General features: G+C 36.6%; 7 protein-coding genes across 24 annotated transcripts; 4 read left to right on the top strand and 3 right to left on the bottom strand.

Annotated features, from left to right (window-relative positions):
• Positions 1-17,006: 17,006 nt before the first annotated feature.
• Positions 17,007-296,604, bottom strand: ANK2 (ankyrin 2). 7 transcript variants are annotated; one of them, XM_087962978.1, is made up of 51 exons: positions 261,925-262,031; positions 246,373-246,434; positions 134,695-134,796; positions 126,050-126,148; positions 125,067-125,165; positions 115,926-116,024; positions 113,547-113,732; positions 112,851-112,874; positions 111,754-111,852; positions 107,764-107,862; positions 103,978-104,076; positions 103,200-103,397; positions 98,524-98,622; positions 98,269-98,367; positions 97,212-97,310; positions 96,803-97,000; positions 96,461-96,559; positions 94,408-94,506; positions 93,453-93,650; positions 92,593-92,691; positions 92,400-92,498; positions 88,998-89,096; positions 87,360-87,458; positions 85,882-85,954; positions 79,668-79,812; positions 73,290-73,392; positions 72,726-72,829; positions 70,196-70,237; positions 64,756-64,980; positions 63,024-63,122; positions 61,445-61,599; positions 60,206-60,417; positions 56,130-56,334; positions 54,052-54,148; positions 52,990-53,218; positions 51,749-51,874; positions 48,242-48,364; positions 47,248-47,280; positions 45,511-45,532; positions 36,963-42,869; positions 35,543-35,617; positions 33,876-34,007; positions 32,234-32,374; positions 29,661-29,934; positions 28,072-28,363; positions 25,600-25,692; positions 25,018-25,101; positions 24,102-24,266; positions 23,537-23,719; positions 21,757-21,848; positions 17,007-18,477 (listed from the first exon to the last, which is right to left on the bottom strand). In XM_087962978.1, the coding sequence occupies exons 2-51, from the start codon at positions 246,391-246,393 to the stop codon at positions 18,294-18,296; spliced, it is 12,027 nt and encodes a 4,008-aa protein (XP_087819104.1). In that variant the 5' UTR covers positions 246,394-246,434; positions 261,925-262,031; the 3' UTR covers positions 17,007-18,293. The 7 variants fall into 7 exon arrangements, with proteins under 7 accessions (XP_087819104.1, XP_087819099.1, XP_087819103.1 ...); XM_087962973.1 differs by lacking the exons at positions 246,373-246,434; positions 261,925-262,031 and adding exons at positions 68,561-68,596; positions 143,908-144,233 and having other exon boundaries at positions 29,655-29,934; XM_087962977.1 differs by lacking the exons at positions 246,373-246,434; positions 261,925-262,031 and adding an exon at positions 295,923-296,604.
• A 12,034-nt stretch (positions 296,605-308,638) lies between these two features.
• LARP7 (La ribonucleoprotein 7, transcriptional regulator) lies at positions 308,639-327,910 on the bottom strand. 5 transcript variants are annotated; one of them, XM_087962980.1, is made up of 13 exons: positions 327,597-327,910; positions 325,672-325,881; positions 324,771-324,871; positions 324,600-324,683; positions 323,065-323,229; positions 321,789-321,897; positions 320,929-321,285; positions 319,921-320,059; positions 318,120-318,277; positions 316,155-316,276; positions 314,399-314,558; positions 312,729-312,820; positions 308,639-308,980 (listed from the first exon to the last, which is right to left on the bottom strand). In XM_087962980.1, the coding sequence occupies exons 1-13, from the start codon at positions 327,628-327,630 to the stop codon at positions 308,900-308,902; spliced, it is 1,812 nt and encodes a 603-aa protein (XP_087819106.1). In that variant the 5' UTR covers positions 327,631-327,910; the 3' UTR covers positions 308,639-308,899. The 5 variants fall into 5 exon arrangements, with proteins under 5 accessions (XP_087819106.1, XP_087819107.1, XP_087819108.1 ...); XM_087962981.1 differs by having other exon boundaries at positions 320,929-321,282; positions 327,597-327,907; XM_087962982.1 differs by having other exon boundaries at positions 327,601-327,744.
• A 2,798-nt stretch (positions 327,911-330,708) lies between these two features.
• ZGRF1 (zinc finger GRF-type containing 1) lies at positions 330,709-360,169 on the top strand. Its single transcript, XM_087962972.1, has 25 exons — positions 330,709-330,785; positions 330,904-330,984; positions 331,109-331,165; positions 332,399-332,569; positions 335,359-336,742; positions 339,199-339,275; positions 340,144-340,329; positions 340,706-340,799; positions 340,883-340,977; positions 343,736-343,868; positions 344,913-345,088; positions 345,908-346,095; positions 346,505-346,644; positions 348,492-348,638; positions 349,436-349,550; positions 349,688-349,938; positions 350,850-351,009; positions 351,875-351,952; positions 353,379-353,526; positions 354,841-354,968; positions 356,517-356,640; positions 357,780-357,956; positions 358,334-358,468; positions 358,868-359,129; positions 359,664-360,169. The coding sequence occupies exons 1-25, from the start codon at positions 330,765-330,767 to the stop codon at positions 359,813-359,815; spliced, it is 4,680 nt and encodes a 1,559-aa protein (XP_087819098.1). The 5' UTR covers positions 330,709-330,764; the 3' UTR covers positions 359,816-360,169.
• Positions 342,503-343,271, top strand: LOC148130679 (5'-3' DNA helicase ZGRF1-like). The gene has a single exon (XM_087962971.1). The coding sequence runs from the start codon at positions 342,503-342,505 to the stop codon at positions 343,223-343,225; it is 723 nt and encodes a 240-aa protein (XP_087819097.1). The 3' UTR covers positions 343,226-343,271.
• An 11,505-nt stretch (positions 360,170-371,674) lies between the features above and the next one.
• NEUROG2 (neurogenin 2) lies at positions 371,675-374,055 on the top strand. Its single transcript, XM_087965861.1, has one exon. It carries the CDS (start codon positions 372,269-372,271, stop codon positions 373,079-373,081), a length of 813 nt encoding a protein of 270 aa, XP_087821987.1. The 5' UTR covers positions 371,675-372,268; the 3' UTR covers positions 373,082-374,055.
• Positions 374,056-399,224: 25,169 nt separating this feature from the next.
• On the bottom strand, positions 399,225-467,459 carry ALPK1 (alpha kinase 1). 4 transcript variants are annotated; one of them, XM_087962966.1, is made up of 14 exons: positions 467,315-467,459; positions 431,635-431,815; positions 426,586-426,740; positions 418,440-418,638; positions 417,005-417,064; positions 416,365-416,451; positions 415,573-415,649; positions 414,461-414,556; positions 412,602-412,706; positions 409,728-411,687; positions 404,510-404,663; positions 403,169-403,331; positions 402,856-403,042; positions 399,225-401,658 (listed from the first exon to the last, which is right to left on the bottom strand). In XM_087962966.1, exons 2-14 carry the CDS (start codon positions 431,747-431,749, stop codon positions 401,459-401,461), a joined length of 3,558 nt encoding a protein of 1,185 aa, XP_087819092.1. In that variant the 5' UTR covers positions 431,750-431,815; positions 467,315-467,459; the 3' UTR covers positions 399,225-401,458. The 4 variants fall into 4 exon arrangements, with proteins under 4 accessions (XP_087819092.1, XP_087819093.1, XP_026524483.2 ...); XM_087962967.1 differs by having other exon boundaries at positions 431,635-431,828; positions 467,315-467,454; XM_026668698.2 differs by having other exon boundaries at positions 431,635-431,765; positions 467,315-467,445.
• On the top strand, positions 466,692-468,764 carry TIFA (TRAF interacting protein with forkhead associated domain). 5 transcript variants are annotated; one of them, XM_026668704.2, is made up of 2 exons: positions 466,692-466,960; positions 468,194-468,764. In XM_026668704.2, exon 2 carries the CDS (start codon positions 468,205-468,207, stop codon positions 468,739-468,741), a length of 537 nt encoding a protein of 178 aa, XP_026524489.1. In that variant the 5' UTR covers positions 466,692-466,960; positions 468,194-468,204; the 3' UTR covers positions 468,742-468,764. The 5 variants fall into 5 exon arrangements, with proteins under 5 accessions (XP_026524489.1, XP_087819096.1, XP_087819095.1 ...); XM_087962970.1 differs by lacking the exon at positions 466,692-466,960 and adding an exon at positions 466,991-467,015; XM_087962969.1 differs by lacking the exon at positions 466,692-466,960 and adding an exon at positions 467,491-467,584.
• Positions 468,765-471,714: the final 2,950 nt, after the last annotated feature.

Below are 471,714 nucleotides of genomic sequence, written 5' to 3'. Positions count from 1 at the left end.
TTTACAGGTCTGCCAAGATCAATTGCATCCCCTGTTTTATTTTCTAGTTTATTATGAAAAGCCACAGTTCTTTCTTAGAAAAGGAAGAACTGGGCCCTATGTAAATAATATTGCAAAGGCTCTGCAAGTCCTAGTACTGAAAAGTCAAAGGCCATGGTAAAAAAAAACTCTAAAAGGAAAAACAATCAGTACAACTACTGTTAGGAGCGACAATAAAGATATTGAAATGATGCGTAATTTCTTCCATTTAAAATCAACTACCAATAGTAAAAGAACAAGTGGCCAAGAAATATGCCACAGACTAGGACTCAGTAGAGCAGCCATGATTGAAAAATATATTCAAATGCCCTGATGTGTCTGTACCTACAGAGATCAGAATCACGCAAGCCATGGTATTCCTGTGACACACTATGAAAATGAATGTTGGACTTTAAAGTAGCAGGATAGAAAGCATGTTAATACTTTTGGAAACAAACCAATGGATCATTGAACAAATCAAGCCAGAGTTCTTGCTTGACTTGCAAATGAACAATAACAGAATTGGAAGGGACCTTGGAGGTCTTCTAATCCAACCCCCTGCCAGGCCAGAAACTCTGGTGTTGACTGGTGGGCATGACCAGGGTTGGGGCGGCAGGGGCTGATCCCTCGCCATCTTTGGGCTGGCCCGTGGGCCAACTTCATGGCCTATCGCGGGCTGGATTCACCCCCACAGGGCTATACCAACTCTATACCAGGTTCAAATTGTCCTCCTTCAGACAAATTATGCAAGACCCAGCTCTTTGGAAAAGGCTCCAATGCTGGGAAAAGTAGAATGAAACAGGAGAGGATGACCAAAAGCAAGGTGGATAGAGTCACTTGTGATGAAGGTATTTTTGGGAGACATGAAAGAACAGGTGAGGGACAGATTGTTTCGGAGAAAAAATCTGTGGTTGCTAGGAGTCAAAAAGCCTGGCACATAATTGGAAATACCAATGACATACGTTTAAAGTACGTATTGGCAATTTCCCTGTTACTTTTCTTCTTCCCAAACTAAAAGAATCAGAGAAGTCACTGAACAATGCAAAAATACCAGTCTCTTCTTTCTTGCCGACAGATTTTAAAGTTCAGATGTACCTGAGACAGATGAATTATTTCACATTCTGTGTCAAATTGTTTGGGACTGTCTAACTGTGCTGATATAAAGAAGAAAATTTAATATGTGAACCAGCTCTTATTGCACAGAAGAAAAGAGGTTCTCCAGAGAGAGCAGTCTAAATATGATCATTCCTACTGGCACAAAAAGCTGTTAATGGGAATGATGAGTTTGATTTCTAAAACCTGCCAGGTATGCTGCCAAATGACTGTTATTTCGAGTGAACTGATTTATTTGGGGTTGATGGCTTTCACAAGACAAATGTGTTGCTGTTAACGTTGTTTTAGCACATAAATGCCATTTATAATTGGAGCAGTCAATCCTCTTATTTCCAAAAAAATGGCTTTAAGTTTCACTCAGTGATCTCATTTAATGATACGGATGAAGTTGCAAATAAAAGGCTCATATGAATTATATGTTCTTATAGGAACTAAACAGCCGTCTCCAGAGCAAAATTAGAAACTCCATTTCTAATTAAATCATGAGGTCTAATGCTTAGTTTTTATGACTACACTACTATAATGCCTGAGATCAAAATTTCATATTCAGGTTTCTATGACCACAAAAATGAAATAATATATTAGGAGCCGAGCGATTGAGTTTCTAAACTGGCTTTAAAACCCATTTGTATGTATGTATATATTTATTTCAATTTATTGTATATATTTTCTCATTGTACATTTGTGCTATATAAATACAGATATTTCTCCTGCATTCAATCTCTTGCGTAATATGCTGCTGCTTTTTTATTCTGATCAGCAATCCCATCAGAAAAATTTCCTTCAGTAGCCAAGGTCTTTTAAAGCCAATAGTTAAAGTGATGCCAAAAAAGAAAAATATAATACTATAACACATGGATGTAAACGTAGCATGCCCAAATGCCATTGTACAACGTTGTGAAACATAACTAAATTACTATTTGTCTTAAGGTTTTGCTTCTAATAAAAGAGAGAAAGAGAAAAAAGAATAGAAGGAAACAAGAAAAAGATTTTATTGATTAACTTTTTATGCTTCCCATAACCTCTATAAGGTGATTCTGGGCAGTTTACAGATTATAAAAAGATAAATAAAAAAGCAATTAAAATAATAAAAGCTTTGAACAAAAAACCCTGCAGGACTGATAGACGGCATAGGAATAAGGTGGGATTCAAAAAAATTTATTACCAGTTCTGTGGGCGTGGCTTGGTGGGCATGGCAGGGAAAGGATACTGTAATATTTCCATTCCCTCCCCACCCCACTAACCTGCTTTCCAGCTCCGTTCTCCTGTGCAGGGCAACAAAAGAAGACCCAGCTGATCAGTTGTGACTCAGGAGGCAGAGAATAGATGGGGTCGGGGCCAGTCAGAGATGGTATTTGCTGGTTCTCTGAACTACTCAACATTTCCACTTCTGGTTCTCTAGAACTGGTCAGAACTTGCTGAATACCACCTGTGGATAAGTTGGCCTTATATTGACAAAGTGAGTGCCCACCTTAGAATGACAAGCCAGCCAGCAAAACCAAACTTTAATGCCAACTTTTAATAAGGCCAAAAGAGTAGGAGCAGTCCTCACCTCCAAAGGTAGACTGTTCCACAGGGATGGGGCCACAACAGAAAAGTTCCTGACCGTTGGAATTCTTTAGCAGACAGGGTCCATAGAAAGACTCTCCCACTTGCATAAATAAGGTCATCCTTATTCTAATGCCATTGGATAAGATAGCTCCTTAGATACCCTTTTTAAAAAGCCGTACACCAGCAATACACCAATGCATGTTTCACAAAGAGTTTCAATAAGGATGACCTTATTTCATTACAATTGTTCATACGTAATCTATCTCTGTAACTGTAAATTCATAAGTCACGAGTAACTTTAAGTCTTCAATCCTATGAATAACAGGGGCCATAAATTGAAGGACTAGTCTCTTGGCAATAAAAAGATCATGGAGAATTCATTTGCATTGGCCTGCCATCAGTTTCCAGCAACAAGTATGTTACTTGGAGCAATAAGGACATGTGAAACTATAAGCTTGTCTTGGAGTCAAATTAATGAATGTAATTACTTCTTTCCAGAATATAACAGTATGTTTCAAAGTAAAAGACAAAGGAAGCCCTGCCGATTTTACTCTGCTAGTTGTTGCTGACTCTTGGGGCAGTGCTCCCCTCTGTTTCAAGACCTTTGAGCCAAAGCTGTGTGGTGGTCATGTGGCCAGCATGATATCATGGAGCTGGGGAGAGGACGGGAGTTCACCCCATCATGGGTTTCAAACCTGGGCTACCAGCTTTCCAGTTGAAAATCTCAGCATCTTAACTGCTGAGCCACCGCACTGCACCAGTATGTTTCAATTGAACATTGATTGAGCATTATTCTCACTAACTCTCAACAACAATTTAATAATTCCTTTTCGGTACATATGCAGTAGGGTCCAATTAGTCTAGAACCTTTTTTGTTAGACAAGACATTACTGCTGCCATGGGGAGGGGGTTGTTATGGGTTTTTATGATGTGGATCTTTAAATGTTGGAAGTAATTTGAAATAACGTGTGTGTGAGTTGAGCAGTCATATAAATTTGTTTAATAAATAAGTTGAAGACATAAACTAACATTTATTGGAATGTTTAATATTGACAGTTTTCTATTGTTTAACCAGGTGGGAGATCTCCAATTTCATATTCCAATCAGCTTTAAATTTTGCGTATTTATTTATAACAAGTATTTATAAAGACCTATTGTGGAGTCATTGTCTCAGGAGTTAGTGATCATTTCAGGAGTGGGATTCTATCGGTTCTATCCAGTTCTACAGAACCCCTTGTTAACTTTCTAAGTAGTTTGGAGAACCAGTAGTTAGAAGAAATCTTTTGTTTTTTTTCCACCCTTATTACATTCTTGGCAGACAACCAAGACTTCCTGTCTCCGGAGCTTCTGAGGCTTTCTTAAAGGGGAAGGGTTGTTTTAAGATTTTTACACTGCTGTTGGGAGGAAATGTTTCCCTGAACAATCAGCACTTTGAAGAAATAATTGAATAATGAAGCAAAGCTTTTAGTGACAGAGAACCAAGATGAGTGACATTCAGCAAGGCTTCTAGGCTAGCTAGAAGGATTGATATTCAAATGTGAGTTTACATACTCTTTCTGAGTTTTGGTTTAAAACTGGTTTTCGGTGAAGGTTAATTCTGTGCTTGGTGAAGTTTAATCCTGTGTTAATTGATGGGATAATTTTCCCTATTCAGCTTCAACAAGCAACAGCTACTGTTGTGATTTAATTATTTGTATTGTGTTTGAATTTTTTCCTGCCTCATGGTTTCTTTTTCTATCTAGGGAGGGAGGTCTTCCTTCACTGCTTTCTGGAACTGTACTATCTGGCACTGTTCTTTTGGGGTATACTTCCAAGAGGCAGGATGCAAGCTTGGCACTGATTTTTTTTACTGCCTTTTGGGGGGCAGGTGACCTTTCCTTAAATCTGGGTGATTTCCTTAGGATATCTTGTGAGGTGAGTGAGAACAGCTGGCATTTTTAAGTGTTCAAATGGATCTAAGGATTGCTTTTCCTGGGTCTGCTTTTTCTGGAGAGCTTAAATGACCTCTCTGCTAAAGGGTTTCACTTCATGAGCAAGAGTTGGCTGCTTGATAGTTATCACTGCATTTTAACTATTTTCATTCCTCGAGGTGCTCTGGCACCCTGCCTGATTTGTAACTCTGGCTTGCAGGTATTTTTAATTCAATGATTGGTATTTAGGGCAACTGCAAGCAAAGAAGCTTTTTGTATTTTTTGTACAGGTAATCCTTGAGTTACAACAGTTCATTTAGTGACCATTCAAAGTTACAATGGCACTGAAAAAAGTGACTTATGACCATTTTTCACACTTATGACCATTGCAGCATCCCCACTGTCATGAGAGGCCAGGTGAGGAGAAGTGCCCCTTGACATGAGTGATGTCGAGTTAGCCATGCCCACCCAGTCACATGACCACCAAGTCACACCCACCAACTAAGCCATGCCCACAAAACCGATTGTTAAAATAAACTGAATCCCACCCCTGGATCATATGCAATAGTAACTCTGAAGCTGAAAATTCTGCTAGTCCAGATCAAGATTTAACTAAAGGTTTTAGCCGTAAATACTGCAAGTGGTTATTAGGGATAATACCTAACATTGTAAACCACCACAAGTCTGTTCATGTTTCCTTGATTACAAGAAAATCATTTCTTGATTCTTTGCTTTTTGTCTAGGGGCCATGAGTTTACTTGCATAAAAAAAGCTTCACCTAAACTTATAAATAATAAATGAAAATTAAGAAGTGGGAAACTCATCTTTTAATAACCAAGAAAGCTTCTTGTCCTGGCAATCCATCTTATGTAGGTGTACAAGACAAATTGTGTTCTAAGCTCCCATTATCTGTATACCTCTGGACCAGTTTTTGTTGTATTTTTTTAAATACAATTTTCAAAATTTACAAGATTTAAAAACAACAGAAACACAAATAATTAGAAAAAAGAAAAGATATTAAGTGATAAAATATAAGTAAAAAAGCAGTAAAGGTCAAGACAAGAGGAGGAAAAAGAAAAATATCTAAGAAGTTATTTTCAATTATCTTGTTAGAAACTATTATTTCAGCCCTCCAAATAATATACCATAGTTATCTTCTTCCCATAAACAACCGCTTTTAATTTAAATCCCCAAATAATCAGTTCATTTTTGTTTGTTTTCAGGAAAAATTCCAGAAAGGCTTTCCATTCTTTCTAAAAAAAAAAAGTTGTTCTTTTCCTAATCTTTAACTTTATTGATTTATTGATTTCCTTTCCTAATTAAAAAAAAAATCAACTTGGCCATTTGAGCAAGTTCTGCTATGGTAACCATCCATTCCTCTACTGTAAGTATTTTTATATTTTTCTATCTTTGTGCATATAGTATCTTTGCTGCAGTTACGATATCTAAAACCCATTTTCCACAAAATGAATCAAGATTCATTATGAATCATGGTCTAAGTTCTAGTAAAAATAGTCCTGGTTTCAAGTGAAAGTTTTCAATTTTTTCTGCATCATCTTATACACACCTGTGTCCAATATTTTTCATTTATTTTTTTTTGCAACTCCACCATGCTTGCTTTTTACATGTCAATATGCACATTGTGCCAACCTTATAAGGTAGACCAGACAGGATGAATTAATTCTGCTTTATTGTAAAGGTACACAGAATCTTGCCTGTTTGAAAATACAGTTCTTCCCTCAACCTCTCCACCCCTCAGGAAAAAAGGTGTGTTTCCCACATACCATTACACACTGGTGTAAGCAATTTTTTAAAATTTTTGTTTACATGAGGAAAATGTTACGGATGGAGAGAGAAAATATTGTTTTTGCTTTTCTAACAAAATGGGAACATGGTTTGCAATTTGAATCATACTGCATGCATTTTGTCAGTGAAACTGTGGAATGAGATTGTGACTGGTTTTAAGAAAAATAGTTCTAGAATGGTTGAAACAGAGATGATGGAAGAATGAGAGATAGAATCATACTGAATGAATTAAATTTTCCATTCAAAAATTATTGGGGATATGTTACTATTGATTGATAAAGTTCTTATAAGCCTACAATTAAGAAGGTGGGGGGGGAAAGACCAGAGGTTATAAAAGATTATTTATCCAACAGAATATTGCTTATCTAATGATACCTATTATAACCTAAAATCTGCCTGCATATATTTGTACTTGAATATAAATAATTCTAAAGAAATATGTAACTTTTTCATTTCCTGTTATGTATACTCAAGTCGCTTGGTCAAAGGAGAAAAATCTAACATTTACAGTTGGGCATAAATAAATAATTAGGAGGAAAAACAAAGAAGAAAAATTCTAAAATTAGTATGATATTAAAGGCATGCTGAACAAAATCAGTTTCAAAATGGAGACACCAATATTGATGCAATAGAGAGGTAATGTAAAGTAGAAGATTAAATTTTTGTGCTTGGACAAATACTAATTGATTTTCATTTTATTCATCTAATGTTCTGATAAAAACAGGGCAATTTGAATGTGTTGTTTAAAATGGTAAATCTTAAAATCCTATGGTATCTCTGGACAACTGAATAACTGGATAGAAGCATTCCTGTCAAACAGACAACAAATGGTCAAAATCGGGAGCAAATCCAGTACCTGTCAATAGTGGTGTCCCCAAGGCAGTGTTCTAGGACCAACTCTCTTCATACTCTACATAAACAACCTCTGTGATCATATTAAGAGCAATTGCGTTCTCTTCGCTGATGATGTAAAGCTGTTATCAATACCACAGACAATACTGCTACCCTACAAAAAGATCTTGACTATGTATCTGAATGGTCAAACAAATGGCAACTTCAAATCTCAACAAATAAATGCTCTGTCTTACATATTGGCAAAAAAATCAGAAAATAAAATACAAGCTGAATAGTCAAGAACTTGTTGATGACCCAAGCTCTGTAAAGGACCTTGGAATACTCACCTCTAATGATCTAAGTGCTAGAGCCCACTGCAACTACATAGCCAAAAAGGCATTAAGAGTTGTTAACCTAATCCTACGTAGCTTTTTCTCTGGTAATATCACACTACTAACCAGAGCATACAAAACATTTGCTAGACCAATACTCGAATACAGTTCATCAGTCTGGAACCCACATTACGTATCTGATATTAGCACAATTGAGAAAGTCCAGAAATATTTCACAAGAAGAGTTCTCCACTCCTCTACTCGTTGTAGAATACCTTATGCCACCAGACTTGAAATTCTAGAACTAGAAAACCTTGAATTACGCCGTCTTCGGTCTGACTTAAACATGGTATATAAAATCATACATTGCAATGTCCTACCTGTCAATGAATACTTCAGCTTCAACCATAACAACACAAGAGCACACAATAGATACAAACTCAAAGTTAACCGCACCAAACTTGATTGCAGGAAATACGACTTCAGCAATAGAGTGGTCAATGTCTGGAATACTCTACCCGACTCTGTAGTTTCTTCCCCAAACCCCAAAAACTTTAACCTTAGACTGTCTACTATTGACCTCACCCCTTTCCTAAGAGGTCTGTAGGGGCGTGCATAAGCGCACCAACGTGCCTACCGTCCCTGTCCTATTGTTTCTCTTATTCTTTTATTTTTCTTATATGTACCCTTTTCATGTATTCACAACTATGTATACACTTATACTTATTATCTTGTAAACAATTGGCAAATCAAATAAATAAAATAAATAAATAAAATAAATATTGGAATAGGTCTCTGAGAGTTAGCTAGCATGCCCAGAATTCAGCCAATCCTTTCACAAAAGCCTGTCCCAAAAGATTACATATTGGCAATTGCTAGAAAATTACTATCTACTGCCCTCTTGTGGCACTACAGTATTTTCATTTGCACAGAATACATTTGACTATAAGGAGTACATTTTAACTGTAAACTGCAGAACAGTTTTCCTCAGAAAGAAAGAGAAGAAATGAACAGAAGAAATAATACAGCTTTTAACAGCTTTCATCCACAAAAAAAGTTGAATTTATCATTAGTGTGGAATACCCTAATGTAGAAATGCATGGATTGCTGAAAATCTTTGATGCAACTCCCAGAAATCTCTATTTTTTAATGTTTCATGTGATAAAAGGAAAGATTATTAATTATATAGTTGAAGAATAATCCTATCAATTACATATTAAAAATTAACCAAAAACCAACATGAAACACATTCTTTTTTTTTTTTTAGAAGTGAAAATATTTGGATTGCAGGCTTCAGTTTTTCTAGTCCATCTCTAACAAGAATGAGCAAAAACTTAATTTAAAGGCAGTCTAATTGAATCATCCCTAGACTTTTCAGATAATTGCTAATCTGTTCCCACAATGTACAACTCATTCAGCCACCAACTTAGTAAAATCTGTCAGTTGTTCTCTTGCCATAAATAGGTAAAATTTGGGAAACAGAGTCCCCACCAATTTTACCAAAAGGGATGTCCTATGAGCTCTTGTCTCAGAAATGTTAGGTGCAAAGCCTAATTGTCCCCTCAAATTAATTAGTATAGTTCAAGTTATATGAGTTTGAGGAGTGATGTGATATGGACTGGGCACTGGATATATAATGGAATAATGAGGCTGTGAGGAAAAACCAGGTGTCTAGCTTTTCCTGCAATATTGGTGGCAAAGGGTGCAAGGATTCACAGAGGCTTCTTTGGTGTCCATCAACCTAGACTCGATAGGGGGACATTTGTAGGCAAAGCAAAACTTATTGCCAGCCTGCAACCATTTATTTAGTTTCTATTATTCCCCCTGGCCCTAAATGGCCTTCATGAGCTTCTTAAAGAATTAAAATATTGACTGCTTACCTCAGTGTTTTGGGGGTCCACCTGCTCAAAAAGGACAAAGTAATGAGATGTTTCTGCTGGACTGTTGAAACGTGAGAGAAGCAGCATTTGGCAAACAGCTGCTGCACAGCTACCTAAGTGCTGCATGGCAACAATTCGTGAATGGACAAGTCCCACCAACAGTCTTTGGGGAAAATACAACATCTTCCAAATTTCCCAATGTGCCCACCCCCATTAAGTTGGAGATCCTTTTGATAGTTGGCATGGTATGTAATCTACTGTACATCTTAAACACTGTTTTAATAATTTAATTTACACCACTATTTCTGCATATAAAACAACAGGATTAAAGCTTCGCCTCATATTTAATATCCTTCCACTTTTTTCATGTTTCTCTGTGGACCATAGTTTTTGTTCTGTGTGCATTCCATCAGGGCACATTGGAGAATTTCTGGAATTCTTCTATGATTTCTCTCTTGTGCCTAAGAACAAAATGGGATAACTCGCCATGGCTAACTCGCTGACAACTTGCTGCAGCAACTTGCCGGAGTGTGGGATAACTCGTCAAGGGGATATTTAATGTTTCATTGTAATTATTTTAATTTTTGTCATTCACATTTCATTTTGTTCCTACTTTTTCATCCTTTCATTAATGATTCTATTCCACCATTTCTTCAATATTGGTGTAACTCTTGTCCCATGGAGAATTGGCAAGTTGGCGATGGTGAGTTGGCCATGGTGAATCGTCATAGACCCGCTTCAGAAGGCTGCATCAGGACAATTTTTTCTTGTGTTGCCTTTCATCTTTGTTATCAATGGTGTCAGATTGTAATAATCTATGTGATCTGTTTATATATGTATTTGGTGGCTTAGTCCTCTAGCTAACATTGCCTAACAACTTAATGTACAATATCCAAGCTGCAGTGTTCAAATGTTTTTCTCAGCTCAATCCATGCAATAAAACCCATAGAAATTTATTCTTCAATTGCTCATTCTCCAACCTTATACATCTTGACTATAGCACCCAAAATTCTGAAGTTCTACTTCCAGCTTGGATGGTGTGATTGAGCCAAGAAAATATGTAGCTAGAATGGAGCAAAGTTTGGTAGTACTGTTTGGTAATATTGTTTTATTTCTATGTTTTTATTGTTGTAAGCTGGCCAGAGATGTTGTTTATATCATGGGTAGCCTTATGACACAAATAATAAAATAAATATAAAATATAAAATAATAAAAGGCAGAAAACCAGTTTGGTCTAGTATTAAGGGCATCAGGCTAAAGACTGAATTCTAGTGCCACCTGAAAGCTGGCTGGGTGACTTTGGGCCAGACTCTCTCAATCCATGATGTCCAGCTTGGCCAACAAGCCAAGGAACCAATTCCTGTTGCAACCAATGGATCAATACTCACTCCCTTGATCTGAAAAAAAGCAAGTCTTGCACTTGTGAGTAAATACTAGGAAGAAAGAAGAATGGAAAGGATGTGAATTCTACATGTTAGTGTATTTTACCTGTCCAGACGAAGCTAGCACCTGCTATCAAGTTGTATACCTTTAGAACTGACAAGCAGTTGCCTTTAATGTATCTGCTAGTATGTAAGACATTCAGCACAAATACAGAGTTCTGCTGGAAAAGACAAAATTATGGGTGCCATTGTAGAGGTATACCTTGCTTAACAACTGCTTTGTTTAGTGAGCAAAATTGCAACAATGCTGAAAAAGTAATTTTACAGCTAATCTTTGCATTTACGACCATTGCAGTATTCTCATAATGACATAATAGGCATTAAGGCAGCTAAACAGAAATACAAACAAAAAGGTAGAGAAGCATCTGGCGGATAATAACTCAAGACAGGTGTGGCAGGGGCTACAACATCTAACCAACTATAAGGGCAATACAATGAAAATAGCCAATGCTAATGCCCTGCTGGTGGAGTAGCTGAATAGGAGATTAAAAGATCTGTCTCTGTGGCTCTAGCTCAAAGGCCCTCTAACCTCCAGCCACTCACCCTGCATGAACATCAAATGAGAGCTGTGCTGAAGGTCGTAAATCCCAACAAAGCTGCAGGTCCAGATGGGGTACTGGCAGATGGGGTGGGATTCAAATTTTTTAACAACCAGTTCTGTGGACGTGGCTAGGTGGGTATGGCTTGGTGGGTGAGGCTAGGTGGGCATGGCCATGTGACTGGGTGGGTGTGGCTTTTTTTTGCAGTACCCTCCCCCTGTTGTTGTTTTTTGCCTCCTGGGCCTCAGGGAAGCCTCCAGGGGGGCGTTTTTGCTCCCAGAAGTCTTCCCTGGGGCCCATGAAAGCAAAAAATGGAGCCTGGGGGGGCACATCACCCCCACCCCACCCTGCATTCTTTTTTGCCTCCTGGGCCTCAGGGAAGCCTTCTGGGGGGCGTTTTTGCTCCCAGAAGGCTTCCCTGGGGCCCAGGAAGGCAAAATATGGAGCCGGCGGGGCACAGCAGCCCCCCCCACCCCCCACTCCTTTTTGCCTCCTGGGCCTCAGGGAAGCCTCCTGGGTGAAGCAGTAAGACAGCAAGAAGGATCTTGGCACAGCTGATCATCAGAAGGGGAAAAAAAGAAATACCTTGAGGAGTGACTGGGTGGGGGAGAACACAGTCAGTGATGCCAGGCATGCATGCAATGTCACATATGTGGGATAAGGACTGACTGGGCAGGGAGAGGAGGGGTGGGCGGAGAGGGGCAGGGCCAGCCAGGGGCACAATTTGCCAGTTCTCTGAACTGTGCAGAATCATAACAACCGGTTCTATAGAACTGGTCCGAACTGGTAGAATCGCACTCCTGGGTCCTGAGGAAAATGGTAAAAACCTGCACTGACCATTTAACAGGGATCCTGGCAAGGATTTTTAACATCTCTCTGCAACTGTCTAGAATCCCATTGTGCTTGAAAGCAGCCACAATTACCCCAGTTCCGAAGAAAGCAGTCATAAACAGCCTGAATGACTATAGACCCATTACATTGACATCTATAGTGATGAAGTGCTTTGAGAGACTGGTCCTGCAATACCTCAAGCCCTGTCTTGAACCAAATTTCACCAGTTTGCTTATAGAAGTAGCAGGCTGAACACCAGTTTGCTTATAGAAGTAACAGGTTGACAGGGGACGCCATCACCACTGCTCTACATATTGCACTGAGACACCTGGAGAAATCTGGGAATTATGTCAGAATGCTTTTTATAAACTATAGCTCGGCCTTTAATACCATCTTACCAGGCATCCTCACTGAAAAGCTGACTGATCTAAATTTCCGTCCCCTCATTTATGATTGGGTTAAAGACTTCCTGACAGACCGTCTACAAATAGTAAGGGTTGGGTCCTTTACAACTTCCACCCCGAAGCTGATCACAGGCTCCCCTCAGGGCTGTGTGCTCAGCCCCTACCTGTACTCTCTGTATATATGACTGCGTATCCTCTGATCTATCCAACATCATAATAAAGTTTGCAGATGATACAACGGTGCTGGATCTTATAATTGATCAGCATACAGGGAAGAAGTCCAGAAGCTATCCACATGGTGTTTAAAAAAAGCAACTTACATTTTAAACTCTAGCAAGACAAAGGAGATTGTGCTGCATTCCCAGAAGCACAGAGAGGAATTTGCCCCACTGTATATCAAGGGGGGCTATGTGGAGAGGGTTTCCTCTTTTAAATTCTTGGGAGTGCTTATTAGTCAAGACCTTACCATGTCCCTGCTGGTTGGGAAGGCTCAAAAGAGGCTTCATTTCCTTAGAGTCCTGCGGAAAAATCAGGTGGAACAACGGCTGATGACTTCTTCCTATCAGTCCATGATATAAAGTGTCCTCCAGAGGTGGTATTCAGCAGGTTTTGACCAGTTCTGGAGAACCGGTAGTGGAAATTTTGAGTAGTTCGGAGAACCGGCAAATGCCATCTCTGACTGGAGATTTTACAGTATCCTTCCCTGCCACGCCCACCAAGCCAGGCCCACAGAACAGATAGTAAAAAAATTTGAATCCCACCATTGGTATCCTCATATACTGTATAACAGTATGGTGCCCTGGTTCAACAGCTGCGGACATTAAGGCACTACAGAGAATGATACATTCGACATTGGTTGCCCCCTAACACCACTGGCCGACATCGCCAGGTCTCATTGTTTCAGCAGAGTAAGGAAGATACTGAGGGACGATTCACATCCTGGTCAGTGTCTTTTCTCACTTTTACCATCGGGCAGAAGACACAGAAGAATAGCCAGCCAGACAAACAGGTTTAAGAACATCTTCTACCCCTGGGCTATCAGACTCCTAAACACAATATAGCACAGGGGTGGGCAAACTTTTTGGCTCGGGGGCCGCATTGACTTTTAAAATTTGACAGACGGGCCAGGTCAGCACAAGATTTTTTGGGAATCGCCCCCCCACCTTTCCCCCCCCTCTTCTCCTCCTTCCCCTCCCCTCGGAGGCCCCGAGTCAGGAGTTGCTACCGGCGCGGCTCTGCGCGGCTCCAGTCCCGCGTTGCCTCGGGAAGGGAAAGGCAAAAAGGAAGAGCCGCGGCGGTGCTTTGCAACGGCAGCAGCGGCACCGGAGGCTCAGGCTCAGCGGCTCCTGGTTTTGCTTTTTCCTTCCCAAAGCAACGCGGGACTGGAGCCGCGCGGAGCTGCGCCGGCGGTAGCAACTCCTGACAGCCCCAGCTGGACACCTGAGCGGAGCCCGGGTGGAACTGCCTGTTGCTGCTGCCGGAGCACCGCCGGGTCGCCTCCTCCAAGCAACCCGCCCACCCGCCGGGCTTCCCCTCCGCTGTGCGGCTCGGGGCCAGGCGCGAGCGCCCGTGAGTTAAAAGGAAGCCGAAAGTTGCTGGGAAGTTGCTCAGGTTTCCGGAGCTTCCAGGCTTAAACTTTGCACAGGCAAAGTTTGCAGGCGGGAGCGTCTTCCCGCCGAGGAGCGGGAAGGGTTCTGCCCGGCGGGCGGGCTGCTTGGAGGAGGCGACCCGGCGGTGCTCCGGGTTTCCCCTCCGCCGCACGGCTTGGGGCCAGGCGCGAGCACCCGCGAGTTAAAAGGAAGCCGAAAGTTGCTGGGAAGTTGCTCGGGTGCTGGGAGCAGGCTTTTAAAGTGCCGCCCGAGCAAAGTTTAAGCAGCCCGCCTGCCCGCCGGGCGGAACCCTTCCCGCTCCTCGGCGGGAAGACGCTCCAGCCTGCAAACTTTGCCTTTGCAAAGTTTAAGCCTGGAAGCCCCGGAAAAAAAAGGGGGATCGGCGGGGACTCACCTTCGGAGAAGTCGCACTCGAAGGTGATTTCGAACTCCCAGCCGAGGCCTTCCTACCCCGAGAGCGCTCTGCACTGTTTTGCAGCTTTGGGGGCCACGCGGCACAGGGCAATATGCCACACCCAGCGATTTTTTTTCAGGGGTGGGGCGGGCCGGATTGGACAGACCAACGGGCCGGATGTGGTCCGCGGGCCGTAGTTTGCCCACCCCTGATATAGCACCACAAACAGGTTAATATGATGAATTTCACTGGTGCCAGTGTAGTGTGTAATATGTATATACCATGATATATGATCATACACCAGAGTAACATACATGTTGCACAGAATATGACGTACATATGGAAACATATGACTAGTTTTTTTCCCTACTTGTATAAGGATTATCCTTTATATTATTCATGTCTTGTATTCTTGTATGGACTGCACTAGTAGAGGCTAAACCAATTTTGTTGTATACGTGATGTACAGTGACAATAAAGATATTGAACATAATAGAAATGCAACTGGTACAGGCACTTACGAACATCATCACACTGCCTGCAGTCAGTATGTGATCACCATCTGTGCACTTCACAACCAGATTCCAACAAGCAAAGTCAATGGAAAAGCCAGCAGTAAAATTTCAAGTCACAGCCATATGTCTCACTTAGCGACCATGTCACTTGGCAATGAAGCTGCTGATCCCAGCTGTGGTCTCTAAGCAAAGTTTACCTGTATGTCATTACATGTATGTGTTTATATATATATAACCTCTATCAGATTGTCCAACCATACAAAATAAATTATTAGTTTTACTCTTGATTTTTATTCTATAAGTTATTTTAAAGGAACAACAAAACAAACTGAAACCAATAATGAAAAATCCCCTAATAGCAACAACAGGCAGAGATAGCAAGCAACATATTTCTCTTGCCTTTAGAATGAAAGTCTTTCTTAAAAAAGGAGGAATTGAGAAGTTGCCTTCTTTTGGAAGTTCTACACTGAGGTGGACTTTTTCTTTGTTCCCATCAAATGAGCCTTTGCCATTGTTGGGACGTAGAGAAAATTGACTTCTCAGATTTGAAAGATTAAGATGGACAGAATGGAATAAAATGACCCTACGTCCTTTAAGCCCTTTGGGACTTTGACGGTCAAACATTAACAGTGTAAAATTAATCATAACAAAATAGGCCGCCTGCTTTATAATTTTGCAATTTCCAAATAATTTCCCAATTGCAAAAAAGAGAGGATACTATCATTGCTACATTTAACACTTTTACATGTTTATTTAATTAAATCAGCCATTGTACACATTGCAGCTATGTATTGTTAGTGCTGTTTGTTTGTTTCTTTTACATCTTTAATACATGCCCTCATAGATATATTCAGTTAAGTGTTATCACCATGGGAACAAGATGCCGATTTATCAACTTAAAATCACCTTCTCACAGTATTCAAGTTCTCTGATAACACAGCAAAAATTCAAAACTGAAAAAAGGAGAATAGCCATTATGCTGTTACACAGAACATCATCTGCACCGCAAATAACACAACAGAAATGCATTTCTTGTAGAGTCCCAGTCTTGAAGGTTAAACAGTGATGTTCTTGACAATGAGAAATGAGCTATTGTGTGTCCTGCAATTAGGTCTCCTTTCATTTTGGCAGTCATTAAGTGCTTGTGTCCTGCTTTGCCAACAAAATACATTTGCATGGCACTGAGTAGGTTTTTTTTTTTAAAGCAGGAAACCAAAACCTCCTCAAATGTTTCTTTTCCCTTGGCATTGTTGCTTAATGAGGAGGTGCCACTTGTAACATTTATTTTCAGCATCCTGAGCACTGAGTGAGTCGGGTTGTTTTGTTTAAAGTAACAAAGGCTAGCAGGGTTTTGAAAAATATTCAGCCCTAGAGGACCTGACTCATCATTGCTGAATATGCTTTGTGTTTATCAAATAACTGACTCAAAATGTATATCATTTCATATAATATATATGTATATAATTATATATATATATAATTATATATATATATATATATATATATATATATATATATATATATATATATATATATATAAATTTTCTTAAGTTTTCGCAGGTACTTACATGTATAGCATTCAGCTTTGTTCGGGTATTTTCCCACGTCATTATAGTTGTGCTTTTAAAGTTGTAGCAACGTTTCGGCAGAATCTCATCTGCCATCATCAGGCTTCTGTATTGTGTTCGTCTCAGACGAACGCACAACTATAACGACGTAAAAGCACAACTATAATGACGTGGGAAAATACCCGAACAAAGCCTAATACCATATATATATATATATATAATTACATATATATGTTAAAATGCTACAGAGCTTCAGACCACTATTAGAATTAGGTACAGACCACAAAATAATTCCAGGGTCATTTATGCCTTCTTGGAAAATCAAAGTGCAGACATTTACATGAATAATGCTTGAAAGGTGGTTAAGGACTATAAATAAAATATCAAGGGAAAAAAAACCAAACAAAGGCGTGGTGGATTCCTGTCTCCTTATAAATAAAACTCCAGAGAAAACCTCAAACACAATGGTAATATCTGCTCGCTCAGTGCTAGGAAAGATGAGAAGCAATTGGCATGATTATAGAAAGGTCATGTTTTAGCCACATGCATGTGCCAGTTTAAAGAGATAATCTTGACAGAATGTGAGAAATCTCTTTTTTCCCCCTAAAAGGTAACAGTTTATTTTCCTCCTTCAAAATGTGTATAGTGCAGTGGCCAGCAGAAACAACCCCTTCTAAGACAGCGTGGTTTGTTAAAGGAGTGATCAAAACAGTATAGAGATCAGAACTATTGAATGCACCCATTTCATGTCCCTGATCTAAAAGATTTAAATACAGTATGCAAAAGTGCCACAGATATAGCTGCTAGCACGTTATATCTAACTGGGTATATTTTTCTTCAGGAAATCTTGAGGTGGCTTTCCCAGGAAGCAAAGAAGCAGTAATGGCTGCAATCAACTGTCTTGTAAGGGAAACAGCTGAAATTTGAGGTTTTGTTCTGACTCTTTTTAGTCAAGTAATTTATTACACTGGAAGTCCTATGAACACAGGAGGATTGATCTGCTTCGTTCTTGATAGATCCATCTCCTAAGTTGTAATGGATTGTGTTAGCAATATTACATGAATTATTCTTCAACGAACCTTATAGTCCTGATGCTAAAAGTAGTCACACTAGGCAGTGCTTCTTTCTTTCCCGTCTTGTGAATCCACATATTTTCTCTATTTACAGTTTAAAGTTAATAATATCCTTTTAAAAAAAAACACATGTACACTGTCATTTTAAGAGGCCTGTGGAAGAAATTTATGTGTTTATGGATCTGGTGCAAAAATAAAGAATAAAAACGCCAAAGGTGACAAGATAGTCAAGAGAGCGCATAAAGTCTATGACTTGGTAGGTAAAACCATCCAGAATGAAGGATGTGATCTTTGGTCACAAATTAGCTTAACAGATATTTAGAAACAAAGAAAATGAAAACCTGCTCTATATGCTCAAAGTAGAAACAGCTGTGTTCCCTGATGATTAGGTTAAATAATAACACCTATGATAAAAGAAAGCTGGACAGTTAATGGATATGTGTGGTGGTCTAAGGGTGAGATTTAGCAGCATCTCATTTGGCCTCTTTCTTCTGCTCATCTTTGCAGAAATGCCTTAATAATTGTTGAAGGTCATGCTGAAGATCATCTTGGGGTAGGGCTTCTGGTGTGTCCTCCAGCAGCTCCACATGAATCCGGTTTCCATACTGGTCCTTAACCACAGTCCTCTTCTGTGTACTAGCTTTACTCATTGTTGTCCTACAAGAAGTCAAAGAGGGCAATGAGTGAATTTGTAGGATTTTTTAAAAAGGAAATTGCATTCTATTTTTCATTTCAAAATTCTAGCATGAGTTTTGAGTTCCTGTATGTAGGTGAAAAGACAGTGACTGATTTTACTTTAAAGAGCTAAGAAAAGTGCTAAATATTTATATATAAAATATCAATAACGTTAGTTTTTTAAATTTCCTTTCTTATGCTACATTTACATAATGCAAGCCTAAATTTACAATCAGATTTAAATTGGTAGATTTGTTAAAATGTCAGCAGAAATTTGAGAAATTTCTTGTGTATGACATAAACTTGCACAGGCGGAGACAAATGATTGCCTAAAGGGACTGTGGGTGTAGGCTGTAGCCAGGGGTGGGATTCAAATTTCTTAACAACCGGTTCTGTGGGTGTGGCCTAATTTGTGGGTCTGACTTGGTGATCATGTGACTGACTGGGCAAGGCTTGCTGACTGGGCATGGCTTGGTAGTCATGTGACTGGCTGAGCATGGCTTGTATGTGAATATTATTAATATTTATGTAAATATTGAATTTTTTTAATAAAAAAGAGCAACTTTAACCCAAAATCAGGCAAAGCAGGCAGGCAGATTGAATTGTTCACAGAATCACAGATTCATTCACAGATGTATCTTTCTGCAATCAGCTACCTGAGTCTGCCACATAAAATTTGTTTGCTAGCAAACTCATCAAATTTGCTAGCAAGCAAACTCACAAAACTAACTCACATCACACTATGTATGTACATATTAAATTTTTTATTTAAAAAAGAGCAAGTTTTACCCAAAATCAGGCAGAGCAAGCAGGCAGATTGAGTTGCTCACGGAATCACAGATTCACTTAGAGATCTGTGTTTCTGCCATCTGCTACCTGAGTCTGCACTGAATTATTATTCAGGTTCAGCATCAGGCTCAGCTCTGCTTTTAAATTAGCTAGAAAGCAAGAAATTTGATGATTTCCTGCTTTCTAGCTAAGCTAAATCTCCCGGCACAGCAGAACAGCTGACGTTCAGGAAAAAAAAAAAAGGAAAAATAGCAACTTAGCCAGCAAGTTTGATGGCATGCATGCCAGGTAAGGAGTCAGTGGGCGGGAAGGGGCCAGCCCATTGATTTGACGGTTCTCCGGCAGATAGAATCCCACCCCTGGTAAGAGTGCATTTTGCGCATGTCTGTAGACCATTTCCTAAAAACCTCAGATGTGCCTCCCGGACAGCTGACACGCGCTGCACATGGGTGCGCAGCATTTGAAAATCCTCTTCTTTCTTCCTTTTTCAACCTCAGCTGTGCCACGCAAAGCAGCTGAGGTTGAAAAAGCAGGAAATAAAGGACAGCCAAGAGCCCAGGCAGGTGGCTGTACCAAACAGAGCAGCAAACACCAAACTGGTTCCATGTCTGCTGCTCTTCAGAGCTACTGGTTCTATAGAACTGGGCCGAACTGATAGCATCCCACCCCTGGCTGTAGCCTGCTTCTGACTAAGGCAAAAGTTGAGTTGTTGCAGAGTTCACATTGCTATGTAGAATGGGATAGTTTAAACTAGGGGTGTCAAACTCAAGGCCCATGGCCAGATCCAGCTTTGAGGTACTTAGATCTGGCCCTTGGAAACAGTGAAGGACCAGCCCGTGGTGCCTCTGCCAGTGAAACAGAGCTCAGTAGGTCTGCACACAGCCCTCCCAAGGTCCGTTTTTGGCTGCTCCATTTTCAGCCTCCTGCAATCCTCTGCCAGCAAAAATGGAGCTCAAGAGGACCACGTACAACCCTCTCAAGCACCATTTTCACTGGCAGAGTGCTCGGGTCTCCACAGGCACCCCTAACACAAGTGATGTCAAGCTGGCCACGCCCACTCTGGCCACGCTCACCCATCCCATGAGGTCAAACACAACCCTGATGCGGTCCTCAATGAAATCAAGGTTGACACCCCTCGTTTAAACTTTTGTACGGTTCAAACTTTTTATGTAAACATTGTATCAATCAGAAACTTTCAGTTATAAACGTATCTTAAGATCTTTTCCTTCCTGATACTGGGAAAATTATTCTGAGAGACATTATTACTTTGTAACATCAGTGCCTACATTCATATGTTCTAATCCAACAACAACAACCTTTGTATGAAAATCCTGCAACAGGGTTAACAAGATAAATGATAGGAGAACCTTTCATATCCCTCACTACAAACCTGCTAGTTTTTGTCATTCCTGCCCATACTTACAATATTTAACTTCAACGGATCTCATTGATAGGAAGATGGAATACAGGTCAATAAATAAATAAATTTGTCATTCAGTATTATACATTGAGACAAGTGAAGGGAAATAAGCTCTATTGTATTCATATTTTTTCTACTACTTCTCTTCATATAAGAGGTTTCTGCAGTTATGGGAATACACAGAATTACATCACAGAAATAATTTATTCAGTGGAAAAGACAGCTTATTTCTTTGGATTATATTCCTTGAGAATCAGAGCCCACCTATTGAAGTAGGCTCTACTGACTTTTTAGTTCTTGGAGAGGAATATCAAGTTCATACTAAGCCTCAAGAAACAAATGAACTAGGTTGTTTAACCATTTGATAACCAAAAAAATCTCATACTATTGTTATTTATACATTGTTAAGACCTTTTCATTGTTCCTTCTATTTCTGATATTCAACCCATGAATGCTAGTTATATTGCAAAATGGTGTCATTCACACACATGATGGAACGTCCATGCCTTAGGCAATGTGTGTGCTATTATATGCACAGACACTCACACCTGTGACAGGTTATCAAACTTTGTAGAAAGAGGAAATTAGAAGCAATACACTAGATGACTAATCAGCAGCATTCCTCACTGCAGCAAAAAACAAAATAAAACATATCTTGTTGCCCTCTTCTTCCTAAGTTAGTTAAAAAAAAAGAACAATAAATACTCTATTGTTCCCTAGAAATTTGGGCTATATTCCCAACACATCTGCTTGGTACAAAATATGGTGAATATATGATCTGATTATCTATTTGGAGAGAATAAACATGTTCTAACTTCAAAGGTGGAAATGCAGCATCAGACTTTAGAACTTAGAATTAGAATTATAATTCCACTGTTTCCCAAACAACTGTTTGTTCCACCAATTGATTCTCCCTTCTTCCACCAAGTGTGTTAGTTTCCAAATAAAGCTTAAGACACTGAGACTGTAAGTTGACATTTATTCAAGTACCATTACAGTTAGTCTGTTAAATCTTTGGTCACTGCACAGGCTAGTGTCATGCCAACTCAAACCTTTTAATAAGCGACCCATCCTCTTTCATGACCTCTTTCTCTACTAATGGGGGGACTTCAATTTTCACTTTGTTACCAATGTAATTCAGGGCCTAAAGTAAAACAGGAAGCATAACTGTAGCATAGAAGACCCAAATACAACTTAATTATATTAACTTGCTAAAATATCAGAACACCCAATGAGACAAATTAAACAAATTAAGGGGAAAAAAAGTATTAATTGCATAATTTGCAAATTCTGTACTTACTAAGAATTTGGAAATGTGTCACAAAACAATAGAACCTACTTTGACTGAGAATTCTCATGCTGATCTCCTCGTGGAGACAAATGATCTCTTATGAAAAAAGAGGTCTTTTCTCCTTGAAGGAACTCAGGGAGAATAGAAAGAGCTCCAGTCTTACTAACAGATGGGATTTGGTTCATTAGGAAGGCGGCTCTTAAACAATAAAAGTGATTTGATCCAGGATTATCCTTGGAATCACATATACATTTCAAATAGGATCATAGTTCTTATACATTGAGTAGCTTACTCTTTGGATTTATAAATAACCCCACTTGCAAACTGAATTATATTGTTAAGAGTACATTTATACTGGAGATTTCTTTCCTAAAGTCCTCAACTATGTGCGTTCCACTGTGTTCTTGCATATTATGTTTAAATGTATTCAATCTAAGAATGGAACTTCTTGTTCAAGCTGAAAATATGGTAAAAAGATGTGCTGACATCACTCCCATCTGATCAGAAATTATCTATATTCTATTTATTCAACCAACACTGAGTCATATTTTCTTTCAAATAGGATATTGTGAGTTTACAATCCTGCTCCAAATGCATCTGGATTAAAGTTCATATTTACTAATTGATGATAAGCTTCTGCTGTACAATTAGTTCCAAACTGAGGGAACTTCTTATGTCTGGAAAAATATGGCAGTTGTGAAAGGTTCCAACTAAATTCATTGTATAGTAATGGATTTCTCTACACAAATTGGCTCCAGTTGGCTTTGCCAAGAATGGGGTGACATGAACTGTCTTTCTGAAGCACTTTCGTCACTTGTTTCCAATTGCTTCTTCTAGCAGATTCAGTAGGGGAAAAGGTCTTGTTAATGTGCTCTTCCTGTATCACTTCCTTTTAATGAGATACTGGAAGGGAACTAGTGAACTAACAGGAAACAGCAAAAAGGCTCCTGTGCATGCATAAGTATGTGCAACCTCAATATAGAAGTTCTTCCAAGGTGCTGCATATCTTGGAGGAGACCATTAGAGTGACAGTGTGGGTGAAGGATATGATAGTTTCGCTTTGTTGTCTAGAAGTGGGATGGCAGCTCTCCTTTTCAAAGCAGCTTCAAATGAATGCTTTGTTTAAAGCAGGGGTGTCCAACCCTGGCAACTTTAAGACTTGTGGACTTCAACTCCCAGAGTTCCTCAGCCAGCAAAGCCGGCTGAGGAACTCTGGGAGTTGAAGTCCACAAGTCTTAAAGTTGCCAGGGTTGGACACCCCTGGTTTAAAGCATTATCAAAGCACAGCAAAGCACCCTTTTACAGCTTGGGACCTAAAATTAAGATTCAGAGCAATCTCTCCCTGGGTTCCATTAGATGATATTCTAAGATCTTTTTCAGAAGGAAAAATCATTCTAAACATACTGGGGAAAAAAACAAGAATACATTTCTATAATGATACTTCATTTATGGTTAGCTATTTCTAATTTTTCTACATGTGTTTCTGCCCTTAGTACTATTGCAGTTCTAACAGTGTTGCCAAAACCATATAATTATCTCACCTCTTCGAAGTCATCTTTGGCTGATGGAAGATTCACTGCTAAACTAGGATCTCCATGATGTTTTTCCATTCTCTCCCCATGCACTAAGGTAGTTTTTATAACTTTACTGACTTTGCGGCCTTCTACTGGTTCAGTCTGGAATTCTGAGGCACTTGGTAATAAGCTTGGCTCAGAAAAGGTCACCTGTGAAACAGATTTCATGAATAATTGCTTATGTCAATAATTGCTGACTCCAGAACCATGGCTATTGGCTAATTAGATAATGCCCCAAACATTATTTTCCTACGTTCCTGTGAAAAGTTTGCGTTAACGTTACCGATTCATTCATTTCTTGGAAAATGATATAGTTGAGTGCTAGACTTATTAAAGAATTGCTCTACAATTCTTCATTGAATAAGCCATCTTCCAAGGGGGTTTAAACAAGACATGTGAAGTGAACCTTATGAAACCAAGTTTATATTAAATGTAATGAACATAATAATTTACAGTATAATGGGTAATTCTAGTGCCCATTTCAAAAATTCGTTTCAAATAAATAAACCATGGCAGGAAAAAAAAATCTAACCTCTGATTGTTCACTTTCACTTTTCAACATCACCCGCTTTATGACTTTGGAGTAACTGTCTCCCTCTTCCACTGTAACAGGATCTTGGGGTTCTCCCTGCATCACAACTTCTTCTTTTTCTGTTCCATCTGGTAAAACGAATTGCCTGATGATTTTTCTAGTGACCTAGCAGGATGGCATGTTCATCATGTTAGCATGTCGTTGAATTTTAAATCATGGCAATCATATTTGTCCTTTAAAATACCTAGCATTGTCTCTCTCATGTGCACATGAGAGAGACAATCAAAATGAACAAATTTTGCAAAATATAATTTCAACTATTCTGTTCTCTCCTAAAATGAATAAAGATGTTCTATTTTTGTGCAACAGTTGCATGGGATAAAATGTTTTCCTTTATCTCATGTGGTATGAAATGCATAGCGCCTAAATCCTCACTTTCCATAAAAGATTCCCTTGTTACATATACAGGTAGTGTTCAACACACAACGACAACTGAGCCCAAAATTCCTGTTGCTAAGTGAGACATTTGTTAAGTGAGTTTTGCCCCATTTTATGACCTTTCTTGCCCTAGATGTTAAGTGAATCACTACAATTGTTAAGCTAGTCACACAGTTGTTAAGTGAACCTGACTTCCCTATTGATTTTGCTTGTTAGGTCGCAAAAGCTAATCATAAGTACATGCCAGTTGCCAAGCTTTTGAATTTTGATCGTGTGACCAATTGTCATAAATTACTTTTTTAAGTTATGTAATTTCAAAAGGTCACCAAATGAACTGTTGTAAGTTGAGGACAACCTGTAGTAAAATATCCTAAAGCCCCTCTATTTAACTCTGGAAACCTTGAAATGGCTCAAGATATAATTAATGTACTAAAATGCTCTTTCTTTGTATTCTCCTAATAAACCATCAGCTGAATACCTTCTTCACCACAATATGGCCATGTTCATCCACATACTGTTCCTCCGTTACAGCTTCCGGGGGTATTTCAGGCACATCATCAGCCTATTGAACAAAGAACAGAGTTCAGAAACAAAATAACTGGCTATTTTAAGTAAACTGCATAGCAGAAGTTAGTTGGCTCAAACAACAACATAAGTTAGGCAAGAAGCACTGAAGCAAATTGCTCCAATGCTATTAAACATTTTGCAAATAAATCCTTTTTAAAAAGCATGCAAACTTGGAACAAGAAAGAATTTGGCTCGTAGGTGGTGCTGAAGCAGCAAGTCAAACTGTCCTCTCAGAGAGTTAAGTCTCTTTCAAAATGCAAATTAAACACCTGCCATTTTGATTTACATTCCTTGAGTTTCCAAATGAAATTGCGGGAAAAATATTTATGTGAATCAACTGACATGCATTACCCAGGAACATGCCAAATTCATCAGTGCATTGCCAGCCAAGGGGGTGTTTCAGGAACAGGATTTTGGGGAAAAGGGTGGGTTTAAGAGGTATAACCAGGGCATAGTTGCCACTGGTACGTGCAATAGTTCAACACTCCTGTACCTGAATAATTACCCGGCGGCGAACGACCCTGGTAGTTACCATCTCTTCCTCATCTGAGCTGACCTCCAGCTCACCTAATTCCTCTGCTAGCTCCTAGTGGAAGCATGGAAGCATTGCTCTCATCATACGGGTACTGTACATATGAATGAATAATTGGGCCTCTTTCTAATAACACAATGAACACCATACAAACGCTTGCTGGAATGAGATACACTGCAAAGTATGCTATATTACTTTTCTTTCTATTTTGGGGCTGAATGTTTGAAATCTTCTTTGAACATTTGATGTTGCAAAACTGAGGAAACTTGCCTTCAACTTTCTTTCAATACCATGTACTACAAGAAGCGCACCAGTGGAATAATGCAAATATAGTTACAACTTCATCTTCCATAAACCCAATTAGACTAAACAGATAAGAATTTCCAACAAATTGATAATTATGAACTAGATCAGTGTTTCTCAACCTTTTCTTCACCACGGAACCCATTTAAATATCTTTTGTGGCCATGAAACATGGCCATGGACCACCACGACTTAACTCATGATTTAAATCGTAATATTTCTTCAAGCCTTCGTGGACCCCCTGTGACACCATCACAGCCTCCCAGGGTTCTGCGGACCACTGGTTGAGAACCACTGGACTAGATTATATTGCAAGTTTGAGTTAACTAATAATTACTATAATTGCTTCTGTGTTTTAGCCAGTAAAATATATGTATAATTCCTTTACACTTAGAAAACACAGTTAATTTTGTTTTAAATAGTTCTAGGATAGTTTTGAAATCCTTTTCACTTTTGCAACGGCAATGTCTTCAGCTAAAGATCCTGGAAATAGAATTTTCCCACTACATATTTACTGTTGTGATTCTTCTGCAATGGGAGTTGGGACACGTTTCTTAAAGGCTCATAATGATGATTGAGTTGCCATGGTAGCAACTTTCGAAGTGCCAGGGAGCTGTGAAGAACTATAGGTGGGATGCATTTAGGTTACTGCTCTATTGGTCAGGCCAAACATCATAACTTGTGAGTTTTAAAGGGAAAAAAATAAATTATTTTCTATGGTTGAACAAAGCCCTTGAAAGAAGCGGTTTGCTGAAAGACTTCTTTTTATACTAAACTAGCCATTCTTTTTTTCTGGAGAACCGGTAGCGGAAATTTTGAGTAGTTCAGAGAACCAGCAAATACCACCTCTGACTGGAGATTTTACAATATCCTTCCCCTGCCACGCCCACCAAGCCACGCCCACAGAACCGGTAGTAAATATTTTTGAATCCCACCACTGATCCAAAGGTGTTCCTGGATGTACCCATGTACAGGTAGCCCTCAACTTACCCCCACAATTGAGCCCAAATTTTCTGTTGCTAAAGGAGACATTTGTTAAGTGAGTTTTGTCCCCATTTTATGACCTTACTTTCCACAACGGTTAAATGAAATCACTGCAGTTGTAACACAGTTGTTAAGTGAATCTTGCTTCTCCACTGACTTTGCTTGTCAGAAGGTTGCAAAAGGTGATCACATGGCTCTGGAATACTGCAACCGCCATAAATATGAGACAGTTGCCAAGCAGCTGAAATTGATCACATGACCATGGGAATGCTGCAACAGTCGTAAGCGTGAAAAACAGTGATAAGTTACTTTTTTCAGTGCCATTGTAACTTCAAATGGTCACTAAACAAATTGTGATAAGTCAAGAACTACCTCTATTTTTGCCTGTTTGTTTCATTGTTTTCCAGTGAGTGAAATTGTTGTGCATGGTCAAGGATAGCTTGGGAAGCATCCATACAACCCAGCTTTTCCATTTAAAGACAGATGTTCCATGCATGCTCTTAAATATTCCCAAACAGCTCTTTGGAAAAATGTGTAGGTGTATTATTTTCTGATTTAACTGATTTTTGTAATGAAATTTTTTTACAAGTCTCAATTGCCATGGGACAAAAGTACATTTTCATTCACAATCTAATTACTAATACATTCTTTGAAGGAACTGAAGTGTGAAAAGTGTGTAATTTTAATGAATTCTTAATTTTCTGCAAATATATGTTTGGAAAAGCTTATTAATTATTTCTTGCCTTTTTTTCTTTCCAGACAGAAATCAAACAGTAAAAAAATATTGTATTTTAATCTTGCTAATTTTTTTTCTTTCAAAGAATTTATTTATTTTATTTTATTTATTTATTTATTTCTTCTTACATCCATTTCATATTTTTCAGTTCAGGCTTATTCTGTTCTTATTCAGATGATAGCATCTTTTTAGTTATATTTCTCTTTATTCGCTTCTACATTTTTCAGTGCATTGTCTTTCAATTGTATTTTTGCTAGAACTGTATTTTAATCTACAGTTCGAACTTCTCTTATTTCTTATTATCTGGGTGTACTGTTCCAAGTATTAAATACAATTACATTAAAGACTTTCTTCTTCATTAATTCTTCAAAGGGCACTACTTCATGAATCATGTTAGTGTTACAACTTACTTTTTCTAACAATTCTTCTTCATGTCTTTCTAATACTTCAGGCTGTTCATCAGTGGATTCAACAATCACCAGACTGGTTTTCCTTGGATGCGTATCTTCTTGCTGAAAGTAATGGTCTTCAGGTTCTTCCACAATGGGAGAATCAGTTCGGTCACTAGATGTTGGAGTATGCAATGGTGGCTTTTCAAGATCTTCACATCCTGCGGTGGAATCCTCAGGCTTGTCACTGGCAATGCTGGCTGTTTTCACACTTTGGGGCACTTGTGTCAAATCTGCTCCAGAAGTTGCGATACTGTTAATAAAGATTGGAGGAAACAAATGATTAATTCTTCTAGTCTGTCTCTGAGGAATAAGATTTATTCTAAAGCCACTTGGCTCTGTTTTGAAAAGTGGCACGTAATGTTTTGAAACGAATAACCCAGGGTAAAATTGAGTGAGAATACAAGTGAAAATTCAATACCGAGTGTCATGACTACAGATCTAATATTATTCAAGTTATCATATTCCTTTCGAAAAGATTAGAACTGCAAGTAAACTGTTTCATCAGACAAAAACAAGCATCTAGCAATATTTTGTATAGACATTTCTGTTAAACCAAAACAGTCTAGCTTTCCAGTACTCCATTATGATATATTTTGATTTTGAGTAGTGGAACTTTCCTCCCCCTTTAAAAAAATATTTGGCTTTCCTGAATTCTTGTAAGCAATTTCACTGCTCCCATTCATTCCATTTGTTCCATTGCCAGCACAGGGTAGAATTAATGGTTTTCTTTCCAGTCTGTCATGTGTGTCATAACAATTGTCTCTTTGTGACTATTTAATTGAGACTAGTATTACATAAGTGCCCTTATTCTAAGTAAGTGGTTCACAACCTGTAGTCCACGGAACCCTGAGGGACCTCAATGTCCTCACAGGGGGTCCATGAAGGCACGAAGAAATCTTATGATTTAAATCTTGAGTTAAGTTTTGGAGGTCTATGGCCATGGCCTGTGGCCACAAAAGGTATTTAAAGGGGGTCTGTGTAAAGAAAAGGTTGAGAACCTATTTATTTCCAGGAATAGGAATAGGCAAGCTCAAGGATTACCCACTTCGGGAATCTTTGGCCTCTTACTGATTGACACTCCTCTCATGGAAGCAATGTCTGCTCCTCAATGAAAATTTCACCCAGTAATTCAGTATCCAGAGAACCTTGGCTGATCTCACCATGAATTGAGCTTCATTCAAAATAAAAAGAAAAAAGAAAAGAACCATTATCTAACCCAGTCAAAATTTTGCCATACTAAAAACACACTCAGAAATATGACAAATATTTAGAAACAATAATAAAATTGTATTGTAACTAATTCGATGACTATTTTTATTTAAGTTAAGAAGTCCAAGAATATTTTAAAATGGTATATCAGTCATATATTTGCTTTATTCTAAAGTTTTAGAAATTATTTAGCTCATTGATTTTTTTCTTGGCAAAATTGAAGGATTCCTAATCTTGCAAAATTTGCATTTGTTCCTTGCTTGTGAAACATGATCTCTATGCGATAAATATTTCCTGTTGTTATATATGACGCCCTACTGTAGAATTCTTACACATACTCCTGTGAAGTAGGTGAATCTTCTGTCAGCTCATGAGGCTTCCCTGAGAATTCAGCTTTCACATGATCTTTCTGTATTTGGTGTAGTAGTTCTACCACAGATACTTCTGCCTCAGCTTTTGATGTGCCTTCATGCAAGGGTGAGCAACTGAGAGAAAGGTCTTCTTCTGAAACAAGGGGGGGATGATCTGATTGCTCACTGTCTTTAGAAAATGAATATTCTTCCTCTTTTTTATCTTTTGTGCTGCATAGATCTTCATGAAGTGCAGAGAAACCTGAAGGCAAAATAAAACAACAATCCTTTAATCTGTATAAATGAAGTAATTGCTATCTAGATGCAGATTTGTAATAATGTGATGTGGAGCAAATATTTCGTGCTAAAAGACTATATAACCAGCAACTCCACAGCTTCAAAACATAAATTAAAAGTTTGTTATATTTAACCATAGATAAATAACCATGCCATGCATTCAAAAGTAAGAACTTACTAGTGATTTCAAGGAATCCTATCTATAAAACTCCATATTTGTAGCTCAGGGTTGAAATGAGGGGTCCTCAGTGCTCACTAAGCTCGATTGTTTTCTTGCAGACATTTCATTACCCAAACTACTGTAGGTAACATCATCAGTGCTAGTAAAGAGTGGGGTTTGCTCTCAATTTATATTGTAACAGCTTGCCCTATCAGTGTTGGTGGGAGTGGTCTTGGAGTTCTTTGGTTGGGTTGTTTACTGTTAGCTTGTTTGATAGTTGCTTGATTGGGGTATTGGTAACTTCTTTATAATGCCTTGGTAAGGCCACACTTGGAATATTGCATCCAATTTTGGTCACCACGATGTAAAAAAGATGGTGAGACTCTTGAAAGAATGCAGAGAGGAGCAACAATGATGATTAGGGGACTCAAGGATAAAACATATAAAGAATGGTTTTTGGAACTCGATATGTCTAGTCTTATGAAAAGAAGGACTAGGGGTGACATGATAGCAGTGTTCCAATATCTCAGGGGCTGCCACAAAGAATAGGCAGTCAAACTATTCTCCAAAGTACCTGAAGGCAGGAGAAGACGCAATGGGTGGAAACTAATCAAGGAGAGAAGCAACTTAGAACTAAGGAGAAATTTCCTGACATTTAAAACAATTAATAAGTGGAACAACTTGCTTCCAGAAGTTGTAAATGCTCCAACACTGGAAGATTTTCAGAAGAGATTAGATTTCCTGCCTAAGCAAGGGGTTGGACTAGAAGACCTCCAAAATCCTTTCCAACTTTGTTATTCTAAATTCTGGTTTGATGTTAATCTTGGAGGTAAATTGTGCTCATCTGGGTCTTAATTGCTGGTATTGGGGGATGTTTTGGTCTTTTTGTTCCCTTTTTGACTTTTTTATTGTCTCTTTTACAAAGTATGTAGACATTGTTTATAACTATATGTCTATTAATGGCTAATTTATCAGAATACCAGGCTTCTAGAAAGGGTTTTTGGACTTGGGTTTGTTCTAGGACAGAGGTGTCAAACTCGCATCATCATGGTGGCATCATGTGATGTATAGAACTTTCTCCCCTTTGCTAAACCGAGTGGGGGCAGGGCCAGAATGTGATGCATCTGGCCCGCGACCCGTGAGTTTGACACCCCTGGTCTAGGATGATCAGAGTTTTCCAACTGAAGCTATAATTAGCTTTGTCCATATGTTGTGAAAGTAAGAGTTTTCATCATGTCTTCTGACTGCTATTTTGTGTCCATGGATGCATTCTGGCAGTCTTCTTCCTGTTTGTGCTACGTAGTGGCTGTTGCAGTCATAACACCATATATTGTAGATGATTCCTGTTTTCTTTTTTTTGCCCTGGGGATACTGAGTTTTTGGTTTACTTAGTTTTGGAAGACTTTAGTTGGCTTGTGCGCTACACTGATTTCATATGGTTGTAGTAGTCAGTGGTTTCTGAGATATTCTTGATGTATGACAGTGTTATGCTTTTTACGGCTTGTGTTATTTGTGCTATATTGGTTTGAGTGGTCAGGCACTTTTTGATAAAGTTGCATGGATTCTCGTTTTATTAGAAGATGTTGTACAGCTGCTTTTATCTCCTTTTTCTGCTGTTCAGGTTGCTGCAATGAATTTGTCCTTGTCTAAATAAAGTTCCTATGCAGCTTCTCTTGTGGGAGGTTGGACTATTGCTTTGGTAGTGGAACACTTATTAGTGGTACGGGCGGTTTTTCTAGTCTGTGTTTCTCGTTTCCCATTGTGGTTTCTGCTGATCAGGATGTCCAGGAAGGGTAGTGACTTGTTGTTGTCTTCTTCTCTGGTAATCTGGATTTCTTTGAAGATATTGATGGTTTTATGGGTGGTATGGTGAAGTGTCATCTAGAGAATTTCAATATGCACATCTACTATTGACCTCTCAATATTTGGTGATGATTCTCTTCTAATCATTACTATTACAATGTTGAAAAGCACTATATTTATTTATATATGAACTGATGGGAATGCTCTCTTTAGTATAGAATCACTGGTAGTTATCTCAGTGATAGCTGATGGGTATTATTTGATAACAATCAGTTACTGAATAGTAATCATGCATTCTCACCTTCACTATGATCCAGTACTATTGTCTGTTCAATTTCTGCATAGGTGCGACCATGATCTCTGGACTTTTCCATACTACTTTCCATTAGGTGAACAATATCCATTCGATTTATTTTTTTAAGACACTCTGTAAGACCTGAATCTGTATTATGGAAGAGACAGCATTTATTTTTAACAATTTGTATGCATGAAGAATGCCATCTACTCAGTTTTTGGATAACTGCTGTGAAGTCAGCCAATAGGAAGGGATAGTGTAAACCGGTGTCTCTAATCACTTGAAAAGCAGTGGTTATTTATTTTTCTTTCTTTTTGATCCTTCTAGTTGTCCTGATAATCACAGTTATATATGATTGATTGTATTCTTGGGGAGGGATATGAATTGCCTCCTGAAATAGCTTGAAAGACAATCTTCCAAGTAACAATTACCCACTAAATACTGTATATTCAGATATATGAAAAGGGTGACCATGTGATAGCTTTGTACAAGTTATCCATACTTCTGAAGCAAGCAGCCCCAAATGTTGCACTATTAATGGAATGTCTCTTCATTCCAATAGGAAGTACTTAACTAGGAGATTCTAACAATATAGGTAGCCCTTGATTAGTGACTGCCTCGTTTAGCGACTATTTGCAGTTATGGTGGTGATAAAAAAAGTTTACTTTATGCCCAGTCTTCACATTTACAATCTTTACAGGCCTGTAAAAGAAAACTGAAATGACATAATAAGTGTAGTCACAATTTCACTTAGCAACCTTTCCAGTTAATAATATGATAGAATTTCCAGCCCCAATTGTGGTAACTAAATAAAGATTACTTGTACATAATATGGTACTAAAAAGATACTAATTATCTTGGTTGCTTAAATGAAATTATTTCTTGGGGATGAAGTAGCTAATAAGAGTAGGGTTACTGTTTATATTTTATTTATAAGCTGCCCCACATCACGGATGTGAGATTGGCAACTATAGTATATAAATTAGTTAAATACACTATAAATAAAAAATAAAAAAGATGATTTTATGCAAGAGTTCTTATATATTACGTACCTCTCAGAAAAAAAAATGGAGGAGTACTACTAATGTTTGGCAATCATATTAGGAAGGAAAGACATGTCTATTCACAGAGCTGTCTTATTCTTTTAAGTATATACAAATACAGGATATCATGGAGAATACACAGAATTTACCTGGAAATTATGCAGGTACAGTTGCTCTGAAAATGACAATTGCATCGGAAAGTAAAGTTATCCTACTCTACTTGAATCATTTTATAGTTTAAAACCATACTACCTTCAAGTTATTATTTGTCTTTCAAGAAAAGCATATAAACAGAATATGGGCATGTTAATTTATACCATTGGGATATGAACAATTCTATATCATTGAGAACATAGAAAAAAGAAATATTAGAAGTCATTTTCATCAGTGTTGTAATCTCAGTAGACAGTGTAGCTACATTTAGAGGCAGATTAGATCATAGATAATTATCATCTATAGCAGTCCATACTTAGTATGAGTGTCCTTGTGTATATGTAGGAGCTTTATATTGGTTTACTTTTGCATGACACTTGCATTCTCTTAGGTACACTTGGCTGTCAGAATAGAAGAGGAGTGAAGGATGGTAACTGCTAAAATAAATATACCAGTAGCATGCTTTCCATCTCTTTCCAGCCAATATTTCAGTAATGCATGACTCTGATCCTGAAGGGAATTAGGATTCTCAATCCGAATTTGATGAATTTGTTCTTCAGTGAAATCCAATTCTCTTGCTAGCTCTGTAAGCACAAAGTATTCAGATAATTTTGACCAGTTGCAATTCTTTATAAATATCACTTATTGCTACGATTAGATTACAATTCTATACTCACCTCAGAATAAACCCAGTAAACACATAGACACACACACATCTATATATCGATTTCTCTCTCTCCCTCCCTTCCTCCCTCCCTCCCTCTGTCCAGATACATACATAGGTAGTTCTGATAATACTTAACAGCATTGCCAAAATTATAGATAATGTTTTTCTTTACTATATATATGGAACATTTTTAAGGTTATACTTGAACTATGACTTATACAGTTGCAAGCCAGTTATAATTACTATACTGCATTTGCTCACTATTACCATAATGTTTATTTAATTGAACAATTCTCTGTAGCTTCAGATCAGGAGTGGCACTCTGTCTACCCCTTTTTCATTCTTCTGGGCTCCCATTCTACAACCATCAAATTTTGAGGGAAAATTGCTAGATTATATGAGTATGCAATTCAAATAGGTGCATTAAGACTCCAATAAGTTTAATGCATCTACCTTTAATGTACTTTTAAAATGTACCTTATGAGACTAACGTTCTACTGTTTTTATGGAAAACTTACACATGGGTTCAAACTATATTTAAGTATTTTTTAGAAATACAGCCCAGTTTCTATTAACCTTAATTCAAAACAACAATAATACATCTGCATTACTCCTTAAGTACATAGATCAGCTGGTCTTCTACTATGTGCAAAACAGATCATTCATATTTAGTGCATCTCAAGAAGAACTGAAGGATTTATAATTAGAATTGTTATTTTCTTTGTCCGCCTTTCCTTTTTATTCTAACAATAAAACATAATTATATTTATGCTGCATTTTGGTGGCCCAATTTTGCACTGCATTACAATAGCCCAATTTTGTGAAGTGGCATTTTTGTGAGAGAACAGAAAATGCTGTTTTCCCCTCATATTTGTTTCTCAATTTTTTAAAACTATCCACATTCCTCAGAGAGGGACTATGGGGAACATGTTAGCTTGATCTCCTTGGCAATGGCTTTTTGGAAATTACTAAACACTGAACTTTTCCAAAACGTTTTTAGGAAATGATAAATTTTGCTGTTTAGATTTCCATTTGTTTATTTAAAAAAAAACTATCTGATGTTCTCAGGTGGTTTTAAATGGACATGGTGCTTTTTCTTTACTGTGGGCATTTTATAGTATTTTGGTATTTTGTGAACCACAGTGAGTCAGCAAAGATTGTTAGTAATAATAATAGTGTATATTTATTTTAGGACATATTTATTTTAGAACCCAGTGTTATAACTTCATGTGTTCATATTTATATAGCAAGGAAGTATACATAGATATACCAATTAAATTTACACCATGCTAATAGTACTAAAACTTCATCACATTTTACTGAATAGTGATTCAGAGAAGAGTTAAAATCAAGGGAGAGATTGGATTGCTATTAGCATTTTTGAATTACAACTGTTCAGTAGTGTTGTTTCTGACAATTAACAACTGTGATCTCTCCAAGATTATACTTTACCTGTCCAGCTGAATCCAAGATGATCAGCAATATGTGCTAATCTTTCTTCTAGTCTTTCCTGATCATCTTGTTGTTCTAAAATAAGATTAATAGGACAGTTATTTATTTGTATAAAAATAATTTTTTAAAAATGAAAGGAGTCTTCATAAAATAGGCCAGTGTTTTTAGAACAGTAGCTGCTTTTAAGTGAATTAAAGGCCTTGATAAATGACTAAATTTAAAATACTCTACTCTTCAGCAATCATTAAGAATTTCTTTCAAAAATATGCATCAATATGTTATTGGAAACACTGTCCTAAATTTTATGTAAGTTCCCATCTATTTTAAATAAAATAAAACAAAGGGAAACTAAATATTTTGCTGGGACAGAGATGTTATTTTTCCATGCTACTTCGGTTAACAAATTAAATGCATATTTGTGGCCTCTAGAATCACTCTGTGTCTTCTTCTCAAACACTGAACTACATTTTAAGCCACACAACTTCTAACAGTTACAGCAAATTATGAATTATTATGTCAGGATGATATATTAAATCATATATTTAACCCAACATTTCATGTTTTCCCCCCTCAATTTTTTCCTTCTTCACAAAAGTAGGCATGGAAAAGCAAGTACAAACTTGTTCGGAGAAAATATGCATAAAAGCAGCAGGAAAAATAGATATATCCAAAAGCCAAGGCAATATCAGCAAAGTTTGAGTTTTTGTTTTCCCATAGACATATTTTAGATCTTCAAAAAGTCTATTAGGAAATATATTCATAATTCCACTATCATTTTTCCTTAGTACTCTATAGTACTACTGTAGGAGTGGATTCTTAAGGGGGGAAAAGTACATGAACATTCCTCTCTAAATTTTATAGGACTGAATCAGTACATTCAGTATTTGAAAACAGCCTTCAATTAATTATGGAAGCAAAGTTCAGTATGTTTCTAGATTCTGATAACTTTGACACATATAAATGGATCTACATATCCAGAAATAGTAATCTTACCTGTCTTTTTCTGTGTCAAAAATATTTCATTAAAAAGATTCAAGCAGAGTGATGAAAACTCAAAAACTAAAACTTGCATTGGTCAGTTGTACTACAAATGAAATAATGTTATAAGTTTATTAGTGTTACTACAACATTAAGGAAGTGTGTGTTTTTCACGTGAGAAAGCTTATTTTGTTATATTTATGCTTTCCGTGAACATTTGCATTGTGCAATCTTGAGATTGTTTCAGAGACAGTAAAATACATAAAAAACACAAAAACAAACGGAGCTCACACAAAGCACATTAATAAACATAGGAAGCTTTTTAAACAACACACGAACCACGCACCAAGAGCAGAGCAAGGAATAAAATAGAAGAAACAGGCAAAACCTTGCGATTTATGACATGCGTACTAGCAAAGGGAACCCAGTGGCTGGCAAATACCTTCAACATGGTCAGGGACATTTTCATCAGGAATACGTTCAATCAGAGTCTCAATGGACTCATCCCAAATGGGCCTGGTGTCAAAGATGTCCTCGGCAAGTGACTGCTGAGTCTCAATGGATGGCACATTTTCAATAACCGAAACTTCTAGGGCACTACTACTTTCATCATCTGAAACTAACTCTTGTTCTCTCTCTGACTGTGTAAGTCTATCCACTAACTTGGAAGCTTCATCGCTAATCTCCTCAAAGAATTCTATGGAATTTTTGTAAAGCTCAAAAAAATGTTCCTTACTTTCTTTTGAGGGACTAACAGCATTTCGGGAAGCTGAGGCACTTCTGCTCTTAACAGGTAATCGTGAAGAAAATATCTTTGGTCGGGCAGTCATCAACTCATCTGATTCTAGTTCAAGCTTCATCTCACCCACCCTCTCTCTGGTCTCTGCTTCTGCCTCAGTGTAACTTCTAGCTTTGACTGAATGCTTAGCGTTTGAGTCCATGGAGGCACTGGCATCAGATTCAGATTTGCTCCTAACGTCTTGTTTCATAGGTAGCTTGCCGGTTACATCAGGGACTTTAGCTGATTCTGACTGCCAGGCAGGTGTTTCTGTTTCTAAATTAGATTCTTGCTCACCTCTTTGAAAAATTGCCTTAACTGGAATTTTAGTTTTTGGTTTGGAAGCATCATGCTGTGGTTCTTCCAGGTTGTCTAGGAAGCCAATTGAAGAAAGGCTCTCAGCTTCTGACTTATCTGATGATGGGAATGTAGCTGGAGTAGCCCTAATGGGGATTTTGGATTTGCTTTCACTAGAAGGCACACTCTCCATGACAGCTGTGGGGATTTCAATCACAGATTTCTGTTCCTCTGGGGAGGAATCTGGGGAATCATCTTCTTTGTCAGCACAAACAGACCTAGTGACTGTGGAAAAATTTAAGTGTACATCAATCACTGTCTGCTCAGGAGAGATAGGACAAGGCATCTGGGAGCTATCAAATGTCTCACTAGAGGGAAGGTCATGATCAGAAGCTGTTCTTTCTTTCTTTGGTGATTTTGAAGAGGCTGAAATACCCATTTTAATAGGAATTCGAGATTTAACATCTTCTTTTGTGCTACATAAAGCAGCAGTCTCATCCTCTGATACAAATATAAGGGGACTTTTCACAGCTGTTTCTGCTTTATTAAATTCAGAAGGTGCAACTGAAATAGAAGTTTGTTCCTCAGAGGGACATTCTAGGCTTTCGGCTTCTCTCATTTCTTCAGATAATGATACTTCTTCCTGAGATGGCTCTCCCATCTGGAAAAAGTCTAAGCTTTCATCAGAATAATTCCTTTTAGTCATATCAATGGCACCACTCCTTGTCATTTCAAACAATTTTCCTTCCTGGAAAAGAAAGGGATTTGGTTCACTGGAAGGAGTCCCGTCTTCTGTAGGTGTTCTGGCTGGTGTTGTATCAGGTGTGGTGCCTTGTGATCTCCTGTCTACCATTAAGCCAAATATTTTTTGTTCTTCCTCCTTCACTCTAGCCTCAAAAGCATCATCATCTTCACGAATTTGACTCCACTTGTCAGAATCCACATCTGTCCTAGTGATAATTACTTGGCTAATTATTTCTTCAGCTTCATACCTGATATCTTGTAGAGCAGCTTCATCAAGTGATGTAGAGACTGATGCCGAAGATGCTGAAGCTGGTCTTTTATGAAAAGTGTCCACTTGCTTGGATTCTATCTCCATACAAATACCTTCTGGGACCTGAACTTCAGAACCTTCTGACAGTGTTCTATAAAGAGAATTCATGCTTCTACCTTCAGTCATTTTAGTGCTTTCTTTATCACAATAATATTCATCAAATGACTGGTCTATTCTTGCTTTTAAATTAATTTCTGTACTAATTTCATCATTAGTAAAAAAATGTTGTGAAGGGACATTTTCATAAGGGCTTGTTATAGGCAAACCACTACTTTTGCCAAATTCTTCTATATCACTTTCATATTTACTTTTTGGGGTTGTTGGAGATGAAAATTCCGTGGTGTTCTCTATGCTAGGAAAAGCCCTGTCTGTGATCTCTAACCTATGATCTGTTCCAGCCATATCACTTCCCAAAGGGGAGTGGTCAGGTGAAACATTAGTAGCCAATACATTATTTTGTGAAACACAGCAATGAGAAGTCCCAGATGTACAGGAGCCCTCTGAAGTTCCTTCCATGCTAACTAAGTCATTTGGTATTACCCCTTCAGAAGCTACACTATCTTTTAAAGAATCATCCTGCTGGTATGATGCCACTGAAGTTTCATATAATTCAGTAATTTTTTGAGCATCATCATCAGCAGAATGGTAGAAAGATTCCTCAGGTGGCATCATAGGGCCATTAGGACTAACTGTGTCACTCTCATCTGTACTATAGCACTTTGATTCACTAGCCTGTGCTATGATACTGGCATCAGAAGCAAGTGAAGTATCACACGACATTTTGGTTTCCTCCGTTGGTTTATCAGATTCTGTGTTATCCTCCTCAGTACTGAATGCTTGCTGCTTAGACTCTATAGGCTGAAATCCTGTCTCTTCAGGACTGGAACTAGAATCCATATTGGAAAGATGAGGTGAAGAAGGTTGCAATCTCATTGTAGGTTCCATTAACAGCCCAGAATCAGCTTCTCTTTTCAGCTTTGTTAATTCTGGCTCACTTTCTGAGGATGAAGAGCTCTTTCTAGATACAACTCCAGAAGACATTATTGTAGATAATAAAGCATTATCTTCTAGAGTTGTTGAAGGCAGCCTTTCAGTTTCAGAAGCACCTTCTAAATCAGAAGCTGAAATATCATCTTGTTTGAAATCCTTTCTATAGTCCCTCTTTTGTTTTGCTTCCTGTTCCAGCTCATCAAACATCTTAATTTTGGCCGCCATTTTAAACATCTCCTCTTCTGGAGTGACTCTTTTCTTTGGTTCATCTTCTGAATCGTCTTCATTAACCTCAGGAATTACTGCGGACTTGGGTATATTTGCAAGAATCTGTGATTCAGTTATTTTTGGTGTGATTTCATAGCTAATTTCTTCAGAGCTAGGAGTCTCAGGTGAAAGAGGACTTTTTCCTGAGCTCTCCAAAAGAGATGTTTGTTCTAAACTGTCATCTTCGGCGCTTCCATCAGGATCACGTAAGAGTCTAGATCGTACAGCTGCTAGTTCTGGGAAGTTTTCAGCTTTAGCAGGGGCAGCCTGAATTGGACCAGGACCTGGAAGGAAGCCAGCCTTTGATTTCTGTTCTATAGGGCTACTTTCCAGAGAATCACGACAGGGGGATTCTTTGGTTGGACTAGGCTCAAGGGAATCGGGTGTTTTACGTGAAGAATTATCTTCCAACACTGGGCTTGCTTCCAATGAATCTTTATGACTTATAGCTATGGATTCATCTGCAGCTGGGCTAAGACCTTCTCCCTCATGGCTAGGAAATGAAAGCTCTAGTCCTCTGCTAATGGTATATGGCTCAAAGGATGTATCCTCATCTTTTTCAATAAAAGAATCAGTTGGTTCAGCTAATTTAGTTAAATGTCTTTGATCTGCCAGCACTGATGATTTATCATGGAGAGCATCTTTATCAATCAGAGTTGAGCTAGAATCTAGGCCTTTGGAGTGTTCTTCTGACATATGATGGGAATGGGATTCTGTGGTTTCTGTCATATCTTTTAGGTCTTTGTCACAAATAGTAATTTGCTTTTCTGTTGGAGAAAGCCCCCTTGGTGAATGCGTTTCTGAAGTCCTCTGCACTGCACTGGCTAATATAGTTTCTTCCATCTGGTCAGCAGTCTCTGTTTTCTTAGATGAAAATGGAAGGCTCTCGGGGCTTGTTTCTGGAGTTTCTGCCAAGCCCTCATGCTTATAACTTTCCTCAGAGCTGTTCTGGGGAGTTCCATCAAGCAAGCTACCAATTGGAGAGTCTGCTACGCCTTCATGTTTAAGACTTTCTGAGCTGCCATCCAAAGCACCACTTTGCAAGGAGAGTGTGGGCAAAAACCCATCTTTCACATGTTCTGATGGAAATGTAACATTGAATGGACTGGTCAGAACTTGATCTAAGTGAAGCTCACCTTCCTCTGTAATTGAAATATGCCGCAACTGTTGGTATTTATCATTATCTTCCAGCTCTTCTTTTATGACATCGGAAAAATCAGTTGATGTCTTTCTAGCTGGACTAATCTGAAGCTCAGTATCTCCTTGGTCATCAAATGTCAGGGCTACATCTTTGGATTTTTCTTCAACAATGACAGGAGGTTCTTTTTTTCTGTCACTCTGTGGTTTTGTCATTAAATCTTTCTTCAAGATTATATGAGGTATACTCTGCGTGATTTTTTTAGATTGCAAACCTACCTCTGCCTGAGGTTCCTGGTTCTTTTTGCTTTTAGGACTGTCTTTTTTATGTGTGTCTCTAGAGGTTAATGCTAGCTTCTCTTCACTTTCTGCCTGAGTAGCTCCTTTTTTAGTTGTCCCTTTGTCAGAATCCTGTTGTTTCTGCTTTACAGACTTATGCTCAAAAAGTCCAGCTTTATGCTTTGATGGGTCTTGACCTGACTGGAAAGCTTTCATTAGTTCACGAACAGACATAGTTTCCTCAATTCTTTCTGTTTTAGAAGATGGTGACACAGAAGGCTTCTTGGATGTAGGAGAAACAGGAGGTTTTTTAGCTGTGGGAGAAACCGATGGCTTTTTAACTGTGGGAGAAACTGGTGACTTCCTTGATGTGGGAGAAAGAGTTGGCTTTTTTGTGGTAGGAGAAACAGCTGGCTTCTTAGTAGAAGGAGATGACAGTTTAGAAGGAGAGGAAGAAGCAGCAGAAGTCTTTGGAGAAGGTGGAATCTTTGTGGCTGATGGAGAAGCTGAAGTCTTTGTGGAAGAGGGAGAACCTGGAGGTTTTGTTTTACAAATAATCTTTTTAGTCTGTGATGGCTTTGTAACAGGCTTCTCAGATGCCTCTTTTCCTTGAAGTCGAACTGGCAACTTTGAACGGCCTTTCTGTTCATCTTCTACTCGCTTCTGAAGAGCTTTCACTTTATCTTTAATTGACCCAATAGGGGTTTCTTCTATAACTGGAGACACAGCAGTATCTTTCACAGGCTCTGCAGTAGATAATAGTTGTTCTTCATCTAAAGATTCCTCTGAACTGAATTTGTTTAGCCCCGAAGGCTTATCCTTTCCTTGGGTTTCTTCAACCTTTAGATTTAATTTATCTTTTAATTTCTTTCTAACAGGTTTTTTAATTTCCAGGGTAGGTTTGCATTGATCTTGCTTCTTTTTGTCTTTTTTACCTGCTTCAGAACCTCTGCTTACAACAACAGCTTCAAATCTTTCTTCTACTATATCTTCTTGAAATGGCTGCGGTTGCATTTCATTCAAAGACACATAAACTTTTAGATCCTCGCTGAGATAATCAATCATTCCTGTCATGTCTTTTGTTTCTTTCTTTGATTTTCCTTTGCCTATTCTATTTTCTACACAAATAGGCTCACAAACTTCCAAAGGAGCATTTTGCTTGGCCTCTTCAATTTCTTCATCACTTAAAAGAACCCAATCTTCTTCCACCAACTTTTCCTCAGAAGCAGATCTCTGCAAAGCTGGCTTTTCTTTGGGGCAGCTCCCACTTCTTAGAATTTCATTCACTTTTTCCAAGTCTTCTTTAACTCTTTCCACAATTTCAAACGGTTCTCCAGGCTCTTCATCTGCAGCTTTTGTAAGATCTTTCACCTTAATAGAATCTGTTTTTTCAGAAGAATCTGTTGTCAAAATTGCAGTCATTTTTATCAAATCTTGTTTCATCTCAGAGACTTCAGACAGCAAATCTGGACTTGCTAGAACAGGAACATCATTGACAAGATGGCTTTTCAGGACAGATGTTTCTGTAGATTCTGTTTCGTCATCATCTTTGATGGAAATAGGGGAAAACATTGGAAATAAATGGAAATCAAAAATAGAGATTGTCAAATGTAATCAGGATTGAAATGACTGTTTTTGATTGCAGCAGTAGGAGGATCAACAAAATGGTCTGGGAATGGTGGGTCCACAAATCTGATGGTGGAAAAAAAAAGCAAAGCAAAGCTAATAGGGAAAACTGAAAAGGAAAGTAAGCAGGAAATAACTTGCTTAGTTTTGCAGTCCAACACATCCATACACACAAACACCAAAGCTTTTATAAACCAAGACACCATAAAAACAAATTCAGGAAAGGAAAAGAAAGTGTGGAATTTACACAAAAATAGATATCTCAAGATTGTTCAGATGTTACAGATCAATGCTAAAATAAAAACAGAACAAAAAAAGGATTGTAATTGGTTGAAAACTGATATCCTCAAAGAGAAAGCCAGTGGTAGCAAACTTCAGAACCATAAGTAGTTATTATATAAACATGATTCAATAATCAAAGTAAAAATATCTATGTTTACATTTAATTCTACAATACTTTACAATAAATGAAATACATTGATATCTGAGGTAGCTGCAAACCGGCATTTCATCTAAGGGGAATCTTACATCCAAATAATGACACAGATACAAGACTTATTTCAAGAGGCATGGTCCTATTTTGGAACATCCTCATATTGAAATAAATAAGTAAATAAGATGGGAAAGTAAGGGGAGGGGGGTTAATTAAAACACCACCACTATAGAACAGAGAATTCAAATGTTCAGGGAGAAAATGTAATGAATGGCAACCAGAAACATTCATACAGAGATATACAGACACAAACATACACACGATATATACATACACATATATATATATATATGTAAGCCAAGTTATTTCCATGCAAAGCAAAGCTGTTGCATACATTGCAGGGTAACTATTCTTACATTAAAAGAAGCCCAATAAAAATTAAAGGTTAAAAATTAAAATGGAATTAAACCATGAGGAAAATACTGTGGTGAAGTTTGACTTTCTATATCCAGTATACTTCATATCTGATTTGGAAAAAAAAACCCATTGGATATGACAAGAATAAAGATTAAAAGTTTTGCAGTAAGGCTCCCTTTAGAGAAATCAAGGGCTATATAGCTATTTGGAATTTAGTTTGTCAGTCTGTCTTTTTTCATGATCAGCCAGCTGTGGCTGTGGGCTGTGGATATTAGAGATATGCCCAATGCTATTTGTATATATTCAACTTGTTTTTCTTTCTCTTTTCTTTTTTGTGATATTGAAGAGTTCATTCTAATTGCTGTTGATGAAAGCTTACTAGTAGTCTTCTAGTAGAACAGGTCATGGTATATATAAATAAAGTACTATATCTACTTCTTGAATAAAGTAGATTTATTCGCCAAATAACAAGGTGTGATTTAGCTGCTGCAATTGTCAAATAAGATTTGACTGAGTTAGCAGCTGATTGACAACCTTATAAAGTAAACCAGATAGCAAATACAACCAGCTGGGCTAATTGTGTTTTACTGTAAAGTTATCTTAACAAATCTTTTATGTAGATTTATCTCCTTTACAGGCCAAGAAACTAGGGAGGGACTCTTTTGAGCCTCTTACCCTGCTGAAGGCTCTTCCTGCCGAAGGCTCAGCTCCTTTTTATCAAATTGTTCCCTACATTGCTCTCTTTGCTTTGCCTCCCAAGGTCACTCCCACATACTATTATATTGATTTAGATAGGTTTGTTGGATGACTAGTCTCAACTACCTGTTTCTGTAATGTGACTTAATTCTCTGTATACTTTTCAGCAGCTATCACAAGATACACAACATATATCTGGCACTCTAGCACATGAATGCCTGTTTCAAATAGCCATTTGTAGCATGATGTAGAGAGTCAGTTTGGTGTAGAGATCAAAGGCACCAGACTAGAAACCAGGAGCCTGTGAGTTCTAGTCCTGACTTAAACATAAAACCAGTTGGGTGACTTTAGGCTTGTCATTCTCTCTCAGCCCTAGAAAGAAGGCAATGGCAAACCACGTCCAAACATGTTTTCAAGAAAATGGCATAGATTTGTACAGGAAGTTGCCAGGATCACCTAACTTTATCCTCATTTGTGGCAAAAATAATTCATTTCCAGCAAACAAAATTCTAAGAGATGATTTTTTCCCCAGAGAAATACTTCACCAGAGTATTAAGACACAGATAGATGGTTTAAAGATCTTTGTTACTGTTAACAGTATCACTTTTATACTAGCACCTAGGGATTTTCATGTGAATAATTTTATGATGAGTTTTGACAGTGTGAATATTTTAATTTTTAAAAGTGATACTGTAATTAGTTTATGAAATGAAATGAATTCAGGTCACATACTTAAAATAAGAGGGGGAAGGTGTTACAGTATATAGAGGGCTAACAGCAATAGCAGGGTTACCAGGTAATTTAAAAAAAAAAGAGAATGCTTAGATGAACTAAATATTTTAATTTTAAATTATTAATAACAAAATAACAGGTTTCATCTACAGACTATAGTTAGAGTATTATAATCTTATATTCATAAAGTTAATATGATCACCAGTGGCAATTAAAATTTACAATCCTTTTCATGCTTTATTAGATAATACATGCAGACCATAATAGTTTTATTAAAATCTTACGTTTTTCTGATGTCATGTCAGTCTGAAAGAAAACAAAGAATTAATGGGTTATAGAAATATAATGTTACAATAACCAATGGAAACTATTATCCTGAACTATACTTTAGGCTACTATCTTTCATTTTACAAATGCACATGAAATTAACAGCTCAATTCTAAATATTCTCATACAAAGAAGAACCAAACTGAATTTTTCTTGATAAATGTTCTTAGGTTTGCAGTTAAGTTAGTTACTTAAGAGTGGTAGAATTAGCCATGCTTTTAAGTCATTAGTGATCATGAATTCAATTTACACACACAATGCTAATGGTTAATTGTCTGTATTTATACTAGATGTTAAAAAGTGAGGGCAGAAGCCATTGAATTGGTCAGGGTGAGATGGTAAATAATACAGAAATGGAAAGTAGGTTATTTTTAACTTGCATTTAGGAAAGTATTTTGAGAAGTTAATAGCAAAAATGGGAATATACGATACAGCTAAAAATAGTCTAAAGTCTTCTTTAAAGATTCAAAGCATTTATATTTATATTTTTGCCATGTTTTGCCAGAGAATAATCTATTTTATTAAAGTATTTTTAAGTGTAGGATACTATATTTTACATGGTATTTATTCTTCTATATTTTTATTATTTGTATTTTCTTCTAAATAATTACGTTTGAAAGTTCTATTTTTATTCATATACCTATTTATTTATGTTCTTTATCGGTCAGCAACTGAAGATGTTAAGTGTTAATTAACTCATGATTTTATATTTACAGAGAATCATTTCCCACTAGAATTTTAAAACTTTTCTTCTACAATTTTTTTACTTTTTTACTTTTTTTACTTTTAATAATTATCCATTGTCTGCATGTTTCTAGAAAAGCCTTATGAGAAAAACTATTTCATCAAAATAACTCAACAGGGAACAGTTTTTGCTTACTGCAATTCAGATCATTTTGCACTGTTGCGAAGGTAATTATAATGGAGACAAATTACAACAGAACAACTCCAATTAACTGAAAAAACTCTACAATTGCAGTTATTTTTAGATATTATAAAAGATTCTAAGAACTTAAGAAAAGACATCCTTTCTTTCTAATTACTGTTTTGCTTGACATTTATTCCTGGATAAAATTGCTAAAAGAACAAACTTACCTCAACTACAAGGATGTAAATATAAAAAGTTAAATCAGCAGTAGCTTGAACTTTCATTATCCTTTGAGGATATCATTAATAAATATGTAAGCTTTCACATCAGAAGTAGTGGAGTGGAGCTGTTATATAAGCTATGTTATTAAAGTAGTTTAGCTAATTTACAGATATACATTTTATATATTTAGATAATTTACTATTGTATATGTGTCTTGTTCATTGGTAATATATATTGGTTCAAATTAGCAATTAACACACACACATATATATATGTTTACATATACATATATGAGATATATATATATCTCATAAATATGTATATTTCTTTTTCTCTTTCAGTTAATCTCTTCTCTCTTTCCAAACATAAAATGTAACAGAATAAATATGGATTATAGAGAGTTTATAACTGCATTGATTGCAAAGGGCTTTTGAAACTTGGGCCAATATCTACATGAAATAATTAATTTGAGATGGGGCCACTTCTGGTCAATAGGCAATAAGTTGTTTATACTTGACATAAAGTCTTTTGGCATTCAACTGACTGCTCTTTCCCAATTTAGATCCGTATCCTAGCAATTTTACAGCATAATTAGCAAAGTTACCTCTTCTTCCTGTTCTTGATCTGATTCTGATTCCTTTAATCCAATATGCCATGCAAGAAAAGAAAAACAGAGCAAGGAAAGATAGGGTGCAATTAAAGGAAAAGTATGATTTCTGGACACATTTAATTGGTAAGAATACATAATGAATACAATTTTTGCACTGTCTCCTAAGAAGGAAAGAAAAGAGAACAGGAAAGTTGGTTCAAGTTAAGAAAAGTGGGGATTTAAGTAAGTTCAAAGAAGAAAAGCTATTTCAGGTTGGGATTTTTGTTTGATTATTATGTATTAAACTTACAACACTGTTTCTCTAATATGCCAAAATTCAATCTGTGTAGAAAAGTTTCTTAAAGATATCTTCTTAAAAATAACAACAAGAAAATGTAAGCATTAGGATAGATTTATATTTATGTCACTAGTTAAGTTTCAAATTTAATGTTGCTATGTTTGAATTGCATTGAAAGTTAGAATATTTGTGGTATTCCTGTTCATTTAACTAACTATATGAGTCATCTGTAAATGACACAATGCTGGAAAATAAGACTGTTTGGGGCTGAGCAAGAAAGCTATAAATAAAAAAATGCCAGATACCGAATCTACTTTAAAGTTGTCCAGCATTGCTCTGCTAATCAAGTGCATTATGTATGTAAATGCACACAAAAATGTCTTCATTGTCATATGAGTGAGTGATAACAATGTTGGTTGTTATGAATTATTGACAAACATTAACTCACCCTAATGAGACATTGCTTCCATATAGTGTTGAAAGTAATCCATATATATGACCCTCAACACTCAGGGAAGCTAGAGATCCTCTGACAGGAAAGAATGTTACATAATTTATGCATCCCAAATATGCGATATTAAATCATGGATATTTACATAATGCTATTGTGAATTTGTGAAAAATACAAAACCATAGAACAAGTTTAGTACATCTTAAATTACAGTGTACTAGTGTAATATATGAGCAGGTTATATTTTAACTGAGGAGTACCTTTGTGTACACTGGTAATGTGATATTCAGATTGCAGATAGCTTGATGTACCAGACCTCTTGAAGATTTAGGCTCTTTCATAAATGATAGACGTCCACAAGATTCTTGTGTTGTATCCCGAACCTAGTGCAGAAAAATAGCAGGAGTCAACACTCTGAACATGTCAGTACTGCATGTATCTCTTTGTTGGCGGGATATGGGCAATAGTGTATTGGCTTCCAAAGTAATATCTTAAGGAGAAATCCTAACTTGCAAGGAATACAGCTGGGTTTTAATTGTGATATGCTGACAAAAAATGTGCCAGAAATAATCAGTACTTTCCTTACTCTCAGCAAGTATTACTGCATGTCACAGATAGAATTAAAGGTAAAATCTTCAGTTGACCAAAGCATGATGAGTGGTGGAGGGCCCATCTGATGAAAACTGTTACTGCGTTGTCATTTAGTGTGTCACTTACTGTGACTTAGAATGAAAAGGGTAAAAAGCATGCCTATGAACCAGGCAGAATTAAATACTATAGATCTGAAGGAAAATAGTCTAATCTTATTAAGCAGAGTTGCTTTCCAAATTCTCATGCGCTGAAGACTGCAGGTCACAGCCCTCATATTATTGTATACAGATATCCCTGCAGTTATTTCTTGTAAACTATTATACTTGACCATGTAGTGAGAACATTTGTACATCACTGTATCAAAATCAGTTTAGACATAGATTACCAGAGATCTACATTCATGTATTTTGTCAAAACCCTAACACAACAAACTTGTATAATTTACCAGAATAGGACTGAACAGATATACTGCTTTAAATATTTAGTAGTAGTTTTTCATGACAACAGACCATGGAAAGTCTATCATGAATATATTCAGCAAATGAAGTCATGATCTGAAGAGACTACATAAAGTTTACTTTACTCCAAATAATATGAACTGATACTTCTCATAATAAAGCTTTTTAAAGCTAAAATGCTAGTCTAAATATTTTATGCAGCTCAAGTTTACCAACATATGAAAGAAAAATGCCCCCCCAAAATGCAAACCAAGTTTTAAGGTAATTATTTGCCATACTGTAGGATACTCCAACATTGTACTCAGGCTTGAGTTGGAGATACCCAAAATTGGATAAACAATGGGAGATGAAGGGTAGCATGTTGGAAATACTTGGACTTAGAGTTGCTATTGCTAGTTTTAGCTGCTGCTTATGGACAAAGGCAACAGAACAGGAATTAAGAATATCTGCAGGTCTGTAGATTCCTTATTAACTTTGACTATGCTCCAATCAAAAAGCTAGTGTTAAAAATATTGAGCTATATCAAATTATGCCCAAAGTCAGTTAACTCTGTCAGACTTAGGATATTGCTGGAGATAGGCTTCTGAGAACCATAAAGTATTTGCATACCCTAACTTCCTTTAGTCTAAGGAAAGTATTTTTCAGGGCCAGGCAAATCCTCCCATCCACATTATCACATGACAGATATACCAACATTCTTCAATCACAAGGAATTTGATCAGTATGTCCTTTTTTTCTACTAAATTTTATAGGGATCTTCAAAAGGACCATCTCTTATGAACTGTACCTGGGAAAATGTCTGGTTTTTAATGTCCACCTTTTTTTTTTCCAAACTCATATCAGGAAACTACCTACATGGTAGCCAAATGTAATATTGTAGCTGTTAAAAAGAGGCAACAGTTAACTTCCAACCCAACCTGACAACACTTTTTTTTTCTGATTTAATTTGGTCATCCATATAGCTGATCTTTGGAAATAAAATTATGCAACATTTGAAATTTAGTTAATGAATATTTACAACAAGGGGGAGGTGCAGGTTTAATTATGAATCAAACTGGAGTTATCCAGCTTGCTATGAGTAGGTTTGAAAATACAAATACATGGGTTGACAAATAGAGGCATGTCCAAAGAATGGTGATAATGAAAGAACTAGGGATGAAATCTGGAAAAAAATTATGCAATACTAGGAATCAATGTAATTCAGAGGAATATGTTGGGAACTCTGCTAGGTTCCATTATTGGCTGAACAGAAACAAGTCAAGAGACTCCAAAAAGTGATTGTGCCATTCATATATCCAAGAACAAAAGAGTATTATATCTGTTCAGTGGATATCTGCTTAAAAAAAGTTCTTAATAAAGGATACAAGAGTAAAAAAAATGTATATATGGGACAGAAATGTCAAGATTGGATCTTGTAGAAAAATGGATATGCTAGAAAAGGAAAGAAACATGCGTAAACATAAAAAAGATTACAGGAAGATATAATCTATGTTCTATATGAAACAATGTTAAAAGACAGATTAATTTCCCAACAGAATAAATAGAAAGTGGATATATGGGATTCAAAATAATCATATTACAAAGTGCCAAAATGTGTGTGGAATATTTTATAGGTTAGAGTGGGAGTAATATATTAAACAGTGGAAATTAATCAAATGTTGACTAAGAACCTTAGTGATTATATGATTCTGTACAGAGCAATATAGATCTGAGTATAGTAAAGTATAGTATCAAAGACTAAGGCAGTGAAATTTGATGGGAAAATGGAATAATTGCAAGTTATTTTACCAATAAATGGCAAAAAACTAAAACAAGTAAGTGGATTTGTATATGTTGATGGAATGCTACCGGGACAGAAAATTATAAACTCTACAAATGCTGATAATAACTAATATATGGCAACAGATGAATGAATATTTATTAAAAGAAGCAAAGAGTATAAGGAGTGTTTCATGCTACTTTGTGATATGAAAGTGAGCCACAAAAGTGAGGTTTTGTGCCACAAAAACCACAATACGCTGAACATACTGGAAATAAGATTCTTAAGAAGTCTGTGGGATAAAAATATGATATACAGAATGTATGGATGTTGATTGAATATGGACGGAATATAATAATGAATGACCAATAGAAAAAAATAAACTAAATTGGTCATAAAGGGACAATGACTGTAGATCAAACTGCAAAGCAATAGATGAAAGAAAAGTTAATTATTCAAGAGGAACAGGGTATCATTCTGAGACTGATGAAGAGAATCTGGCAGATAGATAGCTTGAAATGGGGAACACATGCCCATTTCAGAGGTAGCCTACAGATTGCCAATTCAGAAAACAAGTTTCTAAAGGGGACAACAAATGTATAATAATATAAACTGGGCTGAAATGTCCACAATATTCCTAAATTAAACCATACTATCCTTTTCAGTCAGAGCTTGCGTAAATAATAACACTATATTATTATTTCTTCTAGAAAGTACTGAAGCTTTTGCAGACCCCTAAAAAAATTAAAACACAGAACAGGTAATTAATATTATATACAGGACATTATTTGTTAGCATCTAAATGGAATATATGGACAATCCACCTTTAAAAATTTAATTATCATGGTATTGCAGTTTTTTGTCACTTACCTCTCCCTTCTCCTGAGGGTAAATAACATAGACCAACACACTATAACTTTATTATTGGTATTAAAATGAAATATTTATATCAAAATTACCTTGACAAATAATGGAAGTCTATTTTCTTTGAAAGCATAAAAACTGAATATGTGATGTTGGCCACTCTTTGTTAATGGTATTAAATTCCCAAAGCAGTCCACAAATATAGGTTTTCCTTCTAATACCTACATATAATTAATAAGAAAATAAAATGTTCATTAATTTTGTTCTTATTTTTATTTTGGTTAAGTTAGAATATATTGATATTATACACCTGTTTTCTAAAATATGTCTCTTGGTAGATAAGGTCCTGCCACATCCCTATACTACTGTTTTAAGAGCAGATCAGTCTAATTAAAGCCCAAAGTTAATAGAAATTTTTTGCAAGAAATTGACATAAAGCAGATTATGTTGGAATGGTTTTATGACATCTTATGACAAAATAGTCACCTATGTCAATAGTGTATTTAAAAAGTAATATACACCCTTAACCATAAAACAAAGATTCTTAATAATAATCTAGGCTCTATTGTAGCAATATTACACTCTCAGATTCTTCATATTATTACTATATAGTTAATAATTTTCTCCTTTCATCTTATAGGAAAAGTTGGTAGGATTTTTAGAAAGATTTTTGGGTTTTGTAAGTTTGGTTCCTATATTTGATCATGCTTTTAATGGAGACATCTGTTTGTTTGTATTATTAGCATTAGCTACCAAGATTGCTGTTAAAAAATAGCCAGTAGTTCCCATTTCCTCTTTGGGTACTCTTATTTTGAAAGAACAAAAACAATATTTTAATCTATTTAATTGAAATTCTTATCACTTTTAATATCTCAAGTAGTCTAAATTCTGGTATTTTTGAACTAACCAAAATCATAATACCAATACAATTCCAACTCAATCTGAATAAAAATATGAACTGTAGGAAAGAGAGGTGATTATATAGTTATGTGTAAGAATATTTAATATGAAAATGCTGTTATGCAATAAAGATCCATCGTTTGGTTTAATTACACTTTTCCCATTTAACATTTATTGTTCTATTTATGTTTACAGCATATTTCATCTCAGAGCAAATTAAGCTACCGGATAGTAACTGTTTTTGTAAAGAAAACAGCATAAATGAAAAGTTTAATCCCTTCCACCATGCTGTGATTTTGAATTAATGAATTAAATATTCACATGTCACCTAGGTTCTGTAAAATAATAAGGTATTTTCCCTATTCTCTATTTTTTAACTCATAAGAAAATGGAAACAATTGTTTTAAACTAACATGTCCAAAAATAAAAATAATACCTCTACATCCCTGCTTCGAGCAACTTCAGCGAAGTTTTCTTGCTGTTCTAGTGTTTTATCCACTTTATCATCAGTCATGCAGAAACATCTTAGTCGGGCTTCTATGGGATCATGAGATTTGGCAAACACTACAAATTTGGCCATGTAAGGTACACATATAATTTCTCTATAGACTTGGGAAGCAAATGCTACAGATTCTTGTATCTGTCGACAATCTATCAACCAAAATCTGAAAATAAACAAACATATTAAATTATTGCCAAAAAAATCTAACAAGTGGGTGAAGGCAATGATAAATGTGATGAAACTTCTAAAACACTAGGAACTAGGACTGATTTCAGACAAATCCAAATATTTACTTAATAATTCAGATTTGACAGAAGTTGAACTGCCCCCTGGGTTTTAATGTGAGGATTGAAATGGATCTGAATGTATTGCTAGTTTACTCGGGATTATAGAATGTCTTCAATGACACTTGTACCTTAATTTAAACCAAAGTATGAACAATCTTTGCCCCAATACATTATACCTTGTTTTTCCCATTCTATCTCTTGCAATTGTTTATTTTTTATTTATTAAATTGATATGCCACTCATCTTGCTACTCAAACCACTGTACTTTGTTCCCCTCTTTCTGAATTCTTCATTACTATTCTAAGCAACAGACTTTAAAAGAAAGTCAAGAAGAAAATCCTTATTAGAGTGCTCAATTTTTTAAATCAGGGCCACATTCTAATGCCTCAGAACAAGAAGTTTCTTACACCTTAAGTCTATGAAATCCCAAGGAAACAATTGTTTAGAACTCTGACATAGGAGCAGATACCAGAGAACAGTAAGTTTACTTGCACTGCTGGCATTAGATGTATTTATTTAGTGTAGCATTTAGAGTTAATTATAACTTAGTTTATCTCAGGATTAGGTCAAAATTAAGGAAGGATCCTTCTTAATTTAGTACGTGATTTATGGACAAGATTCATATGCATAATTTACTGCCAGACTAAGTTTAAGATTTTGAAATGCTTTTTACAATTTTATTATTGGGTACTGCTCTGTATGGTGGTACCTGGCAGATACGTTTGTGGTGAAGGAAACACATTCATTTACATATGTTAATGGTGTTGTTCCTGTTATGTCTTCCCACTGAGCAGGTGTTGTTCCACCTGAAACAAATAGGGATAAACAGTAATCATTCCTGCAAAATTGTAGAATTGAATGTATAAAATTACTTTTAATTAAATTCCCAATCATGCAAAGTCTGACGTAAGAGTATTCCCAAGGTTTCAATGACAAATATAAAACAGCATCCTTTTGGGCCTGGGGACCGGTTCCATGGAAAACAATTTTTTAACAGACCAGAGGTGTGGTTTCACACTCTACCTAGATTCCGCACATGTGCAGATGAAGCTTCACTCGCTTGCAAGGCCCAGTTCCTAACAGGCCATGGCCTGATATTGGTATGAGGGTTGGGGGTTAGGAGTCCTGGTATAGAAGACTAATATATATATTATTCAAGTCATAGGAGCAATTTGTATCTCCATTAATATACAATTATAAAGTCTGTGATCTTCGGAATCCAGAACTTATTTTAGGGTACAAAATGAAAAAAATAGTACATTCTTTACATTAATACTGTGCCAAAATCTGCACTGCAAACTCAATTTCTCTTGCTTGGCAAAGTAGCTTCGGTTTTGTTTAGGATACTTTAGAGTTTGTGTTGTTTTATTTTGGTAGTAGTTTTGGGATTATTTTTTGAATTACGGGTTGTAGAGACTGCGTTGTTGTTTTCTATTACTTATTATTTGTATTGTTTCAAAACTAATTTTCTCACCCACACTACCTAATCGGAAAACTGCTGATGACAGAATTTCCACATTATTATTTCTTTGACATTTAATTCAGCCATGAGAAGCTAAGGAGACTGTAGCTTCTGGCTAGATGATTGAAGAACAAATCGTAAAACAGATTGTAGAACAGGAAATATTTATCTCCTCTCTGTTACATTATTTTTCCAGTATTTTCTTCTCCTTTGAAAGACAAAAACTTTCTTTTTTGTTTAAATGAATTAGAATTTATAAGAAAAAACAGGTTTTTGTATATTTTAAATGTCTTTATTCAAAGCTTTAACAGACAAGAACAGTAATGATGATATTTTAGAATAATTTTCACAATGAGATGATGCAGATATAACACTGACTTATTAAAATTGTCATTGAGAAATCTCAGAACAACAGAAATTTACACATAAGCATCACTACCAAAAACCTGTTGAGGGGAATTACAGTAAGAGAATATACAGTGTGTCACCACCTTTACTCCTTGTGAATTCCTCAGAAAAACCTGTGGGGTTGGAAACAATGCTGGACAAAGATGCCTCTCGACCTGATCCAACAGGGATATTCTTCTAACAGAACAGAATAAGAGTTGGAAGGTACTTGGGAAGTCTTCTAGACCAGGGGTCTCCAACCTTGGCAACTTTAAGCCTGGTGGACTTCAACTCGCATAATTCCCAGCCAGCACAGCTGGGAGTTGAAGTCCGCCAGGCTTAAAGTTGCCAAGGTTGGAGACCCCTGGTCTAGACCAACCCCTGCTCAAGCAGGAGACACGGCCTATACCATTTCAGACAAATGGTTGTCCAATCTCTTCTTAAATCTTACAATTCATCAATGTACTTATATTTTGACAATTTAAAACTCTGGAAAGATAGGTCTGCCCTTTGTTTTACAAGGCAAAGAAATTATAAAACAAAACCAATTAAGCATATTAATGTTATAAATAAATAATGGCTGGTGTCCATAATGTTTAAAAGCAACTTTTCCCCACAACTCTATTTCACAATAATATTATCAATGATTCTTTCCATAGGACAGCTCCTATTCTTAAACTACCTATTCTAGTTCCTGAGCATATTTTTAGAATATACTGTAGTTAAAATGACAATTAATTGGTTATTTTAATGACAGTATTCATTGTTTGGTTAGACAATGTACATTTTCGCTGTAAACCAATGCTCTTAACTATGATCTAGGGAGGTCAGTTTACATAATTTTGTAACAAAGCTTCAATGAAAATTTTAATGACTTAAACCACCAATATTTTATTTCAGCATCATGTATGAAATTGCAGAGACATATGAGAGCTTACCTGTTATGCTGCATAGTAGTCTTAGAGTAGGAGTTTCACCTCCATAACCATTTATCATCATATCACTGGAAGCTTTGGGAACAGGAATGGTCATAGTTATTGGCTTATGGAATTTTCTTCGCCTAGGTTCCAGTGTGACAATAGGGCTGAATGTGGCTTTGTTGCCTAAAATTTTCTTTATAAGTTCACTGTGCATAGGTTGGGCCTATTCAAAGATATGGAGAAAATAAAATTTATCTTAATTAAAATTACTTGAATTGTGATTAACTACAATAATACACTTTGTCCTATGTGGTGATGATTTCTCTTGCTTTGCTGCTAACTGATATCTTCTGTCGATACCTCCTCCCTTACTTGTTGGCCATGAGGTCACTGCTAGGAACTATCATTTACCAAAACTCTGAGTTATTATGGTTTCACAGAATTCTCAAGAAAAGAGAACTGTGACAATAGTCTGAAAAATCTTTCAATCCATTTGAATTATGATGGGATAAATTCACTTATCTCTAGCCATTAGATAAGTACAAACTGAATATCTTCATATTCTTACATTATTTGCTGAAAATGATAAAATTATAACAAAGTCCTATTATATTTTGTATACAGAATTCTTCTAGTGAAAAGTTTAATTCTTTTGGATTATTTGTGAATTAAATTAGACTTCTGGCATACTGATCATAAATTTGGTAACAGACAAAACTGGGAGAAATGAACCCAAGTTATTGCTCACAATTCAATTCTACATTTAGGAATCTTAGTAAGTTTAATAAGACTCAACTCATGAAAAGTGGGCCAGTCAGTAGCCTAAATGTTTTAAAAAGGAGACACATAGTTTTTATACAATATGCATGCACAGATACATATATTACATATATGGCCATTAGTTTTAAACATCTGTTATAAACTCAAAATAACTTTCCCTGAAACAGGTTTTTTTCTTATACAACAATGAATACATTACTGTTTGTTGTATATCTTGGCTATAAAATCGAGATGATTGTTACCAGTCCTTCTCATTAGATTTTCTCACTAAATTTTGGATAAATTTTTGGATAAACCAAAAGTTAATGACATACTGAAGTTGAACCTATACTTTAGTGTTCTCTGTTTTGTTTTTCTTCTAAATTCAGTATAACACTAAAACTCAGAACATATTACAAAAATGGGCAATAGCAAAAGATGACTAAAAAAATCCAGAGAGTTACTAGATGGCAGTAAATAATTTTTTGGGTTATTAATCTAGATTTTTGCCACCATTAGCTGGTAGCCATTGAAAGAATTAGTAGGTAATTAATTGCACAATAAGTTTTTACAAAAAGCACTACATAAAAGTTTAATGTTTGTGTGCTATGGGATGAAAGGAACTTTCAAAAGCAACACTCTTTTGCAAGGCCCTGAAGACTTGGTTTTGCCAACAGACCTCGGGAACCCAGAGTGGGATGGAGTCCAAGAAGCAGCTTATATGATTCCTTGTCACTGTGAGGTGGGCAGTTATTGCTTTAACTCTTTTTATATTGGGGTTGTTGTTTTTTTTGTAAGCCACCTAGAGTCACTGAAACTTGAGTGGGTGGCCATATAAATTCAAGAAACAAACAAACAAACAAATCTGACAAGAACCATTTTAATTTGCCTCTTAAAAAGGACTCTTTATTTAAATAAATGTTTTGAATGCATTATCAGTTTTAAATATAATTATGGAGAAATTTTGTTCAAACTTTTGCTACAAATTTTGGATATACTTAGCTAACATTTTACAAATTATAATGGGGCCAGTTTACTCCAGTGGAACTGGAATTCAGGAGACTTAAAATGCTGGGGAAAAAGAAAAAAAAATACCATAGAGGAATTATAATGAAATAGAATTACAGGAAACCACTCTTATCCTCAACAGAAATATTGGCTTCAAGGATTACAATGTTTTTGGACTTCCAGTTTGAGCTTCTTCGGCGACAGACCGAAACCTCATTTCTGCGAGGCTTCGATCTGTGCTCGCTGCTGGAGCACCCCGAGCCGGCTGGTTTCGGGGCTAAGCCACCCCATAGAGGTGGTGAGAGGGGGGAGACTGCCTGCAGGGTTGAGGAGAGCCGCATCTCTCCTTTCCAGCTGGCCCTTTCCCGAAGGCGGTTGTAACGGTGGTCAGAAATGGCCACCACAAAGAAGAACTTGACCGGAAAAGAATGTGCAGGAGGAAGATAAGAGAAAGTTTTGGTTGACCGGGTCAAACAGCAAAAGCAACAAATAAGGTACCCTGGAATTGAAACTGTTAAAAAAAAAACCAGTAACATTGTTCCCTAAGAAGATTTTTAAGCTGCGAAGGAGAGAGAAAAGGGAAAAGATTTGTTTTTTTTTTCTCCTTTTCCTATACTGACAGCTAAGAGACTTAAGCAAGAAATTTAAAAAAAATCCACTTTGACATTAATAGGCATTTAATGCTGAAAATAAAAAGTCAAAGGGATAATAAAGATTTCTGGATAATCAAAAGCTTTTGAAAACAGGAAAGGAGAGAAAAAGAATAAAAGGGCAGGATCTGGAAGGGAGGAGACTGCCTGGAATTAAAAAGAACTTACAGAAAAATCTCAACAAGACTTCCAAAAGATACATTTTAACTGAAATATCACAACAAAAACCCCAGGAAGAGAAATAATTTGGGACTATTTGGATTACTTGATGATTTCTGGATTTTTGGTTATTGTATTTGAATGACTAAAATCAATCGGGTGGTTGTTTAAAACTGTTTAAAATGGCTCCAATTTTAGAAGAACTGAAAATGGAACTTAAAAAGTACAAAGAAGATGCACAAGAAGGGAGAGGTTCTTTTGGCTTCATATTTCAGTTTTTAGAAATGGAGATTTGGAATTATGAGAAACAACAAGAAATGCCTGCAGAACAAGAAGATTGCGACAAAGAAGAAGCCATCTTTAATGAACAAGTAATCTTAGGTGGGGGGAAGAAAAGGGGGAAAGAGAATGGAAAATTTAAGATTGGGAAAAAACAACTCCAAAAAAAAAAAATAGAGTGAAAAATAAGTATAAAATCAGAAAGCAACAGAAGAGGGAAATGCAGAAGAGAGAATTAGAAGTAGAGAGACAAGAGGGTAAAAAGGGGAGGGAGAAGATGAGAGGGAAGAAATAAAGGAAAAGAAATTATAAAGGACAGAAACAAAATATAGAGAAACAGGGCCTATTTAGAGATAATGGATGAAAATTTAATGGAAAAAGGGATTCTGCAAAGGTACATAAGATAGTATTGTTATATTAGAAACAGAAATAATTTTAGAAAATATGAAACAATGTATGATTAAAATGTTTGATAAAATTGCTATCGTAATTCAATGGAATGCTTGTCAATAAATAAATGTAACAAAATGAATATTTAATGATTTACAAAAACATATGTGAAGAGCAATAAGGGAAAAATTAATTATGGAGATTATATGTGTCTTTAAGGAAGTATGATATTTAATTGAAATGAAGTGTTAAAGTTGTTAAGATTTTAATGATTATTAATGATAGAACTGAATTGGAATGGAATGAGGGTTTATAATTACATATATTTATAATCTTTTTTTTAAGAATATAGGGTGTATTATAAGAATGTACCAGAAGAATTCGATTGGAAGTTATGTATTATGTATTATATTGAAGGTCATAACCTTAAGGTATATATTGAAGTTTAAATAAGAGTTGAATGGATGTAATTAAAAGATATAAAGGTGTCATTCTCCAATTAGTAACTACAGGAGAAAATTTGTTATGAGAAAAGATAATATGAAATTGAAACAGAACAGACAAAAGTATAAATATAATGATTTGAATTGAGATGCAATAATCAAAATAAAATTGAGAAAATTAAAAGAGGGGAAAAAGTATATAGAAAATGTAGAATAGTATAAGATATGGAATAGAATACAAAAAGGAGCATGAAATTGAGTTTTGTGTCTGTATAAAGAAGTTCAACCCGGGACCATGCTATTTTCAAAAAAGATGTTTTACTTGTATTTTGTATGTGTGAAAACCCAAATAAAACTTTATTTAAAAAAAAAAAGGTTTACAATGTTTTGATTTGTTTTCTCATACCTGAAGACCAACACGAATTCTCTTAGTTAATGCTCCCTCTGGAAAGACTGCTTGCACTTGTGGTACTACAGTACTGCTTAGTACACCACCCTCAGGTCCAATGAGATTACTGTCTTGTTTAATCCGAGAAACCACTGCAAAGTACTGTGGGAAGTCTCGGGTGATAATACGGCAAATACGCTTCTTTTCCAGCTCTTCCGGGGTGTCAAGCACTGGGTGAAAAGAGCAAGCATTATTTCAAATAGTATACACTGGAATTGTTAAAAGAAAGTCTTTATATTAATACTCTTAATGCAGGGGGTGGGGAACAATGGTGCTTTTATGACTTTTGAACTTCAATTCCCAGAATTCCTGAGCCAGCCAAGCTCAGGAATTCTGGGCGTTGAAGTCCACAGGTCATAAAGGGGTCATCATTCCCCACCCCTGTTTTAATGTATGGACCTCTTAATGCTTCAAAAAATACTTTAAAATGAATAAAAACTCCTTTAGGTAACAATTTCAGTTCAAGCTTCTATGATACCCTAGAAAAGTTATAGTTGCTTGAAAGTACCTCATTAACAGTAACACCATCTTAGAATGGCCATTTTTTTTCTTTTCAGGATCACACAGAAGCTGGACAAATATGTTCATTATAATGAACATCAGAGATATGCTGTATTCTTATGAGATCAAACTGCCTTTTCAAGATAATTGTCAAAGCTTGCATAATCCTAATATATATTTACACACCTTTTTTTTTTTTGCTAATTTTGCTTCTAATCCTAAGAGGTGAAGCCAGAATAACTTTCTTAAAGTTTGCTCTGAATAGATTTAGGTTTTGAATTTCACATTAATAGAACAATTCATTAATTTGTAACACATAGTTACAACAGTTCCATTTAAAAGCTGATAATGGATGACCTCATCCATATATTCAAGATCATATTGAGTATTATTGGGTCTATACTGACCAGCAAAACGTCTCATACTTACCACAAAAATTACTCAAATTGCAATGACACAACCTTCAAACACCGGAAACACTGAACTTCAAACACTGGAATTTATTTTATATTGCATTTTGCTCTCTTTCCGAAAATCTGTTAACTTTCTACTATATAATTATTTTCATTATTTTGAGTGTATAAGTAATTTAAAGTAACTATAAGGCAAATTAGAATTGCTATACCTTCCAGCTAGGATTGCTACTTTGATTTCTTTTTATTGTAGCTTTAAGATCTTGTTTATAAAAACATGTACCTTCATCCATTCCATTTAGTATTTCATTCAACTCATCTTCTGTAAATTCACAGAAATGTTCTTTCCAGTTGTCCCCATTCTCACTGCGCAAAATCACCAGCTCTCTTTCTTTACCACGTAATGCCGCAAAGTGAGGGATTTCAACAATCACAGGCCTATTACAGCAATACATCACGTTAAAAGATTGTGACAATAGAGAAACAAACAGATAGTTTTGTTTAAAGCCTGTAACAAAAAGACCTGGAACTCTGCCTTGTTATTCCTTGCTATGATTGTGAAAAAGAATACTACAGTAATAGTATTGTCATACTGTAACTAAGGATTATGATCAGTGAGTGTCTAGTTTTATTCTATATAAATAGAACCTTGCAAAAAGAAACAGATATGAATATATATCTTTTGTTTTTAAACACTGATAAAATCCATAAAATTGAAAGTTATTTTGAAGTATGGAATTGTAGGCAGGAATCCTTATAAAGAATGCACTGCGTGTATAAATGTTAAAGAAAAATTATGTTTTATAATACAGGTAGTCCTCAACTTATGACCAAAATTGAGCCCAAAATTTCTGTTGCTAAAACGAGATGTTGTTAAGTGAATTTTGCTCCATTTTGCAACTTTTCTTGTCACAGTTGTCAAATTAGTAACATGGTTATTTTAATACAATCTGGCTTCCCCATTGACTTTGCTTGTCAGAAGGTCGCAAATGGGGATCACATGACCCCGGGACCCTGCAACCATCATAAATATGAACCAATTGCCAAGCATCTGAATTAGGATCACTTGGGGATGCTGCAACTGTCATAAGTGTGACAAAAAAAAATTCAGTGCTGTTGTAACTTCCAATGGTTATAAGACGAGGACTACCTGTAGAGGATAAAAGAAACCACTTTAAGTAACAGGATATTTTTGTGCTTTATTTGCATTGGTTTTAATTGGCTCTCTATTTTAACTAACATTTTTGAAACTTTTTTTAATATGGTGAATATATTGAAATAATTCATTTCAGATTATTTTATAAATGCAAAGATTTAAAAATGTTTATTATGCATATCTCTAATTCACTGCCTTAAAACATACGTTCTACTTTTGTAAACTCTGTACGTACATTGTTATATTAATAATTTCACAAGAAGAATTGAATTATGTACAGCTGTATTTATTGATCATGCTAAATGTTATGTTATATTCAATATATAAGATATGTATCATACTGGGAACTATGGTAGCAAAATAATGATAGTAATAATCCAACAGATTCCTTTGCTTTCAGTCCAGGTTGCTTTGCTACAGACATCAAGCACATAACAGCAGAAGTGACTGGTACATTCTATAACTAATATTTTCTCATGCTAAATCAAAGGTGAGGTCAAGGAACTTTAAGAAAAAGTAGAAATATATCACCAAAACAACAACCACATATCACAAGCGCTAGAAATGGTCCACTAAAGGTTAGGAATACATACTATAAAATCATAGAAAGGACAATGTCATGGGCACAATGACATAAAAAATAATATTGCAGAAGGAGAAGAATGGGAAGGCCGGCATCCATCAATTTGTTTTAAGTCTCTCCTACCCAAGAAATTTGGTCCCTGGAGGCCCCAGCTGTAGGATTCGGCTGACCAAACTTTCTCCCTCATTAAGTGGGGGAGGAGCCGTAGGCAGGTGAAGTTTACTGAGTACATCCAAAGCAGCAGTGAAAGAAAGAAATAAAAAAAAATACCTTTATGTACTATTTTTTTTAACTGAACCCCAGTGCCACTGTCTGCTCAGAGTGGAATTAGGCTTACACTGAACAGGTTTCTGCCTTTTTTGTTTGTTTGTTTGCTTGTTTGAAAATGACCCTCTTACCACAGCAATTTACAGAATAACTCTCCCATAACAGAGAACCTTATAGTTTATTAATAGGTCCAATGATACATTAGCATCACTTCTTGAAATTAATGGGAGCCACTAAGAACTGATGAAAAACTGCATGACAATATGGTAACAAGATTTGGTTTGGCTAGAAGTGTTCAGTGTCTCTGATTTCACTGCCAGGACACCACCCAGGAAAATGCCATGGTATAAGATGCAGCCTTTAGGAAATTGTATGACAACTTTTCAACCTGTGCCAGTTTTCATAGGCAATCCTCACAAGGCCGAGAAAATAAAATAATCTTGGTCATTTTTATACTGGAATTAAGATAAGAACTTAAAATACATGATGTGCATAGGCACTTGATTTGGATCTGGTGCATTTTTAATGTAAACCTGTATGTAGTTTTGAATGGTGCTTCATTGAAATTCTAGCAGCAATCCTTCACTACAAATTTGCCCTTATTTATTAAATGTAGGGATATTCTCATTTCCTTGCTAAATTACAGCAATAACAAAATAATAAGATGGTAGGAGATTAATGCTTTGCCTAGCTATAATGCATACCAAATTTCTTCTAAAAACCCCAACCTTTAAAACAAGATATAATTAGAAAACAACTCAGACTTAAAACTTGGTTAAGGGCCTTAGGTATGTCTAATTTGCTTCGTAACAGATTTAAGCTTTCCTTTCATGCCTTCATCCTTTGGTTTCCAGCAGAAGCCGTTCATTCATTCTAAGCAATAGAAGGGTTTTCCTTTGATCATCCACTTTTGGATGCCACCACTGATAAGGGAAAATGTCAGTAAAAATAAAAGTATTGAAAATGATAGTTTCAGCACAAAAAAGAACAACAGAAGGAAAACAAAAACAAAAATTGCTGAAACATTTGCAGCAAGTTTGATCTTTCTGGGAGGCCTTGCAATAAAAGGCTAAATTACAGTCAGATAAGTGGTTCTATTGCTTGGCCCCAGAAAAATCACCGGTTTCTGCTTCCCGGGAGGTCTCAATTACTGACAAAATACCTAGTGAGAGAACACAAGTTCCTTGTAAAGGGAGCATTAGCTTGTGTTGCATTTTTCAACAGGTATTACATCTGTATCGACAACATTTCTGCTGCTATTTTTATTTAACCTTAAAAGAGGTTAGGTAATTAACCTAATTAATTAACCTTAAAAGAGAATAGGTAATTAATTGATGGTATTATAACAAAACGGGTTTTCTTTTACAGCTCAGCATGGCTTACACCAGTTGATTTCAGGAAGCGCAGCAAACCTGACTTGCTTTAAATTAAAAGGTACACAAGCTTATTTAATTATCAGTTCCTTTCTTTGCACTGCAAATCTTTTCACTTCTACTGTTAAAATGCCAAGCCATCCCAACACTGACACAAGTGAAATTATTATTTTCTTGTTAATTAGTATTTGGGATTATTAAAAGAAAATCCTTACCCAAGAAATTGAGCGCCAGAAGGCCCAACCTCAATAAGGCGACTAGCAAGACCATCTCCTTCCACCATTGGAGGCATTGTGGCGAGTCTATGGCGTTTGACCAACCGGCAAGTAACTCGAGTTGGAGCAGTGCATTTCCGAGGTGGAATAATGATTCGAAGCCCATTGTGTCTGCAACCCCGCATAGCACCACCTCGAGCATCAACCATAAAACTGACCAGAAAACTGAAAATTGGGAAGAAAAATTAGGCATGAAAATGAGTTATAATGCATGTTACAAGAATATTTCAGAAGCAACAAATTTTAAATATCTGTACTAACCATTCTTAATGATCAAAATTAATATGTATATTATGTACTTATGGTTAAGCTGTATTTGGAGCTTTTAATTAATAGCATAGATAAAAAGATCAGAAATATTTTTATTACTTTTAGGGAGTCAGACCAATTAGCATGATAGTAACAAGAACTCAGTTGATTAATTTGTACAAGTTGTCCTGGATACTACACAGAGTGCTGCAGTAACATCCAGTTCTACAACATATGCTAATAATGTTTATTAGAAAATTGTGGATAATATAAGAATACAACAAAATTATCAACAAAAAAGAAAATATGGAAAATGGGAAGAAGTTTTCTCAGTGTCAACTTTTCTAAATGTTGTATCCTAGCAAGGACAAAAATCTCTAGGATATTATTGGAATTCCTACTCACATAAGGCACCTGATGCACAATACCTATTTTTGTCATTTGAAGTTTAAATGTAATAACTAATGAATTTGATAACTAACAAAATATAATGTAAAATGTAAGGAAATGTGGGCATGTGTGGCTTACACATTTTTCATTGGGATCTTCTTGAAATTCTGTCTCTTAAAACTAATAGGTAATATAAATATTTTGTATAAAAAATAAATACTGAATTTATTTCTTTTAAAGCATCTATTACATTTTGATTTTTTCCAAGTCAATAAATATCACATGCAAAATATAAATAAGCAAATCAATGTGGATGAAGATGAAGATGAAGAACCATGGTCTGCCCTCTTGAAACATGCCATGCATCCTAAAGTCTTTCCTATCCCTCCTCTGTACCTTTATCCCAAAGTGCTGTTGGGGTAAAGTGTTCCTCACTAACAGTAAAAAAAAACATTAGCAGTTACAATGCTCCATGTTTACAGCTGCAATGCCAATCACACTTTCTAATTCATGGTTATCAAATATACAAGAGTTAGCCTGCCCAAAGGAAAGGGGGGACTTGCCAATTCTAGATCTTACCAAATGCAATCAGGGAGCCAGGAAGGACATTTTATTTCAATGTTTAAAGAGAAATGGATTGTAGACAAACAACTGGTAGTTTTGTAGTATAAAATTGCACAGAGAACAAGCAACACAAAGTTATGGAAGAGTGCATGCATTGGTGGTTTCAACAAGGAAGTAATATGTTAGCTAAAGTTTAATTTTCATTTTTTTTTATTATTTAAGGGTTTTGAATTGAGTTTGGACTTTGGGGGACTGGGAACTAAGGCCCATTTTGATTAATGAAACTTAATTCCTAATAAATTTGCCTGGGATTTCCATGTTTACTTTTAAATGTGTATCTCTTATCTTTTCTTAAAAATCAAAGTTATATTAGTTATAGACCTGTATCAAAATTGTGTATAGTCAAATCTTTGATTTAGTAATTCTTAAATTTTTCTGAATAATCCTAACAAATATTATTTGACAATTACAGGATGAAAATAAATGATGCACTTGTCCCAAATATTTACCCATCTTTTATACTCCACTGACCCCCCAGTAAAGAAAATAATGTTAAAAGAGTTCAAAAGTTTGTTAAATCTCAAAATCTCCCAAGATTCTGCTTGAAAACACCAAATCTTATACAAATCCACAAAAATCTGACATTTTACTGCATCTCATATTTCAGATTATTTATGTCATTGCAGAGTATTTTATAATATCCAAAGTCTGGAAAAGACTAATCATAAATAGATCAATTCAATAGCTATTGGAAGAAGACTCTGTATCTGTCCCTGTGTTTTGTTTTTTAGCAGAATGGTTTCTTGCCAGGGGACAAAAAGGCTTTTTTCATGCTATACAAATATATTATTAAAATCCTAAAACAATAAATCAGCAGAGTGCTTCAGAATATTTAATAATCATATCATTTCTCCCCATTTTTGTAGCAAGTATTCAAACACCCTTAAAAACTATACTCTTAGATCAAGAGAAATGCTTACATTTCATATTTCTGGCTCATAGTCTAGATATAAGAGCCAATTTCTTTGGATGTATATCTTTTCATTTGTCTTAATTCATTTAAGTTGCTCATATTAAAGGAAGAAATGATAACACTATTCTCGACAGAATAATTCTGATAAAACCACACATTTTACATAAATGGCACACTTTTGATAAAGATATTTTTTTAAAAAAACTCTACCAATGATTTGAGATTGTTCCAGGAAATTTAAATTTAAAACTTGCAAAACATGGTCTTTTTTAAAAAAATGTATCTCATTATATACCCCAAAGCGCCTATACAATTAAATATTTAAATTAAATTACTACATTTTTCTAACAAATAACTTTCTGGGAGGACCATCAAAAGAAAGAACAAAACTCTGCACAGTTGAGCTTAGAAAAGATATTTGAGAAGGATGGGACATATGGAAAAATATAAAAAAGATTTATATTAATTTATATTAAACTAGATGTTTTAGATGTCTAAATATGATTTTCATGTGAAGGTAACCATAGCCAATTAACTGTGGATCTGTATTTTTACTGGGGGAGATGGGAATAAAACACTATATGCATAATGAGCTCAGGTACAATAGTTAGTCAGACAAGTAAACATGCTCATTGCCATAAAGATGGAAAGGACAATCCTTTTGGGGGTATTTCCAAAATACCCCTGTACCAGAATTGTATTGTATTGACCATGTCAGGCAGGGAAAAAAGGAAGGAGCAGCAACCAGTTAGTCAAGAGTGTGAAATAACTACAGTTTGAGTAATGGCTTCAGCTAATAATAATAATAATAATAATAATAATAATAATAATAATAATAATAATAATAATAATAATAATAATAATAATAATAATAATAATAAGAATAAGAATAATAATAATAGCAGCCGTCAAACAGGATATTCTGCATTTAAAGACACATCAAAATGAAAAGACCACTAAAGTGCCCAATTAAAACCTAATGAGAGCAGTTTAAAAAACTGAATATAATTCAAGTTGTTTAAGCTGGATTTCCAGTTTATAAATATGCACTCTGTGTATACTCACATTTATTTTTACATACATCAGATTTTTAAAGTTTTTACTAAACTTATTAGATACAGGCATATGCATGTTAGAGCTTTTGGAAAAGCTTAAGTGTGTAATTCACACACTTCAAAATCACTTCTTTTAATTGACTGAATGATCTAATTTTGTTCCTTCAGAAATGTTTCAAAACAAATATATATATTTTAAAAAATCAATTACTTTAAATCGCCAAATTCCAGTAGCCACAATTTTTTGTGCAGTAGAGACATAAAAACTAAAAAGAGCGCTTTTTGGTCCTTTGGAAGGCTTCCTACAGGAATATTAGTCGATAAATTGCATTGCTATTCTATGAAACAAAACCTTAGATCAAATAGTAAATATAAGAGGATGAATCTCCTACACTAAATAATGAATGGGATCAAGGAAGTAGTAGAGCATCTTAAAGTGAGTAAATTAAACAGATGGTAGAAGAAAGAAGGGAAAAGGAAGTTAGCATTAACATGAAATTATATAGAAGTTCACCTGCTGTTTTCATGGTCAAAATATGGAGAGGAGTGGCTGCAACAGAAGAGATAATTTAGCAAAAAACAAAAAAGAATGAATGAACAAATGAAATAAAATCAGAAAAGATATCTATCTACAAATGGAAAAGATGAAAACGTTAAACATACAGTATGAAGAGTATACGCGGTAGCTAAGATGGAAGATATATTCCTTTGTAACCTCTTTTAAATGGTAGTCTTGCCCTAAAATCATCTAAAAGGACTTTCATATGTGGAACATTCCCTATTAATGTTCTAGGAAGTCAACAGATGTCAAGAATATGCTGGCTAGCCATACAGGTAGTCCTTGACTTACAACAGTTCATTTAGTGACTGTTCAGTTATAATAGCCCTGAAAAAAGTGACGTGACCATTTTTCACACAACCATTGCAGTATCTCCGTGGTAATGTGATCAAAATTCAGATACTTGTCAATTGACTCATACTTATGACAGTTGCAGTGTTCTGGGGTGATTCATATGAACTCCATTTGCAACCTTTTGACAAGCAAAGTCAATGAGGAAGCCAGATTCATTTAATAACCGTGTTACTAATTTAACATCTGCAGTGATTCACTTAACAACTGTGGCAAGCAAAGGTGTAAAATGGGACAAAACTCACTTAAGAAATGTCTCACTTAGCAACAGAAATTTTGGGCTCAAATGTGGTCATAAATCCAGGACTACCTGTATTTATTGTGGACATGTTTCAGTCCACTTTGCTGGCATGCATGCATGCATGTATTTATGTATGTATGTATATAGTTATACAGCTTTTATGATATCACCATTATACAGCTGAACAATAATCATTTGCATCCATATGATAAGCCAACAATGTTTTAATTAAGCATGATGTGTTTTACTAAATTGTTCTGCATTTAAAAAAAAAACAAATTATAAAAAAGAACAAAACATAATATTGCAGCAGCAAATTACAAAGACCTTAACACTGACTACACAGATAACTTATAACACAATTCTATCTGTATCTGCTAAAAATTCAAAGTTTAATTAAGTTCAATTAATTAATTAATCAATTAAGTTTAATTAAAGCTACCTCTAGGTAACTATATATGCTTGCAACTTCTCAACTTATGGATATTAGTGAAAGTGGATTTAAAAAAAATACCTTCACTTTTACATCCCTTTTTAATTCCCCCCCACACCAAAATCTACTCACTAATATTATTTAATTACTCATATCAGTTCCTTTTCCGGTTATGATAATCTGAAAATATTTTGCATTTAGTTTCCAAGTGTTTTTTTCCATAAATGTTTAGCTCAAATGCTGTCACTATTTCCTGGACCATTTTCAATCTAGATTTATTGCAACACATGTTTTTCTTGTTTGTAGAAAAGTGCAGCAAATTTTCATTTCTTTCTTCCATGGTACTGATCTAAAATTAACAAATATGTCATGTATACTTTGTTCACTTATCTGACAAGACTAACTTTTAAAAAACGTTTCAGAAACTTTATAAATATATTACCACTTTGTAAATTTGTTTGATTTAATTTTTTTTTATAAAGCCTGGTTTCTAGCTGCTAGGTCCTGTTTCTTATCAATCTTTGTGAAGATACTATATTAGCTGAAAGCAAGAAATAGCATTTACCTTGTTAGCAATGATCCAATATCCTTTTTGGAAGACAGGCAGCTAAGAATAACAACTCTAATTATTTGTCAATTTTAAGTACTGGTCCCTCCATATATCTCCCACCCAAAAAAAAGGAGAAGAAGGAAAAAAAAGTAAGACAAAAAAACCTAATTAAAATCAGAAAATTCTCTAATAAAAAAATTTGTGGGCTAATTTTTCTACAACTAAATATATTCAAAAAAGTATACACTATTTGAAATTTACTATTATAATAACCGCTATAGATCCGTATATATATGTTATCTATGTTGAATTAGGACCTCTCAGCTCAGAATCCTCTTGCAAGAAAGAACTGACCAGGAATATCTGTGTAATAGAGACTGTGCATATTTTTCCATGTATATGGACAGATTGCATGGACAAAGCCCAGGCTTAAACAGTTTGTTATAAACTATAGACTACCATTCCAAAAAGTGGAAGACAATACTGTAGAAGCAATCCCAGTCTATCTATAATATACTAATTGCCTACATTTTAATGATGAATTTTAATATACGTGAATATAAGATTTCTTTGATTCAGTATTTTTTCTAAATATAAAATATACTATGTGAATGCTGCTTAAATACTTAGAAAATGTTCTTCTCCCACAGAAGTAACTAAAGACAGCATTGAATTTTTAATTGAATAAATAAATCAGTTCAATACATTGAATTTGTATTCATATTTCCTATTTCATATCCTTCAAAATATTCTCCATATATCTTTTCCAGTATGTTAACACTAAATATGCATAGAAAATACTGGCTAGTCGAAAAGCTGGCTACTGTCATGCTGCCCTGAGAGAAAACCAAGAAACCATTCACATTCAGCATAAGTCAGTAGTGCTTTTGCCCCTAAGTTTTGCTGTCAGTCATTTCAAAGCAGGCATTTGTCTAAATTGATTATAAGGGTGCACCTGTTAACAAAATGTGCAAGACATCAACCTGGAATTGGTAATATAAACAATGTAAATGATTTTTTTCTCCAAATAGTTGCAATCTGAAGATTTCTTACAAGTTTGTTTAAAAGGCCATGAGGATATTTGCTTCTCACAATCTCTCACCTCCAATATATGGTGAAAACTTATCATTAAATTTGATGTTTTATCACACACTATTCATAAAAATGTTTTTTATTTTTATTTTAAAAAACTTTAGCTTAAAATATATCTTTTAACTTTTTTTGTTTAAATACTCATTCTAAAAGTTAGCATTGTGATACTTATACTAAAACCCAGTAAGAACGGGTTTCATTTTCACTTCATTAGAGAGAATTTCACCTCCACACGGATATAAGTTATAAAGTTATTTTATCAGCTGAAGTGAAAAAAGTTGGTTTGGTTTCAAGAACTTTTAATAGCTGCTGAATTAGAACCATACATTTTAACCTTATCCTTTTTTGTTTCTATTCATCTTGCTTCATTGATCCTTCACCTTATCATGAGACCTGTCTACATCTACGCAATGCCACCATGCACAATATGGGTCCTACAGATGAAGCTAATTGGTATAACTTTCCTGTCAAATTAAAGCTTATATCTGAAATGTTTATCACAGGTAGGGTGCTTCTAGATATTCAGAGGATGGAACCTGTGTCATACAAGTCCACTGAGTTTAGTTTATTGTTTTTTTGCATGAAGATGTCTTAAAGGAGGGATCTCTAATCTTTCTGGCTTTGTGGATTGGCGAGTTGCAGAGAGGGAATGGTTCAGCGGAAGCAGCAGGCATGCAAGCTCATGCACGCAGCTCCATTTGAGCAAGAGGTGGGTGGGTGTGCCCTCTGCTCACACAAATGAAGCTTTGCGTGTGACCATGAATACCTGCCGCTTGCGCAAATGGAGCTATCCATGCAACTGCAAATGCCCACCACTTGCACAAATGGAGCTGCACAGGCTTGCACACCGCTTGCACAGTTCCAAACGAGCTGAGGGCCACTACCAGACCATAGCCCGGGGGTTGAGAACTCCTATCTTAAAGAATTGTTTCATGGTACTTTCTGTGTTGAAATTTAAATTTAAAAATTATTCTGGCAGAATAATTAATACAACATCCACAAGTATTACAACAAAAGAGCCAGAAAACTGGATACCATTTATAAGCTAGCATAAAACTGTACCATTCCTATTGACAATTTAACTCCAAATGTTTTCATTATCTAATATTCTATAGGTTGTGAAACATAAATTGCCACAATAACAATACCACATGATTTCAGAAATTAATAAAAATATTTAGAAGTTTGATGTCTGCTAATGTATGTTCAAATTAAAATTTTAAATCCATTTCAAATAGATTTAAATGGGACGATAATAAGAAATAATGTTTTGTAACCATAAAGCCATTACAATAATCAAGAACGGCTTTTCAACATTTTTAACGAAGATGTCATGACAAACATGGCTGAAATTCAAAATATGGTTGAAAATTAAGACTATTATTATTTTTCATTAATGAAATAAATTAATTTAAAAATACGTCTGAATAAAAAATTTGAACAGATTACTTACCCAGAATGAATAGGGCTAGCAGAAAGAGTTATGTTGTCTAAATTATCAGGACTCCAACTTAAACGATATGAATTTCTTTCACCTTCTTTAGTTAATGCAGCTATCTGGAAGAGCAGAGAAATATGTTTTTTCCTTCTTTGCATTGTCTCTAATCAACCCATTAAAATGTTTCTACATTTGAATAATATATATATTATTTTAAATTATTAAAAACTCATGAGATAGAGTAGTAGGAAAAACATAAATTGTACTGAGTGATTACAATAACCTTAGGGTTGCAATGCAATACCCTTCATGTCTATTTAGAAGGAACCAAATGCAATTTACTCCTAAATAAATGTATATAAGACTGAAGCCTTCAGAAAAGTCCTCTTTTAGACTCTCTTGATAAAATATTTTTAAAAGTATCAATTTTAATGTAAATTTGTTTTTAATATTCTAGTATTCTATTATTTCCTATCTAATCTTATTCTAATACTCCTTTTCAAATCCCTTTCTGCAGAACAAGGATTACTATAAAACTATATATTGATTAAATCTGCAAAATAATATGAGACATCTTACCTGGTGACTTGGGATAATGACGGTGTCATCAATCATAGTGCTGTCCCTCAAGTACGAGGTATGGCTCAGTGTACGGGACCTGTCTGAACTGAAGGATCGCAGGCTGGTAGATTGGTATTTGGGCAACATTTTCAGCAGTTGTGATGCAGTAGTGCAGGTAGGATTATGAGCAAAAGCACAGGGGTGAAAAAAGCATGCTGTTAGCAAATAGTGTAACTTCCAGGGGAAATTATTTTAATATACCTCCATTATTCCTTGGAGTTTGTTATGCTTCTGGATTTTCCGTTCCAATGCACATGAACAGAATTACAACATGTTCAATTTTCTGCTTACGAATACATCGTGCATGCTGTGTGACTAATCAGTCCTACATGTTCTTTTTTTTCTGACAGAAAAATCCATTATTTGTCTTTCAAACATGAGGTAATTTTTCTAGAAGAAAAACAGACAGAATCCCCTGGAAGGTACATAGAAAATGGCCAGCCAACTGCTGTTACTACAGTGCAAGATTCTTCTTTTATATGCCAACAGCATTTAAAAGTTTGCAATCACAATCATTACTTATCTCTCACACACAAACAAAACTATAGAAACCATTTGCTGAAGCAATGAGAGATGCAAAGCAAAAAAAAAAGTGACTTACACACAACTAAAGTCTGAGACTAATTTCCCTAAGTTTTGTCAAAACCAAGCTACAAATATATTAAGGCCTCTATGATTTCCACATAATTATAAAATATATATTTCAGATATTCATTTTGACATTTTTGAACAGGAGTAATTGCCAGATGATGATTTTCATTTTTCTAATTCCCTGGAATCATTAAAAACTTAGGGTTACAAATACTGATAAGCATTAAAATATTACCTAAGCAATACAATTTACTACTTCATCATGCTGAACTATACAGGTTATTCAGGACTAATAAAATATCGCATAAATTGCAGAAAATACGTATAATGCTTCTATTTTAATATTTCTTATACTGCATCAGTTGGCCAACTCTGCAGCCAGTAATATGTATGATCATCCTTCTCATTTTGATTGAATGAAACTAGTCAGAACTATATTTTAAGAAGTGGATTGATTTCAGAGACAACAGAACACAATTCATGTTCATGGAACCAAGTTTTCTTTTTTCTTTTCTCATCTCTCACTCCAGCATATTGGATAGCATATGGGAAATGGCTGCTAACATGAACCAAATTTTTCCTTATGTAATAAAGCCAGCTAAATAAGTTTAGAATGGCAAGTTACATAACAATCTGACTAGAGCCAATGCAAAGGGTAACTATTCTCTTGTCTTCATCATTTTTTCTCTGAAATATTATTTTGTAACAAAAGGAGATTAAACAGGAGTAATAGTGTGGCTTATTACATTACTGTGGCTAATTCCAGTCAGAAATCATAGGGAGAAAGGATTGTTTTTTTCTGTCCCATGCTATGATCCTAATACAGTTAAAGAGTCCCCATGACTTTCTGCTGTTCTTTAAAATAAAAGATATGAACCATATCTGATTATTGTTCCTAAATGTATAAAACTTGGGTAGTTAAATTGCCTGTAATAATATTTACCCTTTAAATAAGCAAATTCTGGTCCATTTTTATACTTTTATACTTCTCTAAATACCAGAAGCAGTGACATAAACAATTGGCAAAAGATTTAATAGCCCAAATCCATTACTTCTCATTTAATGATGTATAAGTAACAAGCATTCACACATAAGGACTTTATAAAACTAAAATTATGAGTTTTTGGGCACAGCATTTGACTAATTCTAGTAGTAGTAAAACAAAGCCCACATTATCTGTTCAATACATATTATAATATGGGAAATGTAATTAAATACAGGATTCTTAGTATAAAATAGGGATTTTGCCACTACAAAAATAGTAGAAATTTGTGATGAATTTGTAGAAAAAATGAAAGTGCCTTCTTCTTTAGATACAAAATCAAGAATGTACTATTGTCATATTAAGATAAATTTAATCTTCATTCTATTATTTTATCTGCTTCAAAACCCACTATTACTTTATCAATATTTTTCAAAGCTGGATTTTTCAGCTTTGAAGCAGCACAAAAAAAAGAACATAATTTACTCCTGCTCTGATGCAAGGACTTTTTTTTCTGCAGTCATCAATGTTTTCCCAAAGAATTCATTCCTATTACATCGTACACAGAGCAATTTATTCTATTATTTTCTGATACACTTCATTTAATTAAGAAAAATAAAAATAACTACCGTATTTGCCGGCGTATAAGACGACTTTTTGCCCTGAAAAACATGCCTCCAAGTGGGGGGCGTCTTATACGCCGGGAGGACTCCGACTCCCACTTCGAGCTTGAGTTGCAGCCGGGAGGAGGCTGGGGGGGTGGTGTGTGTGTGTGTGTGTGTGTGTGTGTGTGTGTGTGGCGGGTGTCACTCGCCACGCGCTGCACAACCTTTCCCCCTCTTCCTTCCTTAGCGGTGTGGGAGGAGAGGATTCAAGATCCTCACGTGCGGCGTACTTTTCTTTTCTTTTTTTTCTTTTTGCACGCAGGTTTTGCATGCGGGCGGCTGTAGGTTAAGGATGGGGGCCCCGGGTGGATTATCAGGTTTTACGGTGCTTCCAACATGTGCGAACGGTGGGAGAGCGGAGAAGAGAGCGAGCGGCGCCCGCTGTGTGAAATCCAGCCGTCAAAGCAACACTGGGGAGGCAGGGTATAAATTTACCAGGTTAATGTAGCAATGGTGATTAATGCCCAGAACATTGTTTGCGGGTATTGGGGTGTGTGTGTGTGTGTGTGGTGGTGAGGAGAGGTTGTCCTTTGAATGCGGAAAAGTAGGTGTGACCTTGTGTAGGAAAATAAAGAGATCCTTTTTAGCGTGTTTGGCTTCTTTGCCTCCCTCGTTCGTTTTGACGTGGAGATAATGGCCTTCGGGCGGGAGGGGAAGAAAACGGTAGCTGGATCATTTCAAATTTCACTTACTCTCCTGCCTCACTTCAATATGTCTGAGCGACTCCAGATACTGGAAGACTTTTTGAATGAAAGTGTTACCTCCATTTTTTTTTTAAAGAGGGCCACTTGGGGAAAAAAAAGATTCTAAGGAATTCCTTGTTTCTTGATTAAAGAGAAGGCATTGAATATACTGTTCCTTGGCAGCCTTTTCAGTGTCCGGGTTTTGGTGTGTGTGTGTGTGTGTGTGTGTGTGTGTGTGTGTGAGAGAGAGAGAGAGAGAGAGAGAGAGAGAGAGAGAGAGAGAGAGAGAGAGAGAGAGAGATCAGCTGTATTGAGAAGAGAACGTTTCCTGTGTTCTCATTTTATTTACAACATATTTTACGCTTAATGGTAAGCAATGAAAAATATTTTTAAAACTCATTTCTAAACTCCATAGCTATTTGCATATTCTTGGTTCAAAATTGGATTAGCTCATTTCAAAATTGTCCAAAGCAGAAAAGTGCGTCAAAAAAAAAAAAGTGCAAAAGTGGAAGGTGTGTGGAAGAGGGGGTAGTCTTATACGGCGAGTATATAACAAACTCTATATTTTGAGTGGAAATGTTGGGGGGTCGTCTTATACGCCCAGTCGTCTTATACGCCGGCAAATACGGTATATCAGAACAGAAAATGGCCAGAAAGAGCAGTATCGTAGTATAGTACCCATCACTTCCCGCTGTAAGAAGAAATTTAGCTAGTAGTAATAAGCATTCACATTGTGGCATTTTCTAAAGCTGATTTTTAATTAGCACTTTTCTAGATGTCATTACGGAGTGTGATAAAACTTTGGTTGAGCTAATTCCTAACTGTAGTCAGAACAGATTTTAGTTGTCCTGTAAACTTTACAAACTCTAAAAAGCTTTTCCTTGGCAAGCTTGCAAAATGGATTTGGGGGGAAAAGATGGATGCCTTAAAGAAGAACAGAAAGCATTGCTTCTAGGCCTCATAATACCTACCTGGGCATAGTACTATTGAAAGCATAAAAAGGAAGGAAAATAGAAATAAAAAAAACATGGAACACTTTTAAAGGTCCTCTGAGATTCTAATGAATAAAACAAAACAGTTCTTGAAATGTGGTTGTATAGATGAGGGGTGTCAAACTCAAGGCTTGGGAGACAGATCCAGCCCACCAGTCCACCCTCAAAACAGTAAAGGACTGGCTTGTGGTGCTTCTGCCAGCAAAAACGGAGGTCAGGAGGATTGCATGCAGCCCTCCCAAGCTCCGTTTTCACTGGCAGAGGATTGCAGGAGGCCGTCATAGCCAAAAATGGAACTTGGGAGCCCATGTTTGTTGGCATGGTAACTGGGCCTACAGGCACCCCCAACACAATAGTGAGCTGGCCACATGGACTCCCATCCCTGTCCCCCAAGGTCAAACACAGCCCTGATATGACCCTCAATGAAATCGAGTTTGACAACCCTGGTGTAGATGGATGGTAAGTTTGAAATATCCCACAGCAGAAATCAAGTGGCATTGAGAACAAGCTTTGTTTTCTGTAGTGATGATCCATTTTGAAAGCAAGGTCATTTGTCATGTATAGGCTACATATCCATATCTATTAAAAAAATTTGGTCTGTAACCTTCAATAGCATGAAACAATGCATTATAGGGAAACAATTTTTAAACCTCAAATGTGCAACTTAAAGAGTGCATCTAAAATCTGGGGGCCATTACAGTTGTAGGATTGATATTTGAGGAGGTCTTGAGGCTTTCTAAGCTTGGTTGTTCTCTTGCAGGTGCTTCATTACCAAACTAGGTAACATCATCAATGTTAGTAGAGAGTGCAGTTTGCCCTCATTTTACATTCTAGTGGCTCGAGTCATTAGAATATAAAATAAGAGCAAACCTTTGTATTAGCATTTATAATGTAGTTTGGTAATGAATTGTCTGCAAAAAACAACAACAATCAAGCTCAGAGTATCAAGGACCCCTTATTTCAATCCTGAGCTACAATTATCCTCTATTGGATTGAAATTTGGAAAACGATTATCATAGCCACATAATCATCATTTTCCATAGTCCCTGGCAACATCCCACAAGAAAAGTCAATGGGGAAGCTGACAGGAAATCAGAAGTCACCCCAGCTTCCACTGGGTTATTTTTTAACCTACCTGTTCTCACTTAGGTAAGTTTAGGTAAGGAAGTATTTCTGATACAATGATACAATGGGTCATAGATTGTCTAGGACTAATATAAAATTGTGGGAAGCCAATCTTGGCTGGAAATTAAAGGATTGTATATTGTATTGTATATACAAGCCTGTGAAAGTGCTTAGATAAATATATTTGGGCTGTACAAAACATTTGAACGAGATCCTTCACAATATGCAGTAGCATAAACAATTTCAGAATGGTTAAACTAGCTGCATCTTTTGCGAAACTCACAAGGCTCTTTTGTATATTGTCTGTCTCCACACAATCACTGTGTTTCACTGGAAAGCTAATTTTAACTACCGTAATAACTGCCTAAAAAGTATTTAAAATAGTTGTCCTAAGTAGTTATTTTTTTTCTAGTCTTCTCCAACCTGGAGCATCATTTAAATACCTACAAACATGATTTGTTTTGATGTAATTTTGTTCCTTGATGTGAAGGAAGGCTGACAAGATGAATGTTTATTATTCATGTTATTCTCATCTTTTTTTATACAATAGTAGGTAGATGTTATACATTTACTCCAACAGAACTTATTAGAACTTATTAAACATGTATGTAATTATTATAAATGTTTTTCTGGTTGCACAACTGCATCTTCATTTATGAGTCTGTTTTTATTTATACAACAAAGTCAATGTTGTACTTTCATTTTTAATAATAAAGGATGGAATTTTATTTTAAAGTCCTCTGTTCTGAATATTTTTGATAATTGCATTGTCTAAATTCTTAAATTAAAGAATCTACTGACACATAAAGAAGAAACTAGCCTGTTTTTATACTGTGTCATTACAGAGTTCTGAAATTAAAATCCCTATACCACTTTGTTTTAAGAGATCTGTATTTAACCATATGTTACTAATGCAAAAGACAAATACATTTTCTAAATTTACAATGCAAGAACTGCATTACACATTGTACTCCTTAGATGTTTCTTTTGTTCTATGGTGCAAAATGCTCTTTTATAACTGAATACCTAAAAAGCAGAGCTCTCAGAAACTTATAAAAGAACAAATAGACTTTTACAATTGTTACTGCTAACATCTTTTCCGGCAGAGTTTATTTTTCTTCTTAATGAAGCATATTTCGTTTAAGTATCTCCTGAATATTTTTTTCCTCACGCCTTTTAAGAAATAAAACAGATCTATTTCCTCCCTAATAATCATCTGCGTTTTGAGTGGCTGCTCAGAAAAAAATAATACAGATAATTGCAGTAGGAAAATTCCTGTATTGTTCATAAAGTGGTACCTGTCAGAGTGGCCTCCTTCCAGGCTGTATCTCAGATAGTTCATGCCATCTAAGAACTGGCTACTAGGTAAGGAATCATCACCTAGTTCCTTCAAATCTTCAGGTCTCAGATATTCTCCCCCATCTCCTGTCATTGTGTCATCACCTTCATTCAATACACAAATTCCCAAAACCAGTCATCAATAGAATTCTTTTAGAATTTGAATGAGACACATAAAACAGACATGGTTACTGTCACTCTTAAAGCACAGCAAGCACAAAGAGTTAATATATCTTAAGGAAACTCTAGTCAGTTTCATAGGATTAAATTAATATAAGATCTCTACAAATCACATATAATCATTCGTCTTGTGCCAGAGTGAATAGTATTAGTAGGACTAATTCCCTGAGTTTTACTTCTGGGATTCTGGAAAAATCTCTGAATATTTTCAATATAAGAAAAGGGAATGTTGTGTCTCTATAAATCTATAAATCAAAAATGATATGACAATAATGACTGAAATATGGCATATAACGTTATAATACTGTAACTCAATCATTATTGCCATATCATTCTTTTGTCTTCCTGGTAGAACTCTCTGCCTTGACTCATTCTCTGAAAATCTGTTTTTTTTTTTTTTTAGGAAGATATTTGTTGTGTAGGAAATGTAAATCTTAACCATTGCTTTATTAGTTACAAAAATTATCTGAATGAACTATTTAAATCAATGTTTGTTTTATATTATGTATAAGAATTTCAAGACTAATGTAGGAATGCAGAATGGACAGATATGAACATTCTAGGCAAATAAAATTTATATCAGAAATGTAGACTGATTTGAAGAAAAACTAATTCAGGCTATAGACGAATCCCTATATGTTTGTTTATTTATTGATAGGTTGATTTCATCTATCCATCTCATTTTGAGAACTCTGAGCAGCTAACAGTTAAAAACACCGTAATAAATGCCACAATAATAAACACACAATTGGCTTTGTATTATCTGTTTTAATAGTGGTTATCCAAGATCACAGGCAGTAGTCTTTCCCATGACTTGCTATCTGATTATTTGAATTCAAATGTCACTGACACTGATCCTGGAATTATGAAGAGCACCATGTGTATAACTGCACTGTGGCCTGTCCCAGAGAGAAAGCTTGGGTTCTGTGAAATATTTTCACATTTCCTAGCAGTGTAACCCAACTGTTAGGTGACTTACATTCCTAACATATATATTACATGCATTTTTGGGGAAATTAAAATAGTCTCACTGTCAACTCATCAACATCCCTGGATTGATGTGATAATCATATTATCTTCTTGCCCATCAAGTAACTGATATTAATTAACAGCTAAGTAGGGCATTACCTTAAAGACAGTGAAGAGATTTCTTTATTGGAAACATTACAGAAAGCCGTAGCTCTGGATTTGGGTATCTACTTTCAGTCTTTTTATAGTGTTGTTCTTCATTTTGTAACCATGGTTACTACTCAGGTCAAAGTTTTGAAAATATTACCCCGCTGCTTTAAAGAGTCATGTTGTCTGGTTAAAGACTCAAAGAATTAGGAGTTAAGTAATTGCAGATGAACATCATATCTTGTTAGTCAAGTATAACTCTGAAAGCACATCAGGAAGCTAGGAAAATAAAAACACCAACATCTGCTTTTACTTCATGATGAGAAGTGGGGCTGTCAAATGCCACAGCTACAAATGTCCATGTGAATCTTTTGAAAAGTAATAAATTTAGGAACTGTCTATATTAAATAAATGCATTGCATATTCTAATACTTTACATGTGATAACTCTAGAATTTTAAAACTATTTTTCTGAAAATCTCAATAGTGTGAATAGTTTACCTGCTTTAATGCCAAATCTATCAAATTAAGTCTTCAATAGTGGTGAATATATGTAGATTAGATTTAGGAGGAGGGTGAAGGTTTGTTCTCCAAGCTTGTGGGTTGTTTGTGAACATTTCATTCAGGGGTGGGATTCACATTTTTTAACAACCAGTTCTGTGGGCGTGGCTTAGTTGGTGGGCATGGCTTGGTGGTCATGTGACTGGCTGGGCATGGCCAACTCAATATCACTCACATTGAGGCACGCATCTCCTCACCTGGCCTCTCATGACTGTGGGGATGCTGCAACAGTCGTAAGTGTGAAAAATGCTTAGAATGTTAACAACCAGTTCTACTGAATAGGTGCAAAACTGAACAAGGAGAGATTTAACCTGGAAATAAGGAAAAACTTTCTGACAGTGAGAACAATCAACCAATGAACAGCTTGTCCTCGGAAGTTGTGGGAGCGCCATCCCTTGAGACTTTCAAGAAGAGATTGGACTGCCATTTGTCAGAAATGGTATAGGGTCTCCCGCTTGGATGACCTACAAGGTCCCTTCCAACTCTGATTATCTATTATCTGTTATCTGAACCTGTAGAATCCCGCCCCTGATTTCATTACCAGGCTAAGTAACATCTTCAGCGGAGTTTAAGGGATGTCAGTGTCAATGTTCTTCTGTTTATAAGAGCTTCAGGTGTGGATGGGTCAAGTGAGGGTCTTGTGATGGGTCAGTTGGGAGTCATCAGTGAGAGACTTGTGATGGGGAGTTACATCAGGTCAGGGTCACTGGGAGGTGAACTGTTGGTGAGAGGTTGCATGGGTTGGTTGAGAGTTGGTGCTTTCTCTGGTTAGCTGTGTGATTGATTTGGATTCTGAGTGGTCCATAGGATGGTTGTAGGTCAATGTGTCTGTTGACGGAATTGCTTGTGGAGTGCCGGGCTTTGATGAACTCACAAACATGGCAGGTGGTAGCATGGCCGATGATTTTTGTTGCTCCAATCAAACTGGTGGTGTTTGGTATCAGTGTGAGTAGAGATTGAGGACTTGGGATCATGGCATTTGACTGCCAGCTGGTGTTCATGGGTCCTGGTTTTTAACTGGTGTGAAGTTTGTCCCATGCAAACTTGGTTGCAATGGTTACAGTTGATTTTGTAGATTACATTGTTTCTTTCATCCTTCTCTCTCTTGTGTTTGGTTCTGGATAATGCCTGCTGAAGTGTGGCTGTGGGTTTGTGGGCTATTCCTATTATTAGGTGTTGGAGAATTCTGGCTGTCATTTCCAACACCCCTTTTGTGCATGGTACAGTTAGTTTTTGCATGGCGGTTGGTTGTGTTGTGTGTAATGATTTGGGCATTACCTGCCCATCATAAGACCCTCACTTGACACACCCACACCTGAAGCCCTTATAAACAGAAGAACACTGACACTGACATCCACTACACTCTTACGTTACCTAGCCTGGTAATGAAACATTTGGAAACCAACCCTGGAGAACGAACATTCACCCTCAAATTAAGAGTCTCCAGGAGCTACACACTCCTAATACTACATTAAATTCTTCCATTTTTCTGTCTTTTCAACTTTCTAACACAGAGATGGACATTTTTTTTAGCAGAAGCCTCAGCATCCTTGATTTAAAAAAGGTGAATTGGATCATAGGATCAAAACCTTTTTTTATGTGCGTAAGTACATGCTGTGCATCAAAAGATGGTGACTGCTGGTGGATATTTCTCTCTTCGTTCCTTACTTTTAGCATCATTCTGGATTCATAATGACAGCTTATGGGGTTTAAGATGTAAAACATGTTTACAATAAATAAAAAAAATAAATGTTTTGGCCATGTACAAACATACATTCAATCATAAAATCCACCAAGTTACTGAAATAAGTTGATGCAAATTATATATATAAAGCTGTGTTTTGCATATTATACAGTAGCATATGTGCTATGGATTGCAGAATTGTGTAAAGCATAGCAACTATGATGGGCGATTTCCTACTTCAAATGTGACAATATTTATTAAGTCAACTTTCTTCTTAATGACAGGCTTGTCTCATAACTTCATTCTTCTATATTAATCAAATAATACTGAACTGCTTACAAAATGCTGATGTATAAGAAATGTTACGGTGTCTCATTTTATTTTAAATTAATAACATTTGAAATTATAGGATTATTAAACTTTTAATTAACATTGTAAGACATTCCCAAAATGATAACTCAAATTCATATTAGTAATAGTTTAAGCTCTTTTTCTCCATTTGGAGAACATGCACAGATGCACAATCAAATTTAATGTCTAAGTGTTAGGTGCTCAAATCTATTTTTAAACAAGGAAATCATTTAAGCTAGATTAAAAATATTTTTTTTATTCTCCAACAGTTGTTTCCACGGTACCTGCATCACTAAAGGCTTCCTCATCAGTGGAATGGTCATAATCAGAATGTTTTAAAGCTGCATAATACATACATTAATTTTAGGGGAAATTGTTTACAAAGGAATGTATAAGGAACAAAGTTACATTATAGGTAATCCTCATTTAGTGACCACAATTGCTTCCAGTGACTCTGTCATTAAGCAAAGCAATTGTTAAATGAAATTATTTCTCCATGCTATACTTATGATTTTATTTCAGCAATCAAAAGCCTTCAGTGTGAAATTGTCAGATCTTGTCAGTTTTAGGCAGCAGCTGCAAGCAGAAATTTCTAGCCAACCAATTAAGGTCACTGAAGTGACTTTGTTACTTGCAATTAGCACACTGAGGGATGTGCCACACTGCTGACAAAAGCAGCTCAGGAACAGGACAAGCAACACATCAGAGACAGGACAACACTGTGATATAATACTGACTCTAACAGTGAACACATGACTGAAAAACAGACACCCTGAAGGGCTTAAATACAGGCAATGTCCACAAAGTTACATTACCGTTAGCTTCATAATTTCAAAAAGTCATGTTTGAGACAGTTGCTAAATGAGGATGACCCAGGGGTGGGATTCAAAATTTTTAACAACCGGTTCTATGGGCGTGGCTTAGGTGGTGGGCGTGGCTTGGTGGTCATGTGACTGGGTGGACATGGCTTGGTGGTCATGTTATTGGCTGGGTGTGGCCAACTCAATATCACTCACATCGAGGCACGCACTCTTCGCCTGGCTCGCATGACTGAGGGGATGCTACAACAGTCGTAAGTGTGAAAAATGGTTATAAGTCACTTTTTTCAGTGCCATTGTAACCTTGAATGGTCACTCCACACAAGCCAAGTACCAGCAAAGGAGGGGAAAAAAACTCCAGAGAAGTTCCTGAGACAGGAAGTCTAGTCCTGCCAAGAATGTAATAAGGGTTAACGGAGAGGCAGTTTCTGTAAGCAACACCAGAATGTTTCCTTCCTGCCTTCCTTACAGGATTAGGCCAGTAATTTCTTCTAACAACCGGTTCTCCGAACTGCTTAGAATGTTAACAACCGGTTCTAGCAAATAGGTGCGAACCTGTAGAATCCCACCCCTGGGATGACCTGTAATATGCTTCATTTGAAAATCATGACGTACATAAGCTATACGATCCATTTTGAGAACACATTAAGGTTGGGGGGGGGGGGGGTTATGTTTTAGGGGGGGGGGGGGGGGGGGGGGGGGGGGGGGGGGGGGGGGGGTGTGTTTTTGTTGGGTTTGTTGTTAAAATCAATAAAACTTTTATAAAAAAAAAAACAATAATGTGTGTATGCTTGCAGGCAGTTTACACTAAGGAAAATGGCATTGGGATAATTGATTTTCCTATAATTGATAATTGTTAGTACCTCTGAATCAGTATTGTCTTTTTTTCCAATTTTGCATGCCATAGCCCAGGGACATCTGAAACAATAGTAACTGGCTTCCAAATGGCAACAAAACATTTTGTAAACACAGAAATGTGGAGGAGTTTTGTTTGCCTATTTGTGCCGGCCACTTTAAAGCCAATTATTGTCATTATGGGTGCTACTACTATGGCCCAGACTATTCAAAATGTCACAGATATTTTACTTAATAAAAAACATGTCTACAGCTGAATATATATATAAAAATATTATCATCAGGCTTCTGTATTGTGTTCGTCTGTGAGATGGCAGATGAGATTCTTCCGAAACCTTGCTACAACTTTAAAAGCACAACTATAATGATGTGGGAAAATACCCGAAGAAAGCTGAATACCATACATGTAAGTACCTGCGAAAACTTAAGAAGACATATATTATATATATATTAGTAAGTTTGGTACATATTTCAATTTATATTTCTATTTTCAGTAAGATTTAAGTACTTTTAACTTTTCTACAACTTTAACAACTACCCATGATGAAAGCAATAAATACATTTTATAAATACATACATAAAGAAACCAAGTGGTTCATAATGAACTCACCTTCCTCATCAGAAACATCCAAAATTTCAGTCATAGTCTCAGGTACATTGAGCTTGTGCTTTTCGGTGACAGTCTGTAAAAAAGAGAGGTCATTTGTTTCTCTCTATCTTTGTCTAGATGATTACAAAAAAGAAGATTGTGTTTAAATTCAATTCTTTTTTTAACAAAAGTATTAATTGGTGAGATGCCTGATTTTCAGATACTCAGCTGCCTATGCATAAAGCCACACTAAAGAGATATTTAAGTTAGCAGTAAACTTGTTCAAATATGACATTTTCATGTCACAGTAAATTCTTTTCCTAAACAGCAACTCTTTGGACTTCATCTTAAGAACTGAAATTTCTTTTTTTAAAGAATTAATTTAATTGTTTGAATGTTTTTTAAAAAAGTTACACAGCAAGATATTTTTATAAAAATATATAAATATAAATATTATAAACATATTTATAAAAAATGTCCCTCCATTTGAATACCTATTCCCTAAGATACAGTAAGTTTAAACACAATGTTAAAGATATTTGTGAACCTTAAAAGTCTGTTCTACTTAAAACTGTTCCTCCTTTATATTTTTCTGCTTCTCTACAAATATCAAGAGTCTTGTCACTGCCAAGCACATGGATCATGTTTGCATCTACTATTAAAAGGATTAGGTTAGTTTTGGTAAATTATTTGTAAATAGCAGGCTTCAGTGTGCTCCATTGTATAAGCTTGATGGGTAGAGAACCAAATAATTTCAATATTTTAAAATACTAACAAGTATAAGATGAGGAACATTTCTGTTTTTAACCCATCCACTTCTGCCTCAAATCCCTTGTTCGTACCAAGTGACTATCGTTTTTAAGCTGGATATCTAATAAATCCAAGCTCACTTTCATATTTGATGTAAATATGAAAATATGAAATTTAGTTAGTCATTAACTAAATAAATGAATATAATGTGGAAGATGGAGTCAAAGCTTTAAGAGTGATATAAAATTGCCTTTTCTTAATTAATAAATAAAATATTCAAAGTAAACAATGAATGAAGCATCTAGTAAATACATCTAAAGTATGATTTAACTGCACCTCCATTACCTTCCTAGTTACAAAATTTTTGTTCACTTCTTCGTTGCAATATGAAAACCTTTCTATAATCAGGGATACAGAAAGTTCCTATATTGGCTGCCCACAGGAACCCTTCCCCAATATCATAATGATAATGAAATATGACCCAAATAACTAAATATTAAAGGCAATGCACAATTGACATGAAATTTAACTGGAAATGTTTATAGATTTGTAGAAAAGGCATAAAATTCAAATATCACTGTGAGCTATGTTTTATTACATTTATGTATATGCTTAACACTTCTCCCATATGGATATACCGATAAGTATTGAATTACACTGGACGTAATTAATTTACTCCTTTTAAAAGATACCTGAAATAAACAAAACCAGAATAAAATAATGGGGAAAAAAAAGTCTGCTGTACTCACAGTTGTAGTGGTGATTACTTCCTCTGTTACAACCTTTAATGTATCTACGACTGAGATGTATCCCAGACGCTTAGCAATCGCTAATGCAGTGTTGCCGTTCTGAAGGAGGAGAGAAGGGAAAGGAATACTGTGACATGAACCAATGAGATCACACCCAGAACTAAATGAACCAACATTTCCATCCAAAAGAAGTCATTCACTATGAAAAAAAACCTTTGCAACTTTGCTCAGACTATAGCAGCAATTGCCATGGAAACATAAACTCAGAACATCTGTCTGTTATGCTGTATTTTTTTAAAGTGCACACTTTTTAATAATTTAACCCACAGCTTTCTGCATCTCATTAGATTTTTTTTATTTGCTACGTGTGTTCTTGAATAATTTTGACAAAAAGCTTTTAATTGGCAGTGATTTTGATGGTAGTGTTAATAGAACCCAGATACAGCAGAAATGTAAGAGGTTCCAACTCAGAAATATTAGACCAAATATGGACATGGTACAGCTGATGCATACCCAGAAAACAAAAACAAAAAAAAAGATTCAGTATATTTTAAATGTGTTTATATACATTCTTTCATTTACAAAAAAACCCTCAAATATACAATATTCAGACTCTAAAGTGTATTTTTTTTTACTTTAGGAAAAAAAGAACTAACTTTGTTTTAATTGCCAATATAGTAATGTAATAAGTTAATACAGAAGTGATAACTATTGTTCTGTATCTGTATTATTGTTTCAGCATCATGCCGTTTCCTCGTTGTTAATTTAAAAAAAAAGAATAGTAAACATACTAGTATCACAATATTATCTAACCCAGGGTGTCAAACTCGTATGGCCACGTCTTTGTCACATGATGTATCGCAACTTTTCCCCCCTTCACTAAACCAGCATGTGATGCATCCGGCCTGTGGCCCACGAGTTTAACCCCCCCTGATCTAACCAATCTGAATTCCTTTAACTAATTCTCTATGAATTAAAAAAATGATACATTGTATTGAATCAATGTTTATAGAAGGATCAGGTAAAGGAAACCAATCAGATCTGCCTCTGCTACAGTAGAATGAGTGTCAAAAATAGGTCTGTAGCAATAGCAATAGCACTTAGACTTATATACTGCTCCATAGAGCTTTACAGCACTGTCTGAGCAGTTTACAAAGTCAGCATATTTCCAACAATTTGAGTCCTCATTTTACCAACTTCGGGAAGGATGGAAGTCTGAATCAACCTTGAGCCGGTCAGGATCGAACTCCTGGCTGTGGGCAGAGTCAGCCTGCAGTGCTGTATTGCAACCACTGCGCCACCATGACTCATGTGATAAAGTTCGTGTTTCACTATTACCATTGCATCATATTGTTTTTCAGCAGCTGCATGTTTAATCATAAACTATGACGACATGCATATATTGTATGTGCAATGATATCATTCTATAGTTTAAAGACTTCATGTATACAATACATACCATTTTTTTCTTATTAATTGTAATTTCTTTTTAGCTGACATACTACAAGTTCTCCAAGTAGTCACATCCCTCCATCTGATCCCAGCTGACTAATCTAATTTACCTTTTAAGACATTTTGGAGTTCAAAACTTAAAAACAAATCATTGCAAGTATATAAGTAAGTATTCCACAATCTTACCGCAGTGATTGCATTTGGTTTGGCCCCATGTTGAAGAAGAACATTGATGATGTGAGTGTGACCTTGCTGGGCAGCTTGGTGCAGAGGAGTGTATCCATTCTGAAATTAGTGGTAGTTAGCATGTTTAAGAATATAAAGGGGACAAAAATCCTAAAATGCAGTTATTTTAATATTCTCCTGATTTCACAGAAGCATTAACCACAGTGATGCCAGCTGTTTTCATCAGGCAGCGAACACCAATGACCAATTTTTTCATATATTATTAATGATAGAAGGTAGGCTAACATTGATCAAATCCCTATTAATTTTTAGAAATTAAGATTTTAAAAAAGCAATCAATGGGTCAACGAAAACAAGACTTTAGGTTACCATGAAATTTGATTGTGTTGATGTTCTGTAAAATTATAAACTATATCTCTTATTTTGGCATATGTAACTGTCTTTCAAGTTGCTGATGTTTTATTTGGAGCGGGGGAAGAGAGATAGGAAAACTAAAGTAAGCATTTATATGTTTTGCTCCGTGTTACACATATTCTGCTTACCTACAACCTGCAATTTTCACAGCTTTTTTGTCTTAAGCCTGCCAACAATATTCCTGTTAAATTCTCACTATTGTAACACCATTGAATTTATTCTAAATAATATTGAAAAAGATTCAAATGAGCAAATGGGGAAGTGAGCAATGATAGTTTGGTGGTCCCACATGCTCTGGAGCAAATTTAACTTTAAAAACCCAGAATTTTTAATTCTAGTTTTCCTATGCAAATAGCCAAGTATTCCCTCCTGGACTGCTTCTCAACTCAGGAAGCAACCAGGTTTACATAATACAGAGGTAGAATAATATTAACTATATATAACAAGAAAGTGAAATTTTATGATTCTTGTACATTTAAAATTTAAATTACTTTAAATTATATCTACTTATATTTATTTACAGTACATTTTTTACAGTCATACAGTTGTTTTCCTAATTTTTTTCTTGTAAATCTTTTCAACCAGGCTTATCTTTTAAGGGTTCCCGCACATAACACTGGTATGGAAAATTCAGAAATAAACATATATTTCCATAGAAGTACTCTACCAATGCCATCATTTTATTTATAAATGTAGTCCAGCATTTTATTTCTCACAGCCCTGAGGTACTTACAAACACCTTTCCTACTGCTATTCTTCTACAGCTGATATTTGAAAGCATGCTATTCCCAACCCAGAAGTAACCCTCGGTTAAGCATGATTAAGGTTAAGATACTTTTCAAATTGTATCCTCCATGATTTTATACTATCTCCTTTCAAGCCATCCAGGTTAATGGCCATTACTAAACTTTATAGTATAGTATAAATTACTTATGCAATATGTTAGTGGTCCCCAACTCCTAGTTTTTGGACTGGTACTGGTCCGCGGCCCATAGGGAACCGGGCCGTAGAAGTAATGAGAAAGCACATGAAGCTCCATTTGTGTATATAGTAGGCCTATGTGTGAAACCAACCCCTTCTTCCTGCCACCACCGCTGCTGATGTGCTAAGCTATAAAGATTGGGGATTGCTGTACTGTGTGGAAAGGTCGTTTTTGTCCATTTCAAATCTCCTTCAAATCAGCTTTTTTGATGGTTCCTGGTCCTGATTTTTAGAGAAGGAAAAAATATTTTCTGTGGAGACTTTCTCTATACATTCAGAATTTTATACACCTCAGTCACATCTCTCCACTTTTTTTTTCCAAACTCAAACTTTCTAAAACCCTTTCTCATGCAGATGATGTTCAAGGGCTCTGATCATTTGGGCTGGTCTTTTTGGCACTTTCCCCAGGTATGTTATAGTCTTTATCAAGTGTAGCAGCCAGATTTTACAGCCAGACATACTCAGTGGTGGATTCTACCAGTTCACACCTATTCGCTAGAACCGGTTGTTAACATTCTAAGCAATTCAGAGAACCGGTTGTGAGAAGAAATTATTGACCTAATCCTGTAAGGAAGGCAGGAAGGAAACATTCTGGTGTTGCTTACAGAAACTGCCTCTCCGTTAACCCTTATTACATTCTTGGCAGGACTAGACTTCCTGTCTCGGGAACTTCTCTGGAGTTTTTTTTCCTTCTTTTGCTGGTACTTTGTTTGTGTGGAGTGACCATTCAAAGTTACAATGGCACTGAAAAAAGTGACTTATGACCATTTTTCACACTTACGACTGTTGCAGCATCCCCAGTCATGAGAGGCCAGACGAAGAGATGCATGCCTCGATGTGAGTGATATTGAGTTGGCCACGACCAGCCAATAACATGACCACCAAGCCACATCAACCCAGTCACATGACCACCAAGCCACGCCCACTAACTAAGCCATGTCCACAGAACTGGTTGTTAAAAAATTTGAATCCCACCCCTGGACATACTGTAGATTTGTATAATGGCATTATGTTTGAATTTTCATTATTAGTTCCTTTCCTAGGGATCCCTACATAAAATATGCCTTTTTCACAGTGCTGTTTACTTTGTATGTACTATGATGCCCAGATCTTTTTCTGTCATTAATATGTATTATCTGAGGAACTATCACACCCGTGTTGCCCCACCCACACTGACATGCTGTCAAGGAATTTCAGTCAAGGAATTTCAACTGGCAGGGTGCAGGAGAAGAGCCTTTTCTGCCATGGCTCCTGCCCTCCTGGCGCATTATGTCCCTAAGGTATGATCTGCACCTATCCTTCTGGTCTTCTGAAAGAGCTTGAAGACCTGGCTTGGACAATTGGCATGGGGGTGGGTCATACGTGAGCAGGGGTTATACTTGAAGTGGTTAATGGACTGAGATAAGACCTCAGCTGCTCCTGTATGCACCTTGCTCTCTCTTCCTTGCCATCTTTTTGTTTTAATTTTTTTAATCAATTTGAGCATTAGTATTTATTATTTTAATGTTTTCTCTTGTTGTTTGTATGGGTTGTAAGCTATCTAGATTCACCTCGAGGTGAGATGGGTAGCATATAAGCTTAATAAATTAATATGAAAATACAGTATTTACAGTATTTACAGGATGCACTACCATTTTACACTTATGATTTTAAAATAAGTATAACACTGTACCATTTGGTGTATCATTCATATTTTTTAATTTTAACTGAACATTTTTAGACTAGTTTTTGTCATATCGATGCCAATGAAATGCATTAGCATTGTCATTTAGACGTCCAAAATTTCAGAATTCCATGGCCACAATGATAATGATTAACTGTGCATTATTTTCTGTACTTAGTCAAGTACATTATTAATGTTGCATTATTCACAAACTACTTCACTGAGAAATCGACTCTTCTTCTTTCAAATTTCTTACAAATATAATGTTGTAAATCTGTTAAATATAAATTAATATCGATGTGCTTGTTTGTAAATGAGAATGGAAGGAAACTATTAACATTTACCTTTGTCTTAGCATTGACATTAGCTCCTTGCTTCAGAAGGAAGTTCACCATCTTGATGTTTCCATAGTGACAAGCCACAATTAGTGGAGTGTAACCCAGCTAAATGAAAAGGACCCCCGAAAAGCGTAAGTAGAGAATGTGATAAGGCATTGGAAAGTTATTTTATTGTCTTGGAAGTTATTGTTTGTTATACCTTAGTCTGAGCATCTTTGTTTGCTCCATGCTTTATCAGCATATCAGCTACATTTACTTTATCTTCTTGAGCTGCTAAATGTAAAGATGTCAGTCCACTCTGAAAATTAAAATTAATAAATATCACAAGCTGAGACCACATTGGCTCATGGAACTCAAACCTAGCAAAGGCTGTAATGTAGTGTTATATTCCTAAATATGTCATCTCAGAAGTAAGCATAATGAAATTCAGTTGGCTTTATATTCAAACAACTTCTTTCTAACAATTATCATGAACTCTTCAGACTGTCAGTTCATTCACAGTATCTTTCCAATTCCTGTTACATATTGGAGAACACAAAGGTTATAGGTAGGAACAAGACAAGAGAGGGAGGGAAGAAATAAAACTTGGTATTATAAAAGAATTGAACACCATGGATAGTGACCTCATACACATGCTGGAGAAGAAAGGCAGAAAAAAAATGAAATACTCTGCAAGCAAATAAAATTGGGGTGAAATTTTGCGCTCTCTATTTCAGCAGGGAAACCTCAAATAATCTAACATATTTAACTGCAAATTAAGTGTTAATTTCCAATTAACATTTAAGCAGAGATCAGACTCACACAAACCTCTATGAATATATTATCTACTATTGATATTATCTACTATTATCTACTATTTTAATAGTAGATTTAAAAAAAGCAAATCCCACCAATGTGGCAATTTGTTTGTTTTAGATAAGGTATTAGCCTTATTTTTACACATTTTCCTGCTTTTAATTCTCAAATATAAATTAATATTTTGTATTGATTCGTTGAACACTTACATCTTTTTCTAAATCACAGTTTAAAAATTAATTCTTAATAGAAGGAGGGCGTTACCTTTGTGGCCACATGAATATTGGCTCCCTTCTCCAGAAGTAAGTTCACCATGTCAGCATGACCTTCTTGAGAGGCCAAGTGAAGTGGAGTCACTCCTTGTTTGGTCAAAATATTGGTCTCTGCTCCATAATTCAGCAGGGTTGTGGCTATCTGCATCTGATTCTTCTTAGCAGCAATGTGTAGAGGAGTGTACCCATTCTAAAACCAGTTGCCTTGTATTAATATAGCTTTTAATTTTTCCTTTCTTTCATAATAAAATATCAATAAATTGTCTCTTCAGAGAATAGCCATTATTTTCTGTAGCTTTCACCTAAATAATAATATTAGCCGTAGATTTTTTGCATAAAATCACAGATGCAATCCAGGTAAGGCGTATGTTGGCACTGATATTTCAAATGTCCAATCTTAATTATAGAATCCATAACCTTTATTGAGAATAGTTAATAGTTCTTGGCTGGAATTCATATAACTTGTATAGAAGTAAAGGTGAAAATAAAGTCTTCTTTAAGAATAATTTGACATGTTGGATACATCCATACACCTTCTAGTACTAATAAAGAGGTGTTTTGCTACTGTTTTTTTTCCACAAAGCTTTTTTACTTCTCTAGTTAGCCTACTGTCCTAGTATTTCTTCGTATTCTTCTGTGCTTGTATTAACCAAGCCTTCCATGATCAGACAAGGTCAGCATAGTGGAAACAATACTCCAAATGACACCTCTAATACCATCCATAGTTGCCTTCCTTAAATGGATTCCTTCCAGACATATTGGATATGTGGCAGCTAAGATGAAAGATACTTAGGATCCTACTTGTCTGGAAGGTTCTAGTTTGTTTATTTTAGAAGTTTTCCCCAACATACAAACTTCCGCAGATCATACGTCTTAAAGTTGCCAAGTTTGAAAAACACTGTTTTAGAACAACCACAACAAATTTAGAGTAGAATGGTAAATCTCACCTTGGCAGTAGCATGAGGGGAAGACCCTTTCTCCAGTAATAGTAGTGCCACTTTCTGATTGTCATAGTGAGCAGCAACATGAAGGGGAGTGAGACCATTCTGGAAAGGGTGGTTTATGTTAAAGCATTAAGTAATGGTTAGCTTTGTTTAAAGTAACATTAATTACAAAACAACAGTATAGATTAAATAAGCAAGAAAAAAGCAGGGAAAAAAACCCACAGCATGTTTAATTCAAAGTGAATTATTCCACATTAGACATGTTATTCAAATCAATAACAATATTAAAAATAGTATTAAATCAATATTAGATAAAAGAATATTGCTTTTTAAAAAAAAGAACAAGCCATTTCAAATTCAATAAATTTTCTGAATTGATATATTATGTAGCAGAGCACAAAATAGTTTGGATTTAAAATGTTTCAAGCTTGAAATACCCTATTTTGACTCATACCAGGTGTTTTGTTCTTATTGAAAGCTTTCTGACACTCTTCCAATGATCACAAAAGTATCCTCTGCTTAAATCAGACCTATTTTGAGCTCAGAGCATTTGGAGTGAGGACAGTTAGCAAAAAAGACTTTTTCAGAGTGGTCAGACTATTATCAGAAGATGTCCTTCACTATGATTAGGGCAGCAGTTTCCAACTCAAAATATTTTATAAAGCCCTAATATATTGCAATTCTTATCATATACTTTTACTAAGAAATTGCAATCTTCAAGTACTTCCTAGCAAAAAGTAAAATAAAACACTTTCATTATCTACGGGATTTCTGGCAATCCTGGAAAATAGCCATTGAAATATTTTTTTCTTCTTCTTCTTCTTCTTCTTCTTCTTCTTCTTCTTCTTCTTCTTCTTCTTCTTCTTCTTCTTCTTCTTCTTCTTCTTCTTCTTCTTCTTCTTCTTCTTCTTCTTCTTCTTCTTCTTCTTCTTCTTCTTCTTATTCTTATTATTATTATTATTATTATCATCATCATCATCAAATATACTCATGGTAGAATTACATCCAAGTGTATTGATAGAAATAAAGAATTGTGGAATCCCTTAATCCCACTCACTGTATAATAACTGCAAAAGTTAATCATTTGTCAGGAAAATGCCTCATTTCCAAGCAGTTGCATTGCTGCTGAAAGAATTACCAAAAACTTGCAGGTTAGGTCAAACTGGGAAGCAGAAGGAATGTGAGGGAGGAAATTGCTGCAAGGTTATTTAAATCTCTGCCAAATAAATCCCCAAAGTGTTTATACAGAAGAAGGAAGCCAAACTGGGAATCTCGAAATGCTATATTGATTGGGCAGGAAAGCAAGCTCATGTCAAAGCATCAAGTTGATCAAGGTTGAATTTGTAAGGAATGATGCGCAACCAAGTGCCTCTCCTAGCCTATCTGAACAAAATATCCAACATGTAATTATCGTTTATTCCATGTTAGCTTAAAGAAAATACATTTTCCTCCCTTTCAACCCTGAGTTAGAAAATTAAATATGTATTATCTAATGAGGTAACAGAATATTGACATTGAGATTGGCACTGAGTGACACATTGCAAAGAACAGTCTATCGCCAAATGTATCAATTTTGTCATCTTCCCTTTATAATACCTGTTTTTATTCCACCTTTTCTTGTCTGACTGCAAGTCATTAACTATAATTGGCAGGTACATGTAAGACTAAATCATACTAGATCTAGAAGATCTTATGAAGTATGTGTAGAAACATTGATATGTGCTAACTATAATGTTTTCCCCCTTTTATGACATGGAAACAACCATATAAAAAGGAAGCCTTAATGTGATAAACCTATAAAAATCAGTCAATGAAATCCATTGAAATTTGCCTTTTACAATAGAATATAAGCAGTATCTGTAACAAATAATAGTGGGAAAGCTTCTGTAAAAATAGAATACGCATAGTATTTGTGTAGTATTATGAATGATATTTTTATTTCAATATCAACTACTTGCTATATAATATTGAATGCAACATCAAAATTAGGATACTTAACGCTTAAAACAAAAATGCCTTGGTTATTTGTAATTCAAACTGGAATGCTAATTCTTACCTTCCCAGCGGAATCAGCAGGTGCACGACGCTGCAAGAGGAGCTTTGCCACATCAAGGCTTCCATACTTTGCTGCCACATGTAGTGGCGTGAATCCCTTCTGCAAAATATAGAAATATATGATATATGAATACACACATACATACACATACACACAGAGGCCACTTTCTTCTGGCCATTCATAACAGGACCCCCATGCATTGTTACTACAATGGACCAATATAATTTCAAGATCATTGCTTCTAGTTACACAAGCTAGTCACAACAATCTATTGATAAAATTATAATGTTGGTGCTACTTGGCTAATATTGGAACATTAGCAACCAAAACTTGAGAATTTACCTTGGTAGCCAAAGAATGTGCTGCACCTGCCTCCAGTAGAACTGATGCTACATCAACTTGGCCTTCTCGGGCAGAGATGTGTAGTGGTGTATACCCATTGGTTGTTGCAGCATCTGGGTGTGCCATGTGTTGCAGAAGTAGCTGCACAATTTCTGTTTTACCCAAGCGAGAAGCTATATGCAGTGGTGTCTGTTCCTCCTACAACTCAAAACAGGAAAGGGGTTATCTGTCTGTCTGTCTACTCTATCTTATCTACTCTATCTTATCCATCCATCTATCCATCCATGTATCTTTGTGTTCTTCTCACTATAGAAGATTGCTAGAAAAAAAATGAAACCTGTTCATCATAGTATACCTAGAGTTCTTCTAGCTTTTAAAAAAATATTGTATGACATACGTGAATACATACCCTGGCTCGTGCATCAACCAAAGCACCATTCCTCAGGAGACAGCGCACCACTTCCACTTGTCCTGCACGAGCCGCCATATGTAAAGCAGTCTCCCCACGCTGAAGAAGAATGAATGGGTCAAATTTGCTAGCCACCTGAATTAAATCTTCAAACTCACTTCCTGTGAGTTACTCTTGTATATCACAAGTACCTACTTTCCACATAGTGTGAGTTAAAGTTATTATTCTAATGACAATATATAAAATCCAAGAGAGAAATTTAATGTCAATTTTCCTCTGATAGAACTTTTTCCTACATGCTGCAAGACCTAATTTGGAATGAAAATGTGAGGAACCACAGCAACAATTATCCTCTGTGTTTCTGCTGTTCCTAGATAGCAGAAAATTGCTAGAAAATTAACAATTTTCTAAACAGAAAACAAGTAGTTAGACTCAATCCTTGGGTTATAATATCAAACATAAACCTTATCGTCACCTGCCACTTATGACACTTATTTGTCAATCTGACAAATATATTCAACAGTGAAAAAAAACAGTAAATACTATAGATATAATTATTTATGCTTGAACATAATGGCTGGGGAAAAAATATTTATATTTATTTACCGAACATAAATCTAGTTTGTAACAATTGTGCAAGTTTTAGGTTTTAGTCTAAAGTCTATACTTGGAATACTTGTTTATCATTGGAAATTTACTAGCACAAACTTCTGAGCATGCTCTACCATATATGGGCACCACTGGCATAACTCTGCTATTATAGTAGTCAAAATTGAAGACATAGGAAGGTTGAGGAGTAGATAACAAAAGATCCTGAAATTATTTATTTAGAAAATTGCTTAGACATTAGTTTGAGATTTCAGAAATAAAAGTGTTTTAAAAGTATTTACAAGACAAGCAGACAACCAAAAAAGGGACCATATTCCATCTTGAATGTATCCCAGAAAGAAGGCTAGATAGAAAAAAGTTTACAAAATACTAATATCTAGTGTAGTTTCTGGTTAAGAAACATCACATTCAGCTATCCTAAGATTATTCAAATCCAAGCCATACTCACAATGTTAGTGACATCTGGAGAAGCCCCATTTTGCAGTAGTAGAAGAACTATGTTCAAATGCCCCATAAATGCAGCTACATGAATTGGTGTCAGGCCCGACTGTGAAATAAAGCAATAGCAATTTTACTCCTCTGCAAAATGCCTTTAAATTCTTCCGGATTTATATACGTATATATAGATATATGTATAAAAAGGAGGGTGTGAAGAGAAAGAAGAGATGGCCATAAGAGATGGCTCTTTGTGAAATTTCTCTACCTCTGTTATAGCTTGGATTGAAGCCCCATATTTCACCAGCAGTTCCATTACTTTAATGCGATTTTTCTTGCAAGCAATGTGCAGTGGAGTAAAACCATTCTGTGCAAAAAACAGTCATGTTAGTTAAAGCATGCACCTTCCATTGTCAAATAGATAGGTTATCCTCTTTTTTTAGAAAAAAAAGTCAGATTCTGACATACTGAGAAAATAGGAATACCAGGGTCACTGCAGCAGCTGGAGTAATTACTCCAAAAGAGAATTTGTGAATGGACATTTTAAGCAGACAAAATGTCTGATTGGCAGTTTAATGTGTGTGATATTCTTCATTCTTTTTGCTATAATACTAGCTACAAAGACCACATTAGTGTAGCATTACCATGTATAAATAAAACAAACTCATAATCACCAACATCAATTATAGCAGTGCACTGCACTGAAGGAGCTTCCAGGCCACTTAGAGTATGGAGGAAGGACATTATAGAGTAAGAACGTTCTGTTTATATTGCCACCATTTTCTATGGCTCAACATAAAATGGCTTCCAATTAATATTAGACTATGTTAACTATAACGGAATGATTACTTCAGTAGTTAATTTGACCTTATCTTGTATAAAAGTCTACTTGTAAATCCATGAATTTTGAACAATTGTATGACAATGCTGAAATGTTACCTTTTTTTTTGCAAAGAAACAGGACAAGAGATCCCTGATTAATTATTGAAAAACCCTATGAGACTTGAATAATGGCATTTATGACAACCATAAGAAGTATCAGTCAATTTGTAATTTATTGGTTTTAACAAGAAACCCAAATAAGTATGATCCTACTCTCACTCTTACAGTCTCTCTGTTCCCAAGAAACTTTCTAAAGGTTCAGAATTGAACGTTCTGGGTGGGATAAGAGGAAGCTCCACTGAGGGACAGTATTTGTTCCAAACTGGACAGAACACCCTTTTCTGTAGAAAGCCACGGCTGACCATATGACATTATTCCAGAAAAATTGTGTGCCACAGAAAAGCCCTTTGGATTCCCAAAAGGATAAGACAAGTAGGAAACTCAACATCCATGAATTTCCCTGTCTGCATAATTTTTTAAAAACAGATCACTTTAATCATCATGATAAACAGAAAATACAAATTTTGTAATGGGGTTTGAATTATTATTGACACAACATACTTTATGGCACTTTAGCAGTACTTTTGCAGAGTGATATGCTGGGATAGAGAATCATGTGAAATTAAATTAATCCCTATGATATTTATAGTTCTCATTATCCAGTGGAAAATCCCAGATTATCTCCTAACTTGGAGGATGCACATTACAGTGAAAGCTATAAATTCCCTTTCTTCAAATTTTAAAAATGCTATTTGTTTTAGTTTTGCCAATTACTTATTACCTGAATTTTTAATAATTTTTAATGATGCAAGTATTTCTAATTTTAATTAGAACAAAGCACCAACGGCCATCTTTCCCACTCCCAAGATGCTCCTGAAATGAAGTTATTTACAATGATACTATTGACCATTTAGAGACATTTGGGAGTAAGAAAAAATAGACACAGATTGATTTTTTTCAGCTCAAAAACTTGGCATATGTGTTGGCACAAATAAAACCTTAATCTTTTTTTAAGTTGTTGGAATGCTTAGCAATCTCTAAACTATAAGAATAAATGGAAAAGAAAGGAAATGTTCACTTTCTTGTCTCACTTCTAATACAGTCCATCCTCTTTTGGCTCATCCTATTCTTGGCCCCAAATTTATTTATTTATTTGCAATCTGCAAATAAAGGGAATAAACTGAGGATACTATTTCAGGTCATTCCTAAATTGTATCCATGATACCCAAAAACACATTCTATAGAACACAATCACAATAGATTGTATTCCAGAACTGCATTAACTAAGCTAAAAAACAGTGTGATTTGTGTGCTACAAAACTGCACTATTTCTACAACACAGGCAAGTCATAAGAAAACAAATACACGGTAACTGAATTCATGGGGAGATCTATACAATGTCTAAAATAGAAACATATAAAGTATAGGCATTCATAGGAAAGGATGGGTGTGTTTTGCCATTACAACACAAACTCCATTCCTTGTACACTTGTGTGGTATACTGTACTGATAATATGGAAGGGGAAAACATATGTCATGTGCATGTTATATTGCACATTTCATTATTAGGTCATTATCATGATTAAGTAAGGGCACTTATACATAGAAGGCATGTACTCAGGAATAAATTGTTTCTTTTATCAAGAACAAAAAAAGGACTTGGGCATCTTAAATGTTAACAAATTTACTATGCTACTTGCTTTCATGGACTGTAGTCCATTTCAGCTATTGATGCTCTTATTCTCAGAGAAAATATTTATATTATATTATATTATATATTATATTATATTATATTATATTATATTATTATATTATATTTATATTATATTATATTATATTATATTATATTATATTATATTATATTATATTATATTATATTATATTATATTATATTATATTTATTATATTATATTATATTTATTATATTATATTATATTTATTATATTATTATATTATATTATTATTATATTATATTATACATATATTGTATTATATCATATCATATCATATCATATCATAGCTTTAAATCAGTAACAAAATCTTGTTTTCTCAAGTTTCAATTTTCTTTTTGGTTCAGTGGCTGAAAGGCAATCTCACCCTTTACCTCTGTCCACTGACACTAAGCCACTTATGTTTGACATTAAGCTCTGGTGTATTGTCTGGTATCTTGTTTAATCCCTGATCATTTGAAATGTTAATTCTGCCTAAAAATGTTTCACAGTATCTTTCCAGGCAAAATCAAATCAAGAATCATGTTTAAGGTTAAAACATGAATCATACAATGTGTATGAGTGAATCCATATGTCATAAAAAGTAAGTTTCCTTTAGATGGAGCTTGATTTTTGGTAATTTGGTTATTACATGGACACATCCATTTGTTTTTCTTAGCAACAGTTTGGGTATTTCCTTGCCTTCCTATCCGATCTATAGTTTTCCACCAAAGTTTAAGCTTCCTTAGTAATTTTGAGCATCTAAAGATTCATGGAAGATTTTATACATTATACATTTAACCATGCTGTGAAATCAATAGACATGTACAACCAACTATATGAAGGTATATTCGATAAGAAGGTCATGTTTCTCAGCTATATCAACATAAGCTACTTATACTTCATAAGTGGTGGATGTAGGCAAAATTACACTGACTTGCAAGGCAATCTCTAGAAGAGAATTTTAGCATCTATAGTACTGCATGAATATCTTTGGAGTAAAACTTGCTTTGGTTATCTTATGGCATATTGGCCAACATTTGCCTAACCAGGAATATACTTATCATTAGCTAGGAATGATGCAGGTGGCGCTGATATAACAAAGTAGTGATCTAGTCAATATCTCCTTTCTTTTGCTAAAAAAAAACCTTGATTGATCAAACTTGTGAGGGGTAGAAAAAAATGAGTATCTGTGGATCCATTTGATGATAATCATGGCAAGGTATAGAAGACTATAACATGTAAAGTGAATGGTAAATGGTAAAGAACAGAAATTACTGAATAAACTGAATAAAATACATACACTGGGTATCTGTGAAATTAAAAAAAGGGGGAACGTGTGGCACCCATCCTCTGGAATATTATTCCCCCTGAGATTACACTTGCCTGAACCCTACTTGGGACTGCCATCTAGGCTGTGACCATAACAGTATGGTTCATGGCTGATTTAAATATTGGATATTATTGATGTTCTCTGTGCAGCTATTTTTATACCACTGATTCATTTTTAAATTTTGTCTCTTTTTAATTTGTTTTAATTGTTAGCCATATATATGAAATGGGTGGCCACGTAAGATGATAGATATGAATGAATGAATGAATGAATGAATGAATGAATGAGGTCCGATTTTGTGAAAGAAAAGGAAAGGAACTTGAAATGGAATGGGTTCAAGTTGAGCAGTTGGAAGAAGAACTTCTCCTGTTCTGAAACAGATAAGATGAGTAAACTCTAGTATTCATACTCTGAATAGAAAAAAGCTATGAAAATGCTAGCACGGGTAATCAAATATATCTAACAAATCAGAATTATTAAGCAAATAAATATTGCTGACCATCTACCAAACATATATTAGCTCAAACTTCCCCAAGTGATGGAAAAGATGTTGGGACTACAACACTCAGGTTTTGCAAGCAGCATAAATATAGTGGCTAGAAACTACCATGAAGGACTTCTACACCAACACAACTTCATAGCACCCATGAAGAAGGCTGCATTATTCATTATAACATACTGCTTATGGCGAAGAATATAATCTTAATGTAGACTGTGATGAGGAAACCCTTAATGTTTTAAAAAGTCTATGGCTGTAATTCTGTGCAGAAGCTCCCCTTTCTCATGTACGCTGACCATTCTGTTTGCCTCACATACTTATCACATGCCACTGTATCCATTAGATATCTTTTAATGTTCAATTGACTAATTAACTACATGGATTTATGGCAGAGTTATAGAGTATCCTACTGAAAAGGCCAGCAATTCTCCCCTGTGTCTTTATATAGTCACTGAACTGAATATGTGGAATCAGTATCTCAGTTCCCTTTATGCTCCACCAGAAATCCATGAAAAGTTTACCAAAGCACGGGCATTTGGATTTGCTCTCTTATCCAGCAGAAGCTTGGTGACACGATAGTGACCACAGTGTGCAGCAACATGGAGGGCAGTCAGGTAATCCAATGTAACATCATCAACAGGAGCTTTGTGCTGCAGTAGGTGTTTGACACACTCCACATGGTCACCCTGGGCAGCCATATGAAGTGGAGACAGTCCATTCTGAAACAAACAATGCAAAACATTATGCAGTGACAATCTGTAAATGCACGTACATACAACAAAACTAAATTTAAATCTTGAAAAGCAGCCTATAAAATTTACAGATTCATCCATCAAGTTACAATAATGCATTGTCTAGTTATATTTCAAAGTTGGTTTTCAAGATATACAAACTTCCAATTTTGCTTATTCACTTGGGAAACCTCACTCTGTTTTAGAAACTAAATGGGTATTCATGCATTTGTGCTTTGGGTCCAATCCATTGTCTATTGTAGTATATTAATACTGCTTTGCCTAAATATACATCTAGTTTGTTGATATCTTTATTTTGTCTGCATATACTCTGCTTGTATAAGTTTATGAATGCATTTTTACATAAAAGCAATGGAAACAGTACAGAAACAAAAATGAATGAGAAAATAAATAACCACATGACACATATGAGAGCAAAGATGAATGTATTTTAAAATATTTGATTATACTTTTATCAATTGCTCTACTAGTTATTATTTATTTTACTGCTATTGGTTTCAATAGCAAACAAGTTCCCTTAAAGTACTTGACTGAACTATAAACACACCTTGGTCCTGGCAAGCAGTGGGGCACCTCGTTCCAGGAGAAGCTCTACAACTTGGTCATGTCCACTTCGTGCAGCACAATGCAGTGGTGTCAGCCCATCCTTTGAAAACAGCAAAAACAGAAACCATGTTCTTTTACCTTGGAGTCAAACAATCATTTGACTGTACTGCTAATAAAATCTTGCAGCAAAATTAGATCTTTAGTGGCAATGATGAAGTATTTGCTTTAGATTTTCTCCAATAGAGAACCCTCAGTAATGATCCATCATTAGTCAGATAGCACTGGCATTAATAAGTTTATGCAGCTCAGAAAACTGGCATTAAATTACAAGTATTTTTGTATATTACATCTAGATAATCTCACTAATGCACAGAATTACTGCTAGGAGAGATAGTTATACGTATTTCTATGTGCCAACTGTAATTTATTAGCAATGAAAAGAATAATAAGAACCATTAAGAATAAGTCTCTTTCAGAAATATCCAGTCTGACTGTATAATAGAAAATTATAAAAAATCTTTTCATGTAATTATTTCTGAAGTGTGGGTGGATCAGTTCGGGGCATATGCATTCCAAATTAGGATGCTGAGGGCCTGCCTTCCATGCAAGCTAGGAAAAGAGGGTCAGAAGACAAAGAGCTTCTGTCTGTGTTCCATTCCTGTGGAATAGCTAGTACTTTTGGGCAGTTTTCGGCAAGAAAAAAACAGAACTGATTTTCAGAAATGTAAATTTATAATTTAAATTAAACTGGACTTTCTGGTTTTTCTTTGAAGACGTTTTGCTTCTCATCCAAAAAGGTTCTTTAACTGAAGCGTCCTGGATGAGAAGCAAATTGTCTTCAAGAAAAACAAGGAAATTCAGTTGCCTCTTGAAAAAGCACCTTTGGGACAACCATGATCTGGATGACTGAGAATGTCCCTAGAGTCTAGGGCCTAGACAATTTAAAGTTTATGTGGCTGGATTCTGTTCACCTGAGGTAGTTGTTTATTGTTATTTTATTATGCATGGTATAGAGTACAAGCAGTCCTTGATTAACAACCATGCATTTGGCAAATGTTCAAAGTTACCGTGGCACCGAAAAAGGGTAACTTGCAACCAACACTTATGATCATCAAGCATCCCCATGTTCACGTGATCAAAATTAGGGACTTGTCAATTATCGTGTATTTATAACAGTTGCAGCAGCCTGAAGTCATGTGATTGCCTTTTGAGAGCTTCCCATTTGGCTTGCGATGAGCAAAGAAAATGGGGGAAGCCAGATTTGCTTAATGACTGCATGATTCACTTAACAACTATGGTAAAAAGGGCATAACATTGGATGAGCCTCATTTAACAACTACCTTGCTTAGCAATGGAAATTCTGGTCCCAATAGTGGTTGCAACCCAAAGACTATCTGTAACTAATTCTCAGTTTCTGGTAAAATTGCAAATTGCTTGAAATAATTTCTCTCTAGTATATCTTAAACTCAAAAATATCAAAGGTTATTTTTGATTTGCTCACCCTTTCCTTTTTCCTGACTGAATATTCTTTTCTTTAATTATTCATGTTCCTTTCTTCCTTCTGAGCCAAATCCCTATTTATTCACAATTTCTTAGGTTTTACCTTAATGATAGAATATTGGTACTTTTCTTGTTTTTATGGTTTGTTTTAGCAACCTTATATCTTCCTGTCACAGAATAAAATATTTTCTTGTTTTCTAAGTTTAGGCTGTTGGGATGAGGGAGGTTGCATAGTGACATGGCACAATTGATTGTGCCTCACACATACTTTTTGGGCACTGCTGACTTGATTGAGTTACACTGGATTTCAGGGGCTCCTAACAATAATGATAAAACAAATATGATTTCTTGTTTTTCCTGTAGATACTAATACAATCCATTTTGACAATACATATTCTATTTTTCTACTCAACAGTCATATCTTTAGCTGTAAGGCTTTTATATTATAAATTATGCAAATATTATTCACTTACATATGACTATGACAAAATAGACAAAGCAAGGAACAAAAATGATGCAAGCTGAATCAAAGTTGGACACAAAGATATTGCACAGTCACATGACGCCAACAAATGAAACCAAAAGTCTGGAATCTCCCACACTGAAAAATGTCTTGAAAAATAGGAATTTATATGCAAATTGGATTGCCAGTCCTTTCAGATGTCAATGTCTCTATGCTGGCAGTTCAGAGCAATACTCCCATCTGATGTGGGTGATAAATTAAACAATAAAGTCATTTAAAATCTTTTTCAGAAGAGTAATCTTACGGAAATAATAGAATCTGTGATTATATTTTCATCAAGTATTGTTCCCTGTTTGGAAGAAAGAATAAAATAGACTATGGAATGTTAGATCTGTTAGAATACTTCTATCCGTAATCATATCCCAGAATCTTGAATTAGAAAGGCCATTGATAGCTACTATATCAGCTGCCTAAATAAATCTTTTGTCTTCATTATAGATGTAGAGGTTCCCTTGGTTTTCTTTTCCATTCTCTTTCATCAGCTGTTTAGCTGGGTAGCACAAGTTAACCAGAGTTTTCTGTAGAAAGGTCTTCTTGAGCTTACTGTCCGCACAACTTCATGAAGGTACCTTCACTATCAGCTTTTAGGAAAACTTTAAAGACCTTATCATTTCCTCAATGGGTTCTATTAACCTGTTCTATAATTTAAACATAATTGAGTTTAAAGTAAACCCACATTTTAGCAGAATTGTATTATTAAAGCAAAACACGTGCATAGGCACCCATCTTAAAACAATTCTGGCCAGCTTGCAATCAATAAAATCATGTAAAGCCAACAATAACAAACTAAAAACAAACAGGAAAAAAAATCAGATCTTGTCATCAAGCCACACCTCCCTGGTACATCCATATTCTAATCCTACCCAGACTTCACTCTATCACAAAGCTTGGGGAAAGAGCCAAATTTTAAGTACTCTAGGCAAAGACAGAAGAGTGAGGTCCGTTGAATGTTAGCAGGGAGAATGATCCATAAAGCAGGGGCTGAAATGGAAAAGGCATACTGCCAAGGTCTCACAAGCTGGCAATGTTTAAGGGAAAAGTGTTCCTATCTTGTACAGAAAGATAGCCTCAGAGAGAGATAGTCCCTCAGATTACTTGGTCCCACACAATGTGGGACTTTAAAAATAGCATCTAGCACTTTGAAGTGCACCCAGAAGAAAACAGGGATCTGGTGCAGCTTTTGATAGGGGTACAATAAATCACTACATGCACCATTGCATTCTGGACCAGTTGTAACTTCTTTTAGGGGAGTCTCACGTAGAGCACTTTCCAGTAATCCAAATGGATTGAAGTTTCACCCAAAGTTTATAAACTGAAAGAAAGGTTCTGTGCACTTTGAAAATTAAAGCTTTTTTTTAAAAAAAAAAACAGTAACAGGGTAGCTTTAAAAAAAAAGATCAGGCCATTTTAATGAATAACAGAGAACTGGAACTTTTGCACAAGCACTTTTTCAGAATGGTTTTCTGATAAGAACAAATGCTACATTTGATCTTAATCAAAAGGCCCAAATTCATTTTCAAAGTACATGCAACCAAAACAGAAAGAGTATCTATTCAAAAAAAGAGTTTTCACTAATGGAAGGATATATATTCTCGTAGAAGGATTTCTTCCATGAATAAATAGCACTGTGTGAATTTCCTTCTGCTCACAAAGACAAAATGATCTTCTAAAAGAATGTATTTTGATGATTAGAGTTCTAGCCCCTTCCAAGAAATTTTTTTTTTAAATGCACGAGAACATATATTCAGGGAATAAAACACTCACCCTGGTTTTGGCATCGATCTGCCCTCCACGATCCAACAAGAGCTTCACCATGTTAGTGTTCCCTCTTTTGGAAGCCACATGCAGTGGGGTGATTCCATTCTACACCATGAAAAGAACAAACGAAAGCATGATGGGGTTGGAGACATTCAATGGGAATGGTTTTGCATTTTGACACAAAACAGTACAGAATATAAACACAGATGTATCACAGAGTACATTAAACATTTAAAAACAATTATATCTGATTCATAAAGACTACCAATCAAAACCTGACTACCAGGTATATAGTATGACTATCTAAACATGACACAACATAAATGTTTCTGATAGAGATGTGCATTAGAAACATAACATTTATGATGTGTGACGTTTAGCATTTCATTAGAATGAACAGATGATTAATAAAGGTAAAAAGACTCTCAAGTTGTTTGTATCATCGCTCAGATCATGGCAATGATATGAACAGATCTGGATAGTTTTCTAAGCAATGTAGCAGAAGTGATTGCCACTGCATGCTTGGTTAGAAAAAAATGTTGGATCCAAGCATTCTGAATGAAGGTTTATAAAACATTGTGTTTTAATGATCAGAGTTCTAATCCCTAGCCCTGGGATTTCCTCATATCTTCCCATCAAGTCCAACCAGGCCCAACCCTTTTTAACTTTTTGCAAGATCGATTGAGGTCATTCAACATCCTCCTCCTTTATTACAGTGTACGACAAGAACAAGATCCTCTACTTCTTTCTGGATAAGCCATGGGTTATGAATAAGGCACACAACTTAACAATTAAGAAGGTATACAGTTTCCTGCTAGAGCAGGCAGCTGGACTAGTAGACCTCCACGGTCCCTTCCAATTCTGTTATTCTGTTATTATTTAAAATAAATAAAAAATGATCAGGGTAGCCGGACAACCTTTTCCATTAGGAAACAAGTTCCATTAACTTCAGTAAATAATGTGCAGGTTATCAATGATGCCACCTGCTAGTATTTCACCTATTTCCAAGTCCTTTGAGAGACATCTCTATCCGGTTACTTGCCCATCCCCTCAGAACCAGCAGGAGGGTAGATCCTATCCCTAATGATATGACCTAGAAGGAAAGCATTTTCTCCTGTGGTAGCTGAAGCCCAAACCCTATTGTCTATTTGAAAGCCCTTAAAATATTATTTTTTCATCAAGGCTGAGATTCCAAGAACTATGGAGTCCACTGAATGATATTGTTTGTAAGTTTGGAATGCTTTCTCCTATGGTTTTTATTTTAGGATAGTTTTAGCTGTTTTAATTGTGTTTTAATTGTTGTTTTTAATTGTTTTGATTTTGTTGTTGTTATTTTAATGGTGTGTACCTCCCAGAGCCACAAGCATTGGAAAGGGAGCTACATAAACTTAACAATAAAATAATAATTCCTGAGAACTAGAAAAGGATGATAATTGTGTCATTTAAGTGTGTAAAATTAATTAGATGTGTAAAGAAATAATAGCATTTAGCATTAAGGCTTAGAGTAACCTAGATTAAATGTAATAAAAGCAATGATATATGTCCAAATTTTTTTGATTCATGCAAGTAAACCCATAATTATCACGTGTGCTTTTTTAAAATATTATTTTAAATATATTCTTTTACACATTCTTTTAAATATAAATTTGGGTGTTGCAGTGCACTCCTATTTAAAATTTTAAAAGATCAAAACGTCAAAAGTTTTACTGCAGACATACATAAACAAACAATATGAAAGACAAAATGACCTTCACAGCTATATTTATATTCTATTAAATATCTAAGTAGAAGAAGCCAATTATCATAACAAATTATTCACATTAAATGTCTTAAAGATGTCTGAAGATTTTGTTTCATTTCCTATTCATGAATAGTAAATAAGGATTTGGTATGATGGTAGGAAATAGAAGGAAAAAACATTAAAAACCACTTTAAATATATGAAGAAAACCAATCCTAATAAGATGTAGAAATTAAGCAGGGGAAAACATTTGAGCTATCAGACAGTTAATAATAGCTACTCTGTGAGAGAGATATAAGTAGTGTCTAAATATGACAAATAAATAAAATAGTTAGATGGTGAGTTATAAGATGTTCAAAATTAACAGCACAATCCTGTGTATACTATATTTGCTCCAAAATTAATCCTACTGAATCAAATAAAACTTCTGTGCAAGAATATGTAGGATGCAAGTGACTTACAGCTGAAAAGCTGTACTGTTTTTTTTTAAAGTAAGGTTTTATTTGTACAATTTCAAGAATTAGACAAAGTAACTTTATATAAATACTTATATAGCTTGTTCAAAATATTTCTAAATTTATTTGAGAGGCCAATATCTATTTTTTTTTTTAAATAAATGCAAACCAGTTTATCAAGAATAGTTAAAACATAAACACCTTGCTCATCACAGGAATATAATTCAATAATTTCTAAGAGCTGCTGCAATATGCAAATGTTTGTCCTTGCTGAAATATGAGTTCGTTTGATGCCCTAATGAGGTAAATTTGATCATCATGAAATGATTCATAGAGATAAATGAAGGATTCAATTGTTTCCCTCACAACAAAGGATAAAGATAAACTTTAGTGTATCTTGTGCTGATGTAAAACAAACCAATCACTGTATAGTTTAGAGTGAGAACAAAGCAAATTATGAAGTGACAGTACCATGACTCTAGAGAAGTAACATGATCCATATGAAGATCTATGTGGGGAAAATGAATTAATAAAGCAAAATTTCCCAATGTACTAACTTGAGACAATTGTTGTAGCCATGATGATATGTGGAAAAGATCTTGGGAGACTGGGAAACTGCTAGATTCTATCAATGTAGAATAAGGTAGAATGAATTTGTCTGTTTGTGATTCAATGGTAATTTCTCAACTCTGAAAGTGCAATCCTTCCATCTCTGCTTGCTTTAGAGGCAAAGACACTGTGGAAGGTTCCTTCTAAACCTCCTGCATCACTCATTATCCAGGTGTGGGCAATATTGATTCTTATCTGACCATTCCCTTGGCATGATGCCTTGATCAAGTCCTCCCAAGGTCTTTCTCACATATTGTCCTACATGTGCTTCAACGTCTATATAAAAATTTAAAGGAAACTTTCATAATGGAAAATCTGCTTCCATCTTAATCTGTCAGAGGTGTGGGTGGAACAAGCAATACCTCGATGATTGAGAGAAAGCAGCTGGTGCCTCAAAACCTGTCAAGGTAAGCATGCTAAAGAATAATAAAGCTTTTGGTTTTTCTACCATACATTTTTTTCTTGAATGCCCAATTCATAGCAATTCTTAATTTAAATAGAGATTAGTTAAAAATGAAGCAATACACACATTATATTAATACAGGTAATCCTCGATTTACAACAATTTGTTTAGTGACTGTTCAAGGTTACAATGGCACTGAAAAGAGTGAGTTATGATCGTTTTTCACACAACCGTTGCAGAATCCCCGTAGTCATGTGATCAAAATTTGGACACTTGGCAACTGATTCATATTTATGATGATTGTAGTGTCCTGGGGGGAGGTCATTTAATGACCTTTGTGACCTTTTGACAAGCATAGTCAATGGGGAAGTCAGATTCACTTAACAACTTTGTTACTAACTTAACAACTGCAGTGATTCACTTAACAACTGTGATAAGGTTGTAAAATGAGGCAAAACCTGTCTAACAATTGTCTCAGCAACATAAATTTTTGGCTCAATTGTGATCATAAATTGAGAATTACCTGTATTAAATATATTTTTTGCTCATTTACAGTGGTACCCTGTAAAAATATAATGAATGCATTATAGTCAACTATTTTCTAACTATGAAACATGATATTATTTCTAAGGGAAAGGGGGATGGAGAATCATTGCCTTTAAATAATCTGTGAATAGATTTCCTTTCCTTCCTTATTTCCTTTCCTTCCTTATTTCTTTCCGTGTTTTCTTCTTTCCCTTTCAGTATATTTCCTTGAAAATTCTATGTGCCGAAATTGAGAAAGCATACCCTTGCTGTGAAGTCTACAACAGCTCCTCGGTTGAGTAGAAGTGTCGCTACATTAACATTTCCATAATGTGCTGCTATGTGCAAAGGTGTGAAGCCACTCTGCAAAAATAAAACAGTCCTAATTAGAAAATCCAGTTCTTTCTTTCCCCCACAAGACAATAGTTAACTAAACTGACCACTATTGAGCACTATAAGCCAGAATTGCTTTCCAACTTCTGGACTACTCTAATTGTACAAGAATTAAATGTTATGGCTTCTTATTTGTTCATTCCATTATTTATTCATTTTTCTTAGTTCAGATGCAAAACTCATTTTCTTTGTTTTTTGAGAAAATATTTTTTTAATACTTATCAGGTACTGTATCAAATTCTGCCATGCTACTTATTGACTCTCCATATAATTTAGAAAGTGAGGGATGTTGCGAACAAAATATGGATCTGATAAAACTATAGATGTCCATGCTTAACTATCCATCTTCTATGGCAAATTTCCATAGTTGTCTACAGAAAGCAATTCTGTGAAATTAAGGGGTAGCTTCTGTAAAGTGCTTTTAACATCCAATTGTGGACATTTTTATCATTCTTCCTTCAATAAAATAGAATCTGTGCTCCGCTGAGCTGGGAATTCTTTAAATTGGAACAGAGTTCCACTGATTTCAGTATATTAAATTGCCCAGCACTTGAAAACATAATAAATTATGAAGAGGGAAAGAATCTCAGAAATTTAAAAATGCCATTTGTAAGTAACAAACAATCCAAACCAATTGTCCAGATGAATATTTTCGAATGGATTTATACTGCTACAGAAATAAATTCATGTTATAGGCAATTGTTCTGTACTTAATAATTCCTCTGCAGGCCCATTATTTTAGTTCCCTACTCTACTATGAAAAACAAATACAAAAATCTTGAGTATCTCAAAGCCAAAAAACAAAATAAAAAAGATGAGACAGTATATATTTCTGCCAAGACTACATAAAAATGAAATGTGACACATTCTGAACTGAATGGAATGGCGGCCGTGACGGCGGGGGGATGAAATGATTTTCAGTAAAGGGCTGGCAAGAATAGGTTAACAAAACTGTTGGGTTTTGGTACCTCAGTTGTTCTATTCACCATCATCTGTTGAAGCGTGTTTTGGAAAAAAGAGGAAAGATATTACAGATTGGTAGAATGAAAGAAAGCTCACTTGTTCTCTAACATAAATTACAATCTTGTTACTAGGAAAAAAAAATCCTGATATGCATAAGTAATTTCTAATGCCAGTGTATGGAATCTCACATTTCCATGGATTACACAACCCAAAACTATTTAACTACAAAACTTTTTAACAGTTGTTTCCCCCCAGTAAATAGTCAAAAGTCTAAATTTTATATTTCAGAATCTAAAGCACAGTATTAATTGGATTGTATTTTCAAAGATAGAGAGAATTGAAGAATCACAGGAATTCAACCCAAGAAAAAGGAATCTGAAGAATGAATTATGCCTTTAAGTCCAAATCTTCTTGCAACTGTAAGAAAAAGGGGAGGGTTTGCTGCATATATATGATTCAGCAGCTATGTTAGTAGCTTTTATAGTGCTGAATGCTTATTATCCACATTAAGATATTTTATAAATATGATATAAACCATAAATTAATAAATATATGAATAATATGTGGCAAATGGTTACACTTCCAATTTCACTTAAAAAAAAACACCATTTTTTTTTTATCCTGCTCATTGGGGGAAAATACAGTAATCCTTGGAAATATATTTTTGATACCATCCTGGAAAAAGAGGTAATTTTTTTTACCTTAGACTGAACATCTGCATTATGATCATTCTGGAGAAGAAGCGCTGCTGATTTGGTGTCATCTTTTCTGGCAGCAATATGCAGTGCCGGCAGTCGCACTTTCCCCTTAGTGTCATTCTCCAAAAGAATAGCCACTGCCTGATTGTGTCCTTGCTGCAATGCAACTGCTAGTGGAGTGAACCCATCCTGTTAGAATGGGGGAAAAAGAGATGATACATTAAAGTTTGGTGCTATCTAGACATGACTTTGGAAGAAAAGTCTCAAGTTCCATTCAGTGGAATAGGCTTGCTTTTGGCTACCACACATCAATGTTGGCTTATCACTGAGGTAATATTACCATTTTAAACACAGTATTCCTTATAAGACTATTCAATCTAAGTTTAGAAAAAAGTTTTCTAAAAGTAAATGAAAGACAAAATCCACATGGCCCTTTTTGGTATAAAGAGCCCTCACACAAATCATATCATTTATCAATAGACAATATTTTTATTATATTCAGGGTGAATATTCACTTGTAGAATCCCACATCAAAGCACATTGTTGATTGCATTGTATCCTTGATTCTCCAGATAGCAAACCTAATTTGAAAATAAAGTATAAGGCATAGCTACATTTCTTGTGGTAGTACATCAGGTATTGAAAATGTATAGCCACCCTATCTATTTATCATTTAGATGGAACAAATATATTAGATCATTGTAATTAAGAATATCATTTTAAATATACAGAATGTAGTTTTGTCATAATTCTTAACTTTAAAATACTGAAATTTCAGGAATGTTTCCTAGAAGGACATTTGATAGAAAATAAGCAGAGCATATAAGAAAACATGAATATGTTGAATTAGGCAATATAGTATTGACTATGGTTGGAATTCATGTGACACATAAAAGGAGACAGTAAGAAAAGATTGAAGCCAAATTGATAAAGAGTGCAGATTGTCTCTCATCATCAGATGTGTTTCTTTCTTCTGGAAACTGGGAACAGAATATTAAAAGGACTGGAGACCTAGGAATCATGTGCAAACACTGGGACCCACAAGGTGGGATCAGAAATAGAAACATGACAGAAGCATCATCATGATGCAATCCCCAGCCCTTTTTAATGTGTATTGATGCAATTACAAAAACAATAGGGATTGAATTGCAATGCTGCTTTGACTACCTGTAACTTGTCTTTTTTGATATATACAAACATCCCAGCAAGTATCACTATGTGCAAAGCTTTCTACACACATTTAAAACAAATTGCAATCTAGCAAAAAAGAAGTGTTAGGACAACCACAAGCTAATAATGGATTCCTGGTTTAGGCCACAATTTTGGTTGGTTGGTATGGCCCAGCAAATACCAATATGTGTAAATCTTTCCTTATACTGCCATTCAAAACAAGCTGCAATATAGTGAAAGAAGTTTTAGGACAACAGAAGCTAATAATGAATTGTTGGTTTGGGGTTATATACTTTCTTCTGTTTAAAGAAGACAGGAAGTGAAATTGTTTCATTCCAAATCTAGAAACACTCAGTAATGCCTGCTAATATAGTAGGTGGTTTTAGAACTAACAGAGAAAAAAGTGTTATTCATCTCATCCTGTTACATTCATTCACTTAAAATAGAATAACACAACTGCTACTCATTCCTATCATAATATGAGTGCGCTATCAATTCAAATCCTCGCAAGAAATGAATTAATGTATGTGGGGAAATAACCATGCAATATGTTATCATCATCACCATCATCAAATAGCGAAATGTAGGCACCAAGCTCATCTAAGTGATTCATTCATTTGCACTGTTGTTTCTGTCCAGTTGCTTAGTAACCACATGATGTTTCATATCCAGCAAAATTACAATGGGAACATTATGGCTTCTGTCCATCCCAGCAACAAAAAGCTGCAAGGTAACATGACCTCAATCCATTCCAGCAGCAGAAAAGATTATTTTAAAAGCCACTGTCAAATGGAACAGTATCCATCCAATGAAAGGATAGCAAAACAGCTGTTGATACAGACAAGCTTGGCTCCTCTATTAAATACCGTACTATCTTGGATACCCTGCAGTGGGATTACTGTATACCAAGAAGGGTGACAAATTAAGAAATTGATAAGGGATTGCTTCACATTACACAAATGCTAAAGATTGTTTTGTAGATAAATTTATTCATGAATGAGCACTTCTGCAATGTTAAATGTTATCACTGCACTGCAGTATCAAAACAGTAGGGAAATATTTAACCTAGAAATATGGAAGACATAATGAAAACAAAATAGTTTGCAAAGACAAAAAATATATTGTGTTTTCAGAATACCAGGATAAAGTAGGAACCATGATTTTAAAGAAAAGGACAAGCAGAGGAGGAAGAGGAAGATCTGAATACTGTACCTCAGTAGCAGTGCTCTGATTGGCTCCATTTTCCAAAAGATATTTTACTACATCGATATGGTTCTCCTGCGCTGCCATGTAGAGAGGTGTGAAGCCATTCTAAGGGAAAATAAAGTAATATGCAAACCATAAAATTACACACAAAATAACACACAAAATAAAGTGATTCATGAAGCAAGCTCAAGTAGAATCCAAAGGAAAAACAAACAAAACATTCCACTGAACAACTCAATTCTAAGAAATATCAGGTACTTACAAAATCTTCTTTTGGCAAAACGAATTTAAAGCTTGTACCTTTTTAAACATTTGATTTATTAAAGTAAATATCTTGTGAGCCCTATTAAATATGTATTAAGTATGAAACATGAGATTGTAGTGATTTAGCAACTTTATGTGGTTCGGTAAAGCTTAATATACCCTTCAGATTCTTTATGCAGCACTTGTTAATTTAGCATATGCTGCAAGAAATAGGATTTTCAAATAAATAATGTAAAAGTTACAATATTTATGAAGTAAAGAAGAAATCCATTATTTATTGCTTGTATTTAATTAAAAGTAACTCACTGTCCAACATAGAACAGTGACCCTAATCATGGCAGATTTATGGGCTGGAACAATATATATTCCATGGCACTGTAATATAAGGAAAAACTGTTTTGATTATAACAGGACTGCAAAAGAACTTTTACACTTGATATCCTAACCAGGAGACAAAAAATGTAAACTCAGGACTTAAGGCAAGTGCAAGATTCATATTTTCAAGGAATGCCTTGAAGAATAATACAATTCATTCTAAGTATCAGATTTAATTCTTATAATGCCACAGATTACAAAATACAGTTGTGAGCAGGCTATTAACAGAGTCAAATAAAACATTTGTTGCTTGCATTTTATGTATATCTTTGAAAATGACACTGAAGCATCTCATTAATTAAAAATAGAAACAAAGTAACTTTCATTCTTCTTGTTTAATTCATCCAAGATTAAAACCCAAAGTAATATGTGCAATACACCTTTTATTAATATAGTTTTAAATTATTCACTGTATACAGAGCATATAACATAAGAATTCAGAACAGCTTGATGAATTTTTTGTTATGGTTTTTTAACATCAAGTCTTGCTATTTTTATTTCAGGATTATTACATAGTTCTTCACTTCTGTTTTGAGGTCAGCATGCATTTTCTGGAAATGTATAACATTATGGTAATAAAAGTTCATCATTAAACAAATTTTGTTTGTCATGCCATTTCATTTTTAGCTACTATATGAGCTCAATTTTAAAAAATCCTCAACCAGTCATTGCATGTGTGATATGAAGTGCAACTTTAATGCAATATGAAAAGACACAGATTTACACAGACATTCATTTTAGCATAGAAAATATCAATTAAAAACATGCATGCAAAGAAAATGTACTTGCCAACCAAACTGGAGTTCAAACTGTTTCAAATACTCACCTCTAATGATCTAAGTGCTAGAGCCCACTGCAACTACATAGCCAAAAAGGCATTAAGAGTTGTTAACCTAATCCTACGTAGCTTTTTCTCTGGTAATATCACACTACTAACCAGAGCATACAAAACATTTGCTAGACCAATACTTTATTATCTTGTAAACAATTGGCAAATCAAATAAATAAAAAAAATAAAAAAAATATGAGAATGCATCAAGTCCAAGATCTATTCAAAATAACTACCAAATGCTGAGTAGACATGGTATATCTCAACCATTAAGTTCGAAGAGTATATGACACTGAAATGTTGACCCATATATCTTCCACAGGAATTCAGCGTGGTTTTGATTACTGCAATCTATATCCCACCTGATGCCAATACTACCATAGCTTTGGGATTCTTGTATAACATTGTTAGTAATCAGCAGAATAAGTATCCTGATGCTGTGCATATCATAGCGGGGGACTTTAATCAAGCTGATTTAAAAGAAGTGCTCCCTAAATTTTATCAGCATATTAAGTGTGCTACTAGAGGAGCAAACATATCGGGCAAAGTATATACCAACATCAAACATGGCTATAAGGTTATACAATTACCACATTTGGGACAATCAGACCATATGTCACTGCTTTTAGCACCAGCTTACATCACTCTTAGGAGACGGGCTCTGCCTATAATTAAGACAGTGAAATATTGGCCAGAAGATGCTTCCTAACAACTTCAGGATTGTTTTGAGAACACAAATTGGGACATCTTTTACCACCCTGACCTAGAGGTGCACACTGCAACTGTTCTGTGCTATATCAAACACTGCACAGATACTATCACTGTGGATAAACGTATTAGGATCTATCCCAATCAGAAACCCTGAATGACCAAGGAAGTCCAGCACCTCTTGCATGACAGGACCAAGGCCTTTAGGTGCGGTGATGGGGCAAGATACAGTGTTGCCAGAGCTAATCTGAAGAAAGGTATTCGGAAGGCCAAGACTGATTATAAGAGGAAGATTGAGGATAATTCTTATAGCAATAACATGAGGCAGGTGTGGCAAGGGATTCAACAAATTACAAACCATCAACCGACCAATGTCATCCCTGCTGAGGGGGATGCTTCATTGGCAGAGGAACTGAATCATTTCTTTGCTCGCTTTGAAATGGAGACATCAGAGACAGATAAAACACAACTACCAGCCAATTGTAGCCCCCACCTCATTGTGGAGAAACAGGAGGTGAGGAGCATTCTGAGGGCTGCGGACCCTAAAAAGGCTGCCGGTCCTGACGGTATCTCTGGCCGAGTGCTTAAAGACTGTGCTGATCAGTTGGCTGGAGTCTTTACCAGGATCTTCAATCGGTCTTTATCCCAGTCCACTATTCCATCTTGTTTGAAGTCTTCCACCATTGTTCCGCTGCCAAAGAAGTTCCCTATCAATAACCTCAACGATTACAGACCAGTGGCACTCACTCTTATCATCATGAAGTGCTTTGAGAATTGGTCTGCCGGCACATCGTTTCTGGTCTTCCACATACATTTGATAAACACCAGTTTGCATACAGAAAAAATAGATCTACAGAGAACGCTATAGTCATCACCCTTCACACTGCTCTGACTCATCTAGAACAGCGGGAGGGCTATGTGAGGATGCTTTTTGTGGATTTTAGTTCTGCAATTCTTCCACAATTCTTCCACATAGACTAGTGTCTAAACTTCTGGACCTTGGGCTTTCTAATTCAATCTGCCTTTGATTATGGATTTCCTGTCTGGCCGCTCACAGAGGATCAGATTAGGTAATCATACCTCTTCAGCCCTTATTCTTAACACTGGTACACCACAGGGTTGCGTGTTGAGTCCCTTACTCTATACTGTTTATGTGCATGACTGCATTCCCAGTCACGTTCATAATACAATTGCTAAATTTGAAGATGATACAACAGTGGTGGGACTTATCTCTGGGGGGGATGAGTCTGCCTACCGAGATGAGGTGGACCGGTTGCTTCTGTGGTGTGGAAACAACAACTTGGTCCTCAACCACCAATAAGACCAAGGAGTTTATAGTGGATTATAGAAGGAACAGGTCAGACATCCAGCCCTTGCTTATCAATGGTGACCGAGTAGAGCAAGTGGCCAGTTTTAAGTTTCTGGGTGTTACCCTAAAAGAGGACCTGACCTGGGGTGCCCACATTGTAGCCCTGGTCAAAAGGGCCCAGCAGAGATTATACTATCTGAGGCTTCTCAGAAAACAACAACTGAATGAGAAACTTCTGGTGATCTTCTACCGCTGCACCATGTTTTAGAGAGTATTTTTTATACATTTATTATTACTGCATTTCCTTGTATACAAGATAATAAGTATTGCCAATTGCACATGAGCAGATAAAGAATAAGGAAAGGGGGGGGGGGGGGGGGGGGGGGGGGGGGGGGGGGGGGGGGCCCGGGGGGGGCGGGGGGGGGGGGGGGGGCACTCCAGAGGGTTAATGTCATTGCCCAGAAGATCATTGGTTGCCCTCTTCCCTCTCTGGAAGAGCTTTATAGCTCCCGCTGCCTTAAGAAAGTTCAAAACATTCTCAAAGATCTATCTCATCCTGGGAACCCTTTTTTTGAACTATTACCATCTGGCAGACGGTACAGAATAATAAAAAAACAAGGAGAAATAGGCTGAAAAACAGCTTCTATCCAGTGCAGTAGCTCTTTTGAATTCTGCCATATAGTGCAGTGTTGGTGTGGTGTTGGGGGTTTCCAGTTCAATGTGTGAAGAGTGAAGGATGTGTGTTTGTGTTTATTTTCATGGTCATGGTCATGATGTGCACTGAAGATGGTGTTTGATTTCGTTTAGATGGACGAGGTGCAATGATAATAAAGTAAACTAAACATAGAATCAAACCAACCACATTATTTCCATAAATAAAATGTCTTCCATTCCCTGGAGAACTTTTTTTAAATTCAAAAGCTAATCTTTATTTTAAAACATAACGAATTCTGCATAATCGTACATATAATATCTAACAACAAATTCTAATTTTGCATCAGGAGACCATTTTAATGAAATTTAGTTATATGCAGAAAACAGAGATACATCCTAAGTAATCACCACATTTGAATAAGGCCATGGCTCTAAGGCTACCTGGTCGCTTGGCCCTGTATGAATTCTCTCTTAAAAGGACTGTGAAAACTGATAATATCCCCACATCTAAGTACTAAAAACCCAAAACATTCTCAGCATAAAATATGAAAGAATTTAATTCACGTATAACTACTGTTATCTCTGAATTCTCAAATTATTGATTTCCAAAATAATATATACATTTTTGGAAAGCTTAATTGTTACCAAAAATAATCAAAAGAAATTTTAATGATTTACTATTAAATCAGGAGGCAGTAAATTCCAAAACCAAGCTACATTTACCTGTTGATTTCTTTCTAACATAAATCTGCATTAAATTTCAGTTGCAAAGGTGTAATAATGTTCTACAATGTCTGCCATTTAATGTCTGAGCCAGACTATCATTATTTTCTGGATCAACTGTATCTGGATCAAAATTCAAAAACTGAACATCTGTTATAATGACTACAGGCAGTGCCTAGATAGAATATTAAATGCTACCAATAACTGAGCTGAAAAAAAAATGGAATAATCATTTCATCTGGGGAAGATTTGTTTTGCTTTTTTATGGAATTACAATTCCATTTTTCTGTAAAATGCATTTTAAAGTTAATTGACTATTTTATATTTCTCTCTATATATCTGTATCTATATCTTGAATATATATTCAAGTTCAATGTATTTTTGGCATACAGTAAGCAAAGATTAGTAATGAAAGTTTATTTAATTAGAAAAAGAAATGCAAATTTCTTGAGCTTCAGTAAATTTATAATAACTTTCCCCAATGAAAGAAAGAAGAACAGAAGGATAAAATTGGTCCACATTTACTTCCAAAATCTAAAACGAAAACAAAATAAATTAACCACTTTGATGGACATCCTATGTTATCATTTTTTAAATGGTTGTCAATTTGCTTCTGAGTGCCATTGAAGGTGCTGGCTACCACATATACAGTGCATGGAGCCTGTATTACTGTCTTCCATAGTTTTTCTCCCCAGGTAATTTATTTTGGCAGGATTGGTGTGTTCAGGATCCACTGATTAAACAATGCTATCTTTTGTGACCCCAGAAGCAGCCCTTCTCTGTAGCAACACTTATCCTCTGGAATGAAGTCTCCATTCAAGATTCAAATCCTCACACACACACACCCTTTATTTCAAAGGGCCGAAATGTGGAGTACTTGGTGCTTTCTGAGCTTGGCTGTTTCTCTGCAGACATTTTGTAAACCAAACTAGGCAACATTATCACTGGTAATGATCATGTTCTTCATGCAGGCCTTTGGTAAATATGATGAATGTCCCTTTTCTTCCTTTTTCGTCCTTATCCAGGTTTGTTTTCTCTGCCATCTCCTTTTATTGTGTGCTGTTTTTGTGGGACGGATTTGTTTGCATTGTTAATTAAATGTTTTTTTAACTATTTGTAAACCAATCACTGGGAGTCAAGTGGCATGCAAATTTAAAAAACTATTATTGATGTACATTTGTGTTAACATTAATGTAGGACCACAGGTATGGTGTAGTGATCCAGCAAAGAACATACACATACATACATACATACATACATACATACATACATACATACATAAAAATTAGGATCTGGAATAAAAGTAGACACATTTACTAATATTAGTAGATGTGTCTACCCCATCTAATAATCCATTTTCTACTTTTTCATTTCTCCATGATACTATACCATGGAATTTATTCATAATATTTACATATACTAATGTGCAGGCATGCAATATGTTGCCATTAATATACTGTTGCAGAAAACAAGTAAAATTGTGTATCTGTAAGATGCTATTCTGTTCTTTCATTCTTTTCTCTTTGTTATTCAATTCCTTTGTATAATATGAATCTTCAGTGAGCCTTTCTATTATGCAACACTGCTGCCTGTGATGCAGCAAAAAATATGTAGGATCCAAATCTACGCAACATGGATTTAATACATACACTCATACTTATTTGCAAAGTCAAAGTCAGCTACAGATGATGTTTAGGGTAGTCCAGTCGACCACAAGCATATTAATAACATATCATTAAGGTGTATATTTGTATACTTTATAATATACTTCATTTATAGATATATTTATTTGTACATAGTATACATTACATACTAAATATACTATGTCAGTTTAAGCTCAAAAATAAATAACTCATTAAAAATTATTTTTTAAATCTCACTGTTATCTGAAAGTTGTCTAGACAATTTTAAAGAACCTGTTCATAAAAATCAAGAAACAATGTAAAACGATAGAACATTAATTTTGTCCACATTAAAATGGGACAAAATATAACACAGCCTTAAAAACCTAATTTACAACACAGTAACAAAGTTCCTAAGATGAGAGATCTCAGTCTTGAATACCTACTAAGCTAGTTTCCATTAATGGTAGAACATCACTAACAATAAATTAGACAGCACTTCACAAATATGGAAGATGCAATTCTAGTATTCCAGCAACAAATGATTTAGGGATTTAGTAACTAAATAGCAGTTTGAAAACCATCCAAACTGGGAATTGCTTATTATAATGCCTGACCAAAATCTAGCTATCAGATTTTATGTAAGTATATCTTACAATTGTTTAACTATTCAAAGATAGATTCCAGCTGGATAATGTGGGGTTTTGTTCATTTGTATTTGAGCCATCAAGTCAGTGTTTACTCCTGGTGACTGCCTGAAGAATCCCTGAATTTTTGTTGGGAAGCTTTGTTTGGAGATGCTTAGCTACCGCTTCCTTCCTAGGGATGAGGGTCACCCATCTGGTGTGGCCCAAGGCATGACTAGAAGTCATGGTCTCTGCTTTCTTTTATAATGCTTTAACCACTATGCCAAACTGGTACCATGGCCAACATTTTTAGGGCCAAGAGCTGCCCTTAATGTTGTATGAAGCATGCCAGTTATAATTACTGGCACAATGTTCGGCAAAGTTATAGTCCCCAAGCTACTTAATTTTAATTTAATTTTAGAGGCATCCCAGATAATTTTTGGCAAATTACACTGGTGGGTTTGGATAGAATTCCAAGGATAATACAAAAGAGGCCACCTATAAACCTTGGCTGTAACTTCTCCATCTCCAAGTAGGCTAACCAGAATCTAGTCAAAATAATGTATGCAGTTTTTTGTTGAAAGAACTCTGATTCAGCTTTTAAAAATTAACATTCCTTAACTTCCCAGCTATTCCAACATTTTGAAACAGCTTATCAACTATAAGAGGGGAGGCCTCAGCTCTTAGAGTTTAATGCTTTTTAGACCAGCAGTTCTCAACCTTTCTGGCTTGGTGGATCAACGGAGGAGTGGGGGAGGGGATGGTTCCATTGAGCGGTGGAATTTTGGAGTTTCACGTGTCAGTGCCTGCCACTGCACAAATGGAGCTTCATGTGAGTGTCCACTACTCATGTAAGTGGAGCTGCACTCATGCTCGCCTGCCACTTATGTGGCCCAGTTCCAAAGAGGCTGTGGCCCGATAGTGGGTCATGACCCAGGAGTTGGGGGACACCTTCTTTAGACTATCCATACTAATATTATGCAGGCATGAAATTGGGTGTATGTATGTTTGTTTCTAAATGTATTGTATTCAAATGAGTTTGCTAAATTTCCCAAATAAATGCCAACCATGTGGGATTATTTGAGATTGTTTTGACATGCGATCATGATCATTAGACATTAAAATATTGTAAAAATATTGATGCATATAGAAATGCCTTCATATACTTCAATAGAAATACATATTTTATACCTTTTATACCTTGAGGGCCTTTTGTGTGATGAACCTCGATAGCATCATGCACAGATTAAGAATTTTTATCTGTTAATAGATGCCCCTTTATTTAAAAATTTGTCAGTTCCTTTCTGTTCTTTCTCTCCCTCCAGAACAGGAGGCCTCTTCTGTTTTGCTGGTGTGAGTCAGCAATTACAAAAATAGATCAAAGAATACTGTCTCAGATACCAAGGCATTTCCTGAATATAAGGGGGTGGGTGAGTAGGAAAGAATTATTCCAGATGCTACCTTGTAGTTATGGCTTGCGAATAATCATTGCTCATTATTATGGTAAAAACTTCAGACTTTTAGAGAAAATAAAAACATAATAACGCTGTATTTTAACTCTGTATTTTACATTTGCAAAGATATAGTGATTAAGCAAAATTGGTCACTTCTATTGGTAGTTCCTTGTTTATTAGACATACAGCTGTATATGAACCAATTTGTAATATTTTTAGGAATGTTTAAAAATGTTATTGTGTCACTAGGGTATTTTTAAGCTGCAATACATCTAAAATTTAGGGGGGGAAATCTATCCTATGTTTGGTGACTGCTTTTGCAAAAGGATATGTGAATACCAGATTATAAAGGATGGCTTAAATAATCCAGAAATGATTATTTGATATTATTGACGATAATATGCATCATTTATAAAACAGTTTCTTTAGCTGCATCTGCTGGAAATTGTTAATATCTATATGGATATTGAATAAACTGTGTACTTCACTATATATGTCATCAATTAACCTTGAGACAATTTTTATTTAGATTAAAGTGCATATATATATATATGCAGAAAGTTGCACATATATGTCAACTTACCTGAGACTGTGCATTAATATTAGCTCCTTCCTTAACTAGAACTTTGACCACTTCAGCCTGTCCCGCCAAGGAAGCAATATGTAGTGCAGTATTTCCCTTCTGCTTTGCACAAAATAAAAATGCACACTTTAATTTAAATTTTACCTAGAATTCAGAGCAATATACTGTACAATCTCTGTAACATTAATAAAAATATGAATTAAATGTTGATTTTTTTCCATTACAAAATGTTCAATATCTTCCATTTCCTTTATAACTGGATTTAAATTAAGATTATCCAAACACATTTCTAGGAAAGCAATTATATTTATTCTTTTAAAAATAAAATAAAATCAATACTGTTGGTAGGCATTTTCATTAGGAAGCACCACAATTTGGGAATAATTTACTTAAATAGTTGTTTCCAATTATGAAATTCTGTCAGCAACATGAACATTGAAATATAGTTATGCATATCCATTCCTAATAAATCAGCTCAATTCTTTCGGCAGCTGAAAGAAAACAAAGGTTCTAATCCATAATGAAAGAAATTATGAAATTAATTCAAAATTTACTGTTGGCTTATTTAGCAATTAACCAATTCTTGGTTTCTTTAAAAAATAATAGAAATTAAAAATTCTACAAGCTGCACATAAGAAGGAGCAGGTAATGGGAAAACAAATGAGTTTATACTTGTTTCAGACTTGCCCTGCCTGTCTTAGTTAAATATTAAGTCCTGATTTTAGTATAATAAATCCAAAACAATCATTACTTGCAATAATTCTTGCAAAGTTTCACAGAATTAAAATTGTGATTCATGTGCAGATGAAATTTCATTCAGGATTAGGAAGAGAAAGCAACATTATTTGGGAAATTATATGGAATATACGAAGGCCATAATTTAGAAATAAACTTTAAATCATTAAAACATTTACTAATAGATTTTACCATTCACTCCTTTGGGTTAATGATATTTTTCTAAGCACCTGGACAATAAATAGTACCTTTGTTGCAGAATCAACTGCAGATCCTCTTTCCAGCAATTCCTGAACCAAACCTACATGGCCTTCTTTGGCAGCCAGGTGTAAGGCATTAAGTCCATTCTGTAAACAAATAAATTATATTGCTAATTTGGAGGTTACAGTGACATGTCAGAATGTCATATTATGCACATCGTTTCTCAACTTCAGTGTAAATTATAGACCTAACAAGACTGGAGCAATAATTCCCAGGGTGGAAAAATGATTAAATCAGCATAGAGCAGGTACTGTCCAAAACTATAAACAGTCAAATAATAATTTATAATTTAGGTGTGTGTATTTAATTTATCATTTTTCTACCTTTTCCAATCTTACAAGAATCTAAAGAATTCAACCAAGAAAAACAATATAAATATAGATAACATCTATGTAACACATAGAAATCAACTCATTAGTTGCCTACCATCCTTCCAAGGGCCAAAGTCCTTTGGAAATAAAATTGTCTTCAGAGTTTTTCAGAACCAGAAGAGAGTTGGGCCCAGATGCACCTCCAGACAAAACACCCTCATCAGTAATGCCTTACATATACACCCACAACTTGTACCTTATAGATGTTAAAACAGGATTGGCAGAATTATATTTGAAAAGGCATTCCTAAATGTATTGCAAGGAAAAGTAAATGCAAATATATTGAAAGAGATGGATGAACTTAATTACAACAGCAATGGGTACACCATTAGAAGATTTAAAGGACCAGATCAGTTACAGCATAGCTGGGATAACTTATTTATATGGTCATTAAGAACTGACACTGATTTGATTTGAATTGATTCAATCCATCAAGTCTTCAGGTATATAGTGCTGTGCCATATAGGCTTTTCTAGATAATGACTTCCAAAGCATCCTTAATGCAACATTTGAGTGACATCAGAATACTGATGACATTTCATTCAAATTTGTGGGTGTGATTTCCCAATAGTTTGCATATATATCTTAAATTTTAGAGAACTTAGGTAGTTGGTATAAGGTACCATGAGAAGCTTCGAAGTTAAACAATTGGTTCCAAAAACTGTGTGTTCCCAAATCACTTGCCCAGCTCATGGATAAACACCAGACCCTTTGCTTAGTAATTTAAATAGTATGGCATGCACTGACTGGAATTTTAGGGCTATCAGAGAATACTTGAAAACTAACTTATTCTTCATCAGTTGCAGACATGCAAGTCCATGAAAAGATATAAATGTAAGTGTTCAGTTTGCATGCTTTAAATCACATCTTCTCCTTTGATTATAGAACTCTGCATAGATTTGCTACAGTATACAGATCACAAGCTTGCTAATACATTTATTAGTATTTAATATGACACAAGGCACCATGCAACAAATATATTGAAAAGATACAATAGTTCATTCTGTTGAGACAGTTATGTGGAAGTTATACATATAGGCAAAGGTACTGAGCATTAAATAAACTAACACAACACTACACATAAGATTTAGTTGTAATTGTCAGTGGAATCTGCAAAAGGTCAGTTGAGCACAATCAAATCTATTTAGAAGAGAGACTGGCTAGAAACCAAATACTGCTTAACTGATTAAATGGATCAAAGCAGGAAAAAAAGACACTGATGAAAAAAACTCATGTTGATTTTTCATTATCCAGAGGTTTTTCTAGGGATCAGAAAACAGAAGATCAGTGGTTTTTTTTAGCTTTACACTAAAGTGTCCTATTTTATTTTAAGAAAATACTGCTGTGAACCTACAGGAAAGTGATATTTATGAAAGGAAAATAGAAAAGCAGGCCCTAGTTGAATGATAGTTGTGTCTAGCATTAAGACTGTCTTTTTAAAACTTCAGTATTGCATTTCTTTATACAACCAAGAAACAGATTCACAATTAAAAGAGGTCACATAGAAAAGTGTGACAGGCATTAAAGTATAACACAACTAAATAGTGTTTATTTTAACATGTCCCATTACTATCTATCATGTGTAAATAAATATCGTATGTGTAAATGAAATTGTTTATTCTTTCTTTATCATTTATGGCAGCTAGCGACAATCTCTAAATTCAGAAAATTGTAAACTTCTTTGTTTACAAAATTATCAGAGCATCTGCTTTTATTGTGATTTTAAGGGTTATATAATATTACTAACATTCTTTATCTTTTAATTAATGTTATGACAGACAGGGACATGGAGAGGAGGGAGAGAGAGAGAAATAACTGAGTTTAAGCAGATAATTTTTCCCTCAGTTCTTAAAATGTAGTTTTTATGACAAACATTTGCCATATACAGGTAAAACTCGAAAAATTAGAATATCGTGCAAAAGTTCATTTATTTCAGTAATGCAACTTAAAAGGTGAACCTAATAAATGAGATGGACTCATTACATGCAAAGCAAGATAGTTCAAGCTGTGATGTGTCATAATTGAGATGATTATGGCTTACAGCTCATGAAAACCCTAAATCCACAATCTCAGAAAATTAGAATATTGTGAAAAGGGTCAATATTCTAGGCTCTAGAGTGTCCCACTCTAATCAGCTAATTAAGCCATAACACCTGCAAAGGGTTCCTGAGCCTTTAAATGGTCTCTCAGTCTGGTTCAGTAGGAAGCACAATCATGGAAAAGACTGCTGACCTGACAGTTGTGCAGAAAACCATCATTGACACCCTCCATAAGGAGGGAAAGCCTCAAAGGGTAATTGCAAAAGAAGTTGGATGTTCCCAAAGTGCTGTATCAAAGCACATTAATAGAAAGTTATGTGGAAAAGAAAATTGTGGAAGAAAAAGGTGCACAAGCAGCAGGGATGACCGCAGCCTGGAGAGGATTGTCAGGAAAAGCCCATTCAAAAGTGTTGGGGACTTTCACAAGGAGTGGACTGAGGCTGGAGTCAGTGCATCAAAAGACACAGACGGATCCTGGACATGGGGTCCTCTTGTCAAGCCGCTCCTGAACAACAATGTCAGAAGCGTCTTACCTGGGCTAAAGAAAACAGAACTGGTCTGTTGCTCAGTGGTCCAAAGTCCTCTTTTCTGATGAGAGCAACTTTTGCATCTCATTTGGAAACCAAGGACCCAGAGTCTGGAGGAAGAATGGAGAGGCACACACTGCAAGATGCTTGAAGTCCAGTGTGAAGTTTCCACAGTCTGTGTTGATTTGGGGAGCCATGTCATCTGCTGGTGTTGGTCCACTGTGCTTCATTAAGTCCAGGGTCAATGCAGCCGTCTACCAGGAGATTTTGGAGCACTTCATGCTTCCTTCCGCAGATGAGCTTTATGGGGATGCTGACTTCATTTTCCAGCAGGACTTGGCACCTGCCCACACTGCCAAAAGCACCAAAACCTGGTTCAATGACTGTGGGATTACTGTTCTTGATTGGCCAGCAAACTCGCCTGACCTGAACCCCATAGAGAATCTATGGGGCATTGCCAAGAGAAAGATGAGAGACATGAGACCAAACAATGCAGAAGAGCTGAAGGCCGCTATTGAAGCATCCTGGTTTCCATAACATCTCAGCAGTGCCACAGGCTGATAGCTTCCATGCCACACCACATTGGGCCAGTAATTGCTGCAAAATGGGCCCAAACCAAGTATTTTATTTATTTATTTATTTGATTTGCCAATTGTTTACAAGATAATAAGTATAAGTGTATACATAGTTGTGAATACATGAAATGGGTACATATAAGAAAAATAAAAGAATAAGAGAAACAATAGGACAGGGACGGTAGGCACGATGGTGCGCTTATGCACGACCCCTACAGACCTCTTAGGAAAGGGGTGAGGTCAATAGTAGACAGTCTAAGGTTAAAGTTTTTGGGGTTTGGGAAGAGACTACAGAGTCGGGTAGAGTATTCCAGACATTGACCACTCTATTGCTGAAGTCGTATTTCCTGCAATCAAGTTTGGTGCGGTTTACTTTGAGTTTGTATCTATTGTGTGCTCTTGTGTTGTTATGGTTGAAGCTTAAGTATTCATTGACAGGTAGGACATTGCAATGTATGATTTTATATACCATGCTTAAGTCAGACCGAAGACGGCGTAATTCAAGGTTTTCTAGTTTTAGAATTTCAAGTCTGGTGGAATAAGGTATTCTACAACGAGTAGAAGAGTGGAGAACTCTTCTTGTGAAATATTTCTGGACTTTCTCAATTGTGCTAATATCAGATACGTAATGAGGGTTCCAGACTGATGAACTGTATTCAGTATTGGTCTAGCAAATGTTTTGTATGCTCTGGTTAGTAGTGTGATATTACCAGAGAAAAAACTACGTAGGATTAGGTTAACAACTCTTAATGCCTTTTTGGCTATGTAGTTGCAGTGGGCTCTAGCACTTAGATCATTAGAGGTGAGTATTCCAAGGTCCTTTACAGAGCTTGGGTCATCAACAAGATCTTGACTATTCAGCTTGTATTTTATTTTCTGATTTTTTTGCCAATATGTAAAACAGAGCATTTATTTGTTGAGATTTGAAGTTGCCATTTGTTTGACCATTCAGATACATAGTCAAGATCTTTTTGTAGGGTAGCAGTATTGTCTGTGGTATTGAACAGCTTTACATCATCAGCGAAGAGAATGCAATTGCTCTTAATATGATCACAGAGGTCGTTTATGTAGAGTATGAAGAGAGTTGGTCCTAGAACACTGCCCTGGGGACACCACTATTGACAGGTACTGGATTTGATAGGACGCTCCCGATTTTGACCATTTGTTGTCTGTTTGACAGGAATGCTTCTATCCAGTTATTCAGTTGTCCAGAGATACCATAGGATTTTATTTTTAGGAGTAGTTTGTCGTGTACCACTGAATCAAAGGCTTTACAGAAGTCTATGTAGATTGCGTCTATTGCTTTGCCCTGGTCGAGTTGTGTCGTCCATATGTTTTTGCAGTGTAAGAGTTGCAGATTACAGGATAGTTTTTTTCTGAAACCAAATTGTTTATTGGAGAGTAGGTTGTTTGTCTCTAAGTGGAGGATGATGGATTGGTTAATAATTGAAGTACTGAGTACATATGCATGCTTATGCTTTTCAGAGGTCCGATATTGTTCTATGCACAATCCTTGTTTTATTGATTGCATGTAATATTCTAATTTTCTGAAAATTAGGATTTAGGGTTTTCATGAGCTGTAAGCCATAATCATCACAATTATGACAAATCACGGCTTGAACTATCTTGCTTTGCATGTAATGAGTCTATCTCATATATTAGTTTCACCTTTTAAGTTGCATTACTGAAATAAATGAACTTTTGCACGCTATTCTAATTTTTCCAGTTTCACCTGCATATCCAAAAGGAAGGAGATTATGTAATTTAGGACAATCATGTCAAAAACAACATGCCTATTTCCATTAATGTGCTCTCAATAAATCTCAAAGTGCCCTTCCAAATGTAGTATGTATCTTTTGGCTTTAGATACTTTTTCGAATGGAAGAACACATTCAGTAGATGTTTTCTGAGCCAGTAGAGATATTTAACAGGTCAAGATATTCTCCTATAAGGTTATTCCATTAGCAACAATGGGGTCAGAACTAGAAGGTCAGCAAAAGGAGAAAAAGATCCTTCCATTGAAGACATAATCTGAGCAGAATTCTACTGATTCTATTGATGGGACCAAATTTTGATTTTAACCTACTGAGTTAGCAATAAGAATTAGCAATAAACTAGCACCCTTAGAGCTATAATCGCTTCATATATAGTGAATATCTGTACAAAAGACCTTAGCAAAAGCATTTAGGTAAAGGCCTAAGAGTCTACAATGTTTAATATAGATTGTGTTAATCTTTCTTATATCTTTGGAACATAATCTCAAAAGTAAATGGATGGACAAGGAAAACATAAGTTTGGTGTCCACCTTCAAGAAGAATCAGACTGTACACAAGTCAGAACTTTCTTAGGAGTATGATTCACAGTTAAGGTTGTTATTGTCCACTGAAAAACTGAGGCTTTGCTTCCACACATACCTATAAATAAATGAACCTGCCCCTTATTTGCATGAGTCGAAATCCTGTTTAGGTGGATTCCTCCACATCCTGAAGAAGAGTACGAAAGTTTAAAATAATCTACTTAATCATTTTGTTTATGTCCTCCTCTTTAAAAAATATTTCATAGCATGTATATAAAATTTATAAGAATATACACATACTCGGGGTTATAGTAGAACATGCTTCTAAAATGCTGGTGTTTTATTAATGTTACATACACTATGCTTTATAATGAAGAACTTGTGTCACTATTCTGATTGCCACAGAGGAACATCAGCTCCTCAAATTTATTCTATCTATCAAACTTCAGGCCTTTCTAATAGAAAATTTACTACCTGATGTTGCATTAAATTGGAAAGAATTTCAAACTTCCACATGTGAGATCACTAAACACTAGGTCCAGTGGTGGGATTCAAATATTTTTACTAATGGTTCTGTGAGCGTGGCTTGGTGGGCATGGCAGGGAAAGGATACTGTAAAATATCCAGTCAGAGGTGGTATTTGCTGGTTCTCCAAAGTACTCAAAATTTCCACTATTGGTTCTCCAGAACTGGTCAGAACCTGCTGAATACCATCTCTAACCAGGTCCATTGTGGAGGAACATCTGGGAGATGATATATTTGAGGAGTAGAAAGCCAAAGATTACACATTATGCTACCTCACTTAACTACTCTGACCTAATTAATAAAATATTACTGCCTCTAAAATATTTCTATGCTGACTTCATGTTACTGTTTTATAGACTATATGCCCATTTGTGCTTTGTTTTTTTCTTTACATATTTATATTTATATATAGCCATAAGATGCAGAGAATCTGTTTTACTTTCATAACAGTAAATAATTTACTACATAAATAAGTTGTATTTAAATGTCTTTATCATATATGCTTACAACTGGCTGGTTTATATCTTAGAGTTGAAGCATGAGTTACATTTCTTTTAATGTCATAAACATTTTCGTTACAATTGCTGAGTATCTCCATTTTGAGGTAAAATATTCTTTAAAAAACAGGATATCAAGCTGGCACAGGAAAGAAATAAAGATGGAGTCTATTCATTTCTTTGTGCCAGCACATAATTAGAGTAGCACAAGTATATACCAAGATGTCATTTGATCACTGGTAGCCTCACAGTTGGTCCACTTGTCAAGATGTTGTTCCAACTGCATCAATCAGCAATTGTATATCAATTAATGTGAGACTACTTTATTGAAACAAATAGGGAGTCCATTAAATTATGATGGGTATGACCTACTATGAAGGTTGGAGTTTGTTTTTTATTTATTATTATGTGGTCCTCCGGCTGTCCCCTCTCTTTGAAATAATGTCATAATTTTCCATTTAAAAAAATATAATTCTGGTCTATAACTATTAGATACATGCATGGAGCTAGATTGACAGATGATAGAAATAGATAGATAGATAGATAGATAGATAGATAGATAGATAGATAGATAGATAGATAGATAGATAGATAGATAGATAGATAGATGACAGATACTTTCTCATTTTAAAAATATATTCTGATTTTACACATATATTAAATATAGATTCTAATATACATAGTAAAGCTGTCTCACTTGATAGGAGTTTATTAGCTTACAGAAAAGTTTCAGCTGAAGAAGTTCAATATTACTTCTTCAGTGAAATTATAATAAAAATGATTTGGGACTGCATTTTTTGCAGCAACTGCCTATAGGAATGAAGATTTATTTATAATTGTTTTGAAGATCTGCATGGGCATTTGAAATAGAATCCAATCAAAGAACACTTTACAGTTAAGATCTACATTAAAAATATTACTTTTCCCAATGACACATATTTCACAATATTATTTTCACTGTTCCTTAAATCGTTCTATGAATCCTAACTTGTGCAATTTCTAATAGTTTTTCAAGCAACATCCTCTTTGTCACACTATATATAAACTTCTGACATTGATCTGTAATTGCTATGGTAGCTAAATTTATATGCATTATAATTTGCAAATTTTTCCAAAATTCTATCAAAATATTCAACAACAAAATAATATTTAAGGATTTAGCATTTGGTCCTAGATTTTGCAGAGAATTTGGAAAAGAGCTAATGCCAACTCTGCCATTTTGTATTTAAAACAAAATAGATATAAAAGTTATTTAGAGCACTGTGGTAAAAGGGAATATGTAATAATTATAGGAATTGTAACTTTTGGCGGTATCATAACCTCCAAAAAAGATTTGAAGGAATTGCTTAAGTCCATACATATGACAACATTTTAAAAATTTTTATTTGAAATATAATAAAGAACATTCACTGCATATCAGTAACTTATTGCATATTAAATATTATTAAATCACTCCTGATATTCTATCTCTATGATGCTGTGTACAGTAGATGGAAATACGGTATACAGACTGATCGTCTGAACTGGCATTAATCAACAAGCATAATCAATAAGAAAAACATTTGTAGATTTGTTCCAAAAAATTGACAATCTGGCTGTAACAATATCCTATCTTCAATCTCTACATATAATGAACAATTCAGAAGACCATCATTTCAGGTTCATGTATTTTTATCTGTGATCGCCTTCTTTGGCAACTAGAAAACACTGGAAAACACTGGAAAAGTTTCCATTTATCTTTCAATATTACATTACAATCTGGAGCTGGCACAACATGAGCCCACATATGACTTCTTACTTACCTGATTGCATGTATTGATATCTATTCCTCCTTTTAGATATTCTACTACTTTGTCCAGATTGCCAGCTCTGGCAGCTCGAAGGAAGCTTGCATTGCTATCCGACTGTGAAAAGCAAAACAGAATAATATTACTGAATGTTCTGAACATAAGGAACAGAAACAAAAGGAAAGTTTTTTGTTATGTTACTGATGTTTTCCCCAATTCTTATTGATTCAGTTACCCCTCTGGAAAAATTACAACATGAACTTTTTTAAAAAAAATCATAATACTTCCAAATGGCTTCTTTAAAATATGCAGCATCACTATGTTCCTAAAGGAGCATCAATAAACTCCCAAATCTAATCATTCTTGTCCCATTCAGCAGCCTGATTATGCGAGGGGCATGGATCCAATGCACAAGTTAGGACTATAAAGGACCCTATTGACTTCCTCGGGTTTCATAAGTAGAAAGTAATGCCAGATCACATCACAAATGATTTTAGTTGCAAAGCAACCAACTTGTTATGTTGCGTGCCTGGAACTGTTTCATCCTACCTTTCCCTAGCAGTTGCTGTAAGTACAGAGAAGAACGGCTATTTCACCAGTTTTATCACCACTGTGTAGGTTTGAACATAAACTCACATTAGTATTCAATCACATTTGTGATAATTTTTTTACCACAATTACAATAGGCATCTTTTTGAAATCCTTGGGGTTGAAGATTGTGCAGAGGTCTAGCAGAAGCAGTCTTATCTGGCACTCTGGCCAACACATTCTGCAGATCAGCGGCATTAGGGAATTGCTTGTCAACCTTAATTATGAATTGTTTAATTCTTGCTTCACATTTCTTATACCACAACTAGACTCAAAATCATGCCACAAAATGCATAATATATATGTAGCCACATGAGAAGACTACCATTAAATCTATTGCCGGTAAATAAAGAGAAGACTTGATAAATAAGAAATTACTTTATTTAATTATACGAAAGCAACCAAAATTTGAGGAATATTCTATTCTACAGACTTGTAAATGTATTAGCTATTTGGAATGCCTTCAAAAGATACTTAAATAGTTGTATAATTACTTTATGGGGAAATATGAAAAATTAAAGAAGAAAAATTAGGATAAAAAAACTTAAAGATCTCTTGAGCAGGTATATAAGACCAACACTATTATTATTTATTTCTAAAGTAAAATATAAACTAATTATTTCATAAATATCTAGCAAACAGAGTTGGAATATTTATACTAATAATGAATTCATAATGGTTTAAAAGATTATTAGCTATGTGCATTAAAATACAGGGAAGATTAATTCAACAAAAATATTGTTTGTTATGCTTTCTGGACATTCCGGATGTGTTTTTTTGAAACTGACCTTAAATTTAAGATTAGCTAGATGTATGAAAATTCAGATTATAACACAAAAAATTATGACAGAAGAAATGAAAATGTTAAAAATGTACAACAAAATACTTTTTAGGATGATGAATGTAATAAAAGTAGATATTTATATATTGTTATTCCTTAGTACAGCTAGTATTTTTTAATACAGTAACTTGAAATTGAATCATTTTTATTTCTGGCACATGAGCACTGAAGTTCTTGAACCTAGAAAACTAACTTGTTCAGTTAGTTTCAACTGGAGCAAATTTTCATTTTTCAGAATCTGAAGATTATCAAGTGAATACAGCTGAAGCATCAGAAGAAACAGAAAAACAGCCAATCATAAAAAAAAGGCTTGGAAAACAAAACTAAATAACTGTTTCTCGACCTTGTGCACTTTAAAATGGACGGACTTCAAATCCCAGAATTCCCTAGCCAGTTATAACAGAGCTGCTCCCTTGGAAAGCCAAACTATTACCCTGCATTATCATTATGGTCTCCTGGTTACTGTAACAACACTATACTAATAATATTCTTCTTACTGATCACTCTATTCACTCCACATTCACCGAGCACCTATGCATTCTTAGTCCCTCTTTTTTTAGAAGTTTTATCAGACACACCCAATTATTGTTTCCATATGATTATCTGATTATCTGCCATCAAATCATTTTCAGCTCTTAGCAACCACATAGATCAGGGGTGTCAAACTCACGCCATCATAGTGTCATCACGTGTAGTAACATGACTTTTTCCCCTCCGCTAAACTAGGCGTGGGCGTGGCCAGCACATGATGCATCTGGCCCGTGGGCCATGAGTTTGACACCTCTGACATAGATTATACCTGCATATAAAAAAACAGAGAAAGCATGTTCTTATACTATTTTTTTATATTTATAGGCATTTATACTTTGTAAAAGAAAGTATTACCCACTACCTTTATTTGCACATTTTATTTTTACATTATTAGAAGTCTACCAACATACACAAATCATCTACTTCCTTATTTCTTTTTTAAAATTTCTATTAACAATCATTTCCTTTATTTTTTTTTAATCAAATGTAAACTCCTTGGTCTTTAGTATTGTAATTTTCAGATTCATACTTTTTGATGACTCACAAAATCTGACATTAGCTATGAATCAATTGAGTTCTTGGCCAACACACAGTATAATCATCATATGTACATGTAATTTGAATATCAGCAAAGGCATTAAACAAGAAGAATCACACGACCCAGTTTTATTCCTGATCATCGTTGAACCATTCACTTAGCATTTCAATTATTTTCATACATGTTTACTACTCTTATTACATTCAGCAGCACATTCATGCTTCCCAAACTTTACACTTTGTTATCTTTCCTACACTTTGAATCAGAATTCTGCTAAACACTTTTCCAGGTACATTTTACTTCCTAGGTCTTGTTTTATTGAGATTTTCTAAGAGATGCCAGAACACACATATAAAATGCTATTGGAGGAAGGCTCAAAGTGAGTCTGACAGAACACCAGTATTAGAGATTAGCTCATGATGATTAAAGTAAAAAATGTGAATATTTCTCCACCCTTATAGCTGTTTAGTGGCCAGTAGAGGCCACAGGATCTTCTGCAGGACTATTAAAAGGATTATTCTGGCTAAATAGTGGATAAAGTCATTCAATCCCATGCCAGGTTAGATTCTGATTGGCATGTCTGGCTAAACTGACTAGGCTTCACTCTTGGGCTGTGATCTCAAATAGGATCTAGTTCTTGAGGAAACAGACAGAATATTCTGCACTGTTTACCACCACCACCCCACCCTCTTGTTTGTTTGACTCAGGTTCCTTTAAAGTGGCCAGAGACATGGCTTGTAGTTGGAACCATGTTATGGTTAAGGCCTCTTAAAAAGGGAAGGTTATTGAAAAGATAGTTGGATATGAGCCACAATGGCGCAGTGATTAGAATGCAGTACTGCAGATTACTTCTGCTGACTGCTTGCAATTTGACAGTTTGAATCTCACCAGCTCAAGCTTGACTCAGTCTTCCATCCTTCCAAGATTGGTAAAATGAGAACCCACATTGTTGGGGGCAGTATGCTGACTCTGTAAACCGGTTAGAGCGAGGTGTAAAGCACTGTGAAGTAGTATATAAGTCTAAGTTTGCTATTGCTGTTGTAAAAGAAAGCAAATTGTCTAAACACATTTTAGTTGGATTTCAGGCCAGAATATAATACAGAGACAGCCTTGGTCACATGAAGGATATGGATATGGCAGAGCCAAGAAACATATCCTTCTGCTGCTTGATCTCTCATAAGCTTTTTACAATATTGTTGTGATTTAGCTCTGAGGATATTGGGATTTGGTTGCACCAATTTATAGTAATTTGTTTCCTTCCTTACATTGCAGTAAGTTTTGGCACCTCCTTTATGAGGTGCTATAGATTCACACTTTTCCCTCTTGTTCAACATATAGATAAAAAGTAAAGTAAAATTCATTTCTGGATTGGGAGGCTCTTCAGACACTCACTCATGCCCTAGTCATCTTATAGCTTGACTTTGCATTGCATTCTAAATGGAGACTTTGAAACCATTTGAAAACTTCACCTGGTCCAGAATGCAGTGGCATGGACAGTGATAGGCATACTTCAGTATATCCATGTGACAGCCCTGTTTCTTGAGCTGCATTGATTACCAGTATGCTTCTAGGTGCAGTTCAAGATGCTGGTTATTACCTATACATTTCTTTATTATGTAAGTCCTGATTATTTGACAGAATACTTATTTGCCATGGTGTCTGCTCAGTATGAGCTGACAGGATTGGCATGCTCCAGGTCCCTTTGATTAAGCAGTATCATCTATGAGGACAGAAAGCATACTTTTCCCTTATAGCACCTGCTGAGATTCATGTGGCTCCCCACCTTGAAGGCATTCCATAAAGACTCATGTGTTCTTCTAAGTCTCAGATTAGAGTGGGCCCTGTTAGATATAGTTGCAGGTGTGTGTATTGTTGGCCAAACTTGCCATCTTTATTCTTTTTTTAATCATTCTATTTACATTGTTCAGTTTTATTTTAAGCTGCCCAGTTTCAACTTAAAGTTGGTCATTGTCTAAATTGAATAAATTAAACTTTCAACATTTTAATAAAATTAATGGTTTTGTTTCATCTTTATTTTCTTGGACACTAATATTTGTATCCTTTTTTTAAAATTCCGTTCTTTGACAAAATAGTACGTTCTCCATACAAAACTCATACATTATCACTAGCTATTTTCATCCAATTTTTCCCATATTATTTCAACATGTTTGTATTTCATTCTATTCACTTCTTGTTTAACACATGTCCCCTACTTATGGAACAAATTGTTAACTTACATAAAAAAAAAACCTAACACAATAATACTGAAAGAGTGTCAAAAAATTGAGTGCTAATAATAGTTTATTGCCTCCATTCTAGGTATATATTACAGCCAATAATAACATGTCTCTGTCTCTTAGTAGCAACATCTAAAACTGAAAAAGTAGGACAAATACGCATAGCAAGAAAGGCCACCGCTCTTTGCCCTTCCTTCCTATTTTCTGAGTTCTCATTGGGTCTATAGAAGGCAGGATTAATTTGAACAAACCAGTAAAGAATCGATATATACACATGTACTTTAACCCTTTCAAAAAAAATTGTTAAATGACACAGAAGACAAAGGAGGCAAAGGAGGAGACAGAGGGACAAAGAAAGACACACAGAGAGAGAGAGACAGAGAGACAGAGAGACAGAGAGAGAGAGAGTTGACTTTAAGTTAACTAACAGCCAAAACAAGCTGTTATTTATTCCTTTTGGTAATGGCTATTGATATTTTCATTTTTATACTTCCTTTTTGATATATTTCTAATACATTAAATATTTCCAATGTTCTATATATTTCTAATATTGATAAAGAATCAAAAAAATGTATTTTTGTGCCTCGTTCAATTTGAACAGCTTATGTTAGCTTCCTTCCTTGTAGCATTCATTCTCCAACGAGGTCTGTAGTTGAACATGAAAATTGTCCTTAATCCACCTTAACATGTTTATCTCTTGGTGTGTGCCTGGCATTGAGGTCAGGCAGCCCTGAAGGATCTTTGGAATGTCTTAGGGTGTCCTTTGGATTTGGCAGTGGACATGAAGCCTTGCATCTAACTCAAATTAGTTTTCAGTCTGTATGTTCAGGATGCATATTATATTACCAAATAGTCAGTTCACTTGTAGCCAGAATGCATAACATGATGATAAAAAAAATACTTAGCCAATAATCAAGATTATGAATTGCTTTCAGTCAAAGGATACCTTGAAGTTATTAAGGTGTCACTTTGAAAACAAACTGCAAATGCTAATTAGCTTTGATTTTTTTAAAATGATGCTCATTTTATTATCTACAAAATCACATTATTTAAAATCACCAAGAAAAGAAAAGAAAAATTAATATGATTTTAAAAATTGTTGTTCAAATTATATTAATTTTCAAGCCAGAAGGTATATTTTTTTCTTGGTAAAAAGTACAATAATGTACTTTTGAACCAGACATTAACTTCCTTTCACTAGACTTTTAAAATATAGTAATTTTATGTCTCAATCAATGCTGTCAAATCCCATTAACCTGCGTGAGATTTTTTACATCTAATAAATAGTATCAGACTGAAGATACTAAAATTGCAGTGTTAAAAAGAAGAGAAAGGCTTACTTTAGGGTACTTGTGGCTACCATGAAATGTTTGTGCTACAAAAGGCAACAAACAAACAAAGATATGGCATCCACTGAAATTTTGCTTTCCGGTTGACTTGTGTTGAAAGACCAAACCTGCAGGGACCATGGCTGTGAAGCCAAGTTGACTGGGCAGCTTTCAGCTGTCAGCTGAGTAGCTGTTCAGAATTCAAAAAATGCGGTGGGGATTGCATTTGGCAGGAAACTGGAGGAAGGAATAGAAATAAACATGAAGTGATCAGGAAAGCATGAAACTACTTTTTAATTATTAGGAATTCTCTGCAGCATTGGAAAAATGAAAGACATATTTCAGTAGGAGAAGATCAAGATTTTAATCAAAGTGGATATAGATGTGCCCAATTATTGCTACAGTTTGACATTCACTGTGAAAATATGTGACTAAGTTAAAGAACTATGTTCATATATCATAGCAACTGCAAGGATATATTATAAAGAACGTGACCATAACTTTAGCAATTTATAATGAAGTTTAAAAAAAAAAAAAGATAAGGCAATTGGGGAGGAGGGGGGGTTAAGCAGAAATTTTTCACTGTTTACTTTATTCATCATATTTTTCTGCTAAATTTCAGGGACAATTGTGGTTTCAAGATCTTTTTCCAGGAAAACTACAATCAATGCTATTTTTTATTTTAAAAAATCATAGTGATTGAAAAAACAAGCACTGATCTTCCTAATAGCTAAGGTTTTAGCAAAACTTTAAGATTTCATATGTTTTCAATGTGAAACTGCAGAATTATGTGTTTCTTCATAGGGTGGCAATACATCCACCAATGGGTAGAAGTGGTAAAGCAGCAGGATTTAGGCAAATATTAAAAGAAATCTCCTAAGAAGTCAATTGGTGCTATTCTACATCAGAATTAAAGGTATTATACCCAAACTAATTATGTCATTTGGATACTTTCTTGACAAGAAGTGCTTTATATAAATCAGACATAAATAAGCTATTCGAGTTAACTGAATTTGCATTGTCTCATGTCAAATTTACAAAGGATGTTCTTGAAAACAGAAATATATCATGTATTAGGAATGGCTATTCCATGTGTTTGTAAAGTAGAAAGTGACTGTCAATAATGAAGCTTTATGTTTTTAAATATAGGCGGAAGTTCCTGTGGAATTTGTCCAAAGATTCTTTGATTTTTATTCATTTTAAATCAACTATTTCCATCTGCGTTAAACTAAAGGATTAGAATAATCCTATGATTTCATAATTTGATTCTAAGCAATAAACTGACCTGTAATGGAACAAGGATCAATCCATTCAAGGAAAATTGTTTTTGCTAATGTTCTTTCTCATACATAAGACATTTGAGATATTGAAGAATCTTCTGCATTTAAATACTATATGCACTTCCTATGCACCGAATGTAAACAGTCCAACCATTTATATATGCAATTGCATAGGCAACATCTTCAATTCATCTTCATATATTTTGCTACTAATGACTTCATCAATTACGTCTTTGTTTCTGAATCACAGTAGCCTACTGTATATAAAAAGGCAGTAAATCCCACTCCCACTACTGAAGGTGTTACTGAGTTGCTAACTAAATGTCTAAAAACAACCAAGTTCAGAGAGCACCAAGGACTCTGCAGTAGCATATTCTTGACATGCCAAATATGGGTTGGAACTTCAACGGCAAACAGATAATAGTGATGCTGACCAAATGCACAAAAGCACTTGAGGAGTAATAATATACCACATGGCAGGTTGAGACATCTATATACTATGTAGTTCTTGGCTCCCAAAAGACATTGTATTAGCTTATGTTAATTACATGTCTTCTTAGTATAACATGGATTAATCCCTGAATTGCACCAGACACTATGAGAAACTAATTTTGTAAGGTTGAGTATAGTATAGATATTCCAGATGTAATGCTACTATTCTACTTATCAAAACAATAATACTAAAATAACAATATAACCTGCTTTATTTAAAATAAAAGAATGTCTAATCTTCAGGACTGCATATCTATAAATTAGTAATTACAGTATACATTCATTTGTTGTTCACTCTTGTGAAATTACTAGGAATTATGAAATCATGTAATACTAATTGTTTTTTTAAAAAAATATTGATACTTTTAGAATTCATAAGAAATCTTTGATTCAGTGAACCATGTTTCATGTTAACCTTTGGATTAAAGAAAGCTCAAAGCTCATCTGTTACAGATGGTGTTTGGATTTTTTAAACTAATCTGTAAAAATCATGTGTTTTGTTTTCTCTGTCTTCATATGTCTACAAAAAATTCTCCAGATAAATAGTTGAGCTATTTTTATTATGGTAAAAATGGAATATTAAAATCTCCTAGGAAATTAACATTTACTAATTGAGATAAATTATACTTGAGAACAAGTGTCTGCAAAGAAACAAGCAGGAGAGAAGCAATAGTAATATCTCAACAATGAAGATACAAACAAACCATGTGAAAATTTAAGGCAAAGTTTCTAACTGCAGATAAAAACATTTCAATTAAATTCTACCTCAGTTTTAAAAGAACAAGAATAAAGATGATTATTATAACATACTGCAAAGCTATTCACTCTCAGAATAGATTCATATTCGTGTTTATCCCTGCTAGAGGTACAAAGATTATAGCCTCAAGCAGAATGTTGCTTTAAATTAAATCTAACTTAATTTACTGAGACCTAATTCCAAGCAAAATCTATAACATTATCTGTTAACTGTACAGAACAAAGTCATCAGTCTGTCTTGTTCCTAGTAACTATAAACACTGGTAATGTTGACTTATAAAAGCAAAGTTTGCTTTAATCTTCTAAAACAAGAAAATATATTTATCAAAAATATATGTATTCTATCAAAAGCAATTTTTAAGGTTCCCAATTGTGCTAATCTCTCTCTTTTTGTTTAAGTGTAAAATGCCATCTTACATTTCAACCATACTTTTTACACATAGATTTTACATACACACCAAAATGTTCTATGAGCTATTTTACTCAATCCCAGATACCAACAGCATCTTAAAATACAACCAACCTATATTTCAGCAGCTATTAACTGATTCCAAATGGCAACACTAACTCAGTATTTCCACATTACCTTTTTATAACAAGTTCCTTGTTCTCTTAACTGTGTTTTCTTTAGACTTACCAACCCCTCAAGATCTTTATTCACTCCATTATTGCATCCATAATAGTCTGGAATTTTATCAGCATCTTGCACATTCCCTTGCGCTCTTACACCCTTGTCTGTGCCGCAAGCTTGGCATATGGGTGCATTGCCCATATCCTTCTGTTAACTCCTGTAGTGGGTTTGACCTCGCAGAGTACAGAATATTCCAAAAGGGCAGATAAGTTTTGAAAATCGAGAATGATATTTGTAGCTTCTATTTATTTGCTCTCCTGAGTTTTCTTTGGCACAGGTTTCTCTCTACTGGCCTAGGTTAAAAAGAAACTTTAACAACTATAGCCAGCATTCAGTGATAATTTCCAATTCAGGCTCTGCCTGTCTATTTTTACACCTACTGGCCCAGCTATGCATGTAAATTGAATGGGAGGGAGGCAGCCTGACTAGCTCTGAGTTAAGGCCCTACTGTGTGAAATGCCTTCACATGCGGAGGTTATTGAATTACTCAGCTGCATGCCTTTGAATGTTTTGATTTTTTTCTCTCCCTACTACATTATACATCAATGCTTGCTTACAGCATTACATTAATACTTCTCGTTTCTAAGAGGAGGGGCCGAAAACCTTTTACTGTAAAATGATAACTATTAGGAATTTATCATTCCAACAATACTAAACTACTGTATATGGAGACCCTTTTAAAAAGTGACATTTCATGCAATTATAACATATTCCTTCATGCTGTGGTTCCCCCCCCCCTCATAGCATTTATGAGTCATACTGTCCAGAATTCTTTTTCACAATTTGGAAGACTATGACATTTGAGTAGTTTCTAAAAATTAAACTACACAATAACTCAAATCTGATTAATGTAATATAAACGTGTTTTGGGAACAGCCCTAAACATAACTACTATATAAAAGTAAGGGATGCTGAAATTTTTATTTAGTCAACTACTTTCTTCCATCTCCCCGATGGACCTTTAAAGAAAACTCCAGTTAATCTAGTGAATAAAACCAATAAGAAGTCTATCTTCACCCAAATTTGAAACATCTCTAGAATACCATGAAGGAAGTCATCAAGATCTGCTGAAAGTTTAGACTTAGAATAACTTTATTGTCACTTTGAATGTACATGAATCGGCATACATTAAAATGAAATTTTGTTGCATACAGCTGTCAAAGAGGCACCACCTCCAATATACCCTATATAAACATGACTAAATAAATAAACAAACAAAATTATGCATATAGCCACATACCAGGGGTGGGATGCAAATATTTTTACTACCGGTTCTGTGGGCGCGGCTATGTGGGCATGGCTGTGACTTGGGTGGGTATGGCTTTGTTTTTGTTTTTTTAAGCATCTCCCACGCTCCGTTTTTTTGCCTACTGGGCCTCGGGGGCTGCCCTGAGGCCCAGGAAGCAAAAAATGGAGCATGGGGGAAGCACGCAGCACCCCCTCTGTGTTCCCCTTTTTGCCTCCTGAGCCTCAGGGAAGCCTCTTAGGCGAAGCAGTAAGACAGCGAGGGGGATCCCAGCACAGCTGATTGTCGGAACAGCTGGTCGTTGGGAAGAAAAAGAAAAGAAATATTGGTTCGGCTGAACCAGTAGCTGATTTTTTACTACTGGTTCAGCCGAACTGGGCCCAACAGGTAGAATACCACCACTGCCACATGCCCACATATATTATATGACACAGAGAAACAACACAGTCTAGTTCAGATGTATACATGTACATGGTGAGAAAAATAAATTAATTTTGCAAATTTACCAGACAGATGGCATAGGGAACAAAGCTGATACAGAATCTGGTAATCCTGCTAGAAATACTTTGAAACCTCCTCACAGAGGGGAGCACCAGAAACAGACTGTAAAATGGGTGTGTGGGGTCTCTAACAATGCTTTGAGACCTAAATCACATAGTGCTTATAAGCAGTACCCTAAATCAGTGGTCCCCAACCTTTTTTGTACCAGGGACCAGTTTCAAGCACAAACACTTTTTCAAGGACCGGGGGTGGGGGGTGGGGGGGGAGAATCCGAGTTTGGTGGTTTGCTTGCAGACATTTCATTACCTGACTAGGTAACATCTGATGTTGTTACCTAGTCGGGTAATAAAACGTCTGCCAGCAAACCACCAAGTTCAGGGAGCGCCTCGGCCCTGCCTCCCTCAGCCCCATCCCTCAGGTGTCTCCCTCCCTCCCTCAGGTGTCTGCCTCGTTCCTCTCTCAGTCGCTCTCTCGCTGCTCCACCAGCCCAGGAAGAAACTGCTTCAAAGAAGCCAGGGGGGGTGGCTTTTCCTGTCGCCGCAGCACCTCCGAAGCGCCCGTTTACCCCCACCCTGCCCGCCCGTGCGCAGTTCAATCCACAGTGCTCCGTTCTGCCTGGCTGCCTGCCTTCTTCATTTCAGAGCAGCTTCGGCTGATAAAAAGAGGCGAATAGTTATTATTCTCACCAGAAACGAAGAAGGCAGGCAGGCAGGCAGAACGGAGCACTGTGGATTGAAGCGCGGGCGGGCGGGCGGGGTGGGGGTAAACGGGCGCTTCGGATGAGCTGCGGTGACAGGAAAAGCCACCACCCCCCCGGCTTCTTTGAAGCAGTTTCTTCCTGGGCTGGTGGAGCAGCGAGAGAGCGACTGAGAGAGGAACGAGGCGGGAGGAAACTGAAGCCGCTGAGCCGGAGAGCAGGACAGGCTTCGGTTGCTTCCTCCCTCCCCTTCTTTCATTTGTGTCCTTGATCCCCGATCCCAGCAGCATTCACCGAAGGCGAAGAAAGCCGCCATTTTTATTTTATTTTATTTTCTTTGCGGCCCGGTACAGAGTGCTCCACGTACCGGTCCGCGGCCCAGTGGTTGAGGACCCCTGCCCTAAATGACGGGAAGCCAGCTTCCTATAATCCACTCGGTGGTCCTTACCACTCTCTGTATGGACTTTGTATCTGAGGCACTGCTACCACCAAACCAAACAGTGGTGCGGTTTGTTAAAACTCTCTCAATTGTGCCTTTGGAGAGATCAATTCAGACTGTTAGTTATCTGCACCCCCAGAAAAGTCTGCAGGGTTGTGATATCCCCATCCCATGCAACCTTGCCCTGATAAGGAATCCTATAGATCGACAAGGCAGTTTAAATACTTTGATTAGGCTTAAGGAGTCAGTAAACCATTTTTTGACAAATACCATACACTTGAATGTTTGTCTAGAATATCAAGCAAAGGGATATATACTAAGACCATCAATGTGTAATTGTTGTTTCTACTAATGTAGGGAAGTACAGTATTTGGGCCTGAGAAAACATTTTCTTGCCTTAAATTGGGGAGGTGTAATTGATGATGTGAGGACTTTCCTGGAGCAGGCTGAGTCTATACCATCTGTAAGAGTTTCAAGGTATCATTTCCCCGCATCTCCTCAAACACATAAAAAATAAAGATCTCTTAGCTTCTTGCTTTTTGACCTTTCAGCTAAGATCAAGTGGACGGAGGGAAAGAGAGGGGGGAGAGGGAGGGAGAGAGGAAGAGAGATGCCTTCTTTGGCCAGTTAACTCAAAGCAGAGCTATGGAACACTCACACCGGGGTGTTGCATTTTCTCAATCAATCCATCAAGACTTCTCAGAAAGAGCAGTGCTGTCTTATAATTTTATTGCATGCATTAAAAGTAAGCAACTGAAATCTTGTTTGATGTGTAATTATTGATTTAGAAATATGTACTTAATATCCAAAGAGCCAGTTAGACTCAAATGCAACTAGAGCAATATAAATCTCATAAACAAATAATAGCATATTTAGGAACTATCCAGCATATAATCTCAGCATAATGAATACAATTGGAATATGACTTTAGTTTTAAGTTTGAAAGCATTTTTAGAAGCATGCGGATTTTATACAAAATAATTCCCATTCTATGATCTATACCACTCTAGATACTTACAATAACGACTGCATCATTTTTAATGAGACAAACAAAATGAAAAGGAAACTAAATGTACTTTTTATAAAATGTATTAAAAAGGCGGAGACAATTAGCAACTGAAGTTGTTGAGGCAAAAATCTTTTGAAAGGCTACTGAACCAGAGTCCACAAACTGCAAGGAGTAATCAAATCCACCTCCAGACTGTCATCAGCTTTATTTCACATAGCGCAGTAACACTCAGTATCCCTTTTTGGAAAGAATGTATAAAATAAGCAGAATCTTATAGAGATGGACTGGTAGGTGCAACAATGGAGAGCTAAGATCAGCACTCTGATTTGCACCCATTAACTAATTCAATGACCAAAGCTAACTAACATTGTTTATTGAATGAAGGCCAATATACATGTCCCAGGATAATGTTGCAGGATTCAATGTGGGTCGGTCACCCAGACCAGAGGTTAAGTCTTCTGAGCTTTTGGACTCAGGCTGGAGCTGGGCTCTGATTCTGAACCTTTGATTCCAATGACTGACCCACATTGGATCCTGCAAAATTATTTATGCTCGTTCATACTTGTGATAGCTGGCTCCTATACCCAAGGCATGGAGGCTGAAACCCCTTCATCACTTCCATTTCTTTCTCCATGTTTATTACATCCAGTGTACCTCTCAGTGTTTCCTACTAAAAAAACCAAAACAAAACAAAAACGTTTGCCATAAGTGTTTGAAGTGGGAAGAAATGCCTGAACAGAAAGAAAAAAGAAAATAAAGAATTATTTTCAGGAATTAAAAGTTCTACTCATTCTTTAAAACCTCTGAAATATCAGCAGGTATATATGCAACTTCTAAACATAGATGAAACTGCCTCACAATAACCTCTTGCAACCTATTTTTAAACTTACTCCTCAAAATGCAACTCCAGTTATTTAGCAGAGTTGTAATCCTTGTATAGATTATTTTTTACCTATATTTTATGTATCTCTGGATATAGTATTTGGCATTTGGCAATCTCAAAGTCTTGCAGAATGTATTTTATAAATATAGCAGGTTAATTTTCTGTTTATGCAATTCTGATATATCAAATCCAATTTATGGCAACTAGTAATATTATGACAATTTAGAATATCATATTAATCTCAATATTTTTGCTACAGTTCCATTTATCTGTATTTAAAACATTAATAAGGAGATATTCAGACACTTTTGGTTATATAATTGAAGTATTTAGCAAACTCCAACCATTCTCATTATTATATAATCTTAAATTTAAAGAGAAACATGTTTTACACAGGCAATTGCCTAAGCAATTTATGGTATTAGAAGTTTTTTGGTATTGCTGGTTTTTTTAAAAATTTGCAATATATAAATATATAGATGTAAATAAATATCCTTATAGACCACGGAAAGATAGAAAGATAGGATACTTAGTAGTATCTGTAATACAGATTATTTGCACTCCTATAGATTTCCAAAACAAAGGGATACATATTTTTCCAAGTTTCAAAGTTATCAAAGACAATACTTCATACAGCAAACAATTCCATTTGTTGGCCTGATTAAAGGAGTAAACAGCATTCCAGCCCTGAAGTTCTAATTAAGGACTTCAAGTTTGAAAGTCTTTATATGAGGGTGGACATTTCCCAGGATTGTGTTATTAATACAGCTTTGTGGATCTGGTATATCATATCCAATATCCAATGGCAGCTAAGGAACAAGAAAAGGCCAATTGTTCTAGTAATCTACGTTGTATATCAATCCATTATACAATGAAAGCACAAACAATGCAAAAAAAGTCTTTCACTGTCAAAGTTTCTTGAATTTTTTTTCAAAATACCCTAAGGGGCATTAATGAAAAAGTGCAGGATATCTTTGACCTAATTGGTTTGGTTGTGCCATGAATGATTTGGTCCTAGGATTTGTAAACACTGTACCTTTGGGGAACTAATCTATTCTTCGTTCCAGTTCTACATTAGGTTTTAAAAACTAACATTCATTAGGAATTCTAAAAACATCATTAGAAGATGCTTTATGCTTTACCATTGCTTTATTTCCATTTGAAACTTTACTGAATTTGTACTACTATTTTCACAAATAGTTGTAGTCAGGATGGCTAACACAAAGTTTGAAGCTAATTCCATATGTTGTCTCAATTATACATAACTGTATCTGCTCAAAGTCTACTGAAAAATATTCTACAGTTAGTCCTTGACTTATGACTAGTCACTTGGTAACTTTTCAAAGCTGTGACAGGCACAAAAAAAAGATACATATGACCCAGATTTGAAGTTCTGATAACTGCCCCCCTCCATGGTCATGTGTTTGCATTTTGGACTTTTGGCAACCAGCCTGTATTTATAACTGTTTGCAGTCAGATGACAATTTACGTCATTTTTGCTAGAAATGTGATGACCCACTTAATGACTGGCATGATTTATGATTGAATTTTCAGGCTTAATTATGGTCCTAACTCGAACACTATCTGTATACATTTCTGTTTCGTTACATGTCCCCTGAATCCTTTTCTATTGAAAGAAGGCTCATTAGATGTCTAATGCATGAACTTCTGGCATTGAATATGAACTGGCCAGTCAGCCAGGTTTTGGGACTAGAAGAAATGGCCTATTCTTGTCCAAAAATAAATATATATACTATAAAGGAACAGGCTGAAGGGATTCATTCATAGGCTGAAATATTCTTTACTGGAATGGTCTTCTCTCTAGCAAACTTTGAGGTACCTGCACAATATTTTTATTTATTTATTTATTTATTTGATTTGCCAATTGTTTACAAGATAATAAGTATAAGTGTATACATAGTTGTGAATACATGAAATGGGTACATATAAGAAAAATAAAAGAAGAATAAGAGAAACAATAGGACAGGGACGGTAGGCACGTTGGTGCGCTTATGCACGCCCCCTACAGACCTCTTAGGAAAGGGGTGAGGTCAATAGTAGACAGTCTAAGGTTAAAGTTTTTGGGGTTTGGGGAAGAAACTACAGAGTCGGGTAGAGTATTCCAGACATTGACCACTCTATTGCTGAAGTCGTATTTCCTGCAATCAAGTTTGGTGCGGTTAACTTTGAGTTTGTATCTATTGTGTGCTCTTGTGTTGTTATGGTTGAAGCTGAAGTATTCATTGACAGGTAGGACATTGCAATGTATGATTTTATATACCATGCTTAAATCAGACCGAAGACGGCGTAATTCAAGGTTTTCTAGTTCTAGAATTTCAAGTCTGGTGGCATAAGGTATTCTACAACGAGTAGAGGAGTGCAGAACTCTTCTTGTGAAATATTTCTGGACTTTCTCAATTGTGCTAATATCAGATACGTAATGTGGGTTCCAGACTGATGAACTGTATTCGAGTACTGGTCTAGCAAATGTTTTGTATGCTCTGGTTAGTAGTGTGATATTACCAGAGAAAAAGCTACGTAGGATTAGGTTAACAACTCTTAATGCCTTTTTGGCTATGTAGTTGCAGTGGGCTCTAGCACTTAGATCATTAGAGGTGAGTATTCCAAGGTCCTTTACAGAGCTTGGGTCATCAACAAGATCTTGACTATTCAGCTTGTATTTTATTTTCTGATTTTTTTTGCCAATATGTAAGACAGAGCATTTATTTGTTGAGATTTGAAGTTGCCATTTGTTTGACCATTCTGATACATAGTCAAGATCTTGTTGAAAGCTGACATTTATTTCCCTTCTATTTTTTCTAAACTGGAAATCTATTTATACTGATCTCACACAACACGAAGTAAAGACAAAAAAATGTAAAAACAAATCCTCAAAGAGCACTTTATTAACAGTAAATGCATTACATCACTTGAGACCCTGATGGATCAGATAGCTATATACCAATTAAAGCACAATTTTATAACAGAGTCATGGAATCATTTGAATGAGCTAAAAGTATTTATTTTTTTCTTAAAATACAATTTTTGTCTATTTGTGGCATTTGGTCAATTGTTTACATCAATGTATCATTTAAAACAATAGAGATGTCTTTGCTACCAGAGAACTATTAATTATTGTTAACAGAAGTGACCAAACGTATTAGCATTTTACTAATATTGCTAAATATATCCAAGAGATTCTATATAAAGCAGTGCTGCTACCAAGGATGTAGCAGCACTATTTCTGCATTTATAGAATGACAAATATTCAAAGTGCTTTGCCTACATGATATAGCAATTCTAACTCTGTAAGATAGCAATGCTAACCTTTTAAAAGACAATGATATTAATGGAAACACAAAAGAAATGTAAAAAATATTTGGCTTTTCATGTACAAGGAAAAGCAATGAGAAAAGTATTCCCTAAGCTGAAAACCTTTCGAGCCTGAAAACTTTTCTATTGTTGATTTTTAAGTACATGCCAAATACGCAGGTTTATAATCATGGATTGCATTCAGCCTGCCAAAAGTACCCCTTCCTGCAAGCATTTGCCCAGATTTTGTTACCAAATTTCAGCGGCACTGAAAGCTTCTATTTTTTTCTATCAAATACAACCAGTACCAACAAGCACCATTTCTGCTTTCCTCAATCCTTTTTCACTTTATAGAACAAGATATATAGTATAGGTATATCTATGAGCCAGTTTGGTAGTGATTAGGGCAGGGTGGGCAAACTTTTTTTTTTTTTTAATTTTTTTATTTGTTGGGGGTAATTTTAATTTTAATTTTTTTTTTTTGGGGGGTGGTTGTTTTTTTTTTTGGGTTTTTGGTTTTTAGGAGGGGGGGGGGGGGGTGGGTGTTTTTTTGGTTTTTTTTTTTTTTTTTTTTTTTTTTGTTTTTTTGTTTTGGGGGGGGGTGGGGAAAGGATTTATTTTTTTTTTTTTTTTGGGGGGGGGGTGGTTTTTAATATTTTTGTTTTTTTTTTTTTTTTGGGGTGTTAGTGGGGGGCTGGGGGGGGGTTTTGGTCGGGGGGGGGTTTTTTTTTTTTTTAACATTATAAAAAAGACTGCAAGTTCCAGTCTCTAAAGAGTCTAGACCCAAAGCCAGCTGGGTAACCACAGGCCGGTCACTCTCTTGCAGTCTTAGGAAGTAGATAATGAAAAATCTCCCCAAATTAACTCTAGGGACTTGCCCAGGCAGTCTCTAGGAATCAAGACTGATTTGAAGGAACAAAAAAAAGCAAAAGGAGGTGAGAGATATCTATCCTACTCCCTCCCTCTCTATCTGCATTATGGATTTGCTGTTATTTTTTTTAAAAAAAAAAATATCAGAAGCAATCTAACGATATTTAAGAATAAGCTCAGATTGTTTACATTAAAATGTATGAAACTGTTAATCTTCTCTAAAACCAACCATTTACTTAGCAATGGCAGGCAATCCAACAGTATATTCCATTGATCCATGTGTGCAAAATCCCACTGATCTCATCTCTTCTACAAATCCTCTCACAGCAAAATTATTTCTTACAGAAAAAAGGTTGGAGCTCTTATTCTACTGATGAGTTTTTCCATATAGATAAAGTAAAATGCAACAGCAGTATTTCCCATTAGCTTTGGTATACTTGACATACATTTAGTGAAAACTGATCCATTTCATTTTTCGATAATATCCATAAATCTAGTGGATGATTTGACAATAAAGATGAAATAACTATCTTGTGGACGATGATCTGAGCCAAACTATCCATTAATGTTTAATAATTAAATACTCAACCAATAAAAACTGCTTATTTTTAGTCATCTTTTAAAAATAATCCCCAGAAGGCTGTTCTTATATGTGAATTCATCAGTGCATTAATCACAGTAATCCCTTCCTGCTAGTAGCAGAGACAGAGCAAGCTTTTATCTGACATAAACATATGTCTCTATATTCAGCACTCAAACATAAAAACACTCCATCCTAATATTTATTTGTACTATTATTTATACAGTATTTATGTCACATAGAATGACTCATAATCATGTCACACCAGTACAATGTTATCACGAGAATAAACACATTATTAACTAACCCAGCCAAATACATTAATATGACTAAGGAAATATGATAATTAAGAATTTACACAGTTTTATCACAACATGATACTGCATGTGTACCTCACTTTTTCATGGGTGAAACAAACTATTTGTGAATACAGCTGTTTTCACATACTGCTCTAAACCACTAGACTAACTTGGAATACAACATAAAGTTACACAATATTTTAGCTCAATTTGTGAAAACTTTTTAGTTCCATATAGGCACAATTTAATATGTGTTAACTTAAAACACCCTTTTATTGTTGATCCGTTTTAAACAAAGAAAACAAAGGGGAATAGTAGTTTCCATTGGAGTAGATATTTGTCACTGTTTCAATCACATTTCAACAGGAATTAAGCCAGGGTTCAATTTTCATAATTCTCCAGTTTCTAGCAAAATTTCATTTATCATTTCATTCAATCATTTAAAAGACTTATATGGTCAGGAATTCTATGTATTAAAATGCAGACTTTAATTTAAAGTCAGATTAATTTAAGTCTTTAACTGTATTTAGTGATATATTGGAGCATGTTATTTGAGGTAGGCCACTTCAACTAAAGTTCTCCAGTACATCACCAAATATAATTCTCAGGCTCCTATCCGACTGTTCCCAATACTTGGGAATGTCAGCACCAGGCGGTATACCACATTATAAAATTAACTCCACAAGAAGGCTAAAACTGCTTTTATTGAGATTGGCTATAATAACATAATCCTGATTGTGCTGTCCATCTTCTGCCATAGAAAAAAATACTTCCTGGGCCCAACTAGATGGCAATATTTGTGGGAAGATACCTATACAGAGGCATTAAAAATAATACCACTGATTTATTTGTGTTTTCTTATATTTCATAAAATAATCATATCAGGCCTATGAAAGTCCAGAAGATCACTAAATAACAACAAAACAGAAAAAAAAACAGACTAGATACGGTAGCTGCAAAATTAAGGCCAATATTAATGTGCAATTTTTTGTTTGATTTGGGCCTTTAATATATGTAGTACTTTTTGATAATTGTTAGTATGACCATATGGCTTAGACTAGATTTGGTTTAATTTTCATTTTGTAAGTTTCTATTTGGTATCTGTTTTAATGCCTTTCCCAAAGGTTAATATCTGTGAGCTTTGTTTTTAAAACAAAGTTAAGAGTTAATTTCCCACAGCGTATTTAAAATTGGGATAAGTGCTTTAAATATACCTTAAAACATAGAATGTTTGGAATAAATCTATATTAAAAGATTTATTGTGGATCCAAAGAACTCTTTCTGTAATAACCTTTTTACCAGAAACTTAAATAATCCAACTTTACTATCATTAAATATTGGTCTGAAAATAAACTTTATAGGAAACCTAGGCTTACTTGATGATTTTCATTACATGGTAATCCAACTGTCTGCTTCAAAGTTCATAAATGTCAAGCAGCGTAAAATTGTTATACAACATAAGAAAAAGATTAAATAATTAAGCAGTATGTGCATTATTAAACATGAAACATCTTAAGATGTTCATGACTGGAAACATAATGGGAACTACATGAAATAGCAAAATTCTCAAGTGCTTAAAAACAATAATTCCAGCTGTTCTGGCCAGATTGTGAAGAGACCATGTCACATCCTCTTTGAATTCAAAGAATTCAAATTCAATTTAGAGATTTGGAATTCATGTATAAATATTATGAAAGGGTCCTACAAAAATGCCTCTGTTTGGCAAACAGTCTATTGTGGCCCCTGGGTTGTCTGTCAGCCCTCAGATGGAGAGTCAACAGCCCCCAGGTCTGAAAGTGGCTAATGAGGAAAAGGCAAAACATCTGGTTCTAGTGCCTGATGTGCGGATGCGCAGAAGGCAGAGGATAGAGAGCAATGGAAATCCATGGGCTGATCCTTGGGAAGGAAGAGCTACCGTTACTAACGAAGCCCCATCTTAGCTCTGGGGATAAAAGGCAGGGGAATAGATGTGACAAACCACTATACATCTCCCAGCCGGCTGGACCTGTGAGAAAAACTTTTTGCTGGGGTTGCTGGAGCTCCTAATAAAGGAATCTTTGAGTTAACTTCAGAGGGTTTGTCGTGTTTGGGAAGCTGGGTCAGAACACTGTCCATGTGTGGCTGCGTTTAGATACCGGTAGATCTGGAAATGATTTTTAAAAGGTGTTGGAGTGAAGCAAAGAAAAAAGAAAAAGCCTTGAGCCATGGACTATTTAATCATAATCAGATCACAAAAAGGGGGAACTATTCTAATGCTCTACACTCACCAATCTTTTGTGATGTTTTTAATACAAAATTATGAGCAGATACAAAAAAACTGTAGCAAAACTTTTTGTTATGTCAAATCAACATATTTTCCTTACTCCTGAACCTCCTGCTACCTATAATTCTCGTTCCTATCTATTCTGTCTTCTTATTTTCCTTGTCTATTCTAGCATTGTCACTAAAGCAGAGTAAAATTAACTAGGCAGAATAAAAGGAATGGCTTTAGAGGTAGTGCTAAAAAAATTAAATAGCTATTCCAACTATGCTATACCCTTGGGAGTTTTCTCTGTTTTATACTTCTCAAACCATCATATTGAACACAATGGGTTATCCATATCCTAAGGTTGAAATGGGGAATGATGATATTTTGCTCTTCGTGTTTAGAAATTGTGTTGTGTTGAATTTCTTCAAAAGTCACTGAAGTGAGACTGTCATATCTGGGTTATTCCATTTTAGAATGCATACAGAAAATTACCCTATTAGAGAAAGATATGGGCTTCTATATAATTTCTAATGGAAAGGTAATGTAGCATGTTGAAAACATTCGAATGTACTGTATTTTTCTTGTTTTTCACAGGATTCCATGTTCCAATTCATTTTTTTAGCTTTTTCTTCTTTTCTTGGCTTACAATTTTTAAGGCTTCTTATTCAGCTGCTCTTCTAAGACTTGATTAACTCAGCAATAGCCTTCACTAGCTGAGGTAATTGTTTGTCGTATGATTTTTCTTGGTTATCGTTCTCAGAAATCTATTGATAAATCTATTTGTTTATTTTACGACTTTGGTTTGATTCATAAAGAATTAATAAATTAAATGAATAAATAAGTATCTTCCATTATGTCAGCAGTAGGAATCGTGCAGCCTTCTAATGTTTTCAGAACCACATTTCTACAAATTTGCATATTTATAACTATTGATCCTGCTGACCAAAGCTCAACTAGAGAGCCAGAACCTTCTCCTCTCTATCTTAGTTTATAAATAGGTTCCAAACTGAAACATTGAAATTTATCCATCTCCTAACATTGTGAATATTATTTCAGTAATCATATATAATTTAACATTCTTACTGAACTTCTCTGTTTATACATTTAATAAGAAATAAAAATTTCTTATAATTTTTGTTCTAAGCCATGATTTGTTTGGTTTGCTATTGTATAAAGAGATAAATCATAGTTTGCAAATATAATGATCAGGATCAGACATGTAGTGGGAACATAAAGGATTCAATACCCGTGTCAGTCTAACCACATATTTCTACACATGCTCATTTGCTCCATAAATTTTAAGATTTGAGATCTCTTCCTCTCCTATGTCCCTCCCTCAATATTCATTTCCTGCATCCTCCTTTCTCCAATATGAATTTTTTTGGAAGAGTTACAACCCCAGTATTTATATGAACCACTCAGAGAAAACATGTGACTTCACTCTTTGGTGGCCAGAACAAAATGATACACCAAACTTTTTTCTGTGCATGATAATATCTCTCATCCAGTTTATCAGACTTAAACTCACATTTATGTGTATAAATATCTATATAGAAAACTTGTATCTTTTTCCAAAGTTAAAAAAGAAGCCATCAAACAATGACCATCTCATTCCAATTTTTGAAGACACTTCCTGTTTTTCACAGTGTTTACAACTTTTAACTACATATACAGCATATGTACTATTATGGCAATTATCATGCATGTGCTTTCATTAATATATACCTCTGCAAGGAAAAAAAAACCAATAAATTTAAACCAAATTCACCTTATTACAAAGCAAGTGTATTGTACAGCTAAGGTACCTATTTATGTAATACTGTATTGCTGTAGTAAAAGACAGGCGTAGGGAAGCTGATGGCAGAATATGAAATGGAACAAAACAAACGTAACTATAATATTTTCCTTGAATATTCTGAGCAACACTGGCCTATTCTGATACCAGAACATCCTGATCTTTCCATCTTCTGTGGCCACTATATTAGTAACTTCTGGCCAATTCTATGTGTCTCTAGTTCTAATCGAGGCTATAGAGCAGTATATAAAAAGGAAATGTCAGAAGATACTGATTTAATTATATCCAATTTAATTAAAAGCCTAGCATCACATTTAAAACTAATTTTAAAAACCAGAGATCTGCAATATCTTATCACCACAAACTATGCAATCCTTGAACATGACCTACATGCATTTTTGAGCTTTATTCATGTGTTATATGTTTTAGTATATCTGCCGATTGAAACAAAATCACAACCAAGGGATTATTATTTCTGTAGCATTCTGTCTGAAGAATTAGGATACTGAACACAATCTGTCTGGGAGTATCAAGCTGTGGCTATATTTAAAATGATACTCATATTATGCTATAGAAAATTCTATTGCAACTCAATTAATACAGTAAACAAAGCTTTTAAAGAGTTGGATATATCACTTCAAGTACCACAAAGGTATTTAGCAACATAATAAATTGGCAGTTTAAGAAAAAAGTATTAACATTAATTCATTAATTCATTTCACAATGCCAGTATAAGAAAATGATAAACAGACTAGGCATGTATTAAACAAGAACAGCAGGAAGAGTAATTCTAGTAATTTGTGAAAAGATCTCTAAATTAAAATGAAGCATGACTGGACATATTTATTTAACCTTAAGCATAGTATAGATGATGGAATGTGTGTGCAGTTTGCTATGAAGTGTTATAGAATACGAGCAACTTGTACAAAAGATAAGGTATTAATAAAGAAGAATTAAAATAGGCAGGAATTTCTTATATATTAATGTTGTTTCACATATAAAAGTTTGCTTTTTCCATATGAAATTATACTATTTGTGCAAAATAAATCGAATGTGATGGAATAAACGCTCATATCTATTTCAACGCCTATGGAGAAATTCAGTTTGCATTACTTAACTAGTGAAATACAGAAATAAAAACACTTGTGTGATTGATACCTGTGACTGTACATTTTTAAAATCTCTAGGCTCGTTAACATATTCTCTACATGAAATGTCTCTAAGCAATATAATTTCAGAAGTACTTCCTGCATACACTCATAATTATTATTTTCTCATTCAATATGTGAAATAGTTAAACAGCTAACTGTTGTTAACCAGCAAAACGAACCATTTGTTAGTATTTGGCTGATATTTGTGACTGTGTTTACTTTAAAAAAAAACAAAAACAAATCAACTGTCAATTGTTTCCCTGTTTGAATCACAATTCAAAATCAATTGAATTACAATGCTCCAGAAAGAAATAATCCAAGAATGGTTAACCTGTAAGTGACAATAAGGCCAAATTTTATTTTCAACTGAATTTAGTTTAAACAAAAATACTCTATACATCATTTTTCTATGCCTGGCTTAAGAAATGTAGGAATATACAAAGAGTAGATATTACCAGAATATCAAAATCTAATAGCACATTTATGTCATCACTGCAAGCAGAAGAACTTAAGTTTGTTTAGAGGGTTTGATGTGAAACTGCATGCCATTTGAAGCAAAGAATAAGAAAGAGGAGAAACAGTGCCACAAACCTCAAAACCTAACCTAATTAAATGGAGCGCAAAGTCCCTTTTTGCCTGCCAGTAAACAATTTTAGATCAGGCCTAAAAAATATCTGCCATAAAAGTGATCAAACCAGACTTGGTTGGTTTGAAGATAGAGAAAAAACAATATATTAGTGTCACTAGCTTTATTTACACTGCTGCTTTCAGTGCAGCAAGACTACTGAAAGCATAGAATAATTTTTGAAAAGCAAAGGCATGCAGACGTTCTGGAATGAAATAACAAAAATGCTGTTATTATCTTGCTGAAGGTATCCTGTACTATGCAGTACAATAAAGGGAAATGATGGGGAAATGGTTTTTGCTCATACCTTGCGCTTCCGATTTTCTCTAGATATTCTCCTTTGCCTTTTCCTCTCCTTTTCTTTCTCCTTCTCCCTTTCATCAATTTCTGCCTCCCGAACTTTTTTTATAGAAGCAGCGGCATGAGCCATTTTGGAAAAGGGATATCAGCTTGGAGGTCTCCGTTCCTGTACCCAGGAATCCAAGGTTTGTTTATCTTACAAGGACACTGCCGAGGTAATGCTGGAAGCCAGATATTCACTGGGCAACCCTCTCCTTTCCTCCTCCTCCTCAAGCTGTCTGTGATAGGTCACAGCTGTGCTCTAGTCTCTGCAGCATCCATAATTCAGTATGATACCCTGAATTAAGAGTCTCTTGTGATCTCCTTGTATGAACACAGAATACGCACACAGTGGCACAGGAAGAATTCCCTGCAGCAAGCATGAAGCATCTGGAAATTTCTCTGACAGGTAAAAACAAAAATCCATCCAATATAAGAGAGTTTCCTCACATTGAAAAGATCTATTGGGATTCCTCCAGATGGACTATGCCTCTCAGAGGAAAGCCAAGATAAACCCACCTCTGTACATCCGCTGGAAGTGGGTGGGTCCGTGGGTAGACGGGGGTGGACAGCTCCCTGCCTCTGCTGCCACCATCACCCTCTTACAGGGTGAGAAGAAAATGGTGCAGTCTGACTTAATTACTCGCTGCTACTGCTGCAAATATCTCTGCTGAAGCAGATGACAAGCTACACAAGCCACCACTCCGGTTTTCCCCCCTTTCCACATTTCTACCAGAGCTATTCCCCCCCACCCTAAAGCAAAGTAGTTATAAAAAGAGGCCAGTACTGCTACATTCGGAGCAGACCAGCTGCAGTCTGTTCTGTCTGCAAAAAGCAGCTTTCTGTCTAAATCTGTGCTGGAGCTAAGGAGGGGAGGGGGGAGGTCTGGGAACAGTCGGAACCTTATTGTGTCATTTTCAACTCCACAAGAGGCTGCACTGAGGGGAACTGCGTTAAACAGTCAGCCTGCTTCTGGTTGGAGAAGGGACTTAAGGAGGAAAAAAACCAGAGCATAATCCGGGCTTCTATTATGCTACTCAGCTGGACTCTTAGGAGGGAAGGAGAATAAAGCATAGAGTATCTTTGGCTGCATTATATTATACATAGCTGAAGAGTGTCATCATCTGTTGTGGAATCATGATTTGTATCATTATTCCAAACAAAATTGTGAAATGCTTATGTTAGGAATAAAAAAACAGGATGACAGTAAAAGGAATTAAAAAATAAAATAAAAAGGTGCCTTAAACTATAATTAAACTGTAATTGCCTCTCTTCCTCAGTGTTTTCATGATACAGTCACTTGTTTTTATTTTAGATAGGTGGAATCTCTCTTCAATGGCAAAATCTATAGCTGAAAAGTGGCCTAGCAAAATATAAAGATGACATTCCAAAATAGAATTTGCTACTTTGAAATTGCAGAGCTGTTGCTTTCTAGGTTTACCTAAACAGGTTGATGTGAAATTGATCAGACAGCTGCTGATAATAACTGATTAAACCTATCCAAAATGTACACTTAAAAATGAAATTATTTTACAGTATATATTAAAACTATGCAATGTCAGTGTTCGAAGGCAGAAATTAGGGATCTTAAAATAATGTTCAAAGTACTAAAAGCTGTTTTCCATTTTAAAATAGAACTGAACTTATATCATCACTAGGATGTAAAGCAATATGATTTAATTTATGTGGAAGATATTTTTCTGTGTCATTACTTTCTAATTATTAGGGTGGCAAACCATTTGCAAAGGAGATTAGATAGCCTTTAGATTAGTATTTCTTAACCTCAGCAACTTTAAAGTGAGTGGATTTCAACCAGAATTCCTTAGCAAGCCCAGGGAATTCTGGGAGTTGAAATCCATACTTCTTTAAAGTTGCTGAAATCGAAAATACTGCTTTAGAAAGCAAAACACAGATATGGGAAGTGAATGGAAATTCCACTAAGACAAGGATTATGTTCTCCAGGGTGCCAGTGGTGAGTGCATCTGTTCACCAGAAGTGCAGTTTATCAGCCCAAAATTCTCTATCCCTTATCACTCAGGGTAAGTAGATAGTTTCTCTCTCAAATCACCAGAACAGTGAGGCCTTTTACACATTCTGCACAATACTAGTGAAGCCTTAAGCCTTTCTTTCCTTTTCCTACTCTGATTTAGATTTAAAAATAAAAGAGTATTCCCACAATTAATCACGTGGGGTTTGGACACACTATTTATGGCACCTCCTTTCTAAGTTAAAAGACCCATGGGGATTTTATGTAAGAAGAAGTAGTTATTTACAGTTTAATTTAGATAAGTGTTAGTGAATCACTAATATAGAATATCTCCCCAAAAAGCATTGAGTCATATATTAATGAAATTCTTTGGATTCCTGAAAGAAGCTTCAAGCTAATTTGACAGAAAGTATCCTATATTCTTACCCTAACTCTGATTCTGGTACCTTGATGATATCATAACAATGGAAATCAAGATATTTATCTAATAATAAATGATGGTTTAATTTTAAAAAGGCAGAGATCAGCGACAGAAAATATTTTTTAAAATGTATTATGCAAACATTTGAGGAATATTTCAAGTATATAAATTTATCACAGGAAATAAAAAATATTGCCATATTGACAGACAGATGTTTGATACAAGATTACAATCTGGATGAGATGATGATGGTGATGGTCTATTACTATGATGCCTATAGCACATAGCACTTAGAGTTATATCTACTTTATAATGCTTTACAGCTGTCTCTAAGCGTTTTACAGAGTCAGCATATTGTCCCCAACAATCTGGGTCCTCATTTTACCCACCTCGGAAGGATAGAAGGCTGAGTCAACCTTGAGCCTGGTGGGATTTGAACTACCAGATTGTAGGCAGCTGGCTTCAGCAGAAGTAGATTATTATGCCTTTTATGAAAAATTATTGCCCATTTATTACATATGAACAGTTAAGCAAATATTAAAACAGGGAAAGCAAAGTTATGTTGAAGGTATTTTCTCTATCCAGCTCCCTTGCAAACTTATACCTTTTTTAATTTGTTTATGTTTCAAGGAGATCTATTATGTTAATACTCTACATTCATAGCCAGTGTTGGCAATTTGTATGAATGCTGTCAAATGCTAAATAAACTTTCTAAACTTTGCTAAATTAATATTGGAATCTTTTAATCTTTTTTTGCTAATTTAATCTGTTACAAAATTTTAGAAAACAGAAACACAAAATTTGGGGACTTTGTTTTTTCTTTTTTCTTGGGAGGTTTTCATCTGTATGTTTATGGTTGTTCTTCTGCATGTTTATGACCATAAGACACATGTGTTAATAATAAATTAACAGTCAACTTTAAAAAGAAACCTAAAAGTGTCTGGCAAACTGACTTAACTAACTGATTTAACTAAAACAGAGCCACAAAGTTGGATGTTTTAATAAAGGGCAATTGCTTGCAAGTTCATAGGTACTGTGGTGTTTGGAAAAGACTGAGCTGAAGTCTTCACTCCGGTCCGTGTTTCCAGCGGGAACACGGACCGTTCCTATTGGCTGATGCCGTTTGACAGCCGGCTATAAAAGGGAGCTGTCAAACAGCATCAGCTGTTGTCTGACGGCTGGCTACCTTGTTAGCGTGGCAGCCGCGGCAACCCTTTATTGCTACAATAAAGTAAAAGCTGAAATTCACTCCGTGTTTGCCTCAGGTTATTCCGCTGCTCCACAACAGGTACAGTGGGATACCAACACTAGAATTATCAATGCAAATACATTTCGTTGCCCGAATAAGAGAAAAAGTTAGAAATTCTATCAGAGAAGGATGAATAGCTAGTGAAGGACACTAGTAATCTGATAAGAGCAGCAGTGGCACAGTGGTTAGAATGCAGTACTACTTCTGCTGACTGCTATTGCAATTTGGCAATTCGAATCTCACCAGGTTCAAGTTCCATCCCTCCACGGTCGGTAAAATGAGGACTCAGATTGCTGGGGGCAATATGCTGATTCTGTAAACCGCTTAGAGAGGGCTATGAAGTAGTTTATGTCTAAGTGATATTGTTATTGCTATTGCTATTGCTATTCTTCTGGGTTCCATAGTTAGAAAAAATGTTACATATTCATGAAAGGCAGACTGTATTAATCTAAGCAGGTAATATATTCATATCTACCTTTCAAAGTGTTTCTTTTCATTTCTCACCAATTCAGCTGGAGTTGTGTCATCACTAGGATGTTTAATTGTCATTACTAATTGCATATACCCAGTCATTTGTTCTTTATGTTTTCATTACTACTTATTTTTTCCCCTTCAGTTCCTAAATCATATCATAGTGTCATAACTCATGATCTTCTACTTGCATCAGCTAAGTCCCTCCAGTTTTTCCACCATGCACTGTGGTATGCAAAACCAAACAACATACAATATATGCCATGGCAGCGTGAAAATTAATGGCTCTTAGCTCTGCCTTCCATAAAGTGCTTTTTCATAAGCGTGTGTGTGTGTGTGTGTGTGTGTACATTGTGTGTGTGTGTGTTTGTGTGTGTGCATATATCATATTGCAGCATGAGAGCTCAGAAAATCATTACATCCCACATGAAATAAGAAGATGGTTTTTAAGAAGACTATGTGCCGTGTCACTTCACACTTTATAACAATGTCCTAATGGGCTTTTGAGGCTCTGAGCTAATTTTTATAAGAGTGTAGGTTCTTCCTTCTTCTTTCCTTCTTCTAGATCTAGATTCCAGGAGTGTTAAAGTATTAAAAGTACTAAAGTATTAAAAAACATGAATTTGCTGTTTTACTGTGGTGGTATTAGTCACAGGCTTTTAATAATTAGTTTTATGAGTGGGTATGTTTATTTTTATGCTGATTTTGATGTGTATAGCTGTGCACTGAACATTCTCTGGAAGGAGAAGGCCCTAAACTATTGTTCAGCAAATATACATTATTTTCATGCAGAAGATCACCTGAGATTCCACAATAGGACCGGAAAATTTTCCACTTCAGCTCTTGGGCAGCAACACTCGGAAAATATAGTGATATAGGAAATATGGAAAATATATTGCCAAGAAAGACTTAACAGAATAGAAAACCCCATTTCAGTTTCCCTTATTGCTTGATTGGAATTTTGTGTCACTGAACTTAAGCGAAGCTTAGTTCTCAGATTCATTAGGAATTGAGTTGATAATCATTGTGTGTAACCATTCTGGTGATTTGTCTACAGTTCATGTAATATTAATTTGTTCTGGGAGATTATGCTGGATTAGCACTTTAGCAGTTTTTGCTTTCTTGGTAGTATTCAAGTACTAAAGTACTATATGGGCACACATAAATGCTTTTAAAATCAAGCCATTGTGCAGGTAAGAACATCTACCTTCCATCATTTTAAGGAGTACTTCAAGAGACACATTTATAGTATCCAGACTGTTTTGGAAAGGGAATTAATGGGTTTATATGGTTAAAATAGGTATTTTGAGCAACTATAAGGTTCAAAATACTCATTTTGACACCTTAACCATTCTAAAGGTTTCTTTGTTTGTTAAGAAAACAAAAGTTGAGCTCCATTCTACAGTAGGAGACCATTGAAACAATATTATGAGTCCAAATATGGGACTTAAGCTACATTTTATGCATCACTGAACTACTCACAATGCATATTGAAAGCTATGCAAACTAGAAATAAATTCAACTTTTCTAGTAACAACTGCTGCAGAGTTGTGGCTGTAGTTTTATTTGAAAAAAAAAAACACCTAAATAGCCCATCACAAGCAAGCGAACATAATTGAAAAGAAGATGGTAGGCTTTGGTTAATATTGGCTTTAAGATGTTCTACATTATGTTGGTAAAAAAAACAGGCCTTGTTTTATCAAAGTACATCAAGAAGTGGACAGTTATTGAGTGCTTCCTCACAGGATTTAAGGAAATAAGTAGTAACAATCAGAAGACCAGATATTCAACATCCTGTTTGGGAAAAAATATAATTTTGTACATCATTTTTCTCCTTTCTAACTATTTCTCTCTGGTTTCAGTGCACTCTGGAGCTGAAATTCTTGTACAAATGGCATGTAGGAGGTGAGTGGGAGAGGAAGCAGATGCACAGTGAGCTCAAAAGAACAGAAGAAAATATGCCTCTTCTGACATTGGCTTATTGCAACTAATTGTGGAAAGAAAAGATGAAATGCAACATAATTCCTTCAAGGATACTCTGGTTTGAGGTTCATCATTCCAGAAAATTAGGTATATTCAAATAGTCTTCAATTAACAACCATAATTGGGACTGGCAACTTCATGGCCAAGCAGCGCAGTTGTAAAATGAAAAAAATCATGTACCATGCTGACTTACATCAGCAGTTTCAGTTGTTAAGCGAATCACATATTGCTATTAAGTTCATTGTCACAGGACCGCAACTTGCTTTCTTTCCCAATGACTTTATTTCAGAGGTGGTATTCAGCAGGTTCTGACCAGTTTTGGAGAACCGGTAGCGGAAATGTTGAGTAGTTTGGAGAACCGGCAAATACCACCTCTGACTGGAGATTTTACAGTATCCTTCCCCTACGACGCCCACCAAGCCACGCCCACAGAACTGTTGGTAAAAAAAAAAAAATGAATCCCACCACTGCTTTACTTCGCAGTGAAAGTTGCAAATGGCAACCATGTGACTAAGGGACACTGAACTGTTTTAACTGCACCCCGCTTGTCAAGCATTCTAATTGTTTTGATATGATTGCAGGCTGTGATGGCCACAATTTCAAGAACCAATCAAAAGTCTCCTCATTCAGCGCTGATGGTTGCTGAACAAATGACCAATAAGCAAAGTCTACCTGTATCCTATAGATGAGTTTCTTCTGCCCTTATAAAATATATATTTGCTATATTCTAGATACTTTAAGTAGGTCAATTACATGAGAACTGTGTTCCGGATCTGTAGAACTCATGCTAAACATCACATTTATTGTAAATAAATGATTACTGAGAAAAGAAACAATTAAGAACAAAAAAAATCACAGCTGAATGAAGTTAAGTCACCTAGTCTAGCATTCTGTGTCACATATGGTCAACAGATGCTTTCACAAAGATCAAAACTTTGAACATGGCAGATGGGGGGAGGGGTTTGGTTATATTTTTATCCCATCTTTTTTTCCCACGTACAACTTAAAGTGGCAATACTCCTTCCATTCTATTTACCCCAAAATGCAACCTTGTTAGGTAAGAGAAAGAGACTGGCCTAAGGGTCAACCAGCTGTTTTTCATGACTAATGAGGAACTAGAGCTTACATTATCCTATTTCTAGGTTAGTACCATAACTGCTACACCAAACTGTCTCTTCTAATGGCACTTTCCAGATATTTAACATATGCTGTATTTAATTCAGATATACACATCCATCCAGACTAATAGCCATTGAAAGCACATCCTCTGTGGATTTGTCCAGTCACTTTAAAAACCATCTAAAGTAGTGTCCATTGGCCATCACATCTAATAGCAGCAAAGTCTATATATAAAGTTTGTACTTTGAAAAAAAAAAGATTGATTTTTATCAATCTTAAAAGAAATACTTCTTTTTGTTGGTCCAATACATATTCTATTGAAAAGCATTGTAATTCTAATTTCTTGGGGCATGCTGTGAAGTGACATCATCTGTTTTGCTTTTGGTTTTCACAATGTTAATTTCTAGACTATTCCACAATGACAGGCTCTTCAGATTCTCTAAAAGTAGGAAGAATAATTGTTATATCCTAGATCATAAGTAAAACCTTTTTCCCACCCTTTTTGCCTTCTGGAAGGGCATTAAAACATGGCTCTTCAAGTTGGCCTTGGACTCTGACAGAGGTCCTCTATGCTGGAGATGGCTGGTGGACTAACAGAAATGATGCGACCACTGTACTGATCTTGCTTTTTGCTACTTGTCCCCATTTAATATTTTTACTTTAAATGTAACCTCCTCAGAATTGCTTTGCAGAATTAGATGGGGGGTTGGGGGAGGGAGGGAGGGAGGGAGGGAGGGAGGGAGGAAGGAAGGAAGGAAGGAAGGAAGGAAGGAAGGAAGGAAGGAAGGAAGGAAGGAAGGAAAGATAGATTTCAGCCAAACACACTGTAATACAAGTGGTTCTTTTATTTCCTAATCTTAAACAAGAAGCTAAAGAGAAGAAAGCAATTTGGGAGAATCATTCTCAAATCCATTATTATGTGTCTTTTTTCCTAAAAATTATTTAACTAAATTGGTGGCCTCCAGGCAGAGAAGATTTGACATTGCTGATGGTTTCCTTCAACATTTAGAGAAGAATAAAGACAATGTGCTAATATACATGACCTCTTTTAACATGTATGGCTTACTGTTTTATGCTGCCAATTATACGTACAACCAAATTTTGCTACAAACTCAAGATGTTTATTATAGATTTAAATCTCTGGTTCATATAGTATAAAGCACATTTCAGACATAACTTTTCTTGCACAGAAAACAAAGCTACAAGAGATTACTTTTCCAAAATGGGCTGAATAAACAAATGATAGAGTTTAGGATCCAATAGTCAATATTTACAATTCATAAGTCAGATAAAAACTTCAGCGCAGCTATGGAACTTTGGGAAGTGGACGATAGAATTTTGTTTGCCACAACAAATATTTATACCTTTATAGATTTAACTTTACCAATTTAACTAATTTGCTTCTTCCTTTTTAGTAGAAATCATGGTTTTCTTTGCCCTGACAGGTTGTTCAGTTTGGGACCTTAATTTGTGCTCAAGGTCAACTGATCCAGCCTACAGCTTCCACCAGTGTATTCTCTTCAGTTAATTCTTCAGCATCTAAATATGAAAACTCAAAATGATCCTTAATACTTTCATGATATTAAATGCATAGAAAGAAAACCTATATTTGCTGAGTTGAAGCAGAGCCACAAATCTGATTCCTTCACCCAAATCAGTGACAAAGCTCACAGTATTTTATTCCCATGCAGTAGAAAATGATATTTAAGAGTTCACTATATCTGAAACTTATTTCAGACCAGTTTTAATGGTTCTGTCTCAAATCCCATTTCTTAAGTGGTAACAATTTTAAGGTTTTTATTGGCTTCCTTCTGAGCCTCCAAATACATTCCTAACATCTTCAGTAATAAGTAAATCATTTTATTTGTCTTCTAAAAACAGATCACACTGTAAATCAATTCTATAAATTGAAACAGATACTATTAAACTCTTCTGCCTGCAAGACTCTGAGCCTAAATCAATTTGTTTCAATTTTAACGTAATTATTGTATTTCCATCCAATTATTATTATCACACTAAAGTTGAATAAAAACACTGGAGTAAATTAACTATGTAGTAATTATGTGCCCCATTCTACCTACCCTATTTTTTTTATACACCAGCAACTGAATATAAGATATTAAGGGATATATTTAGCCTATTAATTTTGAAGAACAGCCATGAATAAGAAGAATAGAACTATTATTAATTTTTCAGCAACCTCACTTCTTGAAAAAAAAGCTTCCTGGAAAATTGTATAGATTTATTAAATACTGTAAGCAGCACATTTTACTGAGTTTATCACCTTATGATTTTTATTTTGTTTCACATAGATTCCCATATGTAACACACATACAAATATGCACACACACAATATGTTATGCTTTACTGTAAATGTAATGAACTGTAAATGTAATGAACACTGATTTCTTTTCAAATGACTTGAAAAAACTAGCACCATGGACAGCACTTACTTAAAAACTCAAGGTCTGGATTTATTTTTAATTTAATGCAGCAACAGAATATATTAATATTGATGGAAAAACAGATGTTGTTAATTTCTGCAAAAAGAAATAAAACTTATCAATATTGTCCTACTTCAGTTTACTGCTCAAAAATAATGGTCCAAAAAGATTGACTACCAATTTTAATAAACGTATATTTATTCATATATTCACTAAGCATTTCAAATCCAGGGGCCATTATTAAATCCTTTCACTTCATTTCTGATTGCAGGATGGCTTCAAATAAAGAAAAAATGTATTCTTATGCCCAAGAAAATTAATAGCAATTTGTAGCCCCCTGCTGGAGAAGCCATATGTAGCAAGTACTATGGGCAAACATAATAAAGGCCCAATATTTTAGGTTTAAAAGAGGATTGCTATTGGGAGATGTTGAAGTAATAAACATTAATTAATAACTGTAATAAGTCAGAAAATATGTTGTTCTTTTTCTTTAAAGATTAAGAAAACCACCCTTCTGGAAAAGTAACATCTTAGGCAGTTTTCAAAGCAGAACCAAATGGATGCAAACCATCTTATGTTAACAGATACTGCCTTTGTTAGGAAAGCACAGTGGGATGCTTTAAGAAGAGAAGAAGAAATTGAGGACTCTTTTCTTTTTGTACCAGACTGAATTAAAATGGTAAAAACACTCAGAGATCTTTTTCAGCACAAATTTAGTAATCTGGCACCTGAAATTCTTGTCAACAATACGAGCAACAGCAATTGTAGGCACTGTTGCTATGCACACTTCACTGTTTTCCACACAGTCTTTCCTTTCTGCCACTTAGCATTCCATTATAAAATCTGGCATTATTTTTTCTGACCAATGATTACTTGGGTTAATGGGTGAGAAATGATTAATCCTTATTTATTTGGTCTGCAGGGATTCCAAATGCAGACACAATTGTTTTATCTTCATGTCAATAAAGCAGAACAGTACTCTATTTAATTGGAGACATCTTCCCTCTCCATCAAAAATCTATAGACTTACTGGTATATATAAGTAGAGCAAAACTTTATTATGGCACAAACATTTATAGACTGTCATTGCAGAAATCTATCTGCTGTACATTGGAAGACAGTCATTTAAAAAAAAAATCTTCCCTAAGCAGATTTTTAAGAGAGCCACATTCCAAATCTCCATCGTATCTTGAAGTTTTAAATAGAACTGCTGACCAACAATTACAAAGCAAATGCATTCTAAAAGATACTGATGTCATGGGATTATTTTGCTCAATGTACAGTTTAAAAATGACGTGCTAGAAAACAGCATCCAAATAGGCAGGACTTTACAATCTTTTGAAGCACAGATAAGATAGCAAATAAAAAGAGAGTTCCATGTTTATTATTTTGAATGCATTTAAATTTCGCACTTTCTTGTGGATAGGAAAAGAATTCCAAGAAAGCAGAAACACCTGATTTAAGTTGCAGCTAAAAAACCGAGCTACAGGTCAGATTTAAAACTGTGCTTTCCCATTATCGCGCTAAATTTCCTTTACAGATTACCTGCTGACATATCCAGTTTTGCTCTGTCCTCACTAGAAATAATATATAGGAATTGTTGAATGCTTATGGAGAAAGAAATCTGTTGTTACATCAGTTTTGACTGGTGCCTTTCCTGAATGCTACTGAACAACGGGAAGCCATTTTTATCCATTCAGAGGCCAACACATTCAATGGGACTCATTGACCTACTTGCACTCAAGGTATTGGAATACCAATTCATCTTTAAAAATGAAAAGGGTATATAGGAGGAAAACATTTCTAAAATGGAACAAGAGAAATATTTTAAAAAATTGAAGCTGGGAAGAGAGGGAGGGAAGAGAAAGAAGTCATCCAATTTATAATGGAGTTGAAGAAGTATTTTCTTCCACTGCTGAATTCAATACTTATAGCAACTCCTGTTGAAAGATACGTTTTCATAAAACGGAGAAAATAAAATTACAATTACCACAAGGTGGAGGGATAAAGAACACATGCATCTTCTTAGAGTCTCCTGTTGTTCATGACCTATGAAATATAATGAGAGAATAGGGAAATGTCTACACTATTCAACCTCAAAACATAAGCTAGGACTGACACCTGAAAATAATAGAAGGAACTTCAAATCTTTATGGCAGAAAGTAACCAATTCCTATCAAAAATTCACCCAACTGGTGCAAATGTTTTAAAGCCAATACAGTTAGAAACTCATTGAGCTAATAATGCACGGGCCAGAGGTGTCACATGCTGGCCACACCCACACCTGGTTTAGCGACAGGGAAAAAAAGTCCCAATACATCATATGATGCTGCCGTGATGCCATGAGTTTGACACCCTTAATGCAACCTAAAAAAATATTGAACCAAATGATAAGTCTTCCTAATGAGATCCAAGATGATAGAAGCAGCAATAGAGATGGCAAGAAGGTAGAAAAATTCAGCTCTCCAGCTTACTTGGACAGGTACCAATGTGATGTAGAGATTCTTAAATTGTCATAATTAGGATTAATCCGGGTACTGTATCATAAATTATGCATTACTCAACCCACCAATAGGAGGTAGTGATTTTGGAACACTGGTTGCTAAATGTTTAAATGAAGAGAAACGGGACACAACTAAAACCATAGTTCTAAAGGGATGGTTCAAGTAAACCAGGTTGAGTCTAAATATTCACAGGTCAGAGAAACTTTTCTCTAATTTGAGTAAGGATAATTTTTTGCTCCTGAAGTGAAAGAATAATATCCTGGGTAGAGTGATAATGAGATTGTAGTCCATTTGTTTTCACAGTGAAGAGAGGACAAAGGCAGTGGTTAAGGAAGGTGAACAAGTACCTGTTTTTTTTAACTAGAACTACACAGCTCTTTTTCAGTTTCTCTAAAATTCCACTACAAGGATAAGTTGTTATTTTAAGTATTTGTATTACTTTTTGGATAAATTATTTAACTTCATATTTCTGTTTTCAGTTATTTCAATTATTCTACCAATTTTCTGATAGTAAATATTTAATCCATTATTAGAAACTGTTATGATTCCTTAAGTCTAATTACCGTACAATAAAGTTATTCCTTAAACCAGGGGTGTCCAACCTTGGCAACTTTAAGACTTGTGGACTTCAACTCCCAGAATTCCTGCCTTAAACCATATTCTGTAAACACAGACAATAGATCTCTTTGTCTCTCTCATGATTTAAAGTAAAAGCTATTCACCCCAGCTGCCACAAGAGGTCATGCTTACTGTTTGAAATAACACTTGATTTATAAACCAAAAAAGTTTTTTGTCCAGATTAAAGATATTTTGAAATGTCTTTTGTTTTTTCAAACACACAAGGTTTCTAATATAGAAACCATCATTTTCATATAGGCAGTCTCTAGAAGCTCCAGAATCTTGTTGGACTTTGACTTTGCTTCCCTCTACGGTGGCTAATAAATGTGATGTGGGTTGGAACTTCTGGATGTTCATAAAATCACATATTTCCTAAATTTGCTCTGGATTTAAATAGCTTAAATCTAATTAATTTAATTATGTGCATGAAGAGATGCTAGAGATAAGATGGAGTAATTAATTAACCAACTCATTAAGAAAATGCAGGTGGACTTCCTAAATTAATAAGTATTCTCCAAATCATATATTTTCCAATTTTTTTTCAGTGTAGTTTTGATAGATAGATAGACAGATAGATAGACAGACACACACACACACACATACACACACAGATGATAGATAGATAGATATGTGCCATATTCAGTAAACCTAGTATATAAATGTCAGGTTAAAAAAAAATCTTATTACAATCAGTTGTTAAATTATAACTCACAAAATGATATTCAATTTAACAGATTAGATACAACAAATAATCCATGTCCAAAAGATACAAGTGTAAAAGTGTTTCAGGCAGCAAAACCTTAAAAAGGTACTACCATTCTTTAACCTATCCAGTCACAGCAGACTGCAAATGTACAGAAGAACTGAGATGAAACCTGAAAACACTGCTAATTCAAAATTTATACAGGCAGTCTTTCCTTTTTTACCACAAAATGGATTCCTAATCTATGAGCTCAAAACTGCTGATACAATTTGCCAAGAGTTTTATATTCTTGCTGTTTCATTCTTATTATCTTAGGTGAATATGTCCTATACTTACTTAGATATGTCATTGAATATGTCATATCCAATGACAATAACTAAATAAAAGTTAAGCATGCAATAGTATGACAGTTAACATCATTTTTTTCATTATTTATTTTTCATGCTAATAAAATCAAACTTTTGCAGAAGATGGGTGATTAAAAAATAAGAAATATCAATAAAATAATTAAATTAAAATAAAATAATTCCTGGCATGTAGTAGGAGGCCTGAAACATCTCCCGTCTAAAGGAAAGCTGATATATCAATACAGAAGCACTATTTCTGCACTCAAGCTTATAGTAAAAAGTCCTATGAACAATAAAGGAAAACCACATGCTATGGCCATATTATAATTACATGTTCTAGTAACAACTCTAAATTTAAGAATAATGAAAGTGAGAGTAGATCATTTCTAAAGTTTTTTTTATGTTATAAAAACACCTCTTTTTACCACCACTAGATGTCGCTCAGTCCATAGCAATGGTATCAAACTACCACACCTACTGTAAATTTAAACATCCATGTGTGACCAAAATAAATATTTTAAAAATTGCGTATCTGGCAAAAAAAAAAAAAATCACAAAATTTTCTGCACTTATGGACATTGCTATATCAGTGAATAGGACTTGTTTCAAAGGAAAGGTAGTAGCTCATTTTTATCATTTCTCAGAAGAAAAACAGCATCATGTGAGCTCTGCCAGTCAAACTTTTAAAATGCAGGTAGTGCCATGGTAACTTTGAATGAACTAGTGCCATGGTAACTAAATGAACTGTTATGGTGCAATGTGTAAGCATAACATGCAAATATTTATTCAACTGTTTGACATATGTGCGAATTTATATAAATTTGAGATGAAATTTCTTTCAACTCAGAAAAGCTTCTGAATGAATCTCACAGAATTGGAATATAGAAGTTCATATTTGTAGTCTTTAGTTAATGACAGTAATAGGTATTAAGGTATTAAGATTTAGAAACTGACCAGCAATGAATAGCTGCCAGATGTAGGCTAATGTAACAAGAGTGATTCAGCATAATATGGGTCTTTCCCTTTAAGACTGGAGAACAGAGAGACCTTAAGAGGTGTGTATATAAAAGGTAGTCATTAGCGGGCATGTTTCTCTTTCTTTGTGACCAGTATTCATTCTCCATGTGTTAAGAAGAAAAAAAGCTTGCTTGTAAAGATATTTTCCCACCACGTGTATAATGTCTGTATATCCCTGTTGTATATTAAACCACTGTTAATATTTAAGTCTCTGTGTGCTGTGTGTTGTTCCTGGGTTATCTCATAAAAGTAGTCACACTGCCAAACACTCTGGCAATAGGGACTGGCAACTTCATCAATAAACAACAGGCTCATAAAGGAGAAAACAAATGCACCAATTTATGATGGCAGTTTATGGAACTTACATGATCATTAAGCAAGGATGTCATGTGGCTGTGACTTCTTGCCAGATTCTCTATTGACTGTGCTTGTGTGAAGCTAGCAGGGAATGTTGCAAATGACAATCACGTGACTGCGGGCTGCTGCAATGGTCTGTAATGCAGGCCAGTTACTAAGTGACCCAATAACAATCATGTAATTATAAGGGTAATACAATGGTTACAACTTTTAGGACCAGTTGTAAAACCCACTCTTTTAGCACCACTATAACTTTGAACAGCCACTAAACAAGTGATTGTTAAGAGAGGATTATCTGTACTATAGTCTTATAAGTCAAGCTTTCTACACTATCAGCTGCTATCCTGGTTTAAACCTTTCTGTAGACCTGCATTTGTGTATCAGAAATTCTGACATCATTTCTATGATGGGTATATTTTATAACACTGAGAAATAAAAAACTTGTATGTATGTATATGTGTATGTGTATATGTGTGTGTGTGTATGTATGTATGTATATATGTATGGTATTCAGCTTTGTTCAGGTATTTTCCCACGTCATTGTAGTTATGCTTTTAAAGTTGTAGCAACGTTTCGGCAGAATCTCAGACGAACACAATACAGAAGCCTGATGATGGCAGATGAGATTCTGCCGAAACGTTGCTACAACTTTAAAAGCACAACTACAATGACGTGGGAAAATACCCGAACAAAGCTGAATACCATACATGTAAGTACCTGTGAAAACTTAAGATATATATATATATATATATATCATATATTATATATATATCCATTTGTTTTCATAGCAGTTGAAGCGAGGCTAAAGTTATATATATATATATATATATATATATATATCATCAGGCTTCTTAAGCCAGAAGCCTGAATGGCATACATGATACATACATAATACATACTACATACATGTGTGTGTGTGTGTGTGTGTGTGTACAATGACGGGAAAATACCCAACCAAGCCGACACCATACATGTAAGTCTTCTGTGCTTCAGAGTGAACTTAAGAAAACACACACAAGACACACACACACACACACACACACACACACACACACGGGAACAATATATATATATATATATATATAATATATATATATATATATATATATATATATATATATATATATATAGTTTATTTATTTATCATCTACACACCATATCCAACTATTTAATTTAAACATTTGAAACTCCAGCAAAATGATATAAACATGATCCGTCCACAATAGGAGCAGAAGACCACTAGGGGGCATAATAAATATTGTGTGGTTTTGCACTGAGATACTTGCTGGATCATTTGCTTCAAATGAATTCCACCATTCCAACTCACAAGTGCTGGGAAAGTTCTTATTGGACCCTCATTCTGCAAGGTTGGGGATGAGACTCACAGGAACTTTCTGCTGGTGCATCTGCGTTACAGAATAGCCTCCTTCAGGAAATCACACTTCTTAGTGGGATTTAAAAAAGAATCATTTGGGGGGATTTATGGAATTGATATCTGTCAAGTACCAGAGAAATCAAGAAATCCCAATAGTCCTAATCTGCATAAAGATTTATTGTAAGCTTAAGCTCTCTACAAGAATCTGAACTACTAACAGGCAAGGGAAATTAGCGGGAGTTAAGAATGGAAGGAATTCAAGGCGGGCGGGAAGGGACTCGTGACAGATAACATGTTTGACCTATCCTTTGGGCTCACTTTCATCATCTCTTACAATACCATCAGTGGTGGTGGTATTCTACCGGTTTGGCCCGGTTCTGCATAGCTGGTAGCAGCGGTGAGCACGGAGACCAAACCGGTTCTCTCTGCAGCTCTGCTGTTGGGCCTACCCACCCGCCCGGGTTCCCATAGTCACCGTTATCCTCTGAATTTGAAGCACGGCTGCTTTGCGTAGCACAGAATAGCGCTGCAAGTCAGCTGCTGAAGCAACCGGGATCGTGCAGACTTGCAGGAGGTGATTTAGAACGCCTCTGCATCTGCGCAAAGTGCATGTTTGGTATGCGCACGCAAACAAAGTGTGTGCACACACGCAAAGCACGTACACCAAGCCACGCCCACCGAACCGGTGGTAAAAATATTTGAATCCCACCACTGAATACCATCTATTTTAGAGTTCCTGTTATTCTGGTATATCATGTAGTGGTATGAAGAGAAGAGTTCCTACTGTTAAATGCTTTTATTTAACTTGAATGTATTTACTATATGATAGGATAGAATAACAGAGTTGGAAGGGACCTTGGAGGTTTTCTAGTCCAACCTACTACTTAGGCTGGAAACCCTATTTCAGACAAATGGTTATCCAATGTCTTTTTAAAAACTTCCAATGTTGGAGCATCTACAATTTCTGGAGGTGAGTTGTTCCACTGATTAACAATGTTCTAACTGTCAGGAAATTTCTTTTTAGTTCTACGTTGCTTCTCTCCTTTATTAGTTTCCACCCGTTGCTTCTTGTCCTGCCCTCAGGTGCTTTGGAGAATAGCTTGGTTCCCTCTTCTTTGTGGCAGCCCCTGAGATATTGGAACCCTACTACCATTTCTCCCCTAGTCCTTTTCATTAAATTAGGCATACCCAATTCCAAGACTATGGATAATTTAATTGTTTATTATTGTTATTATTATGAACCACTGAAAATCTCAGGTAGAAAACATAAATCTAATAAATACATAAACCAATCAAAGAATTATGAAAAAAAATATTCCCCAGTTGGTAAAAATCCCCAGCAGAAAATGAAAGTAAAATTTAAAAATACCAGAATGCAACACATTATTTGTATGTAAACCAGTAGCCAAAGGAATCTCCGTGACAAGGAGTTACCTGCTTCTCCTGCTTATCTTTACTTAAAATCACTGTGTGCAGTAAAAGCCAAAAATTAAATGAATATAAGAAAGATAACCAACTGGAATCCCTAATACATATGGAAACATCACACTGAACAGCTTTGGAATGTTTGCCTTCAAAAAAAGGATTGATCTATCATTCTCTTTCTGAATTGATCTATCTCTCTCTTTCTCTTAGGCCCAGTACTCTTCAATATCTTCATTAACGACTTAGATGAGGGAATAGAAGGGAAATTGCCAAATTTGCAGATGATACTAAGCTGGCAAGAAGATAGGCTCAAGATCCAGATGGATCTTGACAGACTAGAACACTGGGCCATATCTAATAAAATGAAATTCAATATAGAGAAAAGTAAAGTCCTACACTTAGGCAAGAAAAACCAAAAGTACACATATAGACTGGGTGAAACCAGGCTCAATAGCAGTAACTGTGAGAGGGATCTTGGAGTCTTAGTGGACAACCAGCTAAATATGAGCCAGCAGTGTGCAGCAGCAGCCAAAAATGCTAAAGCAATCCTAAATTGCATTAACAGAGGGATACAATCAATTTGATGCTACTACCACTCTGTAAAGCCTTAGTAAGACCACACCTAGAGTAGTGCGTCCAGTTTTGGTCACCACATTATAAAAAAGATATTGAGACTCTAGAAAAAGTACAGAGAAGAGCAACCAGGATGATTAGGGGATTGGAGACCAAAACATATGAAGAACGGTTAGAGGAACTGGGCTTGGCTAATCTAGTAAAGAGAAGGACCAGGGGAGACATGATAGCTGTCTTCCAATATTTGAGGGGCTGCCACAGAGAGGAAGGGGTCAAGCTGTTTTCTAAAGCACCCGAAGGCCAGACGAGGAATAATGGACGGAAACTGAACAAGGAGAGATTCAACCTGGAAATAAGGAGAAACTTTCTGACAGAGAGAACAATCAACCAATGGAACAGCTTGCCCTCGGAAGTTGTGGGAGTGCCATTACTTGAGACTTTCAAGAAGAGATTGGGCTGCCATCTGTCAGAAATGGTGTAGGGTCTCCTGCTTGGGCAGGGGGTAGGACGAGGTGCCCTACAAGATCCCTTCCAACTCTGATTATCTGAAAAGCGTAGCTGTGTTTGTGCACTTGGCTTTGATTTAGATCTCTCCTTATGAAACAATCCCATCCCATCCTCCTGATAACTGTGTTGCAGGTCAAATGCTTGGAATTCTGTGGCTCTGCTTTACATTGTGTTGCTATTTCTAGCTCTGTGCCAATCAGTGTAGCTTGGTGTCCCAGATTTCCTTTTAATTCAGGGTTGTCAGTTCTTGTTCTCTGTCTTTTGCCTTCCCATTAAACATTGAGGGCCTTTTCTAATGTCCATTTTATCTGTTCTTCTTGATTTTGATTTTATGGATATATAAACACAAGTAGTCCTCGGATTACAACAGTTCATTTGTGACCATTCAAAGTTACAACCACACTGAAAAAAGTGACTTATGACCGTTTTTCACAGTTGCAACCTTTGTAGTACCCCCCATGATCGTGTGATCAAAATTAAAATGCTTGTAAACTGGTTCATACTTATGACCCTTGCTGTGTCCCGGAGTCATGTAATCACCTTTTGCAACCTTCTGATAAGCAAAGCCAATTGGAAAGCCAGATTCACTTAACAACCGGATTACTAACTTATCAACTGCAGCAATTCACTTAACAACTGTGGCAAGAAAGGTTGTACAATGGGGCAAAACTCAGTTAACAAATGTCCCACTTAACAACAGAAATTTGGAGCTCAATTGTGATCATAAGTCAAGGACTATTTCTTTTGCCTACAAACTTGACACTAAAGCTGCACAGGCCTTGTGATCAATGTTCATATGTTTTTCTTCTGAAAGCTCAAATCCCAAACATATCCTGCTTATGTTTCAATTCCATTTTTGCCTTTCATTCTCATTCCAGTTGTCTGTTAAGCCTGAGCTTTGAACTCCACTTGCAGATAGCAAATAGGCATATCAAGCTATTATTTTATCTAGCTGCTTTAATTCTATCTTGATTCAATATCTTATTCCTATTTAATCCTTTCTGTTGACTTACATCTGTTGAATATATTTGGACTTCTCCATTTCCTTTTTTTGTTGTAAAAAGTTACCTTACCTGTAAATTGATTCTACAATAGCACAGAACCTATTTTCAGTCGTTATGCCTTACAGTTGACACTGCTCTACTACTTTAAAACGCTTTTGCCTGCTAATCACTTATCAGCAGAGTTCCTAATGGGTTGCAAGATAGATCACCAATATTCTGGAGATATGCAAGCTTTCCTCCTCCTGTTCTTGCAGAAATAGAGAGGCAACAATCTGAGACAACAATCTATCGGGTTCTAGACAAGCTTGAATTTAGCTGAAGTTTCCCAAGAAACTGTTGGAAGTCAATACTTATTGAAATACCAGTCTGGACACTATTTCCAGCAGCTGTTGTTTCTGATAATTAAAGCTATGGACTCATTGTATAACTTTGGATTAATTTTAGTGGATTTCTTCCCACGATCATACCTCACCATACTTACAAGCCTAAGCCACTTAGACAAGCGCACAAGTCCAGGAACTTCTGATAACTAATAGAAAAAAGTTAGGAAGCCATAACCCTAACAATTTCAACAACTGTTAATTTTTCAAGAAAAAAACTGTCTATAAAACAATATTTAATATCTCTCTCTCTCATCTTATCCAAGAAACAAACCATTTGCCTCCTTTTTATTTTGGCTGGTTTGCTTCTATCTGTCCTGTATTTTTGCAACCATCAAATTTGTCATCATGTTGTTCTTTACTATGTGAGGACTAATTCTAATACCCATATTTTCAATAGCTCAGTGGAATAACTGTGTTCTGCTTCCCACTTGTAAGTGGCAGTTGGTTGTCAACATTTCCACATTCCAATCTGAAATTGAGGGGGTGAAGGTGGAGCACAGAGAGAATGATGTGTGGAAGAAACTCTGTCTCCAACATATCTCGTGTGTCTTGCTAAATATATCCATACTCAGCAAACGTATTACATGCATATCTATTTCCTAAACAGGCATTTCTGCCAAAATTACAGATGATGGGCAAAAAATGTGCTGAAAATGATTTACCTGGACTGTTAAAATATGTTTTGTTGTTAAGCTACAATACCATAGTAGATCATTTGGGAGGGAAGGATGGGTCTTGATTATGAATTGTGAATTAAATCAGATAACAGATAACAGATGCAGATAATCAGAGTTGGAAGGGATCTTGTAGGTCATCTAGTCCAAGCCAGAAACCCTACACCATTTCTGACAAATGGCAGTCCAATCTCTTCTTAAAAGTCTCAAGTGATGGCGCTCTCACAGCTTCCAAGGACAAGCGGCTCCATTGGTTGATTGTTCTCACTGTCAGAAAGTTTCTCCTTATTTCCAGGTTGAATCTCTCCTTGTTCAGTTTCCATCCATTATTCCTTGTCTGGCCTACAGGTGTTTTAGAAAATAGCTTGACCCTTTCCTCCCTGTGGTAGCCTCTCAAATATTGGGACTCAATAAATTGTGTTTTATTTTTCTTCATTAAACTATGTTTCTTTGATAATAAATTGTACAACTGTTTCAGCTCCCCTTCCCTACTATTAGCTCTCGCTATAAAGAGTTATTGGTAGCATTTGAAGCTTAATATTTTCACTGACATCATTTTTAAGCTTCAAATGCTACCAATAACTCATTTTTAAGTAGGCATCTCCAATCTTGGCAACTGTAAGACTTGTGGACTTCAACTGCCAGAATTCCCTAGCCAGCATGGTTGGCTGAGATTTTGGGAGTTGAAATCCACAAGTCTTAAAATTGCCAAGTTTGAAGACCCCAGTATTAAAGCATTGTTATTTTCCAAATGATCAATATGAGGATGTCCAGATATACAGTATACAACCAAGCATAATTTATGCTTCAGTATAATAACAAATGGTCATGATATGCTACCTATGTAGCTTCATCTTCTATGAATTAAACTGCCAGATCCTCTTATTATATCATCAGAGGCAATTCACAAGAGTGTTCTGCTTCAAAACATGCAAGGTTTCCAGTCATAGCCTCAAGGGAAAGACAGAAAGGACAACACAAGTGTTAGATCACACAAAGAAATATATTGGCAAACCCCAGGAACAAAGAATTTCCCTATCATATGTCTACATTGATTGAACCAGATGGAACTGATTCAGATCAGTAACTACATTAGGATTTTTGGGCAGTTTGGTATCCCTTCTGACACTATTACTTCTTGCTATTAATTATTCTTGCAGTGGGTCACAGTTACCATAGTAACTAGGTGTTTGATCTTCTAATCAGTGTTCAGCTCTCCACTATTATATTACTTTACAGATACAAGGAAAGAAACGTTACCTCTCTGTAAACGCTCTTGCCTTGTTTTTCCTCCTTTCTTTACTTCTACAACATAACGCTGCATTTAAAAGAGTGCCTTCTACACAGATTTCACTTCCAGTATAATAATATGGACTTCCTCTATGAAGTCCATTTTTAAAAACATTTCTCTTTCAAGCATGTCTGGAAGACATAATATACTAACTCTCCAGAGGGAACTGGCCTTGAAAGAGACAGGAAAACCAGTTCCATAGAAGTAAAAGAAAAAAAAACTGCAAGAAGGCAATAAATAAACTGAAAGATTAGTATCAGATCTCACTCACCCCCAACCAGACGCTCCCACTCACCCTGCTCATCCTATTCATTCCCTTCCCATCTTTTAGCTATTGTATTTTATACTTATGTAGTATTTTATTTATATAGCTTTGTTTTTTAATATTGTAAGCCACCCAGAGGTACTTTATGGTAAGATGGGTGGCCAATAAATCAGATAGTAGACAGACAGACAGACAGACAGACAGAGCAAGCAAGCAAGCTGAATGGAAATAATAGGAATGCTTTGGCTGTTATTTTAGTACGACTGTGCTGGGATAAATAGAAACCAAAACAACTTAGAGCCTGTTAGTGAATTTCAAACTACAAATTTAATTTTAAGAGAAATTGATTTACAGTAAAGAAACACTCTTTCCAATTAATAAGCAGGGCTTTGTTCAAAGTAAAACCCACATTTCAGGAATGATGAAACCACACCAAGCCTTCCTTCCCATTAAAAGATTAATTCTGACCACCATCTACACATTATTGTTTGCAAGAATCATTCAATTGTTAATAAGCTATATAGGTTTTGCATGGCCTCATTTTAACCATTTGATTGCAGCACCAAATACATTTACTAGAGTGTATAAGTCCCTTTGCCTTTACTTATCAATAAACCAGCTTAAAACTCTGTTACAAAAGTTTCTTTATGAGAAGTTGAATCATCTCCAATAAATAGTCTAAATAAGCATGAGCTGAAATGGTTTGGAGTCCTGGCTTAGATTTTCCACAGCACTTACATAAAGATAATCTATTATGAAACTACAATGAAGTGTTGAAACAAAGAGCATGAACTACAAAATGGATACATACAATGTTTTTAATTTCAGTTTAGCATGATCATGTAGAAACTGCTGCCCATTTTTAAAAACTCTGGATATGTAACTCAACTGGAAATGCCTGTTTGTATTATCTCGTTCCCACAATTTCAACAGTATGTTAGTAAAGTGCACAATATTTATTGTCCTGCCCAATTAAATTCTATCTACACCTCTATTTCTATCAAACAGTCTTTATATATAAAAAGCTATATATAATTTGTGATAATAAGGCTGATTTGCAGAAACTACAGAAATAAGAAACAAGCTTTAAAAGATGAAGAAAAAGGAGTATTAGAATTGTGGGATTCAATAGACGACTTAATAAACAAGTCTTGTACTTCTGATCTACAGATGCTATTTTGTTTACAATACAAAATATAATCAATTTTCTTATAGAAGACATGTATCAGTCATTAATAGGTAACTGCAAAACATCTGTGTTTTGAAACTGAAATATGGCTGCAAAACCAATTGAGATACCTTAAGAAAAATGTGCAAATGATTCTACATTATTTATAGAGGACTACATTAAGTAATGGACACAGACTAGGAAAAAAATCCATTTAGGAAATTTATAGGTTTGTATAAAACATGCTGCATAAATAATCCTCAAATGAAACAGAAGAAAACAACTGTGATGAATATGTTAGATATATATTTTATTGTGATTTAGTTATGCCATTTGAAGCTAGTAGGCTTTCAAAAAGCCATTAAAAAGGCAATTTTATTCTGCATGAGATGAATTGCAGTTAAATTGATTAAAGTATCCCCATGCAAGTATCTGTACTCAATTAAGCCTAATTACCTAATCAGGAGTAGCTGGACTTCAGTCCAACAACCATTTGTTTGTTATTTGGCTATCCTACTGTATATGAAGAACTATAAGTTCCTGGTTTCTGATTCATGGATCTCTTGCAGTCCTGTCAGTAAATGAATTAAACTACAATGATTTGTGAATAGGTTGTGCTGAATATAATGTTTTTGATTTTAAAAAATCAGTTAGACCTGATTATAAGCTTGCAAATGTTTCCGTCAGTGGTCAGTCCATGAAGATGAAGCATGGAGACTTTCACAACGTATTTTCCCAGCATTATTTTCATCTAAATTTCTCCTGCCTAGCTAGTATCCTCTAGAAGTGTTGAAATTAAGACCCTTGTAATTCCTACCCTGCAGGCACTGGTTAAAATTATGAGAGCTGTGGCTCAACAGATCTGGAAGGCACTAAGCTGAGGAAGCCATAACTAATAAAGAATGACAAGGCATGACAGTTTGGAGGCACACTAAAATATCCATGGAAGGAATCCGGCAACAAAAATGAAGTCAAAAGATGTGGTCTTTGTTCCAGGTCTCTTGTGTGATACTACAAGTAATAATAACTTTATCCAAGTTCTCAGTAACAAAAAGCAAAGTGCTGCTATGAAGAAATCAGCTTGTGGGGAAGTAGGTAGAGGAAACACAGAGGAACTCTTTAATGTGTCTGTTGTTTCCCCTTAAAGGAGAGAGTTACAGCTATATTTATATGTGAATATATATGGTAACATATATCCAGTGCAATGCTTAAAACCACCCAGTGTGCCTGGGAATGAGGCACCATATAAATTTAATAATTTATGAATATATAATCATTATCCTAAATGAGGGAGCAGTCTATAAGGAACTAGTAGAACCAATTAGCTTTGATTCATAAAGGAATTTTAAACACTCTTATGCAGGGGTGGGATTCAAATTTTTTAACAACTGGTTCTGTGGGCGTGGCTTGCTGGTCATGTTATTGGCTGGGTGTGGCCAACTTAATATCACTCACATCGAGGCATGGATCACCTCGCCTGGCTTCTCATGACTGTGGGGATGCTGTAACAGTCGTAAGTGTGAAAAATGGTCATAAGTCACTTTTTTCAGTGCCATTGTAACTTTGAATGGTCACTCCACACAAGCAAAGTACCAGCAAAGGAGGGGGGAAAAACTCCAGGGATGTTCCTGAGACAGGAAGTCTAGTCCTGCCAAGAATGTAATAAGGCTTAACGGAGAGGCAGTTTCTGTAAGCAACACCAGAATGTTTCCTTCTTGCCTTCCTTACAGGATTAGGCCAGTAATTTCTTCTAACAACCAGTTCTCTGAACTGCTTAGAATGTTAACAACCGGTTCTAGCAAATAGGTGCGAACTGGTAGAATCCCACCCTTGCTCTTATGTATTTTGCAGCCAAATGAGATGAAACATTTCCAGCAGCAAGAGACATTGAGTCCTACTGACTGGGTTGTCCCCAGGGCAGATACTTGCTAAGGAGCTCTCTGCATCAGTCCTTTATTTATAGATTGAGAGGTGCTAAGCAATAGGGGATTCCTGGGCTATTACGCCTTTCAGGAACAGTCCTTGGTATAAGCAGTAGCATTACTTAATTCCAGCTTCATGCAGAAGCAAGCACCACAACAGATGCAGTAATAACACAGAGGACAAGGCTTATTATTGCTAATGCAATTCCACTTGTTGTAAAAAAAAACAAGACGTTAAAAGTATAAAGGCTAACAAAAATTTTCCACCAAGTGCACTGTGTACATAATATATAATTCCACAATTAAATATGTTTGGTCAAAATGAGTGCAGCTGAATATGCAGGAAACAATACACCTCTATAGTTGGAGAAATCTTGCAGCCTATGAGGCCTGGGTTACAATGGAGGAAGGGACTCTCTGTCACAGACGGAAGAAAAGGTAAATGCAGTGCCATTGTCAGTTAAGATACTGCTCATTAATTCAGAGAGGGTGGACTGTCAGAATCCAGGCTTCCAGTTCCCACTGTTCTTTGTGTGCACAGGAAGCACAACTCTTGCATTAGGGATACTTGATTGATAACAGTTTTGGAAAGCTTAATGAAAAGTTAACAAAAATGTTCCAAGAGTCCTTGCCAATCAAGGGCATATGTGAAAGTCTCGTGTAAATTATATTAAGAAGGCCACTGTATTAGCCTCTTGTGACAAAGACCTGTTGTAGCATCATGAAGATTAGACCTGACCTGCCGTTACACAAAATGATATAGTTTCCTTGGGTAACTGACTTGGGTTTCCAGAAAAGATAGTTAATATTAGTCCTTTGTAGAAATTTCCTAGTTTGTAGACCAAAATAACATGATAAATCAAAACAAGGGTGCTATCCTGAGGAGAGTTGAACACATGATACACCACTTGTGATAAGCAACAAAACTTTATGGCATAAGCTTTTGTAGACAAAGAGTCCTCTTTTTTTCAGCTGGCAAAGGTGTGAGTTTGCATGTTTGCAAGAGATGAGCCTAAAAAGTCACTTCAGTTCCTGGATCAGTATCTGGAGTCAAGAAAAAACTTATCTCCTGCCCCATCCTTCATCCAAGCAGAAATAGTGGGGGGGGAGGGGAGAATGAGAATGAATGCCACATTCCCAGAGCCATTCTGGTATATTGATGGTTTCCCATTGTAAGAAACCATTGATTTTCTACAGAATCACTGGCAAAGAAGACAAATTCTCTTCTTCACAGTCACTCTTTTCAAAAGCAATGGTTTCCTGTTTCTAACAGCAGAAAACTAATGATCTTTCCTACCAGCCAACTGGCTCAGTTTGTTTTCCATGGCCAAGTCAGATCTGAATGCTGTTCGAGGAATATATCTGACAGAAAATTGGACTGTAGAGGTCGCAGAGGTGAGAAAATACTCTTGGGCCACCCTAAAAACATAGTTTTCAAAAGCTAAAACTTTTTATCTTCAATGTTGATTTTGACAGGGTTTAAAAGGCATGTTGATGAGATTCCATTTCAGAAATTTGTGATCCATGCTACATAATAAGTAAAGGCATTGTGAGGTTCCATTATAAATAAGTTGGATCCAAATCATTTTCATTTCTGGCACACAAACCACACTATCATTTTAAATAACTGTTCAATAAAATTTAGGTGTCTTATGCAATATCACTGGTGATGATAAACTGGATGTTTCTTTTAATAGTGATTCAGCACTCAGAAAAGTTCTTTGTCTGATCTATAAGAGAGAGCCTCTTATGATAAATGACCATGTTTTGGAAGCTTGAGCCAGTTAATGCATTGCCTAATGTCATAGATTCTCCAGGTCTGAATTTCACAGCACAATCAAAATATGTGGAGATTTATAAATCTTTGCCTACTAAAGATTTAAAACCAACTGCAATTTTATTAGGATTTAAATTTCAACATTTTTAATGTTCTTTTCTAATGTTTGAGGGACATTTAATTGTTGATTTTTTAGTATTAAGGGGCTGAAACATATCATGTGATATAAATAGCACAAAATTTTAATTCAGTTTTAAATATTTAAATAACTCTGCATGAGTAAATCCACAATGGGAACCTTTACAACAATTTAATTACTAAGTTAATAGAGCTATCTGCAGAGAGGCTAGTACAGGACGAAAGGATAGAGATATGGACATTAAATAAGTCTTGTGTACTTTTGTATCTCTCCCTTTGCTCATCCTCATATCCAGGAAGGAAATCTGGAGGGCCACTATGTACACACTTCCTTGAACATGGCTACAAACAACCATAACATCTGATAATCACAAAATCTATGACTCTATGAGACTCAACACATCTCCTTCCTGGCTTACATCAATTGTGAGAAAAATTGATTATGCCAGCAGATATGGCCCCAACCTTCTACTCACATATTCAGTAGAACCTATGAAAAGTATTACTGATTCTTAATAAGTCTTGATACATATTTATCTAAATTAAATAGTACTGTAAATTAAATGAATTATATTTTACAACATTTATGGAAAAAGAAAAACGGAAAACTACTGCGTAGCTCCTCTTGAGAAGAAGAACAATGGGAACAAGGGGGGCAGTAACAAAACATGCATCACAACTTTACCTCCATACTGTAACACAAATATAAAAAAGTGGAGCTTTCCTCATTACATCATGATACATTTTTCAAAATGTTGGCATCACTGTGATTATCAAAAGATACCTATGCCTAATTATAACTCTTTTTCTCTATGTGCAGCTGATGAAATAAATTTGCATAAATTAAGTGTTTCTGAGGTTGGAATGGAATGAGGCATTAAAATGTTTTAGTAACTTTTTAATCCACCCAACAACTTGTATTATTGGGCATTTCATATGTAAAACAAACAGTTAAATAAGTACCTTTTGTAGTTTAAATCTTTCTTTTTCTTTTCTTCTTTCTTTCTTTCTTTCTTTCTTTCTTTCTTTCTTTCTTACTTACTTACTTACTTATTTACTTACACAAACAAAACATTTCAAGAACTCAGAAATAATTTTAAAAATTGCAAATAATGGCATCAAAAAAACTTCACACAATTGCTATAGTTGCTAAAAAAAAGAAGTAACCTATTCTTCTTAAGAAATCAATGAGAAGAATCAAGCCTTCCCAGAAGAACATGATTTAATGGTATTCTCAATAAATAATTCATTGCTTTCACCTTCAGAACATATGCAAGACAAGAATTCTTCCCTTAAAATTCTGATATTTAATGGTGCCACAAAATGTATTTAGAAGAACATTTAAATGAGGCAGTTAACCTTTCATTACTTTATTGAAACTGGGTAATTTTCTCGTTGTTCTCCTGATGGGCTCAGGAGTTCTCAGAAGAAATGCTTGCTTTTGATTAAGCTTAACAAAATCAAATCAGATTCACCTTCATATACCTAGTTTGGCACAATAATTAACCTACAATAACATGAATGTAGAAAATAGAAGCAGATAAAAATGCATTTTAATAACCTTCCATTTTATTTGCTGCACTCATATCCCGTGACATTGCAAAACACTCCAGCATCAGATTTGCTTGGGTTCTTTTGACACAACCCAAAAGCAAAATGCAGAAAAGTCCCTGAATTCTACTTCTATAAAACCAAGCAGGCTTTTTAATAGTTACTATTTAGCTAAAGAACTAGGCTAAATAAAAACTCTGTCTAGATTTCTAAAATGCAAAACAGTAATTGTAGAAAAACCAGTCAGATATATTTATAAAGTGCTAATTGATTTGGGCTTTGGAAAACATTTTATTCTATTTTTCTAATTAATAATTAATAACAACACATCTCATGCTAGTATTGTTTTCTGCCAGCTCAAGAATGGGTAGAGTACTTCGATTCAGCCATGGGAAAAGACTTAGGACGGCCATTGCAAATGACCCCAAATATCTTTGTTTTTGGAGAAGAAACCTGTCCAACTTATGTATCCAAAAAGTAGACAATAGTATTATCTATTGACCTTTTCTGCATGGGAAACTTTCCTTTTAAAAACCATTGGGTTTTCAAATTTCCTACAGCTGTTCCAAGTGCAACCAATCCCTGTACTGAAGAAATGGACATTATATTTCCCATAAAATATCCTGATGGTTTTCTATTCATGATGCTGAATAGAAGATCTGTGTTCTCTAACTGAAGTATTATGCCTCTGATGAAGCAGTGACATTTGGAGTAGGAACAGAATGTGTTTCTAATCTTTGCTTGCATTCTCACTCGCTGGCAGTCACCACAGTCTTATCAACTGGAGTAAACTATTTAAAACTTAATGGAATTGCCAATTCATCAGTCATCTTTCTTCATTGTTTTAAAGTCAATTAGTTTGAATCAGGGCTATGCTAAAGACTGTTGAATTTCCAATAAGTGTATTTATAAGGTTTCCCAAATATTACATTCATATTTTACTGTACCTTAAGTTCTTATAGGTTGCTATAGTCACATAAACACAGCTACTGAAATAGCATGAATAGCAAATGTGTCTTACAGCACATTTGAAGATATAATGAAGATATAATGAAGATTTAATATTCAAATGTAAAAACAAAATGATCACATGTAGCTATGTATTATGGACAAAACTGTCCAAGCAACCATTCCTAGCTAAATCTATTTCACAGAACAACAAACAGATTTTTAAAAACTGGTGTTACACAACCCCATCTAGTAAATCTTACAAATATTACACTATGCATTAGGACACTTGGATGGGTTTGAGGTTACCTCTTATAAATTGCTTCTTACATCCAAACCCAAATGACTTATTCTTTAACCCTAAATTATGAATTTAGACAAGAATTTTCTAAATGGACTTCTTCAAAAATTATGGAACAGTCAATTTAAAATCAGATTTGGAGGTAGTGTTCCATGGTAGATATTACCATAACTTGGTTATGTGATGTGCAAAATGACAAGTATATGTACAGTAGTTATCATTATTAACAGGACTGCAAATGGCACTAGATCTGGAGCAAAGACAGGGGTATTGCCTACCCCCAAAACTCTCTTAGTCAGCTTCTCAGTGGACTGTCTGAAAGGCAACAGGAAAGAAGAGTTAAAAATAATTATTGCCTAGAACTTAATGGTGGCTGACTGGAGGAAGGCATCTGACAATGGTGGTGGCAATAGTAAGCATTATTATAAGTTACACAGCAGGGAGGATGAAAAGAGGCTGTGTGGGTGCCGCCTGAAATCAAGTTAAAAACTGCTTTTTCCAGCTTGAAACATTCCATTCAGTACATTCATCCCACAAGAAACTCTTGGTGCTTCCACACCTTCACATGTAGAATGAAGACAAAGCCAGGAAGTATTATTGTTTGTATGAACATAACCATAATATACCACAGTCTCTGTCTGGAAATCAAACATACCTTTTATGAACACTCTTGAAAACAAACAGGGAGCTCCAATGAGCGCTGCAGAGATGTTCTGCACAACATTTCAAGAAATGAAATTGCCAATGTCCAAACCAACTTTTCCATTAGAAACAATTGCAGCAAACTCTGGTTTTGTGCTCTCATGTTCCTGAATCCTGTTTGCTTCTTGTTTGTTTAAACAAACCCCAGTTTGTTTACCCCAAACCTGCCTAAACTCTGTGATGCCTGTACTCCTGCAGCATATGGAATTGTACACTTTCAAATTGTGGATTGTCTGTCATACAAGACCTTACTCACTTTTTAAACATTGTGTGAGTGTGTGAATAGGTACACTTGCTAGCTTACTGACTATAACCATTTGCCAGGACATTCTTGCAAAACAGTTCAGGATGTGCGGCCACAGTTAAACAGAGCTGAAAGCGATAATAGTTAACACTATTGTTACCCTGAAATCACAAATTCTGCCTTTTGAAATGTCAGCTTGGTTAGAGAGGGCACAAAGCAGGAGAAGGTCACAACAACTCTATGAGGTCAGTTGGGCTGAGAGAGAGAGAGTGACTGGCCTATATTTCTTTCTCCTTTCTTGGAATGACACTGGAGTTTCTTCAAGGCAGTCAAAAAAGTCAAGATAGCATCCATAGTTGTATGACTGAAACCCCACCCTTTTCATGTGTGTTGTATACACAACTGGAACAACCTTTACAATAATTACAATAACAATGTGGAGTCCAATGCAGTTGAGTGGCCAATAAATTTAAATAATAATAATCTGAAGGATGGTGAAGAAGATGCACTGAGCTAGTTACACCATGAAGGCTTACTGAATACTCAAGAGATGAAGCTGGCCTACAAAAAAGACCAAAGGAAAAATAGAAAAAGACATGACAAGGCAAAGTATTGCATGGCCAGTACAAACAAAAAAGCAGGCAAAGCAGATAACAATGACTGGCAATAAATAAGAACAGGAAAATTGAAAAAACAGAGTCAGTTCTGGCTGCACAAGACCAAGCCTTAAGAACAAATGAATACAAAGCAAAAATTGAGAATATATAGCAAATAATGCCTCTGTAAAGGAACTGAAGAAACAGTGAACCCTCTAGTCAGCTTCTTAAAATCACACAGATTGACTACAAACAACAACATGGCATAAGTTTCTGAAGCACTGAAGTCTCTGCTAGAAATGCCACTTACCTGTAAGCAAGAACTGATGGGACTACAAAATACACAAAGCAATAGAAAATGAAAAAGCTTAAAGCAATCTGGAATTTTAAAATGCAAACAGACAATTATTAATAAAAGAAGACAAAATAGTCTGGATAGTGGACACTGTAATACTTGGAGGCAACAGAAACCAAAAGAAAATTGGAGACAATTACAAAATACCAGGACTTGTAAGTAGAAGGATTGTGGAAAAGAAAGCAAAGATAGTGCCAATAGTCATAGACATCTTGGGTAGAATCCCAAAACATCTGGAGCACTTTAACACCATCATGATTGACAAAATCATCACAAATCAATTGCAAAAGGCACCTTTACCTGAAACAGCTTATATCCCGTGACAATAACTTTAACATCATCAAACAACATCTGCTTATCCCAGGTGCCTTGTGAATAAAAATGCCAAGTCTAATCTAAACATCTGGTTGAGTATCTGACCAATCGTGATATATAAATAATATAGTGTGTATCTTTTGAAATATAGCCAGACATTTACATATACAGCTAAGGAATACACTTTGTTAGCACCTTTGAACTTACTGATATTAAAACATCAAGGGCAACATTGTATGCCTAAAATTATCAGGAATTATAATGGCAAAAAATACCCTTATTTAATATAGTAAATCCCACTTGGATCATTAAAAGATATTTTCATTGATGTTGGGATTACTAATGTACTTTAAAATAAATTGGATCCTAGTTTTTGTAAAGGGGTAAACCTATAATTTGTAATAATGTGGGATAAATACATTTTGCTTAGATATAAATCAGTAATTCTATGGTATACTACAATAATCTTCACTATACAGCAGGGTGGGACTACCATATCTTTCGCTACTTTTGTTTTCTTTAGTTGGACTAATAGGTATTCTTTCTATAATATACATTTAAATGTCTATTTAAATTTAGAAAGTTGATACATAAGCATGGAAAAAATTATCTTCTCATTTTCAAGGGTTTTGACATGTTTGTTTTTTCTTATATCCTGATGTACTGAGTTCCTCTCAAGTTCCTATTTAATACAGAGGTTTATATTTTGGAAATCTATGTTATTGCATTATATAAATTATACACAAACATGAAACAAATGACTGTAAGATGTATCAGTGGTTATTTGCTGCATTTCCCCTCTGTGGATTATATAGTCTCTACCAAAACCAAGCATCTTCATCAAGATATAACTAGGGAGTTTCATTATAGCTACTCTTGTAGGAAGATATGTGGTGATAGGCAGCATGCAACCTGATATTTATTCTGAAGTTAATTTTCATTTTTGCAATCTATATTTACACACCAATAAATGTAATCATGTAGATGAAACAGGTTTAAAAATAACTCAATGTAAGGACAGATGAAGCTGTGTAAATATTAATTTAATAATACCGGGCATACAGTCATACTCAGAAATATTTAGAAGTCAGTCTCACCAAATATAATACAATTGCTTCTAAGTAAAAATGCATCTCTACTTATAGTCTGAAAATGGTTTAATAAATGTATTCTTTCCCAGAGATACTGGCTGGGTGTGGCCATGTATTGTAGTAGCCTACTATCACCAGCATATAGTAACATGCATTTTTTTTTAAAAGGGGGGGAATAATTATTTAGCTTTCTGTAGTTTTTTACCTGTCTGATTAAATATATTTGAGATAAATCTCAAAAGATCAGAAAATACCTGCTGTCAAATTCAGAAAAAGCAAGGTGCCATGCCCAACCATTCATTCACAGTATTCTCCATCACAACGGTATTATTATCTTCTTAAAAACACAGAGCATGATACCACAAAACTGAGATTGCAAGGCATAACAATAGTAATTAAAGAAATGGGCACCAATGTGTTTTTAAAAGCCCTTTTGTTCACTGCAAATTGGGATTAATGTTTGTATTGTTTAACGTTTAACAACACTCAAAATCTGTGTTCTTTATCAGCAAATTAGCTATTTATCAGCAATGACAACAAACCACTACTACAGCCTTTACACACCAGAGACTTCTACCCGCCATAATGCCTTTAATGATTACACTGCTGTTACTGCTTTCTTTTTGCGGAAATATCACACAGGACCATCCACCAAAAACATAATCATGTTTTACACAACATGAAAATCACTAATGGTATGAAAATACAAAGGTTGAAGGGCTGCTAGACCTTACACCTTCATTTTTAAGACTTCAGACCACTCCTACTGCCTGACTCTTCTATCACACATCTTGCTTTTCCCATCTACATTACCTTCTTGGGTCTTTTCTTCCTCTGATTACTTCCATTATACTTCTCCCCACCATCACTCTTCTGAGCTGCATCTTCATTCATCATTTTGAATCCTTCTTCAGAGCAAAGAGCTGTGCCATTAAACCCTTGCAAACATACAGACTATCAGCAAATATGTCACTTACTGGATAGGGGGAGGGGTAGAGGGGAGGGAGGGAGGAGGGAGGGAGGGAGGGAGGGAAGAAGACATGAACATGATGACGTTGCTATGGTAGCAGCTACCACAACTGTTTATCTGACTGCATTGTTAAATCTGATTTATCCAATTAGCATAAGATCTTGGTTCTCTTACTGTGAATTGAATGCACAGAATCCAGAATGGAACTGAGAAATAAGTATTTTGACAATAGAGGGAAAGAGAGATAGAGAAATATATAGAGAAATATGATAAAAACCTTCATACAAATCTATCACACTACTGAGGGCACTATAGCAACTTCTTTCATTTTTATAAAACAAATTACATGTTTGCTATATTTTACCTTATTATACCTGTTAAAAATAAATTTCCTACAGTATTATTTCTTTTTGACTGAAATAACTTTTAGTACATTAAATTTGTATTGAATTAGTAGAACTGGTGTAGTGTAATGGTTTTATGTTATTAGTATATGACTGAAGTAATTATTTTATTTTGGTTTTTAAGTCCTCTACATCCCACATTGAGCAATTATATCTGTGCTTCCTCCAAGATTAAAATAATACTTACTTCTAGGTACTTTTTTCATTTTATTTTAGCAAAGGAATAATAACTAGAAAAGCTGCCTATGATCCAATTTGTTGTACTAGAATTGTAGTTTCTATGACCTTCCAGAAAGCTGGTTAGAAATTCTGAAAGATGATGCCAAAATAAAAGTGGAAGCTGGTTTTGAAGACAGCTTCGCTAGTAACTTCTGCTGTTCCACTCAATAGCTGGTCTCTTCTTAAACTTGGTAATATTTCTCCAGATCTTGGTTACTTCAAGAAAAAAAAGATAAGTATTCAGAGAAGCAAATACACTGACCCAGTTCTGAATCAGTACAATCTGTCCCAACGTGTCAGTCCTTCAAATTAGATCAGATTGGAAAACCAAAAGTATGAATTCTAATACATTTATTATACTGTTATAGGAACACAATCTTGCAAGTACATTTTCCCCATTCTTCCCTTTATCTGGATTGGACTGTACAGGCTCTATTATTATTATTATTATTATTATTATTATTATTATTATTATTATTATTATTATTATTATTATTATTATTGCTGTTGTTAATCACACAGTCAGCTAGATTTTCAGATTGGGTTTGGCATTTTTGTCTACCTATCGAGTCCTTACCAAGGACCTGAGATAGGTAAATCTGGATGTTTGATGGTGCTATAGATATCACCGCAGGATAGAAGCTGTTCCAAGTAAAGAAACCTTCTGCAATTGACTGATGGCAAATTTGTCAATGCCGATGGTATTCAAGTGGTGCTCCAGTTGTTTTGGGACTACACCCAAGGCGCCTATTACTATTGGTACTATCCTTGCTTGCCTTTGCCATAGTCATTCTATTTCTATTTGTAGGTCTTTGTATATTATTGTTATTGTTGTTGTTGTTGTTGTTGTTGTTGTTGTTGTTGTTGTTATTATTATTATTATTATTATTATTATTAAAATATGAAACTCAGTCAACTGAACATTTAAAAATGTATCACAAATACCAGTGACTGGTGCTAATGGTTGATACGGGCTGCTGCCAGTGTCCAAGTATCTTCTTAAAATATATGATGTTCCGAGTTGCTCAGTTCTGCTGGTGTTTTTGCAAGAAGCTGCAATTTCTTTATGTGTTTTGTAAAATTCTTGGACACAGTACCAAGTGCCCCAATGACAATGGGTATCACTGTTACAAGTTTCATCCATAACCATGTAGTTTCGATGGCCAGGTTGTGATATTTTGTGATTTTTTTTCCAGTTCTTTTTCTTCAACTTTGGCATCTCCTGGTACAGTGATATCAATAAATTGTACGCTTTGGCCCTCGACAACTGTAATATCTGGTGTGTTGTGTTCCAAATGGCAATCAGTCCGTATTTGAAAGTCCCACAGGATTGTCATTGTCTCATTTTCAACAACTTTTTCCACTTTATGTTCCCATGACTTTTCAGATACAGGTAGGGCATATTTTTTACATAATGACAAGTGGATTATTTATTATTTATTTTATTTGGTTTGTCAATTGCTTACAAGATAATAGGTATAAGTAAAAACATAGTTATGAATACATGGATACATATAAGAAAAATAAAAGAAACAATAGGACAGGGACAGTAGGCACGGTGGTGCGCTTATGCACACCCCCTACAGACTTCTTAGGAAAGGGGTGAGGTCAATAGTAGAAAGTCTAAGGTTAAATTTAATTTAAGTAAATTTAAATAAATTTAAGTTAATTTAGCAACTCGATCATGTCTAACTTTGTAGTCAGTTTGCGTGATTTTGTTGCACTCACATATTAAGTGTGAAACAGTTTCGACTTTATCGTCGCAAAGTTGGCAATTTGGATTGTCAGTGGATTTTTGTATCTTCGCTTTCATGGCCTTAGATTGTAGTGCTTGTTCTTGAGCAGCAAGTATTAAACCTTCCGTTTCTTTCTTGATGGTTCCTCTCTTAAGCCATGTCCATTTTTCCTTATATTCTCCCTTTGTTTCTGTTGTTTTTATATGTTCTCCATTTTCACAGCCTGCAGCAATTTTTCTGTACTTTGGTTTACATAATCATTCAAGCTTCATTTTTCTTCTACAGCTTGATGGATTTGCAATAGCCCTCTGCCCCCTATTCTTCTTGGCAGGCATAACCTGTCAATGTCACTTTGTGGATGTAAAGCGTGGTACGTATTCAAACGTTTATGCATTTTCCAGTCCAGGTTGTTGTTGTTGTTGTTATTATAGTAATATCCTACGGGGCATGGTGGCACAGAGGGCTAATGACGCTGGAATTGCAAGATAGAATATTGGTTCTGTAAAAAGGAGTGAGCTCCTGTTGCTTGATTCCTAGCCCCTGTCCACCCAGCAATTGGAAAGCATGCAATGTTGTGAGTAGATAAATGGGTATCACTTCAGTAGGAAAAATCAAGCTGCATTTGTGTGCACAGATAGCAGAAACTGGCATTGAATCTGGCTAGATGAAAGGCGTTGTGGATGAGGTGAGGTGAGACTCGCAACCTAAGCACCACTAGATAGCTAGTGTAAAGCTAATGCACCCCCATGGTACAGCAAAGATAGGCACATAAGTACTGAACAGAATGAAGCAGCACTCTGGGCTATCATTATTGTGTGTCTAGCATGTGTAGATTTCCATGACATTGTATGTCATACACTAAATTATAAATAATAAGTATTATTATTTATAATATATCCTGCTATTTCATATAATCGCCAATGCAGGCAACAGTTTACCTAGAAAATATTAAGGTATATCAGGAAAACTAGACTGCAATCCTTGAACCCTACAAGCCCCAAAATGTACATTTGAATATGAAACATATTGGAATCTGCATTTGCAGGAGGGGCAGGGGAAGTAATGAAGACACCCCTTCTCATTTGCAAGAAAACTGTTGGTGGCCCACAGTCATGGCAAGATAAACTGAAAAGGCAACTTAAGTTTTCTCTACTGATCGGAAGGAAAAATCAACTGAATCTTTTATTCTTTCTTCCACTTTGCCTGAAAGAGAAGATTTTTTAACTAAGGCAAGCTAGCCTTTAATGAAATAAAATACTTTGCAGAATTTATCTCTCATTCTGTAGAAGTAAGTAGTCCCATAAGACTTTTCAATATTGACTATTGAAAACAAAGATGGCTTAATGGAAAATAGCAAATACAGAAGGGAGACCATTTTATCTATATGTCAGCAGCAGAAGAGATAGTGTTCCTATAGTGTTCGATAATAGCACCACTGTCCTTGTACTAGACTGGAAAACATTTCTGAACATTTTCCAGCTTTTTTTTTTATCAGTATTATATAAAATTCATCATTACATCATGTTTTGTTCCATAACACTTAGTGAAATCGGTAATAAAAAAAGACCAGGAAATGCTACACAATCTTTCATTATCATGAAGTATAAAGTTTAAAATGGTAAAACACAAATTAGATTTCTTTCTACAAATATGGGCATACATACACACACACACACACACAATCTCTGTATGTGTGTGTATAATTTCATTAGATACTTTACATAAATACAAGATACAATTAGTCCTTGAGTTACAACCACAATGGAGCCTGCCCATCATGATCATAACTTATGAAGGTCATAAAGCAAGTCAGTCACATAACAAGCCCAATTTTAAAAACTTTTTGGTGGCAGTTGTTAAGCAAGTCCACAGTTGTTAAACGAACTAATGGTTTTCTATGGATAGGGGTTTACCAGAAGTAAATGTAAAGCTGTCACAAAAAAGGGTCATGTGAGATGCTGCTAACAGCTGAAAATCTGGCTTAGTTGCCAAGCGCCCATAGTGCAATCATGTGACCAGGGGCGGGCAGTGACCTTCAGAACTTTAAATCCAGATCATAAGTATTTCCAGTAGATCTATTGGACCTTCAAACAGTTGCTAAGTGACTGATCATAAATAAAGGAACTCCTATACGTATATTTTAAAAAATGAAATATCAAAGAACTGTGCCTCTGCCAGCCAAAATGGGCTGGCAGGGGGGCTCATGCAGCACTCCAACAGCACTCTGCCAGCCAAAAACAGGCTACGCGGAGGCCCCGTGACCCCCCTTTGTCACCTGTTTTCGATCTCCCTGGCCTCCAGCAGAGTGCTGGCCAAAAACGGCAGATATCCTCAGTATCAATTCTAAAGGAGTCATATGTCATGCCAAGTACAGAATTGTCTGCTAAAGTTCCACCTTTAAGAAATATAGATAGATAAGAGCAGAAGATATCATTTTTTTATTCATATCAGCACAAGGGACTACAAACCCAAGTCAGGTTTTTAAAGTCCACCCTTCGACCAAATCTCACTAAGGTTTATTGGAACAATTTCCAAAATTAGGACAAAACACTAAATTATACTGCTCACATTTACATTTTATTCTTTTCTTAAAAGCACCTTAAAAGTCTCTCCTGAACTCTTGGGAATTACAAAGATCTCCAGCTCTAATAACTGTCCATCATTCCGTGTGAGACCCCTAACCTTGGGCCTCTCTCTCCATCATCAGAAGCTGCCTTTGAAAACACACCTAATTGGTACAACAAGAGGAGAGAATAACATGTAGGGGACAGCAAAAACCAATAAGTACACAGAGGGCATTGGAAGTAATTAGTTATAGCTGAAAATGGCATTAGTGGGTGTTTGACTCTAAAACAACTGATCCATATCAAGAGTTAATGGTGGGGTAACGTTTTCATCCACATGTCCAAAAAATCCCTAGAACAATCCCAGACAACATGACCTACAAGCATTCTAATTTTACCCCTATTTGATTTCCATCACAAATACATGAAACAATAAGAGGCAAATGATTCTGATTGGGGCATAGCAAATATTTGAATGTTGGAGATGAATCTCTGGGAAAAAGAAAAAGTAACAGCCATGTGTGGTTAGGAGGCTTTCAAAGATGCCACTTCATATTTGAACATCTATATTGTGTGCTGCCTGTCAGCCTCAAGATATCTTCTACATTTTATATCTTCTGCATCCTATCTACTGCATCTTCTCTGCTGCTATGCTATGCTATTTCTTTCGGCTGTCATTAGCAACGGGGGGGAGGGGGAACTTGGAGGGGAAGAGAGCTGGAGGTGTTTTGCATTCCTTTGCTGTTGGTAGAAAGGGGAGGGGGTATATGAATTCTTGTCTTTAACTTTCCATTTCTTGGCTAGTTTCTATCCCCTTTGCGCAGCTGCGAAGTTTTATCAAAATATGTGAAGGTCAACGGACAGAGGCCTCATACCACCTGAAGATGCCCACATGATCATATTCAGAACTTTTAATTGGAAGAGTCATTTGGACTTTGGGGGGTGGAAACAATTCCATTCTTTTGTATATGTGATCTGCACGCCAATTCCTCAGATTCGGAATTCAATCTGTAGCTTCCACTTTGATTTCCAGTAAAAGGATAACTTTGCTCTAATCCATGGAATCTGAGTATTTCTTTCTTAGATCTTGAAGGGAGCACACACTGACACTGCCATTACATGATCATAAATATGTTCTCCAAGGGAATAGCTGGCTTAGTGAACTGTGTTATGTGAATACAACCAATATCTATTCCAATGACCTGAAGTGAAGAAAGAGATGAAAGGACAGCCTTGTAGAAATAACTGTTTTCCCTGAAAAAGTATTACTTGGAAGCAACTATTGTACCAAGGAGAAACGGGAAGCAGAGGCATTCTAACATCTGAAAAACTATTTGTTTTCACACTTGCTGACCTTTCTGTTTGCTTCTTTTCTAAAATTTATACCCTGCCAAATTTCTATGATTTTGGGCGGCTAACATAAAATATCAACATAAATGGCAAAACATGATTAAAATATATGTAAGGGTCAAAAATAACTACGGCATAAGATCTTTAGCTCTAAATGTCTGTTAAAAGGTCAGGTCTTCATTTCCTTATGAAAAGTGGAAATGTGTGGGAACCTATGGATTCCAGAATGCAGTAAGATCCATAAAAATAGGACTTCCAATGAAAAGACTTGTTATTTCCATCTTTTATCTCCCAAGGGGTCACTTCTAAGCAGGGGTGCAATTCCCCTGGTGTAACAACCAGTTCGCTAATTGCCTGCACCGCTATCGCAATTACTTACCTTCAATGTTACTTCAGGGAAGTAACATAGCTAAAGCGTGGCAATCCGCTCTGCTACGCAAATCAGCTAAGCAGATATAGGTGAGTACAGCACAGGGGCGGGGGGGGGGGGATGGACCCACATGATCGTTGGATCGAACCAGAGCCAGCTGATCACTGCAACTAGGGGTTCGCCCGAACTGGTCCGAACCGGGAGAATCCCACCCCTGCTTCTAAGCATCTCTTCCTGAGCCGATTAATGTTCATATTACAAATCTAGCGATAACAAGTTGTAAATAATGTTTACTTAGGAGTGTCTTAGAAACATTGAGTCAGTTTTCAAGTAAGATGAGAAAACTTCATCCTTAAACCATTAGGAAAGAAAAGCTTGGCACAATGGTTCAATTCTGTCCTACTTCAAAAAGAAGCCCAGGATCCACTTTTCTGCAAGGCTTACACAAAGTTCTTTCAGTGAACCTTCCTAAAATATGAAGATTCTGTCATCAGCTACTGCCAGGGTAAATAAAGAATAACAACACGTACATGATTCTTCTTTCCGGATCCATCAAGAAATATCACCTTACTCTAGAACAGCTTAACATTATTGGCTAGACAAGGGCCTCTTCTTTTCTTAGCAATATATTTAAAAATTTAAAAAGTGTTTTTAAAATCTGGGAAGATCTCAAGCTTCAACAGTGAGTAAAAAATAAAATTCAACACTGGTTTAGAAAAGACAATAATGGGATTGGAAAGAATGGCATGTTCTCAGACACTGTTAGAACATTCTGAATGCTCTCTTCACCAACAAAAGCCTCTTTTGTGGGGAAGTGGGGAAAAAAGCCTTTTATTCTTTTGACTTTGATGGAATCACAGCAGGGCAAGGGCACTGAGAAAACAAGCATTTGCTACACTGGTCAAATGGCTGTGAACTTAAGAGTTCCTTGAAGTGCTTTATCTGCATTCATCCATGATTACATGGTGTTATGGAGACTTCTAATAAAGGTTCATTTGAGATGAAGAAAAGCAAAGGTCTTTCTGTTAAAAGTTATTTAGGATTCTGATCACATGGGTTGCTAGCTGCTCCTACCCTAACGGGCAGGATATCTGGCACCAAGGTATATAAGGGGAAAATGCTATGAGGAGCAGAGTAAAATGCACATTTTATTTGTGCACACACATGCATGTAACATTCACAAATGTATCTTCACTAGGCATGTGGTGGCTATTAAGTCAAGGGTTGTGCCACCTATAGGGCCCTTTTGTTGAACTCAGTTTCACTCCTTGATCTCATTCCAAAATGCCCACATGCATACTGTGGCTCTCATAGACTGGGGAAAACAATGCCTTTACCAGTCAACAATGGGTAACCCCAGGAACAGATGTCTTCCTCTTTCACTATATTCCAGCCTCTCTCGTGTAGAAATTTCTGAAGACAATACTAGAGACATCTAACTTGACAAGTTCCATCCTCATCAGTTTAGATTCGGACACAAAAACAAATTGAGATGGCATAGCATAGTCATTCACTTCAATGCTTTGAGATACTCAATGGTAAGACCCAAATCCAGCATTTCCAAATACTTTTTAAATACAACACTAAGGTGCATGGTATTTGTTGCAGAAAAAAGACAATCACACAGAAAGCAACTCTAATGAAAAAAGGGGCAGGGAGGAGGAGAATTTCAGGGATCACACTTTCTTTCATCAGATGTGCAACTCTAAATATGTAGATGTAAAGTTACAGTTCTCGACTTACCACCATTCACTTAACAATGAGTCAAACAATGGCCTTGGAAAAAGTGACTTAGGATCTGGCTTGCCCTTACGATCACTGCACCACCTCCTACAGTCACATGATCACAATTCATGTGCTTGGCAACTGGCTTGCATTTACGACTGGTTGCAGTGTCCTGAAGTCATGTGATCACACAAAGAATGCCCATTAGGGAAGCTGGATTTGTTTAACAACCTTGTGATTTGTTTAAAGATAAAAATTGTGATAAAATCAAATTCATCTTCACTTGATTTATGACTACAAGGATTTACGATGGACATTTCAACTCCAATTGAAATTTGTAAGTTGAGGACTACAGAGAGATAAGCTGATGATGATAAACAATGGAATATTTACAAAGTTTGCCTTCAAAACATTAAGATACATGTCATGGTATTCTGTGGAAGCATGATTAGCATCAAACATAAAATCCAATATTCATGGCTATGACTCATCCTAGGCCCCATGGATGATGAGCAGGCATAGCTAGATCAATAGTGCAAGTAAATACCTGGTCATTTTCTAATATAAATTATACCATCAACTGTGAAATATATTCTTCTGTTATTTACATAGGCAGATCAATATATTTACAAGCATATTAGTCGAGAACAATCAGACACTAAAATGATATTATTCAAAAATCAGTGAAGGTGGTAGGAGTGGTGGTCAGAAATGGCCGCCTCAAAGAAGCACTCAACTGGAAAAGAAAGTGCAGGAGGAAGATAAGAAGTGAAAGTTTTGGCTGACCGGGATAAAAAGCAACAACTAAGGTACCCTGGAATTTAAATTTTATAAAAGATAACATCGCTCCCAAAGAAGAGTCGGAAGCAGCGAAAGAAAGTGAAAAGGGAAAGTTTTTTTTTTCTTCACTCTCCTTCCTCACATTGACAACGAAGAGAGCTGAATAAGAAATTGGAAAAATCCGCTTTGGCACCAATAGATAATTAAGCTGAAAATATAATTAAATGCCAAAGGGACAATAAAGATTTCTGGACATTAAAAATCCTTTTTTTTTTTGCTATAAGTGGGAAGGGAGAGGAAAAGAATAAGGGCAGGATTTGGAGGAGACTGCCTGGAATTCAAAAGAATCTAAAGTTAAATCTTAATAAGACTTCTAAAAGATACATTTTAACTGGAACTTTGTAACTTAATAGTAACCCCAGGAAGAGAAAGTGAAAAAAGAAGAAAGTATAAAAAGAAACAGCTTGTGTGTATTTGGATTGCTTGGTGACTTTGGGATTTCTGGAAATTATATTTGAATGACTAAAAACAATTGGGTGGTTGTTTAAAAAATTCTACAATGGCATCACTTCTGGATGAACTGAAAATGGAATTTAAAAAATATAAAGAAGAGACACAAGAAGGGAAGGGCTCCTTTGGCTCCATTTTTCAATTCTTAGAAATGGTGATCAGCGTCTACAAGAAACAACAAGAAAAGACTGCACAACAAGAAGATTGGGACAAAGAAGAAGCCATCTTTAATGAACAAGTAACTCTATCTGGGGAAGAAAAGGGAAAGCGGGGAAAGAGAATGGAGAAGTTAAGACTTAAAAAAACAGCCAAAAAAGGGAAAAATAATGTGAAAAGTGGATATAATGTTGGAAAGCAACAGAAAAGGGGAATACAGAATAGGGAAATGGAGGTGGAGAGACAGGGGATAAAAAGGGGAGAGAGAAGAAGAAAGGGAAGAAGGAAGGGAAGAGAAGCTATAAAGGTTTGGAACAAGATGTAAAGAAACAGGACTTATTCAGAGATAATGGGTGAAAATTTAACTGAAAAAGGGATTCTGTAAAGGTACATAAGATTTTATTGTTATATTGGTAATAGAAATAATGTTAGAAAATTGGAAACAACATTAAAAAAGTGGGATAAAATAGTCAGTGTAATTTAGTGAAACTTTTGTGAACAAAATAAATGAAATAAAATAAATGAGAGAATTGAATTAGGAAGGAATGGGAACTTTTTAATTACTCAGTGTTTTATAAAATATAAGTGAAGTGGGGGGAATTAACTATGGAAAGTTTATAAGTGTTCCCATAGAAGTATGATACTATTTGAAAAGTAATGTGTAAAATGTTAAGATTTAAATGAATATTAATATTAATGATAGAATTGAATTGGTATGGATTGTTGTTTTAACTATATTATATATTTATAATTTTTTCTCTTTTCAAAATACAGTGTGTAGTTTTAGAATGTACCAAGCAGAATCCGAACGGAAGTTATGTATTATATTAAGTGTTATAATTTTAGGGCAAAGATATAAAGGCGTCATACTCCAATCAGTGATTACAGGAGAAATTTTGTTTAATGAGAAAAGATAGTAGACAGTTGAAACAGCACAGACAAAGACTATAAGTACGATTATTTGAATTGAGATGAAATAAATGAAATAAAATTAAGAAAGTTAAAAGAGGGGAGAAGCTATATAGAAAATATAGAATAGTAATAAGATATGGAATGGAATATAAAAATGAGCATGAACTTGAATTTGTGTTTGTACGAAGAGATGTAACCCGGGATTACGCTGCTTTCAAAAAAGATGTTTTATGTTTCTATGTTTCTATGTTTTGTTTGTTTATGTTAGTTTTTAAAAATCAATAAAATTTTCAAAAAAAAATCAGTGAAGGATGTTTTCAAGCTCCTAGACATTCTATAACAGACCAAAGACACTTACAAAGGAGCTTAAAAAGAGTTCTCCAAAGCACATTCACTAAACTGGAATCCATTGGCAAATATGACAAGAAAACCTGGGAAAGAAGACATTTTACGTAGAAGCATGTTATCTAGAAGAGATTCAGTATCTGGTATCAGGCTTTTGCTATTCAAATCAACCCATGTCCCATCCTTTCAGTTAAAAAATATGGTGTAAAAAGTGATCGTGGAAATTAACAACTGACTATGTAGTTGGTACCACCTTGGGTTCCTTCCTCATAGACTGTGCTGCCTATACATAGTTTATGGGGAAGGCTGCATGTCTTTTATTATTACATTGCTTTATTTAAAAAAATTCTAGGAAAGTTGCCAACTTTGAGAATGCTGGTGGAATATGCTGAGTCTGAGATTTTTCTAAGACTAAAAATACCAGCTAATTATATACTTTTTCCCTAAAAGGCTTTAGTATGTTTTTCTTTCTATTAAACTTTTGGGCTTATATATACAGTAGTCCTTACTAACTCACATTCGAAGTAATGCACCTATTCTGCATTTGCATTCTCAATGCATTTGGAATATTGAGAGGAGATGTTAAAATGGCCCTTTGGTCCCATCAATGATTATAGAATATGTATTATGGTTGGCTGCTCAGTCAGTCAGATGTTTAGACTGGTTCTGGCATTTTTATCCACCCATCAAGTCTTTCCCAAGAACCTGGAATAGGCAGATGTTAGTGGTATTAATAATAGCAGTATTGTGTTGTTTGTGGTCTGGCTCTTTCTACTATTCTTTTTAGATAGATTAACTTGTCCACTGCCTTAAATTGTTCAGATTAGATCAATTATACATATGGAAAAGAAATAAATAAAACAGATTTGTAAGGCAACATAATAGAACATTATCTGATGCAATACAAAGTATCTCTGTTATTTGCTTTTGCAGAGTCACTTGTTCTTTTCTTCTCATAATTATTGTAAACTCTTTGCCATTTGGATCATATTTTTCAGTCAAGAGTTTTAGCATTTATTGCCTACCCATAAAATCTCCCTCATAAATAGGTGATGAAAAATTAGTTTTGCTAGGAGGAAGTGTGAATAGGACTGTGATTACTCTGAGTAGAGTTATACTGTCTTTTCCTTTTTATCAGTTAACAAACATAGTACCCTTTTCTTCAAGAAGAATGCACTCTTCATAGACAAATGCAAAAATAAATGTTACTAGCTGTGAATTTTTCAAGCATGACAAAAATTAACCAATTAGCACATCAAAATTATGTGAGCAAGACCGATGTAAGGCTTTTCTATTCTATGTGACCCAACAATTATTTTCGCCTGAATAGTTTGTCTTGCTACTTATGACAAGCCACAAAGCTTCTCCAATTTAAAATATGCACAGTAGCCTCCCTAGAGAGTCCATTAGGGCACAGAGATCTACCTTCAAATGTTACTGGAAGGTTATTAAGACTGACGGATACTGTAGATGCAGTACAACAAAGAAGCAATCAGCAGAGATTCAACGTCTTATAAGACAGGGGAATCCACATAGCGTGTGATTTCAGCAGAAAATGCATAAGCTTCAATAACAAAAATTACTGCAAAACCTTAAAAATAATGAATGGGTTTCTGTTTAAAAATTTTTAAGACTTTCTGTTGTTTCTTACTACAAGTAGGAAATATATTTAGCTCATTGGGAGGCTAGCTAGTTTGCAAATAAATGTTCTTGTGATAAAAATTTTACTTTCAAAGAACCAAAATAAATATCTTGACCTAAGATTGAAGCTATAAATACCATGCGTTGTAGTCAAATACATTTTTCAATTATGGCATTGCATCATTTCAAAATTTCTCATCTATTTTCTCATTTTTAACTGTTGTGGCAGTACAGGGTTTGGTCATGATTTAGATACAGTTGGTAAGATTCCCAGGAACTTTCATCATATGTATACTACAGCTAGCATATATAACTATAGTTTTAAGACATTCATTTAGTGAATCAATTGTTTCCTTTTATCAATAGATCTGTATTCAACAGTCTCTGAATATCTCTACAGTAAAAAAAAAAAAAAAAGAACAATATTTGAATGCTTACTTTCATTCCAGTTAAGTATTCTTGATCCTTCATTGACTAATTATTGATCAATAATATAACATTTCATCTTCTATGTAACATCCTTTATAACAATGTAGAAAAATGTCTCACTATAAGACTGATTTGGGGGAGTGCAATGGCTCACATTGTAAGGACTGACAATCTGCAAGCCCACATTTGAGTCCCTGCTGTGTGGTGGGGTGAGCTCCCATCATTTGGTCCAGCTCCTGCCGATCTACCAGTTTGAAGGCATGCAAACAAGAGTAGATAAAAAGGTATCACTTCAGTGGGCTCATTAAATGGGGCATGAAGGGAGCCCCCACCTGGGCATTTCCCAGGTGACAGTGATTCACCACGTAATCCTTTCAAATCAGAAGCACTTTGGTGCTTCCAGCACAAAAACAACCACAACATACTGATTCTTATGTTATCAAATTTAAAGTCTCATTTTTTTTAAAAAAATTATAATATATACCAATACATATTATTATAACTAGTACTCTAGAAAAGAATATACTAAAATGCAGGACTCCACACAAATGGATAAGATATTCTGTTATGCTACAGCAACATATTTTGTTTAGTTTTCATATCTAACAAGTATTTTTTTTAAAAAAAAAAACCAACAATCTCATTTCTTGCCAGTTAGTTTTGTGGATGCATTTTGTTCCCTTATTAACAGATTTTATCAAAAACTGATAGTGCAAATATTATTTTCCTTATATTATTTATTTACTTTTTTTTCTAATGGTGATTATTCAGTATTGATTTTTTTCATCCAATTCCATCCAATTACTTAAAAGTATTTGTTTTTTTATATTTAAGATACGTAGAATTATTATTGATACTATTAGTATTAATGAGTTAAAATACTATTAGTATCAATTAGTTAAAATCAATCAACTACTAGTTAAAATACTTAGTGTTGTCTTTGTTTCTTCTAGCATTTCTTGTCATGTATTATTTCTTTAAACTGTATTGTTAACTCTTAGATTTGATCTACAGTGGTTGAACTATCTGAAACTTAAGCCAAAGAGGGGGGAAAGTGAGTTTTTAGTTGTTTCTTTTATTTCTCTTGGGACAATACTAAGTACGCAATGGAAATAGCTCCTGGTAACTAGAATACTAAAGACTTCAAACAAAAGTGAATGGAAGGTAATTTACTGTTAAGAACTGCACTTTCTCAATGAAAATGAAGCAAAATCTTTGAGAATAAAAGGCTGCAATAGGTGACTTGTTTAGTTGAGAGGATCTGAAGTGCACCCTCTACCATCTCTTCAGTGGTGGGATTCAAAAAATTTTTACTACTGATTCTGTGGGCGTGGCTTGGTGGCTGTGGCAGGGTAAGGATACTGTAAAATCTCCAGTCAGAGGTGGTATTTGCCAGTTCTCCGAACTACTCAAAATTTCCGCTACTGGTTCTCCAGAACTGGTCAGAACCTGCTGAATACCACCTCTGCATCTCTTACTGGTGAAGCAAACACTAACAGAGATAAGTGGTTCCTTAAATCAACAGGCCCCATGGGTTAATCATTTTAAAAATAAAAGTTCAGATTCAAATAATGTATTGGTAAATATATGGATAGGATAGTCTTATTCAAAACAAAGAATGCAACAAATTAATAGATTTTAATTTACTTGTGATATTATTCAAGGTAATATTATTGTAAGCCCTATTTCAGAAATCCGGAAACTCAGTCAACAAACACATTTACTCACAGGTTTGGGGAAAAGTAGTTTATTGTAGATTGTTTTCTTCCAGTGGGCAAACAACGGCAATCCTGAGCAAAGCCAGCGCTGAGAGTGAACACTTCTCAGCGCCTTTTATGCCCCATCCCCTTCCCATTCCCAAACTAGCATCCGCCTAACTAATTAACCCCATGCGCCGCCGCCCTGCAATCCTAATCGCAACTATATCCGATGCCCAGAACACACCTAACCCTGAAGTGCTGACTCATAAGCCAAAGAAAAGGAAACCACAATAAGATGAGTTCCCCCTCTCATTGCTGGAATGCAATTCAATCCTTACGCCCTGCAATTAAAGATAGTTTGGCAGGAACTTGCAATGGATCCACATTGTTACGCGCTGTAACTGGAACAGCCAACAGTCCCGTGTTGTTTCAGCGAGGGGAACAGCTAGTCGGGTAGGAGGCACAGATTTGGAGACTCATCTCCCACTCCCTATTAGGTGGCTGGCAATGCGTCGGGCACGATCAGTGAAGCCCGACAATTATAACTGATACATTAAGAAATAAAACTACACCCGTATCATACTTCTTTCATTATTATAAATATAAATGCCATTTAAAATATTAAAATGCTTAAAAATACTGCATATGAAACTACAAATATATGTTGTAAAATTAAGACATAAGAGAAATATGTACTTCATTTGTTGGATCCAAATTTTCTACCTTGGTTAAAGGTAAAGGTTTCCCCTTTCCAGTTGTGTCCAACTGTCATGCCCCCACTGAAGCCTGAATATGCAGAGGAAGACAAGCCGGAACTGGAGCCAATATAGATTGAGGGGGCAGCTTTGTTGGCTTTGGAGGAATGTGGGAAGGAACAGGTTTTATTTATTTATTTATTTATTTGATTTGCCAATTGTTTACAAGATAATAAGTATAAGTGTATACATAGTTGTGAATACATGAAATGGGTACATATAAGAAAAATAAAAGAATAAGAGAAACAATAGGACAGGGATGGTAGGCATGTTGGTGTGCTTATGCACGCCCCACAGACCTCTTAGGAAAGAGATGAGGTCAATAGTAGACAGTCTAAGGTTAAAGTTTTTGGGGTTTGGGGAAGAAACTACAGAGTCGGGTAGAGTATTCCAGACATTGACCACTCTATTGCTGAAGTCGTATTTCCTGCAATCAAGTTTGGTGTGGTTTACTTTGAGTTTGTATCTATTGTGTGCTCTTGTGTTGTTATGGTTGAAGCTGAAGTATTCATTGACAGGTAGGACATTGCAATGTATGATTTTATATACCATGCTTAAGTCAGACCGAAGACGGTGTAATTCAAGGTTTTCTAGTTTTAGAATTTCAAGTCTGGTGGCATAAGGTATTCTACAACGAGTAGAAGAGTGGAGAACTCTTCTTGTGAAATATTTCTGGACTTTCTCAATTGTGCTAATATCAGATACGTAATGAGGGTTCCAGACTGATGAACTGTATTCGAGTATTGGTCTAGCAAATGTTTTGTATGCTCTGGTTAGTAGTGTGATATTACCAGAGAAAAACTACGTAGGATTAGGTTAACAACTCTTAATGCCTTTTGGCTATGTAGTTGCAGTGGGCTCTAGCATTTAGATCATTAGAGGTGAGTATTCCAAGGTCCTTTACAGAGCTTGGGTCATCAACAAGATCTTGACTATTCAGCTTGTATTTTATTTTCTGATTTTTTTTGCCAATATGTAAGACAGAGCATTTATTTGTTGAGATTTGAAGTTGCCATTTGTTTGACCATTCAGATACATAGTCAAGATCTTTTGTAAGGTAGCAGTATTGTCTGTGGTATTGAACAGCTTTACATCATCAGCGAAGAGAACGCAATTGCTCTTAATATGATCACAGAGGTCGCTTTATGTAGAGTATGAAGAGAGTTGGTCCTAGAACACTGCCCTGGGGGACACCACTATTGACAGGTACTGGATTTGATAGAACGCTCCGATTTTGACCATTTGTTGTCTGTTTGACAGGAATGCTTCTATCCAGTTATTCAGTTGTCCAGAGATACCATAGGATTTTATTTTTAGGAGTAGTTTTTTTTTTAAACAAGTTTTATTAATTTTCAAAACACACAAGTCATCATTTTCCATTACATGTTTAAACCTTTTTCCATTATAAATTTAACAAGTCAGGTAAACTATAATTCTATTTTAAACCATTTCCATATAAACATACAAAAACCTCTTATCCAATTTCCTTTATTTCTCTTCACTCTTATTCAATTTTATTATTATTATTTCATCTACTTCTTTCTGACTTAGTTACCATTATTCTCATTCTATATTTCTACAAGGTTTTATTAATTTTCCCCCAAAAAAACAACATAATCACACAACACACAAAACATATAAAAGATCTTTTGGAAAGTAACTTGGACCCAGGTATCTCTCTTTTCATGGACTTCAATTATATTCAGGCTCATCTTACATATCATTACTTATTTTATTTACCATTCTAAGTCTTCTATATTAACTTCTCCACATATTTCACTCTTCTTGATTCTATCTTAATTAATCATCTTAATTTGAGTCATTATATTTATATCTTTTGTCCATTCTCTATTATACCTTTGTCTCATTCCTTTTAAAAAAAGAAATTTCTCCTGAAATCACTAATCAGAGTATGATGCCTTTCTATCTCCCCACTAAATTAATCAAATTAATCTTTAAAATACCCAATCCGATTTTGCTTGGTACATTCTAACTGAATAATACATCTAAAACAATTAAATACATAGTTAAGCAATAGATTTAAATATTAAAACAAAATACTATAATGAAAGTTTTATAATAACATCAATACCATAATCTTAATAAACTCTTTAATTAAAGTTTAATATTCTAAATCTCCCCTCATATTATATTTTCAAACCAATCATTATTAACATTCCAACATTTTAATCTCTTATCAACTCTCAAGCCATTTAAATTTTCTATTTCTGATACAATACTACAATATCATCTTATGTACCTTGCAAAATCTCTTTGAAGAAATTATACTTATCCTTTATCCCTAAAAAAATTTCTTTTTCTCATTTAATTTCAAAACTTTGTAACTTTTCTCCACCTTTTCCTTTCTTTCTTCCCCCAACAAACCTTTCTAGCCCCCTTCTAGCCCCCTTCTTCTAGCCTCTGCCTTACTGGCTTCCCTTCTCTGTCGCATTCCTCTTCCCTTTTGTTTACCATCCTTATATTGATTTTGCACCTTGTTTTTCCCTTTCTTAAATGTTTTTTAAATCTTAAGTCCTTTATTTCTCTTCTTTTTCCTCTTCCTTCCCTCTTGGTCGAGTTCTGAGATTTATTAAAGATGGCTTCCTTTCTTTGTTCTTCTTCTGCTGTCTTCATCTGTTGCAATGTTTGTTGATAATTAATAAGCGCCATTTCTAAAAAAAAAGGAAGGCTTCTTTCAAACCAGCTTTACCATTTTGTTTTGCTTGCTCATAGTCTTTTCTCAGTTCCTCGATAGAAGAAGCCATTATAAATCTTTTCTTTTCTTTTCTCTTACAACAGCCAGAATATTCCAAAGGAAAAATAAGACAATCCCAAAGTTCTCAGACAGTCCAAACCAAGACAGAGTTCCCACTCTCTCCTCCTGGGGTAGTATCAATTAAAGAAAAGGAAAGTCCAAATCTGTTTCTTAAAGTCTTATTACAATATATTTTAGTCTTTCAATCCTTAAGGCATCTCCTCCAACAAGGTCTTAGCATACAAATATTTTTTTAAGTCCTCTCTTTTCACACTCACCGCTTAGAGCCAGTTTTCACCTAAAAAAATAGGTTTCTTAATGTTCACTTTTTATTCCGTAAAAAGAGGGTAAGCTATCCTTTCAGCACCATTAAACTGCCGCTTTTTCCTCTTCTCTGAAGGTATCATTCAGAAAGTCATACTTTTCAGGAATTTTGTTAAATATGTCTTAGAGTCCTAGGAACCAAGAAAGACTTTCTCCTCCCAAGCACTTTCTCCACTTCCTCCTCGCATTCTTACCCGGCTGCCAGCTTTTTGTGGCGGCCATCACGGACCGCCGCTGCACCGTCCTGGGAAAAGGGGTTCTGCTGGCCGGGAGGGGGTCTGAACATCCCCAAACCCTTCTCTGATCCCCTACCTTCAGCTGCCCCTGCAGGTCAGCCTAGCTCCATACCCGTCCTGGGTCGGAGCCCCAGGAGTAGTTTGTCGTGTACCACTGAATCAAAGGCTTTACAGAAGTCTATGTAGATTGCGTCAATTGCTTTGCCCTGGTCGAGTTGTGTCGTCCATATGTTTTTGCAGTGTAAGAGTTGCAGATTACAGGATAGTTTTTTTCTGAAACCAAATTGTTTATTGGAGAGTAGGTTGTTTGACTCTAAGTGGAGGATGATGGATTGGTTAATAATTGATTCCATGACTTTACAGGTGACGCAGCATAAGGAGATTGGCCTGTAATTTTCAACTAGGCTTGGGTCTCCTTTTTGAAGATGGGGATGACTGTGGCTTGTGACCATAGGTTAGGCAAGGAGCTGGTCCTGAAAGATTTTTCAAAGATTATGCTTAGAGGTTTGGCTATGGCAGTGGATAGCTTTCTTAAGAAGTAGGCACATATTCCATCCGGTCCAATAGATAGAGATGGTTTTAGATTGCGTAGTGATTTTTCGACATTGTCTTCTGTGAAATCGATATGTATTAGATCATTGTTGTTATCTGTGGTACGGCTAGGAAATACTGGGCATGATCCATTGCTGTTTACAAATACTGAGCCGAAGAATGTGTTAAAGATGTTGGCTTTAATGGTGTCGTCGTTGCAGTCTCTTTACCATCAGGTCCTATCAAGGGAGGGATGGACCTGAGTCTTTAGTTTGTTGTTTACAAAATTGTAAAAAGCTCGGGTGGAATTGGTGCTTAGAAGGTTTTCCTCTTGTTTAATGTGATAATTGGTGCATTCAGTCTTTATCTGGTGGCATAAATTTTTGTATCGGTTTTTGAAATTGGCAACGTGACCAGATTTGTTTTTCCGCCAGAGTGATCTCTTTGGATTGAAGTTTCCTTATTGATATGGGTAATCTGCTTTTTGTTTTGTTTTGGGAGTTGTTGTTGGAACATATAGTTTGATGACTCTTTTGACTTCAAGTAAAAATATGTTATAATGGTCTTCAACGGTATTGCATCCAGTGAATAGAGATTGCCAATCAAGGGATGAGAGATCGTTGTCTATAAGATCATAGTTGCCTTTTTGAAGTTGCAATAGGGGATTACATCATTGTGGTGATTTTTGTGTGGATGTATGTTGAGACAAAGTCGATCATATTGTGGTCACTACTGGAAAAGGGTTCTTTAGTTTGTATTCTGTAAATTAGGTTCAAACTGTTGCAGAAGATGAGATCGAGGCAGTTGTTTAGTCTAGTGTTGTTGATTACTAGTTGTTCCAGTCCCAGATTTGTAATAGCATTGTAGAAGGTTGTGTGTATGATTTCAGTTGTACAATCATTTAGGGTCCAGTTAATATGAGGTAGATTGAAATCACCAAGAAGGATAAAAGGGTATGGGCAGGATGCAGCCCATGTTAGTAATGTATTTAGCTTGTTTACATGTTCGATGTCATAATCAGGTGCTCTGTAACATAGTAAGAATCGAATTGTGATATTTGAGGATAGTTCACAGATGATTGTAGGCAGGGAGGAAGTGGGGGCAGGATGACCAAGATAGACTAAGCAGTGAACATGAGAGACAGAGCTCAGGCAATGAGCAAGGACCACCCCCTCCTGATCTTCTAGCACGGAGAGTGGAAAGAAAGCGAGAACAGTGCAGACTGACCCAACGACTCAGGAGGAGAGCATCCCACCCTCTTCACAAGGTACATCTGGGGACTGAGACTTAAGGAGATGCTGTGGGCAGGGGCATTTGTCGTGAACAAATGCTGAATTCTTGGAGTTTGAATGCTGTTGCTGACAGATGAAGTTTTCTGGGTTTCCTGCTTTCTTCATGGCTTCCTGGATTAATTGCCTTGCTCTTTTGCTTTCTGGACTCATTGACTTGCCCTGCTGGATTTCTTGCTTTGTAGCCGTTGTGCTCACAGTGTTGAGCTAGACTACTTGCAGTCAGAGGCTGCTGGCTCTGTGTGTGTGTGTGTGTGTGTGTGTGTGTGTGTGTGTGTGTATGTGTGTGTGTGTGTGTGTTATCACTTTGCTCTGGGATTTGCCAGAAACCTGGGAGCATTTGGGGAAATTTGGAACAATAAAGGGGTGGTTTGAACTGCTAGCTCCAAAGATATGTTCTGTGGTCGTGTGGCCAGCATGATTATAGGCCATACTTTTGAAATTAATCAGAAATGTGTTTTAATAATTCTCTCTTCCCCACCCAAAGTATTTTATGGAACAAAATGTAGGATTCTGAGTCTGATTGGTACTTTCATGATATCAGATGAAAGGAGCAATATGACTCACATTAAAAAATGAGTTTGATAAAATGGTGGCAGGAGTTTTAATTCTAGAAAAGAAGTCAAGATCCACTGTTTTAAAATGAAAAGAATGCCCAAGACAGTCGCATCTGTCTTTACTACTGAAGTTGTAGCACTGTATGTAAGCCTGTATTTATTTACTTAGGACAGGAAGATAACTATTCTAGGACATCTTGAAGGACTACACGATAAGAAAGTACTAGGTCCCAGTGGCATTCAACCAAGAACACTTAAAAGGACTCAAATGTAACAATATCAACTGCCTAACCCCCCTCCCCCCCCCAAAAAAAAGTAATTTAGCTCTCAAATACCAAAGGACTAGAAGATTAGCAATGCAACATCAATTTTCAAAAAGGGGCCCAGAAATTACAGGACAGTCAGTTTAACAGGGTTTCTGCTAGAGCAGGAGGTTTGACTAGAAGACCTCCAAGGTCCCTTCCAACTCTGTTATTCTATTCTATTTCATTCCATTTTATCTACATCTGTTAGTAGAAACAATACTAAAGAAAAAACTATGAACATTGGGGAAAAGGCTTCACTAGCTTTGATTAGAGAAAAGACATTAATTAATTTTAATGCTGACTGGAAACCCCACTGGACTTTCTGCATGGAACAAGAAAAAATGAAATTATGTATTGCCTTGATTATTAGAAAAAATAATAAAATATATAATAAAAACAATTAAAATTATATTGTAACCTAAGAGGCAAATTTAAATTCATACTTTTAACAGTTGTAAAAGAAAACTGGAAGTCGTTTCTTTGCATTTCTTTTTCTTTTCTTTTCTTTCCTTTCTGTGTTTTGGACTTTATTCACTTTATTCATTTTTTTTTCTCATTCCTATTTTAATTATTAGTTTCTGTTAGTTTGTATCTTTCTAGTAATCTAATAAAACTATTATAAAAGAGAAAACGCCTTCAAGGGAAGAAAGTCAGTATGAATTCTGCAAATGTATGTCCTGGTTTCACCAGCCTTTTATCTGAGTTTATGAACAGAAATATGATTGGAGGTGACCAAGCACTGTAAATTTTTATTTTAAAAAAAGCCATTGGCATAATTCCCGATCCCAGACTTATGAGTAAATTAAATAGTACAGGATAAAAAGCTAAAATCTTTTTTTGGATTATTAACTGGTTTATGGCAGTTCTCTCAAGAAGCAGAGTCCATAAAGAATCTGTGTTGAGACCAATGCTTTTTAATTTGTTCATAAATGATCTTAACCTGGGGTAAATCATAAGGTAGATGTAATTAATTCTTCATGCTGAAGAAAAGAGCTTCTGGGATCTTTTCAAACTGGACGAATTTTCAAATGACAAATTCAACTCAATTTAAAACAAAAACAAAATCCAAAATTCAGATATGTACAATTGAGCTATCTACCACTAATCTCAGGTTAAAGCAATGCCCACTCAATGTGTGGCAGTTGTGAAAAAGATGAAACCCATTTTAGGGACAATTAAGGAAAGATCTGAAAATAAAATTTGACACTGTATTGAATTCAGAATTAGTTAACAGTCAAAAGTGGTATTCAACAAGTTCTGACAGGTTCTGACCGGTATGGAAATTTTGAGTAATTTGGAGAACCGGTAAATATCACCTTTGGTTGGCTCCACCCCCATCTATATGCTGCCTCCCAAGTCGCAGCTGATTGGAGTCGCAGCTGATTGGAGTCACAGCTGATTGGCTGGGTGTTATTTTGTTGTGCTGCACAGGAGAACGGAGCTGGAAAGCAGGTTAGTGGGGTGGGGAGGGAATGGGATTTTGCAGTATCCTTCCCCCAGGAGTGGAGAGGGAATGGGAATTTTACAGTATCCTTCTCCTGCCACACTCACCAAGCCATGCCATGCCCACCAAGCCAGACCATGCCCACCAAGTCACACCCACAGAACTGGTAGTAAAAAAAATTTAATCCCACCACTGAATCACATGTGTACATAATTCTAAGATTTGTTTGAATAGTCTGTGTTATGAACAATGACCTAAACTGATATATATTCTACTACAAATATTTACTATTTTAAAAAACATAAATGTAATTATTTTAACCACAGCCACTAATAACATCAAAGAAAGTGGTAAAAATAGAAATGTGCAACTAATTGGCAACTAATCTATGCTTATTTTTTAAATGGGAATACCTCAGTTTATCAAAATATACTGTAATATAATCTTAGTAAGCATAATCTTTTGAATATCAAAAATGGTTTGCTTATCTCACAACCATCTTACGACAGCTCATTATTAATTTATATAATTTTTACTATTTATATCATGAAACATAAGAAATATCCGGCTATTATTCAGCTGATATCACCTAAACTCACCAACATTTTGCAAGCAATAACAGTTAAGATAACAATAGATTCTATTCTGTCCAATGTGTCACTAACATATTTCTTATACTGCATCTACCTAAGTAATCTAGTTAGTTAGTGGCAAATAAATGAAACCGTGCAGATGTACTATGTTCGAAATAACCTTTTGGAAGGAGCTAAGCATAGGAATTGTCAAGATTATCCCTGCTGAGACAGAAATAGGCTATCTGTCCATATGATCTAAGAACTGGGTCCATTAACAAAAGAAGATTGCCAACTGCTCTACTACAGCTGTGTCTGCTTTTTAAAAAAGAACAAAACAATTTGGTCTGGCCAGCATGAAGCACAAAGAAAAAGAGTTGATTATACATAGCTTTGTAGACTTCCTTCAAGCTTTCATTCCAGTAAATAAGGCTATTTTACTGTAACCCATTTACAATTTGCCAGCATGCAGCACCTCTGAACTATATTCTAAACCTTTTTGGGAGGGTGGCGGGGGGGTGGGGAAACCCTATCTGTGCAAAATAAATAAATTATAACCTTTGTGCAAAGTGCTAGGGAATGAGAGTCCTCCTATTTCTTTAGTGTAATATTTATGAGAATTGGGAATTGGGGAGGTAGCACTTATTTGAAATGCCAGGATGAGGGAGGAATAAAGCCGATGGCATTTCTCCCTTTATTCTACTAAAATAATAAACCAGATTTTTGATTATTTTACACCCATCCACACACACACACATGTACATACACAAACCTAACATATAAAACATATTTTTGTTAAAAATTCTTACAAGATTTTTAAAAAATCATTTTTATCAGTAAAAATTCTGCCTACTGAAGGGAAAATGTATTAAATTAAGTGAAAATATAATATAGAAATTCTATTCAGCAGCACATTAAAGGAAATATGCAAATTATGCAATGAAATAAATTATTAAGCTAAATGGTAAAGTTCTATTGTTACCATATTTCACATAGTCGTACATAAGCTAAACAATACACTTTAAAAATAAGTTTATTAACTAATTAATTATAATCTAATCAATTAAATAAATTTATCAAGTGATTTCTTACAATGAAAACATACTAAAAAGAGAAAGAAAGGAAAAGAAATATTAATAAATCTATTTATAAAAGCTAAGAATCAGACTTCTACATTAAAGTATCACACTCTTTATTTCTGGGTAATATGATAATATAATAGTCTTTGGGCAAAAATATTTTACAAAAGCCACTCTTTCCTCTTAAAAAAATAATTAGAATAGTTTTAAGATAACACTGAATGTCATGAACAGCACTTATTATTTCCTATCAACTACAGCTAAGCACCTTTGAGGTTAAATATTACGGTAGTATTAGTATTCCTTTGCCTAGACTAGCAGAGTAAAATCCACAGGGATTCCTTTACCTTTATTTTATTTTACGTATTTTTCTTGGTTTTATACTTATGTTTTTGGTTTTATAACAGTGATGTTATATCGTGAAACTATTATATTTTAAACAGTTGTGTGGGATTTGTTTTAGATTTTGAAATACACATGAAAATACATATATATAGTGAATAAATAAATAAAAAAACTAGAGGTGTCTCCTGAGGTTTTTTCAAGAGACATGAAAATATCTGAGAGGGAACGTATGTTGTTATTCCCCAGGTCTGTTCAGTAGACTGTAATTATAAAACTGGTCCTCTTTTCACAGATGGGGCTTTTGGATTCTTTCCAGTCCATAGATTTTATATTTTACCAAAACAATTTTGATCATTTATTTGAAAAACACTGGATTTTTTTCCAATTAAAAATATTTATTTAAAAAAAATTCTTTTGCTATTTGTTGCAGTAGCACTACTTACTACACATAAGTATTTGATTAAAGGTATGTAGTTTTAAGTACCCATTTCTTATTATCACTCCAAAAAATCTGCAATTTTGATTTTACTAAAAGGAAAATGTCCATGGGATCAGAAGTTAACTATTTATAGTAATTTTTATGGACCTTGTATAAAGAGGGAGGGAGAAGGGGAGAGAGGGGGGAGGCAAATTGCAATGCTGTTATTTAAACAACTTCCCTGTTATAAAGATAATTCTAAAACCACATTTAAGAGAAAAAGATTTTAAAAAGAATGCACTTATATTAATAATTCATAACTTGTAAATCAATATGTTAATTTGGTACAGTTTTTCCAATTTCACCAAATCATATTCCTTCATAATCCACAAGAAAATATTAGACGTTTAATAGATTCTAATGGTTTATCTCCACTGGCCAGACAACTGCTTTTGGAAGGCAGAAACAGATGTTACTCTATTCTAATTCCTCACATACCATCAAGGCAATGTCAGGCCATGTTCCTCTGTTCCATTTTCAAACAACAGATGTTCATGTCACCATTTTAAGCACTCTTGTCCATTAACCATGAAACAAAATAACTGTTATGAACACCGCAAGGCTTTTTTTTATATATATGATCCAATGTGAGTTCAATCAAGAACCACCTTCTTAGCTTTTCAGATATTCTCCCCTCTGCAGATATCTCAATTGTCCATAACACAATTTTAGAGCTAGAGTTATTATGAGAGCTGCAATTTGATGGAATGTGCACCTGGAGAAACAGGAGAAGAGTTTTGGGAGCAAAGAGCTTTCCCAGGGAGCAGGCAGTATATTCCAGAGAAAAGCCTAAGCTGGATGGGAAGGGGAGAACAGGTTTGGACCCTAGAATCTCTAAGAATATACGGTATCTATTAAGATAGAGAATTTTTACTTTAAGTTTAGCAAAACTGTGTCCGTTAGGTGTAAATAAATAAAGGACTAGATTCAATTGGATTTCATCTTTGGGCTTATGCCTGACATATAAAAGCATTATAGCTCTAATTTTTGACTAGCAAATAGAAAGTTTCTGATTCAAAACCAATTATTCCTACAATCCACCTTTCCCCCACCCTTAGCTTCCTCGTTTTCTTCTCTTTTTTCCCTTTACAGTCCAATAATTTCACTATTTGTCCAACAAGCTAAAATAAGAGGGTTTCACCCTAAATTATTTACTGTAAGTAGGTTATATGAGAGTTGGTGTAAAATCCTTTTACCTCAGATGACTGGAAAAACATGAAACAGTGCACCATTGAATTTAAAAACAAAAACCATGAGAAAAATATAAGGAGCTCAGAGAAATGGGGAAAAAATATTAGAAAATTCTATTGCATTTCTACTTAAAAGGCAAGACTTACAGCCATTCTTAAAGCATTCATAGTAAAAATAGCTCTAAAAGATATTAGAAAAGCAGGAAGTAAAAATTCATGCTGCTGATGCTTCAATTATGTATATACCCATTTAATATTATGTATCTGCATGCATTTGTTTTTACAACACATATAACAGGTGAAACTCAAAAAATTAGAATATCATGCAAAAGTTCATTTATTTCAGTAATGCAACTTAAAAGGTGAACCTAATATATGAGATAGACTCATTACATGCAAAGCAAGATAGTTCAAGCCGTGATCTGTCATAATTGAGATGATTATGGCTTACAGCTCATGAAAACCCCAAATCCACAATCTCAGAAAATTAGAATATTGTGAAAAGGTTCAATATTCTAGGCTCAAAGTGTTCCACTCTAAACAGCTAATTAAGCCATAACACCTGCAAAGGGTTCCTGAGCCTTTAAATGGTCTCTCAGTCTGGTTCAGTAGGAATCACAATCATGGGAAAGACTGCTGACCTGACAGTTGTGCAGAAAACCATCATTGACACCCTCCATAAGCAGGGAAATCCTCAAAAGGTAATTGCAAAAGAAGTTGGATGTTCCCAAAGTTCTGTATCAAAGCACATTAATAGAAAGTTATGTGGAAGGGAAAATTGTGGAAGAAAAAGGTGCACAAGCAGCAGGGATGACCGCAACCAGGAGAGGATTGTCAGGAAAAGGCCATTCAAAAGTGTTGGGGACTTTCACAAGGAGTGGACTGAGAGTCAGTGCATCAAGAGCCACCACACACAGACAGATCCTGGACATGGGCTTTAAATGTCATATTCCTCTTGTCAAGCCACTCCTGAACAATGTCAGAAGCGTCTTACCTGGGCTAAAGAAAAACAGAACTGGTCTGTTGCTCAGTGGTCTAAAGTCCTCTTTTCTGATGAGGGCAACTTTTGCATCTCATTTGGAAACCAAGGACCCAGAATCTGGAGGAAGAATGGAGAGATACACACTGCAAGATGCTTGAAGTCCAGTGTGAAGTTTCCACAGTCTGTGTTGATTTGGGGAGCCATGTCATCTGCTGGTGTTGGTCCACTGTGCTTCATTAAGTCCAGGGTCAATGCAGCCATCTACCAGGAGATTTTGGAGCACTTCATGCTTCCTTCCGCAGACGAGCTTTATGGGGATGCTGACTTCATTTTCCAGCAGGACTTGGCACCTGCCCACACTGCCAAAAGCACCAAAGCCTGGTTCAATGACTGTGGGATTACTGTGCTTGATCGGAAAGCAAACTCGCCTGACCTGAACCCCATAGAGAATCTATGGGGCATTGCCAAGAGAAAGATGAGAGACTTGAGACTGAACAATGCAGAAGAGCTGAAGGCCACTATTGAAGCATCTTGGTTTCCATAACACCTCAGCAGTGCCATAGGCTGATAGCTTCCATGCCACGCTGCATTGAGGTAGTAATTGCTGCAAAAGGGGCCCAAACCAAGTACTGAGTACATATGCATGCTTATGCTTTTCAGAGGTCAGATATTGTTCTATGTACAATCCTTGTTTTATGGATTGCATGTAATATTCTAATTTTCTGAGATTGCAGATTTGGGGTTTTCATGAGCTGTAAGCCATAAGCATCACAATTATGACAGATCACAGCTTGAACTATCTTGCTTTGGATGTAATGAGTCTATCTCATATATTAGTTTCACCTTTTAAGTTGCATTACTGAAATAAATGAACTTTTGCACCATATTCTAATTTTTCGAGTTCCACCTGTATATCCAGAGTTGAAGTATTAAAAGTATATGAAATGCTTTCAGTATATTAAGAAACAGGTATGTTCTGCTTTATATTCTGTTATGAATGAAAATTTCTATTTCTTTAAGGTATTTAATCTCTAGGCTTGCAAAGCCATATATCAAATGTGCTGCATCATCCTTAATAATTTGCCCAACTCCTATTTTTGCTAGCGTTTCTGGTCACTGCTTTCACTGATCTTTTTTCAGAATATAAGGCAATGAATATATTTCATTGCTGCTGCTATTGTACCTTCTCTCCATCACCAATCTGGCCAATCTGCAGGTCAGAACAAAAGAACTGGAGAGCAACTAAATGACAAACAGTAGCAGATGGGAAGAAACTATTAGGACGAAGGCAGTGACAAATCAGTAACTATATAAAGCTTCATTCTACCTGTAATAGAAAATGTCCTACTTAAGGAGCATTAAAGTCACAGGAACTATCGATCAATACACAAGTAGGCCTCATTTAGCAATTACCTTGTACATTGACCATACAGTTATGGCTGTGATGAAAATGTAACTTTGCAACCAATCCTCACATTTACAAGCTTCACAAATCTGTAAAGCAAAGAGAAGCTGATGTAAGATTGTAAGCACAGCTGTGGTTTCACTTAGTGGTTGCTTTGTTTAATGCCTGGCTTGTCGCTCCCAAGGTCACTAAAGGAGGATTACCTTTATTATTGCTACAGAGTGAGAATATAATTATCTATTGGGCAAAAGTCTTGACACTGGTAATCCAGGAAGCAGCATTAGGAATTAATGTATGCTGTTGTATTTTATATAAATTTCCTAATAATTCCTCTGTAGTTGCATCCAACTTTAACACTTGAAACACAATGCATGAAATAATTCACTCCTACTATTACTTCTAAAATATATTCATAAGAATGGAATGACCTTTCATGTTATTTCTGAAGGGTTGTTTTTTTACTGAAAGAACAGTTGCTGTGGATTTTCTGAGACAGCCTGACTTTTAGCAGCAATCAAGGGCTAACATTAAAATAAGAAGTCAATACCCTTCCTAAAAAGAATGTCCTTGGCTTATGGAAAAGTATATATTCTTACAGAAAGAACAATTGAAGGCTTGTTTAAAAAAATAAAGCCATGAGAATAATGAATTAAACAGTCCCAGTTTCATATTTGAATAAACAAGGACACTACTTAGTTTGGAAGGAAGGAGAATAAATGAACCGCAGGGGACTTTTGTCTGAAATGTATTGAAAGAAAGAATTTGTGTCACTCTTATCTAACAATTGTTTTTACTGGGTATTTGCAGAAATGAAAAATAAAATCAAGTTTGAAAATTATGATATAATATTTTAAAATATTTAAATATTATCATGGAAAGTCTACCTCAATCTGTAATTGATATAATATATAATTGATTAAGACTCTTGTATGGAAAATATCAATCCAGTGCAATGTAGCCTTAGTCAAGTCTTTGAATTTACCCGTTGTGGTATATTAAATAATTTTTTTCACTAAATATGGCCCAAATTAGAAAGGTTTTATGAAGCCACAGAATCTTCTTCTTATTTTGAATGCAAATGGGCAAAACATCCTAGTAGATGCTTAACATTTAAAATCTACAGAATATATTTTATTGGGATTCCAATTCCAAAACTAGAAAAGTAAATATGCCAGAAGTTTTGAAATCAGCAAGATAAAATATCATATTACAGGTAGTCATCACTTAATGACAGTATTTGGGACTAGAATTCCCATAACTAAAGATTAATTGTAAAGTCCATTATCTTGTAACTGCATAACTTAGCAACAGCAAGGCAGTTTCAGTTGTTGGAAAGCAGGTGGAAGGTTAAGCAAGGAGTGTCAGTGGGGAAGACAGTAGAAAATTGCAAGTCACATGCAAGTGGCAAGGACACTAGCAGGCAAGTAAATAACTGCCACTGGGTGGAGGATGTGTAGGTGGCTGTATCAGCAGGCGAAAGCAGTTTTGGGCCCGGAGGTGGCTGCTGCCAGGAATAATGTGGGGGCAGCTACAGGAACAAAGTCAAGTTTTCCATAACTTTATCAAGGCTTAACACAATGCTAAGAAATGAGAAGACTGAAGTTTTCATAAATACAATTTATACCTATATACAGCTCTAAATCATACCATCAGCTAAAAAGGACTGTGCAGTGGAGATCAGAACATCCACATGACAGAAGCATGAAATAATCTAGGAAAACAAAATCAGAAATTCTAAAACCTGCTCCCGTCCTCCTTTCTTTGTTTGAAACTCTTCTGCTTTCTTATCAGTGTTCCTGTGACATTATAATTTGCTTTGTGAATACAACTTTGTTTTTACTGTGAATTGGCTTTTGGCAATTTCTCTGTTTTTGACTGATGGCCTGTGCTTAAATGACCCAGCTTTCTGGCCTCCAATTACTTTGAGCAAACAGCCTTACCCAGCTGATATAATTTACACAAGAACTCTTGACTTTTATATTTTCATGTCTGTTGTGGTCTGTCTAAAACCTGCCTTTATATCTATCTGGCTTGACTCTTTCGAAAGATTTATGACAACCAGTTGAACAATCACAAACATATATCTGCCTTCCTTTCTATTTACATCATATCTCCTATATGATAGCTAGTGAGTGTTTCCCAATATAAGCTTTCCCCAAACTAGCACTTAGAATTCTAACCCATTTAGCCATAATGCTTCACACATGGAAATATTTATTGCATCTTATAGCAGTAGATTTTGTAATTTCATTATAAACTGTATGTCAGAATACTCCCTTTTATCCGTCTTGAATAGATTATCAGACCTATTTTATTGAGATGTAATATAATGAGGAAACAATTATTGGAATTCTTCCCCCATTATTGCTTATTTGGAAAAAAAGAGTCTGCTATTCTTACTTTTCCATTTTTTAACTTTTCAGATTAAAAAGCCCCAAAGAGATTGTTCATTCCCAATAATAAATATTCCGTGTCTTTAAATATCTTGATTAAGATTTATAGATTTTTGCAAGTTCAAAATTCTTTGAAATGGCCACAAATGAATCACACAAAATGAACTATGTACAAGAAAATGTTAATTTCCTATATAAATGCAAACAGATCTTAATATGTGATTTGCAACATAAGGGTTCAATTTCTGGCACTATGCAAAGGACTTGTGTTAATGAAAAATATAAATTCGTAATAGGTAAAGGCTGAGCAGTAGCCAACATTCAGAGAAAAATTGAAATGAAGACAGTAAAAAATATTGTGAGTCACCAAAAACATCTGGGCTTCTTGTGAACATTTAAATCAAGAAACAACCCTTGCTACACATATGCAGATCTCCAGAAAAAAATGCTGCATCTAGACACAATGTCTCCACCTTTCTGAATTTGGTTCCTTTAATTGGCTGTCATCCAGCCTATTACCAATTTAGTTGAATTGCTGCATTAAGACATAACCCCATTGAGCTAATTCACTCTTGATGTATCAGAGTATCACTTGCACATCCTGCATGGCAGAATTCAGTTTGGTTCGTTGGTTTATCCTATTTGTATACTTCATCATCAATCAATAAAGGCTTACATAAATCCAATAAAAAGATGCAACCAATTAAAGTGCCATGGTAAACACAGTAATCAAACCATAAGAAACAATAAACAAGATCACAATGCAAGACAAAATGAACATCAATCAGTTTTTATTACGGTCACAGACCATATACAGCACTACAAATAAAAGCATTAAAAATGACAGTAATAATAATAAATAAAAATAAAAGATAAATAACATGAAATAGAAGAGAAATATTTTTTATTTTTTTAAAAAAGAGTGACAATGAATTAGCTACCAAACACCGTATAAAAGAATTATCTCTTAAGCAGCTTGTGAAATATTACTGATACAAATTTTAATACAGGTAGTCCTTAACTTATGTCCATTAGTTTAATGATGATTTGGAGTTACAAAATGCTGCAAAACGTGACTTATGACATGCCTTGAAGTTACAACTTTGCTCCACCTTCATGGTCACATGATTGCAATTTAGGCACTTGGCAACGGATTCACATTTACAATGGTTGCAGCATTCTGTGAACGTATGGTTGTGATTTGTGACCTTCTCTGCCAACTTCCAACAAAGGCAATGGAGAAATAAGATTTGCTTAATTACTGTGGTAAAAATGAACATAAAATCAGATCCAATCATGTAATGGTTTGCTTAAGGACCACATGACTTAATGACTGAAATTCCTGTCTCAATCAAGGTCTTACGTGGAGGACTATCTTAGTAAAAAGAGATTATTCTCCTTCCAAAATAACCCCAGAAAGTGACTAATATGTTTAAAAGTGTGAAATACATATTTATGAGCAGACAAAAGGTTCACATATCAATGCTAAATTATAATCTGTTTTGTTTGCTTTTGGCCCAGCATATTTTGTGAATTCAGCCATTGTTTATAAACAGTAACTTATAACATAAATTACATATGAACTTAAGTCAGTTCTAGTTAATTCAACAAATCATAATCAATACAAACTTGTATTAGTGGGATTGTTAGACTGTTTTATTATGACTGGGAAAATCCAAGTCAGACTCTGATTCAGACATCAATCAATCAATAAATACAAAATTATGCACATAGTCACATATATTACATGATACAGAGAAACAACACAGTCTAGTTCAGATATATGTATATACATGGCGAGAAAAACAAATCTTGCGAGTTTACCAGACGGATGGCATAGGGAGCAAAGCTGTTACAGTATCTGGTAGTCCTGCTAGAAATACTTCGAAACCTCCTCACAGAGGGGAGCAACAGAAACAGACCATAAAGTGGGTGTGCTCAAATGCTTTGAGCTCTAAGGACATAGTGCTTATAAGCAGTATCCTGAGTAATGGGAAGCGATCTTCCTATAATCTTCTCAGCTGTCTTTACCACTCTCTGTATGGACTTTCTATTTGAGGCACTGCTACCACCAAACCAAACTATAACTATAACAATAACTATTATTGTTCTTAGTCCTCTTTTGTACCCCACACTGTAACTGTATAAGTGTAATTGATCGTTCCTATTTTTTATTTGTTTTCCTTTTTTCCTAATGATCGTTGGTTTTGTGTCTTCAAATTAGTGTTGACTCCTGATGACTGCCTAAAGAAAGTCCTGCAATTTTCTTGGCAAGATTTCAGAAGTGGTTGGCACTGTCTGCTTCTTAAGACTAGAAGAGGGACTGCCCCATGTTCACCCATTTGACTTTGTACCCAAAGATGGGATTAGAGTTTACAATTTCCCAGATTCTAGACCTTGAACTATGCCGACTAAGATTAGACTTAAGCATAGTACATAAAATCATGTTACAACATCTTACCAATTAATGAATATTTCAGCGTTAACAGCAACAATACTAGAGCGCATAACAGATATAAACTAAATGTAAACCACTCCAAACTCGATTGCAGGAAGTATGATTTCAGCAACAGAGTGGTCAATGTCTGGAACTCCCTACCTGATTCTGTTGTCACCTGCTCAAACCCCCACTCCTTTACCCTCAGACTAACCTCTATTGACCTCACCCCATTCCTAAGAGGCCTGTAAGGGGCATGCATAAGCACACAATCGTGCCTGCCATCCCTGTCCTATTGTCCCCAATTATTAGTTTCTATTTCTTGTATTTAAACTTATGTTTATTCTTGTTTCTGTTATATTGTAAGCTTTTGACAAATAAAATAAATAAATAAAATATGTGGGGGGGATTCAGTGGAGAAAGCAGTTGTGTTTGGAAGAGTTAGGCATAAAAGAAAACCAGGTCAGCTGGAGAAATCTGGCCTGTGGAATCGCCAAGAATCAACTGAACAGATATCATCATCATCATGGTTAATCAGAACTATCTGTTCTCTTTTATAACAATAACAGCTTTCATGGACAAAAGCAATAAAATAAACACTGGATACAATTGCTAGGGTTCATTATTTGTTTCTAGTAGTACAGATTTTTAAAATGGAATTTGCCATTAAAAATTGCCATTAAAAATAATGTCATCGTTAGAATTTGCAGGGGATTTTAAATATAATATTTAAATATATTTACCAAGAAATCTATATATATAAAAGCTAGCTATATAAAAGAGAAGAGTATCAGTATAAAATTGGTAATAGAATTTGACCTACCAACATGGCTAAACATGACTAAACATCCTAAACAACATGGCTAGAACCTTCTCACCAAGGGAAGAAAACAGTATCATGCTTCTAGTAAGGATGAAGGCAAACTACTGGAATGTGCTAGCGTGAAAGTCCTGATATTTTGTAATATCAAGTTTATACATATATTTAGCCTGGCAAAGACTTACATAGGTTCCCTTCTAAAAGCAAAAAGGGGTCCTAGCATTGTCTTTCCATAAATCAATACTCATTATCTGTGGCCATGCAGCTTCTTTAGCTGTGAGGAAATTACAACTACGAAATCTAGGAATTACAAGGCTAGTGTGATGAGACCACAATTGTATTGCTGCATCTCAAGTTTCCAACTTGAGTGAAACTTACCCAGTAGAATCGAGGAGAAAAGCTCTTACTTCAACCATATCTGTGGTTCTATTAAAATAGCTCCTGCCTCCACATTGAAGGGTAATGCTGAAAACACAATGAGGTGTTCACAATATAGGGCAGATGCATTTTTGTTTATTTAAAAAAAGGCAACTTATTTTTTTAAAATGGGTTTTTATTAAACTTCTCAAAAAACAAACTGGCAAAGATAAGAAACACTAAATTACCAACCCAAAAACAAAGGATTTACAAATATCACAGAGATTGTAATTTTCCAGTGCAGCCGGGTCTCCCTATTCATGGCTTTTGTATTTCACAGAATGTTGTTTTTGTAGTGGCAATCCCAAAGTTTGTTGTATAACAATGTGGGTGCTGCTTGCGGGATGATGGGACACATGCACCTTCAGTTTTGTGATGACCAAAATCTGAGTAGATGAGGTGTGATTTTATGTTGAGCTAGTTGTACTTAAAATTGTAAATTTTAATTGGTAAGGGTTTTTTTGTGCAGGGGCCAGAGACTGTGATGCCACTAATATTTTCTCCCCCTTCTCCACCTCTTAATTGGCCCTTGCTCTTGTCAGTTCTGAGCAAAGTCATTTGTTCCAATTAACCTTACAGCCATGTGCCATTATAGTTTAAAGGAAGCATAATTTGCATTATTTCTAATATTCATAAACCTGCTTTTCATGTAGACTACATAAGCTGCTATAATGAACGTATAAATTCATGCTTCCTACCAGTCATGGGATTCAAAATGTTTTACCACCGGTTCTGTGGGTATGACTTGGTAGGCGTGGTGTGGCTTGGTGGGCATGGCAGGGGAAGGTTACTCCCTCCTCTGTCCACTAACCTGCTTTCCAGCTCCGTTCTCCTGTGCAGGACAACAAAAGAAGACCCAGCCAATCAGCTGGGACTTGGGAGGCATAGAATAGATGGGGGCAGGGCCAGTCAGAGGTGGTATTTACTGGTTCTCTGAACTACTCAAAATTTCCGCTACCGGTTCTCCAGAACTGGTCAGAACCTGCTGAATACCAGCTCTGCTTCCTACTTAAGTTTTTTACTCTGAACCTGTCTCCACTGTGTGTTAAATATCCTAAAGCTTTATTGAAAAGAATTTGTCTGATTAGACTTTCAATTTCATATGGTGTTTCAATTTTTTAAAAATTAATTCCTTACTTGATTCCCAGAAACTATAATATTGGTTCCAATATATAAATATATATATAATATTAAAACACCTATGGATAAATAGCTATATGCTGAGAATGAGTCTTTAGACTGTTGAATTTTGTATGAAAAATAATGTAAGTTATTTATTCTCCATAAGAGGGCACTATTGCTTTGCCTTTTAATTTATAGTACTTTAAAAAATATCCTCATTCTATCTATTTGAAAACTGCTACATCTTTTGAAAGATCAATTTTTAAGATAGAAATATATAATTTATTAAGGCTAATTATTGACTCTCTTATTCATGGTTGGCCAAAAATACAATTTCGTTTTATGAAGGTTGGAAAAGTATTCATACTTTAGGGACTGAAGTACAACATGATAAATATTAAATTAACATTAAATGCATCATCACACAGAAGATGCAGTACTATGCTGTCAGTCCTATAAGGTAGATCAGACCAATAAACCAATGATACCTATGTCTAAAACTAGTTTTATAGGAACAGCAATAGTGACAAAATCTTGCAAGGCTGAATCTGTAGACACTCCTTTGCTTTCTCTACACGTAAGGTGCTAGTTTGAGACATTTATAATGGTTTCTTGGAATGGGCTCAAGACTCATTTCTCTGTTTGTTGCCTTGGTAGTGGCTCTTCCTCTTGTCCTTCATGGCCATTAAGTATGACCTCTGCACTAACTGTATAAGATTGATTTTGGTGTATATATCTTCCAATTTCAAAAGCTTTTACATTGCTTTAAGCCTCTGGGAACTTGTATGGAACAGCAAAAAGGCTGACTATTATGCATGCCCTGACACTCTATTTGTAAGATTCAAAATTATTTTCTGAACTTAGAATTCTGAAGTTAAAAAAAATAGTGTTGTCATTTTACAAATACAAAAAGAATTTTGGGCATTCTATAGCTATGCGTCTCCATACGTGTTCCAATAATTATTTAATGAAGAAAATGAAAATAGGGGGTAATTAATCTCATTATTGCATTTTGTATTAGATGGTCAAAGTACAAAATTTAAAACTCTATTTGCAACAGTTCTTTGCTTCATATTTTCTTTTATTAAGAATACATCTTTATATCAGAAGAAACTAGAATCTATGCGAAGAGCTTGCTATGTTTAACGTTCATCCTGTAGGCAGAAAAGAACTTTGTTTTCATTTGATTAATATATTAATAAGGTATCAGCCTGGGGTGGGATATTACTGGTTCGGCCCGGTTCTATAGAACCTGTAGCTGTGAATAGCAGCTGACACCAAACCAGTTTGGTGTTTGGCCCACCCGCCTTCCTGGGCTCTAGGCTGTCCTTTATTCCTGCTTTTCCTTCCTCAGCTGCTTTGCGCAGCACAGCTGAGGTTGAAAAGCAGGAAACAAGAGGATTTTCAAATGCTGCGCATGGAGTGCAGTGCTTGTCAGCTGTCCAGGCAGCACAGCTGATGATTTCTTGCAAGCACTGCACACACGATTGTCCCCAGTTAAGAGAACCGGCAAATTGCTCCACTGGCTGGCCCCGCCTCTCCCCGCCCACTCACTCCTTACCTGGCATGCGAGTCATCCAACTTGCCTGGTTTGTAAGTTGCTATTTTTTTTCTTCTCCAACCATTAGCTGTTCTGCTCTGCCAGGAGATTTAGATCCTTGGATTTCTTGCTTTCTAGCTAAACTAAAAGCAGAGCCAAACCTTCCTTAGGACTGAAGCTTTTCAGTGCAGACTCAGTTAGCCAATTGCAGATAGAGAGATCTCTAAGTTAATCTGTGATTCTGTGAGCAACTCAATCTGCCTGGCTGCCTGCTTTTGGGTAAAAGTTGCTTTTTTATATTAAAAAATCAATATTTACATACATGGTGTGTTATGAGTTAATTTTGTGAGTTTGCTTGCTAGCAAATTTTATGTGACAGACTCAGATAGCTGATTGCAGATAGATAGATCTCTAAGTTAATCTGTGATTCTGTGAGCAATTCAATCTGCCTGCCTGTTTTGCCTGCTTTTGGGTAAAAGTTGCTCTTTTTTATTAAAAAAATATATCAATATTTACACAAATATTCATAATATTTACATACAAGCCATGCCTACCCAGTCACATGACCACCAAGCCATGCCCAGTCATCAAACCATGCCCATCCAGTCACATGACCACCAAACCATGCCCACAAATTAGGCCACACCCACAGAACCGGTTGTTAAGAAATTTGAATCCCACCCCTGTATCAGCCCCTTCGAGTTAGGCAAATTTAGGAAATAGATGCAATAAGAAATACTAGAACTCTACTGATATAACAATATCAGAATCTTGAAAGTCTGATAGTATTTCTCATTCCTTTACTCTATTTTTTTTGAGCCCCAAAAATGGCTAGCGTCTTTTCGGGGTGACTAATTCCCCCTTGCATCTTCGGCGGCAGGCGGCGAGCTTGGATGTTGACCTCAGCGTTGGTGGGGCACTTCGATCGGTCAATGCAGGCACCATATCGGTGACAAAAGTACTTCCTACGGCAAGCCCCCCCCATTCCCCCATTTGCATGTTTTAATATAGGCCTTAATTTGGGGGGGGCTTAATTTCTTCATGCCTATAAAACATGCTGGGACTTCCTGGGGAGGCCGTTTGAGAAACAGGGTAGTATTTCATTCCTTCCTTATACCAATGAGAATTCAGTTGGGGCAATCTTTTTCTTACACTGTTCTGTTTTTCTGAACTAAGCCCATGTTTTCTTAACTGTTGCCATATATTTTCTTCAGGGCAACCTCCACAGTCATCCGCATAAGGTTAGCATTTCATAATGAAGCCAAACATATAATGGCTAATAGATCCTTGAATCTGTCAGAAAACTGGTTGATTGTGTGTATCGAGTTGGTAGCAACCACACAGATGGATCTTCTCTAAAATTATCTGTTCCCAACCTGGTCCCCCAAGTCTTCCAAGGGTGCAGTCATTGCTGCTAAATTAAATACATCCACCTTATTGCTGGTTATCCTTTACTTGGATTTCCTTCCACTCTTACTAGCCTTATGGACTTCTCAAAGGACCTACATTTTCATGTAATGTGAACAAATATAATTTGAGTCTCATCATATGATCCTCAAGTCAGAACTCTGTATTGATTAGTTCTATTATTCATTTTTAGCAGATCATTTTATGTAAAGCATATTCTAATTTATATCATTTGTATCATTGCATATGATTTGTCAAAAAGGCAATAGTAAAGACATAATAAGGTGAAGGTAACAGTTGGAATCACTCAATTATTGCAATCTTGGCACTCTCAATTGCACTCTTGTCCATTTAATGACCACGAGATCACTTAACAACTACAACTGGGGCTGTCAAGATTGCTGTTGTTGAGCAAAGCAGCCATATGATGTTTCGCCTACTGCTTTGTTGGACAACAGAGATTTCAGTCTCAATTGTGATAAATCAAGGTTTACCTGTAAATAAATCCCAAGTAGGATTTTCAGCCATTTAGTGGAAGAACATTGGCGTGCACCTGCGCCGGGCTGCCCTGGGCCTTACCTACGCTCTGCAGCATCCTCTGCTTTTTATCTGACAACACTCCCTCTCCAGTCAAGGGCTGAAAATCTTGCTTGGCTTTTGGCTGCTTTTCAACTCTGGGGACTGGCTGAAAAAACTCTCCGCTGAAGGATCAGATCTGTGCCTGCTTGCATGAAGTTGAAATCCTTTTGCAGGGAGCTCTTTCAATCAGCTCCCAGAGACAAGAGGAAGGACTCCTGACAGGCAGAAGCAGCCTGCAACTTTCCCCACTAGCTTCTAGGGATGTAGCAGAGAAGATTGCAAACAGCAATCAAATGATCACGGGGCGCTTGGCAACTGGTCATGAGTACCAATAGGTTGCTAAGCACCCAAATGACTATCATGTGATATGGGGGGGTATGACATTTTCTGATGGTCAGAATTGCTTTTCAGGATATAGCATCTTCTCCAAGTCATTATTAATTCAAACCATTGTTGAGTGAACAATTGTAAGCCATATACCTCTACTGACATTATTAGAATTCTGTTAATCTTGTAGTGAACCTTGTCTGCTAATATTAGGGGGAAAGTATATAAAGTATACATATTTAAGTGTGTATACACTTAAATATTTATATTTGTTTAGACATCATCAAAGCTAACACCAGCCAGAGCACAGAACAACTCAACGAAGCAGTACAACATTGAAAGACATGGAGAAATCTGGCCCATAGAATTGCCAAGAGTCGGATATAACTGAATGGATAACATCATCATCACATATATATGACATTTTCTTTTTCATAGTAAAGATACTCATAGATGATTTCACAGATCTTTTTTTAATTCCAAATAGAAAAATTTGGTGTTACCATTTACACCATTTATGTAAGCATGCTCTCAAGCCTATGTGGAATGAATTCATATAATCATGCATGGAAATATTTCTTGCACATACATGTGAAAGGCCAAGGATTCCGTCTACAGGTAGTAATATCCTTTGCTAGGCAGTTTAGAAACTTACAAATGAAGGCGAATATATGTGTCCCAAGATAATGTTGCAGGATCCAACTGGGTCAGTCACCGGGACCATAAGTTTTGTCTTCCGAGCTTTCGTACTCATACTGCAGCCCATCTTCAGGAAACTTCTTTCTAGCATAGTGTGTGCTTTGGGCTGTTCTCTGTGTGGTATTTATATGATGTATGTGGCTTTTTAGATGTTGACTGGGGTATTGATACCTAGCTCTTAAGTCATTGGCTGTTGTTTGCTTCTGAAAAGTACTCGTCTCCTGAGTACTAGATAAGCTGCTGATAAATCAGCACTCCTAAAGAGTACAGTACAAAACCATTTTTTTTTTCTTCAATGCAGCAGTTGTGAGGAACATGTTCTCTTTCTTGAAGAGCTTTTTCAAGTCAGTTGATGTACCTGAGGCTGACTCAGTTTCCTCGCCATTAACTCTGACGTAATGGCTATTTCTCCCTAAACAAATGGATATTTTGTCTTCGCAATAGCTAGTGAGTTAATGTCAGGCAGAAGTGGCACAGCCTAAAGGTGGGAGGAAAAAGGAATCCACCCATTTGAAATATTTCATTGTTTTTCACAAATTTAACTGGGTCAAGGAAACCTCAAACAAAGACAAATTCATCAGTTCTCTGATCTTGTTCCCTGAAAACAAATGCTTTTAATGCTTAATGTTCATTTTAATTATAAGGATGTTATTAATTCTCAGGATCCTAGACAAAAATGCATGACATTGTGGGTGGATGAGTGGGTAGAGGGAGAATGAATAAAAAGAGTCTGTTTATTTTATTAAGATTCAAATTTTCCTATCAGTTGTGGATTTTGTTTTCTTTTTAATATTTCGTAGCTGAATGTGGTAATAGACAAATAAGAGCAATATTTTAAGATTATGAAAACAGCAGATCCTTGACTTACAACAGTTCACTTAGTGACTGTTCAAAGTTACAACAGCACTGAAAAATGGCTTATGACCATCTTTCACACTTAAGACCATTGCAGCATCTCTATAGTCATGTGATCAAAATTTAGATACTTGGTAACTGACTCATATTTATGATGGTTCATGTGATCATCTTTTGAAATCTTCTGACAAGCAAAATCAATGAAGAAGACAGATTCAGTTAACAACTATGTCACTAACTTAACAACTGCAGTGATTCACTTAACAACTTTGGCAAAAAAAAGGTGATAAAATGATGCAAAATTCACTTAACAGCTGTCTAACTTAGCAAAAGTAATTTTGGGGTCATAAGTTGAGGACTACCTGTATAAACATACCTTGTGTGTGATAAACTTTATGTTTTAATGATTCCTGATTGCATAATCTCAAATAACTGTAATAGAACAATTCTGAAAAGGAAATGCCAACTTACAATTATTTGTTTTGGAGTAGTTAATTTGGTTAGTAATCCTAACACAATATAGCAATAGCTTAGAGTTATACAATACCATTTCACAGTGCTTTACAGCTTTACTCTCTAAGTGCTTTTCAGCATATTGCCCCCAACTATCTGGATCCTCATTTTACCGATGTTGGAAGGATAAAAAGCTGAATCAATCTTGAGCCAATCAGAATCGAACTTCTGAACTGCTAGCAGCCAGCAGTCAGCAGAAGTAGCCTGCAGTACTGCATTCAATACCATCATTCCAGACACTCTTCTAAGTAGATTAAACCCTGAACACACTTGTAAGTGAATCATAAGCTTCCTAACAGACAGGAAGCAGCAGGTGAAGCTAGGCAGAATCACATCCAATACCTGTACAATAAGCACAGCCCCCACCCCCCAAGGCTGTGTGCTTTCTCCACTTCTCTTCTCCCTATATACCAATGACTGCATCTCAAACGATCCATCTGTTAAAATACTGAAGTTTGCTGATGACACAACAGTGATTGGTCTCATTCGAGACAACGGTGAATCTGCATACAGACAGGAGATTATACAACTTGCCTCGTGGTGTAACCAGAACAATCTGGAACTGAACACACTCAAAACCGTAGAAATGGTGGTAGACTTTAGAAGAAACCCTCCCATAATACCACCTCTTACAATACTAGACAACACTGTATCAACAGTAGAGACCTTCAAATTTCTAGGTTCTACTATATTATATGACTTAAAATGGATACCTAACATCAAAAATGTCATCAAAAAAGCACAACAAAGAATGTTCTTTCTGTTCTTTCAGAAAGCTCAAACTGCCCAAGGAGCTGCTGATCCAGTTCTACAGAGGAATCGTTGAGTCTGTCATCTGCAGCTCTATAACTGTCTGGTTTAGTTCTGCAACCCAACAGGACAGACACAGACTTCAAAGAGTAATTAAGACTGCAGAAAAAACAATTACAACCAACCTGCCTTCAATTGAGAACCTGTATACTGCATGAATCAAAAAGAGGGCTGTGAAAATATTTACAGACCCCTCACATCCCGGACATAAACTGTTTCAACTCCTTCCCTCAAAATGACGCTACAGAGCACTGCACACCAGAACAAATAGACACAAGAACAGTTTTTTCCTGAAAGCCATCACTCTGCTAAACAAATAATTCCCTCGACCCTGTTCAACTATTACAAAGTCTGCACTACTATTACTGTTAAATCCTGTCATCACTCCTTATCACCCATTCCCTCCTCCACTTGTGACTGTATGACTGTAACTTTGCCGCTTGTCTACTTACAATTTATATTGATTGTTTCCTAGTATGATTGATTGCTTATTGTACCCTATGATGATCATTAAGTGTTGTACCTTATGATTCTCAACTTCTGATGAATGTATCTTTTCTTTTATGTATACTGAGAGTATTTACACCAAGACAAATTCCTTGTGTGTCCAATCACACTTGGCCAATAAAGGTATTCTATTCTATTCTATTCTATTCTATTCTATTCTATTCTATTCTATTCTATTCTATTCTATTCTATTCTAACCACTGAACCATCATTGTCAAATCTTTCTTTCTTGTTGTATGTAACCACTGAACCATCATTGCTCAAATCTTTCTTTGTTGTTGTATGTATTGTGAAATCATGTATTCTTTCTTCAGTATTGCTTTTAAATGGAATCAAACATGTTTCAACCGTCTGTCCCCACATACATATAGTTCTACGTTGCTGAAAAAGTCAATCAAACCTTCTCAGTAAGTAATATTTAGGGTATGCAAAAACAATTATGATAATTAGAACAAGCATGATATTCCCCTCTGGAAAAAAAATCGGGCCGGCCAAAGAGACCCCCACCACGCGCAAGAAATCGCTGCCCAGCTCCCTTTTCCTGCCGCTCAGCGGCCTCCGCTCGCACCACCCGCAGCTCGCACCGCCCGCCCGCCCGGGCTCCGCTCGCACCGCCCGCCGCTCGCACCGCCCGCCCGCCCGGGCTCCGCTTGCACCGCCCGCCGCTCGCACCACCCGCCCGCCCGCCCGGGCTCCGCTCGTGGCGATTCCCAAAAAAACAGAATTCGATTTTAATCGGAAGAATATCATGTCTGTTAGAATCATCTTGGAGTTTTTCCAGACAGATTGCTCATATTGCTATGTAAATGATCATGACAAACAAATATTCAAAATAGTTTCTCATTACATGTACCTTCTAGCATTCATATTCTATGTATCACCCACTTCTGTGGGGGCAGAAAATGTTAGGATGTTTACTGTTTATGACAGTGTTTCCCACTCTTGGCAATTCTCAAAATCTGTAGGCTTCAACTCTCAGAATTCTCAGCAATGATTTTGGGTGATGAAGGAATTCTTACAAGTTGACTGTTACAAACCTGGGGGAGCCCATGTTGAAGGAGGTTGGATTATACCAACTAATAAGTTATTTTCCTGCAGACCTGGCAATTATAACAATTATTGCTTTTGTCATTTGTCTACAGTCTCTCCCATAATTTAGTCCAGTTTACTTGTGCCTATGTTTTGGCACTATAAAAAAACTTCGCCTTGTTATATAAAAGAAACTAACCTAGCAGTTTGCTTTTCATTCTACCTATTTTCCATCCCTATTTGTTTGGTATAAACAGGATTGAAGGGTAATCTGGGAAATAACAAAAAACAAAATCACAGAAGCAGGCAATAGTAAATCACTTGCATAGTTGTTGCCAAAATGACCACACAGTCATATTCATGTCAAAGTCTTTACCGTCAGCAATCTGCTAATTGATTAGACTGGAAGTGCAAATGGATGAATGACTGTGCAGGCTTTGGAACTCAGCTGTATGTTTCATAACTATCTCAAAATGAGGTGGAAAACAGCATACTTCACTAAAGTACAGAAATAAAGAGGTGAGGGAAAGTGGGAGATGCGAGAAAAATACATTACATCCTTTGAAATCTGAAGGATAAAATATTTGGTCTTGGTGCTTTTAAACACCATTCTTTACACGGTCAAGGGTAAAATGTGTTGACTGATTAATGATGCCACCAATAGGTAATTTTCTGAAGAAAATCCAGACACTTTGTTGCATGAAGATAAATTGATGACTAGTGTGCTAGACATGGAAAGGTTAATAAATTTTGTTTAATTGGCATTCTGGATAAATGTTTGTAGGCAGTTTGTTGAGTTACACCATTTTCTTCCAAAACAAAGCCAGTGAGATCATTCTAATCTTGTAGTATCCTCTATAGTTTACAAGTAATGGACTGAACGTTATGCTGTTGAAATAATGGAAACTCAGCTAATGATCTGCATTAGTAATATATTCAGACTGACGTAAAATATAGATATAGATGACTTTTGAAGGATATAGCTCTGCTTAAAAATCAGAGTTTATAAATGAAATGCTTATAAATCAGAATCAGTCCTTAAGAAATAGCTCTTTTTATAAAGAGAGAAAGAGAAAATACTGCTACTAAGCATCAGATTTGAATAAGAACTATTATTTCTTCAGTAAAGCAAAATCACTATCTTCATGTCCAAATATAATTCTGTTCTGTATTATTATTGATAACTTATTATCAATAATAAATGATGTTTACCAGTATGGCAATAAATTTTGCCTTTCAGTGGCTTTTAAATTTCCCACAATACAGCTTACATGTTAAATTACCTGTGCTTAATCTAAACTAAAATTGTTGATCTTAACTACTAAAAATAAATAAATATTTATAATTCTTAGATAGGTTTGCTTCAACAGTCATAGCAAAGATAATCATGCTGTAGGGCCCTTGTTGGCTAAATTAAAAACAGCAGTGAAATGAAAGTATTCCTTCTTTGTCCCAATTATTACTGGCCTTGCAGAAAATAAGATCCAGTGGGAAAACCATGCGTGTTCATTCAGCATTCCGTGCAACTTGTATCTTATAAATCATATGACCATGAGTTTCTGTGCAAGAGTATTCTGGACAAAGCTGGTACTGGAAACTCCTTTGGAATAGCTATTGAATCTGGATTATGAAAAACCTTTCTATAATACATTTTTCTCCTTCCCTTTCATTTATGTCCCCAGCTGCTGACTGCAATTTGGACATCAATACTTTTCACTGAAGTATTAATTAACTTAAAGATTCTTGGCAGTTTCTGTTCGTAAGACTTGGAAATCTTATTCCAAGAAACCATATTTCTGTTTAAGTCCTAGAAACCATATTCTAATTATATAAACATGTCTTGCTGTGAGATATGTTGTATATAAAGGACCCATTCTGGCTTGAATTTGGTTAAACCTCTATTATACAATTTTGCCATAGCAGCATATTCCATTTTAGTTTAAGCTAAATATCATCAACAAGGTTTCTCTTTTCCAGTGTTGTGCCAAGTTTATATTGCAGCTGTCAACATCTACAGTATCTTAGTAAATTTGTTATATCTTTCATTGATGCTTTTGGAATTATACCAAATAAATATATATATTGTTTCAATTCAAATTTTCTCTTTAGCATTTTATAAATATTTTGATATATTTCTTTCCTGTACTTTTGTGGTTTTTACATAACCACCACATGTGAGAAAATGTTCCTTTTGATTATTGTGGCATTTTCTACAATTGTTCTATGTTTTGTTTTGTTTTTGGCAATCGTTTGTTTATAGCATTGTAGAAATGCCACATCCTCCTTCAAATTGTAGCTTGGAGTAAATTTTATTGATTTTTGTCCTATAAGCCTTTCATTGATCCACTGTAATTGCTTCTTTGAAGTTTTGCATCCATTTTTATCATGCACCTTTGTGCTTCCTGTGCATTGTTTTCAGTACCAATTTGTAAATAATCCTAATAAGTGATTTGGGCTATAATCTTCAGAGACTCCAGGGCAAGGCTGTCAAACTAAATTTCATTGAGGCCGCATCGAGGTTGTATTTGACCTCAGGGAGTCAGGGTAGGCATGGTGAGGATGGGCGTGACCAGCTCAATGTCATTTGGGTCAGGAATGCCTGTGGTGTTCTGCCATCGAAAACGGGTTCCCGAATTCCGTTTTCAGCTGCGACGGCACCCTGCAACCCTCTACCAGCAAAAACAGGTTCCCAAGCTCCGTTTTCAGCTGCAATGGCCTTCTGCAACTCTCTGCCAGTAAAAAGGAGCAGCCCTCCCAAGGTCTATTTTTGCTGGCAGAGCAATAGAGGCTGATCCTTTGCTATTTCCAGGGCTGTCCTGTGGGCCGGATCTAAGTACCCCATAGGCTGGATCCAGCCATCGGGCCTTGAGTTTGACATGCCTGCTCTAGGACATGGGTGTCAAACACAATTGCATCACGTGACGTATCGTGACTTATCATGATTTTTTTGCCTTTGCAGAGCCAGGGTGGGCATGGCCTGCATGTGATGCATCCAGTCCACAAGCTGCCAGTTTGACAAGCCTGATCTAGTTTAGGGTATGACTATCCTGAACTCTTGCTCCTCCTTTCATCCAGCTTGGGACTATGCAAACTCTTAAAAACCATTTCATTGTTTCCTGGGAAACCAGGTTGCTCATGCTCCTCCATTCTCCAAGTGAACATTCCAACATGTGCTTTTTTACCATGGAAGCCCCTTAGTTCTTGTGAAATCCTAGGGTTGTTTGTGACACAGATTCAAAACTCTTATTTAAATAACACAAAGTGTTTTCTGACTCAGGAATTCTTTTTGCTAATCAAATCTAGTAAATCTAGTAAATCTAGTAACCCTAATTATAAAATTGTTTGATTTGGACAACATTGGGAAGGTCATCTAGATTAAATGAACTGTTCTAGACATGAATATCTTTGTTCGGTGAAAAGTGGAAACAAACCTGATCTTCTTGACTCGTTACATTATGCAGAACAGTAATAACTCTCTGAAAGCTCTAAATTTGCCAAAAGCAGCCAAATTGCAATCTGCCTGAGAACTCAGAAGCTATACGCAAGGTAATTTATCAACCTGCAGCCAGGTGAATAAAGTAGCTGTTGACATAATAGCATAAAACTTCTGAATAATTCATGTCAACAAGGAGCAATCATCATGCATCATCTACCACAAACTAATATTCACGGGAGCCTCTCCCATAGGTTGTCATCATCACCTTACAGTTTTGAAAACTAAATCATCTAAACAAAATAACATGTAATATATATTGTAATTCGTTTTAACATGATAATTTGCTTTTGTTGACATGTAACAAGTCCTCAAGACCCATTTGTGACCTGTCCTTGCAGCCAGGCCTGAAATCTAATGAGTCAGGACTTCATTAAAAATAGCTACCCCTAGGGCAGTTCTATTTTTAGCTGATGACAATAACAATTTCTGGCGTAAGATATTGATAGGTATGAATGCTACAAGATATATCCAAAGTTATCTTGTTGTCATCATTTATATATAGAAATTTTTTTTTGCTAATCACATATTGTAAAATGGGAAGTAGAAACATTTTTTCGGATTAATCTATTTCATAACAGACAAACTGCAGGGAAATGGAGCAATGTCTAAATATCAAATCTGACTAAATGCAGAATAATGATGAGGCAGAAAACTAAAGTATCAGAAGTATTTATTGCTGTAAGTAAAGGCTACACTGAACACTCAATGGATTTTAGCAGTGTTGATGGTCCTCTGTTGTTATGTATAGATTTATAGAATTTAAGTCTTTTGTGATCCATTTCACAATTGAATCAAAATTCTTGTAGTCATGTAATAATACGAAGAGAGACACTGGAGAAGTATCAGTAACTTGGTTGGAGTCTAGTGTTTATGTGTTTCTTTTCATTTGATCTAAGCCATCTCTCCCCAATGTGGTTTTGTATTTTTATATATTATAAAAATCTTGCTTTATTTATAGGAGGAATATTATAATTCTACTTGTGCACAGATTACTGACTCCCATGGTACCAAAGTTATCCATGAATATATCTTCCCGTTTTGTTCCTGTTTGATTCCTCAAGGACGGATTTATATCTAACATAACACAAATTTTACACAAAGTGTAATAAAGACATAATGATAAATATAGATTAGGTGAAACCTAATTTATATTCACCATTATATTCATGTCTGTTTTTTTAGAAATATTCAAAATTGGCTTTCTCTATGGAATTAATTGTCCATTCCGGTACTATAATTTCATACAAAATCTGAAGTGGTTCACTCTCAATTCTTCATTTAGAAATTTACTCTAATCCCAGATGCTTGACCATAATCTGTCTATCTTGTTTCAACAATATTGAATAACATCCATTTCTGCAATAGCATCCTGTGAGCAGGCTTTTAAATCTAATAATCTCAACTGAAGCACGGCGATGAAAATGAGAAACTAATTACCATTGCAAAATGGTGAGATACGATACTTCAGAATGATGCGTTTCAAAAAGAAGGCTTTTTAGATTCCATAGAGTTAGCAGTATGTCAGAGCATTAGATAAAATTGTTTGAAACAAATAAATATAATTTCATTTTTAATCATTTAAGCTATCCCTTGTTCAATTCCCAAGTCATGAATTCTATTTTTACATAAATTCCATATATAAGATCCTAAAATATATTGCATATAAAAACTAAAAAAATCTTTAAAATCTTTAAAGATTTTAAGACATAAGTTAGAATATCTTTAAAATATCTTAGTAATGTCACATTATCATTTTTAGATATTTTAACTCAACTAATGTTCTATGTACATCAAGATTTCTAAGAACTTAAAGAAATCTTTATCAAAGAAGAATAGCAGTTGTTATGTAATAAGCTTTGAGATCATAGGAAATGCGATGGCCACTTTGAATAGGAGGCAGGCTATCAAGATTATTAGTGGGCAGCTTAATTCTAGCTGCCCCAGATGGCTATGCAAAGTTGTGCAGCAACCAATCTTAATCAAAATTCTGATGATTGGGATTAGAAGAAAAACATTGATTGGATTCAATGTGCTAGAAATTAGATAGCCCTGCCCACAACCTGCCTGGGCACTGTGGATATACTCTGGTCTGTTAGTTACTTTACCAAAAGAAAACAGTTTAGAAGCACAGAACAAGTTGGATGGCCAAATAAAGTTCATTCTTAGTACAGTATTATTAACAGCAATAGCAACAGCACTTTTATATATCGCTTTACAGTGCTTTACAGCCCTCTAAGCAGTTTACAGAGTCATCATATAGCCCCCAACAATTTGGGTTCTCATTTTACCCACCTTGGAAGGATGGAAGGCTTGAGCCTGGTGAGAGTTGAACTGCCAAATTGCAGACAGCTGGCAGTCAGCAGAAATAGCCTGCAGTACTGCACTCTAACCACTGTGCCACCGAGGCTCATTAATAATCTGGGTTAGATTATACTTTTGTACAGGTGTAGCCTACAGGTTACATCCTAAATCTTCTTTGTTTCCTGGCTTACAGTAGCAGAAGAGGAAGAAACCATTTTTTTGTATCTTTATGCCTCCTAGGTAGACGCCTGTGTCATTACAGTTGCTCACAATGTCCCTTAAATTGCTTTTCCTTCTTTCCTTAAAAGCATCCTGTGACTGAAATTTAATATATCAGAACTGACAATCTAATCTAGTTCTTTTTTAATGCATCTTAAAATGCAATATTCTATTGGAGTGTCAACCAGGATGCCAGTTTTCATATATAGTTTGCAAAGTACTTGTTTTATTATCTTATCAGAATAAGAAAATAAAAAGTGCTGAATAAATGTTTCTTCTATATATACTGTATTTTTAATTGTTAGAATGAGAAATTCTGAAAACAAAATTTAGTCAAGATTTTTTAAAGTTGCAAATCATGTTATATTACATCAAGCACTTACATTCTGAAGCCATTTTCTGGCTGACACAGATTTATCAATCTGGAAAACAGCCAATAAACCTTTTGGTTCTTCCAAGGTTATAGCGATGCAATATATTGAAGGAATCATGCATGATGGTAAATCTGCTAATTTTATAAAACACTCTGAAGTATTGGTTTACATGCATAATAAAGAAATTATATTATAACTTTCTCCTATTGGACATTCTTGAAAAATATTGAGACTCCCAGACATTTCCAGATTGAAGAAAGCTGCTATAAGCCATTGAAACACAATGAAAATAATAAAAGACACTATTACAACTAAATGAATCCAATCTCTATTTCATTATAACTATATCCTTGTAAACCATACATTATTTCTGGAGTCTGAGCAACAATTTTTCTATGGTTCTCATTTATGCTTTCAACTTTCTATCAATACCATCCCCTTTTATTTGGAAATGTATGATGCCAAGAATGTATTTTTCTTTCATAAACAGGACTTTTCATAAGCTTCAAAATTTCTATAATGATTGAAGAATGCAATTAAATTTAGTCCATTAAGGAAATTAATACAAGAACTACTTCAGGAAACTGCAACAATTATGATTGCTTAAATATGGTATTCAAATTAGAAAATTGCATTTATTTATCCAGAATGTAAAATAATATTAGCAGTTATCTGCAGCAATTTCAACCATGCTTGCTGAAGTTTCCTTCATGAAACTTGGTGGCTGTTGAAATAAAATACCAGGGTACCTTTTGCAACATGGTGGTCATTGGAAATATGCCAATTCTTCATATCTCCATTCAGTACTTACCTAGAACAGAAAAGACACATATTAGACCTTTAGAACTTTGTTAGAATATGCTTCAATCTCAATGAATATATATTACAAACCTTGAAGAAATGTTTTACAGGTAGTTCTTGACTTAGGACCATAATTGAGCTGAAAATTTCAGTCGCTATGTCAACTTGTGAAGCTTCCCTGACCTGCTTCTGAGTTGCCATAGGCAGTGGGATGGGAAATTGCGCCTTGTAGCTACACCAAGTAATTACTCTTCAGTCATAACATGACGCAGTATGGACAAGCAAGTCAAGGCCATCTCCAACGGATTCCAGCAATGCCTGGAGGGAGTAACTTCCACAACCCACGAAATTACCTTATTGGGGAATGTGATGGGTGACATACTTTGTGGGGAGGGGGAAACAGGGTCAGAGGCAAGGCGCAAAGGGGGTGAAGTCAGAGTTGGCTTCACATAGGTAATGCTAACATGGTGCTCCTTATAAAAGACTGGATTTTTATTGCCAAATAGCTTGAGACTCTTAATTGTGTTAGGGCACTGGTCACAATTCTGACATCAAGCCAATTTTCCCAAAACTACTTTTGAGATTCCTGAGCTAAGTGAGAGTTGTCAAGTGAATTATGCCTCATTTTATGACCTTTCTTGCCACAGTTGTAAGTGAATCACTGTAGTTGCTAAGTTAGTAACATGGCTGGTGAGTGAATCTGGCTTCCCCATTGACTTTGCTTGTCAGAAGTTGACAAGTAGGGTTTATTCAAAAAGAAAATAAAAGAGACCGAAAAAAAGGAAAACAAATCCCTACAAAAGGCTGCAAGAGGGGCGGTGAGGGAGAAGACATCCAGGCAAGCTGTGACATAGGGGAGGGAAAGAACGAGAGATGAATGAAGCTGAGATGGGAACTTCTTGCAGCCTTGGATGGGGCCCTCCCTCCCTCTCTCCCTTCCTTCCCCTAACAAGCGCCTGAGACCATGTGCTCCTGGCATTAGGCTGCTGCACCTTCCCCATGGCCCCACAGTCCCTGTGATCTCTCATGCTGCTAGGCAGAAACAGCGTGCTTTCTGTCTGCTACCCGATTAACTGTGTTGCCATCAGTAAAATGTGACCTAGGAGCATCATCTACCCTTGAGCACTCACTGATGATAACATACCCCAAATCATCAGGATGGTCTCTCGCAGTGGCCTTATATGAAGCCACTGGGAGATACAGAGCAGGGGAGAAAAAGGACCTGAACCTTGTGACACTCCACACATTGGAGACCATCATGCCTGCAATGTTCCCATACAATTGAGCAAAGTGTTTGAATAAAGTGATTCACAGCATGCCAAGACACCAACGAAGTATCTTCCTAAGAGGTCTGTAGGGGGCGTGCATAAGCGCACCAACGTGCCTACCATCCCTGTCCTATTGTTTCTTTTATTTTTTTATTTTTCTTATATGTATCCATGTATTCATAACTATGTTTTTACTTATACCTAGTATCTTGTAAGCAATTGACAAACATAAATAAATAAAAATAAAATAAAATAAATAAATATCTTTCTTCAAAAAAGTTTAAAGCAGCTCTGCCTGAAAGCTATTCTTGACTGCTTGTGCCTGTGTGTACAGCCACTTCAAATCGAGGCATGACGTCAAATGCATGTATCATCAATGGCAGTAGTTACATAGTTGAGATTTCAATAGCTAGGACTACGTTCATATATACTTTCCTGTCATCCCCAGAGCCAGTCCAGTGTAGTAGTTAACGCAGCAACCTAGAAACCAGATGACAGTGAGTTGTGGTCCTGTCTTAGGCACAAAGGCAGCTGGGTGACTTTGAGGCAGTTATTCCCTCTCAGTCCTAAGAAGATGACAATAGCAAACTACTTCCGAAAATGTAGCCAAGAAACTTCATGGATTTGTCCAGTCAGTTGCCAGGAGTCAAAACTGTCTCGAAAACACAAACATACACCTCCCCAGAAAATGTTTATCCCTGCGACAGCTCTGGGGATGACAAGATATATCTTGCATTCAGATATCTTGACCAGAATGGAAGGAAGAAGGAAAGAGTCTATAATTGCCCCCCAAAGCAATACAGGAGAACAAATACAGGCAAAATAAAAGAACATAAAAAGTGTTCTCAGTGTGACTGGCATAGTTCCTAAATTGAAAGAACTCTTATGCAAATAACCAAAATTTCACACCTACTGCACAAAAGCAGTATTGCCTGTAAGACTTTCTTATTCAGGCTTTGAATGACCCCATTATTCCTTTTGGGGAAAAAATTGTATTTGGTCAAGCCTTTAAAAATAGCTATTGCTGCCAAGTAAAGCTCTTATGGTTTTAAAATGCCCTATATCTTAAAAAATGTGTTTGATTCAATGCTTGTTTTATGCTTTCCTATTTGGGATCAGTAACACTTCAGAGTCTGGGTATGGCCAACCCAAGATCTTGGTCTCAGCCTGAGATCTCATGTAAAAATACTGAAATATGAAAAAAAATTAAGCAATCATACCAGATTCCTAAACTCTCATAGATGGTCAAAGGTTTCTGACATTTAACATGTTTTAGGCAAGCAGAACCATGGTTTCCAGACAAGGACTAACTCTGTATTTATATACAGTAATCCATTATGAAAAGCTGCAAAGATGGAATGTGGATAGCACTTATTTTAAAACAAGTCTTTTTTTTCCCCCTTCAGCAGATGGACACTAGCAGATACCTATTTTTTTTAATCTATCAATACCATTTTGAATATCCAATACGAAGACAAAAGGTGTAATGCTCCTGTCAGAATCTGATTCTGAGGGGGAGGCTGAGCAGCTGACAGGGAGTGGGAGTGTGGCTCCGTTGGCTGTGGGAGAAACTGCGGAAGGGCAAAGGCTGGCTGGGCAGAGCAAAAGGATAGAGCAAAGCAGAGGGAATTCAGAGGAAGACTCAGGACCACCCCCTCTTCATCCTAGGGCATGCAGGGAGGAACAGAGAAGGGAGCAATGTGAGTTGCGTGGCTTACGGGGAAGGAAAGGGCCCAGATTCCCTTCATTAGCTGCAGCTGGGAACACAGTGTTTAAAAAGGAAAGATACGCACAGCAAAGTTGTTGGAAGCAAATCGTGAATTATCTGTTATTGTCAAGGCTTATCTGGGTTCCTGGCATCTTCCCAACTGTGTGTGTTTTGTTGGCCTTTCAAGCCTAGAATTCCTTATCCTGCCCTGTCAAGTTAATTGCTGCAGCATGGTTTATGTGGATTTTTGTTTACAGTTTGTATGTACTTTGTTTTCAGACTGAATTTCCTCCACTTAAAGACTGTTCTTGGGAGAGTTTTTTTCTCCAGCCGCAGGTAACCTGGACATTGGGGGCAAAGTTGGAGGTATTAAAGGGGCTCTTCTTGCTTATTTGACTGTGTTTCCTTTGTGCCATGCCCTGGGTCATCATAAAAGGTATGTCATAATTTGACACAAAACAAGTGAATGATATTTCACTGGAATGTCTTCTAACACTAATTCTAAAGTATTAATTCAAAACTCATAAGATATTGGAAGATAAAATCTGGGGAACCCAGAACCATCAAATGATCTGCTGTCATCAGGGCAGGGGGTGGGAGTTGGGGGTGATTTTTTATTTTTATTTTCTTTTTTTCCAGATTTTGTTCTATTATACTTTATTAATTTATTTGATTCTCTTTGTTAGTTTTTATTGTTTTTTATTCTTATTTTTTGTTTTAAATATGGTTTTACATTGTGTAAGCCGCCTCGAGTCGCCATGGGCAAATAGGCAGCAATATTAAATAAATAAATAAACAAACAAACAAACAAATAATAAATAAATGTCTCGTGGCTGATGGAATTACCTACCTCATATTTAAATACTGTGGGTTTTTGGAGATACCCATGCTTTACCATTGAGGACTATTTATATATTTGTCATGAAAGTTGAAAACACTCAAATGGAAACAACAACAACAAAATCTTTTCAGCTCTAATTTCAGAAAAGTTCAAAAGTAAAAGCTATTCAATGAAACTCACCCTACAACTAATTGTTGTGTCTTCAGCATTTTCTGTTTATCAAGATATAAAAAAATTGTATGACTCAGTTGCTGCTAAGAAATGTATTTTCATAGGAGAATTTTAAAGGAATAGTTAACTTTATGAAAGGTTTTTTGTAATGATTTTTGAACTTTTTAGAGAAGAATAAACTACCTCATCTTAGAGCTGGTGTTGCTGACAGAGGCATTCATCCACAGGGAAGATAAAAGGAAAAGAAGCCAATGACAAAAGTAGCACTGCAACATTGCAATGCAAGTTTTGACTTGTTTGTACATGCATATTTACATTGAATGTACATACAAAAGGGGAATATCAGTTCCCCTTTTGTATAATATTGATAAAAGCAGCATTGCACCATTGCAATACAACCTATCAGGGTTGTATTGCAATGGTGCAATGCTGCTTTTATCAATATTATTTCTGGATCCTGCAGAGCCCTCTGAATTGTCATTTCATTCAGTCCCATTCAGGAGTCCTTGTGGATATTTGGTTTCTGCTCGTAAGGTTTTGGTTTTGGTTTACTTTTGCTATCTCTATCTTTTTTTTTATTTTTAGAATTTTCTTTAGCTTTAACATGTGATCTGTTCTCAAGGAATTGTGTAGGTATAAGTTGTCCTAAAGTGGTTCCATTACAGAATTAAACTGTTTATTACTGCATCTTCTTTTTAACATACATTTTGAAATAAGATGTCCACAATGTTCATAGATTTTACCCACGGATACGAAGCAGGCCAATTCAGTCTGATTAAACATATTATAAGCCATTACAGGCCTTGCCCATCAAATAGAATTTCCTTGTTTCAAATCTCTGCTGTCTTCTTTAATTATCATGATGCAAAGCAGGATTTCTGTAAATACTCAGCTCTCTACAACCTCAAACAAACGTGCATGCAAAAATGTGCAACCCTAACATTAATAGCCAGAAATTTCTACTATAGACAGCTGAAATTATTTCTAGCACATAGTTAGGTTTAATTGAAATCAGCCTGGTTTGATGAAAGATGTATATGGTATGTAATAAGTTGAGAATGAGAATTAATTGTTAAGAATCAGTGGTGAAATAATTGTGGAGAGTTAAATGTTCTAAATATGAAAATCCTTCTGAATGTAAAAATACCTCAATAGGAATTCACTAAAGGAATAGCAGTTATATGGTTCTTTTCTATTAGTATAATATTTAAACACAAGAAGTTCTCTGTCATCTGAGACCAATGACAGTGTATTCCAGAGGTCCAACCAAGTTTATTTAGAAAGCTCACACAGACCAGAAACCAATCATCTTCCTCCACAGTTTCACTCAAACAGTAGGCAAAATATCCTACCTAGCATCCCAGATGCAACAAACAGCCCTGAAAACCATTAGTTACTCATAGCTACCTAAACTGGTAGTCATGTTTAGTGACAACTCCATACATCAATTATAGAAGCATCTATAAGATGTTCCATAGCCTACCTCTCGATCCCAGGGAATATTGACATTTCCAGTATTTCATATTATCTCTCTTCATTCAGTTAGTTCTGTTTCCCTTTAGCTGTATTTAATCAGGTCATGGATTGAGGAGCCTAATTCTACTCTTCCCTGATCATCATTTAATCTCCAACCTTTCTTGGAATATCATGGGCAGGAAAATGAAGAACATGGATTCTTTCTTTTTGAAGTATCACTAAAATGAAGAATAACAATATGTCATAAAATATTTCAAATCATTTTAAAACTATTAAGATGGTTGAAAAATATAATATTTAATCTCCTGATGCAAGTACAAAAACTGTATGTACTAGTACTTGTAAAGCACTATAAAGCAGTTTACAAGTCTAAGTGCTAAGTGCTACCTATAAGTTGGATCTACAATGTGCTGTAGTGTAGCCTTTAAAATATATAAATAATTTAATATACATTTAAATTTATTTATATATCACTAATTCATAATTGCAGCTCTGTGTAACTAATACCAGAATTTAACTTCATCAATAGTACATTTTAAACTAAAGTGGTATTTTAAAATGCTGCCTGTGTCAGGATTCTGGTTACCCCAATTAAATCATGAGTCTCGAGCCAAACTTCCAAAACTAAACAGGATTTATTGGAAGTTAATATGTCAGCACTACATGGGTGTAGCTGACTCTGAGATACATAATTCACTGTCACCCTTGATCTGGTTTCCCCCCAGTCCTCTGGATGTATCATAATTCATATTCTCCAATGAGACACATCCATAGCCAAAAGTCTTCAATCATGTTCTCCAGTTAGATTTTTGTGCGGCAGAAACTTGTCACCTAGTTACAATCTCTGAAAAGCTATGTATGGAATGCACTTTCGATTTCCAAGCTACTGCACTGTTCTTTCAAACCCCTTTCCCCCCTCCCTTTCTGTTGATAACTATAAAATGGCCATAGAAATGTTTTATGAGATGACAGCCTAATCCAATGCATGATGATTAATGTGCGAACATCATATTTCAGGAAAGTGTGCATAGGACTACTGCGTTACATATAATGTATTTATGTGCTGTATTTCAAATGTATTTCAATTACAATTGAGAGTTTAGGTTTGCACTGTCATGGTTTACAAAATTAAAGTATTCAGATAAATAAAATAGCCAAAAAATATAATAGCTATATTATTAATAAATAATATAGCAGCTAGTTAACAGGAATCAACTAGCTGCTTGGATAGATATCTCTCTCTCCCTCTCCCTCTCCCGTCTGTTTTTGAAAACAGATTTGGTAAGTATAGCAGGTCAATTTTTAAAGACAAAAAGCAACATGAAACAATAAATTTTTAAAAAATCCAGGCTTGCTTAGAAAACAAACTGCTGAAAAGAAGATGGATTTGCCCAGTGACTTTCCAACCCTCCCACTTGCAACTAGAATCTTCAAGACTCCCCTTCCCAAGTGGGCCCAATCTTGTCATACCTAAATTCTCCCATTCAAATCCACAGAGCAGCACTGCCATAGAACCAGTTTTGGCAGCAACAACAGCAGATCATTGGCAAGAGAATAAAGTTTCTTACTGTACGGCAACCATCTTGGGGAGGAATCATAAATTTTGTTCTTTGGAAGATGTTTGTTTTTTTATGTGACTTCTCTAGTTGCTCTTTTGTTATTATAGTGAAGATGTTGCTATACACAATATTCCTACTTCTCGTTGCATGCATTGGAGTGGATAGTTACTAGACACTATGTTACAGTCTCTGCTATGAATGCTGAAAGTGATGATCCTATGGGTGTTACTCTGATTTATTGATATATTTGTCAATCGAACAAATTTAAGTAGAGAGGCAGAAGCTGATGAAATCCATGATTTTGGATATTTCAATCTTCATATATTTCAGTAGATCAGGTGTGTTGTGTAGTACTGCTGACATGGATTCATTCAGTAGTTCTAGGTCTGTGGATGTAAACAATGTTGTGACATCAAACAAAACTACAATTTCATTTTCTATTTTTTAGGTCATTGATTTTCTGAAAACACTGTAGTGGGGAGTTGGTATAAAGTTTAGTTTTGGTTTTGGTTTTAGTTATGAGAACCTTGTTTTTCCTTTCAGCTATTAGCTTGACTTTAGTAATAACTATCGTCACTTTTCCTGACTCCTCCCTCCCAATTTTTTGTTTTATATTTTTATTTGTTTAGTATTTTATTCAATGGAAAATTCCTAAAAGTCTCAAGTTACATTAAAAATTTTCATTGCTATTTATTTTTCTTTATGGTTACTTTTCTTTTTTTAAAGTTATTGCTATAGCACTGTACCAAGATGAATGTTCAGCATCTGTTTAACTTTTGCATAAAATATATATTTTATAACTGGAACCAGAAGCTGTATAAAGCACTAGATAAGCTTTAACTTGTGGAATACCCTGCAAATGAAAACTAGCAATCATATTATTTTTGTAGATGGAATGCAAGTGACTGGTTTTCTTCTTTCACATTTGTCATATAGAGGCCTTCATTTCAAAAGTGATATATTTAATAAATCAATAAAATATTTTATTTTTGAAACACAGACTCTATATGGAATAATGATTAGTAGATTTTATAATTATAGCAGGAAACATATTTATTTACAGGAAATGCACGAGAGGGATAGACAAATGTATTTAGTGAATCCTTCTATCTACAGTATATTTAACTGTATTTCTATCTACAATATATCTAACTGCCACCTTGTAGTCTGTAGGCCATAAGGTAGTATTGGCTCAGTGCCATTGGTTTTGGATCTGCAACAAATCAAATATTCTGTATATAATTTACTCCATCATAACTGATTTCACTGTGGCTAAATCCTTGGAAAACGTTTAATTATGTAATTTACTCCATCATAACTGATTTCACTGTGGCTAAATCCTTGGAAAAAGTTTAATTATGTAATTGTTAAGAGTTGACAGTGACTTAATGGCATATTGTTACATATCACTTGTCCTATCTATTTTAATGAGTAACCTGCATTTCATTTATTTCATAAACAAGCAAATATATCCTAGACCTAGAATCTAGATCAGGGGTGTCAAATTCGTGGCATCATGTGATGTATAGGGACTTTTTCCCCCTTCGCTAAACCGGGCAGGGGCGGGGCCAGCACATGACACATCCACTCATGGGACGCGAGTTTGACACTCCTGATCTAGATAAACAAATGAAATACTGCTGTAACATCTATTTTCAAAGAAAACAGTAATTATATTTTCTAGAACAGCCAGCTTCTACATTTTACTTGCCCCTAATAATATCAAGATTACCAAGTTTAATTTTTAGCTGAAAAGAAAATACAGAAGAAAGCATAGAAAAAAATCATTATTTTCTCAATTAATATTTAAATAAAAGTGGAACTAGAAGAAAATAAATATCCTCATTATTTAGACCTAAGTTATCCAAAAGTATATACTGTATGCATGAGGCAGTTCTCAATAAATCTATATAATAAGCTAGACTTCTCCTTACTATTTAATCAAACTATCCAATCTTTCCCAAAGTCCAAATGCCAAATACAATGGCTAGTCTTTCTCCAACCCAGTAGATCCTCCATTTGTTATTATCTAGCCGGTGGCTGAATGTTCTGGGAATTGTAGTTCTTTATAGCTGCAGGGCACTCTTGTGATGTTAGTGAAAGCATTTGCATTAGGTCCCCTTCTGTGGATAACTACAAAAGGGCAATCCATAACTTAAATGTGATTGAGACATTTAAATGGACAGGCAGCCTGCCCAGAAGCTATAATAATCCTGAAAAGGTTTTGGCTCAACGATGGATACATTAGCATGAATTTAAAACTGTGTATGTGAGGTAACTGCTTGTGCTTTCTGTTCCTTCAATATCACCCCACCCCTCGTACATAACATTTTCAAAATGAGATTCAATTTTGGCCATACAGTTTCAAATTCAATGTCAAACAATACGCTGTCACTTATTTCTTTCTCCTAATTCATAAAGGTCATTAAATTACTAAACAATCCCCTTCCTTACATTTCCAACAGGTTCGAGTGATTCAGACTATTATATATTTCTCGGAAGACTACTGTTTGAAATTTCATATTTGAAATCAAAATTGCATGTGCACTAGAGATGTTCCTTGTGTTTGCAAAGTAAACATGAGAAATTGTTTTTATTCAAAAAGTAAATGAAATTTTTATTTTTGTTACTGATGTAAAAGAACAGAACTGGGAAAATATTAAACATTTCAAGTTTAACACAGCTGTACAGCTTGAGAAACCTCTGTGTCTACTGTTCTTTCACATATAATCAAAGCAAATAACATTTGTAATACCCAAAGGTGCTTTTTCAAGAGGCAACTGGACTTTCTGGTTTTTCTTTGAAGACGTTTTACTTCGCATCCAAGAAGCTTCTTGGGACTACCTCAGAGGTGGTATTTAGCAGGTTCTGACCAGTTCTGGAGAACCGGTAGCGGAAATTTTGAGTAGTTCAGAGACCCGGCAAATACCACCTCTGACTGGAGATTTTACAGTATCCTTACCCTGCCCTGCCCAGCAAGTCATGCCCACAGAACTGGTAGTAAAAAAAAAATGAATCCCACCACTATGCAACATGACCTGGATGACTGAGAATCTCCATAAACATTGGTAATAACTTATTATGTATCTCACATTTATTATTTTTAGGTATAACTCAAGGCAGCAAAGATATCCAACATTCCTGCCTCCCCCTATTTGCCTCACAACACCACCCTGTGAGGTGGATTGGACTGAGAGTGATTGACCCAAAGACACCCAAGCTGGCTTTTATGGCTAATGTGGGACTTGAATTCATGGTCTTCCATTTTCTAGCCTGGTGCCTTAACTAACTCATCCAGGCTAAAACAAAATTAACCAGGCTAAAATGATAGCTGTAGCCGCAGAACTTCTAATATGTCATTCATGTGATGTAAGCAACCTTTTCTGATGAAATGTTATTTTAAAATTTTCTATAAATTTACATAAGGGGCATAATTTGAGTTCTTATCTGTATTTGCAATGTCATTTTGAAACTTGATTCTAAAATTATAAAGGGAGGCACAAGAATCATAATTTTTAAATACTGGCTTCTTAAAGTGTTTGACGTTTTTCTCCCTTCTCTAGGATAGATGCAAGCCCAGAAATGAAAACCTCCTAAAGAAGCTGAATGAGTGAAAGAATGAAATAAATCAGATCCTTTATGGGCCTGGGATTCCAGCATCTTGACTGTTTTCTGAAAATGGAGTCCTTTCTACCACTTAGCAGATAATTCTATTTCTTGCCTCTGCTGGGACTCCAGAAGATTCTTTCCCTTCGATGAACATGGTTTTGCCAATCTACAGCATTGAAAAGTCCTTGCAGGAATGTCTCCCCCCCAAAAATCTCCACCTCCATTACTCAATGTTTTTTTAATCTTTTATCTATTTACAGGAAAAGACAGATGCTTTAATTAGGCAGTCACACTGCCTAGGTAAGTGACACTTTAATTAGGCAATGACACTGAGCGTTCTTTTCATCCACTAGAAAAAAACAAAACTTTTAACTTTTTAATATTTTAAATTGCATAATTCCAAGTCCATCATAGCAATTCATTGTGACACAAGATTAGGCTTCAGTTTTCTGATCATTCTCCCAGGGCCTTTTTGGTATTCAGGTTAAAGACTGGTATGAGGCATAGAACACCAATTAGACTTGTTACTGATCCCAAGCTATTTTAAATTGAATAGAAATAAACTTTCCTGAAGTTAATGCAGTGTACCTCAGTATTCATCGTTAATTAGTTCTGGGAGGCACAATGAGTACCAAAAATGGTGAGTACCAAACCAATTTTTCCCTTAAGGAATAATGTAGTGAGTCGCAAGGCAGCCATCATCGACAAGTTCTAGCTTGTGAGTCGAGTACCAAACAAATGATGACTACCAGGACAAAATTTTCACATCAAAATATGCTGAGTATCCAATTTGAAGTGCTTCAAAGCAGTTGAGTACCAAGGTACCACTGTATAACAATCCCAATTACTAAACAGACTTCTATGTAGAAAGAAATCAGGTTCATTTCCAAGCCAGGAATAAAGAATGCAGAACACAGGTAGTTACTTGAATCAGGTGAAGTTTATTCTAAGAGCACAATCAGCTGGTTTGAAGATGGACACCTGATCCCACCCCTGCAATCCCCTTATCTAGAAAACGTTTCCTTTGTTCCTCAAAAGTCAGCACAAATACTATCCTCTAGGGGGGGGGGGGGGGGGGGGGGGGGGGGGGGGGGGGGGGGGGGTGTGGTTTGGTTGGGGGGGGGTGTGGGTGGTTGTTTTATTTGTTTTGTTGGGTTTTGTTGTGGTTTTTTGTTTTTTTTGGGGTGGGTTTGGTTTTTTTTTTTGTGGGGGTGTTTGTTTTTGGGGGGAAGGGTTTTTGGGGGTGGGGGGAGTGGTTTTTTTTTGTTTTGTTTTTTTTTTTGTTTTTTTGTTGGAGGGGTGTGTGGGTGTTTGGTTTTTGTTTTTTGTTTTTTTTGGTTTTTTTTTGGGGGACTGTTTCCCGGGGCTCACTTTTTTTTTTTTCAATAAGGGGGCGCGGGGCCCCAATGAACTGGGGGGGCTTGTTTTCCCCCCCCCACGGGGTCCCTGGGCCCTGGTTGGGGGCTAGGACACGAGCGTCAAACTTGCTGCATCACATTGCCATCACGTGACATATCGCAACACTTTTTGCCTTCACGGAGCAGGGGTCAGTGTGGCCTGCATGTGATGCATCTGGCCCATGAGCCGCCAGTTTGACATTCCTGCTCTAGAAATTTCAAGAAAGTGCAATTAGCTGGGTTTCCAAAAGGGAGGGTGCTGTGCTCAGGTATCCTACCGAGCTTGTGATTTCTGGTTATTTAACATTGAAGATGGAGATGGCAATCTCTTGGTGGAAATGACCTTTTGTTATTTAATTAGTAGGAACTAGGACATCTTGGAAGGAACGTTCACCTGAGACTGGCACTTCCAGCTACAGTTTTAACTTTGTGTCAAGCCTATTGCAATTTCTCACCTTTTATACTGTAATTTGTAACTTTTTACCATGAAAACAGTAGAAAGACTATGGACAGGGGAACACTAAATGGGCTCTTAAGCTTGCACATTTTATGAATATGTATGACTTATATTTTATTAACCTGATGTTTGATTCTTCCAGCATTACTGTGAAGTAATGTTACTTTTTCCCTTTATAATGGTGTTTACCACCTTTATGATGTTATTATAAAGCTGGCTAAACTTTGTGTACTAGCCAATACGTGAATGAAATTTATATTCTGGCTTTTTTGATTGTTGTAAAGGCAGTTTCTCCCATTTGTTTTAATATTGTGTCTGGACTTACAGTTTCTGGTTCTTCTGTTTTCAGTTTTTATACCAAGTTATATTGTCTTGGATATGTCAGTTCATAATCTGTACATGATCTATTAACTGACAGATTTTATTTCCTTTATGTTTTCATACATTTATTTTTATTTTTGGGTTACAGATAAGTGACCCATCTTTAGGGCGTGTCCAATTTTTCAACTTTTAATTTCAAAAAATTAGGGATGCTCAAAAGTTGTGACACGCCTTGGAGATTGTAAAGATATTTTGCTTACTTTATTATAATTTAGATATGCTTGGCAAGTAACTACATAAATATCGTAACTTTTTAACAATTTGTTTCATTACATGATTCTTGTGAACTACTTTGGATTATATATACACACACAAAGAGAGAGAGAGATATGAATACAATATAAAAATCATTCATGTCTTTAATAGGAGAGTCTTTGAGTAACAAGCATTATCCATTTCTTTGTCAGCCTTTTTTCAAAATGCAGCTACATTTAGGCCTAGAATAGCTCTATAATTATAGCATTTTTACAAGCAAGTATTTTCTGCAAGTGGTAATTTTCATACTACCCAATTGTCACTTAATGTGCACTTAAAAGTCAGAGTTGCATATAGTCTACAATACTGTTCAAGCTTTGAGAGATAAACTGAATTTATGTTATAATGAAATTATCCAAAACATACTATGTTATCTATAAAGAATGTGTAAAATTACAGGATTTCTTTAAAAATACCTTTGTAGCAAACATTAACTAGATTGTTCAAATTTCCAAATCCAGATTATGAAATCAATCAGTTATACCCTTAGCAAAAAATTCATTTTCAAGCTCTATTTGGTTGGTTAGAAGATGGAAAGTTATATAAATGTTTTAAATTATAACAAAATTTAATATAGATTGAAAGTAAATTTGAATTTGTGCTACCTTTATTTATTCAGTCTGTGTTTTTTTCATGTATTTTACCTTTAAGGTAAAAGATCAGATTTTGTGTGTGTGTGTGTTCTACAGTTGAATCTTTTGTACAATGGTTTTTTCTGGGAAAACTAATTTAAAAAAAAGTTACTTGAAAAAAAACAACAAGACAGAAGTCTCAGATTTTCTGAGAATACAATAATAAGGCAGGTAATTCCATTTGGGAAGGAATTATTATGATAGCCTAGTCTAATGAAGAATAAGTATAGCTTATCCCAATGCATATTTACTCTGAATAGTTCTACTGACCTCAGTAGATCACTCCCCAATATAATGTTTCAGGCTCAAAATTTTCATTTGGCAGTATGCAATATAGAAATATTGGTTAAATCCTAAGGATTTAATGTAGAAAAAATATTATCCATGTCTTATAAAAATAGAAAATACAGCTTCCTGTACCATAACAATATTTATGTAGTTGTTCCAAAAAGTTATTTGAGAAAGTAGAAAGAAAGGTAGACATGCTATATCAGCCACCCTCAAAGACAGGTCAGAAATAATGGGATGAGAGAAAGGAAATTGGTTGGAAATAACTATCAGTCTTCTAAACATGTTCCACAATTGCAGCCAGTTGATATGATTAATTTCTCTGTGTTGAATAACCCTCGAGAGATGAAAGATGCATTACTCATACATATAGCCAATGTTTTATAGGTTTCCTATGAACAGCAGCTTAGTGTAAATTGTATTCAGAGGATCCCTATCCCACAATTACAAGCATAAAAACAAGATTTGCAGTCTAAAATGTCTTGAATTATAAAATATCTTCAAATTTACTGCTAAAGATTTATTTCTATTCATTTAAAAGCTGCTTGAAAGAAAGCGATATACTTATTATCAGTTATTTTATCCAACAATGGCATTTTTATTCCAGTATAAAACACTGACAATAAAATGTAAATCTTCACGGGGCCAATAAATAATAGATAATATGAAGGGAACCTCCTATATTGCATAAGATTTTGTTTTTCAGGTTTTCTCAAATTACGAAGAGCCTTTTATAAACATATTCTCTTGTCAAGTTTCTCCCATCAATTTCTTATCCATCCGCTGAAAATGACAAATTTCATTATCTTGTTCATTCCAATTGTTTTTTTCTCTCACAGACTATTAGGATTTAATCACCCCCCTCCTATTTTAACTATAGTTAATCAAAATTAATTACCAAATCACTAAACTCGTATCATATTCTGTACTTCTGTCTTAAAACAGCAACCAAAAATAGGATGGAAATTGTAAGCTATGTTTATAAGCTGTTTATAATGATGTCATAGGACAACCTGTTGCTTTTCTATATTTTTTCAAATTCATATTAATGAAAGCTAATACAGGTATGGCAACCACCTGAGAAATGAACTACTGAATATACTTTGGATTAACCTCTGAATTCAATGAAGCTATTTATCAATAAACAAGTAACACTTCTTTGTAAGTCACCATTTTCTGCTCTCTCTCCCTGATGTATTTTTTAATTAGCTTTCGATTACTGAAGTTATCCTCATATCTGGCTGTAGTGTACCCTCAGAAGCAAAAGACAGGCATAAATACCTATCCCCCAAATCAAAATGCTTTTTCTTCAAAAAAAAAAAATAGAAATCAAAACATCTGATTTTTCTACAAGACTGTGTGGTACATCTGTTCAAAGAAATACACAAGAAAAAGAGACAAAGTTGCTAGTCATAAAATGCATCATTCGGTTACTTAAAATAAAATACAGCTACTCACTGAAGAGCTTGGCTAGTCTTCCCCACACTGCGATACCTCTTAACAGAAAAGAGTCCTTCAGCCTTTCTTGCAAACAATGTCAAAGACAGAAAGCTTCTGTAGTGCAGCCTTCTTCTTTTTTTTACTGTAATCCATGTGTTTCATTCCAGCCAGTCCTTGCTGACCACACAACACCGCATGATTTCCCTTGAATATAAGAATGCCTTCAAATCACACCAGTTTTTGGCAGTCACTGATTCTGGCTCTGATGAACTGCATCTGGGAGGAAACAGCTTGTCTGAATGAGAAAGCAAGTAGGCTGTTCCTTTTCTCTCCAGTTTTCAATTTATTTATTTATTTTTTTGGGGGGGGGGCAGGGATATTTATGGACTCCAGTTCTTCATGGATACCAGTTTGGTGCCTAGCAGACATTCCCCCTAATCAAATTTTCACTTATCATATATATTATACATGTGGATTTTTACTGGGCAAGTTTCCACATAAAGCTGTTGGATGAACACTGCTTTTTTTAAAAGGTTTACTGAGTAAGATTCAAACTTGGAATCTGAGCATGCTACGGTGTCCAGGATTATCTAAATTTGAATTGTATGGCTTGTGAAGCTGAACAGTTGAAGAGTTTACTCATTAAAGCTCCATACACAGCAACATCACACAGATATATATACTGTATAGCTTAACCACAGATCCAGGAAAGTGCCCTTTGAGAACAGATTACTCCAGAGGATAGAATATATTCAAGATGTCAGGATTATAGTACAATTTTGTAAAATATATAGGGGTGCCAAAATATATAAACACCGAATTTACAATTTTTAATCCTCAAATTTTGTGTGATCCCATGTGAGAACAATGTGTTGGGACATTTCAGTCATGTTGGTTGTTTTCTTTATTCTGGAGTATCACAAATAATCTCACCAAAGCCATGTTGCTGATGCTAACATGCCCTAAAACAGGGGTGTCAAAACTGGTGGCTCATGGACTGGATGTGTCACACACAGGCCATGCCCACCCCAGCTTCACAAATGGAGAAAATGTCACAAAACATCATATGACAGCAACGTGATGCTGTGAGTTTGATACCAGGCCCTAAGAATTTATTACAGGGTCCTCTTCAGTAGGGGTCTCCAACCTTGGCAACTTGAAGACTTGTGGACTTCAACTCCCAGAGTTCCTCAGCCAGCAAAGCTGGCTGAGGAATTCTGGGAATTGAAGTCCACAAGTCTTCAAGTTGTCAAGGTTGGAGACCCCTGCTCTTCAGTATATGTGAGGCTTCCTTAGCAATTAAGCCTATGTAGAAAACATTTCCCAAAAGGCAAAAGGCTTGAAAATCACTATTCCAGTTTGAAGTTGTTGTAGACTAGCAAAGAAAAGAACTTTGTTGAATGTCTATTTTTTAAAAAAAAACAACATTCAGGGTATTGTTACTCCAAATGAAATCGGTGATGCTTCCATTTTCGGTGTTCAAAATTGGATCCTAGTAAAAGACAGTAAGGACTGAATTCAGCAAGACTGGCTTGTCATTAAACATAATTTAGAACTGCGCTATAAATTAAGAGTCAAGCAACTGCTGGCTTAATTTGTTTAAAATTAAAAATAAACCTTTGCCATCTGTGCATATATGGCAAAGCTTTTTTATTGTTACTTGTTTTCTGTTAAATAAAATCAACAGTGCAAATTTTTCAGAAATCATAAAGTAACACTACATGATGTAATTTCTTTTAGAGACATTTAGGCTGAGCACATACTAAACACCGTTTTCATTGGCAGCATCTATACTATGAACCATTTTCATATAGAAAGCAGATTGGTATTCTTCCCTAATAGAATTTTACTAGAGGAAGAGAAATATGCTTACGCTTCTGACTATTCAACAGTAGACCAAAATACTGCATTTTTCTGTATATAAGATGCTACTTTTTCTTTCAAATATTTATTTGAAAATGGGGGGGGGGGCAATCTTATTCCACAGGAGGCCAGAGGAGAAGGCAACACATGCCTGATGAGCCTCTGTCTTATATGCAGCTCTATCATCCCTCTCTATTGTACTTGTTTCCTATATCACATTGCCAATCTAGCTTTCATCTCTATTATTCCATCCAAGAATAGCATGCATTTCTTATTCTTGTATTACTCACTCTAACAAGATGGCTTCTTCACAGCAATGGCTTAAAATGTGCTTATTACAAGAAACCACATGAAATATGGGGGCATCTTATAGACTGAAAAATACGGATACATTTAATGCTACTTTTTTTTCCTAATGCAAGTTTCATTGGAAAAACAAACATCACTTTATTTAAAAAGAATTATCTAAGTATGACCAATTAAGTTGCTTTATATAGCTTAATTCCAGAAATTTGTTTTTTGTAATATTATTTACATGTTTCTAGTGTTAAACGGAGACTAAATTTCTATCTACATTTCTGAGAATTTAAAATATCAATTTCTAAAATATTGACTGTATTTTAATTTGGTCTAGAAGAGCTCTTATTCATTTGCATAGCTCAGAAAGTTAAAAAGACCCATTTCGCTGAGTACATTAGCTACAGTCCTTCATGGAGTAAACCTACTTATGAACTCTATCTTGGAGTCTCTTTTAAGAACAGCCCCAATCTTAAGTGATATAGAAAACATTCAACCAAGTGTTCATGAGGATGTAATGATAGAACATATGACTCACAAAACCTGAATTCCTACCAGTACATTTCTGAGAATTTAAAAGATCAATTTCTAAAGTATTGACTACATTTTAAGTTCAGGAATACACTTTTACTCATGCTTTCTTGCAACTTCTGAATTGCCTAAAATGAAGAAAAGGATTATTCCACTGAATTCTAACTGGATTGCCATATGCGTTTTAAAATATTTTCACTACTATCTTTTGAAAACCCATTTACCCAGATTTTACCCATTGGTTTTAGAATTTGGGAGATGTGTTTTAACTTTTGGGAAAACTGCTTTTAAATGAGAACTAGTATGGTTTGTAATTCAGATGGACTAGGGACAGGGAGACATACACTATCAGTCCTGGAAACTCACTGGATGATTCTGGAGCAATCTCCCTTAGCCCAACCCACCTCACGGATGAATTGTTGTGAAGAAAAATTTTTCTTGAGTTCTTGAATAAAAGATGAGGTTACAACAAAATAAATGCTGGAATTGGGATGCCTTTTACAATAAGGTGATTTTGGTTTTGTAAGCTGCCTTCAGAATGCTTTGCCATGAAAGCCTAGAAATATTTTATAAAATAAATCACTGTTTTTTATTTTATTTTAAAATGTTGCAGTTGAATTAAAATATAATTCCTGGCTAATACTCTGTCTCCACAGTTCCAGGAAGCAACAGGAAACAGAAATACAGTTTCATGCCTTCCTTTGTACCAGGACTTTTTTTGTGGGGGAGGGGAGGATGGGGTTTCAAGTCAGTCTTGATTCCTGGCAACTTACTTTTCTAATCTCTGCCATTTTCAGAAATAGTTTGCTATTGCCTGCTTTCTATTGTGAGAAAGAATGACTGGCTCAAGGTTACCTAGTATCTTTGTGTCTAAGGTGGGACTAGAATTCATGGTCTCCTAGTTTTTAATCTGATGCTTTAACTTACTTTTTAACTGATTTATCAGGATGATAGATTAATTAATATATTTGGGGAATAGAGAGAGCAATTTGCTGTCCCTTTATACAGAGTTAAGTGTCATCAAATGTTTCTTTTTATGTAGTTGTAAGTATGACCACGCCCTATCAGATTTTAGGTATACTATCCATGAATTAGTGTTCATTCACTGAGGATAGTGTATGTGTATATAAGGGGGGGAAAGTAACAATATCTGAGGTTTTGATAATGTCTGAGCATTTGCACTTATGTTCATTTTTCATATTTGGAGATTTTAAAAGCTTATTAAGAATTCAACTGCATCTTGTAATACGAGCTTTTTATTCATGTACCAATAACAAGAAGAACAAAAATCCCATCCAACTTCTTGCAGGTTTTGAAGCATTTAATGGAATTGTCCTTGATGAGAGATATGGAAGAAAATTCATTTCCTGTTAGCCTGACTCATGCTAATGGAGTTTTAGAGTGCAGCCTTTGCACTAGGTTCTTAATGACTTGTTGCAATGGAGATGGGAGAATCATCACATAGCAATGCCATCCTCTGGCATAGTTCCGGTGAGAAAAGGAGTATGCTGAATACAGCTCAAAGAAAGCTTATTTTCTTTGGCAAAACACGCCCAAGCAGCCACATAATAAATCTTGAGATTTAGGAGGTTTTTCTCCTTGGTAACATAATGTTGGATTGTGATTGTTCACAGAACTGAAAGAAAACAGGGAAAGAAAACCCACAATACTGAACTTGAAAAGCAAAGAATTTCTCACTTTAATGGAGAAATTCAAACTGAACAAGTTTGGAAGTGTACAGAATGCTGCCAATTTATACACAACTGCTATGGAGAAATACACTGAAGATTTCAGATATAACTCTCTAAATTGGTCCATGCCATTTACCGAAGTATAATGGGCTAAGGATGGATGTTTGTTGGTGTTCCTCTTTATAAAAACAAGTTCTAAAACAAGGGAAAGCCTTAGCTTACTTTGGTCACTTGTCCCAAAAAGAAGAAAGTATTTTCTAAACAATAATATTTTAGAGTTGTATGTACCAATTTACATATGCTACTTTAAATAGAATATTAGTTGGGTAGCTCTTGGTTTAATTTCATGTGATCCCCAGCTTAATTTTAAAAGTGCATACAAGCAAATCAGGCTTCTAGTAAAAGTTATGTACTCTCTCTGTGACGTGACAACCAGTTGTGTGGGGAAAAAGAAAAGGGAGAAGAGACAGAGAAGGTATTATGTGAACAAGAAATAATAGGTAGTTCTGTCTACTTTTAGCTCTGGTTCATGTTGGAATGTTGACCCTAATTGGTGTCAAGATAAAGTACTTCTAGCAGAAGTTGTAACCACCTTGTGTTAGGGTTTGTTTGTTTTTTTGCATTAATATAAAATTGGTAAAGAAAAGCTACATCTTACAACAGCAGGGAAGACTGTGATTTATCATTTGAAAAATTGTAAAGTGGTAATCAGAATTTCACAGTCCTAGTAACATTTTTGTTGAGCCTTTAATTGGTAATATTCTCAAGCAATTTAAAATATAACTTCTTAATGATTTCGTAATATAGGTTAGACCTTCTTAGCTACAGCCTTTATAGAAATTAGCTTAATATAATCATGAAAAAGTACTGGTATTGGTTAAGTGATTTGTGAATTTAGGTTTTAAATTACCTACTTCAAAGTGCTACATTTGAATTTCAAGGCTTATGAGACAAGGTTAAAGGATCATCATAGGAATTCTTTTTATAGGTAATAAGAAAGAAAGGTTAGTGGCACCCTCATTGTGCAATGCAAATAGTTTTATTTTCTTTTAGATCTTCTACCGGTAGTACCTCTCAAAACAAACTAGCTCTATTTTGTTGTCCTTTAACCTCTGATATTCATGTACTATCACATCACTGTATTGTTATTGGTTTTACTTTGTTTACTTTTATTTTATAGCTCACCCTGAAAATTTAATGTTATAGAGCAGGGTATCAAACTCGTGGCCCACAGGCCAGATGCGTCATGTGTTGGACATGCCCATCCCTGGTTTAGTGAAGGGAGAAAAAAAATCATCACGTGATGACGGCGTGATGATGCAAGTTGAAACACCCCTGTTATAGAGCAACCTATAAATACTTCTTTAAAATAAAAATGCTAAATATTTATTACAAAATTCAATTTTTACTGAAAGCAAACTAATAAAATCTATTAATGTTTTGTATATTTATAATTTGATAGCTGAGAAATAAGAATTGTTAGCTTAATCAAAACCTTCTTAGCTTTTTACTGTAGCCTTTATAGAAATTTATAGAACTTAATTCACATATAATCATGAAAAAGTGTACTGGGTATTGGTTAAGTATGATTTGTGAATTCAGGCATTGTGTAAATTTACTACTTCAAAGTGCTACATTTGAATTTCATGAGCTTTTCATGATTTGACCAAGGTCCATAAAGGAATCATCATAGGAATCTCTTTTTGGACATCCCTATTAGATGAAGTACAGTAGAAGTGAAAGGACCTTTTCTGTAGTGGCACCCTCATTGTGCAATGCAAATAGTTTTATTTTCTTTTAGATCTTCTACCGGTAGTACCTCTCAAAACAAACTTAGCTCTATTTTGTTGTCCTTTAACCTCTGATATTCATGTACTATCACATCACTGTATTGTTATTGGTTTTACTTTGTTTACTTTTATTTTATAGCTCACCCTGAAAATTTAATGTTATAGAGCAGGGGTATCAAACTCGTGGCCCACAGGCCAGATGCGTCATGTGTTGGACATGCCCATCCCTGGTTTAGTGAAGGGAGAAAAAATCATCACGTGATGACGCGTGATGATGCAAGTTTGACACCCCTGTTATAGAGCAACCTATAAATACTTCTTTAAAATAAAAATGCTAAATATTTATTACAAAATTCAATTTTTACTGAAAGCAAACTAATAAAATCTATTAATGTTTTGTATATTTATAATTTGATAGCTGAGAAATAAGAATTGTTAGCTTAATCAAAACCTGTAGAATCTTTTACAATTCTTCATAATAGAATAAAAAAGGTCTCTTTCTAGTCAAGCTTACTTCCTAGTGGTTCCTTGGGCACATTCATGAGATATATTTTTTTTTTTAACCAACAAAATTAAAGTAATCTGTCTTACCATAACTTCTTCTAGGATTTATTTATTTCCCAGTCCATCTTATGCCCTTATAGCCTCCCTTCCCATCACTAAAGAGGTCAGGCATTGTTTTAAGATCAGCTAAAGTCAGCTGGGGAGTCATATTCTGGCCTCCCTTAAATAGTAATCTTCAGATGTGTTGGGCTACCATTTCCCAACATGGCTAGCTGGAAGGCACCAAATTGGAGAAAACAGTTCAACACTAAAAGTCAGAACAGCAACAAAGCAAATACCTGTTGGGTTAGGTAAAATGCAGCTACAAGATGTTTGAAAAGTGCGAGACCCAACATATTATCTAGCCCAGAATATTTTCCTGATACTTCTCAGAAAAACAAAATACTGTGTGTTTATTGAATTTTCATCTTTCTTTTCTGCTTTAAAAAAGTGGCCATGGTGGTCTCAATAAAACAAGATTGCAATTGAAAAATACATAGGTAGCATAAAAATAATCAGTCTTCTGTTTTCGTTTCCCCAAGCAATTAGTATTCAGTAGCATCTGGCTCTGAAGGAAATTGCTCCATTTAATTTTTCAGTGAAATATTTAATAATAAAATTTGTTTTACATACAGGACTATATATTTAAAGCTTCCCAGTCAAATAGTTAATTGACATTATATTGTCAATTGTTAAAATGTTTGGACATTCTTTTTTCCAATTATATATGACTTTTCAAATACCTAAACTTATATTAATACAAAACAATTCTTAGGAAAGAAACAATAAGCAGTGGATCAATCTTTCACACGTATCCCTTCCACATGTACATATATAAGCTTGCATATTTAATACATCCAATAAAATGAAATTTCTTTTTTACTATCCAGTGTTCTATTTAACGTTAAAAATAACAAAAACCTAAGTAGTTTATTAAATTCCGCGGGAGACTGCTCAAGTGTATACATAATTCTGACTATTATTGATTTGAGTTTATGGTGTGTTATTATTTTAATTTTATTTTAGCATTTTTTTAAAAAAAAATCATTGTATTTTTCTCATTGTATTATTTTGGAATTTCAGCACAGTCCAGATACAGTATAGATCCTTATCGACTTCGCTTTATGTCTTTCTCGCCTTTTCTTTTAAATGCTATTGTTGGAAGAAATATCCTTCTGGGTTCAGTTCCAAGCGGGGGAAAAGACACTGTAAACATGGAGGCTGTTTGGAAGGTTTAATGGTGGACAGCAGGACCACATGGCTTGGAGCCCCCGAGTGAAAAGGAAGGATGATCACATGCTTCAAGGTGAAGGAAGAGATCAAGGAAAAGGGACTGAGGTGCTGAGAGTGCCTGGGTTTTATAACCTTTGTTGGGATTTGAATTGGAGCTTGTATTCTGATTGGTTGGCAGATTCCCATGGGGCCATGCAGGGGCAACTCTGTAGGCTGTCCTGAGTTCCAGGCTTGGTTGAGCCTTGCTGGAAGATGATACACTGAAAGGGCTTTTGAACAATTGCTATAGCTTTACCTGGAGATCTTTCTTATGTAAAGTATTCTGGCCCAGGCCTTAATGGTCCACCCATTAACAAAGGTGGGGGTGAGCTTCTACTTCTGAGGTGAGTTTCTGCTTCTGAGTTTCTACTCTTTTTAGGGGAAATTATCTGCCTTTTTAATATTTCCTAGGATATTTCATTTTTCTAGGAGAGGGGTGGGTGCTAACTTCCTACACTATCAAATCCATTTTTTATTAAGATAATAGACCAGCATAAGGTGGATGCAATATGGCAATTAAACATGATGGATAATCAAGAGTCAAAATAGAAATGTCCAAGGCCAATTTTTTTTATCAGAACTTTAAAAAGCTGGGGTCTCCAAGCAACTGCTTAGTGGTTGCCAATTTTTTTTTAAAAAGATCAGCTGTGAACATATCCAATTAGAATAGTTTGACACAGAAACAAATCCGCAAATTTGTCAGTAATGTGCAGATTTTCTGTTCCATTCTTTCTCAAAATAACAATGCCAAGAGGTAGAAGCCAAGTAAAATGACAGAAGGCTCCAAAAAGTAACTACTTACCAAAAAGAAAGAAAGATTTACAGACACAAATTTACAGATTCCTATGACAGAAATATTTATGAAAACACATTTCAGACAATTTTCTTCCAAGAAGAAAAGAACTTACCTTACAGAAATTATTAAAAATTCAATGGGGGGAACTATAAGTGGCAGTTCATAAATAAATGCTGAATTTTGCATGAATTATAGCTCAAATCAACCTTCTGCATCTTGCTGTTTATTGAATTATGTTATAGCAATTTGAACTGTCAGCAGGCTAAGCCAATGGGAACTGACATTCAAGGGAACCAATCTGGAAAAGGTTGATTTATAAGAAGTGCATTCTGAGAAATGCAGAAATTATATTCACTCAAAAAGGCCAATCCAGATTATTTTAACCCCATGGTAAACTCACTTAGCACTTTCATCCATGGATATTTATTTTATTTATTTATTTTTATTTGTCAATTGCTTACAAGATAATAGATATAAGTAAAAACATAGTTATGAATACATGGATACATGTAAGAAAAATAAAAAAATATAAAAGAAACAATAGGACAGGGACGGTAGGCACATTGGTGCGCTATTAAATATTAAATAAAGATTAAATACAAACAATGTCCAGAAAAACCGTTCTTGTTGCTGTTGTTTGCATATCTTTTATCTTACTAAGTAGATAGTAAGGGTGGTTAGAGAATGGCCTCTGACTTTCATCGACAGAAAATCTGAGCTACATTAAATTTCATTCATACACAAACATTGTGTATGAGTTTGCTATCTCTTGGGAATGTTTTATCAAAATATAACCAACATTCATCTGTGTACAACTAAAATTGTGTTTGTCTGTTTGTACCATCAAGTTAGCCCAAATGATTTTGCAAAAAGTTTGAATTGAAGCTGCTAAAATCCATTACAGGAGGTGTAGAAGATGTGGGACTCATTACTCTGGTGGAATTGAAATTTTTAGTGTTCAGACCAGTATTATTCTCAAAGTTATGGCTTTTGCAGCATCCCTGTGATAACATGATTGTGATTTACGACACACCCTGTCATCTTTCCACCAGCAAAATCAATGGGGAAAGCAGCAGGAAGTCAGAAGCTGTTCCTTCTCCCACTGCTTTTGTTTACCTGTGAACCTTCTATTTATATGTTTAAGTAAGTGAATATTGGCTTATTATTGAAGTTTGTTTACCAGTACAATTATTTTTCTATTTATGATATATATACCCTTCTTAGATGATCACAGTACTATCCAGCATTTCTGTAAGAAGAAATACGATCATCCTAAAATTTAATGTCATTCTGATCACATCAGGCTTCACATTTCTCTCATAGTGTGACAGAATGGATCACAGGTTGGGCTAGGAACTACTAAATTTCACTGCATTTACAAATTCAAACATTTTATAGGCACCAGGCTAGAAACTAGGACACTACAAGTTACAATTCTACTTGAAAAAAGCCAAATTCTCTCGAGAAAAAGGCAAGGGCAAACCCTTCCAAATATCTCAACAAGAAAACTGCAGGGACTACAATAGTTCAATCAATCAAAGAGTCAAGATTGACGTAAAGGCACAAAATAAAGAAACAACACCAAACACATATACACTAATGTTAGATTTTATGATTTTATTCTACGTATCCCCCACTATTTTTTAGGTTTAATCTCTGTGATCTTGTTATTCTACGTGGATTTTTGTTCATTAAAATTTAAGCTAAAGACTTCCTTGTTTTGACTGATAATAAATTTAAATTATTCTCACATGTTCTTTAGAGACCCATGCGCCCTCTGGTGGGTATATATTATATATAACATATATAGATAGATGAAATAAGATAGCTAGGGTAGAGCTTTATTTCTGGTGACCACATGGAACAAACACCCAGTATGTTAGCAATGCTATAAACGTGATTGGCCATTGCCTTCTCAAAGTTTTCTGCTTTTTTTCCAACTTAATGTACAACCCTGAAAATTTCCTGATGGTTTCCCATCTAAGAAATAATCAGACTGGATATTGCTTAGTTCATGCCTCAGAAAAGGTCAGCCAGATGCTACTATCTGCTATGAAAAGAGATGCCTCGTAATTACAAACTTGCTTGACAGACCAAAGAAAATGTGAGAAGCTTTAACCTCCTGATCCACGAAATTGATTCAATAGGAGTATTGTTGGAGGATGACATATTTTTAACTTTCAGAGCAACTTTTTCAAATTGGTAATTCGTAGGTCTGTTGTATTGGTTGATCCCTGGATGTATTCTCTTTTATTGGTATTGCCCCACTGTTTTCTCTCTTAAAGAGATTTAGTACATGTCATTTGCAGTTCTGAAAAAAATACAAAAGGTGGGACATAATACATATATATTAAGTGTGAAGGAAGCTTAAGTAGCATTAACTTCATGTTTTAAAAAATGTAAGAAATGAAAGCTGAGTGAAAATTGAGATAAAATACTAACATGTCCAAACATCAGCATAGCCAGAAGCTTTCAGGATTAGGTAGCATTGTATGGTTGCACCATTGGTTTACTATTAAAATGTACAAATCAGGATTCTACAAGTCGGAAAATGATAGCTAAGAACGAAACATGGTTCATTACTCTAGCTTAAGAAGGGAATAAACCTGAAATCTTGCCTTACATGTCATGATAAAGCATGGAATTTCATCAATGCAGCCTTTCCCATTGGCAGATGTTAAGGAAATAACCAAGTAACATTTAGAACTATATTATTTATTAGTAGGCAGAATCGATTGTGTTATTATGCAGATGACAGAATTACATGCATATTGTTAATGATAACATTGAGCAAAGTGGATATAATCAATGATTTAAAGGTACGCATATATTTCTTTTTCTGAATCTCTTGAAATTAAGTTTTCCAGCAATCTACTTATTTTATATGAAAAGTATAGTATGCACATAAAATATTAAATATGTTTGTCAATGGCTACTGTCCAAGACTTACGAAGAGAATAATCAGTAGGTAAGTCAAATACCTTTTTAAAACTATGAATATTCTAGGATGATATTTTTCTATGCATAATTAAATCTAGGGCTTCTGAGAAAACTAACATGAGATTAGACTGCAAAACAGTCATACTTAATATCAAGATCTTGTTTAGGATATTTATTACATCCAAAAACCATGGGATATGTAAGCAGGTAACATTTAAGAAGCCTGCATTAATGCATCTCTTGCCTTCCTATACACTAACGTGGCAGCACGAATACTGCACATATGCAGAATTCCATCTGTAACTACTCATAATATAAAGGCTAAACCAATAAAACCTACTTTTAAAATGCATTGGAAAAGTCTACCTTAAGGAGTATGATCACATCAATATGAAATGAAGAGAAACCAGAATTCAGTTAGAGACAAATTTGGTTTCTATGTCTGTGCCAGAACCTGATAATAATTAATCATTAATTTCTAGTTAAAGTTATTTTTTTCCCCTTATGTCTGGCCTCACTGATTCTCAGAGACCATTTTAAATCAATTTGAGTAACAAAAGCTCACAGCAAACTCCAGTCTTTAAGTCTCTCTTTGGAAAGCATTTGGCCATTAGGTTTTGAAAATGCCAAGAGTCATCTTAAATAGAGTATCTGGAATATTGATTTCCAAATCAGTCTAAGCTTTGGTTCAATCCCATAGTTCTTGGGGGTGGGTGTTGAATGAGCATGTGCTATCATCCTTCTTCTCCTTCATTATAAATCTAAAATTTCACCAGGGCTTCATCTTAATTAAGCTAACCGTGATTTGTTCTATTCGGGTAGGAAAAAAGCAGGCAGAGTTGGGATGGCTAACTTGACATAAGGTTAGAGTCATTACCCTACCACAACCAAGTCCAACCCCTCCTGAATTATGTTGACCTTTATCTGGTACCAATTTAGTGTTGAATTTTAGTTGATTAGATTCTAGTGTACAGACTTCAATAAATGTACTATGCTGCAATCTAACAGATGGTCGTAATTATTTTCGCCTGACCATTCATCTTATTTATGAATGAAGATTAGTATTAATTGGTGATTGCCATTCTTATTTGTACTGTTTATTAATTTGTTATGTTATTTTATTGTATTTTATGGTTTTTATTCATGTCTCTATGTATTTTGATATGTGTCATGACTCCGTTGGAGCCTAAATCTGTGGGGAAAGACGAGCTGAAACCTGAGCCGACATAAGATTGTGGGGGCGGCTTTGTTGGCTCCGGAGGAAAATGGGGAAGGGCAGGACCAGTCAGGACAGGGCCTTTCAGGATTAGAACAGCTTGTAGATAGGGAGGAACAGAGGCAGGATGAACATGAGAGATGGAGCTCATGCGAGGAGCAAGGACCACCCCCTCCTGATCTGAGAGCACAGAGTGTGGAGAGAAGGTGAGAACAGCGCAGACAGAGCAGGCTACTAGGGAGAAGAGTGCCCTTACCCATCATCACAAGACACACCTGGGGAGTGAGACTGAAGGAGACGTTGTGGGAGGGGCATTTCTTGGGAACAAATGCTGAGTTCCTGAAGTGATTCAATGCTGACGTTTGAACTTTCCAAGAGTCCTTGTATTCTTTCTGGCTTTCAGAATTAATTCATTAATTGGATCCTTTGCTTCCTGAACTCCTTGATTTGCTCTGCTGGATTTATTGCTGTGCAGCCTTAGTGCACACAGTGCTGGGCTGGACTTGAGGTGTGGGGGGTTTGTCATCATTTTGCTCTGGGACTTGCCAGAAACATGGGACCGTTTGGAACAATAAAGGGGAGGGGTTTGAACTGCCAGCTGCCTGTGTTATCTCTGTGCCGTGCCCCGGGTCATCACAATGTGTGTATCCTTATATGTATACATTTTACATATTTGATATCTATTGTTTTTGTAGCATAAAGGCTATAATAAGGGATTTATTGATAATGTACTGATAGTATAAATAAAGAGTCTGTGTATACACACTGTAATGAATGTGAATTAATCTAAATATCCTTAAAATTTGTGCTGGAATTTTATAATCTAGTTATTGCTTTAGGTTTGTTTTTACACTTTTCCTATTATTTTTATCAAGGTTTTTATTCTATTTTGTTAACCTCAAAAAACTATCAAGTGTGTAGGTAGCATATTTAAATCTATTTATTTATTTATCATATGTCTATAGCCAACTCTCATGTGAAAGTGACTATGGGTGGTGTACAATACTTTCTAAACAAAATAAATAAACTATGCTTACAAGTAATTTCATTTAATTAGCTTGTCAGTTTGTGCTCTGCAGTTTTCCGAAACTATACTTTGACCCAGATTGTTTTATGAAGATATTGTCTTCACATATTCTAAAAAGCACTTAATAAATCTAGTTACTGTAGGGGGTGTGTGTCAGTGGTGATATTCAGCAGGTTCTGACCAGTTCTGGAGAACCGGTAGCGGAAATTTTGAGTAGTTCAGACAATCGGCAAACACTACCTCTGACTGGAGATTTTACAGTATCCTTCCCCTGCCACGCCCACCAAGCCACGCCTACAGAACCTGTAGTAAAAAAAAATGAACCCCACCACTGGTGTGTGTGCGTGTGCGCGCGCATATTTTTGCCTTCAAGTCTGCTAGGATTACTCCCTGAAGCTTTACAGAAGGAAAAAGGATGATGATATGTATGTTAGCTCAGCACCACAACTTTAGTTTCCATTTTATTACTTTCTATAAATCTTTTGTAAATCCTGAGACAAGAAACCTATCAGCATAATGAAGAACCTTACATTATCTACCCAATGAGAGTCTATACAAACGAAAAAGACTGTCTTGTTTCAGTTGTTCATTATATATGCACAAGGAGGAAGGACAGGAAGAGGAACAGAATATTTGTTTCTTTGTTTGTTTTAACAAATTTATATCCTCTCATCTCACTAAGTGACTTTTGGTGGTTTACAGTCAAAATGCATATTCCATATAAAACACCATTAAAAACAATTAAAAATGAAGTTAAAGACAGACTTTTAAAAGGCAAGTTAAAAGGTGGAGGAAACGCCCTCAAACTACCAACCTCCCCCAACACTGCATGGCTCTCTTCAATCCCCAGGCAAGTTAGGCAGAATTAGTTTTTACACTATTCTGAATGCCTGGAAGGGTGGGCGCCAACCTCCCCCCTGTGGACAAAATGTTCCACAGGGCAGGGGCAACAGCAGAGAAGGCTTTCTTCTGAGACCCTGCCAATTAAAAATTATTTAATTGACAGGCAGGGTCTATCAATCAAAGATATCCTCTTCCTGCTTGATTGGGTGGGAGGGTCAATATAACTGGGACAAGGCTCTTCCTAACTTCATTCCATGGCATGAAAGAACAGAATGTCAAGTAAAGTTTGAACAAGCCTTTATGTTTAAATTAATGTCGTATTAATTTATACTCTGCAATATAAATCTGACTCAGAACTTATTTTAACGTGGAAACATTTTAGGCATTCTACTAATGGATTTATACAACATTAAAATACATATTCTAGTTGAAGTTTTAACATTTAATTTATGGATGATTTCTAAAGGTAGATTCCTTCCAGACTGGGTAAATATAATTTTTCTCTTTCACTTACTGTATATTTCATACAGTGATGATTAGTGTTGTTGAAATTCTTATATAAAGTGAATTGAATAATGATTTGTTATTTTAACATTTTATTCATTTATTGAATTTATACCTACCTTACTCAACAGATAAAATGACCTAAAGTATTCAGCTTATAATGAAATTAATAATTTTCTGAGAATGTGCACTTAACTTCCTTAACCTTATGGTAGATTGTAAATTCGAATTACTTTGTGCTTTTCTTTTATTTCTTATTTTTTGTGGGGTGGTGGTTTCTTATTACTTTAAAATTTGCACAACAGCTAAGTAGGGGACATGTATAGCACTATTTTTCTCCAGACCTTGCTACTCATACCTATTCAACATATGCTGGTTTTAGATTCAAATATTTTCAGGAACAATGTGTCAGTATTCTCATTTTATCTTTCTATTCTTAGCATCTAAGTACTTTTACAACTTAAAACACCAAAACATATTTACAACTAAAACAATTAGATTCAATAATAATTATCAATAAAAATAGAATGCCTTCTAAGTATTTTTAATTATATACTCCTTGCCATAAATTCCAATCATCATGATCAGATATGGAATAGACTCCAACATTTATGGAACATTTACCTCGCCACAGGAATACCAGCCCATACAGAATACTAGCTGGTCAAAGTATAGGAGAATATCACCTGGTTAATATCTGGGTGGGAGATTGGGAGGAAAGGCCAGATCCACAGCTTGGACCAAGAAGCAAAAAAAATTAAAATCTGTAAAGGGAAGCAAGACACTGCTGTAATGTTGTCAAGTAACCAACGTGAGTATGCCTCATCGTGGTTGGGGGTTAAACCTCATTAGCAAGAGGTCATACTTACATTTAATATAGAGTAATGCAATATTTACATTGATGCCAAATGAATCATAATACCATGATACTCATTTGCTATGGAAGTGGGGCCATCAGAAGGACTTTTCAGAAAGATGCAACAGATTGACAAACCAATGAAGAAATGGACAAAAGTTAACTTCCTTAACCATATGATGTACTGGTACCAAGTTATTTGGAACACTGCAAATTGATACTAACATTTTAAAATGAATTTGGAAATAAAGTAACAACCAGTGTGAGCATTCAGGAAAGGGAGCAATGGGCTCGTTTCACCAACACCCCTATAAAAAATGCATCATTTGGGCCAATATTAAATCCATCTTTCAAGGTGAACCTGAAGATGCTTTGATTGGGTTCCTCTTCTGGCAGGGCATTGTACCCAGTGCCTAATGGGCCTTTCCAGTTGCATAACTGAAAAGATAACACACAAAGAGAATGGAAAACTAATTCTTAGAACAGAACAGTACTTCTGAAATTATTCAGAAAAGATGCTTTGGAAAATACAAGAAAATGGATATAGCACCCACATGCAACTCTTTAAAGCAACCATAATATCTACTAACTTAGCAATAACTGCACATTCTCCTTGGGTTCCAGAAGGCCTTTAAGGCTTGGCTCTGTTCCCAGGCCTTGGGTTGGTGTGTTGTGGGACCCCTGCCATCTTTTATTGTTATGGCTGTTTTTAGTTCAGATTGTATATATTTTTTACTTATTTAACTGTTTTAACTGCTTATTTAGATTGTATAAGGCTATCCAGAGTCTACTGGAGTGGGCAGCCATAGCAAATTTAAATTTAAATGATTTTAAACAAATATATTTTCCTCTGCAACCACTAGATGTCCTAGGACATGATGAAACTGCCAAAGAGTTTCAGACATGCTACTTTTGTATGTCTGCATGCCTTGAAACACCTTTTGAAGCTGAATCCAAAACATTATGCAACATCATTTTCTAACAAAAGGCACAGATGGTATAAGCGATAGTGAAAACTGCTGAAAGATCATTTTTCCACAGAAAGAAATTGAACTTCCAATGATCAAGATGAATAAAGAGTATTCCACAAGCCATAAATCCATTGCTAATGATGACAATCTAGCCAATATAAGTTAAATACTATCCTCCATTAACAGTTACACAAAGTACACCTGCCTTTCAGTTTGTCTGACATCATATGTTCTATTCCTGGCATAAATGACTCTCTCTGGATCCAATTAAATACCAACAACAGGGGACAAATGGAATAATTCCAGCAACTTCATGAGATGGTGAATAAAGGAGGTTTTGAGGGACATGGCAGAGATGCCCGCAACAGAGCAGAATATCTTTAGCACTGCCATTGGAAACAATCTGGCAGAAAAGATCAAGACTGCTAGAATTGATGCTCCAGTCAAGACAAATATTCCAGATGAAATTTAGGATTCACAGTACAGAAAGTCATAAGTGCTATGGTCTCCATTGACTATTGACTCCATTGAGTCAGAAGCTGAACCATCCAAACAATTTGTCAGCCTTGGAAGCCAACAGGCAATCAATCACCTGAAGCAGTGAAAGGAGACAGTGAGAAGGAATAACTAAGGGCAGATGCAGATAATGAGAGAGCAGGTCTGGCAGGGGGCCTAGCCATATGATGCACCAGCAACTTCCAAGGACAGAGCAAAGGCAATCTGTTTAGAGAGCAAGAAAACAACACCTCTAAGTAAGCATTGCCTTCAACTGTGGCTACTTAGGTGCACCTAACAATCTCAATTGGAAACAACTATCCAAATTTGGATCTGTATTCCTCTGTCCTTGTTCTCAGACTGGAGCATTCTGGTACTTGAAGCCTTGATCCAAAGACCGCTTTTGTTTCCCTGCCACTTTCTTATCCCATTTTCTTAGACCAAGGGTCTTCAAACTTAGCAAATTTAAGACTTGTGGACTTCAACTCCCAGAATTCCTGAGCTAACATGACTGGAGAAGGAATTCTGGGAGTTGAAGTCCACAAGTCTTAAAGCTGTCAAGTTTGCAGACCCCGTCTTAGACCTTTATACTGTTGACTGCCCATCTTCTAGTCCTGTCTTTTGTCTTTTAGGGCTACTAGTCTGAACCTCTATTATAGAGCCCTGAATTGTTAAAAGTTTTAACCCATTTTAGCCACCCAACAAGATCTCACTACTCCAGTATTTTTCCTAGAGTTTGTGTATGAATGCTTAGTTGAGTATTCTAATACCTTCTTAGTTGTCTGAATTACAGAAACATAATGAAACCAGTTGGAACTTTTACTGTTTGATTGCTCAGTCTAAAATCAGAATGTCAAACTCAAGGTTTAGATCTGGCCTGCAGGGGCTGGCCTGGAAACAGCGAAGGACCAGCCTGTGGTGCTTCTGCCAGTGAAAACAGAGCTCGGTAGAGCTGCATGCGTCCCTCCAGAGCTCCGTTTTCGTTGGCAGAGGGTTGCAGGAGGCCGTCGCTGCTGAAAAGGGAGCTCAGGAGTTCAGGCCACTATAGGCATCGACATGAGTGACATTGAGCTGGTCACACCCATCCTAGCCTCGCCTTCTCCAGCCTCTCAAAGTCAAACACAACTCTGATGCAGCCCTCAATGAAATCGAGTTTGACACCCCGGTCTAGAATATTGCATAAAGATTCAAAGCAATCAATGATATCTCCTATCATTTATTCCCTAACATTGGTTATCAACCAGAAACAGCTATAATTAATTTAATCTTTACTCAAGGAGAATGTAAAATAAAATCAAGAAAACATTTAATAATGGAAGGATATAATTATCAATATTTTTCTTTATGTACATGTATCAGAATACTTTAAAGTAGATAAAATATTTTATGGCTTTGAACAGCGTAAGAAACAGTTTGAAACAGAAATATGTACAACTGATGAACTTATAAACACATATAACAGCCACCTGTTGTTGAAATTTCATACCTTAAGAGAAAGAATAAGTGAAATAATTTACGATAAAATGGAATAAAAACTTTTATTATAATATACAAATGAATTCATGGGAAAATATGCAGTTGAAAGGATTGAAATTTGCACTATATTCTACTCTTAAAAACATTTTTAATAAAACGATGTACTGTTGGTATTGTTCAACAGAAAGACTATCCAGAATGTATAAAGATATCTCAAATCTATGCTGGAAATGTGAATTTTATGAAGGGACACATTATCTCTGATGGACTTGGAAGAAAATGAAGAAAACTGGAAATAAATATATGCATTAATTCAGATAGTTTCAAACAAGCTATTAAACTTGTATACCACCCATCTCACTAAAGATGACTTATAGAAGGTGTCTTATAGATATTCAATTAAAATGCATCATAAAACATTAAAACAATAAGTGTCATAAATTTAAATTCAATTAAAATAAAATTAATCAGGATGGAGAGGGAGGAAGCAAAATGCACACCAGGTAAAGGTGGGGTGTTATCTACTCCAAACTGCCATACCCCCATTGGGCCTCCAGGTTAGTTGGCACTGCCGTATCTTCAAGGCCTTTTGGAAGACCAAAAGTGTGACTGTGGATCTCATCTAAGGGGGCATGATATTCCAGGGTGGGGGCCACGGCAGAAAAGCTTTTCTTCCTGACCCTGCCAGCTGAAATTCCTTGGCTGACAGAGCCCGCAACATGCCCCTTCTGCCGGCATGGCTGGGGCAGACTAATCCCATCAGGGTGAGCCAGTTTCTCAGATAGATGGTTCCATGCCAAGCAGTGCTTTAAAAGTGATAACCAACACCTTAAATTGGATCCAGAAGCAAACTGGCAGTCAATATAATTTCTGGAACAGCAGTATAGCATGGATCACCCTAGGGGTCCCAAGAGCTGCCCACCCAGCCATGCTCCAGTAGTCCAACCAGGAGATGACCAGGGCTTGAGTGATTGAGCACAGGGACTCCCAATCCAGGAAAGAGCATAACTGGTGCACAAAGTTTTGCAAAGGCTCTTCTCGCCATGATTGCCACCTGCTCATCAAGCAGGAGTCTTGAGTCCAGGAGAACCCCAGATTGTCAACCAGATCTGTCTGAGGCAGTGCAACCCCATTCAGACTAAAGATTTAAAATCCGGAATGGGAAGCTCTACACACCCAAAGCCACTCAGCCTATGCTTCAGTGGAAGTTTGTTGTCCCCCATTTAGACTCCCACAGACTCCAGGCATTGCGAAAGGCAAGCAACAACATCACTTGTGTCACCTGGTATGAGCATACTGATGATACCTCATCCCATGGTGGTGAATAATCTTACCCAGCAGTTTCATGTAGATGTTAAAAAGCAGTGGAGATAACAAAGCTTTATAGCACACCAAAAAGGAGCAACCATGGACTGGACCTCTAACTCCCTATCAAACCAATTAGGACCAGCCTTGGAGAAAGGAACCAAACCAGCTCAAGACTCTACCCCCACCCCCAAACACCGCAGCCAGTCCAAAAGGATACCATGTTCAATTATATTGAAAGCTTCTGGAAGGTGAAAGAAAGCAAGGATGGATGCTTTACCCTCGGCCCACTCTCTCCAATAAATTATCCACAACGGTAACCAATGCTGATCTGTCCTATAACTATGAATGAAACCAAACTGACATAGATCTAAATCAGATCTGTCAAACTCCTGGCCCGTAGGTTGGATGCGTCACGCACTGGCCACAGCCACAGCCAGTTTAGCAAAGCGGGGGGAAGTCCTGGTATGTCATGTAACGATGCCATGATGTGAGTTTGACACCCCAATCTAAATAATCTGTTTCAATCAGGATCCTCTGAAACTGCTAAGCAAGTTTCTTGTCTATCATCTTCTCTAAGAGAAGACTGAACATAAATTGTCCAGGCATGTGGGATCAAAAGATTTTTTTAAGGAGGGTGAACAAGGTCTTCTTCAAAAGATCCTGGAAGTATCTCCTCCTGCAGTGATAAATTTTATCACTGACTGAATCCACCTGGCTATCACCTTTCTAGAGGCTTTTACCAGCCAGGAGGAACTGGGATTTAATTGACAAGTGATTGCACAGACAGCACTGAGGACTTTACCCATATCATAAACTCCAACAGGCTAGAACTGTTCCCAGGTAACCATGTAAGACCTTTTCCGAGGCATCACGCATCAACCTGCCACACACATGGGTTCCAACTGAGAATGAATCTGTAGTAACTTTGTTCATCAGGTGTTTCACAAATTTCTCTGCACAACCCTGAAGATCCCAGAGGGACCCTTTGTAATCCTGAACAGAGCTACCAGGTGACACTCTGCTAATGTAATAATGGAGGGAAATAATGGTGTTTTGCTGGTATTACTGCCATAATATTAGCTTTAAGTTGTGGTTGGTTGGCTTCATCCCCCATTTTCCTCCAGTGATACTCTATGTACGTCTTAGTCCTTTTCAGAACCTACAGCTCCTCTGTGATCCATGGGGATTGTTGGGAGCAATGGGTCAATAGAGGCCACACAGGCACAATTCTATCCAAAGCTTCAGTCGCCTTTTTTTTCTAGGACATGATCAGAGCTTTGGTAGGACCATGCAGCAAAGTCCCAGGATAACCCAACCGATTGAGGTCCATTAGTTGCCAGAGGCAGACCACTCAAATAGGTCTAGCCACTCTGCAGATGGAGTAAGCCTAAGAGAATCTCAGGGACACGACGGCATAACAGGAAGAATAACTCTCACCAATTCACATTGCCATTGACCTGAAAAGATCATATCTGGTACGTGGGTTGGACCTGAAATAATCTGAGATAGGACCAGGCCACAAACTCCTGAGCTACTTCCAAGTAGTGATGGCATGTTCTGGCCCCTCGAGCTCATTTCCAGCACCTGGACAGCATACACTCTGAGGCTCTGGGGTTTGGCTACTGCTGGTGAATACTAGGTCAGCCAAAAATAAAGATCTCCTTATCCAAGATCTTATTGGCAAGGAGCAAGTCAGCCTGGCATGCATCACCGAGATCTGGCTGACTCTAGAAAAGGGGGATCCCCTCTGAAAGATGTTTTTTCAGCCAGTTTGGCACAGCTAAGGCCCCAGGCTGGGGCGGTGATTATAATATGCTCAACATTATCCATACAGAGTGTGTTTAATGAAGTATCAGTGAAGGATTGCACAGATGGTTAAATTGACTTTCTTGATCAAAGAAATGACAATGTCTACATTTGTGGCTGACTAGAAATCCTTTATACACTTTTTGCATGAAACAGAAAAAATGTGATTTGTGATTTTGATAATTAGAAAAAATAGATTATAAAAATGTGACCTTTTTGTAATCATAGACAAAGAGATATTTTTGTAATCATACATAAATTTGCTGCAACAAAAATTGGAAATTTCTATTTCTTTTTTCTGCACTTTTTTTTCTTTTTCTGTTTTTTCTTTGTTTTCTTTTTCTGTATTAGTTTTTGCTATTTTTTATCTTCTCTTTAAAACTTTTAATAAAATGTATGCAAAAACAGTGTAACTCTTCAACATTTACAGTATCTAATGGCTGCATCCTGGCAGCCACTACCTGGTAGTCAAAGATATTTTAAAAACCTATCTTTTTGCTGCCATCTAGTGATTGGTAGATTGCTAAATCAACAAATTAATCATTTCTGAAAAAAATTGTGAATGGATGAAAGAAAATTCCAGAAGCAAGCACCTCTAACAGGCACATGGACTTTTTTTATTGAATTCTAGCTCCAAGGACATTTGAACAGTGGCTGCAACTGAGCAACACAAAGCCATACCACCACTTTGCAATAAAATGGGCGTTGGTAAATTTATCTGAGAACGCCCTTTCTATGGATGCTGCTAGAGAGGCCAGGATGGGTTAGACTCCTCCTGATGACATCATCAAGCTGGGTCTGTCTTGTATATAAAGGACTGCCTGTGGGAGTTTCCCCCCAGCTTTGGTGAAGGTACTTGACAGGCTGTAGGAAGTGTCTCTGAAAGCCAAACAGAATCTGTAACATTAACACTTCTTACCACGAAATAAGGGAAGGGCTGGGCTCTCTAGCAGCATCCATAGAAAGGACGTTCTCAGGTAAATTTACCAACGGCCATTCTCCTAAATGCTGCTGCGAGAGCCCAGGATGGAACATATCAAAGCCCGCATGTCCACGGGAGGGTCCTCGTCCAGCAAGTCTCTCCAAAATTGGAACCACTTACTGAAGCAACTGTCTGCCAAAAGCCGCACTCCTTGAGGCATAGGAGTCCAGGCGGTAATGTCTGATGAACAGAGGCGGGGAGGTCCACGTAGCCACTCTGCAAATCTCCACTAGGGGTGTCTGGGTGGCCCAGGTAGCTGAAGTCAAGGCACTCCTAGCAGAGTGTTCCATTAGGCCCTGGGGTACTGGAAAGGCTCTGGTTAGAAGGCCTGTGCGATGCATGCCGTGATCCACCTACTCAAGGTGGGAGGAGAGGCTTTGTTGCCCCCAATGGGAAGGGGAAAGGACACAAACATGGCCTCAGTTTTGCTAAATGTAGAGGGATGTCTGATGTAAATTCAAAGCACCCTGCTAACATCTAGGGAGTGCCACTTACACTCTTAAGTCGTGGAACGGAAGGGGACAGAAATCAGGTAACACTATGTGTTGGGATCTGAGGAACCCAGTATCTTAGATACAAAAGGTAGGGTCTAGATGTGTTTCCTGACAGACAAGGCTGCCAGGACCAAAATCCATCTAGAAGGGGTGATCGCTACCAGAAATACCACCATAGAAGACAAAAAACTGCAAGGGAATTGACCTCAGTGGTTCGAATGGGGCCTTAGTCAGCGACTGCAGTACTTTAAAGAAGTCCCATGTGGGATCTCAATGACCACTGGAGGCCTCAGGTTTGTAGCACCCTTCAGAAACCTGTGGACCGTGGGATGTCTAGACAAAGATTCCACTCCCCGCAAGGATAGAACAGAGGGCAAGGCCCCAGAAGGGGCAATGTCATACTTACGACACCAATCGCTGAAAGCCTTCCAGGTTGCATCATAGATGCAGTTGGTGGAGGGTCCCCTGGAGGCTTGGATAGTTCTTATTACTCTGGTGGAATGATAGTTCCGGATCAGGGATCCCCGCTCAATCTCCAGATGGCCAACTGAAGCCACTGGGGCTCTGGAAGCAATATTGGCGCCTGTCTGAGTGACACTCTGTCTACCAGAATCCTCCCAGGACTGAAGATGGAACAGTTTACTAAGTCTGCAAATCATGGCCTCCTGGGACAGTGATGGCTACAAGTATAAGTTCTGCTCTTCTGCCCATAGTTTCTGGAAGACCCCTGGAATCAGAGTGGTCAATGTTTGGAATACTCTACCTGACTCTGTGGTTTCTTCCCCAAACCCCCAAAACTTTAACCTTAGACTGTCTACTATTGACCTCACCCCTTTCCGAAGAGGCCTGTAGGAGGCGTGCATAAGCACACCAACATGCCTACCGGCCTTGTCCTATTTCTTTTTATTTTTCTTATATGTATCCATTTCATGTATTGATAACTATGTTTATATCTTATACCTACTATCTTGTAAGCAATTGACAAATCAAATAAATAAATAAATAAATAAATAAATAAATAAATAAATAAATAAATAAATAAATAAATAAATAAATAAATAAATAAATAGCAAGCAAAGAAATCAAGACAGGCAGCCTACACTTCAAACACTCAGTTATGTAACAGACTGGATTGGTGGAGACAGAGGCAGAGACACAAATGAAAAAGCAAAAACACCTACCACTACCTACCAGTTAGTACTCTGCTTATCATCAGTGTTTAAGGAAATGCTACATGAAATTTGTTCACATATACAGAAGAGATGTGGTTATACATAGAGCCTACTTACAGCAGTATAGCTGGAATCAAATGGTTAACGCAGCATACACTCATGTCTAATCTTTTGCAAGCATTTCTGATGAATGAATCTTTTGTTACGTAAACAAAGATTCCTTTAGCATTGAAAAGTTTCAAGTCCTTGCCTCATTGTGCTCCTATATTCTGTGGGAGCAATTAAAGCATGCAGATAAGCCAGAGTAGTTTACAACCATGCAGACTTCTCTTTTTAAAACTAAATTAGTTATACAATATGCAGCAAGATACTTGACAAAAGTTCTCAGACTGCACAGTGCCAGGGTAGTCAGCTTTTTTCCTCTTAGGGTGGGAACCACAGCCGTATTGTTGGACTCAACCACAGCCATGATTTGATTACCAACGACAGAAAAATGTGGAACAGTCACATATAATTGATCCCAGCAGTTGGTAGGAAAAACAAAAACAGCTATTATTTTAATGTTATCAGACAAATTACAGAGAAATCTATATTTGTATGTTAATTGCAAGTAGTTCATGCATAAAGGAATCAACCCGTGTTGGCTATAATCTGCTATGGCATTAAAACTTAGAAACACCCACCAAATTTTTGATAGTTGTTATGGATTATGGATTATATTCAATAAGCCAAAATTTCACATTTTGTCATTAGGTTTTATGGCTATGACTGCAAACCTGTGGAATTTTACATGAGAGTGATCTGCACTGAACTCAGTGGGAATATATCAAGCAGTAGATAGAAGAAAAACAGGTGTAAATAGTTTCTTAAACTTACTGTAAGAAAATGTAACTTTTCACAAATCATTCCAAAACGTTCCTATAATTTGAACTATCTCTAGATATATTTTTTTACTGTGAAATCTAATTGTTTTTACTAATTTGACTAATTGTTTCACCCTGAGCCAAAACAAAATCAAAATTCAAACAAAAGACTCACATTTTTGCATGATTCTTTTTAGTTCTTCCAAATGTTTCTATCACAATTTCTACCTTAAACCAGGAGTTTCAGGTCATCTTATCTATTGTAATTTTATCCTTTTAGTATAGAGCTAATTCTGAAGGTAATGTAATTAAGAGCTTCATTTGATTCATTCAGAGTTAATGAAAATATTGTTCCTATAGTGCAAGTTGGGAGGGGAGAGATATTCCTACTTTAAAATATTTTAAAATAAAATATTTAAAATACTTTATTTCCCACCAGAGTAAACTAGAAAATACAGCAGAATTTGCTGGTATATCTCAAATGATAAATAAGTCAGAAAATATTTGTTTTTCAGGTCTTGTATAATAGTGTAATGATTGGTTCTATCCTACATTATAGTGCTGAAATAAATAACATAAATAATACCCAAAGGAAATAACCCAGAATGGATGCATATGTGGAAAGCAAGAAGAAGTTGGAGCACATGGTTTGGTTTTATTTCTGAACTCAGATGTCATTCATTAATGTTATGTTTTTGCATAAGCGTCTGGTTACTGTACATTACAATTTAATAAAAATAACTTTAAAAAGATTTTCCAAACCTGAGTTCTGTCTGCCTTAGATATAAAAGAACTCATGAATTAGCTTCCCAACTTCTTCAACGCTGAAGCTTCTCTATGCAACTGAAAGCTGATTTTCCAACAGAATGTAAGATGTGACATTAAAAATGTGGAATTGGGGGGGGGGGTAATTATTGGAAACTGCAGGTTCTCCCAATTGTGAAAAATCAATTCTTTCAAGCATGTAAGCAATAATCCAGAGTTAAAAACTAAAACAGTATAAAAGTGGGTTGTGTAAACTTATTATATAGAAATAAAATGGGAAGAGATTATCTCCTGTACTCAAATTGGGAATGCAGAAGTTGGTAAGTTTTCTCTATGGTCATTGTCTAGAAGGAATTTAAGATTTAATTTCCCACTTTCAAAAATCTCTTGGACCACACCCATTTTCAAAAATTAAATAACTGTTTTGAGAAATTATAGCATTTAATCCTTTTGCTTTTAGTGAAAAGCTGTACAAGTGTTTTCCATTCAAAAAGGTAGTCTCACCTTAATTTTTTAATTAGAAAGACACCAATCTGAAGAAAACAGAATGGAAAAGAGAATAAAAATGTAAATGTAATACAATGATTCTTTTTTAAAAATTTCAATAATAATAAGCTAAATAGGTTTTATTGTACATAAGGTCCCAACAGGCATTTCATGTATTATTTATATATGGAGTATATTTCTGCTTATCTTGTTGTAGACTTTTTCCCAGTACAGAATTAAAGAGCTGCCTTTAATTGACTATTCTTGTGTCACCCCAAACTATGCCAGTATAACTTGTATTGTTCCCACTGCCAAACTCTTATCCTGTCTCTTTTGTGCCTGAATCACTGCTGACTGATATTGTGCCACACATCATAGGAAAGTTTATTGCTTTTTTCTTCTTGCTCCAATACTGGTTTCATCACCTGTTAATGAGGGGAAAAAAGCAGGACTGGGCCTGGTTTCTTTCATTTGGTTTATCTATGTCTCCTCCCTCCTCTTGCATCTCATTTAGTATCTCCCAAGCTAAAATAACGTCAACTATGTAAAAATATGGCAAGAGAATCAGGCAGAAGTACCCCCAGAAAGAACAGTTAAGTCCTGCCTTGATTGTGCACTAATTCTCCTAAGAAGCTGGAGAATTGAAATTGACTAGCTATTGCTGAAGAATCAGAAAGTGAAATTGCCAAGTAGATTGGCAATTCAGTAACAAAAGTCTGATTCAATGTTCCACCTTATTTTCTGGAAGTTGAAATGAGTGGAACTGCTCTATTTTAAGGTAAAGGTACAGTTTAGAAAACAATTACAGTGGAATACCCCATATAAATTTCTCCCCCCTCCCAGATAAAATGGTAAGTGTACCCTCCTTTCTTGGAAGCCAGGAAATAGTTCTCTTTCAAAAGCAATGAAAGCAGACAATAGAAAGAACTAAAAAAAAATACAAATGCTGAAAAAGAAATAGTTGGTGTGAAGGCATTCCCACCATTTCCAGAATTTGGCAAAATACATCTCTAATCGAACCCACAGCAAATCAGCAAGCCTCAATTACAAGTAACATATAACAATGTGTTAGATTTTACACACCTTAAAACCATTATGAGCTGGTATCCTCTTAAGAAGAAACGACTGGTATACCTGACAATAACTAAGAGAAAAGAGTGGCACTGTCAGAGCATAACTGTGTTGTGGTAAGTGCAAGTGAGGTCATGGCAAGTCACCCACAACACTGTTAAAAAATAATACATCTTGACACTCTTTTTTAAAAATCTTCACAGTTTCATTTGCACCTACACCTTTAGAAAAGAATAAATTCTTCAGCTAAATTTATCATTCCAGAGATTTTTCCATTTGGTAATAGGATGCCCAATCAATAGTACCAGAGACTCCTGACATGATACAGAGTTCCATAGAAGCTTCTTCTTAAGAAGACTGACAATCAAATTTTAAAAAAAGGATGGGTGGATGAAGGCTGCTTCAAGGTACACATATGCAAAACAATTCTTTCCAATACTATGTTCAATAATATAACTTCAAAGCAAATGCTCATATTTATTTTCAATAAAAATTAATAAGAAATTGAAGAGTCTGGTTAATCATAAATCTAATCCAGTGCAGGATTAAGTTGAGTTATTATTTCTAATTCTATATTTGCTAGTCAGTATATCTCTTAAAGAGAGCCAGTTTAGTGGTTAAGGCATCAGTCTAGATGGTGAACCTAGGGCACACGTGCCACAAGTGGCACGCAGAGCCATTTGTGCCAGCATGCGAGATGCAGACAAACTTATCTCACTGCACATGCACGCTCCTCACAGCTGATCTTTTGGCTGGTTTCAGGCCTTTTTCAGCCTCCCAGAGGCTTGGAAAAAGCCTCTGCAAGGCTTTTCGGGACCAATAGGCCTGTTTTGTCACTTCCTGTAATGCTGGAAGTGATGAAACGGGCCTATTATTCGCCCTGAAAAGCCTTGTAGAGGCTTTTTCCAAGCCTCTGGGAGGCCGAAAAAGGCCTGAAACCAGCCAAAAAATCAGCTGTGAGGCACAGTGCAGGTAAGGAGGTGGTGGGGATTGTGTGCGCATCCGCAGGGGGCATAGAGGGATGCACATTGCATTCTGGGTGCTGGCACGCGAGTGCGCGCGTACTAATGTGCATGCAATTTTTGGCACAGGAGCCCAAAAAGGTTAGCCATCACTGGTCTAGAAACTGAGAATGTGAATTCTGTCCCCACCTTTGGTATAAAACCAACTGGGTGGGCCAGTCACTTTCTCTGAGACCTAAGAGTCAGACAAGAGCAAACAATTCCAAAAAAAAACCCTTTGCCATAAAAGCTGCAGGGACTTGTCCACAGAGTCACCAGGAATCAAAGCTAAGGTTCACATACATATACATTTCTTAAAGAGGATAACTAGTTCAAACCTTAGCATCTAGCTTACTATCCAATTACTTTATGAATGATAGCTCTTATATTGTTAATAGATTAGGCAGTAGCCAGGAACATGCAGAGCAGAATTTCTTAAGTATATTCCATAACACATCAGTGTTCTGCAAACAGCTTGCAGGAATGTCATGTGAAAGTAATTGCGTACCTGGCCCGAATCTGCTGCTACTCGCTATTGTACATGTAGAGTTGTACAAATCTTTATCAAAGCAATTTGATTATCACCCCAGTCAGCACTGTAGCACCTCAAGCAATACCACTCTGCTGTGATGTAAACTTCTCTACGTATGCAAAGTCTCATTCAAAGCAAAGATTGAGATGATGCTGTCAAGTTGTTCTAATCAACAAGCAAGATAAACATATGCATCGCTTGCCACCAAGTAGTGGTGGGTGACTGGGAGTGATCCCCCGGATCAAGTCCATAGCCACCGGCTTCAACTTCAGTATGAAGCCTACAAGTGTGCCTTACACTTACCAAGCATTCCCATTCCAAATACAGAGAATAAAGCCTTAATGCCAAGGTCATCCTTGCACAATTCTCACCCATTAACACTGGGCAACCGAAAGCTAGCTAAGCAAAAACAAGAATTATCTCTCCACTTTCACTTTTGAGCAATGCTCTACCTTGGTTTGTTCCTGAACAAAAACCCATCTGATTTTGCTGTCTTTATTACTGTCACTCAGCCACCTGAAGAATTCACCATTCAAAACAAGTTTGCATGGATAGAGTGACCTCCAAAAAAGGTTACATAGCCACACATTTTACTTTATTTTATAAAACAGGTATAGGTTTAAAAAAAGCAAAGAAAAATGATTTTAGATTCTCATAATCTTGAGAGGGTTTAGAGAAATTCTAATTGATTGTTCCCAAAAGATGTAAAAAATGCTTTGAAATACATTTTTTTAAAAATCACCTTCTAGTCAGATGTCATTCAGCATGTTTACACAAGATGTTTGAACTAGAATACAGCAGCTATGGACAAACAAGTCATCCACTGCCAAGCAACTGAAGAAATTTCAGATTACCCAGGTTATCCTGGGAGCAGGTATACCAACCATCTTTGTGTTATCATTTTGTGTTGTCATTTAATCAGTTCCAAAACTTTTATTTTAACTGGAAGTAGTCCAGTTTGGGTCAGAATCTTTATCTATACTAAATGAATGCTAGTTAACTAGTCTCCAACCTCCTAACAAACTAGATGATGTACCTACCTTTAACAAATTGCCAGATTTTTAATAATTCACCACTGGAGCAAGACTGTAAGAGGTTATAATATTTCCCAGGTTATAATAATGTAAGAAGCAACCACACTTGAGGCAGAAGAGGCAGAAATATAAATGGACAAATAGTACATTCCATTACTAGGTATGAACTGCAAGGTATGGACTTCAATATATATTGAAGAGATCCATCCAGAGTTCCATCTGAAATTTTCTGCATACTGCACTAATGAAGTGCAAAATTAATTGCACATGAAAAAATGCATGTAGTATTCAAATGCACAGACCTCTACCAGCAATTTAGAATGATAAAGTTCAAAAATTACTGATTATACAAACTCTCTTGTAAGCTTTATGAATCTTAAGTAGACACCAACCATCAAAGATCTGTAAACTCAGTAAACTTCATTATATTTTATTCACAAGTCCTAGCACTGAAAAACTAACTCAGAATAAATTTTCATTCAGTTGTCTTCTTACTAAAAATAAACTGGGACTGACTTATTGGACGTGGAGTCTTTCTAGTTTCTACTGAAACAAGAAGAGCAGACAAACAAATAAAAAATGACTAGTTATCAGCTTGACCTTTAATAGAATTAAATGTTAGTTATTCAAGTAACAATCTGAATATAGTGTCTATCTGCATTTCAAATCTTTGCAGTTATACACTGTTAATCATTTATTGTCACATAACAGACAGAATAACAATACAAATTTTACTGCAAATATTTTATAAAGGTTTTACATGAAAAACAAATAGTTCGTGAATCTAAATTAAACATAATCCCTGTGAATGTGGAAATGGACACCACCCTAAATATCTCTATTCATTTCCAGAATCTTCCATATTTTAAATTAATCTAGATATAATCAGAACTGGCAGTGTATTTTCTTAAATCTGAAGTTGGCAGTAGTTTTGGAATATCAAGTGAGATCAGGCAGGCAAACAATGCTAGCAAACCCTTTGCAATGTGGTATTCTCTGAAACGTATATGTCTTCCAGTTTCATGTACCACAAAAGACAATACAAAATGAAAATAATTAATTGGTAATTCCAAACATGCATCACTTTGCATAATTGTTTCTTAATTAAAAGCATACAATTTGATTAACATTTTTTTCATATGACAGATACATTTTGATAAGAAGTACTAATATATGGTACAAATATAGATATATATTGTTCTACAGTTGTTTTCAGAATTTGATAGATAGCACATTTTTATGGTACCCTTATGCAGGGGGGGGGGGAGACAGACCTGCTAAAGCCATGTGGTTCCAATTAGAATCTTAATAGTATTTTGCAAGGCTCTGCTCACCACAGCAGACAAATTCTTTGTAGATAATTTAATGGATGGTACTGGAAACCAAATTATCTCTCAAATCACAAAGCTAGACATTACCTTTATCCATGACACAGCTTATCAGTCTAAGAAAAAAGCCAAAAAGAAAGTAAGACAACAGAAGGGTAGTTTCAGCTCATAATTTAGATATAAAACATAATCTAATTAACAGACAATACAAATGTATGTACAAATAAAATGAATTGTACATATAAAATATTTGCAATCATAAAAATGAAAAGAGCCCCCTAAAAAGTTCAACACTCAATTTTTAAAATAAATAAAGACTAAATGTCATTGCATGAACAGATAACCTTTGAGATTATTGTGCTAAACTTTTTAGCACTATTACTTAAATATTTTTAGTTTCCTTTGCTGATGTTGCAGCTCAAGCTACTTGCTAAATGACATCTCTCTCATTCTTCACATTATTTACTGATGACTGAATACAGGCTGAGATGTAGCTATTCTTGTATTATAAATGCATGATAAAATACATTTCAGGTGAAAAACATAACTGGTACTCCTTTGCATTTTCCAAGTAATCAGCAGTGTAGAACTGAGTGCTTCTTCCATTTTCATACAAAATCACAATCCTGAAAGACCCTCACTGCAGCACTATTCTGTTCTATACAGTAGAAACTGCATTCTGTATCATTCAGTAACACATCATGGAATGTATCTCTGCATTATCACACAGAGTTTATGACAACTAAATGCTATATTTGCCTGCCTGCCTGCCTGCATTCCTTCCTTCCTTCCCTCCTTCCCTCCCTCCCTCTCTCCCTCCCTTCCTCCTTCCTTCCTTCCTTCCCACCCAGGGTTATTGGTTGAAACTGTACTCTGGCAAAACTGCATCACCTTCAAAATATGGTTTTTATACCTAACATTTAAACATTATGTAACATTTCATAAATGACAGACGTGCTATCAATATTTTGTTTGCTGGGAGAAATGAACTAGAATGTTATATCTGCTTGCAAGGCGAAAGCAGTAGTAATGTGAATTATGTATGTTTACTGATGAGATAAATGGAAGTTTTTATATGTCATCACTAAATGTGATATGGTGTAGGTAGTATGACAAAATATATACATGGATCCTCTACTGTATTTTGCATGATCCCTAAGCTAGGCAGCAAATGTGCATGAATGTTATATAGATAAATGATGTCATTTGGAAGGAGGATGCAGCAATTGCTGTGTGGTATGCTATATGAAATTCTGTACCTGCATATAGCACATCAGCCTCTACAGAAAAATAATACTAAAAAAAACAGGCAACATGTTGTCTAGTGATCTTGCATATTGTGCAAACGGACGCGTTCTGTATTGTAGTAATGCAGATAAGCTTGTATGTTGGGTGTTCCCGTGCACATGACATTTGCAGGTTTTACCAGGGTAAAACTTCTCTGTGCTACCCATCTATAGCAAACAACATGGAGTTCAGTCTCTCCTTAGGATACACTAATATGAAGGCTAGAAAGCTCATTTGTTATGACTGAAAGGCAGGATTAGGGCATTAATTATTATGAAATGTGGTGGTACAAGAGAGGATGCTGAGAGGAACGTAAAGGAATTTGGTATAAGCAAGGAGCTGAAACAGAAGGTGATCGTCTGGCAGGGGTCTGGGACAGCAGAGTGCAATAGCACAAGGGAACCAGTGGTGTCAACAAGCTTGTCCGATGACAACCTTGCGAGGTGAAGCAGTCAGTTCCTTTGCACTTGCGCGCACAAACCTGACTTGGTCATTTCCATTCCCCAGCTCAGCTGATGAAATGGACCTTTTAAAGAATTATTATTAGCGTTGGAGTTGCCACCCGACATGGTCTCGTCCCAACCGCGCCTCCTCACAACCCAAATCCCCACCGATCGCAAGGTAGCTTCTTCCCAGATGTAAAGACAAGCGGAATCCCGGAATGGGGAAGCGCGCGTATTTACGCGGGGTGTGTGTGTGTGCCAGTTGGGTAAAAGGGTGGGTGATTGTAGCGGCTGCCACCCTCTACCTCCGCGGGATCCATAGAGCGCACCCACCTGCCGAAGGCGTGTCTGGCTGGATTGGGGCGACGTCCCGCCTCCAGGAGGGCCAGGGGAGGAGGGGGAAGCCATCTTCCGTCCCTGGGCTGAGTCTGCGATCCGTCACTCCGCTCGTCTCTCCAGTCCGACGGAAGTATCGCCTGGTGGCAAGTGCCACCAACCGCCGCCTTCTACTACTAGTCCCTAAAGTAGCGCGGAGCTGCTTTAGCCGGGCTTCTCTCTCCCTTCTCAGTCTCTCTCACCTTCCTCAGTGACCCGTCGCCCTTCTTCTTTCCAGCCTCGGGCAAAAAAAAAAAAAAAGACTTGGCACAGCCGGCTAGAAAGCACGCCCGAATTCCTCGCAGCTTGCCGCCTCCGCCTGCGAGGAAGTGGGCGGGGGTGGGGGCGAGGGGTGCAAGCGTGGGCCGTGAAGCGAGACTGGTCAGGGAATGACCTTCCCCGGGAAAGTCGGAGGCGCAGCAGCCGCCGCCGCAGCTGCTGCTGCTGCTGCTGCTTCCTTGCGCTCTGGCGACGGACGCCGTGGCGCTCCTTCAGCGCCTGTGCTCAATCTGTTCCTCCGGGTCGCGGTGCAACAGCAACAGCAACAGCTTTATCTGCGCGCGTGCGTGTGCGTGGTTGACGGGGGAGAAGGAGAGGAGAAGGGAGACTAGCGCTGGGCATACCGTAGCGCTCTTTTCTCCCTCTCTCTCCCTCGCGACGCGCCCGCGCCCGCGCCCTCACACATCCGCGGAGCGAGTGGGAAAAGCTGGAGCGAAGAAAAGGGGAGGCTGCGTTCGCGATGAGGTCATGGACAGCGCCTTGAAATACGGCCGGTGGCTGCGGCCGTGCCTTTACCGGCTGGCTAAAAACCGAGGAGGAGGAGGGGTGGGGAGGGAGCGGAGGCGTGGAAACGGATATTAAGAATCCACCCATCCCACCGCCTAAAATAACGCCAGGCGGCCGCAAGGTCCCTTAGCGGCGTTTCTTCTCAACGAATTTGCAGGGTGGTGGCCAGGCGGCGCTCGCCATAAAGCCGGCAGAGGTGTGGTCGCCGCCCAGGCTTCAGGTTTTGCTCGGCAGGACGGTCGCAGGGAAAGCCAAAGCGAAGGAGGAGAGGGGTTGGCGGAGCGAGCCTATTTAGGTCACCTTAGGGGTTCCCCAAGGCTTCGATTCTAGGCTAAAGCGACCTTTTTACCCCAGTGGTCACTTTGGCCGGAGCTTGATTGTGAAGCTTGGTTCAAACTCCGCTAGGGAGCCTTCCTTGGCTCTAGGATTGCACCCCAAAGCTAAGCACGTTTTACCGAAGACATCACAGCCAATTTATTGGGGGCTAAGCCCCATTAGCTCCGTAGCCCATCAGCAGGCAGGACAGGGTTGTGTGATATAATTTTTAAACCTACTAGCAAAGTGGAGCTTTCCTGATCCAGGGTAATAAATCTGTCTTTAAACAGGGTTTTAAGGGCCATCTAAAAGGATGCTTAACATGTCTTTGTTTTTGTTTTGTTTGGACAGCCTTTTACAGTTATTTTGTTGCAACGTTTTGTTGCTGGGTTAGTTTATTTTAGAATCTGCCTTGTTTTCTAGAATATCAAAATAAAAGAATGGATCACTCAAGTTTCCCTTTGGCACAGCGGCCATCAATGGAAGCATCAAAGAAATGCAACATCTGTTCTTTTGAAGCAACAGGCAGGAATCTCTAATCTTAGAGTAGTATATGTGATGGTTGGATTTTTTCTATATTGGAAAAGTGCAAGAGCTGTCTTTTACACCGGCTTCTGGAAACGACCAGAATATGTGATTTTTTTTTTTAAAAAAAATGTAAACTAGCACCCCGAAAAATGTAAGAATAACAAGATTCTTCTAGGCTGGCTACCACATTTTCCCTGTGAGCTTTGATTTTCAGATCTTAATAAAAGGTTTTTTTTCCCCTCTCCATCCTGTCCTCTGTGGCAAAGCTGATGAAAACACAAAGAAGAAACATTTCAATGGCTGTTCCTGCCAACAGATAGAAACCTGGCTCCATATTTGAGGGTTTTCTGCCAGCAAGCAAGGACATTTTATGTCCAGACAAGTAGAGAGATGTAAAGAAGAAGAAAGGACCAAGCATTAGATGATGCAAGCTTGTTGATTGCTTTTTCCTCAAAAGTTATTGATAAATTGAAATGGAAATTTTAATATATTTGCTTTAATATAGGGAAATAGTCTTATAAACAAATAGGTGGGTATTGTCTCAAATGTGTCTCATTTTTCTGATTTAAATAAAAAGTACCTCCAGTTAAATCTGTTTAAAATTGAAACCTTAAAAGTGTAAAAAGAAAGGCAGGCAAGAGCAAAGTGTTTGGCTCTGCTTGGTTCAGCAAAAAGGGTTCCCAGAATTACTTGGATCAAGATATTTTTAAAGATCACATCTTGTTTCTAAAAAAATCAATAGTCATTATAGTGCTTTTGGTTATATTGGGATGTAAATGGCTTCAGTTCCACAGACAGCTCACTTGATTTTTTTTCTCTCTCTCTCTCATATTTCTCATTCAGAGCATATATCTGCATCACCCATCTATTGATAGAGGTGCATATCTGTCAGTTTTCTTTATATTCTGGGCAACAATTTGACCGTTAATATATACTTTTTGAAATAGTTTAAAATACAACTTGATTTGAACAACAGATCTTCTCAGGATGGCCTGATAAAGTCTACATCTTTGTCATCTATTTGTGTTTCCATGGGAATTAAATGCTATTATCTATTTATAATTTTTTATCTACATTACCGCTTAGTACCCCATGTCATTTTTCTGGCTCCATCAATCCAGGGAGAGGTTTGCATGAAAAATCAACTTCCCTGACTTTAGAAATAGCAAGGTTCAGAATCAAGCTTAGCAGAAATGTTTTCCCTAACCAATCAGTTTTTATCATAACCCAGAAATCTGGAATCTAGGGTTCTCTTGACTCTTCCAAGAAAAACCCCCTGATTTGGCATACAGTCACCTTCAAGACTTTCACATTATAGGTAGTCCTTACTAAGGTAATTGGGACTGGAATTTCCATGTCTAAGCAATACACTAAAAAGCAATGTTATATTACCATATTACTTAGTGACAGCAGTTCTTGCAGTCTCTAATTACTGTCATTAAGAAAATAACCAAGGATCATTAAGCAAAGACCTCACATGACTAACATTTGACTTTCTGTTAGCTTCCCCATTGACTTTGTGGGCAGCTGGCAGAAGAAGTCACAATCTCGTGACACCGGATACTGCAACATATGGAAATATAGGCTGGCTGCCCAAATCACATTTGTGTGACCCTGTGGGTACTGCAGCTACTGGAACTTTGACATCCAGTTGTGAGTACAGTTCAATTACAAGTTCAAATGGTCACTAAACTAACGGTCATTAAATGAAGAACATCTGTATATCCAAAAGTGGTTTCAGAAGAAAATATATCTGGCAGGATAAGCAATCTATGTGTGGATTGTGTTTTTAATGGCCTGGAATGGCTGCTGTTGTACTGCTGTAAGTCAGCGAAGGGTGAAAAAAGAGGAAAGGAAACTCAATTTTGTGACCACCAGCTGAAGGACAGGAGGCCCTTTGGAGGGATTATAGTTTAGAGTCCATTTGGGGGAGGAAATGTTTAAGGTAAAATCCTTCAGTCTATATCTGCTTTTCCCAAGGAAAGACAAGACAGTCTAAAATTAGATCCTTGCAAATTGGTGATCAACAATAAACATATCTGATCCATTCTTAAAGCTGTTCTGGTTGCTTGCACTTGACAATTCTAAACTTGAAGTACAGGTATATTTGAAATACTTGAAGTACAGGTGCAATTCAATAAACTGAACTGGCTGCTAGTGAGGACTGTTGTGGGGCAGATGTAGACCATGTCTAATCCAAAATTAGAAAAGGAGGAGAGAAAATAAGGACTAAGAACTGTTCTAGGAGGGAGCGGTTGGAGACAAAAGTTGGAGAGTAAGGTTGACATGCATGTGTGGAGCATTTGTTGATTCCCAGACTGTAGAGAGAGAAGAAAATTCAACACATGGCTTCCTTGGAGGAAGAGATGGAAAGTCCCAGAGATACAGAATCTTCATCCAAGACCCAAGAACTGGCTGGTTACAGATAGCTGGAGTTGTTGCCGAAGTCTACCTAGTCTCTGGGAAATGATGGAGCAAAAGACTCCAGAGAGATAATGATCATCTGAGAGGATCAATGGATAGATGAGCAGTACTGAGCACACGTATGTTTAAACCCAGCATATTCCTTGCTTTTATTCTGTTGATAATTCCAGAAAACTGGGAGAGAAAAATGAAGTAAAAGGGGTAGGACCGTTAAGCAGTTGCAAGAGGAGAATAATCTCCAAATACTTGTATCAGCTGGAAGTTTCACTGCATGAGCACTGAATAAAATATTGCTGGATACATTGGCGCCAGCAGTACGAGGTGAATTAACTCTCTAATAGGCATATGCAGTAATTTTGCCATTAACAATTTAGTCCTTCAATGCCAGATCCAACAGCCTGTTTTCCAAAGCATTTTAAATTTGTCTATTTTTCCCAGTAAGTTATAATTTTCTTGCTTTTTGTTTCCAGTAAAGGTTAATTGTTGTAATATTGTATTTTATTGTACTTTTATTGCACATTACTCGGCATCCATCAAGATGAAGAACAGGCTAGTAAATTGTAAACAAATGAATAAGACCCAGGTGTACAGTGGTGTGTCAAATTTCTGATTATCAGGAATGTTTACCAATACTTTGATATAAATATTACTCCAGATGCAGTATGTTTTAGCCTATTTTGGATTAGTTTAGTCTTTTTTTCCATAAAAGCAATTTCACGCTCCAGTTGTTCCTTCTGAAGAAATGGCCTTCAGGTTTTACGTAACATATTTACTGTGAAATGTTACAACTGTCAGTCTATAAAACACTTGCATCATTACTATCTACTGCCAAGTTATTTCATGCATAAAAGATATTTACATAACACAGTTAATGTTTTACTGATATTAACCATTTTTACTCCTTCATCTTACCTTTTCATCTTTTCAAAGGCTTTTTCAATACCAATATACAGTACAATTGTTGTTATGCCGTTTGATTTAACTATACGTGGCAAGAACTCCTTAGGTCAGTGGTCGCCAACCAGTGGGCTGCGTACGACTGGTGGTCCGTGAGAAAATTTTGGTGGTCCAAAGAGAAATGTCATCCCCAGAGCACCCCGCAAAGCAATTAATCTGGGCTCGCGGGAACACCAGGCTGCGTCGCCCACATGGTCCGCGGGAACACAAGGCTTGTGTCGGAACAACACGAGGTATGGGGAGAGGGGGGAAACTTGCCTGGCCACCAGGCTGCTTCTTTCTGCTTCTTTCTTCTTCTGCTTTTGGCTGCACGCAAGGAAAGCAGCAAAAGTCTTTCTCTCCCCCAAACTCTGCCAGAAATGAGTCTTTAGGGCCCTGCAAGGCATCCTGCTGCGTTGGCAAAGACTCATTTCTGGCAGAGTTTGGGGGGAGAGAAAGAAAGACTTCTGCTGCTTCTGCTTTCCTTGCATGAATCCAAAAGTGTATCTCTCTCCCCCTGAAAACGGAGCTGGAAATGGTATCCTGCGATGCCAAATAAAGAATGATTGATCGGTAGGAAAACAGGGTGCGGAATTTTCCTGCAGACTTTTTGGGGGATTTTCCCAGGGTCTGTGCAGAAAGTGGCTGCAAGAAAATCCCCCACCCATTTTCCTACCAATTGCGGAATACCCTCTCTCTCTCTCTCTCTCTCACCCCACCCAAGGTTAGATCGGATCTCTCTCTCCCTGCCCCCCTGAGAAAGGAGCTGAAAAGCAGGTTAGGAATATGGCTGCCTTGGAGGGTGTGTGTGTGTGAGGGATCTCTCTCTCTCTGTGTGTGTGTGTGTGTGTGTGTGTGTGTGTGTGTGAGAGAGAGAGAGAGAGAGAGAGAGAGAGAGAGAGAGAGAGAGCATATCACCACCAGCCCTCCAAGGTTAGATCAGATCTCTTTCTCTCTCTCTAACCAATGTCAGCAAGCCACCGTCGGTCAAAATTCATATTAGTGATCCACAGGATTTTAAATTATGAGTTTGGTGGTCCCTAAGGTCCAAACGGTTGGGAACCCCTGCCTTAGGTGACTCTAGGTAATAACTGTAGCTCTACTCAATTTACTTCACAAAGATGTGTTCATTGGAGGAATGGTGAGATATCAATTTAATAAATGCAAATATTCCGTATATTCTGTATAATATTTCTATCTGCACCAGTTCCACTGAATGCAGAGGGACTTAGTTCTGAACGTCTATTAATAGAACTATGCTGCTAATATTGATTTTTTTAAAAAAGTCTTTCAGCAAGGCTTCCCCATTAAGAGTTAATTAGCTACAGTTTTGGGACATTGGTTTGAGAAATTTAAATGTTAAAATGAGACAGATTCCTGTTGATTTTGAAAAATAAAATCTATATGAAGATTGATAGCATGATCTTGAGAAGCCTTAATTAGGATGAAGTCCAACTGAGTTAGCTTCTGTAGGAAAGTGAGCCAAGAAATATGGGCTTAGTAATGGATACTTTATGGGCTGCCATTCTTTAAAGTGGTGTTTCTCAACCTTGGCAACTTTAAGATGGAACCCCCAGATTTCCCAGCCAGAATTCTGAGCATTGAAGTCTATGTGGACCAGCCGATTTTGGACTAGTCACTCACTCACACCTCATGGGGAAAACAGATGGAGGAAGAAATATTAGGTGTAGATATGTGTGTTTAAAATGGTAATGATGCTGATTTTTATATGAACTTATTCTGATTTAATTTAATGGTTAGCTTAATCAGTGTAAGAAATCCCCACTTCTCTGTTGTAAAGGTTATTCCTTCATGCATCTACTTATTTTTACATTAAGCTATAATTCACCTGGTTCAACAGATATTAGTATGCAGATATGCTATGGATATTGCTTTATTTTCAAGGTTAGGCTCATACGGTTATTTGTGAATTGTATTATTTTGTAATACCATTTTGATTTAACTTTTAGAACTTCAAGGAAGTAGTATGACAAGGAACAGAGGTAAGGGGAAGAAATACTGACATGTAAATACATTTACTGTAAAATCAATTTGCATAGACCAAATAGTAAACATGAGGTTTCTTTTTAACTTAATGGGGCTTTTAAAATGTCTTAATTGTCTTAAAATGTCTTAATTTTTAATAGATTCAGCAAATTCTCAGACCTATATTTTAATGAAATGGGATTTATTGCCAGATTGGTGAAGAGTGATATATGATTGCAATTTCACCCATATCAACAAAACCCAACCATAAGCAGAACATCATAGTAACTATAACTTACAGATACCTATTGCCATCTATATATATCAAATTAATTCTGAAGTTACATTGAGGATTAAAAAAGGCAGAAAATAAATCAAATTTTGAAGGTACTATAAACACTATTGGGAATAAGATGCTCTTGGTTCTGTTTTTCTGTGAATAATGAAGTAATTTACCCTTTTTGATAAAAAAAATTGTACCTTGCTGTTTCGAAATTAATCGGGTTTCTGAGTCTAGGAATCAGTTCTTAACTAAACCACTTGATCAGAAAGTCTGTTCCTATAGGACATTCCTCTCTTATTAAAAACAGCAAGTATCAAACATAATCTGTGAATGTATGATTCCATCTTCAGGTATGGTAGGGTTAGTTTTTGTGGTGGTTGGCTGTGTGGTATGTTGTGGTTTGGGTGCTGTGTGTTAGAACACATTTTTCAAATAGGCGTTATGGAGAAAACTGTCAAGCAGCTGTTTCTCTTCTGCTTTTCTTAGTGTTGTGGTGCTGCAGTGTGCTCTGGCTCTTCTGAAGAGGGTTTGGACACAGCTTCTTTTGTGTGTGGTGGGATGATTGCTTGCAAAGCTGAAGATCTGGTCCATGTTTGCAGTAGATGTGGGTTTCCAGCTCTCCATTGTCTAGTCTCCTTATATCAATGTCGAGGAATGGTAAACTGTAGCCTGTTTCTTCTTTGTGTTTGAATTTAATCCCAGGGAATATGTTATTGAGTAGGTGGTTTGTTTCTTCGATTTGGGATCCTCACTTGACACACCTACACCTGACCAATCACGAGACTCATCACAAGACCCTGACTTGATGCAACCCTGGCCTGACGTGATCTCATCATTACAAGATCTACTGATCACACAAAGCCTTTATAAACAGAACAACACTGGCATCCCCTAAACCCTGCTGAAGCTGTTACCTAGCCTGTTAACAACACATTTGGAAACCAACCTACAAGCTCAGAGAACAAACCTTCACCCTCAAACTCTATTTTTTATTTATTTCTTCCTGTATGCTACCTGTCATGAATATAAATGCTAAATGGGCGGTCTGTATCTTTAAAAGCATATATATCAAAATGATCTACTACTGTAATTATCCTTCTCAAATATACTTCTTTCACTATTGGAGTAAAGAGTTATCCAACCATTTTATTACTTATAAGTGAAATTACGTTAATTTTACATTTAGGCAAAATGGCCATTCTCAAATAAATTAGTGACTGTTCCCGTTATCTCTTTGTTGGAAAGTTGATTTCAAAAACAAAGATAGGGAGATCATGGATATTAAATAAGCTCAGAAAACAATACGTTCATGGGGAAATCAAAGACTATGGAAAAAAAAGATTGATTATAGAGAAAAGGGATACATATCAAACCCTACTAAGAGAAAAAAAGATTTTTTCAGACATTTGTAAAATCAGATTTATTGAAAGAGAAAAGAGATATTACAGAAATGCCACTGACTAGATATTTGTCATTTTTAGAACCCACTTAGTTCTTGTTGCTAGGGCAAAGCTTTCTTAATTCTTTTGCTCTTGCTAACTATCCTTAAAATGTATAGGAGAGTTGCATATTTTTCTGATAAAGAGTGTACAGATGTTTATAGTTTTCCCCCAACACCCAATCCTTTTTTTTAAGTTCTGAGAAATCCATAACATGCTTACATCTGTTCATGTTCCCATAAAACACCTCCAATCTCACCCAAACAAATTAGCTGTCTGATGTTTAAAGTAATGGATAATATAACCTAACAGATTTAAATTAGATGGTGTTGGAATAAAGTAGAGAAAATATTCTAATCCTTTTGCAACTTTTGACAATTTAAGACTGAACCATAATTTGGAGATAAGAACAGGAAGGGATGTCTATGTCTAAACTTGTTGAAGCATGATTTATCTGTATTGAAAAATGGAAGTGCACCCTGGTTCTAAAATTAAATTACTTTTCAGAAGCAATTTAGATCAGCCTGGTGTAATTAAATAGCATATTCTGAGGAAAAAAAGCCCAGCATTCCTGTCATGTATACAGGTAGTCCTCAATTTACAACAGTTCATTTAGTGACTGTTCAGAGTTACAACAGTACTGAAAAAAGTAATTTATGGCCTTTGCAGCATCCTCATGGTCATGGGATTTACATTCGGATGCTTGACAACTGGTTCTTATTTATGATGGTTGCAGTGTTCTGGGATCAGGTGGTCATCTTTTGTGAATTTCTGACAAGCAAAGCCAATGGGGTAGCCAGATTAATTTAACAACCTTGTTACTAATTTAACAACTGCAGTGATTCACTTAACAAATGTGGCAAGAAAAGTCATGCATGGGATAAAACTTACTTAACAAATGTCTCACTTAGAAACATAAGTTCTGAGGTCAATTGTGGTTGTAAACTGAGGACTACAACCTGTACATCCCACTTTATGGCCCTAAAAAGTTGATATGATAGACTGAAAGGTCCCCGAGTCCAAATCTTGTTCTGTGCAAGAAGATTTTAAGCTAAGGCTGATTGACGTCTATTAGGATAACATAAAAGTTCCTTGGAAGGGAACAAATACTAGTTAAAGACAGTGGTAAAGGTCACAAAATTCAGGGGATTTACTTCAGAATACCTCCCAGGCTGCTTGGTTGAAATCCTTTATCTAACATTCTGAAATGCATAGCTGAATTAACACTTACTTAAATTATTATTATCCAAGCAACTTGCAGCACCTAGCTGATCTTGGCAGACACTGAAAAAATTAAGTGAAGTACTTGGATGGCCAATCCCTAGGGAATTCTACTGCTGTAGGCCAGGCAGGGAATTTGAAAGAAAACAATGACAAATCACTTCTATATTATTGTTGCACAATCTGGCATCATCAGATGTTGAACTCGATTTTAAAAAAGCTACATTTTAAATAAGTAGAATAATAGAATTGGCCACAAGAGGAAGGAGACACATTATTTTCCACAAACAATAACCAGTTGCCATTATACTAAAAATTGGTCATAAAAAAAGTTTTACTGGATCAGATAAAAACTTCAACTAGTCTTTCATTTTGTCTTCCAGTAGGCCAGCTATAGACCCAAAAGGAGTAGTATATGTTAAAAGGATAGAGAAGTACTGGTATATAGAAATAAACATACTCTAAATACTTAATCCAGTTTATAATAGAAAATCATTGTTGCCCTTTCTTATGCTCAATAATCTAAGCCCTCCTATTAGGTTCTGGCTATACTGCTACGAATTAGAAGAAATGAAGCTGTATATTTTCAGGACTCCAAGTTGTGGAAAGCTGGTTAAAAACTATTGACTATTTCATCTGGAGCTAAATAATTCCGTATGTTAGCATACTTTGAAATGCTGTTGCTCTGGAATTATTTTTAACTATTGTTCTTTCATTAAAAGATGTAAATCGGGAAAAGGTTATGATTGCTTAACATAATAATAAGGTACTATAACTATATAATAATGGCTGGAAGCAGAGGATTTTTAAAAAATTATTTCCATCATTTTTGTTAGGGTTAGGATAATTGTGAGCATAAGGATGTCTCAAAATTTGAAAGTTTTGTTGCCATTATTGTGTTGTTAAATAGAAAGGGCTATTGAGAACCATATTTCAACACAAAGATCATCAAGTAACCCAAGAGTTGTTGCTGGGATTAATTATTATGAGACTGAGACCTAGAAAGAGTTTTATCATCCACTGCAAACAGAAAAAAGCCAATCAAGTTTTGTATATACAGAAATCTTGTGATAATCCAAATGAATAAAATTACTGAATTCTTTCACTCATATGGGTTTTACTGATATAAATATGAAAGTACTTGTAAATCTTGATAACAGAAACTATATCAAGGAGAGCCTGTCAACAGTAGTTTCTGGATAGTGTGGATTACACTCACCACTGCAAATACTTTTGAGAGCCCCTTTTTTTTATTCTGCAGAAAGAATTAATTTTTCCTTCATTAGTTTAGCACCAAAATTAGTATTTGCATTGTCTGCACCAAATCCAAAACTTATTTCTTAGCTTATTCCTGACAAAGTACTTAAACATTTCTCCACCTATTACATAGCAACTTTATGTCCAGATAAAGTCTAACAATTGTTTCCTTCACAAAAGGTAATCGGTTCTCTTTTATGTCTTATGGGAGGGGCCAATCATCTCCGAGGTGTGGCCTAACTCCTGAGTCGACCCTGCTTTCTCAATTGTTCTTGTCTTCTGGTAGCCCTGCGCATGCGCAGGCTGGGAACCGGTTCCAGAAACTCCCCTGCCTCACTGCCTGTCTGAGTTTGAAGGCAGCTGATGACTGCCAGCCTGACCTCATCCCTGCCTCCGATTCAGAGCCCTCATCTGAGCCCTCCTCAGCCTCCAAGACTGGCCAAGGTTCCTCCCAAACCTCCTCACTACTGTCTGATTCTGCTGCCAGTTCCATCTGTAGGCCACAACACCGTGTCCTGTTTTCGCTAGCAGAGACACCAGGGCTGGCCCTTTGCTATTTCCAGGCTAGCCCTTGGGCCAGTTTTAAGAACCCAGCAGGCTGGATCTGGTCTGTGAGCCTTGAGTTTGATACCCCTGCTGTAGAGGATATCTGGGGTATAAAAATAGAGAATTCCCAGCCACTAAGGTAACAGTGAAATATCATAAAATCTTGGAAGCATAACGTAATGTAACATCTGTATCTTTCTTTCCTTCTGAGAGCTTAAGGGAAACTGGACTGTATATACAATTCTGATAGATTCTTAAACAGATAAAAAAGGTGGGATCCAAGCCATCCGGACTGAGTCCAGGAAGATGGTGCTTTGCAATATGGCAAAATAAAATCTTGTTTAAGTGTGTTTGAAAATATTTCCTAATGGTTATGAGAAATAATGCCAATTACATCATTCATATCTACAAATTATCCTGTTATAGGTAGCACATGAGTACATGGATATACCACTGGAAAAGTAAAAATACACATCTATGGGTTGGAGCCGGAAAAAATGGTTTTCCTTCTTGTCCACAAGAAAGAGGACAGAATGCTCTTTTATGCAAATTCTCTTTTGTGTATTTCTCCTGATTGAACAAAGCTGCTCCAGAGGACTGGTAGAAAATTTGTGAGAGCTGACTAACAGAGGCTGTAAGAATTACTAAATATTCTTTGGTTACTATGAAATAAAGCTTTACAGGTTTTTTTATTGTATACCAATATTGAAGAATTACTTTGGGTTATAAACAGAAAATATGGTGTTAAACTCATGCTGCTTAATTTATAGCAAGGAAATTTGATACTGCAAATAAAATAAAACTGATGATATACAACTTAATTTTGATTCCATTTACAGTTTAAGTCTTCTTTAATGGAGTATACAGGGAAACCTGTGTCACTAATTTCTCCTCTTCCCCATCATCAGAAAGCAAAACAATCTCCCATTTTAAGCACTTTTTAGGATGTCTCATTTCCATTTATTTTAAGAAACAAATATTTCAGTTTTTTATTTCATTCTTACAACAATTTATAAAAATTCAGTGTACTAAAAATTTGTGCAAACATACATACAGGAGCTTGTTCAACGTATTCCTTCCAAACAGGCTCAAGTAGTATTCCATTCTGTCAAATTCAGCACAATCTCATTTGTCTGGTTGCATTATGAAACAATGAGATACTTTAACGTAAGTTTATTTCCTCTCCTTATAAGCATTTCATGTAAGTCGTAAATTTACTCATCCTCAGAGAAACGTATATGCTTGCTTATCTCTTGAGTCTTTAACAGTCTCATTTTTTCAGCTTTTGCTATCAGCTATAAAAAGAAAAAAATATATTGTATTACGATTTTAATTCAGAAAATATGAACATTATCCATAAAACTATCATTTGAAACAAAAAAACTTTAAAATAAAATATATACTTTATTTGGACAAGAGCAGCCCAATTGCCTGTAGACAATTTTAATTTTATTTTAATTAGTCATAGCTTACTTTTGGCAATTTTATGCATTTTACTGAATTGCTCTTCATATGTACCTCCAACTTAAAAAAATCTTTTAAAAGGTTGGCTACTTAATCATTAATTTTATCTCAAATATTTTTTTTAAAGATTTGCAGAAACTTAGTGGGCAATATAGACTTACCAAATGAGAAAACCTTAGTAAGCAATATGGTGGAATGGGGATTCAAACTTGGTTTATTTAGTGCCAATTAGTCTACCATGGTTTAGAATACTTTTATTTGGCCAAGTGTGTTCAGAAACACAAGGAATTTGTGTCTGGGGCAGAGGCTTTAATCTTAACAACTTCCACAAGGACTGAGGAATGCTGGATGGTGTAGTCTCAAACATTTTTTTTTAACAAAACAGTTAGGATTTACTTTTGGATCCAGGTTATCCCTCAGTTTTATACACAATCTATAATGTTTTTTTTGAAATAATGCCTAATTCTGACTAACATTAGAATTCTCATTAATTCTATTGCTAACCATGACACCAGGTGCCCACCGCTTTATGATGGCAGTCCCCATTGCTATTGTTAAGTGAGTTTCAGGGATCATTAAGACCTCTTTGCAACTTTTTGCCAGCTTCCAACAACTAAAGACTGTGGTGAAGGTAGCTTGCAAGCAGGCTACCCAGCAAAAAGCTATTATCACGTAGGAGATGGTATGTGGATAGCTGACAAAATGTAGCATGAGTTCAATGAGGCTTGGGAAGGAGAAAAGTGAGGTAGACACAATGTGAACATGAGGTTCAGAGAGTGTGCACAAGAATGGGTAGATATGTGTGGCTCCCAGACAGTGGGGAGTGCAGGGATGGAATGTGAAGAGTCAGAGAGGTGGGGATGGCTTCTGAATTGGGAAGGGTACTGTGATCTTACCTCCAGTTTACCCATTGACTTTGCTTGTGGAAGTCAGCAAGAAAGATTGCAAATAACAATTATGCAACGTTGTAACTGTTTTGTAACTACAAGCTGATTACTAAGTACCCAGATTGCTACTACACTTCTCAAAAAAAATAAAGGGAACACTTAAACAACACAATGTAACTCCCAAGTCAATCACACCTCTGTGAAATCAAACTGTCCACTTAGGTAGCAACACTGATTAATCAATTTCACATGCTGTTTTGCAAATGGAATAGACAACAGGTGGAAAGCATAGGCAGTTAGCAAGACATCCCCAATAAAGGAGTGGTTCTGCAGGTGGTGACCACAGACCACTTCTCAGTTCCTATGATTTCTGGCTGATGGTTTGGTCACTTCTGAACGCTGGCGGTGCTTTCACTCTAGTGGTAGCATGAGACGGAGTCTACAACCCACACAAGTGGCTCAGGTAGTGCAGCTCATCCAGGATGGCACATCAATGCGAGCTGTGGCAAGAAGGTTTGCTGTGTCTGTCAGCTTAGTGTCCAGAGCATGGAGGTGCTATCAGGAGACAGGCCAGTACATCAGGAGATGTGGAGGAGGCTGTAGGAGGGCAACAACCCAGCATCAGGACCACTACCTCTGCCTTTGTGCAAGGAGGGACAGGAGGAGCACTGCCAGAGCCCTGCAAAATGACCTCCAGCGGGCCACAAATGTGCATGTGGCTGCTCAAACGGTCAGAAACAGACTCCATGAGGGTGGTATGAGGGCCCGACATCCACAGGTGGGGGTTGTGCTTACAGCCCAACACCGTGCAGGACATTTTGCATTTGCCAGAGAACACCAAGATTGGCAAATTCGCCACTGGCGCCCTGTGCTCTTCACAGATGAAAGCAGGTTCACACTAAGCACATGTGACAGACGTGACAGGGTCTGGAGACACCGTGGAGAATGTTCTGCTGCCTGCAACATCCTCCAGCATGACCGGTTTGGCAGTGAGTCAGTAATTGTATGGGGTGGCATTTCTTTAGGGGGCCGCACAACCCTCCATCTGGCTACTCCTACCAGCCAGAGGTAGCCTGACTGCCATTAGGTACCGAGATGAGATCCTCAGACCCCTTGTGAGACCATATGCTGGTGCGGTTGGCCCTGAGTTCCTCCTAATGCAAGACAATGCTAGACCTCATGTGGCTGGAGTGTGTCAGCAGTTCCTGCAAGACGAAGGCATTGATGCTATGGACTGGCCCGCCCGTTCCCCAGACCTGAATACAATTGAGCACATCTGGGACATCATGTCTCGCTCCATCCACCAACGCCACATTGCACCACAGACTGTCCAGGAGTTGGGGGAGGCTTTAGTCCAGGTGCGGTAGGTAGGAGATCCCTCAGGAGACCATCCGCCACCTCATCAGGAGCATGCCCAGACATTGTAGGGAGGTCATACAGGCACGTGGAGGCCACACACACTACTGAGCCTCATTTTGACTTGTTTTAAGGACATTACATCAAAGTTGGATCAGCCTGTAGTGTTTTTTTCCACTTTAATTTTGAGTGTAACTCCAAATCCAGACTTCCATGGGTTGCTAAATTTGATTTCCATTGATAATTTTTGTGTGATTGTGTTGTCAGCACATTCAACTATGTAATGAACAAAGTATTTAATAAGAATATTTCATTCATTCAGATTTAGGATGTCTTATTTTTGTGTTCCCTTTATTTTTTTGAGCAGTGTATATGACTGCAAGGGTGCTGGGATGGCCAGAACCTGGAGGACTGGTTGTAAAAAGTAGTTGGCAACCAAGGAATACCTGTATTAATATTGGTTAATACTTCTTTTTAGCCAAAATTATTTTACCTTAATATTGTCAATTTAGTTTTGGATATTTGAATACCAATTCCCTTGTGCTGCATTATGACCACAATAAAGTTTCTTTGTTTCAGTTATTGGACTGGTGTTAATATAGTTTTTCCTGTATTCCTCAACAGTTTCAACAAAAAGAAGTCTTGAGATATACTGTATTAAAGACTAACAAATGCATTACTACATATAATTTTGCAGCAGAATGTGATGATGGAAAATCCGGGCAGTAACAAATTTATTCGCCTCTGAAATGGTACATAATTTTACTACAGAATCACTGAACTATCTTAAAAAATTAAAGCTGCTTTATATTGATAAGTAGTTTTAGCAGTGCTAGATGGATCAATTTAGTTTATTACAGTCATAGACCAGAGACCAGAACAAATAAAAACTCAGTAAATATACAATTAAAAATTCTAGTATAATAAATAACTAAAATCTATGATAAAATCCAGTCTGTTGATTGTATACGGTCTAACTATACTAAAATTACAATCCATAAACTGTGTGGCCCGTAGTCAGTTTAATACTAAAAGGGAAAGGAGTGCAATGGGTTTGCCACATTTGTTGTATAAAATAACTATGGTGGATTAGACACGTTTTTCCTACGAATCCCCGGTGCTGCTGTGCAGAATCTAGCCACCTGCGCTGTGGTTATGGACTGTTCATCCTTAAGCAGCCATGAGAGAAGCTAACTCACAAGGTCTTATTCTGATTGGCATTAGATCTCAAAAGTCTCAGTGCATCTGAATTTGTGCATCTCCCATTGAAAAAATGAAACCTGGCATTTTATTAATATCTGTGTATGAATTAGAAGTCCCAGATCATTTGTCTTACTTTTTCTGTGCCCCTCTTCTTTTCTCTAGGTTGATTCAGTTTAGCTTGTCGGTCCACCAGGATCTTCTGCCAGTATCTTTGTTCATGATCACCTTAATACAAGTGCATTGAACCAAAGTATACAATTTTACTTAACATGCTGTGTCAATACATTGTTATTCTTGCATTAGAAATATGTTCTTATCACACCCATAACAATAAAGAAATGTGTACACATGAATAGGACTAAATCGTGATGGGAGACATGGGCAGAAAGCATGTTAATCCAAAAGCACATAAAGTCCTATGCATAAATGGTACACTGATAAACCCATTTAAATCTCTACCTTAAGCACACAAAATCATTAGACATGAGAAGTAAAACTATCATGTACAGCCACTTCCCCCATTTATTCCTACTTGGATGAAAGTGACTGACATAACTTACTTCTGAAAAAGGAAACATTTTAGGAGAGAAAAGACTGCAATTTTTTTCAAGTTATACAACATGCATCTTCCTTCTGTTTTGTATTCTGTACTGTTGACTCTGTACTGCATGAATAAATAAATATTTTATTTTTAATAGGAGCTCTTAGTATAAATACTGCCTTAAAATCCTATCAAAAGGAGTGGAGGAAGAAGCGAACAGCAAATATAAGAACTCAAAACCTGTTCCTGATTTTACATTCGTTGAAATATGACTAAGAGAGAGGGAGAGAAAATACATTACATTTGTACATAAATGTGAAAAGTCAACATTATAAAAGATAAATGAAATATTTAATTATTTTAGCCCTTCCATCAGAGATCATTTATTGAATGACCCCACTTTTACACAGTTGTATACATGGGCCTTAACATTTTGAAAACAATAGTTAAAAATTAAAAGAAAGCAGAGGAAAATAGGACTTGAATTTTTCCTTGTTATGTAATAATTTCAAGGGTCAAAGAATAAACTATAATGTAGGAATAAGAAACACAGCATTTTTAATCAGCTTGTCTGTTTATATACTATTGGACTGCTCTCCATCATCATAATTTAAAAGGGTTTATATAGGTAGTTCTCAACTTATGACCACAATTGAGCCCAAAATTTATGTTGCTGAGTCATTTATTAAGTGAATTTTGTCCCATTTTATGCCCTTTCTTGCCTCAGCTGTTAATTGAATCACTGCGGTTGATAAATTAGTAACCCCGCTGTTAAGCGAATCTGGCTTCCCCACTGACTTCGCTTGTCAGAAGGTTACCAAAGGGGATCATATGACTTTGAGGCATAGCAATGTTCATAAATATGACTCAGTTGCCAAGCATCTGAATTTTGATCATGTGACCATGGTGATGCTGCAAAGGTCGTAACTGTGAAAAATGGTCATAAGTCACTTTTTTCAGTCCTGTTGTAAGTTTGAATGGTCACTAAGTGAACTGTTGTAAGTCGAGGACTACCAGTATCTAGCAATTGGCATTCCAGACAAATTGTAATCCCTATTAACAGTGATTCTCTTTTTAACAAAGGGAAATGCATGGTTTATGTTCCAGACACAAACATAGAAGTGATACCAGTTAGATTTGGAAAAAAATTCTGGGGGGAAAGTACCAGAATACCTAGAGTTATAACCTTAACAAATGTTAAACTATTCCCAAAATTGATATTACATGTGCACACCACATAAATGTAAAATGCTTAACCTCACCTGTAAGGATCTCAAGTTTCCAGTTGTTTTTTGTCTGCAGGTCTTTATGTGAGTTTATTAAAAGTTGTGCATCTCCAGGTGTTTTAACCCGTACGTGACATTCTGTATCTCCTTCCAGCAGATCAACATAAGCAACATCAGCGAGTGTTGTTAGCATGTCCTGTGATGAAATGGATGCACCACAGCAGATACATTATATTACAATCTCTTCTTAACTTTTGTACTTGTTAAGAAGAGAGAAGAAGGAAAATAACAATATTTTTTAATCACACAGTGGGGACAAAAAATGTACACAGAAAAAAAAAGCAAATGCTGCAAATTTAGAAAAATATAATTGACTGCAATACAATAATGCTCAAGAAATGAGTAAGAATTCCATTTATATCTTTATCTTTGTGAAATATATCCTTACCTCCTTTGCTCCATCTCTACCTCTCTCATACATAGTGTTGTAGCTCTCTAAAATCCAATTGATTAGGACACAGATTTTCAAGATATACAGTTCTAATCAATGTCTGGCATGAAAGACCAGGGTTACATGTTAAGTTCCAATTAAACCAACAGATAAATAGCAGATAATCAGAGTTGGACGGGACCTTGTAGGTCATCTAATCCAACCCCCTGCCCAAGCAGGACACCCTACACCATTTCTGACAGATGGGAGTCCAATCTCTTCTTGAAAGTCTCAAGTGATGGCGCTCCCACAACTTCCGAGGAAAAGCTGTTCCATTGGTTGATTGTTCTCACTGTCAGAAAGTTTCTCCTTATTTCCAGGTTAAATCTCTCCTTGTTCAGTTTCCATCCATTATTCTTTGTCTGGCCTTTGGCTGCTTTAGAAAATAGCTTGACCCCCTCCCTCTCTGTGGCAGGCCCTCAAATATTGGAACACTGCTGTCATGTCTCCCCTGGTCCTTCTCTTTACTAGACTAGCCCAGCCCAGTTCCTCTAACCGTTCTTCATATGTTTTAATCTCCAGTCCCCTAATCATTCTGGTTGCTCTTCTCTGTACTTTTTCTAGTCTCAACATCTTTTTATAGTGTGGTGACCAAAACTGGATGCAGTACTCTAAGTGTGGTCTTACTAAGGTTTATAGAGTGGTATTAGTACCTCACTTGATCTTGATTGTATCCTTCTGTTAATGCAATTTAGGATTGCATTAGCTTTTTCGGTTGCTGCTGCACACTGCTGGCTCATATTTAGCTGTCCACTAAGACTCCAAGATCCTTCTCACAGTTACTGCTATTATGCCTGGTTTCACCCAGTCTGTAAGTGTACTTTTGGTTTTTCTTGCCTACATGTAGGACTTTACTTTTCTCCACATTGAATTTCATTTTGTTAAATATGGCCCATGCCTATGACCAACATGCCTATGACCAACAAACTGATTTGTTGGTCATGCCAATGGACAGGAATCTAGTCAACTAATGGTTAGCGCTATTTTGGTGCTAGAAAAGGTCTAATAGAATTCAAGAAGGGTTGGACTCAGTACACTTGTAGAAATATAGAGACCTCTTTTATAGCTACGTTGATTGAATTCTTTTTTAAAAAAGTGAACTCTACTTCTTCAGTTAAATAATCCAGATGTAAAGATTCTTTAAATCATGTGTATCACTATAGTAGCTGACAATCAGACTACACAAAGTAAAATCACAGTTCTCTCTCCAGGAGATGGTTCATACATGTGAAAAAGAAAGAAAGAAAGAAAGAATATCCCAAGAAAAAGACAATTGCTTCTCTAAGAGCACTAAAGCATTACCTTGATGTGTTTCCTGCCTGGCAGTGGATCAGTACCAAGGATTTTCACAATCACTCCACTCTCAAACTGGGGTCCCATTGGATGAATCTTTTCAGCAGGAGCTAAATCATTGTTGCTGATACCTATTAATTTGAAAAAGAACATTAATGGAAATTCTTAGTTTGGTCTCATAATAAATAAACTTATGATTTCATATAGGTAATGGAATAATATTGCTAGACTTAAGTACTTCTTTTGTTACAGTTTGGCATACACAGATTACTATTGGTAGTGCAAAGGTATTCGGCAGGTTCTGACCAGTTCTGGAGAACCGGCAGTGGAAATTTTGAGTAGTTTGGAGAACCAGCAAATACCACCTCTGACTGGAGATTTTACAGTATCCTTCCCCTGCCACAACCACCAAGCTATGGCAATAGAACTGGTAGTAAAATTTTATGTAGTGACATAATTTTTTGAACTAGGTAACATGTATGTATTCATAAATCTTTTTTAAAAGACATTTTACATGCATTATTACAAAAAAAAATCTCAACAAATAAGTTTATTAACATTATTAATTTAGCTAATTTTAACTTTTTAAAGTTAATTGATTCTGGAAAGACATATCTGTGAGAGACCCTCAGCCATTTCTGAATGATCAGTGACTGCGGATAAGTTTGATTTTTTTCAATTAAATGACCAGAGAACCGAGTTAAGAAATTATTTGTGTAACCAATATATAAACAGACTGCTGTGAATACAGCAAAAATTTGAGACTTTAGTTACTTGAAAGTGGACTGGAAAGTGGAAAGTCTGATAAACATGCTCAATCTTAAGAATTTGTTTTCATTACCATAATGCAGCTCCTTCTTTCATCTACAACCCATTCTAATGAAAGTAGACATTCAAACTAACTTAATCAATAGGGGAATCTTCTAATTTAAATTATTACTAGGGTTCAACAAGCTAAAGACATATTGTAAATAATAAACTGTCCATGCAACTTAAAGGAAAGTTCAGACAAAACTGAATACTTTCTAGATGTCATCAATAGTGCTTAAATAGTCACTTATTTCTAATGATTTCTATTGAGGCACAAGTAACACTTGGCTAATTGATTATAAACCATGTATAAGCATTGCAGACAAATATTGCCAACTCATGCAAAACATCAGTATTTCCCTCTACGGTCCTTCTGAACATATACAAATGCTATAGAATGTTGTTTTAGGTTGATCGTTCTAGGCCGTTCATCAGGAATTTTGCTTTAAAAAATGCAAAAGCCATGTGATAACTAAAGCAAGATTTAAGGGGAGTGGACAATACCAAGCCATAAAATAGTCAACAGTGACTGATGCCCACTGGTTGTGGTAGATTACAATGGATTCCATTCCTCACCAGTAGAACCACTAGAAACCTTTGCAATTACATGAAAGCTTTCCTGTCCTATCAGCAAATACCATGCTTTTCTATTTTATTTAATTCATATGCCACCCATCGAGTGACTCCAAGTGGCTTATATCATAAAAACCCAAATACAAAAACATTAAAATATTACATCAAAACAGTAACAAAAATTGAGTAAACAAGGAACCAGTACATGAGCAGGATGGAAATGGGGCTCCGCTCCCCTTCCTTCAGCATGGAATTCCTCCATAGGGAGCCTCAAGTCAACTAGCAGAGCCAGGTTTTGAGTCCCTTTTGGAAGGACAAAATGGTGAGAGCAGATCTCACCTCCAGCGAAGATGGAGATTGCACTGGTTGATTTTCTATGCAATGTGAACATCTTTATCAGAAGGTCCTAAGATGAACAAGTAGTCCATATCCAAAATCAATCTTCACTCTATGGAAGTCTGTGTTATTTTATTAAAATAAACAAATTTTGTAATATAAGTTTAAAATTAAATGCATATGTTTCTCATCCTTTCTTAAACCATAAGCTCTTCTCCTTAAAAAGAAATACAAAAAATTCACAATTATGTTTACATTTGCCATTTCTTGTTGCAGAGTCATCTGCTGGGCAGACATCTATTTCCATTGTTCCAAGAGGCACAGTGTTTGCTTTGGTCATTGCTTTTTTCAGGGATGACATGCTGGCTTTCTGTAGGGTCAAATACTCTTGCTTCAGCTGCATCCATTCATTCCTATAGAAGGGAGATTGAAATATGGTAACACAAAGGTTGGAAATGATGAGAAACAAAATGCTACATGTAAAAAGAATGGAACTTATTTTGTATACAGGGATGAAAGGTTCCTATTTATCCATATGTCATAACTGGTTCTATGATGATTTAAAAGACAGGCTAAAACACTCATTCATACAAAAGGCATATATATGACTTTTTGAAGTTCATTTATCTGAAGAGACCTGAATTCACTGAAAGCTTATATACTTAAGAAAACTGGCGTATTTCTTGGAAAATAATTACATAATTATTTTCAATTTGTTTCTAAAATAGTAAAAAATGTAATTCAGTTTCTAGAGCATCACCTAAAATCCATTAGTTTCTAGGGATGCAAGACTAGATAGATTTTGGATTGACTTTAATACCACAAGCAACTGTGCGTATTTTATGTTTGTACACAAAGATTAGTTTTGCATTAACTTTAAGAAAACTTAAATACTATATTAAAATTTGCTTGGATATTCACTCATTCTAGACAGCAGTAGATCAAAGCTTGAATACACGTAGTCCTCATTCAGTGACTATTAAAAATTGATATAGTGCTGAACAAGTAGTACTTATGGCAGGTCCTTGAAGTTCTAAATATCCCAGCATCCCTGCAGTCACCCGATCATAATATGAGCACTTGGTAGCTGGCTCACACTTATGATGGCTGCAGTATCCCACAATCACATAATTGCAATTTGGCACCTTCTCTGCTGCCTTCCCATGACCAAAATAAATGCGGAAGCCAGCAGGGAAGGTTACAAACCGGCAAGTTACTTGCACTTCCCCCCGTCTAGCAAAGCTACCCATGTTTCAGATCCACTTGCATCACACATCATCTTGTTTACTCATTCTCACCTGGCAGTGGTCTCCAAACCCCTGTGCTTTACCTGCCTACCAGCATGTCTGTGAGACACCTGGGATATGCTTAACAACCCACAATCCTCAATGATAGGATATGATTGTGCTAGGATTGCCATCACTAAGCGATTCCAATTACTGTCCCTAACCTGTGGTCCCATTTTTTATTTGCTAGTATTGATTAAAGAACAAATAAGTGATTTCTGGATTTCAGATATTTTCTAGACTGAAAAAAATATCATTGAAGTAGGGGATACTGAACTATATTTTATTTAATACAATCAATTTTCTTTTCTTGTAACACAGTGAACAAGACACAATTTGCAGTAGAAGAAAGATAAATTTATATTTACACTATCAAGTTCTCCTTAGCTACCCAAACACTTTCTTTAAAAAGTGTTACATTTAAAATGCATTTAAAAATCAAATGAGCATTTTACAGTAGTTAAAAAGAAAAAAATCAATAAAAATAGGTTATGAGAAATTTTATGGGATAGGAATTACAGGAATAACTGGTAAGTTAAAACAGGGTAAATGCTTAAGGTTTCTTGGCCATCTTCAACACTAACATTTTACAAATCATTAATTAAATCAGAAAAAAAAACATTATTAATTAATTAAAAGTCCTTAACACTTGTTATCCCACCTTTCCGGTCAACAATGTAGGCAAACATGCTATCATGTCATTAGAAACAGTAAAAATACTAGCTACTGTTCTCTAATATGGCAAACAAATCGCATATATTTTAACATACTTTGAGAGAACTCTCAGTGGAATAACTTCTTCTCCCATCTTATGTCTCTCTTTATGTTTCTTCTTGTGTTTTCTTTTAGACTTTGAAAGAGAAGTTTCTTTCTTATCACCAATCTCTCTCTCTTCTTCAGTAGAAATTTCTGAATAAAAATGGATTAAAGTTACTATAAACAGCTTGCAAGAAGTTCAGGCCAGTGTATTTGGTTCTCTCATATGCAATATAACTCTATATTGTAGCGTAACTGATTAAGGTTACCCCATGATTTTCAGACTGAACTTTGGTTTCTCCAACCCAGAGTGATGTACTCAAACTGGCATTTTGATTAGTTTTAAGACATATATGGTATCATTCTTCACTACACAGCATTAAACTCCTTTTTAAATCTCCCATTAAATTTCTAGCCTAATGCAAACATCTTGAAAACATCATGTATATATTTGGAAATACAGAAATGAAAATATGTACTCATTAATAAATCTTTTAAAGCACGCTTTAGATCACATAATGGGATTTTCTGAAGATTTCCTCTTCTCTACTTCATCCTATCCACCAGATAGATAAAACACATTGCTGTATATCAGGGGTGTCAAACTTGTGACGACATGTTGTTGTCAAGTGATGTGTTGCAACTTTTTCACCTTCGCTAAACTGGGGGTGGGGATGGCTAGCATGTGATGCATCTGGCCTGCGGGCACGAGTTTGTCACTTCTGCTGTATATGGATATGAAAACATTGAGCATTTGGTCCACTATCAAAACGACATCAAGGGAATGGTAACAGTGAATCTACCCTATAAATAATGCTGGAAAAAATTAACAAAATTATTTTATTTTTCCTACTTTCTTCATTCCAAGAAAGAGTTATACCAGAAATAGGATTTTCTTTCCTTTTTCAAAGTGGAACAAATTTTCATTCTGTTACACAAAAACATCAGTATCAGTAGAATTTTTTTCCCAACCCTGTTCACAATTAGAAAATAAATTGGAAAAATTAGAAATATAAAACTACCTTTGGAATCCTCCAGCCCTGCTGAATGCTCCTTTGCAGAGTGAACATTATCTTTCTGAGAAATTTTCTTCACTTTTACAACTGACATCTCTCCATCATCAGAGCGATTCCGTTTCCTCTTCCCTGATCTAGTTTCTCCTAGGCCTGAGCTTTGTGTTTTATCAAGTTTCTTCTTTTCTTTCTTTGAAGAGTGTCTTTGGATTTCTGACAAGTCTGTTTCAGAACTCTCTGATATCGTCCTATGACTTTTCGTGTATTCTGTAGAACTGGTCATGTATACATCTTTTGCTCCAGTGTTTGATTGGTTGTTTTCCTTCTTTGTTTTAGATTTTTTCTTCTTCTTCTTCTTCTTTTCTTCTACGCAAAATAAGAAAATTTATCTCAATAGTCTGAATAAATTACATTTTTGCCCTCTTTGATTCCAAGGAGTCTACAGAGGTGTTTATGGTTATTTATTCATTTATTAGATTTATTTGCAGCCCATTAGCAGCTAAACAGTATAATAAACATTAAAACATTAAAATCATTGAATATAAAATAACAAAAGACAAAATAAAATCATTAACACAAGATGGAAAAAGAGGGAGCCGGGTATTGGGAGGGGGGAGGTTAGCTCTTAATTAGTCAACCACCTCCAGTGTGAAACTCCCCCACTGGGACCCCAAACCATCTGGCAGAACCAGGTTTTAAGGCTCTTACAAAAAGACAGGAGGATGGGAGCCAATCTCATCCCAGGGGGCTAAGATATTCTAAAGGGCATCTTTTCCTCCTATGATTTTTCACAACTCCTCTACTTGATGAAGACTAAGGAATGTAACAAAATTCATGGACAAAACTAAACGTATCAAGTTAATACTCACCAACTACAGTAGAATCACTTGTAGGTAATGTGGGAACAGCTTTGTTTTTTATTGTTTTGGGAAACATACCAGGTTTTCTTGGTGCATCTTCTGGTGGGTTATTCAAGAACTAAAAATGCAAAAGTCAGGTAATATATTATCTATTTGAACACATAATCTGTGATACAATATACATAGTCCTCGCTTAACAACCACTCATTCTGCGACCATTCTAAACTACAATGGCCCTGAATGAAGGGAGCTACAACCTATGCCTGAAGTTATGAAAGTTGCAGTGCCACCATGGTCACAACAGAAATTCAGCCATTTGACAGAGTGCCTTCCCTTGGAACTTCCTCCTGCATCTAGGCTGCATAGCAGCACTCAAACACAGCGCCACACCTGGGCCTGAAGTAGAAGCCCAAGACTTTCAGCAGTCTCAGCAGCTGCCACCACCCCAGGCCATGATATCAGCCCTAGCAACACCACTACCATTCAAAATACCAGTTGCGCCTTTCCACAAGGCTCACCAGCCTTAGAGAACAGGATCTGCCACGCGTCACTTACCTTCAGACATTTTTCTTCTGCTGTTGAGAGGTCTGCACAGCTTATCTTACATAGCTCCCAGTTGTACCAGGCCTTTTTTCCTGAAACCATATTGAAACCAGTTCTGGTGAGGCTTCTGAAGCATCAGATAGGGCATGTAGACCAGAGGTGGTATTCAGCAGGTTCTGACCAGTTCTGGAGAACCGATAGCAGAAATTTTGAGTAGTTCGGAAAACCGGTAAATACCACCTCAGACTGGAGATTTTACAGTATCCTTCCTGCCACACCCACGAAGCCACGCCCACCGAACTGGTAGTAAAAAAATTTGAATCTCACCGCTGATGCAGACCTCTTAACAGCAGGAGAAAAACACCAGAAGGATTGACAAACAAGTTCTGTAATGTCAGTGCCAGGAACTGGAAACTAATATTCATAAAGTATTTTTTTTAGAGTTCTAAATGTTTAATTGACACTATTAAGACATTTTCAGTAGAGCACAATATCTTCCTTCAGATAACAGATTCTGTATTTCCAAGTTCTATTGCAGTGCGAGTCTTTCAATGGCTGAAAAATTCACACTGAAAGACTGAAAAGAGTCACACTACAACTACAAAAGATTTTAACCACTGAAAGATTCACATTACACTACAAAAGATTTTATAAAAACAGTATTTTTTATAAAAGCTAGAATTGTATATATTAAACAACTTAATGAAAGGCAAAGCAATGTTTTCAAATGCTTATAACTCACCTCTATAGCTTTTTCAGCTTGTTCTTTTGTTTCAAATTCCACAAATGCAAATCCTTTAGGATCTTTGGAAGTCTTATAGCGAGGAATGCTGACATAAACTACATTACCACATTTTCCAAATACTCGTTCAATCCAACCGTGATTGACATTTTTAGGAAGCAATTCCTATAGCAAAAGATTTAGCAACAGACATAAAGCTACATTTTTATGTATGTATACACCCCAAAAACACCAACTTTGATTGCACATTTATTTATTGCACATTATACTAATATTTTATAATTAAAACTAGCAATTTAAGTGATGTGCAAATCCAGAAGTGTCACGAATAAATATGACATCTATCATTTATAATCAATTTTGGCAGATAAATACATTCACACACATATAGTAATGCTCAGTGGTAGGGTGACAGCAATGGTTTATGATTTTGTATTTCACATAATAAGTAATATTTTGTCCTGTGCACAAAAAACTCCAAGTAAAAAATTGGGAATTATCTTTATTAATTCAACTAAATGCCACAAAATATGCATATTCCATGTTTCTAAAAAAAGCTATGTTTCTTGATGTAGAAGAAATTTTCCTATTTCCTTACACTGTTCCATAAATGTGCACCCATGAACTATTAAAGTGCCTGAATCTATTTAAATCTATAATTGGCTTAGCTATAGGGTTGCAACTGAAGGTCTTCTAAAATGGGTTGCAGTTTCTCATTCAGGTATAAAACTGGAAATAGAAAAAAAAAAGGCTGCAAAAGGTCAGAGGAGACAACAGTTCCAGGAAACATTATTATAACAATTCAATGGAGGAAAATAAGGTGAACTGGGTTAGTGGGATAGACTTAAAAAATAAATTAACTAAGAAAAACATGAATATCTAATCTTGATATCCATATTTACATTTTAGAGCAAATCTAAATATTCAGTTCAATTACAAATAATCTCCTGATCTGGGCATCTGCAACATGTATTCTAATCCAGCTAGTGAGTTGTAATTGTAAAAAGTGATTGTACTCAAAAGAAGTGGTAACAGAAGGTAAGTAATATGATAATTGTGTGTGTGTGTATGTGTGTGTAGTTGTGCTTTTAAAGATGTGGGAAAATCCTGAAAAGTGAAATTATAATGGCCACAATATTTTTTTTTATAATTGTGCCAGTGGAAGAAGCACCAGTTCTGATTTCATTCGATGGATTGACTGTTCTCTATCCCATTCTCACAGGATTAAGAGAAGATTTTAAGAAAAGAGAAATCCCTCTCCATGAATCCTATTCTTTCATAAACTCTTGTTCAATTATCTACAGAAAAAAATATTGTACGTCAGCACTCAGAAATTGAGGGTTTTGCCTGAAAGGAGAGAGAAGGAGGTGACAATGTTTATAGTTATGTTAAAGAGAGCCAAAATATTGTGCCAACTGGCTAAAGTTCTATTGTTTTAAAATTCTACCTATACAAAAACCTTTGCAATATTTAATTGGCTGTTTCTAAGGAAATATTAAAAATAATAAAGCGAAAGAAAATAGGCACTATCTTACCACATATACAGTACGACCATCCACATCTTTTGGCTCATCACCCAAAGGTTGCCGCCTTCTGATCCTGATTCCTTCTAAATCCAACTATAAGGTATAAAATTAAATTAAAAATCTGTTCCAAATATTTCCTCCTTTTGCTCTTACAGAATAAAAAACAGTTTTCATACTCACTTCTACAACAGATGAACTTTTAACTGCTCGTGCTATCAATTTTCTGTCAGTGGTTAATTTTTTCATTTTGTTGAAAGAAATCAGAAGCGATATGTCAACATCTAAAATTAAAAGAATTAAAATTAGCACTGGACATTGTAACTTGAATTGAAAAAAACTTGCTATACCAATCTTGGGAACTGATTGATAGAAATGCTCAATTTTTCTGATTGGACAAGGGAAAAGAATAGTTGGGTTTAGTGAAATTTGAACTCTCGAAATGAGTTGTTTAAGGGTGACTGATCACTCCTAAGTGTGAGGTCACTACTGGGACTTTAGTTTACTGAAACAAAGAAGATATATAGTACAATAGTATAAAATTGTATACAATATGCTTTCTTTTGGGAAAAAGCCTTGCATATTTAAGTTCTACAATAAAGCCTATGCTTCAGTTTATTCATAAATTACTCCATAATTGATTTTAAAGTTTCATTATAATCTTCATTACATTTCAGATAACTATACATAAATGCAATATAACTATCAGATGAGATTCCAGGAAGGACTCCCATAAAAAGAACTCTGCCACCATAAACACTTCCTATTTGTATAGCAAAACTGATAAAAGTCTAATGTATGGTATTCTATTATATGGGTGCACAAAAATTAAATTAGTCAGAAAAGCAGCAAAGGGCCAACTGTTTTTAAATAAACTAAATCTGTAGTTGATATAGATATCTGTAATAATATGCATGTGCGTGTTATGTGTATATAACCAACAGGAACTATTTTTCAAGTACATTTGTAAGCCGCTGGGGAGTTACCATGTTTGGGTGGTTATATAAATTTGTTTAATAAATAAATGAACTGCATTTCAGTAATAATATATTTTTAATTGCCAGTTAAAAACAAGCAGACTTACATCCATCTCTAGATTTTTCTATTTGTTCTCTAAGAAATTTGTCTTTGTGAAGATTAACATCACCAAACCAGAAGTCAACTTGTTTTGCTATATCTGAAAGCACTTGTTTAACTCTAGATCTTTTCTTTTTTTCTCGTTCCTTTCTTTGTTCAGTAGTTTCTTTCTCCATAATTTTGCTTCTTTCTGTTTCCATTCCTATCACACTGTCATCTGAAAACAAAGCATAACTGTCATTTTCAACATAAATGTATCTACTTTATACTTACATTACACAATATGTTAATTAAAGTAATTTTAAGAAGTGATCTTATTCTTACAAAATATATGTAGAGAGGAGCAAAACTGGAGATGGCTGTTCAGTGGGAAACAAAGGACTACATTTGCAAATATGAAGTATTAAAAGAATAACAGCCTGGAAATTTTCAATAGTAGTTTGCTATTCCACATTTCTCAGACCAACACTATAACTACATTTTCTTTTATTTCTAAAATATAGCATTCTGTCAAAACAATATGGCAATACTCAGCAGAAAATGCATTTATTTACATTAGAAAACACGAAGAAAGAATAGCAATTCTTGTTATATTTGCAAGACATACAAGTATCTGAGCAAATATATAAATATTAAAAGAGCAACTTATCAAAAATAACATTTAGTAGCACAAGTCTAATTCACACCTTAAAATCCTCACTGAACCCAACAACTCAGTCCCAAGTAAAATATAAAGTGATAGTCTTGTGCTAAAGAAGGATCCATTTCTGCCATATGCTTCATCATGAGAATTAAATATTTTGAATCTTAAAAATGTTCTAAGTAGAGAAAAAAGTGCTCTTCAACATCAGCAAAAGTTTTAACTGTTACCAAAGCAAGCATTCCACACAACCTTTTCCAATCTCTCTGCCAATAAGACATTAGTAGATATTTCATTTTAGAACCATGTTCTAAAGAATATATACAAATATATACTTCCTGCTGCTATTAAGGATAGTGTATTTCCAATTCTAATGCCAAAGGAAAACAAGACCACCGTTTCCCAAGTGGGCAAACTTACAATCCTGATGCAACATTTCTTAAGATATTTTACTTTTCAATATATGAATATGCAGCTCGCTACGTAAATTAATGTATAAAAATTCACAATCAAAAAGCTCTGCTTCCACAATCGATAACGTAAATTATCCCTCCGGAACGCTTTCAAGAACCCCAAAAAGCAGCCAAGTAACTATTGGAAACACAATGTTTATACTGTTTAATCCCGACTTACTTTGATCTTCTATGCCAGAACCAGAAGTTAATGAAAGCGTTTTGAAAACGAAATCAGCTATCCAGGCAGGGCTGAAAATCTCGCAATTTTTTTCCTTTGCTTGGGATACAGCAAAGAGTACGAACTCTGAGGGAAGACGAGAAGCTGCCCGTGGCTCTCTTCCCTCAGCAAGGACAGGGCCGGGCTTTGAAGATCCCAAAGAAGCTGCCTCGCCTTGGGGCTCCCTCAGAACTGAACGGGCTGTGCAGCCGGCGGAGGCTTCTTGGCTGCGAGTAGTGACGGGAGCCACAGCACAACGTTTCCGGAGGACACTAAGCGAGGAGTGCCAAGTCTAAACAACCTAAGGATCTCCCCAGCTCTTCGGGTTGCGGGGCAAAGCCCTCGAACGGCCCCTCGAGCTGCTCAGAGGGAAAGCCGAGCACATCAGCGGCGACAGCTTTCACCCACCTCAGCCCCCGTTGCAAGCGCGCCTCCAGATAACGTCAGCAGCGCCACCATCTCGACGGTTGAAAAGGGCTCCTTCAGGTCCCCCCTCCTCCCGCTCAGCACGCGCCGTGCAGATCTGGGGGGGGGGGCTTGATTCGGGTGCGCGTGCGCGAGGGAGGCGATGGGTTAAATCCCCCCCCTCCGCACACACATACATAAACACCCTTTCGTACCCACGTGCTCTCGAAAGGACCCGACGCCAGGCATCAAGATGAGGACTTCAGAGCAAAGTCATAGTCTACTCTAAGCCGCTTGGAAGCTCCGATTCTCCGCCCCGTCCACAACTTTAGGATGAAATGTTCGCGCGACACGCGGGAGATCCCCCTTCTTCCTGGTTTTTTTATATTGGCTGGCTGGAAGGCTGGCAACCCCGCCAGAATCCGTTTATATGGAGGCGCGTTGAAGATTCGTAGCCATTCCCGTTACGGATCCACAGAGAGAGAAAAAGTTTAAACGTGCGCTCATGCGCGTGTCTGTTTAGAAGAGTGATGGTTTTTTTTCAAAGACGTTTCAGTGATTTTCAAGCTTGGCGACTTTTATTTGGAGGCATGCTGGCTGCGGAATTCTGGGAATTGAAGTCCACACCTTTTTAAGGTGGCGAAGTTTGATAAATACTACTAAAAATCGCTCGGTAGCAAAAAAAAAAAAGATGGCTTTTAGCGTCGACAATGCTAGCGCGTTGACTGTATATCACTGGGAAATTGGGATAAAATCCCGGTCAAAAAGACCAAAAGGTGACTTTGACCGAAGTCGTTACCTCAACCAAACTCACCTTACAGGGATGTTGTGTGGGTAAAATAGAGGGAGGAATATTAGGTATGTTCGCCTTGAGCATTTATAATAAAGGCATGATAACAATAAACAGTATTTTCATCTACCACACGGGTAAAAATGCATGAATTGGTTGATCTAGGAAACTAAGCAAAGTAGACTCGAGTTGGCTGGGGACGGCCTGGGATTTCATGCTTTCATTGAGAAGATGCTCTTCATTGAGAAGATCTGGGAGAAAAATCAGGAAAAGGCCGTGGTAAAAACGTGCTGCTGCCACCAGGACTCGACCTTGACTTTACATTAAATTCATCAAAGCTCCTTCCCTAGTACATATGATTAAAACTGCTGTCGTCGCCTCCTTCTGTCTAAAATTGGGTCTTCAAACGTGACAGCTTTAAGACTTGTGGACTTCAACTCCCAGAATCCCTTCTCCAGTCATATTAGCTTAGGAATTCTGGGAATTGAAGTCCACAAGTCTTAAACTTGCCAAGTTTGAAGATACTAGCACCGCTCTACCCTTAATCAACTTTATGGTTTAAAAAACCTTCCAATACTGTGTACTCCATACAGGAGTCGGCGATCATGACGGTACAGCACTTTTTGTCTCTATGGTATTTGTCGCGTCGTAGAGACGTCATCGCGCTTGTGGAGCGGGAACTTTCGTAAGGTAAAGTTCTGCTGATTATCAGGCTTATAGGCGCCCTTTGGCTAATCTGGCTGAGGACTGTGGTCAGTCCTAATCTGGCTGAGGATCTGTCAGTAGGTGTGATATCTAATTCGTTTTATACTTTTTTTTAAATTAACATCAGATTTGGGTGCCGTTTCTTTCTCTTATCCTCTAATGAAAAAGAGACAGCGGGTTCATCTAGTTCTCCTATCTTCTTCTTTCAGTCACCACAGTCTTTTGAAGCAGGGGTGAGCAATAAATACTTCCCCGAGCCCCATTCAACTACATTGCTGAATTTCACTCCAGTAATTACTGAAAAGCAACAGTGCAGTTTCTTGTTCTTGTGTGATAGGAAGCCCCTAAACACTATAGCCATAGGTCATAAATCGGTTTAAGATGCCTTTGTCTTTGTTTGAAAAGCCTTCCATTATTTTAAAAATGGAAATTCTGTGATCTATGCAGCATGCAATACTATAGTTATGCCCATGTTGCATTTGAGACTCATCCCCACTCAACCTAAAGAAATTCAGTTACAAAGGGTTGCTGCCAGAAACTTGCCTTTCTCCGGGATTTATTCTATATAAACCCAATTCTCCCACAAGCATTTCGCAGCAAAGGAGACATTTTTATTTATTTATACCTTGCCTTTATTATTTTCCCAAATAACTCAAGATAATGAACATATTCAACATATTTTTTCCAATTTTCCCCACAACAGCAACCTTGTGAGGTGAGTTGGGCTGAGAGAGAGGGACTGGCCCAAAGTCACCCAGCTGGCTTTCATGGCTGAGGGGTGGACTTCACAATCTTTGCTTTCTAGCTTGGTGCCTTAGCCATTAGACCAAACTGGCTCTCATGACATAAAAAGGATGACATAAAAAAGGATGACATAAAAGTAACCCATAAATCCATGGGGAAAAAGCATGGTCGAAATGTAAGTCAGAATTGTAGTTTAATGTCATATAATTTAGTAATAGGGAAGGTGAAAATGAGATTAACAAAACAGGGAACAATGTCAGGTATGTTTAGAATTCAGGGTAAAATAAAAAATAGATTGCAACTAGAATTATAGATATGTTTATATTACATTTAGCAAGTCTGATCTGCAGTAATTATATGCTATCAAGTCAGTGGTGACTTTTTGTGATCACATAGTGATCACAGGCTTTCTCCAGGATGACATCTTCCCAGCCTGGATCTTCAGATCTCCCATGGTATAACTATTGCTGCTGCATGAAGCCAATTCTCTTTTCTTCCACCTTTTCCAGCATCATGGACTTTTCAAGGGAAGATGTCTGAAATATAAGTTGAGTCTGTTAGGAGAACTCTGGATTGATCAGTGATTTTTTTTTAAATAGTCAATTAGCTTGATCATTAATCTCATTACATAATTACAAAACTTTTCTGAGAAAGATTTAAGTGAGACATCTTGTGGTCATTACATGGAATTGAACATACTGAAGAAATGTATTAGGTTACACTTCTTCAAAACAAAATTCAATTTTTTTAAAAAAAAACCTCAGAATAAATTGTGATTTAAGAGACATCATGTAGCTAAGGTTATATTCTTATAGAAATTTAAATATCTTCATTTAAAACAAGATATATTTCTGAAGATGTGCTTATGGTAATGTACTGCTTGGTTTTATTTTAAAAAATTTGTTCTAGACTAATTTTCATTGAAACTGGAATTTCTAGATGCATACATGTAAATCACCTTTTGAACTAGAGAATTCATATTCCTCATATTGTTTAAGGAAATAATATAAAATGACATTTATAAACTATAATAAATATTTAGCTTAGAATTTCAGAGATATTATTTTAACAGGATATTTCCCTTTACAGGTGATGTGATGATTGGAAGTGAAAGCAGGTGGTGTGATCTTAGCATGTCAACATAATGGCTTATCAGGAATTTATTGTGAGTCTATAATCTTATTTCAATAATATTTCATACATTATATATTTCATTTTGCAATACAAAAATAAACAATATAGTGAAACAGTAATCAAGAATATATTTTCACATATCAATATAGGTTTTGTACACACATCAAAAGACTAAAAAATCTAAAGTGTGGCAAGATGGAATTTTGAAGGCTGCATTTGGAGGAAATAAGGTAGGATCAGTTTGTAGGTTCGGTTTGGTGTACAGTGTCAGCAGTTTTATATCTGTTAATCCATTTATATCTATCTGTACTTAAGGAAATACCCACCATCTTTTATTTTTCTTGTTTAATACAGGCAAATTTGTTTGATGATAAAGGACAGCTCTTGGATAGTATTTTCATAAAATTTCAGGTATGTGCTTTTGTTTTTATTTGTTTAGTACAGATTATTCTGAACTCATGACAATGGAGCCCAGAATTTTGGTCATGTTGTGATAGTAAGGCACCACATGATCAGATTTGATTTTATGATCTTTTTTATGATGGCTGTGACTCATGATGGTTATAAAACAAATTATATGGCCGGTAAAGCGAATCAAATTAATTTATTAAGCAAATTCATTCTTTTGAATGGGAGTTTTTTTCTGGAAACCAGCAAAAAACATTGCAAATTGTCTTTGCAACTGATAATAAGCCAATTGTCAAGATCATGTGACCATTGCTGGCCAGACACTAATCTGTTTCACCCAGTTCTATCCAAATTGGCTTTCTGTAAAGGTTTCATATTAGCACAGTGAGATATAATTTTCTTAAGGTCATTGTACACTTTGATCAAGTCTACACCTTATCTCAGTCAAATGGGCGGAACTTTAAAGTGCATGATTAGTGTTGCCTGTCACATCCTTGATTCTGTGTGTCCTGTCAGCTCACCCATGACATTTTTGACTACCATCCTGGCTGATGTCATTGCTACTTTTATTGCAAAGCCTTTGATTCATTTCTCTTTTGACCCACAAACTCTTATCTTATATGTACTTCCCAGTAAGAAGATTGGAGTAAATTGTTGTCACTTGAGGGGTTCAGCTTTCAGGAACTGATGTAAGCTTAGTGGAGACAAGTATTAAGCCTTGCCAACTCTTGGGAATATTGGAGCCATGACTCATGTAAAGTACTTTCTGCAGACGCAATGCAGATGATATTCACTTAATAGGACACTCCCAAAAGTAACCTTATTTTTCCTAAAAGACAGCTGAAGCAGTGAGTAGTAATTGGGCTCAATACCAAACCCAGCCAAGATGGTAGAAGTCAAGAGAACAAAACATGGACAAGAGAGCAATATCAAGCACACTTTTTCTAAACCAACCAATGCATAGTAAACTTTCTTTTTCTCATTCATACATTTTGCAGTGTTCTACTGAACAACAAAACTCTACCCTTCAAACAAGTATATTTTCATTAGTTATCACTAAAATTCCGGGAAAACAAAATGGTCTAAAAGATATAAATGCTTAAAATATTCAGCTAATCTTATGTGGAATCAAGTTTACCTAGCTATGCTTAAGAGTCCAACAGAGAAGCAGTATTGATATACTATGGAGTTATATAAATGTAGTGAAATTTAAAATATTTTTATCCATCTCTCTAGATAAAACCTGGTGATGACTTTGAATCTGAACGATATTTAATCACTGTAGAAAGTGAAAATGTTTCTAAAACTGATTATAATCAGTCAAAGAACACAGAAAAGGGAAAATTAAGAAGTAATTCCTTGAAATCCCTTGCTACCTCATCTTTATGCCATCCAAAGCGAAAATCTGTATGTTGTCTTTTCTTTTTCTTTGATACTTTTAACATTTGAAAGGATTGTACAGTGATCTGGGTTTGAAAGAAAAAAGGTGATTTGGATCATTCAGGAATATTCAACTAGTACTTATCATCAGATCTTTAAGGAATTATTTACAAGTGGTCCTCAACAATAACAAGAAGTTATGACAATGCTGTAAAAAGTGAGTGATCTATCTTCACACTTATTGTTGTAGCACCCTTGTGTCATATGATCAAAATTTGGACTTTTGGCAACCACCATGTATTTATGATGGTTGCAGTGTCCTGGAATCATGTGATGAACATTTGGGACATTCAAGGGACATACTGATAAGCCAAGTCAATGGGACGAGTTAGATTTGCTGAACAACTGAGTGATTCACTTAATGAACATGGCAAAAAAAAAAAGTAATAAAATCAGGTGGAACTCACTTAATGACCAGATTGCTTACTTAATGATGATGGAAGTCCTAATCCCAATGGTAGACATAAGGTAAGGACTGCCTAAATCTTTTCCTATGTGCGTTGCCTCTCCAAAGATATTTGCTATAAGCAGATGCCAATAGGTATGCCATGTAGGCACGCATGCTCACTTAAAATCACCTTTTTCCCCTTTGGAACTTGATCACTTAAGTAAATTCTAATTCAGTAGCAAATTTTGTGTTTGTCATTATTGGTAATTCTTGACAATTGGGCTGGAATTTCCATAGCTAAGTGATACATTTGTAAAGTGTAACTGTATCACTTAGCAAGAGTAACCCCTGCATTCCCAGTTGCCATTCTGAATGAATCCCATAGTCATTAGGCGAGGCAAGTTCCTGCCAACTTTCCCCAATCAAGTTGACGGAGAAGCTAGCAGGAAGTGCAAGTCTCAGGTGGCTTGCAAGCATACTGGCAAACAGGTGTAATTGGCTGTGGGAGGCATGAGCTTTGGGAAGGTTGGGATGCAGGAGTGGTGGGGAGGGTGTGCACAAGTAGCCAGTGTGCTGATGCTTAGATAGCCAAACTCTTTACAAGTTGTAAGCATTGTTTTTTAGTGCCATCATAACTGTGAATGATTGCTGAATGAATGATCATAGGTTGAGGACTACCTATAATCAGCCATGTGTGCATCCACATACCCACATTAGTAACTAAAGTTAAAGCAGGCTCTGAAAAAGAGGCTCATGACCCCAATGGTTGGGGGTCGATTGCAGTCCCATGATTGCATTTTGGATGCTGGGTAACTGGCCTACATTTACAGCCATTGGTGATGCCTTGTGGTCACATGGCCACAAGTATATTTTTTTGCTAGAAACCAGCATTCATTTCTCATTTACAGCAAAACAAAAAACAATGCCCCACAGCAAATATGACCACCAACAGGTCATAAAGTGGGTCTGCTTTACAAACCTCACAAGTTATGGCCATAATTGCAGGATTCAAGTACAGTCTTAACTTGAGGACTACCTGTATTGTCAGTGTCCCTTATCATCTGCAGTATCATGTATATTAGATATGAGATAATTCAAATCCATTTCATACTGGCAATTATCCTGATTATGAGTGTTAATAGCAGCAGGTGCACTACATGCTGTTAGATCTGCAGAAGAAAATGAATAAAAGCGAAGTGTAGTATGGTCTATGAGCTGTATGGATGCTATGTGAATATTAATCAGATATCTGAACTACATTGCTGACAGTTTTATTTTGTATGTATGTATGTATGGTATTCAGCTTTGTTCGGGTATTTTCCCACGTCATTGTAGTTGTGCTTTTAAAGTTGTAGCAACGTTTCAGCAGAATCTCATCTGCCATCATCAGGCTTCTTTATTGTGTCTGACTCACAGACGAACAAAATACATGATGATGGCAGATGAGATTCTGCCTAAACGTGCTACAACTTTAAAAGCACAACTACAATGATGTGGGAAAATACCCGAACAAAGCTGAATACTATATATATATATATATATATATATATATATATATATATATATATATATATATATATATATATATATATATATATATATATATATTTATATTATTTATATTATTTATATTATTTATATTTATATTTATTTATTTATTTTTATATTTATTTATTTATTTATATTTATATATTTATATTTATATTTATTTATATTTATATTTATATTATTTATATTTATTTATTTCATATGATTGATTGATGCAATCATTGCTGCTATTTTATTCGTAATATTATTTCCAGTCACCTTAATTTGGCTTCACAGCTGAAACAGATGCTCCCAACTTTTATGAATTGCACTTTATGTGTATGAGTGAATTGCATTTGGTTTTTAAAAGAAAATAAACCCCCATTTAAGTTGTGCTATTCAGTTATAAATACTCAAAAGAATTGAAGTTCTTTTGTAAAATACATTGGCATAACCAACGTACTCCCTCTTAAATCACTGAGAAAGTTTTCCCCTGTAAAATTCATTGCTATGAAGTTTTTCTAGATGGTCTTTGAATATTCAAAGAAAATCTTTCCTGTAGCTATGCTGGACTTTCTAGAGGACGCTGTTGCCTCAGTGCTTTGTGAAAGGTTCCTTTTTCGAATAATGTCAGTGAAAATTCTCAGTCATCCAGGCCATAGTTGTCCCAAAAGTGTTTTTTCAAGAGGCAACTGCACTTTCTTGTTTTTCTTTCACTTAAAAAAATGCTTTTCTAAATGCTTTGTACAGCTTTATTGTAGAATAAGCATGTTATAAGTGATATGTCCATGATTGATTTTGTATTTATTAAACTTGCCATCCATACAAAATGTTCTTCCAGGATTTCCAAATACCACATCAGGTGGAAAAGAAAAAAATAGTGGAAGAACCTGTACTGCCATCTACATCTGAGGGTCCTCTTTCATCCTTCCCGCACCAATTTTATGCATCTTCTCCTTTATTTTCCATTCCTTGCCAAAATAGGGAGGATGCTGCCTTACTCACAGATTTTAAGGGGGATCCTTCTACAAAGAATATTAAAGATGTTGAGCCTGTTAAATTTCTGGCTTCTACCTCTTTAGATGATGAACATGAAATAATACAGAATAAAAAGTGCAGTAGCAATAGTTTAGCTGTTGAATATTTGAAGCCAAATTTTCAGTTAGAAAATGCACTGGTCAGTTCAGGATATCCACAGAACATTCGAAGCAGAGCTAAAATTATAGCACTTTTGAGTCATGACCAACATGTTTCCAAGAGATTAGAAAATGAGACTACTGCCTCACTGAAAAATCTACAGTTCACAATGATGCAATCAGAATCCAACCCAAAAGTTTTATTGCAAAGAAAAAGCCGATGGGATGTTTACATGCCACCATGTTTATCTGATGTACATAATGCAGAAAACGATGAGAATATTCATAATTTGCAGTCAAGTGAAAAGAGCTTAAATGAAAGTGAATGTGTAAACAGAAGCCAATCCAATGACCATAAAGGGATTCCGCAAATGCCGCCTTCTTGGAAACTTGACATTTCTCCTGTTAGTAAAGGTTCTACTGGAAGTCAGCCATATAACTTTTTCCCAAGTGAATCCTTCATGAATGACAGCAATAACTCTGAATTAAGTTCACTTGATCATGCTAATTTGAACTGTGGAAATGCACTTAAAACATTTGAAGACTCATCAGAATCAAGCAGACATGGAATAAATGGTAATTTGGAAAGGAGTTGCCCAGGTACTGATTTTGCAAATCCAGGAAAACAGTTTTCAGAAGTTAACTTTAATCTTTTAGATATGCTGGATTTTAATGGCACAGAAGATAATAACCCTAATGAAAACAGCATTGTTTCACAAAGTTCTGTATGTCTAAAGCAAGAAATTAAAAATCAAGTTGAGGTCAGTGGTGAAAAAAACTGTGACGTGACAGCATGCAATAGTGAAAGAAAAGACAATGTACAATTAGAGTTTCTACAAGATCATGATTTGAACAGGATCTCAGGATCCCAGCCATTACCTCTTTGTGATGAAATTTCTACAAAGCCTGTCAACATTAAAGAAAATAATATAGCGATTTGGGAGAAAAAATGGCAAAATTCAGACGTTTTTATTAATGAGAAGGTAGACATAAATGCATTATATCAGAATGTGGATATCCACCAGCAATTGCCATATACAAGCAGAAACTTGATAATGGAAAATGATGTGGACTGTGAAAAGCATGATAGTGAGTATTACACTTCATTAATTTAGAATAGAAAAAGTAATACTGGTATTCCCTACATTTTTGCTGCTTTGTTTATTTGCAAATAAAAATAATGTTCATAAAATACAGATATTGAAACAGATATTTAAGGTACCGTATTTGCCGGCGTATAAGACGACTTTTTTGCCCCGAAAAACATGCCTCCAAGTGGGGGGGTCGTCTTATACGCCAGTATATCCACTGCCGGCTTTCGGATGCTTGTTGGACGCAGCGAAGGCGCCTCTGGCTTCCTGGATCCCCTGCGTCGCTTCCGCTTCATCCCGCTCGCCTCGCTCCGCCCGAGGCTGCAGCCTTCCTGCTCTTCCCACGGCCCCTGGCACTCTGCCCTGCCGCTGCAGCCCCGGGGATTTCTGGAGGGCGTTTCCGGTGGTGGTGGGGGGTCGTCTTATACGCCGGGTCGTCTTATACGCCGGCAAATACGGTAATAAAATAATTCTTCTGTAAAACAAAAGTACTGCTGTTTCCCCCATTGCATGTCAAACAAACATTAAAAAAATAATTTTAAGTTAATTACTAATTAAGTATAGCATACATGAGTAAACTTTATAATTATATAATGCACAATGTATTTTCAATTAAAAATAAAAAAATCCAATGAAGAAAAAGATTTCAGTTTATATTATCCTCAACTGTTGATTCTTGTCTTCCTCAGTTGGTAAGTGGTTTCAGATTTATTAGTCTGTTTTGGACCATAGGAAGCCAATGTACCCAGAATGAGATTAATATAAAAAGGTCGTTGCTTTTAATTCTGTAATATAATATAGTTTGAAGTATTTTTTTTACTAATTTACCTAGCCCTTTCCTTACCTGAATTTTAAAAAATGTTGCAAAATATGTACTGTGTAGAGAGAAGCTATAGTTGCTTTAATTTTTAGAAAATTAGATATTTTTGTGTAATATTTTTGCAATTTTGCACTGTTGATTACATGTTTAAAATTAAAATGTTCACTAATTAGTTAACAATTTTACTTTTACTAATTTTTAAAGCAGTAACGATACCTTGAGAGAAAAGAACATTATTGCTTTATATATTTTTCAGAAAATTATTCTTAAAGCGGCATACATCTGCTTAAGAAATAAAAATATCTGTATTCGTGGAATAAATTAAAAGTGCAAAATTTTGCCTACAATTGAATGTGCTGTTTTTGGACAAGCTTCTATGTTTCTTATTTCTCCACCATTTTATTTGTGATGTGGGCATAATAATGACTACAATATTATTATTACAACTACTAAATTTCAAAATAGAAATGTTGCCTTACTTATCAAAACATTTCCTGTAAGGAACAAATGAAACATTCTCAGATTAAGTTCAGTGTTTAGTTTCTGTTGTATTTTATTAAATTACTAATGCCGCTCATCTCCCCAGACAGATGATATAAACCATTTTTCTTTGTCTCATCTGAAAAGCAGAGCACATGAAACAAATTTCTCATTTTTTCCCCTCAGATTTCCTCTGTTGATCACTAAGAAAATATATAACTCTGATTCTCGACATGAATGCAGCATATATGAAAAGTGTTCTTATAATTTATCATTATAAGATATAAATCTCACTTTATGAGAGAGTAAATTTATACTCTCAAAGGCTCGTCTCATGTCAAAAACACCAAAAGATGTTGATAATAAGCTTTGCTTTGCTATGTGGCAGAACTGAGCTGATCTAAATTCAGATGCTTATCACTAGACTGATGGAGGTGAACTTCCTGGCTTCTGCTTTTCTATAGCAGGCCTTCCAATCTCTACTCCTGGAAGATGAATATTTTTAAAGGAGGAGACGAATTGTCTTAGAGCTGTGATGGGAAACCAATGGCATGCGGGGGTGGGGCGTAGGCGGGGGACGCGTACACATTGTATTTGGGGGATGCAGGTGTGGGCGCACGATTTGGGCACTCAGTGCCGAAAGGATTAGCCATCACTGTCCGATATCATAATCTCAATCAGAGATTACCCACAACATAAGAGTCCAAGGTATGGAAAAAAGGGAAGTCCTTATTTTTTTTCAGAACTACAAAGGCAAATTTATATCCAATCTAGTGATTTTTAAAAATATACTCAAAAAGAGTTGCTCTTGGCATAATGTGATTGATAATACCGTTCGTAAGTGATTCTTACACTATTTGGTTTTTCTTACATAATAATTACAATTTCTTAATAATCGATGTTAGATTTTTTTCTAAAATGTTACTGTTGAAAATATTTTTTTCATTTCTTCTGTTTCTAATTTTTAGCTTCAGCAATTCTTCTATAACTTTGAATTCAACAATTTAATTTGTTGCTATTCTGACCAACTCTACCAAAATGAATACGTTTGACATATTCATATATGCAAAATCATTAATCCACCACAGACGTACACATATTGATTTAGCCTGATGACTGAAGTTCATTGTTTCTTTCCCCCTCCCCTTTGATAGTTAAACAAAGTTTTGCTGAAGCATATTGTCCTGAAGATGTGCAGATACCTTGCCTACATTCTGACTCACCAAATTTGGTAATCTTCTTTTGATGTTGTATCATAATAAAAAATTTCATAATCCAGTTTAAATATCTGCCTGACTGTGCAAACACCACCAACAATAGCTTTAATCTGTGTGTTATATCATGCGTTTTAAGGGGATTTTTCTATCTGCATTTTTCCTACTAACTAGTTATGCTCATGCTTGCAGGCCTCTAGAGTCCTAAAACTCAATTTATTGTCTGGGGATTCTCCAGAGCAAGGTTTTGTTGATGAAAAATATCTTCATTCTACTATATGAGAAGAAGTATCGACTCAAACGATAGATAGATAGATAGATAGATAGATAGATGATAGATAGATAGATAGATAGATAGATAGATAGATAGATAGATAGATAGATAGATAGGCAGGCAGGCAGGCAGGCAGGCAGGCAGGCACTGTAGATAGATATCAATAGAGATATTATTTCAATAGTATTACTTATTAAATGTACTGTAGGTGAATCACAAAATAAAAGCATTACAAAAAACAAGCAAGGAGCAAAAAGATAGCAAAACTGAGCAACATTACTCAAGGAAATTCAGAAGGAAAGTCTGAACCCTCTGAAACCTCAATAAAATAGGAGCCATCGGTGGTGATAGATGTTAGATGAAATTGGGTAAGATCATTGTTGCCCAGGGTTCACCGGTGAATGTAATGGTTAACATAAACATCAACTGACAATTTTTGCAATTGAACAAATCAATAATTCAGTGTCTCATGCTTTAAAAGGTATAAGGATTAGTAAAGATACACAAAATATACCCATATTCTGAAGTTTTAATTGTGCTTACAGCTTTTTTTTTGGGGGTGTCAATGAATAGCTTTGCTTTACAATATTTGTTCTATTTAATGCATAAAGGTAGTTGAATTTCACGGATACCAGGTGAAAGGCTCAGCAGCTAGTAAGATGATGACAAGAAAAGGCTGTTTGTATCACAGAAAAGATCCACAAAGTGACATGACCAAATCTGAAAGTGCTTCAAAGGATGCATTTTTTTTCTTAGCGCAAGAACTGAACTGTCCTGGGGTGCCTGAATTTGTTAAGGTAAGATTTTTAAATGTACACATTTTTAAATCTATAAACATACTCTAAAAAAGTCAGTGTTATAAGGATTTAAAATACTGCTGTATATAAAAGGAATAATCATCACTATCAACAAATTCATAGGATGCGATATTGCTTCTAAGGATCAGATAGTTTAATCCCTTTCATGGGGGAGAGGGGAGAGCTTTATAAATATTTTATGCTACCCAAATTTTTAAGAGGAATTACTGAGGCTCCTGTTTAGTGCCCTTGTTTTCTCTATTAATTTTTTGTCAAGCTAATATACAGCAACTAATGCCCAGAATTAATCCAAAAATCAGTGTTACCCTGGAATGCATTAAATGTGTTTATTGGGGTGGGGGGTATTTATCCTCAGTCTCTAGGTTCAGAAGATGATCTCAGTAACAGCGGAACCAAAACGTTTAGAAATGAATTCAATGTTTTTGAAGAAAAAAGCAGTAATAAATTTTGTAAGTGGCTATCAATATGAACAATTAGTGACCAAAATGTAGCATTATTCTTCAACATTTTGTGTATTTCTTCCTCTTAATAGTAACAAAGACAGCATCTTTTAAACCTCCCAGTCAGATTGTGACAAATTCTTCAAATCTAGACTTCGCAGAATCTGCTTCAGGGGAATTTAATAAGGTAATGATTAGGTGGCTCATTTTGTTTTACCATTATTTTGGTCAACCAAAAAGTTCCTACCACAGAGCTGCCTTAATTCTAGATACTGTTAAGGCTTTATCCCATTAGGATCATATACTATCCATGAATATTAAAATGTTTTTCCTCTTTTTTTTTTTTTTGAATAACATAATATTCTTCAAAAGTATCTTTTTCTCCCTTTTCTTTCTTAAAGGGTATTTCTCTTTCTCTAGAAAAGGAATGTATGTGTGTGTGTGTGTGTGTGTGTGTGTGTGTATGTATGTATGTATGTATGTATGTATGTATGTATGTATCTACACACATACATATGCATATGCATACATATATACATGCACACATATATGTAGAGTAGTAATCTTAAGAACACTGTTATGTACATCTGTTACTAATTTTGAATTAGAATTTATTTAGGTACTAAGTGAATAGTAAAGTTCAATCCATTGTTTTCTGTAAAATATGGGAATAAATGCTTACAGATGTAGATATTTGTATCTATTTGTAACTATGTATTTTTGCTTTTTTACATTCCTTCTGTTCAGCTGTTATCAAAACAATGGGTTTCTTCACAGACTACTGGCTGTCACTTTTTCCCAACTCCAAATAGTAAAGAAACAATAGAAGAGCAGGAATTGCTGATATCCAAAACTTATCCAGACTTGTATATGGATAATAAAAAACCCTTTTTCAGTAAGAAAGGTTTGATTGTTGATGATATAAATAATGGTTGTGCCAGATTTTTTGGAATGTTCCAGTTAGTGTTTGAGCATTCTTAATCTAGTTTGATCACTAACAAATAATTCATATTTTAAAAAATGTTGCTGAAATTTCCCCCACCCCTGCCTATTTGCCAGAGGTCATGATTTTTCTGCTCATAAAAAGGAACTTCTCTGTCTCCTAATCTCTGAGTGCAATTTTTCATTTATGAGTTATTTTTTTATACATGAACAAAATAAATTTATTCAATCTCTACCTATCACATTTCAGTTATTTTCTAATTATGAAATAAGTATTTAAAAATCAGTATTAAGAAATGGAGACATATTGCAAACTGTTTTGATGTCTTCCCAATTTATAATCCAATTGTTTTTATTTAGAGGTATAGCTAGGTTAATAAAAGTAGCTAGGAACTAAATTTGACTTTCAAATAACAGAAAGACACACTCTTATTATTTATTCTTATGAAAATTTCTCCTGTACTTTAAAGCTTAAACTGTATTAGTTTTGAAGAATTTAGCAGTTCCAAATTTTCAAGAGTATATACGTATAACCAAAGTTTTAATATGCTTTTCTTTAACAAACTCATTAGTGTAGTTTTATTGTAACCTTCTAGTAAGAAATACATTGTGCTGTATTAATAATGACTGCCATTGAAGTTTTTGCTTCTGAAAATATTTAGGGAAAGGCAGTCCATTCCAAAAAAACAATACTAATATTAATGCTTTTGCTATACTATCAGTAGAATTTTGTTTTCAAGTGTCTGCATACTGTACCTTGTTTTATAGGAATGTATCCAGAAAATGATATGTCTATCCTCTTACCTACTCTTGGAACACAAACTCCAGTTGTTCCTGGATTTATAGATAATCTGCTTTCTGATTTCCAGCTTTATTCCAGTGCAAACATCTGCAAACAGATTCATCATCATTGTGGTTTTTCAGTGGTCAATACATATGACAAATCAGAAATGTTAGAGCCTGAGGACAGGATGTGTAAATTTTTTGTGGGTGGAAATTACATAGGAGTAAGAGACAAGATAGCCGTACAGAGTACACTGCCTAATGTGTCTGAACAAAAGGAACAAAGCAAATGGCAGAAATACCACAACATAACTGGTTGTGATTTGAGATCTCAAAATTGCAACGAAGTGGCCATGGCTTCTGATATCAAAGCTGAGAGTTATTTAGGAATGTCATTAGAATACAGAAGAGAGAATCAGAGTAATGTCATCTATAAAAGCCCTCTGGACTCTGAGCATCTGGAGACCATAAAAAGCATGCTTTGTAAACAGCAGCAAAACTTTATCACTCAAGATTCTGTTTCAGAAAGAAAGAAACTTTCCCTGCACTTAAATCAACACTTTTGCACTGAGGAAGTTCTAAGTGAGTTAGGTCACCTGAGTTTCCCCAAAAAAACCAGAGATAGAAAGGTATGTAATTGTTCCCAATGTAAAGAAATGCTGTTAAATATTGTACATCATGTGTACATGCAGATTAGTTTTGTTGTATGAGCCTAATGTTTTCTCACCGTTTTTAACAAGGTTTCAGGAATAGTGTGTTAACAGGTTTCAAAATATTTCAGTTTGATAATTTCATAATCATAGTTTATCAAATGAAGATATGTACAGTTTTTACTTATTCGTAAAACCATGACTCCTGCTTTTGCTGCAAACTGTGCTAACACAAGGAATTTAATTAACCATAAACTCTTACTGCAAACTTCAGAACAAGCCTGCATCTTCAGACATTGTTTTAAGTCCTTAGGTGATTTTTATGGAACTCTATAAAAGTCAAATTCCAAAATTATACATTACAATATACATTCTGGAGACAGGATATTTCCAGATTATCTAAGATTACGATTTAGGCACTCAAATAGATGAATACCCAGTAGGATATGTGGTCATAAAAAATAGAAGAATAGACATAGCTTTAATAAATGCTATATTCAGTGGTCTTAAATATCTGTGCATATGAGATTAGAAAAATGGAAATAGGAATTTGCTTATTTTGTTTTACAGGACACTTCTGAACTGCATTTCCCTAGGGTGGATATGGTAAAGAATACTAATGTACCTAAACGACAACAACGCATCCCAGTCGAATTTCAGTCTCCAGCACATTATAAGAAAGTTTTTACTATTGCATTGATAGGTATGGTCCAACTTCTCATTTTACTGGTAGTACTAGTACCAGGCATGATATTCTTCCGATTAAAATTGGAATTCTGATTTTTTTGGGAATTGCCCCCCCCTTTCCCCCCACCTCTTCTTCTCCTCCTTCCCCTCCCCTCGGAGGCCCCGAGTCAGGAGTTGCTGGCGCGGCTCCACGGAGCTCCAGTCCAGCGTTGCCTCAGGAAGGGAAAGGCAAAAGGAAGAGCCGCGGCGGCGCTTTGCAACGGCAGCAGCGGCTCCTGGTTTTGCCTTTCCCTTCCCCAGGCAACGCGGGACTGGAGCCGCGTGGAGCTGCGCCGGCGGTAGCAACTCCTGACAGCCCCAGTTGGATACCTGAGCGGAGCCCGGGCGGTGCGAGCGGAGGCCGCTGAGCGGCAGGAAAGAGGAGCTGGGCCAGCCAGAGACCAGCCTCCGTGCAACACGCCACCGCCCGGCCCTGGCGAGGAAAGCAGCGGGTGCTCCCCGGCGGCGGCGGGGGGGGTCTCTTTTGGCCGGCCCCGATTTTTTTTTCAGAGCGGAATATCATGCCTGTAGTACTCAAAATTAAAAAATGGTTTTAAAAAATGCATTGAGTCAAGATTTTTCATTAGACTTCTCAAGAAGTCAAATTTTATAGGACCAGTGAGATTTCTAGCCATTTGCCTTTCTGCTTTATACAAAGCTATTATAGTTTCCAAAAGAAAAAAACAAATACTAATTCTCACCCTGTCTCATATTTCCAAAGTCAATTAGTACCTTTCATTTCCTTTTGTTGACATCATAGGATGATGTATGGTAGCCCATGTTTAGCACTAAAATGCTTGACATATTATTTCTTTTTTTAATGAATGAAAGTGATATTAAGAAATCCTTAGTTTTAAAGTTTTAATTTAGTTTTTTCCCCTTCTAGAGACATTATTAAACTGGAAAAGTAGGAAGTTGACTCGAGCAATTCAATATTACTTAATATGAATGGCATATTAACATGCATGTTTTCTCACTGTCTAATTGCAAAACATTTCATATTTCCTATTTTTATGAAAAGAACATTTAAACATATTATTATTTGAACTATCAAAAAACCTACATAAAGCTCTTGGGAAAGTGGATATATCTTTCTATTCATCGGTGAAAGAAGGGCAACGAGAGAATTCTGCACCTCTCTGCAGCCACAAAATAGCAGCAAAGCTTCTTATGGTTAGAAAAGAAGGCCGAAATAAGGTATGTTGTTAGAGGCTAATTAAAACACATTATCGGGATTTTTTTAAACCATAGTTTTACTAGGATATCTATAAATGGCCCATGCACATGAATTGTATGATGTACACATTTTTGTGAAATTTCAAATTTGTGCTTGGGGAATAAAATATTTTATTATGCATTTTGTTAGAATACATACAGTAGCTGAAAAATATGGAAATTAATAACTATTACAAAATGCTTAAGCATTTTAACCTTAAGCTGCTGAAACAGCTCAGCTCTGCACACTAGGGAAAGGGGAATGGCTTCCCTTTCAACAGGACCCATTTATGATACTGAATGCCAAGGACAGGATTCCTAGGTATAAGTTTTGTTTTTGTAAGTATAATAATGACTGTTGGGAGGTTTTGTCCCTGTGCAATGAATATTGTTTTTTAAAACCTGGCATTTTTTAAAAAATAGAAAATAGTATGAACTATAAGGGAGTCACTAAACAAATTTAGCAGTAGGAAAAATATGTTTCTTTTAATAAATACGATGTATCAGTTCAATAATCTGATGTTATATTTAGTTACAACTTTACACTGTGACCAAAAAGCCATATAACTCAGAACCAGATTAATTGAATCAGCATCTTCCAAGAGATTTGTTATACAATGTCACTTGACCAATAAAGTTAAGCTTTTTTTTTTCTCCTTTCTCTCTCCCTCTCTCTCTCCCCCCTCCCTCTCTCTTTCTCTTGAAAATAGTCAGGTTGTCCATTAATCAGATTTATATGCACACAATTGCAGCACGCACTAACATAAATTGATTTATTGTATGGCTTGCATTTGGCTCCAGGGTCGTCTTTTCTATGCTTGTGATGCTGCTAAAGCAGATCGATGTGATTTCTTTAAGTGGCTTGAAGATGTAAAACCTGTACAGATGGAGAGTAAACCTTGTATTATACTTCATGATATAAAGAGTATTGGAACTTACCTCAGATGTCAAAGAATTTCTATCTATGAAGAATGCCAACTTCTAATAAGGTACTGTATGTTGAAATGTTAGATACACTTCAATAGCAGTTTATAACTGAAAGGAAGCAATGCTAATAAATAAGGAAGATAATGTCTACATTACTTAAGTTTCCTTTAGAAAGAATTACTGAAAAAGTAATTAAAAAGTAAAAAATAGTAATAATGAACCCAATATTACAAATTAATTTCTAGCAGACTAAGCAATTCTTTGGTCTTTGCCAGATTTACCACTTTCAATCAATATCTGTTACTGATATTAATATTTATAGGAATCAAGTTTATTGATTATTTTGCATGATATTAAAGCTTGTGCCCCAATTTTATTTATTTATTTTTTTATTTCATGAAAATCTATGTTTAGTATTTGCTTATAAAGCAATAATATCAATTACAGGGTTCTTATATATATTTTTTGCAGGAAAATGTTTGATACTCAAAGAAAACTATTTGGTAAGATGAAGAGATGTGATATTGCAAAGGCTAACTTTGACTGTGATTCTAAGAGGAAATTATTTCTTAAACTGAACCGGAAGGAACATTCCTCTACATATAGCAAAGGTTGGTAAATTTGAAAATCCTTGAGACTAAAGAAAATTTATGTTACATTTTGTTATATTACATTATGTTACAACATGTTTATTTGTTAACTGACTCAATCTAATGACTGGTAGCATACTGCAACCAAAAATATACAAATAATAACGTAATAAATAATTTACAATATACAAGAATATGCAAGTATGAAGAAACTGTCATGCTGGAGTCAGCAGTCTGGGCACTTGTATTCTGGGCTAATCAGAGCTTCCAGGCTGTCTCCAAAGACAGCTCTATAGAGAGCACATTACAATAGTACACCAAATCTGTGGTGATCAGGCTGTGAGTTATTGTTGCCAAGGCATCTTGGAGTAGATCCATCCAGGCATCTGTTTGGCAGAAACACAAAGTCCAGAAGGAACCCTAAGTGACACATTTCTTTGAGGCTGCATGATGACTCTGGCATGCCTTCATCTCCTGGTCAACGTGTATGTGACAATTGAGCCAGGTCATCAAAGGTGTTATTCAGCAGGTTCTGACCAGTTCTGGCGAACCGGTAGAGGAAATTTTGAGTAGTTCAGAGAACTGGCAAATACCACCTCTGACTGGCCCTGCTCCTGAGTCCCAGCTGATTGATTGGGTCTTCTTTTGTTGCTCTGCACAAGAGAACGCAGCTGGAAAGCAGGTTAGTGGGGTGGGAGGGAATGGGGTTTTGCAGTAATCTTCTCCCGGGAGTGGGATGGAAATGGAGATTTTACAGTACCCTTCCCCTGCCACGCACACCAAGCCATGCCACGCCCACCAAGACACACCCAAAGAACTGGTAGTAAAAAAATTTGAATCCCACCACTGCAGGTCATCTATTACAATAAAATAATTATTGTAAAAGATATAATAGATCATCAATAATTGATTGATCGATTGATTTGAATTGATTCCTGTCCTCAAAGCAGCTAACTCAGTTCTGATGATACCAAGCTATGTATCTTGACTCCCTGACTGACCAAATGACATTGTCGCAGTTTTGTCCCAGTTCCTAATTCTGTTGTGCTCTGGATGGAAGAGGGTTAAGCCCAACAGTCAGCAATGCTGAATGGCTATGGCTCTATGAACTATATGACTCTGAGGATTTTCTAATTTTAGTTCTGGATGGATTGCGCTTCCACAGACAGAATTGGTGTATAGTTTGGAGTTTTTCCTAGACTTGTAGCTCCTACACAGAAAGTAGTTGGCAGCTGTGGCCAGGAAAGTTTTTGCATAGACTTATCTTATGCATCATTTGCACCTGTTCCCAAAGTAGGAGACCCTTTTTACAATCAGTTTGCCTTAATCACCTCATCTATGGACTATTGCAATATGTTCTCTATGGGGCTACCTTTGAAGATCACTTGGAAACTCTAGCTGGTTCAGTATACAGCATGAGTGGTGTTAGACATATATTTCCAAATTATTTAAAATACTCAAAATGGTGGCCTTAGAAATTGAAACTATAGGTATGTAAATAAATAAATATTCTTATATTTTTATTTAATATTTAGCTTATATAATAAAACAGCTGTGAATGATTTTTTTTTCTGTTCATAATCAATTAAGTGATGTACATGATAAAATCTAAAATACCTCTCAGAGAATAGTTTTTCAAATATTACTCTTAAGAATATGAAATTACTTAATATGAAAATAGGTATTTACCCAAAGCATTGCTGGTTAAGAGAAGGAAAAATACCAGGATATTTTCAGCAAGAATCCATAGGAAATATAAAATGAAAATAACTGTTTTTTTCAAAGTTTCAATTGTAGCTTTACTTCTGAATTCAAATAAAATTGATTGCTTGTTGTAACTTATGCAAATGTATGTACTTTGTTGACAGATGACCTTTGGGTTGTTTCCAAGACTTTGACCTTTGAACCACTGGACACTTTCATTGCATATAGTGTTTTTTTTGGACCATCCTCTAATAATGAAGTGGAGTTGGAGCCTCTCAATGGTTATAGCCCATCAAATTGGCGCTCAGATAGTAAGTTTCTCTTCAAGGGTTTGTTTGTTTTTTTTAGAATAGATTATTCAAAATATGACTAACTCTCTAATATGCCATAAAACGGAATTCTAAGAGCTTTTACTGGAAAGATTATCATTGAATTAGATCAGCTCTTTCAAAGAAAATGGAAAACTCAGTTCAGGGCATTTGGTAAGTTGGAAAATGTAAATAGCCAAAATATTTTACTTATCCACAGGATATTTTGCTGCAACTAAAATGTGTTGCTTGAAAATTATCTTAGTTCATGGTCAGCTTGAGAAAGCTAAATATTTTCACAACTTTGATTAAACTCAAGGCATAATATATACACTTTGAAAAGCTCAGAGGAAAAGCAGAGCTAGAGTACAGGGAATGGACTGAAGTGAAACACAATTACCTGCTTTTCTTATAGAAACATTTACATGGTATGTGAAGAGATGGGGGGGAAATCCAAATATATCCTTGTTAAACAGACAAAATTAGATAATCATAATAATAATTCAAAAACCTCTTCCGTTCCAGGGAACAACACCAGAATGAGAATTTTTAGAGGCAGGTCATTTCTGAAAAATTTTGCTTTCAGAACAAGGAAAAACAACCCTCGCTAACTAATCCACGAGTCTTGCAAACAGATTCAATTGAATCTCCCCATGTCTATTATTTACCTTAAAAACTATTGTTACAATTGATTTTGGCATGCATATTAGTGTTTTGTCCTTTTGGACCTAACTTAATATTCAATTTTTTTAGCACATTCCTCTCTAAATATCTATTTCTTATTATATTTTCTTTCTTAGTGATTGTTCATGCATTGTTTGTGTGTAATGCTAGCACTGAACTCACAAATTTGAGAAATATACAGGAAAATGTCAGTTCAATCACTTTGCCAATCATGCAACACCTACTTACAAAGTAAGTAGTAATACTATCTTTTAAAAACAGAAACAAATTTGTACATTCATTGATATAAATACATTTGAATTATTTGACTGGAAATATGTTTTAATTCTAGTGCTAAGGTTAAATCTTATCTTTTTTTTGTATTTTAGGAAAGAATTATTTCCAAAAACCAAAGAAAGAAAACAAAAGTTTAAACCACCAGGGCTAAGTACAAATGCAATAAAATCTGATGCATTCAGCCCAGAAATAGTTATAAATCTTGCTGATAAGATTATTCAAGCTTTCCAGCTAAATAAAGATCAGGTCACAGCAATGATGCAGATTGGTGCCATGATGACATCTCAAGAAATAAATACAGAAACAGCGAAGCATCCGACGTTTCCAATAACAATAATACATGGTAAATTATTTCATAAGAGCTTCGGGGGTTTTTCCTTCTCCAGTCCTGTATTCCAGAATTCCCCAATGTTTCTGGCTTTGGAAGGGAGATGGTTCCGTGTGAGGGGCCGGGAAGCATGCACGCTGTTTGATTAAATGGAGCACACACGCTTGCTGTCCGTTTCCTCCACCCAGTTGCAAACCCCTCACAGTCCACAGGTTGGGGACCCCTGCTATATTCAGTCTATATTTTAAATGAACCATATTCAATTTTGTCTTTCTTCTCTAAACATTTCTTTTTTCAGGATTTTAATTTAGATGTTTTTATTATTAGCAACCATTTATATTCAAACTTTTGAACTTTATACAGTACTAAATTCATGTTCCATCTTGCAGCTTCCCATGTACCCCAGCAAATCTTCTCTGGAAGGTTAAGATTTTTCCATGAGCATATTTGGGATATGCAAAAGCCTGCAATGGGGAGGAAACTAAGAATTTTATTTAGGTTTATTTAGGAGGTTTTATACTGAATAGGTTTTCTGTGCAATCTACTTCAATATCAATGACCTGCAGGTTAAATGGAAAGATATGTCTTACCTACACAATTAGGAAAGAATATTATCAGAATCTTCTCACTATTCTAGCATAAATTTCAGGCTTAATAGCAGCTATAAGTCAAGGACTACCTATATTTGCAATCATAGCATTAGTCAGCTTTCTACTCTAATTCCAATATTACTTTTCAATTAATTAGATGCAATTAATATATTGTATATACAGCTAAGAATGCTTAATGTTTTCTCATGATGAATGTTTGATTTCTCTAACCCCCCTTAATGTTCTGTCCAGTTTCAAAGAAAATATCTATTTGAAAGAATACTACACAATATGTTTGATTCTGTGAATACTTAATTTATTAAACTACATATGTAGGTGTATTTGGATCCGGAAAAAGCTTATTGCTGGCTATTGTTATTTTATTCCTGACACAAATATTTGAAATCCATGAAGCAGCTAATGACAAACGGTCAGTGCCATGGAAAATATTGGTTTCTTCTTCCACCAATGTTGCTGTAGACAGAATACTATTGAGGTTAGTAATTTAGAAATCATGCTTAAATTGTTTCCATAAAATTTGTTTTTTTTTTACAATAATACTGTATGTGCATACAATTTAATCCTGATATACTCTTCTGTTTTTGCAAACTAATCAAATGCAGCCTTTTGTTTTTCTTCTGGGTAGCAACCTAAAATGTTACTGGAGTTTCTTTGGAAACTTGCAATTCTATAAAAACCTATGGAAATTTGAACCAAATTCTGCTTCAAGAGCAATTTTCTGAGTCTCCTCTCATAACTACCCTGCCACATAGTGACAAAATGATTAATGTAGCAAGTTTCTACCCAAATCCCTCCAATTCACAGTCCCTTCATAGATTAAAATGAGCATTAATATATCTTTGTCTCTGAAGCATTCAGTGGAAAGATTTACCCCTCAAATGGAGAAAAACTGTTTATATGTGTTCCTTCGCCCTCCTGAAGCAGTTTGGTGTAGTGGTTAAGGCATCAGACTAAAAACCAAGAGACTATGAGTTCTAGTCCTGCTTCAGGCACACCGACAGTTGGAAGACCTTGGGCTGGTTATTCTGTCTCAAGTCTCAAGAAGGAGTCATTGGTAAACTACTTCCAAAATCTTGTAAAGAAAACTGCAGGACAATTGCCAGTAATCAACACTGACTCAAAGGTGTGTGTATGTGTGTGCACACACACACACATACACACATACACACACACAAAAGGCTCACCTCGTAAGCCCTTGTAATTTGTTAAGGATATCCCAGTGTGATAGCTTCAGATTTGCTCATGAAAAGTGATGCAGTTTAATGACCATGAAAAATATAAATGAAAGGATCAATATTTCTTTTAAGGTATTTCAAATAATGAATTATTGTTTATTTCAGTCTACTAGACATTGGATTTGAAGACTTCATTAGAGTGGGAAGCATTAAAAAAATTGCAAAGCCAATACTTCCTTACAGGTAACTTGCTGAAAATGTTTAGCCAGGTCCAAAAGTCACTTGTGAGTCTACAAGGAGCCTTTGATCAAGCATTTATGTAGAGCAAAGGTCTTCAAAGCTGGCAAGTTTAAGACTTGGGGACTTTGACTCCAAAATTCCTGAGCTAAAATGACTGAGGAGGAGGAGGAATTCTGGGAGTTGAAGTCCACAAGTCTTAAAGCTGTCAAGTTTGAAGACCCTTGGTGTAGAGGCACAAGCATAAGCTAGTATTTTCATGAGAGAGCCATATAAGCAGCTGTCACAGTTGTGTGACTTTTTTTAAAGTACAAGAAGCTAGGCGGAAATTCAAATAATTTTTAGCAACTTATACAATTAGAATAATTATTCCTTTATTGCTTTCATCATAAAATATTTTTCTAGATTAATTTACCATTAATCCCTATCCTCCAAAGACAACATGGAATAAATGAACACTGGGCATTCTGACAGAAGCTTTTATTAAAGGATGTAAGCCATTTAAGTATTGGAAAGTATGGGACATAAATTATCAAAATAAGCACTTGAAATGGATTCTTAATGAGGTTGAAGTGTTGAGTACTTCTATATTATTGTGTTACAGGACATTTTATTTTTCAGATCTTTTTAAAAAGTCATGAATTTTTCTATGATTTTATTGTTAACTGCATTCTGCTGTTTGGTCATTTTAAAATTATTTTTTATTTTATTTTGTTTTGATGTCTATAAGCTACTCTGGAAGAAACTGGTGTAAAATGTTTGTTTTAAAACAAATATATGAGCTGCTTAGAGATAGTTAGCCCAATAAATCTAATAATAAATTCTTGCTGGCTACTACTTGTGCAAAATTTTTGAGTACACACATATATGAACAAGTAAATTGTAACGTGGGTCACTGCTTATAATTATTTGGGTATAAATATAATTTTTTACACAAGGCTCATTCAGACTAGATAATCCCTTTTGTTCTTTATTCCATAAACAACATGCTATGCTACCTTTTGTGACATGGGTGACTGGGATCTTCCCTTAGATACCAGCTTCTACCTAAAGTAGAAGCGGCAGTCTTTTGTGCAGAGGGATCTTTTCATAAATAGACTGTTCTAGTCAGTATTATTCCATACAATGGTTTGAATCCCTACCACCGCATAACGGAGTCATGTTACTTGTGCCAGCTTCTGCCAATCTAGCAGTTCGAAAGCATGTAAAAATGCAAGTAGAAAAACAGGAACCACTTTGATGGGAAGGTAACAGCATTCTGTGTGCCTTCGGCATTTAGTCATGCTGGCTACATGACCACGGAGATGTCTTCGGACAGTGCTGGCTCTTTGGCTTTGTAACGGAGATGAGCACCGCCCCCTAAAGCCGGAAACAACTAGCATGTATTATGTACGAGGGGAACCTTTACTTTTACCTATACAATATGTTAAAGCTTGCATGCTGACTTGAGATCTGAAAATGAACAGCTGAAAGAATTACTTGCCTTGATGAAGGAGGATTTGAGCCCAGTGGAAAAAATGTATGTGAAGAAGACCATTGAACAACATAAACTGGGCACCAATAAAGCTTCCCTGAGAAAGGTAATGATGAAGTGTATTTGCATGTGCCAATATGTAGCATAGATTTTTTAAAATTATTGTTACAGTATGTTTCGATGCTCCGGTTAAGTAATACAATGTGGCATAACAAAAATCATAAAAGAATCAACAGAAAGCCATCTTGAGTAAAGCCAATGGAACCCGTTTTAAACTATGAGTTGGATGTTGGGAAGGGGGCTCCTCAGGTATTCTTTTAATAGCCAAGAATATCTCAGTGTCATAGCCGCTGATTTATAAATGAACATGTCCGTTTGTAAAGTCATGCAGCATAAAGATTACGACAATTTAAAAATAAAAGGACCAATATTTATTTCAATATATTTCAAATACATTTGTAATGAGTTTGTCAAATGACAATTTTTTGTGTAGTTATTGCCTGAAATCTGGACAAACTCATTTCCGGCAAAATTTGACTATTAAATTCAAAATCCACCAAACTACTGCCCCTTAAATCTGTTCTGACCATGGCTGTTCTGACCATGACACCATCATTAAGCACACGCTTAGTCCATACAACTCTCTTTTTATTTCAACACTGGGAATTATGTTCATTTCCAGCCCATAATGAGTACCAGTCTTTTGAGAGAAGCACCCACTTTTACCTCCTTTGAATTGCTGCCAACAACTAAAGTGCCAAATTAACTGTAAAAAGTCAAACACAGTCCAAAGTGTACACAGAGCTTCAAGGTTTAATACGAATAGAGCGAACAACATTGCTTCCTGCAAAGGTTCCTGTCCCTTTGCATTTTCTTTATATCTTAGGGGAGAGGCAATCATCTCTAAGCCTTACTCCCGAGTTGCCCCTTTTGTCTTAACTGCTCTTGCCTTCTGGCAGCTCTGCGCACATGCGCACTGGAAACAGGCTTCCCTTGTTCCTCTGCCTCACTGCTGTCAAATTCTGGAGCCTCCGGAGTCAGCACATAATTAAATCAAGCATTTATTATAATTATGAAAAAGACTGGGCTATAAAGTTATCCATCATTTTTATTGAAATACGTTAGTGGACCCTGGCATCAGATGAATAAATTGAACATTCAGTTACTTGTATTTTTAGTCCTTGCATGTTTTACTAATTTTTTAAAGCAAACTTCAAACATAGGGGTAATAAAATCAGCATCATGGGATCATGTTTGTTCATCAGGCTTCATGATAAATTTGATTTTTTTTTAGTCGCATCATTTCTGAGTATAAATGCATTCAATTACCAAACAAAGATATTGAATTTTGATTGTACAACATGTGGTTCATTATTTGTATGGGTATACAGATGGCTTTATTTTTCCTCTATTGATACAGGTGAAGGTAGTGGGATCTACCTGTGCTGCCTGCTCATTTCCATGCTTGAAAAGTCTTAAGTTTCCTATAGTGATTCTAGATGAGTGTAGTCAAATGACAGAACCATCTTCTCTGCTTCCTATTGCAAGGTATGGCATCAGTTTACTTTATTATTACACTCCTTGACTTATAACCAGCCAATTAACAATCGTTCGAACTTACAATAGACTTCCCCAGAACAACATATAATCCAGACTCAACATTTCAATGAACACCCCCCCCAGTCACATGATCATATTTTGGGCACTCAGCAATCACCCTGCATTTAAGGCTGTTCGCAGTATTCCATGGTCACATGATCATGATATACAGGTTTTTTTTTTTCAGTTTCTGACAAAATTTGGCAAAATCCAGACAATAGATTCACTTAAGAACAGTCACATTCACTTAATGACTGCTATAGAAAAGGTTGCAAAATCCCATAGTGACCCACTTAACAATCAGCATGACTGATGAGATGTAATTCAAGACTCAATTATGTCCATAAATTCAGGACTACCATTAAATTCAGGTGTACTGATTGTTTTAACTTATGATGTAAGTTGCTTTAAGTTTTAAGATGTAAGCAAGAAACAGCAACTCAATGACTAGCCTTGTAACTAAATTCTCAAAATGGAGTGGGGAATTGTGATGGCTTTGCTGACAGCAACAATGGCTGTGTGAAGCTGGTCTCCGTTTTTTATAAAGTTTTAAATACAATATATTACGTAGAAAACTAAAGGTGAAATAGTGAGATGGTCAAGTATGGTGAAGACAGCCAATATAGATGAAGGTGAGAAACTCTTACAGTTCCAAAACTGGGCCTTAGCAAGGTATTATTTATCTTCAAGAAACTGGAAGTATTTTTTCAAAGATTCTTGTTGAATCAGTTTGCTGTTAGCTGCTAGGTCAGGCAAATCCAGAGGAATGGCTATTTTTATTTCCCCAAAACATCTGATTAAGGTACACTAGCCCTTTATGCATCCCAAGATTCAGTATGTGATTCTTAAGGGTATAATACACCAGACACCTTACACTGGGTAAGTTTCAAGAAACATTTTTAATGCAACATTTTAATATTATCCAAGGAATTAAGAGAGAGTAAATACTAGCTAGGCATTAGAGCTGAGTTATGATTGAAAGCAAATTTAAATAGGGAAATGCTATAAACAATACAAAAGTTACCGTATATATTTGTTTTAAAATACATATTTATTAAGAACAAGTAATCAATAAAGATTATACATTCTGTTGGCAAAATGTTAAATATTTAATATTAAATATTAAAAGATGGGTAATATTTTAATTGTCAACTCTTTTTATTTGGGCTTCTGTATTAACAATTTCATACCATGCTCCAAGTTTTAATGAACTTTCTGGTATGGAATAAATTTAAAGATAATTAACTGTTTTTAGCACAGAGGTCTGAAGCCTAATAAGTTTAAACTGTATAGCAAGTAAACAGACAGAAAGAAGTTTCAGCTCTGTATTACCAGTTACAATTTATAAGGAAGTTGGTCAGGCTATTTATTTTGTCTTTAGACTTTTTTTTGCCTAACATTATGGTTTATATGATATATGGTTGCCTTTTACTGAAAGTAAATTTCCCATTTTTTAAGTTTAATGTGTGATGGCCAGAAATATGTTTCCATTTATAGTTTTGAATGTGAAAAGCTGATTCTTGTTGGAGATCCTAAGCAGCTGCCGCCTACCATTCAAGGATCTGAAAGTGCACATGACAGTGGTTTGGAACAAACTCTCTTTGATCGACTCTGTTTGATGGTACGTACTTCTAATATCTAGAGATAGAGACTTGTTTTTTTTTAACTTTAAAAATACTTAAGAGCCTAGAAAGTGAATCAAAATCTTATACAGCAAAATGTTGCTTTCTTAATGTTATATGCCCTGCTTTTTTATGAAAATATGTAGTACACATACTCAGTAGATATTTCTGCTCTACATAATACATGACACATAGAATATAAATCAGATGCACGAATAGGCATTTATATACAAGATTATCAAAAGGACTAGTTATCTAAAAGTGCTTTCAGAGAGTATTAGTGGTGCAGTTAAAGAAATGCTTCTATTAGAATGTTTCTAAAAATCACTCCTAAAAGAATAAATCATATTTTCCATATTTCTGAATCAGGCAGGATCAATTTCAGTGTCTGTGTTGAATCAGTAACGCTAGTGTAACATTTTCACAAATACTGGTGCTTCTCTAATTTTTGAAAATGTTTTTATCAAATAACATTCCTTTTTTAGATCTTTAAAATAAGATATACTATTTGTAGATAAGATGAAACTATTATGGTTTTTTTTCCTTGAAGGGTGGCTTTTGCAATTTTTTCCTTTATTAAAATAAAAAAATACATTCCAAATGTTGCTGATTAATAATCTGACAATACACTTGCTGCAAGGAAAATATTCTAAAATTACAAATAAAAAGATAGTATGTAAATATATTTAAAAAAACAAAACAAGAGTATGTGACCAAATTACCTTACTTCTTTTTGGAAAAAAAAAACAGTTTAAACATCATAAAGAACAACAATCCACACTTCACTTTGCAGGTAGATTTAGCCTTCTGAGTGCATAAAAAAATTACCACAGTTCTCCATAGCTATGGATAAAGGGTTTATAACTCTTTAACAGATAACAGATAATAATAGATAATCAGAGTTGGAAGAGACGTTGTAGGTCATCACAAATTAATAATTTGGTGGTAGATAAGGGTCAAAGGAATTCGGGGGGGGGGGGGAGAAATGCAAGGACTCTAAAGTGGTGATGTGTTTAATTTCACCCCCTCTCAGCTCTGCCTGCTATTTTCCTACATTATACTGTATAATTACATTGATATTTAACAGTGTTTTCCATTATTTTTGCTCTCTTTCTTTTTCCCCTTGCTATAATCACAGGGGTATGCACCTATATTACTCAGAACACAGTATCGTTGTCATCCTGTTATTGCTGCTATAACCAATGAGCTATTTTATGAAGGAATTCTGTTGAATGGAATTTCTGAAATAGATCGAAGTCCTCTCTTGGATTGGCTACCAACACTGTGTTTTTATAATGTTAATGGATCAGAACAAGTAAGTATTGCATTAATTGAAGATAATGGTTTAGAATTAAGAACTTGTGGTTTTCATGTTCTTTTATAAACCAAATTGTTTAGGACAGAAATTGTAGAAGAGATATCCATGAAGTAACTGTACCCTGAGCATAACATATCCATGGATCTTCTCCATTTCATACACTTATGACTAAAATAGTTAATCTGTACAAATGAACTTCTTCCTAGAACGCGTACTTCTCTGTCTCATTTGATTGAGCATTCCAGTGGCAGCCCTATGATAAATGTAACTTGATAAAGTCTTAAATTAATAGTACTATATTTCATTATGCTATCAAACTAATTACTGTATCATTGACTTTTTTTCCATTATATAACTCAAAATCTGTTTTCCAGATTGAAGCAGACAACAGTTTCTACAATATGGCAGAATCGTTTTTCATTGTCAAATTAATACAATCTCTGGTTGCCAGCGGAATAGACGGCTCTATGATTGGCATAATAACTCTCTACAAATCCCAAATGAACAAGGTATTTTTTAGTCACCAAAACAATTCCAATGTAGTATTTTTTAAAAAAAATATATCATTAATTTGATTTTTTACAAACAAAAGACCCTCAGCTTCATTATGCTTTAGTTTAAACTAATTGGGAATTTTTCAGAGATAATTCTATTTAAAAATACACTATAAATTAAAACCCAAAACTTTATAGTTCAGTAAGGGTCTGGCTTGCCTCAATTTTGAATGTACTACTTCTCCCATAACCATAAAATTTTTCATTAATATTTGTTTTATGAATCCTTTTTTTAATTCAACCTGCTCCAATGGTAGATGTTTTAAGATCATATTTCATTACCCATAATTTAATTTTATTCGAGCTTATACAAAGCTGTAGACTCTCATGGATTTCATCTGTTTCTGTTTGCAGATCCGTAATTTGTTTGGTGCCGTACACATGGATGCTGCCCAAATAAAGGCTGTCCAGGTGTCTACAGTAGATGCTTTTCAGGGAGCAGAGAAAGAAATAATTGTTTTATCTTGTGTAAGGACAAGACAAGTTGGCTTCATAGATTCAGAAAAGAGAGTGAATGTGGCTCTGACTAGAGGAAAGAGACATCTATTGATAGTAGGAAATCTAAACTGTTTAAGAAAGAACAAATTATGGGGAAGCGTTATTCAGCATTGCACAGGTAAAGTAAGATATTTTAAAATATAACTTACTCATGTATTTATTCATTATACTTATAGTCTGCCTGTTCTTTGAAATGCAAGAAAGGGGAGAAGCACCCCAATATTATTTTTACAAGAGTAATTTGTCAACATAATCTGATCAGAGAGGGAATGGTGGGCTAAAATTTGTTTTTAAAAGTTTTTTGATCCACCAGAGACTTACCCAAGCTCTCTCGGCTCAAGGTGATACCTTTACAACAGTGGTCCCCAACCTTTCCAGCTTGGCAGACTGTGGGGGGGAGAGAGTGGGGAGACGGGATCGTTCCACGCGAGCGAGCGGTGCATACATGGGCACATGCAACTCCATATAGAGTTGTGCGCATGCACACTTTCCCACCCCTTGTGAAGCCCGGGGATTGGGGACCCCTGCTTTACAACTTTAAATTGTCTCTCTTTAAAGTCATCACTATATCAAGCAGATCTATCATATACAAAGGCCAGAGTGTTTAAAGTTTAATTGCTAATATGTAAATATCCTATTCTGCTATTTATAGGGAGAAAAAATGGATTTCAACATGCTAACCAATGTGAACAACAACTGAATGATATTGTTAAATCTTATTTCAAGAGAAAGATGGAAGAAGAAGCCATCATGAAAAAGAAAAAATCTAAAAATGAATCACTTTCTCAAAAAACAAACGCATAAATATACTGAATTATATCAACAATTTCATCTTGAAAATCAAAAAACTTCAGTTTTTATATTTTTAAGTGCCTCCAGTAATACTGTTACATACATTAATGTTTTTTTTAAAAGTTTAAATATAATAAATAACTTTATAACAATGTAATTTCTAATGAAAGCTAACTTATTAGGAACTGTACATTTCATGACAACAAACTTTCTTCATGCACAGCTGTTTTAATTCTTGAACTGCTCTATAAATACCATGGTATTAAATAAACTCCTATTTAAAATATTTCACATGGATTTTTCAATAGGATACAAATTTATTCATAAATAATGGATTACGGTTTTCACTATTACAATAGATACCTACCTTCTGCAATCATTTGTGTGGGATCATTGGGAAGAAAGTCTTTACTTGCTTTTTTTCCCTCTTACAATTATATTACTTGGCATCACTGTGTTGGAAGGGACTCTCTTATCTACCCATTCTAGCTCCCTAACTTCAAGCAGGAATTAAAACTAAGCATCTCTTACAAATAGCTATAGCTAAGTTAGAACACATGCACAGGATGAGTACCCACTAATGATTGATTTCACTGTTAAACCTCATTTTCTTTTAGTAAATATTTTCAGTAGTCTGCCTTTGTAACTTAAATTCACTATTTCATGGCTTCGCCTTTTATCTAATAACCTGTCATATATTTCAATGCCATCATATCTCCTCCTGTTTTCTTTTCTGAACACTTACTGTAACAAATCCTTTACATTTCTGTACTTCTGACAATGTAAAGATCCCTGATCATGTTTGTTCCATCTTTTAAGTGTATTGTCAGAACAAGACATGATATTCAAGGTGTGTGTCTGAGCAATACATAAGGCCCAATAAAGTGTCATTATAATTCTTGGGATTTGTTGGTAACTGCTAAGTTATAAACCAAACCAAGGAGGGTGGGCAGGGGTGGGAGGGAATGGAAAGTGTGTTTTCATTTGAGAAAAATTTTCCACCTGGCTTGGCTTTTCTTTGCATGAGTTCTCTATTTCACAGTCTTAGACGAGTTTCTCTTTATGTTAACATCCTAAATCTCAGGATAAGTATCACTGCTTATAAAAGAAAGGCATAAATCATTGCTTTAGAGGCCATCTTATATTTCACATCCTATTAATATAAATTTTACATACTATAACTTCTATAATTATTTTGAAATATATTACATATTTTTAAAAATGAATAAAATATATCACAGGATATATTTTTGAATAGCAATATTCACTTTGATCCTGCAACATTCACTTTATCAAGGATGCCATCTTTGGGATTTTAGGAGGCAATAAAATCAAAGTTATTTTAATAAGCATTCTTAAACTAATAACCTATTTCATACTCCTAAGAAATCATGATAAATTATAATACCCCAAAGACGTAATAACAATTTTTGCTGATAATGATACATAAAATACAGTTTTATTCATCTTACAAAAACTAACAGCACAGAAGATGTAGTTGCATGATCAGTTGAACATATATTCTCATTTTTTGTTCAATTTATATTTTAGAAAGTGGATATCCAAATGTATTGAAGTTAATGGTGTTGAATAGAATTTAATTTTCTAATAGAAATTAGCCCTCCGTTGTTTAGCTAGGTATTACTTTTAATATATCACAATGCTATTCTAATTGTTTAAAATAACACGTTATCAGCTTTCTCAAAGTATTGTATGGAAAATATTTACAGATTTAAAATATTGCATCATAGAAATATAAATTTTGTTTTTTGCAGTTAAGATTCTAGCTGAAATAAAAATTGTCCATTAGGTGGAGCCAGTGTACTCTCTGCTTTTCATTTCACAGCACGAAGGTAGCAAGCAAAGGTCATCTATTTTTTTCTTTGAAATAATGACAATTTGCATAATCTCACATGAATTAAGATAATTATTCAAATGTGATGCAAAATTCTTACCAATAGACTTTGAAGTTCTCTTCAGCCAAACGAAAATTGCACCCTAAACTTTGAAAGCTATCTACATTTCAAAAGTGAAGGCGAGATTCACTATCATATTTTGGTTATTTCTTAAAAAGGTTTTCTTTTAGCTCAAGCTGTCACTAAACCCATTAATACACAAAGTGTGGAAGAAATAGTCAAGAGCTGAATAGCATCTTTTAAATTACTGGTGACACCCCTGTTCCAGCTCCCTAAAATCTCAATCAACAATCCATTAGAACGCAACAGGAGTAAAACTAAATCCTCGTTTAAGTGTATTTATCCAATCTCTTTTCTCTCTTTCAAATGCTAAATCCATTTCAGCATATGCCCCTTCTTTCTCTCGCCTTTCTCTAAAGGCTGGCAGCCTATACTTCTCTTGTAAATATGAAAGATGCTAATCATATGACATATCACGTCTCAGTCGGAGCTTGGAATAAAGCCTTGAGATTTGGGATCATTGCCTCTAGACAACAGCTTCATCAGCCGGAAAGTTGGGGTTTTTTTCTCCTTTCCTTCAACTCTCAATCCCCTCTTTGTCTAAGAAAAAACGCAGCCAACTCAAGCTACCCTGGCCATATGGTTCACTCTGTATTTTCTTATTTGAATTCTGAATTGTTTCTGCGACTTGCTAAGAGGATTTTTTTTTTTTCCTCCACTGAAAGTGCATAATATAAAGACATAGTCCTGCTATTTTGAGTTGGGATGTCTTTCAATGCTACCGCTGCATGAGCTCCCTAGGTTGATTAAAATCAATGTACTTTTCATTGATTTTATTTAAACTACTTCCTACTCCTGAATGAATTCCATCCTACTGAACTCCTAAGTATTCTAGAATTAGAATTCCTTGACTTCCAACATTTGGAAATTGAATAAATAAATAACAAAATAAAACTTGGTAATTTTGTGCTGTACTTTGAAGCACAGAGTTTATTTTAATAGGGATCTGTCAGATTTCTTTTTCCCCGTCTCTTCTACAGATATGTGTTTGTCTATATCTACTCCTTCTCTTGCCCCCTCCTTTCTCAGGACCCTTTCAACGAATCATTAAATTCTACAGAGGTGGTCAAGCCAGGCCCGCTTTTCATGCGTTTGGGAAAAGAAAGGAGTTCTTGAAGTTTAGAAGATACCCAAGGAAAACTCCTTCAATGACATCAAAAGAATGGGTTTCCATAGCTGTTGAAGCACGAGAGCCATGTAAACTGCACAAAGGCGGGTTGGGGCAGTGGGACTGTCCCGCTGCTCTATCCCAGCACAATTGGGTCACTGAAATAGGGAATTAATTACCATTGGAGAGTGGGCAACCCATTCACCACTGCCTGAGTTTTATTAAACGCCAATATAAATAACAAAACAACTCTTGTGGCTGCACTATTCCAACACGCCAAAGGAAGGATTAGCTTGGGGATTAACATCTTAAAGTCTATGAGACTTTCTGACTCAAGGCTCAGAGCTGGTAATCGTATTTGTCTCCTGGTTCAGCGATTAGTGCTCCCTTACTCCAACCTTCGCCTGCTACCCAGTGTCCCTTTTTGCAGGCTTCTCTTTTTGGGTGTCCATTCCATCTCTGCTCACAATCGGCTGTTCTTTTAGCCAGGGACAGTGGGGGGAGAGAAGAAAGAAGCATTGCATCTCAACCAGGCAATCTTCAAGGTTCTGGGAAAATGGAGAAGAGCTTATGGGCTCCTGAGGCTGGGGTGGAGAGAGTCTAACCGCCCTAAAAGGAGGAGGGAGAGAGGGAGGGAGGAACAGCCTGAAGTTTAAAAATCACTGTTGAAGCCTGCACCTGCCATGCAAATGAGGCAGACAAAACAATCAGAGCACCCTCACAAAGAGGGAGAGAAAGAATAATTACAAGCAAGGGATGCCTCCAGGCTACATGGGTATAGGCATCTTCGGATGAGACCCCTAAAGGGCACCCATCTGTCAAACCAAAGGAAGTACAGGGAAATTGTTGTGCCCTTTGGAGCCCCCCTATAAACAAGATCAATTTCTTCACCTAGTGTTCTTGCACTACTCTCTTCAGAGTTTCTGAGTGCCACATCTTAACAATAACAATAAATAAGACACCATTACAAACTGAAGTGTGTCCCTGTCCTATTGTCCCCATTTATTCATACCTATTTCCTGTATTCATACTCACGTTTATTCTTATACCTATTCTCTTGTAAGCGATTGACAAATCAAATAAATAAAAAATAAATAAGTTTACAATTAAAGTGATATCCAAGAACAGTTACGGTGATAGATAACTTATAAAAGTCAAAAACCTTTATTTAGTTCTTTCTGGCCTGTTTGACTAAGCCTAACAGGTTGAAGAAAGAGGGAGGGGAGAGAGACTGATAATTAAGAGTCTCTAAGCTTTCTTTCTTTAAATAGATTAAATTTGCATTGCATCGGGTACAATGCCATGTAAGACTGTGTCACTTGGTGCAATGCAAATAGCTAAGGCATATCTGTACACTTCTTGATGATCCAGAGGGCATAGACTACAGTTTTTGTGACAGTAATTCATACTTCTGAATTGTTTTTATTAGCACCAAGCAAATTAACCTTATCTTGCATTTTTTAAATAGTTCTCATTTAACTTGAAGACATTTTTATTCAACATAATTTTTTAAGAAATTATCATGGGTGGACTATGATATTCTTAGTTATTCTCTTATTTAGTTAGCAGTGCTCAAGGGATACGTGTGAACATCTTAGCTTTCATTGTATGCTATTGTTTCCAGTGACTTGCAGTTATGCTAACTCCCCAAATTTCAATCCTGTTCAAAGGAAAAAACTTGGAGAGAACCGCCATGTGTTCCTTTACGCGGCAGTTCAATTTTCTGTGGCAGTTTAATTTTCTTTATAGAGAGTTTATGAATCAGAACTTTGTGAAATTGTTGCAAAATGTAATCTTGCACTGGAGAAATTTAACTACTTTAAATCTAATTTAGCTTCATTTTAATTAATTATAGAGTGAGCAGGTTGGAATTCACACTAAACCACAATCAAAGAAACTACATCATGGTATAATATGATCTGGAAATCAACTTCTCTACAGTTCAGGCCCTCTAAGTAAAATTAAATTTCTTTGCTTGATGAATATGGGTTAGATAGGAACCTGCACAGATTCTGTCAGGGGTTGCTTGTTGTCACAAATGCCTTGGAGACTGGAGTACACAGGAAAGCAGATCCTACATTGAAGACTACAAAGAATAAAGGATTACTTGTTTATTTTTGTGGATCAAGCAAGACTGAGAAATTGAAAAACCGTATGAGAGAAAAAAGTAAAGCACTACAACGTTGTTGCCCAGAAAAGTGCACTGGCAAGTCCATGGAGTTACCAAATCACAGGTCTGACCGGAGTGCACCTCTATCTTTGCTGAGACCAGCTCGCTAAATCTGGGTTTTTACTCCTTTAACGTGCTGGCGGGTTTAGGTGACTCTCACAGAGCGCATGATTGTAGAGCAAAATGTGGATTAGATTGGATGCTTGCTTGGCACCTGAGGTAAACGCCCGTCATTGTTGTTTGCGTCCACGCTTAGTGACTTAGCGTGAGTCCCGGACGGAGCCTTTCCTTACCAGGCCGTTCCACAGACCTCCCTCGCCCAGGCCAGTCCCGCTGTGTAAATGGGGGGACGGGGGGAGGGAGGGGAGACGGGCGCTCTTGCGCCTTCCGCCGAGGGAAGCCCTCGCCCTGACCCCAAGACTGAACCTGAGCGTCCCACCGCGCAGCAAGTTTTCTCCTCGCCACGCCTCTTGCTGGAAACCTGGCGGCGTCCTTCTGGCTGGCGCATCTTGGGCGGTCGGCCCGAGCCAGCCCGGTCGCCTTCCCCTGGGCCCGGTTCCCCTGTAACTTTTGGCCTCCGAGAGGTCGCCCCAGCGTTCAGGCTTCTTAAGCATCACAAAGGCTTCTCGCCAAGTCCCCCCCTTCCCGGCCGATCCTGCCCGCTCCCTGCCCTTCCCCTTAAATCACTGGCGTTTCCCTCGTTTCTTGATCCCTGCCTGCTTTGGCCTTTCATTGTTCTCCGAAAGGAGGATTGAGCTGCGCGAAAAGAGCTGCGGTTGAACAGTTTGACCCTTGCTGGACCGATCGGGTCCCGAGCCGGACAGGGATCTCCGGCCTTCCGCCCCCACCCAAGCCTCTCCTTTGCATAACAGTTCAGCCCCATTTCACCGGCACGCACTTAGCGGACCACACACAGGTGCTCTCCAGTGGCCGCCGTCCCGGTTTGTCGTCGCTCCCGCTGGGCTTCAAAATGAGAAGGGACGAAAAATAAGATATTTCCCCACCTCTTCGTTTTCCTGATCAGAATGGTGGGCAAATTAGGTGAGGGGCATAAACAGTAAACTTAACTCTTGCTCGGTCCCGAGAAATTTAGGCCTATAGTGGCTCCCAAGCAAGGAGGTTGTAACTTAACAATAGACACCATTCATTCATTCATTCATAACATTTATTTGCCACCCATCTCCTGTCCAATGATTCTGGGAGGCTTATAACATAAAAACATTAAAATCATCCATTGTAAAAAAACAAACACAAAAGATAAAAACTTTAACAGATAAAATCATGGACGCAAGATGGCAAAGAGGGAAGCTGGACACGGGGAGGTGGGGTTGAATTCTAATTAGTCAACCACATCCAGTGTAAAGGTGCCACACTGGGTCTCCAAGCCACCTGGCAGACTCCTGTCTTATAGGCTCTTACAAAAATGTCAGGTGGGTGGGAGCCAATCTCACCTCAGGGGTGAGATGTTCCAGAAGACGGGAGCCACGGCTGTGGAGAACAGTGGTGGGATTCAAATTTTTTTACTACTGGTTCTGTGGGTGTGGCGTGGTGGGCATGGTGTGGCGTGGTGGGTGTGGCAGGGGAAGGATACCGCAAAATCTCATTTCCTCCCCACCCCACTAACCTGCTTTCTAGCTCGGTTCTCCTGTGCAGGACAACAAAAAAAGACCCAGCCAATCAGCTGGGACTCAGGAAGCAGAGAATAGATGGGGGCAGGGCCAGTCAGAGGTGGTAATTGCCAGTTCTCCAGACTAATCAAAATTTCTGCTACCAGTTCTCCAGAACTGGTCAGAACCTGCGGAATACCACCTCTGGCAGAGAAGGCGCTTCTCCTGGACTCCACCAGCCAAAATTACTTGGCTGATGGGATCCACAGTATGCGCCCTCTGCTGGCATGGGTGAGCAGTTCTTCAAGTAGCCTGGACTCATGCCATGCAAGGCTTTAAAGGGGATGATCAACACCTTGAATTGCACCCAGAAGCAGATCTGCAACCATTGAAACTCATGAAGCAGTGGTGTAACATGGGCCACTGTAGGCGCCCTAAGAACTGTTTGTGCTGCCACACTTTGCACCAATGTTCTTCAAGGGTAGCCCCGTGTACAGTGCATTACAATAGGTGTAAGATGATTAATTAGGTCATGAGTGACTGAGCAGGAACTCCTGATCAGTGCATTACAATAGGTGTAAGATGATTAATTAGGTCATGAGTGACTGAGCAGGAACTCCTGATCAGGGAAAGGTCTCAACTGGAGCACAAAACAAAGTTGTGGAAAGGCTCTTCTAACTATGACTGCTACCTGCTTTTCGAGCAGGAGTCGCAAGTCCAGGAGAATCCCCAGGTTGTGGACCAGGTTTCTCTTGGGTAGTGCCACTCCATCCAGAACTAAAGATGTTAAAGTCCCAGATCTTGAAGCTCTATGCACCCAAAGCCACTCAGTCTTTCCAGGGTTCAGCCAAAGTGTGTTGTCCCCCATCCAGGCCCCCACAACCTCCAGGCACCACAAAATGGCAGCCAGAACATCACTTAGGTCTGGGGATGAGGATATAGATCTGAGTAGCATCAGCCTAGTGATGGTACCTGAACTCACGGTGACGGATGATCTCATCTAGTGATTTCATGGGAAAAGCAGCTGAGCTCTGGATCTTTCACTCCCTATTAACACTGATTGGGACTGGCCTTGGAGAAAGAAGCCAAACCAGCACAAGTCTGTGCCACCTAGCCCCAGCCCCCTGGGCCAGTCAATGGTATCAAAGGCCATGGAGAGGCCATGGAGAGTGAGGAGGGTTGCACTATCTCTTCCCACGTTAGGAAGATTTCACACAACATATTAAAGCAACGTGATTGGTTTGGTTTGGATAAGTGTTGTGTGAAGCCAGTCACTGTTGCTTCACACAATCAGTCTCCAGAGTTAGTTGTATGTAAAGTAGATCTTTTGCTTTCAGAAGATTCTGGGTCTAAATTGCAATGTTTTCTGAATTATGCCAAAGCCAGAAAAATTACCTCCCTGGTACATTACATTCTTTTTTATTTTAAGTATTGATAAATTAATGAAAAGGCAATACCAATTGTGATCATTTTAGACCTTGAGCAGAAAAAGTTGTGTACATCTATATGCCTGTGAGTAAATGTGTCTGAAGGAAGTTGAAATAATGCTATTTGATGCAACAAAGTATTAAAACAGTCAAGAAAGACTACATGTGCTTTTTGTTGAATGCATCATGTGCAAAGATAATTTCTGCACGCTTTATCAAATTAATTTCATTGAATCAATTTCAGTTGTAAACTACAGGTAGAATTAGCTAATTCAATCCTGGTCACACAGAAGACAAAAGAATAAATGAAGCCCTGGAATGGATGTGATGGAAAGAAATAACTGCATGTTATAGAGATAAACTAACAGGAGCATACTGAGTGCAGTCTTAGTGCAATAAATGGAGTGATACCATTTATATGGAATATAACTTTCGTTGTCTGGGCTGCACACATATAAATTCACTTCATTAATGAAAGAGAGGCTGATAATTGCAACCTACTTTAAGTAGCTGGGTTCATCACTGAAACTAAAACCTGGTTTAGAAATTTAGGTGACTAAATTGATGCAACCTTGGAGCCTGAAACCAAACAAATGATGGGTGGACATGGGATTGATACCTTACAGGCCTTACAGGCTTTCAGCGGAAGAAAAGCAAGTCCCTTCTTTTCTCCTTTCTTGTTACTATTATTCTCTAAAGTGGTGTGCTTGGTAAGTTGTGGTTTTAAATAAATGTGCTCCAAAAGCCAGAAAATTTATCAGAACCTTTATTATAATTCAAGCTTCACAGAACAAGCACTCTCCACTGAAAGCCAAAACAGACTCTCAAACCAAAGCAAAGAAGGACTCCTCCACACTCTGGCTTTAATGTGTGGCTTATTCCCTTGCCAAGGATTCAATTCTTCTGCCATGCTAACAAGTCCAGACCCTGAAAATCAAGGTTGATCATCTGGAATGGCTGACTTCCACAAGATCTTGTTTACAGGTCAGAGGTCCGGGGCAAAATGTCAGAATAAAACAAGTAGTTTTATTTATCCAAGCGTGATAGTAATCAATAGCAGAACAAAATAATAAATTACAGAATGTATGGGGGAAGAAGAAAAAGATATTTAAGAATCATGAGGAAGAGCAACATCTTACTTGCTTATGAAATCATGCAATCATAAACTTAGAAAGGGCCGTTTAAGTTGTTGAGTCCACTCCCACCCCAGCTCACTAACAGAATCTAATTTGAAGTACCTTTAACAACTGCCTCTTAACACCATCAGCAAAGTGGGCCCACTAATTCACAGATAAATTGCTTAAATTCCACTGATCACAACATTAAAAAGTTTCCTCCCTTAACATTAATTTTCCTAGTTGTACAGGGACTCTTTGACTAATAACAATTCATTTAATAATTGAAATTACAAGAGCACTGAAAAAAGTGATTTATGATTGTTTTTCACACTTAACAGCTGTTTCATCTTCATGGTCACATGATCAAAATTAGAATTAGAATTCTTTATTGGTCAAGTGTGATTGGACACACAAGGAATTTGTCTTGGTGCAAATGCTCTCAGTGTACATAAAAGAAAAGATACATTCATCAAGAGTCAAGAATCATAAGGTACAACACTTACTAATAGTCATAGGGTACAATAAGCGATCAAATCATACTAGGAAACAGTCAATATAAATTGTAAGGATACAACTGACAAAGTTACAGTCATACAGTCACAAGTGGGAGGGGATGGGTGATAAGGAGTGATGAGAAGATTAATAGTAATAGTAGTGCAGACTTTGTAAATGGTTAGCAACAGAAATTTGGGGCTCACTTATGTTCATAAGTTGAAAATCACAGAACATCTAACGTATTATCTTTCTGATGAAAGCATTAAAGATCGAGAGCCTTTCTTCACTAGGTATTCTAAGTGTAGCTGAATACTTGCTATGCCAAAATATGAATGGAAGAATATTTTGGATGCCAATTGGGTCCTGCCTGCCTAAAATTTTGGATTTTCTTAGGGATTGTATCAATAACTGATCAAGTTTGGTCTTTTTATCTGTTTCACAGCTTCTCGAAAAGGAAAAGAAGAGGGATAGCTGCAGCATTTACTAATGTTTATGGATCTGTGGTGACCATTTGATTCATTTAACTTCTCCAGTGATTTGCTGAACAACCATGGCAAAAAAAAAAAAAAAAAAAGTCACAAAATTGGGTACTCCTTAACAACTGCTTTGCTTAGCAACACAAATTGTGATCACAATTGTGGCACCACAAGTGGAACCAACCACAGATAAATGGAAGTTTAAACAAGAGGAACACCAACGAGTGGGGGGGTCACAACGCATCAAAAGCATCACAAAAGAGTATCTGTTACTCTGTGGTGTGGCCTATTCCCTCCTGAGAGAAGCTCTTTTTCTAAAGGGTGAAACTTTGATCAATATGAGTTGGAAGAGACTTTCATAATGAAAAAAATACAAATTGCCCACACTCTGCTCTTCAAGTACAGACACATATCATGACTGGGTCTCTCTCTCTTTTTTCCCCCTTTGCTTTGGACAGCCTCCTCTTTTCAACCACGGCTTTCCTTTTTGGCGCACTCTTCTTTCTCCCAATTTGAAACAAAAGTGAGCAGAATGGAGCATGGGGAGGCGCCCCTCCTGCCTGGGCTCGCGGGGCCCCGCTTGGCGTGATGGAGGGCCGAAGGCTGTGGGACAGGTCCGCTTCCTCTCCCTCAGCGCAGCCCCTCGGGCCTAATGAGTTGTCCAAAGGAAGCAGGTTCCAGCGCGCGTGGCTAGCGGGACGCTCTGATTGGCCAGCTGCGCCTCGCGACCCCCCATTCATTAATAAATTAGCGGCACGCTCCAGCCGAGCGCAAGGCACCAATCACACCCCAGAATTGTCCCGGTTGCCAAACACACTTTCGGAGGATCAGATAAAAAAAAGGGGGGGAGGAAGGAAGGGAGGGGAAAGAGGAGCACACACACACACACACCCTAAAAAAGAAAAGAAAAGAGATGAGCGATGGTAATGAAATGAAAAGGAAAGCTAAACCTGGGGAGGGGGAGAGCCGAGGAGGCCCCGGGGGTACATTGATTGTTTTCCATGGGGTATATAAGGGGTTTTAAGTAGAGTCGTGTGCCAGACACACAGCCACAGAAACACAAGCAGCTTCGCTTTAACTGGAGGGCCCAGGCGCGTGCCAGCAGCTTTTCCCCACTGAGCCGCCCTGTTTCTTACACACACGCAAGCCGGCAGCGGCGGGCCATACAACCCGCCCTTTAAAGACATTTCCCACCCACCCACCTCCGCCCCCCCTCCGAGCAAGGAGCCCTGGACCCACACCAACACCCAGCCACGGTGGGACCTTCTCCAGCAACCGGGAGGGACCGGCGCGGGGCCAAGCTGAACCTTGAAGGTTGCCCCAAGGGGCGGTGCGGAACGAGACAGAAGCAGCCAGCCGCGTCTTCGGTGGCCAAAAAAAGGGGGCCGAGCGAAAAACAACAATTCGGTTACTTCCAAAAGAGCCAAGTAAGTTTCCGAACTTCCCTCTCTCTCTCTTTTTTTTTTTTAAAAAAACCCCTCCCAATTTATTTGAGGCGAACTTAGTTGGCTGAAGGCCGTTTTCGGAGCAGCAGCCAAAACTCCCGCTTAGTGCATAGGCGCAATCGCAGCTCTTTCTGCCTCCCTTCCCCGGCCGCCGAGTATTGATAGGAAGGCCGAGGCAACCCAGCCAATTTCTTGCAACGCCTTGCCGAGCGGAGGAGCCCTTGTGGTTAGTTCATGCTCGGTACGTTAAACCTTCCAAGCGAACCCGATGCAATGAAGTCAACGGGCATTCGTGGCCCCAAAGTGACCCCTGAGAGCTGCACCGCAGACTTTCAAGCGCTGAGCGGGCTCCAACCATTAGCTTTGGGTGGACCGGTGCGTCGATGTGCATCGCCGTTACGTTGGCTGTCTATCCATGCCGTGGAAAAGTTTCGCGCGGGTGTATTATAGAGCGAGGCCGGGACTCTTGGGGAGCAAACGGCTTCCCCTCTTTTGTAAGCACTGACCCGTCCACGCCTGGGTGCGCCCTTGCGCGCGGTGAGGGGCGCGTTTTGGGTGGGCCGGGAAGGGAAGTTCCCTCAGGAGCTCCAACTGCCTTTCCTCGAAATGACCGCTTTGCCTGGTTTTGTGTTCTTCCTGCAGGATGTTCGCGAAGCCAGAGACCCTGGAAGTGAAGGAGGAAGAGGGGCTCCTTGACCCCCGGTCGTCGCCCTCCTCCTCCTCTTCGTCGTCGTCTTCCTCCCCCTCCTCCTCCTCCCTCGCCCCTTTCTCGTCGGGCTCCGAAGGGGAGGACGAGGTGGAAGAAGAGCCGCCCCACGTCCTCTCCCCTTCGGGACAGGCGCCCGAGGTGGCCGTGAAAGCGGCGGAGCACGCGCGCCTTCCCCTGCTCGGCTTGAGACGGCACGACTATAAGAGGCGCTCCGGCCGGGCGCGAAACGCTTCCCGCCTCACCAAGACGGCCGAGACGGTCCAACGGCTGAAGAAGAGCCGCCGCCTGAAAGCCAACAACCGCGAGAGGAACCGGATGCACAACCTGAACGCGGCCCTGGATGCCCTGCGGGAGGTGCTGCCCACCTTCCCGGAGGACGCCAAACTGACCAAGATCGAGACGCTGCGCTTCGCTCACAACTATATTTGGGCGCTCACCGAGACGCTCCGCTTGGCCGACCATTGCGGAGGGGGAGGAGCGGCTGCTGCTGCCGCAGCTGCCGCCGCCGCCTTCTCCGAGGCAATGCTGGGCAATATTAGCAGCGGAGGGGGCGCAGGCAGCAGCAGCAGCATTTCTCAGACGTCGTCCTCGGGTTCCTGGAGCTGCACCACCAGCCCCGCTCCTTCGGCCGGCTCCTCGGCTTACAGTTGTACTTTGTCGCCTTCCAGCCCCGGCAGCTCCGCCTCAGAGTTGGACTTTTGGCAACCGGAAAACCCCGGCTATCTGCTGTCCAGAGATTTGATCTGATGCCCGCTGTCCCTTCCCACTCGTCCCTTCCCGCGTGGGCCGGAGGGCGGGGAGACTGACCTGGCCCACCAGTAGCGGACATCCCATGGTTCCATTCCCCGGAAAGACCGGGGCGGGCTTGGGGCGCGCAGCAAACAGCGCTGGAGGCTGAAGTATCAAGGCGGAGCGCCTGATCCCTGGGACGCTGACTGCGGTCCTCCGCCGGCCCTTTGTAGGGCTCTGGACGCTTTTGAGTGTCTTCCTCTCCCGCGCACCGATCCCTTCGAGGTTAGCGATGCCTGGCCCTGGTGGCATCTGCTTGTTTCCCATTGCCAGCCTGGCGGCTGTGGGAATTACACCTGTCAAACCAAACTTTCTGTCACTGTGATGTGCACTTTCCCACAATGTCTTTTGTTCTTTCTCTCTCTTCTGCCTCCCCCGCTGACGGCGATATCCATACCTCTTTATCCTAGCTCTCCCTCTGCTTTTAGCAGCTGTCTCCTCTATGATTTATGCGGAGTGAACAGGAGAGAAAATGAAGACCGAGAGGGTGGTTTTCTTGATCTGTTGATTTGCTTGTTCAGATTGAGTTAGAAGGCGCTGCATAATTTGTAGGCATTATCCTGACTGAACGCAAGCGTGGAAATTTGGGGGGGGGGGGGCAGGAGCAGGCGGTGGTGAGAATTTAGAAGCTGTGTGGGGTGAAGAAGGATGGGATGGAGGGGAACCCTTATGCAATAAGATTCTCTTATGCATTATTTATCCCCACCTTTGATTGATGGAAAATGCCCTTATTCTTTCAACAGACTAAACATACAGACAGAAAAATGTCAGAGGTCATAAATTGTAATTAGCAACACACTTGTGCTTTTATTTATTGCAAAGGAAATAAAAACTTTTTTGTAAGACATGGGGGAAGGGAGAAGAGACACAGATATATTTTTGTATATTTTACAGAGTTTATTCTAGTATGTATTTACAGTTGCAGAGCAAGGAGGTGGTTCTTCGACATGAAACATATATAAATAAAGTATATAATTTTTCATGAGAGACAATGGTGGTGATCTTTGCTAATAGACTGAAGATTATTTCTGAGTTGTGACTGATTTAGTAGATATCCTTTAGCTACAGTCTTGGATGTAAACCCTAATGAACATAGAATTTCTCTTTTATTTATGTGCTTTGCTAATAATGCATCACAGATCGGTTCTGAGCTATCCCTTTTAAAAAATCAATGAAATTAATTCCGTCATGAATATGACGCTGCATCCACAAGGGCCTAAAGAAAGCATTGGTTCTTCTTTTGTTTTAAGTCAATAGTAGAGTTTTTGCTTTTTTATTTAAGTAAAGTGGGCACCTTACAGTGTAGGCAGAGGTAATGTAATAATGATGCTTGAAGAATCATTCTTGATCCCTCAAGGATTGATTCAGTAGCAAAAAAAAAAAAAAAAACCTTTGTAAAGTGTTTTTTTTTTTAAAAAAATGCTTTAATATAGAAGGAATAACAATACCATGCTGTGTTCAAGAAAATTAGCAATTCTTAAACAGATGATTAAACTATGTCTGCATGAAATAATCTTCAGCACTTCTCTCATATTGATGAAGCATCCATTCATAAACAAAAAAATGAAACTTCAGTATAATCCAAGATTTCAGACGAGAGGTTGCATTGTCTTCCCAACATTGCAGACTGAACATCTCTGCTGTCCGCCATGCTTGATAAATCCATAATTCTTTATACAGTATAGTGATCAGTTCTAAGTTTATGATATATTATTAAGAGCCTTAGCCACAATCGGTTAATATGGGATATTGCTCCCATTCTTTATTCCAGAGTTCTTGTACATAAGTAATACCCAATTTACTAATGCTCCTGGTTTATAAAAGCATGCTATAGACTTAGAAACATTCAAAACTAAGCCCCAAGCTAATACGTAGTGATTCAGAAGCTGTAACAGTGCAAATGCACCTGTATGAATAGCCTGAACCACAATCCAGGACAGATACTTGGTTATGTTTCATAAGAAAGAAAATATTTAGATAAATCAATTCTACATGAAAGGAAATATTATAAATGGATTCAGACAAATTCTTCCTGCTTTATTTCAGTAGTGATGCAACACTTTACTCCAATAAAGTCCTAGTGATGCCTTAAGACCTACCCCACAATTTAAGAATTGTGTCTTAAGATAACACTGAAGTGGATCCTTTAGATAAGGATCAGGTGGCTGCTCCTAGTGAGTTACAATGATACCTGCAAGCAGCTTAAGATGATTCAAAACATGTTCGGCAGGGCATCACTTTTAATTAGTTTCACTTCACTTTTGTAAAGATGAAAGGCAAGGGTACTATTTGAAGAGTAAAAGGACACCTCTCCCCCTGCTCCCCCCCCCTCAGTAAAAATACCAGATTGTGAGGTAGGAGGGTATCATGCAAATATTTTATTATTCATTCAATTTGGAAAGTGTTGACATGACAAAAAAAATAGATTCCCTCTTTTGGGATTTGTGGATATACTCAAAAATCGATTTTTTGTCCAGAATTATACTATTCAGAACTTGATACTATAAATACAGAGAAATCCACAAAGGAACAATCTTTATAACCTCTGAAATACAATCTTATCTATGGCTATTTGGATACAAATTTTATTAATGTTCACTTCCAAATAAATGGGTATAGAAGCATACGGTCATAAGTACCATTAAGTTCATGCAGCAGAGAAATAATGATTTTAAGCCTTGTGTTGAAAAAGAGTTGCTTGGTTCACATATAATATTGTACCATAAATCATGGCTCATAATAGCAATAGCACTTAAACTTATATACCACTTCACAGTGCTTTACAGCCCTCTCTAAGTGGTTTATACTAGGGACAGCAAATTGCTCCCAACAATCTGGATCTGCATTTTACCAACCTTGGAAGGATGGAAGAAACCTTGAACAGGTGAGAATGGAACTGCCGAACTGCTGGCAGTCAGCAGAATTAGCCTGCAGTACTGCATTCTAACCACTGCGCTACCACGGCTCTTAAGCCACAATAATTAGATTCGCATATCACACTATGCTTAAACAACATTCTGATTTAATCTAACATATGATCTAAGTAACTGCATGTGTGAAACAATAAGGATTAAAGCATAATAATGCATTCTTGGAACACCTACCTGGGACAAAACCCCACAATAATCAATGTAATTTATTTATACGTGCTCAATAACCTTGGATATAAGTTTATTTAAGAATGCAGATTTTGTATCATGGCGGTGCAATTTTTAAAAAGAGGTTAAAAAAAATTAACAAGAGGAAAAAACCCATTCCATATTGTTATTGGTTAAAAATAATGATCAAACCATTTGGTCTAGTGGTTAAGGCATCAGACTAGAAGCTAGGAGACTGTGAGTTCTAGTTTAGCCTTAGACATGAAAGTTGGATGGATGACTTTGAGCCAGTCACTCTCTCCCAACCCACTTCCCAGAGTTGTTGTTGTGGGGAATATTGGATGAAGAAGGAGTATTAAATATTTTTGCCAACGTCAGTTGTTTATAAAAATACCAAAGGTGGGATATCAATAAACACACTGAGTATACTGCTTATTTCTTTGCTGGATTTATATCCCCTTGTTCCACCAGCCAAGACAATTTCAAAACAAAATTTCTAATTTAATTGAAAATGCATTTTTCAAATATAAAAGACAATAATTGTTCCAATCAAATCTGATCAGCCCTTCAAACGCAGCCTGCACTTTTAATATCCATTAAACAGTAGTGGAATTTCTCCCAGAAAAATCCAAGGAAGAAAATGTAAACTTTTCGGGTTGGCATCAAATTGCAAAGCCTGGAGTCCAGGAACAGGTCTTCAGGGACTGAGTTCAGAACAGAAATGTGGTGTTTTGCTTGTCTGTGGTTTAGCCTCTTGGGTAAACCAGTGTAGCTAGCAAACTGTGATTTAATGGTTTGGTGTTTAGTGAGCTTGGAGTCTTGTGAGTCTAGTAAACCATGATAAGAAGATAAAGCGTCAGCATGATACACAAAACAAGGGCTGGCTGGATGCTTCACAGACAGGTAATTCTCCAGCTGTCTAGTGGGAGCCAGCCAAAATGAAAGAGCACTATGGCCGGGGTGGGGTTGAGGAAGAGCCTATTCCTCTGCCATTCTTAACTCAGCTTTACCCATTCGGAATGGGCTGAGTGACAGTCGGCAGACGCGCATCACAGAAGCCTTGTCTTAGCACACGGGGTCTGCCTCGGGGGAGCCCACCCCTTGTGGGAGGCAGCCGGGGCTGTTGCCCAGCAGCCATAACAAAGGGGGACCCAGAGGACAGAAAGAATAAAAAGTCCTTTACAGGACTAATGAGGAAGTGAGAGGGGGAGAGTCTTGCTGACTCAACCAGCCCAGGGTGCCATATACACAAGGGTGCGATATTAAATGGACATGTTGAGCTAGGGGTGACATGATAGCAGTGTCCCAATATCTCAGAGGCTTCCCCAAAGAAGAGGCAGTCAAGCTATATTTCCAAAGCACCTGAGGGCAGGACAAGGAGCAATGGGTGGAAACTAATAAAGGAGAGAAGCAACTTAGAACTAAGGAGAAATTTCCTGACAGTGGGAACAATTAATCAGTGGAATGAAAGTTGCCTCCAGAAGTTGTAAATGCTCCAACACTGGAAGTTTTTAAGAAGAGATTGGACAGCCATTTGTCCGGAATGTTATAGGCTTTCCTCCTGGAGCAGGACTAGAAGACCTCCAAGGTCCCTTCCAACTCCGCTATTCTGTTAATCAAGGGGAGAAGAAACCTAGAAATAAGGAGACATTTCCTGACAATTAGAACAATTAATCAGTGGAACAATTTGCTTCCAGAATTTGTGAATGCTCCAACACTGAAAGTTTTTAAGAAGAGATTGGACAACCATTTGTCTGAAATAGTGTAAAGCAGGGGTGTCCAACCTTGGCAACTTTAAGACTTGTAGACTTCAACTCCCAGAATTCCTCAGCCAGCACAGCTGGCTGAGGAATTCTGGGAGTTGAAGTCTACAAGTCTTAAAGTTGCCAAGGTTGGACACCCCTGGTGTAAAGTTTCCTGCCTAAGCAGGGGGTTGGACTAGAAGATCTCTAATATCCTTTCCAACTCCGTTTTCTATTCTATTCTTATTCTATTCTATTCTTATTCTATTCTATTCTATTCTATTCTATTCTATTCTATTCTATTCTATTCTATTCTATTCTATTCTATTCTATTCTATTCTATTCTATTCTATTCTATTCTATTCTATTCCATTTTATTCTATTCTATTCTATTCCGCTCTACTCTATTCTATTCTATTCTATTCTATTCTATTCTATTCTATTCTATTCTATTCTGTTCTGTTCTGTTCTATTCTATTCTTATAGCTTCTTTCTCTTGTTCTCCCCCTCTACTGAAGCAGAGAACACTGCATCTGCATCTCAAATCTGAGCAAAGTTGAGAATTGTAGATTTAAATGGAAGCTCCTATCCAGCAATTGTCTATGGAGATTCTCAATCACCCAGATTGTCCCAAAAGTGCTTTTCAGTTCTGAGAACTGAAGAAGCTTCTTGGATGAGAAGCAAAATGTTTTCAAGGAGGCAAACAAGAAATTCCAGCTGCCTTTTGGAAAAGGCACCTTTGGGTTATCCAGCAATTCTGTGTTCATGCATTGCATTAAGTAATGCATGGTATTTTTAATCCATACTGACTGGGAGGGCAGAAGAGAGGAAGCCACAGGTTAGAAATCATAATGGCTGAATTTACTAAAACTCACATTAACTAAAACTGTTTTTTCACTAGTGGTTTGCAGAGTCCTCCAGAATGATCCATCCATTATTGTTTAGATGTAATAATAATGAAGATTCCTTTCATATTACCCATTAATGGTTAAGTCATTGTTTCTTTATCCTGCTCTTTAATTGGCTCCCATCATTTTGGGTCCTTTTGAGTTGCCACTGGGGATGGGTGCAGAGATGGGATTCTACCAGTTCGACTTATTCGCTAGAATTGTTTGTTAACATTCTTAGCAGTTCGGAGAATCAGTTGTTAGAAGAAATTACTGGCCTAATCCTGTAAGGAAGGCAGGTAGGAAACATTCTGGTGTTGCTTACAGAAACTGCCTCTCCATTAACCTTTATTACATTTTTGGCAGGACGACTTCCTTTCTCTGGAACTTCTCTGGAGTTTTCCCCCCCCCTCTTTTGCTGGTACTTTGCTTGTGTGGAGTGACCATTCAAAGTTACAATGGCACTGAAAAAAGTGACTTATGACCATTTTTCACACTTACGACTGTTGCAGCATCCCCAAGTCATGAGAGGCCAGGCAAGGAGATGTGTGCCAATCAATATCATTGGCCACAGCCAGCCAATAACATGACCACCAAGCCATGTCCATCCAGTCACATGACCATCAAGCCATGCCCACCACCTAAGCCATGCCCACAGAACCGGTTGTTAAAATTTGAATCCCCGCCCTGGATGGGTGCCAAACGTAATCTTAGACTGAGCTGTGTTTCCATTCTGCATATGCTTCACAATGAAGACTTTTTTCTTAGTATTTTTATGTTTTTATTAACTAAAATAATAAAGAAAAAAATCTACTTTGCCAGATTAAAATGCAATAAAATGCAAATTATCTCTAGAGAAATTTGATTCCTATTGACTAGAAATCAACTATTTTCTTCGTCAATAATATGGGAGCTATAGTATTTAACTTTCTTCTGGGCTGTTTTTACCCCCATTTCATATTTTTGGCAAGACAGGATTAGCCAAGCAAAATTGGATTTGGGTCATCATTTCATGGGAAACTATTAGGAAAACCCACAGCTGTAGATCAAACAGGAAAGTGGCAAAGCATGTCTTTTATAGTACCTCATTAAAATATGCAACAGTCAAACAAAACAGCTACTTTTTAAAAAATGTAAAAAAACCAGCAGAATCCATTTTGAAAATGAAACCTTCACAAGATTAGGGATGCTAAAAAATAAAACTTTTAATCTTATTTCAGAACTAAGATAAAAAGTTGTTAAAAGATTATCGTAACATTCTATATCCAGGTACTACCATTTGCTTTATTTCACAAAGTTTCGTTTCTGCCAAAATTAATCCAAATGATACTAATTTATCTAACCACATGTCACTTCATAGAGTGACTGAGGTTTAAAACCCAATATTTAATTTGGCACACTTGAATTTATCCTGGTATTCCTATCAAGGGCTGGATCCACACTTGTTATTTCTTTTCTGAGTTTTCTGATAAAACTGTGGTTGCTTGTGTTTATACATTATGGACAAGACCAAGAACAGGGGGGAAATATTATGGTTAAATAAAAAGATATAATCCTGTTGAGATAAGGGGGATGGGAGGCTCAAACTAAAGCAGATCCAGAATCAGGAGGAAAAGGAGAAGAAAATGAAAACTGGAAAATGCAATATTTTTCAAAATCAATATTTGAATTATTATTTAACAAAATAGCCATGGTGGCACGCAGTGGTTAGAATGCAGTGTTGCAGGCCGAGTCTGCTCACTGCATTCAATCTTGATGGGTTCAAGGTTGACTCAGCCTTCTGAGGTTGGTAAAATGAGGACCCAGATTGTTGGGGGCAATAAGCTGCTTTTATAAATCACTTAGAGAGGGCTTTAAAGCACTATGAAGTGTCTAAATGCTATTTTGATTACAGATGTTGAACAGAAAGTTTTGTGGTATAATTGTGATTTATTAAAAGTACTGCGCCTCTTCCAACATTTAAGCCTATGCAGTTTGTGATCTATGTCTGTTTACTATCTCCATTTATTTAATTCTTTGGAAGAGGTTGATTTCTGTCTAGAATTGTAATTAGCTACACTTCTTCCACAAAGGCAATCCAATCCTTCTTTCATATGAAAACTTTAGGTTGATTAGAGTAAGCTTACTCAGCCTTTTATTCCCTTATGATTAATCCCAGTGCAAGCAGTCCTCAACTTATTATCACAACTGGGACCAGAATTTTCATTCCTAACCAAGCCGGTGGTTAAGTGAGTTGCATTGATTTTATGACTTTTTTTGGGCCATGATTAAGAGAATTGGTCAATTGTTAAGTGAATCACATGTTTGTGAAACAAATCTGGCTCCTTCCATTGACATCTCTTGTTGGACACAAGCTAGAGAAGTTGCAAATGGCAATCACATCACCCTGGGATGCTCTAGCCATCATAAATATGTGCCATCTGCCAAGTGTCCAAATTTTGATCACTTTTGACTCTGGGGATGCTGCAATGGTTTGTAAGCACCAGTTGTAAGTCATTCTTTTCAGTGCTGTTGTAACTTCAAATGGTTGCAAGTTGAGGGCTACCTATAATGACATTAACCAACCAATGTCCAACAAAATCCAACAAACTTGGATTTTCATTTCTCTTTCCTCATGAGTCAGAAGGGGGATGCATTATACAGGGATGAATTATTGCCATATTTGTCCTAGAAACAGCATAAAAATTAGCATGCATTTTGAACTAATTCAACCTAATTGTTTTGGGGAGGCCTTAATTAGTAACTTTATTATTTGCATTACTTAATAGTGGAGCATGGCAGTAAAACCTTGGAACTTGGGGCAAGGGGCATAAATCTAACACATAGTAGGGAAACTTAGAACAAGCAAACATCAGTGAACAGTGACAACAATCTGATTTGTTCCCCTTGATAAGAGGCTGTCTGATTTTCATTTAGATTATTCACCAGCAGGACCAGAATTATTGTCCCTTTCATTTTTATTCCAGCCCTTTTCCTTCTCTTTCTTTTCCACATTGCACACAGAGAATATACTTTTTTTTGCCATTTCTGGATATCAACACCTGGAAATCATTAATTGGCAGCCAAATCTCAAATACCCATTGAATAGGATGTGCAGCTCACGAATCTATCTATTGGATTCGATCCTGAAAGGCAGGTGGGGTGAGAGAGAGAGAGATGCCTGCAAAAAAAGAATTAATGAAATTAGGTTAGCTCCATAAACCCCCCACTTTTTCAGCCTTGGGCTAGAAGTGATCAGCTCTATTGTTTCCTAGCCAAGTAGGGGGTTTATTGTGTAATAAATAATTCTCCCCTCTCCCACCCTTTTAAAAGTGCGTATTTGCATAATCACCACTTTGATGTACACAGCAATCTGAGACAGAGAAGTCCAAATCTTGCAGTTGGCTAGAAGGGACAAAACAAGAGCCAATCTTTTACTACCGTGACAGTGTGTGGTGTTGTGTCAGGACCAGCTTTATACTTTGTAGGGGAGAGAAAAAAGAAGGAGAAAAAGAAGAGTGTCCCTTTTAATGATTAAACTCTGACCGTGCCAAAGGGGGAAGATGCTCTCTGTCTTTAGCTAAGAACTAGGTGAATCTATGACTTTCCTTCCCATTTTCTCTTAAAAGGGTGCTTACAAGGAATGTAATATGCATTTTGGTTTATCCTGTATTAAGGCAGTAACATTTATTAATAAGTCTATTAATTAAGGTTTTAGGTACAACCCATGGTAAATTGTATCTAAACTGTGTGAAATCAGTGAGATTTAAGAATTTTGCAATGTTCCAACTCTGCTCATGCTTTTGACACGGAGCTACAAAACAAATTACTTGTTAAATATTCTGCCCCCCTTTTAAAAATTGGGGCTAAACTTATATTAGAAATCAGGGAAATGAAATAATGAAGATGAGTGGAGCGATCCAGTAGCCAGGTTTATAATATTTGGATGAATAATCTTTTCTGACTTTTTCCATAGTTGGTGTCTTGCTGGTCACAAATTAGCAGTAGCAAGTAACAAACTGAAATGTTTGCATTATGGTGATGGGTTTTATAAAACCTGTTTCTCCTCTCACTTTTCTGTGGTACTGCTTTAAATGCTTGCACTGCCCAATCACTTCAACATCTCCCTTTGAAGTTTCCTGAAAATTTCTTACAGTAAGAAAAGCCATTTGTAGAATTTGATGGATCCAGTGTCACGCTGCACTCTCTGAGTTTAAGTTTCCTTTTTTTCCCTTGGAATATTCTTTGTTTTGAACTAAGTCTTTGGCTCTTAGGACCATTCCAAAAGCTGCTAGATTTTCCAACTAAATTTGATTGCCTAAATCATTATTAGGTTATAACGTGATTAACCAATAGAAATTAGTTATCTGTCAATTGTATGCTGGGGGTTAGTTTCAAACAAATAAAAACTCACTCTTAATAGAAGTTTACAAAATGATTTACATAGTGTAATCTTTTAATACATGCCCCTAATGACAACCACAGCAAGAGGACTTAATATATTTTATTTCAGTATCTTGAATTCTATAAAGGAAGAATTGGTTTTGTTAGATTCATTTTGCCATAAAGAAACTTGGTCCAGTTCCATATCTTCAATGGAGCTCTCTTCTGAGTCCCATCCTTTTCTTTTTCTTTTGCATTGTCAATATTGTTTCTTGGCTTTCTTTCTTCTTGGGGGTCTAACTGCTCAAATGTTGAGAGAAAGATTGCAAGATGTGTTGCATCCCTGAAAGAGTCCACTTTTCCATATGTAGCGTTAGGAAGCCCGGGAGGTCACCAATAGGCTTTTTGCAGAAGGGTAAACTCTAGCAGATGCTGAACAATGCAGCTATTTTGACAATGGTTAACTGAGATGCAAAAGCCATTTGGAAAATTTATGGATTAAATAATGTTTGAACAGGGGCTTAGTAGTTTACAATTATGCCAGAGGGATGAGGAAAATGTTTGTTTGTTATTCCAAATATAATGGCACCAATACAAGGTTGTTGAGTGTGCTTAAACCAGAAGGGAGACAGCATGGTTTCAGTGGGGGAGCTTGACTGGGCTGGGAAAATTGGAACTTTCACTCATAACGATTGAGAGTGAGATCTGTTCACACAGATTATTGGCCACTTTTATGATTCCCAAAATAGATTTTCTTGGCTTTGTTCAGCTTTTAAAAATAGAAAAAATATCTCTTTTTGAAAAACGTAGCCATACATTTAGATTGGCTTCTAGTTACAGTATAAGCAAATCTCTACAGAGCTAATGGAGAACAAATTTAACAAATACTTCTAACCAATGGATATTCAGCAAACATTTATCCAAACAGAAGGCCTTGTTTATTACTTATTTAAAATAATTGCATACAGCCTTTCAGATACAGTCTTTAAACCATGATATAGCTTATGTGGCTTTGATTTGTGAAACAAACCAAAACCACCCATTGATAAACTAATCACTGTGGTTTATAAGCAATGTGAGTGTTGAGAAACCCACAAACGTTAGGATGTTTTACATGCTGAAAGCAGTGGGATATATATATATAGCACAATCATTCATGACTTTATTTTAATCTGTATATATATTTGGTTTACCAATAAAATGTGAAATAATCCAATAGCATCTAGCAAAGTTTATTCTGGCATAGCTTGATTTCATCAAATGAAGATTTGCTAAAGTCCTTTTTTCTGATTTATTGGCCAGCACAATAATAATAATAATAATAAATTCTGCTTAATTAATTATTTTCTTAATTAGAGTCATTTGTTGAGATGGGCAGAATTAGAAATCAAATAAATAAATTTCTTTAAATGTAAATGTCCACATTTATCAAGTTGGGGAAGTTGGGTCCCACAAGAATGTTAATGCGGTGTTATGTGATGTGCTATGTAAACAAGACAACAAATGGACAACTGTCCATCCCAAATAAGTAAAAGCTGCTTGTATCCATAGCAGCTCTTTGCCATAAAAGCTTAATTTCTCCTGACAAAGAGGTCATCTTCCCTGAAAACATCTTTATGATCCCTGTGTGTATTGTGCTAAAAGCATCTCTATGCTATCAATGCTCAACTGGCAGTTCTATGTCTCTCAAGGGGGTTTATTGCCCTCCTTGGCATAAGAATAGCATTGAGAAGCCAAACCAAGTGCCAATGTGACAAAGACTAACCCCAAGAGCCTGTGTTTGCTTTCTTTGGGATAATGCACATTTCTCAGAGCATAGCACCATAATTAAAAAAAGAGTGTTCCTGACACACAACCATAATTTGGCTGTGTAATCTTAAACAAAGATATTTCCCCTGCCTCTTCTGGATGAATGTCTTACAACAAAGGGAGAAGCTACATGGATTATTATGGTGGTTGATCAGTGTTCCTCCCTTAATTTTCTGTCACTGACCACAACATAAAATTAAATACAAGAAGCCAAACATTAAAGTCTCCCGGGAATTGAAATTCTTTGCTTTTTTTAAAGTTGTGTGACCATTTAAAAGCTTCAAAGCTTCAAAAATAGGAGAGAATACAATCTCTGTAGAAAGTGTCTCTTTATGCATATGAACATTTAAAAGTAATATAGGTTGTTTCCAGTTATTGTTCTTTAGAGTGTAACATTGTCACTTAGCAAATAATTCTATAGTTTGCAGGACAGTGGCTAAAGAGTCAGAGGATATATTGGTTTTGGGAATTGGGAATTCCCTTATGTTGGTAAGAGCTGGTATGGATGTGGTGGAGGTAAGCAAGATGACTTTGGATCTCAGCATTTTGCAGGTTGAAATGGGAGAAATATTTATTTTTCTTTACAGACTTATTGACAGTTATTTTTGGCAGATTTGAACACAGGGCCCTATCCAACAACATGCAATTCAGTGGTGAAAAATGTAAAGTCCTTCATTTAGGCAAGAAAAACCAAATGCTCAGGTATAGAATATATAGTAATGTAACTACTGCCTGGCTCAACAGTAGTAACTGTGAGAGGGATCTAGGTATCGTAATGGACCACTAGTCAAGTATGAGCCAACAGGGTGCTGTAGCTGAGAAAAAAGACAATGCAATCTTAGGCTGCATCAACAGAGAGGTAGTATTCAGATCATGAAAAGTGATAGTGCAACCTTATACTGCACTAGTGTGAGACCACATGCTAAAGTGTATGATGAACAGTTGAGGGAACTATGGTAGGTATATCTAGTCTAACAAAGAGGAAGACTAGGGATAACATGATAGTCATCTTCCAGTCCTTGAGAGATTCTCACAGAGAAAAGTGGGTTGATCAATTCTCCAAAGCACCTGAGGTAGGGCAAGAAGTAGCTAGTGGAAGATCATTAAAGAGAAATCCAATCAAGAATTAAGGAGAAATTTCCTGATAGTGCAAATAATTAATCAGTGGAACGGCTTGCCTCCAGAAATTGTGGGTGCTCCATCACTGGAGGTTTTCAAGATGAGATTGGACAACTATTTCTCTGGAATGGTATAAGTCTCCTGCTTGAGCGAGGATTTGGACTTGAAGACCTCAAAGTCCCTTTCAACCCTATTATTCTATGTTATGTCATTCTATGTTGTGTTATATACAAGCCGCAGAGCTGCTATACATTTATTCGCTCCTATTCAATCCCCTACTTTGAAATAATAATTTAGTACAATCCTGATGTGAAATTAATGATGTTGAAGTGTTAAGGAGGCAGAATGAAAAAATAGCTTTGCAAACAAATATCAATCAAGGGATATAGTTTTGAGCAGCCAGACTCTTGGGAATGTGCCATTTGATTAATGTTGTCCGCTTTGTTACATTATTAGCATTGTAGTTTAAAAACAATGAAACAATTCTCACAACTTCTTGATGGTGGTCATCCAAAACCTGCTCTTCTCCAATCAGTGATGGTTCCAAGAGGATTTCTAGCATATGCTTAGTACCAAGGCTACCAAAATCCATCGAACCACTAGATGAGAATAAAGAGTTTGGAATTTTAGGTAACTTTTTCCTTCTATCTAGTGTTGATATGATTATTTTTCAGCCCATACATGATAGCGTTACTACCACAGCTTTGGCCACCCTGGCAATCTCTAGTCATGGCAGTACCTACATGGAAAATTCCTGGCAGAAATAATTTTTGGCAAGTTTTTGTCCCAATATGTCTGGAAAAATCAGGTTGAGAAAAATTGTTCAAACCACTCAAGCCACCAAAAGGTGTGCTGAGAAGAAAACTACAGTCACTTTAAATCTCATGATTCTGACGTAATAATATGGATTTTGTTTGGATTTTTGCTTTTTTCCCCCTTCAGTAAGTAAGAGATGCAGAGGGAATAGTAATTACACACTAATAATGTGTGTGGGCTGTGAATTCTGGGCAATTTTAGCTCTTGCAGAATTTACCATTATTATTTAAGGTTTAGTTTGCTTTAAAAAGATACCATACTTTTCATACTTTTGAAAATTAGAAAATTGCCATTGAATTTTGATGGTGTAATCTTTGGATAAGCCACCTGGGAAAGCCAAGGGAAATAATCAAAACCATAAAAAAGTGAAAGTTAGAATATTTTGGACATGTGATGTGACACCCAGAAAAATATGGCATACTTCACTTAATCTTCCTAGGAAATATTGAAGGCAAATGAGGTCCAGGCAGAAGAAGAACACCATGGCTTCAAAATCTAAGGGACCAGTTTGGCCAAAACTCAACAGCACTTTTTCATGCAGCTATTGATAAAAATAGGATTGCCAACATGATCGCCAATGTCTGATGATGGATATGGCACAAGAAGAAGAATCATCTTTGGAACCTCTGCTGGAAGTCTTGGAGGCCTGCACACAATCCAGAGATGATAGGTCATCAGTTGAATCATTATTCAATGAAGTGGCATTTATTTACTCAGATGATGCAGTTCATTATTTCATATTGAAGACCAAAAGAGTTAAGGATCTAAAGGCAGAAGAAGGGATTTTTATCAGATGGCCGTTTGTTCTTGAGACAAACGAGAGATAGTATCGGACATGTTATAGTTTTTTATTATAAGTTTTAAAACACTGAACATGCACACAGAGACAACTGTGGCTTGAATAGTTGTATCCAAGGAACTCAAAGCACTATTTTTGTCCATCGGAAATTTCTTAGCTGATTCTTCTAACCAAGATTTATTATGCTGCTCAAATCATCCAGTATAACTCTTAATTATAGCTCCAAGACTTTTAGTTTGCAGTTGATCAGAGGAATTAGTGCACATTAATATGCCAATCCATCAGTAATTTCTTTATCAGTAACATCATGGTACTTCTTTCCTGGTGTATACATACTTTCAACCACCTTCTGAAAAAGTATATCTCAAATTACATAATTGATTGATGTAATTCCAACATGTATGACAGTAAGTTTATTTTTCCCAGAATACTTTAATATAACAATAAACAAAGAAAACATGGAAAAAGAAACCTTTTGAAAGACAAGATTGCATTTTTTCCCCCCATAAAGAATTCAGAAAAACATTTTACAACTTGATGGTTTGATCATTTTTATTCTGGACCCATCCAATTTTGAATTGTGTTTTCCCCCTCCCAACATGGCAACCAGAAAGCTAATGTGATCTTATCTTGAAAAGATTTGCACATCCTTGGTGTGTAAGGTTGAACCCTCAGGCTGCAACCTAAACACATACTTAGCAGAGAGTCAATCCTATTTAGCATAGAGGGACTTAATTCCAAGTAAACATACTTTGGACTAAACTATGGAAATCTTTAGAAAGACGTTGCCTGCAGAATTCAGGCTAATAGGGGCTAGTGCACATCAACCCTTACCCTGCATTTGTTTGCATGACAGAAATGTGTATGGCACCAACTCTATTCAGACCATCTTGGTGTTCCACAGAAGCTTATTTCTGCCTGTTCATGAAATACTTGATGATCGTCTGTCACACATTTGACTGAAGCCTGACTTGACAATGTCAACTGGCCTTCTGTTTCACTTGACTGAAGTAATCAGATAAACTCAGCGTGAAGGAATAAAACGGAGCCAGGAGCAAGGCTGACAGTTAAATGGAAGCTAAGCCTCTGTTTTCTAGGCAAGCGTCATCAGAGCCTTATTGGGGATATTTTGATGTGGTGGCAAGCAGCTCAGAACAGCTGCGCTCAGCCACACAATCACACTGTTGAAGGGCAGAACAGAACTGTGTCCCCTAATCGTATTTTCTTAGATATGGACAATAATGTAGAGAATTCTGCCCAATCAAGAAATTCAAAGCCAAAGAATACTCTTAAGCTTTTTTGCCCTTTAAAATACATAAGCAGATCCAAACATTATTCTTATTCTCTATTTCCTCAATATCTTTCACCAGCAAAAACTGACTTGTGGTGTTTTTAACTGTCTCTCAGATTGGCAGGAACTGTCTGAATAAGAATACGTCTGAAATTCCATTTTGCACTGACGATTAATCCGATGTGGCTTTTATTTTTCTTTTCGAGTTTTGTATTTAAAAAAAACACACACAGTCATCCAATTTGGATATTATCTCACATACTGGATTGAAAGAGTGGCTGAAGAGAAAGATTTCAAGAGTTGCCATATTACTCCAGGTGACTTTGAGCATTTAAATTATTTTTCAACCCTTTACCATTTTTATGCTGTAAGCACCCAGAATTTTTGGATATGAGATGGACAGCAAATAAATTTCATAAGAAATAAATTAAATACATTTCAAAATAAATCACTCTTGTTCATTCATCATATTTGCGTGCATTGCTGGCATTTTTTAAATGACTCAGAAATATTGTAAGAGCATTTGTAGGATGATTTATGAATATTGTAACCACTCTAAATAATATAACCCTGAAAGTTACATTGATGCTATCTCCATGGTATAGACATGAAAGGTGATGATGAAATGAGGACTTATTTCATGAGTTATCATTTCAAACCTGTGTAAGGAGGTAATAAGAAGAGCTTTGTGTGGAGGCGATGGTGATGGGCGTTATCTGAACAATTACTTGACACAATCCCCAGAATCAAGGTAGCGAGATTTATTAGGCAGCAGCCAGTGGAAACTATAAGCATGGCAGATAAAAAGATATAACTTGTCAAAGAAGTTCTGATGAGGGAAAATGCTTTTTCAAACATTGCTCTTTCCTTCCTTCCTTCCTTCCTTCCTTCCTTCCTTCCTTCCTTCCTTCCTTCCTTCCTTCCTTCCTTCCTTCCTTCCTTCCTTCCTTCCTTCCTTCCTTCCTTCCTTCCTTCCTTCTTCCCTCCCTCCCTCCCTCCCTATCTTCCTTTTTATTTGTATGCTACTCATTTCTGAAGGTTCTAAATTTATGATAATGTCAGCATAAAATAGATGCATATAACAATAAAAATTTAAAAATGCAAATGTCACATGCCCATGAAATCACTTTCAGTTCATAACAGACCTTTTGCCATGCAAGATGGAGGTCTTTACCGTTTTCCTGAAGCCCAAGAAGAATGAAGCTAAGACCAGGAGAGTTTCACAGAGTGGAAGTGGCTTTCAGTTTCAGTTTATTAGCAGAATGTGTGAACAAAATCAATGTAGTTTGTAATTCTGGGGTATATGATGCAGAGGTGGTATTCAGCAGATTCTGACCGGTTCTGGAGAGCCAGTAGCGGAAATTTTGAGTAGTTCGGAGAACTGGCAAATACCACATCTGACTGGCCCTGCCCCCATCTCTTCTCTGCCTCCTGAGTCCCAGCTGTGTCTTCTTTGGTTGCCCTGCACAGGAGAACGGAGCTGGAAAGCAGGTTAGTGGGGTGGGGGAGGGAATGGAGATTTTGCAGTATCCTTCCCCTGCTACGCCCACCAAGTCACACCATGGTCACCAAACCACACCCACAGAACCGGTAGTAAAAATTTTTTGAATCCCACCACTGATACGTAGGATCTATAACATCCTTGGAAATAAATTGTGAATTAGACTGTTATTTAGTAGCCTGTAACTATCCATTTTTCTTCTCTAAAACAAAGAAAGATGGAGTCTGGCAGATGCTAAGAAAAGTATCAGGTTGGCAATCCAGGTCCTTGAGTGATGCCTTTGTGAGTTTCCACTCCATCTATGGGAACTTGCTTGCTGAAGCTTCATTAGAAGGAATGACAACTGTTCAAACCGAACTATGCTACACTATATAAATGCATTTGTGCGTATTAATATTTAAATTCATAACAAATGGTTATGGTTACACAAAAATAATCTTCCAGGAAGAAGAAGCAACATGTAATGTGGTCATTCATATATTTGTATTAAAGGATACGTGAGGCTTTACTTATTTCTTAACCATTTTAATTACCAAGAATACTTGTGGGTCATATTTTTTTAAGCACCTTAATTATTGTTGTGTGTATTCTGTGCCAGAAACTTCAAATGAAAGGAGAATCGCAGCAACTAATTGAGCATTATTCTTAGGTCTTGGAATCTCATTTGTTATATTTTGCTTTTCTTTTTTCCATCTTTTGCTTCCTCCCTCCTATTATTATTATTATTATTATTATTATTATTATTATTATTATTATTATTATTATTATTATTATTATTTTAAAAAGAGAGGCAAGACAGCATGAACTACTGCTGATGGAATATTTACCTTCATGAGCTTTCTCTAAAAGTTAATTACTGCTTGAAGCAAGTTGATTTGGCTGTCTTGAGCTGCCTTTTATTAGTAGAGTCTTTCATTAATTTCCCTCGCTGTATTTGCTGTTAATAGCTGCTTGGTCTCAGGCAGCACAAAGCAGCATCTGTGCCATTGATGGGGGGTAGGAGGGGTGACGCCTTTACAAATCAGCTCTGATTAACATGATGCTGCAGTCTAGGGGGAACAGCAACTCTGCTCTACCACCAGCTTCAGGAACATCAGTCGGTGCTACTCTAGCTCCAACATGATCAACTAGTGTCATTTAGTAAAAGGAGGGGACAAAGCAACTTCTCACGTGGCAGCAGAGGGCAACTGGTGTAACTAAATGAAAATGCCAATTGATGCATTGGACAAGAAAATGATTAAACATACAATGAAGTAAACAGAGTGCAAAGGCAGCTGCTGCAACTGAGAGCTGTTGGAAAAATGTATCTGACCTTAAGATCATTATTTCAAAATTAAGAACATAAAATCGCACCCATGACTATTTAATTTAACACTGCGCTCCTAAAGGCAACTAGTCCGATGCCCAGATATCTGGAGCCAGACTACGGTAGTATTGAGTCCTGTTGTATCCCCACTTTTCATATTGTGGGCTTTATATATCCCATCAAGCCTTAGTTTCAATTAGCCATGTTTATTCAATACGTGGCTTGAATAACTCATACAAGTTAATGGCCCAGTTTATAAACTACCTGAATTAATATTCTGAGCTAAAGTCAGTCTAAATTAACCACATGTGTAACTGTAAGCATAGTAAGTTAATTCAGTATGACTGCCCCATATTTAACTCTCCTGCACAGACTTTTGAAGCAAATCTTTCTGTAATTGGAAACAATTCATACATCATACCAAGCCATGGCTTGTTGAGAAAGTAACTGTGGCTGATTCCTACATTGTGCCAAGTTATAAAATCAGTTTTCAGCTAACTAGAAAGTACTCACTGGATGATTTTCTAGCAAGGAATACTCAAACTGACTATTAAGTCTTATCTATTAGGAGTGTTTGGCCTTTTGCTCAATAAGAAGCCAATTATTTTTGACTGGCTGAACAGAGGGGACTGTTTATGGTGATTCTACGTTCTACAACTTAGAGCAGAGGTCCCCAATCTTTCAGGGTCTGTGGACCAGCCAGTGATGGGGAGGAGGGAGAACAGAGGATGGTTCTATGCAACTGGCAGGTGCACACATATGCACCTCCATTTGTGCAAGCGGCAGGTACTTGCGTGCAAAGCTCCATTTGCACAAATGGAGTTTAACACGCTCACCTGCCGCTTGGGTGGCCCGGTTCCCAATGGTCCATGTCCCAGTACCAGTCTGTGGCCTGGGGGTTGAGGACCCCTGGCTTAGAGATCACGTATAAAAATTTGAATTTTGGGGGGGCTTAAAAGTCAGTTTCTTTTTTTAAAAAAATGCACTACTGATTTCAGTTACCACTTTGTCCAAATGTAGTTCTAGATAACATATTTTAAGAAGAATTCAGACAAATTGATACCAGGCCTAAAGAAATATAAGAAGGATGATAGACTGGAAGTTAAGTCTTTAAAAGAAAAAGGTTTTAAAGTTTTAAACTGAGAAAGTTCTGCATAAAAAGTGAATAACAGAATAACAGAGTTGGAAGGGATTTTGGAGGTCTTCTAGTCCAATCCCCTGCTCAAACAGGAAACCTATATCTTACCCTATTACAGACAAATGGTTGTAAGAAGACGGCAGGGGATGATGGCACTATCCAATACTCACCCAGAATCCTACAATTGTCCCAGAATCCAGGATTAAGAACACACATCTTCTCTTACCGCACAGATGGGCAACCATTTATACTCTCTAATTGGTTTCATTGGTTTCAATGTGTTCCATGTATAGGTTAGCTAATAGAAACAATAAAGAAACAAAACCTACAACCTGGTAACCTACTCGTGAGCTTCGATGTCATATCCCTCTTCACCCAAGTATCTATTAAAGAAGCCTTGACAGCCATCCAAAACAAATGCAACCCCCATAAGCACATCCTAGTATCTGACCAACCACTGCCTAACCAACACATACTTCATCCACAATGGACAAAGATACAAACAGATAGAAGGAGCACCTATGGCATCATCCCCTCACCTGTCATCTCTAACCTATACATGGAATACTTTGAAACCAATGTTCTAGACAAATCCGAACATAAACCCAAACTCTGTCTTAGATATGTAGATGACACTTTTGTAATTTGGCCACTCGGGAAAGAAAAACCGGACAACTTCCTCACACACTTCACAGTCTACACCCCAAAATACAATTCACCATGGAAACAGAAGCCAACAACCAACTTCCCTTCCTGGATGTCCTAATTTACAAAAAACCCAATGGCTCCCTAGGACACACCATCCACCGGAAGAAAACACACACCAACCACTACTTAAACACACAATCCTATCACCACCCTGCACAGATCAATTCCGTAGCCAAGACCCTCATCTCCAGAACCAAACGCCTAGCTGACAAGACCACCTAAGAACAGAATTACACACCCTCACTAATGTATTAATTTCCAATGGATTCCAAAGAAACACAATTACCAATCTAATCCTAAAGGAGACCCCCCCCAGAAGCCGAGACACAGAACAGGATAATGGTATCACCCTCCTCCCCTACATCAAAGGCACCACAGATAAAATCAGCAAAATTCTCCACAAACACAATATCAGGACAGCCTTTGGCACTGACCAAAAAATAGCCAACATCCTAAGAAACCCCAAAGACAAGATCCAGCTAGAAAACCAAGGAGTTTATGAAATACCATGCAACAATTGCCCAGCCACATACATTGGACAAACCAACAGGAGAATGCATGCATCGCAAAACACAAGAACGCAGTCAGAAAAGAAGAAAATACTTCCTCCCTTTTCCAGCACCTTAAAGCCACAGGACATGAAATTAATTTGGAAGGAACCAAATTAATCTCCAATACTGAACACTTCAACAAGAGAATAACTAGGGAAGCCATCAAAATAGAGAAACACCCCCATAACATGAATAAACAGGATGATACCTCCTGCCTAACAGACATCTGGAAACTAGCCCTTATCAACAAATGAGTCCCAGCCACGAAAACCAAAACCGGACCCAAAACAACACATGACACCACCATCAATCTTCCTCACCAGACTCAAACCCAAACCCACCCCATAGACGAAAGGCAACCACCATCCAGAAACCAGTCCTTGGCTGCATCACCAGCTGCCACACACCCCAACCTCCAAACCAAGCAAACTGACACATGCTATGAACACATAGCCAGGCCTCAAACTCAGAGCCAAACCAAAACCCAGAACGTCACATCATAGCCACCCACTCAGGATATTACATCATGGAACTCAGGAGGTTACACCAGAAAACCTCAGGATGTTAAAACATAGCCAACGACCCAGGAGATTACAGCACAAGACCCAGGATGTCACAACAATAGAACTCAGAAGGTCATCACGCAGCCCATTACCCAGGTCGTTACAACACAGGAGGCTGATAGACACACAGCCAATACCTCAGCCACACATGTTCTTACAAAAAAGCCAGCCAACCTGCAAACATCAACTCCATCAACCAATCAAGAAATGACAACACAGGCAACCTCCCCACCAGTATTTATAGAGAGACAGCAGCTCTGATCACGCTTTGCTTGCACGAGCACGAAGCCGAAAGCACCAGCCTGAAGATGGCGAGTGGGACCTCGTCGAAACGTCGCCAAGATACTCTCAATCTTACACGGGAAAAGACCCGAACATGCCAAGACACACACACACACACATACATATACACATACACATGGGTATATATAATCACATATAAATTATGTGATTATATATACACATAATCTCTTCAAATTATGTAAATCTTTCTGAAATTGTCAAAGTTTAATAGCTACAGTTAATTAAATAGTATTTTTAAGAGTCAATTATAAGGACTGTGTAGGCATGACAACACAACAAAGAATATGAATCTGAAGAATATAAAAAAGGGGTACAACTAATTGAGAAGGACTATGTAATAGAAATGCTTACAGTTTATTCAGATAGCTCCTCATTTTCAAAATGCAAAGAAAACAATGACCAGGTTCATGCACTGCAGTTAGACCTAAGGCACAGTAAGAAATGACATTGATTTTGGCTTAGGGGGATATGCAAACTAAGTCAATTGTTACCAATAAAATATATGGAAAAAAAAAAGGCTTATTGCAGTGTGTAGTCCATTCCATGTATTGTCCTGTTGACTATATGTAGACCTGCATATGATGCTTAGAAATCCCAATTAGGCCAGGCTCCATAGGTGCATTAACATTTTTTTTCACAATTATATTAAACCTTTGCACTTTTTAAAACCCTTTTGGGATACATGGCTGTAAAATGATTATATCAACTAAACTATATTTGCTGCAAAAACATGGATTTACCTTCCATTTATTTGAAATTGTTAAGCAAACATTATCAACATGCAAGCAGATAAAATAAAATAAAGGCTACTTTATTTTAGCTTCACAGAATGACTTGAACAGAGTTTGAGTGCCTTCTTTCGGTAGATAGAGCCCTGGTCCCTTGGTTAAAGTTTTTGAGAATAGATAGGTGTCTGTCTTTCTTAGTTGTGAACAAGAACTGGTGTAATCTTCCTAGGAACACGTGAGCTGTCATGTATCCTTTTAATCTGCAAAACCCCACAGCCAAATGTACTGTCACATGCTGATTTTCCTTTTCTTTGAGAAAGTAGCTCTGGGATCACTGATGGATTGTTTGCTCTCTTTTTAACACAGTCAAGATGCTGAATGCCCTCGGGTGATGGGAACCAATGGGAACCAAAGCAAGACCGATGACCCAGTTCAAGTTCACCTTACAAAGCTTGAGCAGTCTGTGAGCAAGACTCTAGAAAAGGATTATTCACAGCGGCATTATATTTTTGAATGCATTTTCTTCTTATGCAGCTGCAAATGTCCCAACACTGAAGATTTTGCACAGAGCTTTAAAAGAGATTTAATTTTCTCCTCCTTTCTCTCTCCCACTTTTTACTCTTACTATCTAATTTCTTCTGTAGCTCTGGACTGTGACGGAACATTTATGTACTCAAACAATGCAGCATAAATATCATATAGGTGACAAAAGGAGGATAAAGAAGCAGCTATACAAAATCCGAACTCTCTCTAGTTTGACAGATAAAGCCATTCCCTTTTCCTTAAGCTAAATTTTGTGGAAATCATGGATTCTTTTATGAAATATTTCTGATCCATCTCAAAATAACACAGACATTCATATATCTTTTAAAAAGGTACCATCATCATACCTTCATAAAAAATAGCGCAAGGAAGTTTGTTAAAAGCTGCTGTGTTCAAAAAATATTCCTGTTTTCTACTTAAATAGCAAGAGAATTATATATTATCTCTACAATAAAATTGATAATTTACAACAAATATATAGGTGTAATCTGCATATAAAACACTATGTAAGGTAATGGCAGGCTTGGCACATAATAGTGAGTTATAACACATAAAGCCTGGGACTAAACCGATATACCAGATATTTGACAAATACCAGAACTCAGATTCAAAGAACGATGAGTGGGATAGTTATTGAATTGTGCCCTATAAGGAATTCATTTGCAACAACAGAGATTGATTTGTTTCATTTTAGAACAGGGCATCTCATCTTATCAAGCCTGAGCAGTGGGACATATCTCAGACTACTTTATGAAAAAAAAATTGCAAATACTCTCTTTACTCTGTAAATATTTGCAAATATTGCAAACACTGGTAGTTCTCAACTTACAACAGTTCATTTAGTGGCTGTTCAAAGTTACATTGGCCCTGAAAAAAGTGACTTATGACCACTTTACACAGTTACGACCTTTGCAGTATCCCCATGGTCATGTGATCAAAATTCAGATGCTTGGCAACTGACTTGAATTTATGACAGTTGCCGTGTCCAAGGTCATGTGATCATCTTTTGCAAACTTCTGACAAGCAAAGTCAATGGGGAAGTCAGATTCACTTTACAACCGGGTTACTAACTTATCAACTGAAGTGATTCACTTAACAACTATGGCAAGTAAGGTTGTAACATGGGGCATAACTGACTTAACAAATGCCTCACTTAAAACCAGAAATTTTGGGCTCGATTGTGGTTGTAAATTTAGGATTACCTGTAGTCTCTTAACTCTGATCCTTTCTTTGAGCAAATTAATCAAAAACATGATAACGGATTGATGGAAATATCTTGTGTGCTAACATAAACACTGCATTTAAAGTTTCTACCTATATGTGTTAGGCCCAATATAACTGGGACATCATTTGGTTGTGAATTGCTGGGCTGCCATCATAACCAGGATCGTAAGTTGAAGTTCCCAAGGACTTGCGAGACAGAAACTCCAGTAAATATACTTCTTGCAACAGAGAGGACAACATATCAACAACAAACTTAATTTGTCCTTGTTTGCGGATATGCCGGGTCAATGAAGCCAGTGCTATATTTTTTCCCTGAAATTTCTTATCTCAAACTGCAGATTCTATGTCCATTGCAGAAGATGCAATGGAGCAGCATCACAGGAACACCACCAGAGGAGCCTGTTCTGACCATGGCTTCCTGAAACCACAATTAAGCACACACTTAGTCCAAACAACTCTTGTTTTATTTCAATGCTGGGAATTATGTACATTCCCAGCCCGTAATGAGTCTCAAACAGTTCCTCGAGATAAGCACCCACCTTTGAGATAATCTCCTCTGAATTGCTGCCAACAACTAAAGTGCCAAATTAACTGTAAAAAACCAACCAAAGTACAAAGTCCACACAGAGCTTCAAGGTTTAATCCGAACAGAGCGAACGACTTTGCTTCCTGCAAAGGTTTCTCTACCTTTGCACCTCCTTTATACCTAAGGGGGTGGGGCAATCACCTCCAAGCCTTACTCCCGAGTTGCTCCTTTTGTCTCAGTTGCTCTTGCCTTCTAGCAGCTTTGCGCACACACATGCTCTAGGAACAGGCTCCCCTTGTTCCTCTGTCTCGCTGCTACCAGACTCCGGAGGCTCCGGAGTCAGCACACCACTTCCAGATGGTCCTGGCCCCATCTCTGCATCGGATGCAGGATTCCTCGTCCAAGTCCTCTCTAGACTCCCGGGCTGATTCCTGTTCTTCTCCACTGTCCGATTCCACTGCCGTCTGCACAGGCTGCCAGTGAACCACAACAGAGCCAGTAAGGCCGAGTTTGCTTCTCCTCCTCTCTGCTTTGTTTTTCTTGCCTTTCAGGCCTGGAAATCAGTCCCAGACCCTGAATTCCCCTGCCAAGCTCACTGCATGCTGCTATCCAATCTTGACTTTTTCCAATCTGACAGCCCTGGTTTCTTTAGTTGCTTTCCAAGTTTGACTTCAACTTCACTTTTTAAATTTCCAGACTATTCCTTGACCATTTAAAAGTTTCATTAACTATATTACTTTCTCTTTAACTTCTCACCTTCATCTTTCCTTTCCATCCACCTACAAAAAACATCAATATTCTTCCACCCTCTATCATCAGTGCCATTTTAAGTCTAGATCTTGCCTTATTCTTAGTTGTGCAGTTAGACGCAGAACCTAAAGATTTCATATCTTTATGTTCTTTGGGTAGAAAAGTATATACTACATCATCTAAATATGTTAAACTAATTCTGGTGGAAATCTTCCTGTTTAATTGAGCATCACTATTTTAATGTACATCCACATCAAGTCAGGCATCGTCCATCTAAATGGCATTCTAAATATATATTTTAAATAAATGGGTGTGTGATGAAACAACCAGCCAATCATTGATTTAAACATGCATTTTGTTAAGTATTCCAGGGTCATGTGAAATGATGTACTCAAAGAAATCCACATCACACAGGGTGGTACAAAACAGATGTCTGCTCTATAGTGTGATCCCACCATTGTTTAACATTGGGAAAGCTACAAAGGTAATTACTACTTTTAAAGGGGGAAAAGGGTTGAGAGCCACAGTGATTTAGAAATTCTCTTCTGCCAACCTTAAAAAAATGAAGGGAAATCATGTAACAGCTTTAGTTACAATAATGAATTTTGTGCAGGAAATGTGTATTACTGTTCCATGACAATAAAAATATTCCTATATGACTATTTAGGAAATGAAACAATGTAATTCCTCTACTGCTTCTTTTTAAAGTCCTCCAGGTGGTAGCTGACAAAAGTCCAGGAAGGTCACATCCATGAATTATAAGCTTTGATCAAAAAACACAAAAGATTGCTTCATAAACAGAAAGAAAGAAAGAAGGAAAGATGGATAGAAAGAAAGAATAAAAAGTAACAGCTGCTTTTACCCAGTGCAAGAACAGCATACATACTACAAAACATTCAAAGAGGATGAATGTCAAACCAGAAGCAGCCTGAATATGTTAGATAGCTTTGAGCAACACCCTCTGTTCTAGGATCAATGGCAATAGCATTGGCCAATGTAACAGAATGAGGGACCACTTGATTTAGGAATAGCTCTGGGAAAACAGCTCTGAGCTTTAAAATTAAGATTAGGAAACTAGCATGGAAAATTAAGGCCCAGTGACTGCAAGGAATGTCTGCTAAAAAAAAGAATTTTATTATGCACCTAGCCTCCCGATGCATTTCAAAATGATTTTGAGTAGTTGCGCCCCAGGACATTTATGCTTTCATTTATTTTGGGAGAATCTCCATTTATTCCTGCTCATATAGCTTTGCATCAGTTTATCAATTTAATAATTCTAATATTTAAATTACACATTAAACACATACATGTCCAAACATACATACATAACAAGTTCATATACCATTAAGCTCCTTAGATCCAACCTCTTTCCACAATTATATTTTTATTTTGAATTATTAACATTTTTATTTATTCTTTATTCAGATTTATTTTAAGGTTTGGTCTAGGACTGTACCTTCTTGAATAAATATTATTGAATAAGTTAAGTCCAGTTTTAAATAGTTTTATGGAATGCACTTTCTCTGACACAAACGTGAGATCAGCATTAAGGATAATGTTGCAGATTTTTGACACACTGACTTTTTAAGAAAAGAGTTAAATGTAGAGCTTTTTAATCGCTTTTAATTATTTTTTGTTGCTTCAATGTTTTAGGGTGACCATTGGTGGTGGTTAGATTTTTATGAAGTTATTTTTGTTTTGATTTGTTAGCTTTCAAGAAATATATAATTTGTACCTCTGAAGATGCCAGATACTTGATGAAGAAACATCAGGATACCAGATAATTAGACCATGACCTACATTAACATCACAACTGGAAAAAAGGAGTTTCCTTCTTCCTTGTGATTTTTTTTTTTTTTGGATCCCCTTGATTCCTTGACTATAACGTGGGGTATTGTTTTTTGGGAAACTATTATCATGTTTTCCTTGTTGGTCCCTGGATAATAAGTTGAAAATGAATCAGGGCCCATGGCTCAAGTTGAAAGCAGAGCTCCCACTTCATATATAAAACTAAGCAGTTGTTGAAGTCTGCTGACTAATGAATTTAACAGTGCTCCGCTGGTTTATTTGTATTGCAGTATTAATACAAAAAAGGAAAAAGGCAGCCTTTTGGAAGAAAATGTACTTAAAATGCATGACATAAAGAACATGAGTGCTGGTAGAGCTGAACTCTTACCAAGCCTGTTTGGCTTAGCTATATTAATAATCATTTCCAGATAAGGTAAGGTGGTGTGTATAGGCTGCCTTTTATCAGTATTGACTTTCCTATCAATGACTGATTTGTATGATGCTCAGGCGCAGAGCTATTTCTATACTTAGAACAACACTTCTGTGCATACAACACTGCAGTTGTAGAAAGAATAAGATAAAAAGAAGCAACTCAATGCAAGGCCTCTCCTTCTGAGTAACGTCTTTGCCTTATTACAGAATGAGCTTTTGATATTAGAACATATAATTAACACAATTTAATTGGATATTATGGTGCAGATATTAAAAAAATAGGAAAATATATTTGTTGAAAAGTCACAGCAGGAACTCTTGGGTAAAGAAAGGGGCAAGGATTATCTAATATCACTTTGGTTTCTCTATTGAAGGTCTTGTCAATGAAAGACGGGAACAGATTTCATTGCATTCTGTATGCTGATCATTGAAGAAATAGTAGATTCCTTTCTTTCCAAAGTTTGTGAGGCCTGATGTTCCTTTCTTAGAGACAGAATGGATCTGGGGATCAGTAAGATAAATGAGGCCTTTTCCATTATCAGTCACCCAGCCTGTCCAAAGGAAAAAACAAAACAAAACAAAAAGTCATTTTCTTAATGTAAGCACTATATAAACTCTCCTACTCCAAGCAAACGTTAATAGCAAAAATGCACAAAAATGATTTTAGTTATTAAACAAGCCACCCAACTCACAAATGGTGACTTATGACTATGCAGCTTTGAAAATGTTTCCACTGATTAAAAGTTGTAACATTTTATTTATTAGATTTATATTCCATTTGGTAGTATACATAGCACTTCCTTATCCAATTTTACCTAGCAGCCACCTTGTGAAGTGGGTTGCACCAAGAAAGAGTAACTGGCCTAATCACCAAGCAAGTTTCCATGGCTAAAGATGGATTTGAATCTACAGTAGATCTATCTTAGTCCCTTAGTATTAAAGGCATATTTATTGACAATGTAACAATTAAAAACAGTTTCAAAGTATGAAGTACAGCAGAAGTAGAATTATATGCTCTTTTGATTCTATGTTCCTAAAATATTTCAGCAGGAAATATTGGTTCTGTAACTGGATCAAAGGGCAGAGTACCTCAAGGCTAGAACTGGGAATTTATGAGTTTTAATTTTTTTTCCCACAAAGGCAACAGGGTGAACTTGGGCCAGTCACTCTTTCCCAGAAAAAGAGAAGAAGGCAACAGCCAGCACTTCAGAAATTTTGCCAAGAAAACTATATAAGTATCAGAAATCAACAGTGATTTGAACATTCCAAATAAATAGTGTCTTTGAATCAGAGTTGATTCCAAAACAGTAATCTCTTTGATTGAACAGTCATGACACCATAGTAACTTTAGTAGAAAAATGTATTCAGACTTATTTTCACAAATGAGGACAAATGATATCTAAATTATTTATGGAATCTACTTATGAGAAATTACTTATAGCTTAAGTGAAATGGAGATTAATCACTTGCATCTTCCAATCAATCAGTTAAAACTTTTGCTGCTGTTTGGCTGCTTTTGAGGTACATTAATTCCATTCCATTCTCCCTTCTACCTGCCAACATTTTTCTTCTTCCTCTCATCTTTGTCCCATGTAATTATTTAGCATTCTATGGCCACTGAAATTAGAACTCTAAATAGTCACATGATGAAGAAGCTATGCCTGTTCAAAACAAACCTCAGCTTTTAATAACCCATTCACCTAATAAAATGTTAGCTTTCACCATATGATGACTGCATGTTTACAAACCTTGTAAATCGACCACCACATCTGTGCCTTGGGAAAATTCGTAGCAGAAATGACCATATGCAAGTCCATATTCTGTGGCTTTGTACTCCAATTTTACTACATTGGTGTTGTTGGATAACTTCACAAATTCTCCTAGAATGTAGGGTTCCACGGTTACACATCCTTGGATAGATTTGCCTTCTAGTATCTGGCAAAGAAATAAGAGAGCTACAGTATGAATAGTATCTCAACATAGATACAGTCCACTATTTTAATGAGGACATTTCTCCTTGTATTCTGTTGAATTCATTATAGCCTTTTGTTTTCTCCTTACCAAGAGTACCACCGATGGAATATAAAAGATTTGTGTAGGAATGTTTTGCTCATACAGTCTTTTGTTGAATTCTGTCACATAGTACTGAGCTGTCATTTGCCGTTCCACATCATTGAAATGGTATACAATCTCTTTTTCTTCTTTGTATTCTTTGCCAACATACCTAAGGATAATGTAACACAGCACAAATAATATTCTCCATTTACTGGGACTAATTTAACATATACCACAGTAATATAGCAATAGCACTTAGACTTATATACCACTTTATAATGCTTTACAGCCCCCTCTAAGCAATTTACAGAGTCAGCATATTGCCCCCAACAATTTGGGGCCTCATTTTATGCACCTCGGAAGGATGGAAGGCTGAGTCAACCTTGAGCCTGGTGGGATTTGAACTGCCAAATTGTAGGCAGCTGGCTGCAGAAGTAGCTTGCAGTACTGCACTCTAACCACTGCGCCACAGAGGCTCCTCATGTTTCTTTAGGAAATGTATCCATTGCTCTTCTCCAATAGCAGCTCAGGTTTGACATGCCTCTCTCTCTCTCTCTCACACACACAAATACCATCTAGGCAGAATGACCCTATGAATAACCTGGAAGATTTTTCATAGGTGAGGAATCCCTACTTTTTAAATCAGTAAAAAGGGGAGCCATGGTTCTGAACCTCCTTCTGTTTTCCTTTACTTTTGCCTCCACCTTTTAATTATCCCCCCCCCCCAAAAGAATAGGAAATGCTGTATGACTGATGTAAGTTTTTCTCATGTTTGGAAAGTATCTAAGAAAGTAGGGGTATAACCATATGCAATTGATGAGCTATTGGAATACTCTAGTAGTGGGAAGAGGGCAAACGTTCATGAAAAACATCGATAATATTGAAGGAAGACTTTTCCAGGAAGAACTCTGGTTTTCCTGTGGAGGAGGAGATTTGTGGTAAAATGAATCACTGGAAGTTCCCTAGCCCCAGGCTTCAGGCTGACCCAGGATATCTGCTATCTTAATGTTACCCTTTCTCTATTTCAACTTCAGACCTGGTCTGGCAACTGAAACTTCTACACTCATCCTTTGAGTAATAGGCGTGCTTAGTGCTTCTACTGCTGGAGAATTTTGGGAATTGAAAATGAAGTCTATAATCTAGGTACTCGGAAAGGTTATCTCAGGAAGCAGATGTGGGAATCAAGTAGTGGCAGACCGCTCAATTTTGTGTTGTATTTGCCACTTATCTTAGGCTGCTAAAACGACATGTAGCTTCAGCAATGGTGGAACACTTTACTCTACAAAGTCTGAAGTAAGATTCTGCTTATGTGAACTTTTCCAGATCATATGTTAGCTTGAGTCATACTTTCCCAGGGTTTCTTCTTGGTGCAGAAAGTGTATCCAAAAAGCATTCCTCTGCTTGCCTTTCTTTGCCACACTCAAGTTATCTCCAATATATGCAGTTGTCTCCTGAGCTGTCCACAGCCCAGATATCTTAGAGTATTTCAAAAGAAGAGCATCTAGAGAAAAAAATGGATGAAGTGACAGAGTTACAGTATGTCAAATGTGCTTTCACAATCTGATCTGTAAAAACTGCGGCATTGTGCTATCAGTCTCGTATGTGCACAGAAAAGCAAAACAAGATTAGTTGCTTTGGATTGAGAATATATTTTTCAATAATATCTTGCCGATGACTACATATGTAAAACGTTCATGCCCCCAAAGGAAATATATTGCATTGTATATGATAACCACAAAAACACTTAAATCAAAACAAATGATTCTGCAGCAGATACAGAACTTTAATTGAAATATGTGGACATCGGTATTTAGATTCTATCTCTTATTAAATCATTAACAGTTTATTTACATCTTATATTTTAATAATATATATGACACAAAATCCATAGAAAAACAATTGTATCAAATATTATAGCAAGATCTGAATTCAAAAGTCTTGAACTTTTGGGGACTTCCGGCTAGACTCTCTTGCCTATGGACCAAAATTTGCAATCGTCCGCGGTTTCAGTTCATGCTCTATCATCAGAGGGCCCCGATCAACCTGATTTGGGGCCAAAGCCACGCGTAGAGGTGGTGAAGAAGGGAGAGATTGTTGACTGGGTCGATGGGAGCCGCATCTCTCCTCCCTGGCTTGGCAATACTCCCTCTCCCGAAGATGGCCGTAGTGGTGGCCAATATGGCCACCCTGAAGAGGTGAGCTGACTGGGATAAGATTGTGCAGGAGCAGAGAAGAAGAGGACAGTATAGAAACCCAGAGAATTGGGCGCAACTTCTAAATAAAAGGTACCCCGGAATAATATTAAAGAAAATTTTTAAGAGAGCTAATTGAAGCGGCGAATAATGAAGTGAAGAAATAAATTTTGACAGCTTAAAGCGGCTTTGAATCTTAATAGGAAGAAGCCGGAAGAAGATTTCTGCCTATATGTGATAAACAGATGGCTCTAACACCAAAAGGCATAATTTAAGCCTTATTTGGACATATCGGGGGGAGGGGGAGAGTAATTGATACTTGGACTTATCAAATTTTAAAAGCCTGAAATAGAGGGGGAAAAAGTGGGAGAAAAAAGACTGGATTTTAGATATAATGGAGACTGCCATCTAGTGGCCAAATGAATTGTTTATATCCCCCTTTCCCCCCTTTTCTTTTTAAAAGCCTGGTTCCTTCAAGGACTTACTGGATACAAACTAACTGATTAGGATACAATAAAATAGAGACCCTGGAAAATGAAAGTGAATTATTGAACATTTAAGACAAAGAAAAAAGCAGGAAGAAACCATTTTGGGAGTTTAGTAACTTTGGTGTAAACTTTTATGGACATTGAACTATAAGATGAATTAAGAAAATTTAAAGAGGAATTAATAAAAACTGATCATTGGAAATAGACATTATAGATATTGGTTGAATCAAGTTCCTGGATAAAAGTGAAAAAATGGCAGATTTGTTCTTAGAACTAAAACTTAGAAATATGAAAGAAATGTTAAAAGAAGAAGGCAAACTGCTTTGCCCGACTTTGCAATTTTTACAAATGGTGATTTTAGAATATGAAGAACAACGAGGAATGTCATAAGAAGAGGAGCAGAGTACAGAAGAGGCCATCTTTAACGAACATTTAAAACAATGAGAGTTAAAGCGAAGAGAGAAAAGAAGGGGAATTTAAAAAGTTTGAGGTTTGAAATGGTGTTTAAAAAGAGGCTTATATTGAAAACCAAACCAAACAAAAAGAAACAGCAGAAGAGGGAAGGGCAGAAGACAGTACTAAAAAGAGAGGGGGACAAAAATTGGAGTAGAAAAAGGAGGGGAAGAATGAAGGGAAAAAGAAATAATAAGAAACATGACCAGGAAACAAATAAAATATGTGAATCAAGTAAGGATGAAAAGAAAATGTTTGTTTGAAAGACACAGAGATAATGTTTAGCTCAATATTAAGAGAGAAGATTCTGCAAGTTGATGAGGTGTAATATAAATGAATTAAAAGTAATTAATTAACTAGATAATAGTGAAATATAGATTTATAAAATGTGAAACTGGAACTGATATTGTTTTGTTGGTGTAAGTTTGCTGTCTCATTTCTTTTTCTTTTCTTTTTAATGGAATTATACACATAGCCAAACGGAAAAATTGTTAAAAAGGGGAAATTATGATAAGTTTGACTAGGAAAGTAATACTAACTTCTATGATGAATTGAATAGACTACTTTTTACTATTAGAAAATAGTGAAATACAGATTATTGAAATGAGAGACTGGAGCTGACATTGTTTTGTTATGGTAAGATATGTATATATTTTCAATGGAATTAAACACAGAGTCAAACGGAATAATTGTGAAAAAGAGGGAATTATGATAAGTATATTAGCTATGTGTAATGAAAGTATGAATTATAGTTGAAATATGGAAATGGGGATTAGGGGAATAATATCAGTTTTTATGATGAATTAAATAGATTAATTTTTTATTAAATTATATATATTATGTATGTAATTGAAGGAGAAACTTGCAGACCCTCAATTGAAAAGTATATATGCAATGTAGTAGTTGATAGAAGAATATTGTTTTTAATTTATTAGGTGATAATCAAAACTAAATAATTAATAGGATTTAAAGGGGGATTAATTACATGATATGTAAACTATAGGGGTAGCGCACTCAAATTGTTAATAGCAGGAGAAACTTTTTTGAAATGTTGGAATTGAAATTGAACTCATGGAATGATTAATTAAAGATCTGCGATGAAAGTGCAAACCTGATAGAGAAAATCATAAAGTATAATGAATATGATAATATGAGACTTATTTAAAGGTTAGGGGAATAGATCAAGTAATAAACTGAAAAAATAAACAAAATAAGCTGGAGGAAAGCATACAATAAAAAGGATAGAAAATATGAAAAGCAATGGTAATATTTGAAATTAAATGTGAAAGATGAGTATGAAATTAAAGCCATGTTTGTAATGGAAATGTGATGCTGTTCACTGAAAAATGATGTTCTTAATATGTTGAAAAATGAATAAAAATAAAAACAGCATCATTTTTTTCCCTTTTATTGTTGGATGAAAAATAAGTATTATTCAATTTCACACCAACATTTTGATGAAATTCGCATTGGCAGGGTATGAAGCTTGTGTGTTTAATGAGCTTCACCATAGCCATAGACTGAGTATCATGCCCTTCACTGTACTACCCTCTACAACAGGGGTCCCAAACCGCCGGTCCGCGGACCGGTACCGGGCCGCGGAACAAGCCTTACCGGGCCGTTGGTTGCTGGGCGCCGCCATCTTTTGGTAAAAAAGTGCTTCCGGTGAGCTTTTCCGGGTAGAAAGCTCACCGGAAGCGCTTGTTAAAAAGATGGCGGCACCAGCTTTCGTGAGCTTTTCGGGTAGAAAGCCATTTCTACCGAAAAAGCTCACGGGCATAGCGCCGCCATCTTTTTGATGAAAAAGCGCTTCCGGTGATGTCACCGGAAGCGCTTTTTCGTCAAAGATGGCGGCGCCCAGTTGACGCCGGTACCGGGCGCGGCGCCCAGCTGATGCCGGAACCGGGCAGCGGCGTCAAAAGGTTGGGGATCCCTGCTCTACAAGATTCCATACAATCATCTGACATCCGCAGCCATAGTGAACTTCTGTATGTGCGGTCAGCTGCAGCTTTGAGGAAGGGGACCCAGCAAAAAGAATGGAGAAGCCCTTGGAACTAATGGCATCCTATGTGGTAGCATGGAGAGAATAGCACGAATTACATCATTCCCCCCAAAATGATTATGTGTTTAGTTTTACATAATATGCAGATTATTATCACATTGGCTCTGCTACAGACAATTGTAGTACAGCAGGGGTGTCAAACTTGATTTCATTGAGGGCCGCATCAGGGTTGTGTTTGACCTCAGGGGCTGGGGTAGGCATGGCCGGTTTGGGTGTGGCCAACTTGATGTCACTCATGTTAGGGGTGCCTCTGGTGGCCTGAATAGTCTGCCAGTGAAAACAGGCTCCCAATCTCCGTTTTGATGCCTCCTGCAGCACTCTGCCAGTGAAAATGGAGCTCTGTTTTCACTGGCAGAGGGCTGCAGGAGGCCGTTGCGGCTGAAAGTGGGGTCCTCCCGAGCTCCATTTTCACTGGCAGAGGCACTGCGGCCCAGTCCTTCGCTGTCTCCATGGGCCAGATCAAAGCACCCCATGGGCCAGATCTAGCCCTTGAGTTTAACACATCCAGGGGTGGGATTCAAATTTTTTAACAACCGGTTCTGTGGGCGTGGCTTAGGTGGTGGGCATGGCTTGGAGGTCATGTGAATGGTTGGGCGTGGCCAACTCAACATCACTCACGTCAAGGTGTGCATCTCCTCGCCTGGCCTCTCGTGACTGTGGGGATTCTGCAACAGTCGTAAGTGTGAAAAACGGTCATAAGTCACTTTTTTCAGTGCCATTGTAACTTTGAATGGTCACTCCACACAAGCAAAGTACCAGCAAAGGAGGGGGAAAAAACTCCAGGGATGTTCCTGAGACAGGAAGTCTAGTCCTGCCAAGAATGTGATAAGGGTTAACGGAGAGGCAATTTCTGTAAGCAACACCAAAATGTTTCCTACCTGCCTTCCTTACAGGATTAGGCCAGTAATTTCTTCTAACAACTGGTTCTCCAAACTGCTTAGAATGTTAAAAACTGGATCTAGCGAATAGGTGCAAACTGATAGAATCCCACCCCTGGACACACCTGTAGTACAGAATAGATCCTGGATTTTGATATCCATACATTAAGAAAGAAATTGGGCAAAGAAAAGAAATACAAATTCAGAATGAGGCTAGGCAATATTAACTGATATTTATCCCTCACCTTTGGTGGTAAATATGTAAAAAGAAAAAAAAAAGCATAGTGCTACCTGCTGGCCATAGCAGCAGGTCCTACTGAACTTCTGATCCCATAGGGTGGATGAGCCTGTAACCCTACCATGAGTCAAATGGTCCAAATTTATAAATCAGTATGAAAGTGCCAGGATGCAATCAACTTCTGTCTCTGAAAATAGCATAACATAGCATAAATTCCTGGAGCAAAGATAATAGTTTAGAAAAATGTGGCTTACAGTGTGTTCTATGCAGGAGGTTTGGTTTAAAGAATCCTGTATTCTTCATTCTCTCAACGAGCCAAGCATGTTCAACACCTGAAAATAGCTTGTTATAATCATCATTGCTCAGAATACGAGCTTGTTGCATTTGTTCTTTGGCCATGCTAATAAAGGAAAAAGAGCTTTCACTAGAATTCATTAAGAGAGGACTTCCCAGTTCAGAAAAACTACTGGAAAAACTGGGTCCTTTGACCCATGATTTCAGAGAGCTTGAGCTGTGGGAGCTATTTAAAATGCCTCTCGTATTTTCACCTTCATCACCTTCTTCAGTTGTAGCACAATCACTAGAATGATTTGAAACTTGCTTGTTGCCCCATCCTAATGAACAACTTGGGGCCTCAGTCCTGTAATTTTGTGGGTCTTTTATTATACCTTCATTAGTACCATGGTCTGTTAACTCTCTTCTATCATCAGAAACCAGCTCCCAGTCATCTTCTGCTTGTGTTTTAACTTCAGATATTTTAGAGGAACATCCTGTTAACATCATATTGGCAGATTGGTTGATCCAATTTTGTACAAAATTGTCACATTCAGCTTTTGATATATTGTTTCTGATAGAAGCAGGTACTGTCTTTTCATTGGGTAAATCTGGATTCATTAGTGAATCTTCCGTTCCATCTTCTGTTTCTCCTTCTAAGTCAACCATTTGCCAATGATTTCTACTTATTGGGCCTGAATCTCGTGCATGGTTTGCATTGTTTTCAATGCTTCCTTTTCTAATACTAGAAATAGGAACATTGCTGCTGTCCTTGGTACTGGAAACCTTCCCTGAAGAAATTATTTCTTTTTCAGATGTAGAACTCATTACTTTATCTTGTTTGGAGTTGCTGCTACTAGCTCCTCTGCATGACTGTTTTGAAGCATCCACTCCTGCCTCCGTATCTTTCTTTCTTAAATTTGGGTCCAATTCTTTTGGTGTATTAGTGAAAGGCATGCTTTTCGGAAAGGGATGCTTTAAAGAACCTGTGTCATTTTGAGAGTGCTGAAGTGTGATTTTGTGTATTTTATTAGTTAACAAACAAAGATCACTTTCTTGAATTTTCCTTTCAATATCTTCAGGCAACTCTATAATGTTCTTTGTCTTCTGCTCCTTATCTTGGGATAGATCATTTTTATTATTGACAATTTCTTCCCAACTAGCATTGTTTTGATTATCAGAAGTTTCACTTTCTGTCTGTTCATCAAGAGAAGCCCTCCTTGAAACAATGTGAGAAATTTTCTTTCTTTGTCTTTTGTTTTCTTTCTGTGAAACTGGGATTTCTCCATTGTGATTGTCATAATGAGAATTTGCTTCTGTAGCACCTATGGTATCCACATTTCTGGTTTCAGTCTTCAAAGTTGTTATACAGGCTCTTGCCTTCTGTTTTCCTGGTCTAATTTTATGATTTCTGCAAGTACTTTCAAAAACATCACAGACTGATTCATGATGCTGAAAATACATTCTGAGAACCTCCTCAAAGCTCAAATTACAATTCAGAACCTCTTTTTTGACATCAGTTTTGTAGCAATCAGGAATGTAGGATTTGGCATCTGAATTAGGAAAACTTTGCACTTGTAATTGTTCTTTAACTGACATGACCAGGGACATAATGTCTTTAGCAAGCAGTTCTTTTTCCTGCTCTTCATTTTGAAGTGAATAACTGTAAGCATAAAGCTTCTCCAAAGCATCCTGGCACAACCGATTCACCTGATTAAGGCTCTTGCTTTCCCCATACAGACGCTGGTGTACTTTGGCAAGGGAGAAAGCTGCTTTGATAAAACTGTGGAGCTCCTGTTTGCTGGTGACTGGTTCTTTGTCCTTCTTGCTCAGTAAACCAATTTCAAAGGACTCCTTTGCTTGAGATAAATAAAATGCTTGCTTTTCTGGAGGACATGCACTTGAACAGCTGTAAGTTAGCAAACACATTCCCCGGATATTCTGAAAAAATAAATACAGTGAGAAGGAATAGAATTTGTCAAATTCATGTCTCAGTATATATGTTTCAAATCCCTTAAAAATCTATTCCAGCATGTAATCAGAATTGTTTTCATTAATTTTCAGTTGATTATGGTTTCTACTTTTAGTGAAATATTATTATTAGTTTTATTTTAACATAAATTTATTTAGCATAACATTTTAAATCACTGCTCATTTTTGTTAGAAATGAGGGAAGCTTAGAGGAATACAGTAAAAACACCTTCAAAAACATTAAAATAAAATATTCAAACAAGAATGAGTATAATTACAACAGAAATAGATAAAACATCCAAATGAAAGATACAAAACATCCAAATTAACTCAATCAATCTTGTAAGCTGCCCAGAGTCACTTAGTTATGATTGGTGGTGTAAACATGTGATAAATGAATAAATAAACAAATAAATTACATATGGGAATTATAGCCTTGAAATGTGAAAGAAATCACATTTTCTACTCCAGGATCAAGTAAAGCAAGATTAATAATGTCTTGTTAATTTCAACTTATTGATAACTAAATATGGATTCTGACAGAAGCTGCATTTAATACACATAATACTTACCCTGTGGTGAACACCAGTGAAATAAATGGAACATGCTTTTATCTATTTTTCTGAACTGCAATATTCATTCAGGCAATAGCAAATAATTGTTTAAAATAAATCATAACTGTTTTAGAGTAAAAAGCTTGTCCCTGGGTGCAGTTTAACTTTCTGCTTTATATTTCATTCATTTCATCTGCACTAGAAATTCATATTATAATTTGAATCCCAAGTATTAGCTAGCCAGGAGCATATTATATCAGTAGTTGACAAAAGCCGTTGTAAAGAATTTTCAGAGTGGAAGAAAATAGGAATGCTGAACATGGTACTTACAACTGCAGTGAGCACAAACAATGGTGTGAACTGACTCAAGACTGCAGCCAGCTTGCAAGCTTCGGCAGCTGAAAGTAAACGGTGATCAAATTCTTTAAGAAGGTTCTAATAAAATAACAGAAAGAAAATTAACGTTGAAGGATACTTATTTTGACATTTTTAAATGCATATTTTATATGACATAGACTTAATTGCATCTCTTAATTCAGAGACAGTGTGTGAAAAATAATAGGCTTGAATTACAAACTATTTTGTATAAATAAGAAGGTAAAGATTGCTAAATATGCCCAAAGCAGTATATGATAGCAATTAAACATGTGGAATAATAAATGGAATTCTTACAGAATAGTTCAATATTGATCTGGAGTAATACATATGTGTGTAATATCATCTTATTTGCTTCATGTATTTCTGGTCAAATAAACAAGGAATGCTGATAGTATGTTGGATGGTATAAGACAGTGATGGCTAACCTTTTCAGCTTGGTAAAATCGGGAAAAAATGTAGCCTTCCTCGGGTCGTGTGTCACTTCAAGAAATATCAATAATTTGGTTTATGATGGACTGGGCTGGGGTGATCACACAGGGCTGTGAAACTCGTCTCCCTGGTCTCAGGGCTGCAGGTGCAGGATGTGGGGATCGGAAGGCCACCTTACAGGGCTGTGAACCTCATGGATCTCCTTTCCTCCTGTAGCGTTCCTGAGGTAATGAAACTGACAAACCTCAGTTTATGGCAGTTAAAACTGGTTCTCTGCTGCAAAGATCTTGCAGCAGCGGTGACACCACGCCTCCACGCAACAAGCAGGGAGCAGGGATTGGAGCAGAGCACAGGCAGCCTCTAAATGTGCAGGTTTTCCCCACACCAACAGGTGTGTCAGTCAAAGTGCCTCAGCGTGTCACGAGTGACACGTGTGTCATAGGTTAGCCATCACTGGTATAAGACATTAATGTATCTGTATTTCAGTAAACAAATAATGATATGTAGGTTCCTGACAGTCCAAATAATTTGTAGTGAATGTAATATAAGTGTGTCTGATGCAATTAGAACTATAATTTGAAAATTAATTTATTAATGGTACTTGCATTTGAATTAGAAGAGGGAGGCATCAATTGCAAAGTATACATAGCTGGTAATAACTGGAGCAAGTATTTGTCCTTTTATATAACATTTAAAATAAATGAAAAAATGAATGGATTTTGAGTGATGAAAATTTTGTAGAAAGGAAGTGGATATGGCTGGTTGCAAGGAAAGAATGTTGGTTGAAATAAGTGAAAAATAGCTATAGTAACAGCCTGGCTACTTTGTTGTACAGAAGGGAGAGTTGGGTACATGCAGATAAACATAAAAGGAAGTTGGACAAAGGGGCAATGGGAAACTTAAGAAGGGTGATAAAACAAGCAATATAGCACATGGTTGTAAATGAATGGGTAATGCACAAATGTGGCTTGAATACAAACATCAATAAATGATGTTAAAAAAAAAAGATGGCCCAAACAATGAAAATGATGAACTTCAAATACAAAACAAATACTGGTATATGAAACAAAGGTGAATGGGTTGAGAGGAAGGTTGGATGAAGTCAATGGAATCTTGGGGAAAAGGTGAGAGAGAACAAAAGGCTAAATATGTGAACTGTATAAATGTGGCATAAACAAGAATGGTTAGCAAGCAAAGATAGCTATAAAGCAATATGATGAATGATGTTGATATAAATTACTTTTCTTTTCTTTTTTCTTGTTTAATTCCTTTGGTTTATATTGTTTATTCTTTTTCTGTACTCTTCATAATGCTTGCTCTAAAATGTATGTATGTATGAAAATTAGTTAAATCAAGTTCATCTCTGCTGTAAAAATAGTTACCAGGCCAAGCTGAGAATTGTTTTTAAATCTGATGTAATCATCTTCACTCATAGATATAAAGATGTCTGCCAAAATACCCAGTGAGGTAGCTATTCCCTAAAAAAGAACACATATGAACAACTATAAGGCTCTTTATCTACATAATTCTAGTAGGACAAAGAAAATCAGCATTTTTTTCACCACAGGAAATATTAAAATATATGTTTCTGAAGAAATTTTACTTTTTTGTTGCAACAGATTTGCAACAATCTATATTCTTCCATTTGTGAGCAGATCTGATCATGAAGATTACAATAAATCTGGACAATAGTAGTTGAACAAGACGAACTCTGTAGATACCAGTAAATAATAGACAGCAGTGATATCAGGTACTTAAAAGTTTTATGCCTGCTGAACCAACTAAAGATTAATTGGAGATATTAATATTTTTCCAGATTAGTAGAGAGCTGAAGAATACTAATAAATTAACTCATATTGCAGATGCAAATATAGAAATAAGGACATATATTTAAATTTCACAATTAATTCCCCAGCCAAACCACCTGCCATTCTTCAATTATTCCAAATCAGTAATTTCTCTTCAATTAATTTACTTCTAATTAATTTTCCACACTGATCCTGTTCAAAATTAAATTTGCCTTCAATTAATCACCCCCTTTCCTCTTAAACTAAATTGCTTTAAGGTATAAATGTAATTTTTTGTGGTGGTGGTGGTCTATATGCCTGCCTATGTGCATGAATCCATGAGAGAAAGGACAGTGTCCACATTCTTTTAGGAATTCTGTTTCTTTCTTAGATATATGCATCTATATAAACCAGAGTCTCAAAACTTCAACAGGTATTTCACTTTTTAAGATCAGAGAGGAGAGACAAAACTGTCCCTTAGATGTCAATGGCTCAAGCACCAAAGGATTTAGAGAACATGGAATTTTGCCTCTTCAAAATAAACATTTTTTATGAAGCAGTCTGTTTCTTTGTAATCATTTGAATGTAACAATTAGTGTTCGATATGTCCATTTATAATATGAGCTTTTAATAAGCACAGAAAGTGCTCGAACATAGGGCATGACTCGGTAGGAAATATTTAAGGTGTCAAAAAATACATTTATTACCTTCTTATCTGGCTGGGGAAGTGTAAAATAACCCAAAATTGAGGCCCAAATCAGCTCTGCTGCTTCATACCACATCCCTAAAATACAATACACATAAACAAATTGTTCATTTTTAAAACATTTGTTTTATTTTTCAAAAAGAGTTTTACTACTGATGAATATTGGAGCCACTTACAAATTCTGATGACAAGGGCTGGACATTTTATGATAGGAACAAATACTATCAGTTAGTATTCATCATTTATTTGTTACCATTTTAACAAAGTCTATTTTATAGAAATATCTAGATCTATTTTTCTCTCATATTAAAAGACAGCAATTACATGTCAATATAATGTAGAACAGGCCGTATATTAAAAATTATCCCAAAACTTCATATTTCTGTTAAGAAATATTTTTCAATATGAAAAGCCTTTACTCATACTGGAAGATTATTTTGTTTGTGAATGAATATCCATATTAGTGCCTTCAAATCAGTCCTGAGGCCTGGCAATGATGTAGAATCCATGAAGTTTTATTGGCAACTATAGGTAGTTGCCAGTACTCTAAGATAGCAAAGAGTAGAACTCTAGTTTCCCAGTTACTAATCCAATGTCTTTAATCACTACACTAGCTCTGTGGAGATCATTGATGTTTTGTTATTGATGTTATTATGTGCAACTTCTTAACTCCTTAACTATTTATTTTTATAGATTGAGTTTTTCTACAAGTTCATCCACATGAAACAGTTACTATGCAATCTATTCCAAAGTTGTAGCTTTGGAACAGCATAGAGATTCTTGGATTTATTACCCAGTTTCTGTAGAATTTGTCCTCTGATCTGTATACAGACAGATTGAACAAGAATACAATCACTTTCATTACAGTACTTCCATACTCCTAAAAAGCAAAAGGAAAAGGTCAGTAAAATATCATTCAGAGCTTTAAAGATGAGGAATAATAATAGCAAGATTAGAATTTAACACTTGGATGAAATTAACAGTCCTTGTTTTACAGCTAGTTGGTTTATAACTTAAGCTCTGGGAGACATTCAAAGACATAAATACACGATTTTATGTTTTATTTAATGATTTATATTTATCATTCAATATAATTATAATATTTGCTATTATATCTTTCTACAAAGATTCATTAATTAACATGCACACAAACACACACACACACACACACATTATAGTTCTTCAGTGAGCCAAATTACAGCAATTTAAAAAAATGAGGATACTGTATATTAAAATTGGTTCCCAATAGACGTAACATGGAAGGTTAAACATGAGAAACTGAAGAAGTAAAGACCAAAACAAAGTTTTTCTCCCAACGAATTAATTTATAAGCATCCAAAATTATTTGCATATCCCACTATAGGCTATAACTAGCAATAACTGGAATTTATCAATTAAAATGGAAAGAAGTATAACAACCATAATTTATTTACCTGTTGCCCCATTGTCAATAATAAGACTGCTAAGAATATATTCAGCCTTCAATAATTTACCTAGAAATATTAAATATTTTTTTGGTTATAATCAACATGATATGGCAATGTCACTTCATGAGTAAGGTTCCAGGGTGAATACAGACAGCTGCATTAGTTCACATACAATTACACACATGCATTCAACTTTGTGATAATAATTTCTCACATTTGACATAATTATATATATATGTAAGCTTAGATTCGTCCAAACAAGTATTTTGTTCTATTTGACGTTTTATGCTTTCGATATGCTACTTTGACTGACACTGAATTAAAAGAATTAACAGAGACCTATCTCTCTGTTTTGTTGACATATCTATTTTTCAGATACGCCAGAATGCTAGAAAACTTAATATTTCTGTTTGTATTGTGTTGAAATGAAGTTATTAAAAAAGATCATAAGTTCATGACCATTTACCAACTGCTGAACAAAAACAGATTTCATTTTCTTCTTACAATAATTTTTTCCCCAAAATAAAAAACAAACCTCAACCAAAACTTTCTCTTCTTATCTTCCTCCTGCAACATTCTTTTCCGGTCGAGTTCTTCTTTGTGGTGGCCATTTCTGACCACCGCTACAACCGCCTTTGGGAAAGGGAGTAAGGGCCAGCTGGGGAGGAGAGATGCGGCTCTCCTTAACCCTGCAGGCAGTCTCCCCCCTCTTCACCACCTCTACGGGGTGGCTTAGCCCCAAAACCAGCTGGCTCAGGGCGCTCCAGCGGCGAGCACGGATCGAAGCTTCGGAGAGACGAGGTTTCGGTCTGTCGCCGAAGAAGCTCAAACCGGAAGTCATATGGTTCTGACTCTTACAGAAGCCTGACAATGGCAGATGAGATTCTGCTGAAATGTTGCTACAACTTTAAAAGCACAACTATAATGACGTGGGAAAATACCCGAACAAAGCTGAATACCACACACACACACACACACACACACACACATACAGATAGATAGACAGACAGACAGATAGATAGATAGATATAGATATAAAATATTTATTTATATAAAACAAGTTTGCGACAGTGTCTCTGATTCCATTTGGACACCTGCTGTGCAATTCTCTGACAGGTTATTGGCCCAGAAGTGCCCTGAAAAGCTAGTAGTATTTTTCTGAGATAAAAGTGTCTTTATGGCCTGAGGGAGGTTAAGGACGATTGGCAGGGAGCAGCCTTTAGGCAACAAAAGCTCTAATTAGTGTTTTCCACATTCTTTTACAATTTTCTCCTGTTTTCCTTCCCCATTAGAAACTTTGTGTTGGCAAAGTGCATGGCATAAAGAAATGTCACCTTCAGAAAGAGACAAAGTATCCTCTTGAAAGTCAAGTATCTTCTAATTGGAATTGGGCTAAGAAAATGGAGAAAGGGTCAAGGGCTTGCAGACAGCATTTCATTACCTGAATTCACAGAGATGCGAGCCTGACGGATAACCAGCTGAGGAGCAATTGGTACCGTAGGCTCAAGCTGATGCAGCCGTTTGACAATTTGGAGAAGCTGGCTGGAACCATCAACCCAATATAGAAACCGGTCAACCAGAAATGCAATAGCTGTTGCTGTCAGATAGTCCCTGCTGGCAATGGAGGTTTTTAAGCAAACCTGAAAAGAGGACCAAAAATATGTGAATAGGAACAAGCTGCCCTAGGAAACTCTTTGCAGAGGATGATCCATAAAATACACATTCACCCAGGAGATAGAGAAGGTACCAAGCTGCAGTATTTCTTCACTTATTTCTCTGAAAGATGTTTACGCTTTCCTTGAGCTGCAGAAACTCCCAAGACAAAGTTGGGACGTATTTCATCCAATGCAGAATAGAAAAGGTGGAAAGGGACTTAAACAAGACTTTACACAATAAGGTATACACTTTTGGTGTAGCAGTGTAATATTTTACCTTTGTGTGCAGTGACATTTTTCAGGTTCACTCAGCTTGTTAACCAAAGTTAGGTGAGAAACTTAATCATGTAAACAAATATATAGATTGTACTAAGCTGCTAATGGTTTAGTTTGTTGATTAAGCCACTGTAAATCTGTTTACTGTTAAAAATATAAAATATGGTTGACAAACTACAGAGACTGAATTCACACCACAGGCTAGACTAAGCCACCGTACAGTTTAAGCATAATGTGAACCTAGGTATTAAGTTAATGTACAACTAAAAAAGTTACGTTTGGTTCTCACTAAAATCAATGGGACTTAAATTGTGGAGAATATATCATATAAATTTTAATCAGAACTAATAACTGTGCATAGCATCTCTTCACATAAGTGCAAGAACACTCTCTTCCAGTCATGAGAATTTCACCACATGTCTCTTTTCCTTATAAAGAAATGTTGAAAGCAGACTCCCTTTCACTATAGTGAGGGACATTTTCCTGCATGGTATTAGCAGGAATGCAGAGTATATGTTTACTCAGAAGATCAGGGGGTTAATTATTTTGAAATTTGCTCTTCAGGTGATTTAGGCAATAAAAAACTGATTATTTTTAAGGATTTTTGAAAGTAAAATAAAATGTGGCAATTGAAAAGGAATTCCCCTTTTCCTGGAACATATACTTTCCACTATGGGACGAATTCCCCATCTTTGAAGCACCTGTAAATTGATACTGCCTAGGTATAAATTCTTCACAGCGCTCCAGCATATACCGTATGTATAAGCACTGCCTTCATTGCCTAATATATTTTTCTCCTTTGCATCTTGCCTTCTTTTAAGAAACTGAAACACAAAGGCATGGGAGAGGGTGACCTGCCAGACAAAAGAGCCTTTGAGTTCCTAGGAAAAGGAGATGTGAAGAAGGGTAGGAGGAATCCAAGTGGCCCTATTATTTCCACTTGCACTAATTAGACATTTTTCTGTCAGCTATTGAGCACCACTGAGAGGCCAAACTCACTGAATTCATTTCTAAAGTGTTTACAGAAGTTTGCATCTGTTTGTGTCTCTTCAGGAGGAAAATAAGCACTTCAATAGCATTGTGAAAAAAAATCTATACCAAGTTTCCCTATTCTGGGAGGCTGGGCAGCTGCATAATTTAACTCTCTGCTTTAATGCTGAAACCTCTTGTAACCTTCTTCAAAATCAAGTTGACATAAAATAGGGCAAAGTCAAGATAGGGGAAGAATATTGTCTTTTTTTCTTTTTCTTTCCTTCAAGGTAAGATGGCACTTCACTCTGATAAATTTAGCTTGATATCAGTTGTTGATATTATAAAACTCTTTTCTGGTCTCTCTCAACAACATGCTAAGAAAATATTTGACTATTTCTTTGCCTATGGAATCACACAACACCATTTAGTCCACAAGAAAAATTTAAAGAGTGTAGCAATTATTTCATACTTGAAGTCTAATAAATCAACTAATTTCTTCCTCTCAAAATCATTGGCAGAAATCTAATAAAATTATTTCTCACAGGAGACACTAAATTCTGTCCAATTCAATCCTGTTGATCTCAAAGCCTATAATAAAATGTAGTTTGTCATTGTTTCTTTAAAAAAAATATGTGCTTCTGGAATCTTCTTTTTTGATAGATTAAATGTTGAGTTATAGCAAAGCTAGCTTCCCTTTTTGATAGCATCATGTAGAAGCATGATGGAGCTGGAAGGATGGTACGCTAGTTCAAATGTTCCTATTCACACAGATCAAGAAACTCTTAAGAAGAGTTCGTCTTGATGAAGCTAATGAAGAGATTGAAGACTTCCCTTTTAAGATAATCTGGTCAATAAACTAGGATTGGATTTAATAGTGTTTAGGAAAAACAACTGATCTTTGTAAACTTATTTTTTACTTTTTCACTCTCTCTAGCTATAGTTAAAATTAATTAATCTAATAATTTTGAAAGTAAACCAGCAATAGTAACTGAAAGAAAAGCAATTTCTTGTGTTACCATCAAATAATGACTATGTATAAATATACTGATAGAAAAAAGGGAAAATATGCTTATTAATTGGAAATGTATGGTACATTACATTAGTATAATCAGTATGTATCAGTATAATCAAATAAATGATTTATATTACTCCTTCCATATATGCATAATATGTAAGCTAAGAATAGCTGGTTTCTGTATGACTTTCACATAGAGTTATTATGACTTTTGAAAGCCATCATGCAATGATCTATTATAGGTTTTTCAAAACCCATTAAGCTAATATCTTACAATTTATGCTCAACTCCTGGAGTCTACGTGCAAACATTTATAAATGTTCTTTGTAGTAGTACTGAAGTGGCTTCTTATTGCCTTTTCCCATGATCTTCCCATGATTTTTCAAATCCCCAGTCTAGTTTGAAGCCTTGATTTTTCTTGTAGTCTCTGATTTAAATATAATTCAGGTCTGACTCTGTTCAGCTTTGCCAAGTTCAAGCAGGTGCTGCCACCTGCTGTGGCAAAATAAGTTTGTACTGTTAACGATATCAAACTACTGTCCTTTAGAATGGTATCAGCCAGAGCACATAGTTGTGCTAGTGCTTCTGTATTTGAATGTTTCCATTCACTATATAATCTCAGTAATTTCTTGCCAGTTTTGAAGCAAAACCAGCTTTGATCTTGCTGGTTTTGTTTTCAATTCCACACATATGTCCCACCTCCCCATAAAAAAGTGACTGGTACATATAGATGCATCCAATGTACCTCCACCAAATTAGTATAATTTCAAATAAACCATTTTAAAATTGTAATTGCAGTATTTTTTGTCAAAATATAGTGTAGAAATTATTGATTCAGTAAATGCAACAGCCCAACTTTTTAAAAAATACAATATAAAGTGGATGGATGGGAAAAAAGTTTTTGTATTCATCATGGCTACAGAGAGGAATAAGCATGCACTCTGCTTGAACATCTGTTCAATGTGTGTATGTAATTGAATTTAGGGCACAAAAGGAACTTCATGGCTAGAGAACTGAAGAAGGTGCAAATGGAAATAGATTTGCAGAATTCTATATGTTAATTTAAATGTTTGCATCTGGATATGTATGCAGATTGGGGATGAAAAAAATGTTTTCCCACAGAGCTTTTTACAAAAAGAAAGGAAGAATGTCCTATATTCTAGGACCTTATTTTAGTGATTTAAATCCTTTATGGGATTCATAGTTTCATTTTTATCCTCAAGGCCAATGCTACAACATCAAGCATTTGCCAGAAAAATTCCTACTTCTTCAGAAACACCTGCTCCAGTGATTGTTATAAATATTATAAATGCAAACAGAACCAATGTCTCCTAAAGTCCTTTGCTGGTTCTGACTCTGTATGTTATAATGGCTCCTCATTACAGACTGAATCACCACCACCAAGTCTTCTAGGACTTTACAGCTTTGCAGTATTAAGAGCAAGCTGATTTTTGCATTATAATTCTGCAAGTTATGTTTTCTCATTAAATTCAAATTTTGAAATAATTTTGAATCTCAATTAATGACATTGCAAATCCCAAATATTTTTAGAATGTCTCAGGAATCTTATTTTTGGAAGTGTGCAGATTCTACCACAGTACATGTAGCTTAGCTGCATCAAGAATGAGGCTGATTTCAATAAGTTTTGGGCAACTCTAGCTTGTGATCACAAAACACTCAACTAGAATCAACACGTGGCTATGAAAAAACTAGATTCCCAAATAGGGGCACCAATGAAGTCTCTTTTGACTTATCCTTCGAAGGGAGCTTCCCACATTTTGTGACTATTTTTACCTTCCAATATGGAGACAAGGCATAGCACAATGGTTGAGGCATTAGTTCAGAAAGATCAGGTTCAAATTCTTCTTAAATATCAGAAGTTAATTGGGTCACATGGGTAGCTACTAGCTACACAACAGAACTGTTATAGGAAGAACCATAGTTACATAATTTTGAGGTCCTGGGATAAAGGCAGAATTACAAACCTAACAAATAAATAAAAATACGATTGTGTTAGTCCTGGTGGATATTATCTTCTAAAGGCAAAAAGTAGAAGAAAAAGAGTTCAAAAATAGCAATTGAAATAAATAATTGTAGCAAATAAGAGTAAAAATTGAATGCTGAAGAAATTCTAAGTTGGTAGTTAAAATTCAAAAAGTTTGGGCTTTTTTTGAATATTCATTCAAATAACTTCAACAACTATTAAAAGCATTCTTAGTGTCCAGAGAGACCATATTTTCTGCACTTTATTGAATCAATTAAACATTTATTATCAGATACATTAATCTGAATTTAAATTAATGAATGAGAATTACATCCAAACCACTTAAAGAATTCATGAAAAATCGTGCTAAGAGTTATCATATCTTCCTTTCATTTCAGATTCCTAGCTAAAAGTTCAACAGTGAAAATCATGAAGAGAAAAAAAAATTTGCAGGGTATACATTTCACTCCACCTATTTTTGAAGATTGATAAAAACCAACAATATGGGGGTTCTTTGCACTCCCTGCCTGCTCCTCGATGTCTTTTATGACCGTTCTCATTCTGCTAGTTTTATACAATAGGATTCTGCAGCCAATGCCAAGCTGAACTGTTTAAAAGGCTGATGTAAGCAGCCCTGATTGCTTTGCATACTCAGCCAAGCAGTGGTCTGCAAACAAAGCTTGGCTTGTAACAATGCAAGGCTAAGTCAAATTTTCAGACAGGAGACCCAAGTGCTCTCACAGAGATACTTTGAGATCAGGGAAGCTACTCAAGAAGTAAGATGCTGCATGCTGTGAATAAGGACCACAAAATCTGGCCTTCCAGAATAATAAACACTTCATTCAAGGATCCCAGAGCATTTACAAACACTGGTTCATTCTGGTCGAGAGCTTATTCTAAACTCACCACTTTAGAATAAACCCAGACATAATGTGTTAACTGTTTTTACCAACAATACCAACAAAGGGTTATTTGTGTTTCTGGGAGAATTAAAATAATTCCTCAAATCATATGAAAACAGTAAAAATTTCATTTTTAGCTGTCAAGCTGTAATTTTTAAAAAATACATAAAATACATTAAAAAATACATGAAAATCTGATAATGCCTCAATTATTTAAAAGCAAAGGGAGGGGGGAAGCAAAGCAGGAAAGAAAAAGCCTTTCTTGACTAATACTAATAATATGGGTCAAAATGTCAGTCAAAGTACGATTAAAAGGAAAACAAAAAGAAGTGTCTCTTTTCTCCTGCAGTACAATGGTGCTGGAATATAAATGACCAATGAAACTGAAATAATACTTCAAAGCCCACAGGGAAAGGAAGACAGTATTTGGAAATAACTTCTGATGGTAGAATGAAACCAGGAAAATGTTGGGTAACCCACAAACTTTGGGACACTTGAGTGAATCGTTTCAAACTAGCATGACCTGGGGCCAAGAGACCTATAGCCTGTCACCCCAAGATCTGCTTTGTTTTGCTGGGGCAGCTGCAGTTATCAACAGATGTTTCAACAATAAATAATTGGTATCATCCCAGAAATGGTTCATCTACCTGGGGTGAGAATATAATGTGTGCAAACATGGCTTTGCTATTACAGCCACATTAATCTCCTATCTATCCAGGTTTCTCAGGGAGTTTTACTGCAGGTGTTTTTCCTAGGAGGGAGCAGACAAATGCTTTTGAGTCTAGGGGCTTTGTGGGCATTGTCAAAGGGTCAGCCTCCACCATAAATTTCTGTCTAAGGCCACACACCAGAAAGGAAAAGAAAAGTTAAAAGAAAAAGAAAAAAAGGAGCGGGGGGGGGGGGTGTAAGGGGAGAGAGGGAAGAAGTAGAAAATAGCCAAAACAAATTCAGAATCACAATAAAACTCCACTTAGTGCCAGGAATTTGTAAAACAGCAACTCAGCCCTCCTCCTCTGTCAAGGCGTGTAAGTTACATCACACACGCAAATTAAATCCATTTGCTTATGGAGGGGAAGAAGAATGACTTGGTATTGATTCAATAGAACTTTAAATATTACAACTCTCTACTGCATGATGTCAACATTCAGTATTCTATTTGAACCCACTTGGCGTCTTACATTTCACACATTTCTCTGGTTAATGGCCCACAATCCCATGGATAAAGCTTGGAAATTCATATCCATGGAAATACTTTTTAGTAACATTTTAAAGGCAACATTTAGCAGAAAAAGCTGCCAATAGGAAGTTGGATCCCTTGGATGGGAAGAGTCCAAATAAAATATTATGGAATCCAAAAGAGCATGCCTAATAGGAATATCTTATCTCTATGCATTTGCCTGAAATGTAGTAGACACAAGTGAGCAAAAAGTGGAATTGTTTCATTAGAGAATTGGTCCAGGCAATTTGTGGTGCCTGATGAATTTTGGATATTAGGATTGTTCAAGTGATTCAGATTCAAAGACAAAGCATCATTTGGACCCTGAGTGGGTGTATATGAAATATTTTCTGGGACACCTTAAAGGAACTGCCTCTTTGTTTGGGTTTCTATGGCTGTTTTTCCATTTGTAGGAAAAGGTGTCTGGTTAATGGCCCTAAAAGGTGCTAATTGCACACTCACAGAACTTTAAGTCACATGTTGCCCTTTGAATAGATTTGATTTCATTCTTCAGCATGAGATGTTTCCTCTATAAGAGGAGGCTTAATTCATCTTTCAGAGCTAATACTGTAGTTTGGGTAAGTCAGAAGAAATACTACTTTCACGGGATATCTTAGTTTGCTTTCTTTTCCACTGACTCATTGACATCCTAAAGCCCTAGGACAAAGTAACCCAAAAGTATACTGGGGTTAAAAATAGTAATAATAATAATTATTATTATTATTACAATAATAATAAATTAGGAAATATACAAATTTGTTTTCCCAAATACTAAAAATCAGCTACCCACCACCTAGTAGCTTTGAGAAGAAAGGAAGTTTCTAAAAAAAATCTTCAAATGGAAATACCCTTTTCAAAATTACAATCATAATGTAACAAATAAAACAAGTTTTCTGTCCCTCAACAGAGAACTAGGCAAGCCCACTAATGTCAATCTTTATCTAACAGGTAAAATTTAGAATGAAAATTTTCAGCTCAAGGGAAAAAATATTAGACATTTTAATCACTGCCATAAGTAACTATCATGGAACTATTATTTCAGAAGAGATTTATCTACTTACTATTTGCTTTGATAACTAGAATCATAATGGCACATATTTGATTTTTTTTATCATTTTATGCTCACCTTCATGTGGCTGAATAAGATTATCTATTCTTTATCAGGCTAACAGATAAAATCTTAGATTTGTGTTTTTCATTTGCACACTCCAAAGTACACCTGATGCACTTGAATGAGTGGCTTCTTTTATCTCGTCATTGCAGGAAGTCCCCTTGTGCCATGAACCCAGTGCTTACATGAAAATGCATACTAAACTACAGATTAGGTTACATATTTTGCAATATGTGAACAAAATCAAACCACTGACCCCGTGTCTTCTGATTACAACAGGAATCAATTTAACTATCGACTTGAACAGAAGCAGGCTAGCAACTGTCATGGGTTAGAAGCAACAGTGAAAATGGAGTGGGGGGGTCACCAGTGTAACAAGGAAGCTACCATCTGTTGGGTCACTGTAAATTTAAGAGCTAGTGCAGGTTTCAAGGACAGGTATCTTTGGTGTCATACCAGTAACTCATGCAGCCTTGCATTGATCATATCTTGCAAATTTGTTTTGTCTTCAAGGTCTATGGCTTGTTTGTATTGCCACCTTTCTGGCACAAAGGGCCACTTCATTTCCTTGGCCTCTTCGATGAGGGTCCTCAAATCCTCAGGGAGTGAAGCTGAAAGGGTCAAAGGGCAGGTAAGTGAGTCAGCCATAAAGGTTACAAGGTGATACCTTTCTTGTTGAAAGCATTCCCTTCCCCAGATTGCCTCTAAGGAACCACAAGCTGCCACTTCTTCTAGCAACAGACCAACAGGGAGAGGGGCTACCTGTCATCAGGTGACCTCTCATCCTTTGCCCTGCAGCTAAACTGGAGCTGTCTGCCATTAAAGAAAGAAATTTAGCAGGAAGAGAAAGACTGGATTGTTTCATGGGTATCATCACAAAGCATAAGTTGGAAAGGAATGGAAGATATAGGATGCTCACAGAAAATTCATGAATTTGGATATAAAGGATTAAAGTAACAAATACATGGCTTGATTGTTCTCCCTTTCAATATTATGCATACAAAAAATATGGACCATTTCATTATTATCAGATATATTTATGCCCTTCAGAAGTTCAAGGCAGCTCATACAGATGTCTATTCATTTTAACCATGCAAAATGATTTTGTGAGGTAGGTTGGGCTGATTCAAAGTCACCTAGCGTATTTTCATGGTTGAAAGTCTTTGTCCAACTTCTTGAACCTTTATGCCACATTGATTCTCAACAAAATGGTTAATTATGTTTGACATTTTGCATCCCAAGCTAAGAACTCAGACAAGTATCATAATGGATTGGATCCAGGTTTGAACACTCTTGTTCTATAAATGGGGTTAACGATTATCTTTTCTATCCTGCTAAAAAAAGTTGTTTAGAAGAAAGTGGGAGATATTGTGAAAATTATCATTTCAGCCCAATTATCTAATGATTCTAAGTTCTCGTGGTGAAAAGCAGCTTTTCATGAGAAACAATTCTGATATTAAATTAGGATAAGAGATAAGCCTGCAACTATTATCGTGATGGATAAATAGAATCTCAAGGAAAGCCAGTGATATAAATAGTAGTAAGGATACTGAACTATCAGAAAATCCAGCTTTAGATCCACCCTCCACCATGTTATTTCTTAATCAATGAATCAGTTTTTAAATAAATCTTCACTAGAATGCTTTGTTGATCAGCTTATGCATTGGGGAAATATGAAAAGTGTATGAAAAAGGAACTAACATGGAAGATAAGAAAGATAGTGTTGCTACAAAGACAAATAGATAGATAGATAGATAGATAGATAGATAGATAGATAGATAGATAGATAGACAGATAGATAGATAGATATAAATTTTTATTTATCATGGTTTTAATATGTGCAATAATCAGCATTTGCATTTCATTTCAACAATTGATGCTAAAGATGATTTTGGGTGTTAATAATTTCAACAATTATTTAACAGCTTAGGGATTTACAAACTGGGAAGATACCTTTCGAAATAATCTTTTCCTCTCTTTTCCCGTTCATCTCCTAAATTCTGCCTCATCTGAGCATCATAGAAAATAATAACAGCTCCTTGTTTTGAATTCACGAACCACTGTAATAAAATATGCTGCAACATTCCTGTTATCTTGCAACCATGATGTATGCTTTATGAATTAGTTGCCAAAAATTCATGTTATAGCTTTGTGATGTAACTTTGCTTCTTAACTACCTCCCTGTGAAGTTTTCAATACAAGTACTAAATAACAGGGCTTGCATTGTGATGTCATATTTTATCACCAGGAATAGAAATGGAGACCTACAAATTTTTAAATTTATCCTACAGAAAATCACATTAGGCCATGACCCAATTAACTGCATTTTAAGCCTAGTATTTCTACAACTTCAATCACTGAAGAATCTAAAGCAATAATCTCTGTCACACCTTGTGACATTTATCAATATGCCCCATTTCACTGGTTCAGACAGATTTTTACCCTTATCTCAGCTGAGGATAATCGATCCTAGGAAGCTCTGAGTCTCAGATCCTTCACTTCCTGAAGCAGTTCACCTGGAGGGCCCTGTCTAATGAGGTGATTATAAAGGCATTGATTCAGTAGATCTGGAACTAAAGCAATTGTTCACCAAGATATCTAGCATTTCACAAAGGAAGAAGCCAAGAAGAAGCCACCTGATTAGAAGCTGCACAGCCCATCTGAAGAGAAGCAATACATGACAGGACGCTAGCCAGATGAATACTGATGGATGCTGGGACGCAGACAGACTTTCCCCCCCTTATTTTCCTCCCCAAAAACTAAACCTGACCACATAGTTTCGTAGCGAAGCACGGTTATCGAGCTAATATCTATATCTGTATCTAATATTCTTTTGCTTTGGTGACTATTTATAGTAAAGCTGTGTGGAGCTGAGAGGAAATAGTGTCAAGGAAGCAAAAACACTCCTTACATCATAAAAAGATTTATGCCTGCTAAACTATATTCTTAAATGAATGCACACAATAAGGAATATGGTATAATCAAAGATGTACATCAGCAGTTCACAAACTGTAGGTCAAGAGGCTATCTACACTCCCACAGGATACAGTCCACACACCTCTACTATAAATAGTCACCAAAGCAAAAGAATATTAGATACAGATATAGATATAGATACTAGCTCGATAACTGTGCTTCGCTACGAAACTATGTGGTCGGGCTTAGTTTTTGGGGAGAAAAATAAGGGGAAAAAAGTCTGCCTCTGTGTCTGCATCCATCAGTATTCATCTGGCTAGCATCCTGTCATATGTGAGAGTTGAGGGCTGTTTGGAAACTGAAACAGCATTTTCTGTGTGAGCAAGGAGACAGCAAGGAGCCTGGGCGTGGCTTAGCTCAACTGTTCTGTACTAAAGCTGCTTGGTGCTGTGAAACTAAAAGTGAAACTTTTCTCCTCTGCTTATGTTTCGCATTTGGAACAGATTTCTTTTCAGGTGGGGAGGGGGAATAGAATTCTTTAGCATCAAAGTGTGTTAATAATAATATAGGGAATACTAATGCTCTGATGGTCATTTCAAAAAATCCTTTCTTAGTGAGCACCTAGAAGCCAAGAGGAACATGCACGCCAAATTTCAAGTTTGTAGGCTTTACGGTTCTGGAGATTTTGTGATGATGTGTGAGTGGTATTTCACTTTTATATATAGGTAGTCCTCAACTTACATTTAGCGACTGTTCAAAGTTACAATGACACCGAAAAATGTGGCTTACAACTGGTCATTGCACTTATGACTGTTGAAGCATCTCTATGGTCATGTGATTAAAAAGAGTAGGTATTTATGATGGTACTGACATCCTGGGGTTTTTGATTGCCATTTGCAACCTTCCTAGCCATCTTGCAATAAGCAAAGTCCATGGAGGAAACTAGATTTGCTTAACAATTTGCTTAACAACTGCACCATTCATTTAACAAGTTTACTTAACAATCATAGTAAAAAAAGATTGTAAAATTGTGCATGATTTGCTTAATAACTGCCTTGCTTAGCAATGGAAATTCTGGTCCCACTTGTGGTTACAAAAAGAGGAGGAGCAAGCATATTAAAATAATGCATTAAGTGTAAATTAAATGATTATGGATGAGTTATTATAAAATATCAGGTATTACTGATGCATCAGATTAGGTGAAGAGAAATCACTGATCTGCGTGCCAGAAAAGGTTGTTACAAAACCTGTTACAAACAGAAAAACTATGGTACAGATAGTGATTGTTTGGAGACTTTTAATGAATAAGAAAGCAAGCATAATTCTTTGATATGAAATAATTTGAACAAAGAGTTATTCTTCTAAAGCAGGTGTGTCAAACTCGATTTCATTGAACACTGCATCAGGGGCCATCATGACATCACTTGTGTCAGGGGGCACCTGTGGCGGCCTGAGCACTGCCAGCGAAAACAGGCTCCTGAGCTCTGTTTTCGGGTGGATGTCTTCCTGCAACCCTCTTCCAGTGAAAATGGAGTTTGGGGAGGCCACACACTGCACTCACGAGCTCCATTTTCACTGGCAGAGGCATTGTGGCACGGTCCTTTGCTATTTCCAGGGGAGCCCCACGGGCCAGATCTAGGCACTGCATGGGCCGGATCTGGCCCCTGGGCCTTGAGTTTGACATCCCTGTTCTGAACTAGGGTATGATGGCAGTGAATATGGCAGAAACTTGGTGACTATTTTATAATCCAATGCATTGTAAGTCATTTGAAATTATGCATGGAGTTTGGAAAACCTTGCAAGTATCAATTGTTTGCAAGTTTCTCTGCCTTAGATTCATTGAGTTCAAATAGACTTACATTGATTGAGTGCATAAATTTGCCCTATAAAATGATTTGATGTTTCTATTAACATTTTGGGATAGCTGTCTGGAATAATATATTCCAAAAGACTAAAAATGCTATTTTTCTTTGGAAAGTAAAGAGCAATAGAATTTTGTTGCATATTTATGATCAATAAACTGATTATACCATGACCTCTCTTGCTTCATCATATGGCACACTATATTAATTTTATAATATAAACAAAAAAGATTATATATATAAATATAAAAATAAATTTCATATTATTGTTTATGAGCTTTTGTTCAAAGTATAAAAATACCAGATAATGTTCTTCAAAAGCATCTTGCTCTACTTTATTTTCAACAATGACCTATATAATGAAAAAGCAATTAAAGAATTCCAAACTAGGGAAATTTGTCAAATACGATTGTAACAGAGAATGATTTTCAGCAAGTGGAAATAAAGCAACAGGAGTTTCATCATTATTTTTTCAATAATTTAAATGTACGTGTACCACCAATCTTTGGGAACATTGTTTTTGTCAAGTGAAAACCGCTCCTGACAACCTCTGTTTACTGAAGCTTCAAATGGAAACTGACAGGAATTCAATGGTATAATGTGGCCTGCCTATACACCGGTTTTGGTTCTAGAAGCTTCACTGCTAGAAAACAGAGCACATTGGTGACCACACAAGGACAGGTGGTCAGCTGTCTTGTATCTGATAATAATGACATAATGATCTCACCTCCCAAGAGTTGATTCTTGATTTCCTTGAGCTGGTCTTCCACCATAAGTGAGGGCAGCTCCAGCATTTGCTTGCATTCTTGTAACAGACAGTTCACCATTTTTTGATTATTCATGTTGCACACTCCTGCACTGCTGGAATCAAGAGGAGAGGGTGTTCTGGTTGCACAGTGATCAATTACCTAGGAGAAGACACTAAATGAAAAGAATCCCTTTCAGGCTGACATACCTTGTGAACAAAAGAAGTAGTGGGGGAGATGATTAACTAAAACATCATCAATTATCTCCAAGGCTCAAATGGGGTAGGATAATAGGATATGTATATTATAGCCTCCAAGGGTTTTATTAGAGTAGGGTATGAAATTACTCCAGGGTCCATAAGACAGACTGAAGTACAACAAACATCTTGCAAAGTGAGCATAAAGAAAGAATTTGAAATCAGTGTTTTAAAACCCAAACAGTGAAATGGCCAGCTGACCTGTAAATAAGAGAATCACTTTACATATATACAACTTCTTGGGCTTAAGTGCTTTAAACTGGAAAAAAAATAGCAAGAAAGCATTTATTTATTTATTTATTTATTTGATTTGATTTGCCAATTGTTTACAAGATAATAAGTATAAATGTATACATAGTTGTGAATACATGAAATGGTTACATATAAGAAAAATAAAAGAATAAGAGAAACAATAGGACAGGGACGGTAGGCACGTTGGTGCGCTTATGCACGCCCCTACAGACCTCTTAGGAAAGGGGTGAGGTCAATAGTAGACAGTCTAAGGTTAAAGTTTTTGGGGTTTGGGGAAGAAACTACAGAGTCGGGTAGAGTATTCCAGACATTGACCACTCTATTGCTGAAGTCGTATTTCCTGCAATCAAGTTTGGTGCGGTTTACTTTGAGTTTGTATCTATTGTGTGCTCTTGTGTTGTTATGGTTGAAGCTGAAGTATTCATTGACAGGTAGGACATTGCAATGTATGATTTTGTATACCATGCTTAAGTCAGACCGAAGACGGCGTAATTCAAGGTTTTCTAGAATTTCAAGTCTGGTGGCATAAGGTATTCTACAGCGAGTAGAGGAGTGGAGAACTCTTCTTGTGAAATATTTCTGGACTTTCTCAATTGTGCTAATATCAGATACGTAGTGTGGGTTCCAGACTGATGAACTGTATTCGAGTATTGGTCTAGCAAATGTTTTGTATGCTCTGGTTAGTAGTGTGATATTACCAGAGAAAAAGCTACGTAGGATTAGGTTAACAACTCTTAATGCCTTTTTGGCTATGTAGTTGCAGTGTGCTCTAGCACTTAGATCATTAGAGGTGAGTATTCCAAGGTCCTTTACAGAGCTTGGGTCATCAACAAGATCTTGACTATTCAGCTTGTATTTTATTTTCTGATTTTTTTGCCAATATGTAAGACAGAGCATTTATTTGTTGAGATTTGAAGTTGCCATTTGTTTGACCATTCGGATACATAGTCAAGATCTTTTTGTAGGGTAGCAGTATTGTCTGTGGTATTGAACAGCTTTACATCATCAGCGAAGAGAACGCAATTGCTCTTAATATGATCACAGAGGTCGTTTATGTAGAGTATGAAGAGAGTTGGTCCTAGAACACTGCCTTGGGGAACACCACTATTGACAGGTACTGGATTTGATAGGACGCTCCCGATTTTGACCATTTGTTGTCTGTTTGACAGGAATGCTTCTATCCAGTTATTCAGTTGTCCAGAGATACCATAGGATTTTATTTTTAGGAGTAGTTTGTCGGTACCACTGAATCAAAGGCTTTACAGAAGTCTATGTAGATTGCGTCTATTGTTTTGCCCTGGTCGAGTTGTGTCGTCCATATGTTTTTGCAGTGTAAGAGTTGCAGATTACAGGATAGTTTTTTTCTGAAACCAAATTGTTTATTGGAGAGTAGGTTATTTGTCTCTAAGTGAAGGATGATGGATTGGTTAATAATTGATTCCATGACATTCTAGCTTTAAATTAAGAGAAAAGAGACAGAATATTAGATACACTAACTGAGTTCTACCACATAGTCAATGAATCAGAATAGAGCTATAAGGGACCTTGGAGGTCTTCTAATCAACCCCCCTGCTCAAGCAGGAGACCCTATACCAATGGTGTACCATTTCAGACAGGTGGTTGTCCAGTCTTTTCTTAAAAACTTCCAGTAATTAGCACCTACTACTTCTGAAGGCAAACTGTTCCGCTGATTAATTGTCCTCATTGTTAGGACAATTGTTAAGTTTCTCCTTAATTCCAGGTTGCTTTTCTCCTTGATTAGTTTCCATCCATTGTTTCTTGTCTTGCCTTCTGGTCCTTTGGCAAATAAGTTGACCCCCTCTTTGTGGCAGCCCCTCAAATACTGGAATGCTGCTATCATGTCACCCTCTAGTCCTTTTCTCTAGACTGGCCATATCCAATTCCTGCAACTGTTCTTCATATATTGGTCTCCAGGCCCTTAATCATCTTAGTTGCCCTTCTTTGTTCTTTTTTCCAAATTCTCAAATCTTTTTTGTACTGTGGTGACCAAAACTGGGTGCAGTATTCCAGGTGTAATCTTACTAAGGAGTTGGAAGATGGCAACCTTTACTTTTCCCCCAGCCAACAAACAGGAATGGATTAACTTCTCTTGTAAATGATCACACTGATAGTCCTTCTTAAAAAATAGAGAGCTGCCAATGAATGTGGCATTATTTTGTTGGCTGGAATTCTGTAATATCCGAGCTTAATATATGTGATGGACTCCAGGAAAACTCCCCCAATTTTTAATGCATAGTGCTTCCAAATTGTTAACTTCTTATGTGCTGAACTTCATTTTCTATGATTCCCTAAATAACATGACCAAAAACTGCAGGGTGATAATGGTAAAAGAACCAGGTTGAGAAAGACTAGTTGTGATGACCCAGAGTGTAACACAAACGTAACAAAATCCAAAATGTAAACAAATGTCCTTTAATGCTTCCAACTTGGCCCCACTGTTCAATAATTCTCAGTTGGAGATAAAACGTACTCAAAAATAATCTTCAAAAGAAAGCAATACACTCCAAATTTAATGAGCAGATAGAGGTGAAAATAAAAACCAAACAAACTACAATGATGAAATTTCTGCAACAGAACAGGAGAAGTATTTACCAAATTCAAGGAGATAATAAGGCACAGTCTGCTGGAAGGACACCAAGCAAGATAACCTCAAACCAAAATAAAACACGCTTTGTCTCAAGCGTTTGCCAGTACGCAGGTCCAAACTCTTGTGCAGTTCTCATACCTGCAGCCCATGAAGAGGATCAAGGCCCTCTCCTCCTGAGTAGACCACATCCCCCCCTTATCCTCTCCTCCCTGCGTGCCCTAGGATGGAGAGGGGATGGGCCTGGGTCCTCCTCTGACTGCTCAGCCAGCCTCTGCCCTTCCCCAGCCTCCTCCACAACCTCCGGAGCCACACGTCCACTCCCTGTCGGCTGTTCCTCCTCTCCCTCAGAGTCAGTCTCCACCAGGGGCATGACACTAGTCTACAGATACTGATACTCCCTTTAAGACTAGAATGCTGTCCTGTCATGAGTTTCTCCACCCAAGAGTAGAACATGAGTGGGAAGGGAAAATGTCATAAATGTCATAAAAAAAGGATATGATTTTGACAGAAACCTAAGTATTCCTGAGGTGGAAGTTTCCTTCAATTCAGTTTCTAATTTGTCTCTGTTATTTTTTCAGCCCTAAATTCAAGGTAGTTCATATAATTTAAAAAGTTTAAAGTTCTGCAGTCAGTTTATCAAGCTTCCGCCTCACGCAACCAAGTTTTCTAAAGCAGTATGTGTACAATCTCTGAGACTATATTAAAAAACAATAAACTTCAAAGTAGATCATAAATAGTTCATAAATGCTTGTGTCATAATTGATTTATCTGCAAGCAAATGCAGTAAAACTGATTTTCTTTTGCAATACATCAACACAGGAAAATCCTACATTTTATATTCTTAGAAACTGAATTTCACATTCTGAAAAGCCAATTAGATTACCTAAGCCCCTTTATTCTTTTTTTTTAATTACCCTAATTTTGATCTCAGGTTACACTATTTAATTCCAGAGACCAACAAATGGGGAACAAAGACTTGAGGAGTTCTATGTGGAGGCTGCATTTATGGATTAATCCCAACAGGGAACAAGTAAAGCTCTTCACAGGCGCCTTCCCTGGGACTTAGCACTGTCAACTGAGAAAAAGCGATTATTATTTATGGCTACTGGTGTTTTGACTTTCAAATAAATATTTTAATTATTTTAAATGCCACACCAAAAATTCCTTGTGCTTTGAATGGAGATCTGTGGTGGCCCTGAAATAGATGCAGCTGTAATTATACAAATCTTTTTGTTATGTTAGGATTCATTTGCAGAGCCAAATGGGGAATGAGTGATGCTTGAATTACTAGGGGATCTGGCAGCTGCAGGAAACACAAAGCTCATTATTACCATTAGGAGTTCCCTTATTTCCCTTTGGGGAAGGTAGGCTTTTCTTCTTCTTCTTCTTTAAAGTATTCAACTAAAGGTTCTAAAAAAAGGGACTCTGGCTTTCAAGCATCGGAAAATTAATTATTCAAACACGGAGAAATACAGATTTTCCTTACGTGCGGTGAGTCCTTTCTTTGGCTGCTGGCTCCATCAGGAGTATCATGAAGGATAATGCAGGCATAGAGTGAGACCAGTATGGAACTGCTAACACTGTTGTTAAACCATTCTGAAACAACATAGTTTGTTATCCTGCTTTTTAAGTTGGTTTCTTTATTGCTTCGTATAGCTTTTATTTTTAAAAACATTTGACAGACGTACACCACACAAGGAATATCGGTTTTAGGGTACTATAAAAGAACAATCAGTCTATCAGATATTTTGCTTCTCATCCAAGAAGTGAAACATCTTCAAGCAAAACAAAGAAAGAAAGTCCAGTTGAAAAAGCACCTTTTGAGACAACCCTGACTTGGAGGACTGAGAATCTCCATAGACAATCATTCTATCAATTTAGATCTGTGCTTCCCTGCAATGGGGAAACCCAAGTCTATGACCCTTCATGATCACATTGCTCACAAAGCAATTTGAGGCCAGTTTTTGCCAGTCCAAGCTCCCTTACAGGATTGTTATTAGAATAAAATTAGAAGAGTTTTTTTTACAGAAAAAGCCTGTGTAAAGCATGGCTACTTGGTTCATGAGGATTGCCTTGCTTCCAATAGCTAGAACAGTGTTTTTTCAGACTTGGCCACTTTTAGATTTATGGACTTCAACCCCCCCCAGAATTCAGCATTGAGAACTTTGCTGAATTCTGAGTACTAAAACTCACACATCTTAAAAGTTGCCAAGTTTGAAAAACACTGAGCTGGACAATCTACTTTGAGCTATAATATAAAGAAACAAGATATCAAGGAGAACCTCTGTGTTTTAATCAGCCATTTCACCAGAAGTGCCAGGAAAGAGTGTCTTCTGTCCATGTCAGAACGAAGAATTGAGCAGAATCAGCACAAAGATGAAGTATGACTTAATTTAATAAAATAAAATTCATAAAATTTTAGGACCTCTTTTCAGAGCACCATACCATGATCTTTTGAGACGGAAGGATGCCAATATATAAAACATTAAATCAGATAAAAATCATAGTTATTACCCAAAGCTAGACGTGTTTTCAAATATCAAAAAAAAAAAGAAGGAAGTTGTACTGAGCTGTATTCACCCATAGTGTTTGCCTGGAAGGACCAGCTTTAATTATAGTATTGCACAGAAATCAGGAAACCCAAGCAGTTCAAATTAATATAAGGATTTATTGCAAGCTTAAGCTCTCTACAAGAATCTGAACTACTAATGGTCAAAGCAAATTGACAGTAGATAAGAGTCAGTGGAATTCGAGGTAAGCTGGACTTAGATCTCTTATGGACGTGAAGGGACTTGAGACTGATGATGCATTTAGCCCCTCCCTCGGATTCAGCCTGGTTGTCTCCCACAATTGCATGGTGCATGCTACTACGTCAGAACCAAGCTTTAAATTTTAGAGCCAAAATCAGAAAAAGTCAAGATTCCAAAAGTTGTTTGTTACCTGTGGAATGCATTTCATATTTCTTCTTCTTTAAGGACAGTCAATGGATAACCTACATGCTAGGGTCTATTTGTCTGTGCAGGAACTATTCCCTGCACAGAGATCTGTACTATAATCAGGTTTCTCTAGTCCAGTCCTGGTAACTCAGGTCTATATCCAGGCTTCTGTAAGTTAAATAAGAAGCCTTCGGGATTCATTAGGGATTCCCCTAATTTAAAACGGTTAAAGTTTCACAAATTTATCTGTTTTGATAGTGCACTTAGCCCTGAGTTTTTCAGCAAAAATGCTGAAATGTTGCATATTTCTTTAATATCCTAGAGCAAACATGCATGAATGTCAGAATATGATGAAATAAACAACTTGTCAATACTTTTTATTATTTTATTCGGGGGTGGAAATGGTGCGAGGATACCATCTAAAGCAGGGGTGTCCAACCTTGGGCTTAACTTGAACTTTAGACTTGTGGCCAGCAACTGGCTTCAGGACTTCTGGGAGTTGAAGTCCACAAGTCTTAAAGTTGCCAAGGTTGGACACCCCTGATCTAAAGGCTGTCAATACAATGGAACTGTCTATGGCAGCATATCATGAGAACTCATGCTATTAAAATTCTGTTGCAAATCAAAACACAGAAAAAAAGTTGCCAGTGTTGTATCAGATAACAATTTTACAATCGCATGAATAGCAACGTTATTTCAATTATAGAGTAGTGGAATAGATTGGAACAATGTTATAAAAGCTTATAAAAATAACTACAGGAGATGAAGTCTATCACCAGGGAATGGCAGACAGTGTTGTAACAAATACAAAGCCCAATTTTTATTTGTTGTAGCAATAATGAAGTGGGGGTTGTAATCATATCTCTCTGCTCTGAAATTAGTTGAAAAACCATTTTTAGAGAATTATAAATGTATGCACCCATTGTTCAGTCTGACTGCAAATTATCAGCCCTCTCCTACTGCACTTTGAACTGTGTGCTTATTAAAGCTACTTTGAACCCGTGTCATTACGCTACAGTGCATTTTGTCTCTATTCTTTTAAAAGGGTGGGCTTTGCTCTCTTTGGAATTGAATAGCAAAAATCCTGTGGTTCTGTCAAGGGGAGAAAAACTGAGCCCCAAATACATGGCCTTTCCAAAGGTCAGATTTTTTTTTTTTTATTTTCACAATAATGAGCCTTCTCCCCATTTTCAAATCAGGAAAACCACATTTTATTTACACTTTCTTTACTTTTCATCTGAAATTACATTTAAAGCAGGATTGAGGGTCTGAGGGGGAACGGAGCTACCAGCTATTTATTTTTGGATAAGTTATTGAGACAAGTAAAAATTAGCATTGTTGGCCTCTCCCCGTTTATTGCGTTCTGTATTTTTGCTTTGGTTTACTTTGCAGAGTTTTGTGAAATAAATACCCAGCCACTCTTTGAGCTCACAGTTATAACAATAGAAGATCTGAGGCCTTCCTCCTCCTTCTTTTTCTCCTGGCAATTTTTGTTGCTTTTCACTCTTGTTAATAGACATAATATTCCACACAGCACGGAATCAGTGTAACACAATGATCTAATGTGTGATGAGCCAGCCAATTTGCTCATAGTCCTATTTCCATCTGATTTGGGAGCTGCAAGGCTCACGGCTTCCTTTTTTCTGCATTGCTCAGTACACCAAATGACCCCACTGGTATTAAAATAAGGAAAAGCCTGACCAAGAAAAGCCTCTCCGAAGACAAGCTTACTTGTTAATATGCAGCTACATGAAAGGCTTTCTTTTCTCCTATACAACCATCGTAGTGTGTATGTGTGTGTGTGTGTGTGTGTGTGTGTGTGTGTAAATTGCAGGGGGCTCCTTGGCATAAATCTTGGCTCGACCTCTGAGGTAAACGGGATTTACATTACTTTCTGACAAGAATTAAATGAAGGCCTTGTGACTATATGAACAGCCTTCTAGACTGCAACAGATGGGCATGAATGCGCTCCCTAGGCAAACTATCAGTGACATCTGTGTCCCCCAAATTCTGGTGGTCTCGGCCAATTAACAGGCAAAATGAGGGAAAGGGGAGGGGGACCAAAAGGGGATGGTCCTACCCCACCCCTTTCCTCTGCAAAAGCTGCAGCAGAAATACTTGTGTTTAGAAAGGAGATCAACAATAGTCTGGAGCAATGTAGAAATTGTTTGCAGAAATAATATAGATAAGCTTGGAATGAGATGAATATGTTTTATTAGATGTTATAGTTCAGGACCAAGATCCCTTTATAAACCAAATCTCCCCAACTTCCAAAGAACTGCACATTTATAGAAATGTGGAAGGATATAGAATTTAGCTCAGTAGTTTGAAACACAGGTAGGTACACCACAAATATCTTGATTCTCAAATTGCCTAAAATTCTCAGATTTCCTGCATTTCTGTATGCATCTAGCATGTTTCCAGAATTTGGATCCAGTTGTGGATAGTGATTTGACAGTCTATGGTCCCAAAGCTACATGTGGTCAATGAAAAGCTTGGTGGGTGGCCTCTAGAAACTCCTGCAAAGTTTGCCCCTAAAATGCCTTTTTCAAAAGGAGAGAAGGGGGAAATAATCAGACAGATGAATGTACTTGAATAATTTAATTTTAGTTTTGCTCCAATAATATTTGGTCATGATCTCACAAACCTTTTTGGTATATTGCCTCTGGCATAGTATTCAACAGCCAAAAATAAATCTACCCCATAAAATTATGATTCCAGCATTATAACATGCTCCTTCATCCTATTTATTTACAATGGTTATTTATTAAGTCACCTATAATGGGAGATAAGTAATCATTTACTCATGTTCAGTTTTACCAAGTCATCTGAGATCTGTATATGAATCCAGATCCGAAACAAGATGTCAGCTTTCCAATGTAACTCCCCATTTCATTCAGCACTCAGAAACAAAGTTCATCCAAATAAGACTTTATTAAAGAAGTCATACTAGCACACCTGGGAAAACTTGAATCTGAGAGTTCCGGTTTTTCCCTTCATAATTGAAAATCAAAACCCATCCCGTGCACCCACCAGTCCATCACATGGTCCAATCACCCATCGTCCCAACTGGAGACATTCCTCCAACCACTCCTTCCCAAGTGCAGGTAACCTGCCCTTGACTTTAGGAGAAGAATATTATGTCTAAACTTCTACCACTCAATGAAATTCCCCCTCCCAAATTCCCAGGCACTAAGATGTGACAGCATGTAAGCTTCTAAATAAAATATGGCTTCCAAAGCTGACACAAGAAAGTGGTCAATTTTAGAACATTTTTCATACAAGAGAGAGAGAGAGAGTTACTATATCATGGCTCGATCTATCACCATTTATCTTTGGTTAAAAAATAACCCATATAACTTGTAGTGTAAAACATTATACTACATAAACTACCGTATTTGCCGGCGTATAAGACGACTTTTTGCCCTGAAAACATGCCTCCAAGTGGGGGGTCGTCTTATACGCGGGAGGACTCCGACTCCCACTTCGAGCTTGAGTTGCAGCTGGGAGGGAGGCTGGGGGGAGTGGTGTGTGTGTGTGTGTGTGTGTGTGTGTGTGTGTGTGTGTGTGGCGGGTGTCACTCGCCACGCGCTGCGCAACCTTTCCCCCTCTTCCTTCCTTAGCGGTGTGGGAGGAGAGGATTCAAGATCCTCACGTGCGGCGTACTTTTTCTTTTTTTTCTTTTTGCACGCAGGTTTTGCATGCGGGCGGCTGTAGGTTAAGGATGGGGAGCCCCGGGTGGGTTATCAGGTTTTACGGTGCTTCCAACATGTGCGAACAGTGGGAGAGCGGAGAAGAGAGCAAGCGAGCGCCCTGCTGTGTGAAATCCTGCCGTCAAAGCAACACTGGGGGAGGCAGGGTATAAATTTACCAGGTTAATGTAGCAATGGTGATTAATGCCCAGAACATTGTTTGCGGGTATTGGTGTGTGTGTGTGTGTGTGGTGGTGGTGGTGAGGAGAGGTTGTCCTTTGAATGCGGAAAAGTAGGTGTGACCTTGTGTAGGAAAATAAAGAGATCCTTTTAGCGTGTTTGGCTTCTTTGCCTCCTCGTTCGTTTTGATGTGGAGATAATGGCCTTCGGGGGGGGGGAAGAAACTGTAGCTGGATCATTTCAAATTTCACTTACTCTCCTGCCTCACTTCAATATGTCTGAGCGACTCCAGATACTGGAAGACTTTTGAATGAAAGTGTTACCTCCATATATTTTTTTAAAGAGGGCCACTTGGGGAAAAAAAAAGATTCTAAGGAATTCCTTGTTTCTTGATTAAAGAGAAGGCATTGAATATACTGTTCCTTGGCAGCCTTTTCAGTGTCCGGGTTTTTGGTGTGTGTGTGTGTGTGTGTGTGTAAGTGTGTGTGTGTGTGTGAGAGAGAGAGAGAGAGATCAGCTGTATTGAGAAGAGAACGTTTCCTGTGTTCTCATTTTATTTACAACATATTTTACGCTTAATGGTAAGCAATGAAAAATATTTTTAAAACTCATTTCTAAACTCCATAGCTATTGGCATATTCTTGGTTCAAAATTGGATTAGCTCATTTCAAAATTGTCCAAAGCAGAAAAGTGCGTCAAAAAAAAAAAAAGTGCAAAAGTGGAAGGTGTGTGGAAGAGGGGTAGTCTTATACGGCGAGTATATAACAAACTCTATATTTTGAGTGGAAATGTTGGGGGTCGTCTTATACGCCCAGTCGTCTTATACGCCGGCAAATACGGTATATAAACTATATACACAAGTATGTTCAACCATACTTACATGGGCATATTTGCTAGGCATTCTAAGAGGTGCGGTTAAAATCACTTTTTTCAGTGCTGTTGTAACTTTGAACGGTCACTAAATAAACTGTTTTAAGTTGAGGACTACCTGTACTCAGGTGTCATAATAGAAAATGAAGAAGAATGGAATTTTGGAACAGAAATTCTGCTGCACTTAACAATAAGAACAATAGTAACCATAACAAACATGGTAGTAATTATTCAGAAACATTAAGAGCACTCCACTTTCTTGTATTTCTAATCAATCAGTTGGTTCTCCTCCAAGTGAATTACCCCAACACAAAGTTGCATGAGCTAGGATAGAATTATTTTTATTTTAGATGGTTCCTTCCGGGGAAAACAGAACAGGCACAATGACAGTTGTGACACCACAATCAAAGCCCTGCTCCTTTGTACTTAATCTATTAAAAAATTATTGTAACAAACATTTAATAGTATAGCCAGAATAAATGACTTAAAGGATTACAAGGTCCAAAAACCCCAAAGTAACAAAAAAAAAACTTATGTACTGGATAAAATTGAATAAACATTTCAAAATAAAATTAGGTTGATAAAAGTAATCTTAACTGTCATTGAAATTTATCAATCCCAATGAAAATGGTCAATAATTAATAAATATGGTCAATATTATAAGAACCATCAATTAATTATCCATTCATTTGATCATGAGATCATCTTTGACCTGTTTAGTTTCTATTTCAATAACAACTTATAAATAAGAGCCAAGAGATGTTCTGAATTTTGTGTTGCAATGTTTTCAAATTCAGTCAAATCTGAGTATTCTGCATTGTTTATGTAATACCTTTTGAGCTATACTGCTTATCTGAAAAATATTGAACTCAGTGAAGCATTTGACCACTTTGAGGAGACAGTATCAAAGAATTCATCCTTCTTTCAAGGACTAAATCTTGCAAATGTATCTCAAAAGGTATCTCTATGCAAATTAAATTGTTTTATGCATTCACTTCATAGAAATATTTAATACGGTGCAAGAAGTGATAGACCTGGACTTACTCTTTTTCTTTTTAATCCTTTAATTTTAGTACACACTTTATAACCGATCTTTTATAGGTAGCACCTTTCTTTTATACCCAACCAAATACATTTGTACAAAACTTCTGGAATCTAGCTGCTTCAATAGAAGCAATCTAATCAGAAAATGTTACAATCCAATATATGATCCAAATTAACCAAATAAAACTGATTATTTGTCTTTGCCACTTGTGTAATGCTTTCTTTTCATTTTTTGAAAGTGATTTGAAATTAATCCTCACTAAAACATTCATTTTTCTTCCTAATCACAAGTTTAGTTTTTCCAACTTAAATTATCTGCCATTATTTTGATCCAAATCCACCAGCTTTAAAAATCTTTATTACATTTTATTAAATAAAATACTTCAGTACTTAGCTTAGCTAATACATATGGTAGTAAATCTGCTAATTGCTACAGATTTTGCTTTTCTTCTTCAGACAGATCTTATGTGATCATTTGCATCCTCTTATTAGCAACAGCAATAGCACTTAAGACTTATATACTGCTTTATAGTGCTCTATAGCCCTCTCAAAGCAGTTTACAGAGTCAGCATATTTTCCCCAATAATTTGGGCCCTCATTTTACCTACCCCGGAAGGATGGAAGGCTGAGTCAACCTTGAGCCTGGTGGGATTCGATCTGTCAAATTGCAGTAGGAGTAGCTTGCAGTACTGCAGTCTAACCACCGCGCCACTGAGGCTCATATTGAAATGTTCTATTGTACAGGTTTCATGATTAATTAATTAATTAATTCCATTTTTGGTATTTGTGATGCATGTACCAAAGGGGTGGGTGGTGGTGTTTCAATGCAATGCTATCATTGTTTTGTTACGTATTTTGATCTCCCTGCTACAGGTACTACTGGATGCATAGGATGTTGCTTTAAGGAACCACTCTTTAAACCAGGGCCCCCCAAACTTGGCAACTTTAAGACTTGTGGACTTCAACTCTCAGAATTCTCCAGCCAGCTATGCAAGTTGAAGTCCACAACTCTTAAAGTTGCCAAGTTTGGAGACCTCTGCTTTAAACCTAGAGTTTGGTCCCTTTAGCGACACTTCAAAAGCTTCTCTGTCAAATCATAATGTTTAAATACGACAATAAAGAAAATATGAAATACATGAAGAATAATCTATATGTCATCCTCATGTATTTACTTTTACACCAGGCTTTCCTATTTCCTCAATCTGGCTTTTTCTTCTTGCTGGATGCCCCCATGAAGCACAGTAGACAGAGGCCCGTAGAGTTCTCTGCCTCAAAAGACTTATGATCTTCCTTGTTGCAGACACCATTTTCATATGCTGACATATCCAGGTCAAGTATCCATCTGTTATTTAGCGAGCCCATTTGGGTTCCTAAGCCTTGCTTGGGATATATTTAGGCCTGAGTGGCAAATTTAAAACCTACCCACTTTTCTCATGTGATGAATTATTCTATTCATGAGTCCTACATTCTAACTATCCTCTGTATGCAACTCCATTCAGGCAGGAAGATTCTGTGGCCAAAGGCAGAATCTGAAGGGAGTCACATTTAGGAACAAAAGCACCTGTTGTTTTCCATCACTAATGTTCTTAAAAGTACAAGTTTGGACTGTTCCTCTCTAAATATGGCTATCTCAAAACTACGCTACATGTTGAAGAGAGGATCAGCATTAAGAGCAATAAATTTAAGAAGCCCATTAAAAAGACATAATGAATTTGGTACACTACATATTTCTAGATCAAAGGTACCTTTGAAGTGACCAAACTCCAATCTGTGAACAACTGAAACTGATTCCTTTTTGTTCTGATCTTGCTTGGTGGTGTCCAATAAAATAGAAGTTAAGGAAATTGTCATTATCTGAATATGGTCAGAAGAAGTCATCAGTGAATGACAGCCTTGTCCCCAACAACAATTGGCAAAATCATTAGGAAGGCAAGGCCAAGTGATGCAAGGATTTCTCCCCCCTACAGCTAATCTTGTCATTCAGCTGTTGTCACCCACAACTCCCATCCACTTGCTGTGTGAAACCAGCTTAGTCTTTGTCAGTGTTAACAGGGTTGGGAAAGACTTTCTCATTCATGAATATGTATCATCAGCCCACAAGTCTACAGAGACAAACCCTTCAAAACTGCAATTAAAAAAAACAAACCACCCTTCACCAGCCAACCAGCCACTAAAATCCTAAGATATTGGGTTGAGAGACCTGAAATGCTAGAGAGTAATGTGAGCTCACGCTTTTGAAATTAACCAGAGGAACTCTCTGTTTTAAACCTTTCTTTAGAGCTTGATGAGGTTTGTGGAATATTTCTTCATGTGCAAATGTGTAAAACCTTCACAGTCTCTCAGGGGGGGGAAAGAAACAATCACACATTTTAGGGATCTAGTCCCTTTTACGTATTTCAAATGGGTTTCCAGATGCACTGTGGAGGGGTCAAATATTTACATCTATGTCTAAAATGGACAGGGCCTTAGTTTTAAAGTGGGAAGACACAAACTTCAACATTTCTGCAAAACAAATCTGGGTAATTTTTTTATGTGACAAAGACTCCTCACACATGTCTACCTGATTATGATCATGAAAGCATTATTTAAGTCAATATTTGATTTCAAAATATTTATTATGTTTTACATTCAAATATAAAGAAGTTGAAGTCTGTCAATTATGTTTTTGTATTTAATAAATAATATGATTTCAACCTAAATTTATGAGATTAATATTTACATAAGGGACTTTTATAAGTGACACCAATACATTTCAAAAGCTTGCATTTTTTTAAATGCTGACTCCCTGCATTAAAAAAAGAAAACAGGGATATAACAGTTACAAATGCAGCATTTCTTCAGAAGTAACACCACTTTAAATTTTTTCAATAAATAGGGGAAATAAAACGAAGTCTAACATATCTTGTCATACATAGATAAAATTTGGAGTACTATTTAGACCACTATATACTGTAATATGCTCCACTTTCAGCCTATGGAATGTGACAAAGGGTTTCAGATGAAGTAAATAGTGTAATAAAATAAAGAAAATAATAAAGAAGTTATTTTATGGAGTATGTGAATGTTTCAGGCAGAATGGGTATCCACAATCATTCATCACAAGATGTTTGTGTAACTCAGGAGGGGAGAGAAAGGGAAAAAAACAAGGTACAAGATCAACCACATGGTACAGCCTGCCATACGTTCAAAAACATTTCAGAAGCTATAGAACGTAGCTTTCAAGATCTGCAAGTGGGCATTGCACGCTGCCCAGAGCCTATGATACGAGGACAAATTATGCATTGTAAAGATAGCTTGGAGGTGGAACATACTTCCAATGTAATCTATCAGATCCCCTGCCTGGATTGCCCCTGTGACTATGCAGGACAGATGGGGAGGAAGCTTATCATCAGTTTGCAAGAACACAAGCGAGTGGTCAGACGAGGAGACCCAAACCCATTGGTAGCCTCACACTGCGACGAACAAGGACATACATTTAATTTTGCAGCAACTAAGATTGTTGGATGAGCAGGCACAAAAACAACCAGTGAAGTGATTGAAGCCTGGGAAATGGGGAAACCCTCACCAGTCAACAGGAGTGCTGATTTACCATCAGCTTATCAAGTAGTTAGGAGGCGTGTCAGCAGAAGCAAATAATAGCCAACAACTTAATAGTCAGCCATCAACACCCCAATCAACATCTAAAAAGCCGCATACAACAGGCACCATATAAATACCACACACAGAACAGCCCAAAGCATATACTTCCCTGAAGATGGGCTCCAGTACGAGTCAAAAAGTTTGGAAGACAAAACCGCTGGTCCCAGTGACCGACCCAGATTGGATCCCGAAACAAGTTATTGTTCTCTCTATATAGACATAAGTCTGTGAATAGGATACATTGAAATTATATTGTAGTCTTTAAAATCTTTGGAGCTTGCATCTGTATTCTTATATTTTTGCAAATAGGCATGCTTGCTCTTCAACTTTGAAAATAATTTCCTTATCATACCAAAAACATGCACCTACACATATGCAACAATTTATATTGTGTTTAGTACTTCTTAAAGTGACTACTGTACATTATTCATGACATTTCCCCTTTGCAAGCAGAACGACAGGATGTAATTCTGTGACAGAGTAGCCACTTTGGATTCAGAAGATCCCAGGGACAATATATAATGTCTCCAAAAGCCAGGTAGCAGCGTAAATGTAGTCCTCTGAATTAAAGAAGATAATGCAACCGCATATACAACTGATTCCACAAGAAACAATATGGAAATAATCAATAACTTCCTTCTTGGAAATATATGGACAACTAGCGGTTAGCAACCAACATGTACTCCATTTTGTAGAAAACTATAGCATGAAAGAGGATTTCTTGGATTTATGACTGAGAAGATTTGAAATGGAACTTTAGTTCTAGCCTGTGGCACTCTGGATTATTTTTGACACAGCATATTCTACTGTTTACTCAGAAGACAATTCTGGTTATTCAATGGTGCTTGCTCCTGGCAACTTTCCAGATGAATCCAACCCCCTCAAACTAGTCTCTTCTACATGTTAGGGTGCAATTCCAGCTGTAACTCCAGCCAAGTGGGGATTGTATATCAGCTTTTGCATTCACAAAAGATATAAATTTAAAATAGATTTGAGTAGCAAATATTCAGAGCTCCGCTGGGTGACAACAAAGGGAAACTGAAAACTCTAAATTTCTGCTGCCATCTACTGGTTTAGAATATGTAGTCCAGATGTAGTAATGTTAGCAACACACTAAAATTTCTGTCATAAGAATTTTCAAAGAAAGATGCTTTTCATGGTGAATCAATTCACCCTAAGAAGTATGTTATTATCAGCGGTGGGGTTCAACATTTTTTACTACCGGTTCTGTGGGCGTGGCTTGGTGGGTGGCCATATTACTGGGTGGACCTGGCTTTTTTTGCAGCCACCCACCTGTTTTGGGGGCCTTCTGGGCCTCAGAGGAGCCTCTAGGGGAGCGTTTTTGTTCCCAGAAGGCTCCTCTGGGGCACAGGAAGAAAAAAACAGAGCATGGGAGTGGCATGCAGTACCCCTCCATGCTCCATTTTGGGACCTTTCTGGCCTCAGAAGAGCCTCTGGGAGGGTGTTTTTGCTCCTAGAAGGCTCCTCTGGGACTCAGGAAGGCAAAAAATGGAGGGGGGACTGAAGCAAAAAAATGGCTCAGCCCCCAAGGGGAAGCCTGGCACAGCTGATTGTATGAATAGCTGGTTGTTGAGAGGGGAAAAAAAAATACCTTAAGAGGCGAGCGTCAGGCGGGCGGGGTTAGCGAGCATTGGGCGGGCGGGGCAGGCAAGCCAGTGATGACCGGGCGACCGGGTCAGGGGCGTAGCCAGCCAGAACTTACTACTGGTGACCCATGCCAAATCCTTGCTACTGGTTTGCCCAATCCAGTGCGAACCAGTTGAATACCACCACTGGTTATTATTATTCTAATTTAGGGGCGCGTGGTGGCTCATGTGGTAAGACGCTGGGCCTGTGCACCGCTGAGGTTAGCAGCTTGGCAGCTCAATTCTTGTGAGTGAATACACCGTGGAGGGACAAGAAAGGAGCTGCCCCCAATTGTGTACTGGCATTCAGGTGTCCCATGGGTAAAGATAACACCACCCGAAAAAATTACTTTCACAGAGGCACCCAGCCACCCCTGGTTAACACATGCCATACAATCAATCAATCAATCAATCAATCAATCAATAAATCATTGTAACTGAGTAAAATAAAGCAAAATAAAAATACAAATATTTTTTTTTTGCTTTATTTGATGTATGGAGAAACTGTTGCATCTCAGAAAATGTATTGTTGTTAAGAAGAAAACACAAATATATTTTTTCCTTATCTCTGTTCCCTTTGTCATTGTCAGATAATGCCCTGGTGATTTTGAAATATTTTTTTGTGTGCTCTTCCTTTCTCCAAGGAGGTGACTGTCTATGTGCCATGTCTAATATCTATATTACAAGATGGGCCATAAATAACTACAGCACTGTCTACCTCCAACAGATTGATTTTCCTCAGACATCAGTGCACCGATTTGCCATATATTAATTCAGTTACTGATACCACTTGGGATATACGTGTAAGTGGCAATTTCATGTTGAATGCATGTCATTTGAAGAACTTGATAATGGCTGTCAAAGTGCAGTACATTTTAAAATCAGAATAAAAGCGGCTTTGGAATTCAAAACAGTGGTTTTCTTACCTCAGATTACATTGGACTTTATTTCTATACATGGTGCTGCCATTTATAGAGTGCAACCTTTTATCTATTGTGTTGAGTATTGATTACCATAGTGGTAGATGCCTGGTGACCACTACGTATTTTAGAGTGTAACTCTCAAAATCCATTGCCCTGGGCTATGCTGACTGTGTCTGATGGAATTATATATACAATCTTACTACATGAGCTGAGCACCCGCTCTCTGGAGTTTGACAATGCAATGAATGGAATGTAGGACATTTTACATGTGAAACCTGTCTTCCAGGACTGATTTTTCTCCTCTTCCTGTTCTCCTCCTGAGTAAGGTTAGGTTTTTATGAATTATAATTCCTAGGTTTTTATGAATTATAATTTATACAATAAAATTAGTTTAGTAGATGTGAAGTGTTTTACAGACAATATTTCAGTAATGCTTGCAACGTTCTTTTTAAGTAGTTCTGTAGAAGTTTAAATGTTGTCTTCCAAATTACTTTCTCTAGTTGTCACTAACTTCAGAATTTAAACTGATAACAACTGGATAATGTAGGGGTGAGCAATTAATTTTCCCAGGAGGCCACATGACAAACTGGGACTGTTGTGGAGGGCCACTGCTCCCCCACCATCCTGTCGCCTCTTGCTGCCACGGGTTGGATAGGGACAGTCAAAGAGGCAAATATGGCCTTTGGGCCATAAAATGTCCAAGTCTGTGCTAAAGACTTTGTCTGTAGTTGCACTCTGCTATGGGGCCACCAGGGCCATTGTTAGTGGACAATCAGTAAATCAATATTATATTCTTTTTTCAGTGCTGTTCTAATTTTGGACAGTCACTAAGTGAATTGTTGTAAGTCGATGTCTACACATATTAGGTTTTTGTAGGACTGTCCTCATATGAAATTTGAATTTAGTCCCAGCCTACATTTTCTCCCTCTTTCTATTCCCCATTTAATCTTACTTTGGGGAACAATGACATCTTTACATCATGCCTTTGTTTTATATCCTTACCCTTCTCATTGCTTGCTAATTTTCTAGTTCTTTGTTTGCTTCTATGTGGTTGCTCATACAACATTTCACTTATTAATCTTACCTTGGACTTTTATCTATGACTCTTCAACTGTAGTTATTTCCTACTTTCGAAAACTGTGACAGCCACAATCGTTCTCTTGGGTTGCCAGAGAATTAGGAAGAGAAAATTTGTGAAGCTTCTGCAGTTTTGTCTCTGCGCTTGCTTCAACAGCAAATAAAAGATTTAGTTTCCATAATTTTAACCCTGAACTTCTCAAGGGAAATTCACACAAGTAGAAATAATGTCAAATTCAGTGAAAAGACTTGTGTGTAAAAGGAATCATGTACAGACATTCTGATAGGATCAGTTTCTTCTGAAGAACTAATTTTTCAGAAGTAGAACAAACCAAACATTAACGGACATTATGAACTAATAAAATATGTCCGATACAACACTGCCCTCTAGGGATAGGAAAGAAAATGCAACAGTTTTCTCTAAACCACACACTGTACAGGTAATCCTTGATTTACAACAGTTCATTTAGGGACTGTTTGAAGGTACAATAGCACTGAAAAAAGCGACTTGTGAATGTTTTTCACACTTACAACTATTGCATGGTCACATGATCAAAAGTCAGATGTTTGGCCACTGATTCATATTTATGACGGATGTCCTGAGATCAACGTCATGTCATTATTTTTTGTAACCTTCTGACAAGCAAAGTCTATGAGGAAACCAGATTCATTTAACAAACTTCTTACTAACTTGACAACAGCAGTGATTCACTTAATAACTGTGGCAAATTCATTGAAATGGGGCAAAACTCACTTAACAAATTTCTCACTAGAAATTTTGGACTCAATTGTAAGTCAAGGACTACCTGTATACAGTAGAGTGGCTGCAAAAAAATCAGAAGGAATCTGGTATCATATTTCTCAATTAGCAATATTTATTAAAAAGAATAAATACAACAGTCAGAAAAGATGGTGCCAGACTCCTATTCTTTTGTCATCACATATATTACTTCTTCTGACTGCTGGCTGACTGTAATTCGGCAGTTTGATTCTCACCAGCATAAGGTTGATTCAGCCCTCCATCCTTCTGAGGTGGGTAAAATGAGGACCCAGATTGTTGGGAACTGTAAACTGCTTAGAGAGGGCTGTAAAGCATTATGAAGTGATATATAACTCTAAGTACTATTGCTATTAATATAGCTATCTAACCCCTTACAATATAGAATAGCAGGAAATTTTTGAAGTAACTGGGCAGTGCAATTTGTTAGATAAATGTATCTGATTGAGATACATGTTTTTTCCTTTGAGAAAATGAAGTAAGTGATTTTTTTCTATAATTTTTACATTTGCTCTATTAATATTTTCCTAATCTCTTCTCTTTTCCTTTTTTATTGACTACCACTTTGCTCATTAACAGGAGCTCATAAATGTTTTTCAAATTTCTTTGTGGAAATTGTACAGGCAAATTTAAAGTTTCTTACAAAATTTGAAAGCTTAATAAGAGCAGAGTAGATTTAAGTGTGTACTTCAATCTTCCAGTGAAATTGAAGCACTGTAAGAGTGTTGAATTTTGGTTACAACATATATTTAGAATAGTGTGTGGTAAAAAAAGGATCTATGGATTACTCAGCTCAATTGCTCCATTAAGAGTTGTAAATTTAATCTTATGAAGCTTCTCCTCTGGTAGTACTGATTTGCAAATTAGGGCATACAAAACCTTTGCTAGACCAATACTTGAATACAGCTCCGCTGTCTGGAATCGACACTGTATATCAGGCATTAATACAATTGAGCAAGTCCAGACGTATTTTACAAGAAGAGTACTACACTCCTCTTTTAGCAACAGAATACCCTATACCACCAGATTTGACATTCTAGGCTTAGACAACCTTGAACTACACTGGCTAAGATTGGATTTAAGCATAGTACATAAAATTATATGTTACAATGTCTTACCAGTTAATGAATACTTCAGCTTTAACCACAACAACACATGAGCAGACAACAGATATAAACTTAATGTAAACCATTCCAAACTTGATTGCAGGAAGCACAATTTCAGCAACAGAGTGGTCAATGTCTGGAATTCACTACCTGATTCTATTGTCACATGCTCAAACCCCCACTCCTTTACCCTTAAACTAACCTCTATTGACCTCACCCCATTCCTAAGAGGTCTGTAAGGGGCATGCATAAGTGCACAATCGTGCCTACCATCCCTGACCTATTTCATTTATACTTATGTTTATTCCTATTTCTATTATATTGTAAGCATTTGACAAAATAAATAAATAAAATAAAAATAAAAATCATGAACATGATTATTGCTGTAATGGGCCAATTCCATTGTGTGCCAAGCCTCACGTGAGCAACCTCAATAGTTCCAGTACATGCCAGGTCTCACGTAGGCTGAAAGCAGGTACTAGGAACAAGGCCATTAACACGTCACAAGGGCAGTTAACTGAAATGCAGGCGTTGGTTTGCTAGTTTAAATTGACCATGGCATTGTGATTGGAAGATACGATACATCCACTAACATTCCTACGCATGTAACATAATGATTGGATGGAGCTCACCTCTTTTGTATGTTCTTAATAAAAAGAGTTCCCTAACTCTGATCGGGGCAGCTCACCCAAGATAGAACTTGCGTTGTTGTCTTTCTTGATGCATTCGACCACCCAGTGAGAAGCCTTCCATATGCGGAGCAAAGCCGCAATTGGTGACCCCGACGTGATCCGCTAAAGGAAGCGTGCGTCTCTCTCAACTGCCTATCTTACCCGGCCGGACGAGCCAGTTGCAACCCAGGGACGCCGTCTCCGTGTCACGGATCCCTCCCCAGGAATCTTCAGCAAAGAAGACATCCTCCCTTCAGGTGAGTATGGGCGGAAAATTCTCCAAAGAGCAGATAGCACATTTGCAGGAATTAGGAGAATTAACGAAGAGTTCAATTCGTATTCTTGGGAATCAGGGCAAAACGCTCCTGATTCCAACTAAGAAGGACCTTATTACCCTTTGACTTACATTTACACGCAATGCCCGGCTTATCCGGATAAAGGGTCCTTGAAAGTCTTCACATGGCAACGTTTGGGTGATTATCTTCATGATAACCCCAGGGCTCCGCCAAAGATTCTGACCACATGGAGAATAGTCATGGAATGTTTAAAAATCCATGGTTTAGCACTGACCAAAGCCCCCCAGGTCCTCCTCTTTTATACAGCTGAAACCAAAACAAAGGACGCTCTCCCATTAGAAGCTTCATCTCCCACAGCTCCTAAACCCATAAATCCTCCTAACTTAAATTCTGCGGAGGATCAAATGCCCATGGGAGCGATAGCACAAGCCATGGCGCAAGGACGCAGGGAGGGCTCTCTTACCCTGGAGGAGCTCTCTCTCTGTCCTGTTGAATATGTAGGGGATAGAGCCGGAAATATGGTGCCTAGACTTGAGCCTTTACCCATGAAATTAATCAGAGATTTAAAACAAGCCGTGGCCATGTACGGCATCCAGGCACCATATGTCAGAGGCTTCATTAACACCATCAGCACCTCCTTTTTCATGTTACCCCAAGATTGGAAGGATCTTTTTCGCATGATACTGACAGGACCACAGTACGTTGTTTGGGAGTCAGACTTTCGCGCCGAAGCTGAAAAATTTGCCTGCGATCATGGTGTGGTCGCGAGAGCGGATCAAATTTGTGGTATGGGTCAATTTATGGACTTAGCAGCTCAGGCGACACTCCCACAACGTACCCTTACCTTTGTCAGTATCATAGCAATCAAAGCCCTTGACAAAGTTGATGATCCTACCTCTGGCATCGTAGGATCTTTTTCAAAAATTATTCAAGGCTCAAATCAGCCTTATGCCGAGTTCATAGAGGAGCTTCAGAAAGCCATTCATAGGCAAATCTCTAATGAGGAAGCCCGTAGAGAGCTTCTGTTAAAACTGGCTGTTGAAAATGCTAATGAGGATTGCAAAAGGATTCTGCAGCCTCTATCTGCCCGAGGGGGTTCTCCTCGGACTATCTAAAGGCTTGCAGAATCGTGGGGACTGTCTCCTACAATATGGAGCATCTGGCTATGGCTTTGCAGCAAGCAAACTCTCAGAACAGGCCGGCCGGAAACTGCTTCAATTGTGGGAAACCTGGCCATTTTAAGGCACAATGCAGAACCAGAGACAATACACAAAACAACACCAAGCCTAAGACGATATGCCCCAGGTGCAAGAAAGGGTACCACTGGGCAAATCAGTGTCGCAGCAACAATTCTCAGCCACAGGGAAACTAGAGGAGGGGCGATCAGCCAGCCCCACTCCAAAGGCTGACTCCATATCTTTCCACCTAATTGCCTCCGAAGATATGGAAATTGACATCCCAGGCACTGTTTACTTTCTCCCCACATGCCTGAAAACGATCCCCCCTGCCATGACACCCCTCATAATCTATCCCATCCGAGACCTCAGGGCAAGGGGAATCATCGCTTCTCCGTTTTTGAGAGACTCGACGACTTTTCCTCAGTAGCCATGGCAGTAATTGGAAATACTCCCACAAAATTTAGCAAGGGAGAATTAGTAGCAACCGCTATTCCAGTACCTGTTAAAACAGCTGATGCATGGGCATTTACTGTCCATCAGACAGTAGAAAAAGCCAGGCCTGTGTTACAATTTACAATCCATAACAAAGTCTTCTCGGTCTCTTAGATACTGGAGCTGATGTAAGTGTCATCCGAACGGCTGAGTGGCTGGACGATTGGCCTTTGGAAACTGCCCCAGCCGTTCGGGAGTGGGAGGAGTTCAGCACGCCCACCCCGTAGCAAACACTGGCTACCGGTGAGTTCTTCTGATATTTCTCGCACTGCCTACCTCCAACCTTTGGTCCTTCCACTGCATACTAACCTGTGGGGCCGTGATCTTATGTCTCAACTTAATGCAAGACTCATTATTGATTAATGGAATCTTTTGCTAGAAATCCACTACGGCTGCAATTAAAAACCACAGAACCTGTGTGGGTAGATCAATGGCCCCTCACTATAGACAAACTAGAGGCCCTGCACTCACTTGTTCAGGACCAAATTGTCAAAGGGCACGTTGAACCATCTGTCAGTCCATATAACACCCCCATATTTGTTATAAAGAAAAGTCAGGAAAATTCAGGCTATTATGTGATTTGAGAGCCATGAATGCGATTATAAAACCAATGGGGGCATTACAATGTGGTCTGCCAAATTCCAACATCATCCCTGAGAAATTTGATTTAATGGTCATTGATTTAAAAGACTGTTTTTTTTTCTATCCTCTGCATGAACAAGATCGTGCCTTATTCGCTTTTACACTACCTCGCTTAAACAACTCCTCTCCCTCCTCCCACTTTCAGTGGAAAGTCCTACCTCAAGGCATGCTTAATAGTCCCACCATGTGTCAACACTATGTCAATAATGTTTTGCTACCCTATCGCTCAGCTTTTCCACAATTTCTGGTGTATCACTACATGGACGATATCCTTGTTGCAGCTCCTGGGCCACCGGGTACGGTGTTCACTTCATTCTCCTTCCTGAAAGCCGTTCTTGCAGAAGGAGGTTTGTACATAGCACCTGAAAAGGTGCAAAGTACTAACTCCATACGCATATCTGGGCTATAGAATGCTTTCTGCTACTGCCTATCCTTCACTTCCCTCTCTGTCTCTGTCTTCTCAACCCACCTTGGTTCAACTTCAGCAATATCTGGGTACCATTAACTGGGCCCGACCTTTCCTGTCTTTAACCACTGATATTCTTTCTCCACTGTTTGAGGCCCTTACCTGGGGAAAAAGCCTGCTGACATAATATCCTTGCAGCAACCTCAGCTTCAAGCAATAACTCTCATAGAAGAGAATATCCTAAAAATATGGGTAGACAGAGCTGCTGCCAATACTCCTTTAGATATGGTCATTTTGGCCACCCCGAGGCTTATGACCGTGGCAGTAACTCAAAAGGACCAAAAACTCCACATCATAGAGTGGATCCATCTTTCCCATACGCCACGATGCTCCATCACTTTCCAAATCAGCTCAATTGGCTCAATTGATCATAAAAGGTAGGAGTCGTGTAAAATTACTTATGGGAATAGATGTCTCCACACTTTTCACCCCTTTTTCACTGCAAATATGGGAACCTCTATTCCAGAACTCCCAAGAAATCCAGTTTGCCTTAGCTGACTGGCCTGGACTACTTTCCTGCCACCCGCCTGCTGATCCACGTTTTCAAATCATTCGGACAATACCCATTTCTTTCTCCTGTCCCATCAGCAAAAGGCCTCTGGTCAACGCCTTGACTATTTTTGCTGATGGCAGTAGGGAACGAGGGGCATGCGCTATAAAGGAATGGGGTGTGGCACACTAAAACCACCCCTGTGCAAACATCACCACAAAGGGCTGAGCTTGCTGCAACCATATTAGTCTTCCAGAATTTTAACGAACCCATCAACTTGATTTTAGACAGCCTATATGTTACCCAAATAGTCTCTACTATCCACGATTCTTACCTCTCTCCTGCTATTGATAAAAACCTCCTCTCTCTTTTGTTACATTACAACACCTTGTTGCACAGCGTCAACACTTTTTCTTTGTAGCACACATCCGCAGCCACCAACCTTTCCCAGGAATCCTCCAGGAAGGCAATAATGGCTGATCAAGCGGCTGCAGGCATCATGACATCACACACATTGACTCCTTGGGAGAGCCATTCTTATTTCCATCAAAACACCAAAGCTCTCATGAAACATTTCAACCTCACTATGGCCGAAGCCTCAGCCATTAGACAGCAGTGCCCCACCTGTAGTCAACAAGCCCATTCCATTCCCTTAGGGGTAAATCCCGCGGTTGAAAGCCTGTGAAATATGGCAGATGGACGTTACTCAGTTTCCTTCATTTGCCCCCTGGAAGTATCTGCATGTTACAATTGATACTTATTCAGGGTTTATAATGGCGACTCCGCAAAGAGGAGAAGCCTCCAAACATGTCATCAACCATTGCATTCGCACCTTTGCATCGTTGGGATGCCCGAAAGAAATAAAAACAGATAATGGTCCCGCATACACTAGCACAGCTATGTCAGAATTTTGTGCTAAGTGGCAAATTACCCACAAATTTGGGATTCCTTATAATAGTCAAGGACAAGCCCTGGTAGAGAGAGCTAACTTAACACTAAAAATAGCGCTAGAACGACATTTGATCAAAGGGAACAGAACCCTTGGCCTCCCGGCGATGCAAGACACCCTTAATCTCTGTCTTTATACACTCAACTTCCTCAACCTCTCTGGCACCCCTGCTATGACAGCAGCGGAGCAACATTTTTCCTCCCCCTCCCCCTGATTCTCCCAAACCACAGGTATACTACCGCCAACTGCCAGACCCTACTTGGAAGGGTCCTGCTGCTCTCCTCACCTGGGGTTGTGGCTACGCAGCCATCCAGCTTCCAGATCGTGTCCTGTGGGTTCCTGGGCGGCACATCAGACCATACCACCCCAAGGTAGAAAAGTCACCACCTGCAGACATATCAACATGATTCGTCCCGCTGCCTTGCCGACCCTCTTCCTCCTTCTTGCCGCACATGCCTCCAAGGTCTCCATTCCGTCCCAAGTGACGTACTTCACGCCAGGCACTCCTCCTGCTGACCTGCACCGCATCTGGGGACATCTTTCCCCCCTACCTCAGATGGTCAACGCTCCCTAAGCCGTGGCCCCACATCTCCAGCAATGCTTCCTTCCAGATCAACACTTTTGAACATCCCCTCGAACTACACTCCTCATACTTCGCCCCACTGCCACCACCTATTATTGCTCCGGTCGACGCCTCTATGATTCCATAAGCAACATTTATGAATCCTGGACAGTCCTTAGACCCCGCTTCACCTCGTCATTATCACAGACACTGCAAGTCAGCCTGACATTTATGCTCAGGCCACCCCTTTTCTACATCGGATTAAGAGATCGCAGAACTCTGCCAGCGCATCAGATGGTTGCACCCCTGCCTGACCAAAACCACGCAGGCAGGCTCCACTCAACTAACTCTCATCTACCATACCCAACAACCGCAGAAGTGCCTTCCCACGGGAAAAACTTGCCAAAACAATGGGACCATGTACCATCTATGCAAAAAGGAACTCAAAAACTATTTGCTACGATCCCAAGACAGCTGTACGTCTCAACGTCAACTTATGGGCGGACTTCCAAGAACCTCTGGCAGATCCGATCCTGAGGGGAAGGAAAACTTTATTACCTAAACCACACCACCGTGCTCAAGGACGGTACTAACCCAATTGTTTTAATCTTTGATGTTTGTGTTGCTTGTTCTAAACCAGGGGACATTCATGCGGGTCGGATGACTGAAATCAACGTACGCCCACAATCATAAATACTTGTGTCATACGCCCATTAACTGGGCCATGGGGAACCCCAACCAATGGACCCCTTGTGGAGGTTCCATTGAGTGCTCGGGTTGGTCTTGTGTCTGTGATTATACCGGGGAGGGTACTCAGGTTGCAATCATCTGTCACATTTCAAACGAATATCAGGGTCTACCACAGACAATAAGGTAGAAATCACTATCTCCAGGCAACACCCTGCCTTGGAAACTTATGGTATAGGGATTGATGGCACAGGAATAGACCCAAATACTTACATTACCATAAAAACTGAAATAATTTATGAAGGCAAGGAAACATCATTAGGCTGGTCAGTATATAATAATTTAAGGAAATTAGAAAAAGCCCCTGATACCAGCATTATTGCAAAAACTTGTTCATGGATATGGCGGAAAAAATTGCAAAACAACTTGCAGTAACCAATTGTTTTGTCTGTGGGGAACCACCACAGGAGAACAATGGCCGTGGCAAGCCTTAGAAGCCTCGCCATCTCTGTTTAATAACATATCTTCTGTAGGAAACATAACAGCTAGAATAGCTTCCATCCACTTATCTGGACAATTACCACTAACTTAATTGGTAGAAACTGTTTTTCCCGAAATGGGTCCACTCCAGTAGGACACCTCCTTTGCTTAGGTACATGGGATAACTCCTACCAGACTTGGACAGCACCTGACAATGCTACCACCACACCTGCCAAATTCAACACCTCCTCCTACCTTATCTCTATGACACAACATCCTCCCAAATTTGGACAGCTCCAAATAACATGTATTGGTTTGTGGTAACCTAGCCTATCCGTCCCTTCCAGCAGATTGGCAAGGGTCATGTGTATTGGGGTGGATAAGACCTTCCTTTTCCTCCTACCGATCTCCATTAAGCAAGAACTGGGCATCCCTGTGTATGATACATTATCCCGCAGGAAAAGAAACACCGATAATGCCTTTGCAGGTTTCCCTGTCAATCAGAATATGAAGGGGACACCTGGACCTCAGAAAGAATAGTCTGCACCTACAACATTGCTAGTTGCGCCTAAGATGGGTCCTGGGGTACAGAACCCCCATATACATGATTAATAGAATTATTCGTTTACAAGCTGTTTTAGATTTAGCAGGTCAACGTATAGACAAGGCTCTAAACACTCTAGCGACTGCTACGGACAAATTACGCACAGCTGTCTACCAAAATCGCTTAGCTTTAGACTACATACTAGCCAAAGAAGGAGGGGTATGTGGTAGGTTCAATCTTACGAACTGTTGTCTTCAAATTGACAAAGTTGGCAAAGTAGTAGCACAATTAACAACTGAGATGCGACAATTAACCTACAATCCTAATCAAGTATGGCAAGGTATTGATTTTAAGAATATTTTTAGTTCTTGGTTCCCTAAACTACCAGGATTACAAGCCATAGTAGCTCTCATAGGTATGATTGCTGCAGGATGCGTTATTCTTCCATGTGTGTTACCAATATTTGTTCGTACCATCTCCAATAGTCTGTCTTTATTAGCTGAAAAGCGCCATTGCACAGGTTAATGCCCTCTGGGAAAAAGAACCTCTGTACAAAGTCATACCCTCAGAAGACCCTGATGTGTGCGTTCGCACAAGTTTTTGCATGGGTAGTGACGAAGATCCAGAAGAATTTCCTCCATATAAAACTAAAACAGAGGAGATGCTGTAATGGGCCAATTCCATTGTGTGCCAAGCCTCACGTGAGCAACCTCAATAGTTCCAGTACATGCCAGGTCTCACGTAGGCTGAAAGCAGGTACTAGGAACAAGGCCATTAACACGTCACAAGGGCAGTTAACTGAAATGCAGGCGTTGGTTTGCTAGTTTAAATTGACCATGGCATTGTGATTGGAAGATACGATACATCCACTAACATTCCTACGCATGTAACATAATGATTGGATGGAGCTCACCTCTTTGTATGTTCTTAATAAAAAGAGTTCCCCTAACTCTGATCGGGGCAGCTCACCCAAGATAGAACTTGCGTTGGTGTCTTTCTTGATGCATTCGACCACCCAGTGAGAAGCCTTCCATATGCGGAGCAAAGCCGCAGATTATTTTATGAAACTTTCTAAAATTCCTTTGGGCAAACAGTAAGCCCAAAGAAGAACATAAAGAATATAAAAGAGCTCAGAGATTGAAATTTATTAGCAGACTGAACACAGGCTCCATCATTTCCCCAAAATAAATCTCATCTCCAATACAAAACAAATAGCATAAAACATCTTTGCTTAAGAGAGAGAGACAAAAAGAGAGACAGAGACACACAGGGAGGGAGGGGGAGGGAGGGAGGGAGAGAGGGAGAGAGAGAGAGAGAGAGAGAGAGAATTAGAGCGAACTATAATAAACCAACCTTCTTTAAGTAGTAAATCAATAACTCCTTGAAAATTACAACTTCACTGAAAGCTTTTCTGGTTTTATAGATAGCAATAAGGATACCATCAATATTATTCAGAAGGAAGTAATTTTGTTCTTATTTGAAAAGCTTATATTTCTTGTAAGCTGAAGACATTGAGGAAGAGAAAACTAGTAGAGAGATTTGCAGGAAATCCATAGTGAGAACATTGCTCTCAAAGATTGCTCAAACGGGAATTTCCAGAGATGTCAGTGCAAAGTGACATCAAGTCTTTGTTAGACATACACTAATAAGGTGTTATTTGGCTAATACATACAAACACTTTTCCAAACTACAAATAGAAAATCTATCTTGCAGCTACTCTATTTAGAACGTTTTCTTCAAAAAAACTGTTCTAAATGAGCTTAACCAGAAACAGTTTATAACAGCATATATTAAACATGAGCTATGAATAATAACAATAACATCTGTAATTCATTTGTGGATTTAACTTTGACAAGGCTAGGTCCAAAGTGAATTAAGCCATTATTTGTCAAAAAAGCAACAGTTAGCTAAACATGCAAATTGATCATGATTTTATATAAACATGCTAAGCCCCCTACAAGCAAGCAACATTGTGGCTTGTCAATTTTGAATCAATTAAATCTGAAGGAAGCACTGATCACCATAAGAAATGATATAAATGAGGCTAGGTATCTGTTATTAACCATGAAACACACATTGTGACTTTATGATGCAAGATGCAAACTCTGCCACTTCTTTGTATTGAAATATTGCATTCAAATGTGTAACAGAGTTAGCATCCCAATGTCATACAACACAAAGTTGATGAAATATGCTTCCCTCTGGATGCCCATGTGAATGGGATAGTTGAAATGGCTGAAAGGGAAGATGATTATACATGAATGAAATAACTATATATTTGGGATTATCTGGTGAAGGAAACCTTTTCTGTTCTACAGAAGTTACAGAAAAGAAATGGCCCACTATCATTTATAAAAAAATCACATAGTTAGCAGTTTCCTAGAGACGCTTGACATCAATCTAGGAAATTCTCCGAGATATTTCACCATAGTTATTTTTTGACTAAAATTCAGTATGAAATCCATACTTCTCACTACATACAAATTTTAAAAGAAATTATACTCAAGGCTAAATAATACAGTTGTGATTTTTATTTGTTTAAGTTTGTTTTTATTTTAGATCACAATTCCTGATTTTCAACAAATAATATAACAGGCATCAAGTAAAACAAAATGGATTCTTGGCACTTTGTCCCTACTCATTAAACATAATTTGTTTGATGCTAGCTTAATTCCTAATGCTACATGCTTATCATTTAGCATTAAGAACTACTGCTAATATTTAGCAGTTTATTATTTTTATATATTTTCCCCACAACAACTCTGGGTAACGAGTTGGGCTGAGAGAGTGATTGGCTCAAAATCACCCAGCTAGCTTTCATGTCTAAAGCCAGACTAGAAAATGCCTCATTTTTCATCAAAATAGGGTGATTATTACAATTACACAGACATGGTTTGCACAAAATATTGTTACTGGAAATTGACACCCAAAAGCTACAATTTTCTTTATCGCTTTGCTGCATCTATTTTGTCAAATGAGTTTTGTAGCCTAAATCTAATAGTGCTAAGGCATTGTTTGTTAATTATGATTAAAAGAAGAAGAAATGGCTTGTTTTTACAAAATGGTAGACACAATCTGTTTTTACAAGCCAGAGTGTCTGGTGTCACTTGGTGATAAACCTAAATAATTTTAGCTTAGCACTGATACAAAGCTGACTTTCAATGACAGAGAAATATTGATATTGTTGCTTATCAGTTAAATTGACCAACTTTAGATCAACAGGATGTACTTTCCTGTTTAAGAAATAGGGTATGAACAGTAAGTTCCCCTTGGGGATTTATGATTGGATGATACCACATGGTTCATGATGTCACAACACAAATGTTATGAACTGTATTGCAATTGTGTGAATTTACCATATTACTCTTCCCAAATTAACAAAATTATACTTTGTGAACTACATTGGGACAATAGTGGGACAAATCCACAGTATTTGCATCAATGTCTTCTAACCATTATTTGAGAGCCAGTTTGGTATAGTGGTTAAGATACTAGACTGGAAACTATGCATTCTAATCCTATTTAGAAAGAAAGCATTTAAGCCAGTCACTCTCTCTTAACTCTAAAAATAGGGCAATGGAATGTCTGAAATATTACCCAGAATGCTGCAGGGACAAGCCCAGTTAGCTGCCAGGAGTCAAGATTCACTTGAAGGCAGCCCAAAATTTATGATTAATAAATAAATAAATAAATAGATGAATTAATAAATACAAACTTTATTTTTTGGAACATGATGAACCTGGCAGTTAACTCTTTTGAAATATTTCTGAGTCATCATGTACATGAAGGCCTAGTATTTTAACCTTGGTTCAGGAGGCCTGGTTAGTGAAGGGAAGGAACTTTAAAAGTAGCCTATAAAAGAGTATCAGGTGAAATTATGCTTTAAATTGCTTCATAAAGTTCATTACAAGTAGTCCTCGACTTATAGCCGTCTGTTTAGTGACCATTCAAAGTTACATCAGCACTGAAAAAAGTGACTTATGACCATTTTTCACACTTATTACCCTTGCAGCACCCCCATAGTCACGTGGTCAAAATTCTCATGCTTGGCAACTGACTCATACTTTTGTAACCTTTTGTAACCTTCTTTTGTCTCCTTTTGTAACATTCTGACAAATCAAGTCAATGGGGTAGCCAGATTCACTTACAACTGTGGTACTAACTTAAGAACTGCAGTGATTCGTTCAACAACTATAGCAAGAAAGGTGGTAAAATTGGGCAAAATTCACTTAACAAAGCTCTCACTTAGCAACATGAATTTTGGACTCAATTGTGGTCATAAATCTAGGACTACCTGTATTGTTATTATCATTATTATTTGAACAGAAGTTTTTTGCAGATTCAGTACCACAATAATTTCCTTCAGATAAACAGAAGCTTTCCAGCAGAAGGTAAACCACAGATAAGAATCAGTTTTGATGCTTGTTAGAAACCGCTGAAGGCAGAGATCAGGTAGAAGAAGTAGTTTGATGGAAAGTTGTGACTTGAAAAGAAATCTGCAAGAGACCCAGCTATGAAGAGGTATCGTGGCATTTAGCTTACAGCTATGGGCATAAGATCCTGGCAGGGGTCCAAAAAAAGTTCATAATTAGCATACTAAAAACGCAACCCCTAATTATTTAAATGAATAATTTAGAGATCACTATAAACATGCTAAGAAGCTTCTGGAGAACATATGAATATGTGCACAATCAGCATGCTCAGTATGTGGTAGATAACCAATGAGTGAGATTGTAACTTTGTGGTTCTTTATAGAAAAATATATATATAAAAGCTTTGATATAAACCTGGCTGGGGGTCCCCATTTCCTTTTGAGCTGAAAATGACAGCTGGGACACCCACTTTGCTCCTGTGCAGAAATAAAGTGTTTGAATTCTACTTTCCTCTAGTCAGTGGGAATCATTACTTCTTCACACCAGGTAAATGAACAAAGATTTGGTTTCGGGTCAGCCTTGAGTTACAACCATTTGTTTAGTGGACCATTTGAAGTTACAACGGCATTGAAAAAAGTGACTTATGACTGGTTTTCCCCCCACTTACGACCATTGCAGTCAACAAGACAGACATAGTCTCAGAGAGTAATTAGGATTGCAGAAAAAACAATTATTACCCACCTGCCTTCCATCGAGGACCTGTATACTGCATGAGTCAAAAAGAGGGCTGTGAAAATATTTACAGACCCCTCACATCCCAAACACAAACTGTTTCAACTCCTTCCCTCAAAATGACGCTATAGAGCACTGCACACCAGAACAACTAGACACAAGGACAGTTTTTTCCCAAATGCCATCACTCTGCTAAACAAATAATTCCCTCAACACTGTCCAACTATTTACAAAGTCTGCACTACTATTACTATTAATCTTCTCATCACTCCTTATCACCCATCCCCTCCCTCTTGTGACTGTATGAGTGTAACTGTCGCTAGTATCCTTACGATTTATATTGACTGTTTCCTAGTATGATTCAATTGCTTATTGCACCCTATGACTATCATTAAGTTTTATACCTTATGACTCTTGACGAATGTATCTTTTCTTTTATGTACACTGAGAGCATTTGCACCAAGACAATTCCTTGTGTGTCCAATCACACTTGGCCAATAAAGAATAAAGAATTTTCAGCATATATTGGTGAGAGTTGCCGTTTCCCGGAGTCACGTGTTCACCATTTGTGATTTCCCTAGTTGGCTTCTGACAAGCAAAGTCAATGGGGAAGGCAGATTCACTGAGCAACCGCATGATTCATTTAACAACTGCATGGATTTGCTTAATAATTGTGGCACAAAACGTCATAAAATGGAGCATATCTCATTTAACAGCTGTCCTGGTTAGCAACAGAAATTTGGGGTTCTATTATTGTCCCAAGTCAATTTGTTGAATTAATTAATTTTTGGTATTCACAGTAATTTAGCAGCTCTCGAAGCTGCTAATATGTTTGGGCAAAATTGTGAAATTAAAAAAAAAAAAATTAACTGAGTATACTGTCATTCCACAGTATTAGACAATCCAAATTTCTCTTGCCATGTCTTAAATGGTTTAAAACTTGAAATAAGTTGACTTAAAGTAGGAAAACACCTAATACCCTACCAAATCCCATAAATTCCAATATAAATTTTCAAACTGGAATTTAACTTCAAAATGGAAATCAGAATAGGGGTCAAAATTATAGTTCAAACCTACCGTCTTCTAAGTATGGCATCATTGGATGCTGGAATACAGCTAAATTTTCATTTAAAAAAGGAATTATGACATTTCAAACGTATCAGAGGCGTCACATAATAGTTGTTTAATTGTGCCCATGACATCCATTGAAATTGGACCTTATTCAGAAAAGAGATCCTCAGATGTAGTCCCAGTGAGAAATGAAGTACATATTATTCTGCTTAAATTCAGAATATCAAAGTATCAAAATCACAAAGGTGTGTGTCCCTGGGGGAGAGATTTCCAGTCTTCTCGGTATCGCTGATAAGGAGAGATGTTCTGTTATGCCAAATTGTAAATGAGTCTTATCGACGTTTTACAGTCTTGTTTACCAGCTCACGTGCCCCACCCACCCTCCTTCTATCTCCGCGGTCGAAGGAAAGGAGGAACTTCGGTTACGCACCAGAATTAAGACTCGTCCCCTTCCCTTAACTTTACTCCCTCCCTCCCCTTTTTGCTGGGCGGGAAAACGAAAGTCGGGGGATATTTTTCTGCAGTTGCAGCGCGGCATCCTTTCGCCACTTCGTTTCTCCCGCGAGCCTGGCGGACCCGGTTCTTCCAAAGATACCCGCTTTCTCTCTCGCTCTCTTTCATTGGTGCTGCTGCTGCTGCTGTTGCTTTGGAGAGCTCTTTGAAAAGGTGAGTCCCAGGAGGAAGGCAAAACAAATCCCATTTTGAAGCTGAACTACCGAATGTAGGCTTTGATCATTCAAATTTCTAATATATAAAGAATTCGGTAGAGTCCCCTCCCCGTCCCCCTTCAGACGACGCCTTTTGACGCGAATATACTCATGGAAAACCCAAAACCAGCCACGCTGTAGAAAATGACGGGGAGAAGCAATGGATTAAAGCAGGGGTCTCCAACTTTGGCCACTTGAAGCCTGGGGGTCTTCAACTCCCAGAATTCCCCAGCCTTCTGGGAGTTGAAGTCCCCCAGGCTTAAAGTGGCCAGGGTTGGAGACGCCTGGATTAAAGTAAGACTTGACTGCTCACCTGGCCTTTTGCCCCGTGGCAAAGTTCAGACGAGAACGGGCTGGAGTGGATTGTCAGCCAAGAAATCTTTAGCCCCGCTTAATTTCAGAGCCTTGAGCTCTCGTGGGATGTTCCCGTGGGAGTCAGACTTCCACTTACCCCACCGGAAATAGAAGCGAAAGTGGAAGCTCTCGTAGGGAAGGGCCTCCGTTCTGCGTGAAGACGCAAACAGGAATTAAGACAAGCGGGCGGGGAAGGACTCCGCCATCTGGGAACGCGGAGCTGAGCAAAGTGAGAAGTTTGTCGAGGAGGACGCCTGGCTGAAAAGAATGTAAAAAGTTCTACAGCAACCCTTTTTCCTCTTGGAGGAGAAGCAACGCGAATAGATGCCCCGGCACCCCTGTAGATCCCCCGGGGAAAGGGACGAGGATGCTTGGTCTTAAGTCTCAAACTAAACATAGTTTCAGGTTTTGCATTTAAGATAAACGTATGTCTTCTGCAATAGTTTTTGTGCTGCCTGTATGTTTTTAACTTTATGTGCTGCCATGACTTTATAATGATGATGATGGATAGGCGTCTTAAAAGCCATAATGGTCAATTTGGATCTCTCCATAAATGACAGTATTTGAACAATCAGTTAAATCAATATTTACTATGCAGTATAAAAAACCCCAATAAATTAAAATCTAATCTGAAGATCCGCCCCCATTTTAAATTTACTGGGACAAAACCTTGTAGCCTCCATCCCTGTCAAATGTTTATGATTCCCATCAAAATGGACTTTGTTGCAGCCAGTTTGCTTCCATTTTTGATGGGAGTTTTTTTGTTGTTGTTCTTCAGGACATCCAGTAATTGTCAAGCGATTTTAAAATGATTTTAATATATACTTTGTTCTTTTAGGATTTACTGCCATGTCTGATTTTGAAACTGAAGATACTGAAGAGACTATAACTTGTCTGCAAATCACTATTTATCATCCAAAACAAGAAGAAAAAGCAGTCTTTCGGGGTTTAAGCTTCCATCACCAACAACAGCTGAGAGCAGATGACATAGTGAAATTTGGAAGAGATTCGAACATCTGTCGTTTTCACTTTGCAGATTCACGGGTTTCAAGGGTTCAGTTTGGCCTTCAGTTTTTCAGGCACTTCAACAGCTCAGAGTTTGGTTTTGAAATTAAGAACTTGAGCAAAAAGGGAAAGTTAACTGTGGATGGTGTTGAACTGGCCTATTTAAATAAAGTCAATCTACCAGATAACTGTATGGTTTGCTTTGGAGATTACCAGATGCAATTGGAAAAACAAGAAGGACAATGTGAAGACTACTTTAACATCTGTTTTGAATTGACCAGGATGCCACTATTACAAGAAAAAAATCTAGTTTTGAAAAAACCAGTATGTGAAAGTAGTTCGTATGCCCAATTTCCAACAGAGATGGATGAGAATGAATAAATTGGAAAATTCCATGAAAACAATTTCAGTGGTCAGTTTTACTTTGTGTGCTATGGTAGTTGAAATGATATCTGTACATCTGTATTGTCACCTGCATTGCCAATAGACCAGCATCTCTGGAGCTACAAGAGGCACTTGATGAATGGCCAATCATAAAAATTTAATAAATATTGTTTCAACATTGCTATCTTTGAAAACTTCCTTCCTTCCATCAACCACTCCCAGCAGCTATTTATAATTCTTTATTGGGATTGGAATTCTTTATTGGCCATGTGTGATTAGACACAAAAGGAATTGTGTCTCCAGTGCATACGCGCTCTAAACCAGTGTATATACAACAGTAGTGATAGATCATTATCATAGTCATTGTAAAAATACATTCATCGTAAAACATTAGATACAACATTTAGTGATAGTCATGGATACTAAATAAGCACTCAACACAAATCATAATTGGATACTAAGTAAACGATATAAAGGGTAAGATAAAAGCAACAAAGTTATAGACATAAGAAGATAGGTAATAGGGAAGATGAGAATAATAGTAATACTGCTTTTCTAGATAGTTTGACAGTGTTGTGGGAATTGGTTGTTTAACAGAGTGATGGTATGGGTGAAAAAAACTGTCCTTGTGTCTGGTTGTTATAACGTGCAGTGTCCTATAACATTTTGAGGGTAGAAGTTGAAACAGTTTGTCCAGGATGCAAGGGGTCTGTAGACTCTATACTGGCTTGTGCAGTATACAGATCCTCAATGGAAGGCAGATTGGTAGCAATTGTTATTTCTGCAGTTCTAATTATTTATCTGTATTTAGATCCAAGTTGTACTGATGTTTGTACAAAGAACTTAATGCTTCCATTTTTTCTCCCAACATTTTCTTCTATATTTTATCTTTTACTTATAAAAGCATTTGATAACTCAGTGTTTTAAATTGATGAACACAAGAGAAATAGGTTTGTTTTTATAAGTATCTTTAAGAAACATTTTGCCCAATGGTGAGTGGCTTCCAGTTTGAGCTTCTTCGGTGACAGACAGAAATCCGCGATCGTGTGTGGTTTCGGTCTGGGCTCGCCGCTGGAGCGCCCCAAGCCAGCTGGTTTCAGGGCTGTCCCTGAAGCCATCCCATAGAGGAGGTGAAGAGAGGGGAGACTGCCAGCAGGGTTGAGGAGAGCTGCATCTCTCCTCAGCTGGCCATTACTCCCTTTCCTGAAGGCGGCTGCAGCGGTGGTCAGAAATGGCCACCCCAAAGAAGAACTCGACCGGAAAAGAATGTGTAGGAGGAAGATAAGAAGTGAAAGTTTTGGCTGACCGGGTTAAATTGCAAAAGCAACAACTAAGGTACCCTGGAATTTAAACTTACAAAAAAATAACATCGTTCACAAAGAAGAGTCTGAAGCAGCAAAGGAAAGTGAAAAGGGAAAGGTTTTTTTTTTTTCCTTCTCTCCCTTTCCCTATACTGACAACTAAGAGACTTAAATAAGAAATCGGAAAAATCCGCTTTGACATCAACAGGCAATTAAGCTAAAAATAAAACAAAATGTCAAAGGGATAATAAAGATTCCTGGACACTAATTTTTTTTTCATAAGCAGGAAAGGAGAGAAAAAGAATAAAAGGGAGGATCTGGAAAGAGGGAGGAGACTGCCTGGAATTGAAAGGAATCTATAGTACAACTTCAACAAGACTTCTAAAAGATACATTTTAACTGAAACTTTGTAACTAAACAGTAGAACCCCAGGAAGAGAAAGTGAAAAAAAAGCAAAAAGAAACAGCTTGCGTGTATTTGGGGAAAGCAACAGAAGAGGGGAATACAGAAGAGAGAAATAGAGGTAGAGAGACAAGGGGGTAAAAAGGGGAGAGAGAAGAAGAGAGGGAAGAAGGAAGGGAAAAGAAGTTACAAAGGACCGAAACAAGATATAGAGAAATGGCCTATTTAGAGATAATGGGTGAAAATTTAACTGGAAAAGGGATTCTGTAAAGATACATAAGATTGTATTGTTATATTAGTAATAGAAATAATTTTAGAAAATTGGAAACAATGTATGATTAAAATGAGGGATAAAATAGTGTAATTTAGTGAAATGTTTGTTGATAAAATAAATGAAATAAAACAAATGAGGAAAATTGAATTAGGGACGGGAACATTTTAATTAGTTAATGCTAAGGGGGGAATTAATCATGGTAAGCTTATAATTGTTCCCATAGAAGTATGATATTTAATTGAAAAGTAATGTTAAAGAAGTTAAGATTTTAATGAATATTAACATTAATGATAGAATTGAATTGGAATGGAATGCGTTGTTTTAATTACATATATTTATAATCTTTTTTAAAAAAAGAATATAGTATGTATTTTAAGAATGTACCAAGCAGAATCCGAATGGAAGTTATGTATTATATTGAATGTTAAAACTTTAAGGTATATATTGAAGCCTAAATAAGAGTTAAATGGATAAACTTAAAAGATATAAAGGTGTCATACTCCAATCAGCAACTACAGGAGAAACTTTAATGAGAAAAGATAATATGAAATTGAAATAGGACAGACAAAAAATACAAATATAATTTGAATCGAGAAGAGATAATTAAAATAAAATTGAAAAAATTAAAAGAGGGGAGAAGCTATGTAGAAAATGTTAAAACAGTAATAAGATGTGGAATAGAACATAAAAATGAGCATGAAATTGAATTTGTGTCTGTATGAAGAAATGTAACCCGGGATTACGCTACTTTCAAAAAATATGTTTTATTTGTTGTTGTTTTTTTTGTGAAAACTCAAATAAAATTTACAAAAAAGAAAGAAACATTTTGCCCAATGATGTGGTTAACACTTGAAAAACAATTTAATTTTTTTAAAAAATATTTAAAGTCCTGAATGGTGTGAGGGTTTGCTTATTTAGTATGGACTTATTTGGGCATTAAAGTCAGTAAATTTCTTAAAATGTGTACTAATTTTAAAGACTTAGATCTCAAAA

Source organism: Notechis scutatus, chromosome 4, assembly GCF_049901735.1.
Source record: "Notechis scutatus isolate UNSWTSFEM ecotype Mainland chromosome 4, rNotScu1.2, whole genome shotgun sequence".
NCBI lineage: Eukaryota > Metazoa > Chordata > Lepidosauria > Squamata > Elapidae > Notechis > Notechis scutatus.
This window is presented reverse-complemented; position numbering and strand designations above follow the sequence as displayed.

Bases quoted from the DNA above. Each gene is read 5' to 3' on its own strand.
- ANK2 (XM_087962973.1), bottom strand. From the start codon at position 144,042: ATGGGCAATGCACCCATATGCCAAGCTTGCGGCACAGACAAGGGTGTA. The intron at 116,025-125,066 runs GTAAGTTGACAT...ATTTTCCCTTAG, and splicing joins ATATTAATGCACAGTCTCAG to AATGGCTTCACACCTCTCTA. The intron at 28,364-29,654 runs GTAAGAATTCTA...CTTTATTAACAG, and splicing joins CCTACTTCACAGGAGTATGT to TATCGCAACTTCTGGAGCAG.
- LARP7 (XM_087962980.1), bottom strand. From the start codon at position 327,630: ATGCCTGGCGTCGGGTCCTTTCGAGAGCACGTGG. The intron at 325,882-327,596 runs GTACGAAAGGGT...CTTTGTTTTCAG, and splicing joins GTCCTTTCGAGAGCACGTGG to ATGACAGTGTGATAGGAATG. The intron at 308,981-312,728 runs GTAAGACAAATG...TTCTTTTTATAG, and splicing joins AGAAGAGGGGCACAGAAAAA to CTGATAGCAAAAGCTGAAAA.
- ZGRF1 (XM_087962972.1), top strand. From the start codon at position 330,765: ATGGCTTATCAGGAATTTATT. The intron at 332,570-335,358 runs GTATGTTGTCTT...ATGTTCTTCCAG, and splicing joins GCCATCCAAAGCGAAAATCT to GATTTCCAAATACCACATCA. The intron at 340,330-340,705 runs GTAAGATTTTTA...ATTTATCCTCAG, and splicing joins GGGTGCCTGAATTTGTTAAG to TCTCTAGGTTCAGAAGATGA.
- LOC148130679 (XM_087962971.1), top strand. From the start codon at position 342,503: ATGTATCCAGAAAATGATATGTCTATCCTCTTACCTACTCTTGGAACA.
- NEUROG2 (XM_087965861.1), top strand. From the start codon at position 372,269: ATGTTCGCGAAGCCAGAGACCCTGGAAGTGAAGGAGGAAGAGGGGCTC.
- ALPK1 (XM_087962966.1), bottom strand. From the start codon at position 431,749: ATGAATAATCAAAAAATGGTGAACTGTCTGTTACAAGAATGCAAGCAA. The intron at 426,741-431,634 runs GTGAGATCATTA...TGACCCTTTCAG, and splicing joins CAAGAATCAACTCTTGGGAG to CTTCACTCCCTGAGGATTTG. The intron at 412,707-414,460 runs GTAACTATTTTT...TTATTTTATTAG, and splicing joins ACAATTCTCAGCTTGGCCTG to AACCTTCTTAAAGAATTTGA.
- TIFA (XM_026668704.2), top strand. From the start codon at position 468,205: ATGTCTGATTTTGAAACTGAAGATACTGAAGAGACTATAACTTGTCTG.